Consider the following 549,953-nt stretch of genomic DNA (forward strand, 5'->3'; position numbering starts at 1 on the left):
GCCTAACTATAAGGTAGGCAATTAGGTATTCCTTAGTACGAAGAATATCCGTACGATACGCCCTTCTAAGAAACTAGATCGACGATATACTAGACTATACTAGATTATAAAAGTCATACCCTCGAAGCTCTCCTATAAGCTAAAGCTCTCCGATACGTTAGCTAGACTCGACAACTATTTCTATACGTCGCTACTATAGCGCGCCGACGATGCTAACCTACCGCCGCTAGAGGGATAGTACCTTATACCGCCGCTACCCGTAGTTATAGTTCCTAATACGACGGAAGCTAATACCGAGGCCGACATTATAGCGGTACCCGCGGCGATCGAGTACGAGGTAGACAAGATCTTAGATATATATACGAGGAAGCGTACTAGGAAGGTAAAGAAGGGGTATAAGCGTAAGGTCGATATATAGTATAAGGTATAATAGGTCGGATATTAGGATATAGAGGATAGTAAAACTTAGTAATCTACTAAGGACCTATTTACTAGGGTAGCCGCCGCTATTATAGACTTTTACTACAACCGGCCGGAGTTGTCTACGCCTATAGGTTTCGTAGCTCTATCTAACTAGTTACCGCTAGACGCTAAGGTACTCGGACTTAATACGATTAGGATTAATAGAGACACCGTTACGAATAAGTCGACTCGAGCCTTACCTTTAATAGAATCTAATCCGTATATATTTACTACGTACCGCTATATAAGTCAGGTTACGGGAAAGCCTACTCTCGTAACTAGGGTCACCGGTATAAGTAAAACTCGCCGCCCTTAGCTCTACGACCGTAACGGTAGTTATACCGATACTCGAGTAGGACCCGTAGGGCCTATAATAATACCTAACCGTAGTTATAAGGATTATACGCGAGTACTAGCCGAAGACAGACTTAGGTCTAGGGCAAGCTAGCTAACTAGGCAATATGTTTCTCGAAGGAAGCCGGTCGAGGATAGTCTTAATAGAGCGAATACGATATTATCGGATAACGATAGGGTACTAGAGGATAATTAGGCGTTCGCGCGATTATAGAGCTCGATAGGTAAGTGGCCTTATAAGGTGTATAACGCTTAGAGGACTAAGGCGTATTTTAGGAGGGGGGGTACTATTACGGGTAGCCCGTAACCCCTTACTATAGCTACGTCGGCCCGGCTAAACTACGGACCTTCCGTATCGGGTTAGCGCGGCTTGGCTTTACTTTATAACTTCGCCGCGCCTCGCGCTCCTCTTTCGTAGCTTCGTAGAACAATAACTATCTCTCTCGGACCCTATAGTACGCGCGCCCTTATAAGGAGGCGCTAGTATTAGAGAGGGTAAGTACGTTTACTTTTCTACCTAATATACTAGTTATAGTACTAGTATATACTATATACTTTCTATACGGGACAACCTAAGGAATGGTCAGCTACAAAATCCGCGGTCAAGCACCCCCCGAAGCTTATCTACTACCGCCTTACGAGGGCACAGAGTAGCATAGCAACCTAACTACGAAGCGAACACATCGGCCTCTAGGGGTACCTATTATAGAGGAAGGTTCCAGGATACACGAATACTAGCTGCCCCTACGGCTATCGCTCCTAGAACGTACGGTACGCACTCCTCGTCTGTCCGAGGTAGTCGCTAGGAAGGGGGGAGTGGATGGCAAAGGCGAGGAACCGGACGATTAGGGCACTTCTTAACAACGCTGAAGACCTACGGCGCATTACGAACTGGATACTAGAGAAGGGCTGGCTAGAACAGTACCGCCTAGTAGGAGCAGTATAGGAAGAGAGGACACGACGTAGCGCGACGAGACCGGCTAGGAGCGGGGGCTAACGGGGTAGTGACATGGACTACGTACGTTCAGAGGGAAAGCTAATCTAGACAAGGAGTAGTCGGGGGCGGGAAGGGTTTTCACCTATTCGGGTTTCCCTTTATACATAACAATAGATATATACCTATATAGGCCGGATAGGGTCCTAGAACAGGGGAATGACAAATCTATCTATCTATATACTTTCTATACGTTAGTTATATATATATACGTATAGGTGTCTCTCTTAGCTATTACTATATATAGGTACTCTTTCTCTTAGATATATATCTCGTAGTTTTATTCTTTGTGTTTATAATTCGTAGATTCGTATATTACTCCTTTAGCGCGACGGTACTAAGGAGCTAGGCATTTCCCTAAACGGGTAGTACTTCGATCTAGAGGGCTAGCGCGTCGGTTATAGCGTTAAGAGCTATAGGTATCTTACGGTTAACGTCGCCGGTACGCTACTTACCGCGGGAGTTATAAAGAATATATACGGGGTCGACGCCGGTATATCTAGGTTCACGATAGCGGAAGTAGCGGCCTTACTAGCGTAGCTAGTCGTAGAGTTCGTCTATAAGCTTAGGTAGTATAGTATAACGCTAGGGGATAAGACGTACGGCCGGGCTAGCGTTCTAGGTACGCGTAGAGACCATAAGCGTGTTATTTATAGTAGGCGGCGCGGCTCGTAGTACTATACTAGCGCTCTATTATCTAAAGCTCTATTAGCCTTGTCCTTAACTACTACGACGCCCGTTACCGCCTTACTAGGTATCCTTGTCCTTGTCTCTCTTACTATATATACTCTTTACGGTATTATATACCTCTTCTACGACATAAACATCCTAGCCTAGTTAGACTCGACAGAAGAGAACTGTCGCCTCCTCGAAGATAGGCACAAGAAATGCGAGGAGTGGGCAAAGAAGTATAGTGCCCAGTTCGCCCCTAAAAAGTACCAACTTATACACTTTAGTAAAGCGAGAACATACTATAACATAAAGGCGGCGGTAAGAATCCAAGGCTACGAGACAAAGCTATTAGCGGAGCTACGAGTACTAGGGATCTAGCTCGACCCGAAGCTAAGCTAGAATGTATAGGTTAAGAAAGCCTAGAGTCGAGCACAAGTCAACGAAGCCTCGATAAAGAGACTTACGGTATCTATATAGCGAGCAACATTCGACAAGGCAAGAGTAATGTATAAGGCGATCGTTAGACTAGCTATACTATACGGGGCATAGATTTAGGGAACAGGAGGCGTAGGCAACCTACGTAGGGTACTAGGTATATATAAGATAACGTTAATAAGCACGGTAGAAATAGAGATAGGAACACTACTAATCGGCCAGTACATCCGGGGAATAAGAATTCAATACGCGGTAAGGACGACAGGTTACCTAGTATAAACTACGATCTAGGAGGCAAAGAATAAGATAGAAAGCTACTACCGGAGAGGGGCCGGATATAGGATAAGCTAAAAAGAGGATGACCTTACTACCTTTACGGCTATATAGACAAGCACCGAATGGCTAGTACGAAAAGAGGAGGAGCGTAGGACTCGCTAGGCCGGCGGGAGCAAGGCTAAGACCCGAAGCCTAGCGGAATAGATAGCGAGCTACCTATAGGAGTAGGACTAGAAAAGGAAGCCCCCTAAGACAATAGGCCCGATAGCGCTCCGAGCCTTCTAGAGACACAATTACTAGCTATATAGGGACCTGACAAGGGCCGAGGCAAGCATAGCGATCCAAATCAGGTCCGAACACATTAGGTTAAGGGCCTACCTATTTAGAAGACGCGTACTAGACATCTATAGCCTAGCCTACTAGTGTAGCTACCTATCGTAAAACCTAGAATATATGCTACTACGATGCCCGTAGTAGGCGAGAGGCAGGGGAAATTAGAGGCACTAAGCGGGAAGGAGAGACTATAAGTTAATTATTAGGGACAAAGGTAACATTCGCCGAATCTCTCGGTAGATACTATAGTAGGGATACCTCTAGTAGTTTAGCCTCGCTAGCGAGACGGAGGAGTAGATAGACAAGAGGCGGAAGCTAGGGGGTGGTAGATAGGGTAGTCATTAGGGCAGGCCTATAATACTAGCGTACCCCTAATAAGGGAAAATTAAGACAACAACTAGGAGGAAAAGATAGGCGGGAAGGAGGAGGGGTTTTTACTAACACGGTTTCCCCTCTATATATACGAAAACAAGATAGTATAGCTATATAGGCCAAAGGGCACTACAATAGCTTAATGAAATATTAGATCGTACTCGAAGTCTATATCGTTAAAGTCGATCTAGTCTATACGAGGAGGCGCTATACTATTAATAAACTATATAAAGTCGATACCTTTACTATCGTCCTCGTAAGACGAGAGACGAGTATCTTTGATATCTAGTCGTACTAGCTTCTTACCCTCTACCCTACTACCCCCGTATTATATTAAAGACTAAGGCGTATTATTAGTTATAGGAATTTGTAAATCGGGTATATAAAGATAAGAGAGAGTAGACCTATCTATTCTATTTCCTTACTTATACTATATCCTACTTACGCGGTCCGGATATATACTATCGCTAAGGATCGAGTTAAGCTAGTTCTAAAGTTCTAGGTTCTAAGGGTCTCCGGTTAGTAACTCGGCTAAGATAGAGGGCGTACGATATAGGTGTTGCTATCGCTAAATAGTAGCGCTAGGTCGTATACTTAAAGGTCGTAGGGGAGGGCGTCGAGAGGTCTCGTCGGCGTTCTCTATTATCGCGAATTAATCGTACGGTCTAGTACTATTATACTATCTCGGGCGGTCTCGGTATCGTACGTAGAGGTTAGCTCTCTACTCGTAGGTAGGCGTAACTAACTATTACGGGCGAGAGTACTATAATAGGGTCGGGTAAAGACATATATAGTTACGCGAGCTATCTAAGAGAGCGCGAGAAGCGCGAGAAGATAAAGTCGCGCGAATCGAGCTAGCGGGTACTAGCGGCTACTAGCGCGCGGGCGTACGGCGGACGATACTATATTACGAGGTAGTTCGTAAAAAGGGCTATCTCGTAATATCCCCCTTATAATCGATAACGCCTTAGCTATTAAGCTAATATAGAACCCTAAATTCTATAGTAGAACGAAATATATTAATATACGACACTACTTTATTCGCGAATACGTCGAGAGGGGAGAAATCGAACTAAGCTAGATATTAGGGAAGGAAAATCCAGCTAATCTGCTTATTAAGCCACTTTCGAAGACGACGTTTTTGGAATATATTATAAGACTAGGAGGAGCAAATCCCAGCTTACGTCTAACGCAAGGCACTACAGCTCTAGTACAAGCACGTTTTAGAAACATGCTTAAGGGGGAGATGCGCTAAGGTCCTTGAGTTAGGGGGAGTGTTGAAAACGGACTCTACATACCTCACCGCATCCGGATAGGCTGCATGCGGACGTACCGCATGCAGCATCCTTTATTCAACGAGAAGATATAATCTCTCGCTAATAGCTAGAGCACGTAGTTCTGCATCTCACATATCATCCTGTTCAACACGAATCCGAGTTCGGCCAACTTCTTCTGCTTCGACTTGTCGCTCTTCTTTCTGTCCTGGTCCTCCTGCTTCTTCAAGGCGAACACCTTCTCGACTGGTGCGAGCTCAAACGGAGGAGGTACATAGTCGTCTTTGTCCAAGTCCTGACTGATGGTCAGCGAACGTGAGGTCTCCGATATGATATGCTGAAAGTGTGCACATACGATCTCGCCCAGAAGTAGAACGTTCTCTCCGCGCACCAAGAACAATCCACGCTCGATGTCGGCGTAGAAGTTCTGGACGAATAGTCGTTCTACAGTGTCTTGCAGAACCAGGTTGCCTGTGATTCCATGCATCAGCCCGTGTATGCCACTGTCCAAAATGTATAGTTCGCATACCAAACTGATCCCAGCTTCTCAAGACACCGATAAGCTTCCTGCCGTCACGCAAAGACAGAAGCAGTTTCTCTGTAGTTCCGCCAATTGGTCTCGCTCTTCATGTACAGCCTCCATTACTCACTATCGGTCAGGTCTAGCAGTTGTGCGGCGGTAGTGAACATCTGTGGTGGCAGTTGAGGGACTGGCGGTGGGCCTTGCTGCATTGGCGGAGCACCTGGCGCTTGCGGGCCCGCATCATGGAGACTGAGGTGCTCCATGCGGTCATCGGTATGGGCAGTTGTGACAAAGGAGTGTGGTGGTAGTGGTGGTGTTGTGTGTCGTGGACGAGGAAGAGGAGGCCAAGGGCGGTGGTGATGCGCGATGGAAGTTGACGCGGTGGGGCAAGTCAAGCTTGAAGTGACGCGGGAGCTTGATGTACATGTACCCTCCCATACAGATGATCGACCACTACCAGGCACTACCAGTACGTACGTCTTCTCTATGTACACGGACACAAGGCAACAGCAAACAATGCACGACCGCACCAAGTGAAGCGGCATGATCCCCCGATAACGCTACACTGCCGGCGGGATGCTGTCCGCATTCAAGGCGCAGGCCGTCTACGAGCTGCGGCAGCGCGACAAGTCCAAGGCGGAATCGCTGCTGGCGTACGGCGACCGCTTGCTGGTGGGACTGAGCACGGGCGCGCTGCGAGTTTGCCGCGTGAATGCACCGGGCGCATCACCAGAGCAGGAGGGTCGCAGCAGCAGCAATAGCCACGGAAACGCCAACGCCAACGCCAACGATGGCGATGGCGATGGCGATGCTGCTCCCCCGAGCCCGAGTGCGGCCAAGAGCAAAGTGGTCGAAGTGCTGCACGAGGAGGACAAGTTCAGCAAGAAGCCCGTGCAGCAGCTGGCCATCATCAAGGAGGCGAACCTGCTGGTCAGCCTGAGCGATGCCTACGTCTCCCTGCACCATCTGCAGACCTTCCAACTGGTCGAGCGACTGGAGCGCACCAAAGGCGCTGCCTGCTTTGCTGTGACCAGCAATGTTGTCAAGGATGCAGAGACGAAGGTGCCGAGTCTGGTCTCGAGATTGGCCGTCGGCTCCAAGAGAAAGGTCATGTGCTGGACGTGGCAAGATATGGAGCTGGCAGAAGACATAGTGGAGATCAATATGGAGGCCAGCTTGAAGAGCCTGAACTGGACCGACGGCACTCGTCTGATGGTTGGCATGGACCCGGGCTTCAGTGTGCTAGACATCACCACGCAGGAAGTCACGCCCGTGACCAAGTCGGCGCCGAAGACTGCGAGCAGTGCAGATCTGAACAACGGAGAGCTCGTGGGTGTTCGCTTCGGCGCTGTGAGTAGCAGCGGTATGGGCTACATGGGTATGGGCAGTTGGGTACCGAAGCCGATGGCTACCCCGATGACTGGTGACGAGGTCTTGCTAGCCAAGGATGTGAACACATTGTTCGTAAACACAGAGGGTAAGCCGCTGGAGAAGCGTCAAATCCCTTGGGCTCAGGCTCCAGAAGCTATAGGATACAGCTATCCGTACTTGCTGGCACTCAATCCACCAGACAAGGGCACACTACAGATACGCAGTCCTGATACATTGTCGTTACTGCAGACCATTCAGGTCCCGGGCGCAATCGTACTCCATGTCCCGCAGCCCAACATCAGTCTAGCTCATGCTGGCAAGGGATTCTTGGTAGCATCAGATCGTACGATATGGCGTATGAACGCACTGCCGTATGATACACAGATTGCCGAACTTGTCGAGAAGCAGCGTTTCGACGAAGCCATCAGTCTTCTGAATCTACTCGAGGATACGCTCATCGACGACAAAGCTGGGCGCATCCGCGAGATCATGACACAGAAAGCCATCGTTCTGTTCCACCAACAGAAGTATCGGCCAGCGCTGGACCTCTTCACTCACGCCGAAACTTCGCCCGACCGTGTGGTCGCACTCTATCCACGGAGTATTGCAGGTGACCTCTCGAGCATTGAGGAACAACCCTCGGAGGTCGGACCTGAGCCAGATGAAGCTGTCGAGGGCAGAAGTGAAGACGCTGGCAAGGAAGCACCATCGACTCCGCAGAAGGGCATGCTGGGCAGACTTCGAGGTAGCGCACGGAAAGCTGAACCAGACGCAGCATCAATCAGGTCTCCAGCGAGGAAGGACACAGACAATATGACCGTTCGAACGAAGGCAGGCCCAAGCAAACCTCAGGACAAGCCACTGGAGGGTGATGACCTCAAAGTTGCTGCCCATTGTCTGACCTCCTTCCTGGCTGATGCGCGTCGACGAATGCCGATATACCTAAATCCTGACGGATCGCTCAAAGAAGATCCGCCCACGCTCGACTGCGAGACTGGCAAACCAGCGTTTTGCAATCTTCTGCCCCAAGCCATCGTTGACGACCTCAAAGCCGGACTGGAAATCGAATGGCAGGCCGAGCTTCTCAAGGTGGCCAAGTTGGTTGACACGACGATCTTTCGATGCTACATGCTCGCTAAACCGGGCATGGCAGGGTCACTGTTTCGTGTTGACAACTTCTGTGACCCCGAAGTGGTGCAGTCAGCGCTTTATGAAAGTGAAAGATACAGCGATTTGATCGAGTTTCTACATGGGAAGAAATTACATCGCCAGTCGCTCGAGATGCTCGCCAAGTTTGGCAAGAACGAGGCTGCTGCTGAAGTTCCCGAAGGCATGCTAGGACCTGAGCGCACTGTTGCATATCTGAAACAACTGCCACCTGAGCTCGTTGATCTTGTCCTAGAGTTCGTGCGATGGCCAATGGATGAGAAGCCCGAAGTGGGTATGGAAGTATTCCTGGCTGACAGTGACAATGCTGAAAGGCTACCACGAGACAAGGTACTGAAATTCCTGAGCGGCATAGATCCCAGATTGGAGGCACAGTATCTGGAACACATCATCAACGAGCTCAACGACAACACGCCCGACTTTCATCAGCAGCTTGTGGATGCCTACCTCACAGAGCTGAAACAAGTTGACATCCTGGAAGAAGAGCGGAAGCAGGCAAAAGCGCGGCTAGAGGCGTTTCTCACACGAAGTAGAGACTATAACAAGCGCAAGACGTTTCAACAGCTGCCTACTGATGAGCCGACGTTCTATGAAGCACGCGCCATCGTCGTCAGTGCTATGGGTAACCACAAACAAGCACTGTCCATCTACGTTTTCCAAATCAAGGATTACGAGATGGCTGAGGCTTATTGCAATAAGCTGTACGCTCAAGAGCAAGCTGATGAGCAAACGTGTCTGCTCGAAGGTACTACTACACATAAGAAGCACTTCAAATCGGCGCCCGAAGACGCTTCTGACAAGAACATCTTCGCAATCCTGCTGGGGCTGTACCTGAGACCACCGTCTGGAGAGGAGAAACGCTGGCCGCAGGCCCTAGACTTGCTTAGTAAACACGGACCACGTCTGCCAGCAAGTAGCACTCTCGACCTAATGCCAGATGACCTGGCGGTGAAGGAGCTTCAGGACTACTTTCGCGGTCGCATTAGGAACGCGACCTCCATCCTTCGCGAGGAGATGATCGTGCGGAGTCTTGAAGGCGTGCGACGAGCGAACACCGAGCGTACCCTTCTCGTTGGGCCTGATGACAGTGGTCATGACAAGCCACTAGGCAAAAACAGAAGGGTGCGCATTGGAGAGGACGATCACTGCAAGGTATGTTTGAAGCGTTTCGGCGCAAGCGCGATCAGAGTGTATCCTGACAACGAGGTGATACATTATGGCTGCATCGGGCGAAGTGGCAACAACAGGATGCGAGAAGGTGGCGGGCGTGGTCTAGGAGCACTTCGCAGCTCTGCTGGGTGGGGATGAGTGGTTTCGAACGGTACACCACCGTGATTCCCAGTCGTCTTCATGTGACCTGATAGAGAGATGCTTGTAAGCTCGGAGTCCCCGGAGATTCAGATCCGTGTCTATGGCTTATATAACGCTATTTTGCAGCAGGATCATTCACCGACGCCTCGCACAGCTAAGCCTCATGCTGTTTCTTCCACTCCTCTGAGAACTCATAATCCGCATAACCAACCTTGCTCTTGGGTGTGTAGAAGGTGTTCCTGTCGTAGTCTCTGAGGTTCGAGCCATGCTGCAGCCTGTAAACCAAATCGGGGTTAGGGATGAAGTAACGTCCAAACACAGCCGCCATCTCGATATCCTTGTACTCCTCGTCAAGCGCCTTCTTTGCGCTGTCTGGCTTCAACCCGCCGGCGAGAAGAACCGGCGATGTCTTGCCCCACACCTTAACGAATGGGTCGACCTTCTCAGTGGCCTCGACATCGGCGTTGCCGCTGATCCTCGACTCGACCAAATGGAGATAGCCAAGGTTGAGCTTTTTCAACTCCTTATTAAGATGCTCGAACTGTGGAACCGGGTCCGCCATCTTCATTCCTTGAAATTGTGACCACGGAGAAAGGCGCAATCCCGTCCTCTCCGCGCCAACAGCTTCGATTACCGCCTTCGTCACCTCCACCGCAAACCTCGACCGGTTCTCAATACTTCCACCCCATCGATCCGTCCTCTTGTTGCAAGTATCTTGAGTGAACTGATCAATCAGGTATCCATTAGCACCATGTATTTCCACGCCATCGAATCCAGCCTCATGAACGGCAATCTTCGCCGCGTCGGCATAGTCCTGAATAAATTGCTGAATCTCCTCTTCTTCCAACGCCCTTGGTACTGGGGCACCCTCCTCATAAGGAACAGCACTACTCGAAACCACCTCTGCAGGGTGTCCCTCAGCCTTCCTAACACTTGGGTCCGCGACACGCCCCAGCGCCCAGAGCTGCAAGTAGATGTATGAGCCCGCTTTGTGTACCTTGTCGACAATCTTTCTCCACTGCTCGATCTGTGCTTTGGCCTCGATCCCAGGGACATTGGCGTATCCGGAGGCTCTCGGTGAGATCATGGTGGCTTCTGAGATGATGAAAGTTCCAGGCACGGCTTTGGCGCGCTGCTCATAGTAGTCTTCCGCTATTTGGAGGAGGACATGGTCGTCTTCGGCGCGGAAGCGGGTCAATGGTGCCATTACGACGCGATGGGCGAGCTTCATGGTGCCAATGTTGAGGGGCTCGAAGAGCCTGCTGCTCTGTAGTGGCGGTGCGATGCCCATACTGTCGGTGTTGTCGATGCTAATGGTGTTTTGATTGTAGTGATTAGAGCTGTGAACAGTATGGAAATCTTCAATATGTAGAAATGCTAACAAAAAGGAGAGGATCTGGGTCGATGCAACAATTTTACCTACGCATTGGTGATGCTCGACCATTCTTTTCTTCGGGTTTCGATTTATCAGCATTGCAGCAGAAATCCTTGCGGGTCTGATGTGACTAGTACGCGGCATTGAGAAGACCCACTGCTTCGACCGGTGGAGTGGCGATGAGGGTTATCAGAAAATGGTCGAAGGTGCTCGGTCGAGGCTCGGATCGATAAGAGTGGCCCAATTACGACATCCCGGCAAGCTGCCCGGTCCAGGGCCAGCGATGTCGTAGGTTGGGACGAAAGTGTTTGTCGGTAAGGTCGCATGATGATGGACTAAACATTGATATGCGTTCTCTGGTATCTAGTGCTGTGTCCAAGATACTGTGCTTTACCCAAGCTTTCATACTTCGTCAGCCCATCCATAACCATGCCTAGTGGCAATACTTTCGAAACCATAAGATGTCATAGTCAAGCGAGACCCGTAGCCAAGAGGGAGCTCGAAGACTGCTTACTGGCCAGTCTCGGTTTCCTGCAAAGGTGATTAGCAAAGAAGACCCGCGAACAAAAGTTTCAGGAGTACTTACCACACCAGGCTGTCTACCGTCGAGACCGCCGGTTATCTTACCCTTCAGTTTGCGTAGTCCTATTACTCCTTCGTCTTTCGCAAACTTCAGGTTTCTGGCGGGCTTCCATTGCATGAGACCACGCTGCTTCCGCTCTTCGGTCTTCTTGTTCTGGCGATTGACGTCTTTCTCTGACTGGTCGGTAGCATAGCTGGCAGTTGTGCCTTGGGTCCAGCCCGACTCCATCGTTCCAATCGACTTACGATCAGAGCTGGGTGACATGTTGTTAGCATCCTGGATGCCGAGATCACTATCGTCATCCGAAGGATCATCTTCCTCGGCGTTGTAGCCATCGTTATCTGGATCCTCTCCAGGTTGCAGAGGAGAGTCACGTCCTGGCTCGCGTCGCTTCTTGCCGTGCGAATCGACGTACTTCGCGGGATCGTCGCCAAAAGCGCCGCTCCAGTCTGTACCACTCTTGGAAAGCCACTTCTGCTTCTCTTCTTCAGAGGCCTCTTTCAGTGTGTCACGCCCTGCTGTCAGGCTCTCGTCGTGAAGAGTCTGGACGCGCTCGGGCACTTCCTTCTCAACGACCCTTGAACGCACACCCTCTGCCAAGCAAGCCTCCCAAGTCTCAAATGTCTCACGAGAGTTGTTGTCGGCAACAAACGCCTCGTGGCTCTCGTCCATACCAGCCTTGAATCGTCCTTGAAATTGCAGCCTTCCGATCTCTTTGAGGTCGTCCAAACCTTTGAGTTCGCCATGTCGCTCACGAAGTAGCTCTTCCGTGATGTAGTTCTGAGTGAGGCGCTGAGGCGCACCGGTCTGGTAGATGGGGATGTCGAAGGTTCGGTCTTCGTTGTCGATAAGTTCGTGCAGCCATAGAACGGCGTAAGCATCTGCCTTGCGTTTGTTGGCAATGTGCAACTCGAACACAACTGGAGAGCGGTAGCGATATTTGACCGGAAGTCGGATGGGCTTGCCGTCGTCCTTCTGAGAGCTGGCTTGTAAATTCCAATAGTATCCGGGCTTATCAGAGCCTTCCTTGCTGAGCGCATGACAAGCAGTCCTACTGATCTTACCAGAGGAGCCGCCCGTACGTAGCTTGATCTTCGCGTGGTGGCCATAGCCTTCCGCAATCATTCGCTGGGACGTGAAGATGAACGTTCCGACATCCCATCCAAGTTGCTGCGGTGGCAGGCGTGTCTCTATCGAGCGGAACAGCAGTGAGATCCGGATCCTGCCAAAGCCGACACCTCCATCCAAGGGATACCAACGCGTCACTTGGCTGCTCGTCTCCAGTATATCGGATAGCTTCAGTGGGACGACTCCTAAGATTGGGTCATGCTGGCGATTGCGTGAATCACGGACAGTGACAGTGATGATAGCATTGCGCCAGTCGCGTACAAAGCGCTCTGTTCCGGCGTTGAAAATAGGCTTGCTGCTTACGGCTTTTGCTCGCGTTCGGTAGACAAGCTCGTCGTTGAAAAGAATCGTGCAGTAAGATGTTGGCAAATCTCCACCTTCTTCATCAGTCTGTTCACCGAACGGCTTAGCCGGCTCGTACTCTCGCCCCTTCTTGCTGCCTTCCGTGCCTTTGATGTTCTCGAGCTCCAGGTTGACGATCTGGTGGACTATGACGGAGCATATACCGCTGGGCCAGAGAGGATCTGGCGGAGTGTGCTGGACAGCGTCGTCCTGTGCAGTGTTCTGAACGCCCTTCTCGTCTTGCAGCTCGGGCTTATCCTTCAGGGCATCTGGCAGAACCTTGTTCTTGCCATCTGTGCGCAACGCTGGGCGGAACTGAGGCTTTCCGAAGTAGCCGACCTCCCAATGTAGCTCGCCTGGCATCTCGGAGCCTTCGTCCATGCCGGCGAGCTTGGAGACCTGCGGATACATCTTGCCCGGGTGCTGAATCATCTTTTGCATACTGAGCTCGACTTTGCCAACGATATCATCAGCAGAGTGACGATCACTGTCCCACAACTCCACACTCAGGTTCTCGTCAGCTTTGATCAACTCTGGTGTGACAAGAAGTGCCGTCGTCTCTTCCCAGATTGGATTGAGGTCGTCAGTGATCACTCGGGTGCAGTACATCGGCTTGCCGTACTTTGAGAAGGTGAGAGTGATGTACGGATCGCTTCCGCCCCACTTCGAGCCTCGCTTGTCCTGCTTGCTGAGGTCGACAGCCTTGTGGATGCGAATCCATAGCACGCCCAATGCCTGAGTATCCTTGGTGATGTCGTCGCCCTGCAACATTGCGCGCATGTCGAGGGACATGGACTTCGGTGCAACGTACATTGATGCTGCAGCTCCGATTGCGTAGTTTACAAACTGGCTGATAAGTGGCAGATTCAGAAGGTTGACACCAGTTTGTATCATTGGTACGCAGCCAGCGCTGACCTGTGGCACGCCCATGAGCGTGAATGTGAGTGTCTTGAGGAACGGTGGCTCAGGGGTCATCGAAAGCCTTAGTCGAACGGTTCCAACCAACTCTTGCAGCTCGACAAAAATCGGCAGTGGTACGCCGAACAAACCCTTGATGCCCAAGTAGAAGACCAGCTGCATGTGCATGTTGCGAGCCTTCTCGCTAGCCCTCTTTCCGCTGGGCTCAGCATGGTAGGCGAAACTGATTTCCAGATTGTAGTAGTCTCCTCCTTCTTCATCTGCCGCGGCCTCTTGTGGGTCCTTGGACTTTTTGTTCTCTTCGTGGATCGATTTCTTAAGATCCTTGACGTGATCATCGGGCAGTGCCCGTAAGCTGAGGATGCGGATTGGGTTGCTGCCTTGGTCGATCTCGGCAACACGAACGTTCTCGATGATGCCTGGCACAGAAGCTTGCATAACGTCCTCCAAGGTGTCCGCAACAGCTTGGAACATGTCCGGGTTGACTAGCCCCCAGACGATGCCAAGTAATGTATTCATCCACTCCACACTCTCGGGAAGGAGATTGGCTGTTGCCATCTGCCCACGCTCTTTCTCCGACGACCATTCGACCTCTCTGCCAGACCGAACGATCTCTTTGATCCACAACCAGACACCGCTGGCGACACACGCCGCAAGTGGGATCATGCCAAAGTATCGACCGCCGAAAGCCCTACCCAGAATGATGATACCGAAGAACAGGCCCGCGACCAGCCATAGTCCGCGCTCTTCCAGACGCGCAAAAGTGGGCTCATAGCTCACCGAGGGTGTCGGATGGAAGAGGATGTTGGTCTTCTCGCCGTGGATGGGCACATCGCTGGTCGAGCCCGCCGCGACTGGATCCGGCGGCGCTGTGACGTCCTGTGCTTCCTTGTATTCTGCGCCGCTCTGGGAGGCTGTTGTCTGCACCGGAGTGTCCTTGCCCAGGTTGGCATTGGGCACCGAGAGCATGGGGTCCTTGGCACGCTTGACATAGTCGTCGTTGACGTCCTCTATCACGACCTGCTTGCCGGTCGTCGGGTCTGTGACGGTCTTCTGCTTGCTGGGGTCTGATCTCTGCTGGTTCTGGTGTGACACGGCTTCTGTGCCATTGACGGCGCCCTGTTTGCGCTGCTGCTCGATCTGTGCATCGCGGTCCTTCTTGTCCCTGTCGAGACGGTCGATGAACTGGCCGACTGTAGGGATTTTGTTCTTGCCGGAGTAGAAGCCGCCTGGAGCGTGCTGCTCCTGCATCTGCTGGCCGTCCGCCATCTCAGCGTTCCCGTGCCCGCACGACAGCCTATTCCGTGCTGCGAAAGGTGTTATACCAGCGCACCACAGTCGTTAGAAGAGGAAGGGAAAGACGAGAGGAAGGAGCAAACGGCGAGTGGAGCACACATGCAAGCGAAGTCGCTGTCCTATGCTGAGCTACGTTACAGTGCTGTGCTGTGGTACCAGAGCCGTGCAGCGCGAATCAAGGCACAGTGCTTGTGGTGCCAGCAGATGCGGCAGCCACAATGGAGGAATGACATCACCGAATTGTGTACATGTCACGTGCATGTACATGTAAAACGCGTCTTCCACTGATGCAAGCCAAGCTGCTGCATCCGCCAAGTTGCTGTCCATTGCAGGGAAACGCACACATGCCTTTGTGCATATGCCAAGCTTAGCGGTTCTGATTCATGACTACGCGCCCAACGTTCGTGCAGTATGGCCACGTTCCAATGCCTACGTGTAGCCGACCAAGCTCCGACCGGGGACAAGGATTGTCAATCTGACATTGAACTTCCTCCCTTAGCAGGATATACTTAGCCTTGATCGGCTTGTACATATACATCAGCTGAAAGGTCAGCTATCATCCGACGTTCTGGGTAGCGCTCAATTTGTGGACAATCGTCGAGACAGTAAACTGGTGGCAGGTGGGCAGCACAAACAGTAGGCCCTGTTTTATGCTCCTGTATAGCCTATGGATTCACGATCATCGTCTATCACCCTGCCATATCTGCGAAAGCTGTTAGTATCCTGTCGGCAGAAGCATGTCGCGATCCGCAACTTACTCTAGGAGTAGCCTGAACAACCAGACCTCAAAATCTTCATTGCGCAGCGCTTTGTGGCCCCATTCTCGCCCTGTTTCTGCGATGGTCGTGGCCAACGGCTTCCCGTCCTCCTCGGCATCGAGATATCTTACAGCCTCCAGTGCTTCATCAGCCCTCAAGCTGAGTGGGATGTAATGCACCCATGGCTTCAGCCACTCTTCGTGCCACTCGCGGAACACTGCCATCTTAAATGGCAGGCTATGGCTCATGAGAAAGGCGTAGAATCGTCCCGAGAACGCATTACCGTCCATGTCGAGCAAATACTTGTACCTCCATGCCTCTTGCTGATCCGCTGGCTCCACCACCTTGAAAAACTCACGCTGGGCATCGCAGTCACCAGGGTCGCATTGGCCAACATGCGAGAAGTGGACATCCATGATTTCCTGATAGTCTTGTCGCGGAACGTCCTTAACAATCCACTTTGACCCAGGATCCTCATCCGTTGCTGCGGCGTTGCTGCTTCGCAAAACTTTTGCGTTGTCCAGGGCATTGACTTTGCCCACAAACTTCTGTCGATGTTGGCGCCGCCAGCCGCCAGCCCGGCTGAAACCTCCTGTGGTGCTACCTCGCCACCAGAGCTTGTTCTCCTTTTTCTCCCAGTCCAGGTCCTTGCTCTCGTCATACTTGACTTTTCCATACCAGTACCAAGGGCTGGGGTACACGATGTCCTGAAAGCTCGACATCTTGCTCTGGCTGAAGATGGGAAACAGGTCGTGAACCACATTGAAGGCGTTGGGCCTGTCGAAGAAGCCGTGTGACTGTCCGAAGGATGGTGAATTGCAGATGTCAGAGAATGAAGTGTGGTTGTAGATGAAGCCTAGCTCGCTCAGAGAATACGCAGTTAGATTATCTGTGGCAAGTGACTCCTCCAGCATCCTAGCTGGACTGTCTGGCGAGCAAGACAAGCGCGACGGGATCCATGTCGGCTGGTGAGCAAACACGTTGAAGCGTGTCGTTTTGACTTCTTCAATGCGCTTGCCGCTCTTGACATCTTTTGGTCGAGCAGAGAAGGTGTTCTTTGGTGTTGTTTGGGCGATGGCAGCAGGCACATTTTTTTCTAGTGCCACCTGTAGCAGACGACATAGTTGATCATGGGGTACCACTACTCTGGGCTCGTCGTGGACGTTGAAAGCCAAGTCCATGTCGGGCAGGTATTCGATGAACTGCTCCATCATGCCTACCGCTGCTTGTTGGAGCCATTCTTGTCCTCCTTCGACATGAAAGGCTTTGCCCTCGCGGACAAGTAGCCCCATCAAGTTGTTGTCGCCAAAGCCTAGAGCCTCTCTTGCTCTTGCTCGGATCGTGGCTGGTGCCAGACCCCAAAATGGTAGTAGTGAGTGGTAAATAGTGTCGTATTCATCGACGAGTTGTACCTTCTTCCTCTTGGCGAATTCGTACCACTTGTCGAAATGCGGCGGCGGTGCCAGTCCATACCTCCTTTTGTACTCGGTGACTGCGGCTTCGAGAGACTGGGACTGAGATTGCAGCTTTGACGACCATGACCTCTGTGCGTCCTGGACGAGGGTTCTCACAGGATGGGTACGGGTGTCGGCGGACTGCAGCGGCTCAAGTAGCGTGACTGGTGGCGCGACATTGAGTCCTACAGTTGCTTGAGGTCCATGCGCTCTCAGCGAAGCGTTTTGAATTGGCTGCAGCAAGTAGTAGAATGTCAACACCACGAATGACACAGCAGCAACAACGGTGAGCAGCTTGCTGATCCGAATTCTCATCCTTCCTCCACCAAGGAATGTGCCCTGCTCGTTGAGAAGGGAGAACGTGCCGCCTATACACAGCGCGGCGAAGTAAAGTCGTGAAGTCGAGAAAGCGAGCAGGAGCTGTGAAGCTAGCGTTGCAGCGAGCGGAACAAAGCTCGTGAGGAAGGCACCTCGATCGTTTACCTAGGAAGGACGTCAGTCAGGCATATTCCTCCGGACCGTACGCTGCATCAATAGCAGAGTTAACCTTGTTGTTCGCGTATCGGCGCGCGAGAAAGTAGGAAGGTATCGCCCGGCAACATCGCCGACCGCTCGCGAACTTACCATTAGGAGCAGAGCTGCAAACATTACGACCTGTATCATGACCGTTCCCAGCGCGTGAACAACAGAAATTATACTCTGCCCGAACACCCAATGATCGCCCATGATCTTTCCCATTAGACCCCAGTAGGCCAATCCGCCAAAACGCAGGTTCTCCAGGGTGAGCGCGGCAACACCGAGCGTTGCACCTGCTGAGGCGGATACGTCCCTCAATAGAGACATCCACTGGTTTGCAGCGGAGGCCAAGGGCATCACTGGCTGCGTGAGCAAGCCATTGGCCGAGTATATCACACCTCCGACATCGTGCGACTGATATCTAGCACCTTCCACGAGATGCAGGGCAAGCGCTTGCACAACAGCGTACGACAGGCCGAGCGCTATGACAGAGATTGACCCTGAATGCGTATACACTGCCACCAAGCCAGAACCCGTTATAATGGCCAAAGTCCTCTTTGATACAAGTTCGTGACAGGCCCTAACTGATCCTGGCTTCGTGGGACTCGATGGGGGCGAAGAGCTTGCTGGCTGGGCGTGTTCGAGAATGCCTGCTTTCGTGGACAGGAAGATCAACAGCGGTATCAACACCTATCCTCGGTATATCTCAGTCAGAGCTCTTTCACAACGCAGAAGGACTCTGACCTTCGCCCACCAGATAGCCCTGCCATCAACTGCGCGTTCGCAGATTCCTGCCACGGCCAAGCAGACGCCCGCGCCCCATGCCAGTCGCTGCGAAGACGAGCCATCCAGCGACGACCTCGCTCCTATCTTGAGCGTCGTGTAGGTGCACACTGCGAGCCAGGCAACAGCGCTGGTAAGGATGGCATGCTTCGGAGAGGTCCCGATTTGCGCGAGGAGCGATGCGATGAGCAACACGAGTGGAAGCGTCACGGTGGACGACGAGGCGGCATCGTGCTGAGACCGCGACTGCGACGAAGAAAATGGCATTACAGAAGAATTGTGTTACTATGCACATGAGGCAGGAGCGTCCGGGTGTAAGTGTCGCGCGCCGGCTAAAGACAACCCTGTCAGCCACGTGGCGGGCAAGGCCGTAAACCCCGACCCTCACGCGCGCAACACGGTGGTATGCCATGATAAGCGGGACTATGCTATATGTTGAAGCGGTCTGGGAGCGGCCGTCTACCTCAAGGAGCAGAATGCAAGCTCGTGCTGCAGTAGAGACGGGTTGACACGTCCTTGATCGAAGCACAGCTACCTCGGCCGGAACTTGAAAGCTATCTGCATCTCTCTGTCCCTTTCTTCACACTGCATTGTTCACACCTTCAAAGATGACTTTTGCACTACGTAGACGCCCACTGGGCCTAGCCCATACGTGGATGAGGGAAGCTTTCGCACCACAACTTTGCCTGCACAGTCGAGTGCTTGCCAGGACGAATTCGGCACGCACGACAATGGATGGCCCTAGAGTGTGGAGTACGGCCTCAGAGAGGACTCCGGGATTGGCAACTATAACGGTCAGCAATCCAACCAAGCTCAACATCGTGAATGGAACTATGCTGCAACAACTTGTTGCGGTCTGCCGAAAGCTGTCCAGCGAAAGTACCTTGCGCGCAGTCGTCCTTACTGGCGCCGTGACGGCGCCTAATAAACAGGACTCTTTCATCGGTGGTGCGGATATCAAAGAGATGCATGCCCTTGCCTCCCCAGACGAAGCCCGAGCGTTCATAAACTGTGTTCATTTAGCTTGCCAAGCATTGCGCGACCTACGTACGTTTCTCGAGTACACCTAACGCTTCGTAAGACGTTGCTGCCGGTCATCTGTTCCCGAATGACTTTTCGTAAGTATACACTAACACGAGAGTAGCGGTGCCGTGTCTAGCACGAGTCAATGGATTTGCACTCGGGGCTGGTCTTGAGATCATGTAACATTCTACTTCTAAGCGCACGGCACGTGCTTGTCTCGAGTACGGCTGACAACCTGGTATCGGCAGGGCTGCTTGTGACTTGCGAGTCGCGACGAAGAAGAGCGTATTTGCAATGCCCGAAGTGAAAGTGGGAATCCCAAGCGTCGTCGAAGCCAATCTCCTGCCTTCGCTCATCGGCATGGGTCGCACAAGGCGATTGCTTTATCTTGCAGAAAACATTGGAGCAGAAGAAGCCGAGCGATGGGGCCTGGTCGAAAAAGTTGTTGCTGATGAAGTGGCTCTCGATGAAGTGATCGGCGACTGGGTTTCTACGCTTGTTAGACTTGCCCCCGGCGCCGTCCGTAGCCAGAAGAAGCTGATGCTGAAATGGGAGGATGCAAGTATTGAGGAGGGCATCGAAGCTGGAATCGAAGCATTCGCTGACGCGTAAGTCCATTCACGATCCTTAAGACCGCCTCCGACTAACTTTTCGTAGTTATGCAGATGGTGGAATAGAACCAAAGCAGTACATGGGCCAGTTCCTAGGGAGGAAACGGTGATGCTAAAATGATTGAGCCGCGAGCAAAGAATCTTCACCACAAAGGGGGGTATCGGCATATGTCTATGCGAAATATCTCACGCCCTGCGGCGGCAACCGCCCGTGCTCGTGAGTGGAAATTCGAGTGTGCGCCTTACTTCGACGACATACATCATTCCGAATTTGCTCGGAGCTCCCACGTAGGTTGCAACTGCTGTGACTCTTTGAATCGCGGCAGCCAACACTTTTGTCAGAAGCAGCTCGAAGCATAAAAAATGTTACTCGATCTCTGTTGTATCCGGGGTATCTTTTCCTGAACGCCTCGAAAGCATGACTTAACAGCCCAGACGTACTGTCTACTCAACGGTGCCGCCGGTAGCCAGAACGACTTGTTTGACCTCGTCTCGAATCTCGGGGATGCCACCCATCATCTCGCGGCCGAGGATGTCACGAAATGCCCCGTAGGCTTCGCTCCGTCCCTTCTGTTGTTGGTTGTAGCGCATGACCAGCTCCACAAATTCTCGGGTGTAGATGTCAGGGTTGCGACCATTCTCAACGTACTGTATGATCTCGATTGGCAAGTGTGTTGGCAGCCTCTTGGAGGTCTGCGTGATGGCCTGGAGGTTACCAACGAGACCTTTGCTGAAGGGACATAAGCGCTACTTCTCAGATAGTGTCTGGAGTACTTACATCTCGGCGATCATGTCTTGCGATGTGGCTTGTCCACGATGATCATGAGCTTGCACTATCAACATATAGAGGTTGTCAATGATGTTGGCCAGCTGTTCTGAAGTCGGTCAGCATAATGATTACTTGAAATGTGCGAGGACCATGCACCTCCCACGATATCGAGTGAAGCCTCCGCCATGGCTATCTCGCGTATACAGTCTTTTGTGTCGAGTGTAGTTGACAGTAAGGTCGTAAACACAAAGTCCGGCTAAAATGTGTTGTTGATCTCGGATGCGGGCCGAGCGCTTGCGCTTGCCGTTCCCGGAATCGCCGACTCGGAATCGCAGTCCTGCCGCGTTCTAGCTATTCACTCACTGTCCACGCACGTTCACCACTCCGAGTCTCATCAATTGCCTGGTGAATGGCCTGGTCGTTGCAGGCGCTTGCACTGCATCATGGCTGAGCGCGAGCGACGGCCAAAACGCCGTGATGTGGATGCAGGGAAAGAGCAGTCTCGTGGCGAGCATCATGGAATCGAGCATCAAGGGCCCATCATCGCATACATCAAGAGTGTGCTATGCGCTCAGCCTCAATCAGCAGCCTCAACGGCTGATGCTACCCTTGACGGCGACAGCGACCTCGCGTCAGACACGTCCTTGCCTCCGCTGACGAGTTCGAATGCAGTCGACGTCCAGCTATACGCCTTCATTGCCGTCATTCTCAGCAACTTTGTGCAAATTTGGTACAATCGCATCACTCCCGACCAGCAATTTGTTAGTGAGATCGTGCAGATCATTGCACACTGCACGAGGGGCTTAGAGCAGCGACTGAGACATGTCGATCTAGAGACGCTTGTACTGGACGAGGTACCCAGAGTCTTCATTGAGCATATCGAAGGTCAGTGACTTGTAGATAGTCATACTTTATGGAACTAAGACTGACTCCCATCAGTGATCCGAGTGGCAAAGCGGCAGCACACTCGCATTGCGCTCGCTCCATTTGAGCAGCGAATACGCTACCATGCCTTGCGTCCTCACCTGGCCCTCAGCCCTGTACCAATAGATCCCGAGACCTCGTCTCTGCAGCAGGAAAATGAGACGGCGTGGTGTGTCCTCCTTGTGAACCGAGTCCTTCCACTGCTGCTACCGCCCGAAGACCTCCAAAACCCGTGTCTCGCGGTCTTGGTGTCAGAGATCTTCTCAGAGATGATCATGAGAGCTGGCATTTGCGGTAAAGCTAGTGAGCCGTGGGTGCTGTGGGATGGAATAGCAAAACTGCTTCGTTCGCTGAAGCGCGACGACGAGAGATCATTGGCATTGAATGCACCGAGTAGCCAGCTAGAAGAGCTGGGCTTACTGGATTCTACGACGAAACAACGGTCTTCCCATAATCGTAGCCGCTGGCGCTTCGACACTGTCATGCAGGCTTCATGGCTCTTTGCACAAAGCATCATGACAGTCTGGATGATAGCACGCGCCGCGGTCGTCGCTTTGATGCAGGCCGCCTCGATCCCAGCACGGTCGAGCCGGACCTCGTACACTACTTCTTTGGGTGTACTTCCTCCCACACATGTCAAGTCCAAACGGGCCGAGACCTCACCAGATGATTGGAAACGACGGCCAATAATCAGCATGACTTTCTGGGAATGCATGTCGGAGCTGCTGCTCCTCAAACAACGAATGCCGTGGCTGTCAGGTATCCTATCACTTCTGCAGTGGATGACCTTGTGTGGACCCGGGAAGCTCTGCGACACGAACAGCAAATTGGACAGGTAAGCAAGCTCTTCTTTCTCCACTCACATCTGCAATCATAGCAGCACGCTACTCTTCGCGAGCGACCGCATCCGTGGACGCTTGCAGAGCTCCGATACAACAACGCAGCGTTTCGGCTTAGGATCCCCTCATTCGCTAGGCCATCAAGCCACGCCGGCTCACCGCATTGCATCTCAGTCATGTGAACATGACACCCACCAATGCCGTGCCTCGAACGACTCCCGAGCTGCTATCCATGTCTCACCAACAGCATCCTGTTCATGCTACTTGGCACGCTTACCATCGGAAGAGCAAAGTCGTTGTCTACTTCTCTACACTGGACGATGTCAATCGCCGTTTCATCTGCATCTCGCCCTCGCGAAGTCCGGTACCGACTACATTGTGCAGCACTCCCTTTCCGCGCGAGATAGTGTCATTTGCACGGCCAACATGGGAGCTTTGGAGACGCCCCAGTTGGTATCTTCACAGTGTGGATGTTCAAAGGCGTGTAGTGCCTCTAGTCCAAAGGCCCGGGCTTACTCTCATCGCAGTCTGTGCTTGCCGTGCGGCTGCGATTGCGGCCCAAACCTTAACGCCAGCTCACGCTATTTGCTTCAAACTGGATCTCGCTACTGGACCTCACGACCCTTCTTTACTGCCGAAGTTCACGTCGGCCACCAGTGACACGATGATGCCTTTCGGGCGGCTGATTTGTCGACTAGCAGGAAGCGAGGACGGAACAAGCCAGCATGTCGTGCCGACCCTTGCATGTTGCATTTCCCTTCCCTGCTCCGTGAGGCTGGTCCTGCATATGCATGTAATATGGCTCTTTTGCCCAAGACAGACGACACATGGACAAGAGTTGCGATACCGTGACTGACATTGATGCAGGTTGATGTCGTTCAATATCCATCAGAAGTTCTTGAGCGCGAATTGGCTGCCTTCAGTCTTACAAGCCGCCCGAAACGCCCTCTTCCCCGACAATCGTCTCGCAGCCCCTCGCATCCCACCGTCAGACGACGAAGTCATCCAGATCAGGCGCGAATGCGCCACAGCTATCCTCGACGCCATTCCCAGCATTGTTCGAACCCACTTCTTCGCCACCACGGACGAAGACGAGATGGTGCGAGAGCTTGAAGCTGAGTTGGGTCTTCTCGGCGATGCCCACATCAACAAGCACCTGATCGTTTCGGTAATCGAGCTGCTCGTAGTACGCCTGTTCCCAGAACTTGTCGAGGGCAGCTCAGCGGGACGCTAGGTCCGCCGTCACACACTCCAAAAAAGGCTTCCTCGAACAGGCGGGGGCGCAGCTGCGTTGCGGAGAATGTAGTGCCATGCGAGGGCACAGTGCGCCGTGAGTAGCTTGCTGTCCCTTGAGAAACCGAGACTTTTTGTGTATGAACATCATCCTGATCATGCCAATCGTCAATGCATTGTGAACATCCCTCAGCCGAACATCATCACAACGCAGGATCCTAGCCATGCCGCGTGAGCGGACGTCCCATCTCAAGATTTCCTGTCCCATCTTCTTCAACTCATAGCCCCGGACTTCCAGGCTCGAACCCAATATGCACAACCGAGACATCTAATACAATATACATGCAATGTGTCATTCCAATGAAAGAAGCGAAATTGGTATCATAATCAAGCGCCGCCTCGAGATTGCAGCTTCAGTTTCTCCATCAATTTTCCGATGGTGACGCTCTCCTGCAGGTCCAGGAAACCGTGCGGTTGCTGTTCGAAGAAACCGAGCACCACCTCCAATGCTCTTCGGGCTTCATCTGGCGTGGTCGCCGGGTATAAGGGGGTGTTTTCTCGTTTCGAGTCTTGCTGTATAATATGTGCCGGTAATGGTGGAGGGCGCATCGTGTCTGAAGGTGTGACTGTAGGTGGTCTCTCATGTGGATCGCTCACGTGCACAGCTTCATCGATGCTCCCAAGTGGATCCTGAGATTCTTCCATGGGTGAGTCCAGAGCGGTGCTGGTGCCGTATTTCGGCGTTAGCGACTCTGCAGATGATGACATGTACTGATCCAGGAGTGGAAATGTCTGGCTCCGAGGTCGATGCGTGTTGACGATCGTTGTGGCTGGCAAGATAGGTCTTGCAGTAGGAGGGGCCACAAAAGGTGAAGGCGCGGTCCCTGAATCTGGTGTGAAAAGGGGCGAAGTTGGACTTAACGGGCCCGGTGAGAACGAAGAAGGGGCAGTGTCTGTGAAGGCACTGTTGAGTGAAGTTGTGCTTTGTGAGTGGAACGGGCCGTGTCTGCTTCCGAATTCAAGGTAGCTGTCCGAACTCTCATTCTGGAGACTGTCTTGGCTCTGAGCATGATGAAGTTGCAGCGGAGACGGAGATCTAATTCCTGAGGGTGACACTGGGGAGGCGTCGCCAGGCGTGTGAGACGACGAAGCAGCTGCAGAGGCACTGTCTTCATCAGCTGCCAACGATGCTTTCCTCGATCTCGCGCCCATCAGATTGTTCTTGAGCTTGAACTTTTCGATCCAGCTAGAGCTCAGGGTTACATGGTTCTCTGTTGTTGTGGTTGTTGCCGAGAAAGCACGCGCCTTGTCACGGATCAGCTCGTCGGTCAGAGGAAGTCCTCTTCTCTCCTGCTTGCGTTGTTAAGCAAAGTCGTTCCCGGGTAAGATGGACGTGAGAGCATACCTGATTCTTGGCCCAAACAGCAAGAGCACGCTCTATGTCTGGTGAGCGGCCTTTTGTACGCTTGATTGGTGAACGACTGCCGTCATCCTGGAATAAGTATCTTTCCTTCTGTCGTAGCACCTTTGAAACCGTGCTATACGGATGGTCAGCGAAGCTCTCAGCTCGTTCTCCAACTCACTGACCTCCGCTCCACCCCAAAAATTGCTACCGAAGCATTAGCGGACAAGTAAGCACATAAGGCAGACAAAGCTCACCTCCGATCTCAGTCTGCTTAGCATTAGGATGCTCTTCCGCGTACTGGCACATGCGCTTCCGGTCCATGTCTGTTAGCGTCTTTCGAGGTGTCGACGTTGACCTTGTTGACGTTGCAGACACGGGTGTGTGCAGAGGACCGATCGCCATGGGCTGAATAGGCTGTACCGATTGTGGGAACATCGGTTGGTAGCTGGAGTGTGCCTGACTGCTCAACATCGACGGCCATTGCGGCATAACCAAAGGTTGCAGCTGTTGATGCATCGGCCTTGACTGTATGCTGCTGCTGAATGCGCTCGGCTCCATGGGCATAGAAGGCGACGTGAAGCTGAAGCCCGTATACTCCTGGGCTGGTGTCCCGTGATGAGAATGCGGATAGATGTGTGGAGTGTGACCCCACTGAGAGGGTGGAGACGATCGATACGCTGTGTTGCGGTCATCGTCGGCCATGGCATTGGGGTACAGAGGCGGCTCAGGCAGCGTGGCCAGGCTGGCGGCACCTAGTTGACAGCGGATGCAGAGTGAATGTGAGAGCAGCAGAAGAGCCGCTGCGCAGACACGCCGTGGCTTGACGCTTGCGGCGGCAGGACGGCGCCTGCAGCAGTGCGATGTGGCCTGCGGCGAAAGGCAGCATAAGACCGGGAGCCAGAGCCAGAACCAAAACCAGAGCCAGAGCCAGAGGCAGAAGAGTGTGTACAGCAGGATCGGGCAGAGTTCGATAGCATGCTGCTCAAACGGCAACCATGGGACGATGTATGCAGGTCGCGCCCGGGTCGCAGAGGGTTGCAGGAGACGAGGCAAAGGGCCGGGCACAGCAAGTACATGTAAGTCGATCAGGCATATTAGTAGCAGCACGGCCGGTTCGGCGCGGTGGGAAGTGGGGAGGGGGAAGTTGGCTCGTCCTTCGCAGGAGCAGAGCAGAGCATGGATGGCACTGTCTGATGGGATCCCTGCTGGACGCGATCGCCGTGATCAATCACTCAATGAGCATCTTCCAGGGCAAGAGCGCTCCGAGGCAGTAGGCCTGGGGTGGCGCAAGGATGTGCAAAGCAACGACAAGCCGCGATGGAGAGTTTGCGCGAAGGATGCGGGCGCGAGTGCGGGAGCGGGTGCGGGTGCTGTCTGGCGATGCAAGTGACCTGTCTACATGTACTACTGCAGTCTACAGGCCGTGGAGACGGCCACGGAAGAGGTCGACTACTCTCTAGATCGAGGCGCACAGCATGCCACCATGCATGCCTGCGAAACACGGCCCTCTCTGCTCTCTCGTGGCAGGCAGCACAGCACGTGCACAGGCTGCACAGCACAAGGTGCACAAGGGGACCCCACCGTCCTCAACCACCGCGAGACCGCGAGACCGCGAGACACGAATCAGAATCGCTGGCGACATGATCCGAACGGGGGCTAGCGAATGCCGATCGTCGTTGGCCCGCACCGCACTTCCAATGGCAGCGCAAAGACGCTGTTCTGCGCATTCATTGACCGAGGGTCAAAACACGTAGCCACTTGACCCTCCTGCGCCCGTCGCCAAATGCAGCGCTGCCGTTTATATACAGCATCGATAGATGGGGCGGTATAGTGCGCAGGCCGGCAGTGTAGCACGATGGCACGGCAGCAGGCTTCCGATGCGAGATGCCACAGTCTACAGACAGCCTCCGGCCAGCTGCAGCTTGGGCCAACAAGGCTCTCTCAGCCTCTCAGGGCCAGCGAGGGATCGACGTCCCCGAGACACGCCTTGCCCGTCGCGTCCATGCTCCAAGCTATTAAGCGCCCTCGATAATCGATTGCGCGAAAGTGTACTTCTACCATTGGCCTTTCGCTCATAAAACCACAGCCAATCGTGCTGCAGAAGAGGCACAAGAAGGACCACGGGTGGGGTGCGACTCACGGGGATGCAATGTTAGCTCAACGCTCACACCCACACCCACACCCGTCCGACGCCTGACATGGAGATGCCGCGCATGAAACTCCTCCGTCGCCGCTGTCGTTGTCGTGAGTCTCACCATCTCACGGCTCGTGACAAGCAGCATCGTGATGCGCACGTAGTAATAAGGTCGAATACTCTGGTCTTACGGATCGGCAGCGCGCGCAACCGCACCTCAGTCGTCGTTGAGCTGGAGTGAAACGGGTAGCAAAGTTTCTTCTTTGCACCTCAATCTCTCGCTGGACGAGGCCTCCGAGCAGGAATTCGGCATGTGAGCTGATCGTCGTGCACACGCTCGCATCTTGTGGTGCGCTGCCGTCTTTGCAACACGTCGAAATCGGCGCAGAAGAACGAGGCGAGCTGGTGGGGCTGTAGTTCCACACTACGAACACAACAGAGACCATCCTTCGACTTCACCAGCGCTTTCTTCTTCGGCCAACCTTAAACCACCACTCTTCGTCGTCGACCTAGCACCAACCACGATTACTCCACCGCCAGTTTGAGCCCGTCCCTTGCCAATAGTACTGCAAGGCGCGGCTTTCGTTTTCCTACAGGCTGTCCTGCTATCTGGCCGCTCCTATACATGCCACGCTCACAGACGGACCTCGGTCTCGACTTCTATTCGATCGTGCCTCCCTACCTAGCACCTACGACATTCTGTCATTACGCGCTCGCAACGATGGACAAGATCTGACGCCGGAGCATATGTCGATACGATCCAGTCACTATGTATAGCTAAGCTTCATGTCATGCTCCGGCAGCGGTCCAGATCTGTCTTCATGAAGGCCAGTGCATCGAGGCCGGGATATCCAGGACTACTGGAAAAGGCTAGTCTTCGTCCTTCACCTATCATGACCGGTATCCGCCAGGCCATCATCCAATTCGTATCCTCTGGGAAGAGCAGCAAACCACTGCCACTGGATATTATTACATCCATTTCAGTTCGGAGCTGTGTTGTGCCGGAGCAGACATTTGGCAACACCCGCCGTGACGGAGCACTTCACCACTGAGCTCTGCTGCAGCGTTATACCGCGTCTGATTGACTGCAACGAGCTGCGTAGAAAAGCAAGCAGTGCACTGCGCTTGAGGTCGTTGGCGCTGGTGGCTAAAGTCTGAAGCCTGCAACGGTCTACTGGAATCATCTCAAAGATACCGCGCATGCACTTTGAGCACGCCCCGCTCTCACTCTGTCACTGCCATTTTCTGTCCATCGCTCAAATGCACCAAGGGCTTTCTCAAACGCGCCACAGCACGCGGTGTCACCATGGCTGAATGGAGCAAGGCCATGCACGTTGACACGATCGAAGTAAGACTGGACGGCGGTTTACGAAAAGTATGTCGGTTCTTTTGCCTGGCCAGCGCACGAAACACCTCTATCCTGGGTGACGAGTCCTGCAATTACTGCGTCTTCGACCCTCGAACGATGCTGATACAGCGACCACAGATGCTTATAGCCCGAGCCAGCCAACGCCAATTCATCCAAGCGAGTCCCTGTTGCGTTCATGGCAGCAGTCCCCCATCCAACCGCGTGTACCTCACGCATGCCGACCATTGCCAAGTCAATGACAACCCCGGCACGTGGAGACTTTGCCAGAAGACGAAGAGTGATACAGCCAGTGTGCCGGCACCGCAACCCAATCTCCGTGAGTCCAAATACTTCCCCCTGTAGCAGTTCCATCCCACTTCATGGCAGTCGGCAACTCAGCCTTGCCTTACTTCTCGACACCGAACTCCGAGTGGAAATGGTTTTGCTTGACATGTGAACTCTTGCCCGTCGCCTCATTGAAGATGTGGCAGCCATGTTTCGCAGCATTTGGCGGCTTGATCCCCATCAGTGAACGTTTCGAGATACGCCATAGACGCGGCACGGCGGCAAGACCACACCCGCGCTTGTTCTGGCAAGGGCATGAAACTTACAGTATAAAGATGCAGGCTGACTGCATAATCGTCAGGATCGTCGCTTTGGTTTGAGATTCGATGGAGGCCCAGTTGATCGCTCATGTAAGTCACTTCATTCTCCCCATACGTCGTGGTCCTTTTGATGTGGAGTTCCGAAGGCCTCCGTCCTCCCTGTCCGGCAGAACAGGTGTGTTTCGTGGTTGGATACACCGAGTCAAGGGCTGTGGCGCAGTCGGCTGGGCTGTCTGGGCGCTGACAAGGCCATCCATAGATTGTTTCAGTCAGAGAGCCCTTCAATATCTTCATGACGCAATGTGCATTGGCATGGTCATGTATAGGCGAGCCTTTGCCAGGAGTCCAGACCAGGACGAGCTATGAGACTTGTCAGCAAGAAGGAGTGCGGTCTCCACTGCTGTCTTGGACTGCAATTTGGTTGATGCGAGGATGGCCTGGCCATTTGCAAGCAAACATGACTGCGTCGCTCTTGCACAGCCTTGCCGGCATGGCTAGCATGGACGGAGGACTACTTACAAGGTTGCTCTTGCCGTTGCAATTATCCACAAGGTTCCGGGTGTAGTTCATGTCGCCTCGGCGGAAAGCATATTTCAACCACGACGGTTGACCATCTTCGTTCGTGTCATACGCCAGCATGAGTTTTTTCAACTCCTCGACATCGACGTCGGCACTATCGATGCCATTGCAAGGACCAAGGATGGTATTAATACTCCGGACCAAGGAGTGGAAGGCGTCCAAAGGCTCAGGCGATCCTCGGGCGGAGTCGTGGATGGATGCTGGCTTCGCTGCTGTCACGACGTCCGAGGTCTTGGGTGATGAATCCATGAGAGTATGCTGGGCGCCGTGCGAAAATGAGGGGTAGAGAGTCGACGCTTTGTGGCTGACCGTGATGGCGAAGAATGAAAAGTTTGCGAAAATGGTTTATGGTATGATGCTGTTCTAGCAAGCTGCTGTCAAAGGATGTTGTATCGGAGAGCTGTGGCAAGGAGCAAAGGCAATGGAAGATCGGGGAAGAAGCAGGAAAGAGCAAGCCAGACTAAGTAGAAGCGGACGACCTGGGTACTCACAGCTCCCATGCCCACGCCTTGTGCATGTGAGCAGTTTATCGGCGCGCCGTAGGTAGCTGATCATTCGACACCAACACTACTGGGTTTCACAGATCGCTGAGAATGGGGCTATCCAGTTGGTCCCAGTACTCTCCGATGTGCCGCTGCTGGCGGTGACGATAAGAAACAGCTGAGATGCATGGTGCTGCGACCTCCGGACTGGGAGGATGACAGGCCTACGCCGACGAGCCGTTGATACTCCGAGCAGAGTCACGTGACAGCAGACTTCCGCAATAGGCATGCTAGGCGAGATGTCGTTTTGGCATGAGCACGCCATCGCTCTAGCGAGCGAACAAATACCACCACCCTCTGGACGTCATCTCATCAGCGACGGCCTCGCTATTGCCTCTGGAGCCCTCTGCAGTCGCACAGCACCCGTTTCCGCGAACTTTGCGCCCGCCCTAGCCCAGCATGGCGACCACGGTGGACAAGATCAAGTCGATTGAGGAGGAGATGGCCAAGACGCAGAAGAACAAGGCCACTTCGTTCCATCTGGGCCAGCTCAAGGCGAAGTTGGCCAAGCTGAAGAAAGAGCTGCTCACACCGTCCAGCGGCGGCGGCGGAGGCGCGGGCGTGGGCTTCGATGTCGCACGTACCGGTGTGGCCTCGGTGGGCTTCATAGGCTTTCCGTCGGTCGGCAAATCGACGTTGATGTCGAGACTCACGGGCCAGCACTCCGAGGCGGCGGCGTACGAGTTCACGACGCTGACGACGGTGCCTGGACAGGTCATATACAACGGGGCCAAGATCCAAATGCTGGATCTGCCTGGTATCATTCAAGGAGCCAAGGACGGTAAGGGTCGAGGTAGGCAGGTCATTGCAGTCGCCAAGACATGCCATCTTATCTTCATCGTGCTGGACGTGAACAAGCCGCTCACAGACAAGCGGGTTATCGAGACAGAGCTTGAAGGATTCGGCATTCGGGTCAACAAGCAGCCTCCGAACATCAAGATCACGAAGAAGGACAAAGGCGGCATCTCCATCACCTCTACGGTTGCCCTCACACACATCGACAACGACGAAGTGAAGGCGGTCATGAACGAGTACCGCATGGCCAACTGCGACATTGCGATTCGATGCGACGCAACGGTCGACGACCTGATCGATGTCATTGAAGCCAAGAGTCGGGCGTACATTCCGGTCATCTATGCTCTGAACAAGATCGACGCCATCAGTATTGAGGAGCTGGATCTGCTATACCGTATTCCGAACGCTTGCCCCATCTCGTCGGAACATGGCTGGAACGTGGACGAGTTGATGGAGCAGATGTGGGAGAAGCTGAATCTGCGCCGCGTCTACACAAAGCCAAAAGGCAAGCTTCCCGACTACTCAGCGCCGGTCGTGTTGAGGAGCACCGCATGCACTGTCGAGGATTTCTGTAACGCCATTCACAAGACCATCGTCGACCAATTCAAGATTGCCATCGTCTATGGCCGAAGTGTGAAGCATCAGCCTCAGCGTGTTGGGCTTTCGCACGAGCTTGCAGATGAGGATATCCTGACCATTATCAAGAAGTGAAAGGTCTCACAGCGCCGGGGCTTGATTCCTCTCGTGGCAGCACTTCGCTGCGTGGCGACCGACCGACCGGACAGTCGCTCGCTTCCCAGCTCATTTCCCAACGCTGCAGAGCTTGCGCTCCACGTCGTCCACTGGCAACGTACCACAGAGGGCGTGCTTGCGTGGCATACGGTTGGCGTAGTCCAGCGATCCTCGAGCGTGGTCGGTGGCTGGCTCGCGTCGTGGCACGAGGTGAGCAAGGCCAACCACAGGGCAGCACTATCAATAGCTCCGTAACGGCACGGCGGTAGTTCCACGTGCGGCGCGTCATCTGTGCTGCTATAGAACAATTGCAAATGGCCTTGTATGACGGGAGAGCTAAACAGCTACTTCTGTGTACGGTCCCTCAGCGAGGATGCTATGTTCCGGAAGGCGACGAATGTGATGACTCCGAAATGCGACGATGCCAAGAAGAGTGGGATTTGCAGGGCTTGCGAACAGAAGAGCTGATTTGCGGCTATCGTCTCGCTGATCCTGTTACAATCCAAAACGCTGATGTATTTACCACAGATAGCTTGTACTCAATACGACGAGATCCAGTGTAGATCAAGGAGATCAAGACGCTGTGCACTGTATCGACACGGACAGCACATCGCATCACATCACCACAGCTGAAGGTCAAACACGTCAGCATTGGTTCGAGCGTGGACAGCATTGCAGCGACATTGAGGATTACCTACATCACATAACCACGGCAACATCGTCGGTCATATACTTCCCTATGTCACCAAGGAAGCAAGCCGCTACGATCGAATTGGTGCCGAATGCGATACTAACGTAGTAAACGTAGACGTACGCCTCGGCGTATGCCACTTGGCCAGCATGAACTGTGGGAAGTGTCAATATCGACAAACAGTCAGTCAAACAGCCACTTCGACTCACCAATGGCTTCGTGAGCGCCAGGCACGCCAGCTACCCCAGGCAACTCTGCTATACGCTCGATCAACGAATCCGCAGTCAGCTGGATTGCTTCGCCGATGACAGTCTCGTTGGTGATTCCAATAGAATTCATGTAGCCCCCGATGTGTGCCATGGCTTTCGGTACGAATTTGCTGACGAAGACATTGTAGTAAACGGAATAGCCGACACTGCCACCAATGACACGGATTGCCAGTGTCAGAGCGGCGACTGTGGCGATCAGATCGTCTGGGCAGATGATGGTTGCTCCAGAGAAGGTCAGCGAAGGAAACATAGCCCTAGGAGCATGGTCGGTACTTACTGATTATTGAAGCAGGCACGACGATGCCTTGAAGTGAAAGGTAACAGGTCAGCGAACGGTCTGGACTGGCGAAGGTTGCTGGTACGCTTCAAATTACTTACCACCAATTCCGATCCCGGCAAGTACCAATAAACCCCAGAGGACATGCAGGTTGTCTGCAGTCGCCACTGCAAGCGAACCACAACCTGCTGTCATTAAGACCGATGAGGCCATCATCACTAAACGACGAGTGTACCAGGTCAGCGAGTTCTCTGAAATGTTGCGAAGATGCCCAGCACCCTTCCTTGACTTACGTTCCTTGTTATGGCCGCGGAAGACGGAGAGAAGCCAAAGCACAACGACCGCACCTCCAAGAATCCCAAAACTGACCGGCAGACCTCGAATTCCAACACCGACCGGATCGTGTCCGTACACGTTGAACGCTTGCGTTGGCCAAAACATGAGGATTGAGAAGAAGTTTGCACCGCTAATGAAGGTGATGACCAGTGTCAGGCTCAATATCCTGGGATCCTGTCTGAGCCGTCGAGGGAACATTGGGTGAGGCGCGCCGTAAGCCTCCCAGAGGATGAAAGCCGCTATCATCACCTCAACAGAAAGGTGTTAGCCATGCTCCGAAACCTTAAAGTGGCAATGTCTCAGCAACTGCCACTGAGCTGGGGATGCCGCGATGCCTTCTGCCTTCGAATTTACTCACTGCTCCAAGGATCAGCGGAACCCGGACGTGAGCGCTGCCCCAGGGATACTGGTATCCACCTGGCAGTCACTTCGTTAGCACAGCACATGTCCTTGAAGATCTTGTATGCACGTACCCCATTGCATGCCGGCCAAGAACAAGATCATCCCGCCAACGCTGAGGATACCACCAATGTAGTCGATCTCTGTAAGGACCTCTTTCGCTGACATGCCTTCGCTGTTGACTCTTGGAGGCGGGAAATAGAAGACCGCGATCATCACCAGTCCAAAAAAAGCTGTCAAGCAGAAGGGTGTCAGCAATACTCTCGGGAAGCAAATGGCAGTGTCTGAGCTGCTGCAACTTCCGTTGGGAGGGGGCAATTGAGCGATCGCATGTCTGGGGCAGACAATGCCTTTCGCCCTTCATCACTTACCCCAAATCGCGCAAATAAGACCAAGCCATCTCCAAGAAGTGTAATACGCGATCAATTGGCCGTACAGCACCGACGGTAAGAATGGCAAGATGGTGAAGATAAGTACCGCCACGTACTTTCCGCGCTTGGCCGTGGGAGTGAGCTCTGATGTGGCCGCGAGTGCTGTAAGCTCGTTGATGCCAGCTCCGGCGCCGGCGAACACCATGCCGCAGATGAAGTAGCTGTGAGTCAGATCAGTATTGGGCACTGCAATTCGTTCAGTACTCACTTCATATCGTGGACGGTCGAGCAGATGAATTGGACTACGTTAGCATCTTCCGTGGGATCATGGTCGAGATAAAGCGAAACTCACTCATGCCTATCACCAGGAGACTGGCGCCAATTAGCGCGACATATCTCCTCCCGATCAGGTCACTGATACTGCCCACGAACGGGCATACTGCAGCGAGCGAGAGCAGATTTGCGAGAACGAACCAGACCCAGCGATCGGTCCCGCCAATGTCGCCATAGATGTAAGGTGGTACGGCACCAAAGAGGTATACTGGAATCTGGCTGCCATTCCACACTGGTCGAATTCTATCAGGAAGAGTCTCGCCGCCCATTGTGGGTCATCACTTACGAAAGGCCATCGCTATCAGCGACATCATCCTGGCGAAGCTCATTGGCTTTGGGTGGTCATGATCCGCCTCATTGCCGTAGGCTGGCGAGCCGTTCTTTTCGTGATAGTTCGCATGGTCGGGGACACGCTCGTTGGTATGGACCTCCTCGATATGGCTCATCTCTACTTTCTCGGTATCTGGCGAGTTATCTGGCAAGCGACGTCAGCCTATGCGCTCTTTGGTTTCTTATACCCCTAGAGCTTACCCGGACTGCCTTTCTGGAGTGTTGGCGATTTCTCCGCCATCGTGCCGGTCGATGATCGCTTCACGGTGGATGGGATAGAAAGAATAGGTATACGCGCAGAGACTAAAAGACTCGGAGCATCAATACCACAGTGAGCGAGATCGTGGGCAGTGAGTAGTATATCAATACATCTCGACTTGGGCTAGTCTGCTCCAAATATGCCCTGATCTGCCTCCTAGCACTATTCCCGCCCAAGCACGCGGAGAACCTTGCAATTGCATATGCGCATCGCGTGGCTATCTAGTCCAAAGCGGCTTTGAAGTTCGAACCTCATTCGCCTGGCTTATGGCAATACACTTGACAGGCTAGAGCCAAGGTCTTCCAGTCCTTAGCCTTGGCGGTGGAGCTGTACCAGCAGCTCCTTGTACAGGCATTAACTGTCTATTGGCTTCGAGAGCATCTATGCTGGTTGCTGGCACTGTCATACCGATCGACTCGTGCAACCATATGGCCTGTGTTTGAAGCAACACCCGCGGTAATGCTCATCTTTGCTACGAGCCAACTGTCAGCTCACTCCTCACTCGCTTGATGTCGACCCCGCTAATGGTACGCAGAACACAACATCACAAGTTAGCTGCGTGCATTGCACCCCTGTGCAGATCGTTGAGGACAAGCACGTACTTGACTCACCAAGCAATGAACAAGTCTGTAAGAATGCGGCCGGGCAAGGCATTGATGGCATTGAGTCGAGAGCTGTCATACAGCCAGGGCTCTATATAGAATCGTGCTATTACACCAAGGATTCATGCTGTCGCGAGATAGGTCCAGGATTTTGAGATACCAACGGTGGACATGCAGTACTGTTGTACATTGACGGACAAGCGTATGCGAGCTTATGGGACAGCAGATGTAGCCTTGGAATGTGCAATGTGGCACCGCCCTCTTTCACAGTACCTGCCTTGACACGTTAAGCTCGAGTCAATACCACAGCATAGTCCATTTGTGGGCTATCGGCGGCAGCGATGTTCAATGTCGCTCAGCTGCATAGCTTCTACCCCTGTTGGTGCTGTGTGCCCTGCTGGCCCAAGGTCCCTGTTGGCAGCTTGGCATTCGTCTGAGTATTGGCATCTATCCCAGTTCATCTCAGAGGCGAAACTTGTTATGGCATCATGGTAGTGTGCTGTCTCATTGCGTTCTGGAATACGTGTATTGGTGGTGTCGTGCCGGTCGAGGAATGGTACACTATAGAACTACCTGGTGGAAGGTGCTCGGTCCGAGCCTGAGGAAGTGCAGTGCCGCCGCACCAGCCGAGCTTAGAGAGGGACGTCGCTGCTCTTCTTCAGGAACCATCGAAAACATACCCGTACATGTAGTCTACGGTTCAGGAGGCACACATTCCCCACTGGCAGACTGAGAAAAGCACTCACTCCGACATCATGAGCCAACACTCAGCCTCCGCACCGCAAGCAGGAGAAGTGAAACCTGAGATCAAAGCCTTCTTTGAACGCTTCTACGCCATCTCCGACACGCCTGATGATCACGAGAAGTATGCAGACATGTTCACAGAGAATGCAAAACTTATCATGGCATCCAATGCTGTAGAGGGACGAGATGGTAAGCAAGCGTGCCATCATTCGGTCAAGCATAAACTGATTCACTTCAGCAATTATCCAGATGCGATACGGCATGTGGGAGAAGGTTGCCAAGAGATCGCATGTTCCGCAGCAGTTGTATCCTTTTGGATCAGGCTCTGATGATATCATGCTGTATGGTACAGTCGATTACGAGCTCAAGGATGGCAAATCAGCGAATGTCGAATGGGCAGCACGAGCGCACTTCACGAATGCAGAGGGAGATCTCAAGATGGACTTCTACCAAGTATACCTTGTCGGTAGCATCTTACCATCAGCGGCAATGTCATCGACTAACTCTCCTCGCAGGATACAGCAGCCATGTCTCGTGCTAAGTAGACTTATGGTGGCCTTTCCCGACGCCAGAAGCACTCAATCGCCTAAGGCTGTTACATCGACGTAGGACGGACCCGACTCTCGCATGACGTGCTCATACAAGCTGACAATGTGCTTGCAATGACACGCAGTATCTGGTAGATCTCGCGCTCCGAGCGAAACCAATCATACAATGCTAGTGAAGGGGCAATACTCAAAACAGCGTTGCACACAGCACTTGGTGAATCCACGATTCGCTTCTTGCAATTGCATGTGAACGTTCAGCCACCATGCGTCTGTGCGTTATGTGCCGAAGCTGCCGCGCCTACATCTTCCTTTCTCAAAGCGCCTTGTTTGCTTCCTTTCGAAACACACCTTACTGGCGCAATTCAACAATACCAACATTTGCATAGCACCATCATGGCAGCGCCAGGCCATCACGCGCACCATCTCTTCGGGAGCGCCGCCGGACTGGCAACCCTCATCATCACCATCGGCTATGGAGCATTCGCAGATTATCAGGTAGCCACAGACACACGCGCAATCATCACGGACTCGAGCACTCTTGTGATGCCATCGCCCTCGATTCCACTTGCTGCTGCGCCCAGCGCTTCGACAACCAGAGTGGACAATGGTTTCTGTTATCCGCTCAATGGGACAGGGGTCACCTGGAGCATGTGCGTGGTACCACACGACTATCATGCAGTTGGCTCTCGCTTCGCGGCACCTCTGCCAGACTGGTTCGCGCTCTGCTTCTTTCTGCTACTTTGTCTCCTCAGCGCTTGTTGTCTTGTGCTTATAGCCAAGGCCGCCGACGCACTCTCCACCAGAATCGAGACCATCTGCCGTCGGAGGTCTCCTCGTGCTATACTACGTCTCTACGACTATGCCCGTGTGGCTTACGCATCATACACACAAACAGTGGCATTGGCTTCCATCATACCAAGACTGCTGAGCCAAGACATCGCACTTCCTTGGTGGACGACACCGGCGCTTCTCCTCGTGGCCATTCTAAGCACAGCTTGGTACCCGCCTCAGAATAAGCTCGAGATCGCGCATACAATCATCGCACACAAAGATGAAGAAATCGCAACACTCAAAGCCAGTCTATGCACCTCCCGAACCGACCAAGACGAGGCGACTGCACAGCTGGAGATTCTAAGGGTAGATCTAGAGGTAGCTCAGCAAGACTTGGCCCAATGTCGAGGAGAGAATGCCAGATCTGGAGCAGACTTACACAATGCTTTGAGGGCAAATCGCGACCTCTCCAATGGCTTGAGAGTATGCCAGCAAGAGCTACATGCATCGAAACATGCTGTCCAAGGCTTAGAGAGCATACTTGAAGATCTCCGAATTGCACACTATCTTCAGAAGCATGACTTTCAGCGACACAGCCTGGATCACGAAGCGCAGCTTGAGAAGAAGCTAGGCCAAGCGCAATCTCGCAACGTCAGTCTGCGCGAGGAGAACCGTAGGCTGCACCGTAAGCATGCACGTTGTCGGTCTGGTTCCTCTGTGAACCTCAACAACGGGGACACAGGCGCAAAGACGTCCTCAGCTGACCGTCAGGGGAAGAGTCCAGAGCTTGGAGTGGACCTGAGGGACCACAAAGGGGAAGGAAACATTCCAACACACATCCAGCGAGAATCTGAGGCTGCGTTTGGACTGGAGAAGGGGGACGACTCGGTGGCCGTCCCAGTGATCGAACTCTCGCTTGACGTCGATACAACGTTCAGCAACTCTGCCGTCATACCCTCGCTTGGCGAGAAGCCGTCCGTCATGGACTCACTCGGGACATCCGTCTCGCCTTCCTCGATTCACCCGCCCTCTTGACGGCCCGAGCAAACCTCCCAAGCACCTCCTTCAGCCGATCACCAAGTTCAATGATCGTTTGCGACTTCACGGCCGGGTCGGCGGTGGTAGCGAGTCGGAGCAGTCTGCGCATGATGGTAACAAGCTGCGTGTACATGGGCTGTCCTCGGCGAACCTTGCGGAGGTTCACTTCGGCGATTATGTAAAGCAACTCTTCATCATTCCAGCTGATGTTGTTGTCTAAAGAGGTTAGCGTCTTCGGTTTTGCGTGAAGGGCTTGTGTTGTCCATACCGATTTGCATGGAGTTGGCGGCCATAGCGAGCGTGGGATAGAGGCGCCCCAGGAGAAAGTGAGCTGGAAGTTCGCGTTGCGTAGTGCCGTGAGGCGATATACTCGTGCTTGAGTGTAGGCTTGCTCAGTGACAGATTCGGTGGAAACGTCCTGCTCAACGGGATATTCGTGAGATGTGGGTAGATGCTTTGAACGTAATGTAGTGCGAAGGGACGGCTGTTATATAGCATGCACATAGGTCGCTTCGACGATCTTTGTACGACTGTTCGAGGTTCCCACAGCCGAAGTGTCTCTCCTGGCATATCAAGGTGGCCATGCGGCCCATGGCGTACAGACATGATCTGAGATGTGTGCTGGTGTCCTCGATCATGTTCTGCCTGAAGCGAGGGGGGCGAAACCTGCCAGACTCGAGACTTGCCACTGTGTCGCCATGTTTTGGAGATTGATGCAGCGTGAAGCCTGGATGGGTATCACTTAGCTTAGCCTTCGGCGGGCGGCTGTCTTCCATATTGTACAATATGTACATGGAGCTCATATCATAGCTTCTCCAAGTCCTCATCCCTCGATCGTCACGCCCACGCTATTGCTCGCTCACCAGAGACGTGATCTTATCCTCGATGCCCTTGTCGTCCAGTCCTGTATCACGTTAGCACTCCGAGCTGTCAACCCTCTGCCGTCGAAGTCCAGCCCACCTTTCAATTCCACCATTTTTTCTCGTCCAAACTCATATCGCGCGAACACTCGTGGCTCGATGCCCAATGCCTCTCGGAGCATGATGGGCGTGTGTGGGTTGTTCTTCTTCATTGTGGGATATGCGCGTGTCAAGAAGGATCTATAGCAGCATGCGATGTCAGTCGTGACCTTCTGTCGCATCCCAATGGCTGTCGTAGTAACAATGGGCGACATACCGGAGCGCATTCGAGTGTTCGCTAGTCTGGCAGTGGTGGAAGCGCAGCTCCTTGAGCGCCTTGGTGAAGGCGTATTTGCCTGACATCTCGATCCGGACGCTCCAAGTGCTGACAGGAGATGGGGAGAGGCGTGTATGGAGGTGAAGTGTAGCGAGTCTGCGATGGTCGTACTATGTAGTCAGCAACATCCCCACTGGACGGCGTGAGATATAGTCCGCCGGAGAAGGCACTTGATCGCTGCTGTCGGATGGTTGTGTTTATAAGGAGGACAAATTTGGTACGCGTATTTCTCAGCACTAACAAAGCTTGGTGGTCCGGGCTCTGATCGTAAGTACAACTTGTCGTCCTCCCCGTGTATCGTATCGATAATTGAATAAGCGTATCTTGAAGAGCGGTTAATGTTGCTGGACGGGCTCTTGGCGTGTCTCCGCTTTGAACCTCAAGCTCCCTCCCTCACTTGCGACGATAGCAGCAGCAGCAGCATTGCTTGTTCAACCACCACCTCACACAGCATACCACCCCATACCACACCGACAGGCCTGTCCACCACCAGCTGCACTCGTCCTCTAGCACATCATGGCCTCGCGCTTCGGCCTCCGCGCCGCCCAGACCACCTTCCGCCAGCCCGTCTCCCGCCAGAACATCAACCGCTTCGCTCAAAGAAGAGTGCAGTCCACCGCAGCAGACGCCACCGCCAGCAATGAATCCGGCTTCAGCAAGTTCTGGAACTCCAAGGTCGGCCCAAAGACCGTTCACTTCTGGGCACCTATCATGAAAGTAAGCTCAACCCACCCATATGCGGCCATTGGCTCAGCTAAACTCCAAGAACAACCACTGACATACTTCTGCCCTACAGTGGGGCCTTGTCCTCGCCGGAGCCGCAGACTTTGCACGACCCGCCAAGGACCTCTCCCTCTCACAAAACGCCGCTCTCATGGCGACTGGCCTGATCTGGACCCGATGGTGCTTTGTGATCAAGCCTCGAAACTTGTTCTTGGCTTCCGTCAATTTCTTGCTGTTCTGTGTTGGTGCGACGCAAGTCTCGAGAGTGCTGAGCTACCAGTCGAGCTTGAAGAACGAGGGTGTTGGTGAGGTGCTCAAGGAGGATGCAAAGGCTGAGGGAAAGCACTTGGAGAAGGCTGCTGGACAGGCGGAGAAGGCTGTTGAGAAGAAGTTGTAGGTGTGGGATACCGGGAGATACGGGCTGGACAAGCCACATGTGGCCTTGAAGGGATCGCATGGATAACGACCAGATTCATCAAGGAAGATGGAGGAGTCTCACTTGCGGCGTCTAGAGCCGTGACAGTATCTCACACTCCTGCGATGTACAGACACGTATAGGCGTTGTCGCTGGAGTGCGATGCGTCACCTGAAATCGAATGTGTATAGCGTCTTGCCACACGTCGGAAGCTTATTTCGTTACAGCCATGCCTCGTTGCGTCGAAAGCAGCGCACATTGGCCGCAATCCTAGTATGCCACCAGAACTGGGCTAACGAAATAGCCATCCGACGTGTCAAGACTCTATGCAGCCTGTGCGGATCAGATGCTCCGCAGTTTGTTATGGCCAGCGAAAGGCGGCAGTAAGACTACTGACTTTACAGCGAGAGGAACCTGATGGGAGACAAGCTTGAGGATGCTACAAGAAGGCTCAAGTCGCAGCGGCCACATCGCCAAAACGATACTGCGCCCAGCTCATACTTCCCTCCGGCATAGTCCACAGCCTCTCGCCTTTCTCTTCGTGCGCTGCACCAGCACCAATGTGAATTGGCAGCAGATGCTCGAAGCTTGGATGAGCCTTTCTCGCGTCCTTCCTCTTCAACAACTCCGACATAGCCTTCTGCCTGTTCTCAGGCGGCTGCTCCACAGCATCCCTTAAAGCCTCGTCAAAGCTGACTGTATAATCCAACGGGCCAGGTTGTCCAAAGGATCGAAACAAGTCCCTGAGATTATGCACCGCCATGCCTGACACAATGATCTGCACACCCTCGTCCCGCAACGAAGACACCGCCTTCCCGAGCGCATAGTGCTTATCGGGATCCTCGGTATCGAACAGACTGACCTGCACAATGGGCACATTCAGCGGATTCTTCTCCGGACTGAAAGCACACATGAAGCTAGCCCAAACGCCGTGGTCGAGTCCTCTGCGTACGCCCTCTGCTTTTATCGCGGCGTCTTGGAGCTTGCCTAGAATCTTCTCGGCCAGCTCAGGATTTCCAACGTTGGCATACTTGAACTCTTTTTAAAGGTAAGGTAGATCAGCCCATATGTCTCAAATGAAGGGGAGAGAAGCCATGAGCGTCCTGTGTGTGTGTCTCAGGTGTCTCATTAAGGCTTCTGTACCCGGACTTACCGTAGTAGTGAGCTGGGAAGCCGTAGAAGTCGTAAATTAGTCCCATGCTCTCTGCTGTGTTGACTTCGATGGTGTTGAAATCACCTTGCCAATGGGCGGAGAAGACTACGACGGCTTTAGGCTTGACTTTGGTGGTGATCTCCTTGCCGATTTCCTGGAGTTTGGAGTAGGCTGGGTGATTTACATCTTCCATGATGTTGGGGCCGCCATGGCTCAAAAAATAGACTGGGGTTCGACCCATCGTGGCGTTCGTATGCTTCTGTGGGAGGCTGATGGTGCTTTGCTGTACTGCAACGGGCCTTGAAGGTGTCTTAACAAGCGAGCTGATTCGAGACAATGCTACTCTGTAGATGGTGCTGGGAGAAGCCGTGGTCGATATTACGGCAGCTGGTACTGCCGCAAGAAGAGTCCCTAGAAGGAGGATTCTGATCCACGTGAGGGCCGAAGGCATGGGCAAGGAGAGGAGGATAAGCAGTGTATATCACTTGAACCCGATCTACTTACATGTACTGACTGACCGGTCCTGCGGAATCTCCTAGAACATCATATACGAAGTTGGTGTTGAACGATGTTGCTTTGTCAACCGTGAAGCCGATCGCCATGCGGCACAGCGGAACAGATCCGAGAGAAATGTGGCCCGCGCGTTTTAGACTCCATGTTTCGGACTTGACCTTGAACGTCACTGCGTTGCATGCACATGTAAGCAACACTTTCTTGAGCCCGAGCCTCAGCAACCATGTCAGGCGCCGCAGCAATCGTCGTGCCAGCAATCAAAAGACACACCTCCACTGTCATAGTGGCACATGGTCTTGGTGATAGCGGCGCAGGATGGTAAGAGATATCTTTCTTCGCGGCGGGCCACAATGCTCACGATGCTAGGCACTTTCTCGCAGAGGAGTTCCGCAGGAAGTCACACTTCCCAGAAACCAAATTTGTATTTCCAAATGTCCGTAGGCCCCCGATCTGGACACGTCTATATCGTCTGAAATGCTTGTTACGGCATTGCTAATGCTAACTTTAACTTCCAGGCGCCGAACATACCAATCACAGTCAACATGGGCATGAAGATGCCAGGATGGTATGACATCGCAGACTTTGGCGATCTCGTCGACCGCAGTGAAGACGAAGCCGGCATCCTTCGCTCTCAGAAAGTCTTCCACACTTTGATCGAGGATGAGATCAAGAGTGGCATTCCCACAGAACGAATTGTGCTAGGAGGCTTCAGTCAAGGCGGCGCAATGAGCTTAATGGCCGGCATCACGTCCCCAACGAAGCTTGGTGGCATCTTCGGTCTCTCCTGCTACCTCCTGTTGCAAGGGAAGGTACGAGACCTGGTTCCAGCAGACTCTCCCAACCAGAAGACGCCTGTCTTCATGGGTCACGGCGACGCCGATCCTGTCGTAAGATATTCTTGGGGCAAGGCGACAGCTGACAAGCTTAAGGAGTGGGGCTGGGATGTTGACTTCAGGACATACAAGAACCTGCCACACAGCGCCGGTCCGCAAGAGATAGAGGACCTGAGGGAGTACCTGCAGCAACAAATACCCGACCTTGGCGAGAAGGACAGCGGAAGTCTATGACTAGACTGGATCAAAGATGGTTTCAGAAAAGAGCCTTATGACGGGGGTGAAGTCAAATTCGTGCTCGGTCTCATCGGCTTATGGCTACTGTGGGCAATGTTTGTTGCGGCCTGGAGGAGTTTTCGACCACGAACGACAGCCGCGGATCCTCTCCACCTAGAACCAAGGAATGATTGAAAAAAATTTCACGCCAAGTACCTCGAGCAACCAGAGAGACTCTTACCGTGCCAACGGGTACCACCCATCAGCATCTGACTCCTCAACAGACTTGGGAAGTGGTCGAGAAGGGCACAAGCATCGTCTGTTCATTATGTGTCGTCGTTCATGTCTATGGAAACACTATGCACCGCGGTGTATCTATCGTACGAAGCGTTTGCATTACCAGCCCATCAAGCAAGTAGCAATCCTACCCGTGCGCCACCCAACCAATGTACTGTATCACCGATTTACTCCATTCTAGACCCATGTTAGTATATGGCTATCAGAGTCGTTGAGAAGCGCGTGTCCGTCACGTCATCGTGATACATGCACCGCTGTATCTCACGAAGCGTTAGGTGCACCCTGCAAACGTACCCGATAGGCGTGGCGAAAGCCAAATGTATGCTTAAGCAAGGAAAGCGAAGAGACCAGCAATGGCGGCAAAGCCAGCGGAGAACTGGATGGCAGTAGCGGCGCCGGTCTGCGTGGCAGCAGCTGGAGAGGTCGAGCCACCAACGGCATCAGCCTCGGTCGAGCTGGCGGACTTGGACTCGGTCGTGGTGATGGTCGATGCGGATGTTGCGAGTGTCGTGGTGTTGCCGGAGCCGGTTGGGTATGGAGCGGTCGAGTTGGCGACTACTGGAAGAATGTTAGTGATGTTGCGCGAGTATATCAGGGAAGTATGTACTCACCTGGTGCGGTGGTCACAACGGAAACACTGGTAGTGACAGCTGGTGCAGATGTGACTGCCACGACGGGCACTGGAACGCTCGAGGCCGAGGCGGAAGAAACTGGAGCAGCTTCCGTGGAGGACGAGATCTCGACGCTGGAGTATGCGGGTGGAGCTTCGACGGCCGATGTTGTTTCGACTGCGCTTGTCTCTACCACGGCGGACGTGGTGGGGGATGGCAGGTCGTATGAACCAGTCGGAGCTTGAATCTGGCCATCGTCAATCTGAGTGACGGCACCTGGGTACTCCTCAGCAGTGGAGGCCTCGCCATATGCTGCAGGAGCATCGGCGGCGTAGACGGTGCCGGCGATGGCGAGGACGTGGAAGATTGCGGAGCGCATGTTGTCGGTCGAGGCTAGATTAAAAGTTGTAATGAAGGATGTATTGAGCTGTTGCTTGAGCTGTCGGAATGGTGATTCTGCGAAAGACAAACGTGTAGCGACTGCGGGCTTTAGAAGGAGAAAAGTTGAAGACGTGAAGGAAAGGCTGGGCTTGGATTTTGATTAGCGGCTCGCTAAGTATCACAAGCTACAGGGATTACGGCACACGGTAGGGGACATATCCATGATCCCGATGCGGTCCCTTGCAGAGAAGATGCACACCCCCAGCCAATCAACGCGGCATTTTTCGCTGGGATGTGCCGGCCGCCTCTATCTGAACCTAGGCTTCCATATCACGACTTCACCTCTGCTCATTCAAGGTCCGACAATGCCTACACTGATCTGTGCTGCGACCTGCTCACGGTCTCAGAGAGGCAAGTCCTACTGTCATCATGCTGAATCAACCCGCGTCCACAAGGCTGCATAGGCGAGGTGGGCAGCGGCTGGGGAATGCCACTATATATGCAACGTCACCTCCTGCATCCCCTTGTCTAGACTTCGCTCGACCATGATCCGAGCTCCTGCCACGACACAACACGCGGTTACGCAGCAACGCCTTCACAGTCTCTGTGCCACGTCGGAAATCTCTTGACCAAGGATTCGCCCACACTGTCGACGCCTCTCTGACTTTGTCGGAGCAACGGGAATCATAACAATGATGCTGTGCTTCAACCTGACCCAGGAAGTTCACCGCTGCAGACTGGCGAACCACTGCATTCGCTATACTCACTGCGGAACCACTAACCAATGCCCAGAACAAACCAACGAGGGAGCACGGTTCAGCTTGTTGCACATCCCTGAGGCGGAAAGAACGTCGGAACGAGGTTGTTTGGTAATTAGCCGACAAAAGACGTGGCCGCTTGCACAACAGCAGCTCCATAAGTTGTTGCTTGATGCCGTGCTGCTGAAGCCCGGCTGAGGAGCTAAATTGTATTGGTATCAGGGATTGAACATCATGGCTTCCGGTGCACAGCAAAGATTGCTTGATGGAGACATAGCTGAGAGCCTGCACGACCCGCGGAGGTCACATATACTATGCGTCCCTCGTCCGCCTTCCAGAATTCTTCGCGACCTTGATGCGGGCACATATCATCCTCGATCATACGGGCCTCTTCGGGTATATCGCTTGACACAAGCTCGTCGTCTGGACCTTTACCAGAAGCCAGCCTCCCTCGAGCCTCTTCCAGTTCCATCACCTTTTCTGACACGGCAGCGAGGTATTCACTGTCGGCGACGCCTCGCAAGTTAATCTTGCGAATCAATGTTATACACCGCCTGCGGATTCTGGGATTGCGACAGTACCAGGCGATGCCGGCAAGATTTCCTACGAGCGCTGTGCCAACGCAGAAGCCTGGTCTTGTCGTTTCGGTCGCACCGGCTTGCACGTCGATATCGAGATGAAGACCAACATACTGTTCCGAAAGTTCGAGTAAATGCTCGTATTCCTTGTCGAAACGATCCCCCATCACTTCGGTCTCGTCCTTCCATCTACAAGCTTCGATCCAGAGGTCGAGGTACTTGATCTTTAACATCAGCCGGGAAGCTGCATTTTCGCTTCGATAAGCTAGCATTGCAAGCGCCCTACACCAAGCTGCCAGCTCGCTCTTCGCGACTTCCATGCGCTCGGTCAGCTCTGGATGGAGCTCTGACGGCAGGAAGCGCGAAGTTGCACTGGAGAGGCAAAATAGCTCTTCACGACTCATTACTGATGTGTCCCAGGTAAGATCTACTTGCGGCCGGCCGTAACACCGATCAAGCTCATAGAAGAGGTCGAAAACGGCAGATTCTAAGCCATCAAGATGCACTTGCGCTTCCTCGAGCGATGAGAAGAAACTCGGGATGCTTTCAGCCACTATCGCGTGCAGGTAAGGCTCATACTCGTCGGAGAGTGCTAATTTCATGTCAGCGTATGCTTAAGTTGGTTGCCGGGAGGCTTGCAGCCAGCTGGTCGTCACAAGATATGCTGAATGCGTAATTCTTGCAAACATACTAGGATCTGCATCGAGTCGGACGAATGTGTGACACCGCAGATGGCGGACGACAGCTAGTAGGAGGCGCAGTTCCTCCATACCACTGCTGCGGCCTCTGTCAAACTGCAAGGTTTCATGGACCAGTCAGCCGCAGCTCGTACAGAAAGCCTATCAATCGTGCGCCTTCCACGAATGAGTCAGCGGGCCATCTCTTCCGCCCAGATGGCCATAGTATAGCCTGATGTTGCCTGCTGGAATGACTTGTCAGACACTTCCAAGTTGCCTTCCCCAGCGAAGAACCCAGAGGCGTTTTCAATTTCATTCTAGCGGCCCGCTTCACATGGCTGTGCTGTGCCAGTCACGTGCTCCCGAACGGAAGCACCCACGGCACCGAGGCCGACGTTAGTCGTCGTTGGTTTCGGGGTGAAGCCACCACCATCTAGACTCAGCCTCCGAGTCTCATACTATGGCTGCCAGACTAACAATCCTTCTTGAAGCCATGGAAAGTCACGAGTCTCCGATCGCGCTGAAGGTAGAGCACCGTACGAGATGGTCGAAGCCAAAACAAATGACCAGTATAGAAACACAGAAGACTACATAGCTCGCCTCAGCATCATCGTGACCAGCAGCATATCGCCACAAATCCGACAGCCATTTCATCTCCCACCATGCAGCTGCGAGTATTATTCTCGTTGGCCATCAGCACCACTCCCATTGTGGCCGAACATTGGAAGCCCGAAGCAGGAACACCATGGCAAATAGTCCTATCGGAAGACCTCAAACCCCCATATCCAGCCGGGGTCAAGGCAATAGATGGTGACCTTTACAGCAACAATGAGTCCATCTGGTCCGATCTCAAGTCGTCCGGCCACAAGACCATCTGCTACTTCTCAGCCGGCTCATACGAAGACTGGCGACCTGACGCCAACGAGTTCAACAAAGATACTGACATCGGCTCACCTCTCAAGGGCTGGAAAGGAGAGTGGTGGGTCAACACAAAGTCCGACAATGTCCGACGCATCATGGGCAAGCGCATGGATCTGGCCAGGCAGAAGGGTTGTGACGCTGTTGATCCTGACAACGTCGATGCTTACGATAATGACAACGGCCTGGTACGTCTCTGAAGAATACCAGGCAGCCAATGTGCGAGACACGCGTTGCACGAGACGCTTGACTCCGCGATTTGCGCCGCAGTCTTAGGCACTGCCACCTGCTTCTCGAGTATGGCTGACACGCTTTCCTTTGTAGGGCCTCACGGAAGACGATGCTGCGGACTATATTCACTTCCTATCTACAGAGGCACATAACCGCGATCTCGCCATAGGTCTGAAGAACGCCGGATCGATTGTTGACAGAGTTCTGGATGCCGTCGACTTTCAAGTCAACGAGCAGTGCCAGGAGAACAACGAGTGTGATCAGTTCCGTGCTTTCATTGACGCGGATAAGCCAGTTTTCGGGATTGAATATACCAAGGAAGAGAACTCAATACCCTCCAGCAAGGACGTCGACAAGGTTTGCGCGAACAAAGATGCCGCAGGCTTCTCTACGCTCATTAAGCATATGAGTCTCAATGACTGGGTGGTCTCATGCAACATCACATCCACAGCAGGTGAAAACGGCACGTCGAATAGGAACAGCGGTGGTTCGCCCAGTAGTGGAGCCACTTCTACTTCGTACGAGAGTGGTGCAAGTGCGCTCCATAGCGCTGTCGGCGTAGTGGTATTACTTGCCCTTGGAAGCTTCGTCCTGTAACATGTTGGGCTCTTCCTCCTCATGTACACTACTGTCTAACACAAAATTTGGAATTCCTATTTGCTCATTATCTGCCCTTATGCATGTACGTGACTCGTGGCTTGGTTGTACGCTGGCAGACTTCCAGGCAGTTACTCAGATGAGGGCGCATCTTGTTTATATCTATAGCTTGTTTAGGGTATCTCTAAATACAGAACAGAGAACAATTCAGTTATGCGCTCCTACCTCCCGAACCTGAACTCGGCCTTTGCATACCGATACAGTGCCCTCAGAAAGACCTGATAGCCCACACCGCCTCCGTTGTCTTGTGCATAGAAGATCTCAGTCAGACGAATCTGCCATGGAGGATATCCTTCCAAAACGACCCTCTCACCAAAGCAGATAAGCATATCTGGCTCGCCCATTACACTTTCGGTGATCTCAGCGTCGATCAACTCCTGGCTGATGTCGGATGGCGAAAGCTTGCCGTGTTGTGACATTTCGGCCAGGGTCTTGGTGAGATCGACAAGGGTCTGACGGCCATCTGTTGCGTCGAGGAGGAGGATAGTAAGATGGTGCGGGGATTGGGAGTCGTTTGTGAGCTCTGGCGAGTCCGGAGGGCTATAGGAAGGTTGGTTTGGCGAGCGCAGGGATATGGTGGGTTTGCTGGTGTTGTTGTTGCCGTAGTAGCTCGTCAATGTCCTCGTGATGCGTCGATGTAGGTGTGGTAGGCTGGACTTCAGGATAGCTGACGTCCGATTAGCATATCGTCCTCACCACAACTGATATCACCGTCTTACCGCTCCTTTCATACACGCTCAAAAGGCCAACCCCAGCGCTCGCACTCCATGCCGCCAACTCACACGCGTCTCCCATGACGCCCTCCAGCCCGTCCTTCCCATCCTTCACCTCCAGTATCACGCTCAAATGCTTCGGCACCCTGCTCAGTCCGGCGACATCCCGCTTGATCAACCCCGGCGTCCGATGGTGATAGTACAGCACGGCGAACGCGCGATCCAGCAAGGCATGGTAGATCTGCCTGCACCTAACGGAGACACTGAAGACGATGTGGATCAGATTGAACAGCAGGCTGTGCACAATGTGTCGCATGGCAGGTCGCACACGCTGGCGGTGGTGGAAGCGTGGGCCACTGTTGGTGCTGCAGCTGGCGGAGGCGGACGGCCGTTTCGACATGTTAGATTCGCGTGGGAGGTACGGTTTGAGGATTCTCTCGCGCTCGCTGATGGGTGCATTTTCGCGGAATGCCTGCGCTTGCCGTAAGCCTGGCATTGTTTGTTTGCTGCGGCTCGTTCGGGTTTGGTGAGGGTTTGCGTTGTACAGGATGTCGCTGTTGGATGTTTCGTGGTGCCGTTGTGTTTCAGGTCGTGATGCGGTGCTTCTCGTCAATGTGGATGTCTTGTAAAGGCCATCGTCTATACGAGGACGTTACTTGCAGACTGTTGGGTTAGATTGTACATGTAGTTGCTGCGCGGCTTCCAAGCAGCAAGACGTCAGCTCCTGCAAAGCCACCGCGACAAAACGTGTGCCTGCAGTGTAGATCATCGGCAGGCTTCATCATTTATCCGCCATCACAGCCATCCTTGCCATCGGGCCAGCATCATTCAGCTCGTATAGAGTGGCGCAGAATATGAGAAGCACGTACAACACAAGGAAACGAGGGAATACGCTATGTTTGTCCTCCTTTGGGCAGGACCCGCCCACAGGAGTTTGTTCATTGGCAATGAGTGTCTAAAGTTGGTTCCATTCGCCTCCTCCATTGTGTACCTTGATGCTCGAACAACCATAACAAGTGCCCGAGTCTGCCTTACGCGTAACATACTTGCCCACCAGCCTGAAGCGACGCGGCTTGAACATGCTGACTGACATGGACGTCGCAATGTGGCCTGACAGAGCACATCGTTGAGCTTGCACGATGGATGTCTTCGATAATGCGAACATGGCGCTCTCTAAGCTGTCGCAAGGCATGACCGGCTCCACTACACTGCTGTGCACCGCAAATTGCCGTGGTCTAGTCGTCGATGCGATCGTTTGCCTTGTCGGAAGCCGTACTACAACAAGCTCCCAATTGAATGTCTCGAGTTTGGTCCTCGTTTGGTGGCATAAGGAGAGTCCCAGCGAGCTCTCTCAGTATTGTCATCGTCCTGTGACTAAGCCTTGGCCTTTGTGCAGCGGTTCATCATGTCGCATAGCACATTGTGTCTCATCAAGCAAGTCCATCTGAACTCAAGTTCAGATCAAAACGGAAACAATCAGTCATAGCCACCTACACCTCCGACTTGGCTTGCAAATGAAGTGCTCACAGACTGAGCATCCTCGTCCAGATGTGGACGATTGCGACCAGCGCCGATGGGAGGCTGAGTTTGACCCTGGCCTTCCACGTAACGGCGGAGCTTATCAGACTGGGAGAGCGATGCCTGCTTGTTGAGATCGTTGATGCTCAGACCAGCCAGACTTACTCCTCCCTGACCAGGCTTGCCAGTGCCATTGGTGGTGATATCTGTAATCTCGCTGGCAGCCACGCTTTCGCCAGCAACCGACTCTGGTGGAGCATGAGCCTTCTCAGCCATCGGGCCGTTGCGCTGACCACCAGAGAGTCTTGGCCAGGATTCTTGGAAGCCTTGGAACATTGGCGGGTACTGGCTTGGAAGAGCTGCGCCACCCAATGCAGAAGAGTGAACAGATGAGATGTCATCTGGAATGTAGCCAACCACGCTGCCATCACCCCCATTAGGACCGTCACGACGACCACCATTCAAACGGTTGCCAGTCGCTGCTGCCATGTGATTGGCGTGCTGGTAAGCCATCTGGTAGCGCTGCGGACCACGGTAGGATGTCTTCGGACGACTGAATTGAAGCAGAGAGACTTGCAGGTTGTTCAGAGGCCCCTCAACAAGGCAGTTGCGCTCCTTGAAATGCAGCAACAAGTAGTGCCACAATGGGTGCTTGCTGAGCACTTTCGGATTGCCAAGAATGACCAGACCATACTTAGCACGAGTCAGCGCAACGTTGAGACGTCGGGGATCGCTCAAGAAACCAATGCCTTGGTGATCGTTACTTCGCACACAAGAAAGCACAATGAAGTCCTTCTCACGTCCCTGGAATGCATCCACTGAGGCGACCTCAATCTCCTTGTAGTGCTCCTTCTTGAATGTGCCCGTCTGCTGCATGCTCTGCACGACGTAAGAGCGCTGACCTTCGTACGGAGTGATGATACCAATTGCCGAAGGACTGACGCCAGCCTTGAAGAAGCGAGTTACAATCTTCTCAACGTTCGAGGCTTCTGTACGATTGAGATATGAGGTACCAGAGGCGCTGATTTCTTCGTTTCCAAGGTTCGACCAGAACATCATGGGCGAGTCGGCCACTGGCCAGGGGAAGTCGACGTCCTTTCGCAACCGCTGCTGCATGGTGATACCGTTCTGCAGGGAGCCTTCGTAGAACATGTTCGAGGGGAACTCGGATAAGCAAGGGTGCATACGGTATTGCACTTGCAAACGGATCGGGGCGCAGCCTAGAATGACCAGCCGCTCGAACAAAGACTGATTCAGACCTGCCTTTGCTGCTTTCTTGTTCATGATGACGGGACCAAGCTGTTGGTGGTCACCGACGAGAACAATCTGCTTGCAGCCCAGGACCAGCGGAATCATGCACTCTGGTTCGGCGGATTGTGTGCTTTCGTCGATGAGTACAGTCCGGAACTTGAGCTTGGCCAGTCGTGGATCACCAGCACCGACGCAAGTGCAGCAGATGACATCCGCATTCTGCAGAATCTCACGCTCTGCTGCACGTGTCAAGGTCTTGAGTTTCTTCTCATCCTGGCTGGAGAGTTCACCGAGCTCAGCTTTGAGTTGGTTGAATTTGTTGAGCTCTACGTTTGTGTCGTTCATCTGAACCTGCCTGTGCAGCGAAAGAAAGCCAACGTTGGACTCGACATCTTCACGAGACTTGGCTGTCACTCGGACAACCTTCAAACCAGTAATGTGAATCCGCTCGCAAAGCTGATCGACAGCAACGTTTGATGGGGCGCAGACCAGTACTTGACCGCCGTTGATCTTCGACAGATGATAGATGATGGTTGCTGACGTGACAGTCTTTCCAGTACCAGGTGGTCCTTGGATCAAGCTGAGAGGCTTCTGCAGTACCGACTTGACGGCTTGAATCTGCGAGCCGTTCAGATCTGGCAGATTCGGTACGCTGAACTTGCGAGGTAGTTGCACCTTCATCGGTGCCGCTGCTACCTCATGACCCAGCAAGCGGTGGAAGATGTAGCCAGACACGGACATTTCATCAATGGCGAAAGTCTTCATGGCGTGCTGCATACGGTCAAATGAGGTAGCCTTCCACACATAGTCCGCAGTGAAGTTGTGGGTGCATTCAGTCGGCACCGACTTGTGATCTCCTCTGGAGCGCAACTCAATGGTGACTTCGTCGCTTTGGTTGTTTGGAATCTTGATGACATAGCCGACGCCCTCCCAGTGTGGTCGCAGTTCACCAGTGTAGCGCAAGCGCATCTCGTCACCAACAGCCAGCTTTACGTCGCCGAGCTCAAGCTTTGGCAGCACGAACGAAGCGAGGTGCTTGTTGTTCAGACCAAAGTCCCACCGAACAATAAGGTTGTCCTGGCTCTGAGCTTCCTTCAACTTGCGATCGTAGTCCGCCTCAATCTTGACAAGGGGTCCAAAGACGTTTTGGTATTGGTATGCATCATCGTAGCGAAGCACGACTGGCGCAGGCTCGTCATCAATGCCGGCGTTCTTCTCGAGGTCCTGGATCGTGGCACTGCTGTTCTCCTTCCACATCTCCTCCAGCTTTGCGATGACCTGTGGTGGGAGGTGACGAGCACGCATCTGCTCTTGGTCGGTGGGTGCGTTGACGAGCCAAGGTAGGAATGATCGATCCTCGATGAGCGGCTGCCACTTGGAGGTGTCCCAATTCATGTCCTTGCTACTGGGCATGGCGGCACATGGTTGGCGGCAGAGCAGTACGACGACCGTGTCGCTCTTGGCCGGGATGAATCCAAGGAGGAAGACATTCTTGGTGCCACAGTTGTAGCATTCCAGCGTTGTGTCTCCCAACGGCGAGGATGGGTGTAGCTGGACCTCCTTGTGGCGAGCGCGTACCAAGTGGTTGATGATATGGCTGCTCGAGGTATTACCACGGGCAGAGCAGAACCACTTGGAGCACGACAGGCACTTGACGACTGAGCCTGGGTTGTGGATGTCACAGTAAGCGCAGGCATGTGCAGGCAGCTCGACCTCCTCTTCCTGGCCTGGAGCAGGCACACCATTTGTTCCGTTGACGGCATGGCTAGCCACCGACTCTGCATCGTCGTCGTCAAACGGCTCTCCCTCATCATCGTCGCCGCCTCTTCTCCGACGCGGTCCCCCATTGAGGTTCGAGCGGCCGTATTCGCTGTCGAGTGCGCTCTCGCCCGCGCCGAGTGTCGAGATGTCGTCGCCCTCCCTGATGGCAGACGCGGAGTCGCCCACGAGATGGTTGGGCGCCTGGGTGAAAGCCCCCTCCATTGCTGTGGCTGCCATGTTGACGGATGGTGTGCGGCGTTTCGGAATGGAGACGTGAGTGGCGCGGAGGCCAGGTGCGGAGGTGTTCCTCCCTCTGTTCTGATGTGCGCCCAGTCACTGGCGTCGCGTACAATGTGTCGGCCTCTCGGCGGCGGTGGGCAGGCGGACCAGGCGTGCCTTGTGTGGTGCGAGGTGCGAGGTGCGAGGTGGAGGAGAAACGGCGGTTGCTGCAGGTGGTTGGCCTTCTGCCGCTGCGGCTGCATCGTGCCTTTTTGACGCGTGAGAACCTGGAACTGTGGGGTCCGGCTGTCGATCCTCGCTAGAAATTCCGTCTGCGACTATTGTACCTCTACTGTGTCTACCTCAGATTTGTACGTCCTCCGTCGCGACTTCTCTCAACACACACCCAAAATGATCCGAAGGCAGGCGCGTGAGAGGCGCGACTACCTGTATCGTCGCGCGCTCACGCTACGGGATGCCGAGATCTCGGAGAAGCGGGCAAAGCTCAAGGCATCGCTCGCCTCAGGCAAACCGTTGGACGCCAGCATCGCCAGCGACAAGCAGCTGCAGAAAGACTACAAATACGATGACTCGCGGGCAGACCGGACGGCGCAGGACGAGCTGGACTTGGACGACGAATACAGCTATCTCTCGGGCGTTGTCGATCCGCGACCATTGATCACCACCTCCCGCGATCCCAGCAGCAGACTCGCAACCTTCTCAAAGGAGATCAAGCTGTTACTCCCCACCAGCAGTCGCATCAATCGTGGCAACATGATCCTGCCCAACTTGACCGACTCTGCCAAGGCAAACGGCATCACCGACATGATCCTCCTGCACGAACATCGAGGCACACCTACCGCCATGACCATCTCCCACTTCCCACACGGACCCACAGCATCGTTCAGTCTGCACAACGTCATGCTGCGACACGATATCCCGAATTCCTCGAGAGGCACCGTCAGCGAATCCTACCCACATCTCATCTTCGAAGGCTTCACGACGCAGCTGGGGAAGAGAGTGGTCAAGATTCTGCAGCATCTGTTCCCACCCCGAGAGGTCACCACGCAACTGGGCACGAGAGTCGTCACCTTCAAGAACATCGAGGACAGCGTTGAGGTCAGGCATCATGTATTCGTCAAGACAGGCTACCAAAGCGTGGAGTTAGCAGAGGTGGGACCGCGAATGACGATGCGCTTATTCGAGATCCGACAAGGCACTTTGGAGAACAAGGAGGGTGATGTGGAGTGGCACATGAACCAGTACACGAGGACAGCCAAGAAGAAGGACTATCTTTGAGTGTGAGACTAGGACTTGACCGTGAGATGGAGCCACGACGTCCGAACGATGACGATCTCTGATAAGATGGACCGCGCAGGCCACATCACCGTACTTCCTTCGTCAACCACTTGTTGCCGATTGAGCATTGGAGACATGGGAGATGCCACTGCACCTCCACGCGGCCAACCACTGTGACTTGCTCCGAGACAGGACGGCTGGTACTGCAGTATCACAGGTGCATCGCGTACACAGGGTACAGGCTCATAGCCAGATGATGGCCGTGAACAATGAGCGGCAGTGGCATGACAAGCCAAGGAGAGAGAGAGCGCGGTAGAGAGCGCGGTAACGATCAGCGGAGTCGCGCTCCAAACGCGTACCGCATCATGGGTCTTGCCTTTACCACCAGCGAGCGCGAGGTCGACACACTGAGAACATCATGGAAGTGTACTGGGTGTGGGAAGGTGAAGGTCTGGTCTACAGCTCCAAGCTCCTGAGTATAGTACAAAGGGCTGTCAGCGTAGACAGAAATGGCGTAGCCTGTGTTAATACGGTAAGATCTGCCCACAACGGAACAGGAGCTCAGACATCAGTCATGATCTAATGTATTCGGCACCTCTGAGCAAGTGCAGATATTTCCATCAGTTTGATGTCTTCACTGCTTTGCGCTACCTTGAAACCGGCCCGTAGACACGACTCTCTCCAGTCATACCTCTTCTGAGGCTTCACCGAATCACTGTATGCAAGGGCTGTCAGGCAGGGCTACTGTGCAATGCTTGTACCGATCTCGTGGTGGGTAGGTCAGATCCAATTTTCCCAACACAAGGTTTGCTAAGCCTCAGGCAAGCCGTTTCTACCAACAACCTTGGAAGGCGTCCCCGGGAACGCGATGGTGTAGCTGGAGAATGTCGAGCAATAAGCCTCTGTGACAGTAACGCTGAAACACCCTCCACAAAGGGCAAGACCTGGAGCTGTGCTGTTGAGCATGTTGCTGCGAAGTCGCTTTTTGAGTCAAGGTAGAAAACGCCAGGTCACAAGACCATACGCCGAAAATTGTTTCTCGACGGGTCTGGTACATTGATGTTTCCCGCGGACAGAACCTTTTCAGGTCTTCCTGAGTTTGCTCAATGCTGCCATGACACCATCACTGAGAGGATCGTGGTCCTGCTTATGCTTTTTGGGTGCTTCTTCAGTCGCGCTGTTGCTTTCTGTTGCCATTCTTTTCGCTGGAACGGCTGTGTTCGTTGCTCTCGGTGCATCAAGAGAGTGTTCGGCCAAACGCGATGGAGGTCTTTGATCAGCATCCGCTCCAGAAGTGACAGGCCGACTAGGCAATGACTCTGCCGGTACGAATAGACTGTCTTCGGCGCCCGGGCTCTTGGCCGGTACATCACTTTCTGCTCGAGTCACGTCTCGTGATAATGTGGGAGCCCTGGATACCGGCTGACTGCCCACGAGATTCTCCAAGTTCATGCCTCGTTTGGCACTTCGTTGTATTCGGAATGGCTCGCGAACACTGTGGCACCAATGCTGGACTTTCTTCTCGCCCCATCCAGCAATGGTAGCGATATCTTCGTGTCTCGCGTTCACTGCTGTTCGAACTGTGCCAAATTGAGATACTAGTGATACGGCATCAGTCTTATTGACCGACCGTGGAGTGGTCACAAAATCTACCATGCGATCGCTGTAGGCCGTAGACTGGTGCTGCTTGATCGAGGTAGGTGCGGCGTTCTCATAAGTCTTGAAGAGCTCAAGATATCGTGCACCTTCCGCAGCAGACCAGCATAGCACGATGGTAACGTTGTTGATGACGCTCGTCTTGTTGAGCTCCTTCAGACTCTCCTCGTGGTTTTGAATATCAACCATGCAAAGGACAATACGCAGCGCATACTTGCCTTGAAGTGACTTGATGCGATTGTAGATGTACTCTGGATGCAGGCGATGGTACTTGAGACTCAGGAAGAGACAACATGTCGTGAGGCCCAGTATATAGTCGGCAGGGATGTCGCCGTACTCCCACGGCATCGACTTGATCCTCTCAAGCACGGGATTGCCTTTCTGACGTGGCGAGACGATGATGGATGCTGTTCCAGATCGCTTTGCCAGTGCTTGTGGCTTAGGCTGCACGACACCTGTCTTCGACGGGGCGGGAGCGCCACTTTGTCGATCCAAGCCCGGCTGAGGTTGAGGTCTCGACGATGTCTGGCCAGGCTGTCTTGAGGCCGATGCATGTGTCGAGTTCTGGATGGATGTGGCGGCTCGCGCGAGATATGATGACGAATCACTGGCATGGGGGCCGTCGTCCTCGATTTCGTCTGCCATTGTCGGCTGTGGACCACTTCACCGGGTGAAGTGTGGTTATTGTCACATTACCATACGATTGTTGTTCGGTGTCTGTGGTGAACATCGCTCGTGGCTGTTTCGCGCTACGCTCGTGCAGTCAATTGGCGCTAGAGGTATTCTAAGCCGAGATCCACTTCCGACGAGCGACGGCTTCTACACCACCAGCACCAACACAAGCACCAACACCAGCACCAACACCAGCACCAACACCAGCACCGACCTTGCCTCAACATCAATCACCGCCACCGCGTGCACCTCCACCATCGGTCCACCTCCGATCTTATACCGCAACACCGCTCTGGGAACTGGTATCTCCTGAATGTCGAGCGGAGGGCTGGGTTCGCCGTAGATCCGCGGAGCGAGAGCGGCCTGCGCCGACAAGGCCTCATCTGCGCAGACATTATTACCACGGATTTACTCTACACAACGGCGCCACGACCACACGAATACCCAATGTCGTCTATCGACGGAGAACGATCGCCGAAACGCCAGCGCACATCAGGATCATATTCGCCAGCGTCACCACCCATCACTGCTGAAACAAAGACGGCACAAAGACCCTTCACACCACCGCCGTCCGTTCGAATGTCTCCATCATGGCAATCGCAGTCACAGATACAGCACACGAGCGGCAGTTCCCCTTCACCGCCGAGCACCGCAGGATTCCAGAGTCACATGGCTGGGCGAGGAGTGGGCAGCGAGGGTGGAGGCGAGAGCGGGCGCGAAACACCGGCATCTGATGGCTACCCAGATACACGGCGGGATCTTTATGGCGATGCAGAGATGAGTGACAGGCGAGAGGGCGTGGAGGGGAACGATGTGACGGGGGAGTCTGAGCACAGAAGGACCGACCACGAGCGACAACGGAGTGGTCAAAACACGGTCATGAAGATGCCCGCCAGCGCACCGCCACTACACAAGCTGCACACTACACGTAAGTATCGCATCGTGCAGCATGTGACAATTATGTACTCTGCTAAACTCTCTCACTATCGCAGCCATAGCGCCTTCACGGCCGCACCCTTCGCAGAATCTCATCCAGCTTTATGGTTTGCAGCGGATCCAGACCTCGGTAGCGAGACGTGATCCTGTCACAGGCGAGAAGATCAACAAGCTGCGGAAGTCGTACGAGAACAAGGTCAAAAGCTTAGGCTTCGCGGGGCGTAACAAGGCGCAAGCGAACCAGAACGAGCTCCAAGGTCTGCTAGATCCACTTTGGGATCAAGAAATACAGCCCGGCGTCTCTCTTTGGCAATCACAGACCCGAGACTCAGGAAAGCAGCTGGGAACCCCCGAGGCAGAGAGTGACCTGTCTTCGAAGCTGGATGCTGCTTTCCAATTATTACCCGGCCGCCTGCCAGCGCAATTACACAAGGAATGGCAGAATATGCTAGGACTGGACGATCAATCCACTGGTGGGGGCACAAAAGCAAATACAACACCCGCGGTCAAGCCGGCAATTGGAAGCGCTACTGCAAGAACGGCCCCTACAGTATCGGCACGTGCATCTGCACCAGCATCTCCCGGGAATGTCGCGAGACCGGAGCGATCTGGCAAGAAGAGATCATACCAAGATAGTAGTTTCGAAGGCTACGATCAAGGGTACGACGACGATGGTTATAGCACTGGTGGGCGAGACAGCGCAAAGCGACAGAAGCGAAAGGTGAGTGGCATCAAGCTGAACCTGCCCGGCTCAAACCCAAAAGGACGAGACTCGGCCCCTGTCATGCGTGACACAGCTCGGTAGCCAGCCTTTCATTATGCTGAGCCGAAGAGCTGCGCGCTTGGACTGCCATTGTGATGCAAATCATCCCGTATTGGAATTTCCCACTTGAATCTCTGCTTACCTTGTGTGACATCAGGACTTCTCTTCTGCCCAGAACTCGTCTTCCTTCACTAACAACCACAACTCTGTCGGAGTCCGGAGCTCGTAAATGATGCCCATCTGGCCATTTCGAATGGTTCCGAACCCATCTAGGACCATAACGGTATCGGAAATCTCTAGACCTTTGGAACCGGTTGGCAACCATTCGTGAGGCATGCCCTCGACCCATTGCAATCGTTATTAAAGTGACTACCCCATGGACCGAGGCGCAAACACCGGTTGTTATTGGCCAACGTGGCTTATTGGAGTGCTTGGATGCACAAGAAGCATTGAGCAACGGCGTAGACAGCGACAATCTGTCTTCAAGGGAGTCCCTTTCTGGCTGAACGCGAACTTGCTACCGTAGGGTCAGGAACTGCTCAATCGCAGTGGAAATCACACTGAGACTTTGAAAAGTCCTACAACATGAGCTGCATAGAGAGGGAGATGTTTCGATGATGACATCGCGAAAGGGGAGCGCACTGCTTATGGCGTAATGGATGCATGTGGATCGGCGTTTTTGGGTATCATGAGGCTCATGCTTGCGCTGGTTCACTTGTTCTGATCTGGTGCGACTTCTTTTGGTCTGGCAATACCCACCGTTGCTGCGTGAGGGTTTAAGGGGGTGGGGATTTCACGAAGACTTGTGCGACAGGCGTTCGATGAGACGAAGGTTGAACAGCATGATGTTAGTGTGCATGCGAAGTGAGGAGAAGCAGATACCTACACGAAATTGTGAAGATATGATGAATCAAGTCACTCGCTCCGCATTGTCGAACAGCTACAATTTGCGACATAGATCGACCATGTGGTCAGGTCTCGGTTTCTCATCGTCACATCTATTGCTATCACAGCCCGTGCTGGCAAGGCTTCCCGACTCGGCAGAGCCGGCCGGATGGCGAACAAGCTTTCTGCATCGCCAAAGGCTAAAGCATCCCTGCTGCCCATGGTGTCAGCCCTATGCGTTGATCCGTCCGCACAGCAGGACAGCTTTAGGTCAGCAGTTAGATAGTAGCAACTCGTGTTTGGATGCCTATTTTGGCCCTCCATGATGCACATCTCCATGAATGTTCTCCAATGGTGACGTGCTGGACAAGATACATCTTCGCGAGGAGCATACTGTACGCCATGGCTTCCTCCCCACCAGAAGTGCCCGCTCACAAGGCTTGTGCGAGCTGCCGCTCTCAGAAAGTCCGATGTATTCTTGACGAGGCTGGCTCGGAAGTATGTCAGAGGTGCGCAAGAGCCGGGAGAGTGTGCGTCTTTACGCCATTGCAGAAAAGAAAGCAGAGAAAGAGGACGGACACCAGAGTTGCTGAGCTCGAAAAGGAGATGCGGTCGATGAGAGCGGCCTTGGCGCAGAAGAACGAAGCCGCACGATCAGGCAGTCCCAGCCAGCAACGCGAAGAGCCTCAGAGCGCCCGGCCCATAGGACTGTGGTACAAGGACACTCTACCAGATGCCGCTCGTTTGGGTCAAGCAGGTGACTGGGAGGAGCCAGAAGAAGCCCGTCCACAGCGAGCACAGCTTGCCGAGGATGCATCATGGGCTCCCAAAGCAACAACGTATACTGGCAAGGACGGTAAGGATGTAATCGACAGCGGTCTGATCAGCATGGCTACGGCGCGGCAACTTTTCGAGACGTACAAAACGGACCTCTTTCCCCACTATCCCCTAGTAGCCATCCCTTACGCGACCACTGCGGAGGATATGCGTCAAACGAAGCCAGTCTTGTTCCTGGCCACCATCGCGGCCGCCTCTGGAAAGGAACATCCAGACCTGTCGGCACTGCTTGACAAAGAAGTGCTGCATTCCTACGCGACCAAAACTCTCATCCAGTCTGAGAAGAGCCTCGAGCTGGTCCAGGCACTCTTGATTTCTGCCGTATGGTACCATCCGCCTAGTAAGTTCGGACAGTAAGTAAATCCCCGCCTATTACCTTCACAGCTGAGACGTAACGATACAAGTTCTAATCCTCGCTTGAAGGCTCAAATATCTAGAATACATTCACATAGCCGTCACGATGGCGATGGACATCGGCATCGGCTCTAGACCTTCAACGCACCGTAGTCGACTACAAAACCGGGGCTATCAATTTCGGTCCAGACCAATACATCCCGCCGAAGACATTCGCAATCCGGACCTGAGTATGACCCCACGATCGCGCGACACAAGTCCCCAAACTGCGACTCTCGAAAGCCGACGAACATTCTTGGGCTGCTATGCGCTGAGTGCGGGTGTCTCTTTAAGCTTGAGACGTCCAAATTTGCTTCGCGTTAGCAGCTACATCCGCGAGTGTGTTGACTATGTCGGAAGAGCTCGCGACGCGCTCCCTACAGACCCGACTCTTGTGGCTTGGGTGAGGCTACTCATGCTTGCAGAGGAGATAAGCACATCGCTGTGCTACGATGACCCAGGAGGCATTGCATCCATCACTGAACTGCGAACACAGATCATGCTGAAGGAATACGAAAAGCGACTCACCGCTTGGTATGTCAATTTGCCGGAAGCAGGCGTAGGCTCAGGCTGTCTGTTCGTGATGTACCAAACGATCCGCCTTTTCTTGTTCGAAATTGCACTTCACCTCGATCATCAAGCTGAGGACTTCCGAGCGCCATATCAAATGGGAGGAGTCGTTCAACCGTGGGCCCAGGAAGATGTAGAGCGAATACCGACGCAAGTGCTTGCAGGCTGTATCGCGGAGTGCGTCACAAGCGCCCATTCTCTACTGAACATATTCCTCGCAATGGATGTCGACGCTTGTCGTGCTTTACCCGTTTTTAGCTACGTCCGGATCTCGTTCGCAGCATTCGTGCTCGCCAAACTCTGCCTGTCCGCGACCCATCCAAAGTCTCGAATAGGTCAAGTCTTGGACAAGAGCAGCCTGAAAGTCGAGAGTTATATGGACAGAGCGATCCTACACGTGCGCAACATCGTTGGGCCGAAACGTGGCCGCGTACCTAGCATCTTCTTGGCTTTGCTCTTCAAGCTGAGGCAGTGGTGCCTGGATCCTCACATCATCGGCCAAGGTCAATACGACGCCTCCCAGCCGATCTACGACCTTAGGAGAGACGGAGCTGCAAGGCAAATCGAAAACAAAGAATTCGAAGGAGATTCCGCTGACAGAACACCGTCAAATTACGCCATGGAGCTCGATGGGCCTCGAGTTACCGAACATTTAGGCAGCAGCGAAGACTCTCCAAGAGAAGCTCTCCCTCAAAATGCGACAGATTCCACGTCATCGTACCCGGTGGTCGACACCGTACCCATGCACCAAAGAAACACCGCGTTCGGCTACAGCTTCACTGGCAATGCTGCTACAAGAACTTCTATGCCACAGACTCGTGCAGGTGGACCGGAGGCTGGCGACACGAGCAACATTGTGTATACTCCTACCACCGACAGCATGCAGATCGATGCCGAGCTGCTACAATTCATCACAGACATGAATACAAACTCGGAAGGCGGTCTAACAGGACTGGACGACTGGGCCAGTATATCAATGGGTGGGCTGGATCCGATGGGCTGGCAGATGCCCCCAGATATCAATGGCTAAAGTATGGCACGAAGCAACCTCAGTACCTGATACCTACTGGCGACTGCAATACCTGAAAAAGGTCCAGATCTATAAACAAGGATCGGGACATGGTGCAGGTTTCCCGTGTCGCCCTCGCTCCAATGTGAGAGACCTTAGCTGGACGCCAATCCACACTCTACTTACAGCTTGTGCAGGACTGCGAAGTCGCCTAAGTCGATCGTAGGATGGCCCCTATATAAATTCTCTGCAACTGCGGCGCCCACCCCAGGAGCGACCGTGGTCCCGAGGTTGCCAAAACCGTAGCAAAGCCATACGGTGCCACCATCGGCTGAGTCACTGGTCGGATCTAAGAGCTGTGGTCGCACTCGCCCGATGACCGGAGCACGGCCAGGACCTGTGCTGACGTACGCCAGGCCATGCGCTATGATCTTGCTCTGATCACCAATGACGGCTTTTGCGGGATTGAGGTGCCTGTCGGCGACTTCACTTAGTGCTGCAGCGCTGGTGTGCCGTCTTTCCAGAGCATCACGCTGTTTCAGCTCGCTGGCACGAGCAGGTTTTCGCGAGCAGGATATCTTTAGCGCCTGCTTTGATGGGTCCACGACGAAACCTACGTCTCCTACGAAAGCGTCATCCTCGGCTGTGGGACCAGGGATCATGACTCCAGCCTCCTGCTCCATTACCATACTGGGATGCGCTATTTCTAGCCACTCTGTGGTGTGGACTCGATTTCCAAGGTGTGCTGGACTGCTTGGGAACAGCTGGTGAAAGAGCGTTTTCGTGAAAGGTCCAGCCGCTAGCACCAGATGTGAGCATTTCAACGCTTCCGCAGTAGCAGCATCGGCATCAACACTCTGGATCTTTACACCAGTGATGTTGCCAGCTCGATCTTGCGCGACTTTGGTGGGGTGGCTGTTGAAGCGAAAGACTACGCCGTAACCTTCACACTGATTCTTAAGCCACATGGCCAGGCTTATGCTGTTCAGTAAGCCCAGGCTGTCCTCATCGTGTACCACTTTCTTGCGGAGAGCATCGTTCAGCCACGAAGTCGGATGACCGCGCTTGTTGCCAGTCTCGGCGGGGGTGAAGACTTCATGCCTGAACCCAACGGCATTGCGGAATTCCTCGGAGTCTATCAGATCACCCCAGATTGGTGCTGCTGCGTCGACCAAAGGCAACCAGGACCCTGGCATGTTGCGCACTGTGAGGAAGCCAGCACATTGTCCCGACGCGAGAGAACAGGGCCTGGTGTTGATGTCCACTACGGTGATGAGCTGCTTCTCGCCACTGGCATATGCACCCTTGGCAAGCTCGAGCGCGATGAACATGCCTATGACACCTGCACCGATGATGACGATATTCCGTGGCTCTGGCTCCTTTCCCTGCTTCTTGCGCGAGCTGGTGGCTCTTGGTACGTCCGAAGCTTGGATATTCTCAGGATCGCATGCGTTGGGCCTTCTTGATGCTCTCTTGACGCTCTTCATCTCCTGTGCCGCTAGCTCGGAAGACTTGACGGTCTCCAGCGGTATGACAGCAGAAGTATGTCCGGGCGCAGGTACCTCTTCTGTCGGCGGCGGAATGGGCTCGAGCACTTTCTGCCGCGCTTCTGACTGGTGTACTTCTTTCAGTGGCGCGATCTTTACTTTCTTTGCTGCAGGCTCCTGAGATGTCTCGTCGTCTGATATAGCATCCCCTCGGGACACATTTGCTGGCCCACGGGACGATGATATATGTAGACCCTCTGCATCCTGGTCAGGCGCTCGATCGTCTTCGTGCGATCTCGCGGAGGATTCTGCCTGGACTGAGGGCACGTGCTCGACGTGGCTGTCATTTGGACCTGCCAGCTCAAGTCTGGCACCTGTGGAGGGCTCATCATCAGCACTGGCCTTGATGGACTGCTTTCTCTTTCTCTTCTTGCTCTCTACCGGTGCAGGTGTCACAACAGGCTTAGTCGCCGAAGCCTGTGGTATGCGATCTCGAAAAGCGGAGTTGAAGTTCGAACGGAATCCACACCAGCAGCCATCCTGTAGATAGTCGCGAGCTATCTCCTTGTAGATTGCGACGCTTTGTCCTTCTTCCTCGCTACATTCAGAGCAAATGCGCCTGCCACAGCTTCGGCAGCGGTGGCAGAACTTCTTGACACGCCCATCACAGATCTTGCATTTGCAGGTCTTGATCTTGCTTTCCTTCTCCTACCAAACAGAAAAATATTAGCGATACTCGGAGACCACGTGATAATGTTTCAGCAGATATGCCCAGACCTGTGTGGAACAGGCGATGCTATCTACTCTTAAGTCGTACCCATTGCATTATCACTCTGTGACGCGAATTCGGTGTCGGCGCTGCGACCGCAGGTGTCGCCGATGTTGATGGTCCGCTGACGTTCGGTTCAAAAAGCGGCTGGTAATTAGGCGGCTGTGGTGCCATGTTGTAGTCGTCGTCGTGGGTTGAAGTCCTGGAACGTCAAATCGATGTTATTGTTCCACGGGCTGGTGTCTCTCTTTCTTGCACGAGGTCGATGTGGCAGTCGATGGAGGTTGTCCTTGGGCTAAAGATGACACGGACCGCACAAAGTTCTTATATCGAGGAGCGGCAGGTTCTAGCACACGCGTGCAGACTGCCAACCAGCGCACGAGTTGCGTGACTCTCCAGCGCCTGACAACTGACATATAGCTGGGGAGTAGCAAACAATTGTACAGCATCGCCCATTGTCGCAATTGTGGTCGGCTCGGCCGTATCTAGCCTTCACTGCTGCTCGTGGAACTGTTGCTTCCACCTCGAGGAGGAGACATCCGTAAAGGGTGTCGTCGGTGTATATGGAACTGTCAAAATGGCATGGCTTTGCTCGTGATAGCGGTCTCAGGAGGCGAGATGCTATACGCGGGGCGAAATTGAGCGTGCGTGGTCGGTCACAATGCAGCATGCCTGAGAGCTGGCGTCGTTATGGTGGGACCGTCTGTTCCGATGAATATGGCCTTGGTCCTCGGCTTCATGCTTCGAGCACCAAGCAGGCTTTGGCAGTAAAAGCTTCTTCATTGCTGGACACTACCTCTGATTCGGACGGAATGGTAAGAATACAATAGCATGAACTAAGCTCTGGGCGTCGGAGAATACCACGAACGCTGTGGTAGAGGAACGAGCGAATGGCGATGAGTGGGTCATTGACCCCCCCCTCCTCCCGGACCGCCCTCTCTGTGGTGGAACTCTGTAGTCATACAAGGCATCGACATGGTTACTGTGTGATATGATGAGCGCTCTTCCAAACAGCGACTACACGACATATGCTCCAGTAGGAACGACGGGCTGACCATGCATTTCCAAGCTACCATTGTGCCTGCGGATGAGCTGTCGAGACTCGCCGTTGTTGAGATGGTGTTGTCAGTGAATGAGAGGCTATTCCAGTGGCGTGCCTCAAATTGGCCAGGCAGTGTCTGTGACGAGAAGGATGTGGTCGAAGGAGGTGTTGAAGATAGACCGGAAGCGGCGTTTCTGTTGTCCCGGTTCCGTCTTTCCAGGCACTCGAGCGGCGTCGTCATGGTTTCAAGCCACCACACTTCTTCAGCGAACCGGCGAATCACAACTCTGCTGCTGGAGGCAACACCATCTGGTCAACATGAACGATGTCTTCGATAATCTCATAAGATATCGCCAGAGGTAGCCAACTTCTTCTTCCACCCCTTTGGCTCCCTCTCGCTCTCCTCACTGTCACGCCACCTTGTGCTACCACAGCCGGCACATCAACCAGCATGGGTGTAGCTCTGCAGATGTTCGCTATGGCGAACGCTGCGTCGCTTCTCCTCCAATGGTACGCGCCACAGTACTCATTTGGCACCATCAAGACAGCTCTGCTACTGTTCCTTGCCCAGTTCTTCGGTTATCAGCTTTATAACATATTGCTCTATCCACGCTTCGTAAGCCCGCTGCGACACCTACCACAAGCTCCAAATCCACATTGGCTATGGGGCCAAACAGGACGCATCATGAAAGAGCCCTCGGGTGTGCCGATGCGTACCTGGACCGAAAATGTGACCAACAACGGCCTGATTAGCTATTCAGTCTGGTTCCGGGAGAGAGTTCTCGTTACTACGCCAGCTGCCTTGGGAGAGGTTCTAGTCACGAAGAACTACGATTTTGTCAAGCCGCCGCAGTTTCGTAACGGGCTGGGAAAGATTTTGGGCATCGGTATTTTGCTTGCTGAGGGCGATGAGCACAAGCTACAGCGGAAGAACCTTATGCCAGCATTTGCCTTCAGGCACGTAAAGGACATTTATCCCGTGTTCTGGAACAAGTCCAGGGAGCTCGTCAGGTGTCTGGCCGCGGCATCGAAGTCTGGCGAATCGGTCTCAGAGAAGCATGTGTCGGACAAAGACGCGGAAGACGCGAGCCCGCAGCAGCACGAGGCTGGTGCTGTTGATGTAGGCAGCTGGTCGAGCCGTGCTACTCTTGACATTATCGGGCTCAGTGGCATGGGGCAGGATTTCAATTCGCTCCAGGACCCCGACAATAAGTTGAACCGAACGTATCGCGATATCTTCAACCCTGGCAGGACTGGACGCATTCTGCAACTACTGGGCATCTTTTTGCCGTTCTGGCTCGTGAGCAGGCTCCCGATCAAGCGAAACCACGAGCTCAACGAGGCTAATGCCTACATCAAACAAGTTTGCCGTGATCTGATATCGAAGAAGCACCAAGCTCTAGATTCAGAGAAGGGCAGAGCAGAAGTCGACATTCTTTCTGTAGCACTCGAGTCAGGCGGTTTCAAAGATGAAGAGCTCGTGAACCAAATGATGACGTTTCTGGTAAGTAAGGTTACATACAGAAGCCATGCTGCGTGACAAGAACTGGCTTCTACTTCCTTTCTGGAAAACGACGCCAATTTCCCTTTCTTTCAGGTCGCCGGACACGAAACCACCGCTACAGCTATGATCTGGGCAATGCTCATGCTGTGCAAACATCCCGACGTTCAACAAAAGCTTCGTGACAAGATACGAACCAGTATTCCGACACTAAACGACGAAATCACAGCCAGTCAGATCGACGATTGTCACTACTTGCAAGCAGTGTGCTCAGAAGTCCTGCGGCTATGGGCGCCAGTATCGATGACAATGCGAGTTGCCGACCGCGACACAGTTATTGCTGGCGAGGCAATTCCCAGAGGCATGACTGTCATCCTGTGTCCGTGGGCCATCAACACCTCAAAGCATCTTTGGGGTGAAGATGCCATGGAGTTCAAGCCAGAGCGTTGGCTGAATGCTGATGGCAAAGCCAATGCTAAAGGAAGTGCCGAGTCAAACTACGCGTTCTTGACTTTCCTACACGGTCCTCGCAGCTGCATCGGGCAGAAATTTGCACAAGCTGAGTTTGCGTGCATTCTGGCTGCTTGGATCGGGAGGTATGAGACCACCTTTGAGGTAGGTAGCCCTCTTGCAACGGGTGAGCCTGAAATCAAGGGCGGTGTGACGAGCAAGCCTAAGGGCGGCCTGTGGTGTAAGCTGAAGGAGGTACCAGGCTGGTAAAGGTCACTGCGCTGTGAAACTGCGGCAACACAGCACGCAACTATCCTACGATAAGGCGTGAGTATAAGACCAACAGTATTGCTTACAAGCTTCGCTGTCATACAAAAGAATTGCTACTCAAACAAGAATCCTACTTCGTCTAATCGTAGTAGCATGCCTCGGGCTTATGCACGCACGTCTTGCCGCTCGAATTCGATTTCAGCACAATCTTAGGATCTTTCTCTGACGCTTTGACATCCTTTCCGTCAACTTTCTTACCCTCGGTAAGCACCTCGACCACCTTGCCGTCAACGAAGCCAGGCAGAGCCTTCCAATGCGCATCCTGTCCTTCCTTTGGCAGACGATCGGCGGAACCCTGCTGTGCTGGAGCTTCGTCTTTCATGTGCTTGGAGCCCACAGTTCCGTCGCCTGTGTTAGACTTGTTCTTGCTGTTACCCGAGTTATCCTTCTGCTTCTTAGAAGACCCGTTGGACTGCTTGCCACCTTTGCGCTTGTCGCCGGCTTGAGGATCATTCTCTTGATCCTCGTCGATTTCATCGTCTTCATGAACATCGTTGTGGTTGTCTGCGGCACCAGCTTCACCTTCGACTTCTTCATTTCCACACATGTCAACATCAGCTTCACCGTCGTCAACATAATCTTCCTCTCCCTCTGGGTTGCCGTTCTCATCGGCTTGGTTACCGTTGTCGTCATCATTCTTCTCTCCGTTCTTCTGGTCGCCTTGGTTATTCTTTGGGGTCTTGTTTTGAGACTGCTTTTGGCCGTTGCTTTGGCTCTTGTCGGACTTGCTACTGCCATTCTTCTCATGATTTTCGTCCGCAGCCTTTTTCCTGCTCTCGTTGGCCTTGTCAGTGTTGGCAACATATTGCTTGCCCTCCTTACTGCCTTCCTGCTTCTTCTGATCTGTATCCTCCTTCTCTTGCTCAGACATGTTCTCCCAAGCCTTCCTGGGCAGATAACGCTTTTCAGTGCCATCGTCTTTCTTGGCACTGCCAGAGCCTTCTTTCGTCTGCCATTCTTCACCGGTCCAGTTGTCGAGGTGCTTCTGAGACTCATCCTTCTGGTCCTTGTCGGTAGTATAGCCTCCTCCGCGATTCTTGTACTCCTTGGCCATCATTTGAGCCTACTACATCGTTAGACATAATCCATCGCCGCAAGGTCGAGCTTACCTTTCGAGCGCTCCATTGTCCAGGTTGTCCGCCCTTGTCGCTTTCCTGGATCTCTTCCTTGACTTGATCCCTCAAGTTCGGATCAGTGTACTTGCCCTTCGGAGGCATCGTATAACAAGATGTGACAGAGTATGTAGAATGTGGGGTTTCGACGAGAGTGACTTGATGATACTCGCTACGCGAAACGATCGTGCTGGTCTCTTTCCTCATGGAGTGGTACAAAAGGTGGACTAGGACCTACTCTTTGTATGTCTACACCCAGCCTCGTAATAGTATCGCGGGCTCCCAAACCATACATGTAAGGCTCCGCGTGATGTCACCAGGACGCAGTCGATTATGCTTGGTGTCCATGACGAACAGGATGCACGAAGTTCGGAACGGTGGTTGATCGAATCTTGATCAAAGACCCGATCGCGCTTGCCTGGACTAAGTCTAGCTCTTGCTTGATCTGCACGATCAGATCGTGCCCTTGCATAGCTTAAACTCTATCTCCAAGATTTCAATAATGTGCGACGCGATGCGGCGGCTTCTGATATAATGTCCTAGCGTAGATTTTTAGCTTCCGGACACTACCCTATCGGATATTCGTTGCCGTAAGACACACCGAGATGTATCCGTTAGTGTAAGCTACAATCTCTATACCTATTATATCGTTAGCTAAGGTATAATTACCTTCCGTATAACCGTATTACTAGATTAATGTATATTTATCCTTCCGATTATCGTTATAGCTCCGCCCATTACTTAGTAGTAGTAGCCCTCACTTATCAATCTACTCTATAATCTTACTCATATTATTAGTAACCGTATTCGATATAGTAAGCGGTATCTATTTCTACCTACTTCTAATACTTAGGTTATAAGGAGGCTCGAGGAAGATCGAAGGGTAGATACTACTCTACGAGTAATATACGAGCCTAAGGACTTTACTAATATTAATAGATAGATAGATTATTCATTTGCCTGTTTTGGTGCCTCTTGGACCATGCAGGTCTCTCGCTATAGAGTATATTTATGTAGGTAGGAAACCCGAGTAACGGGTGAAAACCTCCTCTCCCTCTCCTTGGATTTGTCCTTCTCTTGTTCTTCCCGTTTCCCTCCCTTTAGGGTGCGCTAGTGTCATGGTTTTTACCCTGTGACTACCTTGCCCGCGGCCCTAGTTCTGTCCTCCTCTTCATTCCCTGTTCCTCTATCCTCCTCCTTATCTCCTCCTCCTTTCTCTCTTCCTCCCTCTTCTCAACCCATCTCTCTGTTTCCACTACAAGAGAGAACTGTTCAAGGTAGTTCTCCGACAGGATTCACCTTGTTACCCTTTGTATGTCTCGTTTGTTCTTGATAATGGCTTGGTACTGCCTATCTCTTGCCTTTGCTCTCCATAGACTCCTCCCTCTGACCCACTCCTTGCAGACTAGGACCATGTGCTCCGGGTTCTGGGACAGGTAGCCACATGGGCAGCTCTTGGATTCATGTCCTGGGACTCTTCTTTGATGCAAGTATGCCCTAAGCCCAATGTGCTCAGAACGGATCTGGATGGCTATACTTGCTTCTGCCCTCTTCAGGTCCTTGTAGATGTAGTAGTTGTACCTTCCAAATGTTCTTGCTGCTAGTGGGGCCCCTGGTCTTACGTGCTGTTGGCTCCAGTTTTTTTCCCAGAGGTATCCTGCAATTTGCTCAGCTTGGCTTTGTTTCTTCTTGTCTTTGTCTCTTGAGCTGGCTTGGCCTCTGTGGGCCTCCCCTTGTTCAAGGGCTGCCGTGATCTCTTGAAATGTTGCAAGGTCTCTTTCCTTTTGTGGGATCATGTGTGGCCTGTTGGGTCTCCTCTTCCTTGTACATTGGGTTCTGATCTTTAGTGTGGCTGCTTAGATGGCTCCCTGTACTTGGTATGCAGATGTCCTGCCTGCATATTGGCTCCTTAGGCCTTAGAGGTATTCTTCGATAGGAGCAGTTCCTGACTCCATTTCCAATGTCTTGTAGGGAGTTGACTTGTAGGCCCTAAGTACTCTCTTCAGGCAGGCTGCTTGGGCTCTGTTAAGGGGTTCCTCAATCCTCTTTAGGGTGTGCTTTGCTGCTGCCCAGACTGCTGCTCTATACATCATTGCAGGTTTGACAATAGCCTTGTACATGATCCTTGCCTTAGAGAAGGTTGCGCCCTATGTGGAGGCTGTAAGCCTTTCTATAGACTGTCTGTTTGTGTCTGCTCTTGCCTGAGCCTTCTTTACCTGTGGACCCCAGCTAAGCTTTGGGTCCAGCCATATCCCTAGGACCCTGAGTTCCTGTGTAGGGTGAGTTTCAAAGCCCTGGATCTGTACTGTTGCCTGCAAATTGTGTTTTGTCTTTGCCCTGCTGAAGTGGATAAGCTGGTACTTGTCTAGTGCAAATTTTGCCCCGTGTTCCCTTGCCCATTTCTCGCACTGTTTATGTCTTTCCTCGAGGAGGTTGCAGTTGTGTTCTGTGGAGTCTGACCATACTAGGATGTTTATGTTATCTATAAATCCTGATGCTGTAGTGTTTGTTGTCTCCAGGAGTGGCATTAGGTCTCCCATAAAGAGGAGGAAGAGGATTGGTGAGAGTGTGGATCCTTGTGGGATCCCTGTGCGTGCTATTGGTGTCTGTAGGGCCTTGTAGGTTCCAAGGAGGATTTGGGTTGTTCTGTTTTGGAGGAATGATTGCACAAATGTGACGATCTATGTTGGGATAGCCTTCTGTTTTAGGATGTGGATGAGCCTAGTATAGGAGACATTGTCGAAGGCTCCTGATATGTCAAGTGAGAGCAGTGATGCTACTCTATTGTTGCTATAGTGCCAGATGTGTCTTATCTGTTCTGTAATTAGCTCCACTGCTGTAAGGGTGGATCTCTTTCTCCTGCCCCCCATCTGTGTTGCTGGGAGGAGGTTATGTTCCTCCACAATCTCTGTAAGCCTCTGAGCAATGATCTTTTCAAGGAGCTTTCCTATTGTGTTCAGCAATGCAATTGGCCTATATGACTTTAGTTTGGTGTAGTCCTCTTTCTGGGGTTTCCTTAGGACACATGTGAGGGATTGTTTGAAGATCCCTGGGCAATAGCCTTGTGCCATACATTAGGTGAAGATTGGTGCCAGTACTGGGGTGATAAGGTCTCTACATGCCTTCAGGTAGCAGTTAGGGATCTTGTCCGGGCCTGGGGCCTTGTTTCCCTTGAGTTTCTTAATGACTCCCTCAATCTCCTTAGCATCTACATGCCAGCTAGCCTCTCTTGGTTGTGGGATGTGAGCTCCTGGGATGTTGCTGAGATCTGCCTCCACCTGGGTCCCAAAGAAATGGCTTGCAAATGCCTCTGCCTTCCCCTTAAGAGTGGTTTGCACCTGTCCTCTCTGGTCTTGTATCAGGGGAAACTGGGGTAGGGAGTTCTTCTCATCTTCGGGCTTCCTTGCCCACTTAGCTAGCCTCCAGATTTGTTCTGGATGTTCTGTGATCATCCCAACAGTGGACCTCCATTCTTGCTGTTTGTCCCTCCTAATCTGTGCTTTCTTGGCTTGGCAGGCATTGTTATAGGTCTCCCAATTGGCCTGGGTACGTTGTTGCTCCCATCTTCTCCTTGCCCTTCTTGCGTCCTTGACCTTGGTTGTGCATTTATGTGTCCAGTATGTCTTCTGGTATAGTGATCACCTCTTCTTGGGTATGTGGGCTTGGGCTGCTCTCTCTATGGCTGTCACTAGTTGTGTGGCAGCCTGGTCAATCCCCTCTGTTGTGTACAAGTTGTCTATGTTCACCCATTCAAGTTCACCCTCTAGCTGTTCCTGCACTAGTGACCAGTTGGCCTTTTTCCAGTTGAGCTTCTCTTCTGGCTCCCTCTCTTCCTCAACCGTGAGCTGGATGTCCGTCTGGATTGGGAGGTGATCCGATGAGGACTCAAGGTGGCTACTCACTTTGCAACTCTCCACCTTCTGTGTCAGGGCATGGGACATAAAACACAGGTCTAGTGTGCTAGAGCTGTTGTTTCTTGCCTATGTTTGTGTTCCCTTTGGTGTGACTAGGCCTAGCTGGGCTGTCTCCATCTGGCTAATAAGCCTGCCTGCTAGGAAGTGGTGTGCTGGGGAGAAGTCTGATCCCCATGTTGGGTGATGGAGGTTGAAGTCCCCAACCACTATGTTCTGGGCTTGTTGACTTATTGCCTCTGGAAGTCTTTCCAATGTGTTTAGCTGTGTGCTACTCCTAGACTCTGGGGGTGGGTTATACACACTGTGGACCAGGATCTGGCCATGTGATGTCGTTAGTTGTATTGTGGTAATGTCCCTGTCAGCCCTTGGCAAGGCTTGCCAGTCCTCAGTTGACACCTTCTTGCTGATGTAGATGCAGGACCTTGGGAATCCCTCTGTTCTGTTGACCACTGAGTGATACTCTGGGCTCTTCACTGTTAAGGGGATTCTGGTATGTGGGCTAATCCATGGTTCTTGTATTGCCACAATGTGGTGTACCTCTGGGTCCAGGGCTTGCAGGAAGCTCCTCTAGACCTTGTCCTTGCTTTTATTGACATTGTACTGAATGATGGTTAGCTTGTTGGTGTGAGGCATTAGGACATGGGTGTGTCTGGCTGGTCATGTGGTTGGTTATAGGGCTGGTTCTCCTGGCTTTGTTGCTCTATCTGTTCCGACTCCTCCCGCTGGCTCCCTATCATCTGGTGTATCTTCATCTGTCTATTGCTTTGTCCTGCTCTGAACAGGTGTGTTGGCCTCCCCATTGCAGGTATCAGCTCATCTTGCGGCCTTAGTCTCTTGTTTGGGTGAAAGGTCCTTGCTGGCTGGTCTTTTTCCCCCACTAAGAATCTTGTAGGAGTTGTTACTCTTGCTTCCCTCGCCTTCCACTGGGCTGCAAGTCTAGCTAGACATTGGTTTGACCATGCTGGATGTTTCCTTCCGCAAGCTGCACATCTCGTGTCTTCCTTCTTCTTCTGGCACTCCTGGGTTACGTGATCACCAGCACAGTGGGAGCAGACTAGTGTAGGTCTGTTACACTTTGGGGCAATATTGCCATACTGTTGACACTTAAAACATTGGAGGACTCTGTGGTTACTCTGATGTATCTCTGCTTCAAGTCTCTCGTAGTCCCAGAATAGTCCTTGGTCTAGAACCTTGTTTGCCTGGGCTGCAGTTCCTACCCATAAGATGAGAGATGAGGCCTTCTTAGTCTCTTCAATCTTCTTCCTGACCCATGCCACTTTTATGATCTGTAGTCCTGGGACTGTTGCTTGGTTTTGTCTCTGAAGGCTTGGCATGTCTTCTTATATGTTGAAGGATCTTGGGATTCTATGTGCAATGACTATGTATTGCTGATGGGAGACCTTTGCTGTCTTGCCAATCTTTAGTGTCCATTCCTTGTTCATCTCTAGGGTCTTCTTGTCCTGTGTGTGGGCTGTAAACAGTCTTACCCCTCTATTGTCTGCCTTTGCTCCTACTACCTCCTTCATCCCAAGCTTTTCTACTATCTCCCTTCCTGTCATCTTGCCTACCTCTTCCTTCTCCTGCTGGTCTGTGATATGTATGCGGACTACCGTGCTTTGGGGGGCTAGTGGGGGGCTCGTTGCTACTACAGCATATGTCTTTAGGCCTTGGGCCAGCCTTGGGTCTTTCTAGAAGGTGTTTCTTGTCGCTTCGATTACTCTATTAATCGTAGTTCCTGTTTGTTGTTTGAGTGCTTTCAGTCCCCCGAGGAGCTCACTTATTACCCCTTTTAGTGCTCTTTCTGGGAATTGTCCCTCTTCTGCCACTACTATCTCCTCTGCCTTTCTACAAAGCATTCCCCATTCATCTCCTCCTCGTTCTCTGTCTCTTTCCGTCGCCGTCGTCGCCATTCCGAGTCCTCAGGGGTTGATCGTTCCGCGTTATCTATATAGGGATTTAGTTAGAGGATGCTTCCAGTACGTAGTTTAGCCGGTAGTTAACTAGTCTTTCCTTAAGTTCCTATAATAGGAAGTATAGGTCGATTATGCTCGTACTTATACGTGCCTTCTACGTCTCTATTCTCTTTAGGGTTACTAGAGCTATTCCGTATCGTGTAGTTATATCGAGTAGCTATCCTCCTAGGAACGTATATAGGGCAGTAAAGTCGAGCCCCTACTGTCACGGCAGCTTTGCAAGTGGAAGATTCGGATCGGGTCACGTGACTTGTAATCACGTGACTTTGATGACTAAGCTCGGCCCGAGCGCGACCTCGGCTTCCCTTAAGAAGCCCTCTCTCTCTTAGAACTACCTTCTCTCTTTAGCTATCGACTTCGTTAATAAACCACTACTATACTCGCCTACTATAGCCTCGTAACACTTCGATAGCTCTATAATAAGGATGCTACTATATATAGCGCCGCTTACAAAAAAAGCCGCGACTCCGCGTACTCGAAGCCGCGATATCGCGTATCTTCGGAAGTCGCGATATATAGCGACTTCCTTAGTACTAGCGATAGGTAGCGTAGTGCTCTTTTCTTAGAAGCCGCCGCTTAAGGTATAACTTATATTATAGCTAGAGTAAACGGCTATAGCGGCGATAATACTTAACGTATTAGTCGCCTAGCTAGACTTACTCAAAACTTAGAACTCTTTACCCGAGCCGACGAATATACGTAGTTAGACGACAAGATAGTTAGACTCGATCCTACTAAGTACGCCGAATAGTAGCGGGCGATCCTCGACGAGTTACTAGAAGAGGAGGAAGAAGGTAATCGGATATAGGAGATTCCGGACTACTTCTACCTCGCGGATCTTATTCGAGACTCGGATATTACTACCTATCGGAAGGCTAACGGAGAGTAGGATAAGGCTCGCTAGGACTTCGCGGTCGATATTACGGATAGCTAAGGCCTAAGCTCGACCTTACGTATTCCTCTCGATTAGCTAAGTATACTCGACTCGGCTTCCTTACGTTATTAAGTTTAAAACTGACCGGAAGCTATATTATATACGCTCCGAAGACTCGAGGTTAACTATCGCTAAGCTATCCTAGATAGAGCGGCGTTATAGAAAGCTAACGAGCTAAATAGATAGATAGATTTGTTATTCCCCTATTCTAGGACCCTATTCGGCCTATATAGGTATATATCTATTGTTATATATAAAGGGAAACCCGAATAGGTGAAAACCCTTCCCGCCCCCGACTACTCCTTATCTAGTTTAGCTTTCCCTCTAAATGTACGTAGTCTATATCACTACCCCGTTAGCCCCCGCTCCTAGCCGGTCTCGTCGCGCTACGTCGTGTCCTCTCTTCCTATACTACTCCTACTAGGCGGTACTGTTCTAGCTAGCCCTTCTCTAGTATCTAGTTCGTAATACGCCGTAGGTCCTTAACGTTATTAAGAAGTACCCTAATCGTCTAGTTCCTCGCCTTTACTATCTACTCCCCCCTTCCTAGCGACTACCTCGGATAGACGAGGAGTACGTACCGTACGTTCTAGGAGTAATAGCCGTAGGGGTAGCTAGTATTCGTATATTCTAGAACCTTCCTCTATAATAGGTACCCCTAGAGGCCGATATATTCGCTTCGTAGTTAGGTTACTATACTACTCTATACCCTCGTAAGGCGGTAGTAGATAAGCTTCGGGGGGTACTTAACCGCGGATTTCGTAGCTAACTATTCCTTAGGTTATCCCGCTAGCTAAGGGCGTCCACTATGCCCTACAACCTAGTTGTTCTACCTCTCTTTCTATAGTTACTCTATAAACAATTTCTTACCTTCCTATTATATTACTAGCTATTCGTCCCTTACCCGGTAGTTCGGCTCGTTTCCGGGTCGAATGCCCTTATACGCTAGTACTAATTCGCGGGCCCTTACGACTATACTAGCGATGACCTTCTATACTAGGTACTATGCCGACTTGCCTAAGTAGGAGGTCCGTAGTCCCTAGATATATAGGTCGATCGGCGGTATAGTAGTCTCGTACTTAAGCATCCTTATTAGTATCGAATTATATACCCCGGTAACCTTCCTTAGGTATTAGTTTTAGATCTTCGCTAACGGCGCGACGAGTACCTTTAATAGGTAGGCCCTCTTACCTAAGGACTATACTTAGCTACTATAGGTAAGGACTAGTCGTATAATAGCCGTATATAGAAGTCGTAACTACCGAAAGTCCGCCCCCTATATAGACGTAGTGAGCCTCTAGTATAATACTATATTCTGTTTAGCTTTCCGTAATATTGCCTATACGTGCTTCCTCTACCGTAGCGCCGGGTCTACCTATAGTCCGAGGATCCTAAGCTGATTTACCGGGTTAGTCGTATACCCCTATATCTAGATAGAAGCTTATATATTATAGAACCGTAGCCGGCGCGTAAAGTGTATTAGATTGTACTTTTCTAGGGCAAACCGAGCCCCGTGCCTCCTAGCCTAGTCCTCGTAGATCTTATGCTTCTCTTCTAGTAGCCTATAGTTCTCCTTAGTCGAGGAAGACTACGCTAGGATGTTCGTGTCGTCTACGAAGCCGCTCGTAGCGGTGTTCTAGGATTCTAGGGCTAGGAGTAGCGTCGCTATAAAGAAGAGGAATAGGATAGGTACTAGCGTTAAGCCTTACGGGATTCTAGTATAGACTACTTAAAATAGGCTTTTATACTAACCGACTAGGATCGACGTACTACGGTTTTAGAGGTAGAACCGTACGAAGTTAATAAGCTACTTAGGGAGTCCTTTCGACCTTAGGATATAGAGTAGCCGCGGGTATAACACGTAGTCGAAGGCTCCCGATATGTCTAGACTAAGTAAGGATGCTACCCTGTCCCTATTCTTATACTAGATAGCCTTTATCTAAGAGGTAAAGAGTTCTATCGCGGATAGCGTCGATCGCTATAGGCGCGTACCTATCTAGGTGTCCGGGAGTAGGGAGTGTTCCTCTACCGCCTCGGAGAGTCTCGTTATAACTAGCTTCTTAAGCGCCTTCCTAAGAGTATTAAGGAGCGTAATTAGGCGGTACGACTTTACCTACGTATAGTCTTCCTTTTACGGCTTACGTAGGACTACTATCGTCGATTGTTTAAATACTATCGGGTAGTATCCGGTCTATAGGTAGGCGTTAAAGATCGCTACGACTACTAGGGCTAGTTGATCTCTATACTTCTTTAGTAGCTCGTTTAGGATCCTATCCGGCCCCGGGGCTTTCTTCGCCGGTAACTTCCTAAGTATAGCGGCAACTTCTCCCTCGGACCCCTCCTATTAGACCGCGATACTAGGGGCTAGGGGAGTAGAGCTGTTTATATTGCTTAGATTAGCCTCGACTAGGAGCAGGAAGAACTTACTAGCTAGTAGACGCGCCTTAGCCTCGGGGTCGCTAAACGGGCTACTAGGCGATTATAGCGCTAGGATAGAGAAGAAGGGGCCCTATATAGGGTCCTATCGGGCCTATTTTACTAGCTTCTATATCCTCGCTAGCTTACCGGCGATTTCTTCTACTATAGCTCTCTAGCCGACTACTTTCTCCCTCCGTATTATAGCTTTCTTCTATTAGTATACCTCCCTATATACGTTCTAGACCTCCTCGCTATAGCTACTCGTCTATACCCGGCGGGCTCTCCTTACTTCTCTTACTACCGTAGTACACTTCGGCGTCTAGTATAGTTTAGACTATATCGTTAGTTAGGTAAGCGGAACGTAAAGTAAGGTCGCTTTTCTTATTTCGTCTATTAACCCTTAGACTACCTCGTCTATCTCGTCTTTACTATTATATTACTACTACGTAATCTAGACTAGCCTCTCGGAGTTATCGAGGTACGCCTAGATATTAGCCTAGTAGGCCTTTCCCTAGTTTAGCTTAGGGGTTCTCGCTAGTATACGTTATATCTATATCGTAATAGAGGTCCTAACTAGTATATAGTCTAACGATGCCTCGAGTTTATGTTCGATCCTATAGTAGGTTACCGTATAGTAGTAGCTATCTAGGGTCTAGGAGAGGTCGATCGTGCCTTAGAGTCCCCCTCTCTTCTAGGTACCTAGGTCCTTCGGGGTATTAAGGGCAATTACGTTACTCGCTATCAAGTCGAGTACTTCGTCGGCTATAGGGTGCGGCTATATAAGGCTTTCCTAGGAAGGCTAGTAAATGTTAAAGTCTCCTACTACGATATGGCACCCTTGTCTCTTAAGCGCACTATCTAGGTGTCTATAGACCCCTAGGTCGCGGCTAGACCTCGAGGCTAGCGGTTGTATATATAGGTTGTGTATCTAGGTACTACCTACGTAGAGAGAGGTAATATCACCCCCGCCTTCTTCGTCTACGTAGTACACTACCTCCTAGTCGAATTCTAGTATGTCCTTACTAATATAGAAGTACGTACGGGGTCTACCGTCGCCTCGTAGGCATGTCGTATAGCTTAGTAACTTATAGGTCGTTAGTCTCTTATAGTACGGGTTAATCTATACCTCCTAAATTACTAGGACGTAGTAGACGTACGGGTCCGCCTCGTGTAGGAAATAGTTCTAGACTATGTCCTTGCTATAGTTAACGTTATACTAGATAATACTAAGCGTATCGAGGCTAGTTATCGGCATCGATAATTATTTCCTCTATAGCGTCCTATATCCTACTACCTTATACGTCCGAGTCTATACCTATCGGCTATATACTAAAGGGGAGCCGGGCCTAGTGAGATTCCCTCGCCGTAGCTAGTAGAGTACGTAGCCTCCCGTACGCCCTAGGTTACGTATCCTTTATATCGTTCCCGGCCCTAGGGCGCTTATACCCGACCGCCGCTAGCTAGTTCCGGTATAGGCTAGCCTCGCGGTCGCCGTAGAACCTTAGGGCGACGGTTCTGTTTATAATTGCCTTGTTTTTCGCTAGTTTCCGCTATAGGCATTCCGTACTATACGATAGGTAGTACCCCGGACAGTTCGCGTACCGTCTCGTAGTCGATATATAGTCCCTAGATATATAGTCTCCTATATAGTTCGAGTAGGCCTACTTGTTTATATACGTATAGGTTTAGTGTCTATACTGTTAGTATTTAAAGTATTAGAGGACACGAAAGGATAAGGAGTGCTTTTCTACTATCTTAAGGCTATATTGCTAGACTAGGCCTTGTTCTATCGCTAGATCCGCCGCTTTCGTGTCTTATAGCTATACTATTAGCGCCGAGGCCTTCTTGCCTTCTAGCTATTTCCTATAGAGCCAAGTCGCCTTCTAGATTAGAGAGTTAAGAGTGACCGGGTTGTCCTCTTAGAGAGCGCGTAGGTGACCCTAGTTAGTTAGGTCAAACTCCTTAGGCATATCGTAGACTAGGATCGTAAATTGTTTCGTTAAGACCTTCGCTAATGCCGTAACCTTAGATACCTACTATAGCTATGCCTCTAGGTGCCTCCTAGTAGTAGTAGAGCTAGTATAGATCTATAGAGTGCCGTTAGACTATTAGTTCACTACAACTACCCCTAGTTAGTTAATTCGTTAGGCGAGCTCCTTATTTAATAGCTTCGTAACTTCGGCCTAGTCTTCCTTTACTATAATACGGATCGTAACTACATCGTACGTTAGGTAGGGGCCTAGTATCGATGCCGCGACCGATGCCTAGCTATAGGGGTGTTAATTCCGGGTAGCCTTATTAATCGCCTAGGACGTCGTCCTTATTTCTTATTGCCCTCGGTAATACGATAGTATAAGCGCCGTACGTAGCTAAGTGATTATTACCTATAGAGACCGGTATAGGAGCTAATTATTACTTTCTATACTTTTTGCGTCCTCTATAAGTTGCTACTAGTTGTCTTAGGGGAGCTTCGCCTATAGAGCCGTAGGCGCCGTTAGTACCGTAGCCTAGGCTACTATTACCTAGGAGTTGCCTAATGTAGCTAGGCACCTCCGCGGCGTTTAGAGCTAAAGAAATAGGGTGAAGAGAGCTTCAAGCTATCTAGATTAAATAAGGTAGAACTCCCTTAGTCCTAGGGGCAGTGGCCTGCTTTATATATCGTTAGAATAGACTTAATAAGAGCTTTCGAATATGTCGTGTTTTAGCGTAGAGATCGATGATTATAAATAGATAATACTAATATATATCGTATAGTCCCTCCGTAATACTAGGTAGGCGACCGCGTCTATATTAATACTAAGAACTAGAAGTCCTCTAGACCCGCGAAGAAGCTAGACGTTAAGTAGTTCGGCCTAGTAACCGTTATAGCTATATTAGGTAAGAACGCTTACCGTATTACGTTACTAGACACTATCCGCGTATATAACTCGTTCTACTCGAACCTACTTCGCCTAGTAGACCCGGAAGATAATACGCTACCCCCGCCGATCGAGGTTACCGATAATACTAGAAACACTTTCTAGACCTAGATAGTAGAGCGTATTCTAGATTCAAAGCCTAAGGGTAGAGGTATTACTATACTAGTGAAATAGTAAGGATATTATAAGCCGATATAGGAGCCCGCGAGCGTAATATATAAGGATATACCGAAGGTAGTCGTAGATTTTAAGTATAATAACTAAGACAAGTCTATACTAGTTAACTTCTATCCGCTATAGGACTAGGTACTAAAGAAGAGGCTACGTAACCTTAATAGATACTTAGCCGAAGTAGATATATACGCTATAGATCTAGCGTCTTAGGTAACTTTATTCGTACGACTACTTTGTAGTACCGGCGATATAGCTCTACCTCCGACTAACTATACGCCTTATAATGTTACTATAGGCTATAATAGGGGGGTTATACTAGTACCTACTTCTAGTAATTATCTAAGCGAGAATACTAGCTCGGCTATACCTTTATACGCTCGTACCGGCTATATAAGCTATAGTAAGGGATAGGCTAACGGCGCTAACCGCGGAGGACTAGATTTAACGACGTAGGCTTATATAGTTAAGCTACTAGAGGGTACGATAGATATAGAGGATAATAAAGCCTTCGCGTACGTATTAAGGAAGGTTTAAGGATATACGCTTCGAGACGAACGTGTCTTAAGGGGGGGTAGTATCACGGTAGCTCCGTAAGTAGAGGATTCGGATCGGGTCACGTGACTTGTAATCACGTGACTTTGATGACTAAGCTCGGCCCGAGCGCGACCTCGGCTTCCCTTAAGAAGCCCTCTCTCTCTTAGAACTACCTTCTCTCTTTAGCTATCGACTTCGTTAATAAACTACTACTATACTCGCCTACTATAGCCTCGTAACACCTAATAGGGGTAGTAGAGGTTAAGGTCGCCTAAGAGTACGTATTATAGTCCTTAGTATAGGGCCTTCTCTAGGTAGGTAAGGGTCCCTATTTCCTTACTCGTACGGCTCTACGGTAGTAGGTTATAGACGCTATAGATCTAGATAGGTCCTTAGGATATAGTAATCTAGATTAATATTAAGTCGCCTCGTCTTCCTTACTATAGTTATAGTATAGTCTCCTATATATCGAGGTCTATCGTCTTACTAACGTAGATATATATCCTTAGCGTTACTCCCCGTTCGCCCGTAATCACTTTATAGTATCTCTTATTATTATATATAGCTAGGAACTCTATATATAGGTTGATCTATAGTTCTTATATTACGATAACGTAGTACTATAGTAGGTCGAGCTTCTATAGGAAGTAGCGTTATACCTTATCCTTACTCTTATTTACGTTATACTATATAATTATTATATTACTATAACGTACTTTACTACCGAGCGGGCTATACTACCGAGCGGGCTATACTACCGAGCGGGCTATACTACCGAGCGGGCTATACTACCGAGCGGGCTACTTTTACTAAGAACTATACTACTTCTACTTTAATTACGACGGTATCTTAATACGACGATATCCTATAGAATCGTTACTAGGAGGACAATTCCTCTTTAGATTCTTCGCTATCTAGCAAGTCTACTTAATAGGTACGTACGTTATACCCCGACTCGCTATATCGCTTATAGCGTCGTAGCCTTAGTACTAGCTAAACACTATCTAGCGACTCTCTAATCACTTCCTACCTCCTAGTATCCTCTAGAGGTATTAATTACGACGCCTTATCGAAGATTAGAGACCCTCTAGACTAAATATACTTGCGCTTTCGTGCTTTCCGCTATATAAGGGCCTCGTTAGACTTACGTAGCTTACTAATCTCGCTTTATATAAGAGCTATCTAATACGCTATCTCTCTACTCCCTTTTATAAGCTAATATACCTCTTCCTATAACGAGTTTAGCAATAAACCTACCCGGGCACGCATTTTGTTTATTACTAGTATCGACTAAGAGTCGAATTCTTTTATAGTTCGTAGTGTCTTCGACTCCTAAGGGGTAGAGTCCGGAGCTAGAGGGGTTAGCGTACGTAGCTTAATATTAAGCTTGTTTATTACTACCTATAGATTAAATATATAAGGGCGCGCGTACTATAGGGTCCGAATAAGAGAGTTGTTATTCTACGAAGCTACGAAAGAGGAGCGCGAGGCGCGGCGAAGTTATAAAGTAAAGCTAAGCCGCGCTAACCCGATACGGAAGGTCCGCGGTTTACCCGGGCTAACGTAGCTATAGTGAGGGGTCGCGGGCTACCCGTGATAGTACCCTCCCTCTTAAAACGCGTCTTAGTCCTCTAAGCGTTATCTATCTTATACGGCGACTTGCCCGTACTACTCTATAACCGTACGAAAGTCTAATTATCCTCTAATACCTTGTTATTGTCTAGTAATATATCTGTATCTAGCCTATCTATAACTAGCCTATCCGCGACCGGCTCCCTTCGAGAAATACTTAGGGGGACCTAATTAGATAGAGCTACAAAGCCTATAGGCGTAGATAACTCTAGCCGACTATAGTAAAAGTTTATAATAGCGGCGGCTATGTGTTTAAACATGTTCTTAGCCGGTTACTAGGTCTTACTATCCTCCTCATTCTAATATCTAAGCTATTTTACCTTGTACTAAGTGACGACTTTACGCTTCTACCCCTTCTTCACTTTGCCTACTCGCTTACGGGTATATATATCTAAGATCTTCTCTACCTTATATATATATATAGGTATTACGACTATATTAGCGACTATATCGGCTTCGGTAGTATCGGGCTCGATAGTTATTAGCGGTAGTAGTACTAGATACTAGCCTTCGAGTAGTAGGAAGTCGGGATGATCGGCTCGCTAAAGTAACGAGGTATAAAAGCAGTTATCGAGTCCTACTATAGCGTCCGACAATCTTAGTTTATATAAGAGTTTAGCTAGTATAACTTCTATAATCTAGTACGGACTAGCGTATCTTCTATCGAGCTTCTTAGATAGTCGAGTCGTACGGATGTTCTTAGTACTTAGGTACACCTAGTCGCCTACTTTATAGTCTAGCGGGATGCTTCGGTAGCGGTTTACTACCTTAGCTTAGAGAGCTTATAATATCCGTATAGTTTCTTAAAGGTGCTTATAAAGGTCGTAAATCCGGCGTACGAAGGCTTTAGCCGATCGCGTATCTAGTCGCTAGAGAGTAGTTAGTCCTCCCTCTTTTCTAGCGCTTAGGTCTACGCGCTCTATAAACTTAGGGTTATAGCCTAAAGTAGCGTAGAATAGCGACATACTAGTAGTTTTAGAAAGGTAGTTATTAATTACGAACTAAGCTAGATAAAGCTATTCTGCCTAGTCATCTTATACCTCGTTAGTAAACATACGGAGATACTATTCTATTGCTTAGTTAGTACGTTCCGACTGTCTATTAGTTTCTAGGTAGTATAAAGAACTTAGCTTACGACTTGTATAAAGCATCTTATAAAGTTTCTTCTAGAAGGTAGTAACCTATTATTTGCCGCGGTCTAAAGTAATAGTATTAGGAAATCCGCGTCGGGAGAATATATACTTAAGGAAAAGTCTTGCCGCATTCTATATAGTTATCGCTCCGATCGGAATCAGCTCGACTTCCTTCGTTAGCCTATCTATTACGGTTATAATATTGTTATAGGTTATACTATCGAGGGTGCTATAAGGAAGTCCGACTACGAAGTCTACCGCGATATACCTCTAAGGTCGGTCTAGTACTAAAAGTAGGTACAATAATCTAGGTAGCTAGGAGTATAGAGATTTAGTCGTACGGTATATACGGTAATTCGCGGTATATCTACGTACTAATCTTACTAACCTAGGCTAGTAGAATTCTCGTGCTACGAGTTTATAGGTTCGAGCTCGTCCTAGATATCCTACTACTAGAGCGTTATAATTTATTCTAATAAGCCGAGTCCGTTAGGCCTAGTTATTAGGTACCTATAGGCTCTAGCTATCGTACTAGTTTCGTATATATAATATATTACTATCCATCTTATAGTACGTAGGGTGTATCTTCGCCTTCTATAAGAGTAGAGGGATAGTACTATCTTTCCGTAGTATCTTAATTACCGCCTTAAGTTCTTAGTCTAGGGCGTAAGTAGTCGTTATACGGTACTCGAGTTCAGCTTCGACTTCGGCTTTATTCGTAGTCTATACTTCCTAAGCTAGTACTAGCTATGTCTATAGTACCTATTCTAGTTCTAGAATAAACTTGATTACTTCAGGATTTAGGGGAGTCGTCGTCTCTTCTTCTTCGGGCGTATCTTCGATAGTAGCTCGTATAGAGTCGATCTTAAGGAATCGCTCTAGCGGAAGTAATGTCTAATACTAGTACTAATTTCTCGGATCGTCCACTCCCTACGGAAGGTCCTAGCTACGTCTCGTTAGGCTATCTAGCTTTATTCCTTATATACCTAGGCGGTATATAATCTAGAAGTTGAATTGTAATAGAAATTCTACCTATTACGCTTATCGGCGATTTAGCTACTTCGTAGTCATAAAATATTCGAGGTTCTTATAGTCTATAAACACTTTAACTAGATCGCCGTTCTCGTCTACTCCGTACGTAAGCTCCGGGCGCTACTCTTCGAATGCTTTAATAATCGCGAGGAGTTCCTTATCGTAGATCTCGTAATTATACTCCTAGGGGCTTAGCTTCTTCGAATAGAAAGCTATAGGATATAATACTCCCTACTCGTCGTATTATAAGAGTACACCTATATTAATAAAGTCTAAGGAGTTAGTCTCGACGACGGTCTATCTACCCGGTATATAGTATACTAGTATACCCGCCTTACTAAACGCTACTTTTAACGCCTCGAATGCGCTCTAGCAATTATTAGTCCAGTTAATTCTACGGTTCTTATAATTGCTAGGCCTATCTAACTTCGTTAGGTTAGTTAATACGGATGTAATATAAGAGAAGGCCTTAATAAACCTACGGTAGAAGTTCGCGAATCCTAGGAAGGCTTAGACATCCTTAAGATTAGTTAGTACTTCCTAGGTTTATATACATTCCAATTTCTCCGGGTCTATCTCGATGCCCTAGGGTATAATAATAAGGCCTGGATATTTTATACGTTCCTAGAAGAACTCGGACTTATCGAGATTAATAGTAAGCCCGGTATCTCGTAGCTTAATTAATACCTTTCGTACGTATTCGACGTGTTCCTCTAGAGTATCGCTAAAGATAAGGACGTCATCTAGATATACTAATATAAAGTTATCTAGATGTTCCTATAGAACCTTATTAATATACGACTAAAAGGTTACGGGTCAGTTATAGAGGCCGAACGGTAATACGAGGCATTAAGGGAGTTCTACCTTATTTAATCTAGACAGCTTGAAGTTTTCTTCACCCTGTTTCTTTAGCTCTAAACGCCGCGGTGGTGCCTAGCTACATTAGGCAACTCCTAGGTAATAGTAGCCTAGGCTACGGTACTAACGGCGCCTACGGCTCTATAGGCGAAGCTCCCCTAAGACAACTAGTAGCAACTTATAGAGGACGCAAAAAGTATAGAAAGTAATAATTAGCTCCTATACCGGTCTCTATAGGTAATAATCACTTAGCTACGTACGGCGCTTATACTATCGTATTACCGAGGGCAATAAGAAATAAGGACGACGTCCTAGGCGATTAATAAGGCTACCCGGAATTAACACCCCTATAGCTAGGCATCGGTCGCGGCATCGATACTAGGCCCCTACCTAACGTACGATGTAGTTACGATCCGTATTATAGTAAAGGAAGACTAGGCCGAAGTTACGAAGCTATTAAATAAGGAGCTCGCCTAACGAATTAACTAACTAGGGGTAGTTGTAGTGAACTAATAGTCTAACGGCACTCTATAGATCTATACTAGCTCTACTACTACTAGGAGGCACCTAGAGGCATAGCTATAGTAGGTATCTAAGGTTACGGCATTAGCGAAGGTCTTAACGAAACAATTTACGATCCTAGTCTACGATATGCCTAAGGAGTTTGACCTAACTAACTAGGGTCACCTACGCGCTCTCTAAGAGGACAACCCGGTCACTCTTAACTCTCTAATCTAGAAGGCGACTTGGCTCTATAGGAAATAGCTAGAAGGCAAGAAGGCCTCGGCGCTAATAGTATAGCTATAAGACACGAAAGCGGCGGATCTAGCGATAGAACAAGGCCTAGTCTAGCAATATAGCCTTAAGATAGTAGAAAAGCACTCCTTATCCTTTCGTGTCCTCTAATACTTTAAATACTAACAGTATAGACACTAAACCTATACGTATATAAACAAGTAGGCCTACTCGAACTATATAGGAGACTATATATCTAGGGACTATATATCGACTACGAGACGGTACGCGAACTGTCCGGGGTACTACCTATCGTATAGTACGGAATGCCTATAGCGGAAACTAGCGAAAAACAAGGCAATTATAAACAGAACCGTCGCCCTAAGGTTCTACGGCGACCGCGAGGCTAGCCTATACCGGAACTAGCTAGCGGCGGTCGGGTATAAGCGCCCTAGGGCCGGGAACGATATAAAGGATACGTAACCTAGGGCGTACGGGAGGCTACGTACTCTACTAGCTACGGCGAGGGAATCTCACTAGGCCCGGCTCCCCTTTAGTATATAGCCGATAGGTATAGACTCGGACGTATAAGGTAGTAGGATATAGGACGCTATAGAGGAAATAATTATCGATGCCGATAACTAGCCTCGATACGCTTAGTATTATCTAGTATAACGTTAACTATAGCAAGGACATAGTCTAGAACTATTTCCTACACGAGGCGGACCCGTACGTCTACTACGTCCTAGTAATTTAGGAGGTATAGATTAACCCGTACTATAAGAGACTAACGACCTATAAGTTACTAAGCTATACGACATGCCTACGAGGCGACGGTAGACCCCGTACGTACTTCTATATTAGTAAGGACATACTAGAATTCGACTAGGAGGTAGTGTACTACGTAGACGAAGAAGGCGGGGGTGATATTACCTCTCTCTACGTAGGTAGTACCTAGATACACAACCTATATATACAACCGCTAGCCTCGAGGTCTAGCCGCGACCTAGGGGTCTATAGACACCTAGATAGTGCGCTTAAGAGACAAGGGTGCCATATCGTAGTAGGAGACTTTAACATTTACTAGCCTTCCTAGGAAAGCCTTATATAGCCGCACCCTATAGCCGACGAAGTACTCGACTTGATAGCGAGTAACGTAATTGCCCTTAATACCCCGAAGGACCTAGGTACCTAGAAGAGAGGGGGACTCTAAGGCACGATCGACCTCTCCTAGACCCTAGATAGCTACTACTATACGGTAACCTACTATAGGATCGAACATAAACTCGAGGCATCGTTAGACTATATACTAGTTAGGACCTCTATTACGATATAGATATAACGTATACTAGCGAGAACCCCTAAGCTAAACTAGGGAAAGGCCTACTAGGCTAATATCTAGGCGTACCTCGATAACTCCGAGAGGCTAGTCTAGATTACGTAGTAGTAATATAATAGTAAAGACGAGATAGACGAGGTAGTCTAAGGGTTAATAGACGAAATAAGAAAAGCGACCTTACTTTACGTTCCGCTTACCTAACTAACGATATAGTCTAAACTATACTAGACGCCGAAGTGTACTACGGTAGTAAGAGAAGTAAGGAGAGCCCGCCGGGTATAGACGAGTAGCTATAGCGAGGAGGTCTAGAACGTATATAGGGAGGTATACTAATAGAAGAAAGCTATAATACGGAGGGAGAAAGTAGTCGGCTAGAGAGCTATAGTAGAAGAAATCGCCGGTAAGCTAGCGAGGATATAGAAGCTAGTAAAATAGGCCCGATAGGACCCTATATAGGGCCCCTTCTTCTCTATCCTAGCGCTATAATCGCCTAGTAGCCCGTTTAGCGACCCCGAGGCTAAGGCGCGTCTACTAGCTAGTAAGTTCTTCCTGCTCCTAGTCGAGGCTAATCTAAGCAATATAAACAGCTCTACTCCCCTAGCCCCTAGTATCGCGGTCTAATAGGAGGGGTCCGAGGGAGAAGTTGCCGCTATACTTAGGAAGTTACCGGCGAAGAAAGCCCCGGGGCCGGATAGGATCCTAAACGAGCTACTAAAGAAGTATAGAGATCAACTAGCCCTAGTAGTCGTAGCGATCTTTAACGCCTACCTATAGACCGGATACTACCCGATAGTATTTAAACAATCGACGATAGTAGTCCTACGTAAGCCGTAAAAGGAAGACTATACGTAGGTAAAGTCGTACCGCCTAATTACGCTCCTTAATACTCTTAGGAAGGCGCTTAAGAAGCTAGTTATAACGAGACTCTCCGAGGCGGTAGAGGAACACTCCCTACTCCCGGACACCTAGATAGGTACGCGCCTATAGCGATCGACGCTATCCGCGATAGAACTCTTTACCTCTTAGATAAAGGCTATCTAGTATAAGAATAGGGACAGGGTAGCATCCTTACTTAGTCTAGACATATCGGGAGCCTTCGACTACGTGTTATACCCGCGGCTACTCTATATCCTAAGGTCGAAAGGACTCCCTAAGTAGCTTATTAACTTCGTACGGTTCTACCTCTAAAACCGTAGTACGTCGATCCTAGTCGGTTAGTATAAAAGCCTATTTTAAGTAGTCTATACTAGAATCCCGTAAGGCTTAACGCTAGTACCTATCCTATTCCTCTTCTTTATAGCGACGCTACTCCTAGCCCTAGAATCCTAGAACACCGCTACGAGCGGCTTCGTAGACGACACGAACATCCTAGCGTAGTCTTCCTCGACTAAGGAGAACTATAGGCTACTAGAAGAGAAGCATAAGATCTACGAGGACTAGGCTAGGAGGCACGGGGCTCGGTTTGCCCTAGAAAAGTACAATCTAATACACTTTACGCGCCGGCTACGGTTCTATAATATATAAGCTTCTATCTAGATATAGGGGTATACGACTAACCCGGTAAATCAGCTTAGGATCCTCGGACTATAGGTAGACCCGGCGCTACGGTAGAGGAAGCACGTATAGGCAATATTACGGAAAGCTAAACAGAATATAGTATTATACTAGAGGCTCACTACGTCTATATAGGGGGCGGACTTTCGGTAGTTACGACTTCTATATACGGCTATTATACGACTAGTCCTTACCTATAGTAGCTAAGTATAGTCCTTAGGTAAGAGGGCCTACCTATTAAAGGTACTCGTCGCGCCGTTAGCGAAGATCTAAAACTAATACCTAAGGAAGGTTACCGGGGTATATAATTCGATACTAATAAGGATGCTTAAGTACGAGACTACTATACCGCCGATCGACCTATATATCTAGGGACTACGGACCTCCTACTTAGGCAAGTCGGCATAGTACCTAGTATAGAAGGTCATCGCTAGTATAGTCGTAAGGGCCCGCGAATTAGTACTAGCGTATAAGGGCATTCGACCCGGAAACGAGCCGAACTATCGGGTAAGGGACGAATAGCTAGTAACGCGATAGGAAGGTAAGAAGTTATTTATAGAGCAACTATAGAAAGAGAGGTAGAACAACTAGGGTGTAGGGTATAGTAGACGCCCTTAGCTAGCGGGATAACCTAAGGAATAGTTAGCTACGAAATCCGCGGTTAAGTACCCCCCGAAGCTTATCTACTACCGCCTTACGATAGTATAGAGTAGTATAGTAACCTAACTACGAAGCGAACACATCGGCCTCTAGGGGTACCTATTATAGAGGAAGGTTCTAGGATACACGAATACTAGCTACCCCTACGGCTATTACTCCTAGAACGTACGGTACGTACTCCTCGTCTATCCGAGGTAGTCGCTAGGAAGGGGGGAGTAGATAGTAAAGGCGAGGAACTAGACGATTAGGGCACTTCTTAATAACGCTAAGGACCTACGGCGTATTACGAACTAGATACTAGAGAAGGGCTAGCTAGAATAGTACCGCCTAGTAGGAGTAGTATAGGAAGAGAGGACACGACGTAGCGCGACGAGACCGGCTAGGAGCGGGGGCTAACGGGGTAGTGACATAGACTACGTACGTTTAGAGGGAAAGCTAATCTAGATAAGGAGTAGTCGGGGGCGGGAAGGGTTTTTACCTATTCGGGTTTCCCTTTGTATATAACAATAGATATATACCTATATAGGCCGGATAGGGTCCTAGAATAGGGGAATGACAAATCTATCTATCTATCTATTATCTACTTATAGTACCTAGTCGTAGCGTAATAGCTTATATAGGTACTAATAGATATAAGGGCGCGCGTACTATAGGGTCCGAGAGAGATAGTTATTGTTCTACAAAGCTACGAAAGAGGAGCGCGAGGCGCGGCGAAGTTATATAGTTATACTAAGCCGCGCTAACCCGATACGGAAGGTCCGCGGAATAGCCGGGCCGGCGCTTCGGTAGTAAAGGGTCGCGGGTAGCCCGTAATAGTACCCCCCCTCTTAAAAGTCGTCTTAGTCCTCTAAGCGTCTATATTTACTCGTACGCCTACCGTCTTATACGGCTACTTACTCGCTAAACTCTATACCCTTATAAAAGCCTAGTTATCCTCTAGATCTTACTCTATCTACCGTATAGCCTCCTTATCTTTAGCCTTTACCGTTTATAAAACACGTTACTTAGTTAGCTAGTACGCCCTAGGCCTAAGCCTATCTTTAGCGAACACTCGCGTATGATCCTTATAAATACGGTTAGGTATTATTATAGGCCCTACGGGTCCTACTCGAGTATCGGTATAACTACCGTTACGGTCGTAGAGCTAAGGGCGGCGAGTTTTACTTATACCGGTAACCCTAGTTATAAGAGTAGGCTTTCCCGTAACCTGACTTATATAGCGGTACGTAGTAAATAAATACGGATTAGATTCTATTAAAGGTAAGGCTCGAGTCGACTTATTCGTAACGGTGTCTCTATTAATCCTAATCGTATTAAGTCCGAGCACCTTAGCGTCTAGCGGTAACTAGTTAGATAGAGCTACAAAACCTATAGGCGTAGATAACTCCGGCCGGTTATAGTAAAAGTCTATAATAGCGGCGGCTACCCTCGTAAATAGGTCCTTAGTAGGTTACTAAGTTTTACTATCCTCTATATCCTAATATTTGACCTATTGTACCTTATACTATATATCGACCTTACGCTTATACTCCTTCTTTACCTTCCTAGTACGATTCCTCGTATATATACCTAAGATCTTATCTACCTCGTACTCGATCGCCGCGGGTACGGCTATAATATTAGCCTCGGTATTAGCTTCCGTCGTATTAGGAACTATAACTACGGGTAGCGGCGGTATAAGGTACTATCCCTCTAGCGGCGGTAGGTTAGTATCGTCGGCGCGCTATAGTAGCGACGTATAGAAATAGTTATCGAGTCTAGCTAACGTATCGGAGAGCTTTAGCTTATAGGAGAGCTTCGAGGGTATAACTTCTACGATCTAGTATAGTCTAGTATATCGTCGATCTAGTTTCTTAGAAGGGCGTGTCGTACGGATATTCTTCGTAATAAGGAATACCTAATCGCCTACCTTATAGTCGGGCGAGATACGGTAATATCGGTTAGCGGCCTTAGCTTATAAGGCTTAGGACATTCTTATATTCTCTTAGAGGAACTGATATAGCTCGTAAAGGCGTCGGGCGAATACTTCGGCGGATTTGCTATCGAGTCGCTAAAGAGTCGTTATCTAGCGGCGATCTCCGCCTACCTATAAGTCGATACGTTCCGTAAACTCGGGTTTATATCTAAGGTTTACGTAGAAAGGTAAGACACCGGTAGTCTCTAATATATAGTTATTAATAGCAAATCAAGCTAGGTATAGCCATTTAGCCTAGTCGCTCTATACCTTATTAACGTAGGCGCGTAAGTACTATTCTATATTCTAATTAGTACGCTTAGACTAACCGTCCGTCTCGGGGTAATATAATGAACTTAGCTTACGTTAAATCCGTAGTATCTTATATAACTACTTCTAGAAAGTTACGATGAACTGTTTTCCTCTATTAGAGGTAATCGTGTCCGGGAGCCTACGTCGACTAAATACGTACTTTAAGAACAGGCGCGCTATATTCTTCGCCGTTATAGCTCTAATAGGAATAAGTTCTACTTCTTTCGTTAGGTAGTCTATAACGGTTATAATGTTGTTATAAGTCATGCCGTCGAGTTCGCTATCTAGTAATTCTACTATAAAGTCGACTAATATATAGCGCTAAGGTCGTTCTAGTATAGAAAGTAGATATAATAATCTAGGTAGTTAGGTATATAGAGATTTCGTCGTACGGTATACTCGGTAATTTACGGTATATCTACGTACTAATCTTACTAAGCTAGGCTAGTAAAATTTACGTACTACGAGCTTATATATACGGGCTCTACTAGGATAGCCTACTACTAGTACGTCGTGGTTCATCTTTACTATTCGAGTCCGTAGCTTCTAGTTATCCGGTACCTATAAGCTCTAGTCGCCGTACTAATTACGGACGTAGAGTATATCTCCTTCTACCTTATAGTATACTAGGTATACCTTCGCCTTTTAAAGAAGTAGCGGGATTACGTTACCTTTCTATAGTATCTTGATTACTACCTTAAGCTCCTAGTCTACGGCGTACGCTATTACTATTCGATACTCGAGTTTAGCCTCGTAATTAGCCTCTATCGTAGGCTTCGATACGGTAGTAGCTTCTACCGGTATAGCGGCTTCGGCTAGTAGAAATTCTGTTACTTCTAGGTTTAGCGGAGTTTCCGTCTCTTTAGTAACATCTTCTACGGTTACGCGTATAGAGTCGATCTTAAGGAATCGCTTAGGCGGTAGTAACGTCTAGTACTAATACTAATTATGCGGATCGTCTACCCCCTACGGAAGGTCCTAGCTACGTCTCGTTAGACTATCTAGCTTTATACCTTAAATACCGGGCCTATAGACGATACGGAAGTTGAACTAAGAGAGGAACTTAGCCTACCTCGCCTAACGTCGATTAAGCTACTTCGTCGTTATAAAGTACTCTAGGTTCTTATAATCTATAAACACTTTGACCGGTTCGATAGTGTTATTATCTACTTCGTAGGCCAATTTAGGCCTCTACTCTTCAAACGCCTTAATAATAGTTAATAGCTCCTTGTCGTAGATCTTATAGTTATACTCTTATAGACTTAACTTCTTAGAGTAAAACGCTACCGGGTATAGGACGCCTTCTTCGTTATATTAGGAGAGGACGCCGGTATTAACGAAATCCGAGGAGTCCGTCTTAACGACTATCTACCTCCCCGGTACGTAATATACTAATATACCCGCTTTACTAAATACTACCTTTAATGCGTTAAACGCCTTCTAGTACTCTAGTGTCTAATCGATTCTTCTATTCTTATAGTTACTAGGGCTATCGGACTTAGTCAAGTTGGTTAGCGGCGATATAAGTCGCGAGAACGCTTCGATAAACCGTCTATAGAAGTTAACGAAGCCTAGGAACGCTTATATATCCTTTAGGTTAGTTAGAGCCTCCTAGCTTTAGATATATTCTAGCTTGTCGGGGTCTATTTTAATACCTTCTAGCGTAATAATTAGGCCTAGGTATTTGACTCTCTACTAATAGAATTCGTATTTATTAATATCTACGGTCAACCCGGTATCGCGTAGTTTTATTAAAACCTTCGTTACGTACTCGATATACTCTTCGAGTATATCGCTAAAAATTAGTATATTATCTAGGTATACCGACACGAAGTCGTTAAGGTATTCCTATAGTATACTATTAATATATAACTGAAACGATACCGGGCCTTTATATAGACTAAACGGTAAGACTAGACATTCGTATACTCCGTACCGCGTAGCGAACGCTATTAGCTATTTATGCCCCTCGGCAATACGAAGCTTATTAAAGGCTACGACGATATCTAGCTTCGTAAAGTACTTCTTACTATATATCCTATTACTTTTACTCCGGGCTAACCTCTCGAAACGAGGCTATACGGTAGTGCTAGATAAGTAGGAAAGCGCGGTTAAGACTTATTACCTTATCTCGTAGCTAGCTTACTAAATACGATTCCTTCCTTACTAAACGACGCTAGGGGTGAAGGCGATAGAGGAGCTAGTAAGCGAACCACGCCGTAACTAGAAGAAGGTACGCTAGGACGACATAAGAGGCTTCCTAATAGCGAACCTACTATAGTATAGAGAACTCGAGACGATAGCTTAGCTAGATCAAGTAGCGGAACAGATTACCTCGGTTATATAGTAAGTAGCGGAACAATATACGCCGTTACTCCGGCCCTTAATATAGTAGAAGGCCTTCTAGACCCCTAAATACTCTACGAAGGTAAAGGAGGCTAGAAGGGCAAGGCGATAGTAGACGAAGGAGCATACCTAAGAGACGTAGGAGCAATACTATCGCGCGACATAAGAGAAGAAGGCATAGATAAGACGCGACAAGCTATAGGACTAGAGAGCGACGATCGGGCTCGTTATAGAAAACCCGGAACAGATATAGAGACTTACTAAATAGGTACGACTACCTAAAGAGTAGCAAACCCCTCACTTCCCCCTAATCGTAGACCGCGAAGGGATTGCCTAGGCTACGCCCCGGGGCAAGGCAAAAGTATTAGCCGACTATTTCTTTTCGACGTAAGTAGAGGTAGACCTTACGGATATTGACCCGAGTAAATACCCGGAACCCCTAGACATAGATTAGGCGGTTAGCTCTAATATAGTAATAGGAGTTATAAGTAAGCTAAAAGGACGGAAAGCCCTAGGCCTAGATAGGATACTAAACATACTACTAAAAGAGTATAGAGAAGAGATCGCGCCGAGCCTAGTAAACCTGTTTACCGCGTGCCTACGGCTAGGGCATCACCCGAAGCCGTATAGAGAGTCTATAACAGTAGTACTACGTAAGCTATAGAAGGAGGACTATACTTAGCCCAAGTCGTATAGACTAATCGTTCTTCTAAACACGATAGGGAAGGTCCTAGAAAAGATAGTAGCCTAGAGACTTACGTAGCTAGCCGAGGACAACCACGTACTCCTAGTAACATAGATAGGGGGAAGAAGCTAGCAATCGATACTAATAGTAATAGAGCTAATTACGGAGCAAATTCAGACCCTCTAGTACTACGGTAGGAACCGAGCGGCGTCCTTACTATCCCTCGACATCGTAGGAGCCTTCGACAACGTCTTATACTAAAGGCTAATATATATCCTATAGCAGAAAGGCATCCCCTAGTAGGCAACGACGTTTGTCTACTCCTTTCTCTAGGAAGGGACGACATACCTAGTCCTAGGAAGGTACACGTCCGACCCGGTAAAGGTAGAGACTAGAATACCTTAGGGATCTACTCTCTCCCCTATTCTGTTTCTAATATTTATGTCTGATCTAATCCCCCTACTCACCTCTCCGTAAACCTTAGTATCGGGATTTATAGACAACATAAACATTCTAGCCTAGTTAGACTCGACGGAGGAGAGCTATCGCCTCCTTAAAGATAGGCACAAGAAATACGAGGAGTAGGTAAGGAAGTATAGTACCCGGTTCGCCCCTAGTAAGTACTAGCTTATACACTTTAGTAGAGCGAGAACATACTATAATATAAAGGCGGCGGTAAGGATCTAAGGCTACGAGATTAAGCTATTAGCGGAGCTACGAGTACTAGGGATCTAGCTCGGCCTAAAGCTAAGCTAGAACGTATAGATTAAGAAAGCCTAGAGTCGAGCATAAGTTAACAAAGCCTCGATAAAGAGACTTACGGTATCTATATAGGGAGTAACATTCGATAAGGCAAGAGTAATGTATAAGGCGATCGTTAGACTAGCTATACTATACGGGGTATAGATTTGGAGAACAGGAGGCGTAGGCAAGCCGATCCCGAAACGGATAGAGCAACCCCTAAACAGGATATAGGTAGGTAACCTACGTAGGGTACTAGGCGTATATAAGACAACGTTAACAAGTACGGTAGAAATAGAGACAGGAACACTACTAATCGGCTAGTATATCCGGGGAATAAGAATTTAATACGCGGTAAGGACGATAGGTTACCTAGTACAAACTACGATCTAGGAGGCAAAGAATAAGATAGAAAGCTACTACCGGAGAGGGGCCGGACATAGGACAAGCCAAAAAGAGGATGACCTTACTACCTTTACGGCTATATAGAAAAGCACCGATTAGCTAGTACGAAAAGAGGAGGAGCGTAGGACTCGCTAGGCCGGCGGGAGTAAGGCTAAGACCTAAAGCCTAGCGGAATAGATAGCGAGCTACCTATTAGAGCAGGACTAGAAAAAGAAGCCCCCTAAGACAATAGGCCCGATAGCGCTCCGAGCCTTCTAGAGACACAATTACTAGCTATATAGGGACCTGACAAGGGCCGAGGTAAGCATAGCGATCCAAATCAGGTCCGAACATATTAGGTTAAGGGCCTACCTATTTAGAAGACGCGTACTAGACATCTATAGCCTAGCCTACTAGTGTAGCTACCTATCGCAAAACCTAGAACATATACTACTACGATGCCCGTAGTAGGCGAGAGGTAGGGGAAATTGGAGGCACTAAGCGGGAAGGAGAGACTATAAGTCAATCATTAGGGACAAAGGCAATATTCGCCGAATCTCTCGGTAGATACTATAGTAGGGATACCTCTAGTAGTTTAGCCTCGCTAGCGAGACGGAGGAGTAGATAGACAAGAGGCGGAAGCTAGGGGGTGGCAGATAGGGTAGTCATTAGGGCAGGCCTATAATACTAGCGTACCCCTAATAAGGGAAAATTAAGACAATAACTAGGAGGAAAAGATAGGCGGGAAGGAGGAGGGGTTTTCACTAACACGGTTTCCCCTCTATATATACGAAAACAAGATAGTATAGCTATATAGGCCAAAGGGCACTATAATAGCTTAATGAAATATCTATCTATCTATATATCCTATTAAGGGTGACCTAGATTAAAGGTATAGGGTACCTGTTCTTAATAGTTATTATATTTAGCCCTCGATAGTTAATATATACTCGGAGTCCTCCTCCTAGCTTACGTACTACTAGAATAGGAGCTAGGGACTAGCTTATCTTCTAACTAGCCTTACGGACTTTCCCTTTACTCTCCTACTTAGTGACCTATTTCTTGACTACTTTATTCTCTTACGGTACAAGCCTATAGGGTTTGCGGTAAGGAGGCTCTTATAGGCCGTCGGGCTTAATATAGATTTTATAGTCAATCTCCGGCCTATAAGGCGGGAGCCCTTTATAGTCTTTAGCTAAAAACGCGTCCGTAATATAATAGTACTCGGGCGGAAGCTTCTTCTTCGGGTTGTAGTTAAATTGCTTGTTTAGGAACTAATTAAGGTCGTTAGCTAACATTACGCTTAGCTTTAACTCGCCGTTACTATCCGTTCCGCTAGACTCGTTACTAGTAGGTAGAATATAGAAGTACTCGGCCCTAGGCCGGTACGTATATATCTCCTAAGCGTAACGACTGACGCCTTAATAGTCTACTTTCTTATCGTCGTCTATATATAAGGACGAGACGTTCAACTCCGCCCCTCCTACCGTAAATCCTAGCGACTCCCCGGTAAAGGGCTCTAGTCCGTATTTCGTACGTTACGGGTATTAGTAGTTTAGGGACTAAGCTATTATCGAAGTCTTCCTACGAAGATAGTGACTAAAGTAGTAGTCTAATCTAAGGGCTACTTCGCCGGTTTCCTAGAAGATATTAGGGTTATACTAGCTTAACTAAGGTAGGCTAAGGACGATCTCGTATTCGAGGTCGGTTACGTAGTATATTATTTACTCGTAATAATGACCGCCGATAATAACGTCGACTAAGGCTACGTGTGTAATACGCCTAATACTCGCCTTCCTATCGCCTAGTATTAAGTTCTTGCTCTAAACCAGGGGTATTAGAGAGATGTTAAATTTACGTATATATTTCTAATCGAGAAAGAGAGAGGTTGAAGTAGAATCTAGTAGGCCTCGTACCTTTCTATTTTATATTATTATAGGTAGTACTATATAAGGGTATATATCCGGTAACTATAGTTCTAATATATAGGCCGATATCTTACTTCTCCGCTATAGTCCGTCTCTTATATTCTATACCTCTCGATCTTATACTCTTTCTAATTCTTATTCTAACTACTATCTACTATACTTAGGTAGTAGCCCCGGCATTTCCCTACTCGGTAGTAAGGGCGCTTAAGTTCGGAGTCGCGTTACGTAGTCGAGGTAGACGGTAGTCGCCGTCGTAGCTATATATCTCGTACTCGGGGTTACTAGTAATATATAGTCCGGTACAGTAACGGAAGTACTTACCCTACTTCTTTAGATCTTCGCGACCCTCGCGGTTAAGCGGTAGTAGATTCTAAAGGTATACTAGCAAGTCTTCCTTCTTCTTAATGCCTAAGTACTATAGTAGGCGCTATACGATCGCGCCGGTTGCGCTAGCTACGGTAGCTATAGTAGTTATTACGTTACTAGTAGGGCCTAGGTTCTAGTTACCTCCTCCGCCGCTACTACGAGGGCGGTTATTGTCCTACTAAGAGTATAGCTACTCGGTCTCGTAGAAGGTCTCGTCTAACTCGGTATACTCCTTAATAATATCCTATATACTATTTAGGCGACGGTTAACCTCTCGGTCGTCGAATGTCTTAACGAAGTACTTACGGTTTAGGCGGTTACGGAAAAGTATTAGCTCGGTATTATCCCCCTAGTCTATCTAGGTACGTAACTTTAAGTAACGTACGAAGAATACAACAAAGGATTCCTTCTACTACTACTTATAGGTTATAATATCGACTATAGCCTTTATAGCTTCGTTCCGGGTACCGTACTATCGAGTTATCTAGTCTAGTAGCTCCTCGCCGGTACTAAACTCGTTATATAACTAATGTCCTAGGATAGGGATACGTAGCTTAATAGTAGTCTAGACTTTACTATTAGTCTATCTATATAGGAAGCGGAGGGCATCCTACTCGGTACGGAAGGTCGCTACTATAAGCTTTAGTAGGATACTCGTATACTAACTATCGAAAGATAGGTCGGTATCGTTCTTAAACTTCTTAGGATCTAGTACTCCCTTACCGATCTCTATACTACGCTCTAAGGTACGGTCGATATTAATAAGACGCTCGGCGAGGTCTACTAGCGGTATCTATATACGATTAGTACGCCCTCCTCTAGTACGTACCGTCTCTTAGCGCTCGTTACGGCGGCGATTATCGCGGCCTCGATCCTTGTCCTTATCGCTACGGCCTAGGACGTTATTATTATCGTTATCTCTACTACTACCCCTACCGCCCCCGGTAGCGGCTTTACGATATATACGCTAAAGCTTCTCGAGGGAGGTCTCTCGCGGGTAAGAGCGCGAGCGTAACGGACTACGGCCTCGACGCCTATTACCGTTAGTAGTATTGTCCTCTATAGCTTAGAGTCGAGTCTTTAAGTTATTAATCTTCTTCTATAACGCCTAGTTTATACTCTTAGTATCTTATACCTTCTTCTTAGCCTCTTATACCTTCTTCTTCTCCTTTTCGCTAAGATCGTAAAATTGCTTATATAGATTATTAGCTTACTTATACTTATCCTAGACCTCCTTTATCTTAGCTAGGTCTAGTATATTCTTAAGATCCTATACTATCTTCTATAATACGGACTTCTCGGTTCTAAGTATCTAATAGATACGGTCGTATTCGGCGTAGAGGTTACGGTACTAGTCGTTCTAGAGGTCGTTTATACGTTATAAGACGTCGACTTACTCGGTAGCGGTCTAAGCGGTATTAAATCCTCGTAGGATAAAGTCGTATAAAGTCTTAGGATAGTCTCGGACTAACTCGGCGAGGTCGTTCGCGTCGACGTTCTAGAAGTTACTAGCGGCAATATGTTCGGCTTCGTCGAGGGAGTAGTAAATAGGTAGTATGTCGTTGCTACCCTCTTCCTAGTACTCCTTTAGCTCGTAGAGTTCTATAAAGTTAATAGCGCCTCTCTATTCCCTATCGAGTACCTTCTCCTATACTATATCTAACTCCTACTAAAGAGCGACGCCGGTGTTAATTATAATACGCCGGTCGTTATCTTAAGTCTAGGACTATAGAAAAGATAAGAGATCTAGGAAAAGAGATATACGCTTACCTAAGGGCTTTACCGGTAGTAGTATACCGTTCTAGGTCTATAAGTCCTACTAACTCGTTATAGTATCGGTATTAACGCGACCTATCGCTATCGCTAAGGTCTTCGCGGCGTTAACTTCTCTAGGTATCTACGTACTCGGCGCCTTACCGTATTCTACTATACGCTCGTAGTCGCGTATTCTTTAGTTCTATAAGTCTATTCCTATTATTACGCGTCCCTTACCTAAATCCGTAATCTAGGTAGGGTAGTAGAATAAACTATAAGGGCGCGCGTACTATAGGGTCCGAGAGAGATAGTTATTATTCTACGAAGCTATAAAAGAGGAGCGCGAGGCGCGGCGAAGTTATATAGTTATACTAAGCCGCGCTAACCCGATACGGAAGGTCCGCGGAATAGCCGGGCCGACGCTTCGGTAGTAAAGGGTCGCGGGTAGCCCGTAATACGGGCAAAGATATATATAGATAGATAGATGATTCATTTACTAGTTATGGTGCCCTCCGGCCTATACGGGTTTATGTCTATATATGTTACTACATAAGGTAGGAAACCTATTCCTAGGTAAAAACCTCCTCTCCTTCTCTAATAGCTTCCTTACTATAAGTTCTCAGTTTTCCTTCTATTAGGGTGCACTAGTGTCATGGTGGTTAGCCTCTGACTACCTTGTCTGCAACCCTGGAGTTGTCCCCCTCTTCCTGCTCTCCTCCTCCTTCTTTCTCTCCTCAATCCATCTCTCTGTTTCCCTAGTAAGAGAGAACTGCTCCAAAAATCCTTGGTGGATGATCCACCTTGTAATTCTCTGGAGGTCTCCCTGATTGCTGATCATGGCTTGGAAGTTTCTGTTCCTTGCCCTTGCCCTCCATTCACCTCTCCCTGTACTCCATTCTTTGCAAACCAGAAGTCTATGTTCGACATTCTGGGACAGGTAGCCGCATGGGCAACTCTTGTCTTCGATACCTGGGACTTTTCTCTGATGCAGGTATGCCCTGACTCCGATGTGTTCAGAGCGGATTTGTATTGCTATGCTTGCTTCTGACCTGGTCAGGTCTGAGTACAGTAGGTAGTTGTGGCTACCAAACTGTTGGAGTGCCTTTGGGGTTCCTGGCCTCTGTGGGGTTCTTGTCCATTCAGTCTTCCAGAGGAGTCCTGCCATCCTTTCAGCTAGAGACTGTTGCTTCTTCCCTTGGCTGGCTGCTGATCCTCTCCCTTGAGCCCTTCTGTCCTGTTCCTGCTGGGCTAGGTGCAGCTGTTCTGTTAGTTCTTTGAACTTCTGCAGGTCCTGCTGCTTCTGTGGGGCTGGATTGGGTCTTGCTTGTCTGTGCCTTCTTGTGCACTGGCTCCTGATTTTGTTGACTGCCTTCTGGATTACTAGCTGGGCTGGGTATGTAGACGTCTTTCCCGCATACTGGTATCTCAACCCTTGAAGGTAGAGCTTGGCTGGTGGGGAGCTAGACTCCATTTCGACCACTCTTGTTGGAGTTGACTTGTATGCTCCAAGCACCTTTTTCAGACAGGAGGCTTGGGCTCTGCTGATAGGATCTGCAATTCTCTTTGGGATCTTGTCTTGGGCTGACCAGATCTGGGCTCCATATAGCATGGCTGGCTTCACAATGGCCTTATACATAACCTTTGCTTTCGCAAATGTGGCTCCCCATGTGGAGGCTGTAAGCCTATCAATTGATTGCCTGTTGTTGTCTGCTCTTGCCTGTGCTTTCTTGACCTGTGGTCCCCAGCTGAGCTTTGGATCCAGCCATATTCCTAGCACCCTTAATTCACTTAAGGGTTCTGTTGTGTGTCCCTGAATGGTGATTGGGGCTTGCATATTGTGTCTGTTTCTGGCTCTACTGAAGTGGATGAGTTGATACTTCTCTGGGGCAAATCTGGCTCCATGTTTCCTGGCCCATTCCTCACATTCCTTGTGTTTCTTCTGCAAGATTCTGCAGTTCTCTTCTGTGCTGTCTGACCAGGCTAGGATGTTTGTGTCATCCACAAACCCTGAGGTTGATGTGTTCCTAGAGTTTAGCTTTGCTGGCAGAGATATATATAGTTACGCGAGCTATCTAAGAGAGCGCGAGAAGCGCGAGAAGATAAAGTCGCGCAAATTGAGCTAGCGGATACTAGCGGCCGCTAGCGCGCGGGCGTACGGCCGACGATACTATATTACGAGGTAGTTCGTAAAAAGGGCTGTCTCGTAATATTAGCCTATACGATTTAGGCTAGGTATAGTCCTCCTTCTATAGCTTACGTAGTACTACTATTATAGACTCTCTATACGGCTTCTAGTAATATTCTAGTCGTAGGTACGCGGTAAATAGGTTTATAAGGCTCGGCGCGACCTCTTCTCTATACTCTTTTAGTAGTAGGTTTAGTATCCTATCTAGGCCTAGGGCTTTTTGTCCTTTTAGCTTATATATAACTCCTATTACTATATTAGAGCTAACCGCCTAATCTATATCTAGGGGTTCCGGGTATATACTCGGGTCGATATCCGTAAGGTCTACCTCTACTTACGTTAAAAAGAAATAGTTGGCTAATACTTTTGCCTTGCCCTAGGACGTAGTCTAGGCAATCCCTTCGCGGTCTACGATTAGAGGGAAGTAAGGGGTTCGTTACTCTTTAGGTAGTCGTGCCTATTTAGCTAGTCTCTATATCTATTCCGGGCTTTCTATAACGAGCCCGATCGTCGCTCTCTAGTCCTATAGCTTATCGCGTCTTATCTATACCTTCTTCTCTTATATCGCGCGATAGTATTACTTCTACGTCTCTTAGGTATATTTCTTTGTCTACTATCGGCTTATCCTTCTAGCCTCCTTTACCTTCGTAGAGTATTTAGGGGTCTAGAAGGCCTTCTACTATATTAAGGGCCGGAGTAACGGCGTATATTGTTCCGCTACTTACTATATAACCGAGGTAATCTGTTCCGCTACTTGATCTAGCTAAGCTATCGTCTCGAGTTCCCTATACTACGGTAGGTTTGCTATTAGAAAGTCTCTTATATCGTTCTAGCGTACCTTCTTCTAGTTACGGCGTAGTTTACTTACTAGCTCCTCTATCGCCTTTACCCCTAGCGTCGTTTCAATAGAGATATAGTCTAAGGAGGCCTCTAGCGCGTAGTTCGGTCGGTATTAGACTAGTCTCTCTTTAAGTTCTCGTAATAGAAAGTATAGGTCGATTATACTTATACTTATACGGGCCTTCTACGTCTCTATTCCCTTTAGTATTACTAAGGCTCTTCCGTAGCGTACAGTTTTATCTAGTAGCTTTCCCTCTAAAAACGCGTACGAGGGAGTAAAGTCGAATCCCTACTATAGGTAGTAGAGGTTAAAGTCGCCGAGGAGTACTTACTTTATATCTTAGCTTAAGGTCCGCTCTAGGTAGGCGAGGGTTTATAGTTCCCTACTCGTCCGACCCCGCGGTAGCGGGTTATAAACGTTATAGATCTAGATAGAGCCTTATGTCGTATCGATCTAGATTAATGTTATTTCTCCTAGGTTACCCTATTACGGTAGTATAACCTTCTACGACTTAAGGTCTATAGTCTTACTTATATATATATATATCCTCGGGGGTCGACGACGAGAATTACCTATACGTAGTGTCGGCTACGAACCTCTCGTCTTACTACGAGAGAGCTAAGTATTCTTACGCTAGAGCGTCGTAGGCGCGACGGGCGCGTAACGTAGGCGAAGCCGCGGCGAATAGAGGACTACTAGTAAAACGGGTATAAAAACTATCCGACGAGCGTATACTCGTATTAGGAGCGAGTTCCTCTTCTTTCTACGTATAAGAAGGGCGCGGAACCGTAGCCTATACGCTCGATAGGACACCTCTAGTATAAGTACAGAATTTTCACCTCCGGAGACCGTAAACCGAGCGGGCCGAGCGACGAATATTAGACGAGCGGACTATAGAACAATAACTAAGCGGACTATACGACGGCGTCGAGCGGACTACGAAATAATCTAGTATTTACTAGCGGGCAATGCGGTAGATAGGTAGACACGCGACGAAGCCTATAAGGGCCTATTAAGTACCCGGTATAGGAACGAGGGTTTTACCTAAGGTACTACCTATCCCGCTATATAACGTACCTAGTCTAATATAGTAGATTACGACGAGGAAAAGACGATAGCCTAAGTAAGGAGAAGACGGCTATTAGGACGGGGAAAAGACGTATAATATAAGTAGATTAGCTCTATAATCGGGGAGGATCGAGGGTAGGGTAATAAGGAACTTTATATTAGTTAGTAGGTAGAAACGTAAGGAGTACGCTACCCGGCGTAGTATATGCCCCGAGCAAACCTACGAGGTATAGACGGCTACTTTCTAGAGATAGGCTACGGTAACGCGAAGGGCGTTAAAACCTAGGGCGTAGTATATACTAGTAGCGACGGCTAATACTATCTATATAGCCCGAGAGGACGGATACGTATATCGGTCAATAGAGAGTACTAAAGGGCTTAGGCCTATAGAGGTAGATATTGGCTTAAGGAGCAAATAGGGAGGGAGGGCGTAGAGGGAAGCTTTTACTCCGGGCTAACCTCTCGAAACAAGGCTATACGGTAGTACTAGATAAGTAGGAAAGCGCGGTTAAGACTTATTACCTTATCTCGTAGCTAGCTTACTAAATACGATTCCTTCCTTACTCTCGATATCGTAGGAGCCTTCGATAACGTCTTATACTAAAGGCTAATATATATCCTATAACAGAAAGGTATCCTCTAGTAGGTAACGAAGTTCGTCTACTCCTTTCTCTAGGAACGGACGACATACCTAGTCCTAGGGAGGTATACGTCCGACCCGGTAAAGATAGAGGCTAGAATACCTTAGGGATCTACTCTCTCTCCTATTATATTTCTAATATTTATGTCTGATCTAATCCCCCTACTTACCTCTCTACAAACCTTAGTATCGGGATTTGTAGACGATATAAACATTCTAGCCTAGTTAGACTCGATAGAGGAGAACTGTCGCCTCCTTAAAGATAGGTATAAGAAATGCGAGGAGTAGGTAAAGAAGTATAGTACCCGGTTCGCCCCTAAAAAGTACTAACTTATACACTTTAGTAAAGCGAGAACATACTATAATATAAAGGCGGCGGTAAGAATCTAAGGCTACGAGACTAAGCTATTAGCGGAGCTACGAGTACTAGGGATCTAGCTCGACCCGAAGCTAAGCTAGAATATATAGATTAAGAAAGCCTAGAGTCGAGCGTAAGTTAACGAAGCCTCGATAAAGAGGCTTACGGCGTCTATATAGGGAGTAATATTTGATAAGGTAAGAGTAATATATAAGGCGAGCGTTAGACTAGCTATATTATACGGGGTATAGATTTAGGGAATAGGAGGCGTAGGTAAGACGATCCTAAAACGGATAGAGCAACCCCTAAATAGGATATAGGTAGGTAACCTACGTAGGATACTAGGCGTATATAAGACAACGTTAATAAGTACGGTAGAAATAGAGACGGGAACACTACTAATCGGCTAATATATCCGGGGAATAAGAATTTAATACGCGGTAAAGACGATAGATTACCTAGTATAAACTATAATCTAGGAGGCAAAGAATAAGATAGAAAGCCGCTACTAGAGAGGGGCCGGACATAGGACAAGCTAAAAAGAGGATGACCTTACTACCTTTACGGCCGTATAGATAAGTACCGAATAGCTAGTACGAAAAGAGGAGGAGCGTAGGACTCGCTAGGCCGGCGGGAGCAAGGCTAAGACCTAAAGTCTAGTAGAATAGATAGCGAGCTACCTATAGGAGTAGGACTAGAAAAGGAAGCCCCCTAAGACAAGAGGCCCGATAGTACTCCGAGCCTTCTAGAGACATAATTACTAGCTATATAGGGACCTAATAAGGGCCGAAGCAAGCATAGCGATCCAAATTAGGTCCGAATATATTAGATTAAGGGCCTACCTATTTAGGAGACGCGTACTAGATATCTAAAGCCTAGCCTACTAGTGTAGCTACCTATCGCAAAACCTAGAATATATACTACTACGATGCCCGTAGTAGGCGAGAGGTAGGGGAAATTGGAGGCACTAAGCGGGAAGGAGAGACTACAAGTTAATCATTAGGGACAAAGGCAATATTCGCCGAATCTCTCGGTAGATACTATAGTAGGGATACCTCTAGTAGTTTAGCCTCGCTAGTAAGACGGAGGAGTAGATAGATAAGAGGCGGAAGCTAGGGGGGTTATAGATAGGGTAGTTATTAGGGCAGGCCTATAACACTAGCGTACCCTTAATAAGGGAAATCTAAGACGATAACTAGGGGGAAAAGATAGGCGGGAAGGAGGAGGGGTTTTTACTAATACGGTTTCCCCTCTATATATACGAAAATAAGATAGTATAGCTATATAGGCCAAAGGGCACTACAATAGCTTAATGAAATATCTATCTATCTATATATCCTCGGGATAACGCCTCGTTCGCCCGAGATTACGGTATAGTATCTCCGGTTATTATAAGTAGCTAGTAGTCCTACGTAGGGGTTGATCTATAGTTCCTATACCGTAATAACGTAGTACCGTAGCGAGTCTAGCTCTTATAGAAAGTAGCGCTAGACCTTGTCCCTACTTTTGTTTACGTTATACTATACGATAGTAATGTCGTCGTATAGTATTATTTATTATCCGTAAGGTCTATTTCCGTACTAACCTACTATATCTCCTAAGCCTATATCCTACTATTCGGTTAGTCCTAGGGCCGCTAGGGCGCCCTAAAGATTCGTATTTAGCCTAGTTTATTAGTAGCCCGGTTAAGGTATCGAGGCCTACCGGGGGTTAGATACGTCTAAGGTTAGGTTCCCTTATTCGTCTCTTCTACCCTCTTTCTCTTACTCGGCTCGGAGCCCTTATATACGGTAGGTCCCTCCTACTATCGTTAGGAGTACCTAGCTAGTATAGAGATCCTTACTTGTCTCGCTCGTTCTTATACTACTATTCTAGCTAGGTATTAGTTTAAATACGCTAGGTACCTTCTACCGTAGTATATACCGTAGTATATATACCTACTCGATATACGCCTAGTAGAGGGAATCATCGATCTCTGCGCCAAAACACGACACATTCGAAAGCTCTTATCAAGGCCATTCCAACGATATAAAAAGCAGGCCACTGCCCCTAGGACTGAGGGAGTTCTACCTCATTCAATCTGGACAGCTTGAAGCTCTCTTCACCCTGTTTCTTCAGCTCCAAACGCCGCGGAGGTGCCTAGCTACATTGGGCAACTCCTAGGCAATGGCAGCCCAGGCTACGGCACTAACGGCGCCTACGGCCCTACAGGCGAAGCCCCCCCAAGACAACTGGCAGCAACTTATAGAGGACGCAAAAAGCATGGAAACTAACGATCAGCTCCCTTACCGGTCTCTACAGGTAATGATCACTCAGCTACGCACGGCGCTTGTACTGTCGTATCACCGAGGGCAACAAGAAATGAGGACGACGTCCCAGGCGATTAGCAAGGCCACCCGGAATCAACACCCCCATAGCTGGGCATCGGTCGCGGCATCGATACCAGGCCCCCGCCCAACGCACGATGCAGTTACGATCCGCATTGCAGCAAAGGAAGACCAGGCCGAAGTTGCGAAGCTATCGAACAAGGAGCTCGCCCAACGAATCAACCAACCAGGGGTGGTCGCAGTGAACCAACAGTCCAACGGCACTCTACAGATCTATACTAGCTCTGCTACTGCTAGGAGGCACCTAGAGGCACAGCCACAGTGGGCATCTAAGGTTGCGGCATCAGCGAAGGTCTCAACGAAACAATTCACGATCCTAGTCCACGACATGCCTAAGGAGTTTGACCCAACCAACCAGGGTCACCTACGCGCTCTCCAAGAGGACAACCCGGTCACTCTTAACTCTCCAATCCAGAAGGCGACTTGGCTCCATAGGAAATGGCCAGAAGGCAAGAAGGCCTCGGCGCTAATAGTATGGCTACAAGACGCGAAAGCGGCGGATCTAGCGATAGAACAAGGCCTGGTCTGGCAATACAGCCTCAAGACAGTAGAAAAGCACTCCTCATCCTTTCGTGTCCTCCAATGCTTCAAATGCCAACAGTATGGACACCAAACCTACACGTGCACAAACAAGCAGGCCTGCTCGAACTGTGCAGGAGACCATATGTCTAGGGACTGTACATCGACTACGAGACGGTGCGCGAACTGTCCGGGGCACCACCCATCGTATAGTGCGGAATGCCCACAGCGGAAACTAGCGAAAAACAAGGCAATCACAAACAGAACCGTCGCCCCAAGATTCTACGGCGACCGTGAGGCTAGCCCACACCGGAACCAACTAGCGGCGGTCGGGCACAAGCGCCCTAGGGCCGAGAACGATGTAAAGGATGCGCAGCCTAGGGCGTACGGGAGGCCACGTGCTCTGCTAGCTGCGGCGAGGGAATCTAACCAGGCCCGGCTCCCCTTTAGTACACAGCCGATAGGCGTAGACCAGGACGCACAGGGCAGTAGGACACAGGACGATACAGAGGAAATGATTGTCGATGCCGATGACTAGCCTCGACACGCTTAGCATCATCCAGTATAACGTCAACCATAGCAAGGATATAGTCCAGAACCATTTCCTACACGAGGCGGACCCGCGCGTCCACCACGTCCTTGCAATCCAGGAGCCATGGATTAACCCGCACCATAAGAGACCAACGACCTGCAAGTCACCAGGCTACACGACATGCCTACGAGGCGACGGCAGACCCCGCACGTGCTTCTATGTCAGCAAGGACATACTAGAATCCGACTGGGAGGTAGTGTACTACGCAGACGAAGAAGGCGGGGGCGATATTACCTCCCTCCACGTGGGTAGCACCTGGATACACAACCTATACATGCAACCGCCAGCCTCGAGGTCTAGCCGCGACCTAGGGGTCTGCAGACACCTAGACAGTGCGCTCAAGAGACAAGGGTGCCACATCGTAGTAGGAGACTTCAACATACACCACCCTTCCTGGGAAAGCCTTATGCAGCCGCACCCTATAGCCGACGAAGTACTCGACTTGATGGCGAGCAACGCAATTGCCCTCAATACCCCGAAGGACCTGGGCACCTGGAAGAGAGGGGGACTCCAAGGCACGATCGACCTCTCCTGGATCTCAGATAGCCACTACCACACGGTAACCTACTGTGGGATCGAACATGAACTCGAGGCGTCGTCAGACCACATGCCAGTCAGGACCTCTATTGCGACACAGATACAACGCACACCAGCGAGAACCCCTAAGCCAAACTGGGGAAAGGCCCACTGGGCCAACATCCAGGCGTACCTCGATGACTCCAAGAGGCTAGTCCAGATCGCGCAGCAGCAATACAACAGTAAAGACGAGATAGACGAAGCAGTCCAGGGGTTGACAGACGAAATAAGAAAAGCGACCTCACTTCACGTTCCGCTTGCCCAACCAACGACATGGTCCAAACCATACTGGACGCCGGAGTGCACTGCGGTAGTAAGAGAAGCAAGGAGAGCCCGCCGGGTGTGGACGAGCAGCCATAGCGAGGAGGCCTGGAACGTATACAGGGAGGCATGCCAACAGAAGAAAGCCATAATACGGAGGGAGAAAGCAGTCGGCTGGAGGGCCACAGTGGAAGAAATCGCCGGCAAGCCAGAGAGGATGTGGAAGCTAGCGAAATGGGCCCGACAGGACCCTACACAGGGCCCCTCCTTCTCTATCCCAGCGCTACAATCGCCTAGTGGCCCGGTTAGCGACCCCGAGGCCAAGGCGCGTCTACTGGCTAGCAAGTTCTTCCCACCCCCAGTCGAGGCTGATCTAAGCGACATAAACAGCTCTACTCCCCTAGCCCCTAGCATCGCGGTCCAACAGGAGGTGTCCGAGGGAGAAGTTACCGCTGTGCTGAGGAAGTTGCCGGCGAAGAAAGCCCCGGGGCCGGATGGGATCCCAAACGAGCTACTAAAGAAGTGTAGAGATCAACTAGCCCCAGCAGTTGCAGCGATCTTCAACGCCTGCCTACAGACCGGATACCACCCGATAGCTTTTAAACAATCGACGACAGTGGTCCTACGCAAGCCGCAGAAGGAAGACTATACGCAGGTGAAGTCGTACCGCCCAATTGCGCTCCTTAACACTCTTGGGAAGGCGCTTGAGAAGCTGGTTGCAACGAGACTCTCCGAGGCGGCAGAGGAACACTCCCTACTCCCGGACACCCAGATGGGTGCGCGCCCACAGCGATCGACGCTATCCGCGATGGAACTTATCACCTCTCAGGTAAAGGCCATCTGGTATAAGAATAGGGACAAGGTGGCTTCCTTACTTAGCCTAGACATATCGGGAGCCTTCGACTACGTGTCACACCCGCGGCTTCTCTACATCCTAAGGTCGAAAGGACTCCCTGAGTGGCTTGTCAACTTCGTACGGTCCTACCTCCAAAACCGCAGTACGTCGATCCTGGTCGGCCAGTACAGAAGCCCATTTCAAGCAGTCCACACTGGAATCCCGCAAGGCTCAACGCTAGCACCTATTCTGTTCCTCTTCTTTATGGCGACGCTGCTCCCAGCCCTAGAATCCCAGAACACCGCTGCGAGCGGCTTCGTAGACGACACAAACATCCTAGCGTGGTCTTCCTCGACTGAGGAGAACTGTAGGCTACTAGAAGAGAAGCACAAGATCTGCGAGGACTGGGCTAGGAGGCACGGGGCTCGGTTTGCCCCAGAAAAGTACAATCTGATACACTTTACGCGCCGGCCACGGTTCCACAATATGCAAGCTTCTATCCAGATACAGGGGCACACGACTAACCCGGCAAATCAGCTCAGGATCCTCGGACTATGGGTGGACCCGGCGCTACGGTGGAGGAAGCACGTACAGGCAATATTACGGAAAGCTGAACAGAATATGGCATCATGCCAGAGGCTCACTGCGTCCACATGGGGGGCGGACTTCCGGCAGTCACGACTTCTATATACGGCTATTGTACGGCCAGTCCTTACCTATGGCAGCCAAGTGTGGTCCTTAGGCGAGAGGGCCTGCCCATCGAAGGGACTCGTCGCGCCGCTAGCGAAGATCCAAAACCAATGCCTAAGGAAGGTCACCGGGGCATATAAGTCGACACCAACGAGGATGCTTGAGCACGAGACCGCTATACCGCCGATCGACCTATACATCCAGGGACTACGGACCTCCTACTTAGGCAAGTCGGCACAGTACCCAGTACAGAAGGTCATCGCCAGTGCAGTCGCAAGGGCCCGCGAATCAGTACCAGCGCACAAGGGCATTCGACCCGGAAACGAGCCGAACTACCGGGCAAGGGACGAACAGCTAGCAACACAATGGGAAGGTGAGAAATCGTTTGTAGAGCAACTATGGAAAGAGAGGTGGAACAACCAGGTTGTAGGGCATAGTGGACGCCCTCAGCCAGCGGGACAACCTAAGGAATGGTCAGCTACAAAATCCGCGGTCAAGCACCCCCCGAAGCTCATCCACTACCGCCTTACGAGGGCACAGAGTAGCATAGCAACCCAACTGCGAAGCGAACACATCGGCCTCCAGGGGTACCTATCATGGAGGAAGGTTCCAGGATACACGAATACTAGCTGCCCCTGCGGCTATCGCTCCCAGAACGTACGGCACGCACTCCTCGTCTGTCCGAGGTGGTCGCTAGGAAGGGGGGAGTGGATGGCAAAGGCGAGGAACCGGACGATTGGGGCACTTCTTAACAACGCTGAAGACCTACGGCGCATTACGAACTGGATACTAGAGAAGGGCTGGCTAGAACAGTACCGCCTAGTAGGAGCAGTGCAGGAAGAGAGGACACGACGCAGCGCGACGAGACCGGCTAGGAGCGGGGGCTAACGGGGTAGTGACATGGACTACGTACGTTCAGAGGGAAAGCTAATCTAGACAAGGAGTAGTCGGGGGCGGGAAGGGTTTTCACCTATTCGGGTTTCCCTTTGTACATAACAATAGATATATACCTGCATAGGCCGGATAGGGTCCTAGAACAGGGGAATGACAAATCTATCTATCTATCTATATACCTACTCTCCTTTTCTAGGCATTCCCTTCCCTAGTATAGGCCTATATAGTAAGGACACCTTAGGGTCTTCTCCCCGTATTTTAGGGCTATATAGCCGTACTATTAGTATTAGAAGTACTATAGTACCCTATAGCTACTCTAATAGATCTCTATATCTATTCTCTCGTAGTTCTAGAATAGCCTATTATCTAGTATCTAGTTAGCTTGTTCCGCTATCTCTACCTAGATAATAAGCGATAAATATATCTTCTCTCGGTCTACTATCATATATAACTATACCGCCTTCGTTAGTCGTACTCCTAGGGATATATTCTAGTTCTATACTTAGAGTTAGGGAAGGTCTTCGACCTTAAATGTCCTAGGACCCCGTAGGCGATAACGGTATACTATTAGTAGGAGACTCGCGCCGACTTTGCGACTTTAGTAGTCTACTCCTTATAAGTCTCTAGTTTTTGTCTATTAGACTCTTATACGATAAAGAGTCTTACTACGCCTATTGCCTCTACCTTTGCTCCGACTACCTCCTTTAAGCCGATTCTGTCGACAATCTCCTTACTTATTAGGGCTACGATTTCTTGTTTCTCCGCCGGATTAGTAATATATAGGCGTACCGTATTACTTACCTTCGTAGGGGGTTAATTCTTACCTACTACTACTATTACCTATATAGTGAGTCTCTAGGCTACCTTCTATATTACTTATTAGATTATCTTCGGGATTTAGTATAATAGCGCTTTTAGCGCTCCTAGTAGCTATACTATAGTATTCTTATATATCCGGGCGACGTAGACGGAAAAGATAGAAAAAGACCTCTCTATATATTAGGTATAGGCCCTCTAAAACACGACATATTCGAAAGTCCTTATTAAGGCTATTCTAGCGATCTATAAAGTAGGCTACTACCCCTAGAATTAAGGGAGTTCTACCTTATTTAATTTAGATAGCTTAAAGTTCTCTTTACCCTATTTCTTTAGCTCTAAACGCCGCGGAGGTGCCTAGCTATATTAGGTAACTCCTAGGTAATAGTAGCCTAGGCTACGGTACTACCGGCGCCTACGGCTCTATAGGCAAAGCTCCCTTAAGACAACTAGTAGTAACTTATAGAGGACGTAAAAAGTATAGAAACTAACGACTAGCTCCTATACCGGTCTCTATAGGTAATAATTACTTAGCTACGTACGACGCTCGTACTATCGTATTACCGAGGGCAATAAGAAATAAGGACGACGTCCTAGGCGATTAATAAGGCTACCCGGAATTAACACCCCTATAGCTAGGCATCGGTCGCGGCATCGATACTAGGCCCCCGCCTAATGCACGATATAGTTACGATCCGTATTATAGCAAAGGAAGACTAGGCCGAAGTTACGAAGCTATTAAATAAGGAGCTCGCCTAACGAATTAACTAACTAGGGGTAGTCGTAGTGAACTAATAGTCTAACGGTACTCTATAGATCTATACTAGCTCTACTACTACTAGGAGGCACCTAGAGGCATAGCTATAGTAGGCATCTAAGGTTACGGTATTAGCGAAGGTCTTAACGAAGTAATTTACGATCCTAGTCTACGATATACCTAAGGAGTTCGACCTAACTAACTAAGGTTACCTACGTACTCTCTAAGAGGACAACCCGGTTACTCTTAGCGCTAATCGTATAGCTATAAGACGCAAAAGCGGCGGATCTAGTAATAGAATAAGGCCTAATCTAGTAATATAGCCTTAAGATAGTCGAAAGGTACTCCTTATCCTTTCGTGTCCTCTAATACTTCAAAGACTAATAGTATAGACACTAAACCTATACGTATATAAATAAGTAGGCCTACTCGAACTATATAGGAGACTATATATCTAGGGACTATATATCGGCTACGAGGCGGTACGCGAACTATCCGGGGTACTACCTATTATATAGCGCGGAATGCCTATAGCGGAAACTAGCGAAAAACAAGGCAATTATAAACAGAACCGTCGCCCTAAGATTATACGGCGACCGTAAGGCTAGTATATACCGGAACTAGCTAGCGGCGGTCGGGTATAAGCGCCCTAGGGCCGAGAAAAATATAAAGGATACGTAACCTAGGGCGTACGGGAGGCTACGTACTCTACTAGCTACGGCGAGGGAATCTAACTAGGCCCGGCTCCCCTTTAGTATATAGCCGATAGGCGTAGACTAGGATACGCTAGGTAGTAGGATATAGGATATTATAGAGGAAATAATTGTCGATAACAATAACTAGTATTAGGAGACTATAGTCCGAGAGTATAAGGGTATAGTATTAACGAAGTCGATAGCTAAAGATAGAAGAGAGTCTAAGAACGAGGCCTATACTTAAAGGCCGAGGTGTCGGGCGTCGGTATCGGGCCGAGCTTAGTCATCCGGGTCACGTGACCAGGGATCACGTGATCAGATTCGAATCCTTCACTTACGGAGCGGCCGTAACACTACCCCCCTCTAAAATACCTTCGTCTCGAAGCGTATATCCTTAAATCTCCCTTAGCGTAAACGCGAAAGCTTTATTATCCTCTATATCGTTCGTTTCGTCTATCCGCTCTAATAACTTACTAGAGGTAGGTACTAAAACCCTTTCAATATAGCTATCGTTAGTATTAGGCGTATAGTTATCCTTAGCTAGAGCTATAGGGCTATTACCTTTACGTAGAGGCTATACCGTTACGGTTAACTAAGGTACTAGATCTATTACGTTCGCGTCCGGCCTTATATCGACTAAGGTCTTATTCGGAATCTAATCTTCTAGCGGATAAAAGTTAATCGGTATAGACTTAGTTAGGTTATTATACTTAAAGTCTACGACTACCTTTGGTATATCCTTATATACTACGCTCGCGGGCTCCTAGGTAGACTTACTATCTAAATAGGCCTTCTATTTTCCTAGTATAGTAATGCCTCTGCCCTTCGGCTTAGAATCTAGGACGCGTTTAACCTCCTAGGTCTTAAATGTGTTACTAGTTTTATTAGTAACCTCGATCGGCGGCGGTCGTACGTTATCTTCTAGATCTACCGGTCGGAGAAGATTTGAATAGAAGGAGTTATATACGCGGATCGTCTCTAGTAGGGCAATACTATACGCATTCTTACCGAGCGCGGTAGTAATTATTACCGGTCTAAACTACTTGATATTAAGCTTCTTAGCTAGGCGTAATGACTTCTAGTTCTTAGTATTAATATAGATACGGTCGCCTAGGCTATATCGCGGTAGTATAGTACGGTATATATTAGTGTTATCTACTTATAGGGCTTAATCGTAACGTAAGTATCCGTATAGGTACGTACGGAAGTCCTTTATCTATTAAGTAAAACGCTCTACCTTTTCGGCGGATAGGCGTTACTTAGTAGGTATTAGACGCTTAGGGAGGCTATCTCTATTAAAGTTACTAGTACGAGGATTACGACCTCGTTTAGTAAAGAATAGCGACACACCTATTACTTCTATAATATAGTTATTCTTTACGAATTCCGCTAGCGGAAGCTGCTATACCTAATCTCCTTATACGTAGTTAATAAAGACACGGAGGTACTTCTCTATCTCCTTATTCGTATTCTTAGACTGTCTATCGGTCTTAGGATAGAAGGCTATAGACAACTTATAGACTATCCTATTACGGGTAGTGATCTATAAGACGATAGTATAGGGTTGCTATAAAATAAGCGTTGTTCGGTAAGGCTACGAAAGAGAAGCGCGAAGCGCGCGAGATATATAAGGAAACGCTAAGGCGCGCGACATTACGGTAGTAGTGAACCGTAATAGTAACCCCCCCTTTAGATCGCTATTCGTCCTCGGACGGCTCTGTCTCTATAGTAGTATATCTACGAAAACTATATTATCCTCTAGTCTATCTTGTTTATTAAGTATCCGAGCCTATGTCTATATAGACTTAGTATAAGACCGTAGTATACTAGTAACTCGGTCCTTATTAGGTATCTAGTCGTACGGCGGCTTAAAGTCGGCGGGTATAGACTTCGTCGGAAAGTTATAGTAGAAGTCTATAATAGAGGCGGCTACTCCTACTAATACTTCTAGTAACTCCTAGCTCGGCTCGCGGTATCCTTTCTACTTTACTAGGTACTTATACTCGTCTTACTTCGGTAGTAAGTATTTAAGTAGTCTTCGCGCCGCTAGCGAAGATCTAAAACCAATGCCTAAGGAAGGTTACCGGGGTATATAAGTCGATACTAACGAGGATGCTTAAGCACGAGACCGCTATACCGCCGATCGACCTATATATCTAGGGACTACGGACCTCCTACTTAGGCAAGTCGGTATAGTACCTAGTATAGAAGGTCATCGCTAGTGTAGTCGTAAGGGCCCGCGAATCAGTACTAGCGTATAGGGGCATTCGACCCGGAAACGAGCCGAACTACCGGGTAAGGGACGAATAGCTAGTAATATAATAGGAAGGTAAGAAATCGTTTGTAGAGTAACTATAGAAAGAGAGGTAGAACAACTAGGTTGTAGGGCATAGTAGACGCCCTTAGCTAGCGGGACAACCTAAGGAATAGTTAGCTATAAAATCCGCGGTCAAGTACCCCCCGAAGCTTATCTACTACCGCCTTACGAGGGCATAGAGTAGTATAGTAACCTAACTACGAAGCGAACACATCGGCCTCTAGGGGTACCTATTATAGAGGGAGGTTCTAGGATACACAAATACTAGCTACCCCTTCGGCTATCGCTCCTAGAACGTACGGTACGTACTCCTCGTCTGTCCGAGGTGGTCGCTAGGAAGGGGGGAGTAGATAGTAAAGGCGAGGAACCGGACGATTAGGGCACTTCTTAACAACGCTAAGGACCTACGGCGCATTACGAACTAGATACTAGAGAAGGGCTAGCTAGAACAGTACCGCCTAGTAGGAGTAGTATAGGAAGAGAGGATACGACGTAGCGCGACGAGACCGGCTAGGAGCGGGGGCTAACGGGGTAGTAATATAGACTACGTACGTTTAGAGGGAAAGCTAAACTAGACAAGGAGTAGTCGGGGGCGGGAAGGGTTTTCACCTATTCGGGTTTCCCTTTGTACATAACAATAGATATATACCTATATAGGCCGGATAGGGTCCTAGAACAGGGGAATGACAAATCTATCTCTATTTAAGTAGTCTTCCCTTTCGCTTAAAATATTTCCTATCGAGTATATCCTCTACGAAGTACTCTTCGGATGTTTCGCTATCGTCGTTACGGGTAATCTCGATTAGAGGCGGCGGTACTAGGATCTGTCTAGGTTCGGGGTCATTAGTAGCTAGTTATAGGAGCGAGGCGTAGAAAGTGTTATAGAGATTGCCTAACTAATCGGGTATATAAAGCGGTAAGTATTTTAATACGGGAGTATTACGGTGATCTTATACGGCCCTACGTTCTTAATATCGAGCTTCTTAGACGGGCGTATTGTTGACTAGTTAGTAGTATTAATATAAACTTTGTCGCCGATATTATAGTTCGGAGGTAGCTAGCGATATACGTTTTTAAAATCTACTTATAACGCTTAGGCTAATATAGTTTCTTACCTTAGATATACGTATATCTAGTTTATACGCTTAGTAAACGTATTCGTAGATTCTATATCGAGTCGTTACTTATAGAGTATAAGCTTTATAGGGGTAGTTAGACTAGTATCCGTAAATTCTAGGTTACGACCGGTATTAGCGTAGAAGGGTAATACTCTAGTAGTAGCTAATATATAATTATTAGTAGTAAACTCGTCAAGTAGTAACTAATCAACCTAATTATCTTAGGCGTAGTTAATGTAGGCCCTAAGGTATCGTTCTATAACTTTATTCGTGTTCTTAGACTATCTATTAGATTCTAGGTAAAAGGCCGTCGATAGTCGTTATTAAATACCGAGTAGGGAGCAAACTCGTCTCTAGAACGTAGACGTCTACTAGGAGCCCCGATCCGAGACGATACTCTTAGGAATGCTATAACGTACAAACATATAGCGGATAAAGATATATACGGTATATAGGGCGTCTATCTATAGTACTAGGATCAGGTGTCTCTCCTTAGTAAGCCTATCCGTAACTATAAGGACGTTCTTATACGTTTGTCTATCGGTTAAGCTCTTACTTACGGGCAAATCTATAACGAAGTTAATAGCGATATCCTCCTATACTCCGAAGGGTACCGGCGATAGTATAAGGAGGCCCTAATACTACTGATTTGACGGAACCGTTATTCTATATATAATATAATTACGGATGAATCTCTTAATCGTTTATACTATACGTAGCTAGCGGTAGTATCTACTGATCAACTCGAATGTCTTTCTACGGCCGGGATACCTAGCCGCGGGTATGTCGTAGAAACGTTTCGTAATTAGAGTACGAAGTTCTACTATACTAGTAACTTCTAGGACAAATAAGCTATATCCTCCGTAGGCGTTCTTTATATAGATTATACTATCTTCTACTTTAGACGTACGATCGTCGATCTTATGTTTACGTAATAGGGGTACTTACTAGTTCTACGATAGCTATTATATAGTAGCCTAAACGGTCTCTTCGTTATATAGAGTCTTAACTAATATAAGTAAATCCTACTATACTACCTACTACGCTACCTCCCCCTCCCGTAGCTCGCTTAAATTGAGCTTAATATCGAGGCGTACGGGCGGTAGGATGACCTAGCTCTAATACTATAGACGTAGATCGCTTAGATCCGACGGTAGATCTTGCGATTGTCTAGTAAGACTATTAGGCTTTATACCTTATATACCTAGACGATAGGTGATTTTAAATACGAACTGTACTAGGAACTATACCTAGTGTGCCTACTGTCTATTAAGTTGTTTCGTACTTATAAAGTATTCTAGGTTCTTATAATCGGAGTAGATAATAACGGGGTTGTTATCTATATCCTTTATATTCTCGAAATCGGTGTCTATATTTTCGTCCAAGTTGACGGTAAGCTTAGGTCTCTATTCTTCGAAGGCGAGGACGATAGCTAATAGTTCCTTATCGTAAATCTCGTAGTTATACTCCTATAGTAACATCTTCTTAGACATATATACTACCGGTCTCTAGACGTCTTCGTATTTCTATAAAATTACTACCGTAGTAACAAAATCTAAGGCAAGTGTTTCGAATATAGTTTCTAACCCTAGTACGAAGTGTGCGAGTACTATGTCCGTTAAGAATATATCTTTTAATCCTTAGAAGGCTGCTTCGCATTCTATTATCTAAACGAATAGTATCGGCTTACTATCTTACTAGTCTTTATTAAATTCGTAAGGGGCATATAGATTTTAGAGAAGTTCTATATAAACCTTCGATAGAAGTTTCCGAACCTAAGGAATGCTTATATATCCTTTAGGCATATTAGAGTAAGCCAGTTCTTAACTACGTCGACCTTTTCTAGGTCTATACGGATACCGTCGACTCCTATAATAACACTAAGGTACTTCGTCTCTATTTAGTAGAACTCGCATTTGTCGATGTCTAATTATAGGCCGGCTTTACGTATACGCTATAGTACTTTACGTACGTGTTATATATATTCCTCGAATATGTCGCTAAAGATCAGGATATTATCTAGGTATACTAAATAGAAGTCATCGAGATACTCCCTAAGCGTATCGTTAATATATAATTAGAATGTTCCTAGAGCATTATATAGGCCGAAAGGCATTACTATATACTCGAATTGACTATAGCGAGTACTAAACGCAGTTTTCTATTCGTAGCCCTCCGTAATACGAATACGGTTAGATAATATCGAGTTTAGTAAAGTACTTCTTCCTATTTAGACGGTTTAGCGTTTCTTAGAATAGCGGTATTAGGTATCTACTTTTGACCGTAAGGGTATTAAGAGCTCTATAGTCGATCCAGACCCGTAGACCGCCGCCTAGTTTACGTATAATTAGTACTAGTATAGAAGCCGGGCTCGTACTTCGTTATATTGCTCTAGATTCTAGCTAATTATCGACCTACTTCTTAATTACCTTATTCTTACGAGACGACATTACGTATAGCCGCTTAAAAGGAGGTGACTTAGTTTCGTCTTTAAGGTGTATTTTATAGTTTTTACTAGGGCGGTAAGGTAGGATCTTCGATATATTCTAACGGTTAAAACAGTCCTCGAAATCGTATAGTTCCTAGGGTAAGTAGACCTTAGTATCTTAGTCCTTGTCTTTCCCTTTTATAAATCTATTAAAGTCGTTGTTTACTATTATTATATATACTATTAAGGGGTTTACTAACTATACCTTCCGAAGGTTTATAGCGTAGAGCCTAGTAGGATCGAAGTCTTACCTAGTCGCTACTATTACGTAGGCTCGTAGTAGGTTAGCGTAGTACTTCTGACTAGGTAGTATAATCTATATTATATAGACTTCCGCTCCTTTCTTACGAGCTAGTTTTACTACGTAGGCCGCGGAGATGTTTACGATATCGATCTCTAGTTCTAGTTCGACAACTCGTTACTTTTATTTCGTATATCGGTACGGTCGCTTTAACGTCTTAACGCCGTCTACCGGTAACGGTTATCGAGTATATATACGGTAGTCATCCTCTTCGTCCTCAAACGTCGTATAGAACTATAGTTAGGGTATGTGCTTAGGTAACGATAGCGTAGGAGCGGTGACTTCGTCGGGGTTATCTTCTACTATCGGCGGTCGATAATTGCCTAATAGTGCTAGCGTAGCTAGATAGTTAATAGACTATACTATTAGGTACTTATTAGACCTCTAGTTTGCCTTATAGGTACGGCATTCCAAATGATTTATTATTATAATGCCCTTCTCCTATTATATCTCTAGTTCGTAGTCTACGAACTAACTAGAGCCGAGCACGATATTATACTCTAGTGATTCTACTAAGTAGTAGCTAAGGATTTCGACGTGGCCGCCGATATTAAAAGGAAAGTACGTAGACTCGGTAATAAGCTCGTTAGCGGAGCCGCTATTAGCTAGTCCTAATTAAAGAGGTTCTTCCTAGAGTCGAGGAAGATTATATATACGAGCGTATATAGAATTTATATACTAAGAGGTAGCACTATAATTAAGGAAGGCAAGAGCTTAATTAATATCTATACTACTAGGTATTATAAGGTAAGGGGACACTCTCGGCCTTAGTACCCCTTGTATAATAGGCGGTATTAGAGAGCTTACTAATATACGTAAAGCGTACTCTAGTCCTTATATTACCGTATCTCGCTATATTTCCTTCTTAGTATTATATTCGTAAGTAGGACTAACGGTTGTCGTACTTAAGCGTTAGTCTAGCTATTTCCCTATTACTAAGGGTTAGCCGGTGTCTATATTATAGAGCTAGTATTCGCGCGCGGCGGAGGGCGCTTATACTACTTAATAGGGTAGTCTAGTAAGTATAAGTTATAGTCTATACGGCGGTAGCGGACATAACCGCCTACTACGATAATACTAGCCTTCTCCTTAGGCTTAAGCTTCTTAAGTTCCTTAAATTCGCGCGGTATCTAAGCGTATAGCTTAAGGCCTAAACCTTAAGCTACGCCGGGCGCGGTAGGTATAGTGCCGTTACTACTACTAGTACTACGAGGTAGTCGTAGTATAGCTAGGGTCTTTGACTTTAGGCGCTCGAACTTAGCTTCGAGCTTATAGTATAGGTTAACTAAGTCTTCGCGGTCCTTAGTCTCTATAGGCAGTACCTCTATATATTTGTAGTTAAGCTTACCCTCGAGTAGGCGGTGATTAGTCTTAGCTAATAGGTCGTACAAGTTACGCTATTCGTCGTACTTAGCAATAAAAATAGAAAATGACTCGTTCTTACCCTACTATAAGACCTAGAGCTTCTAGAAGGCCTTACCTACGACGTCCTTCTTACTATACCGATCGATAAGGAATTAGATTATACTATCGATAGACTTAAAGGGGTTAACGTAATTACGCTTAGTACGCTTAGAGGGTACTCGCGGATTATATAGCTAGTACGGGTACCCGTCGAGGTAGTTAAGGATATAGCGTAGTCCGTCCTTAATAGTCTAGAACTATATTACGGACAGCTTGATCTCTAGCTAATCGAGCTAACGGTTAAAGTTTATATTCTTATTATCGAACTTACTTTCTAGGTCCTTAACTAACTTGTTAGTATATATAATATTAACTAAGGGTTCGATAGTAGTGAAATCGCTAACGGCGGTATTACTAGTTACCCTAGAAGCACTACTAGGTGTACCCTAGCGTTCTCGTCGTAAGGAGTTACGGCGTAGGTAATAGCGTAGTCGACTATTATCTCTACCTTTATCGTTATTAGAGTTGTCTCCGTCGTTATTACTACTACCTCTACTACCTCCTCGTCGGGTACCTCTACCTATACGGTCCTACTAAGTAGGAGGCGTAGGTGATCGTAAAACACCGTTACGACGAGGGGAGTAGACGCGGACCTAACGACTACGGTTATTATTATTATTACCGTTAGTACCGCTAGTATCGCTAGTATAAGGGCGCGCGTATTATAGGGTCCGAACGAGATAGTTATTATTCTACGAAGCTACGAAAGAGGAGCGCGAGGCGCGGCGAAGTTATAAAGCAAAGCTAAGCCGCGCTAACCCGATACGGAAGGTCCGCGGTTCAGCCGGGCCGACGTAGCTATAGTAGGGGGTCGCGGGCTACCCGTAATAGTATGCCCCCTCCCAAAACACGCCTTAGTCCTCTAAGCGTTATCCACCTTATAAGGCTACTTGCCTGTCGAGCTCTATAATCGCGCGAACGCCTAATTATCCTCTAGTGCCCTGTCGTTATCCAATAACATCGCATTCGCTCTATTAAGACTATCCTCGACCGGCTTCCTTCGAGAAACATATTGCCTAGTTAGCTAGCTTACCCTAGACCTACGTCTATCTTCGGCTAGTACTCGCGTATAATCCTTATAACTAAAGTTAGGTATTATTATAGGCTCTATAGGCTCTACTCGAGTATCGAATATATACGGAGTAGATTCTATTAGAGGTAAGGCTCGAGGCGACTTATTCGTAACGGTGTCTTTCGGAATAACCCTAATCGTATTAAGCCCGAGCACCTTAGTAGCTAGTAGGGACTAGTTAGATAGAGCTACGAAGCCTATAGGCGTAGACAACTCCGGCCGGTTATAGTGAAAGTCTATAATAGCGGCGGCCGCGTATTTAAGTATGTCCTCTATAGGTTACTAGGTCTTACTATCCTCCTCGTTCTAATATCTAGCCCATTTCACCTTATACTATATATCTACCTTGCGCTTATGCCCCTTCTTTACCTTGCCTACCCGCTTATAGGTATATATATCAAGAATCTTTCCTACCTCGTATATATACGTAGGTGCTACTACTATATCGGCTGCTATATTAGCCTCGGTAGTGTTAGGTCCGATAGTTATCGGTAGTAGCGGCGCTAGATACTACCCTTTAAGTAGTAGGAAATCGGGGTGGTCGGCTCGTTATAGTAGTAAGGTATAGAAGTAGTTATTAAGTCCTACCGGAGCGTCTAATAGTTTTAGTCAATAAGAGAGTCTAGCCGGTATGACTTCCGTAATCTAGTAAGGGCCGGTATATTTCCTATCTAGCTTCTTAGATAGTCGAGTCGTACGGATGTTCTTAGTACTAAGATATACCTAATTACCTACCTTATAGTCTAGAGGAATACTACGGTAGCGGTTTGCTACTTCTACTTAGAGAGCTTATGACATTCGTATATTCTCTTAAAGGTGCTTATAAAGCTCGTAAATTCGACGTATAAAGGTTTCTACTGATCGCGTATCTAGTCGCTAGAGAGTAGTTAGTCCTCCCTCCTTTCTAGCGTTTAGGTCAACTCGCTCTATAAACTTAGGGTTATAGCCTAAGGTAGCGTAGAACGGCGATATACTAGTAGTCTCGGACAGGTAATTGTTAATCGCGAACTAAGCAAGGCATAGCTATTCTACCTAGTCATCCTGTACCTTATTAGTAAACATACGAAGATACTGTTCTATCGCCTAGTTAGTACGTTCTGACTGTCTATTAGTTTCTAGGTAATACGAAGAACTTAGCTTACGATTTATACGGAGCATCTTATAGTGTTTCTTCTAGAAGGTAGCAACCTACTACTTACTACGGTCTAATATAATAGTGTTAGGAAACCCGCGCCGATAGAACAAATGTTTAAGGAAAAGCCTTGCCGTATTCTATACTATTATTACGCTAATAGGGATCAGCTCGACTTCCTTAGTAAGCCTATTAGTAACGGTTATAATATTATTATAGACTATACCGTTAAGAGTGCTATCTAGGAGTCCGATAACGAAGTCGACTACAATATGTTTCTAAGGCCGATCTAGAATAGGAAGTGGCTATAATAATCCTAGTGGCTAGGAGTATAGAGATTTTGTTATACGGTAGGTACGGCAATTCGCGGTATATCTACGTACGGATCTTACTAATCTAGGCTAGTAGAATTTACGTGCTACGAGTTTATAAGTACGAGCTCGTCCTAGATAGCCTACTGCTAGAGCGTTATAGTTTATCTTAATTATCCTAGTCTATAAGGCTTAGTTATCTAGTACCTATAAGCTCTAGCCGTCGTATTGATTTCGAATATATAGTAGGTCGCTATCTACTTTATAGTATACTAGATGAATCTTCGCTCTCTATAGTAGTATAGGAGTACGGTCTTTCTATAGGTCTATAATCGCGGTCTTAAGCTCGTTATTAGTTACGTACGCCGTCGACATTCGATACTCGAGTTCGGCTTCCCGTTAACTTTTACGCGTCGCCGGTTATTTAGTAGGCGTATCTCGTTCTATAGGCATAAACTCTTTAGCTTTAGGGTCTAGCTATACTAGTTCCTCTTCTTCCGGCGTATCTTCTACTATTGCCTATAGTAAGGCGATCTTAAGGAATCGCTTAGGAGGTAGCAATGTCTGATACTAATACTAGTTCCGAGGGTCGTTCACCCCCTACGGAAGGTCCTAGCTACGTCTCGTTAGGCTGTCTAGCTTTATACCTTGAAGTCCTAGACGGTATATTATCTTAAAGTTAAACTATAACAAGAACTTAGCCTAACGCGCTTATCGCCGATTTAGCTACTTTGTCTTTATAAAGTATTCTAGGTTCTTATAGTCGGTATAAATCTTGACTAGCTATAAGTCCTTATTATCTACTTCGTAGGCGAGCTCGGGTCTCTATTCCTTAAAAGCCTTAATAATAGCTAATAGTTCCTTATTATAGATTTTATAATTGCACTCCTATAGACTCAACTTCTTCGAGTAGAAGGCTATAGGATGTAGTATACCCTTCTCGTTATACTACGAAAGCACGCCGGCGTTTACAAAATCTAAAGAATCTGTCTCTACTACCGTTTCCCTACCTAGTATATAATGTACGAGTATACCGGCTTTACTAAACGTAGCTTTCAAATTGTTAAAGGCTCGTTAGTAATCTAGTGACTATTGAATCCTTCTATTCTTATGATTGCTTAGTCCGTCCGACTTAGTCAGGTTTATAAGAGGAGTAGCTATACGCGAAAATACTTCGATGAACCGCCTATAGAAGTTAGCAAATCTAAGGAAGGCCTAGACATCCTTTAGGTTCTTAGGAGCTTCCTATGTCTAAATACATTCGAGTTTCTCGGGGTCTATCTCGATGCCGTTAGGGGTTATAATTAGCCTAAGATACCTCACCTTCTATTAGTAGAATTCGCTTTTGTCGATATCTACTATAAGTCCTACATCGCGTAGCTTAGTAAGAACCTTCCGTACGTATTCAATATACTTCTCTAAGGTATCACTAAAGATAAGTACGTTATCTAGGTAGGCCGATATAAAGTCGTCTAGGTGTTCTTATAAGACCTTGTTAATGTATAATTAGAACAATACTAGTCCGTTATATAAGCCGAATAGTAGCACTAGATACTCGTAGATACCGTATCGTGTCGTAAACGCCGTTAACTACTCGTACCCTTTAGCTATCCGTAACTTGTTAAAGGCTACTATAATGTCTAGCTTCGTAAAGTACTTCTTCCCGTATATACGGTTAAGCGTCTCTTATATCAAGGGAATCGGATACCGGTTCTTAATAGTGATCGTATTCAATCCTCTATAGTCGATATAAACACGTAGCCTACCTCTAGGCTTACGTACTACTAGTACTAGTATAGGAGACTAGCTCGTCTTTTGCCCTACTTTCCGTACCTTCCCTTTATATATTTACTCGTCTAGCTATTTCTTAACTACCTCGTTCTCCTTCTTAGCTAGGCCGTAGGGCTTGCGGTATAGTGGCTCTTATAGACTATTAGGCTTAATGTGAATCTTATAATCTACGCCTAGTCGGTAAGGTAGGAGTCCTTTATAATCCTTAGCTAAGAAAGCGTCCGTAATATCGTAGTATATCGGCGGTAACTTCTCCTTCGGGTTGTAATTGAACTGCTTGTTTAAGAATTAGTCTAGATCATTAGTAGCTATTACACTTAGCTTAAGCTCTCCGTCGTCGCTCTTACGCCTAGTAGGCATAATATAGAAGCACTTAGCCCTAGGCCGGTACGCGTACATTCCCTACGCGCGTTAAGAAACGCCCTAGTAGTCCACTTCTTCATCGTCTATGTCTTCTAGGTCATATAATAAGACGTTTAGCTCCGCCCCTCCTACTATAAAGCTCGCTACTTCTCTAGTAAAGGGCTCTAGTCCGTACCGTACTAGTGCCTACTTCTTCTTCTCGCGATAGTTTAGGGATTATACTATTATCGATGTCTTATTCTATAGATAGTAACTAAAGCAGTAATCCGATCTAAATGCCACCTCGCCTATCTCCTAGAAGATGTTTAGGTTATACGCTATAAGCTACGGTAGGCTAAAGACGATATTATATTCGAGGTCAGTAACGTAGTATAACATTTGCTCGTAATAATCGCCGATAACTACGTCTATAAGGGCCGCGTATATAATCTGCCGTATAGTGGCCGTTCTATCTCCTAGTGTTAGTCGTCGGCTTTGCGTTAAAGGGATTAGGGGTATTATGTATTTACGTATGAATTTCTAGTTAAGAAAGAGAGAGGTAGAAGCAGAATCTATAAGGCCTCGAGCCTTTCTATATTATATCATTACGGGTAACAATATATAAGGGTATATAGCTAGCTATTATTTATCTAGTACGTATACTAATATCTTAAGCTCCTTACTATAGTCTATTACCGTCTCTTACATTCCGTGTCTCTTAATCTTATACTCTTTCTATCCTAGGAAGTTTAGGTAACCGCTATCTACTACGCTTAGGTAGCGGTCGTACTATTTCCCTACTACGGATCGGCGGCTAGGGAACTAAGGTTCGCGTTCGGATTCGGCGTAGTATTACGTAGACGCGATAGGCGATAGTCGCTATCGTACCTATATATTAGGCATTTAGGGTTAGTCGATACGTAAGAACCTATACGGTAGCGGTAGTACTTACCCTACTTCTTAAGGTCTTCGCGCTACTTACGGTTAAGCGTAGGTAGGTTCTATAGATATGTCGGTAGATCCTCCTTCTTCTTAGTACTAGCGTACTATAGTAGGCGCTATACTAAGGCACCTACTATACCGGTAGCGGTACTAGTAACTACGTTACCGTTATTCTAGTTGTTCTAGCCGCTATTACCGTTCGAGTTACTATTACTACGGGGGCGCTCCTTCTACGGGTATAGTCGATCTGTCTCGTAGAAGCTCTCGTCTAGTACGGTATACTCCTCGATAACGTCTTATATACTATCTAGGCGGCGGTCGACTTCGCGGTCGCCGAAGGTCTTAATAAAGTACTTACGGTTTAGTCGGTTACGGAACAGTATAAGCTCGGTCTTATCGGTCTATAATATCTAGGCGCGTAACTTCGAGTAGCGTATATAGAAGGCTATAAAGGTTTCGCCTTGTTCTTACTTATAGGTAGTAATATTAACTATAGCCTTAGTTCCTTTATTACGTATACTATATTAGCGTATTATCTAATCTAATAACTCTTCTCTAGTCTTAAACTCGTTAAAGGACTACTGTCTAGGCATAGGGATCCTCGGCTTAATACTTCGCTAAGGATCACCTTACGTCTACCTATATACGAAGCGTAGACTATCTACCTTAGTACGGAAGGTTACTATAGTTAGCTTTAGGAGAACACTACTATACTAGCTATCGAAATTAGGGTCATTATCGTTCTTGAAGTGCTTAGGATTAGGCACACCCTTACCGATCTCTATACCGCGAGTAAGGGTACGGTTAATAGTAAAGAGACGTTCTAGAAGGTCAACTAGTAGTGTCTAGGTACGGGTATTACGTATTCTCGAGTCACGACTATTATTAGGTCCTAGTCGCGGACGGTCGTTATTACGTCCTCGGCTATTATTACTACGGTTATAGTCGTCTCTATCGTTATTACTACTACCGCTACCGCTACCTCTACTAGTAGCTTCGCGATACCTACGTAATAGCTACTCGAGTAAGGTCTCGCGTAGGCGGGAACGAGAGGGTCGGCGGCCTAAGCGGCCCCTACCTCCGTTCTATATAGTGTCTCCTACCTTAAGCCGAGCCTTTAGGTCATCGACTTCTTGTTATAGGGCCTAGTTCTTTACCTTAGCATCTTATGCCTTCTTCTTCTCCTTCTCGTAGATCTCGCTAAACTGCTTATATAGATTGTTAGCTTCCTTATATTTCTTCTCTAGCTCTTATAACTTAGCTAGGTCGTGATCCTTCTTACTCTTAAGATCTACTGCTATTTTCTATATAATAAGCTCTTTACTTCGTAGCATCTTATAGATACGGTCGTATTCGGTGTATAGCGTAGTATACTAGGTGTTCTAGAGGTCGTTAGCTCGCTCTATTATATCGAGTTATCTGCCCTTAGTAATCGCCGTGTTAACTACTTATAGTACGAAGTCGTAGGTAGTCTTCGGGTGTTAGGATATAAGGGTCGTAAGGTTGTCTAGGGTGACATTCTAGTATTCGGATACGAGAATATGTTCTGCCTCGTCGAGTAATAGATATACCTCGTCTAGGTCGCCGCCTAGGTTCTCTTCGAGCTTGAACTCGAACAGTTCTATAAAGTCAATCTTACTACCTTCTTCTCGCTCGAAGGCCTTCTAGTAAGCTTTATTAATCTCTTATTATAGCGCGACACCGGTGTCTACTATAACCCGCCGGTTATCGTCCTATATCTAACTCTAAGGGAAAGAGGAGAGGTCGGGGAAAAGAGATGTACGCTACTTACTTTTGCCCTTAGGCTTAGGTAGCGGTAGTATACCGCCGTTCGCTATTTATAAAGTTATATTATCTAGGTTCGGGGGAGGCGTAACGGTGCCTATATCCTAACTGTCTACGAGCGCGCGACTACCTACTAATAATATCGCTACGTTACGTTCTCTAGGTATCTACGCGCTATACGCCTTACCGTGTTCTGTGTTCTAATACGACTCTACGCGTTCTCGAGTTCTACGGTTCTATCTATTCCTATTATTACGCGTCCCTTACCTAGATCCGCGATCTAGGTAGGGTAGTAGAACAAACTATAAGGGCGCGCGTATTATAGGGTCCGAACGAGATAGTTGTTATTCTACGAAGCTATAAAAGAGGAGCGCGAGGCGCGGCGAAGTTATAAAGTAAAGCTAAGCCGCGCTAACCCGATACGGAAGGTCCGCGGTTTAGCCGGGCCGACGTAGCTATAGTAGGGGGTCGCGGGCTGCCCGTAATAGCTAGTACCGTTCGTGTCCTTAGCTACTAGCTAAGCCTTTAGCTCTACTACCTCCTTATTTAGAGCCTAATTACGCTTAGATAGGGCTTTAATATCCTTAGGTAATATACCTACCTACGACTCTTCGACCTATCCTAAGAGCGTATTATTATCCTATCGGAGGCGCTAATTAGCTTCGTAAAGGTCTTATATCTAACTCTTATACTTCTAGTATTTATTAAAGTAGAATATAAAGAGGCCCTTAACATCCTTATCCTTTTCGAGTTAACTAAGACTCTCGGATACGATATTACGTTCCTTCTTTATATCGGCGTGTTTACGCTATATAACCTTATTAGCCTTCTTTAGGGACCCGACCTAGTTAAAAAGTATAATGAAGTCTAACTATATCTAGCGAACGAGGTGAAATATAATCTCCGGGTATACTATAGTACGAGTCGCGAACTTAGCTAGGCTCTTAATAGTAGTATACTCTAAGGCGATTACCTACTCCTTAGGTTAGCGTATGTTATTAGTTTTACTATCTTATATAGATATATCATCTCTTGACTCTATGATCTTATACACCTTGATTCATCCTTCTTCTAAGATCTATTCTTCGTTAAGGAATTGTACGAAGTTAATAGGGTCGGAGGTTAAGGCAAACTACTATTCTTTAGGTAGTAGATCCTTCTCGATCTCTTATTGTTCGGCGGCGAAGTTCGAGTCGTCGTCGGAAGGGAAGGCACCTAGGGCGGTATCGGTGCCTAGGTTATCGAGTATCTACGTTTTAGTAGATACGGTTAGGAAAAGCTTAGCGCGTACGAGCAACTTACGCTTATACTTACTAAGATCTAGATAAAGAGGTTGCTTAGGTAAGAGTACCCCGTTAGTAGTACTACCGGGTATAGCTATATTATACTATTACGTAGTAGATAAGACTACTCTCTTAGTAGGTATATAAGGGCCCTATAAGAGTAGGGAGGCGCGCGTTTTACGCGAAGGAGAGAGGCGATCTATTGACTTAACTAATACGTTTGTTTACGCGACTATAGTTGTTATTAGTACGCCTATACGCGCGACTCGACGGTTAGTAACTATAGTGAACTTGACCTACCTTAACGCGTTTTACGCGAAGGAGAGAGGTGATCTATTAACTTAACTAATACACTTGTTTACGCGACTATAGTTATTATTAGTACAATTTGATTATAACTACTAGCCTAACTAGATAGGCCGCTTATAAGACCGAACAAACTATTACGGGTAGTGATCTATAAGACGATAGTATAGGGTTACCGTAAAATAAGCGTTATTTGGTAAGGCTACGAAAGAGAAGCGCGAAGCGCGCGAGATATATAAGGAAACGCTAAGGCGCGCGACGTCACGGTAGTAGTAAACCGTAATATATCCCTACTAGTTCGTAGAAGCGTTACTAAAAAGCTAATAGCTACTAACTACCTCGATCTATAACGATAGATAGAGGGGTACTATATAAGCGGTAGTAGTCCCGGATAAAGACCTCGGCGATATATTCGGCCGTTATCTCCTTTACTAGGATTATATAGCATCCCTTACCCGTATAGTTAGTAATCGTAAGGGTATTAGTATATATAACGCTAGGTCGACGACGAGAATCACCTGTACGTGGTGTCGGCTACGAACCTCTCGTCTAGCTACGAGAGAGCCAAGTATTCTCACGCTAGAGCGTCGTGGGCGCGACGGGCGCGCAGCGCAGGCGAAGCCGCGGCGAATAGAGGACTACTAGCAAAACGGGTATGAAAACCATCCGACGAGCGTGTACTCGTGTCGGGAGCGAGTCCCTCTTCTTTCTACGTATAAGAAGGGCGCGGAACCGTGGCCTATACGCTCGACAGGACACCTCTAGTATAAGTACAGAATTTTCACCTCCGGAGACCGCAAACCGAGCGGGCTAAGCGACGAACATTAGACGAGCGGACTACAGAACAACAACTGAGCGGACTATACAACGGCGTCGAGCGGACTACGAAACAATCTAGTGTTTGCTAGCGGGCAATGCGGTGGGTAGGTGGACACGCGACGAAGCCTATAAGGGCCTGTTGAACACCCGGTATAGGAACGAGGGTTTTGCCTAAGGCACTGCCTGTCCCGCTACACAACGCACCTAGTCTAATATAGTAGATTGCGACGAGGAAAAGACGATAGCCTAAGCAAGGAAAAGACGGCTGTTAGGACGGGGAAAAGACGTACAATGCAAGTGGATTAGTTCTGTGATCGGGGAGGATCGAGGGCAGGGTGATAAGGAACTTCATATTGGTTAGTAGGTGGAAACGCAAGGAGTACGCTGCCCGGCGTGGTGTGTGCCCCGAGCAAACCTGCGAGGCATAGACGGCCGCTTTCTAGAGATAGGCTGCGGTAACGCGAAGGGCGTCAAAACCTGGGGCGTGGTGTACACTGGCAGCGACGGCTGACACTGTCTGTACAGCCCGAGGGGACGGATGCGCATGTCGGTCAATAGAGAGCACTAAAGGGCTCAGGCCTATAGAGGTGGATATTGGCTTAAGGAGCAAACAGGGAGGGAGGGCGTAGAGGGAAGCTTTTGCTCCGGGCTAACCTCTCGAAACGAGGCTACACGGTGGTGCTAGATAAGTGGGAAAGCGCGGTTAAGACTTGTCACCTTATCTCGTAGCTAGCTTGCTAAATACGATTCCTTCCTTGCCCGGCCACAAGAGGAGCCACAAATAGTGCCAGTAATAGGGAGACCAACGTTCTTGTACAAGGCAGCGCAGAGCAATGGACAAATAAGAATCAACCAAATGATAGGGAGCCAACCCCAAAGGGAAGAACAGGAGGAGGGACGGGAAAACCAACAGCAAGACCAACAGCAAGACCAAACGGACCTAGACACAAACATGTCCTGATGCCTCACACTAACAGACTATCAATCATTCAGTATAATGTGAACAGAAGCAAAGACAAGGTCCAAAGGAGCTTTCTACAAGCCTTAGACCCGGAGGAACACCACATTATAGCAATACAGGAACTATGGATCAACCCACACTCTAGGATTCTATCAACTGTGCGAGACCCGAGATACCACGTAGTAATAAACAGAACCGAGGGAGTCCCACGAACTTGTATCTATGTCAGTAAGAAGGTACTAGCAGAGGACTGGCAGGCCTGGCCGAGTACCGACAGGGATATCACCACAGTGCAGCTCAAAACAACTCAAGGCCAAGTCCTGATCCATAGCGTATACAACCCACCTCCAGAGTCCAGAAGCAGCACACAACTACACACGCTAGGAAGGCTCCCGGAAGCAATGAACCAACAAAACCACAACATCGTAATAGGAGATTTCAACCTCTACCACCCAAAGTGGGGATCGGACTTCACCCTAGCACACCACTTCTTAGCAGGGAGGCTCATTGGTCAGATGGAAACAGCCCAAATGGACTTGATCACGCCAAAGGGAACAGAAACTTGGGCTAGAAACAACAGTTCTAGTACGCTAGACCTATGCTTCATGTCCTACGCCTTAACACGACGGGTAGAAAGCTACACAGTCAATGACCAACTAGAGTCCTTATCAGACCACTATCCAATCCAAACCGACATCCAACTCACAGTTGAGGAGGAGAGGGAACCTGAGAGGAGGCTCTGCTAGAAGCAGGCCGAGTGGACACTAGTACAGCAGCGGCTAGAAGGCGAACTAGAACAGGTGAACATTGACAACATACACACAACGGAGGGGATTGACCAAGCAGTGGAGCAGCTGATAGAAGCTATGCAAAGGGCAGCCCAGGCCTATATACCTGAGAAGAGATGGTCGCTATACCAGAAGCCATACTGGACACTAGAGTGTACAGCCAAAGTCAAGGAGGCAAGGAGAGCAAGAAGGAGATGGGAGCAACGACGCACCCAAGCAAACTGGGAAGCCTATAACAACGCGTGCAAAGCAAAGAAGGCGTAGATCAGAAGAGACAAGACGTAGGAGTGGAGGTCAACTGTAGGGATGATCACAGAACACCCGGAACAAATCTGGAGACTAGCAGAATGGGCCAGGAAACCAGACGAGGAACGAAACTCCCCGCCCCAGTTTCCCTCAATATAGGACCAAGACGGGGAAACGCAAACCACTCCGATAGGGAAAGCGAAAGCATTCGCAGACCACTTCTTCGGGACTCAGGTAGAGGCAGACCTAAGCAACATCCCAGGAACACACATTCCTCCGCCAAGGGAGGCTAACTGGCAAGTGTCTGCTATAGAGATCGGAAACATTATCAAGAAACTGAAGGGCAACAAAGCCCTAGGCCTAGACAAGATCCCTAACTGTTACCTAAAAGCTAGCAGCAGCCTTATCACTCCAGTGCTTGCGCCAATCTTTACCCAGTGCATGAAGCAGGGGTATTGCCCAAAGGCCTTTAGGCAATCACTGACTTGCGTCCTAAGGAAACCCCAAAAGGAAGACTATACCAAGTTGAAGTCATACAGACCAATTGCGTTGCTGAACACACTAGGGAAGCTCCTAGAGAAGGTCGTGGCTATAAGGCTCACCGGAATAGTAGAAGAACACAACCTCCTCCCGGCAACGCAAATGGGGGGGAGACAAAAGAGATCTACCCTCACAGCAGTCGAACTGATCATAGAGCAAATCAGACACATCTAGCACTATAGCAACAACAAGGTAGCCTCACTGCTTTCACTAGACATATCAGGGGCTTTCGACAATGTGTCCCACGCAAGGCTCCTACACATCCTCAGAATGAAAAGCATCCCAGCCTAGATAGTACACTTTGTGTAGTCATTCCTTAAGGACAGAACAACCCAGATCCTCCTAGGGTCCTTCAAAGCCCCGCAGACCCCAATTGCGAACACGGGCATCCCACAGGGCTCTACACTCTCCCCAATTCTGTTCCTCCTCTTTATGGCCGACCTGACCCCACTCCTAGAAACAGCAAACACCTTAGCATCGGGGTTCGTAGATAACACAAATATCCTAGCGTGGTCGGGGTCTATAGAGGAAAACTGCGCACTCCTAGAGGAGAGACATAGACAATGCGAAAAGTGGGCAAGAGAGCATGGGGCAAAATTCGCACCGGACAAGTACCAACTTATCCATTTTAGTAAGGCAAAGACAAAACACAACTTGGCAGCACCAGTAAAAATCCAGGGGTTCGAGACCCATCCTACAAGGGAACTCAGAGTCCTTGGGATATAGCTAGACCCGAAACTCAGCTGGGGACCACAAGTGAAGAAGGCGCAAGCGAGAGCGGACACTAACAGACAATCAATCGAGAGACTCACTGCGTCAACCTGGGGGGCGACCTTCACAAAGGCCCAGACCATGTACAAGGCCATTGTCAAGCCCGCAATGCTATATAGAGCAGCAATTTGGGCAGCGGAAAAACACATCCCGAAGAGAATTGAGGACCCCCTCAACAGAGCGCAGGCAGCCTGCCTAAAGAGAGTACTAGGGGCATACAAGTCAACCCCTCACAGGACAATAGAAATGGAATCAGGTACAGCCCCCATCAGGGAGTACCTCCAGGGCATGAGGTGTCAATACGCAGAGAAGACATCAGCATACCCAGCCCAGGGAACCATCCAAGCAGCTACTCAAAGGATAAGAACCCAGTGGGAGAGGAGGAGAAGACCCAACCGGCCACACATGATCCCACAGAAGGAAGCAGACCTAAAAACATCACAGGAAATCCTAGCAGCCCTTGAACAGAGAGAAGCTCTGAGGGAGCAAGCTAACACAGGGGACAAAGGGAAAAAGAAGCAAAGCCAAGCAGAAAGGATCGCAGGTCACCTATAGGAAACGCGTTGGAACCAAAAACCGGTGAGGCCAGGAGCCCTACCAGCGGCCAGGACCTTCGGGAGGTATAACTACCTTATCTATAAAGACCTGAAGAGGGCGGAAGCAAGCATAGCTATCCAGATTCGCTCTGAGCACATTGGGCTGAGAGCATACTTGCACCAAAGAAGAGTCCCAGGATACGATTCCAAACGTTGCCCCTGTGGCTACCTATCCCAAAACCCGGAGCACATGGTACTGAACTGTACTAAGTGGGTAAAAGGGAGAAGCCAGTGGAGGGCGAAGGCAAGAGACAGGCAATACCAGGCCATCATCCAGGACAGACAAGATATAAGGAGAGTGACAAGATGGATCCTTAACGAGGACTACCTAGAGCAATTCTCCCTAGCAGTAGAAACGGAAAGGTGGATAGAGAGGAGGGAGAGAGAGAGAAGAGCCGGGGAAACAGAAGGGAGAAAGGGAATCGGGAGGAGGACATCACTAGGGTTACGGGCAAGGTAGTTATAGGGTAATAACTATAACACTAGCGTACCCTATAGGAAGGAGAACGAAAGGACAAGATAGGAAAGAACGAGGAGGGTAAAGACGAGGAGGTTTTTATCCGTTAATCGGGTTTCCTACCTATATAAATAGACCTAAATAGCGAGAGATATATATCGGCTATAGGGCACTAAAACAGGCGAATGAATAATCTATCTATCTATCTATCTATATATAACGCTATTATAATTAGTACTCTTCGGTAGTCCTACTATAAAATCTATAGTAATTTCGTCCTATAGTTTAAACGGGATTAGTAGGGGTTTTAGTAGCCCTAGGTATTACGTCTACGAGGGTTTTGACGAGCGGCATTCGTAGTACTTAAAGATCTTATTACGTATATACTACGAAAGGCCGGGCTAGACAAAGTCGCGAGTAATAAGCTCGTAGGTCTTCGTACGACCTAGGTAACTAGTAGAGGGGGTACTATAATATACTTAGAAGACCTTAAAGCGTAAGCCCGGTACGTCTAGTACGAAGACGTTATAGCCGCCGTATCTATTCTTAATATAGATAAGGCCGCCTATAGCTACCGACTCGCTATTATCTATACGGTACTAGCGTAGTAGCGTATAAGGCTCTCCTATATCTAACTAGTATAACGCTTACTATAGCTCCGCTTCTCCGTATATAACGCGGATCTTAGTTATAAGTTTATTATCCTATCGGCCTAGACGGATCTCTATCGGCGAGATATTAAGGAATCGGTACTTAGGTAGTAACGTCTATTCTTAATACTATCTTTATAGGTCGTTATCGTTTATAGGGACGTCCTATAGCTGCCGTATTAGAGTATTAGGTTTGATATTCGTCTTACTAGGGATATAGACAATCTTAAAGTAGAACTACAATAAGAACTCGGACTAACGTACCTAGCGTCTTTTTAGGACCTTAGTACTCGTGAACTATTTAAGGTTCTTATAATCGGAGTATACTAGGATTAGCTTACTACTTTCGTCGGTAAGGTTTTCGAAGTCGGCCTTATCTCTATTAATGTCTCTAGATATAAGCTCTAGCTTCTTTTCCTTAAAGGCTTTTACGATAGCGAGTAGTTCCTTATTAAAGATGTCGTAGTTATATTCTTACGGCGATATCTTCTTAGATATAAAAGCTACTAGGCGCTATATACCGTCTTCTCCTCGCTACGACATTACTATAGTAGTAACGAAGTCTAACGTATCCGTTTCGAGCTTTATTTCTTGCCCGAGTACGAAATGTACGAGTATAATATCGTCCTTAGTAAACGCTTATTTTATACGTTCGAAAGCGTCCTAATATTTGTTACCCTATACCTATAGTACGTCTTTCTTAGTAAGCTATGTTATCGGGTAGGCGATGCCTAAGTAGTTACGAATAAACCGCCTATAGAAGTTATAAAAGCTAAGGAAGGACAGAATATCTATTAGGTTACGAGGGTCTCCTATTCTTAGATTACGGCGATCTTGTCCTTATCTATCTTAATACCGTCCGCGCCTATAATTAAGCTAAGGTACTTCGTCTCTTAGACGTAAAACTCGTACTTATTAATGTCGAGTTGAAGTCCTACCTCCTATAGCTTCGCTATAACCTTCTCGACGTAAACGATATACTCCTCTAGGGTGTCGCTAAATATAAGTACGTTATCGAGGTACGCGGAGGTAAAATCGTCTAGGTACTCTTAGAGCGCGTTATTAATATATAACTAGAAGGTACCGGGTATATTATAGAGACTAAAGGGTATTACTAGATATTCGAATTGACCGTAGCGCGTAGTAAATGCCGTTTTCTACTCGTCCCCTTCCGTAATACGTAAACGATTAAAGGTAGCGATTATATCGAGCTTAGTAAAGTACTTCTTACTACTGATCCGGTTAAGGGTATCTTAATCAAGTAGGATAGGGTACCTCGATTTTATAGTAATAGCGTTTAGGGCGCGGTAGTCGATATAGACGCGTAGTCTACTACCTAGTTTACGTACGATAATTACCGGTAATACTATAGGTAAGTTACTACGTTAGATATTACCTTTCTAAAGTTAGTTATCTACCTAAGCTTTTACTACTTCTAACTCTCTATTCGAAATCGGATAGGGCCGCTTAAACGGTAGCCGAGTATCCTTCTTTAGCTTAATCTTATAATCTAGGCTAGGGCGATAAGGTAGTAGCTTATCTAACTCTAACTTCGAGAATAGAGCTTACCGATAATAGTATATAGCCGGTAGCTTACCGAGTACGTCGGGGTCCTTCTACTTCCGGTATAGCTTTTCTATAAACACGTTATAATTAGTTACGTTTATCGCGTAGGCCTCTACCTAGTACTCCTATCGATAACGGAGCGTCCTATAGTAGCTGTCTTTAATATATATAGCGTACGCGAATATAGCGTCACCGCCTATAACCTTTCGTACTATTATAGCGTAAAGCCCTAACACTTATACTATAACTAGATCGGCCGCGCTCTTAGCCGTATATACTTCGCGTAGGTTAATTAATATAGTATATACTTCCGTACCTCTCGTACGATAGAGTCTCCGGAGTTCGTATAAGTTAATCCGCTTAATATCGTCTCTATACCTAGCCCTAACTCTTTTAGCGCTAACTTCGAGGGGCTAAGGGACCGGTATATCGCGGATATTAGGTCGCTTAAGGCTATCGTAGTCGGGTACCGGCGTTAGTAGTAACTCGGAGATAGGTAACGTTACTAGTAGGCTAACGTTCTTATAGAGAGAGTGATTCTAATAGCTAGCGTCGTTAAAGGTGAGTACGCTTCGCTTCTAGTCTTTATAAGGGCTGTGCTTTACGTACTATCTAAGGCTAAGGACTATATTATAGTAGGTATCGGTAACTAGGTATTTAACCGTCTCGATATAGCCTTGAAGGTTTAGTTTAATATTTATAGCTTTAGTAATAATTATTAGTACTTAGGAGCTATTACCTAGGCCTAGTATAAAGGGCTTAATATCGTAGAGCGGGAATTTGTGTTTTTACGTAAAGGAAGTATTTACGAGTTTAGAGTTAGTACTATTATTAAAGAAGGTATAAATATATATTCTATTTGCCCTACCCTCTACTATAAAGTGATACGAGACTTCGGGTCCTTTATCTACTTATATAGAAGAGGGCGTGCTCGCTCGGGCTTATAAGGAAAACGCCTATACGGTACGAGTATATTTAAGAGGTTCGTAAGGATATAAGACTTCCTAAGGCGGACTATTATCTATTACGCTTAAATAATAGCTTAGGTATTTCCCGCTAGTACTTTAGTAACTGTAAGGCCGTTATTATTAGCCTTCTTCTTAGGACGCTCGTATAGGTTAAGTAGGTAGCCGGCGGCGCCTAAGACGTAGCCGGTACCCCGGTAGCGTAGGTAGCTACCGCTAGCGATAATCTAAGTACGCTAATCTTAAGTAAGTTATATAAGGTTCTTATACTAGTTAGGGCGGTCCTTCTACGGAAGGAGCGGCTAATTAGTATAAGGAGAGCGGCCGAGAGGTATACCGTTATCTAAAGGGAGTATCGGTAGTATAATCTACCCTACTATAGGAGGTACCGATACCGTACCGTTACCCTTAGGTACAGTCGTCTTCTTATCCTTCTTCTCGTCGTTCTTAGTACGTAGTAGGTCGTGTTTAAGTTGAGCCAGCTCGCTCTCTAGGCGGTAGTATTACCGAGTAAGCTCCTTAACCGACTTCGCGTTAGGTAGTACGACTAGTTAATTACGGTACTTAAAGCTTAGCTTCTTCTTAAGCTCGATAACCTCGTACTTACGGCTCGCGCCTTATAGGAGCTAGGCGCGCTTACGTTAGAACTTAGTATAGAACTCGGAGAACTTATTATTCTCTACTATCTTAAGCGCGTCTATATTATTACGCGCGGTGCCCTCGGGATTATAGTCGCCGAAGTTCTTATCTAGGAAACGTAGGCATTTCTTTACGCTCTTAAATAGCCGGCTCGCGGATAGAACCTTAGAGAAGACGATCTTCTAGGGAATATAGTTACGGAGTATAGGGTATACTAACCCTATAGTAGTTTCTTATACGAAACGTAGGGCGGATAGCACGTCCTTAAAGATAGAAGCGGCAAGCTTATTACCGAGTTAAGTAGTCTACTTATTAAGTATCGGCGAGTCTTTACTACCTATATTCTCTCCTAAGAATTTGGGCTTAGGTACTTCGATACGGGAACTCGTCTTAAAGTCTTCTACTATAGTTTAGTTATAGCGTACGATATCTACGCTACTATCTATAATCTCGAAGTCGTCGTCGTCGTCGATAATAACGGTCTCTTATCTCTTTCTCGATCTCTTGTCCTTACCCTTACTCTTACGGCGCGGACGCTCTTCGAAATCAAAATTAGAGTCTAAGGACGAGTCGGAGGAATCGGGGTCGGAGGAGTTATTAGCGAATCGCTCCTTACGTTACTTCCGCGTAGGCTTCGTAGCGGGTTATTCGGCGTACTTTTTAGCTAGTTTATCGCCGCGTCGACGTCGTAACTCGGAGAGAGAGCGGGCGCTACGCTCCTTAGGTTTCTCGGTAGTACGGCTACGCTTAGCTTCCTCGAGATCCTATTTAAGCGTAGCGATAGTCTGCTATAGCCCTACTACGTCGGTAGCCGTAGGGGCGGAGTCGTCCGGTACGAGTGTTTCTAGTTTAGCGACTTTAACTTTAAATATATCGACCTCCTTTTCGGCTCTCTTAGTAGAGCTATACTAGTTATTAGCCTGCTTCCTATACTTAGTAACGTCCTAGTTAGCCTTTATAAGGTCCTTATTAGCTTGTTCTAGGTACTACTTATATTCCTACTTTTACTTTTCCGTATATTATAGTTCGGTATATACTTCCTTAAACTTCTTCTTATTTAGCTCGTTAGCTTAATATAGCGCCGCCCTATCTATAATAGCTTAGCGGTGATCCGCCTCGAGTTTACGAAGGGCGTAGACAATTACCTCTAGTTAGTTCTAGATATAGTCGTAAAACTAAGTCGCGTTAAGTAACCGTAGTTAGTCGAGTAGGATATAGTATATCCTAGTACGACCGCGGTCGTCTATATAGTTAATAGTAAAGTCCTTACGAGTATTATTAGTTGACCTATTCTTATCGAGGTGGTCTATAATATCGCCCTCGTAGAGTAATACTACGAGGTTAAAGTGTCTATAATTTTAGGTTAGGTATCCTCTCCTTCCTCCTCTTCTAGGAGCCTATCGAGAACCGCGCGTTCCTTATTAGCGTACTAAGTAAAGGGATCTAGTAGGACGGTATCGTCGGACTAGGTATACTAATCGGATCGCGTAAAAAGTTTTAAGTTTTAAGTTAGTCGCGTACGGCGCTTAATACGTTAAGTATTTATACCGCCGCCGCCGCTAGGGTAACCGGTACTCTATAGCCTAGCTATAATATAGTAATACGCCTTCTTAGCGTCTTAATCTAGGGAGAAAGAGAGAGCACTACCGTACTTTTACGCTAGTACGAGTCGGGGATTTCGAGGAGTCGTAATATCGCAATTTCTAGAGTCTAAAGCGGCGCTAAATATAGTAGCGTCCTTAATATAAGCTATCGAAGTATTATAAGACTATAGTCCGAGAGTATAAGAGTATAGTATTAACGAAGTCGATAGCTAAAGAGAGAAGAGAGTCTAAGAACGAGGCCTATACTTAAAGGCCGAGGTATCGGGCGTCGGTATCGGGCCGAGCTTAGTTATCCGGGTTACGTAACTAGGGGTCACGTGATTAGATTCGAATCCTTCACTTATAGAGCGGCCGTAATAACTAGCCTCGACACGCTTAGTATTATCTAGTATAACGTTAACTATAGTAAGGATATAGTCTAGAACTATTTCCTATATAAGGCGGACCCCTACGTCTACTACGTCCTAGTAATCTAAGAGCTATAGATTAACTTATACTATAAGAGACTAACGACCTATAAGTTACTAGGCTATACGATATACCTACGAGGCGACGGTAGACCCTATACGTACTTCTATATTAGTAAGGATATACTAGAATCTGACTAGGAGGTAGTATACTACGTAGATAAAGAAGGCGGGGGAGATATTACCTCCCTCTACGTAGGTAGTACTTAGATATATAACTTATATATATAACTGCTAGCCTCGAGGTCTAGCCGCGACCTTAGGGTCTATAGACACCTAGATAGTACGCTTAAGAGACAAGGGTACTATATTATAGTAGGAGACTCTAATATATACTACCCTTCCTAGGAAAGCCTTATATAGCCGTACCCTATAGCCGACGAAGTACTCGACTTAATAGCGAGTAACGCAATTGCCCTTAATAGCTTAAAGGACCTAGGTACCTAGAAGAGAGGGGGACTCTAAGGTACGATCGACCTCTCCTAGATCTTAGATAGCTACTACTATATAGTAACCTAGGTCGACGACGAGAATTACCTATACGTAGTGTCGGCTACGAACCTCTCGTCTTACTACGAGAGAGCTAAGTATTCTTACGCTAGAGCGTCGTAGGCGCGACGGGCGCGTAACGTAGGCGAAGCCGCGGCGAATAGAGGACTACTAGTAAAACGGGTATAAAAACTATCCGACGAGCGTATACTCGTATTAGGAGCGAGTTCCTCTTCTTTCTACGTATAAGAAGGGCGCGGAACCGTAGCCTATACGCTCGATAGGACACCTCTAGTATAAGTACAGAATTTTCACCTCCGGAGACCGTAAACCGAGCGGGCCGAGCGACGAATATTAGACGAGCGGACTATAGAACAATAACTAAGCGGACTATACGACGGCGTCGAGCGGACTACGAAATAATCTAGTATTTACTAGCGGGCAATGCGGTAGATAGGTAGACACGCGACGAAGCCTATAAGGGCCTATTAAGTACCCGGTATAGGAACGAGGGTTTTACCTAAGGTACTACCTATCCCGCTATATAACGTACCTAGTCTAATATAGTAGATTACGACGAGAAAAAGACGATAGCCTAAGTAAGGAAAAGACGGCTATTAGGACGGGGAAAAGACGTATAATATAAGTAGATTAGCTCTATAATCGGGGAGGATCGAGGGTAGGGTAATAAGGAACTTTATATTAGTTAGTAGGTAGAAACGTAAGGAGTACGCTACCCGGCGTAGTATGTGCCCCGAGCAAACCTACGAGGTATAGACGGCTACTTTCTAGAGATAGGCTACGGTAACGCGAAGGGCGTTAAAACCTAGGGCGTAGTATATACTAGTAGCGACGGCTAATACTATCTATATAGCCCGAGAGGACGGATACGTATATCGGTCAATAGAGAGTACTAAAGGGCTTAGGCCTATAGAGGTAGATATTGGCTTAAGGAGCAAATAGGGAGGGAGGGCGTAGAGGGAAGCTTTTACTCCGGGCTAACCTCTCGAAACAAGGCTATACGGTAGTACTAGATAAGTAGGAAAGCGCGGTTAAGACTTATTACCTTATCTTGTAGCTAGCTTACTAAATACGATTCCTTCCTTACCTAAAACCCGGAGTATATAGTACTAAACTGTACTAAGTAGGTAAAGGGAGAAGCTAGTAGAGGGCGAAGGTAAGAGATAGGTAATACTAGGCTATTATCTAGAATAGACAAGATATAAGGAGAGTACTAAGATAGATCCTTAATAAGGACTACCTAGAGCAATTCTCCCTAGTAGTAGAAACGGAAAGGTAGATAGAGAGGAGGGAGAGAGAGAGAAGAGCCGGGGAAATAGAAGGGAGAAAGGATATCGAGAGGAGGACATTACTAGGGTTACGGGCAAGGTAGTTATAGGGTAATAACTATAACACTAGCGTACCCTATAGGAAGGAGAACGAAAGGACAAGATAGGAAAGAACGAGGAGGGTAAAGACGAGGAGGTTTTTATCCGTTAATCGGGTTTCCTACCTATATAAATAGACCTAAATAGCGAGAGATATATATCGGCTATAGGGCACTAAAATAGGCGAATGAATAATCTATCTATCTATATAGTAACCTACTATAGGATCGAACATAAACTCGAGGCGTCGTTAGACTAAATACTAGTTAGGACCTCTAGTACAATATAGATATAATATATACTAGCGAGAACCCCTAAGCTAAACTAGGGAAAGGCCTACTAGGCTAATATCTAGGTATATCTCGACGACTCCGAGAGGCTAGTCTAGATCGCGAAGTAGTAATATAATAGTAAAGACGAGATAGACGAGGTAGTCTAAGGGTTAATAGACGAAATAAGAAAAGCGACCTTACTTCACGTTCCGCTTACCTAACTAACTATATAGTCTAAACTATACTAGACGCCGAAGTACACTATAGTAGTAAGAGAAGCAAGGAGAGCCCGCCGGGTATAGACGAGCAGCTATAGCGAGGAGGCCTAGAACGTATATAGGGAGGTATACTAATAGAAGAAAGCTATAATACGGAGGGAGGAAGTAGTCGGCTAGAGAGCTATAGTAGAAGAAATCGCCGGTAAGCTAGCGAGGATATAGAAGCTAGTAAAATAGGCCCGATAGGACCCTATATAGGGCCCGTCCTTCTCTATCCTAGCGCTATAATCGCCTAGTAGCCCGGTTAGCGACCCCGAGGCTAAGGCGCGTCTACTAGCTAGTAAGTTCTTCCTGCCCCTAGTCGAGGCTAATCTAAGCAATATAAACAGCTCTACTCCCCTAGCCCCTAGTATCGCGGTCTAATAGGAGGTGTCCGAGGGAGAAGTTGCCGCTATACTTAGGAAGTTACCGGCGAAGAAAGCCCCGGGGCGGGATAGGATCCTAAATGAGCTACTAAAGAAGTTTAGAGATTAACTAGCCCTAGTAGTCGTAGCGATCTTTAACGCCTACCTATAGAACGGATACTACCTAATAGTATTTAAAAAATCGATAATAGTAGTCCTACGTAAGCCGTAAAAGGAAGACTATACGTAGGTAAAGTCGTACCGCCTAATTGCGCTCCTTAATACTCTTAGGAAGGCGCTTAAGAAGCGAGTTATAACGAGACTCTCTAAGGCGGTAGAGGAGTACTCCCTACTCCCGGACACCTAGATAGGTACGCGCCTATAGCGATCGACGCTATCCGCGATAGAACTTATTACCTCTTAGGTAAAGGCTGTCTAGTATAGGAATAGGGATAAGGTAGTATCCTTACTTAGTCTAGACATATCGGGAGCCTTCGACTACGTGTTATACCCGCGGCTACTCTATATCCTAAGGTCGAAAGGACTCCCTAAGTAGCTTATTAACTTCGTACGGTCCTACCTCTAAAACCGTAGTACGTCGATCCTAGTCGGCTAGTATAAAAGCCTATTTCAAGTAGTCTATACTAGAATTACGTAAGGCTTAACGCTAGTACCTATTCTATTCCTCTTCTTTATAGCGACGCTACTCCTAGCCCTAGAATCCTAGAACACCGCTACGAGCGGCTTTATAGACGATATAAATATCCTAACGTAGTCGTCCTTAACTAAGGAGAAATATAGGCTACTAGAAGAGAAGTATAAGATCTACGAGGACTAGGCTAGGAGATATAGAGCTCAGTTCACTCTAGAAAAGTATAATCTAATACACTTTACGCGCCGGCTACGGTTCTATAACATATAAGCTTCTATCTAGATATAGGGGTATACGACTAACCCGGTAAATTAGCTTAGGATCCTCGGACTATAAGTAGACCCGGCGCTACAATAGAGGAAGTATATATAGGTAATATTACGGAAAGCTAAACAGAATATAGCATTATACTAGAGGCTCACTACGTCTATATAGGGGGCGGACTTTCGGTAGTTACGACTTCTATATACGGCTATTATACGGCTAGTCCTTATCTATAGTAGCTAAGTGTAGTCCTTAGGCGAGAGGGCCTACCTATCGAAGGGACTCGTCGCGCCGCTAGCGAAGATCTAAAACTAATGCCTAAGGAAGGTCACCGGGGTATATAAGTCGATACTTATAAGGATACTTAAGTACGAGACCGCTATACCGCCGATCGACCTATATATCTAGGGACTACGGACCTCCTACTTAGGTAAGTCGGTATAGTACCTAGTATAGAACGTTATCGCTAGTATAGTTATAAGGGCTCGCGAGTTAGTACTAGCGTATAAGGGTATTCGACCCGGAAACGAGCCGAACTACCGGGTAAGGGACGAATAGCTAGTAATATAAAAGGAAGGTAAAAAATCGTTTATAGAGTAACTATAGAAAGAGAGATAGAACAACTAGGTTATAGAGTATAGTAGACGCCCTTAGCTAGCGGGACAACCTAAGGAATAGTTAGCTACAAAATCCGCGGTTAAGTACCCCCCGAAGCTTATCTACTACCGCCTTACGAGGGTATAGAGTAGTATAGTAACCTAACTACAAAGCGAACATATCGGCCTCTAGGGGTACCTATTATAGAGGAAGGTTCTAGAATATATAAATACTAGCTACCCCTCCGGCTATTACTCCTAGAATATACGGTACGTACTTTTTATCTATTCGAGGTAGTCGCTAGGAAGGGGGGAGTAGATAGTAAAGGCGAGTAACCGGACGATTAGAGTATGTCGCGATCCGAGCGTATATATAGGGAATATCCTATTATTAAAACTTAAGGCTACGTACGCTAAGAATCAGGTGACTAATTAGTTACCTATAGCCTCTTTAAGAGCAATACTTGTCTATTCTAGATAGACATATACAATATATAACCTGCTTTTAAAACACCCTATATAAGCCCGTATAATAACTTCCTATACTTCTAACGTAATAGTTATAAGCCCGATTAGCGCTTACTAATATTCGCTACGATAAGGAAGCCCTAAAGTAGAGTTTGTATCGTTATAGCACTACTACTATAACTAGTGCAGTAGTATCCCCTAGGCCTAGTAATCCCGCGTAGAACTTTTACTAGCCTATAACCTATTTTATAGTTATAGCTACTACCGAGACGCCGGTAACTACCGGTGCCCTACCTTAGGGTACCGTAGTTCTAAAGAGCTATAACTAATAGGACAAGTTTGACCGTTAGCTAGAGCTCTACGTAGAGTCTTTAAATGTCTAGAAGTATATAGATCCTTACTAACTAAGTAACGAGCTAATAGAGCCTACTTACTTAACGTTTAAGGAAATCTAATAAGCGTATACGGTAGGAGACGCTATATTACGAGATCTTATTAAGCTACGATAAATAGACGTAGACCGAAGGTAACGGATATACGACATCTTTACTACTACGCGATTAAAGCTTATTACCTACCTTATCCGTACGACGATAGAGCTAGGGTAGGAGCTAATATACCGCTAGAACACCCTAAGAGCAAAATACTAGGCTCTTAAGGATCAGTATAGTCTAGACGATATACTACGTAAGCGGTAGCTCACGCTTAAGCTATCTAGGCTTTAGAAGGCTAGCGTACGTAGAATCGATAACTAGTACTTAGACTAGTTAGTTTTATAGACTAAGATGCTTAAGTATAACTACGCCGAGTATAACGACCTTAGTAGACACTTCCTACTTACTATTTAGTAGAAGCAGGCTCTAGCCTACAGTGCTTCTCTATATAATAAGTAGAAGCGTAACAAAATATTACTACAAAAGCTTACTAAGCGTTACCTCGAATAGATACGCGATACCGTACTAGTAATAACTAACGGTCGATTAGTCTTCGTAACCTTCTCCGGAGAAACCTTAGTAGAGGATAAAACAGTACCTATAGGTACTAGTTAAAAGGAGGGTAACCGTAGTAGTAGCCGTTATAATAACCGTAGTAAAAGCCGCGGTAATAAGGGTCGTAGTAGTAGCCGCGGCGATAAGAACAAAGACAAGGACAATAATAGGCTAAGCGGCTACTAGAACATTACCGGCGAGCCTAAGGACACCTATTATAAGGGCCTGTTCTTATACGATATAATCAACCCCGATAAGCGCCTAGTAAAGGATTAGCGCTTAGAGTAGTAGAAGAAGTACTAGAAAAACTTTATTAACTACTACTTAAGCGACGACGGCGAGCGTCTGCTTAGCGTATTAAATCGTAACAATCGTAAGGACTAGGAACGTAACAAGGCTATCGCTAATACGAAGAAGGCATTACTAAGCGATAAGGGTTTTGTTGGCCTTACTGTTCTTTCTAGCTTAATTAGCAAGTTGAGCGTCAACTTTAGGGATTACTAGGTATATAATAACTGTTTAGACACTTATGTAATCAATTATTATGACTAGGAGGGTATAGAGTTTATTATAGAGCGCCTTACTACCTTAGAAATCTAGGCTAGAACAACCACCTTTCTAATTGTAGCGTTAGGGCGTGTTTATATATCAATTAGGGGCTATTTATTCACCTTACTAGATATGGCTTACTACCTAGGCTTTTATATAAACGTTATCTCTTATATACGTATAGAAAGAGCCGGACTCTAGTAGTACGGACGTAGTAATTCAATATAGCATAACGATACTAAATTGATAGACCTATACCGCCCTACTAGTATAATCCCTTTCTTTAAGGTGGTCATACTACCTAAGTCACCCATTATTTACTAATAGCCTAAAAAAGAGGGCCTAGTACTACCGAAGGTCACTAAAAAGATACGTAACGCGCACTTTATTAGCACTATTAGTAGAGGTATAAACATCGGCGATAAACCTACTAATAGCGTAGTATCTCTAACTACTTAAGAGGATAGTAACCGCACCGTTCTCGTAGTTATAAATAGTACTAGGGGCACTAAAGGTATAGCTACGTCTAGTAGGACCCCTATTAAATACCGAAAGCTCTCGAGCCGCTAGTAGTATCAAATCTTTAGTCACATTAGCGCTAAACGTATTAAGTAGTTACCGCTTAGAGTTAAGGGGGTGATTATTAACGATAGTCTAAGCGTACCCCTTACTATACATTATAGAGTATATAGGCTTAGTAAAGCTTATAAGGTATATAATCGGTCTTAGCCTATTAGGGCGATAACCCTATACGGCTATATAGCTATAGACTTAGTAGAATTTACTATTACCTATAACGGTAATAGGTACCTCGTCTACTTCTACGATCTAGATACCTATAGACACTTCTAGTTCACTATTAAGAATAGGGATTAGTAATCGGTATTAGCTTACTTTAATAGCCTACTAAGCTTTATCAACTTTATTAGTCGTAGGTTCGTATACTTCTATAGTAATAACGAGCCCGCTATTAGGAAGGTGTTTCGCTTAGTTATCAATAACAACAAGATTAAATAGTACGTAACCGCGGAATGCGCGCCTACGTAGGACCTAGTAGAAAGAGCTAGAGCTCTGATCATTAATATGAGCAGAACTATTCGTATCTACGTACGATTACTAGAAAAGCTTTAGCTAGAATATACTATAGTAGCGGTATATATCCTCTAGCGATCCCCTATCTAGTTAAAGGGCTAGAAGACCCTATTCGAATTAGTAATAGGACGAATTCCGAACGTAGGTTATATAGTAGTATATAGCTCCCTTATTTACGTATTTATCTATAGACTAGATCAGCCTAGTGAGAGCGAGAAACTCTAAGAGAGAGCGCTTATAGGCTACCTTATAGGATACGACTCTACTAACATCTACCGCGTATAGGACCTATTAAAAGATAGGGTTATACGAGTTAAGGACGTCCTCTTCGATAAGACTACGTTCTATAACCTATCACGCCTAATAGTAGGGTATACGACCCCTATCGAGAACATCGTAATAGTAGAACCGGCTAAAGAGCCTAAATAATACTACGACCTATATGTCGCTTATTACGAGTAAGACATAGTATAGGCCGAGGGGGTAGAAGAATAGGCTTAGTAGCCGCATACCTAACAACCTCGAGACGCCTACTAAAAGCTCCTTAGGCAAGAACTATACTAGCCGTAACACCGCGAGTTAGTAATATATAACTAAAAAGACCGGCAAATCGAGCACGTAATAGATCACGTGACTTAAGACAATATATAGTAGTTAGTATACAACACTACTAACTACTACGATACCCTATAGTAGTAGATAATAGATGCCCTTACCGTAGAAGACCGTAAGGAGATTATAGGTAACATAGACCCTAATCGCGAGCTATATCTATTTATATTTATGCTACTAGAAAACGCGTTAATATATAACGCGTCTAATACACTACTCTTCCCCCTAGAGCTAGAGCTCTATACACTAGAGGAGTCTAACTATATAGTTATAGAGAATAGAAAGCGCCTACGAACGGCCTACTTCTACTATATACTATACTAGATTATAGTCGCTAATATTATTATCGGCTAGATGTCCGGTATACGACCTAGAATACGCGCCTATCGCGATAAGAGCGATCGAAGCCCTATACAAAGAGGTAATAGCCCTCTAAGGCGTATTAATACTACTACCTCTATATACCGTAATAACCTTCCGCCCGAACCTTCTAACTACCGAGCCGCTATAAAATACCGCTTCTCCTAATAGTAGATCGAAGCTATAGCTAAGGAGTTTACTAAAGCCCTAGTAATAGGCACATTTAGATAGGCAATAAAGGAAGAGAAGGATTAGGATGCTTAGTAAGAGGAGGGACTTTAGCTACTACTACCGCTAAAGTAGGTATATAAATATAAACTAGACGAGCACGGTATACTATAGAGTTTTAAGGCTAGGCTATACGTAAGAGGCGATTTATAAGGAACATACTTAGACATATACGCCGCTATACTACTAGTAAGTATATTCCGCCTCTCTTATTAACTTCGTACGGTCCTACCTCTAAAACCGTAGTACGTCGATCCTAGTCGGCTAGTATAGAAGCCTATTTTAAGCAGTCTATACTAGAATCCCGTAAGGCTTAACGCTAGTACCTATTCTGTTCCTCTTCTTTATTACGACGCTACTCCCAGCCCTAGAATCCTAGAACACCGCTACGAGCGGCTTCGTAGACGATATAAACATCCTATCGTAGTCTTCCTCGACTAAGGAGAACTATAGGCTACTAGAAGAGAAGTATAAGATCTACGAGGACTGGGCTAGGAGGCACGGGGCTCGGTTTGCCCTAGAAAAGTACAATCTAATACACTTTACGCGCCGGCTACGGTTCTATAATATATAAGCTTCTATCTAGATATAGGGGCATACGACTAACCCGGCAAATCAGCTTAGGATCCTCGGACTATAGGTAGACCCGGCGCTACGGTAGAGGAAGTACGTATAGGCAATATTACGGAAAGCTAAACAGAATATAGCATTATACTAGAGGCTCACTACGTCTATATAGGGGGCGGACTTCCGGTAGTTACGACTTCTATATACGGCTATTATACGGCTAGTCCTTACCTATAGTAGCTAAGTGTAGTCCTTAGGCGAGAGGGCCTACCTATCGAAGGGACTCGTCGCGCCGCTAGCAAAGATCTAAAACTAATGCCTAAGAAAGGTCACCGGGGCATATAAGTCGATACTAACGAGGATGCTTAAGTACGAGACCGCTATACCGCCGATCGACCTATATATCTAGGGACTACGGACCTCCTACTTAGGCAAGTCGGCATAGTACCTAGTATAGAAGGTTATCGCTAGTATAGTCGTAAGGGCCCGCGAATCAGTACTAGCGTATAAGGGCATTCGACCCGGAAACGAGCCGAACTACCGGGTAAGGGACGAATAGCTAGTAATATAATAGGAAGGTAAGAAATCGTTTATAGAGTAACTATAGAAAGAGAGGTAGAACAACTAGGTTATAGGGCATAGTGGACGCCCTTAGCTAGCGGGACAACCTAAGGAATAGTTAGCTACAAAATCCGCGGTCAAGTACCCCCCGAAGCTTATCTACTACCGCCTTACGAGGGTATAGAGTAGTATAGCAACCTAACTGCGAAGCGAACATATCGGCCTCTAGGGGTACCTATTATAGAGGAAGGTTCTAGGATACACGAATACTAGCTGCCCCTACGGCTATCGCTCCTAGAACGTACGGTATATACTCCTCGTCTATCCGAGGTAGTCGCTAGGAAGGGGGGAGTAGATAGTAAAGGCGAGGAACCGGACGATTAGGGTACTTCTTAACAACGCTAAGGACCTACGGCGCATTACGAACTAGATACTAGAGAAGGGCTAGCTAGAACAGTACCGCCTAGTAGGAGTAGTATAGGAATAGAGGACACGACGTAGCGCGACGAGACTAGCTAGGAGCGGGGGCTAACGGGGTAGTGACATAGACTACGTACGTTCAGAGGGAAAGCTAATCTAGATAAGGAGAAGTTAGGGGCGGGAAGGGTTTTTACCTATTCGGGTTTCCCTTTGTATATAACAATAGATATATACCTATATAGGCCGGATAGGGTCCTAGAACAGGGGAATGACAAATCTATCTATTTATATTCCGCCTCTACTATACTATAGCCGCGAGCTTCGACCTAGAAGCCAAACAATTCGATATTGTTAACGCCTTCCTAAACTCGGACCTACTATATACTATATATCTATAACCACCTCCTAGAATCGATAGGCTATCCTATAGACACGTCCTTAAGCTAGTTAAGGCCCTCTACGGTCTAAAGGAGTCCCCTTTATTATAGTACTACTCCCTAACCGAGACGCTAGCCTCCCTTAGACTAGTACCTCTATCGGACTCCGAATATATCTACTATAACAATAAGGTTATATTCTTCTTTTACGTTAACGACCTAGTTATACTCTACTACCGTAAGTATAAGTCCTATACTACTAATATTAAGTAGCGGCTACTTACTAAGTACGAGATGTACGAGCTCGGTGATCTCTCCTAGTTCCTAGGAATTAAGGTTACGCGCGATAGAAACAAGCGCTTACTATAGCTCTCTTAAGAAGACTATATTAAGAAACTAGCCGCTAAATTTAGTATATCTACGAATGTACGTAAAACGACAGTACTAGTAGATTAATACCTTAATTAGACCGTTCTAGAGGGTTATCAACCCACCTCTATCGCTATCCTTACGTACTAATAACGTATAGGATCCCTCAACTTCGCCGCTATATATACGCGGCCTAATATCGCCTTTTCCTTATCTATACTATCGTAGTATCTAACTAAGCTAACTAAGACACACCTTAAGCTTACAGATTAGTACTTACGCTATCTCCTAGAGACTAAGAACCTCTGCCTTATATATAGTACTAGTAAATATATCACTAGCCTTTATAGCTAACTAGAGCACCTCGGTAGTAACTACGAGTTCTTTAGAGCATCGGACGCGTCCTACGGTATAAATAATAATAGGACTAGCTTAAATAGCTAGGTCTTTATACTATTCGGTAGACTAGTAGATTATAAGGTATCTAAACAAATCACTATTACTAAGTCCTTAATAGAGGCTAAGGTACTCGGGCTTTTATAAGCCGCCTTAGAGCTTATATAGTAGGAACGAGTCTTTACTAAGATACACCTTTAGTTCAATTAGCGTACCTACTTATACTACGATAATACGTAGACTATCCGCCTTATTAACTAATAAGGGCAAAAGCTTAACACGAAGCTACGCTACATTAATATCTACTACTACTAGCTCCGATAGCGAGACTAGCGCGGAGACATTAAGATTAAGTATCTTAGTACTAACGACATGCCTATAGACGGGCTGACTAAGCTACTTCTACTATAGAAGCATAAGCACTTCGTTAAGCTGCTTAATATAGCTAAGGAAGGCGTAGACCTACGTACCTTAGTACCCTCTATAGCCGTATTAGGAGGTAACGGGCCAATAGACGCCTAAGAAGCCCGTAGTAGCGGCCTTACCTCATCTCGAAACGAACACCGAACGGCTTTATCTTTACGGACACCTCTCTAGAAGCGCTAGTAGGCGCAAAACACGGCTACTAGTAGCTACTAATGCTATAGACAATAACGAAGCTAGGGCAAAGTATCTACTATTCACTAGTACGGCCCTAGCACTATCATTAATAGGTGTTTCTCGGACTCCTATTAGCTAATAGCGTAAGGGCGAGAAACACCCCTATTACTAGTAGTAGCGTACGCGCGCGCTATAAAAGTAGCGCGTCTAATTAGAACGCGAGAAACGCCTCTAACTTACTACTAGTAACAACACTACTACCTTGTTACTATATTATCCGCTACTTTTATATATAGTACACACTTGCCCAAAACAAAAAGGTGTCACTACCCTAAGGTAATGACCTTTAAAAGTGTAGAAAGTAAGGTACCCCGAAGGTGCCTTTTTAACTTTCCGATACCGTTGCTCCGGTGTTACCTATTAGAGCCCTATTACACCTTATATAGTATAAGCTCTATCGTAGACAGCCTAGTGCATTACGCTACTAACTAGTATCTTATACTCCCTAGGGGTAGAGCGAGCTCTCTTACTATTCGCCGGAGCGAAATGACTTAGTATAGAGTAATTATCGGACAATTTAATAAGTTAAGCGGACGACAATATATGTTTAAGTATACGATAGGACTAAGGCTACCCCTAGATTGAACTTAGGACCTCTAATGTTTGCCGGTAGGTAAGATGATTATATACTTAAGTAAAAGTCCGTATAACGGGACTATTACCTAAGCTATCTTACCGGTAATAGTTACACAATCTATACTTTATTATATAGGGAACAATAGCAGTAGTGAAAGTAAGGAATGAGGGAAGGGGTACAAAGCTCACCTTACTTACCTTAGCTCACTTTACTTAAAATAGCTGACTTACCCTTACTATAGTAGTAGTAATACCGAGGGCCTAACGTCACTACTATAGGTAGGGGGGGTAGTTATGACAGGGTGTACGCGATTATATAGGAATTAGCTCATTTACTCTAGCGTACGAGCTAAGGGGGTGTGTCGCGATCCGAGCGTGTATATAGGCAACATCCTATTATCAATACTTAAGGCTACGTACGCTAAGAATCAGGTGACTAATTAGTCACCTATAGCCTCTTTAAGAGCAATACTTGTCTATTCTAGATAGACATATATAATATACAACCTGCTTTTAAAACACCCTATATAAGCCCGTATAATAACTTCCTATACTTCTAACGTAATAGAGTACTTCTTAATAACGTTAAGGACCTACGGCGTATTACGAACTAGATACTAGAGAAGGGCTAGCTAGAACAGTACCGCCTAGTAGGAGTAGTATAGGAAGAGAGGACACGGCGTAGCGCGACGAGACTAGCTAGGAGCGGGGGCTAACGGGGTAGTAATATAGACTATATACGTTTAGAGGGAAAGCTAATCTAGATAAGGAGAAGTCGGGGGCGGGAAGGGTTTTTACCTATTCGGGTTTCCCTTTATATATAATAATAGATATATATCTATATAGACCGAATAGGGTCCTAGAATAGGGGAATAACAAATCTTTCTATCTATCTATATACCCGGGCTAGGTATTCGTTCTCCCCTAGTAAGTTTTCCGCCTCCGTATATAGAGTCGTCTACGCTATATTATTTATTATTAGCCTCTACTTTCTATAAAGTAGGCCTTAGCTTATATCCTAGGGTTTTCCTTAGTTTGTTCCTCGGCTTAGCTCTTAGTACTAAATGTTTATAAGGCTATAGCTCTTATTAGTTACTATCCCCCGCTACTATTCGGGGTGAGGTCGCGCTTACTAATTAGGTAGTTATCCTCCGTAGCTCCGTGACTCTAGGGTCTACCGTTAGGGGAACGGAACCTTAGTTTTAGGGTTCTTTATACTACGATTACGCCGCCGCTAGCGTAGGCGGGCCGCTACTACTTAAGTAGATTACTCGTCTTAATAAGGGCTGTCAAATAGATAGTCCTCGTCGATGTTCTAATCTAGTCCCTAGCTTTAGCGATCTGTTAGTAATTATATAATTATATAGTCTAGATCGTTAAACTTATTATTAATATCGTAAAGTAGGTAGTACTAAGTTATAAATTCCGTAAACCTTAGGTTTGTTCTAAGTCCTCGGATAAGCTTACTTAGTATTATTTGCTTATTATAGTACCCTCTAGCTTTAAGGATATCCTACTAAGTATTTTCGTATTTATTAATATAGTCCTAAGTACTATCGAAACGGATTATTATAATAGCATTAAAATACGCTTCGGCTTATTCCCGAGTACGTATATCCGTTACTATATACCGTATAACTAGGTAGTTATAGGCCTCCTTAGGTCGTTAAAGGATTTAAGTTGTCCCTTAACGAGGAGTATATCTATTTAATAAGGAGAGCTAGCGCGGTCGCTACGATTTTTCGGCCCTTATCGTATTCCTCGAGTATAAAACGATAAAGGGCTATTCGTCCCTTAAAATCGACGCCTTTCTTTTAGTCGTCGGTGCTTTATATAACACTAGCTAGGAGTTACTTAACTTCCTCGCTTCCGAGGGTAGTTCTCCCTTCGGTCTTCTTCTTCGGGGAAGGTAGAGGTATAGGGGTAGGGGTAGGGATAGTAGTAGTAGTAGCTATTACTACTTTTAGTGCCTTTAGTTATTCAAGATTATAGTCCTCTAGATCCGGTCATTCCGTAGCTACGTAGGTGCCGGTGAAAATATCCTAGACGCCCTTTACTAGGGCGGCGACTTTAAAGTTACGTTTCTAGGCGCGCGTATTACGCTTGCCTTAGAGTTATTAGTCCGGGGATAGTATCCTATCGTCGACTTCTCGTCGGGAGAAAGGTATTATAGAGTAGGTTTTGTAAAGATGTTTAGATAATATTGATCTCACTTAAGTTTTAGGAGTAGTAGTTGATTTTCCTTACGTAGCGAAAAGCGACCACCTATAACCTGTTGAACAAGATAATATGTGAGATATAGAACTACGTGCTCTAGCTATTAGCGAGAGATTATATCTTCTCGCTGAATAAAGGATGCTGCATGCGGTACGTCCGCATGCAGCCTATCCGGATGCGGTGAGGTATGTAGAGTCCGTTTTCAACAATTCGAGGGAGAACACGCCGGAGAAATCATCTTCTGAGGCTGCCGATTGAATTGTTCCTGAAGTTACATACGTCTTGAACATGCAGACGTTTTCCCGAGCAATATGATGCTGGTGCTCTGGAACCACAGACGAGACATAGGTCACGGGTCAGGGATGCGACAGAGTTGAATCCTGCCCTACGCGTTTCGAAGATTTCCTCGCTTCGTTTCTTCGACTGTGCAGCTTAGAAGCAACCGTGAAGGTCGGGGCTCAGGCGTCGAGATGCGACGTATCATTTGTGAGCGCGATGCGGCCGACTGCATGGTCGCACTCGAAGGTGTTTGGTGCATGTGACAACTCAAAAGCTTGCGCTGCGTCACCGTCATTCACAGACCAGGCCCCACCGCGCTATACCCAAACAGTTCTAACTCCAAAAGTTCCATTCACTTCGCGTTTTCCCCTTCCTTCAATTCTTAATTTCCCAATCCCACAACAACAACTTGCAACAACACACAGTCATCGACTCGACACTATCGCCATTTCCAAACATCGACAAGAAACGTATTACAGTCATTGAGACCAAACACATTTTGACATACGCACGTGCTGGACAAGTCGCGCGCCGTCGCACGAGGCACTAAATGTGAGTAAAACCTCGCATTCACCAGGTGATATCGCGTAGCACTCACTCGCACTTATTTGCGCGCACATGAACACTGAGCTGTCCGGCGTTGCTGCCTGGCCAGTTTTAGCCGTGATTGTCGCGTAAGCTGGCACGAAGTGAATGTGGGACGAGTGCACGGACCCTCGAGCTCAATTTCTATTGGCCGAAGATCTCCACGCCTGCTTCATCTTCGCAGGCACTCGAAACACTTCACCTCGCAGCTACACTCGCCGTTGTGTATACTGACCTCGTGGTCGTTCACACACAACGCCTCGAGTTCGCCGCTGTGCAGCCGCTTCTATGAGCCCGCTTGCCGCATGCCACGCCAGTCACACCTGCCCTTGCTCACCTGCACCTGCCGCGTGCCGCCACCAACGTGGCGAAATTGAAACTAAGTTCTCACAGGGTAACAGCTTCAACATCACTATCCGATATGGCCTCGCCAACCGTCCGCACCAGAAACCAGCCACGTCGGAATTCTTCCAAGCGCAAGCATTCACTCGACACAAGTCAGGTTCCGCGCAAGTCCTCAGCCATCATCATCTCCGATAATGCCGAGGATGACACAGCTCGAGGCATGGTCACGAGGAAATCTGCCTCTGGTATTACAAATACAAGCGAGCCCAATCGTCCGTGGGGCAGAAGAGGCAAGGTAAGAGCGCTATCCCAACATCATCCAGCCATCTAGACTGCAACTAACATTCAACGGTAGGCACCTGCTCAGAACGATGAAGATGTCATTGACAGTGGCGACGAGGTCGAAGAGTATGACTTCTCGAACGATCCAGAGCAGGATCTTGAGGAGGACGATCAGACCACCGAGTTCTACGAGACCGAAGAGAACATCGTTGAGATCTCATCAGACGATGAAGATTCGGAGCAAGGATTCGCTGATCGACCGTGGCTCAACTTCGACAATAAGATGCGTGAGTCATGGGAGGTGATGTACGCCACAGTTACCACCCATCCGATCAACGGCAGCTGGGAGATGACCGAGGAGTACCAAGAGGAGAAAGATGCCGAGATGATGCGTTACATGGAGAATTTTCCTCTCCAGAGATGGATCATCCCGCAAGACCAAGCCAACCGAGCATACTTTCGGCTGCTCGAGCGCGCACGCTGGCGATCCTTGGGAATCCGTATCTACGGGCGAGAGCGCATTCCCGAGTGGATACCAGGCAGCACCAACGCCGCCCACCTCCAGCAGGCCCTGAACATCCCTCGGGAGAAGTACTCTCGCGAGCCAGCACAACAGCCCAACTATGCGCAAGCTGGCCCATCGGGCTCATCCGTACCAGCACATCGTCAACAGCATCCTCAGCAACCACCCCAACAACAGCATCGCCCATCCACCTCAGTACTGCACCAACATCCATCAGCACCAGCGACTCCAAACACCCACGGACTACCACACACGGGCGGTCTGTCACAAGAACACGCTCAGATGCTGGCCCACCATAGCTCGGCACTTCCGCATCATGGTCCTAGGCCCGGCCAGACTCCCATGATGGCTCAAGGACCACCACCTTCACAACAAGGAGGTCCACATCCACCACCCCTGAATGCGCTGCCATCGCAGCCTCACGCCCAGCCACTGGCTGTGCATCCGGGCAAGCCAGGCCACCCCCAATATGCCCATCCTGGCATGGGTCGGCCTGTGGGACCTCCACAGCAGATCTCTTATGGACTGCCTCAAGGCTACGGCGGCCATATGATGCCACCGACCAACTTCCCGCACGTTGAGCACCCTAAGCCTATGCGACCTCGCGCCAAGAAGGAGTCACCAATTGCAACGACACCCCCACCGCCACCTCCGACGCCGCCGTACGAGCTGCGCCAGAAGCCCAAGGAGCGGGTGGGAAAGAATGCTCCACGCAAAGGCGCCCGCCGTCAAGCAGAAGCTGAAGAGTTCCCGTGGACGCGTCAGATCGACTTCGCAGCCGAGAAGGCGAGGGCCACTTGGGACGACAGTGTATATGATCCAGTCGCATTGCGCGAAATGGATGCCACCCGTGCTCGCAACGTTGCCATTATTGATGAGCTCGATGCGAAGGTGCAAGTGCAGCAGCGCATTGCTCGCGCCAACAAGAAGAAGCGTGGTGCCGAACCTTCATCAGATGTCGAGCCGGTGCCGCCGCCTGGTGAGAAGAAGAAGATGCAGCGTGGCCAGCGCAAGGGCGAGTCTGGTGGTGATCCATATCATTCCGGTGCCTTTGCGTTCGCCAGCGATGATGACGCAGCAAAGGCGAGGGATATGGGCTTCCACATTCCAGACGAGGCAATCGAGGCAGCTGAAGCCGGCAAACTTGACGTCGAAGGCCAAGCCAGTCTCAAGATCTGCTGGAACCCCGGCAAGAAGGGCACAACAGAGAATCTCGAGCAAGTAAAGTTCTCCATTAAGGACACAGTCGCCACCCGCAAGCAGTTGAAGGAGCGTCTGGTCTTGACCAAGCGCGCTGCCGAGTGCATCGTCGACTTCTGCCCGGACCTTCTCTGGCGCGGTATGCTTCTCCGCATTACAAGCGAGGCTGGCTATGGCAACAAGGACGTTCGAGATCGCTTCTGTTACAACGGATGCTATTGCGACAAGGCTACGATCACGAAGCGCATATCCGCTGCCCTTGGTCAGAAGCAGGTACAGCCCAAGTCCAAGGGCTACGGTCCAGGCGAGTGGGAGTGGTATGATGAGAACGTCAAGGATTTCTCCAAGTACATCGACTACTTTGGCAAGCGACACAGCCACCGCAACATGCTGAAGATCCAGATGCAAGGCGAGAAGCGCAAGATGGCGGTCAAGCAGACTCTTGACGAATCGACACCCAAGAAGGACGAGAGTCCTTCCTCTTCCGTTGAGGATGGAGCTGATTCCAGCAGGAAGCGCCGAAAGCTTGACAAGTACGATGATGCCGGTGAGGAGAGCGAGGACGACAACATGGAGGACGAAGTCGACGGTCATGACGATGGTCACGAGTCCGATGCATCCGACGACGCCGTCTCATTGCAGGACTCTGACATTCTCGACGAGATCGACGACTAGGTGGTGTAGCTGGTGACCAGACAATGCGCTTGACCAGGTCTTCGGGTCGGCAGTGGGACTGCTGTTCCACGATGCACCGTCCGGATGAATGATTCAACGGAACGCTCCAATTGTCTTGTGCTCAAGAAGCAGCGCGACGTTTGGCCCTGCGTTTGCTCCTGCACTCCAGATCTCGGTCTGCGACTGCTTGGGTGGACTGTGAGGGGACTCCCGGGTGTGCATAGTCTAGTCAATAGCTTTCAAGATGGCATAGCAGTAGATAGTCTTGTAGGCTGATATGATAGCACGGCAGGAGCTGCAGCAAGAGGAACCGTCCCAAGGTCTGTGTCACTGTTTGCATGCTCACGGCCCTGTGCAGTGAAGCACAACTCCTGGACCTTTGCCTGTTCTGCGGTATCGTCGTTCCGGGCGGTCTCGGCACTACCAGATCATCGCAGGAATTACCTGCTCTGCTGGAAGCCGTCCACGGCATCAGGAGCATTGGTGAAGCGAGTGGTTTTATTAAAGCGCAGGAAGCCAAGGCACTCCTATGCCATATCTTGGTACACACTATTTGAGTAGTCTATTGCAGTAATCTATCGAGGGGTCAATGTCAATGGTAGGACGGTTGGACTGCGCCGTGTTTCTGTTTGGCCAGAGTCAAATGGCCTCACTGCGGTACTTTGATGAGCGCGCGAGAACGACAAGACCAGCAGAGACGGTCGTGCAGGCAACATCAAGTGTGAGGCGGTCTACGGGATGGTGCACTAGCCAATGCTGCACACCGTCCCAGCCCCGACAAGCGTCGTTGCTCTTTGTTCGTGTGCGGCTTCATGTTGTGTTTGTTTGTGACTCGGCAGGGAAAGGGGAGCGGCCAGTTGTTTGATCGAAGGTGCTACACGCGACTGTGGGGGTGCCATCTTTCGCGTTTCTGGGAAATGAGCTCCCGAGAGCCAAGAGTTTGCACCGCCACAGATGCGCGCTCCTCGTCAGTGCTTGTCTGAGGTGCACGGGTGTCGACTCGATTTGCAGCGGTCGACATGGGGACAGCCTGAACAAACAAGTGGGCTGGCGAGAGTTGAGCGTTGGCAAGCGCGCACTCAAATGCAAGCTTATTGGAGGATCAGCAATCTGTGTGGCTGGTGTCGGGTCTTCAGAGTTAAGCTCACCCGCCACAATCTAGCGACGGATTGACAAAACACTGTATGAGAGTTCCGATAAAGCAGGAACTGTGACGTCGGCCAAGATTGGTTGTGTTTGGCTGGTCTGTACCACCGTGCCGATGACCTCACATTGCTGCGATACTGTGAGGAGACATGGATGCGCCGTGCGTGTTTGACGGGGTGGGCTGTTGGTGGGATGAATCTGGGCTGTCGCAGAGTCAAAGCATGCCCGTGGCTCAAGACGAAGAGCGATACCTTATGGTTGCCCTGCACTGACCAGCAGGTGGTGACTGGACGGGAGCTTAGCGCGATGTGGGAAGGAACATTAAATAAGATTGGCAGGTACGAGCATGGCAAAGGCCCAGGAAACTTGATACAAGCGAAGGCGCGTTTGAAGTGAACGGCATCCGGTCATTTCGTGGGACTTCTTAACCGCCCTCTCCCTTCTCCTCCGACATCCATCTGCTTACCGCCAAACACAACAACGATTCCCAGCAAGCATTTCAGCATTGACCATTGATCACTACCAGCAGCCATACTAAGCTTCCGACACGCATCACCAAGACCACTCATCACTTCCAACCGCCATCCTCGCCATGAAGACTTTCATCCTCGTCGCCGCCGGCGCCGCTCTCGCGACTGCCCAGATGACGCTCAACGACATTCCAGAATGTGGTGTACGTACTCACTCGAGCTCTCTTTGCGTCGCGCACATGCGTCGCGCTCACATGAACACTCACTGACTGTGTTGCAGCGCAACTGTGTCAATGCCATGATCGGCAAATCTCAGACACTCGGTTGCCAGGCCGCCGACGCGTCTTGCCTCTGCGGTAACGCCAACTTCGGATACGGTCTTCGCGACTGCTCCAACGAGGCTTGTGGAAGCACAATTGGCCAACAGGTCGTTTCGTACGGTGTCCAGTACTGCCAGCGTGAGTGCCAAGCCTGAAACGTATGTTTGGTGTATCATCACATGCTGACACACATTCCCAGAGGCTCTCGGTTCCGCATCAAATGCACAAAGCGCAGGTGCTTCGTCGGTCCTCGCTGGAGCTGCTGGTGCCTCGGGAGCTGATGCATCTGGCAGCGGCACGGCTGCTGCCACTCAGACCGAGGGTGGCGACAACGACGCCTCGCAGACTGGCTCGGCCATCACCACTTCTGCTCTGACCGCTCTCGTCTCTCAATCTGACACCACTTTCACCACCACCACCGGCTCGACCACCATCTACGAGGGCCAGGAGACTGGTGGCGCTGGAGGTATCGGTGGCGCTATTAGCTCTGCCACTGATTCCGCAGCTTCTGCCGCCTCTTCTGCCGAGTCCTCCGCATCTGATGCTGCTGGATCCGCCATGACCAGCGCATCTGATGCTGCCGACTCTGCCATGTCCAGTGCATCCGAAGCTGCCAACTCCGCCAGCGATGCTGCCGCCTCCGCAACCGACTCCTCGAGCGCTGCTGGTGCCATGATCACCGCTGCCCCAATGCTCGCCATGGGTGCTCTTGCAGCTCTTGCCGCCATGTAAAGCAGGCAGGCAGGCACTTTACGCATACACGAGAGACGGTCGTTACGCCGCACGGACGATAAGATCGCAGGTTGGGCAAGGCTTTGGACATGACTGCGATGATACCATTTTGATACCTTGACGAGTACTGAAGCGTGTGACGTTTGAGCGATGTCATAATGTAATAGCCTTTGTGCAGTTTACAGTAACAAAAGCCCGTACATATGGACCGATAGCGTGCCTTCAGCCCCTTTGCCTTTGCCATGCAGCTTGATGCATTTACAGGTTAGGCCGGCTGACCTGAAAACGGCTGGTCACCGAGCTGGGAGAACCACATCTTACGTGTTGCTGCCGTAGTCACAGATGTGATCCGGTAGTAACATTGTAGTTCCTCGTTGGCTCCTGCTTGTCGTTCACGTAAGAGATGGGGTTTGGTAAGTGCTACAGTGATCCTGTCCCTTATGATCAAGTGCGTGTCTTCCAGTCATGGCTGCAGGCACATACAACAAGCAAGTGCCCATTTGTTATTGTCGCGGCATCGTTCGAGTGTTGTCTTCTTTGGCAACCATTTCCATTTATGCCAGAACATTTCCGCAAACACATGAGCGTCACGATGCCGCCGCGTCGACAGCCTTTGACGGGTAATCACCTACTCATGGCTAAATTGCAGAGAGATCTCGCAACTAACGTACGAATCAGCAATTCCTCCACCAGAAGTGAGCAGGATCTTAAAGGACGACCATGCCGACAGAGCCCTAGAATGTGGCAGCAGCGATGGCAACAAACCACGACAAGGAATCCCTTGCGATATACAACCCTCGGCGAAGCAAGAATCGTGGCGAGATAGCTTTCACCATGTTGTGTCGGCTAAGACGCCCAAGACCGACTCAGCATTCATCATAGCCGACAACTTCTCTCAGAACCTGCTCAGGCGAGGAGAAATACCCATGTTCAACGCTCAGCCGTCAGCAGAGTACATTTCCACCAACATTCAGCGCAATGGCCCTCGAGATGGCACATCCCCAATAGGTGACTGGATCGCATATGGCGCGACGGTGTGGGTCGTTTTGGAGCAGTTCGAAATCATCAATGGTCAACCCTCATACCTGGCTGTGCCGAAAGGCATCTACACGTCCTAGGCAGACGCCGAGAGACAGATGCGAAAGATGATTGCAGACGCCGATTATGTGGTGGGTGACTATGTCAGTAGCGCGCATCTTCTGAATGAGAGGCCCATGCCGCTGGAGGTCGCCGACGATTACGCAAGGTTGCTGGCAGTATTTTGTGGTGAATTCTGCCGGTATCAAGGTATTCCGGAGCATTTGGGGTCAGCCGCAGACTTATCAGAGATGGCAGTGAGCTAAGTGTAATACACTGGTGACTGGAGTTCGCAAGGTGAAGGCGGCGAGGTGGACTAGCCGTCCCGGTGGGAGGCGTATTGATGCTGTCCATAGACATATCGTCCCAGACATCTCATAGTATTTGATGCTCAGCTTATTCAGTGGATGATGCGATGACCAATCCTTCGTTCCACTCTGCATGTGTGTACTGCCAAGGGCGCAATCATATGGTGAGGATGTAGCTCGAAGATGAGGACTGGAAAAGATGAGGACTGAACGTTGGGTAGTTCTACATACATGTAAGTGAACTCGGTCCACAAGGGGCCGGCCGCGCAACAAGCTCCAGCGGCAGCAGTGCACGCTAGGTAGTTCTAATCTTGCCTGGTATGCACACGTCGAACTGTTCGCATGCATCATCGACGAAGCGCATACAGCACTTCTTACAGCATCTGGGGCGTCACTTCGGTCTAAGCGGCGTGCCTACGATCCCTCCGACTGTGCAGCCGCATGCTCCCCCAGCGCATGGTCGTGCTGTGTCCTGCGAGGCTGGACGTTTAAGCGAGACGGCGCGCGTTCCATAGGTATCTTTTACATGTAGCGTTGCCAGTCTGCTGCCATGTCCAGGCCGCCGAACGGATATGCTTCTATGCCAGGCGCCATGAGCTCCCACTCTCGTCTGGGCACGCCGCAGTCGGGCAGCCAACGCCCACACTCGCCTGGATCGTCGCAGCAGTCGCAGTCGCAGTCGCAGTCGCAGTCGCAGTCACAGCCACAGTCACAGTCACAGTCACAGCCAACACCTCCTGCCATGTCTCGCGCCGAACGATTCGAGGATGAGAAGAGACGCATCGTCGAGTCGTGCTTCTCCAAGCTCGACAACAGCGGCCAACTAGCGGAGAGCTACATCACGCATATCCGGATCATGGAGGATGCGCAGTATCCGTCTGCTCCTCCGCCGGCCGACAGTCTGGACTCGAACAAGAAGCAGCGTCTGATCATCATAGCCGTGCGATCAACAGGACGAGTGAGGATGCACAAGGCGCGAGAGAACAACAACGGCAGCTTCAGCATAGGCAAGACGTGGAACATGGAGGAGTTGTCCGCCATCGAGTCGTACTCGAATCCAGCTACACCCGCTGCAAATGAAAGGGAGGCGCAAGCGCGGGCACTGGCAGGCAATGTCGGCTTCACCGTCACCATCACGAAGCCGTACTACTGGCAGGCCGGGACGTCTAAAGAAAAGGACTTCTTCATTGCGAGTGCTGTCAAGATCTACCGCAAGTACACCAAGGGTCAGATTCCAGACCTGAAAGGCTTTGATGAACGGGAGAAAGCCATGATTCTAGGATCGTTCCCGGCTCCGCAAGGCCAGCCTCCTCCTGGACCGCAGGCTCTTCCTCCAGGAGATCGACAGCCCAGTCACTCCCCGGCTCCTGCTCCTCCGCAGCCACCCTTTGCGGCAAGAGACCACAGTCGAGATGGAAGTCGGTATAGGCAAAGTCCTGGTCCTCCACCAAGTATTAGCGATGCAAGGCCAGGAAGTGGACCAAACAGCCGGAGACCTTCAGATCAGCCGCCGGGCAGAGGCGGTCTTCCTGGCGCTCAGCAACATGCTGGAGCCCTTGCGCCTGGTGGACCACGTGCTTTTGCTAGTACCGAGCAGATGCGTTCACGAAGTCGCGACGACAGAGACGCCATGCTGCCACAGTTGCGACCTGGAACGTCACCCGCCCCAGGCTCTGAGCACAGGGCGCCGTCGTTTGCGTCGACGCAAAGGTCTGACGATATGCCGCCACATTCACCGATGCGGACCAAGAGTCCACGCTTACCCGGGCCAGGAACTGCACCGCCATCCTCGAAGCCACAAAGCCCTCCAAAGCACAGAGATGTGCAACATATAGATGGCGCTTCTGAAGAAAGACAGGTCAATGACGGCACTGCTTTGAATGGGCAAAGCTCTGGCGCGGATCTGTTCCAAGAGGCACGGCAGCGGTATATGAACTATCAGCCAGGGACATCACCTGACCCTTCGTCACAAGGCAGGTTGCCGCCGATAGAGACTTCACAGCCCTACAAGCCCGCTCAGAACGGCAAGCTGAAAACACCGATCGACAAGCAGCCTCTGACAGGGCAAAGCGAATCATCCGACGGCATCAACCTCGAGGACGCTGCCGCTCTTGGTGCTCTGACATCTTATTGGGGTCCAGAGCATGCCAAGGCAGCACCGTCTCCAGCCACTGAACAGAGTGAAGGCTTCCCTACTCCGAAGATCGCACAGAGCGAAGATCCTCCTACACCTCGGCGCTCGAACTTTCGTCCGCCAGTTGACTTCGAGTCTGAGCGTAAAGGATCAGAGGCCAGCATTGACCTCCGGCCTGCTCCGCTCAACGCCTCGAGGCCAGCACGTGAGATCGCCGCTCAGGCGGTTGGCTCGCAGCAGGCAGAAGGGTTGCCACCGATGTCAGAGCCACCGAGACCTGAAGCCAAGGCGGCAAGGCCCACCGCTTTGGGCATATCACAGCTCCGAGACGAGACGCCAGATGACAGCCCTGCACAGACCCCTGATGAGGAGAAGATGGAGGAAGAGCAGTACAGGCCTGGTCTTGGACCAATGTTCAGAAAGAGAGCGATCGCAGACCGGTTCAGGAAGGCAGCGAATGCATCAAATGCTTTCAAGCCGCGACCCGGAGGGGCCGCGGAAGCCATTCTTCGAGCAAAGGCCGAGCGCGACGGTGAACCGGATGGCATTACTGGGGTCGTGCCCAGACCGGCGACACGCGAGAAGCACACTCAAGCAGATCAGCCTCCTGCAACGCCGATCACAGATAGTGCGCCAGATCATGACTTCGCAGTCAAGCAGCCGCGTGAAGAACCGCCTTCAGCACCACCAACAGTTGAAATTAGTTCGCCACAAACACCAGCACGAGACGTACCTGACACGATCAACACACGGCAAAGCGTGGAGCTGCATGACACGACTGCCCATCTTCAACCAACACCTGACCCAGAACGAGTAGAAGAAGTCGTCGAAAAGAGGCAAATACGCCAGCCGCAGGTGAAGATCAAGCGGAGAAGTGCCCAGCAAGAGAAATATCTTGCTTCGCTCGGCATCGACAGAACTCTTCTCGATGGCAAAGGGCTCGATTTCGAGGCTATGCTTTCGGAATTCGGCTGGAATAGAGAAGTTCTACAACCAAAACAGCTTGCCGTTCTGGAGACTGACATTCGCCGGGAGCAAGGGCGAGTGGAGGCTGGATCCTGGCTTTCCCATACCGACGCGGCAAGAGAGGAACGAGTCTCCCATGTCGAAAGTCTGCTTGACAAGGCGATTGCAGAGTGTGATGAGCTCGAAGGCTTGCTGACTCTCTACCATGTCGAGCTGAGCTCTCTGAACGATGACATTGCGTTCATCGAAGCACAATCTCAAGGTCTCCAAGTGCAGTCTGCCAACCAGAAACTCTTACAATCCGAGCTGCAAGGGCTAGTTGACACCATGTCACTTGGCCGCAACACAATGGAGCCACTTCGCTACGGTGACCTTTCCGATCCGCGTGGCCTCGACCAGGTCGAAAACAGCTTAGTCAAGCTATATCAAGCGATGCTTACCATGGACCCAACCATGGGCAAGTATTCACATGGTCGACCGAGGTCGCGTGGAGGTTTCGATGATAACGAGACTGCAAACATGACGGCGCTGCGAGAGAAGAAGGTCACATACGATCGTGAGACTAACGAGTTCTGCAAACGCTTGATGCAGTTCCTGGACAATAAGTTCACTCTGGCAACAAACTCATCGAAAGGACGCATGCTGCAGATACCTCGCGCGGGCGGACTGGCCAAGCTAAATTCGGACGCTGTCCTTGAGGTCCGAAATGGATTGTGGATGTACAGTCCACTCATCCTCTTCACGAAGGAGGTCAACACGCCGGCATGGCAGACATTGCAACGCATGTACTACACTCGAGCTGCCGTCCTGTACACAGACGCTTTCAAAGAGAACATCTCGAACATGAAACGTGCGGCAAGGGCAAGTGTCGGAGATGAGACTGACATCCTATTTACTGCTCAAGAGAAGGAGGAACATCCAGCTGGCGGAGGCTTGGCATCCACTGCGCGGAAGATCACAGTCAAACGATCACAAACGCTCGCGAAGACACTACGAAACCCGCTAGGTGGTGATAAGTCGCATGCTCCTGAACGAAAGCAGCCTGGAACGATGAGTCGGTCTGAAGCATTTGCTCTAGCAATGGACGATATGGCGCCGAAAATCAGTGAGGAGCAGAATTTCTTCGTGGAGCTGTTCCACGCCAACTCTCTGGAAGCCCAAGACTTCATCGACGCCGTCGGGTCTGCTTCGCCTAGCGCGAGGCGCGGGACAGACCTGCGCAGACCCAAACCAACAGACCCGGATCGCCACATTGCTGGTCTCGTGACAAACACTATGGGCGAAATCTTTAACTTCTTCGGACGAGAACTCGACGCCATGCTTAACTGGAGTATTTCGGAAGATCCAGTTCAGGGTGTGGGAGTAATGGCCAGCCTAGGCAAACATGCTTTCTACCTCCGAGAGTCAAACCAGGAATATTTGCAACACCTTGTGACTGAATTATTCGACAAGCTTCAGAGCCGATTTAACAAGTTCGTGGACGAGCAAATACGTGCCATTGAAGACACCAAGGTGAAGATCAAGAAGCGTAAGGGCATTATCGCCTTTATGAAAATATTCCCTCAGTTCTCCAATTACGTCGAAAACGTTTTCGCAACCGTGGCAGGTAACGACTACGACGGTCCCGCTGACTGCGTGCTTGACGTGAGGAGACTTGTGGACGCAGCGTACGACAAGCTCAACCGGGCGATGTTTGATAGTCTCAAAGTCATTGCAAAGGAGAGCCCTGTCGCTGGTGCGCCTGTCAAGGGTGGTACAGCCCAAGGTGCCGATGATCCAGAGGACAAGGAGATGCTCAACTACCACATTCTGCTCATTGAGAACATGCACCACTACATCGAAGAAGTCGAAGATGGTGGTAGGCAAGGAGTCCTTTCGGTATGGAAGGAAACAGCGCAGAAGGAGAGAGCGGACGCTTTGGAAGGCTATGTACTAAGAGTCATCCGAAGACCGCTTGGGAAATTGCTGGTAAGTCTACATGAGGCTCTACGCCGACCGCTGAAGATTGAACTGCTCTAACGCACGGCAGGACTTCCTCGAATCTACTGATTCTATCCTCACCAGCAACAACAACAACCCTACTGCCGTTTCTTCTCGACCAAGCTACAGCAGAAAGACCTTGCGGCACTTGCTCTCGGAACGCTACGACGGCAAGACTGTGCGCCGTGATATTGACACTTTACGGAAACGCATCGAGAAGCATTTTGGTGATGCTGACGACAGCGAAGCTGTTTCACGAAACCTCGTTGGTCTCGTGTCCAAAGAGTGCGAGCAGGCCTACGAAGGTGTTCTGGATCGGGTGGAGAAGTTGAAGCAGCAGGTGTATCCTGACACGGAGGGCGAGAAGGAGGTGATCATTGATTTCACGAAGGCGGATATTGCTGCTGCATTTAGACGTTAGCCCGAGAAGGTACGTATGGCCACAGCAGGTCCGCGCGATCGAGTGATGCGTGATAATCTCGAGCCATTTGAATGCTCGAAACATTGTACATATAACCTTGGTTACACCGGGCCAGACTGAAATGGCCGCATTCTGTACAATGAACGACAGCAATACTCATCCCTCACTTCCCGGCAAGCCAGCCACGCCAGTGGCATGGCCATGTATGCGTATACCAAAGCACTTGGCAAACTACAAGAACCTTATGTTGACCCGAAAGCTTCAACAAGGACAGAAGTGCTATGTACCATCCAGCTGATGTCCCTACGTGAGCTGATGGACCCCTCACGATCGGCTGCGTGGAAGTAACGTTACATATCTCAGGGAATGCCAGAGTGACCAGGCACAGGAAGAGCACCGCCAGATACGAGAACTAACTCGAAAAGGCATTGTTCATTGCGCACACTGGTCCTGTGACGAGTGATAGCAGCAGGAGCACCGTCGGTTGACGAATCTTGAGGTGATGTTCGAGTGAGGCAATATCATACACCTCACCAACGAGAGAAGCAGATGTCACCGGTGGTGGGTCGCTGTCGACAGACCCGGTCTGCATGTAAGTGTAGAGAAGTGCCAGGGTGTAAAGTAATTGAACAACGCAGCATGGGGTGTATTGTTTCATGACTATTCTGAAGATGTACAAACAAAAGGAACCATCTTTTCAAACCCTCCGCACCTACCTGATATGCCGCAAGTGCGCTGTCGCTTCGTCACTTGACCAGATTATGAGGAATCACTGTTGTCACATGTCAGCCAATGTCCTTCAGCCGAGTGTGTAAGGAGCAGGAGTGTGTATGTGAAGAGCTGGGTCAGACATCCAAGGAAGAATTGCCCCTCATCTGCCATCTAAGTAGGTTCGCGTCGATGGCTCGAGTGGAAACTGCGAATGTGGAAAAGTTTTTCATCATCCAGCGGACGTGCGCATGGCGCACGTCGGGGGAGGTGGTGGAGGATAAGACAGTACTGACCTATTGTGTTGTTGCCTCCCAGCAGCACGCATTCGTAACGGGTTGTGGGAGGCAGTCCGCCGATATCACTACCAGACGGGAGCGGCATGCAGCCTGTGTGCAAGTACCGCGTGGGTGATTTGTTTAGAAGGTGGTGTGGGAGGTGTAGACAAGCTGGCGCAGCTAGACCCTACGGCGGGTGAGGCTCGAGGAAGCTTAAGAAGCTCGGGTATACTGCAAGGCAGACGGGTGGGGCGAGGCAAGTGAGAGATCTGCGGACTCGGCAATTAGCAGGAGTTCAGGATGCAATAAGACGAGCTTGTGTTGCGAAGGTGCGGCTGCGTGTCAGGCAAAAGTTACTGGCTAGTATACATCCACCGGCGAAGGCGGACGGACAGTCTGATTTCTTCAAGGTCGAATCGGTTGGGAAAAGAAGACAATTTATGGTGTATCATCTCTCGAGCAGGGAGGCGGTGCGGGTTGGGGATAGACTTACCAAGACGTGTCGGTCAGAAGAGGTGGTGGTGTGGTGAAGTGGAAGTGGATGTGGAAGCGGAAGTGGAAGTGGAAGTGGAAGTGGTGTTGTTGACGTTGATGGCGCAGGATAGAAAATGTTCGAAGACGCGAAATTATTCAAGGCAAGAGGGAGCTTGGACCGCATGTGCACGTGACCCTTCGGCGGATCATCGCCGCAAGTCGCCAACATCGTGCTGCTGTCTGCTGTCTGTGTCTCCCGATTCTCGCGCAGCGCATCGCATTGCTCGCCGCCCTCTCCAACGCCTCTCACCGCCCGACAACCCTCCCATAGGACATCCTCGCTGTTTCCCACCCCCTCGTATCGCACCGGAGCTGTACCCTCCCCGTCCGTTTGCTGGCCCAGTGTCGCGACGCTGCTGTTTCACTAAGCCCTCAGCCCTCAGCCAGCGCAGCCCGCTCCCAGTCGCGACCCAGCTGTGCGGGAGACGCATCCTGTATGAGCTCACGGCCGGCATCGATCGACACCACCACCACCACCACTGGCACACTGCACACTGCACCGCACCGCCCTGGACTGCATCGCAACACCTCGCAAGCCCGCCGCGCCAACAGCATATAGTGTTTCCGACGGTTCGGCCAGCTTTGCGCTTCGCTTACCCGCTGCTGGAGCCGACGGGAGCACGTGGTCGTCCTGTCCTATGCCAGAACAGCTATAGGCGCAATACCGCCCTATGCATTTGGCGCCTGCTCGAGAGACAGCTGTTCGACCCGCTCTAGGCCGACGGCTTGAGTCGGAGACGGTAGTCCGCGACGCCTCCGGACTGCCTTCGACCACTACTTGTCGACGGGCAACGAGCACGAGGATTCGCGTAGCAAGATGATGGCAGCATATCAACCTACGCCTGGAGTAGGGCACCCGGGCCTGCCTCACGGACATCCAGGCATGGCGCCGACGCCGGGCCACATGGGTCAAACAATGCAGATGCACCCGGGAGTCTCTGGGGCGCCTCATGTGAGCCAGCCCGGTGCCATGATGGGCATGCAGCCTGGTGCGCAGGGCATGGGCCCTGGTGGAATGGGCGGACAGCACCCCAATGGCATGATGCAGGCGCAGATGGGCGGCCACAGCGTGGCAGGTGGCATGCCCGGACAGCAGAACATGAGCCATATGACACCGCAGCAGGCAATGCAGCAGCAGGTCATGATGCAGCAGAGTAAGTCTCCCATACATATGCTACAGCGACGTCGGCAACGCCCGTTGCCCCGTCCAAGTCACTTAATCGGATTCGAAACCTCGCTGTCGAAGTTTGTTACCCTGCTAACATGTATATGGCAGTGCAAAACAATCCACAATTGTTGCAGCAGCAGCAAATGCTCCGTATGCGCCATCATCAGCAGCAACAGATGCTCCAACAGCAAGCTGCCGCTCAGCAAAACGGCATGAACAGTATGCAGCAAGGCATGCAATTAACACCGCAGCAGATGGCACAAATGCAGCACGCACAGGCACAGCAACAGCAGCAGCAACAGCAGCAGCAAGCGGGTGGCCAGTCTGTTCAGCTGCCGGCACATCTGATGCAGCAGCAGATGGCCCTTCACCAGCAGCGAATGCAAGCCCAGGCGCAACAGCAACAACAGACCCAGTTGCAACAGCAAATGGCAATGCAGCACGTCAATTCTCAGCAGAGCAACCAGGGGCAACCCACTCCGCAGAATCCTCAGGCACAACCAAACAATCCTCAGCAAATACGACCACAATCTCGAATGGCGAACCCAAACGAGCAAGCCCAAGCCAGCCAGCAACAGCATCAGGCCCAAGGCCAGGCCCAACCAGTCTCGGCGCCGAACCAGCAAGCTGCTCAACAAGGACAACAGGCAAATGCCCAAAATACACCCCAGGCTCTGCAGCGGCAGCAACAGATAGCCATGATGCAGCGACAACAGATGCTGGCACAGCAACGACAACAGGCGGCGATGCACAACCAAAGCACGACTCAGCAAGCGACAAACGCTCAAGGAGGCATGTTTATTTTGAGGTTAATGAGCTTCAGTGACCACATTGGTCAATTCACCGAGGAAAGCGGCAAGCAAATGGCGGCTTGGAACAGTCTAGTGGACAAACATTTCGCACCCGAAGGTCGCCTCATTCATAGCTTCGACAACGACCCAGCTGGCCAGCGCAACAAGAATTATGAGGTACTTCGACCGAGCGTGGCGCGGTATTTCTGGACATACTTCGATTCTGGGGCGAGTTCATTACGCCTACACACTGAGAATGCTCGCGAGGTCCCGAATCCCAGTGGTAGCCATCAAGTGGTTTGTCAGAACGCGATTTTCTCTGTCTCGTATCCGAGTGGTGCTCGGCTAGAGATGACTGGGTCCTTGCAAGTCCTCTTCAGCGCTGGAAGCGATGCGATTGAGTGTCTCCAGTTCTCCACTGCGAACACAGATGAGATAATTTCTCGATCTCGGATCGAGAAGGTGGTCAGCGAATGGTCACCCTCTTTGCCGAACAAGTCGCCGAAGATGGCGAAGAACAAATTGCCGAAAGCTCAGCAGAAGATGCAGGAACAACAAGATCGGTTGACCATGGACCATTTTCCGAAAGCGCCCAAGGGAACACTCGGCGTCTCCTCCAAGGTGCAATATTTTCTAGAGGTGAGCGACACGGCGACGTGCTTTTGACTCGAAGGCTAGCTAACGGATTGCAGATGGGCGAAACAATGAACCTGATGTCTGATCTCATGTCGTGCGCCCAGGAAAAGAAGATTCGTCCTGAGCAAGCTCTGGAACATCTTGCAGCACAAAATGAAGCTAATGGCCAAACACAGCAAGGCGGTAACACGCAGATACACCTTCCCATGAACGGTGTTCCACAAGGAGCGAGAACACCAAGTATGGGCAATATGCAGATGCCGCAAAACGGCCAAGGCGGAGCATATGCGTCACCTTCTGTCGCCAATCTGAATCTGCCTAACGGGATGAATGGCTCACCACATCTGGGCAATCATCCTGGTAACCTCGCGCCCAACATGGGTTTAGCAAACTCACACACGCCATCGCCCCACCAGTCGAACATGGCGGCACCACCTATGGTCCCGCAGCATAGCCAGCAGGGTACCAATAGCAGCGTCGCAAGCGCCAACACCAGTCCCAATATGAACAACACAGGCGCCAAGCGGAGACGAAGTACTGTCAAGCTCGAAGGAGACGATGGCGGCGGCCCAGACAACTCCAACCGGGTCAAACCAAGTCCTCGCATGGCGAAGAAGGCGAGACCTTGAAAATGCTAGCTTGTACCCACGGCGTTTGGAGGGCTGGTGTGGCATTCTCTGTCTGTGTGTTGTTTTTGCGACTACCCCTGGATACTCTTATTTTACAGCGCGGCGTTCCGAATGTGTTTGATCTCTGGCGAACAGGAAACTCAGAGCCTGTCCTCTCGAGAAGAGCTTAGTACTACCCGCTCTTGGCTTGGGAGAGAGTAGAAAGCAATGCTAATCTACAAATGTTGGCGGCGCAGGAAGGACTATATGGTATAGCATTTGTACGATATTTGCTTTAACAAGACATGACATGACATTGGAAGGGCTGGCTGTATGCTGTATTTCTTGCTCCAGCAGCGCGAATCACCGCCTTCGTGAGTCACGTTTCGGGATTCTCGAGCCATGTTGCCTTCACGATATACTTCTAGTCATCTTCGCTTAGCAAGTCTCCAGTGACTGCCTCAATACATGTGCTCGCCAAATTGGGATGCGCCAAGTGGGCGTCGGGTTTCATCCGGCGGCACGAGCATCTCGAAAGCAATTCGTTCCTTTCTTTCACAATCCACACCACACTGCACGATTGACTGTGCTTTTTCCAACCCGCTGCTGAGTATTTACGAATTTACCCCGAATACTCCGAGTACCATGACGGCTGATGAACAATCATGGTAGACATTTAGTCTCATTCACATCGCGCTCGCAACAACAAGCCTGGCACTTGATCTCTTCTGAACTTCGACGACAAACGAACCCAAGCTCGTCAATCATGATGCCCTGATGGGTATATCAACGCAACGCATAGACCAAGCATACCTGACTCCAGCCGCTGCTCCCTTTGGACGACGATGAGCTGTCAAGCAGTCACGGTGAAGCGATGGCTCTCCGACCGTGCGAGTCCTTCTTCTGTACTTTTAGGAACACCTTCAACAAAAGTGCAAGTTTCCAAAACAGGCAGTGGACTCGGACTCTTCGCTACTCGGCACATAGAGGCGTTCTCTGTCTTGCTCTCGGATGCACCGCTCATCTTGATGGAACCTGAAGATGACCTTCCTGAGCTGTACCAGAAGTTCACCAGGTTAGGTCGCGGCGATCAAGAAAAGTACTTGAACCTGAGCTACCACGAGAACCCTTCTCGCGATGCCTTGCTCAAGGACAAGCTCCTTCAGCGAGGATTCGGCAAGGAAGGATTGCAGGAAATGGCCCAAGTGGCTGGTATCATGCAGAATAACGCGTTCAATGTTGACCTAGGCGATGGTCGCGGCTCCTGCCATCGCGCGCTGTTTCCGCATGTTGCCAGACTCAACCATTCTTGCATTCCGAATGCCCATGTGTGCTTCTATCCTGAGCAATCCCCTGGCCGGATGGTAGTGCACACTCTCCGACCATTGGAAGCAGACGAAGAGATCCGAATTTCCTACTTCAGCATCTTATTGCCTTACGCAGAGAGACAAGCCAAGGCGCAGAAGTGGGGCTTCACTTGTCGGTGTTCTGGTTGCGATGAGCGTGCAGGTGGGTTTGAAGGCAGTGAGTCGCAGCGGAGGATGTGCAGAGACTTCGCGACTCGTCAAGGTGAAATGATGAAGCGTGCCGTAGTCACCATGATGGAGCTCAATGACGTTGCGGGTATGGGTCGAGCTGCTGTCTATCAAGCGAAGCGGGAGGATGGGCTGGTGCCAACTCTGCCTGACTTATTTGACGGGTTGGCAATGCTACAGGCCAAGGTCTTGCTGGTACAAAAACGCGAGACAGAAAGGGACAGTGTGCTGTCGCTGTTAGAAGAGGCTGTAGAATGGGAGGCGCGTATTACTGGCACACGCAGTCAAGCCACTTCTAAGCGTCTGCGAAGACTGGCACAGTTCGCACAGAAGCAAGGACCGCTGATGATTCCTGCCATCGAGCTGGATGCGAGTGGCAGCTATCGGGTTAAATGGCCGCAGTGAAGTACACGCTCGATCGACACTGCCGTGACGTGGACCTCGATCACACAACGAGTTTGCGTGTTTTTCAAGGTCTTTGCATTATAAAGTACTTGCAGTAAGGGGAGCGAATGTGAAACGTCCCCCTCGGTGAGAAGGTGCATGCCCGTGGCCCGTGCCAGCAAAAGGCACTCCGCTTTTCTCGAGGTCGAGCACTTCACAGCTTCGTGGCTTCATCGACACAACTTTGACGAGACATAACTGGCCAACCATCCGTCGCCATCTGACATACGGCACATAGGTGGCAGATCGTACCAGCGCGGCCGGGAAAAAGGCGCCCACGTCAATTAAGTATTCTGCAGCTGTCCACTTCGGTGGAATTGATGGAGACATCAAACATGTGACGCAGCATCCCACCTAAATCACATTGGCGACAGAACCATTGCGAGTGACAGTAACACCATCCTTACCGACCGGGCCACGCCATTGCTGAATTGGCGACAATGGACTCCCCCAGTCAGCCGCCGATCGTGAAGTTGCGGTCTTATCAGCAGGAGATGCTAGATGCCAGCATCGAGAAAAACATCATCGTAGCCGTAAGCTTGTCCTCACCCAACAGACGAGGGAAGATTGACTGAAATGCGCCTGGCAATAGATGGATACTGGCTCTGGCAAGACTCACGTTGCCATTGCTCGCATCCTCGTAGAGCTTGAGCAGGGCATCACTGACAAGGTAACCTGTGCCCAGTAATCTCAATTCTCCTCGAGATGGCGCCAGATAGGGCTTCTGACACTTTTGCATAGCTTGTGTGGTTTCTGGCGCCCTCGGTCGCCCTTGCAGAGCAGCAGGCTCAAGTTCTATCAGATCACCTGCCAGCGTATCGCCTACGCACCCTCTTGGGCGCAGATGGTGTTGAGAAATGGACTGACCAGGGTATTTGGGATGCACTGCTTGCCAATGTTAGCGTCATGGTATCTACACCTGCTGTTCTCGCAGATGCTCTCTCGCATGGCTTCTTGAATATGAGGAGACTATCGTTGTGCATTTTCGATGAAGGTATGTTTCATGCTTTATGGCTCAATTTACTAGCTGACTTGACCTACACCAGCGCATCATGCAACCAAGAACCACCCATACAATGCAATCCTGAAGCTTTACTACCAGCCTGCAAGACTGAGAGGGGAACACGTGCCACATATACTAGGCTTAAGTGCGAGTCCGGTAGTGAACTCCAAGAAAGGCAGTCTCGAGTAGGTTTAGTATCTCGAGAGTCAATACGGTGCTAATGCGCTGCAGGGAGATTGAAACAAGCTTGAACGCCGTCGCTGTGACTCCCAAGCAGAACAGGGAAGATTTGGAAAAGCACGTCAATCCTCCACAGGTTGTCTTAATCATCTACTCAACAGAAGACACGAAGGAGCATGACATGCTGTGTAAGACCATGGCCAAGGCTACTGACGACTACGACTTCCTTCGAGATCCGTACGTTGTCGACCTACGACAGCAGGGCGACGAAAGATCACTGAAAGAGCTCAACAAAATCTTGCTCAAGAAAAAGACTTACACTTATGAGCAGCTTCGTGGCTTGCGAGGAAGAGCTTTCTCGATACACGATGAGCTAGGACCTTCTATGGCCAGGTGGTATGTCAGTGAATGCATTTTAAGATTTCGAACTGGTTTTACTTCAGGCACGGCGATAATGCCTGACCTATCAGAGAAGGAAAAGATGCACTTGAACCACCTATTCGACCCCATCCTACAACAAGTTGACTTCGGAGCACACGGAAAACTCGTTACAACAGATAAGGTTCAGAATCTGGTGAGGATACTGCGGGCAGAGTCCTCCGCAGAGACAAGAGGTGTCATATTCGTACAACAAAGGTCAGCGCTCCAAGAATGGTTGCTTACGGAGGAAGGTCAGAGGCGCTAACGTCGATGATATACAGAGCGCAGGTCACAGCTCTTGCGGAACTACTTCGACAAACAGATGAGATTGCAGTGTCCTACCAGGTTGGAACATTTGTTGGCACTTCCTCCTCGTCGTTTCGTAAGGTGTCCGTTGCGGATCTCGCAAATCTTCGTGCACATATTACCGACCTCGAAGCGTTCCGCAGTGGCGAGAAGAACTTGATGATAGCAACGAATGTTCTCGAAGAAGGAATCGATATCTCTGCTTGCAACCTGATCATATGCTTTGAGAAGCCTGGCAATCTCGTCTCCTTCGTGCAAAGGCGCGGTCGAGCCAGACGCAAGGATTCCAAGTACTACGTCTTCACATCCGAGGAAGAGGCGCTGAAAGCTGGAAAGCAATGGGAAGCACTCGAAGCTCAGATGAAGCAGGCATATATGGACGATACAAGACAGCCAGCTCCCAGCGCGGAGGAAGACCTAAGCAGCAGAACGTACCACATCGCTGCAACGCAGGCCCTCCTCACCTTGGAGAGCGCCAAGGCGCATCTATTGCACTTCTGTAGTGTTGGCATTTCTCAAGCCAGCAACTATGCGGACCTACGGCCAGAATTCGATGCCGTAATGAAGTCAGTCGGGTCGTGGACGGCCACAGTCGATCTACCGGCATTCGTACACCCTGATCTGCGGCACGCAACATCTTCACAAGCATGGCCGACTGAGGCCACAGCGATTTGCGACGCAGCTTTTGAGGCCTATGTTGCGCTTCATAAAGCCGGGCTTGTGAACGATAACTTGTTGCCTCTGACCAAAGACTACGGACCAGCAATCGGCGAACAGCATTTGGATCAGCCATCCATTGCAGAAGTATCAGACCCAATATACGTGTGGCGAGGCTTCTTCGGCGGCCTTGCTTTCCATGACATGCGCTGGCATGTCTATCGTGTGTCTTTGAGCACACCTGACGGCGTGCAGTCTCAAATGCGAATGTGGACCCCTTGTCCGATTCATTGTGGTTCGATCCGACTCTACTGGAGTGCCAACACTACCTATGTGGTGGAAATACTTGCTGAAAGCAAAGGGGCGCAGAAAATGAGCGCAGCTAGCCTGGCGTCACTGCAAGCAACCTCGGATCTGATTCTTCGCTCGGTCCACGGATCTCGAATGGCGATCGATAAGAAAGACTACCCGATCTTATTCGCCCCGGCATTGCAGGATAATGAGCTTCTGAAGTGGGTCGATAGTATGTCTGGATCAGCGCCCATCAATGGACCCATGCAGCTGACCCCGTCGCAACAAGCGGAGGTGGGTCTTGTCAGAGTCAAGGGGCAGCCCGGTCGTGCCTACTTCTTCCAGTCGTTGGAGACATTGACCGGCGATAAGACAGCCTCTGGGCAATCCGTGAGGGTGCGCACATTCCCAAAGCGTAAGGACTTTCTCCACCCCATCGCAGCAGATCATGGCACCAGGGTGGCGTACACCGGGACACAATCATATCCTCTTGCCGAATGCTCGATCGACAGACTGGCAGCTGGGTACGCGCTGTTTGCAGCCTTTGTGCCGTCGATCATACACTGCCTAGAGCTTCAACTTTCAGCTTCCAGCGTTTGCCAATCAGTCCTACACGATGTTGGACTCAACGACACAAGTCTCGTGCTCGAGGCAATCACCGCGCCAGGTGCGAACGAAGCTGTAGACTACAATCGACTTGAGTACTTGGGTGACAGCATACTCAAGCACTGCACAGAGCTTGAGGTCGTTTCTCAGCATATCAATTGGCCAGAAGCATATCTGTCAGTGGACCGAGACAGAATCGTTCGGAACAGCAATCTTGCAGCGGCTGCTCTCGCCATAGGTCTAGACAAGTTCATCATCACGAAGCCATTCACCGGAAGCAAGTGGCGTCCACCAGTGGTCGAGGAGATTCTAGCTCAAACACCAGGGAAACGGTCTATGTCGACCAAGACGCTGGCAGATGTAGTCGAGGCACTCATTGGCGCCGCATACGTCGACGGAGGAATCGTCAAGGCCCAGAAATGCATTGAAACTCTCCTACCAACCGAAACATGGCACCCTCCGGCACATTGCTTCGACCTACTCATCCAGGAACCACGACCTACGCCCGTCAAGAATCTGGACCTCTTGCAGCACCTCATAGGCCATGACTTCACTCATACGACTCTCCTCGTGGAAGCAATCACCCACGTGTCCTTCCCATACAACCGGACGGGCCTCTCATACGAGCGTCTCGAATTCCTCGGCGATAGCGTTCTGGACATGGTCATCATTCCCAAGCTCTTCTCGCACTCTCGGAAGCTGAAACATTGGGAATTGCACCGTATCCACGAAGCCCTGGTCAATAGTCATTTTCTAGGGTATTGCTGTATGCGGTACGCCATGGATGACGATGTGGTCGATGTCGTGCCTGCCTCTGATCCGGGGGAGTATAAGACCATCAGATCCTCCCGCCAAGTCCACTTACATGACTTCCTTCGAGCAGGAGCGCAGCTGGTTCCTATACGCCGCAAATCTGTGGAACTCTTCGAGAAAATGCGAGAGGGGATCGATCACGCGCTGGAGCACAGTGATGAGTATCCCTGGTGCTCATTCGTCACTCTCAATCCACCCAAGCTGTTCTGCGACTTGGTGGAGTCCGTGCTTGGAGCCATCTTCATCGATACACGAGGAGACCTGGACGCGTGTGAAGCCTTCGTGGACAAACTTGGGATTTTGCGGCACATGCGTCGAATTCTCGATGCTCACGTCGAGACGTTCTCGCCGAAAGAGCGGATTGGCGTTGTAGCGGACCACGAGGCTGTCAAATATACCAACGGGCGAGTGGAGGACGAGCTTGGGAAGAAGAGCTTCAGTTGCACTCTGAAGGTCGGGGAGAAGGAAGTTGTCACAGTGACTGGGTGTCACAGTAAAGACGAGGCAGAGGTTAAGGTCAGTGTCGTGATGTTCAATGATCCTCTGATGATACAGCTAACACTCAGTAGGCTGCACATCGAGCTTGTGCAATCCTAGGAGGATCTGAAGGCACCGAAGCACGTCGGAAGAAGAGGAAACTGGCGGTCAAAGTGGACGATCTTGACGCGGCCTTTTGTAATGGTGAAGAGCAGTGAGCGCCATCAAGGAACTCCATCTCGTTCGTTACCCGCAGTGGTGGCAGCTATATCATACACGCATGCCCGCTTCTCTAACGGACGATGGCGCTTCCGTGGCGCCGTTTATGGTCATCGATCGTATACTACAAGTTGGTGAGGTAATCCTCAATTTCCTGAGGGCTTAGCTTCCGGAACCTTGGGCCAACGGCGCCTGGGTGAGTGTTAGCTTTCACGTCCTTTCTCCGCTTGGCCATGCGATGCTTACCTTCAACACCTTCGTAGCCTAAAAGCTCGTTTGCTGGTGGTCCGACGATGCCAATCTCGACGGTGTCTCCGTTCATTTCACCTTCAATCGTCTCTTTCAGCGTCAGAAGCGCAATGTGAACTGCGTCTTCCAGCTCTAGACCCTCCGTATACCGCTTCTCCAGGAACGTCTTCGCACTCGTCGCGCTCTTGCCGATAGCTGTGGCCTTCCACGGGAAGTAGCTGCCGCTTGGGTCGACCTGGTACAGTCTAGGTCCGCCCTTGAGCACGCCACCTGTCTTGCTGGTCTTCTTCTTCTTCTCGGTGTCTAGCTCCATACCTTCTGCTACCTGCTTCGCCTCATGCTCTGGCTCGATGCCCTCGTCCCAGCCTGCAATCAACAAGCTCACGCCGTACGGCCGCACACCTCCACTCTGTGTCGCCTCTTGCATGACTCGCGCCACGTCTTGGACCAATATCCGTGTGGGTGGGTACTCGTTGTATATCCGCTTGTAGCCTGTGTGGCTGACTTTGCGCGCCTTGTCGACCAGCACGCGGTAGTCTGGACCCATGCCGGAGTAGACCATGCCGATGTTGGGTGTGACGAGCGAGACCTTGGATGATGAGCCGGCGTCGATGAGCGGTGTGGAGGACTTCTTTTCGGTGGCGAGGACGATGCCGTTGGCAGCCTTGATGCCGAGTGATGTTACACCCTGGTTGACTGCGTTGAGCGCATATTCTGGGGAGTTGTTAGTTGGGGAGATTTCTGGTGGCCATTACAAGGGACCGTACCGATCTGGACCAGCTTTCCGCTATGATCAATTAGTCTACGTGTAATGCAATTTGTGCTAGGCCGTCATACCTGGGCGAGAAGGTGGTGAGGGAGAACGAGTATCGGTCGGCCATGGTGGCCTAGGGTGAGGTATTGGTTGATGGATCGATTGGCGGTGATGTCGAGTTTGATGCGTGACTTGCGATGCAGCTTTCGGTGTGGTTGTGGTATCGAGTCGTTGATTTGTTTGAAGTCAGTAGCAAGTCGGTGATGGAGATGGAGCTCTCGAAACGACAAGGCGACGGCTGCTGTACGCGTGCAACTAGCTTCCGCCGGCTCATCCCGCGTTCTGCTCCTCACTTCCACTACCTCCTCCCGTCTTGTGGCTTCGCTGTTCTTTCCAGCCCATGCTCACGCGAGCAACACATGTAGCTTTGCCTGAGCATCATAAGCACATGCTTTGTTCCGCACTTGCTCGACCATGCGCGTACTTCTCTGTATCCATTCAGCAGAGCATTATCGACATACATAAGACAAGTATCTTGCTACCAAACCCTCATCATAGATTCAAGCAGGACCTTCTCTACCACCACAGACAATGGCCGCATACACAAGTGGCGCCAGCTGGTCGTTCGACAATATCCTAGGCTCATTTGAGTCCGACATACCACCCACAACGAGCAATACCACAGCGAGTGACACCACAGCGAACGACACAGCAGACAGTACTGCCCCTCCTCCACCGGGAGAGCCGCAGCCAAAGCGAAGACGCACACACTATGCTCCGCGAAAGTGTCGGATATGCCTCGAGGAGGTCAACGCTACGTTCCCCGACGTCTCCGACTCTGCATTGCCCGCCTCGATGCAGTCTGCACCGCGCCCAGTTTACGAGAGCGAAGAAGGCGGACGCTTACTAAGTCCTTGCAAATGCAAAGGCAGTCAAAAGTACGTCCATGAGGAGTGCCTGGGGGCCTGGCGTCGAGCAGATCCAACACAGAAAAGGAACTACTGGGAGTGCCCAACCTGTCGATATCGCTACAACATACAACGCTTGAATTGGTCGGCATGGATCAGCAGCACCACCGCGCAGCTGGCTCTCACCATCTTCATCTTCGTCGTCTCCACCTTCATCCTGGGCTTTTTCGCCGATCCGATCATCAATCTGTACCTCGCGCCAGTCGATACAATTGTATCCGGAGACATTGTCCCGACCATCGAGCCCACCACTTGGGCTGAACACATGGCCAAAGGTTTTGCTTCCCTCGGGCTGCTTGGCTTTGCCAAGTATATGCTGAGCTCACCCTTTCAGTGGTTCAGATTTGGTGGCGGAAACAGATATGGTCGCAACACAGCTGGTAGTGGCAGGGATCGGCTGCAGCAAATCAGCTGGATCACCTTGGCCATCGGCATTTCGACCATCGCTTATGCTGTGTGGAAGGGCGTCCGGGCATGGAGTCGCCGAAAGCTTCGGCAGGCTGGCGAGCGTGTTATGGATGTGCCTGGAGCTGAGGACGATGATGACGAAGACTGATGACCACGACAGTAATGCATGCCAGTGACCACAGAATCTGTTCATCCTGCTTCACCCGCCACATTGACCATGTAAGTCACGTCTTCGGATGCTCTCCAATCATTCGCATGCGACCTCTCACCACCCCCTTCGGAGCAATGCTTCACCGCACTACTTTAAATTGGCACTACCCCCTCCACCGAGGCTTCAGTGGCGTGACAACGTGTCAGTGTGCGAAAATGGAACCTGCTGGCGGGTCGCTCGTGTCTTGGACGTTATGTTCAGGGCGCAAAAAGCACCGTCTTGCAATTCGTCAATTCATGACGATCGCTGCTCACTCGCAAGAGATTGATAATGAGCTTCGTGGTTATCGATTGATTTGACACAGTCATAACTCGGGATCATTGCGCCTGCGCGCATGACTCAAGCTGTGGCGATGTTCGCGGTGCTCTCGAATCAGCCACACAGCACTCTCGACTTGACGACAATGTTCGACATGTCCATCTTGTTGCCATCCTGGTCGCCGTGCTTGATGACACATGGCCAGACTGCACAACGAATGCCATTCAGCGCGGAGCAGTCGTCTTCCACAGAGACATCTTCCATGACCAGAGGATCAAACATCGCCCCTGGAGGCGGCAGAGTAAAGTCATATCGAGGACGCTGCACTCGAAAGAGATGTGCTAAAGATATTGCGCGCTTAAGAATGGCGCCAAGTGAAGCAATCCGTGCTTCCGACTCTTCAGCCTCTGTCAATGTATTCAGAGCATTGCATATGTTCTTGGACATGCTATGGGATGCAGATTCGACCGCTTGCTTCATCTCATCGCCTTTGCACTGTCGAAGGGCATCAACAGTCATTGCGCGCCATCTGTTGAAAGCAATCGGCGAGAGCACCTCTGGCATGGCCTCCATCGCCATTCTGATGCCTTGGCTCCACTTGGGCTGGGTTGGGATCCCAAACAGTAGCGGATCGTCGAATACTTTCATCATGTAGCATGCGACTGTGGCTTGGAAGGCTGCCAGTCTGATGGAAGTGTCAAAGCGCTCGAAGATAGGCTTTAGGTAGTCCACATGCCTGCCATCCGCTATGCGAGAAAGCCGCGCGCACATTGCTCCAGCACCGGCCTCTGTCTTCTTCATCTTGCGAAAGTTGTTGACGATCCAATTTTGTGTTTCGTGAAAGAATTTGGAGAACTCTTGAGCCAATGTAGAGTCCGATGTTTGATGTTCTATTCTCGTAGCTGCTGAAATGCCCTTCTTCAGCTCTGATAGCTGGCGCTGCAGATTCCTTGCTCCCTCCTGGGCCTGGTCTTTTTCGCGGTGCAGATGGTCGCACTGTCTCTCTATTTCCAGCTGCCACTCGGCATCCTGCTTGGCTAGCTTGTCCTGGAATGCCTCGATCTCGTCCTCAAGCCCTGTGCATTTCTCTTCGTATGCCTGCCGCAGCTCCTCTTCCTTGATCATGTTGGCCTCATGCTCTTCTTTCAGTCTTGCGATTTCCAGCTCATGGTCCTCAATCAATTTCGTAAGTTCCATGTCATGTCGCTCCTTCAAGTTCGCGACTTCCGCTTCCTGCTCTTTACTTCTCGTTGACATCCTCTCCAACTGTCCGATAGTGCCCGTGGGCGGCACATAACCCGAATCATCGTCAATCTGCTTCTCGAAGGCAGCTCTCAGATTCGCGATCTTACTGCCTGTCCGCCGCAGTCCATCCCGAGTCTCTGTCGATGTTGGACTAGGGTCTCCTTCGCCTGTCATTTGATGCACGTGCTCGTCTGACGGAACGACCTCTAGGCGCTGCCGCGAATGCAGTTGGCCGCCTGCATCGCCAATGGCCCGGTCGTCAAGCTCTCCCTGAGGAGCAGGAGCATTCCGCGCCTCAGTTGCCACCGCGCTGTTCGACACCATGGCAAGCACCCTCTGAGCATCTCACATCTATTGCAACGTTTCCACGACTACAGTAAGAGCGAGGATGGAGCGTTCAGTTGCATCTTCAAGATGAAGCAGCTGCAGGGAATGGTGACCACCAGCCACACTCCTTCGCTTCAGCGGTGTTTTCGCCAGTGGAAGGGACTCAATGACTGGACGAAAGACTAGCTAATGATGTGGAGTATACAATCAAAGCAGCACAAGGTGCATTCATCAGCGAGCCGCGACATGTTTGAAGCGAGACAACGCCCGGCCCGGTCGCCAGGTCTCGGTGGCAGGAGAGTTCGTGAGTTCCACGAACATGGAGAACTCGGAAGTCCAGCTTCCACCCCTGCACCTGGAACTGGAAGCCGCCCGTGGAAGCAACGATTCGCTTGCGCACACCACCTGCGAAGCGTCACCCGAACCGCACAGAGGGCGGATGCTAGGCACTTTCAGCCCACGAAACGCTTCGAGTCAATGCCAGTCTTATAGAAGTCCATGCTGCGCCTGACCATCCGACCCTCGTTGTTCGTGGACACTGTCAATGAGTAGAGCTTTCGAAGCATTTTCACCTTCTTTACTCTCGGCCACAGCCTCTGGAGCAGCAGCAAGTTTCGAACAAATTTACGGATACACAGGCGTGCCAGATCTCCATTGAAAGCATGGTGCGCTGACATCGTAGCACATCGTAATCGCCATACCAGGCAACTGGCCGTTGATCCTGTCACGCGAGCGAAGCGCTTCCCAATGACAAGCAATGAAGACACTAGCCAAGGAGCATCAACGATGAATGGTACCTCTATCGACTCTATCGAGAGTAATGTAGCTGCGTTATCGCTGGTCGAGGATGCCAATCGCTCGAAGCCTGTCGAGGACAGGCTCATTGTTGGAGTCGACTTTGGGACAACGGTACGTACTTGGAGGCACTATGCATCGAGCAGTGGTTTAGAATATGGCGCAGTGTGCGAGAAATGTGCTGCACGATGCGCTTCACTCCACATTCTGCATCATAGGCTAAGGCGCTGCGACACGCTTCATGAGTATGGCTGACACCCCTCTGTTCGTAGTACAGGTAAGAATGCCTAGCTGTTCGCGCTACTCAGCCCCCTCGGACGTCGAGGACCACAATGCGAGCTTTTTCACCCCTACAACGCACGGCTAACAGATTTGGTGTCCAGTGGAGTGGCGGCGGTATACAGCGCAACTCCAGACGATATCGACATAATCAAGACCTGGCCCGGCGGAAATGGCATCACGTCAGACAAAGTACCTACGGAAATCGCGTTCTATGAGATACCTCCTGAGACCGCAAGCGCAACGAAAGCGAGTGTTGCAGAGGGACAAGCAGCAGATGGACCGGCGCAAAGGCAGATCAAATGGGGCTTCCAGTTCAAGCCTGAGGATCCTCGACTGCGCTGCATTAAGCTGTTCCTCGACCGCAATCAGAAGCTACCGCACTTTGTTAGTCCACTGGAGACGGCTGCTCAGCTGAGGAAGTGCGGACGTACTGTAATGGATGCCGTGACCGAGTACCTTATCAAGATTTACGAACACACCATCGAGACAATGACGAGGAGGTACGGTGAAGGCTTTATCAAGACTACGAAAGTCGACTTCGTCCTGACTGTTCCGGCCGTCTGGTCTGACGCTGCGAAAAATGCGACACTACAGGCCGCAGAAAGAGCAGGGATGGGCAGCAGACATGAGTTGAAGCTCATAAGTGAGCCTGAAGCTGCGGCAGTCTACACCCTCAAGACAATACAACCGAACGGGCTGAAAGTCGGCGATAACTTTGTGGTATGCGATGCCGGTGGTGGTACCGTCGATCTCATAGCATACAAGGTGACGCAGGTCTTTCCGCTCCGCGTTGAAGAGAGCGCGGTTGGTACGGGCGGATTGTGCGGTTCAGCATTTCTCAACTACCGATTCGAGGACCATGTCAAGCAACGTATCGGCCAGGAGCGTTGGACCAACATGAGAGAAAAGAAGCCAAAGACGTGGATGATGGGCTTGAAGGTAAGCACTGAAGGGTAGAAGGCATCGTCTGTCTCAGACATGCCTGTCACCATCCGCTAAGACATTACCACGTGAGTCTCGAGTATAGCTAACACCCTTCTGTTTGGCAGTATTTTGAGGAGTTTGTGAAGCGCAACTTCAACGAAGAGGAGCATTCTGAGGTAGGTACTGGAGGGCATACTCTATGCAAGATACGACTGTGTTCCACCCCCTGCTCAGCACAGCTAGCAAACGATCGCCATGGCATTCTCGAATACGGCTAACATTGCGAGTAGGTGAATGTCCCTTTCCCTGGCTTGCCCGACGACGAGGAGGCTGGATTGGACAGCGGCTTCCTCGTGATGACCTCAGAGCAGGTGAAATCCATCTTTGAACCTATCATCAATGAGCTCATCAGCCTAGTCGAAGGCCAGGTAGAGGCCATTCGGGAGAAAGGAGGCAATGTCTCCGGCATCATACTGGTCGGTGGCTTCGGACAGTCCAACCATCTTTACACGCGATTGAAGCAACACTTCAATACCGCTCCGCCCCCGCAATACAGCGAAACTCCTACTCACACAGCCGCATTGGCCACTCAACAGAGCGTGGAAGTCCTACAGCCATTGCACGCATGGACAGCTGTGGTGCGTGGCGCGGTACTGAGAGGAGTAGAAGGCAGTCTCGTGGAGAAGCGGAGAAGTCGTTGGCACTACGGGACGAGCTACGCGACGGTTTTCGATGAGGCAAAACATCCCATGAGTGACCGCTACTGGAGTCCGCTGTGGGAGAGATGGATGGTGGCAGATCGTATGCAATGGCACATCTCGAAGGCAAGTTTGACCTCAATACTGTGCAATGTGACTGTCAATGCTAACGAGTGTTAGGGAACACCCATCTCTGCAGACCAGCCGATCTCTTTCCACTACACACGGAACTTCAGGCCAGGCCAGTCGCTGGTTGTTGAAGATGATCTGATCGGATGCGAGAGCGATGCAGCACCTGATGCGTGGAACAAGGACCTTATCAAGGTATGTACACTGACCACGGATCTTAACGCCGTACCGAAAGGGCTGTTCACTCGCTTGACAACGACGAAGAGCGTGGAGTTTGACAATCTCGACTTCGAGCTGCATATGATGATCAAGAGTGCCAACTTGGTGTTCGAGCTGAGAGTTGATGGCATCAAGTACGGCGAAGTGAAGGCCGACTTTGCGTAGCAAGTAGTGTATGACGGGATATACGTGAACAAATGCGATGTTCACCTACATATGGATATGCACGCACTTTATGTTTCGCGTTCCTAGCGTGTGTTTGGCGCGTCGCGCTTTCCAAACCACAGGGTCTCGGAGCCTTCAGTCGCCTCCCGCTTGCGCCTGGCCTTTCCTTCTAGACTTCAGTCCTCCTCCGATACAACTCCACCACCGCAATATAGTGTTGCATATCGCCAGCATGTCGGGCAGAAGAGGAGGAAACCGCATCAGTGGTCCGCAATCAGCATTGACGGACTTCTTGGCCTCCAACAACATCTCAGCAGCCCAAATCCGTGAGGACTTCCAGCGACGCCAGAGACAATCAGTCGTAGATGAGACCGCTGGAGAAGGCGCCTCCAATCAGACACCAAACGACGACGATGATGAGGCAGTAGCTGCCGCAGTGGCGATCGAGGTGGCGGAAGAGGAAGAACGCGCAAAAGCGAAGACAAAGAAGCGAAAGCGCAACGAGAAAGAGGCCATCGACAAGATCAAGAAGGCCAAGGCCTTTGCCTCGAAGAAGGGCAAGAAGAAGTCCAAGAAGGATGACTCCGATGACGATGACGAGTACGAAGGTGACTTTGCACGGGACATGTACAAAAAATCGAAGCCATTGCCTGGACAATTCGAGCATTGCGACGTGTGCAACAAGCGATTTACCGTCACACCATACAGCAAAGAGGGCCCAGATGGCGGCTTGTTGTGCACACCATGCGGGAAAGAGATGGCCAAGGACATCAAGGCAGAGAAGAAAGCCACAGCCAAACCTGCTGGCAGGAAGCGGCGCAAGGTCGAAAGTGACCGCTTGGACGGCCTGGCAGTCGGCGGAGCTAAGACACTTCAGCAGATATGTCTGGCCAAGGTTGCACAGCACCACGAAGACGTAGAAGAGCTGGGGGATATGCCACAACCGGTGCTTGAGCGCCTGAGCGAGATCTTCTCAAAGAAGCGAGTGATGAAGCCAAAGACTCTCCCGCTCTTCCTCCGGCCCGATCACGATGCAGTGATTGTGCATGATGCAGCGTATCTCGAGGCAGAAGACTACGACCGCATATTCGCAACGGTGCCAAAGATGGAGAAGCTTGTTCTGGGCAATGCTTGTCAGATGAAGGATTCTGGCATCGACTACATGTTGGACAAGTGCCACGGTCTGAAGCATCTGCAGATGTATGCTGCCAACCTCGTGACGAATGAAATGTGGTCGAGGCTGTTCCGCGAGGCAGGTGAGAAACTCGAGGCTGTTAAGCTCAAATGGCTCGATGCAGCGTTCGAAGACGAAACAGTCAGGGACATGGTCAAGCACTCTCCCAACCTCCGTCGACTGAAGCTCAAGCTTTGTCGTCGACTCGGCGAGGATGCTGTGGCAGCCATATCCGATGTGGCGCATCTCGAGCATCTTTCTCTGCTGCTCAATAAGGAGGTTTCTGTCGAGACCTGGGTCGACCTCATTACGAAACGCGGGTCTGGACTTCGTACCCTTTCTCTGGAGAAGTTCTTGGATGCCGACGATTCTGTGCTCGACGCGGTGCACAACTCCTGTGTTCAACTATCTAAGTTGAGGTTCAGCGAGAACGACACTGCCACGGACGCAGGCTACGAAGCTTTGTTTACAGGCTGGGCGAATCAACCGCTGACCTTTGTCGACTTCAGCTCAACCCGCGATATGGACAACAACAACCCAGAAGGCCCGGAAGACGCGATTGGGTTCGCTTCAGCAGGATTTCGAGCGCTGATGGCACACTCCGGCTCGAAGCTCAAGCATTTGGACATCGCATCTTGTCGCCACATTGACTTACGCGCGTTCATGGATGTCTTCAACGGTGCCCAGATTTACCCAGATCTCGAGCACATCAACGTCAGCTTTTGCGGCTGCATTGACAACACTGTGGTCGCGGGCATATTCGCGAGCTGTCCAAGGCTGAAGAAGCTGGTAGCATTCGGCTGCTTCGCGGTTGGAGAGGTTGTGGTCCCGCGTAACATTGGTTTGATCGGCATACCTCGTGCACAGGACTCCATTGAGCAGTACGGTGTAGGAATCGATCTCGACGAAGCGCTGACCCGGATGAAAGAGATTCAGGCTACAGAGGTGGCAGCTGCTGCTTATGAGGACGAGAAATGGACGCTGGAGGATGTACAGAACTCTGCTCACGCTTCAGGACGACTTAGATGATTGCTGACGATAGCTTGCTATGATACCTTTTCAACTAGCAGAAATACCACAGAGACTCTCGTACGCCAGGTTTCGGAGACTGCACGAACTGGCAGAGTAATCGCCACCAGGTCACAGGGGGATCGTGTTCGGTGTTGGTCAGCTTCAGGCCAGCCACTTTCGCTCACCGCGATCCGAAGAAAAGCTCTCAGCTGTTTCGTATTGTCTCATATTACCACAAGAACCAAGTATAGACGCGTGGCTGTCTCAAATGGTCGCTGCTTCGGTCAGTGAACGGCGAGTCTGTAGTCGAGGCTGCCTGCGAAGCTGCCACAGGAGTCATCCACTCGGGGCAACGTTGTTATGCTTCGGGAAGACTACACTAGGCGAGCTCTGCAGTTTGGTCGAAGTGTATTCCGATACTGCTGCAAACTCGCATCACGAGAAATGTTTGCTTTACCGTCCTTCGGCCTCTTTCGATAATGGGAAAGTTGAAGCCGAGAGCTCGCGAAAACATGTCGCTTTTATGCCAGACACGAATTGGTGCAACCTCGGATGAGCAAATGGCTACAACACGTGGAAAGGTCTGGCCCAAGCACGGTAATTCTCCTGCAGGTCTCCAAGACGGTTGAGCCAATCCCGAAGCTGCAGAGTCGGCGCTCTTGCAGTTGCACATCGCGAATGGGCGATAATGCAGTATCATGGTCGGCGCCGAAGAGCTGCACTTCCAAGTCTTTCAGCTCAGTCTTCAGCTATACATACAGGCAAAGGACTGATGCGTTGCCGAGAGCTCGTGATGAAGCAAACTTTAGAGATTGACCTGCGAGCTTATGGGACCGTTGGTGGCTTCTCAAGCGTCCTGCCCTAGGTGGCTCGACTGAGTGTTCGCATTGTCTTGTCGTCGGGGAACAATGGCATGCGGTTTCAGCCTCAGAGACCGCTTGCTCCGCATCCCTCACCTCTAAACCCGTGTAGGGAATGAGCTGTGCTGGCTGCTGGTGTCACAACCGCACGGAGACGCCGATCTTCCCAAGACGCCCAATCAGTTGGATAAGGCCACAGTCGGGAACACTCGCGTAACTGCTGGTGCTGTGCAAGCAGTCGACAAACAAGATTGATCGAGCCATTGACTTTCAAACAGCTCAGCTTGCCCTCTTCTCGCGTGCGCACGTAGGAACTTTCTCTAGACTATCCTGTTCGGTGCATGCGAGCTACTCCTTACAGTATTAGGGTTCCTAGCACAGCAATCACACACCATGATTCACAACAGCAGCGACCGCGACGGACTTAGCAATCTCGCTAATAGTTTTTAGCAATCGCAACTGCTACCCCTCGCGCTGGAAGCCCTATTTTGGCCAAAATGGAATGTCTCCAGAGCAGCAGTGCGGCTGAGCTTGTTGTGCATGCACCACCGCTTGCCAAAAGAGAGTAGTGTTACATGCGCACGTTTAGGCAGGATAGGGCTTCCAGTGCGGCACTTCTAGCAGGATTGGGGCTGGGTATCGGATTCGGTGCCATTGGAACAAATGGCAGCCAGCATGATGATGGGAGTGGTGCGACGAAGACATGGCACCAGAAGTGTGAAACTTGAAAGTGTCGACATGGTGTTGGTGGCATGTAGTAACAGCACTCGTGGTTGAGTCGTCCCACCATCCACTTCCGCCGTATCCGGGTCGCTTCCACGTGGCATACGGCTGGTCAGAGCGCAGGCGGCAGAGGTGAGCACCCGAAATGCTTGTTCTTGCTGCTGAACGTGATCGACCGCTACCGGCAGCAGCCGACATGGAGGTTGGACTAGGACTTGTGCCCACTGCTCGACTATATTCGGAATCGGCTGCTGACAAAACACCGGCTCTCTCGTCTGCGCTCTCTCTCAGACTCTCTGCTGCTGAGTGCTGACCTGCAAATTGATCGACTCGGTCCTGTAGGGCTGACCGCTCGGCAGCAACAAGGGTGTGCGGCTCCTTTGAACGGTATGCGCAGCAATGCGCTCGTGCATGGCGTCTACTGGAATCATCTCATCAGGAGAACGACGAGGCTGCTGCTGCTGCGCACGAGCGGTGTGTTGCAAGGCGTGCAGCGGGGGAAACCAGGGCACATGCAGCAGAACGCGAAGTGCGAAGTCTGGGCATCAGGCGTCCTTCGGCGCGCGACATGGACTCGTGCGTAGGCTTCGTTTAGCCAAGCAACGACAGTTGGGTGTCTAACAAAGGCGTCCTCTGCTCATGATCAATCATGTAGGTAAATGTGAAAGCACATCGACTGACCAGATGATCGGACTTCTAGGACGAGCTCCGCCATCTCGTTACAGTCGTATCATACATGTATCTACCAAAGACTAGCATCCACGGCATCCGGCAGCACCACTGGCACAATCTGGCAGTGGGCAGACAGCAGCAGGCACTGGAAGCGGAATTTCAATCTCCGGAACTTCCTGGCGTTGTCTTCGCCGACTCATCAAAGAATGCCCTTGGCAGCGAGAAACCGACCACGACTTCTGTCTGCGGCTATTCTCGTATATGGGATGGGGGCCTTTGTAATCGCGTCGAGTCCTTCACTTCGCAAACGACGTGCTGGCGCCCTGGAGCTTGGTCACCCACCTCTCAGCCCTGCTGTGGACACGGCGGGGTTTGCTAACTTGCTCCGTAGCTCGCTTGCTCGACACCTTATGCGCTATGCATGCAAGCCTCCCCGAGCAGAGGCCAACGGCTCGCTCATGAGAGCGGACGCCGCGCCTTGCAAGCGGTCCATCCGTATACGATAGTAGCAACGCTGCAGGGATCCGAAAGCGCGGCAGCGGACACATGGCCCAAGCCCAGGAGCCTGTGCAGGGATCCTATCCGCCGAGATCCTTATGCCTCTAGGTGACCTGATATATGGAGCCTAGATGTCCCTCACCGGTTTCACTACTGTGCCTACCTCTCTATAACAGCCTGGACCACGCTATCGATCACCTATATCGAATCTTTTCACCTAGTGTAGCTGTTCCGCATGTACGACATACCTAATATGCAGCGGCACTCCAGCTACACCTACCCGCAGTATGCGGCTGCTCCTCCTCAGAAGCACTACCCGACAGCACACAGCACCAGCAGTGCATTCAGCGCCAGTGCAAACCCCAACGAGGACTGGACGAAGATCTCAGACCTTGCCGAGCGAAGAAGGATACAGAACCGCATTGCCCAGCGGAATTATCGTAAGCTTTAACAGCTGTCGACTCTTCCTGCCTGGCTCTCTGACTTATAGCACAGGCAAGAAGCTGAAGAAGCGCCTAGAAGATCTTGAGAGAAGAGCAGGCTCCAGCTCCGCTTCTCCAGAGCAAAGGCACGAGGAACTGCCTCAATCGGATGGACTGTCGCCAGCCCATGCTCTCGGCGGTATCCAACGCCAACGATCAAACAGCAGCAGGATCAGTCGAGAACGAACGCCGGAAGCCCTCACGCAGCAGTACGTGCTGCCCTCGGACGATCGATCGATGTTCTCTCAACAATACACGCGACAACTGTCCACGTCGCCTCCACCATTCTCGTACGCTTCCATGCCGTCTACGGAAACTGTCAGCTACTCCACCTACCCAGCCCCGGCATCGTATTGCGCCGTTCCACCCAACGCCGCCGATATGGCCATCTATCAGCAATACTCAATTGGAATGCAACAGACATACGCTGTCCCGAGCATAACATCACGACCTATAAAGCAGGAGTTCTACGGTGATGATGAAATCAACCCATTCAGCATGTCTTATGCTGCAATCAATGAGATGCCGTCGTATCAAGACATTCCTCCTTATGTGAGTACGCACCATAGACACCCACCAGCCTCGTACCCACGGAGTCAGACATTCCCTACGCGCAGGGGCTGACAGCAAGGCCAGACACCACCACTCTCGGACTCGTCTTCCGAGCACTGGCAGGCTGGATCTCCACCAGACTATCCGCGAACACCGGGCTCGCTTCGCAGCACTCCACCTTTGTCCATCTAGGAACGATCGTAGGCTGACTCTGCGTTTAACTCTGCCACGGGAGGGGCAATGAGATGATTTGTGATATGATTTGTGATCTTTTTGTTGTACGGTTTTCAGCGCAGGCGTTCAGGCTCTGTCAGGAGGACAGGTTAGACGGGATCAATGGGAGGAATTGTGGAATTAGGCAACGAGCTGGCTATGGCCGTATCGGCAGTGATGCCATGCGCTGCCTGTCGGTTGATAGCAGTCAGCAAACGCGGTAGATTACCGAAAGCCCCTGCGTGTAGCAGACGAAGAAGCATTGCACGCCGTCTGCGGCGACATGACTGGTCCATTTCTTCCTTGTTTCGTTTCATCGTGGTACCGGCCGCGGCTTCCGATAGTGGGAGGTCTTTCGTCCAGCGGCTTGTGCCGTTGCAGGCACAAGCGTTGAGCGGTCGCGGTGCATGTGCATGGAGTTTGGTGCCTATCACCGAGCTTTGTCACAAGCAATCGCGGTACGCACGCTTTCCACTAGGCTGCACAGAGGGTACACCGTACACATGAAGTCGCACTAAGGATCAGCTCTGCACCGACTCGGCGGGCACCGCAATAGACTAATGATCGCAGATCTTCGCAAGCATCGCAACTTTCTGATCGAAGTGCTCACCACCGGCCTGTTGCGGGCGGTTTCGACCTGGACCAATAATGTAGCTTGGCATCTCGCATTCCGCACCTTTTCTGTCACTGTTGCTCTCAGTGCCCTACCTTGGGCGTTAGCATGGAGTGTAGACGGCGTAAGATTCAGTGTAGTTTGAGGTGGCGAGGACAGCAGTATGTAGGAGGGTCAAATGGTTTGGCTTGGCCTCCGCGTTTGCCAAAAGCTTGCGTACCGAGCGTGGCTCAGTCCACGAGTCGATCCTTCGGTGCATCATCAACACCGCTTCGGCGACATCAACAACATGGCGCACTTCATCGACCGAAAGCCCCGAAAGGAGTACACGCTTTTCGGCGGGGCCACGTGAGCATTTGACTACACCAAACGACAGCTCATTATATGTTGCTAATATCGCCGTAGACCATGGTCGTCAGACGACTGGACTGCAAGCGACGACAGGGTGCGCGGCGGCAAGTCCCAGGTATGTCTAGTCCAGCTCTTTGAGCTCCAGAACCCGCCCAGCGCGGATTCGTCCTCATGTGTGAACCCTATAGTCATATCTCGAGTGCTCGGACACAGTGGGCCGCTTCCATGGCAATCTGGACATCGAAACCCTTGGAGGAGCCGGGTTCGCCAGGTGAGTGGCTACCCAATGCGCTCCTTGCTGCCATAAGGAACCTCTTCCCTGACTCGAAGGCAGCCAACGGACGACAGATGATCGCGAATGGGATTTGAGCGATTACGCCGGTCTACAGATATTGGTCTCCAAAGGAGACAAGGTATGTATGCCACGATAGCTGTTCCATCAAAGGCCGCTAATGACTGGGCTCAGAAGCGCTATACGCTCAACCTGAAGGATGAACTCCTTCCTCGAGATCCAGACACTGGGCGGGAGCAGTCTACAGTATCTTACGAGTGCGATTTTGAGATACCTCCGCAGGATGAACCAGGACACGCGACAGACCGCAAGATATTCATCCCGTGGACAAGCTTCAATGCGACTTACCGTGGCAGGCTGAAGAAAGATGCCAAGCCCATCAATCTAAAGAAGGTGAAGCGACTGAGCATCATGATGAGGAGGTAAGACGTCCCTCAACGCATGTGAAGGCGATATTAATCGTAAAGCAGCTTCTTTGGCTCTCAAAGTGGCGATTTCTCACTTACAATGCGCTCCATCGTCGCGCTGTCAGAAATACCAAATCTGGAGTACCCGGTCGTAGATGGCAACATGTTGGAAAAAGGATCGATAACAGCCAGTGAGGATCCGTATCAGCGAGAGGTGAAGGAGCATCGATCTTCGATTCATGTAGGTGGCAATCCCTCTGTCTTGGGGGGTCGTGTGCGCTGACTTTGGTGGAACAGACATCAGCGGATCGACGTCGCAGGATTGCTTGCCTTCTGCTCGGAGCCATCAGTCTGGCAGCAATGTACTATTTCACAGGGCTGTCTTGCCGTTAGTGCTGCGATCTTAGTTCCTTCGGTCACTGGTCAGCGCCTGTCAAACATGCGCAGCCATTAGGGCAACAACGCCCCATTCTCAGCCGCTTCTCTCACACCTTCCCAACGAGTACCACAATATTGCACTCGTTTGCACGAATACGATGACACGTTTAGACCTACCATGCGACAAGCTCCTGAATGTTGCAGCTTGCCTTTGCGCAGCTCCTGCGTTATCTGGCAAGCCGGAGCACGATTGGGCTCAGAGTACACTCGTGGGATATGACGGCTCTTACGTCTCGCTCCAGCGTGCACGTACTGCCAGCGAACAATGGCTGAAACACGCCCCAGAATTGGTATATATGCACACCGCGTGCCAAGAGTGAGTTCGCATCACTACTGTGGCTTACAGGCTAGCCTGTCCAACATCATCACTCTATGTCAACCTCTAGCCGCGATCCAGAGTACGCTTCACACATGTGTTACTACCTGCTCGAAGCGTCCTTGTATGAATAGTCGACAAAGACCATCCAAAGCTTTGTGCACAACTCAGGAAGGAACCCCCAACTACCGCGACCCAGCCCCCTGCTTTCCACGCGAAGCCGCGCGGTGGGGCGACCATGCGAACGAACGTTTCGATGCAGCGATCCTGCTCTACGGCCGGAGAGTAGCGTTGACACAGCCACCCCTCGCAGAATCGTCGACACTTACGAGTCTTGTTGCGCGTTGCGGTTCTTGCGGACACTTTATGCTCCGAATGTGCAGGCCTACTGCAGCTTTTTTCGCGCGTACGGCTTTCCGGCGATGTCCAGAGCTCCATGGGTTTGTATGTCATGAGCTCCCTGCCAAAACGCAATTCAAGTTCCGACGATCCGGCACTGTGGAGAGTTTCACGGTTCTTCCATTGGTAGGCTTTTGCTGCTGTTTCCCAATGCATTAGTCTTGCCCTCTGATAGCTAATCCCGCGGATTGCTGCCGTGCAGTCGGGGGTGGTAGTGGTGCGACGACACAAGCATCCGTTTACCGGCGGTGCCTAGGTGGAAAAATATCATGCAATGTATTGGGGTATCTATATGCAAGCCAAGAAGGAGAACGCCTGCTACAACAAAGTAAGTCTCAGTAGGCCGATTCCCTTTACATCTCGTGTAGCAACCAGGTCCGAGTGGTCTCTACGGTCGTCGCGCTGATTGAGCTTGTCCTGCGGTCGATGGTCGTGAAGGCCAGGTCTGTAACATCGCCTTGCAGAGTGCTTAAGCAAAGTGGTATCCGAGGAATGGTCCACTTCATCTTCTTTGACACGACGGCTGCTTGCTCGACGATGCCTTTCTGCTCACTTTCAAGCTTGCCCAGGGACTCACACTTGACCACCCAGCGATCTTGACCATCTGGAGTGACGCGCGCCATTGACGCCGCCGAGAGCTGCGGCAAACGATAGACGAACAACTGTGTCAGGGGGGCTGGCCTTATCCTCTTCTTATCTCTTTCTGCAAGAGCCAGAAAACTGTTGTCCGCGCTGATGGTGAAGCGAGGATGGTGCTCGTGGGCTGAAGGCATGTTCTCCCAGATTCCCACACCACAATCAAATGACGCCTCCAAGGTAAAGTCCCAACTGCTGAGATAGCTCTCAAGCCTGGCCAATACAGTCACTGTCCTTGACTCGGCAGCCAAGACTTCTGTGTTGTCGAGGACGCTCGTCTTGACATGGCCGAGAATGTAATGGCTGCTCTCTCCACCTCCATGCCTCTGCCCGGCGAATAGCCATCCGTCTTCAAAAAGCTTGAGAATTTGTACACCCGAGATGCGTACCATTTGACCAGGATCGGTCGATGCATCCAAGATTGACAGCAGGGAAGAATCCAGAAACGTATGCTTCAGGCCTGCCTTGCTCTTCCAGTGCTCCATGGTAGCATTGCTGCCTCGTCGCTCTGCAGGAGTGCCAAGATACAGGACAGTTCCTTTTCCACTCAAGCGTACTCGCAATACATGATCATCTTGTTCAAAGTCGAGACCGCAGATGTAGTGCCCTGTGGCGGACGAAGCATACCGATTGATTGAGAAGCTGTCCGGCTCCGCCAATAGATCATAAATTTGGATTGTCCTCTCTTGTGCCACAGCAAGCAGGCGCCCATCCGAGGACAATGCAAGCTCGTTATATGAGTTGGGCTGCACCTTGAGCCAAGGCCCGCTGCCAATCGTTTCCTTCAAGTCGTTCAATGGTCTCTGAGATATACACCGCGGCATTTCCCCGCTGGTGTCGAACAAAGCTATCTCCCGACCACTGAGTGTCACAGTTCTGTCACCACTGCTCGTAGCTACAACTCGTGGCGTAATGGGAAAGCCCATCTTTGCTGGGCGTGTAAGACTGCCTGGCGTATCCCATGCTCGTTCGGGTTTCACGCCGATCATGAGCGTGTGCGCGGCTTCGTCGAAAAGATTCTCGAGCTCGTTTGGATCGGCGTCAGATGCTTGGACGGGTGGAAGGATTGGCAGTTTTCGTAGTTGCTTGGCCAAAGGTACGGCGTCTGTCGATGCGAAGTTCCAGTATTTGCAGACCTTTCTTGCAGCAAAGAACGACTTGACGTCCAGATCACTGAAGACAAGTTGCTGCAATTCTAGCGGCAGACATGTCGCTGCCTTGGATGTCTGGCGCGTACTGACGCGCTCCAGAGCGCAAGACATGTTGTTATCAAGACGAGCAATGCCCAAAGAAAATGGGTGGGAGGAAGGCGCAGCAGAAACGACCGACTCACCTCAAGGGCAGCCGTGGGCCGGTATATACTCGTCGAGTCGGCGGTCGGCAGACATGGTAATTGGTACTAATCATGAGGAACGTTGAATTGGCCATCAGGGTGCCGACGCCGTGCTTTGTCCGGGCAGTCGATGGTCGGTGAGATGCTGGGGCGGCTCGATGGTCAGAGATCTCACACATCCCCGGGACCCAGGACGCCAGATCGGAGCCGTGAGCAAATGACACGTCGAACATGTGAAGGGATGTGGGTATGGCATGGGAAAATGGTGCTGTTGTTCCCACAAACAAGTTGAGCTCAGAGCCTCGCACACGCGATGACATCAGCCGCACTAATCACGTTTCGGCCATTGCGGGAGGAGCCTTGTCAGCCTTTTCTGCCGTCTTCCCAGAAGCTTGGTAGAGCATCTCCGCCGAAGTGCGTGTACAGCGCTCGCCCTGTCGCGGCACACGTCGTTGGCCGACTAGACTGCAATCTGTGCAGATGAAAAGAATGAAAGTGCTCATGGTAGGGCCGTGCGCGTGGATTGAGGGCACATCGATCCAGGACGTGATGAGTATGGAAGAAGCGATGCTGATATCATCTTCTACACATCAACAAGGGCCTCGTAGACGGGCCGTATTACTATATGAGCATAGTACTGGGTTCAACAGGTAAAAGTCTGTTCCACGCGAGAGTCCAGGGAATGGCTCCAGATATGTGTCATATCTGTCTTATGCTGTCGCAGACGGACTTCAGCTGTTCACACACGTATGACTGATTGCAGTGAGGAACCACAGAATACATGAGGTGTGACCAGATCATTCCCGCGAACGAGCTCATGGAGAAGATCGCAGAGCAGACGCATCCTTGACATTGATGGGAGTGGTTACTCCGTCTTTCCGTGCCGTGTTGCGACGACGATTGCTAATCTACTTGAACAGCGAGTGTGGCCAGGACAACCTCAGCATATTGCAAGGCGAATGCATACAGGCAAGCCCTGGTGTGCCGAGGCGCTGAAGATGATATGGTGATCTGCTGGGCAAGCTAGGTGAGAGAAACCCGCGTTCACTCCGAAATCGATCTCTCCGAGTCACACATCGCAGATACATGTGCTATACATAGCTCAACGAACCGAAACTGCACAACGAATCGAGACGTACTGGCTGACGGGCCGTTCGTCTCACCAGTGCTGTCCGTGGAAGTACTAGCAAGTCGCGTGGATGGACAGAGACTTGTCAACGTGGGCTGCGCCGAGAATGGCTTCCCATGGCTTCAGCTGAATGGTGGCCGCCGAGACATCCTGCCCTGGCGCCCCTGATGTATAATTGCCCGCCACCCACTTCTGCACTCGAGCATCCTGCGGAACTTGCCATTCGACCTGTTTGTCGGAGAAGTTGAGCACCACCACGAAAGCTTTCTCCTTACTCGCTCGACGATAGGCGAAGATTGTCTCGTGCTTGTCATCAAACACCTTGAAGTCCCCATAGACGAATACTTCCTTCTCTTTCTTCCGGTTCTCGAGCGCACGTCGCCAGTGCTGCAAGACTGACAGCTTGCCGGGGTCGTCGAGCTCCCATTGCGCCTTGGCGTTGATGATCTTGTAATCATCGTTCACACGCATCCATGGCTTGATGCCACTCTCGCAGAATCCTGCGTTGGGTCCATCGTTCCACTGGACTGGCGTGCGAGCGTGGTCCCTTGCCTTCTTCTGCATCACTTCTTTGGCAAAGTCGAGCATCTTGTCGTCATCCTTGCAAAGTTCGCTCATCTTTTTCCAGTAGTTGATGGATTCGATGTCTTTGTATTCTTCAGGTTGCCATGATAACGGCACGTTACCCATGCCGATCTCCTCGCCCTGGTATACGTACAATGTTCCACTCAATGTTGTCTGCATGGTGGCTAGAAGCTTCGCGCCTAGCTCGCGGGATTCCTGCGTGGCATCGCTCACGTAGCGAGAGACTGAGCGTGGGTTGTCGTGATTTTCGATGAAGACAGAATTCCAGCCTCCTTGCGCACGCATGACGTTCTGCCATTTGGACACAATCTCCCTGATGTCGTCGACTGTCCACTCGTGGAGAGTTAGACGAGGACCCCCTGGTGCATTATCTACATCTACGATCTCGAAGATGAAGATCATGTTCAATTCCTTTCGTTCTTCGCCCACGACCCGCAGAATCTCTTTCTCGTCAGTCACGTACGGCATCTCGCCAACAGTAATGGAGTCATACTTGGACAGAACCTTCTGGTTCATATCCTTGAGAAACTCGTGCAACCGCGGACCGTTGGCAAAGAACTTATGTCCTGATTGGTATTTTGCCTTTGGATTCGTGATCTCTGCATCAGGATATCTCTGGTCTTTGGAGATGAGATTGATGACATCCATTCTGAAGCCACTCGCGCCACGGTCCAGCCAGAAGCGGAGCACATCATGGACAGCGTCTCGAACATCGGGATTCTCCCAATTGAGGTCAGGCTGCTCGGGAGTAAACAGAGACAAGTAGTATTGCTGCGTTTTCTCGTCCCAAGTCCACGCAGAGTTGGCATCGCCTAAGATCTGAGACCAATTGTTCGGCGGTTGACGATTCCCGTCGTCGTCTTTTCGAGCATCCTTCCAGATATACCAGTCCCTGTGCTTGCTGCTCTTGGAAGAGCGGGAGTCCAAGAACCAGGCATGCTGTTCGCTGGTGTGATTGACTACCAGGTCCATCATGAGCTTCATACCTCGTTGTTTGAGACCGGCAACCAAATCATCAACGTCTTCGAGAGAACCGTATTTGGGGTCGATATTCTTGTAGTCGCTGATGTCGTAGCCCATGTCGGCCTGTGGAGACATGTAGATGGGCGAGGTCCAGACGATATCCACTGTCCCAAGGATCAGCAATGGCCGCAGCTTTACACGAAGGTAGTTCTTACCTCCCAAGTGCTTGAGATAGTCCAGTTTGGACAGTATGCCCTGAACGTCGCCCCATCCCGGCTGTGCTCCTGCTCCTGTGTGGAGGAAAGATGCAGGATATATCTGGTAGACCACTGCTTCTTTCCACCAGCGGTGGGCGTTGGCCTGTTGCATCAGTGTCATCTTCGCGCGGATGAGGGTGTTCAGGGAGGAGGATGCGTGAGTTAGTCGCTCAAGCTTTGTCAAGAATCAAGAAAGTGTAGCGTGAAGAGTGCGAGCTCTTATCACGAGCGACGACAGACGTCCTGCCATGTACATGTATGTTTGTGTACATGTACGTCAATTGGCTGCGTTTGGTTCTCCATATGCATGACGCGCACCGACGCAGAAACATTCAATGCAGAAGCTGCGAGCCTTCACGAGCAAGGTCCGAAAAAGGCTCCGCGATGCAATGGCAAGACGAGACTGCACTATATGCCACTCTGGCACGTCTGGCAACCTTGGAACAGTCGCGGGCGTTGGTGAGCTACAACGTGAACCAGAAGATCCACAGCACGCATCGAGGTACATGTATGTTTATGTAAAGGAAGACGCCACGATGACATGAGAGGTCGAGCTGTGCACGGACTGGACAAGAGTCGTTGCCGCCGAGCGCGTCGTCGTCGTCGTCGTCGTCGTCTTCGTCGTCGTCGTCGTCTTCGTCGTCGTCGTCGTCTTCGTCGTCGTCGTCGTCTTCGTCGTCGTCGTCATCTTCGTCGTCTTCGTCTTCGCTACAAACATCATTTGATCGTTGCTTGGACCTGCCAGCGTGCTAACCAAAGCGATGCGTGGACATAGCCACATCGGCAAGGTGCTTGCGTATCGCTCATTCTCATCGAACGTCCAACTCTGTCAACCACCTGTGCTTGCGACGGACTGGCGTGAGCTGCCGTAGCTACCTTCCAAGTCACTACCATCGCAGAGCTCGGCTGCCTCGTGGCTGGGAGCTTGCGGCCCTGCTGTATCGTCGTCGTCAGACTGAGCTGGGAGACTCGCCAGGCATGGCTTGTCATAATCATAATGCACGACTCTGATGCGAGCAAGAACAACGACTCAGTCCTGGCTTTAGCTCGCTAAGTCCGTCGATGGCCCGGCTAAATCCTTCAGACCCCTCAATACTGGATAGCAGTGATCGATAATGATGCAGTGAAAAGTCAATGGCGAGCTGGGTACATATAGTCCGACTTATGTCTCCTTCCTGTCACCAGCCACGTCGAGTCTGATTCTCCGGAACTGAGCAATATCTCTACGATGACCGACAAGGACGATCAGAATGATCCGGTGCAGCAGTCCATCGCGGCCACCAAAGCCGAATATGTTCGTCTGGGCAACAGTGGTTTGAGAGTTTCGATACCAATTCTCGGCGCCATGAGCTTTGGGCATAAGGATTGGTAGAATCGAAATCAAAGATGTGGGAGCACATACTGATTCAGCGCCTCTGTAGGCAACCCTGGGTTCGGAAGACTCACTACCCATACTGAAAGCAGCTTACGATCGTGGTCTGAACACCTGGGACACCGCCAACGTATACAGCAACGGCGTCTCGGAGGAGATCATAGGCAAGGTGGGTCTCAGTCTGGCTTAAAACGCCGTCGGAGGGGATCGGCGGGGCGATGAATAGCTTTGTGCTGATGCGGACCAGGCCCTCAAGAAGTACAGCATTCCTCGCGAGAAGGTAGTCATTCTTTCCAAGTGCTATGGCTATGTAGGTGAAGAACCTGGCACCAGGGGTATGATGTACGGGCAAAAGATCGCCGAGAGCAAGGACCATGTCAATCGCGGAGGCCTCTCTAGAAGAGCGATCTTCGATGCTGTGGGCAAGAGTCTGAAGCGACTGGGCACAGACTACCTCGACCTGCTGCAGATCCATCGCTTCGATCAGTACACGCCGATGGAAGAGACGATGGAATCTCTCCACGACCTCGTCAAGATGGGCAAGGTCAACTATATTGGAGCGTCTTCGATGTGGGCGTATCAATTCGCACAGCTACAATTTGTCGCCGAAAAGCACGGATGGACGAAGTTTGTCTCGATGCAGAATCACTACAACCTTCTGTACCGTCAAGAGGAGCGCGAGATGAACAAATTTTGCCACGATACAGGCGTTGGACTGATCCCATGGGCGCCGTTGTGCCGAGGACATCTAGCTCGACCGCCTTCGGAATATGGCAATACCATTCGTTCTGCGGGAGAACAGCGAAACAGCATCTTCACTACTGGCCAGAGCGAAAGCGACCAGGAGGTAATCAAGCGCGTACAAGAGCTCGCTGAGAGGAAGGGCTGGAAGATGAGCACTGTTGCGTTGGCTTGGATTAACAAGAGAATATCGAGTCTCATCATCGGCTTCAGCAGTGTGGAGAGAATTGACGAGGCGCTGGAAGTTCGAGGCAAGACGCTGACAGCTGAAGAAGAGAAGTACTTGGAGGAGCTTTATGTAACGCGGGACGTTCAAGGCCACTCGTAGTCGATGGTCATCTTCAATAAGTCATAAGTCGATGCTAACGCCTCTGCTTCGTCGTCGACGTGTCATGTCGTCCTGTACAGTCATTACATTGTGCCTGGGGCGAATCGTACTGTGCATCCTCGGGTGTAATCATGCTGCTAGATTGGTAAATAATCCAACATGTTGAGCACGACCTTGATCGCATATGGCTTTGTCCAATCAGTAAGCGCTATACAGATCAACGGTATTGATGCACTTACGATATCTGCCGTCCTGACGCCCGCGCCTGGAGTCGCAACTGTGCTAGATCCAGCCACGATAAAGCCATTCCCTGTCGTCGTAGCTTCCACCAAGCCACCATTGTTCGATTGTGTACTGCTCGCGAACTGGAAGCTCGTGGTTGTGGCACTCGGGCCCCCAACCAGGCCACCACCATTCGATGTGCCCGTTGCCGCAGCTCCTCCTCCTACAATGACACCATCGCCGTTCATCGTGCCAGACGATACAATACCCGTGATCGTGCCGGTACAAGCTGCGCCCGAGGGACAGCAAGCAACGTGCCCAGCATAGTCAGCCGAACAGACGGCGCTGGACATGCAGCACAGCTGGGGCGCGCCGAGGTTGGCGCACGATGCAAAGCCTGTCGGGCAGGTGTTGCTGTATTGTCTCTTCAACAGCTCGTGAGCTGTGTCATTCTGCAGCGCCTGTGGAATCCAGTCCTGCAGGAGATTGGGTAGGGCTGAGAGGAATGGCTGCAGGTCGGGGAGTTGGAGTGCCGCTGCCACGCTGATGAGGAGGCCCGTGGGCAGGAGATGGACTGCGAAGCAGAAGCAGCGCATGGCGACTGGTAGTCGGGATGCGCGCGATGAATGTCGATGTGTGCTCTGAAGCCCTGATTATTCGAACGGTCGATGGTGAGATAGTGTTGTTGAGTTGTGAATTCGCTTGCAGTGATACTGTCAGTCACGTCGTTGGAAAGACTCGTGTCGTTTACGGACTCACCTGAGTGCGAATATGGATACTGCTCGTTCACTCATTAATCATGACTGCAGATGCAAATGCAACACATGTACGCAATGCCCAGCACATTCATTCAACGCGACATCGACGGTCCATTGGCGCGGGCCTTTCTTTTGGCCGTGTTGCCCAGCAACGGCAACATTGAAGCTCTGCTGGGATCAGCCATCTTCTCTCACTTCACTTCGTCCGCGAGGTCGCTATCAACCTCACCATTGCACGCATGGCAGCGTGGATTTCCTCGCAGCCTCCTGTCATCGTGTGTTTCCATCGCGCATCGCCACGATGAGGCCTGGTGACGACCGCAACGATGGCACCTTCCACCCTCGCCTGCAGTACCATCGACCTGATGCTTGCAATCGCGTCAAGATACATACATGTACATGGATTGAGAGACCAACACGACTGCCAATGTCTCGGCCGTCATCGCTGCCTTGATGGATCGATGAGGGCTGGAAAGGGGAATCGCAACGAGCCATCCTTCCTTCTGGACACGGCAATATACCTCTGCCGCTTCCAGCGACACTCGCAGTATCGAGGGCAACCACAACGATAGTACATGGACATCACGATTGGCTATGTTTACTACTGCGCCTCTCCGTGACTCGTCTTTCCTCTTCTCTCGCATCTGCAACATCTGCACCAATATCTCTCATCGAACGACTTTTCGGCAACAATCAGCTCTTCAACTGTCGATAACCCTTTCACCATACCTCCTGTTCTCTTGATACCATCGAACTTGCTCAAAACCAACAAGACGACACACCGGCACGATGCAGCCGCCCAAGTGGTTGCTCGTGCTCGGCCTGGGAGCATGCGTGCTCTCTCATGCATCTGAACAACACGACTCAAGCCTCCTACCTCTACCCGACAACACTGTTGCTCGAGCCGGTCCAGGTCCAGCTCTAGATCAGGTTGATACTCTCCTCTCCTTCTCGGCATACGACAGTATTCTCTGCGACGAAGATCATTGCGACTGCTGCCAAGCAGAGGGTGTCAAAGTTCCCAACAGAAAAGGCAAGATGGTGAAGAATGACTGCACGGCATTTTTCACCCGCGACAGATGCAGCGGTTGCATCAACTACTGGAGGAATTGTCTGGGAAGCATTTCACCTCAACGTCATGCCTCCTGGCCCCTTCTCGATGGGAACGACGTAAAGTCCAAGGTCGTGGAGCGCTCCGTCCATGATCTTCTCCAGAACCAGTGCAACGCCGAGACCTCCGAGGCCATGGAGGTCATGTTGCAGAACTATCTGGACGATCTCGTCGACAATGTCACCCAGAATCTCCCAGCAACATCCCCGTGCTCGCAGACCGTTCTTTACGACATCACTGATGACGACAAAGACATTGGCAGATCGTTGAGCAAATTGTGGCACTGGACCGAGAAAAGCAAACCAACGGAGCATCATGAGTCTGAAGCTCTCTTTCGTGGCAACAGCGTCAGCGCCATCACGGTCCTAACCAAGAAGGATCCCATGCTCCTGAATACCACATTGGCCATCAACCCCCGGCATCGCGTGGAGAAATTGGCCGACTTCGACGACGAGGCGTGTGTCGTGAACATGCTTGCCGCCATTGTTCGACCAGACAATCAATCGAATGGCTCGACATTGAAGGTCACTTTGACGTCTAAAGGCATCAGATACCATGCCGAGACTTGGAGCTGCTCCGCAGATGCGACCATGGAGAAGACTTTGTTTACAATTGAGCGCGATGAGCTCCAGCCACAGAAACCCGACCCATATGTTCAGACTATACCGCAGCAAGCCACCATTGGTCAAACGTTCAGCGTCGACACAAGCGTGTATCCATTCACTTACAAGGGCCCGTTGACAGTTACGGCCACAGATCCTCCAGGTTATTCAGGCGCGATCACGATCTTCAAGTCCGCTACTCCTTTGTTACCTGTTGCGGTACAGGCTTCGACCAACTATCAGCAAAAACCGCCGGTGGTAGTGGTTACCAAATCAGCGCACGGAAATTCTGGAAGCTACACCGTTCCTTTGACTTCGGCAGCCTCTCTCGTGACTGGCCAGCTCACGCAGGGCCCGAAGTGGAAAGTAGCGACCTCAACTTTCATGGAGTTGGAGGCGCTACACATGCTGAAAAAGAAGGAATGCCAACTTGATGTTATTCTGCACCCATCGAAAGGCCAGAAATGTGAAACGACCTTATGGTACGACGGTCAGACATTCAAGAAGGGCACTTTGACAGCCATAGCAACAAAGCCGCCTGAGTGGTCTGCCAAGATCAAACCCAAGCACGAGCCCACCGTAACGTGGCGAGCTCAGATACTCACGGACCGCGAACCTCCCATAATGCTCGCCACTCAGGGCATAAAGGGCGCCTCCATCACTATGGTCCTTCCAGTACCAGCGCTCACAAATGTGGCTCATGCACTTGCTACGCCCTCGAGCCAGACAGAACGACGTAATCGCCTCTACGCTGGCTTGCCCAGCCCAGCTTCAAGTGGTGAGGCCTTCACAACCACGGTCAATCTCGATGGTCGGGAGGTCGAAGCATCTGGTACAATCACGGCAACAAGCCCAACAGGTTTCGTGATGACTATCTACAACAAAACCGCGACTGCCACTCTGTACGGCGAACTGGACGAGGACGAAGATCCGACCATGATGAGGGCCAGCCTGTTCTCCGACGGTATGGTGGCTACGATCAATGAACCATGGTTTCCCGCCGGCTTCACAGGCATCATCAATCCGAACATCCTCGATGTTCCAGATGCCAGACGTACAGACGCACACCTGCAAGCTCGTCAGACCTTCACGCCTGCAACAAGCTCGCTAAAGACCACGAACGATCTACCCGCCGGATCGACGATAACCATCATATCCAGCCCAACTCAAGAGTTGTCGGTCATATCCAGCCCAAGTCAGGAGGTGTCGGTAGCCAAGACCATCACTCTTGCTACCACAGGTGTACCCACCGCCATCGTCCAGCAGACTGTCACGATCACGAATACAGTCATGTCGCTCGGTGACAAGATCATCCCAATCACAGGATCATCTAAACAGATTGTCCACAACACCATCATGACCATGGTATATCCTCCTCGGGCGAATCTTGACACCACCGCTTGCAACCGTGACCGCCTGCTTGCTTTGAACAACGCCCTCAACGACAACGCGACCAGCCCTGGGTTCACGAATCTGACAATGTACCGCGCGTTACACCCGGAATACAATTGGAATGCTGTCAAGCATTATGCGGATCTGCTCAAGCCGGACCTGGCAGATAGTCACGCTTCTCAGCTCGCCATCCTATGCATGCGTAATGGAGATCAGAAGCTCACCTCTCCGCAGTGTCCTTGCAGCACTGTTCCAACTGGAGCACCGGGACAGCCTGCACTGATTACACAGTACATCTCTGACGGCTATACATTCGTCCCAACTGCAGGCGCGGGAAGCGTGATTACAGCGGATATCAATGGCCAACACTTGGTTTTCACCATACCCACGCCAGCAATGCCCTTCACGCCAGCAGTGCCCTTCACGCCGGCAGTAACCTTCACGCCTTCCGGGCCTCGAGCAGCCAGCACGTTTGTGCTTGTAGGCACCACTGCACTGCCGTACAATGCCTCGACGACTTACCCATCAGGAGCTATAACTGAGGTGATATTCACACCAGCGACATCCGCCCCAGCTGTAGTCACCACAGAGAGTGCTTACTTGACCCACTTCTCGACAAGTTCTCTGGCTGCTCCCATACCCACTGCAGAGCCCAAATGCAAGAGATCTGATCACAAGTGCCGATTGGATATGTGCCTGTGGAAACACCAGAAGCCGATGAACATTTCCACTGTGATGCCCGCCCTGATGGACGACCCATACGACGGACACATGATGTACGACTACTTCACGCAGCGGACTTCCCTCACTGGGCGACCGCACTGGGGAACGACCGATCAAAGTGGTCTTTACTATCCGATGCACATGGCAACACATTCTGAAAGTGGTCTCTATGCTATTCGAGAAACGCCAGTTCCCATCAAGAGGAAGAAGAGCCTTATCCATCCGGAACCGGTCGTTCATCCTGCCCCCAGCTGCTGGAACGCAAATTCATGCCATGCCCTGTGCGCGCAAGAAGCTGATCGCAAACACGAGAAACACAAGATGATAGGCGCTATCGCTGGTCCCATTGGCGGTGTCGTGCTCCTTGGTGCGGCATTGGGTATGCTGATGAACATGCTCAAAAGACGCCGCGGTGGAGACTCTTCGCCCAAGACAACATCTGCTATGCAAGCCGTGGACCCTGTAACAGGACAGCCAGTTGTACCAGTGGCGGTCGTTGACAGCCTTGGCAGGACTACCGCCGTCGATCCTGCCAATGACGCCCCCGGCACAAAGCCTGCTCTTCGCGGAGTCGGCACTCTGAACCGTCAGGCCGAGGAGGGTCGCGGTCGTGTTCACTTTGGCGAGGATCAAACTGGCAGCGGAGCAGAGGGTGCTGGCTCTGCCCTTGCTGGTACAGGTAATGCCATGGGTAATGGTGCAAACAACGCCGCAGGCCTGGGTTCTGGAGCGGGTACCGGGACTGGTGCGGCTACTGGAGCAACGTCTGCCGCCGATGCAGCACCTGCAGGCGCGGCTGAGATTGTGACTCAACCTGCGACAGCTACATCTGAGATGGTTGGGCAAGGCGGACAAACGATGACTGACGCATCTGGCAAGGTGGCACCGGGAAAGGCGGTCGAACAAGTCGAGGCTGTTCCAGCACATGATGGTGCTGACAGCCGTCGCACTGGACACGAGACTTTCGACATGGGCAGCTTACGCGGACGACGCACGATGCGGCCCAATGGCAATCCCTTCGACTGAGCTCGCCAGTGCTCTATTCTGTCCGCGGACAACCAGTCATGCTTTTGAAGTCATTGAGAGGACCGTCTCTTGTCAACCCCGCATACTGCTATACACAACATGATGGAGGAGCATACCAGTGCGAGCATACCCTATTGGCAGTCATGCCCTTCCGTTCTTTTGGATCAAAGCATTGTTTGCAATCAAGGCAGTGAGCTGTGTCGATAGGTCGCTAGGCTTAGTTATCAGCTATAACGATACGGAGAGTACTTCTTCTCTCACAGATACCACTTGGCCAGCCATTAAGAAATCAAATTGCATACTGCGCTCACCTTCATCAGGTACATATAACATGCTACTACTCGACTCAGGGGTCTTGCGCACTGTTCGCTGCTGTACGCGAGTAGGCAAGTATCAGCACAATCTTACCCGACGACCCCAGACAATTCCCCATCGTGACCCCCAGATCTTGACCCCAGACGGCAGGATCGCACTTCTATTGGTGGAAGAAGACGTCCACGGTTTCTCGGCATAGTGTCCTGCATGGAGCAATATATAAGCTGCAGAGACAAGCGTTTGGCGTGGCGAAGACAGGCACCGGGCCGCGTTGTTGCCATGCTTGTGCAGATGTGGCGTGTGCTTCGCTGTAAAGTTGACCCATGAGGGATGGAGAGGATCCAAAGGGTGTGCTAGATGGGGTATGTATATGAGAACGGTCTGGGTCTCTTGCCGTGGACTCGGAGCTATCTGTCTCTTGTTTTGTGCTTTTTCCCCTCGTCGCTGAGAAGGTCTTGGTCGCGTATACTACTGAGGAGTCGAGTCGAAGATGGCACGCTTCAATACGAGTCGTACCAGGGTGTACAACTGGTAATGTGCATGGCTGCTTAGCATTGCTTGCTATCGTTCTAACAATCTATCTTCAGGTACATTTCTATCGTGGCAGCCTCCTGCATGGTGCTCTATGGCTACGATGCTTCCGTCTACAATGCTGTCCAAGGCAGTTCTAATTGGGTAGCGTACTTCAACGATCCCGATGCCAACATCATCGGCGCGGTCAACACTTCATACACCGTGGGTGCAATTGTCGCTGGCTTCTTCATGGGCGGACCGATCGCGGACTACTTTGGCAGAAGGGTTGGCATGGCGTCTGGATCTGTGTGCGTCATCGTGGCCACCTTTATGCAAACGTTCTCTCCGCGTGGCCAGATTGGATGCTTCATTGCTGGTCGTGTGGTTGTTGGTATTGGACAGGGCTTAGCACTCAGTAAGTGAAGAGGGGTATCGATGTCGTTACAGCTGTATGCTGACATGGTCCCAGCTGCTGGCAGCATCTACATTGGGGAGTGTGCGCCACCGGAGATCAGAGGTCAGATCATGACCTTCTGGCAGTGCTTTTACTCGGTTGGCTCCTTTATAGGTATGTGCTGGACATTTCTAGCATCGTCACTCGAGATCTGCATACGCATTGCTCCACAATGAGCACCGTTGATTGAGGCATTGCACCGAGCTTCAGAACATAGCTAACTTTTGTCTTGCAGCATACTGGATCAACTTCGCTTGCGCCAAGCACGTAGAAGGACTCGGCGAATGGGACTGGAAGATCGTCATCATATTCCAACTTCTGATGCCAATCCTAATCCTCGCCCAAGTCTTCTTCATACCAGAATCTCCTCGCTGGAGCGTAAAACACGAAAAGATCGACCAGGCGCGACATTCGCTTCGCCAGATCCGCGCGACCGAACAAGAGGTGGAAGATGAAGTCCTCATGATCAGAGAAGCAGTCGAATTCGAAAAGGAGGCCATTTCATTCTCGTACACAGCACTCTGGAAAGATCGCTCGGTCCGTAAGCGTCTGATGCTTGCTTTCGTTCTCAATGCTGGCCAGCAGATTACTGGGCAAGGCTCTCTCAACACATACAGCACCATCGTGTACAAGAAAGTGTTCCAGAGCGATTCGACGATTGCTCTCATCAACGCCCTGAACGCGACTTGTGGGATCCTGTTCACCCTCAACGCCGCATGGACGGCTGATCGATTCGGTCGCAAGGTATGGTCACCCCCCTCACTTCAGGACGACTGCAGCGCCAATTTGAAGCACGATAGCATACTGACGATCCTCCAGTTCCTCTTCATCGTCGGCGCAATCGGCATGGGCGTCTGCATGATCATAGTCGCATCAGTCGAAACTCAAACTCCAAATCTACCAGATGGCAGCAAGTCACACTCCGTCGCCATCTCGATCGTGTTCCTGCTCTTTTTGTTCATCTTCTTCTACAAGCCGACCTGGGGAGCTACAGTCTGGATCTGGACCTCCGAGGTGTTCAGCATGAACGTTCGCGCACAGGCTGTGGGTATGGCGAGTCAGACTCAGAACATTGCGCAGGCGATTGTTGGACAGTTCTTCCCGATCTTCCTCAAGGTGAGTATCGTGTAGAGTCCCGCGAAGGACGTGAATGGGCGCTAATGATGTGCCAGAACTGCGGTTTCTATGCTTTCTACATGTTCGCGGGCATCAACGTCTTGCTTGCAGTCTTTGTGTGGTGTAAGAAGAGCTCATATCACCCTTGCGGAGCTTCAGCTTGCTAACGATTTCATAGTCTTCGTCCCTGAGACTCGCAACGTTCTTCTGGAAGAGATGGACACCAAGTTTGGTGGCTCAAATCACGTTGAGAAAGGTGGACAGATCATGGGTCTTGAGGATTCGCACCATGTCGACATTGATGCCGACACCAAGATGGCACACGCCGAGCATGTGCAGGATGTGAAGTCGTCCTCGTAGCGTAGATGTGGCGACGCTTCCAGTGAAGCAGAACAAGGATGGAGCTGCGCTAAGAGCAAAGATATAGGTACACTTCTATCGAGCCCTGAACGCCAACGCTAATTTCAAGTTCCCGAAGTGTTCCATGATGCAGCATGCCTCAAAGGCGGCAGAGAGGAGTATATCTCCGTCCGTATTCTATCATCTGAGTGGTCCGAAGGGTGAAGATGATCGTGTCTTTGGCAATTCGTCCTGTGACATCTTGATACGCTCATTCTGGGAGTTCTTCCAGTACTTCAAGCGATCAGCGCGACGGATGCCAGCGACAGTTTCGCCCAGCGACTTGTCACCTGCATCAGCAATGTTCGTGCCAGAAGGAGATTCAACCTCTCGCCAGCTGCCTCTCGCGCTACGATCCTTCTGACCCTTGTTGAGGCCACCCTCGCCCCACATCGAGAGCCTTTGAACTTTGCGCAGTCTCCTGAAGCCAATGATACATGCTATTCCCGTGAGTACGCCACACAGGCCTGAAATGCCAAAGAAGCCGTAACTGGACTCTTCGATGAAGTTTTCGAGGTTCATACCGTACAAGGCGGCGATGAACATGCCTGCTGTGAGGCCGAGAGTGCCGATACTAAACTTCAGGTCGAGTAGCATCAGACTATTGCGGTTGGCGTCGAGGATGGCGCGTACGATCTCTTCCGTATTGCGGATGGCCGAGACGAGGTTTGAGGAGATTTGCACTATTTCATCTGCCACCTTGTGGTATGACTCCAGCAGCAGCTCGACTTCTTCGTGGTTGTCCTCTTCTCGTTCGATGCCCTGCGCTTTCTCCGTGAGGTACATGGCGTCCAGGTCGTCATCGGCTTCGAGCAGGTCGTCGATGGCGTCGCGGATAAGACGTGCCTTCTGCTCGAAAGTGCCCAATTTCTTGGAGTAGACGAGCAGGTAGCGCAGCTTGTCTCGGTCGATATCTTCTTCGAGCTCCCTCAGCACACGTACGACCGGTTCCCGAACACCCTCAAACTCGCTCTCGAGCGCGGTGGTCACGCTGATCAGGACAGCTTCCAGCGCGCGAAACTCATAAGGCAGGTTGCCAGCAGCACTGGCATTCTGCTTCTGCCGCAGCTTGCCTTCCAGATCGTACATGAACAGGCTCTGTGCATACGAGTCGGTGGAACCGTAGACATCGAAGACCAGTACGCGATTGTGCTTGATCAGACATCGCAGATGCAGCAGGCTGACCAGGATGGCCGACGGTCTGACCAGAATGTGCGGCAGCACACTGCTGTCGATCTTTCGCAAGTCACGCGGCATGAGTGAATATCTCGCAATGAGCTCGCTCTTGCGGAACTCGCCGTTGACCAGTGTCACATTCCCATGCTCGTCGAACTCGGTGCAGCGCAGCTTGAGCTCGTTGCTGGGCTTGATGATGCGGCCGCCCAGCCCAGAGTTGTCATCCAGGAAGCCGGGCAAAGGCGGCAGGTCGTCAGGTCTCGCTGAGTTGGCATTGTTTCGTGCTGGTCGCAGGCGGCGCCAGAACGCTTCTGCGCCGCGCTGGCTCGAGACGCTGAAGGCACGTCTGCATGTTCTGTCGTGATTTGTGATCGTCTGTCGGTTCGGAGGTGACGGTGATGTTGACCATGTCGATTGATCTGGACTCGCGAGGCTCGATGACCTTCTACATGCTGCCTGCGTCGTAGGCGCTCGCAAGCATCGGTGGGCGGAGGAGACGTGCCTCAACTGGCATATCGGCGTTTCGGGCGCGTGCAGCGGGCTTCGGAGGAATCGGAGCAACAAGATCGAGGGCGCAGGCTTGGCATGCAGTACACTCATGGCGCGATGGAGCGATGCATTGTCGTCGCGCGTCTCATCAACTTTTCGTGATGAACATCGTCATTGAAGCTTCGACGTGCGGTGCTCGGTGCTCGGTGCTCGGTGCTCGGTGCTCGGTGCTCGGTGCTCGGTGCTCGGTGCTCGGTGCTCGGTGCTCGGTGCTCGGTGCTCGGCAGTGCTTCGGCGGCAGTTCGTCATACACCCAAAGACGACGAGACGACGAGACATTCCTAACCAAAGGCACAGTGGAAGTATGATTCTTCCCTAGCTTCCTTTGAAGCCTGTGAAGGCCGCCATAAGTACACTGTAATCTATCGAGTCCGACGAGGTTTGGATATTGAACTGCATGAACTCCGACGCTCCGCAACGGGAGCCACGCTCACTTTTCCAATGTCACGCCACCAGCAGCCAAGTATAGCTGGCGCTACAACATCCCATCGTAGCAGCTTTGAGCTGCCGTGCGTCAAGAGGTCCGTTGTCACACTACGGTACAGGTCCGTCAACAAGCACGCCGCTTTCATTCCAGTGGAATACCTTCGTACTCGGCATAACCCAGCGCCAGGTTCATGTTCTGCAGACATTGTGTCGCCGCGCCCTTGAGAAGGTTGTCGATCGTGACGTTGATGACTGCACGCTTACCACTGGAGTGAACAGCGAACCCGCCAATCTCGACACCGTGCTTGCCTGCGATGTGCTTGACCTGGGGAGACTCTCCCGTAATCTTGATAAGCTTCTCCTTGTCATAACGATCCTGGTACAGTTGACGCACGTCTCGACTGGCCATCTTCTCTGCCAACGGGAGGGAGATGGTATGGTGGATACCTTGGAACCATACGGCGACATGAGGAATGAAGCCAATCTCGCGGCCCAGCTGCGTCGAGATCTCTCTCTCATGGATGTGGTCGGTGAGTGAGTAAGCGATGAGATTGTCGGTAAGGACTTGCACATCGTTCTTGGGCGAAGGCTTGGTCCCTGCTCCCGAGTATCCGGACACACCAAAGACGGTCGGGTTGGCTGGAGCGGCGGCAAGGTGTGGTACCAAAGGCGCAATGCCGAGCTGGGCAGCTGTGGCATAGCAGCCAGGGTTGCTGATGCGAGTCGCCGATGCGATCTTGTTGCGCTGCACAAGTTCAGGCAGACCATAGGTCCACTCGGAGTTGAATCGGTAGTCGGCGGATAGGTCCACAATGACAGCTTCCTTGTGGCCAGACTCTTCAATAGCATCGACGTATGGCTTGCAGACACCATTGGGCAGAGCCATGACCCAGCAGTCAATCTGTTTCTTCTCGGCCATCTTACGAACGTCGTCTGGGGTCAGGCTCTCGTAGATGATCTCCTTCTTCTCATAACCCTGCAGCTTCTTGCCTGCGAGCTCTCGCGAGGAGACGTGGCAGAGATCCATGTTAGGATGGCGGTTCAGCAGGTCGATGAGAGCTTTGCCAGTGTACCCTCGCGCTCCAATGACTGCTACCTTCGCCGGATAGTCCTTTTCGCTGTTCTTGATGCCGAGAGGTGGGTTGGGGTTTGTCGTGTACGTTCTGACCTGTTGTAGACCGTCCAGTCGTACACGCTTCGTCGGGCGAACACTGGTGCCGAAGGCTCGAGACTGCGGCTGTCTACCCTTGGCCAACTCTGCAGCGCGCGACCTGATACGCTCCGCCGCTGATGCAGCTCGGTGAAGTTGGGACTCGAGGTTAATGTCACCGAACATCTTGCGACCATGTTGAATGAACTCTGCCATGAGCTCCCGAACCTCTTCGGGAGTGTCAATGCCGTACCAAAACAAGACTTCACCGCGGCGTGCAATCGAACCATCGGCTTTCTCGCTGAACCAAGTCAAGTTCTCGTCATCCTGCTTGACAGTCCAGGCGAGCTTGGGGAAGTCACGAATGAGGTTTTGAAACACGTTGTCGGCCACGTTCGACAGCCAAGCGTTCCTGGTCATGGTCAGGGTGGCAAGGTGTCCCATCGAGTCGGAAGAACCCTCTGGAGGCAAGACAATCGCCAATGCCTCCATGTTCTCGTCATAATAGGCTTTGAAAGGCCTGGACTCCAGGATCTCAAGGTAACGATCGACCACGTTGGCTGCATCGAGGCCTTCTCTGTCGCGAAGGAGAGTCTGCTTCAGTTGCTCAATGTTCTCGAACTCCCTCAGCGACGACGCCTGCTGCAACTTGGTACCGCGACGAATCAAAGTTCCAGCTCCAGGGTGGGTGAAGAGCTCACGCTCCAAGCTCTCTGGGTGTATGATAGCAACACTAGAGCTCCGTGGCAAGTCGTCCAACAAGGTCTTGATGTCCCTGATCTTGCTTCGAGTACCATGGATGACCCACGATTTCTTCATGTAGTCATCGTATTCCTCGTCCAGATTGATAGCTTCAATCAGTTTCCCCGTCTCTTTGTCGTGGATACCACCCTTCTCGGAGAGATAGACAATCTTGAGAGGCTGCAGCTCTCTGGCGAGCATGGCCGCTGCTTTGTCGGCATTGACGTTCAGGACTTGACCCTCGTCATTCTCAGCCATACAGGTGAGGACTGGAATATAGCCATCTGCAATGGAGGCCTTGATGCTCTGGGCATTGACCTGATTGACCTCTCCGACGAATTCGTAGACGTCCTTGTCCTTGTAATCTGCGAGGAGAACTCCCGACGTGATCGGGCGAGCTCTCACACCCCAGGACTCCAATGCTTCGACGAGCTTCAAGTTCTCTTGCAGGAACAGCTTGCGAGCAACGCCCAGGGTCTTGCCGTCAGTGATGCGAATGCCTTCATTATATCTTGGCTCAATGCCCGCCTCTTCCAGCATCTTATTCAGTTGCGGCCCCGCGCCATGGATTATGACAGGGTACAAGCCCATCTGGTTGAGGTTGCGAAGGGATGCACATAGCACATCGATGTAGTCGGTCAGGATGGCTCCGCCGACCTTGATCACAGCGAACTGCTGGGAGGAGACGGAGGTGAACTGGGCCAGGTACTGCTGCACCTCGCGCTTCGAGGCAATGTTGTTGAGGACATTGATGACGGCGGAGCGGGCAGAGCTCTCGTCGGAGCGGTGCGAAGTCGCGTACTGCTGGACTCGCTGCACGGCGGGTCGAGACACGGACACGGCCAATGCCGTGGAGGATTGTTTGGCGATGACACGGCGCTGCTGGCGGAGGACCTGGCGACAGAGAGGCCGCGCGATGGACTGCATGTTTGCGGAGGCTGAGGCTGCGGCTGCGGCTGAGGGTCAAGTCACTCAGTGCAATCAGTCATGCGGCAGCTGTGTCAAGAAAGAAGTTAGTGCGATATGTTGCGTGAGGTGGAGAGCTGACTTGACGACAGGTCGGCAGGGTTCAATGGGACGCTTTGGCCGACACTCGGCCACTCGAAAAAATTGGTCAAACAACGGCCCACGCATGCATGAGCGACTCAGGAGCCAGCATTCTCCTGTACACCGTGGGTCCATACAGTGGTTAAGGCTTTTGACTCAGTCAGATATCACGCATCTCCGGAAGCTTGACACAGGCTGGTACGCTCGCTACGTATGTCCACTAGCTGATGCGCGGCTTTCGTCTTAATCAGAAATATCTTATCTGATCCGCGTGAAGCGCTGTAGTTTCACCGCTGGTGATGCCCTCGCTGTGCTCGTGTCTCCCTGCGTGGGTGATGTGGGACGACACATTCCACATCTGCTCCCTCTACTTCAAGTCGCACAATTTACCCCCCTCCCGATAGCATCCCAAACAATGCACTGCTGACAAGTCGATAGCACTGCCCGGATCAGTGCTCTTCTTGCTATCCATCAAATGTTGGAGCCAAGAGCTCGACGATATCGCCATGGGTCTGACATACGCCAAGCTGGTCAGAACTGCGCATACATTTGGCTTAAACGAAATCAACCGCTCTCTGCAACAGAAAAACCTTCGGCGCGTGCCCGCGTCATTGCGTTGATCAGATCGCCTTCATTAAAGGCCGCGTAGTCGTCTTCAGAGGCGTATTGGCAGCGGCTGTCCTGAGCTACCAGGGACAGCGCACTACGGAGAGTGACGTTGAAGAGCGCGTATGATCGTCTAACGCTGTAATTGTGTCAGTATCTTCGAGTACAGCATACAGTGCACGAATGTGAGTCCTTCCTTGGTTTCAAGGGCCGCGCCTCGGAGACTATATCGTCGGTGCTGCTTCAACTTGGTCCGCCCATGATTGCTGTGCAGGACTGTCGAGGGTCGTCGCAAGGGGTTGCGTTGATGTGGCTCCCGCTTTCGTGGCCTGAGGCAGCGAGGGAAAGTCTTCTGGTCGCGGAGCTTCGACATTGTTGTGTGCTCTGCCACCCCTGCCACCTCGAGCTCCTTGTCCCCGATCGCCGCCTCTGCGTTCTCGATAGATGTACTCCCGACCATCTGTGTAGTCTTCTTGGTCGCCAGCGAATGTGTCCTTCTTATCATACCGACCACCTTGGCCAAAATCATCCTCTTTCTTCTCGGCATCCCATTCGCGACCTTCCATAGCTTTCAGCTTCCGCTGCCGGTTCTTTTCACGTTCACCCATCATTTGCTGCCGGTCTTTGCGTTCTTCTTTCTTTCTCTGGTCCGTGATATGTTTCGCTTGCTGTTCCCTCTCCGCAAAGGAGGCCGCGTCCGCTTCCGCCCGTGCATGAGCCGCGGTCAACGATGCGTTCTTGATCGATATGCGCGCCATTTTCTCGGCCAGCTCCTCTTCAGTGAGCTTCGGCTTTCGTAGCCCCCCAGTCGCTCGACGATCACCACGAACAGAAGGAGTAGACTCATTCCGGGGCCCAGACGGTGCATTCTCTGGCGCCGGGGTCTGCGATTGTGCCTGTGATGTGATGCGCTCGTTGAGTGCGTTGGTAGGCTCGGAGGGCCGGCCTGACGACTTTGCATGTCCACCACGATTCGTGCTCTCGCGATTATCAGAATGACCTCTGCCCTTTCCACGCCCTCGCCCTGTAGCTCGATTGCTTCGGCCTCCCCTCGAGACTATCGGTTGTGGGGTTTCGACTACTGGCTGAGGCGCCGGTGTAAAGTCGTCGCTGAAGAGGTCGTCATCAGAACGAATGCGCATAGACTCCTCCACGGGCTCTATATCATCGAACAAATCATCTTGTGCCGCACCAGTCTGCGAGAACATATCGGCAGTCGCTACATCGGGAGGTGGGGCGCTCATGTCGGGTGCGAAAGTTGTAGCTGCAGCAGACAACGAGGATGACGATGCATCGGCAGGTATCTACTCGATCTCAGTATACCTTCTGCATTGCTTAGTTCGCATGGCGATGGCTTACCTGTTCTGCTTCGGAAGGCGGACCTGCCCACCTAGACTGCTCCATGATCCCAATCAATGCTCGTAAGCCGATACGAATAAGTGAATCTCGATATGAAAATGTGTTGAGATACCGGGCGATGATGTGGAAAGAGGAATACTGGGCTTAACGGATGCATTGAGTAGCAGCGACGATTTGGGTCCTGGTAGATGGCGGGGAAATGCATCAATAGTTCTAATGTGAAGCAGCATCTACTACTCTGCGACTTTACCGCAGGCCACTCGTAAAGACCACAGCATTGAAAAGAGCTGGGTGCCATACCGACATGATACGTGACATCTGCAGCATCGATAGGTAACTTCAAGGTCATCGGTACAATTCGTGTCCCAAAATCACAGCCACAGCGACGCCACAGTTGTTTCAGGTTTCGTGAGCTTGTCGCCACTGTTTCGTCATGTCCTGAGCAGCGCGACATAAAGACCAGGACAATGTGTGCATGCCCGTGTTACTGCAGCCAACGCTTCTCGAGGCTACACATCAAACATGTCGTCGAACCAGAGCTTCTCCTCTTCAGCAAGCTACAGCTACTCAAGCTCCAGCTCCCGCTCGAACAACAATGGTCAAGCCACAGGCCAGGCCTCGATGCAGCAGACCTACACAGATCCTTCTGGCAATACGCACGTCAAGACATCGAACCAAGCCCTGGGACAGCCGGTAGTACAGGACAGCCGTAGCTACGATGCGCAAGGCCAGGAGCTCGCTGGTACCACGAGCGGAGGCTCCTCCAGGATCACAGACGTCAGTGACTCGGAACAAGCCAAACGGGATGCAGAGTACGAGGAGAGGATGGAAGACGAGTAAGCATGAGTCCAAGACCGAGCAGGATCGTGTTGAGTTGACAAAATTCCCACAGATATGCAAAGCGTGAAGGTGGAGCGTAAGATGGCCTGTGTCCTGAAAGGCTGCCGCCACGGACATTCAGAGTGTTTAGGGTATCATGTATTTATTAGCTAGCAATCTCATCTTTGCCTTTGAAGTCCAGTAGATACGGATCATCGAGAAACTTCGCGTAGGCAAGCCGTGCCAGGCTTCGTCCAGCAACATTGATATCGGTCTTAATGTCGTCGACCAAGCTCTCTTTGCTGACATAGTCGTACTCCGGCCTGATGAATCCTAGGATAACCAGATTCATGTGGCTGTCATAGAAGTTGGTCTGGAATCCGTGCAAGATGTGCACTTCCACGCTCCGCACCGTATTCTTGTAAAAGGGGTTCCAGCCAATGGACATGACCATCGGGTATACCGCTCCGTGATGCTGTAGATCAATTGGGCCCTTGCCGCTGAGCACAGCGTTCAGCTCCTGGTGGACCGCCGATGTCAGATGGCCGTAGTTTGACTGCCCGCCGGGTGGATTTTGAAGGATGGCCTGAGAAGGAGACAGGCCCGCCCAGCCGTAGTAGACTCCAGACTCTACGTCTTCATGGCCACCGACAGATAGCCCGGAGATAGGTATGTTTGCGGTTGGGATACCGAGCTATTGGAACACAAAGGTCAGCAAGCGTGGCCTTGAGACACAAGCGCGTGCTCCAAACGTGCTGCTGCGATCAGCCGCGTGCGACTGGCATGCTGACGCTCTGGAATGACACAAGAAAAGCCTGGCTTCTGGACGTTTTCTCGTATGCGGACTTTGTGGCACCAACGTGACAAACATACCGCCCATCAAGCTCTAGCGGACTGGTGCATGATGACAGCGGCTATTTGCCTCAGACGACCGTCAAAGCTGCGAACCTCCTTGTGCAGTTGTGCAAGACCTGCACGCGCCAATGTGTCATGCGCGGTCTTTTGGTATGCCGTGCGATCTGGGGAGGCAGAGCAACACTCACCTCTGAGCTTCCACGACCGAATCCTTTGATGACCTTGCCATTCAGCTTCAGCGGAAAGGGTGGTCGTGGTCCTTCCTCGGGTCCAGCGACCGTATCACGAGGTCCGTCTGGGCGCATTGATGTTATCGGTTGTACAAGACAGTTTGTTCACGTTGTGAAGCGAATAACAGCGCGATGAATGTCAATTGCATGGCCATTGGCGGGCAAATGCGGGCGTCATCGGAGCCTGCCCCCCGCGCAGGCCCCACAGTAAACGTGATATCGTGCTTCGAACTTCATGTTGATATGTTGATGGCATGTCATTAAGTATTGAGTCTGTTAGAACAATGCCAGCGCTCGCGCCAGCTCCAGCCGCGAATTAGTTTCAATCGTATCCTATCGTGGAAAGCAAGAGCGCGCAGTCCATCGAGCTACCCCAAACTCCCATCAACAGCGTTTCATGTCTATATGTTGTCCATCCAGCGGACAAGGTTCGATGCATTCGTACAACTCCATCGAGGTCGTGATCACATGCTATGGCCATGACGTGGGTAGCATATGATTGGTAAGAACTGTACCTTGTCAGTGACATGTAGACATCGACTCGAAGAAGGTGTTTGCTTACATTCATGACGAGGAGCATGGGAATGTCGAAGACATCACGCTTGACCGTCCAGCACATCTGACACTCAACGCGGCCGTCTCGCTCGCCCAGAGCATTCATGCCGGCTTCGCCTCTGATCAGGGGCTCGGACTTGATCTCGCCCGGATTCTTGATCCGCTTTCCGTCGTCCGTGAGGTGGTCGTTGGGACCCCATCCAGGATCCTCTTTCGTCCTGTACTTCAGAAGCGAGCATGTAGCGCCAATGATGGAATTGTGAGTTGCCCCAAATGCAAGATCTGAAAAATCTTCATAGAACTGCACTGTGCTGTCTTCATCCATAAGTTCCGCCAGGAAGACAGACTGAGGTCTACCTGGGTCAAGGTCCACATTGGGCATCCTAGGTGTAGCAACCCCACGCGAGCTGGCTCCGGTCTGAGTTCCCGAGGACGTACCGCCAGTGTTGACGTTTAGATTCGGCTCTCTGCCTAGTATTACATCGCGACGCCAGCCTGTGACGAGGCAGAACTCCTTCGACACGGCAGCGATCTCGCCAGTACGGCGACAGATAATAGTGGGCGTGCCGTAGTGGCTGATAAAGTCTTCGTATTCGCACAAAGTGCGTTGAAAACATTTCTCCATGAAGATGAGATCGTCCTGGTTCAGCCTCTGGTTACATGAAATGAATGAAGGCCGAATGTTTGCAAGTGCCTTGGCAATTCGTAAGACTTTGTTCTTCGGGTATCGCTTTTGCAAGAACGCAGTTAGTGCGTGGAAGCCCTGAGTGTATGAGTACGGAGCTTGTACAGAAGTGTAGATTTCTGAGGTGTTACGTCGAGGTTTCTTCAGCTCCGCGTTGGGGTCGCCAGGAAATGCAGGAGGCTTGCGTTGAGCTTGAGACAAGCTCTGTCGCAGTAGATCAGACTGTTGATGCTGTTCCGGCTGTGCGAACTGCGTTTCTGGAGACAAGGTGCTAGACTGAAAGCGTAGAAAGTCTTGACTCTGCGAATGGGGACTTGCGGTAGTGATTGATGAACCTTGCTCTGCTATAGCATAGGCCTCCAAGCCATTGTTCTGGGGAGTCCACAAATTATTGCCGCTGTTGTGTCTAGATCCGGCGCCGGGTGCCTGCGACCACGAGGGGAATGCTTGGTTGTAATTGTAATTTGTGTTGGAGTCGTAGTTGGCAGAACCTTCGTATGACACACTACCCTGATTTGAGTGGCTGATTGAGTTCATCTGATCAACCTCCGGGGTGTTCACGGCTCCTGAGGAGATGTGGCCCAGCATGCCGAATTCGAGAGCACCGTAGTGGTTGCCAAAGTTCAAGTCGGAAATGTTGAAGTTGAACAACGAAGGGTCGTTGGGGTCAAAGTAAGTCTCGAAAGACGGCCCTCCTGTTCCGATCGATGGAGTGTGCTCCATCGCGTTTGCCATTTCCTGGGCAGGAGAGACCTGCTGACTCGACGTTGACTGGTACTGTGTTGGAGTGTCCACTGATTGAGTAGACGTGAAGTCGGCAACCATGCTGCTGTTGTCCATGATAGGTGGACCCATCTGGCCTTGCTGCTGCGATGGCGTGTACGGTGGGAAGCTGCCGGCTGAAGATTGTGGGTAGAACGTGCCGGGCTGTGAGACGGCCATGCCGTTAGGACCTATGGCGGAGGCGCCTGCGACAGTGGACAGGTTCTGGCTGCCGTTCATAGCATAATTCTGCGCATAGCCTGGCATGAGTGCTTCGGCGGGCGCATCGTGCAGGTACTTTGCTTTCTTGCGTACGCCATCGTGGCATTGATCCTGAAGACCGCGCTTGATGCATCTGTTGCAAGGTCTCTCGTCGCCTTCATCAATTAGCTATCAACGATCGACATAGGAATTGAGTTTGGGGCTTCAGCTGGCGGACCACTTACCGCATGTGAGATGAGCTCTCTGGCATGCGAAACAGGCACGCCTCGCCTTCTTTCGCCGCGGCCGCGAAGGATCCTTCGCATTGCTTTTGGATGGCTGGGTGTTGCCATTGCTGGCTTGGGCGTTGGGCGACTTCTCCTCGGTGGAGGCGCGTTCAATCTTCTCTTCTGCCATGATGCCTGACTCGTCTTGCTCAGGGCCAGGTTCTGGAGAAGGAGACGCATCTTCGGCGTCGGGCGACATATTAACGTTTCCGCGGTTTGGCTACACCTCGCACGCAGCACCTGGAAGACCTGGCGCACAGGCCCGCTCTGCTCTCGTCTGCGACCCACGCCGTGTGCTGCTGTACGATGCCGCCTACGATGCGCCGGTCGTTGGCTCTCAATCAGGGCCAACCCGCGACTCTGGAATAGAACCACGAGCCTGCACGACAGGAATGCGTGACGCGGGCGACGGATCACGCGTGCTGCGAGCTGGTGCAGAGATTACGCTGTGCGACTGCGACTGCGACTGCGACTGCGACTACTGCGACTGCGCGCCGGCGTGCAAATAACCCACGCACCACACGCAGCGCAGGGCCGATGCTGGATGCTGGCAGACACTCTGTGGTCGCGCCCAAGACAGCTCTTGCAGCGAAGGTCTGTATTTCCTCTCTCGCTAAAGCCGCCCAGATGCAGCCGAGTGTGTGCGACGTGACGTGCCAATGAGCAGCGGCAGCGCACGCGGCGGATCAGTCCGGCACGCTGGCAATGGCACGCTTGTGTTGTGACCAGTCGTAGGGGCGCATGCGATGGACGAGCATTGGGAGTCCCGAACGAGTGTTTCGTATGCATGTGGAACGTCGCTACGGCTCATAGTGTGGCAGCGTCCATGCTGGCGGGCCTGGGTCGCTGCACGTCTGGCACCAAGGGAGAGGCAGCGGCGGCACGCACAGCACCGCAGTCCATGCGGTCGCGGCGATCGATGGCGAAGGGTGGAAATGTATGGGCGGGCGGGTAGGTGGGTGGGTGGACGGCAGGAGGGTGGAGTCGACGGGGGCTGCGGCAGCACGTGGAACAGGCTCGTATTGGGGTATATTGGGGCGGCGGTTGTGTGCACGTCAACAATAATGGTGGTGATGTGAGCTCTGTATGCTCTGTAGAGTGATGCTCTATACTGTGGCTGTCGCTATTCCACAGTGCGGTATGTACATGTAGTGCATGTAATTGTAGGTACGGGCAGTCTCGTCTCAGCGGCCAGTACTAGCTAGTGTCTCGCGTGCCCGCTCTCTGCGGAGAATGTAGAACTAGTGCCTGCGAGCTGAGACTGCACCTGGGCGCAACTCCACCAGCACCAGCACCAGCACCAGCACCATCACCAGCACCCAAGCTCTGCTGATGACCTGCCACTTCCACTTCCACATCCACGCTTCCCTCCCGTCCGCACCCTGTCGTCTCCCAACCTTAACTCTCCCCACACTTGCAAGTTGCGGCGCTCAACCTCAGCCTGAACCTGGACGGCAGCTGCTCGACGGCGCAGCGAGGTGGAGCGACGCGTTCACGCAAGACTGCAGCGCCTCCGAATCGGCTCGCCCGCAAGCTTCCTCCCGCCCATCTTCATCTCCATCGCCGGCGACTGCATACGCTCCATGCACGCTATAGCATCTGTACCTACATCTACATCGAGCTGCCGCCCAGGAACCACATCACATCGCATCTACAGGCACCACTCACCTTGGCACCCATCACCCGGTCCTTGTTTGCCACCTGCCATCTCCGCTACATTCAGCGCTGTGCAGTCCCCATGCCCCCATGCCTCACTTGCGCCTGCCCGCCACGTTCTCGCCGTCCACAAGCCCGCTGTCACCGCTTTTCCGGGCCAGCAGCAACACGCGAGGCGCCGAGGCAAGGGAATATGGGGCGCGCGATCTGTATGGCCCTCGAGCGGCCTGCGCCCAGAGATCTCGTGCATGTCGCCATGCTTTGTGCAACCAAGCAGTGTCACGTGGAATCGACAGGGGCTGTGTGAGCAGAGTAATCTAGTCTAGTCCCGGCAGGCTCTGGCTCTCGGCCCTGCTGTCCTCCATGTTTGGCGCCCACCATGTTACAGCGGACGACTTGGACTTAGACTCGACCTGGCAGTCGCACTCTGCACTAATCACATTCTCGCAACATCCTTCGGCCTCGCGCTGCTGTTGCAGAACACGAGGCGCCTGCTTTCTGGGGCCACGACTTGTGTTCCTCTCTGTGGTCAAGAGGTACAACAGTGGGGCGCCTGGAATGCTGGGACGCTGAAAAGCCGTGCTACCCACCATGCCCACTATTTCTGGCTGCTCCAGGTGCAATCGTGCCTTTTCGATGCACGTACAATTTCCTATTCGGGTCACCTTGCCTGTGCAAAGCGTGACTTGCCCCTTAGCCTTTTCCCGATTCTGAAGAACAAGATAGCTGGCGACTGCAATCAGCCACTGCCACGGCACCGCGACTCCTGACACTTACGGAAGGGCATCATCGCGAGCGCTATGAAGCTGCATATCGATCAGTCTCTTGCACACATCCCTTCAGCGATGACGGACGCAAGCAGTGAACTGGCCCACTGATAGCCCAGTTCTGATTGATCATTCCAAATCAGTGACCGCTCTTTTACCAGCATGTTGACGTTGGCCCTCTCACTTACTGTTGTACCTATTCGGCACATTCGAATTAGTATCAGGCTATCACGGACGGACCACCTCATGGCGTGCGACTTACATTTGGACTCCAAACAGTGGGAATGCTAGTGATCAATGTAAGGTACAATCTGCAGCTTATGGTGCATCCTGGACGACTCACCTGCAGCGAACGATGATCTCGCGAAGGAATTGGCAGCAAGCGCAGATGCCGCTGGTGTGTATCAGCATCCGCCCCAACGTCTCAGGGATCTCCGAGCACTTACCATACAGTGGATACTAGAACCCATATGTTGTCAGCATCATCATGAGCTCGAAAGGGGTCGAGCTCCGACGTATCGACCCACCGCTTCGACCAAGACTGTGATTGTCAGTGCATATCCTGGATCTTCAGTCGCTTGGTCGAGCACATACACGTGAATATTCCACTAAAGCACCTACAACAAAGGCCGTGTCAGCCTCCTCAAGAAGCACGTGGCACCTGATTAGCGCTCAGCGCTGACAGAATACGCACCATATATTCCCAATGCCAAACAGGCTCGAAAATACGATCGGCACTGTGTGGTACTTAGCTGCGGCACACGAGCGCTGCAAGGCCCAAATCGATTTCTCACCAATCCAATGTACCCGACGGTATGTCCTACTCGATAGTTAGATGTACTGCCGCGCGTCTGACAGCGCACGACGGAGAAACTACTTACGTCCAACCAAATCCTAGTAGATGCACGTGTTAGATGTGGCTGCCCTGGAGGAGTCTCGAGGATCAAGTCAAGTCCTCTTTCAACTTACCGAACAGGCTGACAGGTACTATCATCGCTCCGCTAGTACCACAAGTTAGCATTCCAAGTTGATCGATCAGCATCTGCACTATAAGGCTCACACGATAGTGGGCGGAAGCCGGAACTCTGGCTTGGATTTTCCGCCATTCTTGTCGACGAGTCTCGTATCTTGCAGGTTATCAGATCGTGATTGGCAGTTGACCGCTGTCGACTTACAGTTTCGTCGCCACACAGGGTCACAGCTGACACCTGCCAGCATTCCGACCTGGGGTCATGTCAGTCAGATATCTGAAACCCCTTCCACGTGTCTGCACGTGCATACACGATGGAGGACTTACGAAAATTCCCAGGAAAGACAACCCTGTCTGCCCTGCTTGCTGTCAGGCACCGCATTCAGTATTACAAAGTCAATGCTTCTCTTACATTGGTTGAAGTCGTGATTCGATTGGAAAACGAGAGCGAAGGCCTGAAATTAGCACAGCTCGATCGGCGCAGGTACGAGGCAACCTTACTCCAAAGAAGAGATACCTTGAGGACGAGTGATGTCAGCCTATGCTGTTGCCGCGTCGTTCCTCGAATCCGTCGACTTACAGGATTCCCAACAGTATGGCCGACAGAAGACACAGATTAAGCACCATCTGCTCGAAGAACAACAATTGGAAAGGTCTTATGCAGGACCATAGGATCGTCTTCGCAACGCTTTTCTTCATCATCTCGATCGGAGCTTTCCACTAAGTAGGAGTACGATCAGCGAGCTCACGAGAACAATGCTTGCAGCGCTCAAGGCGACTTACTCGATCGTCGCCCGTCTCTTCCCGTAGCTTGGCCGCTTTCCGTCGTAGCAAGACCGGCGCGTATGTCTTTCGAGGGGAGGCAGGTTAGCCTTGCGCACACTCCAGGAATCGAGTGTAAACCGACACTCGCGACTCGATACTTACTTCGGGCACGAAGGCAAAGATCAGCAACCACTGGAGACCAGCCCATATGACCTGTAACACCACTCAGCATGCGCTTCCAGGCCCTTGTGAAGACCAGACCATACCAGGACCCAGAAAGACCTAAGAATTTCTGTTAGCAATCATGAAAGTGACATGCATGAGAATTAATGTCCCACCATCGCCAGTCGGTAAACTGGTTGATGAAGCCTCCCATGACCGGACCAACCTCTGGTCCAACAAAAGGCGAAGCTGTATACAACATCATCGGTGCAGACAACTGGTGTTTATGGAACATATCTCCGACCGTGCCACCAGCTACGCTCAGGAAAGCACTACCCGCAAGCCCATCCAGGAACCGAACGATCAACATGCAAGTGATGTTGTTTGCCAGCGCGCAAGGAATGAGCCAGATGAAGTACATCCCGAAGGCACAGAGGTATATGATGCGGCGGCCATAGAACTCGGATAAGGGACTTAGGACCATTGGTCCAAGACCCAGTCTGGTGGACAAGTATCAGCACTCGTTGCTGCCGAACCTGGGACATGGCTATGAACACTTACCCGCACACGAAAGTGGTGAGACCTAGCGTGGCAACAACTCTGGAGACATGGAATTCTTCCTCTAGCTGCCTGTACGTGCTCGTGTACAAGGCAGACGCACAAGTCACACAGAGTGAGCTTGCCGAGATGATGATGACAATCAGCCACTTCCTCGCCGTAGGTCGATTCTTCGGATTATAAGGATCCGCATCGCCATCGAACGTTACTTCCCATTCTTTGCTTGCTTCTGCACCACTTCCATCCTCCTGCTTCGGATCGTGTTTCTCCTCATCCACGCCATCGTTGAAGTGCGTATAACCGTCGGTATGGCTGCGATACGATCGAATAGATCTTGCCGAAGATCTGCTTCGAGAAGTCTGTGGTCGTGGTCGCAAAGCTCTGTCCTCCTTCTCCAGTCTCCTTGCCCGATCACTTGCAGTCTCATCTTCGACCTCTTCTTTCACTTCATCATCGCGCGTATGCCGTTCGGTCTCGACAGTATGCTTCCCAAGCTCGGAGTCAGCCCCGGACGAAGCTGCAGCAGAAGTCATGACGAATAACCCTGTACCCCGCCAGATCTCAACTCAAAAAACAACCAAATGCCATATCAACAACGAAGAAGCCAGGGAGCAGAGGGAAAGAAGACATGGATACTTATCACAAAGTCAATCAGGGCGGAGAACATTCACGCTACTGTCATTGGCGTCTCGATTCCAAACCAAGAAGACGCGCCAAAGGACGTGCCTTGCGGCAGACACAGCAAAAACCCACACGCGAGATACGTCAGTCGTTGAGCCAGTGGGTCGAGCTGTACCTTAACTCCGCACCCATTGACCGTTAGTGTATAGATTGGGTGCTTGCCGCACGTACCGGTCGGCTGCCATGCAAGAGGCAACACTGCACCATGAAAGCTTGGTATAGCTTGTGGGTTTGCTACGTTGGAAGGAATACTGACCTGGAAGCTCTAATTCATGCCGCGCGTGAGGCATGTCCAAGGATTGTCGACCTGGCCAAACATTACATCAGCGACCGGATGCCAATTCGACAATGATTTTGGTTGATACTCATGGCCATCCAGCTACTCGTCGAAAGCTACGAAGATTGTAATGAAGCTTGTGTCAAGGAGGATGGAATGTCGCTGGCATTCATGCGATCCGCTCTCTGCTGCGCAGGCACGAGCAATGTTCTCAACTTGCAGTCGGTTGTGATGATTCGCCTATCACGCCAGCGCGTTCTTGAGCCCACGATTAGGAACAGCCATGGCGCGCTGCAATTCCCGCTCTTCATCTTGGAGATTCCGCCTCGCTCGCACTTCGTCTTTCTCAGCGCGGCGTCTTTCTTCGTCGACTTGTCGCTCGCGATCTGCCATAGCCTTTTCGCGACGCTTCCGCTCCTCGCGCCTCTTCCCCTCCTCGGCTTGTTGCTCATCGGTCATGTCATCGTCACCCGGCGCGGGCGGCAATCTCTTGATGTGCGACTCCACAATACTGTCTCGAGTGTTGGACGGCAAGCTGATGAAGTGTAAATGAGAGAGCAGGTTCTGTGGCAGCGAGTCCAGTCGTATGTCTCGATTCAATGCCTTCAATGGTGTGCTCTTGAGCAAAGCCTGCAGATCGGCTTTCCGAGTGCTCTCCGGAAGCTTCAGACGATTGATGTGATCGCGATACAACTTCTCCCGATCTTTGTCATTGAGCTTCCGGTCAGTCATCTCGGGTTGTTTCTTGTATTTCCGCTTGAATTCTGGCCAGTAGAGCTTAGGCGTTGCTTTTTCATGGAGGAAAGCAAGATATGGAATCCTCGGGTCTCTCTTCTCCATGGCCGCACGTTCCTGCTTGATCTGTGCGGCCTTGTCGCGCGCCCAAGCATCGAAAACTTCTTTGCGAGCACGCATGTTGGGTAGCACGGTGTAGCGATCGTCGTTCAGGATGCTGCCTTCCGACTCATCGGCTATCACTCTGTCCAATGGTGTATATGGACTGATTCTGTAATCGTCTAATAGATCTCGAAACAGGTTCGACGCGTCTTCCTCATTCAATGCTAAGCCTTCAGCACCATCTTCCCACTCTTGATCGTAGTCTTCGCCATATTCACCAGGATCAAGACCATACTCTTCGCCCATGGCTGCTAGTTGGTACGCGATATCGTCTTCACCAAACTCGACGGGACCTTCCTGCTGGTCGACAGCTTCTGACGGGGCAGCAACATCGTGATTAACCAAGGCCTGCCCACTCTCCGCCTGGTCTTCTCGATCGCCCGCCGCTCCAGCCTCCTCATCTTCGTCGTCCGTAACTTCCACAACCTCATACTCGCTATCACTCTCCAAGCCAGCTTCCAGCTTCCGCTCGTCGAGATTATCGATCGCTTTCACGGTCTCCTTGACATCTTGCTCTTCATACCGCTCGGCCTGTGCTGCCAGCTCTGCCATCATAGCCTCTTCGTCCTCTCTCTGCAAGCTCTCACTCCTACGACGTCGACTTCGGCCCTCCTCATCAGCCGTTTGATTGACGTCGGTCGCTTTGCTGTTGTCGCGCATATCCTTCAACTGCTGCTCAGCCCACTTCGCATTGGCATTTTTCTCCTTCTGCTCTTTCTCCCACGTTTCAAATTCAACAACACCAGGCATGACATCCTTGGGGATCCACCACAGGCTCTCCTTGGTCTGGGTGTCGTGCACAAACCGCCTGCGGTATTTCGTCCGAACCAAGATCCATGGTTCGTGGCCTGGTAGGACATGCTTCGACTTGGGCCGGTCTCGAGCATGTCGTGGATCACTTCGTACGTCAAGATCCGGTCGTCCATGTCCCGTCCTTTGAGGTCGTTCGCGATCTACTTTCGGCCCTGAGGGTGCGTGCAGGGCTGTAGCTTCTTCTGCGTTCTCGACATTGGTGCCGAAGTCCCCATCGTCTGCTCCAAATGCGACAAAATCGTCCTGGGTGGCCAGAGTAGGCGAGGACAATCTTTGCCGTTTGTTTGGTGACTCCATAAGGGGGAGAGGTGGTGTGGAGTGAGTTGTCGCAAGAGTATATAGCACCTGCAGAGAGAAAGTTCAAAGTTTGAAGGGCAGCCGTCACCCGTGGAGCTCAGTTCGGTGGGTGCTCGGACGCGTTGGCTCGCCTCTGCCTGGAGCTCTCCAGCAGCACATGCAACACATGCAACACTGCAACCACATCTCCCATCACCAAACACTCCACATCACCCTCAACACCACTGCTCCAACAACACACCCCTTCCTCCAGCACCTCCAGTCGACGGCAGCCACCAATAGGGCCCCAACAGGAAACACAGCGCCGCTCGAAACATGTCGAGACGCTACGACAGGTACGCTGCAGCATTGAAACATTGCTATCAGCATCCAGCTAACATATCACCAGTCGCACGACCATCTTCTCGCCGGAAGGCAGACTCTACCAAGTCGAGTACGCGCTCGAGGCCATCTCACACGCCGGCACTGCACTGGGCATTCTCGCCAACGATGGCATCGTCCTCGCCGCTGAGCGCAAGGTCACCAGCAAGCTGCTCGAGCAAGACACCAGCGCAGAGAAGCTGTACATCCTGAACGAGTATGTCCCATCGGTATGAGCGTATATGCTATAGTTCGGATGCTAACCCACGCCCAGCAACATGATCTGCGCCGTCGCGGGCATGACCGCCGATGCCAACATCCTCATCAACTACGCCCGACAAGCCGCACAGCGATACCTGCTCACCTACAACGCCGACATCCCCTGCGAGCAGCTCGTGCGGCGGCTGTGCGATCTCAAGCAAGGCTACACACAGCACGGTGGACTACGACCCTTTGGCGTCTCCTTCATCTACGCAGGTTGGGACAACCAGCGTCAGTTCCAGCTCTACCAGTCGAATCCATCAGGCAACTACACCGGCTGGAAGGCGACCAGTGTGGGAGCAAACAACGCCAGCGCGCAGTCACTACTGAAGCAAGATTACAACGAGCACTGCAACCTCAAGCAGGCGTGTGAGCTGGCTGTCAAGGTGTTGTCCAAGACCATGGACAGCACGAAGCTGTCGAGTGAGAAGATTGAGTTTGCTACAGTGGGCAAGACAAAGAGTGGCACCATCTACCACCATCTATGGACTGCTGAAGAGATCGATACACTACTCAAGGAGCACGGTCTGGCGAAGGCAAGTGACGATGAGGAGCCCGAGGCTGGTCTGAGCGAGCAGACGGTACGGACAGGTCCTTGAGCATGCGTTGAAGGAGGTGAATGCGGGTAGATCATGTACAATACAGCACGCACCCACCGCGGGGTGTATGAGGCATGTGAAAGTGCGGCTAGTCTCGGGAAGCTCACGCCAAGTGAAGCTCCCGATACTTCGAGTGACCTCAAGAGTTGGTCGCAGAATCCACGAGATGAACGCAAGCTCACACAACGCGCCAGTACCTCAAATTCTCCAATCACCTGCGCACTGACATACTCATCTTGACCACAGACTTCTCGGCGAAGACTACCCTCATGGCAACAAGGAACCGCAAACCCCGAGACAAACCAAACGGGGCAACAAATGCGGCGGACGCGACAAGATCTGAGTCGCCGGAGTGGATGCGAGAGCTTACGACAGCAAAGGCGACACATCCACTGGCCGGCAGCTCCTCTGAAGCACTGGACCTCAATTCAGTCCGCGCTACCGAGACACCCGACATCCAGTTCATCCGCCCCGAGCTCCATCAGTTTCCAGTAGTACTCTATCACTGCTCGAGTCCAGCGGCAACATGTATCACCATCAAGTCTGTAAGTACAGCCCTGACGAGAACTCCTTTCATCTGAGACATGGCGATACAAGTTCTAACCCTCGCTTCAAGTGGCTCGAGACCAACCTTGGGAGCAACATTGATACCACGCTTCATATTGTGCGCATGGAGAAGCAGTATCTGCATCTGATGTCAGAGCGACATGCCCCGGGCACTCTTGTCCTACTCGATCACGCCGCATACATCCCGGCCAACGACGGCGACGTGCCAGTTACTATTCTGGCCCTCGTCATGGAGCAGGATAAGTACGTGCGTTTCTTCTACTCCATCCTGCCTTTCACACCTCTCTTGCATGTCCTCGAAGACACCTCGAATGACAGCGGACAACCTTTCATTTCCTTCAAAAAGTCCGTCGGCGCGTACACAGAAAGCAAGCATCGAGTCACTGATGAGGGTGGCGAGAATCGACCAGACCGGCATTGTCGCTTGTTTGTGTTTTTTCGCGAGACCTTTGAGCGCGCCCTCAAGGTGCCTGACCATCCAGACTTCGTCTCTGCAGAGGCGATGACCGACTATGCGCCTGACATCAAGGACCCGGACACGGCACTGGCCAGACTTGAGAGCGATGAGACCTTATGGAAAGAGTATCCGTCCGCTCTCGACAAAATCGATATGGAAGAGAGGACGGAAGATGGTGTGACTATCACACCGAGTGACGATAGATACATCGCCCTACTACATCCGGCCGAGAGGGAGCTTGCATTTCAGATGGAGTTGAAGGCGAGTGCGTACTTACTGATCAAGAGAAACTTCTTTGTAAGTCGTTGTGCAGTATTTTCGACATTGGCGTCTTGCTGACCACCACAGGCAACCTTCTACACCGAGATCCAGAGGAACGAGAAGAAGCCGGGCAAGCCACTTCGCTCCGATCACGCATCTTCACAGTGGTTGGAGAGAGAATATGGTTGGGTCAACAGGAAGGCAAGGAGACTCGTCGTTGGATGGCGGATACTGGGCCTGCTTGATGAAAGCAGAGTGATGCAGTGGATCAACGAAGGAGGTATTCTGGCGGTATCGATGCAGAAGCGGGAAGATGATGAGGAGAACGAAAGCAACGATCAGGCTGGCAAGGTGGTGGCCAGATCTGCTTAGAGTGAGCATTAGCGATGGTCTGAGTGAAGCTCACCAGACTGCTCGTCATGTAACGGAGTGATTGTGCCATCAAAGTGATCATTTGCAGTGTGATGCCAACCATTCAGGTTGTTCGTGTGGTTGTATCGCGTGAGGTGCTTATCACAAAGCCGCGGCAGCTGCGGCAGCCGATGCCGCTTGAGCTCGCTCGTGACCACCTCTTTCACATGATCGTATTCCGGTTCCTGGACGTCTGCCCATCATCATCACTCCCAACACAACGACACCAATTCCGACGGACGAGCCGCTACTGCTGCCACCATAGCCTACTCCAGAACATGATCCGCGAAGTCCTCCGTTAACGACACGAAATCCAGTCGCACGATCCCCCGCCCACCTCTACTGAACCACCACTGAGCTCAGTGGAAGGACAAAGGAACACCTATCTATTCGAGCTTTCGGAAGCTCTGGACGATCTCGGAACCGATCATAGTGTGGCAGCAATCAGATCTACCGCAATTCGCTTTGCCAAAGCAGCGTATCGATCGAAACAACGATCTGAAGACCTAAGAAGCGGGTGTGCAACAAACAGCGCTCGCTCGTGTGGGTTGGAGGCAGCAAGATGAGCAGTCCAAAGCGTAGGATCGAGACAGATGTATGCGATAAGAGTACCCCATTGCCAATTCGGAGCATCAACTGACGAAGATGGGGCAGGTCATGAAGATGCTCATGAGCGATTATGAGGTCACACTGGTCAACGACAACAGTACGTTACTTCCACAACCTTCTTGCCCCATACTGTCACTCTAACAGCATGCTGACTGACCTGTCTTGACAGTGTTCGTCAGATCATCGCCTTTGTGTGAATGATATGTCAGCTCACTAACATATTACAGGCAAGAGTTCTATGTCCGCTTCAAGGGACCAACAGAGAGTAAGTCCTGCGAGTGCTTGATGTTACACAGTGTCTGACACGCTCCGCAGCACCATTCGAAGGTGGTCTTTGGAAGATCCACGTAGAGCTCCCAGATCAATACCCTTACAAGAGCCCGAGCATTGGCTTCGTTAACAGAATCTTCCACCCCAATATCGATGAGCTCTCAGGCAGTGTATGTCTCGACGTCATCAACCAAACCTGGTCGCCGATGTACGACATGGTCAACATATTCGAGGTCTTCCTACCCCAACTCCTACGATATCCGAACCCGACCGATCCACTGAACGGTGAAGCGGCAGCTCTCATGATGCGGGAGCCTAAAGGGTATGAGGTGAAAGTCAAAGGTAGATTAGTGGTCATGTCGCAGTATCATTTGCTCATGCTAATTTCGCATAGAATATGTCTCGAAGTATGCATCAAAGGAGAGCGTCGACGAGGCCGGTGGTGATTCCAACGACAGCGATGAGATGAGCAGCGTTGGCAGCTACGACGAAGACGATGAAGATGACGAGCCAGCGGGCACGATGGATGAAGTATGAGTGCGACATTTCTCCTCCGATGACACCACTGGCGTTTGGCTTAAGGCATTTGGGTTAAGACGGTGTTTCTGAGAGGTCCCTGGCGGTTGCTTTTGGCTGAACCTGCGACGGCGTTGAACTACAGGATGACGGGTGCAGGTCTTGGGAGACTTCAGGCGTACACAGGCTGCTGTCGAGCGTGGCGCAGATTGTTTGATGAAGTGTATCCTCTTCTCCTTATCTACGACAATCCCATTATATTTGATACCAAGGGCCACGGCTACGATTTCGGTGCCGACAAGCGTGTCGCCGCCTTCGCTACAAACTTCGTCGCTTGAACCTGTCGGCGTACTAAAGCGACGCGTAGACTTAGCTACCTGCGTGAGGCGCTCACGCAATGCTAGACTTCGTCAGGAACAATGTCGTTCAGCCCGGCGTTCACAGGCTAGCTCTCTAAACGACCTAGGATGTATCAACTTTAGCAATAGCCCCTGTACCGACTCCGAGGCCTGTTCTTTGGTCCAAGTTCGCACCGTGTTCGGGCGTCAGGAGACGCTGTACAAGCGATCAACAGGACGGTCTGACGTGCTACAGGACCCCATGTGATCAAGTGAGATGCAACGATCTGCTGCCCGGCAATACCTCTGCAGATCCGCTCGTAATCGCACGAGGACGTACCCAGACGGCATGATGCCACATGGTAGCTGGGTTCGTCGGTAGGATTCGTGTCGTAGAGCATGGCGTAGCGGACCTCGGTGTTCCAGAGCATTGTCAGCACCACAGGTCGACATGAAGCAAAAATGTGCTGTTGGCGGTTGTGAACCTCCAAAGGTAAGCGTAGCGGAGTGGAGCTCTCTACCAACCCTTCTAGACTGCAAAGTAGCGTGCGATCCACGCTACCGCTACCCGACGTACAGTGCTTATTATACGACGACATAGGCGTTAGCGACGAGTATATGTTTGCGAGTTCGCCAACAGGCACAGTGCGGTAGGTCACGTGACTCTAAAACTTGAGAGTTGACCAATCAGAGCGGGCGCCAAGGCTAGTTGAGGGCTGGTGATAGAGCTCCACTCCCTCCTCGCTGACGCCACCACCTACGCTCGAGTGTTCGCAAGCTCACACGTCGCTACGGTGGATGGCTAGCGCTCGTCGGTCGTTACGCTTAATGAAGAACAAGTGTGCATTGCAACATGATGATGAACATGATTCATGCAATTCCGGCAGGAGTTGGCTGGTTCGAGCTCGGTTTCACGAGCATGTACGACCAATGAGGAACAGTTCTAGAAGGGCTAGAGAAGGCGCGGCGGTGGTTGTGCGTGTCGCGCGATTCGTCGCAGCATAAGCGAAGGCGCTCCTTGTGGCTTTTCGTGCTTGATCTATCTCTGGGTCGCCACGTGGAAGGACGCCGCCGTAGGGCGAAAGTGGAGCGCTGTTCGAATGCACACTACTGTCATGAGACAGGAAGCTGCTCGCCGTAAGCTGGTGGGACATGCAATACAGTATCTTGTACCGCACTGTGGTCCGCACAGCTTAGGAGGTAGCGCAGAAGTCAAACGCGCTGGTGGGTGGCTCACTGCCGACTCGACCGACACCTAGTCTCCGGCCGCGAGGGACAGTCAGGAGCAGCGGCATGTTGTGCGGTGGCCCTCCTCTGGCGGTGGTGCTTATGCTGCTTGTGCTGCTTATGCTGCTTGTGCTGCTTGTGCTGAGGGCAGGCCGGGATTGGAGAGCGTGCATACCGGGATGTTGCAGACGCCCCCAGAACTAGCGCACCGAATTGTTCACGGGACAGATCGTCGCCGCTAGCCTGGGCCCGATGGAAAACGTGAGCGTGGTGAGGTGCTACTCGTGCTACTGTACCGACCACGCTGCTGCAACGTGCATCTCTCTGGTGACCTGTGCGTGACGCTGCCACGGCTGCCCGTGATTTGTGAATGTCAAATGTCGTCCGTGGGCGGAATTACTTCTTGAGTCAGGGTTAACACACATCTGCATCTGCATCCCGGCTCTCAGTGTGCACCAACTGCTCGACTGCTTTACTTCTCTAATCGAGCGCCATCGCCCACATCAGCCCTGCTCTGCTGCTGTGCTGCCCCCATCATCCCCTCTTGCGCAGCACCGTGACAGGATCCCACCACCGCTGCTCGCGCCAGGCACCCTTTGCTGCTGCTGCTGCCGCTACTGTACTTCGTACTATCGGCATGCATTGCTGATCCGGCGATCACCAGTCATCTCCATCATTGCACAGCGGTGCTCCGCCGCCCAATTACCTGGAACGTCTCCTGCTGCCGTGTGTCCTGTCGTGCACCTCCACCACGCTTCACCACCTCGTGCGTGGCGGCGTCCAGGATACACCTTGAGCTTCAAGCTCGCCAGCGATCGTCCAACGCCGCATCAGAAACCCGGAAACGCAGGCCAACAACGGCCACTCGAGGAGCCAGGCCCTTCGCCGACGGAAGACAATGCCGCTGCGATAGCCTGTGTACACCTCGAACCGAACTACCAGCACAACTCAGGTCCCCGCGAGACCTGCCTGTCTCTAACCCTCCGCTCCGCCCCGCCGCCGCAAATGGGCAACTCCAATGGTAAGCCCGTCATCCTCACCGACGAGGTGAACCTCAATCACTTCCGGCTGCTGCGCGTTGTCGGCAAGGGTGCGTTTGGCAAAGTCAGAATAGTGGAACGAAAGGACACGGGCTTGACGTTTGCGCTGAAATACATAAGGAAAGATGAGGTGGTACGGTCGGAGAGCGTGCGGAACATTATACGGGAACGCAGGATGCTGGAGCACCTCAATCACCCGTTCTTGTGTAATTTGCGATACAGCTTCCAGGACATGGAGTACTTGTGAGTGCACACTGCATCTGTGCAGCCAGGCATCACTACTAATGCGTAGGGGCAGATACATCGTGGTCGATCTAATGAACGGTGGTGACTTACGATTTCACATATCGAGGAAGACTTTTACGGAAGAGGCCGTCAGATTCTGGATAGCAGAGCTTGGCTGTGCCTTGCGATACGTCCACAGACAAGGCATCGTCCACCGCGATGTCAAGCCGGACAACGTACTTTTAGACACAGAAGGCCATGTCCATCTGGCGGACTTCAACGTGGCATCCGACATCACGCCTGGGAAGCCGCTGACAAGCAAATCTGGCACCTTGGCCTACCTCGCTCCCGAGGTCTACAGTGGCAAAGGCTACTATTCCGAAGTCGACTGGTGGTCACTGGGCGTGTTGTTCTACGAATGCATCTACAACAAGCGGCCTTTCGAGGCAAACCACCACGACCAGCTGGCACAAGCCATCATCAAAGCAGATCCGGCGTTCCCAGTCACTTCGCCGCCCGTGTCCATGCCATGCCTACATGCTATTAGCTCACTATTGGAGAAGAACAGAAGCCTGCGAATTGGAGCAACTGGATTCGAGACGTTCACTGACAACCCTTTCTTCAGAGACATCGACTTCGAGGCACTCGAGCGGAAAGAGTACGAACCAGTGTTCTGCCCGTCGAGTGAGAAGACGAACTTCGATGCGACCTACGACTTGGAGGAATTACTGTTGGAGGAAGCACCACTCGAAGCGCGGGCGAGGAAGCAGAAGCCGAGAGCAGAATTACGAGAAGACGCAACACAGCAGGAAATTCGAGCTGACGAGCTCCATCGGATGATCGAAACAATGTTTGAGCCATTCAATTACACTGTTGTCCCACAAGATCGTAGCCCTGTCGCGTCACAAGCAGGCTCACCTCCACGGCCCACTGGACAGAGCTCGTCACGAGGCGACGAGCGAAATCACGCGGTCGATACTGCCACTCCACGAGCTCAATCGAAAAATCTGAAATCGATACCCACACCACGATCGCAGACTCCAGGTAGTGCCTCGAGGACGACTCGATCCTCTATACACTCGCCAGATGGGTCTCCTCCTTTGCCTTCAGCAACACTAGACTACTCATCGGGTCCAACCTCAGAGCCCAAAGAGTACTTTCCTCCGCCGTCATCAGATCCGAGCGTAGCACAAGCACTTCAGCAAATAATACCGCCAGACCCAAGGGACTTGCATCGAATCAAGACCGTGCGGTATGAGGACCACCCATCGATGCCATCGCCGGCGTCGTCTTCGAAGAGTCATCGACCTCGCGGCTCTCAGAGGAGCACATCCCAGGGTGGAGGGGTGCAAGTTGTGCTAAACGAACATGGCAGCTGGAGTGAAATGGCGAACCAAAGTCAAGGGCTTGTGCAGCCGAATGACGAGCAGCGCAGGCAGGAGAAGCCGTCGGGAATGCTCGGGTTTCTTAGTCGGAAGAAGGGTCGAGACAGGAGTCCGAAGGGGAAAGAGAAAGAACGTGGTGTTCTTGGCAAAGAGGGCGCGAGAGTCATCATCAGTCATGGTTGATCATCAAACCATTGCATGACCGATACGACTGCGCACAGGTGCGAAAGGGGCAACTGCTGAAAAGCAAGAAGCCGAGAGCCGCAAGGATTGGTCGTACCTCTGCGACGCGATGCTCGTATGCCTTCACACTCAAGGCTGTTGCATTCTGGACGTCCCAGAGCCTGCCGATGTCACCTACCTTGATTCTCTGCGGGATATCAGAAATAATGGCGGAGGCGCCCCGGCGAAGACTCACATGGACGAGACTGCCTTGATTAAGCGCGAATAGGCATAGAATGTATAGTATGTAGTTGATGGAGCTTTGAAACGAGCATTCAACCCCAAGGACAGCATCTTCTGCTCAAAGCAATAAAAGCATCGTCCAGTCGAGAGGCGGGAATTATACATGTAAGCTTTCTGTCTGACCATTACCGTGGCCCGGCTGGATTTCCGCTTCAGATCGGCGACCGAGGTAGCGTGTTCGCGTCCTCCCAGTGCTCATAACTGCAATGTAGAATACTTCATACCGTGAATCAAAGTCTTACGACCCGCCAGTCGCCAGAAAATGGACATTTCACATTCTTCAAGCGTACGAGACGTCTCTCTTTTGTCCGGAACACAACGCTGCTGCATCACCATTACACACGAGCCAGGATAAGACTTTCGATCATGTCGCGTGCTCTTATGAACAAAATCCCACAACTCGCACATGCCTCTACACTGCCTGGCGCAAGAATACAACCCTCCATTCGAACAGCCGCCGCTGCCGTGCTTCACCATGTCCCAACAACATCCACGCCCGTCCGGCACTCCTCCCACTCCCCCATCGGCGCCGTCTCCTCCTCTCGGAAGAAAGTCACCATTCAAACCCTCCAAACCCTCTACAAACGCAACGAGCCCATCACCATGATCACCGCCCACGACTTCCCCTCCGCCCACGTCGCCGAGCACGCTGGCATGGACATGATCCTTGTCGGCGACAGTCTCGCCATGGTCGCGCTAGGAATGGAAGACACCAGCGAGGTCCTCCTCGAGGAGATGCTACTACACTGCCGGAGCGTTGCTAGAGGCGCCAAGGCATCCTTCATCGTTGGTGATTTGCCGATGGGGAGCTACGAAGTGAGTCCTGAGCAGGCGCTGCAGTCCGCTATACGGTTGGTCAAGGAGGGGAGGGTACACGCTGTGAAGCTGGAGGGAGGGGTCGAGATGGCGCCGGCGATTGCGAAGATTACGGCGGCGGGAATACCGGTGTTGGCGCATATTGGGTTGACGCCGCAAAGGCAGAATGCGTTGGGTGGGTTTCGGGTGCAGGGTAAGTCTGTTGGTGGAGCGTTGAAGGTGTTGGAGGACGCGAAGGCGGTGCAGCATGCTGGGGCATTTGGGGTGGTCTTGGAGGCCATACCGGAACCTGTCGCGAACGCTGTTACAAAGAGGTTGCAGATACCAACGATTGGAATTGGCGCTGGAAGTGGCTGCTCGGGGCAGGTCCTGGTGCAGGTGGATATGGCTGGCTACTTTCCTCCAGGACGAAGGGTGCCGAAGTTTGTGAAGAAGTTCGGTGACCTTTGGGGTGAGGCTAGTAGGGCGTTAGAGACATATCGTGATGAGGTGAAGAGCAGAAGCTATCCTGCTGCGGAGCATAACTACCCTATGCCTGCAGATCAGGTGGCAGAGTTTGAGAAGGCTGCGGATAGCGTGGAGCGAGGGCATACAGACTCGTAAGACAGACAGACTGTGTAGAGCATCAGCCTTGGTACGACCACCTAGAGATCTCATTTTCATGGGGGTTGATGTACCTCTTTCCCGATGCCACATGTCAAACCTCAACCAAATGCCTGCGTAATGCTATAGTTGACGACCAACTCATCGCCGACCTTGAAACACTGTCACATACATCAGCCAGCCCATTGTAAATTCACATGATGACAACACGACATCAACTCACCCTCCAAAGATTGCCCACACCCTCATCCAACCCCGGCGCAAAGACCGAATTCACATAGCAAAACACAGACTCCGAGTCCTTCAGCCCCAGCTTCCTCCTCAGGAACCGCACAATATACTCAAAGCGCTGATTGCTCGAACACTTGAACCGCGGCTGCTTCAGCTGTGGCGTGTTCGGCAGTGGCGACAGACGCACCGTGACTTTGGCCTGTTCGAGTTCGCCGGCTGTCTCGAGAGCTCGGTGTGCGTCTTTGGGTAGTTGGTCGAGCACGACGGATGCTGCCATGGTCATGGGCAGATCTGCTGCGCCATCTTCTTCCTCGATTGGCGCATCTGGTGACGACGATGATTGCTGCGGTGAGGAAGCCATGGCTGGTGGTTGTAATCGCAGTCACAGTCTTGTGCGGCCGACAATGAGTTGTGAGTGTGATTTGCTGTCGACGACTGTGGATAACATGTATCTTCGAGTCAAGTCAATGGAGAAGGAGCTGGGCAGTGGAAAGTACTTTGTCACCAGCTGAGGTCTCGACTTTACTTCTGAAAATGCTGTCCAACGGGCGCATACCCAAGGGCTCGACGCGCTACAAGCTCAACCGTATCGGTACGGCCTTACTGATGAGCTACAAGCCAGCGCGTTCAAGCAAAGGCCTTTGCTTCAATAATAAGTCGAAGCGCTCGGCGCCAACCAAGTTTCACCTGCCCTCGGTGGGGTCGGGAAGTTGAGCTTCACCAACCGGCAATCTCGTAACACGACCACGGCTTTGAGCAGTCCGCCTTCGTGGATTATAGGAGTTGGTCTCAAGATCGTACGCGTACTCTACTTCGGCAATGCTAATGCTATGATCGTTATAGATGGTCCTTCGCCAAGCTCGTGAGCATGCTACCCCGATGATGCAAAATAAACTCGATCAACCACCCACGTACACATGAAGCGCCTCGCTATGCATGCAGACCCCAAAGCAAATGGGTATTGAATATACAGCCGAACAGAAATGCAGAGTCTATACTGCTGATGCGCACAACAAGAACATTAAGCGTATCGGTGCTGTCGTTCAGGAAAGTCAATGCTTGTGAGATTCCACCTAGGAGCATCATATGTGAGGCTTGTGAGGGCGCTTCAATTCAACAAGAAGACTGTCGAGCTCTGCCCAGTTCGTTGCTGTTTGAGCAAACTTGCGGTGCTTGCGAGAGGCAATGTGCTAGAGACGTCAGTACCTTGAACCAATTGCATGGATGTGACAGGGGATGCTTACCTCATCGAAGTCTTCGAACTTGTCGCGGCAGTTCTCACAGTAGCCCGGCTTGGGCTCCTTCTGTACAGACTTGGCTCTCTTTGGCGCTGAAGTTCGGGCACGGGACCGATGGCCATCATTGTCGTTCTCATAGACCACGCCAAGCGTCTCTTGCGCCTTGCGCTTGGCCGCACGAGGTGGTGGGTCCTGAGGCTCGTTGATAGCACCTCTCATATCATTCATGTAAGAGGAAGTCATGCTGTTGCTGTTCGAAGCAAGCACCTTGCGCTTGAGCAACGACACTTCCTTGGTGTCGCCGACGCGCTTGTTCATGCCGGGGGCAGTTGACGATATGGCGGCAGAGGAGATTGCCTGTGAGCGTATGGCGGAAGTCACGTTCGATCGCTGCATGCCTGAAGCTACCGGCTCGCCGCCCACCATGCGTGGAGGGCCACGAAGATTGGCTTGTGTACTACCATAGAACACGGGAGCAAGCTCGTTGGAGGACTGACGGCGCGGTGGAGGAGGTTCCAGTGGCCTGCTGACGCTTGTGTTCGCCGCCTGGGCAGGCTTACGAGGTGACCGACGCAAGTTAGTTTCTTGTCCGTTTAACAGCTGGGCAGGGTCTGCTGGGAGCGTATGGCCTGCTCGGGTCTTGCGATAGGCCATTTCGTTCTGCACTCGTGCTGCAGCATCACGTTCCTGTTGTTGAAGCCTCTTGGTATGAGCAGGATCCTCCACGAAAGGACAGCGACCAGCTGCGGTGAGGCGGAACTGTGGCCATTTACCCTGCTCTTTGGATGTGGGCTTGCTATAGTCCCGGACCATGACAGGCTTGGTCCTCTCATCCATGTCGTGAACGTAGATGTAGCAGCCCTTCAAGGACACCATGTCCTGAGTGGCAACGGTCATGTCGCGATCGGCAGGGCCATTGACTTTCTCATGGCGGAGTAGTTGCTCCAGGTCGGCATCCTGAGTCTGTCGTGAAGGAACGCGATGGGATGTGGCATGACCACGAGTCTCAGTGGCATGATCACCTGTGTCAGTGTCAAGGATGGTGCTGAGGACACGAGTAAGCTTTTCCAGTGCCCATATCTTGATGCCCAGTCCACGCGCACGCGTGAGGACATCGACGCTCTGAGCCTGTGGTCTTTTGTGATCGAGTCCTGCTTGCGGCACGGCGGCATGTTGGGCACGACGCTGAAGAGTGGCATCGAGAAGGCTGGTGGTACGACGGTGATCGTTCGCCAATGCAGAAGGCTGAATAGTCTTGGATTGAACATTCTCGTACTTGGCCTCATCGTCTGGACTGGTGCTAGTCTGCTCGGGCGGGATCGCACGAGTGGTGATGACATGAGTGACTGCCTTGGAGAAGAACTTCTCTTCCCTCGCGCCCAGAGCATAGATCTGTCTCATCGACTTGGCGCGTATGTCGTCGGAGATGTTGTCGAAGTAGAAGACAAACAGTGGAAACTGCCGTCTGTAGTGCTTCTGCCACTGTCTGATAGACTCGAGGTTGTCGGCATGCTGCTTCTGGGAGCGATCGGTGCGCGGCTGTGGTGTTGGCTTCTGCTCACGCACGGATGCCAGCCTCTTCTCGAATGCTGTCGGGGCATGGCTGATGCGCTTGGCGAATGGCTCGTCCAGCTTCTCAGAGGCAGCGACCGTCACGCCGTGCCTCCTCCGCGGGTCCACGTTCTCATCGTCGCGCTCAATGAACCCAATGGCCTGTTTCTTGGCGGGTGGTTGTCCGTATAAGGCCTCGCGTTGCTCTCCAGCCTGCGCTCGCGTGCGCTTTCCACTCACGGCAGCGACGCTGCGGAAGGGCGAGTTGACGGCATTGGGGACGGTGGCCAGCGGTGCGCGTCTGCTGGCCATCTTGTCGTTGGTCGTCGCTGTGTCGGGCGGGTGTGCCGTGGAGACTGCTGCCATGCACTCGTGGCTGGCTGGGGTGTGCGGCTTGGGGTGGTGTTGGTGTTGCTCGCTTTTGCTTTGACGTTGGGCGGGGCAACGACGCGAGAAGGAACGCGTTTTGCGGGAAGCACTCAGATAGCCATGGTACCGCAGCAAGCAAGGTCGACAAAGCTGAAGGAGCAGGCGAGAAAGAGGCAGACAAGGACGACCATGCAAAGCAGCGAGCGCGCAACAGCATCAAGTATCGGGCGGGTAGTGGTGGACTGGTGGTTGTGGATGGGCGAGGTACCTCCTACCAGCGAGAAAGAGGTTGGCTCAAGCCGCTGCTAGCGCGAGCTAAGCGAGCCACAACAACAACACATGCCCATCGCCGCTTCCTGCATTGCTCCTCCACTACCAACACCCTACATGCATCTTCATGGCGATGGCGGGCGCAGCTATACAGATGGCTGAAACATCCGGCACTTGCATCCTCGCCTTGATCTAAAGCGATATGCTGCCAGTTGTGTCTCTTGCCTGCCAGCCTGCGAAGAGCACTCCACATCTCGATGGCTGGCTGGCACAAGAGGTAGCAGTCAGCAACACTGCTACGGGACGTCTGTGCAATTGCAAAAGATAGCGTACAAGCACGCGAATACAGACTGTCTCTACGACAATCACGTCGGCCACTGTGCACTGATACATGCCTAAATGTAAGTCTTTGATGATCTCCCCTTCTCATGCTCCTGCAAAAGCAACGACAGCCTACCCATTGGACCAGCCAAGGGCCTGACAACTTCGATACCATCGCCGCTAGCCATGCCTCGAATCGAACTTCATGTTGCAGTATGGCCTCGCTGCACGACCATAGCGCCTGTTCACGTGCTGTCTTCATCTGCATGACGACGTCAGCAGAGCCGCGCATGCTTAATAGCATTGAAGCTCTCCAATGCTTGTTCACTTTCCAGGTACTCGGATCAGCAGGAACAAGTACATGCCAAGCATGCACGTTTGAAGAAGTTCCCCTGATATCAGACCGTACGTTGTTTGACGAACCCCAAGACACAACATCATTTGGACTCTTTCCGCCAGCACGACAGCGCGCGGCTTGTCTAACCTCGCCAGCATTCAAGCAAGGCCAACGTACCCAGTAGTCGAAATGGCATATCAGGAACGACCACGCCGGAAGAAATCACTTCTGATAGGCATAAACTACGTCGGTAGCGAACACAAGCTTCAAGGCTGTCACCAGGTAAGGATGACCTGCTTATGTCTGCAGCTAAAGTTGCCGGCAGCTACCCGTTCGCAGCTAACATGCTCTCCTGCCAGGATGTGGAGAACATGTGCGAGTTTCTGGCCGCCGAAGGCTATTCTTCAGATCGCCGAGACCGAGTCGTCTTGCGAGACGACCGTCATACGGATCCAGAAGGACCTTTCTGGTACGTTACTGAAGGGTACTGGGCATCAGGTAGTGGCTTAGAACATATTGGAGGGTGTGAGATATGTGCTGCACGGGGCACTTTGCTCCCCCCCCCCCCCTAGCTACACTATTGCCCAAAAACACTGCCACGAGCTTCTCGAGTATGGCTAACGCACTTCTCTGTGTAGGCCAAATGGTCATAATATGATGGCCGCGTTTCAGTGGCTAGTATCGGAACCCGGAACGACGAATTTCCTTCACTACTCAGGACATGGCGGGCAAGTCGCAGACACTGGAGGCTATCGCGCATCGGGCTTCGACGACACGATCGTGCCATGCGACTTCGAACAAAACGGCCAGATCCCAAGTGGGGTCCTCCACAAGGCGCTGGTCTCTGCGTTGCCTCCGAGCAGCACTCTTTTCGTCATCCTGGACTGCTGTCATAGTGGCTCAGCTATAGAACTTCCATTCGTATACCGCAGTGACGAAGATGGCAACGTCTCCATGCTCGACAACGTCCAGGCTGGTATGCGGCTGATGGGAGCCGCATCTCACTTGATCCAAGGTGGCTTCACGGTGGACAAGGTCGGCGAAGCGCGACAGCTCTTTGCTGGAGCTCAATCATTCTTCAAGGGTCTTATGCACGAACAAGCTGAGACTGATCAGTACGGACTCAGCCAAGAAGACTTCGCTCAAGAGTATCAAGGCGAACAACCGAAGCAGGTTTGGATGTTTTCGGGCTGCAAAGATGACCAGACTTCCGCAGATGCATCGATTGCGGGCTCCCATGTTGGTGCGATGTCGTGGGCGTTCCTAGAATGCATGAAACAATATGGACTTCGACAAAGTTACATTCAGGTCCTGCAAAATACAAGACAGATCCTCAAAGGCCGGTATGAGCAAGTCCCACAGCTTTCGGTCGGCTTCGAACAAGACCTCAACTATGGCCTTCGCATCTAGAAAGTGGCCGAATGTACATATGAATACACAGTATGTAAGCACAGCGATGAAGCAGTGTCATCGATCTCTCAAAGCTTCGATCTCGTGTGCCTCTTTCACGGCAGTCTTCGTCAGGATCTCGGGCTGCTCCTCGCCAATCACTACAGAGTCTTCAATTCTGATTCCCAGACCACGGAAATGCGACGGCCAGCGATCGTTGTCCGGCACGTATATGCCTGGCTCAATAGTGATGCAATCATTTGGCTTGAGCAGATCGGCTCGTGGATAGCCTGGTGCGTCGTGTACATCGAGACCGATGTAATGCCCAACGTGATGCGGGAACAGCTTGTCCAGTGTGTCACCAGAGGTATCGAATCCAAGACTTTTCAGTCCATCCCGCAGACCAGTCTCACTGACTCGGTGCAGCTTGTCCAGGGTAACTTCAGCATCGGCTCTGCACAAGCTCACGCAGCTCTTCTGAACATTGAGTATCATGTTGTACATGTCCCGCTGCGCATCCGTGAAACGTCCACTGACTGGCCATGTTCGCGTGATGTCCGTGATGTAGCCTCCATACTCACCACCAGCATCCACCAGGACTACCTCACCGGGCTTGAGTAATGCATCATTCCGCACGTAGTGTATGCTGAGCGCGTTCTTGCCACCTGCAATCACAGGCACGTATGCTTCGCCGTCGAGTCCATTAGTGCGATAGCCGTATGCCAAGTCAGCCCATAGCTGCTTCTCACTCCTTGGTGTTCTCTTCATGGCTTCGGTCAGGACCGCCCCAGATACAGATCCAGCTTTTCGCATGCAATCCAACTCCGCCTCGGATTTGGTCACTCGTAACTCGTTGAGCATAGGTCGTAGTGGCTTTACTACAGCATTTTGCAGCAACTTAGCCATTCCATCAACCTTTGGCTGTCCCTTGATGAACCGACTCAACGCAGTCTTTCGACCGGCATGGCCAATGTCCGTATACACTGATCTTGCTCCATTCATAATTTCCGGCATCAACGTCCCAATATCGTCTATGTCGCCCACCTCATCTGCATTGAAGACATCCTGTGCAGCCTGCACCCCCGATCTTGCTCCATCCCACAGCTCTGCACGCTCATCCTTTGGTCGCACGAATAGGTGAAAAGTAACTTCAACGTCGCTCTGACCTTTCTGTATCACGGCGACCGCCTCTGGCTCGTTGAACCCGGTAAGGTAAAAGAAATTCGATTCCTGGTGAAAGTCGTAGAAGACGGCGCCGGAACGATACTTGATGTCAGCAGCCGCGAGAACAGCAACACTGTCGCGAGGAAGCTTTCGTGCTAGAGCTGCTCTGCGGTGGTGATATTCCAGGGCAGATATTCCGGGTGTGAGATCACCAGGTTTGATCAAGTGCGGATGAGTTTCGTGTAGTGGCTGGCCGAACTGTATCTCTGCGGCCGACACCAACGTCCGGCGCTTGGTGAAGCACGCGTGGCATGGTCTCGTCCGGAATGTAGGCGTTGGGCGAGATATTGATCGCAACAGCGATGAACACGATCTCTTCATGTTGTTGTGTTGATGCAAAGGAAGGTTTCATTCACCCCACAGCAGCGCTTATGGACAGCGGGCCGCGGCGCCTGCAGGGAAGTAGCCGACAGTCACGAGGTTCTGTTCCGACATACAGCATACTGTGACCTCGAAGGCAGCTAATGCATCGTAGCATCGCGTTTGCATTGAGCTTAAATCGCCTTATGTGAAGGTACGTCCAGGTTGCGCGATATGTGTGCCAAGGAGACTATGTATTCTCTACTCGTACTACATCATCTAAACGGCCGAACGCCCAGGAGTATATGCTACGACAATGACCTCGACTTGTCACAATCTATGCTTCGGCTGAGGGCTGTGGACACAATTCGTTGCTGCCGAGCGCATCGTCGTCTTCGCTACAAACGGCGATGCTTCAACCCGCCGGCATCGTGAGCCAATGCGTAGATTGTAGCTACCTAGGCGGGGCGCTCGCGCATTGCTTCCTTCGAAACTGGGAAACTGAAATCATCCGCTCTGGGCTGCAAATACTAGTCGTCGCCATCACTAGAGCGGCGATAATCCTTGTCAACAGCCCCTAGGCATATCCTAGGTCTGCTTCTTCGCCGGTACAGAGATGTCGCCAATGATAGGTTTGAGCAATTCGGGCACAATGGTTGCAGCGTCGCCCTGGAAGAAATAGTCTCCCTATCCGTCATCAGTGTCTTGAGCTCAAGGTAGTATCTTCTGATGATGCTGCTTACCTCTTTCCATCCTCCAGGAGGTGCGTCACCAGCATCCATATTCACGACGCAGACCTTTGCGCCTCTCATGCGTGCTTGGGGAATATAGCCAGCCGCAGGGTATACTTTTGCCGAGGTTCCGATGACCAGAATGAGATCGACCCCTTCGTCGGTCTCAAGATACTCGTCAATCTCACCCAAGGTCGTGGAAGGCAGCTGCTCGCCGAACCAGACAACATTTGGTCGTAGTAGTGATTTCTTGCACCTTGAGCAGCCCGGCAAGTCCTTGAGTGGGATGTTCGAGATCGGCACGGAAGCGTCACTGACGTCGAGCTCGTTAAGCTTCCTCGAGTCAACGCCTTGCATAGCATCATTCGTGGTGGGATCCTGGCCGCCTTTCGGGATTGCCAGTGATGGAACGATAGGGTCTCTATAATTCTGCTCAACATGACCACAAGTATCGTCTTGACATCTCACTTCGAACAGGGTGCCATGAAGGAGCTTGAGCGTTTCTGGTGGATGTTCCGCGATTTGGCTGAGGCCGTCCACGTTCTGACTGAGGGTGAGGAAGCCTATAGGATGGCACCGTCAGCTTCAATCTCTGACATCGCATCGCTGAACGGCGCACCAGTGACAAACTTGATTGCCACCGAACGCTTGGACATACTCGGAAAGGTGGTCGCGGCAGACCCCTGTCGCTTGGCGGGACTAGATAGATCACAGTGCTGAAGTAGACGGGACGTGCTTCCCATCAACTGACAACAACCTTAAGCGGACATTGAACGTGCTTCTCAGCGCCAATGCCGCATCGCTCACAGCGCCATCGCTAGAAGCATGTGCGCAGCTTTTAGTGACCTGCGACGCGATGGAGGCTGATTGGATCGAGACGGCCAGGGTAACGGTCCCAAGCCCGTCTCCCAGTGCTCGGCTCACAACATTCGCATTCGATCCATCGCAGGAGCTGCTATGGGCCGGCAACGAGCATGTGAGTAGGCCATGGCTCGGCTGTGTTAGCCACCTGGAGCGTGCATCACTGCTTGGTCACCGTCTCTTCCGCACACGAGTCGCCGCTTTCCGTTCTGACGACCTCGCAGGGTAAGATCACCTCGTTCTATGCTCCAGAATTGCGGAAGTATACTTCATATCGGGGCCATGTCAGTAATACCCCACGAGGCGCGCCTGGCAATGCGCCGGTCAAGCAGTTCCTCTTCTGCGACAAAGGCATCATTTCAGTGTCGCCCAGAAGCGTACATCTGTCTTCTCGCCGTGGACTCGCACAATGGCATGTGTGTCAGATCGCCATGATTGATCTTCAATGCATGAGCTTCACCAGTCGTGAGGCCAACGAAGTCATTGTTGCTGGCTGTCAAGCGCACATGTTCCGGATCGACGTCGAGAAAGGCACAGTACTCGAGACCATAACCCAGCAAAGTCCGGTACGATACACTCTGATGCGACTGGCTGGCCAACACATTTGCGCTGCCTCCCTTGACGGCTCTATACACCTACTGGATCCAAAGACATTGTCTGTAGTGAACAGCTGGAAGGCTTATGCTGGATCTGTAAACGATATGGATGCCAGAGGTGACTACCTGTTGACGTGCGGCTGGGCACAAGTACAGCATCAAGGAATGGGCCTCGAAAGGCTTGTTCGTGTATATGACCTCAAAGCTCAGCGCCCGGCGCCTCCTGTCCCATTCCAACAAGGTGCAGCTTCCGTGCGTCTCCACCCTAAGCTTTCGTCTACATGCATTGTGGTCTCGCAGAGTGGCCTCGTCCATTCGATCGACATACAAAACCCCGACATGCCAAGAATGAAATATGCACAACCAGACCTACAGTACACGAGCCTGGAGCTTATGCCATCGGGCAAAGGACTTGCATTAGCGGACAGTAATGGTCAGATCACAATATGGGCGACGCCATCCAAGGTCCAGTTCACCGAATTTGGTAAAGCACCCGACTTCGCAGATGCCACTGCAAAGACTCAAAAGCTCAGCTGGTCTGGAGAATCGCCACTGAACCAGGTTGGCATACCTTACTATCGTGAAGCTCTGTTCTCTGGCTGGCCCAACAGCCTGTTACATCAAGTTGGTACACCACCGGCACGTATAGACCCTCTAGACAACACTTTCCGACCCTTCGACTATGGCAGAGTCGGCCCAAATCCTCGGAAGGGACGTCGATACGAGGCTTCGCCTGTTAAGGCTTTCACAAAATCCGCGGATCCTTTGGCAGCACCCAAATTCCTGAGCGAAAAGCCACGGGAGGACGATGGTGATCGAGATCAATCGCGCCGCATGAGCGAAGACTTCGCCAAAGCTCTCGCCCGAGTCCAACTAGATGGTACTGCTGCATCGGATGCAAAATTTCTGTATCGGATCGTGGAGATCAAGTACAGCAAATTTGGCGTGGAGGACTTCGATTTCCGATACTACAACAAGACCAAGTATGCTGGCCTGGAGACACACATCGTGAACTCATATGCAAACCCACTACTTCAGCTGCTTCGCTTCACAATGGTAGCTCGCAACCTCGCTCTCAACCACACTGCGCAAGACTGCAAGCTGGACAATTGTCTTCTGTGTGAACTGGGCTTCCTGGCAGATATGCTGGAGAAGGCCAAAGCTCCAAATTGCCAGGCAACGAACTTCCTAAAGGCGCTCAGCAGGGAGCCTGATGCCGCCGCGCAGAATATCCTCGAAGAGAGCATGGCAGGAAGCTCTCTTACCGCCATGCTGCAGAACCTTCATCGCTTCTTGTTGCAGAAGTTTGAGCGCAACTTCCTATCGGTGGCACCATCTCTAGACCAATTTCATTTGGCGTTTGGCACAATAGGATTGGATCATATGCAATGTCAACATTGTGGCTACGAAAGTAGGGTGGATAAGGTCTGGTACACCCACGATCTGCAATACCCTCAGGTACAAGCCAAGTTCCGGAATGCGCGTCGATACTTCTCACAAGTGCTTAAGAGCTCTATCGAGAGGTCTCATCAGCACAGGGGCTGGTGTTTGAGGTGCAATGGCTATAAAGCTATGCTGTCACATCGTGCGATTCATTGTCTACCAGCAACGCTGATGCTGAACGCTTGTGCAAGCACACCAGAGGCCAGACATACGTGGTCCACGCCAGGTTTCTTGCCGAAGGAGATTGGTGTCATCGTTAACAACGGTCGCTTCTACCCGTACGAAGGTCAGGATTTGCAGGTTCATCTTCAGCGCGGACACTACAACATGACTGTGTATCAGCTAGTTGGTGTGGTGGCGGATGTCAAGACAGGGGACCAGGAGAAATCACATCTTGTGGCATCTATAGACACAGCCTTGGCGGAACCGGATCGTTCGCAGCAAGGCAACTGGCACCTCTTTAACGACTTTCTGGTGCAGAAAATCTCGCCCGAGGATGCAGTCTACTTCAACCCCCAGTGGAAATTACCTTGTGTGATCACATACCAGGTCAAATCTAGCTCGCACATCGTTGACGACAGCTGGAAAGAGCGCATCGATACAAGCATACTGTACCGAAGTCCGCAGCAGCCAGCTCTCACGCCAGACTACAAATTCACGCCACTGTCCGAGAAGGAACCGCTTCCGGGTAGCACGTCTCATGTGGGTATCGATGCCGAGTTTGTGCGATTACTGCGCGAAGAGATTGATGTTGGTGCTGATGGGTCTCGAATGATGACACGTCCGGCACGATCAGGCCTCGCTCGAGTCTCTGTACTGCGCGGCGATGGACTGGACCAAGAGCTACCTTTCATCGATGACTATATCTCGATAGACGAGCCAATCGACGACTATCTGACGAAGTACTCCGGCTTGCAGCCTGGTGACCTGACAGAAGGCTCTAGCCGTTTCAAACTTGTCGGCTTGAAGGAGGTGTACAAGAAGCTGTGGGTTCTTTTGAACCTTGGCTGTACGTTTATTGGTCACGGCTTGTCGAGTGACTTCCGCATTATCAACATTCACGTGCCAGACTCTCAGGCCATCGACACTCAGGAGCTATTCTCGCTGCGCGAGCGAGCTCGACGCAAACTATCCTTGCGGTTCTTGGCATGGGTGGTTCTGAAGGAAGAAGTGCAAAAGAATGCTGCCATGGGTCACGACAGCATCGAAGACGCACGCACGGCCATAAAGCTCTGGCGGAAGTATCTCGAGTACAGCAATGCTGGCATCTTTGAGACCATTATGGATGAAGTCTGGTCTAAGGGACGACAGACGGAGTTCAAAGTTCCGAGTGATATCAAGCGTCTGCCAGAGACACCCACGGCCAGTGCACCGGGAACACCCTTGCGCCGGCCAGTACGGATGGCGACACCTCAGCGTTCAGATTACGGCAGTCCCACGAAGTGAAGACTTGCGGAAAGATACGGAAGTAACAACACCTATATTGCATGTGAACACAATCGGCAATCACCTCGGCAGCTCATCATCCGAGCTTGCGCGGATCCGACGCAGATACAGTACTTTACTAGCTTCCGAGAAGCAGCGTGCGGGCGGAGCGGCGAGTAGCTAGGTTCCGCAGGGCGTTGGTAAAGACGTACCTTACAGGCATTCTAGCCACGTGCGGAGCCGCACTTTCGATTTCACTGTGTCAATAGTCTACGAGAAAGTTCTTCCTAAGTTCTTCCTTGACTTTGCATAAAAGCATTCCGATTGTGACCCCATGTAGCAGTATCATCAGCATGACTCCAGCACCAGCCGGCTCGGAACACATGTTGCGGATCTTGTGGCACTAGTCCTCTCTAATGTCTGACATAGCAATTTCCAGAATGTACACCGCGCGTTCATGAACAGAACACAACGTTATAGAGTTTGCTTGAACCTGCTAGGTTTTCTTCGCTGCGCTTGGCACTTTTCATCCGCTCGAAAGAAGTGGGCTCTGTCGCTGTCGGAAGCGCCCTGTATAAACGATGGTCCCTTCGACGGGTCTTGGGCTGATGCTTGCCGACGTACTGTGTCGATGTTCTCAGAAGCACCGTTACACGGTATGCATTAGGCGCAGATCTCTACGCCGGTGGGATCGACCAACCTTCAGCTCAACATTAGTGTTGACGGCTAAAGCTGCTGCTATGAGCCATGTATTTGCTGCATTGAAGGTCTCGCGGTACGATCTGTGGATCGCTTCAATGATTGGGCCGAACCAGGCAGAGTCTCGAGTCCTGACCCTGAAAGTGGGGAGATGAGCGCCTCCCAATGCCTTCTTGAGTTCTCTGTCGGGGCACATTTTCATGACGTGACTGGAAGGATCATACCAGCAGCGGATGAGACCAGGAGCTTTGCCGTGCCGGATCTGTGCGACTTGTGGGTTAGATACAGGCTCTCGTATTGGCCTATCGCCTGCTTCATCTGCTCGTGGGTAGCGACAGCGTTGGAAAGTTTCCAAGACAAGAATCTTCGAACTTCTCACGAGCAAGGAGCGCTTCCTTCGTTGTGGCTGCCATATCGCCGTGTCAAGTCAAGGCATGGTCCTTGAAGATGCCGCCATCCGTAGGCAGAATCGATTCGTGCCATCCATCCGCGCCTCGTCTGATGACAATAGTGTCGCCATCTGGGGGCCTTCGTATAGAGCTCGGCGTCTTGTGGAAGATTGGGCAAAGTACAGTCCATCGAGACAAGAGTATATGTGTAGCGATTGAACTCTCTGATCTCCTCATGGTCGGTGTCATAGTCCGGTATGTTGATTGTGAATCCATGGTTCTTCGTCCGATTGGGCATCTTAATCTGAGGACTCTGTGGTTTATACACACCGACCGCAGCTCTGACGACGTTTCGCTTGAAATTATCATCGAAAGCCGCTGCTTCTGGCCAGGCATTGTAGAAATTGCACATCAGCTTCATGAGGCCTTCCAAGTCGGTGCTGTGCCAGTCCGTGAATGTGATGTTAGCCTGGTTCTTGAAGTAGCACTTGACATCTTTTCCATCCGAGCCTACGAGGAAGCAATAGACGAGGCGTCCTGGTTTTGAAGATCGAGACATCATGTTGTATGGCTTGCGGCCGTTGTACTTGATCTCATATTGCGCGCTGCCATTCTCAGGCGGCTGGTTGAAGATCGTAGCGAACGTCGGGATCGACGGTTGCTGGTCCTGCTTCTGTGGCATGCGGTGTTCACTGGCATGGAGTACTTCAAGGCTAATTTCTACCTTCCGCAAGTAGCTGAGGTTACGGTCGGTATAGATTAGCCTTTCAGTCCTCTTCTGCAATAGCGCTCGACCTTGGTCGAGGAGCTGCCTATCGGACTCGGCAACATTGATTGAGTCGTCGAAATCAGCAACCTCCTGCTCTTCGACGTCCTGCTCTTCATCTTCTTCGCCCGCAGAGTCCTCGTCTTCTGAGTCTAGCACTGCGGCTGGCTCAGGTCTCGTCGTGGCTCGTGCTGAATTTGGTCTCTTCGCTTCGCTCGCAGAGTCCTCGTCTTCCGAGTCTGGCACTGCAGCTGGAAATGGTCTCGTCTTGCATAGTGCTGCCTTCGGTCTCTTCGCTGGGGGTAATGCCGGTTCTGGTGAGGCATTGTTGGATGGGTCCTCGCTATTGTCGACAACGGGGATGCTGTGTTCAATCTTGCAACGCGCTCTGCTATTCTTAGGCGAATGGTTGAGGTTCGCTGAGTCTCTACGTTATAGCAGAGTACAATGTCGGGGCGGATACATGTCCCAGATCGTACGGGCCTGCTAGAGTGTCAGCGACAGACTACCTCCTGGCCGGGATCGGCGCGGAGCAGCTGAGGGAGCCTTTGTTGTGCAATCGATAGATTCATGCTGCAATAGCTACTTAAACCGGACGCGCTGCTGTACAATGGCTGGTCTGTACAGCGTCTAAACTCCTCATAATCCTTCGCAGTCGTGGGCTGTAATTCATTCTGTACACGAAGGCTGCTGCTATTGTTCTATACCTGGGGACCAGCCTTCAATACCTCGGGAGTGGCCTATCAAGCAGTTAGCCATGCTCAGTAATTATGTGTTGTTGTTGTCTGGGAACGTTATGATGAATGCCTGGGAAGCGCGCGCCTCAGATAATGTCGAACTCTCTGAGCCACGGCATACCCCATTTTCCCGCTCTATCTTACTCACCTCATCGGCGTACTTCTTGAAGTTCTCATTAAACAGTTCCGCGAGCTTGGTAACCTATAGAACTTAGCATTTGTGCTGGAGAAGGGTGGAAATGTTTAGGGGAGGGGGGAGGGGGGAGGGGGGAGGGGGGAGGTGTCAACGACGGCGACACCTTCCACACTGAGGACGCACCTCGTCACGGAAGTCAGCAGTTCCTGTCCAGCTCTTGGCTGGGTTCAATATCTCATCGGGCACATCCTTGCAGGTCTTGGGCACCTGCAAGTTGAAGACCTCGTAATTCTCGAACTCCGCCTTCGCGAGCTCACCACTGTGGATGGAGTCCAGGATAGCACGAGTGTACTTGAGTGGACAACGCTTGCCACCTGTGGTAGCACCAGCGCCTGTCCAGCCAGTGTTCAACAACCATGCGTTGGTCTGATGGTGTTCGATCTTGTCTGCCAACATGCTTGCGTAACGCATTGGGTGCAGTGCCAAGAATGGCTGTGCGAAGCATGACGAGAAAGTGGCCTGTGGCTCGGTGACACCTTGTTCTGTTCCTGCCATCTTCGAGGTGTAACCGCTGATGAAGTGGAACATGGTCTGGCTCTTGGTAAGCTTCGAGATTGGTGGTAGCACACCACGGGCATCGCAGGTAAGCAGGATAATGTTCGATGGGTGATTCGTCGAGACACAAGGGATCTTGGTATTCTCAATGTACTCGATCGGGTAGGCGCAGCGAGTGTTCTCTGTCAAGGTAGTGTCGTCGTAGTCGACCACACGGGTCTCGGGGTCGAACACCACGTTCTCCAAGATCGAGCCGAACTTGATGGCGTTGAAGATGTCGGGCTCCTTTTCGGCAGATAGACCGATGCACTTGGCATAGCAGCCTCCCTCGATGTTGAAGACACCGTTGTCACTCCAGCAGTGCTCGTCATCTCCGATCAGTGCTCGCTTCGGGTCCGCAGAGAGTGTCGTCTTGCCAGTTCCCGAAAGACCAAAGAAAACTGTAACGTCGCCGTTTTGACCCTCGTTGGCTGACGAGTGCAAGGTCAGCACATTGTGCTTCACGGGCATCTCGTAGAAGAGTACAGTGAAGATCCTAAAGGTAAGTTGGGTCAGCCTAAGTGCTCGACTTGATGAGGCAGAAGCCATGAGCATCCTGAGGGTGTCTCAGGTGTCCCAGCGAGGCTTCTGTGCCTGACCTACCCTTTCTTCATTTCACCAGCATACTCAGTACCAAGGATGACCATCTCCTTCTCCTGGAAGTTGATCGAGACCGAGGTGTTGGAGGTCATGCTGGTAGTGTACCTGTTGGCTGGGAAAGCACCGGCATTGTAGATCACGTAGTCAGGGTGGAAGTGCTCGAGCTCCTTGCGCGATGGCCGGATAAGCATGTTGTACATGAAGAGTGCATGGTAGGCACGAGCGCAGACGACACGGACGTTGATCCGGTAGCGCTCATCCCAGCCGGCGTAGCCATCAATGACATAAATGCGGTTCCTGGTGTTGAGGTAGTCGACGGCACGTTCTCTGTTGATGCGCCAGACCTAGACATTTCCCAGTGTTAGCCAGCGATCAGGCCAAGCAAGGCGTTCATGCGATGCCACGCGACATGTGCCTGGGGTTGTTCCCGAATGCAGGGCAGCGGCGCTGTCGTGAGAACCGCAGGGCTGGGCCGGGCCCGGCTCACGCTCGGCTCTGCACGCGAGGGGGCGCATGACGTTGCGCAGCTGCCCCGCCATCCTGCTTGGGACGCGTGTGATGTGTGATGCGCGAAACCCTCTCGCAGCGTCGAGATAGCGAGGCACATCGAAAAGGAGGGTCACTCACCTCGGGTGTCATGGGCTTGTTGACCGGTCCCCACCTGCAAAACAATGGTGTCAGCTATACCGCCAACAGCGTTTTGCCGCCTCTCAATGGTCGTTCAGAGCAAGAGGCGAGCTGCAGGTTTGTGTCCACCCATCGACACGTACCATACGTTTGATTCACTGCCCTCCTCTTTGACGATTCGCTTATCCGAGGGCGAGCGCCCGGTCTTGGCTCCAGAGTATGCAGAGAGAGCTCCGGTCGAGGTGATGGCAGAGCCGGTCTCGTAGACGAGGGCATCTTCGTAGAGTGCAGCGACTGAAGGGTTGGCAATCTAACGCGGGTCAGACATGTGTCTTGGAGCATTTCGGGCTCCACTGTACTCACAATGGCTACACGGTCGTAGTCGATGTGTGCTCGGTCGTGGAGCTCCTCCTCAAGCTCCGTGTGCTCGTGGCGTGGCCTGGTGCGAGATCAGCATTGGAGCCGCCAAAGACGTATGCAGCAGCCTACTCGACACCACCTGGGTGCAGCGCCGTCTTGTTGACACGTTCGGCGACCATTGTGATCTCTGACGGGTTGCTCAAAGAAGAGGAGTGAAAGTTGCTTTTCTGCTGCTTTGAGATGTTCTCTTTGACGTAGTCGACACCAGAGTTGTCAGGAGGCCCTAAATAGGTTCGTCAATGGATGCAAGTTTCGGGGGAAGTGCTTGTTGTTAAAGTACCAGGAGTGAATTGTCTTATCGGCTGGGATGGGCGACTAGGAGCTGATTTATTCCCTGAAGTTTCTTGCTGCGACATTTGCTGCTTTAAACCCTCGGGACAACCCCTTCTGACACGGGTAATCGATCTAAGCCTCGACAGCACAAACGAGCTATTACTTGCTAGCACGCTCTTATTGGCTTACTCCAGGAGCCTTGTCGTCTCCAGACTCCGCAAAACGTAAACTGTGCCGGGTGAAATCGGGCGTCGGAAGTGATCGGACCTGTGCGACGTTCGGCTTATCAGAAAGGCGGGTTTGTGAGTTGCTCGAGCATCAGATGTGAAGGATTGTACGCGATCACTCGGAGTCGTGCTGTTGCTTTGCTGGTCTGCTTAACAACACGGCGCCTGCACTCAGGCGTGTGCCGGTTGTCTATATATTGGACCATAAGGACGTCACACCGCGTCTGCGGAGGTATTCCATGCTAACCTAGGTCCTGTCACGCGGAGCAGCGCAACATGCCCCTCGCGCCTGAGGTTCGCGTCAATCTGGTCGCTGTACGCAGATCCTGTCGAGAGGAGACGTGTCTGCGAGCTAACTGCTTGTTAAACGGGTGATGCTGAGAGCAATCACAGATCGCTGCCGGCCGACCTGCTTGCAACGTCATGTCACTTTGACAGCATATATCGTAGGACGTGGTGCTGCGACATACGCATGGGAAAGATTGACTGGAGACTGGTCGAGCTATAAACATCTGGGAGCATGCCAGCAAGACGGCACAATTATCTAACAGCCTGTGTCTTGTGTCCTGAGAAGCAACCTGGACACAGATGGTACAGTACAAAGAACAAATGATGGCCAAGACGACGGACCGGATCTAGCTGCGGACCCCATGGGGTGATGTATGCACGCCCAGCACGCCAGCGATCCTACTCCGCACATAGCCAGGACGGTATTTGGTTTGCGGCAACAGACCATGTTTGGGGTGATTGCTTGAATCATGACGATGCTTGCCTGCGGGTTGATGCTCCTCTCGCCAGGCATGACTGCACTTTGTTGTTTTCCACGATCATCGTTTGGCTGACTTTGCCTTCTTCACAAGTTTACTACCACCTGACAGGTACAACCAAGACGCGGCAAAGACAACCACAAAGTTGAATGCGCAGAAAAGCCAGAAAATGCCTGCACACGGGTCAATACAGTGAGAATGTCGTGGCATGGGAAGACTTACCATAATTGCGCCAGATGTTCTGTGCATAGACGTTGAAGGAGGCAGCAAAGGCATCGCCATTGGCATACTGGCAGAACCCACAGAAGCCATCCTGAGGCGTTGTGACGTATCCACCAGTCTGAGTGGCATAAGGTCCAGCGTAAGCGTCACATGTCTGGCCAGGAGGCGGCATGAACCTTGCAAATTCAGTATCCTCACAGACAACTGGGACATTGTGCGTGACCAATGACAGCATGCTCTCGAGGAGATACGTGAAGGGTGTCAAGTAATACCTAAAGGTGCGTACTGGATCAGCATCTTGTACATACGACGGAGACCTTCATGCTAAAGGGTCACTCACATCCATGACCGCCAAAAGGTCGGGGGCGCCTGGTATGGCACCACAACGCCGCAGAACGACACCACGAAGAGGAAGAATAGTGGCACCAGAATCGACGCTAGCAGTTCGTTGGGTGAGAAGGCAGCGATGGCTTGACCGAAGCTGACATAGTAGACTTCGAATAGTGTCACCAACAGCCACATCGATGCCGATGAGTACGTATCGCGTGGGAACCTGCAATAGGTACGTTAGCCTGACTGCCTAGAATCGGTCGGAAGACGTACCATGTAGCCCAATACCAGCAGGCCCAGTATATGGTTCCGGCGAGGAATGACCAAGGCAGCTCTGGCAGTACCGCGGCACATGTGAATGCTACCCAGCTATATATCTTCGAGCTCTGCTCGCGCGACTGATATATGCTGCGCAGGTTCAGATAGCGAGGCTGGAGCTGCTGGATCAGAGGCGGGCTAATGGTGAGAGTCATGAAGATACTGAAGAGCCTCGATTGCATGTCCAGCTGTGGGTTGCCCAGATGCCAGAAAGTGAACGTGTTGAAGAGGCCGGTGAAGATGTGAAGCATGAACTTGCCGACGAGGTAATCCGGGCTTCTCCAGTAAGCTGCGAAGTTGCGGTAGGTAGTCGCATATATTTGCGCAGTCAGCGGCATGGCGTATTCGCGCTGGTCCTTGAGGTTGTCGGAGACTGCGGCATTGCGTCTTTCCTCGATGATTCTCTCGATCTCCTGGGTGCGGGCCTGCTTCTCTTTCGAATCAGCCCAGGTATCGCCCCAATCCTGGCCATCGTAGTCGGGATTGCCGCTGCCAATCGCCTCAAGCATATACTCCGCCGGGTTCTGCTTAGACGGGCACTTCTTAGCACCGTTACCTTCAAAGTAGTCTAGCAACTTTCGAGAACCACGGCCGAGCTCGCCGTGGTATACAATTCGACCGCCCGACTTCAGTAGTACAACTTCGCCGAAGTGCTGGAAAAGCACGGCGCTGGGTTGATGGATGGTGCATAATATGGCCTGGCCGGCGTCAGCGAGTCTGCGGAGGAATCTGTAGAGCAAGTCACTTTGTTAGCAGAGTAGCCACATATTAGTAGAGTAGTGTGCCGTACCTAACAATGTTAAAAGCGGCTCCAGAGTCAAGCCCTGAAGTGGGCTCATCCAAGAACATCAGGAGTTCGGGCTTGCTGGCGAGCTCAACACCAATGGTCAACCTTTTACGTTGTTCCTGATTCAGGCCATTTCCAATGGTTCCAATCGTTGCTCCGGCAATGCCTTCCATCTCCAGTAGCTTCAAGACCGTCTCGCAGTGCTCATACTTCTCTTCGAGTGGTACTTCTCGCGGCTGTCGTAGCTTTGCACTGAACCTCAGGGCCTCACGAACGGTAGCTACCGAACTGTGTCAGACATAATCAAGCAATAGTTCCATCTGTGTTGCTTACCTGTTGGTTCTTGAACATCCATCTGCTCAGCAAAGCCAGCTGCACGCTGAAAAGATTTGGGTAGAGGACGGCCATCGATGAGGAAGTCGCCCGCCACACTACCAAAGTTGATCCTTTGTGCTAAGGTGTTTGGTCTTGCCTGCACCGCTTGCACCCATCAACGCTGTCAACTTTCCTGGCTGCATGTATCCCTGCACGTCCTGCAACAGCTTCTTCTCACTGTTCTCGTAGGGTATGGTGTAATTCACATTCTGCCACGTGAAATCAGTCTCATTCTTCGCTACCGCTTCCTTCTCGCCAGCGGTATCTGAACCACTCGCCTCGCCATTAACCTTGGAGCTGGGCTCTTCGGCTGACTTTTCATCCGGTGTGTCGATGGACTCACGACTGGAGTTCTTCTCCAGATCATCGCCGCCTTGTCTTCCTGACTCCAGTGCCGCCTTGACTGAGTGTGGCGCTTGTCCTCTCCGGAACACCGTAACAGCGCCACCACCCTTGTTGGGCTTTTGTATCTCCATGCCAACAGCAGTGAGTGTCACGAAGAACAGAAAGAAGGCGCATATAAAGCCCACATTCCGCCACAAGTGGCTTCGGGAGTACTGGTATGCCACCTGAATATAGTCGGGCCCCTGTACGATTACGGAGCCTGGCTGACTTCCTTGAATCGTGCAAGACTGGAACTCTGGCGTAGCTCCTGGGCCTTGGGGAACCAGGTTCGGTGGGATACACTGTATTTCCAGATTATAAAACTCATTGGCCATTAGACACTCAAATCCATACTGAACCGGATTGATCCACCTGAGCCACGAGAACCAGGGATGCATCTTGCTGGGCGGAATGAGGTAGCCCGTGTATACGATCAAAGCTTGTATGGCAACACCAGAAAATCTCGTTGCTATATCCAGGTTGCGAGACAAAGCACCGACCGCGCGAAAGAAAGCGTACATGGTCATGGTGAGGAGGAAGAGCAGCAATAGGCTGATGAAGAATTGCGATGGAGTCCGGGAGAGGTTGGCCATGAAGTACACCACAATGTCGAAAACGAAGACCTGGACAAGTACCAGTGGCACGTCAACAACAGTCTGAGCTATGGCGTAGGCTGCTGGACGGTAGAACTGGAAGGATTTGTGCTTGAGCAATATGGACCGGGACTCGAAGGCGGCAGTCAGCTCGGCAAGAGCTAGGAGGGCATTGAAGAGCAGTATGAAGAACAGCACACCTCCTCTGAGAAAGACTCCCAGGCTAGTGGCCGGGAGGTTGTAGAACAGGCTGCCGACGATCAGTGCCTGGAACAGGATGCCTCCCCATTTCCCTCCAAGAGACTGCTTGTCGCCGATCATGACCAAGAATTGCCTGTGCGTGCAAGCCCTTGCTTGCTGTGGAAGCTTATTGTGTAGTTCTTGCGCTTGGTCGCTTTGCTCTGGTTTGCTTTACGCTCCTCCATTCTGCTTTGAGTCTCCTGCTCGAAAGCCTCAATTTCTGCAAGATTACGCTGATACTGTTCGCTCTTGGAGAAGATGTCACCAAATGCTTCAGCTGTGCGAGGTGCACGGTCCTCCCATCCTTCTTTGATCTGTCTTTCGTGCTGGTTCGTTACACTCGTCAAGAAGTCTGCCGATGTCCAGCGTGCTTTCTGCACGAAGCCCAGATCCTTGAAGTAGGCCACTGCGTCGTCAGCGCTGCCGAAATATGCGCAACGCCCTCCTTCGATGAGAAGTACTTTGTCGAATTGTTTGTAAAGTGTCTCGCCAGCTTGATATAGTGCGACAGCGGTGGATGTGTGCGCCATGTTCGTGAGTGAGTGCAGGGAGCTGACATACTCCAGGGCCGTACTGGCATCAAGACCACGAGTAGAATTGTCCCAGCATTGAGTCGATGCCTTGGTGATCATGGCCTCTGCGATCGACACTCTCTTCTTCTCCCCTCCAGAGACACCCCGAACAAATTCATTGCCAACTTTTGTTCCAAGCGTATGCTCGATCCAGAAGAGCTTAATGACTGCCTGTAAGAATGACTTCACATACTGTGCTGGACTTTCACCCTCATTTCTGCTTTCCTTGCCCGGTGTCTTACACTTCAGAGCAAACTCCAACGTCACTCAAAGTAGCGTAATGGAGGTCATCTTCTGGGTTGTACAGTACTTCTCCCCTGTATTGCTTGAGCATTGTCTCTGCATCTGTGCCACCATAAGTAACGTCGCCATCGATAGATTCGAAGCCAGAGCGTTGGTTACCAAGGACTTTGAGGAATGAGCTACAACCTGAAGCTGGTCTTCCTAAAACCAGCAGCATCTCGCCTGGCCGTATGCAGCCGGAGAAATCATCGATGATAGTCTTGACTGGCGGTTTACTGACAGCCGTGCGGCCTTTGGTGAGTAGTTCCCTGACCTTACGCAACGGGCCAACGAAGGGATCAGAGAAGGTCGGCTGAAGAGCAGCTCCGAGCCCCATGCCCTTGATGGTAAGATGCTTGAACATCACGCCAACGTGTCTCGTCTGCTCCTCTTCTGAGTTCTGCTGACGAGTCCTGCCAAACATCTGACTCATCAAACGGTTGATCTCCGCCGGTTCTTCGCTATCCGCCTGAGTCGTCTCCCTACTCAGACTGTGGCCACTTCTGTTGGTGTTGCGCCTTGAGAGGTGCTTCATCAGGTCATCCTCAGTGAGTCGCCTCTGACCTGAAATCTGGACGGGTCTTTCGGTATGCTGCTGCCTGTCCGCAGGTGAAGTTTCCTGCGGCATCACCGCTGTCAAATCCTCGCTGGAAGAAGAAGACATAGGAGACTCGGCTGCTTCGAAAGCACCGACATCTCCGACAGTCGCAACATGCTGCTCGCGGCGCTCGTCATTCGATGATGATGCAAGCCTTGCCGTGGCTATGGATGGAACATTCGGCGCATGTTCGGCTCGACCAGACTTCCTTTCGAGCTCATCTGCAGGACCTACTACCTTCGATTTGCCATCGTCAAGACGCGATCCTGTGGTAATGCCCGTTGTAGAAATCCTTTGTGAAGCATTGTCGCCACTGCTAGGTGTGGTGATAGCACGATCTGCAACTTCCTGAGCAGATTGATGGCCGATGAAGCTTGTACTCCTGGGCCAGTCTCCTTCTATCTCGCCATCAGGAATCGCTGGTCTCTTGGAAGGTCTCGTCATTGTAAGCAGAAGGCCAGATACGCCGGTCACGATGGTTCTGTTGTGCTCCAGGTGACAATCTATGCTGAGACCTGAGACGTTGTGTCCCTACTATGCATTCGACAACGACCCATAGCAGCAAAGCAGAGTTTCAAGTTGCGCGCCTCCGCCTCCGGTTCAGAAACTGCACCTAGATGCAACATCTTTGAATTGTTAGCATAACATGAGGTCCGCGGCAGCACGTGCACTGCGCTGCTCTCATTGTTGTCACGCCCAGCGCCAAGATCGTTCGAGCGTGTTGTGGCTGTTTTGAGATTGCCAGATTGATCAATGTGTGGAACGCAACGTGCAGAATATCGTCATCATTGCTTCTCTATTGTGGCTCCATTCTGCGGCACAGAGGTACTGTCTCCGGACCGAGCGCCTTGGAAAAGCGTCGATCTGTAGCAGCTGCCAAGGGGTAGATAAGAGAACGAAAGATTGGAGTTGTTGGTCGGTGATATAGCCTTGCCGAAAGACCAGTGTTCATGTGTTGATCCGATCATGTGATTCTGGATATTGGCAGTCAAACTGCTGTTAGAGGCCATACGGCGGCTGAAAGTGATAGATCAGGTGCATATGTGCTATCAGCGCAGGTCATGGCTACATAAGTGTCGTGAACACAGCCCGCTCAAACACCTTGAGAACTGTATACCAGCGCTCAGTGACCGCCCCTCGCTTGCAGAGTCCTGTTGATCACGAAGTGCAGAGATACCCCTTGCTTGAACCGCGCCCACGCTCATGCTATGTGTAAGAATTAGGAATAGTAATGTGCTCGTTCGCGTAGGATCCCAGGGTGTTGTAATTCGCCGTCAGGCTCCGAAGTCTCTGTTCGTTGTTCAATCGCTGTGTCGCGTAGTGTAGCATTCGATACTGTTAGGTGTCTTGCTCGTCATTCCGTCCTGATTCCGGAGTGCCATTGCTCAGAGGCCCATACGGCTTAGCTAACGGCGTGCCATCATCCCTTCGCTTCCTGGCCGGCGGCTGTAACATCGGCCGGCACTTTCACGGAAGTTGCTCCTCCTGCTTCGTTTTCTGGTCCTCAAGCAATCGTATTTGCTCCTCGCTCTGTTTGCTGTGGTCCTCTTCCTTGGCAGCAGGGTCATCTGCAACGGCAGCAATCTTCACTCCGTCGGATAGAGTCGAGGCACCAGGAGCTTGCTGTGGTGGTTCGCCACTTGGTCGTGTATCAGCAGCCAGTGCAGACTGTTGACCTTCGTGGAACCATCCACCGCGCTCCCAGGAACCGCGCTTATATAGATTGGCCTTACGCGTCTGCTTGTCTACGATCCCTTCCATGATCTCTGAAAGGCGTGGAAACGAGATTGGCTTCAGAATCCACCCATCAAAGCCAGCGTCGATATAGACTTGTCGTTCTTTCTCGATCAGTGAAGCCGACACAGCAATGATGGGAACACGACCATTGAGGGCAGCTCTATCCGAGAGTACACTTGCCGGATGTGACTTCTCATAAGATCGAATCATTTTGGTCGATGTTAGACCGTCGACAATGGGCATCTACCACACAGGTTAGCAAGGACGTACGAAGATCACTGCATCTTGATCACAACATACCTGCATATCCATAAGGACGATGTCGAAGAACGCAGCTTTGTCACAATAAGTGCTCGCGCATTCTTCTCCATTGACGGTCAAAAACACTTCGTGTCCCAATTTCTCCAGACGTTTTTTGATGATGCGACTATTAACGGGATCGTCTTCCGCTACCAAGACACGCATGTGCCCCGCATTCATTGCATTTTCTGTCGAGGTATTGGGTTTCAACTCCACAAGGCCACTTGTAGGTTCTGCAGTCGACGCGGGCAAGGGCTGTGAAGATGGCCGTGCAGCGGCAGGCGAGTCCTGATAATCGTTTGGCATGCGCACCGGTCGGATTGGCTGGCCAGAATCAGCGACGAGACTCTCACCCGGCAGAGATGCCCTCGTCGCTGCAATAGTGTGCGCGGAGCCCTGCATGATCTCTGCACTCTTGGGGCGAGTCTTGTATGGCGAGCCGGCACCATCAATACTGGTAAGAGTGTGCCGCTTCTCAAGTGACGGCCGTCTACCGGGGTTGGACCCGCGGCTATTCGACCGCTGCACGGTATGGCCATGAACTCGATGCGGTTCTGAAATAGCATCAATCAGCCTGTCAGCCTCGCTCTTGCCACTGATGTTCGAAGACATGCTGAGTGCGCTCCGGCCCGACATCGTGCTACCCATACTCCTTTTGCTAGTTGCACTCTCGGCACTGTTCTTTCGAAAGAGTGTATTCCTGTGTCCCCCGGAATTTCGCCGTGTGCCACTGCCACGTTCAATCAATGTTACCATGCCCTCGATGGGGGGAGTCTGCGGGTGTTCTGTGAGCTCGGCATGAGGAGTTACTGAACCTTGTGTGTCAGCGCTCTCGAGAGCCTGCTGGTTTGATTCCGTATCCGGTAGATTGAATGGGAACTGTATCACGAATCGTGACCCTTTGCCTTCCTCAGACTTCAGCCGCAGTTGTCCATTCATATTCCTGACTATCCGCGCAACGACAGCCAGCCCTAGTCCGAGCGTTCTTGCTTCGTCCTTCTTGGTAGCTTCCGGCAGTGCCTTGTCAGTGATAACTGGTTCTGCAAGTATGTTCTCCGTCTCGGTTTGCACCTGCTCTAACTCGCGGAACAAAGCATCAAGCTTCTTGGAGCTCATTCCGACACCAGTGTCAGCCACACTAATCTCGATATCGACGTGGCCTTCGCTTCGTGAGGCAACGTACATCTCCACCTTGACGCTGCCCTCGGATGTGTTCTGTATCGCGTTTGCAGTGACATTGCTGATGGCCTGACGCACTCTTCGTTGATCGCCGATGACTTGGCCAGGTAGCCCAGGGATGTCTGACACTTCATAGGACAGATTCTTCCGCCTTGCGTCGCCTTTGAACATGTCTGTCGCTTCATATAATGTGGCTGCAAGATCGAATACCTCATCTTTAACGAGTTCTCCTCCTTTCTCAGTCTTAGTGAGGTCAAGGAGATCATTGATCACGTATATGAGTGATTTCGACGCCGAATGAGATTTCGCTAGGTTGTCGCGCGTCTCCTGATCCAGACTGCCTTCAAGAGCAATTTCCAGATAGTTGATGATTGCGTTCAAGGGCGTCCGCACTTCGTGTGCGGAATTCGCAAGGAGCAATCGAGTAAGCTGGCTATTCTGTAGCGCAGCCTCCTTCTGCCTCCAGACCTCAATGAACTTGCCGTAGACCAAGCATAAGACAGCTGCTGTCTCTATCTCTTCCTCTGTCCATTCCCGACACTTACCGACGATGGTTTCGTTCCATGTGCGGAAACTCTTCCGTGGCTCAAGGTAACCTTCAGTGCCTTCTTTCACGAACTTCTCGTAGGGATTGCCAGCCCACTTCACCTCTTTCATCTGCCCTCTGCGGCAGAACACTATGAAATCCTGTCCACCGACAGATAGCGGTACAAGGAGCAGGCCGGCTATCTCGCTAAATCCAGGCGGGTACCGTAGATCCGGGAAGTCATCTTTGATATCTTGCGAAGTCATCACATTGGTGACACAACGCATACGCAGGTACTCGAGCATGGCAAGAGCTTCTTGAGAGTGTTCCAGATGACCCAGGATCTTTGTTTCATCTCGAATGGAAAGCAGTCCAAAGTCCGCGTCGAATAGCTTCAGCAAATCTTCGGATGATGCGATAATGTAGCCCGAAGGATTGCTTTGGGTTGGGACGGTATTGATCAGCTTGCGTGCCTGCAGACGCGAAGCGTACGACAAACGCTCTATGTTTCGAGACGCAGAATCGCCGACCAGCCGACACATTTTGCGAATTGGAAACGATACTCTCATGCCCCGTGAACCGTAGGTGTGGCACGCGATAAGGCCCCATAGTTCATTAAAAGCATTGATGGAGATAGACATCGAAGATCGGACCGCCATATTCGCTAGGTACTTCAAGTGAATTGGCGACATCGCACGAAGGTACGAGTACGTAAGATCCAACGGAGTTTCCAGGTCTTCAACAGTTCTGCACACGAGTCGTGCTGTCTCCTGGTCTCTGTCGTAGAGCATACGAACCTTGTTGATCTTGTAGAGCTCTCGGGCCTGCTTTGGGATGTCCGAGGCTGGAAAGTTCAGCCCTTTGTAGAGGTCAGTGGTCGCACGGGGATCGACCAATTCTGTGACAACACGGCCGTTCCACTGATGGTCGAACTGGTAGACCATGACGCGATGAAAGCCTGTAAGCTCCTTCACCACGCCTACCAGCGTCTTGAGAAATTTCTCGAGGTTTGGTGCAGCTGCTAGTTGCTCCTGCACTTGAGACATAATGTTGAAAACCTCCATTGCTGCTGCTTCGCCCTTGCGTTTCCGAGCGCTCCGAAGCACGCGCAGAGGTTTGCTCGTATTTTGGGTGCTCTCGTTGAACTCCTCATCGGTGGGCTTGCTGTTGAGAGTATCCTCGGGAGGCTCAGGTGTCATGTCATTCGGCGGCACAAGTGGATTATGGGGATCATCCTCCAGCTCGAATTCGCAAATGATCAAATGGGGGTGACGCTCGTTGATGTGCATCGCGCACCAGAACTTCTGGTTCTTACGCTGAGGATTGCGTATTGACATGGTGAACACCTCCGGACCATTGGTCAATACGTCCGCTTCGTCATCTTTGATAAAGTCGACATGGTCAAGGAGATTGTCGGCCTGTTCCTCGGATAGGATGTCGGTAAAGCTTTCCAATGCGAAGAGCTGTCGTGGTGTGTATCCCATCATGCGCTTTGAGTTTTCACTGACGACCCTGACCAGGAGCTTGCCCTCTTGCTGCTCTTCCAGTGCTACAAGCAGTCCGAAGCCTTGCACTGCACCTGGTATGTGTATGGGCTCGTCTTCGCAACGTTGCAGCGTCTCCCCGTCCCTACCGGTGATTATTGCATGGCCCCCGTCGGACACAATGTGTTTGAAGCGTGCCGTCACCAACGGTCTGGTATCGTCTACGCTACTCTTCGTGCTCTTAACAGAAGGAGGGCGAATGGAGGAGGGATGTTCGCTCTGCGGTGCGGAACGATCACTCCCGGTCTCGGTGATGATCTCATTGATCAGCTGCTGCGAAGGAGGAAAGCCTGGGGACGCAACCTGGGATTCAGCAGTTGTAGAAGTGGAGGCTTGTCGACTCATGCTCAGTGAACCTTCCCGCCCTCGAGGCGACCTCTGTCGTTCTGTGCTCGTGCGGCCTGCTTTCGAATGCCCATTGCCATACGAGCTGTCGCTCCCCGCGTTGAATGACAACCGCCGTGAATGAGCAGCATTTTGAAAGTAACTTTCTGATCTCTCCCCCTTTGCAGTCGGCGTAGGCGTGGGATTGACGGAAACGACTGAGCGAATGGGGAACACACGATCGGTGGCAGCTGGGCTGAGCTGTCCCTCTACGCTGTTACTTGTGGCCGGAGACCGTGCGTGGTCGTGGAGACTGAGGCTCGGGCGCGCATCCTTGCCAGAGGGCTGAGATGCCTCCAGGGCATTGTCGCTTTGGCTCGTGTCGTTGTTGGTAGGCTCGCGGGCGTGTTCGCTGGATTGTCGATCGTGGTCCTCATCTGAAGGCATAGCGAAGGCCACCGAAGTGGCCGTACACGTGGGAACTAGGCTCTAGCTCGACAGGGATTGTCAGCTATGCGATGGTGCAGGGCAGGACACCCATCCACGAGCGTGTGTGGCTGCAGTATCCAAAGCGTGCTCTTTGACCGGACCTGCCTCCCCAGTATGATATCCTCAGCACACCAGCGACTCGTGCCGGGATGACGACCTAAAAGCCGTGTGTTCGCCACTGCCCACAATCCAGAGCGTGGTGGGCCGCATCTATCGCATCGAGGATAGCGTGTCTAGGGAAATTCTGCTGTGGCTGATGACGAGAGGATGTGTCGGCGAATGTTCTGCTCGGCGTCGCAAGGTCGGAAGATGGCGATGGTGCGAGAGAGATGTCTCTGGGGTGTCGCTGGCGAACAATTGCGCGTGTCTCGGGCAGCAGGTGACAGCTGCGAATGGATCGAGTCGGCGTCGGGGTCCGCGGCGCGAGGTGTTGTGATGACGGGGTGCACGATGGGTGCAATGCTGCAGCGGTTGCACACAGCACAGCATGCAATTGTGCTGGATGCGTGCAGAGCTGGCCCAGCTGTCAGTCGTAGTGATGCCCGGGAACGCACAGTCCCTGGTGCTAATCCTGCCGACGAGTAATGTGCCGTAGTGGAGCTGATTTAGACTTTGGGCAGCGCAAGAAGCAAGAAGTCGTTTCGTGGAATCGTGGCGCGTGGAACAATGGACCACTGAAATCTATGAGGCACGGTTGACGGACTGGTTGCAATGCATTCCATGGCCACGGTGGGGACACGCAAGATCTGCATGCTGTGCCTGCTGTGGGTGTGCCGCGATGTGCAAGCGTGATGGGTAGGTATCGACGATGGGCAGAGCTCACGATGGGGAAGCAGCTGTATGACCCGTCCACATTGATTACATGTACTTACCAAGACACATGTACTGCCACAGCGCCTCCTCATCACTCTACTACATATCGAGGCTGCTGCACTATTTCTGCAGACATGTCAACGCTCTTTCCAGGTCGACAGCTACAGCTTGAACGCTGGCCCGTCGACTGCTACACTGGAAGTTTGGGAATTGCAGGCTCGTCTTAGCTCGTACAAGCCCGCATCATCTTCACATCATACGCACATTTTGGTCGCCGGCCGGTCTTGAAGTCGATGAAGCATGTGGCGCAGACTGGTCGCAACTACCAGCGCCCAGTGTCGAGGGAAAAGAACAGAGCAGGACTTGCATGAAACGCACAAGCAATACATGTAGTACGAAACATACTCGTACATAATCATGGTGTCCTGTATTATTACAGTATTGGCGACATTTCCGTGCGCTGGATGGAGGCTGAACTCTACTCTCTAGCGCGCCCGGCACATCGAGATCTATCCGCGCAGCCACGTGAGCTCAATGATGGTTTCAGGTTCGCAACAACCAACATTATCATCCTGACTATTCCACCCGTCACGCTTTCTGCGCTTCGTGCAGACGCGTGACTTGTTCGTCTTGAGCACCGTCCTTGTATGTCCCGAGCGCACGCACATGCACAGCTACTCTGCTCTCTCTCGTCGTGACAGCGAATCTACTCCACGGCATCCGCTACAACCTACCACATGTGTCAAATCTGAGAGACGCGATTGGCCCTCAGCCGACACAAAGCGACCTCGCCATCCCCATCCGTCTTCTGCGACGCCACTCCGCAGCGACGTGCATGTCCTGCATCTGTGTCTGAAGCATGCATGCACTACCCTCACGGCAGAAGAGGGATGCCTCGAGCGCGAAAGACAGTCTGCATCTCAACATGGACGTCCCCCATCACCACCGTGAGTTGAATGTCGTGTTCGCCTCGGTCGGATGCACAGATGCAAAGATTGTCAACCACCTGTTGCCACTGATCGCAGATCTGCCCGACGTATCTGTACGCGCAGTCCTCGACACAGCCTTCCGAGGGCAGGACTTCATTCGAGCATCGTCGTCACGTCTGACCATGCCGAATGCGATACGACACTCTCCCGCGCGGAACGTCGCCGAGATCGAGCAAGAGGCAGCTGAAATATGCGAATGGGCAGACCTGCTGGTGTTGGCGCCCTTGGATGCGAACAACTTGGCCAAGATGCTGCATGGACATACGGATAATCTGTTGCTAGAGATTGTGCGAAGTTGGAATGTGTCAAAAAAGATATTATTGTTACCGGGCATGTCCTCACTCATGTGGGAGAATCCTATGACCAAGAAACAGCTCACCAAGATACGCAGGAAATGGAACTGGGTACAGGTCATGCAGCCGTTGCTTTGGACATTTGTGGACGAGCAGAAGAAAGTGAGCTCGTGGGATGCTACCGACGATCTAGTGGATGCCATACGGAACCAAGTCGATCTTCTGAACATCGGTCAAGGACTGGACCTTTCTCCAACTCATCGCACGGCCTTCAGCTCCTCGTCAAAGAAGTCACGCTGCCTTATGCCACCAGAACTCTGGACTATGATCTTCGACTTCACAAGCGACTGGGAATTGTCACAGACTATGCATGTCTACACCAACCAACCAGTACCAACGGAATGGACCTCCCACATGAGTGCACAAGGTCCGCAGAACTACATGGAGGCCCTCGAGCTCACCATTTTGCGCGGTAATCTAGCCGATGTAAAACACTTTATAGCCACACATAGTGTGCCGCGATGGCTCTCCAAGTTGTGTATCAAGCTCATCATGCGCTTTGCCATGACTCCACTGCTGGCTCATCTCGAGGCCAACCATAGGGACCTGTTCTGGGCCACTTTTGGACACACATTCCTGCCCGACAAGGCATCTTCTGTCTTTGGACGGACCGAGATTCTGGATTTCTGGCGGACCTCACCTTCGTTTCTCACCAAAGAGTACAATGCTGAAGCTCTCGACGGCGCATCTCGTGCAGGATTCGTGAACATACTGGAGTGGTGGCAGCATTCTGGTTTGCCGTTGAAGTTCACCGAAGCGGCGCTAGAACAAGCTAGTGGCCAGGGACACATCCAAGTCCTCGAGTGGTGGAAGGCACAGTCCACAACCGTGGACGACACCAAAGCAAACGTTGATTCCTCCAAGGTGCGCCTGAAGCCTGGCAAGAGCATCTGCTATGCGACGCAGAATGGGCATACAGAGGTGATACGCTGGTGGCTTCAGTCTGGCGTAGCTTTCCCGCACGAGGATACTGTTGCCAAACTCGCTAGCACGCATGGTCATGTCGACATTCTGCAGGTGTGGCATGAGCTCAAGGGATCAAAGATTATCTTTGACAACCAAGTCCTGGTAGGAGCCACAAAGAGCGGGTACGTCGATGTCCTCGAGTGGTGGAAGAAGTCGGGGTTGAAGGTCGAGTACAAGACATGTGACGTGGAGGAAGCACTTGAGGATGGTGACGAGGGCGAGCGTGGCATGGCAGTCCGCAGATGGTGGGCACGGAACGGCCTCAATCTGGGGGTAGGGACGAGTGAGTGGATGAAGACGAAGGTCCTGGATTCTTGATAGCGTTTGGAGCGAGCACGGTGTTGGATATGGAGATAATGTTACCTGTGGGATAGAATGATAGATGTACAACAGCCAGTCGATCTTAGTGTTATGTATCTGCATCGAATACTGCCTGATCTGCCTGCACGCTGTGGTGAAGGATCGTGATGGATGCGCAGCAATCTTGTGCCACGGTCAAGCGCGAGCCAGATAAAGTGACCCGGGGCCCAACAACAGCAGCGTAAAAGAAGCAATTGCGCCGTGTATTCTAGTTGCAATCATTGCTTGTTGGTGACCGTCAGACAGCCTTGCGGTGGTGATCGCGATGGATGTGCATGTTGCAGTAGGTGCAAGTTGGTGAGGGTGAATGTGTATGCGTGCTGTGGCGTCACGGCGGCAAGGCTAGTTCTAGCTGCCAGCTGGAGAGCATCAGGGAACGGCTCGGATCCCTGGACCAGCGAGCACGCGCTCTGTGCTCTGGAAGCAGCGGTGGTCGACTAAGAAGGCTTGCCGCACCACTTTTGCTCCCCTTCACCACCACAACCCAGCGCCAGCGAGCCATGACATTCCTATAGCCATCCCTGGGTCCTGCGATGCGGCAGCAGTGGTAATGACAGCGAAACACCGCGTCCGAGTCAGCTTTGTGCGACACGACTGCTGCATTCCAGCACACGACCTCGTACAAGCATCATGGCCGCGCCGATGACCGAAAGGCAGCGGGAGCTGGAAAGGAGATACCTCGCCAACCAGGCCCGCAAGAAACACGCACCGCAGCTCAGCATCAGCGACGACTCCCACCACGTGACTGATATCATCGGCTCCTGGTATGAGGAGCGCGGCAACACAACCACCACCACCCCGGCCCACGGCAGCAGCAACAAAGGCGGCGGTGGCAGCAGCAGCAACAACAACAGTGGAACCCTTGGTGGCAGCGGTGCAGGCGTGGGAATCGGCATGGCAGCGGGCCACCGTCCACTGAGCTACATCAACAGCCCGAGCGAGCGCGAGGGCTTTGAGGCGCGGAAGCAGCGACGGCATGGCACTCTCATCGATGCACAGGCACAGCAGGCGCAGCAGGCACAGGCACAGACACACACGCAGACGCAAGCGCGGAGTCCCACGGCCAGCGGCAGCAGTCCCACTACTGCCACCTCCCCGTCGCGCGTGCCCCTCCCTCGTGCCCTGAGCAGCGACAGAGTGGCTTCCGCTTCACCCACCGCCAGCTCCGGCAGCCTTCCCTCACCCAAGGCCCTGCATCGCATGAGCTCGCTGGGCTCCGAGACCTCCACTGCCAATGCCTCGCCAACCTCCCCGCCGCCTCTGAGCCGCCAGTCGTCCACCGACACCGCTGTCCAGCACTTCCCACTGAACGACATCGACTACGAATCGAGTCCCGCCGCGGTGCAGCAAGAGCTGAGCAACCTCCAGGCCATTCGCCGCATGTCTATGAGCATTGATACTGCCGATCCAGACCTGCCCTCCTTTAGCAACATCCCGACTGTTGCGCCCAGCAAATCCGACGACGAAGATGATCCCTCGCAGTTGTTTTGGGTTCCCGCACGACTCCACCCTGAGCTGGCACCAAAAGAGTTCAAGACGTTCATCGAGGACAGAGTGGATAAGATACGGAGAAGGTCAGGCGGAGAGGACAGTCTGACGCCAGAGACGTTAGAGCGAGCAGGCTCCGGTAGCAGTCTACGGCGGAAGAAGAGTATGCTCTCTCATCAAATTGACACCAAGGGTAACTACCAGGATGGTGCAGAAAGATTGGAGCGGAAGAAGTCCAAGGGCCTATCAGTGGAGGGCCAGGCTACAGTGGCAAATTTGTCTGATCTCGAGGCTCTGGTCAATGATCCCGCACAGCTGATGCGTCGCATGAGTCTGGACAATGCTCGACGATCACAAGACTCTACAGGGGAGATGGGGCCGGACGGAGAGCTCGCAGACATGCCGATACTTCCTCCGGTCGGCACCCTGAAGCGATCGACGAGGACCACATATCGAAGAGGTAGCCTGAAGAAAGGCGAGCGGGTGCCGTTCTCTCGACGTGCCCGGGAACGTCGTGTCGATTCCGAGAACGAGGACTCCCCAAGCTCTCCGACAGGTCCAAGCACCGAAGAGAGCGCAGAAGAGCCCCCGACGCTTGGGCTGACCAGGGTACAAACTGAGCCTATACCTGCACAGAACGACGCCTACGACGGCAACTCACAATCGAGATCCGCTCGCCACAGCAACAGACTGGGATCGTCACAACCTTCCGAGGACCTTCCAGCGGAACACGAGAAGAGGAGGACGAAATCACCTCCGCTGTCTAGAGAAGAGCATTATCGTCAACCAGAACAGCACAATGACTCTACACAGTCTGCGGCGCAAACCTCGTCGTCGTCACAACAACCAAAACAATTCCACTCTCGCATTGCGTCGCCAGGGCGAACGACGGCTCAACTACCCGGATACAACAACACGAATCCGCTTCCCCAAATCGTAGAAACTCTTCCGGATGGCAGTAAAGTGCCCGTCAGCAATCTTGGTCAACCATTGCCCGAACGTAAATCCTCACATGAGGTTCCACGCCAGTTCCAGAGAGGAGGAGCGCACATGCGACCTGTACCAGGTCGGGAGAAGACGGCTTCATCCAGTTTGGACGACTTATCATCCCACCCCTCCCCATTACCGGGCAGTGGCAATACCAGAACAGATGCGTTGACCATAGTGCCAACGTTTGATGAGAGAAAGGCCGAGAAGAAGGAAGCGCCACGGAAAAGCAGTTGGAAATGGATTCTGGGCAGCGACGACAACGACAAGAAATCGAAAGACGACCAATCAGAATCGTCGAAGAAATCCAGCAAACTGTCTAAGCAGTCCGCTGACAAGGCGAGACTTGATGTGTTGCAGAACTCGATAGACGGTACGGTACCTGCCCGAGGACGTGAAAGCATAGTGCTGAACCGGGAAGACATCGAGCTAGACGAGGAGCGCAAGAAGGAAGGCAAGAAGCCAGCTCAGCCCAAGAAGGAGAAGGAGAAGGACGGATTGCTATCCGCGCTCTTCGGCGGCAGGAAGAAGACGTCTGACGGCGATCTGAAAGAGAAGAAGCGTAAGACTGATCGAGGGCTATCCCCGGAGCCGGCGCCTCGGATTCTCAAACCCGACATTGATTACAATTGGACCCGCTTCAGTATTCTGGAGGAACGAGCCATATACCGCATGGCCCATATCAAGCTTGCCAACCCGAGGCGAGCATTGTACAGCCAGGTGCTACTGTCGAATTTTATGTATTCTTACCTTGCAAAGGTTCAGATGATGCACCCTCAAATACAGATACCCGCTGCTCAGCGAGCGGCACAACAACGAGGCCAGAAGGAACAAGAACCACAGCAGGCGCAACAGCAGCAGCAACAGCATCCCCCTGAGTACAATCAGTACCAGAGGTGGCAGGAGGTAAGTACCGCGCCATTCTGATGCGGCAACACGATAGACTAATCGTCGACCTTAGCAACAAGCACGAGAGCAAGCAGCTCAACAATCGCAGGACAACTCAAGCCGCACAAGTTTCGATATGATCCACGAAGGGCAACAGCGGGACAGCTTTGATCCGAACGATCAATCCTCAAGCAACCACGACCGACAAAAGTCCGACGACCACGGCCGTAATGCATACGCCTACTCCTCTCAATCTGGCCCGGGGCACGCGCGAACGAATGGTGGGAACTACAGCGTGGCGAGTACTCACGATTATCTCGGGTACTCTAGCCAACAGCAGGACTTGTGGGAAGATGATGAACGAGAACAGGAACTGTGGTCTCGATGACAGGACCATTAGCATTGCCTCGCCTGATACGGCGCATACATACTAGCCAAGCGGCCGCGAACTCTTGGGGCGCGCACATTGACGTGCCGATGCTGCCTGTAACATATTATCGCCATCTGCATAGGTCGCAGCCTAGTGAAACGAACGATCTTGCACAAGCCCTGACAAGACAAATCAGAGGTCGAGAAGAGTTTGACTTGGCCCCAAATCTGCTAGCGTGATCGTTGCACTACCAGTGAATCTGAAGGGCCCCTCCGAACTGTGGCTGAGCCTCAGTCATTCTGAGGTCATCGAACGTGGCTCAAGCTGCATGATGTGTGTACCGCCGCCGATATGAAGTTTGTAGTGCCGCCCTCGTGATAGTCTCCATTGCCTCGTGCTTGTTCGTTCTTGTGATTGTAACCACGTCCACCCCACAATTATTTTCGGGCGTATCAACACTGTTCGTAGAACCACCAGCGTACCCGGCTCATCGAATATCGGAAGAGGTACGCCGAGGCATTCCTTTCAAGCTGCAGTCAAGATAGGACCTAACACTACACAGATCCAACTCCTAGTAACCAAGCAGAACAGCAACGATGGTACTTCTACGATCGATGTTCAGGGCAACGACACAGCGCTGTATTCAACCTGCACGCTTGCAGGCACATGTTCGAACGTTGACCTCCACACAATGCATGAGGCTGAAGGAAGACAAGCCGCAGAGTCCGCAAGAGATTGAGTCTGCTAAGCAAGAGCAATTAAAGACGGGCAAGCGCAAGGAGGAGCTCGAGTCTGCAAGCGAGTCGGTCGTGGGCGCGGACAGGCAGGAAGTCGGGAATCACGACGACCACATCAAAGAGCTGCAGCAAGAAGGTGCAAAGGAGAAGCAGAAGGAGCATCCGGAGGGCAAGTCGTGAATGTGAGGATGATGGATGTTGTGTATAAGTTACATGTAGTGTACAGTCGAGTGGTTGTTAGGCATGCTGAGAACATCCTCAACTGCTCCGATTTGGATTGGCTGAGTCAGCGCATTGAAACGTCTCACGCTTGCACAACGCGTCGAGCTTCTTCTTCGTTTCATCTACGGTCAATTGATCCGGCGACGTCGTTGATGGCATGTTGCGATGCTCTCCACGCATCATTCTCCTCCACAATGAGAGCCTAAGCTCTTGCCGCTGGTTGAGTGCAGCGACCAAGCGGCGTGCGAGGCATGAAACAGTTCAGGTACCTTGTCAGAGCAATGGCAGTATAACCATAGAGTATGCTAGTGAAAGTGCCGGAAGGAACTTTGCTAATCATCAGCAGTGTCCACAAGCCTCTCCAATCGACTGCTTCTTCTAGCGGCGCTGGATCTGTGTTGCTGTACTTGCCTCGCAAGCCGTCGGTGGAAGACAACGCAGAGGATGCCTCCAACATATCGATTCTGCAATCAACCCCGAATGCACATATCGTCAAGATCAACTATCGTGCCAGCGACAAGGCTCAGTTCCCTACTCCCATCCACGATGTACTGGCAGGCCACGACTGGGTCGTCTCGAATCTCCTGGTCAAGCGAGCAATCACCCGGCCTGGTCGTTCCGAACACGTTGGCAAAATCGCTGTGTGCGGTGAGCTGCTAGGAGGCGGTCTAGCCACGACATTGGCTCTCACTGAGTGTAGGATTGGAGAATCCGGCATCATAGCTGCAGCAGTCAACAATCCCATCACAGACTGGGTCGAGCTGGGTGGTAATGACAGCGATGCAAGCACCGCAGACCAGCAGCTGGAATTGCAAGACCTGCTGAAGCAGCGTGGTGCTCTCTTTCGCAAGCCAGAGCATTACTACGACCCATTCGCATCTCCGATTTTGTTCTTCCGCTCAGCAGGCCTTGATGTGCCTGGGCATATCGAAGGGAAACCAATGGACGACATGGATGAGCTATCACGGTTGGAGCGCATGGAGTACCTCCATGAGCATGGTATCTTTGCAGATCTGGTCAAATCAGAAAGCTTGGAGGATGCTTTGGTCACCGTAACGAGGAGAAAAGCCACGCGAAGGTACCCAAGCAAGACACTAGGTCTTCGACTACCCCCGTTTCGCGTCTCGGGCGGCAAAGGGTCAGTGCTCTCGACATCTACCATGGAAATGGTGATGCAGCTCCGGAAGAGCTACGAGAGACAGATTGACGCAGGTGTGTTGCGCAATGTGTCTGCTGTAGCGGGAACAATGTCTGTAGATGCAATGCTTCAACATGAGCAGCACTCTGGTCTTGGCTCATGGGACGCTACGAAATGTGGTCGAGCGAGGATGCAGCAAGCGGCCCAATGGCTTGCGCAGAAGCTGTCGCTGTAGAGCCTACGGTAGCAGAAGGAAGGCAGCCTGCAATTGTGATGTGCATATGTATACTGGTAACAAACTCGAACGGTCTGTGCATAAACTAGCTTCGGCAATTTAATTATCCTTGCATCCCAATATTTCTTGTCTTGTGATTTACCGACGGCCGCCCTTTCCACCACAACACAACATGTCCAAACGTAAGCGAGGCAGCGATGCAGAGGAGGAGGATACGCTACCCGCTGCGACCGACTTTCGCAGGCAACGGCAGATAGCGGCGACGTTCGAAGACAGCGCAAAACAACTCGCACGCGCATTCAAGGCGGGGAAGGGTTTCGAACGACAGAAGCTGGGACGACGGAAGAAGCATGCGGCCGCTGCAAAAGATGACAAGGACGTGGAAAGGATCGATGCCGAGGTGGCAGCCTTGAAGATACTCGACAACACCCTCGCTGCTGAACACCATCTCGCCAAATCGCTATTGAAGATCAAAGCCATTGCGACTTCACCGAACTTACCGCCCGATCTCCAGAGGCCAAAGCCGCTGCCTACCGATGCGCCGTCCCTGAATGTCAATGCGAGATTGTGCAACTCGAATCCCGTGAAGGAAGCCTTTCCGACTGCCGTTGCGGCGGTGAAGCGCGAGTTTGGCATCAAGGATGATCCGAAAGCGCCGAACAAGAAGAGGAGACTGCGAGCAAAGGACTATGATACTGCTGGCCGCGCCCGGTCCATGAGTGTAAGCTCGGCCGATGATGAGGGTGATAATGGTGCACCTTTGCGCAAGAGACGAGCAGCCGAGGTTTCGGACGACGATTCAGAGCCGCAGGACGGTTCAGAGGGCTCGGAAGACGATCTACAGCAGTATCGTGGTCGTCTGGCTTCATCCAGCGACGAGGAGGGTGACGACGACGGTCTTGACGGTGTCTCGGACATTGAGGAGCTGGAACGACGATTGATGGCCGAGGGCATATCTCGCAAAGCTGGAAAGCGCAAAACAGACAAATACGACCATGCAGCAGATCTTTCTTTGTCCGAGCCATCGGACGACGAGTCTGTCGAGGAGCAACCCAGGAAAGCAGCCGCGCCGAAGAAGTCGTCCTTCATCCCATCGCTGACCATGGGAGGCTACATCTCCGGAAGTGGCTCAGATCTCGATAGCGACGTTGACATCGCGCCGAAGAAGAACAGACGTGGTCAACGAGCTCGGCAAAAGATCTGGGAGCAGAAGTATGGCTCTCGTGCAACTCACTTGCAGAATGAGCAACGGAATCAAGGTTGGGATCCAAAGCGAGGCGCAGTCGACAGTGATAGAGGTGGCAGATTTGGCAAGAACAAGGGCAATGGTGCGAACAGTATGGCTTTGGGTAAAGATCGCAGAAATCCTGGCCAGACCAAGCCTGCCGCGGAGGTGAAAACGAAGCCTCGTAAGGACGATAGCGGCCCACTACACCCAAGTTGGGAGGCTGCAAAACGTGCGAAGGAAAAGAAGTCGGCTCCGGTCGCCTTCCAAGGCAAGAAGATCAGTTTCGATTGATCTATGCAGACTCGATTCGACCTATTGTCATTCGTCGAACTATGCCGCAGCTTATCAAAGGGTGCAGTCCTACCCTCTACAAGTCCGGATATGTTCTGCTTTCTGACCAGGGCTGCGCCCGGCGGATATGTAAAATGTTCAGCGACAGCACATTGCCATCCGATAGCGACTTGTCCGAAAAGATGGCTCAGCGATTTTGCATGACGCCAAGTGAAGCACCCAGCATCGACGCATTGGTCGCGGCGGGTCCAACCGAAGAGCATCCTTCGACCTATCTCGGACCGCTCGAAAAGATCGCAGCCATCTGCAAATGATTCTATGCATCACTGGCTCGAGACTGAGGACTGAATTCAATATTATTTATCCCGGCTGTGGGCGCAGCAAAGATGAAGGGCCAATCTGCATCCCTTCCTAACATCGAACAGCTTGACCACGAGACGCTGTCCAACGCAATTGTTAGCGACGAAGCATAGCATTCCAGCTATTGAAAGCTTCAACACACCAGTCAACATGTCCAAGATCGATTGCAGAAAAAGCGACGCAGTACTCCACCAGTAGGTACCAGCAGTGTCTGATCGTACCTCAGAAGCACCGTACAGAGGGGCGATGTAGGGTAGTAGCAGGCACAGAATAGAAGCCGTGTCCTCGTTGACGTCCTCTGTGCTGGCCAATCTAGAACGACCTGCCTCACCCGTGCAGCACACAGTCATGAGGAGTCGACACGCATCTCGCACCCGAGTGCCCTTTTCGAACGCTGTTCACTGCCCTATGAATGGAGTGGGGGCGAGTATAGATACCGTGGGCAAAGCTTGGTTGACCCGGCATAGAGCCCTCGGAGAATGAAGGCAGTTGTACGCACATGGCTGAAGGTGCGGTGCATTGCATTAGTCTGCTGTGCCGTGTCCAAAAGCTCCACGCCGTTCAATGTGCAGATGTCAAGTCACATCATGTGGAGTCAAGAGCACCGTCTTCATGATCGACTGAACACCACTGCAATGCCCATTGAACGTTATGTACACCAAGCATTGGGTACATGTACACTGTCCTCCAGCAGAACCCTAGGCTGCGATGAGGGCGATTTGGCTGAGGTCGGTATGCCGCGTGCTGAGCTACGCCCAGTGTTCCATTCTCGATTCCTTGGGATGCTGTCTGCAATGCCGCTGTGACGGTACCGCACGATCTGTCTGCCAGGAGGCCACAGATGAAGCACATCCCCAGACGAAAACTTTCCCCACGGCAGTCGGTTCCTCGCCTGAGCTTAATTCATCCTCGAATCCTCCCGTATCACTAGCGTGCAAGGGCGCACCACACTAAGCCTTGTGACCTCTGTCCTATCGCATCAATTCCCCATCGGCGACAGCAGCAGTAGTATAGTCCTTCCGAGCGATTCGACTGACAGGTATGACCTCAGCTCCATGCCGTTCGTTGCTTTCGTGTCAAGCCATGCCAAGAAGATCTGTAATTCAGATGATTCAGCTTGTACCGATATAGAGCTGGTTCTGACCGTGCCCTAGAGAGGGTTCAAGCAGGAAGTCCTGATTTGCACCAAGACCCATCTTCACTTGACCAAGTCAGGAAGGTCGACTGCCAACAAGCAGTGCAACAGACCCGGCGTTGCAGTGTGACGCTACTCTCCGACATGATGCCCTTTTCGTCTGCTCCAATGGCGACTTGCAGGGCTCGCTTGACCTTTAACAGCTTGCTCGGAGTTCAAAGAATGCCGAATCAACGTGGTGCCCACGGCAGATGTGCTCCCCGGGTGCAGCCCACATATGTTCGGTCTCGCTTCAGGAGAGACTGATGCACAAGCCAAACTCAAGCTGCTGGTGTGTTGCGCTGCCTCAGACATCTACCAAAATCGTGTCGCGACACTTCTTGGCAATCCATGCCCAGACCAGGGAAAAGTGCCCATTTCGATTGCGGCTGAGGCTTCGTTGCAGTCAAGATATATTCTAATGCCATATGTCTTTGCCGTGGACGCTCGCTTTTTCTGAACACGGGCTTGCAAAAGCATTTTCTTTCTAATCTGTGATCAAGAACATGACACAACTGGGCACGAAGAAGAGTCGCAAGGGTTGCACCAACTGTAAGAGGAGACGGGTGAAGGTATGCCAGTATTGGAGATGCGACGTATGCCAATCGCTGACGATCAGACAGTGCAACGAACAGACCCCTTGTGCGAACTGCATGCGAAGGGGAGAGCAATGCAGCCTTCTGGCGTTCCCCAGCATCAATGTGAGTCGATTCGCCCAGGCTCGCCACCATATGATCAGACATTTGATCTGCTGCTATCGACAGCCATCTCGACAGCGGTAAAGAGGCATCTCGGGCGCTCGGGGCCATCTACATCTCCGTGATGCTCTTCGAGGTCTCGACGAAGGACCGCCAAGAGAAGGGATGCATATCCACTAGTACTAATCAGTGATGCTTTCTTAGGCCGACTCAGGGCATACTCACAACGACCACAGCCTCCCCAGAAGTTCAGAAGAATGGATCCAAGACCTGGAACTAATGCACCACTACGACCGCGACACTCTGCTCCAACCTCTCGGCGTCCGTGATGAATGTCAGCATCTATGGCAAGAAAACATACCCCGAGAAGCCATCAAGCACCCGTTCTTGATGCATGGCATTCTCGCCCTATCAGCCCTCCACATCGCACATGAGCGCCCAGCAGAATCAGAAAAGTATCTGCAGCTATGCGACAAACACCAGACAAAGGCTCTGGAGATGTTCCGGTCGGTGTTGTGTGCGGACATTTCACCTGACGTGAGCGCCGCCCTGTTTGCGCTCTCGAGTACCGTATCAATACTATCGATGGGTCGATCATGTACCGAAGCATCCCTGATGCCAGAGCTACAATACATTGGGATGGAGCAGGTCGCGGAGCTCTTTCTCCTTACCCGGGGTGTGCGTGACCTGATATATACCTGCATGACATGGGTCAGCGCAGGGCCTTTAGGCCCACTACTGGACGACCATTTCCTCCTACTTGCAGAGAGCGAGGTCTACCTTCCGGTAGCTGTGCAAAAGCAATTCAGCTACTTGCAGTCGATGCTAGTGGAGTCATGTCCGGTTGAATATTGTCCCGACTGTGAGCGAGCGCTCAAGTGTCTGGAGGACGTGTACTGCAATGTCGTTCGATTATCGCCTACGGATGAGGTCGAGACAAGCCAAATATGGCGGTGGATGTTACCGGTTCCATCCGAATTTGTGAGGATGATATCAGCTTGCTCTCCGCCTGCACTCGTGATACTCGCCCATTTCGCCGCTGTCTCTCTGTCTGTCCGGAAAGCGTGGTATACGAAGAACTGGGGACAATATGTACTAAGCGGCGTCAGTATGATGCTCTACGGGACTGAGTTCTACCATTGCCTGGATTGGCCTTTGGAGCAGGCCAGGACTAGAATGGTGAGTAATACCAAAATACTTTCGTATGCGCTGATTGTTGCTGACACCGGACTGTAGATGGTGCTTACACATCTTGGAGAGATCGATAGTGACATGAATGACAATTCACCTCCTGCGGCGAAGCTTGCGCTGGATGAGACACTTCTTCTGGACAGCGAGATAATTCAAGCGGACTTGGGCTTCGTCGATTTCTGAGGTGGCCAGGACTGCTTACGAGGAAAGGAACCCCATGAGAGACCGCTCGGTCGACATCATGCGCAACAGAGGATCTGGTCGGCAAACGACACACAGTGGGCTGGAAGAGGCCGAACGACCACTCCAAGGGTCGGAAAGATCGCCGCAGGATACTAGAACTCGCAGATATCGATCGAGAGGAACTGCTCGAGTATCAATATCTGAAGGCACAGGGGCAGAAATCAAATCGTGATAGATGGTGGTGCTGAAAACGACGGCTCTAATCGCAGGGTATGCGATACTGCATGCTCGAGCTACGCAGACTCACCCGATCCCCAGCATGGACGTGCGTTGAGCCAGGGCCAGTTGTCTTGGTAGAAAAGGACAACCAGAAAGGATAGCCTTCCTTGTAGAGCGTGAGCGCGTGTGTAGTCTTGATAGACGGCTCTTTCTATGTTCATATCTTGCAAAATTCCGCCTTTTCCTTCCTTACGACTTGTTCTGGGATTGCTGCAGGTACTGGTATGCAAAAAATGCTACGGCGGCGCCAACGAGAATGACGGCGTAGACGGCGACGCTGCCGTTGCCGCCAGCTTGGACAGCCTTCCGTGTGTCGGCGACCTGCTGTGCGGCGGACTTTGGTGCTGGATCACCCTCCTACGAGGCAGGTCAGCGACAAGGTCCGGCCATGCAATGTCTCTGATGACAAGGGATACCTGTCTCTTGAGGTTGCCAACCAGCAGACCTTCGAGGATCTCTCGGGCCTCGTCACTGTGGCCAACGTCTTCGAACGCCTCGGTTGCGTCCTGGCCGCCTACATCGAGCAGGACCTCCTCACCACCTCTGTTGTCAAATCTTACTGTCAGCCGAAGGATCACACGCCGAAGTGCCGCGGGAATCGATGAGGATGACGGGTGGAGTGGCGGATCAGACGTACGGGTGCTCGTCGACGAAGCTCGAGGAGTTGTAGACCTTGTCGTGGATGACGAGGTAGAGGTCCTTCTTGGACGTGTGTTCGGAGACGTCGGAGTAGGTGAATTCCTTGGTGTCAGACATGGTGCGATATCGATGTCGGCGCGAGATGCGAGGTTGTGCGTGTGTGTTTGGCGGGGGCAAGAGCAGCAGCAGCGCGCTCAGCAGTGTGTGTCGAAGGGACGTTGTGTGGTGCGTGGTTGATGTTGGCGAGACGGGATCCGAGCGCCAGCTGTGTAGTTCTATAGTCGGGAATGGGATGGTCAGCACGCGCATGCACCGCCTTGATTGGATCCCACTTCTGAGCTCGTGCTTTGCCGAGAATTGTCCTTGGAGGGAGCTAGATGATGATGTACCTCCTACAATTCCACCACACCGACGACGCGATGACGCAGGCAATTCTTTCCAGCGGCACCTCGTTGCTCGTTCTCGTACATACATGTACTTGCTGTCCGTCTCCCGCAATCCTCTCCGCAGCTGCCCTCTCGTCGCTGCCTCGTGCTGCATTGCCTAGCGGAGCTGTCTTCCGTGTGCTGTGCCGGCTGCGGAGCGACAAACCTACCTCCTGCCTGCGCTTCGGCCTCTGGCTTCGGCAAAGGACAATCATCTCGGCTTCACGTGCAAACTTGAATGTCACGAGCACAAGTTCGTCTTTCCCATATCGTCACTTGACAGCAGTATCTATTCGACAGAGCCTCACGCATCCTCGAACGGGCGGGCTGGAGTGTTGTTGTAGTAATGTGGTATACCAAGAAGAACCTCTTCGAATCCCATTGCCCCTTCCCTTGCCATAATTCTTCCCCTCACTCGCGCGCCCCGTCTTACCACATCCCCGACAGTTGACCCCATGCTGTCTATTTGTGCAACGCTGTTTCCCGTGAAAGCTCGCGACACTGCGATTGAATAAATATTCTGAAGCCATCATCGCACCCGTTGCTACACATTGCCGTTTGATCTGACAACCGTGTGCGACTTCCTTGCGCCCAGATAGCAAGAATGCTTGTTAACACGCGGAACGCTCACTCGAAATGCCAAATGCTTACTGCCCATCACCCGCATCGGTCCAGAAACGGTGACCTTTGCGGAAGATGCAGCTTCCTGTAGCTTCATGCTGTCACGCGTCGGACAACAGAACGTGCCACACCAGGACATAAAGCTTAATTGCCCTTGTTCTTACGTTCCTCGGCACGTGCGAGTCTTGCTGCCTTGACAAGCGGCGCAAGTGTCGCCAAAGGCTCGGCAGTCTGAATGAAACCGTGCTATGGACATGTCAGCGAGAGCCATTAGTGACGTTGAGCCAAATGTTACTTACCTTGAGCAAGTCATGAGCCGATGCTCTCTTGTCCGGATCTACCTTCAGCGCAAATGACAGGAAATCTCTGAACAAAGGCGTCAAATTGTGCTCTTCTTTGATGGCAGGCGTTCCATTGGTGGCGATCAAGTACAGAGCTCGTAGTGGAGACTCGGTCAGATACGGCGGCTCGCCCTCGATCATTTCGATGGCCATGATTCCAAGAGACCAGATATCGATTTTGCGGCCGTACTCCTTCCTTGTCACGACCTCGGGCGCCATCCAGTAAGGTGTGCCAACCATGGTGGTACGCTTCATGTACGACTCGTTGATCTGTGCGCAGAAGCCGAAATCTGTAAGCTTGATGCTGCCTTCCATGGACAACAAGATGTTGTCCGACTTGATGTCACGGTGGATGACACCCTTGGAATGCAGAAACTGCAGCCCGTGAAGCGTCTCTCGACACACCGCTGAGATCTGCCCTTCCGACATCATGTTGAAGGTCACCACGTCTGTTAAGCTTCCGCCCTCCATATACTCCATCACCACCCAAAGGTCGCCCTTGACGAGAAAACTGTCCATAAAGTTGACAACATTCTTATGCTTGCTATCCCTCATGACCAGAATCTCGTTGATGATCAGGTCCTTCTTGGGCTGCTGTTCAAGATTCATCTGCTTGATGGCCACGCACTTGTTAGTGCCGACCTCGAACGCTGTGTACACACCACCGGATGCGCCCTGTCCGATCTTGATCAGGTTTCGGTACTTCTTCGTTGGATCCGAAGAATTGCAAATGTGCTGGAGTTTGCTCAGAACCTCTGCATTCGTGATCGACTGTCGTGGACGCTGTCTTGGCCGTGGTGCCGGTCCCAGCCTGGGATCCACAGCAGCGGGATGTGGTATCTGTCGGGAGTCGGAGGGTGATGGTAGTTGTTGTTGGGGCACTGCTTGCTGCTGTTGGTAGACATTGTTGGGTTGCCTCTGAGACTGCGATCTCTCTAGCGACTGTTGCTTCATAGCTTGCTGGGCATGTTTCATGGCCTCTTCTTGTTGTCGCTGGTACTCCTGGGGCGACGACACTGGCGATTGAGCCTGGTATGCTGGTCCAGTGTTTGCACGACTCCGGCTTTGCATAGGTTGAGTATTCGACGAAATGTCGGTCACTGTTGGTGGTGCATATCTGACGGCAGGAAGACCGTTCTCATTCCTTGGCTGCTCTCGCTGAGGGCTGGGTACTGGTGGTGCTGCTCGTTGAGGTACCATAGTCGCCGAGTGACCTCCTGGAGGCTTGGGTGCTGGCCGCATAGGGAGCATGTTGCCATTGGCAGCAGGTGGACTTATCGGACTGCTCAGTCCCAGGCCTTGACCTCGTGGGACTGGCGGTGGTGCTCGCGGATTCTCGAAACTCTCCCCTTCATTCTTTGGAAATCGTGGACTAGCAGGCGGGCTCATGATCTGCCCATATCCTCCTGGGCTCGGCCCTTGCTGTGGGTAGCCTTGCGGCGCCAGCGATTGTGGACAGTCCCGTGGCTTTGCATTGTCGAATTTGTGGTAGGTCCAGTCGTCGCTGCCGTTGTCGTTGTTCTCATTGAAGAAGGTGACCACGTCGATGATGGCTTGCGGATTCTTCTTCTGCTCTTGTTCGGTGATGCCGTTCGCTTGCAATGTTCGCTGCCATTCTTTGGGTAGTCCCTACGTTTCAAGCAGTCAGTTCATGTGCAAACAGGTACGAGGTGTAGGTACTGCACAGCCGTGGCGGACCCTGTCAAACATGCAAACATCGGATGACCTACCGTGAACTCGCCTGTTTCTTGATCGTAGCCCACGTGGGTGACATGCACAGGATTCTCCGGCGCTGATATGGTAGGTTTCCGAGGCGTACCCACAAGGCTGGATATGATATTGGAAAAGCCGCTCTTCTTCTTAAGCACCTTGCCTTCCTTCCCACTCTCATCGCTGTACCTCTGACGTGGACTCCTCATGCCGCTCATGTCGCCCCGCGGGGACGCAAGATCATCCATGCGCCGCCCTGTCGCAGCTAGGGACTGCGACAGCCGCACAGCGGGGTTGGCGATGGCGGCGCTGTTTCCGTACGACTGTGTTTCGGTGGGCGGTGCGACGTGCAGTTGAGGAGGTTCTGGGCGCGGTTGCGTGACAGTGGGCGCAAAGGGATCGTAGGCGGGAGCTTGCCGGGTAGTGGAGGCGGCGCCAGCGGCGGTGGTGTAGTCAGTGGTGTAGTCGGCGGAGTAGGAGACGGCGTTCAGATTGTTCAGGATGTCGGCAGAGTCAAAACGCTGTCCGAGCAGGTCGCTCGACGTCTGGTGCGTGATGGACCAGCGCGCGGGCTGCGGTGTATGCGCGTGCTGGTGGTGGTAGGTGTAGCTTGGCGGGTGCAGAGAGTTCCGGTTGGAGCTGGCGGGCGCGTTATCGACGTCGCTGGCGAGCTGATTGCGATTGGAGTTGGAGTTGGACGAGCTAGGGCTCGGCAGCATTGGGCTAGGCGAGTGCTTCTGCTGTGCGTGGCGCCGGCTAGACGAGGAGCGTTGCAACGTGCGCGCTGCTCCTGTCGACGTCGTCGCTGCTACTTCTGCACCACCGGCAGCGCGGCGCGGACTGGTGTTGTTGCTGTTGCTGTTACTGCTGCTGTTGTTTGCAGACACACTGCGGGGCTTCTGCTGACCAGACGCGGCGGCGGCGGCGGCAGTGGTGGTGCTGCTGTTTGTGTGGAAGCGCCCGGGTGGAGCAGGCCGCCGGGGAGAGCGCTTCCGCAGTTTGTTGCGAGCGGTATGGTGGTCACCTGCTGCTGTGGAGGTCGGTGTCGATGTTGTAGGATGGAGCTCCGGCACGGCGAGATCTTTCATCTTAGCGCCAGCAGGTCACGGGCAACGACGACAAGCATCGACATGTGGGCAGACGGCGGAGCGTGAGCGTGAGCGTGAGCGTGAGCGGTAGGGTACAGAGAGCAGTGTATGGCATATATTGAGGGCTCGCAGTAAACACCAGGCGGGCTTGCATCAGACGACAGAGCTCTCCCTCCCTCACGCAGCGCCATACGCAGCATCCGTGCTGTCAAACGCTGCACAGAACCACCGCGAAATCCTGCTCGGCGGCCAATAGCTGCCCACTGGACACAGCCCAGCGACCCCACCGGCCTTCAACCCCCATCATGGCCGTGACGGCCTATATCATATGCTGCTTGCGATATGCTGTAGACTATAGTCCGTCTCTCCCAGCACCCGTGGCAGCCACTTTGGACGCTGGCAGCCCAGTCATCGCACTCCACACCACACGCTGTACGGCTACCGTTTGAGATGTGTCAACCGCAGCCTCTTCTCTGTTCACGCGTCCACCCGTCGCACCAGAGCTATTTGGCATCCGCGCACAGGGCCACGACCAGGGCCAACCCCTGCAAGCAATGCCGTCCCGGCGGTCCCGCCTTGACTGCCAGCGTGGCTCAACGTTGCCGCAGCGCAACGTGGACCTGCAAAACAACAATACCCTACCGGTGCTGCTACCGCACGACCAAATTCTTCGACCGCTCCTCAACAAGGCTGCGTGAAGGCTGCGTGACAGTCGTGTTGTGCAGAAGCGTGCAGAAGCAGCAGAACCGAACCCTTCCGGCGCCAACTACCAGCTCCGGAGTATACGGAACCTTGCCGTACTTGTCGCGTCTTCCATGCAAACGCTCCTCCGCTGCCAGTCGACTGATTCAGGTGGCGGTACGGTGCAGTCTGCGGCAGCCTCCCGTTCTGTGAGACGCTGGCTATCGAAAGCGCAGAGCAACAAACGTCTGGAAGCACCCTCTCGTTTCAGACTGCTCTCTTCGTCCCTGGCGCAACGTGCAGCGGTGCTACGCAGGACAATCGTTCCTCGTTGCTACCTGAGAGTACAAAGCCGGAGCATTGAAAGTCAGCGTCGCCGGAACAGAAGGCTGTATGCTTATGGCCTTGCAATGGCGAAACTCTCATTGATCGGCCCGGGTGCTGTGTGCCTAGTAGCGATAGCGGTACCGGTCGCCAAAGTGCCCTACCACCTACTATAGATACTATTGTCGTCTTGCCCGGCGCGGTATTTGCAAGTCGGAGAGCTCCGTCTTCCCGACCCCTTTTCTCCATCGCATATGCTGCAAGGTAGTAAGTAGGGCGAAAGCTGTACCTGGGCTCCTGGAAAACGCAACGACCTTCTGCATGCACATGGCTCGGAAGGGATGCGATAGCACGGCGGTCGCACGTGAGTACAATTGATAGCTTCATCGCCCAAGTGGTCGAGCGCGGTGTTCAGGTCGAGCAACTTGAGAGCACTACTGTCACCAGCGATAGGTCTAGAACGTAGCTCCACAGCACAGACCCATGACGAAGAGAATGAGGCATGTGGAGCCGTGCAGCACGAATGGGGTCTGACATGTCGACAGCATTCGTGTCTCCATCATCTCAGATGTCTCGATCTAGCGGTTATCCATGTTTGGCATTGATTGGGATGTCTGCACTCGTGCACTATGTTACATGTGATCACTTGGGCGTGACAGTGAAACCACCCACCGCCCTGGTATCTTGATACATGCACAGCACCTCATCTGTAAAAGTCACCCGGATCACCTTCATTGCCACTGGAGGGTACCCTGGCTTGTGGATGTTGCTGCTGCTGCTGTTGCTGGTAAGGCTGATATGCCTGATAAGGCGGCTGCCCACTTGGCTGCATGCCTGGGCTGATTGGGATGCCGGGCAGTGGAGCGCTCGGCTGTTGAGGCGCTTGCTGTGGTGGGTGTTGGCCGTCTTGTTGTGTCGAATACATGCTGGTGGGTGATTCAAAACTTGCTGTTCTTTGACGGCTGGGAAGACCGTCACGGTCGTTCCTTATGTGCGACGGTAGAGTCTGCTGCGCCTGTGTCTGCACGGGCTGGCTCTGTGGTTGCTGCGAGTAAGCTTCGTACGCCTGATTTGGAGCTGGTGGCTGTTGGGTTGGCTGCTGCTGGAACTGAGCTGAGGGATACGAGTGGCGATTGTCGACTGGCGATTCGTAGCCACCTGTCGCCAACTCCTGCGGGTTCCCACTGTTCAGGGTATGAATGCTGTTTGGTCTTATCTGGCCCTGGAAGACAGGAGCGGCGCCATAGGGATCAGTCGGGAGGATGTTGCCCTGCAAAGCATTCGGACTTGGCTTTCTTCGAATCTCGGCTGACTGAGGCGCACCTTGCTGGATGCCACCGGGTATGAAATGGAAGGGAGCAGGAACATTTGCTGCGCCCTGAGGTGGCCCGCTCTGTTGCGGGTAAGGACTAGGAAACCCACCTTGTGGTGGCTGCTCCCCGGGAACGGGTGAATAGTAACGTTGAACATCGGACTGCGGAGGTAGGTGCTGTTGACTTTGCGCAGCATATGGCTGCTGTACTTGGTAAGCCTGAGCCTGGGGCGGTCCCTGAGGAGGATAGCCCTGCATTGGAGGTTGCTGCATAGCATAAGGTGGTTGTTGATGTTGCGGGGGGTACGACGGTTGCCTCTGTCGAACAGGATATTGTTGCTGGTACTGCGGTTGCGACATGGAAGACTCGAGTAAAGCTTCGTAGTCGCGCCGTGCCTTGATGAACTTCTCGTTCAGCTGAGTGAAGTCGTCTACCGCTAGTTAGCCAAGCCATTGTTCGAAGTCAGTGTCAAGGTCATACCTTTCTTCTGCGAATATCGAGCGATGAGCTCAATCAATTTCGGTCGTATGCTCAACGTTCGCTGGTAGAGCTCACTGACTTCCTCCTCTTCCCGTTCGCCTCTCCTGCCACCTCCTTCTGCGCCTACGCTGAGCAACGCAAGCAACTTCTCGACATTCTTGATCTCACCGAACACCTCGGATTCCATTTGTGCATCTCTCTCCAGCTCCTCCTTCGTTGGGTCCTGGATCTTCTCGACGTAGTTCAGCGGGAAGATGCCAGTTTGTCCTCTCAGGCTGCCTTTCCACCAATCTTTGTATACCGACTCCAGCACAGCAATGATGTCGTTCTTTTTGAAAGCCAGCTCGCCGGCCTCGGAGGGCGCAAAGTCGTACAAAGCCCGCACTCTGCTCACTGTAGCAGCTGTAGTCCCCTGTTGGGGAGGTGGCGGGGCCTGTGTCGGTTGCTGGGTGTTGCCGTTGGTTGTCGCCGGTGTGTCCGCTGCCGGACCTTTGTCCTTGATGCTCAGCGCCAGTGCCATCTGCAGCTCTTCGTCCTCCTTCCTTCGGTCTTCTGTGCTGACTTCCTTCTTCACTGGCCGGCTTGGCGGCATCAGACCTGGTTGCTGCTGCCTTAGCTTGTTGTACGCCTGATCCATGATGCCCAGCTCACGCGACGATCGGAAGTCGTCGCTCCAGGAGCCCATGCGCTCCATGACCTTTTGCTTGACTTGAGCATGAGTGTTACGGTCTGCCGCCAAGCGCAGCAGTGCGTCGGTGAAGGCCTTGGAGGCGAGTTCCCGGTGCAGCGGCGGGCCACAGTTCTGCGACAGGGCGTTGGCGAGCTCGAGGGTATACAGCTGGACGTTGGCGTTGCGGTGGGCCAGGCGCTTGATGAGGGCGGCCATGGCCTGTGCTGGGCCTTCAGCTTTGGCCGAGACTCGATCGCAGACGTCGAGGATGTACTCCCAGTTCTCGCTCGTCAAGTTCTCGTCGGTGGCCTTGACGACGGCATCGTCCATCGGATTTGCCTGCGCGCGAAACATGATGCGTGATGTGCTGGCAAGACAGGACAGGGAGCAGAGATGTCGGTCTAGCGAGTGAAGTGCTCAGGGCGCGACAAGTGCACATGCGCGAAGAAAGTCACCTGCACGCTGGTCGTCAAGGCTGCCGTTATCCTCTCGCCAGCCCAACACCCGTGGACCCAAGCCCGCCAGCATGACGATTCCCAACTGGAAGCTTAAGCCACCGCGCGCTAGGGAGATCTCCCCTGCTCCCCTGCACGAGCGCGCCACGCGACACACCCCCTACCGAAACTGGCCTAACTACATGTACACATTCACCTCCATCTGCTGCACCATCATGACCACCAGCACACATCGCTGTTTCGTAGCACTATATAACATCACATGTACATGTATACCGCCAGCACGACGACCCCGGCAGGGCATCGCAGTCGCGTCCCCGCCCTTGACCAGCTGAAATGCGGCAGAGACTACGGCTGCGCCACCACCCGACGTGCGGCCCTTCACTGGCAAATGCTTCGGGCATTCCTAGGCTGCAGCATTCTCAGATGAACCTCACCAAAGACCGACCGATGTGCGAGGACATTGCAGGTCACGCTTCGCTTGGGCGCTAAATTCGATCCGTCTGTCAAGGCCAAAGGACGACAACATATCATGGGTATCACATATATACTGCGCCAAAGCTGGGCGATTTTTTATGCATACTGCTCTCATGAAGCTACCGTACATGTCTCACGACTTACCAGGAAACATTTCTCGCCACTGACTGAGAAAGTCCAGTCTGCCATCACACTCCGCAGAGCCATGCTTTTCAGCGAGCTGCCGCAGCTTTCGAGCATCACCGCCTTCTAATATCTCGTCTTCGAGCTTGCTCCAGATCCCAGGTGTATCGTCTGGCAGCCCGTGTCCACGCTTTTCTTCATAGAGCACAGCCTGGGCCAAGTGTGGTCGATAGGTTGTGCATTTGAGAGCTGTCGAGATTGCCTTGTCGATGAACCCAAGCGCTTTCATGCTCAGAATCCAGGCGTCGATATCGACTGACGAGTCGTCGGTCTCCAAATCTTCTTCGTCGTTGCGTCGGTTTCGTCTAGCAGCTGGTGCAGCGCGAGCCACTGGCGCTTGAGGTCGCAATTCGTCGTGTTCGTCTTCATCGGAGTCATCTTCTTGCAACGAAGGTTCCGGCATGCTTAGGTCTGGGATATGAGTCTGGGCGTTCATTATGTCCTGAGTTTCCAAGGCCTGCTTTTGCACGCTAGGTGATCTATCCTTCCATTCGTCAGGTTCTTCACCGTCCGAAGAAGCTTGATACGGTGAGCTGGAAGACGCGGCTGACGATATCATGATTGGCTCGTTGGTCGGTCCCAATCCAGCATTGACTGCATTCTCGGGCTCGGCCATGGGGTTATGTTCAGGGTCTCCCGGATGGATGAAGCCGCCATCAGGCTCTACAATCGTCAGATCTACATCGCCATCTGCACGATAAAGATCCTGATGCAGAGTGTCGTCGTTGTCTTCTGCTGCATCTTGCGATTCTTCCTCGTTGTTCTCCTCATTGCCCTGAGTAGAGCCATAGGGCATAGGTGTTTCGACCTGTTCAGAGCTTTCCTTGGTGGGCTCTGAGCTGACATGCTGCCGCTGGGAGGACAATTTGGGTGCAATATGTGTGTCGTCCTCATGCTCATCAAGCTGTGACATCATAGATTGGCTCGAGAGCTGGAAGTCGGGGGCGGCGAAACCAGTGTGTTCGGATGTCGAAGCGCCCAGGCTAGGATAGGCTATCTGAGTCCCGAACGGCTGACTTTGGCTGCTTTGTTGTGAACGGTGCTGCTGCTGCTGTGGAGAAGCTGGCCACTCCAAGTTGTTGTTGAGCGCCTCTTCAAGCTCTTGCTGGGAGGACATGGGCAAGTCGTGCTCAAGCTCAGGTTCTGTGACCACCTCTGGTATTTCCTGCTTGGCTTCCTTGGTGGCAACTTTGTCGGTGAGAGTGTGTAATTGTGGCACTGATTTCGCTCCCTGCTGCTGACGATGCAACTGGGCAATGTATATATTTTCGGGTGGCTTCCGCTGAGATGAGGCAGCCGTTAACGCACCCCTGCCTCCAGTCAGCTTACTCTGTGTAAGCGTTTGCCAGAAATTGGGCGGTACATGGTCGAATTGCAAGCCGTTGAGTTTGGGTAGAGGTCGAGGCGTGCCACCATCGCCAGGCGGAGTTTTGGTCTTGCTGAGAGCTGTCTGCAGATAGTCGATGAAGTCACTTTGGTCCTTCTCCTCCTCGTCCGGGGGGAGATCCGTGGCTCTTGGTATGTATTGTCGATGCTCTGCTTGCTGGCTGGCGAGATTGGCTTCTGTCAATGCGTGCTGACTTCGTGCCGACGACTGACTTGTGGCGCTTGCGTGTTGGACTGCAGTGTTGTCAGCGTCCAGGACCAGCTCACTGTCCTCGGCATCAATCTGTGATTGGACTTCCGAGTCATCATCCTGCATGATCTCGCGAAGCTGTTCATCAGCATCCTTGTTGGCTTCAGATGTGAGTAAGTCACGGGCACTGTGCTCCTCATGTCCGAGGCTCTCATCGCCCAGATTTGTTCGAGCTTTCGATGCCGTTCTTGTCTTGTTGTTGAGCTGGAATGCTTCTTCTCCCGCGCGAGTTCCAGATGCTTCAACGCCATCGCCGTCGCACTCCTCGTCATCGTCCGACCCCGCCGCAGCAGCATCTGCAAACAGTTGGCGATCGGCGGCCGTGTTCGCTTCGGAAGTAGGCAAAGTGTCAGAGAGCAGAGCTTTAATGACAGAGTCTGAATCTGGTTCAGCATTTGCTTCAAAGTGCACTTGCCTCTCAGCATCGCGGTTCAGGTCTGAGGTTAACACGATCTCTTGATCGGTAACGTCTGTGTCATCAACCGCATCTGCCTTCTGCTTTTTGTGAGAAGCTGAACAAGCAATAGGTGAGGACGCATGGCTCGTTCTTTTACGCTTCGTAGGGGATGCCGGTCGAATCACGTCGTTATCCCGAGTACAATATGGACCTGGCTCAGTCCTTGCGTTTCTGTGTTTCAAGCCGTTGTATACGGTGTCGTCGTGCTCGTCAGTCCCATCGTACCTCGCCACTGCCGGCTCATCGTTCCTCGTGGGAAGGAAAGGTCGGACGCGCGTCGTGTACAGACTGATCCATTCCTCCGCGGTGTGATGAGGATGAACCTGGTGGAACAGACCCCAAGCATGCTGCCAATCGTCCTTCGGGACGTCTTCAATGTCCTCCGCATTCTCCCTCAGTACCTCCAGGTCCTTGGCGGATGCCTCGACCGGAGCAGTCTGCTGCGTGGCTGAAGGGGAGCCATCCTCGTCGTCAGCGGGAGCTCTTACGCCTGGCGGATGCGGCTTGCCCAGCAATTTGGTGATGTATCGGCTGCGCCAAGCCTGGAAGGTATGCCGTGGATTGACCTTTTCCAGCTTTTTGTACACGTCGTTGCCCTTGACCGATGCTCCGTCCTGCTTTGCCTCTTCGATAAACTCCCACAGATCCCTGTCATCTTGCAGCGTGAAAGGTGTGCGCGTGTGCTTGCCTGGTATCACTGAGCCGACTGGTCGATCGCTTCGAAGAGTCCCTCCAGTTGCGTGATCTGCTGGGTTGGGCAATGCGCCATCCTTGATGGCGCGATCTATGAGGGTGTATGAGTAGCTGCCGCCTGGGGCATCCTTTCGCAAGTGGTCCGCAATGACATAGTCGCACTGCCCCTCGAACCTGACCACCTGGCCGCCATTGGCCTCAATGTCCCTTAAAAGGCCAGTTCGGCGTGGCACTCGCTGCACTACGAAGAACTTCAGACCGTCAAGCACGTTCCCTACTCTTGGCGTTGCGCTTGTCGCATTCGACACGACTGTCGGCGCGTTCGCCATTAGGATGCGCGCACATGTATGCTCCGGGTGGTAAGATGTGCGAAGAAAGTAAAAGTTCAAAGTGGTTGTGAAGTTGACGCGGGGGAGGAACGCGTCTGTACCTGGTAGACGCGAACTATATAGGGGAAGATGGCGGCTGAGCCAATCAGAGCCAGCTGTGGCGCAGTCAGTCAGATCGCCTGCTGTTCCACGCAGCAGCATTGCTGATGCCTTCCCACAACATTCACCTTGCAACCACAACATCTCGAAGCTGGCCAGGAAGCTCCAAAGACCAAAAACGAAGTCCGAGACGATGCTGCTGAAATGGGAGCGCTTCGCAACATCGCTATCGCCGTCCTCGTCGTGTCCTTGATCACCTTCGTGGCACTTTTTGGACGTCTGCCAGCCCTTAGGAGGACACCAATAGGCTGGCTCCAGCGAATACTCTGCCTCCATCTACCAAATGGGCTACGGAAAGTCGATCGGTCTCTTACTGGGGGACGAATGACACATAGAAGCCAACGCCTTGGGCTATACTTGTTCTACGAGAAGAATCCGGCGGTTCTCATGATCTTCCTGGCCTTGTTGACCGGAAGCGCCGTACTCTTTCTCTGGAACACTGTCCACCGTCTACCTGCTGGGCTGCTTGTTCCAATACCACCGTTGCTTGCTATGCCCTACACCTCCACGTATCTTTGTGTTACCTACAAGAAGCACTATATCTCGGAGCCAAACTTTCGAGCGCGCATGGCCGACTATCCATACGATCATATCCTCTTCCGATCAGGGACTACATGCCGGACTTGCAGCATTGTGAAGCCAGCGCGATCCAAGCACTGCGGATTTTGTGGCTTCTGTGTAGCAAAGTGTGACCATCACTGCCCGTGGGTCAACAACTGTCTGGGTCGTGGGAACTACCGCTACTTTCTGGCACTACTGCTCACACTTGGCATGTTACAAATATACGGCGCCTATCTTAGTTGGTGGCTCTTGCGGCCGTACTTCAACATCGATGGAAGTACTGGGCTTCTGTCGTGGGCTCGGATGGAACTTCTTGGAAATGCGCTGGTGATAGCTGTGAACAGGGGAGGCATTTCGATTGCTGGTGTAGGTCTGCTTGCGGCATCGACTGCCGCCTTGCCACTCGGATTACTGGCATACCACTTATACCTTATCTGGGCAGGCATGACCACGAATGAGTCGCAGAAGTGGTCAGACTGGAAAGACGACATGCTCGATGGTCACGTCTTCCAGGCCAGTCGGGTCGAGCTTCGAAAGCACAATCGGCAACGAAGCGCTCCCAGGGGTGTGAATGGCCATCACAACCCGGCGTTAGATACTTTCGACGACGATGCCGTGGTCACTTGGCCACTCACCAGTGACACTGTTCTGGTGAGAACACAAGATGGCAGACCGCCACAAGGCCAAGAACACTTGTGGTCTCGCGTCTGGAGCCTGGACGACATTGACAACATCTACGATCTGGGTGGGCTCGAGAACTTCTTGGACGTCTTGCGCGGCAAGTGAGTTGCACTTTCGCTTTTCGAACTTGAGGTAGTATACTTCAGGATCAAAACAATTCTGATGTGCTCTTTACATAAGAGCTCATCACACTTCACTTCTGCTTGCAGCGCTCCTGACGTCTGAAGCCAACGCTTCCTCGCCTCTCGAAATTCTACGAACCTCCCCAGTGGCGATGACTAGCCCAGAGCCACCTCACCACAGTCACTGTTAGACACCTCGAAGCCCACACTAGTATCGCTCTGCGTGAGGAATGTTCCACTTCGACTTGATGGACTGCATGTTGCTCCAACCGCTGGAAAGAAGTAACATGTACCCGTGGCTGGATGCCATGTCGAGCCTCCACACGTCCCCGCCTGAACGCATTGCGCACAGCATGAGTATGCGTTGACGGTGTTATTTCCAAATGAGAAGCCATTGTCTGGATCCGTCACAGCAATGCTGTAGATCCTGTTACCATCCACGAAGGAGGCGATGTTGTCTTGTGCGCAGGCTGCGTAGGAGGTCGGTTGTGGCGCGAAGATTGTAGATGTGGTCGTGTAAGGTACGATCACTGTGGAGGAGGCTGTAGAGGTGACGGTGATAGATTCTGTATGAGAAAAGGTCAAGGTAGTCGAGGCGGCTATGGGAGTCTCTGTGAGTGATGTCGTCCTTGTAGCGTACAATGTCTTCAGGCAAGCAGAGATCAGCACAACATCTCGAGCGGGCCCAACGTGCCCGTGAAAAAGCTGAGATCTCACCTTGGTAGTTTTGCCTTGTGGCGCTACAATGGTTCTAGTCTTCTTCGCAGTAGAGGTAAGAACCTTTGTTGTCACTATCTGCACTTTCTTGAAGCACGTCACAGATCCCTGACAGCCTCCTCATTAGTACGTTCCAAGGAGCGTGGTATAAGTTCTCGACACAGCAAGGCTTACCGAATATTGTGGAGGATCATAAGTGATCTTGCCATCAGGACCGCAAATTATCTTCTGCCCTGCCGCACGCTCTGCAAGGGCAAAAGGTGCAGCATTTTGAAGACGATCACTTGATCGTCTTCTCTTCTTCGACACAGTGTGGCCGCTCGCTGCTAGAGCAGAGGAGATGGGTATCAGGCCAGATGCGGCTATGGTGGCTTGGACTCGTTAGAAACCGTGCAAAATGATGGATTGGTCTATTTACTCGTTTCAGGGATGCTTGTAGTAGTTTCAATCGATGTGGAGGTCGATGTAGTAATGAACGTCGTCAGAAGTGTGCTGGTCTCGGTGAAGGAGAGCGTGCTCGAAAAGGTGTTGGTTGTCTGAGGCAAAGTTTTGGTTGTCGATTTGGTAGTAGTCAAACGCTGTGCGATCGTGTGACTCGCTGACGTTATCGTGACAGTGGGTGTAATGGTGCTCTTGATGGTGCGAGTAAGGTGGACTGTAGATGCCTTGGTAGTGGTCCCGCCTGATCCTTTCTTGGTGATGAGGGCAGTTTTGCAGAACTGCTGCGTGAAGGTGGAGGTATAGTCTGCAGCTGCGCTCACTGCCAGAGCAGCAAGGGCTATGATGGATCGGTACATCGTAAGCACGCAATGATCGAATGCAAAGGAGGATGTCTTCTGCCTCCAGCAGGTGGGCGATGCTTTTCAATCATTCTTGCAGCTGGCGCTACTACACACCAGCTGCCTCGCAGTTGTACCCGCGGCTCCATAAATGCTCCGATCCTGCGTATTCCGCGAGTCTCCCCCTGGAAGCGACAACGCCTTGGCTTGAAGGAATGAGGTGGACAACGAAGTTAGGTACGCTAGCCACTCTCTTCTCCCAGCAAGACCTTCGAACCAGTCACGGTCAAGACTGCAACCCAGTCAGCTTTAGCCGCATGCATACACGAGACATTCAGAACCCGAAGTCATTAGATTGACATGCATCGTGACAGGTAGTCGGCCGATGTGTGGGTCCTTGCAATGAGTGCGTCTGGTCAGACGCTCTAGCACTTGTGCCATCAAGGGTGCCTCCGATGAGCAGTGTGATTGTGTTTGAGAAATGGAGGGTTGGATATTGTGGACGGTCTAGCATCAAGTCGAGTGTCGTAGCATACCTTTCAGCCAAGGCATGATAAGCGTTCGTCTTAGCAGTAATGGCAAGCACTCCCCCAAGCATTCCGAAGCAAAGTATGATTAGTAGGCGCTGGACCTCGCTACAGTACATCGGACTTCTCGACCCGGGTGGCCACGTGTAAAGTGCCACATCCAGACCCGTTACCCATTCTGGCCGGCTGAATCTCAGCTTCGAAGGTGGTACAAGACGGAGCAGCCAGAAAAGATGTCGCTTAGAGTCTCGGATTTCATTCCTGGGAACCATTGGATGACATGCATGGCGAAGCCTGCAGACATCTCCGATCCGCAGACAGCTCGAACTTGTTCCTGGTACCAGAATGCCTCTCTTCGTGAAGACAATAGTGAACTCCTGCTCTACTCGGCGCCCGGGCCAGAACGTCCCGAGAGCGTTGTCTCTGGATGGGACCAGGTTTATCGCCATGTAGTGTGTGTGACCGGAGCCTGCACTAGACAAACATTTCATCACTGTCAACGCGAGGCAGTCCCCCATATCCTGTCCGTGATTTTGCGATTCTTCCGCTGCGTGCAACGATGGAAGAGAGCTGTTCATGAGTGTCGTGGCCATTCCTCAACCTTACATTACGCTATTCATCAATCCTATCTATATCGTAAACATGAAATCATAGATTGGCATCGCTTTATCGTACAGCAGATAGGCTTCATGCTTCTACAGGTCCTTTCGTGCATGCTTCGAGTAGTTCTTGCGCAGGGTACCGCCGTACTGGAGACTTGTCAGCGTTTGGTTTCCGTTATTCTGTAAGAGGTACACTTACTTTGTATAATGCAAATGGGATAGGGATAAATGCAATCGAGATGAACGCCAGAGTTGAGCTTGCCCAAGCTACGCCAAGATTGTTGAACATTGCGCTGGCAAATAGAGGGAAGCCGGCGCCGAAACTCGATCGCATGAAGTCGTTGCCAGCCAAGACACTGGCTGCATGCTCAGGATACGCGTCCGGTAGGTAGTTGAGGACCGAGTTGAAAAGGAGGAACGCTCCGACAGAAAACCAGGCAGACCCTATGATAGGCATAATCCAGTGGATGTCTGGTCGCGCAGACCAGCCGAACCAGAATAGGCATATTGGGATGCAGAAAGCACCGAAGAAAGATGGGATCAACCGAAGCTCAGGCGTAAGCTCGCCATTCTCGTCGAAACGCGGCTCCAGATACTTGTGCAGATACCAGAAGAAGGGTGGAATCACCACAAAGGCGCCAATGACTAATGCGTGGTCAGTCTCTTGCTCGCTATCATGGGTGGGGTTATTGGAAGTCACTTACGAATACCCAGATATGCCAACCCTTCTGTGCCAAGCCCAAATCCGTACATCTCGATGAATACGATGACGAACGATTCGAACCAGATGTACAGCAAGCCGTAGATCAGCGCAATGTACAGGTTAAGCAAGAACACCATGGGCTCTGTGAAGTTCAAAGTGAACGGCTTCACGAGAGCCATCATGACAACGTCTCTGCCGGTCATCTGCTCCGACATCAGCTCAGGCTCGCACTTCAGCTTGTCGTTGCCAGTCAGCTTGCGCAGACGGCGTGTGCGCCTCAGGAGGATATTGTTCGCAGAAGTCTCTGGGAAGAAGAAGAACTGAGACGCGTCAGTAGGGTGTTCGATGGCACAGACACATGCTTACTGACCAGGAAGATGAGGCAGAATGCGGATAGCCACATCAGCTCCCAGATGGGCCAAGACCAGGGTGCTTTGATGACACCGTTGGTACCACCATACTGAACAGCAAAGCCACCGATCAAAGGTCCAAGGGTCGGTCCACAGATGGCTGCAACACCCCAGATAGACATGGCATACGCACGCTTCGCCGGGCTCCAGATATCAGCCAGCGATGCACCACCAGTGGCCAGGACAGGACTTCCGAAGAAACCAGTGATGAATCGGAAGGCCAAGAGCATACCAAAGTTGCTAGCTAGGGCGACAGCTGGCTGCAAAGCCACGAAAACCACTAGAGTCCCGAGGTAGATTGGGTTCCTGCCCACCTGAGGGATCTCAGACATTGGCGACCAGAGCATGGGGCCAAGACCATAACCTGCGACGAACAGGCAGAGGCCCAATGTCGCCGCTACTTGGCTCACACCAAAGATCGCGACTACATCTGCCGTACCAGCAGAGTAGATCGAGCTGCCAATGTAGACCGAAGTCGTCAAAAGGCAGATCTCGAAAGTGACGAAGACTTTCTTGAATGTTGACCAATTCTGCGGATTTTCGGGGTCGTTCTTCCCCCACCAGCTCACTAGATGGATATCTTTGCCCTTCTCTTGGTCTATCTTGGCACCAGATGCCTCGTTAACGGTAGCATCGTTGCCGGTAGTTCCTGACGCTTCAGATGAAGACCATCCATTCGCTGTTGGCCGATCCGGCTTGTCTAGGTCGTCATTCTCCTTCTCGGAGGCATCGTCATCTGGAGGGTTGGTGTCACCATGGTGTGCCAAGTTGCCAGACTTCTCCTGGTCGATGAATTTCGTGTACAGCGACGGGTCTTCCTCTTCCTGATACCGAAGCAGTTTCCCTCGCGACAGGAACCTGACCGCATGGCCAAAGGCCGTGTCTCTGATGAGCTGCGACATAGCCGAGCCGAAGTTCGTGGTGTTGATTTCCGTTCACAGAGCAGTCCTGTTATGACACGAGCGAGGCTGGAGAAGAGGGAAGGAGAGTACTTGTTCTCTCTCGCGCGCTGCACCAGGACGCGCTGAGAACTTACCGTACTTAGCCATATCTTTGATCATACATCGCTTTTTCATCAATCCCGAACTGCCAGACGGTTAGAACAAAGCATCCACTATGAGCGCATCGAAGCAGCACGGAACCGCCAACGAGAAGGCTTGTTTGTGCGAGGCCCGCGCTCCGGACCCTGAAGCACGAATGAAAGTAGAGATTCAGACTGATCGTCGCGATCCGATCTCGAAATCTATCAAAACCTTCTGTGAGGCGGCGTTAGTGTGTTATGAAATGATGATGTAAACGGCTGTCAGTGTTTGGTGGCGCTGACACTTTTTGCCAAGTCCTCGACCGCAACGGAAGTGACAGGGTACCCGAGCCGAAGATGGCTCGCGGAGCACAGAGACGCGAATGAAGATCACTATTCCTTGCTCTATCTCAATCAAGACATTCACTTCTCATTTTGGTGACAGTATGAATGTGTCGGCTTTAGGTACCGCTCAAGCTTCGCAGAAGGTGCCACAAGCTCTTGGTGGAGATACAAGCAGCATGAAGCCTGGTAGCGGACTTGGTATGTGACACTTGTCGAGCAATACGGAAGAGCTGCTCTCGAGGACGAATTGGGATGTCAAGAAACTGCGTTGCAGCGTAGGTCATTCAATCGTGTCATTGCCTTCTGAACTGTGCTAGGCTACGACTCCTCTCCTTCTTGACCCTCTCTCGCCTCGAATGTCAGGTAGCCATCTCCAATTGACCCTGTAATCTGTTCCCACGCTGGCTTGACTCCTTCGAGGACTGCATCTTCCATAGCAAGGTCGTGCGACAGGTGTTGCAGCGTGATTACAGAACCAGTACGCTGCATCGTAGTGGTTGAAGATGCTGGAACTGTGCGTTGATATTGCATTTTCCAGAGGACTTGTGGTGTCGTTGGCTCCTCAACGCTTTGCAAGAATTGTACCACAGCCTGCTCGAGATGAGCAAATCCTCTTGAAGCATTCTCAGCGCACGATGCATATAAGACACCTGTGACCTCACGTTAGCAAATGCACTGAGCCAGTTTTAACAGCGAGTTTAGTGCACGGCTGGAACGATGGTTTCAGGTTGTCAGAGATATGTTGTTCTTCAATGCGATTCAGGCAATGTAGATAAGTATTCATAAGTTTGTTCATCACTTCGTCGAAATTGGGGGCGATGTACTGAGGGCATGTGGGAAGATGGAATACTCACATTGTCCTGGAGGGCATTCGCCTGACTCGCTCGAGTGTACGAAGATGTGTATCGTCGACTCTGTCTCACCAGCTGGCTTCACCATCACCACGGCACCTGCTGGTGTGACACCACCTTCGGACGTGCGAGGGAACAAGGAATTGAGTGACGATGATACCACAGAAATGGTGTTCGAAGTTTTCATCAACGAAGTGGTTTCCGCTGTGTTCGGTGCGGTGCCTGGAAGATCCTGCTGCAGGCCGGCGAGCCACTTTGTAGTCACTTTCTGCCCATCGCTGAGCTCCACGCGGAGGTTGAAGTCGTCGTCGGACTGCACATCTATGATGCCACGGCCCAAAACGTAGACACCACCTCCCACAGCACATGCACGGCAGGCGACCTGAGCGATCTCCGCGAGACCTCCCCACTTTGGAAGGACTGCACCGAATCCAGGTCCGAGCATCCCTATGCTGCTGAGATGGCGCGCAACTCGGGGCAGAGCGTATTCGACACTGATCTCCTGCGTAGGCCGATCGCTCAATGTTAGAGCCAAGATCGGCGCATGTGAAGATGACGGCAACCCGAATTTGTCCTGCAGGAAGGTCGAGAATTCCTTCGTCCGATCGTCCTGCCAGGTTTCCAGTTGCTCGTCGTAGTTGACCACGAAACGCAGAAACTTCATGAGCGAGCGCTTGGCTTTGAGGTCCAAAGACTTGTCCTGGAACACGTCTTCCCGACCTCCAGGAACTCTGATCAATCGTGTTGGAGTGTCGGCGTCCTGTGGAGCTTCATCGAGGATGAACCATGATCCTACTGCTTGGAATTCGAGCTGACTGTGTGTCCGGGAAGAGACCATCGCGGGCAGTAACGCTGATCTCGTGTACAGCAGTTGAGGAGCGAGCGCGAGTGAATACGCCCGAGCAGGGCCCAGTTTTGTGGTTGTAGACACTTCATCCTCCGTCGGCTTGCTCACTGTGGCATGACTGAAGCTCGTCTTCGCATCTCCCTCCTCGGCGGCATGCTTTTGCGTCCATTCCTCGGCTTCAGACAGGCTCAAAGCCGCTTCATCACCGCCGTAGTAGTCGTTTCGGTCAACGTGCAGGATCTTCTTGTCCGAACGAGACAACGAGCTTCAAGTGGGACTTTGCGTTAGTCAGCCTGAGCCTCACCGCGCAAAAGCCAGATGCACGTACAGCGCGAGCAGCGACTGCGGCAGGCCGGTGCCTGAGATGACCACGTCCCAGTTAGTATCTTCGAGAGACTCCATCGTGGTCGGTCGTTCACATATTGCTCGGTTGATGTTGGAGAGAGGAAGGTGCGGCCAAGTCGGCTCAAAAACTTTGGTTGCGGGACAGCACGTGCCATTCCCGCAAGACAACACTTCCTCCGCAGAGCTTTGCGTTCTTCCTTCTTCTCTACATCGCGCTCTTGTGACGAAGTGTACCCATCTATGGCGCTGAGTTGGCATCGGATCTCTTCACTGCAGGTCTGTGAGCGCGAGAGAATGAAACCACGTCCTTGTATCTCCTGCCTTGATTTTACGTGATTTTGCAGGTCGAAAGCGACGAATATGCCCATGAAAGAAGGAAGAAGATTTCTCAACTGCAAGTCACTCTGGATCAGTCACACTAGCCGATCTGGTCGAGTTCTGCCGACATGTACGAGGCCCAAGCACTTCAGCTGGCAAAGACCACACTCTGTTCGCGACGAGATCTGAAGGACTTGCTGCTAGCTACCGTCACCCAACCAAAAATCTGGCCTCTGTCGGTGCAGCTGAAATATCTCATAAATCAGCACTATCGCATACATCCGACCAAAAAGACTTGCTCATTTCACGATGGCCTTGGCTCTTGCTCATCTTCACTCAAGCGCTGCATCATCTCCTCGAACGTCCAACGCTGCTGCACAAGTACACATATATTGCCCTTCATGTCTTCGATACTGCCACACATCACCGTCGCCAGCTGCGACGATCCGTTTGCCGCCAGAACCGCCCTCGCCTTGGCCGCTCTGGTCTCGAGAGCAGTGGCATACTGCTGAAGCACATCCACTGACATTGCGTGGGCGTGAGCGAGTGCGCATTGTACATCGTTCTTTGGCGCGGTAGTGTTCCAGATTTGCTTGTGCATAGGCTGCGCTTGTGAGAATGATGTTTTGGGTGCTTCGATGATGCTCTGGAGGCGGCTGGAAGAGCCAGTCGCTGCTTGTCCGGGTTGCTGAGTTGACATGGTGTGTGTTTTACTTGAGCTGGCCTGCTGGCGGAAGAGCACCTTTTGAATGAAAGAGCTCCAGGTGTTTGCCATGGATCATACTGCACTTCGAATGAAGGGATGGACCAGAAGTTGAGGGAAGCAAGTGGTATCGTCGATTGTTTTGGTCAGATCGAGCTCCGAAGGGTGCTTGCATTGCTTTACTTTCGAAACGACCCCCTTCAAATGTGATCCGACGGGCAAAGGAAGTGATGAAAGGACTGCTGGTGCAGCAAACAGTCATAGGACGTCTTCCATGATATCAATAACATATAGGGGAAACATCACTTCACCAGCTGACAACGAAATCATCGCCATGGATCACGACCAGCAGACACTTCGCGCCCGACTGCTGGCAATTCTGGTAAGATTCCGCTTCATGTTGAGGATCCTACCTGGCTAAACAAGCGACAGAGATCTAATGAGGCACCCTCCGATTCCACTGAACTATCCGATCTAGTGCACCAGCGGCAGCTGTCTATCACTACACTCCGGGATGCAATAGTCATTGCTGCTCGAATAATGTTGCTTGACATCGAACGGAAGTGTTCTCGTTTTCCAAGCGACGTGACTCTACAAAAGACACTCGACAGAGCTATTACTTTGGCAGAAAAGATCATAGCACTGGAGGTACGCATTGAAGGTCAATGGCTTGAGCCGATGCATTTGCTGGTCAATCCAGACCATTAAATTCGCCTACGAACACAGCTAACTGATCTTTCTACATAGGAGGCTGCGGAACGAGGTGGGGTGAATCAGCGATGGAAGACCACATGCCATGCATGCGTGATGTGAGTAAGCACCGCAACCTAAGGATCTTGTAGACAACTAGACACTGACGTCGGCAAAGGCACAGCGTACGGCTACGAAGGACAGCCACCACAGTGATTCGCGCGATCGCAAGGAGATCTAGGCTGTAGCTGCTTCATTGCGCCACAATTCGATTCATACATTGTCGACCGGCAATGCCCTCGCCAGATCTATCAGGTTATGTACATCGCGAGCCAGATACGCCCGTCTTTGCATAATACAGCGAAGCCCAGCGACCATGTCGTAAATCGTCGCCAGGGATCGGAAAGTGTGGTAGAGTGTAGTGTCGAGTCGCGAATCGTACAAACATTCGTACTCGGTATGCAAATGCTGAACGCTGCGCACCCCTGAACAGGAAAATTGGTCTCCCTCCTTGTTGCATCAAAACGCCTCGCCTGTTCCTTTCTATAAATCTTGTCCACCAAGATCCGAAATGACTGTGGCTTTCCTCCGTGTCCTCTGGAACGCGGACATGTGGTAATGTGTGGTGCTGAGTTCCGCCCATTCAAGCACAAATCAAGCCCAACTCCGACATTTCAAGAGCACGAACAGCGAGTGGTGGCAGTCAAGCCGCTGCTAACCGTCCTTCACTCCCTGCCGCGCTCGCAGAGCTGTTTGCCGGAGGAGGTGGCAGCTCTAGTTTTGTGTTCTCTGCCATCATCCTTTGGAATCCAATACCGACACCCTCGATGACTGCAAGCAGGATGGCGCATCCGATGGCACCGTTTCGTATCGCTCGCGGACCTCCTCGTACTGCTAATGCGCCTCCCGTGAAAAACCCTGCGATGATTGCGTTCCATGGATCCTCCTTCTTGCGGACGCCTTTTACTGCGCAGTCGAATGTGCTGAACATGCCGCCCCACACGCCGAAGTTGCCGCCGAGTACCGGTGCGCGTGCTTTTATGGCTGTGATGGCTGTTCCTTGTGTTAGCCTTTAAAGCTGTCATGCTCTCCGCAGGATCTTGATGTACCTCCTATCCTTCGTTCCCCGTAAGGGCTGTTCCTGAAACCTTTCACTCCGTGCCACACTGCTCCTCCTATCGCCTGTGCCGTAGTCAGTCGTCTGAATCCTCCAAGGCAGATATACAGCGACATACACCCATACAAAAGGCTCCGCCGAAATCTGATAACGCGACCCAGGGACACGGGTCTCTTGAGTGGTCCAGTCCATGTCCTCGTTCGCCCATGGCGCAAAGTGCTCTCTACGGCAGTGTGTGTAGGATCGGGCCCGCGTTCGGTGGCGTCTATATGAAGATGGCGAATCGTCGTAGTATGAGGTTGAACGCTGGACTAGAAGCGCTGTAGACGGGCTGTATGCAGATGATGCGACGAAGGAGTGGATGGTGGAAAGTTCTGAAGGGTGACGATCGAAGTCGCTTCTTGACGGCTGCAAAGAAGTCAGGGCAGCTCTTCCGACGCGGCGATCGGAGCATCTCGGCCGTGAAGCATCATCGCTCAAAGGCACATGCACGCGACTTTGTTATGCGGTAGAGCTGCTTCCCACTGTCCAGCAGCTCACCATCGCACACAACACCCAGGACCATGTCGCGCCTGGCACCCCCCAAGACGTCGCCGGCGCGGCCAGAGAGGCAAGATGGTGAGCTGCACACCCACTTTCGAGGCATGCGACTCGCCAGCACGAACACCCCAACTGACACTCCTCCGCCTGCAGAAGTATGCCCCGTGTGCAAGTCCACCACCTACATGAAGCGCAACATGCGCTTCCTCGTCAACCCGGCATGCTACCACAAGATGTGTGAGTCCTGCGTGGACCGCATCTTCTCCCATGGCCCCGCACAGTGTCCCATCAAGGGTTGCAGCGAGACACTGCGCAAGAACCGCTTCCGACAGCAGACCTTCGAGGACATCAAGGTCGAGAGGGAGGTCGACATCCGGAAGAAGGTGGCCGCAGTCTTCAACAGGAGAGAGGATGAGTTTGAAAGCTTACGAGCCTACAACGACTACCTGAACGAGGTCGAGGACATCACCTTCAACCTGATCAACAACATCGATCTGGAGGATACCGAGAGGCGATTCAGAGCATACGAAGATCAACACAAGAGCGAGATCGCCGAGAACGCCAGTCTGGCTCAGCAGGAAAGTATGTCATATTCAGCCTTGCAAAAGGCGGAGCGGGAACAAGCCAAACAGAGGCGAGAAGCAACACGCAGGGAAGAGGCGGAGGAGAAGCGGGAAGCAGCTGCGAACAAGAAGGACATGCTACGACGACTAGAGAGCGGACAAGATCCCGAGCAGATCGCGAGAGAAGGGCAAGGCGTCGCACTGAAGAAGCGCATGAACCGTCAAGCAGCCGCAGAACGACAAGCAGCACTCCAAGCCGCCGACACAAGGAATGGTAGCAGCAGTCTGGTCATCAAGGGCCTCAAGGCGAAAACGAAAGCCGCGCCGGAAGCACCACTCGATCCCTTTGGCGGCTTGAGCTTCGAGCACCGATACTATGCCGTCCAGGACGAGTACGTATGGGACGTTCTGCGAGACGCAAGAAAGGAGGCTGTAATCGGAGCTGGAGGCTACGACGTATCATCTTTCACGAGTCGTGCGTTGTGTGAAGCGTTCAGCGGACTTGGTGTTATGATCGCCGACGAGAAAACAGAGCGGGACAGAATCACGCAGCATACAGCGGTCGACACTTTCAAAGCTGAACTCGCTGCCAAAGACGTCAAGATGGAGGAAGCACCTTGATGTGGGTTTAGCAAAGCAAAGGAAGCACAGCATTGTAATGATTATGATGATGATACCCTGGATTTAGCGTGGCGTTGGGAGAGCATGCGCATGAGCAGAACGCATTTGCGTCTATAGACATACACTATACCAATATTTTGACATGTTTATCGTGCCATGATCATACGAGCGCATATGTGATAGGCAAACCAAGCTTGTACGAGGCTATTCTATCGTGACAGTCCAACAGAAGAGCAGGACGTCGCGCCAGAAACCCCTTTTGCTATCGGACTGCTTGTAAGGCGAGAACAACACAGATGAGAGTTGCTTCACCTGTAGAACAGCCCATTGCTGGGGTAACGAGTGACATCATGATCACAAGCGTGATAGTAATTTCCTGCATCTCATGTGAATAGCAATGATCCCTATGAGGGCTTGATCCTGGCAGCTCTGAAGCGGCTGACCTTCTTAAGTTTGCCATCCTCGCGCTCTTCCATCAGCTGCTCTTCCCCGTCCTCCTCTGCAGGGGCTTTGAACCCGCCCTGCTGTCGGATCATATCGTTCCGTCGCCTGTAGTACTCGGCAGCAAGTTCTCGTCGCTGCATGATGTCACTAGGTTCGTCCTCGGAAGGAGCCGCGACATTCTTGTGCATGGTGGGTGTGCGCTCAAGCAAATTGTCGGCGATGATCTTGCCAGCAGGTCCTGAGGGTCGGTAATTGTCAATCTCGTCTGCAGTCACAATCGCGCCACTGCTTGGAGCAGGAGAAGAGCGCGCGCTTCTGAACTTCGAGACCTTGCCGGATGTGGGTGGCTGTGGCATGGTTACAGCGGTGGAGGGCGTGCGCTCGAGAACGCCATCTGCAAGTGGCTCGGCGTTCTCCCCTTCGATTTTAGCAGCCTTTGAAGATGGCTCAGCAACGTCTAGATCTTGTGCGAAGCTGACGCGCTTCTTGCTGCCGGTCTTCTTCTCGCCCTCGGAGCTCATACTCGATACAGAACTGCGTTTCTCACGAATCACGAGTTTTCGGACGTGTTGTGGGTCGAGATCCTCGTCCATCTCTGTAAGATCCCTGTCGCTAGGGGCAGGTCCCAGGTTCCCTATCAGCCTCCGCTGCAGTTCCTGCATCTCCTTGTGATAATCGTCACCGATTACTGGCTTCTTCGTACGCCCAAACTCATCTTCACTTTCGTTTTCCGACTCCGACAAACCGCTCGTGTATGGTGTATCTTCGTCGAGGTAGTCTGAAGACGCAAAGTCTGAAGCAGATGCTGTCTCATCACCCTCCAGATCGTAGTCGTCAGCGTCCAGCTCCATTTGCGCCACGACGTGTCCTACTTCATGCAAGTGATAGTCGAGCATCTCTCGTCGGAGGCGAGCGTCTTCTTCCGACTCTCCCTCAGGAATCACCACGTGGGTCTCGGCTAAGTCTTCGTCGTCGTTGAACTCGTGGACCTTCTCACCAGGCTTGAACATTGTTCTCAGATCCGTCTGGATCTGCGAGTCGGTCTCTGATTTGACTTTCGTTCCTGTTGCCGTCAATTCAGCAGGAATCTCCTCGACCTGGGCTGAAAATGACACGCTGCGACTGTCTGGCGGCGGAGCTGCAGGCATGACAGCGACCTTGTCGTTGAATGAGACGCACTTCTTGCCATCTTCTGAATCTTGACGTAGTGGGGTTGGTGGGGGCTTCGTATCTGCGGTGAAAGAGACAGACTTCTTGCGGATTGGAGGTCTGTCTGGCCCATCTTGTCCGTGTCCATTAACCACACGAGCTTCGGTGATCGTCTTAGAGCGCTTGTCGACGTTGATAATCGCAGGACGAGGCGGCGCCGCTTCGACTCCAGGTTCTTCCGAATCTGCACCTCCAGTAGTGCCATCGAGGTCCTGATCCGCAACACCAGCTCTACGGAGGGAGTGCACGATTTGCGCGGTAGAGTCCAGAGGTCGAGACAAGCTGGAAGAAATCACATTGCCCTCATCGTCCAGCTCTTCGTGGATCTCAGTTAGAGGTAATCCGCTGCCATTGCCTCCCTCGCGGGCTGCGGAGAATGAAGCAAAGTCGAGCTCCTCCAGTTTCGCTTCTGCATCCCAGAACTGTCGCTGGATGGTATCAATGTTCTGTTGCACGTACTCCTGACGCCTCGAGATCATGCCAAGAATGGTTTGTGCGGTGCGTGGCGAATCCGAGTTCAAGCCAGCAAGGTCGCGGATTTCCTTCTCGTTGACAAGCTCTCCCGGGTACGTTTGACTGATGCTCACGAAGTCAAGGGTTCCAGGTGTCGCCTGTATCTCTTCCTTGAAGCCCTCATACTCTGCACTCCAGGTCTGCCACTGCTTGAGAGAAGCCCGCAACTCCTTGAGGTTCTTCTCCAGCAGTAGCCGCTGCTGTTCCAGTCGCAGTAGATCCATGATGTTGGTTGCTAGTCTGCGACCACCAGTCGGTGTTGTTGGAAGGATGTGCGAAGAAGCAAGACGCAATGTGGATGTAACAAAAAGTCTGGCTCGTCTTCACGGAAGCTGCAGCTTTCAAGGTTCAGACTCGCGTGCTTGCCTGCCGCTTTGCCGGACCCACGCGGCTCTCGCTAGCGCGTCACGTGCGCAGCATCTCCAGGCTCTGTTTGGAGCAACGTGGACGAGTAGAGTGGTCACACAAGCTTGAATGTCCGAAGAGGCAGGCGTGAAGACGGAGTCAGGAAAGAGCATGCAGGCGTCACAGCCAGAAGCGGTATGGTTCCTTTGATATGGTTGTTTTATACTAGTTCACTCTCGGGCCAGCGCCACCCGCGCTACATCACCGCTCGTGACACCATCCTTCAATGCACAGGACACCCGATCACCGCCTTTTGTTAGACTTACCATGGTATCACCGAAGAGCTTACAACAAACATACAGCAAACAGTTGCAGAAAAAAATGTAGGCTAGTGCGGCACGATAATCTTGCAGTAGCTTCATTCATACGTGTCGCCATATCGATGACAGCGGCATTAGTCCAATGATGAGAATGCATCGAGGTGTATTTGCACTCATGATATCTCCAGCAAAGACCACAATCGACGTCGATCGCCTGCAATGTCAAAGACTACTGCAGGAGATGGTCGCGGAAGTGCTTCTGGAAGTTGCCGCGCCTCTCATTGCCGGCCTGGTACCTGTTCTCCGCCCTCTGCTGCTTCTTCAGGTCGCGTTTCTCCACTGCTCTGACCTCACGCTTCTTCGCGTCACTAACACCAATCATGCCCATGCCACCGTTCGCTCGGCTCATGACTTGTCGGCCACGTGGCGCACGATCGCTGGTCGACTGCGTATCTTCCGTGTCTTCGTCGTCAGCATCAGAATCGTGGCCCTCCTCAAGCATGCGTTGTTCAGCACGCTCCTCGGCAGAAGGATAATTGCGGAGGTTTTGTCTGAAGTAGCGGTTCAGACTTCGGTGACCTGCAGTGCGGCCCGATGGCAGATGCAATTCGTAGTCGTCATAATACACTGCATGAGAGCCGTGGTGTGCGTGGGAGTGGTATCCGTCACTGTTCTTGTGTAGTCGAGGGTCGGTATGTGAGTGATGTCGGTGTAGTCCCAGCTTTTCGTGCATATGGCCCTTGTCAACTGGTACTGATGTGATCTCGTCGGTTGGTACCGAAGAGAGAGAACTGTCGCTCTCCCATCCTTCATCGTCCTCATCCATGTCCACATCTTCTCCCTTGCCGTTCTCCACCGTGGTCTTGACGGCCCTCTTCGCACCCAGACTGACACCACCAGCGCCCTCCTCCTCGTCCTCACCGGCGGTATCTTCATCTGAGTACGTTGACCGGAAGTCATAGAACTCGCCGACATCCATTTGCTCTTCCTCGGTGCTGTACGCAATCATGCAATGGCCTCTGTCGCGCATGTGGGTCTGTACGCCAGGAGTCGTATGCAGATTCTTGTGACATAGCAGACACTGATGCAGGACGGTAACAGTCTCGCTTAGGTAATTGATCAGGCCGGCTAGGTCTACGAGATAGTCCTTCTCGGGAATGAAGAAGCTGTGCTGTCGAGACATGTGGTGGACGTTCAGGTCGAGGCTCGGAGATATGTAGTTACAGAATAGGCACTGAGCAAGGTCTGCCTTGTGTTCGTAATCATCGTCCTCGGGTTGTGAACCGTGCTGCTGAGCCGATGATGGTGTCTTGCCGGACTGCTCTCCAATTCCAGTCTCTTTCAGCCGATCTGCGACGTCTTCAACATCATCGCTCTCCTCTTCATCCGCATGATCGTCGCCATTGATTGTACTCGCGGTGCTGGCGGTAGTGCTGACATTCTCGAGTGTTTCACCCAGAGTGAAAGTGGAGTCCGCCATGCTATCAGTTTCGGCTCCATCCAAGCCTCGACCTCTGGCAGAGAGTCTAGCTGCGTGTAGACGATGCTTCTGGCTGCCCAGATGATTGACATAGGCGCCCTCGCTGAAGTACGTCTTGTCACAAGCGTCACATCTCCGCTCAAAGCTGGCTCGTGCGGCTGTGGCGGCGGCTGTAGCTTTGTTGGCCAGCACCTTCTCGGCGAAAATCTCAGAGGTAAGGGGCGGGAGTGATGCCACGCGCCGTTTGAGATTGTATCGGTGCCAGTCGGACTGCATGTGTGTCCGTTGCAGGTCCGACGAGCGAAACGCGACCTGGCAGGTGTTGCAGGTGAAGGGGTGGGCGGAGAAGTTGTTCGCGGCTACGGCCGTCTGGTCTTGGACACGGGCTGCCATGGTGGGTAGTGGTATCGACTGCATATGACCGTGTTTTGGTGTGGCGAACAGTGTCGCGTGGGAGTTGGGAGCAAGAGCGAGAGAGGCAGGTCTGACAAAACAGAATATTTCGACACCAACGCCCCGCCGCCAAATGACGCTGTTAGACTAGTGTAACAAGGGTGTGCATGAGCCACAGCCGTTGCGCTAAACTCTGTTTGCCCGTCCAAATATATTCACCACGAGCGAGGCTTCCGGAGGACATCCCTTTCTTCTACACCAACGATGGTCGCAAGTTCAACCTCCGTACAGTAGGTCGACTCGCGCGCAGTGTCGCGCTCCCCTCATCGAAAATGCAGGGTTTCAACATGGGTCGGTACATGCCGCCTGATGCTGAGGGAGGCGCAAGTGGCAATCAACTGCACAAGCGTCGAGCTCCAGGCACTCTGCGCAAAGATGGCACACAGACTGTGCGCTTCGAGATGCCCTTCGCCGTATGGTGTCACACGTGCAAACCACATGCTATCATCGGCCAAGGCGTGCGCTTCAATGCTGTCAAGACAAAGGTCGGCTACTACTATTCCACGCCAATCTGGAGCTTTCGCATGAAGCATACTGCATGCAGCGGCACCATCGAAATTCGGACTGATCCAAAAAACACCGCCTACGTTGTGACAGAGGGAGGCAAGGCCAGAGACTATGGGGAGCCAGAGGACCGTATCAGGGAAGGAGAAAATGGGGTGCCTATTCTGACGCCCGAAGAGCGCGAGCGACGGCGGGAAGACGCTTTCGCTCAACTCGAGGGTAAAGCAGAGGAAAAGGAACTAGTGAAAGACAACGCCAAACGTATTGAGGAACTTTACGAAGCTCGTGGTAGAGATTGGGACGACCCTTGGTCGGCCAACAAGCGCATGCGTGCATCTTTCAGGCATGACAGGAACGCGTTGAAGCGGGAGGAAGAAGCGGACCAGGCACTGAAAGACCGTCTTGGTACTGATATCCACCTACTTCCAGCATCAGAGGAGGATAGTACTAGGGCCAAGCTTGTGACCTTCGGAGAGGATTCAGACCAGCCGAATCGAGACACTGCGGCCTCGAAAGCCATGTTCCGGACGCCAGCTTCGAAGATTACAAAACCGAAGGCTGTAAAGCCTGCCAATGCCAAGGATAGCCGCAGAGATGCACTTCGACGACAGCTGGTGTCCAACACCAAGGCCTCGCTCAACCCCTTCGGCTGAGGACCTTATGCGGCCGCTCGGTGAGCTTGAAAGCCCCAGTAAGCTGCTGAAACCATGTTGAATGCGCCTTGGGGCACTAACTCCGCGAGACACACGGTGGGTATCTCAGCCGCGTAGACTGTCTGAATCAGCACCGGCCAGCAACATATTGCATTCCAAGACATTGCGGTCACATATAGGAAAAGAAGTTGTGCGGGCACTACCACCATAAAGCTGGGATCGTTTGGGGCTCGAACGCCGAAATGAGGCTGGAGGCGCGTGCAGTACAATAACCATTGTCACTACAGGTCACGCGTTGGCTGTCTTGCAGCCCCCGCAATTTCTCAGGTACTGTGATATGACCTCTACCTAGGCACGACACTCACATTCGCCTATAGTATGCTCTCCTGGACCACATGGAGCTCCCAGCTGACCATGCAAGAGTCATGGCGAGAGGATCCTGATCGTGTCTCTAGACATGGCTGATGAAAGAGCTGTGAAATTTGCGACTGATAGCTCTGCGCTAATTCCCAGGTGGGTGCATGGAGGGACAACGAGATTTGTTGGAAACAGATTGCTATGACCGTCACTCAGACAACAATCCTTCAAACTTGAGAGACTGCGTTCGCGAGTCGAAAACATACCACACTTGTGTCAGCCGCTGGTACTAGCATCGCCATGTCTTCGTTACATCCACTTGGTAGGCACTAAGGCGCAGCGAAGATGCTACCTTTGTCCACTTCCCTAAGATCGGCTTCGCAGCTGGTCATCCGCGGCAGTCGAACCCATGACAGGAGCAGGAACGTGTTGCCAGCATAGAATAAGAAGGCGACACCTACTACATGGAGCTCAGAACGTGTCTACTCACCTTGTGTACATTCTTGGTCCAGAGATTGTATTCATCCTCCAACCTCGGTACTACATCTCAGCAATCTCCTAGCATGGGTTCTTTTACGGAGGGAATCCGCAGCTTCGTCAGGAGGCACTTCCGCAAGCATCCTGATCTTCAGCCTACGCGGGAACCCAAATATTACACTCCACCACTGCCAGCCGAAAGCGAATCTCGACCTGACCAGCAGGCTGCGCCGTCCACTTCAGACCAACCAGCAGGGGCTCAAACCAAGCCGAAGCCAATCCGTGTGCACAATCGGGCTGTCGTGAAACCATCTGCCCAGGCAGCGACTACCACTGGTACACTACAGATCGCCTTGGAGAACCAGTCAAGCTCGTCACAGGTCTACGCGTACATCAGTGAGTCCGTGCCAAAGGGTTGTATGCTTGGTAGGCACTAAAGAATATCGCAGCTGGCCGCGCCATCGACAACAACAATGCTGTTTTCATGCTCCAGGCCGACGCAAAGTCACCATACTACCCTCCCAGTCCTTCGAGAGCTGGCTCGCCCGTACCCGTGAATATCGCCATATCACTTGGTGCTCCTGGTAATGTTGTCACTGCGACCATTCCAAGGCTGGCAGGCGCTCGCATCTGGTTCTCCATGGACAAGCCTCTCACCTTCCTGCTCAATCCTGGGCCCGGAGTGGTCGAGCCTTCGGTATTTAATCCCTCGGATCCAAACTACAACACCAACTTCGGATTCTGTGAATTTACTTTCAATTCCGCGCAGGTCTTCGTCAACATCAGTTACGTTGATTTTGTCAGTAATGTGCCTATCGCCTTGACTCTGGCGGACACTTCCGGGGGCAGTCAGCATGTGGGAGGCATGAAGTCAGACGGCCTGGCGACAGTTGCAAAGGGCTTGCGAGCCCAGACTGCTGCTGATGGTCGACGATGGAGCTCGTTGGTGGTACAAAGTGGTGGCAGAGATCTGAGAGCCTTGAGCCCAAATTCCGGCATCACAACGAACCCCAGCTGGTTCGATACTTACTGGACGGACTACGTTAACCAAGGTAAATAGGACTTTCGTCTAGAGAACGGTCAATGCTAACAGGAATACAGTCTGGAACAGATATCGATCACAGCAGCTCATCGTTGACACGCAAGCATCGTGGGGCGAGGTGAAGGGACAAGTCAACTCGGCGGGCTATCTGGACTTCGGGGATGGTAGTGTCTTCGCGAAACCCACCTCTGCTGATATCTTCAGCTCTAACAGCGGTCCATTCGTCACTGGCGGTAACGCCAAGACTAACGCCATTATCCCACGCCTATGCGCCGGCTTCAACAGAAGCACCTTGCTTGTCTCCAACCAGGCCCCAAACGGCACGAAGCCATCGCAGTATTACCAGAACCCTGTCACAAATGTTAGTGTCATGTATTGAACATATGAGCCGTCTTGCTGACTGCCAAACAGCATTACTCCAGGATTGTACATGCTGCGAACGTCGATGGGCTTGGATATGCTTGGCCATATGACGATGTTTCGCCTGACGGAGGTGAGTGGTCAATGTCAGACTGGGCGGGTCGATAATGGACGACCTTACTGACGGTTCTCTAGGTGTTCCACAAGAGGGAGCGATTTTCAGCTTCTCGCCCGCGAAGCTTACAGTGACCGTGGGTGGCAACAATGCGTACGCAGCTTGAAGGTGTGCTTGGGAATACCTATTGAAGAGACTGGTACGAGACTTTGATACCCTACACTCCGTGCTTAGCTTTATATGCTACCCATTCGCAATGTTGTTACTACATGTCTGTATATCCATATTCTCCCCCCCCCCCACGGATACGGCATGCCGTGTCCTAGTAGCTGAGCCTTTAGAGAGCAAACATCTCCTTCACCCTATTGCTGTGGTATGCAACCAAACCCATGATACCGACTCTTGCCTTCCCATACTCACTGCAGGTAAGGAGGTATGCTAGCAGACTAATCTTCTGGTCGTGATCTTCATTTCCCTTGAGGCATCTTGCTCAGTTGGCATATGAAATGCGAGAGTGCGACGCATTTGAGCCTTCGTTAAACGCTTCGAGCACGTTCAACCTTTGAATCTTGTTGGAGAGAATGTCGCGTTCCAATGGTTTCATGTTATGCGCAGTCGCCACGGTCTAGTATTGATCACGTAGCCAACAAGTCATGATCATATTACCGAGTAGGCGTCCGAAAATAGTCCTATTCCAGGAGCATATCGTCATATTCGCCATTCGCGACGCTGTTGTGTGACCTCCAACTCTATCGCCGATCAACGTTGCTTTTTGGCTCGATTTCGTCAGACCAAGACCATCAATCGCTGAACCTCACGAATACCCAAGTGGGTGCAGTACATGCAAAGGTGGGCAGTGATCCAGCTCATCCATACAGGTCAATTGAAAGCACCACTTCAGCCAACATGGCTAATCAATCCACAACGATCAATCCCGAGAACGGTCAATACAACCATGCACCCTTTCGAGCCTCAATTAACTGACCGACGAACCAGTACCCGTCTCTCAACCTCTGTTCTCCCAAGTCAACAGCATCGAGCTACAAGGTCCTGCAAGAGTACATAATCCCCTTTGCACCATTAACCCCGCCTCTAACCCACCTCCCAGCTCATCGCCATAACCGGCCAACTCTCAATCAACCTCGACGGCACACCCAAAGTCCAAGGCTTCGAAGCCCAGGTCAAGCTCGCCCTACAGAATCTCGAAAACTGCATCAAAGCCGCTAGCGCCACGAAACGGGACATCTTCAAAGTCACGCATCATGTTGTAGATTTTGATTTTGAGAAGCAGAATCCCGCTCAGATTTTAATCGAGTGGCTGGGGATTGAGCATCGTCCGGCGAGTGCAATGTTGCCTGCTTATAAGCTTGCGGCGCCAGGGCTGCTTTATGAGATTGAGACGTGGTTGGTTGTACCTGGGTAGTAAGGCATGAATGCTGAAGGTTAAGGGAAGATCGGTGAAATGGAACTTGCTTACGTCTTGTAGAGGTGACACTGTGAGGTGGGCTGGTAGCTTGCGGTCGATCATTGTATAGCAGGAAGCAATCCATCTAGCCCTTCCGCCCCGAGCATTGCAGCAGCGACAGGCAGAGGCGCACAAACAGCCCGCCCACGATCTAATCCCTTTGCTTTAGTGAGAAGCGCTAGGTTTCTGTACATCTTGACCACCTCCCGCAACGTCAGTTCCGCTTGTTTTACAGTGCCCTCATCGATCGCACCGTTGGGTTTGACCTGTATCGTCCAATGCAAGGTCACGCCCATTCCAGGTAAGCTGTGTCGTGAGCCTGTGGCGGTGACATGTGCAGCCTCTCCGCCGCCTCCACGCTTGAAGATCAAGGCATTGGCCAAACCAACGTCAGCAATGAAACTCGAAAATGTCGGTGAGATCAGAGCGCCCCAGGTCTCGTCAGTGGTGTCGACCAGGTGCGTCTCCATCTCTACCTCCAGTGCAGAGGCTGTGGTATCGCTCGGCGCCGGAGTTGGCGGAGCATTGCTTTGGCCGCTGACGTCTGGCGAGCTTGTGAAGTTGTTACCTTGCGGAGTCGATGCCGGCGTAAGGAAGCCGCCGTCTTGGCTGCCATCTTTGAGATGCCCATCAGTTGGACTAGCTGGCGAAAGAGCAACGAGTGCAGGTTCAAGCTGGACCGTTGAGAGTGTGACACATAGCGGCTGGGCTCGAGGCTTAGCGAGGGAGCGCCAGCATTGCGATATGGATTGGTCAAGACCCTGGTGCGTCACAATGAAAAGTCGCCAAGTCACCTTCCTCGCTGCCAGAATCTCGTAGGTGCGTTCGACGACCTCCTCTGCGGGTTCAGCCAGAGACTTGCCACGAAGAGAGTAAGCCACGGTAGACTGATACAAACCAGTGTTATCGACCCACGCGGCAGTGACCCACTGCCCGTCCTTACTGCAGGCGTACGCGAGATGAAGGATTGATCCCTCATGAAGCAGATGGCTAGGTGGCTCAGCAGCCAGTTGGAAGCCAATGCGCTTTGGTGCAGCGCTCGCCAACTCTACTGACGGAGCAGAGAGTATGGGAAGCACGGCACTATCGCCTCCAGCTGAAAGTGTTGAAGATGGCGGACATCTGTCGTAGACCTCCCGAGCGATGGCCATAGCCTGTCTGCTATCGAGTACTACCATCGTGTCGAAAGATGCGACAAGATCAATCGGCACGAGCTGGAGCACAATGTCACTGCCGCTGTGATTCTTTTGTGCCTTGGACAGACTTTCTCGGTAGGCTTTGAACAACAGCCAGAAACAAGCAGACAAGTGGTGGAGCGCCTGCTTGTTGGTAAAAGGATTGAGCATGTATATCACCGTAGCCCGTTCATTTTCGTGCGGACCAATAGATGCTAGTGCCTTCCCGAGCTGGGCGCAAGCCTGAGCGTAGGCTTTGAACGCCCCCACGATTGACATGTCGGTGTCAAGCTTCACTGGTGTCATACCATCTTGATACTTGTCCAGTTCGTCCTTCGAATCGATGGTACGCGTGTGCACGTGCGAGCCATATTTGCAGCTCTCATATGCTGTGCCCACATCAGTCAGAAAGTGTCTCACAGCGCGCTGCAAGTCGGCGTTGCAGGGGAATACACAAAACGCCTGCACGTCCTTGGGCCCGCCCGTCGGCCCTAGACCCAAAGGCTCCCAGAATGGCAGACTCGTCGGTAGCATCTCGAAGCTGTCGCTCCCACGCTGAACCTTGACATACGGAGGTGGCAAAGAGAAGTAGTCGGGGCCGACCATGGAGCTGTCGGAGCGTTGTGGTGGTCTAGGCTGACCTTGAGGCCCTTTCCCAGCATTGGGCATGGCACGAGGCGGTGGCTCTCTCATCAATGCGACTTGACTTAGCTCTTGTGGCTCGGAAATTGGAAGAGTCTCGTTGAAAGCAGTCTCGATGCAGCGTTGGAGGCCATGGTATCCGGTATTGACCAAATGCACGTCACCGAGCGCTGTTGCAGAATGTTCGCTCACTATTTGCGCCACGTATATCAGGTCGTCCTTGCGAAAGTCGTAGGTCTCCTCAATACTTGGCCATAGAACCTCTTCTCCTGGGCTTCCGAGAAGGGCGTGGCAGCTTCGATAACGCCGCTGGGTTTGTGCCTCATGCGAGGAGGTGCACATTGTGCTGATGAGGTCCACTTTGTCAGATACACCAGTGCATGGCTTAAGAATGCCTAGCAGAGTTTCATTGGTATGCACTTCTAAGAGGCCATCACGCGGGCCATCTTCAGAACACATCACATCCTGTTCCCGCTCAGGTTTTGTACCATCAATGACCCGCTTTCTCTTTCTGTTATCCCATGGGAGACGGGGCGGTAGCTCCGCGTCGCTCTCACTGGACGAGGACTCGAAGGAATCTTCTTCGCTTTCGGTGTCATCCTCCGTATCAAATCGGCTAGCGCCACGATCAAGCTTGATTGCACGAGACTTTTTACGCATAGGAGTGAGACCTATACTTGGTGCCTTCGGAAGAGATGCACTTGAGTGCTGCTTGCCATGCTGTGTTCCAACGGACGCATACTTCGATCCAAGATCGAATCCTGCTCTGAAACCGACCGGTTGAAAGGTACTGCTCCTGCGTCGCTCAACCTCACGTCTTACATCGGGTTGCACCATGCTGGCAGGGACAGGCGGCGGAAGCAGACGCTCACGGATTCCGAATGGACTCAGTGGCTTTTCGTATGTGACTTTGGGCGGAGATAGCGCGGCCATTTGCTGGACTGCGGTGCTCTCAGCAACGCCGTCCGAGGCGTGATCAGTGCCCGATGCCATTCGGCCGTCTTGGAGCAGGAGGGACGAATCCACAGGTGCCAACATTGTCTTCTCTTCGATATCAGTAAGTCCAATGTCTGCGAGTTTCTGGGCCGGGGTACTGGCTGGAAGTGCAATCTCTGTGTCATCCACCATCATTGCTTCGTCGTCGGGCTCATCGAAGAAGCTGAAGTCCGCGTCACCAACGTCGTTATCGCCGAATCCAATCTCGCCAACGTCTCCGAATAGATCCTCTGGACCCACCTGGAAATCGGCATGCTCTGCAGCAGAACGTTCAGACTCCTTCGGCACTTCGTCGCTCGTGGGCAACGTTTCGATAATGGTCGCCGTTTGTTCGGCGTTGGCGACAGAGGGCGTCGTGGCTAAAATCGGCTGCGCAGTAGCTTGACTCTGAGCAAGTCCGTCAGGCGGCGTTGGGTATATGCCTGCCATGGCAGCCTGTTGATCAAATTGACGTTGATTGAATGGCGAGCTGACGCTGGCATCCTGGCCTTCTATCGGTACGGAGGAAGGAAGAGCATCATCGAGCTCTCCCATCTGAGCAGGGGAATGATCAGGTTGAACACGCTGCCGCTCAGAAGCGCCGTTGAACCAAGCCTCTGCCAGACCGAGCGGGTTCAGGAAAGTCTGTTGATTACTGAGTCCGGCAAACCAAGACCGCCAATCGGTCTTGGGCGCATGTAGATCTGAGTGGTATGCTTGGCTGACACGAGGCGCAAGACAAAGGCGGAGTGGCCAGTCGAACACACCCTCGCTGGGGCCATCAATCATTTCAACAGTCTGCCATTCGTCCTCCGTCGACAAGTGAATATTTTTGGACGCAAGCGCGGCGACGAGCTGGTCTCTCCAAGCGCGGTTGGCAGTCGCAGGGTCCGCATCCTGTATCACAGGCCGGGCAAGATGACCCATGGGTGCAAGGACGAGAGTATGCGCATCGTCTGCACCAACATGTTCAAGTGGTTGCCATGAAGAAGGGAAGAACTTCGGGACCAGGTATAACGTGTCCGATTCAGAGCCCTTGACAGACATGGTGACGAGCGTGCGATCCTGGCCATCTTCGTCGTCCAGTTCCGTTGGCATGTATAGCCAGGTCCATGGCCCAACGTGGATGACGTTGGTGTCTCTCGCTAGTCGGAAGGCAAGTGCGTGTTCGATGGCCTCGAGGAACAAGTCTCTGGTAGTGTGGCCAAGAACGGGTGTATTGGGCGATTCGTTCTCCAAAGTGCCACTGTCAACGAGGACCAATGCTTGGTGGACGGCGTCGAGACGATGCTTGGTTTCGTCTTCCAGATGACCGAAGATCCAAAGATGCTCTGCCACGCCTGTGCATAGCACATTTCGCGCTCTCAGATATGTGAGGGTGTTGCGGATGTGGCCTAGCGCTTCTGCCACGCGCAGGCGGTCATTCTTCCAGCTGTATTGGTATTGGACGTAAGGTGTGTCGGATATATGGTGTACTGCATGCACATTGGTGGTGCACCTTTGGAGGAAGTCCATGCCCGACCAAGTCAGACAGTGTGTGTTCGCGGTCAAGGCACATTCGGGTGATGGAATCGAATCGCGTCTATTCTGGCTGCCGAGCTGTGCATGAGGCTGTCGTGTATGGCGTGACGGCGATGTCGCAGAGATTCGACGGCGGTGTCGAAAGGGGCAGGGTAGGCGATGGGTGTGGTGTTGAGGATGGTCGTGTTTCCAGCGATTGCACACGAGGGTCTGGGTCGTTCGTGCTGCTGACTGTCTGGTGTCTGCGTTAGAGCCCAGCTACCTCCTACGTCTCTGCAGACGCCGACGCCGACGCCGACGCCGACGCCGACGCAGACGCACCCGGTGGAGAGCTAGCGCCAAAGGGAAACGCCAAGGTACCTATCGAATCGGCGCTGTGTACCGAAAATGATCTCATGCGACACAGCCAACGCCAACGCCAACGCCAACGCCATCGCCATCGCAGGAAAAGCACTGGAGAGCTGCACCTACACCGCAGAGTACGGTGGCGTGCAGGTGTTGTAGTAGCAGTCGGCGGACATGAAGCTGAACACGCACGGAAAGGCGCCGGTGTACACAATCGCCGGTGCATCGACTGCACGGCCGCTACCCGAATGGCTCGCGCGCAAGAGGAAGCGCAGTCTGAAGAAGGACGCCGAGTATGCGAATCGCGTGGAGCTGCTGCAGGACTTCGGGTTTGAGGAGGCCAGCCAGTGCGTGCGCGTCAGTGAAGACGGCGAGTGGGTGATGAGCACCGGTCAGCATCTCTCCTTCGACCACATGTGTGTTCTGCTCTCCCCAGAAGCTGATGGCTGACAGACGGAACGCCGCAGGCACATACAAGCCGCAGATCCACGTCCATTACCTGCCGCATCTATCGCTGTCCTACGCCCGCCACACCAACACCGTCAATGAGACATTCATCATCCTTTCGTCAGACTACAGCAAATCGCTCCATCTGCAGACAGACCGATTCTTGGAGTTCCACACACCAGCCGGCTTGCACTACACCACCCGAATACCCCGATATGGACGAGATCTCAAGTACAACCGTCGCACGGCGGAGGCACTGGTACCTGCTGTGGGAGTCAATGCGGATGGCAACGGCGAGGTGTTCCGCTTGAACCTGGACGTGGGACGCTTTATGAAAGGCTACGAGGTGGACGTTGGGGGCGATGACATGGACACATTCGGCGGTGGCGCATTGCAAGGAGGCATCAACACCGGTTCAGTCAACTGTGCAGCTATCGCCGAAGAAAGTCATGGACTGCTGGCCTTTGGCACTTCGCTCGGAACTGTGGAGTGCTGGGACTCTCGTTCCCGAAACCGCGTCGCAGTACTCACATCGCCACGCTCAGCTGCGGATCTCGACATTGACGCACGGCCCGAAATAACCGCATTGGCTTTCGATCGCGAGGGACTGGACTTGGCTACCGGCAGTAGCAACGGGATAGTACGCACATACGACATTCGCCAACAAGCATCCGTCTGGGACAAGCAACAGGGCTACGACTATGCCATACAAACGCTCTCGTATCTCAACCCGCCATATGGCGACTCAACTAAGCTGTTGAGTGCGGACAAGAAGGGCATCAAGATCTGGGAAGCTGAATCTGGCGAGTACTGGACTGGCGTAGAACCGGCGGTAGACCTGAACCACGTCGAGTGGGTACCTGACAGTGGCATGCTACTTACCGCAAATGAGGGCAGACAACAACATTCCTTCTTCATCCCACAGCTTGGTCCGGCGCCGAAGTGGTGCGCATTTCTGGATAATCTGGTCGATGAGATGGCGGAAGATCCGGACGATCCGAACGCTTTCAAGACATCGGGCACCGCTGCCGGTGAGGTGTACGACAACTACAAATTCCTGGACACCAAGCAGCTGCGCGATCTCAGCTTGGATCACTTGATCGGCACTACGAACTTGCTCAGACCGTACATGCATGGTTACTTTGTCGATCAGAAACTGTACGAGCAGGCACGACTTCTGACAAATCCCGATATTGCAGAGCAACAGCGACAGAAGAGCATCCAGGAGAAGATCAACAAAGAGAGAGAAAGCCGGATCCGAGGGACCAAGAAAGTTGCAGTCAAGGTCAATCGAAAGTATGCCGAGAAGCTGGCAGCACAAGAAGAGGCCAACGAGAAGAGGAAAGCACAGCGTGTATTGCGACAAGGTGGAGACGAGCCCGCACAGAAGAAAGTGCGAAGCGAAGCAGATGCGGACGATGTACAGGAAGAGGAGCCCAAGGGCCTGGTCGATGATCGTTTCAAGGCGCTCTTCGAGAGCGAAGACTTCGAGATCGACGAGACGAGTCGCGAGTTCGCCATGCACAATGCATCGACTGCGCCTTCAGCTCCCGGCAAGAAGACCGGTCTTACTGCCGTGGAGGAGGAAGAACTGGACGATTCGCGTGCTCGCAGTTCTGACCATCAGGATGATGATGAGTCGGAAGCTGAAGCTCCAGTGCCCCGGAGGAAGCCAGATGAGCTTGCAGATTCGAAGGGTCGCATCGGTTCGACCTCATACAAGAAATCTGGCAAGCGGTCTCAGGAACAGCGGCAAGGGCCCACGATGCAAGTTTCCTCATCAAATCGGGCCAAGTCACGGCCTCAAGATCGACGCAACAAGTCGTTTGGCGATCTTGCTGCCACCAATTTGCCTGCTCGAGAGAAGAAAGCCACCGTATCGTTTGGTGACGAAAGGCCGTTTGGTGAGAAAGAAGTCACGTTCGCACCGTCCAAACCACAGAAGAAAAGTCATCGACAGCAGCAGGCATCGGCGGATGATGGCCGAAAGATCAGTCGGGGCAAAGAGAGACGAAGTGCGAGCGGTAATGTGTTCAGACGGATGTGATCGGGTTGCTGCCTTCCCAGCTACCCGGCCACGACACAACCCATTTCTATCGTCTAAGCCGAGATCACTCCACTTCGTTGCTCGACGGAGCTTGCCAGGCTTTCAAGCACACAGCTTACAACTTCGAGAGGATCGATTCCGCTCCGGAGACCTAAGCGCAACGATTAGTCCTGTCTCCACGGCCTACAGCCCAAGTCTACAACTTACCGTCACGTTCCCAGGGCCCTCTTCTGCATCTGCAACAGATATCGTCCCATCCTTCTCAATCACCATCGCCCACCTCCCGTTCCGATCCGCAGGCCCATCCCATCCATAATTCTTCGAGAAGAAGCTCTTTGTGTCGCTCATAAACCTAATCTTCGTATCCTCTTTCGCGCCATTGACTTTGCCCCACGCAGCCATGACCCACGAATCATTGCTCGCTATGACGACGACCAGATCGACGCCTTTTTGGAGGAGCTTGTCGAGGTTGGCGAAGTAGGGTGGGATGTGGAAGGCCTGGCAGCCAGGCGTGAAGGCGCCGGGAACGGAGACGAGGACGACTTTCTTGCCGGCGAATTCTTTGCTGGCGTCGAAGACTTGGGGCACGCCGCAGGATGTGGGGTCTGATTTGCGGGTTAGTTGAGCGGGAGTGTGAGGTGCAGGATGACTACTTGCCTGGATCTGTTATGGGTGCCCATTCTAGCTTGACGCCGTCTGGGAACTTGTCGCCGACTTTCAATGGTTTGGACATCTTTCTCGGGGGTGCTGCGAGGTCTGGGTGGTTGTGTATTTGGGTTGGCTAGAGGATGTGATAGTGGATGAAAGAGAGAGCGAGATGTCGTGGTCCTTTCGACAGTACAGTAATCTTATCCGCCTACCGGGCACTATTGGTTTTGCCCCACCTCGGGCTCCAGCTCTCGGTTGTTGAAGAGCAATGCCGATAGTCCTGTTTTGAGTGACGTGACCAGCAGAACGAGTGTGCTCGATTTTGAGGCAGCATTGTGCAACATGAACATTCCTCAGCGATGACGATTCGTCGGACAACGACTCAGACCGTTGGTCGACAGTCAAGTGAATGACGACGACTTCAGTCTGGCGGGCGACATGTTTGTCAGCGAAGAAGTCTGGGCACCCGCGCTTCTCACTTCTGCTGATGTCGGCTGTTCCTGCTCGCCTTTGCCGTTCAATCCTGCATCAGTCACGTGAAGCTGCTCAATGGACGCGTCCACGCGCATACTGCTGGACCCAAAAGTCATATCGACGGTGGTGTGTCTTCTACTCGCCTGGATCGCGTTCTTGATCCTTCGAACAGACCCGGAGAAGGCCATCGAGTTTTCTGTGCCAGCGCCTGAGCAATGCAAGCCAGCATGGCAGGGAAAGGAGTTGGACAAGCCGACCATCAAGGTCCAAAACTCTACCGCTATACAATGCTACTGTCCGGCCACTGGACAACTTCTTGGACTCGTCAATCCCTCGACTCCTGACCGCATCGACCGGGTTATTGCCAGAGCCAGTGTCGCACAGCAGCAATGGAAGGCGACCACGTTTGCCCGACGAAGGAAAGTGCTCAAGACACTTCTAAAATTTATTCTTGATAACACGGAGGACATTGTGCGCGCTGCTTGTCTGGACAGTGGAAAGACGCGTACCGACGCCATCTTTGGTGAGGTTCTTGTGACGGCCGAGAAACTCAAGTGGACCATCGACCATGGCGCGAAGGCGCTGCGTCCTGATCGACGACCGACTAATTTCTTGATGTTTTACAAGCACAATGAAATACAGTACGAGCCGCTTGGAGTCATCGCGGCCTGCGTGAGCTGGAAGTAAGAAATCTGTCCGTTGCAAATGTGTTGGTGTTTACTGTACTGATTCATTCTGCTCCTAGCTACCCCTTCCACAACCTGATCGGGCCAATCATCAGTGGCATCTTCGCCGGCAACGCCGTTGTCATTAAGAACAGCGAGCAAACGGCCTGGTCGTCCGTCTACTTCATCAACATTGTCCGCGACGCACTATCAGCCTGTGGACACGATCCCAATATCGTTCACGCCATCTCTTGCTGGCCTCAGACGGCAGAGTATCTTACCTCGCATCCTGGCATTAGTCACCTTACCTTCATAGGCAGCAAGCCGGTGGCACACGAAGTAGCGAAGAGCGCATCGAAAGTCCTGACACCACTGTGTATCGAGCTCGGCGGAAAGGATGCAGCCGTCGTCCTGGACGAGCCTAACGGCCGTGCTCTGTCAAAGTCAGAAATGAACAGGATTGCCAGTATCCTGATGAGAGGCGTCTTTCAATCAAGTGGACAGAACTGCGTTGGCATCGAGCGTATCGTCGCTATGCCTGCGGCATACGACATGCTGATCGAAATGCTCGAGCCACGCATCAGGAACTTGCGACCGGGCTACGACCTTGACCCCGAAAACGACGAAGGCGTCGACGTGGGAGCAATGGTCTCGCCCGCATCCTTCGACCGTCTAGAAGGTCTCATAGCTGAGGTGAGTACTGCAGGGTGCTAGGCATCTTCGCGTGTCTGAGACATCGCTGACCTTGTAACCTTTGCTACTAGGCGAGAGGGCAAGGAGCGAGGTCACTGATTGGGGGCCATCGCTACCACCACGAGCGCTATCCTGCCGGTCACTTTTTTTCGCCCACACTGGTAGTGGACGTAACACCACAGATGCGACTCGCGCAGGAGGAGCTATTTGCGCCCGTGTGTGTCATTATGCGGGCGAGCAACGTGGAAGAGGTGGTCCAAATTACAAACAGCACGATTTACGGTCTGGGATGTAGTGTGTTTGGCCCGACATCGTCGTCAGCAGCTCGTGACAATCTTCGGCATGTGACGACCTCAGTCAAGGCGGGCATGGTAGCAGTCAATGATTTTGCAGCCAATTACGTGGTGCAGCTTCCTTTTGGCGGCGTAGGTGGATCTGGATACGGGAGATTCGCGGGTTTAGAAGGGCTCCGTGGAGTTTCCAACGCCAAATCGATATGCCGTGAGTCAACGTGAAGGGCAGAAGGCATCGTCCGTCTGAAGTGGTGTTCGGGTACGGCTAACACCCATCTGTTTAGGAGACAAGTGGCCAGGCTTGCTGAAGACGGCTATTCCGGCTGAACTAAATTATCCCATGCGGCCCTCAGCGTGGGTGAAGGCACGTGGGGTCGTGGAGGTTGGCAACGGCGACACTCTCCGACGCCGTTTGCAGGGCGTTCGAAAGCTCGCGGGATTCTGAGCGTCTCCCAACTCTAGCCGATGGGCTACTAACATCCTTCACGAGACTCGTGATTCTTTTCATGCCCTGCATCTGGTGCGGTATGTGTGTCGTCAAGTCACGATGATCTGGGCGTTACACATGCTGCCTTTGAGGCTGCGATGCGGTCGATCAGCCAATTGTTTTTTGCGCATGCGCTCCTAGCGCGCTGCAACGACGGAGGTTGGTAGTTGTGACCGTGGATTGCAAGGGCAGCTTCGAGCTGCATTCACCATCTCAAGCTTCAGCCAATCTCGAGCTGGACGCCAGCCCACTTGACTCTCGGCATACAGCCCGTCTCCCACCTCCCTTACAGCCCACAAGACGTGGGATTCATCAGCTGGATTCGTTCATTACACTTGTTGTACAGCATACCAACGAACCTAGAGCTCTATAGAGTTTGCGTGGCTCCAATACGAGTGGGTGTAGAGTGGCAAGGGTGTAGGCTCGTGGCCTATATATTCTGCCTTCTTCGTCCACTCAACTTCTCGATACAGATTATCCATCAAGGTCTTCATACTACACAAACAACCAAACCAATCAACCTTTACCAACAACAACCTTTACACTATCAAAATGGGTGGCTGTGACTCTTGCTCGAACTCGAACTGCGCTTGTGCCCAGGGTGCGTATGCAAGCCATCTCCGCGTGTCTAAGACATCTACTGACCTTGTACCCTTTGCTTTTAGGCAGCTGCACCTGCAAGTAAATGCAACGGCATACTCGTCAACCGGCGGACAAAGGGATGGCCTGTCAAAGATCGTAACATCTCTATGGTTGCAAGCGGTGGACGGTATGAAGGGGAGGAGAGGTGTGTGATGAGAGTGGAGAGGATGGTCGTATAGGAGGAGAGTCTTTCATTTAGCTTGTGAATCAAACCAATCCCCGGGGCAAAACTCTTCATTTCCAATGTGTTTCAGCGTTGGATGCTGCATTCCTGTTCTGGTATTCGCATCTGTGATGGTTAAGGCAGGGACGAAGCGCAGTCTCGCGCGGGTTGCATCGCTTGTCAGCGATCCGATCTCGGTCAGGTGAGATGCTATCTGAGCGCCACGCAGTGTGTTGGCATTCTGCCTAACAGCCCGCGACTGTCCGCGCACCACACGACGTCCTCGATTGCCGGAGAGAGCTCCTGATACCTGACGGTCTAGCTGTGCTGGCGAACCGCGGTATGGTCAGAACGTTCGCGTGGGGCCATGGGTAGGCTGAGCCAGAGCTCTGAGTGCTTTGGCTTTGAAAGATGCTGTGTGCAGCATTCGAGGCTTCCAAGTCGTGTGCTGTCTCTGCACCGATGTCATGTAGGTACAACTCACTCGACAAGTGAAGAGCTCCCACATGTCATCTGCACGCCCCACTTCGAGCTGGATGAGCTCGGAGCTCCCTGCAAGTTTTCACGTGCGCTCTGCAAGTCATCAAGAAGCTCCATCCAATGACGTATCATGGTGGACAGATCTCACATGCTCGCAAGACGCGGCTGCCTGCAAAGCAACATCAGTCTAGCCAATGCCACCCAAAACGACCGGTACAAGTGGTAAAGCTCAGGGTCCAAGCAAGCAAGAACTCGAAGCGATCAACAAGTACCTAGCACAGCGTCCAGACTTCGACAAGCTGTTGAACCAAGCTCCAGTAGAGACCACGGCCGGTACATCGAAGAAGGAAGCGACGGAGTACGAAAGAGCTCTCAAAGAAGCTGTTGCTGCCAGCACGAAGTAGAACCGCCCGCAGCGCAGCCCTCAAAGCCACCGCAGCCATGCCTGTGATTCCTCAAGATAGTGACAAAGGTCATTCGGTCCGATTCATCCAGTCTCTATTGACAGTCGGCTGATGAGACACTGCAGAGATGAAGGAGCAGCTGAGCCAGGGAGCAAAAGATGCCAAAGCTGCGAAAGATGAACGACAAGGCAACGTGGCAACAGCAGAGCAGCACAAGGCCAATCTCGGTCCAGTAAGCACCGCCCAAGTGTGGTTGACATCGGTATGAAGCTAACAGGCGGCAGGCAATAGCAGAGAACCTCCCAGAGCCTGCGAGCAAGGAGGAGCTGAAGAAACGATCCGAGGAGCTCAACAAATAGTGTTGAGAGATGCGAGGGCTGTAGGACAGAGTCATAAGATCCTGACTACCTCTCGATTGAAGGCTGCGACGGGCTTTCCTGCTGCTTTCTTCCCTCGATGCATAATAGCCAACGTTTCCGTTCGCTGTTCATCATGTCTATGGTGGTATCTCTTCACCCTTCCAATCCCAGCATTTGCCCCTATCATCCACTGCGCGACTGTTGATGACCTCCATCAACTTTTCTGCTGCAAACTCGGTACTGAAGAGCTTCCCCTCTTTGACATTGTTCCAAAACTCTTTACTGAGGTCTGTCTTGACCGTTCCGGGATGCAGACTGATGCTCAGAGCATTATCGCCGGCGCTCGTCCGCAGGTAGTTGTCGAAAGTTTTGGTGAGCTGGTTGACAGCAGACTTCGAAGCCCGATAGCTGTACCAGCCTCCCAGGCGATTGTCGCTGATCGACCCAACCCTTGCTGACATATTGGCCCACACAGCATGATCCGGCAAGCCCGTTGATGACCCGACCATGGTAGACTTGCGCGGTAAGAATGGCGATAAGTGCTTCATGAGCAACAGTGGCCCAAGTGCGTTTGTGCGGAAGGTGAGAAGGGCATCGTCGTAGTTGATTTGATGTGGCGCCTTCTCGGGGAATAGTAGGCCTGGTATGCACAGCGACAGCCTCAAGTACGACTTCTTCTTGGGCAGGACCTCGCTGATGGTCTTCGCTGCTTCCTCCACGACGTGTTCGTCTGTTGCTGGTCAATACATGCTCTCAGCATTGCTCGTCTAGTCCTCACCCAGCACGTCTAGCTTCACGACATGAAGCCTGTCTTCTTTGACATCTCGCAACCCCGAGAGGATATTCTCGCGGGCCTGGTCGAGATTTCTGCGAGCTGTCGCAACGACGGGGACGTTGGTGGTCTGGAGGAGTCGTCGCGAGAGCTCTAGCCCAATGCCTCTCGACGCCGGACTGACGAGCGCCCAGGGCTGCATTGCGATCACACGAATAGCGCAGTGGGTTACAACATGGCACGACACATGGCTGACGGCAACGACAGCAGCGCCAGCCAGCCGGTCTTGCTGTGATGATGCATTTCGAGTCCCGCCAGATCGGAAACACGAGATTGAGTTCTGAGATCGGGCCCAAGTTGCATGTTGCTGGGAGAAACTCGTGGCACTTCTGGCGGGATACATGCACGTTGCCAACTGCAAGACATTCATTCGCAACGCTACAACATTGTCAGCCCTCCAACATGGCTCCTGAGTAGATGTGCCTGTAGCCTTGCTTCGTAGTTCCTTTCGACCAGCCTTAGGTCTAGCACAAATACTGTACACTGGACCGGCGGTCTGATCGACTCAGCCTCGACTTTCGACTGGCGGGATTATGTCGACTTCTCAACGTCCAATGATGCTTCTGTCTATCTCTCCATGGCATTGATTTGTATACTTCGCTCGCTGTCGTCCCACTTTCCACCCATCACCATGCGATGATGCCTCTCCGCCGCAGCAACGATTGGAAGCGGTCGGTATGCTACGTCGAAAGGCCCTGCTCAAGCGGCTGAGAAACAGCACGCCTTCGAAGACTGGAACCAAGCTCGAACGGGTAGCAGTAGCAGCATCAATCAGTGCCGACAAACCAATCTTGAGCAATACAATTGCTTCAACGATTGGTAAGGCAGTCGTCGAGCCCAGATATGCTCTGTCAGTCGGTAGCTCACGAGGTATACATACAAAATTCAGAGATTTGCCACGTTCACAGTTGACCAATTCAATTACAGGGCTATTGTCTACAAGAACGGTCCAGCCCATATTTGTTTCTCCGTCTGTGAGAAGGCGTGCAGCTGATCCTACGAATATTTCGGCACCACGCAAGCGAACAATTTTAAGGCGGCGGCGGGTGTCAAATCGGTCCCCTTCTGAAGTACGAATCCTGAGCAGACATGGTGATATCCGGCAGCTCAGATCGTATCTCCGGCATAAGGACGTTGTTCTCATAGCTATCGACACGGAGTCAGAAAGGCAAGGGCGCATATCGCACGTTGTCGAGGTCGGACTCTCTGTGCTCCGCACGAGAGACATCCACAATCTTGAACCTGGTGCTCATGTCAAGAACTGGGTTGCAAAGGTCAAACACCACCACATTGTTGTCGATATCACGAGATATCCATCACGCAGGATGCAAAACTCCAGATTTGGCAGAAGTCTCTTTCTGTCACCTCTTGATGCTAAAGATGAGCTCCTCTCCATCGTGAAGTCGTCTTTGCGCGACATTGGCACAGACAGCCTCGCCTTCGTGGGTCACTCGGTCGCGAAAGATATTTACGCCATCCTGCACAGTCCTGGCCTGGCTACCGACCTGCTGGATATGAGTCGCCCTGGTCATACGATCTTCGACACCTTTAGCTTGGCGATGGATGCGCAACGAGAGGGTGCTTACCTTCCGAGGAAAAACTTATCAGACTTGGCTCGTTCGCTCAAAGCCGATCCTCGGTATTTTAATGAGGATGGTTCGGTCATCGGTTGGCATTGCGCTAGCAATGACGCAGCATATACTATGGCACTACTGTTATTGTTTGGAGGTACGTAAGCACCCAGGAGAGTCCAGCCATGAATATGCGCAGGCATTGTTGCAAGACTTTTAAAACGTGCTTCTTGAGCAAAGCTGACATCCAATTCTTCTGAACAGCTCATTGGCAAGACATGGTTCAGACAGCGACCCCCTTTACGGGTAGATCCAGAACAAAGTCGCCTAGCATCCAAGCTGCAAGATCGTGGTCAGGCTGGCTGTTCGGCATTATACAGAGGACGTTCTTTGGCAAGTGATGGACAGAATGAGCTTCAGAGTTGAGACTCGACAATTCGGACGGGGCTCATGCCTCGTATGCTCGGCGAGTATTGCTTATGGCATGAGATACCAACCAGTCACAGCGGACTGTCAAATACAGCCGAAAGACATCGAGATTGAATGATTCTCGAGGCGGATGTTGTTTGGGCGTCACACGAAAGGCCTGTATAGATCGATGGTGCATTGTCGATGTCGATTCGGATAACATCTCCAGGGGTCATTTCGGATTCTCAGCATCTTGGAAGCGTGTCGAAAAGTACGCCGTTTTGTCAGCCAATGCATCCTTGTCGTGAGAGGATATACCCGCGCGCTACCGAAATGCTGAGAATCCAAAATGACCCCTGGAGATGTTAGAGCATATGCAATACCGCCAGCCATATCGTACGCACTTTAGGGACGAGAAGATCGATGAGAGACTTTCTTGTGTCATTGGCGTATGCCGTGACAGTTGTTTGTACCTGCAGACAGTGCTCGGTTCAGAGACAGGTGGATACTTGGCTGTTCTGGCGTCATCCCTGCCGCGAAAGTGAGCGATGAACCTTGAAGCTTCGGAGCCTTCAAGGTTCCCTTCCACTTCGCTGCCGTGAGCAGCCTGGCGAACGTAAGCGTTTGGAGCGGAGGTATAAAAAGCTCCTTCATGGATTATGATACAGTGGCTCCCACGTGGTCCTGCTCGCCTAGGCACGGGTTGGTAGGCGAGTAGCTAGACATGCAGCTTTCTCCTCAGCTCTCCTCTTTGCTTCCACAATGACCCGAGCGGGCGGTGGTACAGGCATCCTGCACAAATAGGAGTCAAAGTGTGCTGACGAGTGTGATGCGTTTCGAAGACATCTGTGCTCGTATCGATGGTACACAGGCTCGGCGCATGACGGACAATCTATGTGATATGCGCACGGGGATGGGTGGGAAGATCGGAGGCTGTCAAGAGAGACTTGGCAGAAAGCGATACATAAGTTATCAAAGATACCGCGTCAGGAACAGTAACCTATGTACAATGTACCGTGACTCCATTCAGGTTGTGCCAGGAAGGTGCCGAGCCAAGCAAATAGCCATGATGGGTGCTCGGTAGTCAGTGGTGTGGCTCTCGGACGGAACGTAGCGTGACGAACGAATTCTCACATTGCCAGCTCCACATCTCTTCGCACACTGAATACTGCTGCTCACGCCTGCATCTGCACCTGTCTCTTCCAGCTGGTCGTTTCTGATCGAGCTTGGGATAGTGCTGTGTTGTTGGGATACGTGCGCGGTTGTCATCAGCAGAGCGGAGCGTGAGACAGCAAGGCAGAGGGAAAGAAATTTGTTATTAGCTGGTGCTTCCACTTCCAACATCGACCTCTGCGCCAGCAGATCGCTCCGGCGCACCACCCCCTCGTCGTCACCACCGCCAAACACCACACGCAACACTCCAATCGATCGCCGGCGTCGAGCAGACATTTCTCCACGACATCACCCACCCGCCGTCTCCACGATCCCGCAGTTTGGTAGGCATCTCTCCATCTTCCCGTGCACCACCACCCACCACCCACCACACACCACCCACCACCCACCGCGGCCTGTGTCTACGCGGCACGCCTCACCACCGCAGCACCGCCATCGCCATCGCCATCGCGTTTGCCCGCATATTTGCTAATCGATCGGGCTTGCAGTCGCTTGCTGCAGTCACAAGCTCACCTCACGACCGCACCTCTCACCTCCGACGCGAATTTACTCCGCGCTCCATCACTCAGCCATCGTCACCACTGCGAGCTCCGACAACGACCTACGAGGTCTCATCCATCGCCGACATTTCTTCTCAGCCACAGCTCTACAGACCGAGGTACACATAACAGATCCCTGGTAGGTGTCGTGTGCGTGCGGCGGCAACAGCGGCAGGCAGTTTTCTGCGAAAGGGCAGACAGCGAAGCGGCGACCGCGTCTCTGGGACAATCTTTGGAAAACGCCCGAGTGGGCAGCCCGAGTCTGGGAAGTGAGTAAGTGATACGACTTCGAGTCCACACGTCACTGCAAATCGCAGCATTCTATCAGCGCAATGGCGGCGCTCAACCAGAGCCCCAGCGGCTTTTCATACGCGCAGGCCGCCAAAGGCCGGAGTTTGACCACACCCTCCAAGACGCCTTCCAGTAAGGTAACCTCAGGCACAGCGACACCTGCGACTGGCGCCTTCTCAGAACTCGGTCCGAATAGCAATTGGGCAGATGATGTGGAGGCTACAGTTGGGGACAAGAACACGGACACGCGGAAGGTATCCTCAGAGCAGTCAAAGTCTCAAGCCAAAGACAGCGCCGTGGAGCGCACCAAGTCTGAAAGCAGACCGCCAAATGGCTCGTCAGGAGTATCGACCCCAGACCTTACTGCTTCGTCTACCAGCACTAGCAACCCCGACGAACAGTTCCCAGCACAGAACGGCACTTCGTCCTCGGACACGACCTGGGAGACGAAGTCGCAGAACTCTGCGCAGAACTCAGAGCCGGCATGGATTGCAGAGCGCAAGGAGCGACAGAGTGGGAGCCCGGGAGAGGAGGGCAAGGGTCGACGCGGCAAGAAGGAGCCCAAGGAACCCAAGGAACCCAAAGAGTCGGCGACGAGGCCGGCCACGCCCAAAGCAGTCGTGTTGACTGATGCACCTCCGCCGGTGGTCAACCCGTGGGCCAAGCGTATGGAGACCGCCAAGGCGAAACCAACCGTTACACCATCGGCCCCCAGGTCGGCAGCTCAGCCAGAGACCAAGGAGAATCAACAACCTAGTTCAGAGTCACGGAAGAATGCGAGCTCAGTCACGACTCTGCCACGTGAGGTTGCCACCCCAGCAGCGGCAGGAGCAGATGTCAAGAAGAGTACATCGCAAAGTAAGCGTGCCAGTGATGCGCGCCACAATGCCCGTCAGAGCTCAAAGCAATCTGCAGAAGATGCACACAAAGATAGCGGAGCCGCCGCTCCTGCCAAAGCCATGCAGCGCGAGCACCAGAGTCTGCCGAATCTTACAGCAGTACCACCTCCTGTCAAGGATGATGTTGCATGGCCAACTCCAGAGACCGCCCAGGAAAAGGAGCGCAAGGACACACAAACAGAAAAGGAAGTCGAGGACAATGCTGATGCCGAAGCTACTGCCGGTGCTAAGCGAGAGAAGACGAAGTGGAAGCCCGTTCCTGTAACGCCGACGATCGTATGGCAGACCGAGGAGATGAACCGCCCACCACGTGGGCAGAATGGCGAGAGAGGAGGTCGCGGCGGCAACGGAGCTCGAGGACGTGGTGGGTTCCGTGGTGCACCCAATGGCTCCAAGGGTGGCGATCGCACAGCACCACGCAATGGCAGCTCTGAGGGCGAGGCTAAGAGCGCTGTGGAACCATCGACGGCATCAAATTCCAACAATCAACGATCAAATGGAAGCCAATCACAAGAGGATGGCTTGGTCTATGCACCAACACAAACCAACGGCCAATTGTCTTCCACCGAAGAGACTACCACTATCAGCGCCACGGCACCAGTCTTTGATGCAAGGCGATCATACTCGTCCAAAATGGAGCCTGCAAGTGCTGGTGAACAGCAAGATATCAAGATACCGGAGCCGATACCGCGCCAGAGCCACCCCACCGCTCAAGTGAGCGACGCAGCCGATAGTTCTGAAGCTGCGCGCGATGGTCCCACGATTCGCCGAGTCCCCTCCGATGGCAGGAAGGAAGCGCGCCCATTCGAGTCTCTTGGTGGCAAGGAATGGAATGGCGCATCACGTGGAGGAGGGAAGCGTGGCGGACGCGGCCGTGGTGGCTCGCGCGAATACTCCAACGGCCACCAAGCAAGCCAACCTTTTGTCAACGGTCATGCTGACTTCGTCAACTCCTTTGCTGGAGTTCCACCGTCGCCGTCAGCATATCCGACATCTCGGAGTCCATACCCCTTCACACAACAAGGTCGGGGTGGTTGGCAACGTGGTGCCTCACGGTCGCAGTCGATCCCTCTTGAGAATGTGTATGGTGGGCGACAATTCTGGCCTGGTGGTCAACTTCCACCAATGCAGACTTACATGCCAGGCATGTACGACTACCAAAGTGGTGCGCCCTACACTGCTGTGCCGTTCCACCCAATGGCTGAGCACCAACAACTTTTAGACATGGTCCACACGCAGCTGGACTACTATTTCTCCATGGACAACTTACTCAAAGACATGTTTTTGCGCAAGAATATGGACGGCCAAGGCTTTGTGTTCCTCGACACAATTGCTAACTTCAACCGTGTCAAGCAACTCACCGCTGACAAAGAAATTATCAGAGCCGTGTGCTTGCGCTCTGACACCATCGAGATCCGTGTGGGTGAGGATGGAAAGGAACGACTACGTCGTCGCGAGGGTTGGGAGCAATTCGTGCTGCCCAATGAGCAACGCGAAACGGCTGCGCAGACCGAAGGACCACAGATTTTGCAACGCCCCGAGCAGCCTCACTTGCAGTTCTGGACGCCGCCGTCGATGTTCCGTGGCCCACCGTCCGCTGGAATACCTGGACGACGCTCGTACGACTCTGGGTTTCCCATGAATGGAGGCGTCCCTGGCTTTGCCCCATTCTCACCATTGGCGGAAGCGCCATATGGTGATTTCACCAACGGCGAGGAAGGTCGCGGACGCTCGGCCAAGTCGCCTATCCAGGACTCGAGCAGTTCACCTGGACCGCAGGCATTCCTTGGACATCGAATTGGCGATGATTCCGAGCCAGATGTCTTTCCCAATCAGAACATAGAGGCGCTTACCGTTGTTGTCAGGCCTGGCCTGCAGCGATCGTCGGTGCCGCATCATCACGCAGCTTCTAGGACTTTTTCAAACGGCTCTATAGATACTCGCAGTATCCAGGGAGAGCTTGAAAAGTCTGCGGATGACGCTGCCCAGCCGACCACCAATGGCGAGCCCGTTGTCAATGGTGACCACAACGGTGCAGCCCTATCTCGCCACACAAGTCCCACCCTCGGGCGCTCTCCGGAGAAAGGGAACAATGAACAAGATCTTGCACTCTTTTGGTGCAAGGACAAGGAGTTGCCACAGGAGAAGATACCACAAGATGGAACTACCGAGCCTTACATCACGCTCAGAGCCAAGGCTATCAAGCAACGAGACGAGGCCGCCACCGGCAACTGCCCCTACGACCTGGATGTCCTCTACCAATTCTGGTCACACTTCCTCATTCGTAACTTCAACAAGTCGATGTATCGCGAATTCCAGGAGCTTGCTCACCTTGATGCCCAAGAGCGACGCAATGGCGTAGGGATGCGCAACTTAGTCCTGTTTTACGCCAAGGCTCTGTCAAGCACCAACCCAATCCGCGACAACATCATCAGAGATTATGTGGCACTGGTCAACAACGAGCCTCAAATCCTGGGTGGAGCTGCTTACAAGCAGCTGCGTCAAGCATGGCGTGACGGCGCACTTAACCTGAAGAATCGCAAGAAACTAGCTGACATCCTCGACGAGGCGCTAAAAACCAAGCTGGAGGGACAAGCTTGAGTGTGGGCGACACCTCGTTGCCGATGAATAAATGCTGCCGTGTAATGATCTGGGAGGATCACCGAGACTGCAGCTGCTGTGCTGGCCTCTTCATGACGAAGCTGCGATTCAAACCATGCCACCGCTTGAGACAGCAAGGCCTCATGATTGCAGCACCATGGAGAATAGAACAAACACGATAATTCGAATGCCGTTCTCACACCACCGGGATCGTCGCAGGAATGTGTGGATGTATTGGCGATGATCTCGACCTTGTTTCGCGGCGTTACTGGCGTTATCTTCTTCTGGACGGTGCATATTTCGCCCTCGTACAAAAGCATGACCTTATACCTGTTCATTGACGACTACCGGCTGCATAGATGATGGGAGCTTCGGGTATGGGTTGGCGTTGGGAGTGTGCTGATCAACGACCCTTCGCCTTGAAAGTTCCGTGGATACACTCAATTCTTTTCTGGGCTATGCAGCGGATGCTTCGACCACGGGCTGGCGTATTTGCTCTCCGAAATATTGACAGACCCATTCAACGATGATGTTGCATCGCAAGGCGAAATCTTGCGGCAGCAAGAAGCTGCTGCAGCGCAGCTGTTTATGTATTGAAATGCTATTGCTGTTTTGCGAGTCTTGGGGAGGAGGGTCATCGTGTCAGAAGAAGCCATCAGCTTAATGCATAGCCTTAGGTGCTCACAATAGAACACCACTCCTCCACACGCGATCTGTCAAACTGCTCGTCCAAGACCACTGTGGCTATGTAGGAGAAACGCAGGTTGTTCATCATTGTGTACAACATCTTATGATGCAGAATGTGTGCCCGATGTAGCGTTCTTTCATCATAGTCAGACAGATCTCCTCGAACATGTGCACTGTCGTTCACCGTCTTCCAGTCTCGTTGAAGTTTCGCTCGTTGTCCCTGACCCGCAAGACCTTGGTGACGGCCCCCCAGCGGACTCGCCCAAAGAGGAAAGTCCGCCCGCAAATGATACCCGACATTTCTTCACAAGGCAGGGCAACGACCGTGCAAAAGTGTAGATTTCACTTCGTATATGTGCCGTAAGCATTCGTCCATCGGAGTAGGTCAAGTGAAACACACTCGCTCACCGCACAGGGTGTTTGATCCGCATCACTACTCGGCTCACAACACACGCAGATCAGAACGGACTACTCTTGCACAATCTGAGCCCCATCGCAGCACCATAAGCCCAAGCAGCAGCTACATCCATACAAGCCAACATCCGTCAACATGCCGCATCACGAAGAAAACAACTTCTCCGCGCCAGCCGAACTGCACGACTTTGCCGCCCTACTCTTCGACATGGACGGCACCATCATCGACAGCACAGATGCCATCGTCAAGCATTGGCACCAGATAGGAAAGGAGATTGGCGTACCAGGTGACGGTAAGTGACTCGCATCGTGATCTGAACACGTTTGAATCGTTTGCTAACAAAGCATGACAGAAATTCTCCAAACATCCCACGGACGAAGAAGTATCGATGTCCTAGCCATCCTCGCCCCGGACCGTGCAGACTGGGACTACGTATGCCAAGCCGAAGGCGTCATCCCCATCAACTACGGCCATGACGCTGTCGAGATCCCTGGTAGTAGAGCCTTGCTCGATCATCTAGAGAGCGCCAATGCACCTTGGGCAATCGTCACTTCCGGAACGAGACCGCTCGTGACTGGCTGGCTGGATCGCATGAAGCTGGCGCATCCCAAGTACATGGTGACGGCGGAAGAGGTCCAGCACGGGAAGCCTGATCCTGAGTGTTACAGAATGGGTGCTTCGCGGTTAGGGTTTGGCGAGGGTGGTAAGGCAGTTGATCCTAGTGAGATTCTGGTTCTCGAGGACGCTCCGGCGGGAATGAGGGCGGGAAAGGCAGCGGGCTACAAGGTTGTTGCGCTGGCGACGACACATGATGTTGCGAGGCTGAAGGAGGCAGGTGCGGATTGGATTGTAAGGGATATGAGGAGTGTTACTCTGCAGCGTGTCGATGGGAAGACTGGTCGGGTCAGTATTGAGATTCGGGATGCATTGGTGGCATGAATGACAGCTTGAGGAGGAGGGATTTTGCTTTTTATGAGTGTTGAGAGAGTCTTTCAGCGAGCAGCGGTGAATCAAATACTACATTAGACAAGATCAGCGATAGATCTATACAGATTTTCAGCAAGGCAATCGGCGACAATGATTGGCCCTACCTTACCACCGAATCGGCCTTGCCATGCTCCATATCCAAGCGACCTTGACGGTCAGCCTTCTTCCTCTGCCAAGCTTCGTGCAGTGCTTCCTTGATAGCACCTTGCCCATCGTCAAAATTCGCCCTGCACACTTTGACCAGCATATCTACCTGTTCAGGAGTCCAAACCAGATTAAACGAGCCAGAAAATTTAGCAGTTGAAGGATCAAAGTCCGCTACTGCTTTCTCGTTGGGTAACAACGGCATGTAAACCATCCCGCATTCCCTCCGGTACGTCGGAGCAGGTGGGTTGAGTACTTTCCTGCCATAGGAGTCAACCACAGTCTTTGGTCGTTCACACGGGATGCCGTCGTATAGTTGAGCGTATAAGCCATTGAAGCGGTCGGGGTCTTTGGGGTCTTCGCCAGGCTTGATATCGTGTCGTTTGGTGAATTTCATGCCTCGCCGGCTGCCGATTTGATCGACTCTCTCGGGAAAGCTGCGTCTTGTTCAGCATTGATTCGCCAAAGGGGCGAGGCAGAACTTACGTATCTTTCTGGACATCACTTGATGCATCCATGTTGATTATGACGTCCACTTCGCGGCTTGGATTCAGGAGCACGTATGTTGGACAATTATTGTCCATGCCGGAGTCTATCAGATGAATACGCAGAGAGTTCTCTAAGCCTGGTGGCCTGCCTTCTCCATTTTTCTCTGGTGTGTAGTGGAACATGAAATTGTGCTCATTACACGCATGAAGCGGATGGTGGTTGTGGAACTCCTCCGTCCCTTCCTTGCCCCATAGCTTGGTGATGCCATGTGCCAGCTTGTGGATGGAGTTGCCCAAGAAACCTGAGGGTAAATTGCGGCTGATAGTGGCTATGTAGGATGTGAGTGGTCCAGCTGGTGCGCTTGTAGCGAGACCAAGTAGGAGCGCGAGAGATTGTTCTGGTAATTGCATAGTCGACTTGCCTTCTTCGAATGGCCTTCCGAAAGCCCAGGTTGGTACCCATGCCTGGATCTCATCGCAACCAATCTCGTATGGGCTGAACTCGAACCACTGGAACCATGCTTCCGGAGCTTCGGCGTGATCGCCTTGAGAATGATCTGCGTCTTTGAAGGGATGTTCTGGGTCTTCCCAGTCCTTCCACGGTCTTTCATGGCGGATTGCGGTCAGCAGTGGAAGCGGCTCACTACCATCATCTGTGTACTGTCTAGCACTCGAGTACTTGTACCAAGATCTCTGATAGCCAGTCACCTCCTTGTGAGCACTGCCTCCTGGATGTCTTACTGGGTCGTCTTGGAAGAAGATCCACCCGGTCGTGAAGACAGAATAAAGGTCCATAGCGACAGTCTGCAGACCACTTCTTGACTTGTGTATTAATGGTCCTAAGGTCACTCTTGCACCACCAGAAGCGCTCAAGATTGTGCGTATCGCGTCTCCTGACAGTGGATGGTATGGCGAAAAGCGCTTCTTGCAATGATCAATCACAGCCTGCATGCTGACCTTGCCAAACGTGTAATAGGCTGCAATCGACCAGCAAGAGCCAGACACCCCTGATACGTAAGCCAAGCAGTCCCAGAGACCAGTTTTCTTCATCTCATCGGCATAAGCTAATGCTCCAATCATGGCACGAAAACCACCTCCACTGCCGCCAAACGCTACTATTGGTACATCTTCAGCGAGAACTTCGTCGGAGTTCAGACCAAGATATCGTGCAAAGTTGTCTCTGGCGTTGAGCTTTCGTTTCGCGAGAAATGCTTGCTCCTCCGGACAGAGCTCGATGCCACGACGGACCTGCGCTATCTTGGTGATCTCAGGAAATAGGTTAGGGTCGTTGATCTCATGCTTTACGCGAGTCTCAAGAGTAGCCACCCCGCCCATAATCTTGATGTCGGTAATGGCTTCAGGAAATGCCGGCATGATGACTTTCTGATAGAATGCAGAAGCTTTGCCTTTCAAGAACCCGTGCTTCTTTTCGTGCTCGTCTTCGATCCTCATCTTCTCGAGGTTATCGAGATGATCCGTGGAGTCACTCAAATCCTGCTGGATGTGCACGTCTTGCTCATATCGCCGCTGCTGCTTCATTTCGGACGCACGAGAATTGAATTGGTTTGACATAGTGACGCTGCCTGCATTGCCATGTGCGAGTTTTCTATTGCGGCTACGCTGGTGTTGCGTGGACCTACCGCAGCGTTTGCGGTATTAAATGCGTGAAAGTGACAGCTCCTCAGATGTTGCAACTCATGCGCACATACTGCTCTGGCACATGTGGCCAAGCTTCGACCTAAGATTGGTATCGTACGGCCCATGGTCGTTGAGCAACCAGAACTGAGATGGAGTGAGTAGCCAATGAGGAAGTCGTGTTGATAGCACGAGGTGCAAGCTTTATTCACCATGTTTATCAGACGCGAGGTTTGTGCACGTCATATCTTGCAGCTGGAGATTCAAATAGCAGGCCAAAGGATAGGACATTGATGTGCTCTGCTGTAGAAGGGTTACCTGGCGGCTTGTTGCGTCAATTGATCCAGACCCGGTCAACGGATATGCTGCTGCATGGCGAGAAGACAGGAACCTACTGTACAAAGCTCACTGACCGACGGGCTCATGAGCGATGCTGTGACACGGAGATGCGCTCATAAGGTGACGTTCGATATGCCGCGTGGCCGCGCAGCACCGAGGTCATGCATCGCGAGGTAACAACAAGCATGCTGTGCAGCAGATCGTGGCGACAGTACCGGCGAGGTGGCTCTGGACGTGCTGCAGGCCGAGTCAAGCAACAACTCCCTCCTTGCGGTGTCTTGATAACGCGACTTGCGTCACACCAGGCTTTCTCGTGCCATGCGATTGCTGCAATGGGACTCGATCGGTTCCGAGTAGGAGGAGCGACGGGCATGTCTAATTCGTGTGCAACCATGTGATCGCATGTTTCTGCCACGCATGTCGTTGTTGCTGTTCCATTTTCGTCCTGCTCCATCATGGTGGTGATACAAATCTGCATTGTGCTACTGTGTCACCGCCCGAGGCGCGGATCCACCTGCAAGGAACGAAGGCCGCCCAGAGGAGCACAGGTCGTGCAGATTTGTTGTTGAGCAGCGTGTCGCGGAGTGGCCGTCAAACAAGTCGGCAAGTCGAGTTTCGGGTAAAGATAGCATTTAGGCGCGGCACGGACGATCGCTAGAAGGAGTGCTTTCGGGACCTGAGTAGACAAGACAAAACGAACTAATTGATCGGACCGGTTTAGTGAGACGTTCGCCCTGATATTGATTAAGAACTGCTAGGCACGCTAGGTCGCGACAGAGCTGCGCGGCTTGAAGCTTCACGGCTTGCTCCACAAGCTCAGTCTCATCAGTCGGGAGTCGGGAGAAGTTGGAGCGTGCTATTGGAAGCCATGCGAAGGTAAATTCTTCGGGACCTGCGTGGAAATTGTTGTTCTATGCGCTGCCCCTATCCGCCGTGGCAGCGTGGCAGCGCGAAGCCACCACGCGTCGATGCTTGTCGTGAATCGTGACGATGCTGTGGACGGCGAGTCGCCGGGATGTGCGCTCACTGCTGCTGCGCTGTCAACACGACTCGGAAGCGAGTTCCAGGTTGGCGTCCGCGGGCAAGGAGCTGCGGGTCATGTCGTCGCTTTACGAGACACACTGGTTGATGTGGTGGTGGCACAGGCAGGGCTACGAAGCAGATTAATATCTAGATGAGGGCAGACGAAAGAAGAAGGCTTCCAAATAAGCATAACGATGACCCGTGGGCCGTACGACGGCTTCGCACCAGCATCGATAGTCGCCGATGTTGAATGTTCAGTTCTGGTGTGGGTGATGCGGTGCAGCGCGTTGATTGATGCGGACCTTGCTGCCGTGAGATGTGTTTAACCCCAATTCTGGATAGCCGCCGTGTGCGGAAAACAGGCTCATCACTGGCGCCGAGTTAGCGCTGAGCGCAGGGCAGCTGTGCCATTTCCCCCATCGCGCATCTCCTTCCGCCGTCGTGTCGCTGGGATGGTGCTGAGGGTACGCTCGTCAGCGAAGGCAACTCGCGCGCGAAGATGTGCTGCGACGCATGAGGCTGTGCGGAGCATGAGCGCTCCGGCGGCGAAACAGTATCATCAATGACAAGACCAGACAGGAGAGCGCTCGCACGAGTTGCAGCAGAGCGGGCTATTTTAAGCCAAAAGTGGAGGAGCGCCCGCAGCTCCTCCACGGTCCACCCACCACGACCAATGGACGGTAGTCGCTGTGGCTCCTATCCGCTGACGCTGCAGCTGCTAGCCAGGGCAGGGGGGAGGTGCTGTCGGCGTAGAAGCAGTACTGCCCGGCGTAGAGCGCGCGGGCAGCAGGCGTAGTGCGCTGCTAGAGGTGCTGGGCGTGCTGCAGCAGAGTGCAGGGATCACAGCAGCCGCGAGTTGTGGCTGTTCTGTTTGGCTGGTGAGAGAGTGCGGCCAGGCTCGCAGCCAGTCAGCGTCGGCGGGTGCAGCCTCTCGTCTCCCTTCGTCTGGGGTGAAAGGTGAAGCGTGAAAGATGCGACGACAGCAGCCGCAAGCCGTTTCCGTTTCTCCTCCTTCACCTCGCTCTAACCCACGCTCGCTCGCTGCAGTCCGCCGTCCGTCCACCGCTACCACTGCGCCTCACCTTCGTTATTCCTCGTTCGCGTCTTCTTTGTATGTAGCTATCCGCGGGTGCATACACTCTTCCACTGCACTATCGATCATAGCGTCGAAACGCCCTGCCCGACCGCAGTCACTCGCTTTTTGGATCATCAGCCGGGAAGGCCGCTGGACGCCGGGGAAGCCTGGACGCACTCTGCACGCACCACACGCACCGCACGCACCGCACGCACCGCACGCACCGCACGCACCGCACCTCGAGGCTGCCGCGACCAGGCCTGCTACTGCTACTGCTGCTGCTGCTGCTCTTGCTGCTAGGAAGCGGAGCACCAACACACGAACGATTGCGAAAGTTGGCTGGCTGGCGGCACTGAGCAGACCGCGCCGGTGCCTTACCTGCCGACCGGCGCTGCGCTCGCCGCCCGACCTTTTCTTGGGAAACAGCCCAGGACTCATACAGCTGTGCCTGGCAGTGCGCAGCACAGGGCACTGGGGACTAGGATCGGCCAGGAACGCGGAATTGGTGCTGACGGGAGGTAGCGTCAACGTCAACACCCGGCACGCAGCGTAGGTTCGCCGACCTTGCAACCACCTGGACCGCTCGCCCAAAGCCCAAAGCCCTCGCACAACCGCCCTTCGTTGTTGCAGCGCGCCTGCCGCATCGGCATTGAGCATGGCCTTCGTTGCTGCCGAGTACATCGACGCTCACCACTCCCACTCCCACCCACATCCGCACTTCCAGAGTCAGCACGGCATACCACCGGATCCTTCTACACAGCCGGGCTTCTACAACCCCAATGCCAGCCTGGCCCAGCAAATGTCTTGTGACATCAAGCCGCGCCTGACCAAGGAGCAGCACGACATCCTCGAATCGCACTACCAGAAGCAGAACAAGCCCAACACCAACACCAAGAAGGGCTTCGCCGAGTCTCTCAATGTTTCCTTGGATAAGGTCAATGTAAGTTATACCACCACGCTCACCATGAACCATGTAGCGGTGCTGAGTCGTCCCTCCAGAACTGGTTCCAAAATCGCCGCGCGAAGTCGAAGCAAGATGCAAAAAAGCAGTTGGGCGCGTTCGGCATATACGCGCAACAACAACAGCAGCAGCAGCAGCAAATCGGCAACCTCAGCTACAACTCCGCCTCCAACACCGAGACGTCGCCCGTCTTCCAACCATCCGCCGACTACTATGCAATGATGCAGCAATTCGCTGCCGACGACCAAATGCCGATCGATATGCCAGCAGGGCAGACACAGCAGTCTCAGGATCAGTCTACACAGGCATTGCCCTTCGCCAATGGCCCTGGCGCTCATCATCACTTCAGCGGCACCGCGGTGCAACGACAGACAGCTGCCGACATGTTCGACAGCCCGCAGGAGATGAACCGGAGGACACTGACTCAGGAACAATTCGACGCGTTGGCACAGAACGGCGAGATGATGCACTCCTCGGGACATTTTGACAATCTTACACATGGATTTTCGGGCGGCTTCGACGCGTTCGGGCAGGCGTTCCCGGACAAGTCGCCAGACGATTTCCAACAGCAAGATGCCTTCGCGTTTCCAGCACCGCTGGGGACGCCACTGTCGAGCAATGATTCAAGCGTGCCATCCACAATCTCGGAACACTCCATGTTCCCCTCATCTGCCGCCATGCAAGACCAGGCCAATCTCTCAGCAACGTCTTCCGAGTGGGGAGACAGCCGCAGCTCATCAGTCTCGCTCTCACAAAATCATGATCACTCACTCCATCAGATGGCTGTTCCAGCATCTCAGCCTATGGACACCTCGTCACAGTGGCAGCCAGGGCAGTCGGTGCCCGTCGACCCGAATGCCTTGCAGCAACAATTCCGCGAGGCCTCAGCACAGCGTCAACAACAGCAGACACACGCTCATGCTCAAGGACAGAGCCAGGTTCCGACAGAGCAGCCGTTGGCCTGGCCATCCGACGAAGCATTTGTCCGGAGAGATTCACAGAACGGTACGATGCTTGCCCAGCAGATGAGCAGCTTCGCACTCCAGACACCGCAGCCTTCACAGACTGCCACGTTCAAGTCACCCGCACCACCCAGCGATCATTCAGGGAGTATTGCAGCCAGGCGCCAGAGGCCACGTCCACAGCAGCTTGGAATCACATCTCTTCGAAGCCAGTCGTATGGTGGTGTTGCACCGCCTATATCACCGAGCCACCCAGCAGCCCAAAATCTGACAGCTTCTGGCCAGCAACTGCGCCGTATTCGGTCCAGCAATGTTCTCCATGGTGGCGTCTCTCAAGGTCGGGTGATGAAATCTACGCCGGGCTCTGCACAACGCTCTCCTCTCGCCTTCACCTTTGGGGATTCTATGAACTCGCCAAAAGCTGCTCGCCATGCCTCGACATCTTCGACTGGGAATCTAGCGCCTCCAACGCCCTTATCGCCCAGCGAACTGCCTAACCGACCGACATTTCCTCCGTGGCAGTCGTCCTCTGGTCAGTACAGCAGCCGTCAAGCAAGCATCAGCGAGACCGATGCCGAGCATGGCTTAAGCAGCATGCCATCCGCGAATGCTTCAGGTCAAAATGTTTCTTCACCACCGCAAACGCCTATGTTTCACCACCATGGACAACAATTCCAACCGTTCAACCAGTGTCGAGTCGGCGGCAATGCGATCATCGAGCACACACCACCACAGTCGGCCCCTGCCGCTCAACAAACGTTTCCCTCTAGTGTGTTTATGGCCCCACAACATAATACTTACGGACATCCTTACCAACAAGGGTATCAAACACAACACCCACCACAGCAGTTTATGAACGTTTCTGTACCTGAGCAGCAACTCGCGGGACCGCCTGCATCGTTTGCACCAGCGCAGCATTTCGCCGCATCAGCATCCGAAACGCAGTCAGCAATGCCAATGGCGATGCCGATGCAATTCGCGAATGGGGTGCCTATTGTCAATGCTCAAGGCACTTTGACAATGGGCTTCCCACCACAAATGCCACAGATGCAGTTTGTACAACATCCCTCTCAACAAGGCCCACCTCCGCAGATGCAGACGTCACCGCAGGGGGGTCAGTATAACTTCATGGCTGCACCTGGAATGCCTGCGGGTATGGCGGTCACCGCACAGATGCCGAAAGCGCCTTCCCAACCAGCGTCGGAATTTTTTGTGCACGAGTACAGCCCGCCACAGGATATAAAGCGATCTGCAACTCCTAGAAAGCCTCAGTCGGACGGACCGAAGAATTACACATTCGCGAACCAAGGACCCGAGCACTTTGGAAAGGACCGGGCGAAAAAGGGTTCCATCGACAAGACTGCCTCGAGCAGTCCTGCAAGCGCGTCTTCCTGCTGATGGCACACGGCGATATTTGTTCGAAATTTTCTCAAGCGATTGGCGACTTCGCGCCACAGGAGTAATATGGAGTATGACGTGCGTCCTGAAAAGTGGGCGCACCGTCTTGATCTTAATGTTTTATTTGGTCACGGCCCAGGCAAGCACAGCGTTACTGGACACGAACAATGATGGCATCCCGGTCACGGGCGAACGCAATGCGCACTATTCACCACCGAGATCTATGGAGTTGTGTGGCGGGCGGGCAGGGACGAGAGATATGGCTAATGACTCTTCTTTCTTTTTTTGGCGAAATGTTTGCAGCAGATCTGTACTATATAGTGTGTCGAGCTACGGCCAAGGGTGGCGATATGCACATCAGCTCGTAATGCATAATGCGAAGCGTACACGTTCTCAAAAGCTGGACAGACAGCATGAAGGCTGATCATGAGGAAGGCAACGTATATGATAATTGACAAACCAACCAACGTACCACTCTGTTCCCCATTCCTTACCTCTCTAAATCTCATAGCTGACTGTCTGAACGATGACCATCACGGCCAAGGCGGATCCTGCAGCCTTCTAAACACCGCAACAAACTTGTTCCCACCATTCCTCGTCACCTTCTTCCCCTCCTCCGTCTCCGTCTTCATCGTTTCCACACACTCATCCCCCTCAACCTCTTCCTCCCCAACTCTCTCAAAACTCGGATGCGCCGCCAAATGCTCCACCATCCACTGATGCAACGCCTCCACATCCGTAATCGTATACACTTTGCCCCCCGGCTGCAGCACAAACGCATACTCGGAACACAACATTGTGCTCACAATCCGCGCCTTGTGTTTCCGTGCCTTGAAGTGCGGGTCCGGGAAGCAGAGGAAGATTCTCGAGAGTTGGGCCTTGGTGAAGAAGTTGGGGAGGAATTTCATCGTGTTTGCGCGCAGGCAGGAGACGTTTTGGAATGGGTGTGAGTGTGCTTCAGCTTCAGCCGTGGTGGGGGTTTTGGCGGTGTGTTGGAGGCGGAGGGCTTTGACTTTTTCTTGCACGAATTCTGTTACTGAGGTGCGGATTTCGAGGCCTAGAATGAGGTCGTTGGGGAGTTTTGGGGCGAGGGCGAAGAGGAGGCCGCCGAAGCCGCAGCCTATGTCGGCGACTGTGACGGGTTGGGATATCGTTGTGGTGGTGGTACGGTGGGTTGTGCTGTCGTCCTTGCCGTTTGAGATGGTGAGTGTGCTGTCGTCCTCCTTGGTGGCGTATGCCGGGTAGTACTGGCTCCAGTCCATTGCGGCAGGCAATTCTGGGCTGTGGCAAGTGTTAGCGGGGCTCCTGCGGTCAAGATATCACATGTCTAACGGCACTCACTAGGTCAAGTCATGGTCGGAGAATGGGTTGGCATGTGCGCGTTGGCGATACAACTTCTTGCGAGGCAGCTCTCCTTCCTGTCGATCCTCACGCCTTTGCTTCTTTTTCGGTGGTCCAGCCATTTTGATGGGATGTTGTGTTGTCGCAAAGATATGCTAAAGTGAAGCGTGGCGTCAAAGATTGAGGTTGCGAGTCAGGCACCAACTTGTCAGGCATCAACATGAGCCATTCTGGAGGAAGAACACAAACTCGCGGGTGAGAACGCCGCAGTGACAGTGCGAGTTTTTCAGGTGGTATGAATGAGCGATTCGACGTTGCCCACTGTCTGTGGAGATTCTACTAAGCGGAAGTGCTTGCGTTCAATTGGTACGTGTGCATAAGCACGGAGCTGGGCTTCGGCCTGATCGACCGGTAGCAGATGCACAACATCGCAAATGTCGAGGCCGCTGGACAACCAGTAATTGCGACTGGCATTGACTGTATTCATTCCCCGGAGCCTCGCCTTTCTTCACGCCCACGTCGCCAGACGCCATGCATCGGGTGATTATCCTCAAACGTGATCTATATCATTTCCACTTCCCTGTGATCTCACACAGCCAACTCTCCAATCTTACTGAGACCCTTGAGTGAGCCCAGACTAAGGGCTAAACCTTGAGACCTGCTGCGTATACGCATGAATCCAGTCACCGGTCCATGCTCGCCTTCCTTCTCAACACTGAGGTTTGCTAACGCATCCTCGCCTAGAGACAAGTCAGTATGGTTTTATGGCCCACGGTATGCGGGATCAACTTGCCGAAAACACTTCTCGCATAAAGATTAGCACTCAAGAACTGGCACTCGCCCTCCAGACTGGCCTCTGGCGTTAGGCAGCTCATGTTAGTGACCTTCATCAACCGCTGCAGGAAGTCACGAAGACCCTTGCCTTCTGGCATCTTGGTGTTGATGTTCACCTTGTTCTCCCACTCAAATTCGGTCCACATCGTGCGGAATTGAGTCTCTGTGCATTGTGCGGGCTGTATGTAATCCATAATGTCAACATGCACATCATTCAGGATGACCACATTGGAGTCAGTTGCGGAAGGCCCATCGTAGACAACGTTTCCGAAGATGACTCCAGTATCGGTAGATGAGACCTTGATCGTCGCTTGTACGTTCAAGAAGTCCAGTCCAGGAAGATTTTGTGTTGTAGGCCTCTCGACTACCTTGAGATCACCCAGCGTGGCAAATTCGACAGACAGGTTTTGCAGTGTATCCCGAGTCTGGTTGACCAGCAAAACATCCAAGATGATATCGAATTGGTGGACCTGCACGTACGCTTCGGCATAGACCGGGTCTGAGAAACCAGTGAGCTGCACTACACGGCTCAGCTTCGATGTCAGATCTTCCGTGGTGGCATCGCCGCCGGTCGCCTTCTCCAGATCAACCTCAGCCTCGTCGGCGCCATCGGTAGTCTTCTTGCTGAGCTGTCGTATCGATACAACATCGTCGACCTGAATCGCGCTCTGCGCCTTCAGTACAGCATCCTTTTCTGCGCGCTTCTTCTCTTCCACCTGAACCATATCTCGGAACGCCTTTCTCGTGTCGTCCAGGAAAGCAGTCTCAAGATCCTTCTTCTGTGCGAACTCGGCCAATGAACGCACGCAGGACATGAGTCGGTCGACAGAGTCTTCATCGATTGGTGCCTTCACAAATTGCGACTGTCCTGCCCTAATAATGGAAATCATGATGAGCATTGCTTCTGCACGCAGAGCGTTTGTACGCGCGGCATCGCTGGAGATTTCAGAGAAGCGCATGACCAACTTTGTGAGTGTTGAGGAGAGAACAGTGGCCAGGAAGTAGTCTCCGTCAAGAATGAGCTGACGGAGTGGTGGCTTCTGCGCAGCCTTGACAGCATCGAGCTTCGCTTTTGCTGACGCTTGGCTGGTTAGTGCGCTTTCAGTGGCATACGTGCCATCTGCTAGGACTTTACGTGAACCTGTCGGCGCAGCTGGCTTCGCGTGCCCGTTGACTTGTTCATTCAGCTCCGGTTCGCCATCTGGCTGCTCTTCCAGAAGTCGGGCTTCTGAGGCAACGATCGGGATCTCACCCAGACTGGCCCTGATTCGCTTCCATGCTTCTTTGATGTCGTTCTGCTCGAGGGAGTATTCGCCAATGATCCAGAGACTGCCTCGATACACCTTGCCGGCGCGAACCTCGGAAAGCGTTGTGACGAGCCTCTCCACGATTGAGCTTCGCATCTTGGGAAAGCGTTCTACGACCTCCTTCACGAAGGAGATGACATCCACGGCAGAGGCATTGTTGAAGTCAGATATGAAGTCCATGAGCAAACCAACCACGCTCTGTGCGATCTCGGAGAACTTGATAGCGCATTGATGTATCGAGTGGATCAGGAGGGATCTGTACTCGTTGTTCTTCTCGTATTGCTCATCAACGGTCTTCGCCAGCTCCTTCTTGAGCAGCATCACGACTTCCTCGACGTTCTTGCTCGACACCATGTCCATGGCAAGCTCAAGGGCTTTCTTTCGCACGTCCAGGTCTGGGCTCGAGAGTACGCGGAGGATCTCCATGGTCAGGTCGTCCAGAATGCCCTCGTTTGACTTTCGTAATGTGTTGACCTTTTCTAGAACGATGAGCTTCACGTTGTTGTCCGACTCCTTGATTGCCAGCTCAATAAACTTGCCAGCAGCTGCTTTCACTGCAACCGGGTTGTTGGTCAAGGCGGTCAATGAGGATGCTGCCTCGTACACGACTGTAGAGTCCTTCGCTTCGAGGAGATCGAAGATCAGTCGCAGATATCTCGCCTTGTTTCCTTGGTTCTGCACAGCATCTTTCCGAATAAACTCGAGCTCTACCAGCTGAAGCAATTCACTCGCATTTGGGATACCCTCAAATACCCCGCTCAGATACTCCAACGCCTTCTCATGACTTATGCTCAACAGTGCAGCAAATGCGTTTCGCTTACACGTGTTGTCGCTCTCGGATTCGAGGAAGGTCTGGATTAGTTCGGGAGCATCGGGCATCAGGGCCTCGGAATGCTGGAAGATCGAGGCAATGGCGAAGACGGCATTCTTGCGGACATATGAGTGTCGATGCTCGAGACATTGCCGTGCGGGGGCGAGCAGAGGTTCTATGAGTTCAGGTTCGCGCAGCTTGCAGAGGAAGCGCAGCGTGTTTCCCCTGATGTACTCGTTGGGGTGCTGGAGATCCATTCGAATGCCGTTGCACACCAGAATCATTTCCTGCTTGAGTTTTCCACTGGCGTCCAGCTTGGGGCAGATTTCGTAGTACAGGTACAGCAGCTTCTTGAGAGCCTTGCTCTTCGAGGGCATCACGAATCGGATGATGTGCATGAGGAGATTAGGCATTGGGTCGCCGTTGAGCATGACGGTCAAAATGCGCTTCATCGTCTCCTGCTTCGTCTCATCGTTGCCCTTCTCCAGCTGTGTCCGCAGGTCCTGCAATGACGGCTGGTCTGCTGCGTTGTCCTGATGTACCAAGCTGTACGACTGCTCGAGGAAAGTCGCCATGCTGAGCGGATGTGTGCGTGTGCGTGTGCGTGTGCGTGTGCGTGTGCGTGTGCGTGTGCGTGTGCGTGTGCGTGTGCGTGTCGTGTCGTGTCGTGTGAGGGCGCAGGCGTGTGCTCGTCAGGAGCAATTGCTCACTGGCGGTGTTGGCACTTTATTGATGCGCCGCCGATCTCGACAACCCTTCCCGCTCCCGACACGTGGGGCTGTGTTGGATGTCGGTCTGTTCGAGGTGAAGCCAGGAGCGGCGATTATGGCAGAGGGATTGGGCGGAGATTGGTCGTGGAAAGCAGTGACATGAGAAACGGACTGAGCCGTGGTTGTTCGTGGCCGTGTCTCCAGCAGCCAGCTGTCTCTCTACACCAGCAGGAAGGGTCGACGAGCAGGGGTCTTGGCGATATTTGGCCTCCCCGCTACCACAAAACATCTCTCTTCGCAAGCCACTTCTTGCCAAACAACACGCTGGCTCCAAACACGATCGCCGCCATGTCAGGAACCGCGGAACCCTTTTACTTGAGATACTAGTGAGTCTCCCGCGAAGAAGAACGGCGCCGATACTACGTGCCATTTCTGCTTCACTTTCTGCTTCACATGGAGAATGTGCTCGACACTGACCCATATCACAGCTCTGGTCACTCAGGAAGGTTCGGACACGAGTTCCTCGGTAAACCAATGCTTCGCCCAGGTGTCTCTCGAGTGAAAGCTCACGCTGTGCAGAATTCGACTTTAGAGTGGTGGGCGATGGCAGCCAAGCGATAGCCCGCTATGCCAACAACTCGAACTACAGGAACGACTCCCTGATCAGGAAAGAGAGTACGTCGTCCTCACTTTGGATCAGTGTACGAATGCTAGCATGCTAACAGACATGCGTAGTGTGCGTCAGCTCGCTCATGGTCAAGGAGATCAAGCGCATCATCAAGGACAGCGAAATCATGAAGTGGGCATCTTCACCACAGACCTGAGAGGAATGTCAGCACTAACATCATACAGGGAAGACGACACTAAGTGGCCACAGAAGAACAAGGACGGTCGACAGGAGCTCGAGATTCGGCTGGGAGGCGAGCACATCTCGTTCGAGACTGCCAAGATAGGATCATTGGTGGATGTGAACGAGTCCGAGGATCCAGAAGGCCTGCGCGTCTTCTACTACCTTGTGCAAGACCTCAAGGCGCTTGTGTTCTCTCTGATATCACTCCACTTCAAGGTCAGCTACGCTAGCATGAGTCCCTCCTTTCGATGCTAACTTTGACCAGATCAAGCCCATCTGAGGCCTGGGAGGACAGATCACCGCAGGCCTACAGATTGACACGACTGAAGCACCAAGGACGACACACGATCTGTTATGCCACCACCACGAAGACCACGTATAGCCAGGAAGACATTAGCACTTTCCAGAGAGAAGTCAAGGACCGCATGACATGCCAAGGTCGAAAGACGAATGGGGCATAGGGCGAGCGGCAGGGCCGCGTGAAAGCTGGGGTTCACGATCGTCCAACGCCAGAAGACCCGTCAGACCTCTCTCCAAAGAACGTCATCCAAACAACCATCAGCGCTGAACTGCACATACAGCTGTCGCAACTGAAAACTTCCACCTTTTGTCGTGCAGGCGCGATACTGTGTCTCTTCCATTCTTGACATCGCCGCGATTTGTAATGCCTTCATAAACCGCCGAGCCCTAATCGACCCACTGCCGCAACGTCACGCGAGTGCCTGAAGATGCCGACTCCCAGTGAAGACACAATCCAGCCCACCGAGATCGTAGATGCCACCCCGTCCTCGCAGAATGGCTTCATGAGCTGTCCACCTGAAGAACAAAGAGAGCCTCGTGCGCCTCGCGATGGACCAATAGAACGAGTCGACACGCCTCATCCCGCATCGCTCGACGATCACACAACGATCCATGACCATGGCTCAGACTTCGCGGCATCGGAACCAATGCCAGGTCGCGACGCTACCTCCGGCACACACGACGTGATGGAAACAGAACACAGGCCTCCCAAGGGAGAGCACATAGAAGATGCTGGCATACTGGTGGAACCACCGAGTCCAACCGTGGGATCGCCAGATGTGCCTAGCGACAGCGATACCAAACTGGCACAATCTATGTCAACAGCAGCCATATCGCCTGCGACACCTCCACCGCAATATCTGCGCTTTCCAGAGTTGGACCAAAACAGGGTAAGGCGCAATGCTAGAAGCGTGTGAGAAGATGCATCGGGCTGACAACTCTACTACAGCAAACATCGCCGAGTTCGACCACGTCATTTCTCCGTCCAGGGAGCAAATTCCGAGGAACGCAACAGTCTGACCGACAGGTCTACGATGTGCAAGTCGAGATCAAGGACGTGGACTTAGCCGAGTCGTTCTTGTGTGGCTATCTACGGATACAAGGTAAGAGTATGGACTATCATAGAAGACGGTCCTTGGGTGCTGACACATTTCCAGGCCTGACTGACGACCACCCGACACTCACGACTTTCTTCGAAGGCGAGATCATTGGCCCAAAATACCTCTTCAAGACCACCCACACGTCCTGGGGCAGCAGCGAGAAGGTCGACTTACAGCACTGGGCACGATTTCCAGCATGGCGGCCGCTCGCAAAGTCTGCCAAAAGTCCAAATTTCACTCTGAAGAATTATCAGCAGAGGGAGCACCTATTTATGCGCTGGAAAGAATACTTCCTCGTACCTGACCATCGGGTCAAAACGATCACGGGCGCGAGTTTCGAGGGCTTCTACTACATCTGCTTTAACCAGGCTTCGGGGTCTGTGAGCGGGATATATTTCCACGCTAAAAGCGAAAAGTATCAACAGCTTGAACTCAAGCATGTCGAGGACAGAGGTTGCATGCCGGCGATGGAGTTCCGATGACGAGGCTATCAGCTGTTGTGTAGGTGGACGATGTTTCAACCATGCGGGAGGGATTTGATAGCGTTATGGCGCAAGACTGCGGAACCAGGCTGCAATGTGTCCTTTTAGGGTTGGAGAGCAAGAGGATCTGGGTTCTGAATGCATCGCACACCTCGGCGGTGGTGTTACCAGGTTGGAGGGGAATAACGGTCTGTATATAACCATCTTTCAGAGGACTTCTTCAACGGTCGGCTTGCAAACCAAACATCGATGGAACCCACCAGAATAGCAGGATCTCGCCTCGTCCTCTGACCGCGAAGGAGTATATCGCTTCCTCACCCATCTTCGTCTACGAGGAGGCCGCGACGACCTTCAGCTGATGCTCTTGGAAGCTCTCGCAGTCGGTGTTTCACGAAGCGTAGCAGTAGCAGTGGTCACGCAATCTGTCCGCCATTGCATCGACTTGTGGCCGGTGTACCTCTCGGACGCGACCACAAAGCTTCTCACAGCTTCGTCGCCATCGCCATCCTCTAGCATTTATCGGGATGAAGGTATTCTGAGCGCGGCACTCACGCCATGTGTACATTACTCCCGCTCTGCCCATCGGTTACACCTTGCTGTGCACGCAAGACTGGGTAGTCACGACTTGCTTGATGATTTCATGCCGCTCCACAGGGCGAACACGCGTCGTCCTAGTGGCTTCAACGGCATTCACTGCACTGTTCAATAGCATGCAGAATCTCAGGGGAAGGACCGGGCTTTCTCCGGAGAATTGCGTACGGAGTGTCGTGGCTTGCATATGCTGCTGACACGAACGTACATGCGACTCCATCAGATGAACTTTGCCTGGAAGGTCTCGACGGCGACATCACATCCGTCGAAAACTTCCGGTCGTCGAGCGCTGTGAGTGGGAGCGCATACTGTACTTCTGCCATGTGAGAGGAATGCTTGTTCCGACCAAGCACCCGTATCGACGTCTTGACGGCGCGAAGCGATCCGATGATCGTGCGTCTCACACTGCGTAACACTGGGCCAACCCGCACGGTACCTGACGATCGTCCTTTGACAACCTTGCAACACACTCGTGCACTTGAGGTGTCCACCTACCGCGCCCGGACTCGCGAACTCCTTCCGCAAGACGCCTATAGGCAGAGAAAGAGCGCACGTATGCTCCCATGGCCTCGCACTTCTCGTGTGGGTCGAGATTGCTCACCTCTCCTGCTAAACAAGGCTATTCCTGCTGAGTGGACCGGACGAATGATTGTCATTGTGGTCGTGTCCAAGAAGGCTCCGTCTTCTTCGACCTTGCCGGGGATATATCAGTTCTTGCCTGCTCACTTGGGACTGTCGCAACTTTCTCCCTCTTCACCACCTCTCGTTTTACTTAGTCCCTCGCTCATTTGATTTAATATCTTGTTTCCTTTTCTTGCCATGAAAGCCGTATTCCATGCAGCGGCATTTGCTGCTGCTGCTTCGGCTGCCGTCCTTCGTCGGGACCAATGCTGCTTTCAGATCACTGCTACAGGCGGCGTCTCTGGAGTGATGGGACATCTGTCGGACGGGCAGAACCGCATCAACGGCAGCTATCCAGCCGCGACATACTGCCTGAACAACGGCGTCATGCTGGACGACACTGGCAAGACCTGCCTGGTGACCCTCGACAACGATGCGACTCACCAATTCCAATGCGATGAGCACCCAGAATCCGCACCACTTTCGGCTTCCACAGGCTGGAGCGTCGCAAACAACGGCTCTCTCCTTTTTCAGGGCAACGATCAATTCTACGCATGTCCCGCAACCGATACGGAATACAATCTTTACACCCAACGGTTGAACGGTCAAGACAAATGCAAGGCTGTCAAGCTCAACACCAACGCCAACAGCACATGTGGTGGAACATCGGGAGGCCAGTCAGCACCTTCAGGCTCAGCATCCGTTTACGCCAGCACTCCTGTTGGTCCTGTTGGAGGCAGCGCCACTGGCTACGTCGCCACTCAAAGCCAGAACACCCCGGCCGCCTACAGCTCGCACGGCACTGCTTCATACCCATACGGTTCGCAGAGCGTTCCTGGCTACGGCACTGCATCGCAAGGTACCGCTCCGGTCTACAGCGCTGTCTCAACACCTGTTGTTCCAGGCTATGGATCCCAAACCGCACCTGGATCTGGCTCCACAGTGCCAGCTTATAGCTCCGCATCCGAGTCTACTGCCCCGGTATACAGCGCTGCCACAGAGGCCACGACTGTTGAGACTGTGCCTTCGTACAACACTGAGACTGCGCCCATCAACAGTGCGACGACCGAGGTCACCACGGCGGAGACGATTCCCTCGTATGGTGCTAGCTCACAGCCTGTGGTTCCGGCTTACAGCTCTGAGTCTCCCTCTTCGTCCGTCGAGACTGCTCCAGTGTACAGCTCAGCCTCAACTCCTATTGTACCAGCCTACAGCTCGGTACCGGTACCTTCTTCAGTCGAGACTGCTCCAGTCTATAGCTCGGTTCACAGCTCGGTCTACGGCTCAGTCTACAGCTCAGTCTACAGCTCGGTGTCCACTCCGGTCGTACCTGGCTACGAGTCTTCTGCATCAACGCCGGTTGTGAGCACCCCGGTCGAAAGTGCGCCAGTCGAGAGCACGATCGCCTCAAGCACTGTGGTCACACCATACGTGCCTGTGGTCGAGACCACCCCTGTGTCATCTTCTACCTCCAAGAACAAGCACCACATCAACAGCTTCACCCCGAGGTTGTTGACGACTATCGTCAAAGAGACCACTTCGTGCTGCGAGACCACGCCCGCTGAGACCACGCCCGCTGAGAGCATCGTACCTGTCGTTCCGTTTCCCTCATACCCGGCTGGCAGCTCCTCGCAGGCGGTGAGCACAACACCAGTGGCCCCATCTTACCCAGCTGGTACTTCGAGCACCGCACCTTCCGCACCTAGCTCGATCAAGACATCGCCAGTCCAGAATTCGAAGTCAGAAAGCACACCAGTCGCTACTACACCCGTTATCAGCACCAGCAGCGGCCCGGCAACGATCCAGACATACCCCGTGTCGAGCGAGACTGTCCCATCTGACAACACAGTGACTTTGGAGACAACATACTCAACCACGTACTGCCCAGTTACCGAGACCCAGGTATCAAGCGGCTCGACTAAGATTACAGTCTACTCAACCTGGTCTACGCTGACCTCTGTCAACAAGCCCACAACCGCTTACGCTACCGAGTCCACATCAGCACCAGTGGCTACAAGCAGCGTGCCAGTCGGCGGTGATACCACTGTCGTACCTTCAGGCACCAAGCCAGCGGGTCACGAGACCCCAAGCGCTAGCGTTGAAACCGGCTACTCTGCAAGCACTTCTTGTTCCGAGTCCGCCACCTCTGGTGTAGCCTCATCAAGCAGCACGCCAGCTGGACCAGTCTCTTCGGCTACCACGCCAGCGGCATCTGTGCCAGGGTACGGCTCGCCATCGACTGGAGTCACATCTGCTGCCACCACATCCGCTGCTTCATCAACTCAGCCAGCGAGCTCCACCTCCGCCACCGCTTGCCAGACCGAGCTTTCTGGTGCATATCAGACCCCTCACCTGATCGAGTGGATTGCCAAAGAGTATCCAGACACCGCCTACGGCTCCAAGCTGAACGCATCCGTCAACGCTGACTGCGACACCCTCTTCAACTTCGACATCCCAGACTCATACGATGGCAAGACATGCAGCGTCGTCTTCCTCTTCCCAGAACAAAAGGACCTCGAGACTTCTGCTTACACCTTCTCCGGTTCTGGTGACCTCGTCGTCGCTGAGCTTAGCGACGTTGCTACGGAGCAAACTACTTACAACACTTGCCCTGCCGTCAACAGCACTTTGGACTGTATTGCTATCCAGCCTGGTAACAGCTATGTCGTTGCCTCTGGTCCATGTGCTGCTGGCACAACGGAGACTTACAAGCTCAGCTCAGAGAATGGTTTGACGCTTGAGTTCTTCGAGGACTGGAACCCATCGAGCTTGGGGCTTTACGTCACTGCATGCTAGATAGGAGAGTATTGATTACTGTGTGAGGGCGAGATGAGTGGAATGCCACATGGTTGAAGATCACTGTATCTTATGATCGATATCGTATAGACTAACAAATAGCGTAGAATGGTAATGTGTAAACCACGTTCTATGCAGTCTGATCAACAAGCAAGTCATTCTCCAAGGTTTGCAATCAAGCCTTGTCACAAGCAAGCAAGTTGGAAGCCTATAGCTTAGTCGGTATTTTCAAACAATCAAGCGGTGTTTTCTCCTTCGGTTGCAAGCCTTGTGAGCATGTCTGTGTCGTTTTACAAGGTGTTGTTAATGATATTCAAGGTCATGTCGATCTAAGAAGGTGGAATTCTAGGAAGTGCGGACCTATCTCCAAGCCAATCGGATCACGTACCGACGGTCACATGCTTTCCCGCTTCAGTTTTCCCGGCTTCTCAATTCCGACGCGTCTATCTCAACCTCCAAGCATAAACTTCACGACCTCACTACACCACAACATGGACTCGCAGCAAGTTGAAACTGGCAGTGTGCTTTCAACCGCACTAGATACTGAAGATCTGTTCGCGCCGACTATCGAGATCGACGCCGTGAGCAACAAAGCCGACATATCCAAGGTGCTAGGGAAGAGAAAGCACGACTTGCTTGACCAGCTAGATTAGACGCGACTGAAGTCCTATTGCCGTACCTCACAAGACCGCAACCACTCATCATTCATTTAGAACCACGGCTAGCCTATTAAGGACAAAGATGGGCTCGAATGCTGGCTCTGTAAGCTATGCTATAGCGCTAGTAGAAAAGAGAAGGGCATCTATAAGACTAACGTCTCTACGACTAGTGCTTCGAACTATATAAAGACGAAGCACCACATCGATAGTAACGGTGTCATTCAACCGAAAGAGAAGAAGAGGAAGGGCTTAGATCAATATTACAGTAGGTAGCAGGTTAATAACGAGCGTGCTATCGAATTCGATAAGGACGAGTTTCTCGCACTGCTTTATAGCTGGATTATTGAAGACAATATCCCCTATCGTAAGGTCCAGACAGTACGCTTCAGACGACTACTTGTCTACCTTTAAGAGCGCTATGAGTCCTATCTACCGTGTTAAGTCACTACCGGCTCAATAATCGACAGAATCTACGATAAGACACTAGGCTATATCACGGAAGAATTGGCCTTATTATTGAGCAAGATCAGCTACAGCTTCGACTTGTAGACTTCGAAGAATAAGCTCGCACTACTTAGGCTCGTTGCTTACTTTATTAACAAGGACGGTAAAGCTACGAAGATGCTACTCGTATTGCTACGATAGCGAGGTCGTTATTCTAGATACAACATCTCCGAGACTATTAGCAACACGCTTGTCTACTACGGCGTAGAGTATAAGATCGGTTACTTCATTACTAACAACGCTAGCAACAACCCGAAGGCAATAGGCTTTATGTCTACCGAGTACGGACTCGATAAGAAGTAGTGCTAGCTTCGCTATACTGGTTATACCTTCAACCTTACTACATAAGCTACGCTCTTCGGCAAGCACGTAGGCGATATCACGTAGGGCTTCGAAGACGAGCTTGTCGCTATTAAATCGGTTAAAGAGGCCAATCTACTGCTATAGCGAAAGCGAGGGCCTATCGGTAAGCTTTACTACGTGCTATATTTTATTGACTCGTCACCTTAGCGCCTAGAGCTATTAGATCAACTACAACTTGACCTTATTGCTCTAACGAAGCCGGACAGCGCTTAAGATATATACGGTATTATCTACGCTATCGAGACACGATTAGAACAGCTATGTCGATAGTGCCGAGAGAGCCGCGTACCTAATACTAGCTATCGACGAGTTCATACGCCGAGAAGTCGACAGCTAGCATAACTACCTACGCCGCTATATAGAGCGCGGTATAGAGCCTAGTCGCAAACCTCCTTCGATCGTACGCGATGCCCTCACCGCTAACGATTGGACTGTTATTGAGCGATATATCGAGATCCTTCGGCCGTTAAAGGACGCAACGATGACTCTATAAGGTGATGCCGGCGGCAACTTCGGTACAATCTAGTAGGTACTGCCTACTTTCGCTAGCGTAATACAACACTTCGAAGAGTAGCGAGAGAGGTATCCACTTTAGCCACTACGGCGTGCACTACCGCGGTCTCGAATAACGGCTAATACAACACTTGAACGAGTGTCGGATGAGGAGCTCGAGCTACCCTTAACCGCAGAGGGTCACTTCTCTATAGCGATCAACCTTGCTTAGTAGAAGATGAGTGAATACTTCATGCGATTAGACGACACGCCTATGTACGTGGCAGCAGTCGTATTACACCTAAGAATGAAGTAGCGTTGGCTTGAGCATAACGAAAGCGATGGCCGCTTCGGTCCTACTAATACGTAGATTGTAGGCCGTAAGAAAGAGGTAACGAAGCTCTAGCTAACCTACAAGCTAGTCACGATCAAGAAGAAGCAGCCGCAACAGTCCTTACACCTTGCCGTCGATAAGGGCTTCGTCGAAGATTACGAGAGCGACGAAGATTGCGCTTAACGAGGCCTCGATGAGATGGAGCAGTACATACGCCTACCGCGGTGCCCTAAAGCTGAGCTTGCTATTACTGATTCACCTATCAAGTATTGGGTTGATAAGCTACCGCAATGGCCTAATCTAGCACGAATAGCGCTCGATATCTACTGCTGCCCTACAATGAGTGATGAGCCGGAGCGACAGTTTAGTCAAGCAGGTGATATTCTTACACCGAAGCGAAGGCACATAGCAGCAAGCACTATCAGCAACCTAATGACCTTGAAAAGCTGGTGCAAGCAAGGGGTGATAACGATTAAGAAAGAGCTGTTCGATAGGGTGAGAACTCCGGCAACAACACCTCCGACAGCAACACCAGCAACGACGACGATATAGGTCTTGGCACGTCACAAGTTGGGCAACCAAGGCAAGTCAGATGCTGTGTATTCACTTGCAAGGCAAGTCACGAGCTAGCAGGGTACAAACAATCAAGTCATTCACCTCATTTTTGACTCGTTTGTTGATCAGTCTGGTTCTATGCCAAGATCGCATGTGTCTAAAGTACTTCAATGCAAGTCTCGTTTGTAACTCGAGTGCTATCCAATGTCTGCTCTTCTATGGCTGCCTTGCCTATGGCACGGCCCACAAGGGAAACGAGCAGTGCTGCAAGCATGGCGCGATGCGACGCATGATGCTGTAGAATGGCCGCATACTACCATGATTGCCGAGAGTAATCTGCTGCGTACAAGAGCACGTCGTCTCAATCGAGACTCATTTCGAGCTCGCGCAGGATCTTCTGCATATTGAGAGTCGGCGAGCTGCGCGGACTGGCAAACTCGCGTGGCTGAGACGACTGTGGTGGTGTCGGGGTGGTACTCCCAGACAGTGGATGGCCGTTGAACTAGTAAGGTTGCGTTAGACCACGGATTGAAAATGTGTTACACCTTCGAGCAAACGTACCGACACTGGGTGGCAGATCAGGCACAGACGATCCTCACACTGTGTGAACTGGCGAGGGCGTGGTGCCATCAGACTGCCATACACGCTGGTGGTGATCACGCCAAGTGGCGAGTGGTGGTGGATGATTTTGGCTGAGTAGCCGATTGGCGGTCCGAGGTAGGTGCAGTTGAATGGAGGCAAGTCTGGCTCGGAGGAGCTGACTAGGCTCTATGGTATGATGTTAGTACTCTCTCGTCGTGGAACATGTGCTGGTGCTGAGGGCTTCCCTTTAGATCGGTGTGGTCTTCTATCTCTTTTCCGATGCTCGCGGAGGTTTGGATGAGGTCTGCATATGCGAGCTGGTAGAGCTTTGGGAGGGAGGTGTTGTGGTGCTGGGGAGCCTCAGGCGTCGAGAGCTGGATGTTCTGCTTTGGGGTACGAGGCTTGTGAGAGTCGGCCATCCTCTGCTGTGCTGTGGAAAGGTAGCGTGGTGCTGGATGGTAGATTGAACTTCTTCTCACGGCGCGGCGATTATATGTAGTGCTTGCCAGTCTGCTATTGTTAAACGAGCAATTGTCAAGTACTATTGTACAGCCGCACGCACCTCATTCATGCATAGAAACAACAGGATGAATAGTACTATTGAATTGGCCTACACAATAGCAAGCACTTTTCGCACCTACGACAATAGACCGGACTCACCTACTTGGAGCAAACAGCATGTGCTTCTCGGCCGACAAGCCATGAACCTTGTGTGAATACAGGAACCACAACTCTTGAATACATGATACTCATACAGACCCGCAGAAAGATGCACACTTAGTCATCGGGTTGGTGACCTGACATGGAACGCCTTTCGTTATTAGCCGTGATCTCCCTCGCGTCGGCTTCTTCCTCCATCTCGACAGGTCCAAAGCCCCCTTCAAAACGTTAGCTTTGCTCGAGCTTCGCAACAGTAGTGTCTTGACAGCAGATCACTGAGCAGAGAGTAGGTGCAGACATGCCTCAAAAAGACAATGCCTTTCGCAATGAATACGTACCCCAACCGTCGAACTCTTCTGCCAACTTCACGGCAGCCTTGAGATAGAACTGGTTTGCGTCTCCCCATGTTTTGCTCGCTTCGTGCATGCACCGTAGTGACTTCACGTAGTGCGCATCTGTGTGATAGCTGCCCTTTAGGGCTTTCTCGCTGACATACTTCCAGTCTCGTCCGTCGAGATCCACCAGCTTGATCTTGTCGATGTCGATCTTCGGCCGAAGCTGAGCGATGTAGACCAGAAGCGTGAAGAGCCACCACTGTCGCACCAGCGGAAGGTGGTACTTGTTTGGCAGTAATGGTATTAGTGTGCGCACAGCATGCGAGCTTGTCAGTAGATGAACGGCAAAGAAGTCATAACGCTTGTCCGAGGACGACTGCGCCGCAACCAACAACGCGACCGCAAGCTTTTGGGACTCGGCGAACTGCTCGGTGGGTTTCTTGAGGTCCCATGAATTCCAGTAATCCAATGCCGCCGCAGCTAGCTCCTCGTTGCCAAGGATTTTGTCAATGTTATCGCTTCCCAAGTGATCCGAGAGGTTGTCGAATCTGTTGTCGTCCGCTACTCTTCCAAGAATGCTGAAGAGTGAGTCTGACGGCTGCTTCGCAGGCTTAGTGTACTTTGGATCATCCAACAACACATGCCAGTCGTTGTAGAAGCATGCAGCAAGACCAAGAGCCTCGATTACAACGGTCCGCGATGAAAGCTCGTAGCCGTATCCGAGGTGGATCAAAGGGTGTGCTAGGCCAGAGATCAAGTTGTTGACCAACGGTTCCTGACCCGACAGGAGAAATTCATCGAGCAGCGCTCGCCAGTCATAGCCATGCTGCACAAGCTGGTCCTCGAAGAAGTCGATGAAGGCTCGCTGATATCTGCCAACGCAAGGTAAGCGATCTAGCTCAACATCTCAGCTCGTATGTACCACGCACTCTCTCTTTCCCAAGTAGTCCCTCCAATCGTGCTTCGCGATCTCGCCGGGACTATCGTGCCACGGCTCTAAGTTCTTGCCTTCCACCTCGTAAATGTGATTGAGCTGGTCTGCATCTGCTCCCAGGATGTACGCCGAGCCGAGGAGGTGTGGCGTGTGATTGTGGAAACGCAGTTTGTTGTAGATGATGCTGTGGTTAATGTGGTTCGCTTTGAGCAGGTGCTTCAGCGTACGAGCTCGTTTCTCGGGACGCTCTTCGACGTCGTGTATCTCAGGCTTGGGGATGTGGACGCCGCTCCGGAAGAGGTTGCCGAACGATGGCAGCGACGGCAGCTTGAACTGAAGCATCTTCGTCGTCTACAGCGTTAGAGCCTCCGAAGCATGAAGAGTATCGCGATGGGACTACGGACACGAGAGCACACTGCTGACGGCCTTCTCACCTTCTGTGAGCAGCTCTCGCTATCGCTTTGACGTATTGCACTCGCCCATCCTAGCACATGCATCTTTGTTTAGCAGCCACGCGTGAGTACCCCGCGATGCGCACGTGATCGGCCATCTTTCCTTCTCTTTCAGGGTCGGTATGCGAAAGATACTACTGGCAACCTCAACCATTTCGGTCGTCGATTGTCTGCGAGGAAGCCTGCCACTACATGTACCTGCTACACTCGTTTCGCTCCTCGTCGCCGACGGCAGTCTCGTCTACGTCGTAGGGAAGCAACGACGATCGACTTCTGGTCGTTTGCCAGGCAGCAGCGAGTCCAGCGAAACCGAGGCTGGATCACGGCCAACGTCGGCCAGAAACCATGAATTGATGCTGACTGCAACGAGGGATCATCGCGACAGGCAGCAGGCGGCTACCATCCTATCTCAGGGGAAGTTTCTACTTGGCGTGTGATGAGGCTCTACTATACTGCCTGGAAGCACTTGCGCTGCGGTGTACCGTTGGCAGGTCCCGCAATTTCGCGCACGAGCTCGCCGTCTCACTGCCGTGATGTGTTCACAGCCTCAGCATTCGTTTCGGAGCTGGTCGGACTGTGCAAGTGTGGCCCCGGCCGCATCTGGTGACTGACTGCGACCTGTGGCTGTGGTCCTGAGCCCAGGCTCTCGCAAATCTTGCTTGCCGTGGCACATGACTGTGAAACGCCGGTTGTAGAATCTGAGAGGAAGCCTCAGGCATATCGAAACATGTGACACGAGAGGATTGCTGACCTCTGGCTTCAAGTCCGCAAGGTAAACGACATGGAGCCTGGAGGAGTGATGAAATAATCGTGGCGCTCCCGCAAACGTCTGACCAGTAGTAGCAGTTTGACAACATGCTTTCCCGCTTGCCCGCTTCCGGTACCACTCTAAGCGTTAGCTCGTGGCTGGGATGCTGTAGTGACGATGTGCTCGTGTCGGCTCAAGTGATCGGAACGAGAGGGTGCAGTTCGGCAGGTGGCGAGTCTAAGCGCATGGGGCTGGCGACGACCTATGACTGTGCTGGAGCGTGAGTAACAGACGGTCGCCTCCCCCATCAAAGCACACCTCTTCGACGTGAGCTGCACAAGATTCCTTTTATTACACACCGCAAACATGGCATGCGCAACACCCCCCCCACCACAGAGGTGTTAGGTCAGATTCTCCTTGTATCGCATCACTCGACGTGGATGCTTGTGAGAGCCTGCCGAACACCAACCTGCTCCCGCATCTCGCTGGGCCTTTGCGCTTCTGCCTTGTCTTTGTTAGTCACCATATCGCCACCACTTGCAAGACTCATCGCCACCGCGCTTGTTTCTTGCCTTGAGCCCGACTCATATCTTCACCCCAACCACGCACTCCTTTCGCCTGCGAGGACGGACTGCTTCGCCGGACTTACTTTGACGCCTTCAGCAGCGCTTACTGGACCTTCGCGATACTATCCTGAGCGAGCCTGATCACGACCTTACTCATACCACCACCTTTACTGTAACCGACAACACACCTTGCGACTCACCGCGCGACTACAGTGACTCGACTTCACTCCACTCAACCTTTCGGAACGACACGACGTAGCAGCTTTCACTAGCCTCTCTACTCGAATCGATCCCGGAACAGTCAGAATGGTCCTCTCTATGATTTACCAACACTTCTCTACCAGCGGCCCAGTCATTTCCAAGTCCAACAAGTCTACCGGTTCACCAGTGCAGAGCTCAGAGTTGTAGATACAACTCGACCTGCAATTCAGCTTCATCGGACCTCTCAACTCTGAAGAGCACCATCAGAACGCAATCGAACAAAACGGAAGAGCAAGATTAGACTATTGGAATACTGGGCCTGTTGCGTAGAGTACTGAAAGAGCATCGGTACTGTTGCTGAGGTGGAACGTTGCATCGGCAACACCTCGACGACTCACACCTCTATCCCGTCGACTGTTACATGTCGGTGTGGTCGTTGTAACATTTGCCGTCTTTCAGCATCGGAAGGCGTACTGGGTTGCTATCACGAGCCATCATTTTCTATCGGACATATCGATCACAACATCTTACACAGAATGACCTTGGAGGCCAGCGAACACAGCTCGGACGATCATGCGTCCTCTTACGGGAACTACGAACCGTATGAGGCCTCAGTCGCCTCGACAGCACCTTCATCGCAGGCTTCTGTCTTTTCAGACACCCTCTCTGCACAGAGCTCTATAGCGACTTCAATATCGGACGACTTTCGAAGTAGCCAGGAGGATGCGCGTGAACAGGACAGGATCTGCGCAGCCGCGCAGCTGCAGTATCAGGTGCAGAACAACAAGCTGCCAGAGCATTCGTCGCTTCCCGTTGGAGGCACGAAAGTATGCGCACCATTCCCATCGTATGCGGATGTAACATCTGTGCCAGCATCGTACACTGTGCATCCACGAAGAGGCTCACTCACGAGGAGCCAAAAGCCGCCGCTACTTATCCGTCAACGAGAACGGAAGAACCACTTCGTTGACAACCTTGTCGGTAAGCATTATGCATCCATGTTCTAGTACCAAGATGGTCGCTAAGATTGTTCGTTGCAAAGACTCTGCCACACAAATGGTCGAAGTCATTTGGCCGTTATCAGTCGTACCTTGCAGAAGTGAAGGCGGCGGACGTGGCGTGTTGCCGCTTCGCACCTACATTGAAGAGACATTGAAGCGCTCGCGCACCAGCTACTCCACATTGCAGGTCGCGCTCTACTATCTCATACTAATCAGGCCCCACGTGCCCAAGACGGACTTTACCCTGGAGCAAACCGTGGACTGCCCCGCCGACAGATCCCTGATGTGCGGCCGACGCATGTTCCTGGCTGCACTCATACTTGCGTCCAAGTACTTACAGGATCGCAACTACTCTGCGAAAGCATGGAGCAAAATGTCAGGCTTGAAAGTATGCGAAATCAACATGAACGAGCGAATGTACCTGAGCAAGATCAACTGGAAGCTCCATATCTCGCAGGCAACCTTCGAGAAATGGCAGGAGCTTGTACTCAGGTTCTCCCCAACGCCATCCTCGCCCGGCGGCGGTGCGACTGTCAATACTTGGAAGCAGATTGTACCCATTCTCACACCCGAGCTGGACACCTTCACAACCAGCAGACCCGCATGCCCAGCACTTGCACCGCGAGCTGAACTGTGTGACTTGTCGTCTTCAACAACCCCGACCCCGACCAAGTATCTAGGTCATGCACATATCGACTCGGCCTCACACGAGAGCACACCTACGCCCTCCACGATCCTGCCACGGTTCTTGGAGCCGAGACCTGACATCCATCCACCAACGCCAGCCCTCGCTCGCATGGGTCCTCTACCCACGCCGAACATGACACCGTCGACCGTCGCCTCAAACACTCCTGCAGCGAGTGTATGCGGCTCCCGACGGCCATCCATGTGCTCTGCAATGGCTACGGCTCAGAAGAGTCAATTGAGCAGATGCTCTATCGATGCCTATCCGGCCCATCACGAAGCTCGTGCATTGTCACGACGACCTTCGATCATGAGCATGACATCGTATGGTTCCTCGCCAGAATCGATGATGACAGATCGCTCGCGATCATCGCGCTCGTCGTCCATCTCTTCCATCTCCACTGTCTCGACAACTGCGTCGCTGGCGCCACAGCGAGCCTGTTTGGCTCGCCAGGCGACTTGTCGCAACGTCAGACTGCCGCCACTTAGGCTGGTCAAGGAAGAGAAGGAAGGAATCTGCACGAAGCCCATCGTTATCGACGATGATGTGGAGATGGTCTCTAGCCCAGTCATGGCAGACTTCCCCGTCAGCGAGAAGGTGTCGCGGCACAGTCGAGCATCGAAGAACATGCCGGTGGCAGCATCGGCAACCTCATCCAGTGAGAAAAGCCGAAAGCGTGGTCGTGCACACGGCAACCGTCGGTCGGAACTTCAAGAAGAAGTTCGATATCTCCTCGAAGAGTCTTTCGAGGATGAGATGGATCTTGATGACACTATCGTCTCGTCGCCGGAGGCGGCAACTTATGCCTCGAACATGCTCTCGCACGATTATTCGACCAAGCAAGTGCAGCACCCGGTCATGTATGCTCGTCGAGAGTCGAAGCGCGTGCCCGTGCAAAAGAACGATGGCAGAAAGCGCTTTTGCGGCTCGACGAGTGTCATGTCGATCTCGCCCGTGCCACTCTACGGCGAAGTGGTGTAATTATGACACTGCCCGAGGGCAACACAATCCCACATGCGTCCAGAGTAGTCGCATTATGGTTATGAACAGGACACATGGTGTTTATTGGCGCACTGTAGTTGTACCTTGTTTTAAAGATATCCCACAAATCAGATGTGTTTCATACGCAATTATTCCACGTCAACATTCTCTATCCCACCTGACCCCAGTCACAACGACGCTCCCACATACGACCATGGCATCGTTCAATTTCAAGTTTTACAATATAGTTCGAGCGTACGAATCTGGCTACCAGTTCATTCTACTTTCTTTCAATGACGAGGAAGACGAAACTCCTCGGCGTAGTAGTGGAGTAGTATCTCGCTCATGGTGTCGAGAAATAGGGAAAATTCATGGAGACCTCAACGACGACAGAGAGCAGAGGACGGGTGATAGAGGCATTTGCATAAATAGTCACATCAGAAGCCAACGTAAGGACGGGAATTAGCTATGGATAGCTCTGTCTGCCACATCGGATTTGCTGGATTTGCCGGTTTACTCATCCATCGGATACATCATGGCCATTGCTGTATCTTGAACAGTACCTTCGATAAGCGTCGAATACATCACTTGAAGACTTCGGCGATGTGTTCTGATGCTGCTGGAAGGCTTGCACGGTTGTTGCGTTGAAGCACAGTGAGTGGTACGTCCATGACATTTCACAGCCTGATTTGGCCTTCGTGGTCACCACACCGTACAGACCCACGATCACCCATTTTCACAAGGTGACATCGTCGCTGAGCATGGTGGTTAGCTGCTCTTCCGCCCCGTTTCTGTTGTAGAGCTATATCAACAGCTAAAGAAGGACCGCTTCCACCAATCACCATCGAATGCTCAGCATTCAACTCGGTTCATCCCCGATGGTGTCAGTACCTCTCCACATTCCTCCCAGTATCAAGTAACTAATAATTCAGCAGCTAGTGGCTATGATTTGTTCGTCTCCTCATCAACGGTTGATGTGAGCAAGAACTAACATCGTACAGCCGCTTGTCAATCAATCAATTCGCAAGTCGCGGGAGGTAAGCAGTGCAGTCTGTCCACTCTCGATGAACGTAACTAACATATCATCAGACCAGGGTTCGATTCCCTGTCGAGGAGCATCAAGCGTCTCTCAAGAGCGATATATCTTTTTGATCGTCTTCTTCGAGGTCGGATAAGTGTGGATGGTGGTCGGGGTTGTGAAGCCTCGAGTATTTTTGAAGACGCGGGGTCAAGGGCAGCGTTCGAATGTCCAAGAGCTTGAGCATGTGATTATTTATAAGACTGATTGTAGTCGTAGTCGAAGATGAACAAGTCAATGTCGAAGAGCTGAAGTTGGTCCAGGAGGCTTGATCGGCTTGTGACACACTTTTGCCGCTTTCGCAGTAATCCAACAGGCTCAGCGACAATGATACGACCAAGGTGCGTGGGACGATGTTGTGAACCGGAATGTAGAACTTTTGACAAGTGGCGAGATCGATATGGCTACTTGGCTGGGCTAGGCGGAGAGCTGTCTGAAAGAGGCTCTGGAGCAATTGTTTGAGTGATCATCTGAGTAGTAGTCCCAGACATTGTATAGAGCTCGTCGGCGTGTCCACGATGTAGAAGGAAACGAAGCACTCCAGGGTCAGGGCCAATATTTGGGCTGCCTTGGGTCAGCGATATAGTCGGGGGCTGCCCGACGTGCCCAGGAGCGCATTTCCCAAGTTTCCGCGAGACGAATAGACGTTACTTCGTTCTGTATGGTTGGTTGGGGTCGAGCCAGACCCAAAGATGCGTGATGAAGCGCGTGTTTGACATTGTTTACATGTATTGGATCATGACGTGGGGATCAAAACAGCAACCACCACATTTGACGCCCAACGGCCAGCAGACAGCTCTGAATCCTTCCTTCCGCAACACTTCCTTCCGCCACACAAGTCTCGTTTGCACCAGCCTCTGCTTCACATCCAACACCGACACTCGCTTGATGTTCACATCCCACACAGCTTCGCCTTCTTGGTCGTTCATCAGCTGAACGAGAGGTAATGTCGTCACCAGCAATGCGCCCGATCATTCGCCGTTCACCCTCGCTGACCCATTGGAATGCAGTGCAGCGACTCGCATTTCACGATCCCTCTCCCTCTCCCTCTCCCCCAAACGCCGGCCAGCTCACGGCCCTGCGCAACGAGGCACCATGACCTCGTTCATGAACACAATGTTCGTACACAACTCCCCTCCGCAGCCATACTCCCAGTCGCCCACAAAGCCATTGCCAGCGCTGCAGTCCAACGTGCTCGCAAACTCCGAGTCGTACCCCCACCTGCACTGTCCAGAGAGTCCGCGCTCCGTCTACCATTCGCCACTGCAGCGACACATCCAGCACGTGTTCGAGCATGGCAGCACTTCGCCCACGCGCTCACAGATACCTCTCCCCGTCCAGCACGAGTACCGACATCATGACACACATCGTGGCGCAGCGCTGGGCTTCGGCTTCATGGATATCGTGAAGAAGACTGACCTCTTGACGCGCAGCAACAGTAGCGCTCGAAGCCGCGCAACAGCCTCGTTCCAGCCAACAAAGCGACAGAAGGGTACCAACAGCTGGCAGCTCAAGCAGTTCGCCGAAGCCACTCTCGGAAGCGGCAGTCTACGAAAGGTCGTCCAGCTACCAGAAGGCGAAGATCGGGATGAGTGGTTGGCCGTCAATGGTGTGTCCATGGAGAGCATGCTTGTTTGTCGATGCTCATTCGGCGCTAACGCCTACCAGTGGTCGACTTCTACAACCAGATCAACCTCCTCTACGGCGCCATCACCGAGTTCTGCTCGCCTCAATCATGCCCGGAGATGAAAGCCACCGACGAGTTCGAGTACCTCTGGCACGATCCGCCAGCATTCCCCAAGCCGACACGCCTTCCAGCACCTACCTACATCTCCCATCTCCTCACCTGGACCTCCAATCACCTCTCGAATCCCTCCGTCTTCCCGACACACCCAGGCGTCGTCTTCCCGTCGAACTTCCAGCAAACGATACGCACCATCTTCAAGAGACTGTACAGAATCTACGCGCACATATACTGCCATCACTATGGCGTTGTGAGGGGCCTTGGGCTGGAGGCGCACCTCAACACAGGCTTCAAGCACTATGTTCTGTTCGTCGAGGAGTTCAACCTGGCAGATGAGAAGGGCAACAAGAAGGGGGAGTGGTATGGACCGCTTGGAGAGCTGGTTGAAAGCATGCTACGCAGCGACTAAGACTGCGCGACTTGTACTGTTACATGAACTTCAGGACGGCGTTACGGGCACATGATGATGAGCGGGCTTGAGGCACTTCACGAGCAGGGCAGGCGTTGAACTGGAGACCAGGCAAACAGGCCTGTGAAATCATAGAAGACAATCACGCACAGAAGCGCGGGTCGTTGATTTGCGAATAATGGAGTAGAGTTCTGTCTATTTGATGGCCATGAGTATGCATTCCCTTTTATGGAATCAATGGGGTTGCTGGAGAGCTCATTTGCTTCCACAATGCTGACATGATCGACCAAATCTGTAGCGTACCTTCTACCGTCTAGGTTGTACACCAGGATCCCATACTGAAATTTTGAACAATCGGTCCACCGCGTAACGCGACAAGCGGTGACAAACCACAGTGACTACCGCCTGATATTGCTCCTCTCGAGCGCTTCGAGAAGCTCAGGACGGCCCTCTAGCAACTGTCTCGCGGTGCGATAGCTCATCCATTTCCGCTCTCTCTTATGTCGCTCTGGCCAATTCTCCCTCGTCTCGATTACTTTCACCTCGTAAAATTGGTAGCTGGCCCGTGGTGCTGTTACGCCGTACTTTTTGATTTGAGACTCGGTCCGCTTCTCACTGATGGTGCCCAGGTCCTTCTCCACTTTGCATATGATGCCGGCCTCCTCCCAGGCTTCACGACATGCGGCTTCTTGTTGTGTTCCTTCGTCGGTCTCCCACCCTCCTTTCGGCAGGACCCAGCCTTTTCGGCCAGAGCTTTGGATCATGAGGACTTGGTGGCGGTCTGCTGAAAGTGGTACCACGCCGGCTACGAGGCGCTCGCCATTGGGTCCGTACCTGCATGACCACGTGATCAGTATGTGTACAAACGTGACTTGGAGAAATGTTGTCGAAGGCTTGGGATCGGCCAAGCTTACCTCTGTTTGTCTCTACCGGTCCTTGCCGGCTTGAGTGTGCCAATGTCCTGTTGCTGGGCCATCGTGTACACCTTTGTTGTGGCTCTGTCGAGCAAGGAAAGTAGGGGGTTGAAGGACCAGAACAGCTATCTGCTGTGGGTAGGACGTAGTCGCTGGAGCCCTTGCTATACTGGTGTCACGACCTTTCTCTCTAGTCGGCCGCTGGCTCAAGGGCGTGAGCAGGCTGCCAAGCGAACGAAAAGGTAGCAAATCGTGGGATGGTGTTGTTCGGAGAGGGAGATGCATCAGACCCGCTTGCGCCGGGGCTGCGGGCGGGAGTCTGACCTGGTGAGGCGGCGAGGGCCTCGCGTTGTGATTGACATTGTGAATGTTTGTGGGAGTGGGAGGACGAATGGGCTGCTAAAAGAGAACGGATCCCTTGGGTGCTAGCAGTGTGGAGTGCACACGTGACGAGAGATGATCAAGCGTGGGCATGCTCGACGGCAATACTACTTTGGTGCTAAGTGAACTCTGTCTGGATCGAGTGACCGTGGCTGTGGCCGTGGCCGCGGCATTGACTTAACGTTAGTTACTACAAGAAGTGTGGTGGTCCTCCTTGCACCAGCGGGCATTTCTCCTGCACGCGTGAGTGGTCCTCCGTGGCGATCCGCGTCAGAAGGTGAAGTGCATTCACATAACAACACTGAATGTTCATCGTGACGGCACTTGCATCCACGTCCCAGCTTGCCAGCATGCAGAACAGCAACAGCGACAGCAGCAGCTCTCCCGACCCAGCACGGCTATCGCTGTTAACACCTATAGGTAAGCTGCCGCGCTCACCAATCACCTGTCCAGCATGGAGCGCGTGTCGTCGAAGCTCTTCGACATGGCCTCCGCTGGCGCGCCCTCGGGATGGAGCTCCTGAGCCACTAGGCACGCGACCTACTCCGCCGTTGCATCCGTGCTGGAGCAAGACAACGGGCTAAGTATGTGTCTTGAACAGGTTATCAAAGCAGCGACTGCGGATACTGCAAATCAGAAGAGTCAAGTCAGCGAACTCCCGATTCCCGTGCGTTCCATTGAGTCCTTGCTTTTGCCTCTCCGACTCTCCTTGCCTCACTCCTTCTGGCACCATGTGAACATGAGGTCTTTGACCTCCCACAACACCTTTTCTACCGATCGTGGGCGGCCATCCCTAACGACGAACATGCAGGTGCTTCGTACTATGCACGAGCGAAAGTCCTCGGTCCTGAACACTACCAAAAGCTCATGGACCGTGGTTGGAGGCGATCCGGCACCCTGATCTACCTCCCGGATGCGTCCAGAAGCTGCTGTCCGCACTACACAATCAAGCAAGTCATGTTCAGCTTCGCGTCAGTGGCAACGTAGACTGACCTGGGCAGATTACCTGCCTCTGAGTTCAGGCCTTCTCGTGATCAGCGTCAGGCGCTCCATCGATGGAACAAGTTCGTTCTTGGCGAGAAGTACATCAAGGAGGTCGAGAAGCAATTTCCCAAGACGAAAGAGTATGTTCTCTGGGGCCATGCCTGCAGCTTTGCTCAGTGCTGACCCTTGCAGGGAGAAGAAACGCCTCAAAGACACCTTCGACCTCGAGCAGGTAGTCCACGAAAGCGGGCGTCCCAATTTGAGGCCTAGCATTGAACCGGACCACCGCTTCGAGGTGACGCTTGAGCCAGACAAATTCACCGAGGAGAAGTTCGGGCTGTTCGAGAATTACCAACGACACGTACACCACGAAGAGGACGGTGATATCACCGCATCCGGATTCAAGCGCTTCTTGTGCTCCTCCCCAGTATCAAGACAGACAGACAGCGATGGTAAGAAGCTGGGCAGCTTTCATCAATGCTATCGCCTCGATGGACGCCTCATTGCTATGGCCGTTCTGGACCTACTTCCTCATGCTGTCAGTGGCGTGTATTTCATTTACCATAGTGACTTCGAGAAGTGGTCGTTTGGGAAGTTGTCGGCTCTTCGGGAGGCATGCTTGGCCCTCGAGCAAGGTTACCAGTACTACTACATGGGCTACTACATCCACGGTTGCAAGAAGATGCGCTACAAAGGCGACTACAAGCCACAATATGTTTTGGACTACGACAGTCTCCAGTGGGATCCCCTGAATGACGACATGAAGTTCCTCATGGAACACAGCAAATACGCCAGCATGTCGAGGCACCGTCTGAAGGAGGCCGGCAGCCTGCCTGACGAGGAGGACAAGCCTATGCATCCCACACCAACTGAGGCAATGCAGTCTGGTCTATCACTACTTCAGCTCGGCATGCCCGGAGTCTTGACATTAGATCAGCTACACCAAGAGGTGGAACTTGATCACATGAAAGTCCATCTTGGCCGCGGGAGTGTTCACGAGATTCAGGTAAACTGCCCTTCCTCACGTCTATGTACCTAAAGGAAACCTCTAACATCCAAGTCCAGAACATCTCAACCTGGGACTCAGGCTCAGATCTCGACCAATCGTCCCTACGCGGCATCTTCGCTGAGCTCGCCGCCGTGCTTGGACCCGACGTTGCAAAGGAAGCCATCATTGACTTTGGCTGATGACCTACCACCAATCTCCAGCACGGCAGCAAGGACGTGGGCACATGCGCCGATTCGCCGAGTGCCAGCGCTGACTACAAAGCACTGCGCCTTGCGCCGCACGCATGCATATGCAAGGCCACTAGAGAGGAAAGAGGGCACGTGCTCATTCGACGGCACCGCACCACAGCGAAAATTTGGAGCTTGGAGCAGCGTTCATGCCACGCACTACCCGGGACTGTGTGTTTGCGATGTGCGGAAATGCAGCATGGCGATATGTAAAAGAGCCAGGCTTTAAGTTGCAGAACATGTCATGGAGTGGCACGATGTTTAGGCGCAGCATGCAGATCTCGCGCCGGAGCAGTTCACGGCAAATTTAACTGAACAGGCAACGACGACCAAGTACTGGCACAAGATGTCATTAGACTCTGTATCGATCTCAGGATAAGGGCCTCATCCACTATTCCCACCTGTCCTTCCACTCCGTAGAGATCTTCTCTAAATCCCTATTCAACCTCCTCTCATCATCAGCCGAGACATCACCCTCCAGTGACAAGCGCTTCGCTCTCGTCACGACATCCTTATACTTCTCCTGCAACCAAAGTTCAGCCTCACGGCGTTCCTTGGACTTTCGCGCAAGGTATTTGAAGTCATTATCTTCAACAGCACGTTGGAAAGCTTTCCGCATGCGACGAGAGTAGAGCTGGCAACTGCTGCCTATTTCTTCGCCATAGACTGGCTGCACCGTCCGGTTGAATTTTTTAGCCACGGATGACCCTCTCTTGATCTCAGGTTCCACTACTGACTCGAAGCAGTCTTCGCAGATCGTCAAGCTGGGGATCTCTGGTGAAAAGTGCCACAAGCTTCCAATGAGCATATTATCACGGGTGCACTCCTGTAGCCTGGTCCTGCGCTCGATCAAATCGATCAATGGCATTGGATCTGCGCCTTTCCGCGAAGTAATGGCTTTCTCGTGTGTGGAGACGAGAGCATCCAAATAAGTCGAGAAGCGATTACTGTCCGTGCGTATGGCGCAGATACGCTTCTCGCACGATGCGCGGTGTGGCAACTTGACGAATATCCCTGAAAGGCTTGGGAGCAGCCGTTCTATCTTCCGCACGTCGCCAAAGCAGATATGAAAGTCTCTCACGAAAAGTCCATCAGGATCGCGAAGACCATACCATGATTGCACGGACTCCACGCTTCCTGGGCAAGGTTCTGTAGTGCTTTCGATCTCAGCGACATCTTTCAAGAGACCAAGATCTGTCCGATGTTGCCGGAGGGTGAGCAACCATGCCAGTCGTATCCAAGGGGATCCAAATGCACATTGCACTTTCTGGTTGAGATTCCGCGGCAGTGACCGCCGGAACTGGGACCGAAAGACGGTGCGCTCAAACAACGTATCGATGCAGTCGGGACAGAAGTCAATGTCAGAAGAGCCAATGACGGTGTACCAATCGTCGTGGCCAGCAATCGGTTCCGGTCGAGTGCAAGGCGGCAATCCTTTCTTCATCAATGCTTGGAGCTCTTTCTTGGTCTCCGAGGCGGTTGCAAACGACTCCTGACGCTTCATCTCGGCAAGGCGTGGCCGAATCTCTGCTGCATTGCGAGGCTCGATTGAGGAGACATTGCCCGCAGAGTATCCGCGAGAGATGTTGGGCCTATGCGCGCTCCTGCTCGAGACGTGCGAAGAATTGCTTGGAGCGGGTGAAGCCGATCGTGTCGAGTTTTGATAATCGTATGCATTTGGCGCGAGAGAAGCTTTTTTGCCGGGCAGATATGCATGCTCTTGCTCTTCTGGCATGTATATTCTACCACCCATCAAGGAAGAATCTTCAGGGTATGGTAAACTGGTAGCTTTGGGTCCAGTGCTCTCTTGGGGGGTTGTCCTGCGTGAAGCTTCTGCTGATGGCTCCTGCGACATTGTCTCTGCCAAGCGCGAAGGTGGCTTAGCTCGTCTTGCTGCATTCGCGGCGAGGAGTGCGCTCCAATCCATTTCAGTTTTCGCCAAACGAGGGGACTCTGTCGCGGGAGTACGAGGAGATGGCGAAGGTGGACGGGACGTTGAGGCAGACCCTGGCTTTGAGCCGATGGCGCTGCCTTCCCTTGACAAATCGCTACTCATCCTAGGAGAGTGGGAGGCGGAGTGGTTGGAGTTGGCTGGCGATACTCCGCGCGAAGAGGTATAGCTCGCTTCCCTTGATCGAGGGTAGTGCTCGGCAGTCCTTGGATCCAGAGAACCTGATGCCATAAGATTGACGTCTTGAGCCCCGCTCAAAGAAGTTGAAGCCATCAATGGAGTTGGTCTGCGAGATCTCTCAATATTGAGTCGGCCAAGGGTCGGCAAGGTACCTTGAGAGTCGGTGTTTCGCCTTGCATCCAGATTGACCTTTCGAATAGGGGGCGCCGCACCAGACTGACCCGCGAAATCCATGACCGAAGTGCGAGGACTTTGTGATAGTGGCTGATCCATGATCTTACCTCTCGGTTGCGGTCGCCGAGCGTCGAAGTCTGTATCATCAACAGCGTTATCATTATCGTCGGCTCCCTTTCTGGCGGTGAAGTAGTCATTGCCCCTCCTTGATGTTGGACTCAATCGAGCAGAGTCCCGACGCGGAGAAGGCGGCGGCCTGGTTGTGTCCGTAAAACGTGCGGTCTTTGTGCCTGACGACCCTGCAGATTTGGGAGATGGAGCGTCGAGTGAGCTGTAACGGCTGCTGCGTGACGTGTTGTGAGACAGCTTGGTAGGCTTGGTATATGCATAGGGCGATGACGTGCGCTTGTCCATCTCTGGCACTCGATTGTCACTGTTGATGCTAAGCTTCGACGGACGTCGTCGGGCCTTTCGTGCTCTTCCATCCTCGCTAGTTGGAGGCGTGAGAATGCCTGTGCTGTTGACCTTGGGCCCGGAATCTGCAAACACGAAGCGCCGTTCGTGCTGGTTGATGAACTCCGGTACTTCTTGGATCAGAGGATCTTGGTCCACGGACCCACGCGACGGCGCTTCATGCTTGCGCGCCTCCCTCAAGAGCTGTTTTGCGTTGGACTCCCGACGCAGAGATGTCACTTCGTCTTCGGCAAATGGTTGTGGAGGCCATGACCTGCGCTTTCGTAATGGCGATCGTTGAGGCCGCCTTCTTCTTTCGGCTGTTGGTGAAGGAGGGTTGTGGTAGCGCGAGTCATATCGGTCGTCATACTGGCGGGCGGAACGGTCATACCCCGCCGCACTGGCCTTCAGACGAGGCTGTTCATCTCTTACTTCGTTACGTCGCGAGTCTCGTGGGCGTGCACCGAAGGAGTCGTAGTAGAGGCGTTCCATGGGTCGTGTCTAAGGCATCCGTGGTGGCGTGTATGGTGTCGCTGCGCCAGCAGGCAACTCGGTCAGTGAAAGGATAACTAAAGAGACATGTGAGCAGGGGTGGAGGGGAGTGGTCGAGCCGAGTCGAGTCGAGTCGGATGGTAAGATAGTCTAAGGTAGGTCTTTCGCGCTAACATGACGTCCACATGTTGATTCAACGCATGATCCCTACTTGTTGCAGCTGCGTTGCTCGATGTAGAGCGGATAGCTGCGACGGCGAGCGCTGCGGATAGCGGCCAGCTGTGCTCTGACGACAAGCAGCAGCTGCATACATGTACATGTAGACACAGGCAAAACGAGGGCACATGCGCACTGCCGCACTGTCGAAGTCTCACTGTAGTCTGTACCACGGCTGTCCAGGCTGGCGGCGGGAACGGATGGCGCAAGCACCTCAGACGAATCACACTCACGCTGATGGCCGTGCAATGCTTGCCCTTGCTTCCGGCAATTCCAATACAGTACTGCTGTATGGCGATTGGACATGCGACCATTCACCGCCACTTGGCTCACTGGCTCGACTGGCTCACTCACGCGATGAAGATGTTCAGGCACACCACTCATATGCAGCCCTCCCCAAAGATCATCCGCCTAGCTGCAGTGCCACGAGCGTCGAAATGCAGTGTGCGATGTGTCTTGCCCTCGATGCTTGCTTGCTTCCACGACCATTCACGCGCGGCCTGAGATGCACGCTACATGTATGCTGCATGACCTCAATCGTCTCCACCTTCCACCTCGCACACTCAGCATGAAGCAGTTGGGACGAGAAGAAACTTTCAACCTGGCGTTGAAGGTCGGAGAAGACGGTCGACCACACGGCAATCATCTTTCTCGAGCACGAGCATGGACAGTCAGATGCTGGACACTTCTTTCCTCATCTGGCAAGGCAAGCTCGTGACGTGTTCCACGGACAGGGAGCTTGGCATGCGATGCAGCTCTATACGACCAACAACTCGGACCCCTTAGCCGTGGCGCTGCTCGTACTGACAGCGACGTTACAGCGCTGCCACCTGCACTGCCCGACATGGACAAGGGGCCTCGATGCTGTGCTCTGTTCACCGGCAGTAGGTTCGTGATACGGCTCCCTAGGTACTGACAACTGCCCAGGTGAAGTTGCATCACAAACTCAAATCCGACCTCTGCACTGCCCGCTGATGCCCACCACACTCTTGATTAAGCGTAGCGACCGAGCGCTAGCCACACCGGAGTACGAGCTTGCGAGTACGTAGGTGAGGCGTCAGCGAGGGAGTGAAGCTCTATACCAGCCCTCAACTAGCCTTGGCGCCCGCTCTGATTGGTCAACTTTCAAGTTTTAGGGTCACGTGACCTACCGCACTGTGCCTGTTGGCGAACTCGCAAACATATACTCGTCGCTAACGCCGATGTCGTCGTATAATAAGCACTGTACGTCGGGTAGCGGTAGCGTGGATCGCACGCTACTTTGCAGTCTAGAAGGGTTGGTAGAGAGCTCCACTCCGCTACGCTTACCTTTGGAGGTCCACAACCGCCAACAGCACATTTTTTTGAGGTGCAGCAAGTACTTAGGTACCTCCACTGGACTCTTGAAAGTACGGCAACTCGATTACCAAATCACTGAAAACATAAGAGAAAGCTGCTTCGGGCCTCTAGGAAGGCAAATGGGCCGTCTCGCTGCATGCGCTGTTTACCAGTCGTCATTTGCATTATCTAATGGCCGTGCGCGCTCCGCTGTACAACAATGACCACCAATTCTCCGCCCATATTACGATATCGAATAGAACTGCCTGGCGGCGAAGCGCATCTCTTCCGCCCCGATGTCAAAGACAGCAATGACATTCTTCATCCAGGTACCTCCTAGGATATTCAGCCCGCCTTGAGCCGGCTGCACACCGATCGCGCACACATCTTGCTGGATCTCGATGACCAGATCCAGTTTATTAACGTAAAAGATCTTGTCTGAAATCGCCACACCAAACACCGGCACAGCGGCGTCACAATCGACCATGTACGCATCGTTATCATCGCTCCACCAGCCTGGCGGGTCGAAGGAGAAGGCAAGATCCTCAGCAACCTTGTCTGGGACATAACACAAACTCGTCCCAGAGTCGACAATCGCCCGAGTATTGTTCCCAGCTATCGGGATCTTCGTGGGGTTGGCGTTATTGTAGACATTGAACTGTGCTCCGCTGGCATTCGAGTACGCATAGCCGCCAACGTCGATGGTATAGAACTCGTACACCTCTTGCCCATCGGTCTGGTTCACACCAACTGGCTCGATCTCAGCACTCACCCAGTAAGGCGAGTGCGGAATATCGGGAATGCCACCCAATGCCAGGACGCCTCCTTTACTAACATCGCGATCGATCGCCAAACTGAAGACAGGCGCAACATCTTCGTTCTCATACATGTTGACGAAAAGTGGGTTGTAAAGGCGTCGAGTCCTGGCCGAATTCGTGGTCGGATCTGTACCAGCATACGCCGAGACGAGTGATCGATATGCAAACCCGATCAAACCTGCAGTCGACTGATCGCCAAACCAAGCCGCTCTATCCACAGCTCCAAATTGCTGCTTCTCCACCTCAATCCCGGCCATGGTGAAGGTCTCATAGGCGAGCTCACCAGTCAGGTACTCGCCATCCGCATAGCTTATATTGAAGTTCAGGTCGGGAATCTGCTCGTAGGTCGAAGACTGCAATGGATCGTACAGCATGCCGAATTCGCAGGCGGCTTGATCTTGCTCTGCGTGGGTGAAAACATCATGGCAGATGAAATCTGTCGTTGCTAGCCAAGGATCGCTACTGCCGGTGTCGATCACGACAGAGTATTCTTGCCCACCGACCAGCACTTCGGCAGAGAAGACTTGTCCTCCCGCCACAATCTCTATCGGGGTCGTGCCATTCTGCAAGTGTGTCAGCACGCAACCACCATACTCGACCCGCTCATACCATCACCCACAGCTACCCTCGAAACGCGCGACCTCCCAAACCGCCTCATGGCGTGTACAAAAGTTGAGCTGAGCGATGTTCCCGACCTCGCCCTGGTAAGCTGGACGACATTTTCCGTGATCTTCAGCTCGCTCGGCTGAGCTTTCTGTCTTTGCCTTGGAATTTTGGAAAGTGTAAAGTCTCCATAGTTCTGCGGAAAGGGCGATGTCTTCAGCGCCGCAGCCGCACATGCCAGAAGCGGCAGTGCGATGAGCATGCTCGCTGCGATCGCAGCGGAACTGTCGCGACTATGGCGTCTCGAAGTCACAGTATGGCGACGAGCGGAGTCAATGAACGATATGTTGCAGCGATGCTCAACCCCGAGAGTGAAATAACGAACGACAAACGACCGCACAGCACGACATTGCAAGTTCTCCCAGTCCCTAGCTTGAGCGGCAAAGGCAGGCCTTACATTGTTGATTGCACTGCGTGGCACTCCATGCCTTGCTTGAGTCGGAATGCGGGACTGCAGTGAAGAGGAACGCAACAAATGGCACCCAGCCAATCGGACAGGTAGATAACCTCGCCTGAGCGGACCATTCATCCATCGTATTACACTTGGTCCTCTAGATCGTAATCTATCCATATAGGTCTAATCATGTGTGCCTATCCTGGCGCCATGCATAGGTAGGTGTACAAGAACTACACACCAAGAAATCATTTCACAAACTTTCGGTAGGCCCCCAGACGCCATGCTCAAAACAAATTTGGTCTTGCCGAACAGTCTAGTCTACCACAGAGTGTAGCCGCCGTCGATAAGGCAGTCGTTGCCAGTCATGAAAGCCGAGCCGTCGCTTGCCAAGTAGACTGCCAAGTTGTTGAGGTCGTCAACGGCACCCAGACGCTTCTGTGGTGTGTGGTCGACCCAGATCTTCTTCTGTGCTTCGAGCGCTGGAACGCGGTTGAGAGCTGTGTCCATGTAACCTGGGCTGATGGAGTTGACTCTGATGCCGTATCGTGCCCATTCGGTGGCGAGGGACTTGGTGAGCTGGACCACAGCGGCCTTGCTGGCGTTGTAGCACGATTGCTCCTGTGGATAGTTTACCACGGTGCCGGACATGGAGGCGATGTTGATGATGCTGCCGCCGTTGCCGAGAGCCATCATTTGCTGTGCCACTGCTTGTGCTACGATGAATGTGCCGGTGATGTTGATGTCCAATAGTCGGCGGAACTTGTCATGGTCGTATGTCTCGGCTTTGATGTTTGAGCTGTGTACATGTCAGTGAGGTGGACTCCAGAGACGCGTTTCCCCGATACTCACTCGGCAATGCCGGCCGCGTTGATGAGGACGTCTAGGCGGCCAAAGTGATCGACGACATCCTGAATCACTTGGCCCATAGCCTGACCGTCTCGCACATCGATCCGGTAGAAGCGCACGTCGATGCCGGTCTGCTCACCAAGCTCGCGAGCTGCTTTATCTCCTAGCTCTTGCTGCACATCCATGATTGCAATGCCACGAACGCCCACTTCTGCAAGCGCCTGTGCCATGTTGAAACCAAGACCACGGCCTCCGCTGTCACCATGTCAGCGAATGCTACGATCGACTGCTCAAAGCCACGACATACCCTGTGACCACAGCTACCTTTCCTGGGAGGGTAAAGTTTTGCAGTGTCGGTGTGAGCTTCGAGTGGATCTCAGGCTTGAGTGGGATAGCATGCTTCTCGACGTCGGCGCCAGGAGGAGAAACAGGGCCGGCTTTCTTAGCAGCCTCGAAACGAAGTTGCTCCTCACTTCGCTCGCCACTTCGGTAGCTGACGACAGGCACTTCTGGGTCGTATGTCCTTGCGGATGATGTGAAGGTGGCACGGGCGGCGAGCGGTGCGAAGGATGCTGGTCGAGCAGCGCGCTGGCTGAGCCTCAGAGCACTGCGGGCGAACATTTTGAAGGTAGTGGATGCGAGGTGTCTGTGGCAGTTAAAGTGTTCAGGGAAATGGAGGAATCGAGTTCCGCTAGCTGATCGGTGCTAGCAATGTAGGCTGTTTCTGGAGTGTGATGCTGGATTAAGGATCTCGGAGTGCGAAGGTAGAGTGCTTGTACTGGGAGAAAGACGACGCAAAGCACGCAGAAACGAGACAGATTCGAGAGGAAGATCAGGGGAGGCAGGAGCACTCTCGCGACGGACAGCAGTCGCGGACTTTATAGGGCAGGAAGTGACAGTGGCAGCGAACAAGGCCGACGTCGCCATGTGTGGGCGCAAAAGACAGCAAAGATTTCGCGCGTAGCCCTTGGTGGTTATCTGGGATCCATGGCACCAGACTTTATCCAGCTGTCATACCATCCCAAGAGGCACAAGTGTGTGACCCGTTATTGTGGGCTCTCCGTCAGTGCGATAGCAGTTGGCGTGCTTCAGGACCCCCTTTCCCAGCAGTGCGAGTGCCAGCAGCCCAGATGCCTGGCTAGCAGTCGGCAAGAGCGACGATGTGCCGACACCGATAACGAAGCAGCACGAAACGTGGACAGATTTGAAATGCGAAATGACGGTTTCGCTCTTGTGTCGGTGTGTTGACGGCGGTGATGGATCATGTCATGGCAGGCTGTGAAGGGTGTTTGAAAAGAAAGCCAGAGCTCCCTCGCCGCGTGACGTCCCTGCTCCACGTTTAAACGACCGCGTGCATGGATCATGGATGGCAATCTTCGGAACACGACCCGCGCCTGCTCTTGAAGAGTGAAGATCTGGGAAACGGCACCAGCAAGCATCGTGCGGCGTGCGCTCGCTTGTCCACTTCATCTGGCGCCGGTGCTCACGATGCCCCATCAGCCCTACCGGTTGAATTGCTGAAGCCGAATGCCGATGGGTGCGCCTGCAAAGTGGAAGCTGAGGCTGTTTGGCTTGGTGCTGCGCACGAATGCTTCGTACTGCCGTCTGTGCTGCCCCGAATGACCTGTTCAATTTCCTCGACCACCTCCTGGACCACGTCTAGGCCATCGCTGTCCGGCTTGTCGACCTCGTGACAGTCTTTCGGCTTTGATTGACCTTTTTGAGAACGACACAAACTTGCACAACCACGCCCTCTTTCCGCATCCATTCTGCAAGTTGGGATAGTGTCTTCTAAACAGGAACATACGGCACTTGATAGTGTATACTTGCTCAGAGCGACGTTTCCCTCGAATCATTGTAGGTATGGCTGAGGCGTTTCTCTTACGAATGCTACATTCGTCCTGCTGTCCTGCAATGTTACTGTAGCCAATATGCACCAGCCCTATGGGTGTAGCAGCCGAGCTGGACGTCGGTATCCTAGGAAGCCAGCATAATGTTCAAGTGTATTGCCGTATCCACTTCATCTCGACTTGCTCGACATGCTCTTCCTCTTGCTCTCCTTCTTCTTCTCTCTTGAGCTCTCTTTGTTCTCAAACGGAAAGTTGCTGGTCCTCTTGTCCGCTCCAGTCCTTTTGCTGATCCTCCCCTTCTCACTACCGAAGAGCAACACCCACACTCCTAGAAAGAACAAGCCGGCGCTTGCGATCAAGCCAACGCCGAAGCCGAACGTGAACCCATAGGCGACCTGCGTGTAGAGGTAGAATGCGCTGGTCGCGTGGTACACTGTTGTAGTGATGAGTGTCGGGTATGCGTAGGGATCCTTGATGCCCCCATCACTGTCTTCTTCCTGCACAGCAGCTATCTGCGAAGAAACTGGTAGGATGCCTGTGAGGAGCACGATGATGACGGCGAGCGTAAGAAGTGCGAAGCCGAGGCTTCGTGAGAGGTAAGACTCGAGGTCTGTGGATGTGCGTGGTTCGCTGGCTAGGAGGGAGACGATGATCCTAGGCGTGAGGACGAGAGGCAGCGATTGCACTGCTAGGTATGCCGAGGTACTCAGTGTGTAGGCGCGAAAGACCTGTGTAAGACACGTGAGTTGTCGCGTCGTGGAAGTTGGGAGCAGAAAGGTTACTTACATCCATCGTATTTCAACTGGAAAGCGTTGTTGCTGCAATGATGTCTGCAAGTGTTTGGTTTGGGAATGTTTCCCAGCATGGTGGCTGACAGGGCTGACAGCTCCAGCTGAGCGACAGCTACGTCATCATGCATAGTGATACATGTATGGTTACGGACAGGATACAGTGCATCCACATTGCATGTCTGTGGATGGATCTTGTCCATGGCACGCCCTGCAATATACATTACTGCTATCATACATGCTATTACACAGTATTGTCAACGTCCGCTAAGCTCGGCCGCATCTTTGTGATCTCGCGCAGGCTTCGCTTCATCGACTCCAATTTGGCCCGCTCCTTCACTATGCTCTCCTTTGCCAACTTTCTTAGCATAGCACGACCATCTTTAACATGCTGCTCCTGCCAGGCGGCCAGATCACCTGCGATGGTCTGCTGCGTGTACCTCAGCTCACGTCCCAGTGTCTCAAGCTCTCCCCGGGCCTTCGCTGCTTTGTCCCATGCTTCGAGCGCTACAGCCTTTTTGGCATCTTCAAAGAAGCCAATGTTGGGAGTCCAACGATTGGAGCGGGAGATTGAGTTCTTGCTCTTGTCGATCGCACGTTGTGCTTGTGCCATGCTGCCGATGAGGTATGCCGGGCGCTCTGTGGCGACCTGCATTGCAGTACTGGTAGACTGGATGGAGTGGAGAGCATAGTATAGGCCTGCTAAAGGCGATGCCTCGCTTTGCACCAGCGATTTGGTGAAACGTTCGAAAGCCATTAGGTATTGCTGAGGCAGGAACTGTAACGTCGATACAGCACTCGATGCCAATATCGATGCTTCAAAGCATTCATTGTGCATCATCCTCTGCCGGTTCGTGACGCGAATGACCTTTCTGACTGCTTGGGTAACGCCTCGTACCTGCTCTCTGGAGAACACTGCAAAGTTCTCGACCTCTTGTGTGTCTTTGACTGGCTCGAAGTCGTCTTTGACATTCTCTACACGAGTCTCAGCTTTGCGCTTGCTCCGCTCGTTGAGCATGTCAGTGTCCAGTTCTGGTACAAGGAAGAACTCCCAAACCAGCTCGTGTGTAGAGAACGTGCCATGCGTGAGTAGACTATGGAACAATTGGTCGAGCCTGATCTGGATGTCACGCAAGACTACTCGCGAAGGCTTCGACGGTATCAGAAAAGGCGATGGTAGGTTGAGATGCGCAGGGAGCCAGCTTGCAGGGCATTCGATAGCCAGCCATCTTGTCAACTTCTCAAAGTCAGTCACTGACCTCCTGCAAGTAGTCACGGTGACACTTCCATTCGCATTCGGCGCGCCGGACTTGAGGACAAGCCGGATCGTACAGTCTTCCACGAAAAAGGAGCGTACAATGGTTGTGGTACGTCCGTCACTATTGGCTGGCGTGGACAGCAGTACCAGGTCGTCTATACGGTTCCTCATTTCATCATCTTTCGCCAGCTCGACAGCAGTCAGTCCACGAAGACATTTCAGAGTCATGTCCACCCGAGGATCGCCGAAGAGTGCTCTCACCAGATCGATGCGGCCGTACTTGCTGCCCGTCATGAGGGGAGTGAATCGCTTGTCGTTTGCAGCATTTACATCCGAATCGCAGTGTCTCAGCATCCTGAGAGTAAGCTGCATGTCATTGACGACGTGGAGCAGTGTATTGCCTTTCGCATCGACATGATCATCAAGATGTAGCGGCTCATGATCGCCTTGTGTATCAGTGCAGAATGCCAGAGCTTCTTCGACCATGACATGATATTGCTCGTGATCGTAGGATCTGCAAAGTGCGAGCAGCGGAGTCTGACCGTTCTTGTCTTTTAGCCTCCACGGTAGCTTCTTGCCAAATCGTCGTATCAGATGAGGTTGGTGGAACAGATAATGCGCGAAGCAACGGCCGTTGCCGTCTTGTGTCCGAAGGTACTGGCTCAGCTGCTCCTCAGATGCATGCTTCTCCAGGTAGGTGATGATCTCTTCAGTGACGACGTGATTCCCAGACTGAACAGCAGAAGTCAATAAGGTGGCTCCATCGTTGTTGACGTCTTCGATGATAAAGTCTACGCGGAAGTGAGCTGGTAGACTGAGCAAGAACCGCAGAGCTTCATGCTTGCCAGCGTCTATAGCCATCATCAGTACTGAATTGCCATCCGCATCTTGTGTCTGTGCGAGTTTCTCTGTGGATAGATCGCTGCCAATGGTCGTGCCCATGTCAGAGTCAATACTTTTCTGGCGTGAGTGTGACCTCGATGAGTATCCAGACGATGCAGACTGACTTCTAGGTAGCGAAGCCATCGAGACACGCTTCTTCACTTTGATGTTCGCTTGCTCGGGAGGCGGTGTCGGAGGTCGCTGGAAAGGAAATACGTGTCCGAGGGAGCCGTTCAGAGCTGCAAAGTCTTGTGTCGAGCTAGCGACTGACTGCTCAAGCATTGTGTTGTCGTGTGACGATAAGTCGGAGATATCTTCATCGTCGGAAGACTGCGCTTCCAGTGCACGTGGCGAGGAGGTGAAAGATCCACGCTCAGAATGCCACTCTGGCTGAAGAATGGCTTCTAATGCATGAGTATCGCCAGTCTTCACAGCCTGCCAAAGCAGCCTGTTGCGTTTGCTGGCCTTTCGCAGCACAGATGATCCACTTGAGAGATGTACCAATACAGCTTCCATTGTTGCAAGAGCATAACCTTGCTCACCACTCTCCACTTCGTCGATGAAGATGAAGTAACGCATGTACAGTAGTCGCGCATGAAGATGTCGAACTCCGCTGCGTATCACAACAACCAATAGCATTGAGACCAGGACATCAGCGTTGATGGTGAGAGGTGACGCTTCTTGTTCGCCTTCTCCATCCGAAGTTTGTGCACGGTCGGTTGCAGTTATGGCCTTCTGCGTGGCTAGCAAGATGCCCAGCATTTCTTGTGGACTACTTGCAACGCCCATCCGCCTGAATGCCTCGATACCTTTGTTAAGGCGAGTTGCCAGCATGCGCTTGCCCTTCATACCATCTTCCACAGGGATGCCAACCTGCGCGATATCAACATCGGCCATTTTGCGGATCTTGTGCTCCAGATCGCTGTCATCTGGTCGACGTATCGCGCAGACTCTGGGGAACAGATTCTGGTCATGTACCTGTTCGGTGATGTACCGCTCTATCATGCGCTCAACGACCGGTCCAGTAAGCTCAGTGTTGGCACCCAACAGGGACAATTGCTGCTTGTCTACACCTTGGAAGAGGTCAATTGCAGAGACGACAGCCGTCTCCAGAGAGGTTCGCATGGTTTCCTCTCCCGGCTCTAGCTCCAGGGATGTTGGATGGATGGTACTAATCCCAGACAGCGATGATTTGATCGTTGAGACCGAGTCACTGATTGATGGCCCAGAAAGCTGTGAGCTCACGGAGGACCTTCTTGATTTCGGTTTCGGAAGCGGCTTGTCGTTGACTGCGATGAACTCACGAATGATCTTCTCCAGACCGCTCTGCATTTGCCTGGAGATCATCGGGAACTGTACCATGAGATCTCCAAACGTTTTTATGTCCTTCTTCTTCGGTACAGGTGGGCCCAAAGTCGAGCCTGTTGCTGTGTCTGTGGAGGCCTCTGCAAGCACCCTCTTTCGCTCCCTACTTGGCTCATCTGTAATGACAGCAGGGGTGATTGGCGTCGGTTGGTATATGCCTATCAGAGGCCGCGAGATGTAGTAAACCAGCCATTGCTGCCCATCAGCCACATCCGGATAGTAGATTGTGTCGCTGAGCAGCTGTGCTTGGTTGAGCGTCTTGAAGCCCTTGTTGCTGTAGACGAAAGAGTCCTTCACCACGACGGTCCTGCCATTAATGGTGGAAAACTGTTTCGCCTTGCTCTTGTTCTCCCGCGCATTGCTGCCGTCCTTGCCGCTGCCTGACGATGGCTGTCCACCTCCTGGCACGCGCAAGACATGGCTGGCCAAGAAGTCTTCGGTGCCCGCAAGATCAGCATAGGAGGTGTTCGACTCGCGATCCTTGGAGTTGAGCAAGATATCGGTGGTGGGCACCAGCAGAACGTGGTGGCTTATCGGCTGACATTGCGCCGGCAGTGCGCTCCGGAAGAAGGCGCGCAAGTATGGGTTGAGTGGTTGCATTCAGAGCGATCAGGTCTACATCTCATGCTGCAGCGGCTTCGTCTGATGTGCGGTGTTCGGCCGTGAATAGTGAAGCCTGGATGATGCAGTGGGTCGTGGGGCGTTTGTGGACTCGCGGGTGTCGCTTCGATCTCAGGACTGCAGGCGAAGTGCTTTCTCGCCGGTGGTTCCACTGGGGCCAACGGACCAATTCCTGCGAATCGTCCTCTGTGTGCAATACAAACGTGTCGCGTCGCGTAACGAGGTGTCGCAACTGCTGAACCTTATGCGTGACTGCGATCCGGCCGGGTGGTTCGGTCGGACGTTGGCCCGCTGAACTTAATGCTGCAAGCATGTGACAGCAATCTATTCCCGTCCAAAACACAAACGCAACCACAGCTTGATTAATCAAAGTCGAGCATGTATGGCAAGTGTATCTTACAGCGCTACTACAATACTAGTATTGTACATGGTTCCACGCCCACGATTATCCATTATGCCCAAAGTCACCAATCCCATGCTAAACAGTACGCTCAAACTGCAGTAATTCTCCTCAAGCAACGCCTGCCTCAGTCACTATGCCCCCCGGTCTGCCAACTCTTCGATCTGGCGGATGGCGCTGATCATCGAGTCTTCGGTCAGCACATCGGCCCAGATCTGCCTGTAGCTGGCGATGATGAGGCTCAGGCCTGGAAAGAGTTGAAAGCCCTCCTCGCCGACTCGCGCCGCTGCCGTGGTGATAGCTCTATCCACATCTTGGAAGCGACGAGAGCCACGGAATGAACGACCCGGAGTGATCAGAGTGGTTCGAAACCTCTGCAGCTGGTCGGTGATACTGTGTGTGAGGTCATGCACTGGATTCACAGCAGGATTGCCAGGATCCGGGACCGCGAAGATGCGCTCGTGTATCTCCTCAAGCTGCATCACAAGTGCGTCGACTAAGCGCTCCTCCAGGCTGACAGCCGCCTGCCCGGGAATCTGGAGCATGTCGCCAAAGTCGTGCATAGGTCGAGCGACGTCATCGTGAATGGCCCGACTGTCGCCCTTCTTCCCAAATCGAGGACAGCCCTTGCTGAAGTGATCGGGTGCGGGCTGTTTGCCACAGACGAAGCAGAGAGAGGTGCGGCACGCATGACATCGAATGGAGTTACAGCCATCCCACAGCATCATCTTGATCTTGCATGACTCATTCGGGCAGATCTGGTAGTCAACCCCTCGTGTCATCTTCCCGAACGGATCTTCTTCTTCCGTCAGCTTCTTACACTTGTGTGTCTTGGCCCCGTCAAGCGGCTCTGAACGCTTCGAGCAGAGATGTCCAGTGCACCCATTGCAGACCGTGACGTCTGACAAACAGCCGCGTTTGTCACCAACGAAGTGGCCACACACGGCCTTCGAGGCGGCCGTAGAGGATCCGGGAGCGAACGGGTCTTCTGCTGGAATGATGAAGATGATTCGATTGCAATAGAGTCGCTCTTGCATCGGAATTTGGTACTCCTTTTCCTTGGTTGCCCACTCTTCGAGAAAGCGTTTGGTGAAGAAGCTTTCATAGTCGTGAATGTTGATATTGTTGGCGCCGTATTTGACGGGATATTTGGTCTCGTCCTTGATCGCATCCAGGAATTGCGCTTTGATTCCGTTCGTGAAGCACTTCTCGCATAGCGAGTCGCGACCAACGGTCACAGCTACCTCGCCTGACATCTCGTCCCAACAAGTTGCGCATGTGAACATTGTGGAGTTGGACGGCGGTTGATACGGCTGGCCTTGCACCACGGGAGTGATGTCGGCAAGAGCACGCCTGGTTGTGGATCTTGTGATTGCTGGCATGGTTGTCGAGGTCAGCTGGAGAGATTGTGGTCAAGCGATGGAGTGATCTGGAAGATGAAGCTTGAGGTTTCGCGCTTTTGGGACCGTGATGGGAGGTTGTCTGGAGTTTTGTCTCATCCTCGAGCATGACTTCGCATTCTCAAGGCGGCTTGTGTCGTGTGCGCCCAGACCTGACTTCACAATAGAAGCCATGAATGGCAGGGACTTATTGGAGTGTCTTATTGTTGGCGCATTCACTTCGAGTGGACTCGTGTTTGTTGTAACAATACCACCAACAATGTTATTGTCGACCCGGTAAAAACTCGGCCTACACGAGATACTGCTCGCGACTTCCAACAGACCGACTAGCACCTCCTTCGGATACAGTGTGTGCTGATGTGTGAGGTTCAGGAGACATGGTATCACCTAATCCTGGTACCCACGGCGATGGCGGTTTAATTTGCAGACTTCAAGAGGCAACGCCACGTTGGCGCATACGCCAGTGTTCTAGATTATGACTTGCATCGCGTACTTGACAGCAGGTCTTGATTCGTGTGGTCTTCTGATAAGAAGGTAGGCGCAGTGTCGCTAGGACCCATCGGAAGATGATCTCAACTCCATGTAACGCGCCATAGAGCCATTGCAGGCTCCATTTGAACACCCTCAAACGGTGCGAGGTCTGTCATCGAGCTGTGTCATCTTCTGCTTCGACGAGACCGCGGGTCCTACACCTGTAGCAATGATTTCAATCGTCTTTCGAAATCCTGCTAGCTGCCGAGCGTGGCAGCCTTCGCGATGAGTCGGACGCCCGCTTGCCGAATCAGTATAGCAGGAAGCACTCAACGACCACCAATTCTGTCCGACACTGTCGATACTTCGATCACCTTGAAGGTACTGTGCTGTGATATAGCTCTTCTTCTGGCGGACGAGGGGAAACGAGCTTTGCATCTCTGGTCCGCCTCGGTCTAGGACGCCTAGATGGAACTGTATGTTTCTGTACGCCAATGATCTCATGCTAGTCCCTCCGACGTGGAAATGGCATATAACATATGGTATCCGTATCCGGATCATTGTTGAGAGAAACGGCACAAGCCATCCTGGAGGGCGTATTACTCTGTTCTCAGCCATCAGCTTCAGCGTGAGCGCACGGCCACAGTCATGAAGGACGTAAGAGTCGTCGGCTATCATCAAAAACTGGAACTGTAAGAAGCGCCAGAGCCAAAGATAATCGCCGCTCGATGTCATCGTGAAAATTGGTGCTGCTGGCGTTTGCAGGTAAGTCTCTGGTTTGATCCCGCTGTTTAATACTTGCCGCAGATAGCTACCAGAACCGATATCGACATCATAGAAGGCCAGTGGGAGGAGAAGGCCGGAGTGAAGCTGCCATAGCGGCTGGGTCTACGCGTTGGGAGATGGTGTCACGGGTATGGAGGTCGGTGATCCTGTAATCCTGCATCCTCTCGCAACCTGCGGCCTGTGCCGTGCTTGTCGCTTCGGTGACGATGTACACTGCGAGAACAGCACCTTTCCGGGTATCAATGTCGACGGTGGCTACGCAGAGTACATGAAGACCACAGCCAGATCGATCGTTAAGCTTGACCCAAAGCTCAAGCCAGCAGACGTTGTAGCCTTGGCAGATGCTGGACTGACAGCTCACCATGTGGCGAGCAAAGCTGCGAAGTTCCTTCGTCCAGGCGACAACTGCGTTATCATCGGAGCGGGTGGTCCTGGCCATATCGGAATCTGTTGATTGTCTGAGACTCTTCTCACACCTTCAGCAAACGAGACAAGCAAACCAACGTGTACGATATAGATGCTGCTATTCGCAGCTCGCAAAGCAGATTGGCGCGGATCACACCGTTCAAGCAACGGACGATGGCAGCTTTGTAAAGGAGGTCCTCGAATTGACCAATGGCCAAGGCGCGGAGGCCGTCATCGACTTCGTAGCAGAAGGCGGCTCAACATCCACCGGTGTCAAAATGCTGAGGAGGGCGGGAAATCACTACGTGGTCGGCTACGGAGAAAACATCAGTAAGGAGACCTTCCGATCTTTCGGGAATGTTTGCTGACTTCGAGGCTGTCCAGATATCCCAACAATCGATATAATCTCCGCCGAGATCAATTTCATTGGCAATCTAGTCGGAAGTTACAACGACCTTGTAGAGCTGATGACTCTGGCAGCGCAGGGCAAAGTTAAGCTGCACACGACTCAGTATAAGCTCGAGGATTTTCAGAAAGCCATTGACGATTTGAGCTCCGGAAAGGTCAGGGGCCGTGCAATCCTCATTCCGTAGATAGAAAGGTATGCAATGGTCTGCAATGCCGTCAGCTGCAAGACACCGGCGGAGTCAGGTAGCTGGAGGCACCATACGTGGTGTTGTAAGCATAAACGACAGCTTAGGCTCTGCGTCAGATAAAAGGTCATGCTTAGCGCCACGCAGCTCTATCCATCAAGGTCAGTCCTCTTGCTATTCGTCCCTGAGCTCAGGTTAGGCCCGTGCGCAGCAAATTTATCACTGCTAACGATACTGTGCTGTAGTCCCACGAAGGCTCTGATCACGACTGCTGCCCGTTACTCATGCCCATCAACGCACCGACCGCGTCGGCCTCTGCGGCTTGCTGCTGTTCCTGAGTGACTTCCGCTGGGGTGTTTTGCATGCTACGCATCTTTTCCCTTGCCTCGAACTCGGCAATTCTACCTGCAATGTAGTTGTCGTAGGGATCAGCTTCGCCATCAAAGCCGCCAGACATGCCTGTTGGCGGAGGCGATGTGCTATGTTGCAGACCAGCACGATCGGGAGTGCTCAGATTGATGCCAACATCCCGCTGAAGCGGCAGAGAATTTGGCCGCCGCCAATGTGGCTCGCCCCCCGTCCAGGCTAATTGCTTTGCGGGCTCTATGTCGCGTTCCATCGCATCTCTCACGCGTTGATCGACGTTCTGCAGTATATCGGCCCGCTCCGCCTGCGCCAGCTCCTGTTCCAGGAAGCCATCGAGTAGTATCTCTTTCAAAGTCCACTCCTCCCGCTTCTGTGCCTCCAGGTCATCGACCTGTTTCTTCAAGTCGTCGGCTTCTTTCTGTGCCCAATGTAATTGTCGCCTGAGCAGTCTCATGAGCTGATCAGCGGCTATACTACTTTCCCAGGCCGTGAAGTGTATATCCGGCGGATAGTGTATCATGAAGCCTGGCTGACCAGTGATGGGATGGTGAGCGGGCATATATGTGATGTTGTCGTTTGGAGGAGAGGGATCGACCTCGTTGCCGTCTTCGTCGTGTGTTGGGCCCATATCAGCAGGCGCTTTGCTTGTCGTGCTGCCGTTCAGTTTCAGCTTGAGGCTCTTCTTTCCAGGCGGTGTCGGCTCGTGGGCGTGTCCTGGCCCTCCCTTAGCTGCTTCGGGCTCGTGCACAGTACGCATGTGCTTCGCTAATGCGTCTGATCTAGTAAATGCCTTGTCACATTCTGGGAAGTTGTTAGAGATGCCTGACCAGCTGCAGCGCTTCTGTATGATGTCTTACCTGGCAGCGCACAATAGTATGGCTTCTCCTTGGTGTGGCTCCTCATGTGTGCCTTCAGAGCGTAGCCACTGGGGTGATTGCTTGTCTTGCGCTGACACTCGCCCCATTCGCAGACGTATTTGGTCTTCTTAGGCCCTCCCGTGGCGCAATGCGTGCCCTGCACGTGTCGTACCAGGTCATCGTTGTTGTTGGCCAGCCCGAACTCGCAGTCGCGCCACAGACACTGTGTCTGCGCCTGGTCACGCAGGTTGTACTCGTCGTCGTTGGGCGAACCCGGCGCACTGCTCCAGCTATCAGAGGAGATGCTCTCGTTGTCGTCGTCCTGCTCCGGCTGCGAAGAGGGCGCCCGATCGAGGCCTAGCGACGATGGTCCCGTCTTCCGCCGTTTCGCAGGTGGTGCGAGGTGCTCTATGTCGAGGTGGGAAATGTCGACGCTTGGTCGCGACGATGGGCCTGCGGTGCTGAGTTGGTCCTCATTGTCCGATTCGGCTGACGGTGGGTCACTAAGGTCCGACGACGGCGGCGAATCGGCCATGATATGATGGTGGGCGTATGGAAATATGGTATGTGCGTGTTGTAGGAGGAAGACAGGAAGATCACTGCAGCTGGACGCGGAGGTGTCGCGACAGATAGAACTAGGTAGTAGCTCTCCCTTCACATGGGGCAGCTTCAAGTTGACACGTGAGGCAGGACCCTCTACACAATGGGACATTCTTGGCATCACAGGTACATGTACACATGACATGTTCACATGCAAATCGTAGGCACGTCAATCACTCGAAACGAAGAGCGCATTGGACCATCATGCACCTGTACATTTCGCATTTTATGTCCTTTGATAGTCTACCTGCTTACGATCGAGACCTTAGACGCATTTCCTTCATGCCTAGGCTCGACATTGATTGCTCATGAATGCTCACAATCAACATTGCCGCATCACTGTTCTTTTCTGTATACTCGAGAGCCTTTGCGAGTAGTTTCGACGACTCTCGTACGACGTAGGAAGCCGGCTTCTAGTACACCTTCTTCTTCTCGTCGAAACTAACCTGTCCTGGTCCCATATTCACCAGCAGCAACAGTCCACCCACGATTGAAAGAATCTGGAAGAAGTCGTACTTTGCGAAGTCCTTGTGTGGGTGGTGAGGGTGAAGAGTCCAGAAGTTGTTGACCAAGATGTTGAAGACGCTCAAAATCATGACCAGAACGATGGCACTCCACTTCGCCTTGAAGCCCACTGCAACCATGATGCATGCCACAGCGCCGATCAGAATCACAATCACACGTCCAAAGCTCCATTCGCCTGCGAAGACAAAGCCAATGAACAAGAATATGAGCAGGATGCGACCTGCCAGCTGAAAGTACATCTTGCGATCCTTCTCGTCGAGTTGTGGCAGGCCCGCCGGTGCGAACTTCTTGCGGACCCAGCTGTCGGACAAGACCATCACCAGCCCACCCATGACGGAAAGGTTGCGAAGGAAGAAGTTGAGGTCGAAGATCAGACCGTAGCCCAGCGCTTGGGTGATCACGACACCGATCAAGCCACCCACAGCATATTCACTGTGTTTGCGAGCAATGACAAGTATACTGCTGGCGGTCATTGCGACGACATTGACGAGCAAGAAGACATGGTTGATGCCCCATGGCACTATCACAAGCACATTAGTCGGTTGTCCCCGTAGGTTGGCCTCCTGCCTTGAAAGTTTGGCAGCGTCTCGAGTGGCACTCACTGTGTCTGTATTGGTATAGATACTCCAATTGATCTCCCCATTGTGTCAAGATCCTCAGAGCATCTTCCAAGAAGGTGACTACAATCAGAAATCTGCCGATCATGGGAAGGTACGGCTTGACCGGATCGGAGTATGTGTCCAGGAGGTCCTCAATCTTGCTCGTCTGGGCTCGGATCTGGTCGAGTGGCGAAGGGTCATTCGTTGCAGATGAGCTCGTCTGTCCGCCAAAAGACGACATGTTCTGCTGATTGCCGAGGTGGTAACCCGCTGTACCTCTGATTTGCGCCATGCTGGTGTTGTGGTCGAAGGGGGGTTGTGTGTATGTGTGGCCAGGGAGGCAACGTCTAGTGTTCAGCTAGTCTTGCACAAAGTGTTTTTCGGCGTATGTTTGTGTTGTTGGCGGTCGGTGGAGTGCTGTGCTGCGGCTGCCTCGAGCTCCACAGGTGATCCAAAGGAGTGTCGAGTATTCGGTCGTCCGCAGTGTGCGAGAATGGCCGATCGGAGGGTGGAGACTGCGGCGATGCAGAAGCAGAGTGGTGTGTGTGGTGGTGGTGGTGGTCTCAGAGTGCTGACCTTTGCGCCGATCGTGCGATATCCAGGAGTGCCGTGAGGGTGATTGTGAGTGTGGGGTGGCTAAGTAAAGGTGGAAGGTGGAAAGAGGAGCCCAGCCAGTTGTCCTCTTCGAAGCTTAGTTCGTGAACCCTGCAAATTAATGCACCCTCTCCGAGATAATGACCCGTGGCTGAAATACACGGGAAGGGCTTTGTTGCTGGCCAAGAAGAGACTACAATGCTGGTCCCTTTCAAGGCAGCTGACAACTTGACCCGTGGCTTCTTGACACAAGATGTTCTTTGATTGTGGTTCTGGCTCAGGGTGCGGTGCTCGGGAGAGCAAATATAGCATCAGCTTACCTCATGCCACAACACCGCTCCCAAGCGCGTCATCCGTGGGGGACTAGCTAACGATGTGTGCCGGAGGGAGCGCCTTCTTGAACCGGCGCGGCATGGAGGACGCAGAAGAAACCATTCACGGACGCAAACGCGTTACGAGGACATTACTTTTGGCTACGTAGCGCTGCAACGCTGCCATGTCTGACCAGCTGTTGCGTGTTGTATGTCCTAGCTTTAACGACAAACGACGTCGTGAGCTGGAGTCAGGTTAATAGATAGTACAATCTTTTAATTCCTCTCCCAAATTCTCAAGGTTCCAAGGAATCCCGAATAGTCCTTGCGCCATGCCGACGCCTCAACGCAGTACGTGGAATTGTTTGATTGTTTGTAGACAGTTTCACTCGCCTGAATGCTCAATGCACGAATTAGAACCTTGCGAACAGATCGGATAGGGAGGTGCTGTGGTACCAGTAGAATCGAACTCTCGTGCATGAGGCTCCGTAATGCTGTCTCGAGCCTGTATCGCTTTGACAAGGGTCTCACGCCTCGTTATCGCCCAATGCAGAAAACATAGTTCTTCTCGAGTTTGCTGTTCCCTTGGTCTGCTTTCCGTTGGCCACTGGGGCAGCGACTGGCGTAGCATCGCCCTTGGTGTTGCTATTAGAATTGCTCTTCTTGGATTTCTTGCTGACTTTGACCTCGTTCCAGCCACTGTCTTGTTCGCTCTCTGTAATGGCCTTTGCGTATTCATCCTTGCCTGCCACGGCTTGTTCAGAGTAACGTGGCGTAGTGTCCGAAGCCGTGTCAGACCCAACGACCGTGGCCACCTCCGGAGTAGCATCAGTCACCGAGGTGGCAGCTGTGCTCGGCTCTTGGTGAGAGCTGCTGTTGGATTCCGTCTCGAAGGTGTCCAGCAGCTGAGCTGGGGCGCCAGTGTTGCCGACCGCGGAAATTTGGGCCTCTCGAGCAGCATTCTGTTCCTTCCAGGGGTTCGTCACCGGGGCGCTGCTGATTGGAACGCCGTTCTTCGCTGGTTCGCCGCGCGACTCGCGAGCAATACGGCGCTGCTTCTCCATGTTGGCCTTCTGCTCGCGATCCGCTTCTTCTCGTGCCAATCTGGCGTCATCCGTCTTCTTACGATTTTGACGCTGCTTCTTGGTCTCAACCTCTTGCTTCTTGGACTGCTTGTTTACCTTATCTTTGGTTGGTTTCTCAGATGCGGTGATGCGAAGCGCAGATGGCCCAGGTGCGGCTGGCTCCAGCATATCCTCGACGCCTCCGGCTTGTGCCTGGACTGAAGCTGAGGACCATTCTTCATCTGCGTCCTGCTGTGACGACCCCGAAGAGATAGTCGGTGCTTGGACTGGGCTCTTAGCCTTCACGGTCTTCACACGAGTCTCCTTGTTATTCGTGGACTTGACTTGAATTCCTTGCCTGGCCTTTTGCATGTTCGCGGCAAACTGACGTGTGCTCATATCAATGTCCTCTTCAGCATCCTTTCGCTCCACGACAGCGTTGGACGCTGCTTGTGCATAGCCCTGCTGGGCGGCTGTCTTCCGTTTCTTATTGCTGTGTTCAGCGGCATCTTCTTTAGCCGCATCTGCATAGGACTGTGGCTGTTCGGTAGACTTGACGCCTGTGTCGAGCGTCTTGGGCTTCTCGAGCTTACGCGCGGCTTTCTTGACGTCCTTCTTGACCTCTTTGGCCGCTTGAGCAGGCTTGGGTACTGTCTTTCCCTTAGGCCAGTAGTACCATGCTACTCCGCCGATGATCGAGGCAAAGATAAGCCAGTTCTGTAATGTTTGGGTAGGATCTTCCATCTTGGATAGGTGAAGGTGATGTCCGCGCGAGGACGCCTGCAAACGTCAGTACGTGGCCAGAAGCTACCTGGAGGGCTGGTGGACTGACCTCGTCGCGGAGCATGAAATCGTAGTAGCTGTGGTATCACTGCACTCTGTTGATGACTGCGCAGAAAGGAGTGGCCGGTGTACCCGTGCAACACAGGCGAGGCCGAGAGTGCCACTGGCTGGGCGAGCGAGTGTTGTTGAAGCAAGGAGTGACAAAGTGTTGGCAGAGGCGGTGGTGGGGTGAGAGTCGGCGCTGAGGACGGTGATGCCGTGTGGTCGAGGGCTTGGAGCTTCGCCACGAGTGGGCGTGCAGTGCAGGTGTCGGTTGACGGCGATGCCAAGTGGAAGTTGAACGGGAGGAGATGCAGCTCAGGGCACGCTCGCGAAGGGTGGAGGCGCTTCCCGATCCAGCCGCCCCGGCGGCTGAGACTCAGGAGCTACCTAGCTTGCTAGCCATTACCATCGAGACACCACACACGAAGCGCGAGCTCTTATTAGTAAATTATTTGCCTGTAGCGCGCTCTGAATGGCTTACAGTGGCCTGATGTCCAATCCAATACGAGGCTATGGACTTACTAGTCTTGTCGCAGCTCGTAAACTACTGTGCTGTCTTGGGACCATTCGCATTCTTCATCAACTTCAGTCAAGCTTCACCACGATGGGGCACGTCATCTCTCAGCTATCCCTATATGCAGAGAACCTTGTTGCTCATATGTCGCTTCTGACCAGCTTGCAATTGACAGTCAGGAGAGCGTGTTCTTCCAGCAGTACATGATCTCCCGTGGTCTCAGAGTCGCGGCTCCGCTACGAAACCTGGTCGTTGTGAGCCGGAGAGTGTGCAGGGAAGTGCTCTATAGTTAGTCTTCGCGTCGTGCTGGCCGACATGTTAATAAAGAACGTCCTGGGTCGTGCGCTCACAAACCCGCAGTAGGCGTCCTATGAGAGGCAACATTGATCTGGTTGATGAGGCCTACGTCTCCAAGTATCGAGACCACGGACTGCAATGATCTTCTCATATTAAAAGGTGTTCGTAGCGGAAGCTAGCCTTGGGATATTCATAGATAGTCGTAATGAATCGAGTATAATAGTCGAGGTAATAGTAGTTAAGAGAAGTAGACTTGCTTTTGTGCTTGTCCTATCTAGAGGGCTTATTCTACTCTTATTTATATTCGATTATAGACTCCTAGAACCTTCTATACTACGTAATCTATTACGTAGTATATTTATAATAAGAAGCGGATTTGTAAGAAGTTATATCTCGTAGATTCTATTAGATTCCATAGCTTGTCTTCTAGACCACCTAGAGCGTTCTAGATTTTAATATAATTAGAATATAGCTAGTTCTAAAGATATTATAAGCCGGTAGTCCGGCGCTAGCCTATTACGGCCTAGACAAGCATTTCCGTACGATCCTAGCGATACTAGGAGTTTACGGGTTATTAGAATCTATCGGATTTGATAGTCTACCGCTTTATAATAGTATATCTTGCTAAGTAGCTATATAAAGCTTATAAACTAATACACCCCTATAAGCTTTATATTAATACTACCTATTAAGGCAAGAGTACCTTTCTACTAAGGGGTTTTTAGGCTAAAGAGACGACTCTCTCCTTCTTTAGGTAAATAGCCTATTTCCTATACTCTTTTCTAAAGTATAGATAGCTATAAGGTATTAAGTACGCGCGATTTTAAGAGAGTCTATAGGACATACCGTCCTCCTAGTCGGATATAATCCTTAAGCTAGGTTAAAGACCTCTTCTTAACTATAGTAAAGCTTCGCTATAGTTATTCCTTATAACGTACTTTACTACCGAGCGGGCTATACTACCGAGCGGGCCACTTTTACTAAGAACTATACCACTTCTATAGATATAGCTATATAACTACTATTATAGCGTGTATTGTCTTTAAACGAGGCCAAACTGACCTTAGCTGTCTAGGCCACGAAACGCGACGCGACAATTACGAATCGACTTACTATAAAGGTATACGACGCGTCTCGAACTACACTAGGGTATCGATTGAATAGACGACCTCCTCGGGGTGACTACGAGCCTAATTTAAAGAAGCTTATAGAGCTAGAAGAGAGGGTGATACTTAAGTATATACTCGAGCTAGATCTTAGAGGTTTCCCGCTATTAAAGGCTAGTATACGAGTAATAGCCGATTTATTACTATAAGAGAAGGGTCTTAAGCCCGCTAGTCTTAATTAGACAGACAGGTTTATTAGGCGGCATCGTGAGCTAAAGTTTTGTATAACACGTAGATACGATCGTTAGCGAGCCCTAATAGAAGATCTAGACGTTATTGAGAAGTAGTTCTTACTTATACGTAATATAAAGGAGAAGTATAGTATCGTTAACTAGGACACCTATAACTTCGATAAGATAGGGTTTATAATAGGTGTCATTACGTCTTAGAGCGTCGTTACGGGTTCAGAAAGGCGTAGTAGAAAGAGGAAGGTCGTTTAATAGGGCAATAGAGAGGGAGTAGAGAGATAGCGTATTAGATAGCTCTTATACGAAGCGAGATTAGTAAGCTACGCAAGTCTAACGAGGCCCTTATATAGCGGAAAGCACGAAAGCGTAAGTACATTTAGTCTAGAGGGTCTCTAATCTTTAATAAGGCGTCGCAATTGATACCTCTAGAGGATACTAGGAGGTAGGAAGTGGGTAGAGAGTCGCTAGATAGTATTCGGCTAGTACTAAGGCTCCGACGCTATAAGCAATATAGCGAGTCGGGGCATAACGTACGTACCTATTAAGTAGACTCGCTAGATAGCGAAGAATCTAAAGAGGAATTGTCCTTCTAGTAATGATTCTATAGGATGTCGTCGTATTAAGATACCGTCGTAATTAAAGTGGAAGTAGTATAGTTCTTAGCAAAAGTGGCCCGCTCGGTAGTATAGCCCGCTCGGTAGTAAAGTACGTTAGACTTAAAACGTCGTTCCTAATTTTTTAGGATTAAGGTACTTTTAACGGGGGCAACCCTACCGTTTTAGCGACTTTACGCCTTAAAACCTAAAACGTTTCGGTATTTATATCCTTATAAGGTAGGTACGTACTTCGCTATTTCTAGATAATTCTAAGCTCCTAAGTATATAATAGTACTTTAGCTCGAATTGCCTCTTGATATTACTTTATAAAAGTAATACGTTGAAAACGGCTTATTCTAGGGTTAATAACAGCTCTTTACCCTACTAGACTATAGAACCTTTTAGGTATACTTAAGTAAAGTATCCTAAATCTCGGTTGATAGTAGTAGGATTAGCCGTTATTTTATAATCGAATTTCTAAAATTCGAAAACTACGACTTTCTCTAAAGACGTCCCTTTAAAGAAAAAGAATTAAAGTACTAACTAATTACTATTACCCCTAACTGAGTTCTAGGATTAAGGCCTATATATAGCTCTATAATTAAAGGCCGTTTTACGCCGATTAACGGCTTATAGAGTACCTCATCTCGTTAAAAAACCTTTAATAAAGGAAAAAGAGTACGAAGGCTTTTTAAACTAACTAGCCTCGTTAAAAACCTAGATAGGGATCATAACCTAAATAGGATAAAAGAGTACTAGTATAATATAAGAACTAGCCGTAAATAAGGTCCCGTAGCCTCTTAAAATTCGGCGAGTCTAGAGCTTTAGTTAGAATATCCGCTATTTCTTCTTTCGTAAGGATATACTCTAGACTTATTATTTTTTCTTAAACGTACTCTCGAACTAAGTAATATTGTATATTAATATACTTTGTCTTAGCGTAGTGTTCGGGATTATAAGTGTTACGAGGCTATAGTACGAGAGTATAGGGGTATAGTATTAACAAAGTCGATAGCTAAAGAGAGAAGTAGGTTCTAAGGTCGAGGCCTATACTTAAGGGCCGAGGTGTTACGGGTCGGCTTCGGGCCGAGCGTCACGTGATCTGAGGTCACGTGCCCCTTTGCCAATCCTTTACTTACGGAGCGGCCGTAACACTACCCCCCCTTAAAACACCTTCGTCTCGAAGCGTATATCCTTAAATCTTCCTTAGTATATATATAAAGGCTTCGTTATCCTCTATACCGTCCGTCTTATCGAGTAGCTCTATCTAGGCCGTTTCAATTATATCCTCTATTGTTATATCCCTCGTTATATCTATTAGCTTACCGTAAGCCTTTATATCGTTACGCCCTCCTACTATACCGGCGGGTAGTTAACTTAGCCTATACGAGCGTATAAAGGTATAGTCGAGCTAGTACTCTCGCTTAATAACTTACTAGAAGTAGGCACCCAAACTCCTTTAATATTACCTATAGTAATATTAGAAGGCGTATAGTTACTAATAGGAAGAGCTATAGTACCGGTACCGTTAAAGGGAGGTCGTACGACTATAGTTACCTAAGGTGCTAGATCTATACTATATATATCTACTTTAGGTCTTATATCGCGTAACGTTTTATTCGGGATCTAACTAGGTAGCGGATAAAAGTTAACCGGTATAGACTTCGCTAGCTTATTATACTAGAAGTCTATAACTGCCTTCGGCATATCTTTATATACTACGCTCGCGGGCTCCTAAGTAGACTTACTATCTAAATATCCCTACTACTTCACTAGTATAGTAATACCTCTGCCCTTCGGCTTTGAATCTAGAATACGCTTAATCTCCTACGTTTTAAACGTATTACCTATATTATCTATAACCTTAATTAGCGGGGGACGTACATTATCCTCGGGATCCGCCGGTCGTAGAAGGTTCGCGTAGAACGAGTTATATACTCGTATACGGGTCTCGTCGAGGTTGACTCTATATACGTTCTGTCCTAGTATAGCGGTAATAGTGACCGGTTCGTACTACTTTACGTCGAGCTTCTTAGATAGTCGCGATAACTTCTAGTTCTTAGTATTAATAGATAGATAGATTTATTATTCCCCTATTCTAGGACCCTATCCGGCCTATATAGGTATATATCTATTGTTATATATAAAGGGAAACCCGAATAGGTGAAAACCCTTCCCGCCCCCGACTACTCCTTATCTATATTAGCTTTCCCTCTAAACGTACGTAGTCTATATTACTACCCCGTTAGCCCCCGCTCCTAGCCGGTCTCGTCGCGCTACGTCGTGTCCTCTCTTCCTATACTACTCCTACTAGGCGGTACTATTCTAGCTAGCCCTTCTCTAGTATCTAGTTCGTAATACGCCGTAGGTTCTTAGCGTTATTAAGAAGTACCCTAATCGTCCGGTTCCTCGCCTTTACTATCTACTCCCCCCTTCCTAGCGACTACCTCGGATAGACGAGGAGTACGTACCGTACGTTCTAGGAGCGATAGCCGTAGGGGTAGCTAGTATTCGTATATCCTAGAACCTTCCTCTATAATAGGTACCCCTAGAGGCCGATATGTTCGCTTCGTAGTTAGGTTGCTATACTACTCTATACCCTCGTAAGGCGGTAGTAGATAAGCTTCGGGGGGTACTTAAGCGCGGATTTTATAGCTAACTATTCCTTAGGTTATCCCGCTAGCTAAGGGCGTCTACTATACCCTATACCCTAGTTGTTCTACCTCTCTTTCTATAGTTACTCTATAAACGATTTCTTACCTTCCTATCGTATTACTAGCTATTCGTCCCTTACCCGGTAGTTCGGCTCGTTTCCGGGTCGAATGCCCTTATACGCTAGTACTAATTCGCGGGCCCTTACGACTATACTAGCGATAACCTTCTATACTAGGTACTATACCGACTTGCCTAAGTAGGAGGTCCGTAGTCCCTCGATATATAGGTCGATCGGCGGTATAGCGGTCTCGTACTTAAGTAGCCTTATTAGTATCGACTTATATGCCCCGGTGACCTTCCTTAGGTATTGGTTTTAGATCTTCGCTAGCGGCGCGACGAGTCCCTTCGATAGGTAGGCCCTCTTACCTAAGGACTATACTTAGCTACTATAGGTAAGGACTAGCCGTATAATAGCCGTATATAGAAGTCGTAACTACCGGAAGTCCGCCCCCTATATAGACGTAGTAAGCCTCTAGTATAATACTATATTCTGTTTAGCTTTCCGTAATATTGCCTATACGTACTTCCTCTACCGGAGCGCCGGGTCTACCTATAGTCCGAGGATCCTAAGCTGACTTACTAGGTTAGTCGTATACCCCTATATCTAGATAGAAGCTTATATATTATAGAACCGTAGCCGGCGCGTAAAGTGTATTAGATTGTACTTTTCTAGGGCAAACCGAGCCCCGTGCCTCCTAGCCTAGTCCTTATAGATCTTGTGCTTCTCTTCTAGTAGCCTATAGTTCTCCTTAGTCGAGGAAGACTACGCTAGGATGTTCGTGTTGTCTACGAAGCCGCTCGTAGCGGTATTTTAGGATTCTAGGGCTAGGAGTAGCGTCGCTATAAAGAAGAGGAACAGAATAGGTACTAGCGTTAAGCCTTACGGGATTCTAGTATAGACTACTTAAAATAGGCTTCTATACTAGCCGACTAGGATCGACGTACTACGGTTTTAGAGGTAGGACCGTACGAAGTTAATAAGCTACTTAGGGAGTCCTTTCGACCTTAGGATATAGAGTAGCCGCGGGTATAATACGTAGTCGAAGGCTCCCGATATGTCTAGACTAAGTAAGGATGCTACCTTGTCCCTATTTCTATACTAGATAGCCTTTACCTAAGAGGTAATAAGTTCTATCGCGGATAGCGTCGACCGCTATAGGCGCGTACCTATCTAGGTGTCCGGGAGTAGGGAGTACTTCTCTACCGCCTCGGAGAGTCTCGTTATAACTAGCTTCTTAAGCGCCTTCCTAAGAGTGTTAAGGAGCGCAATTAGGCGGTACGACTTTACCTACGTATAGTCTTCCTTTTACGGCTTACGTAGGACTACTATCGTTGATTATTTAAAAGCTATCGGGTAGTATCCGGTCTATAGGTAGGCGTTAAAGATCGCTATAGCTACTAGGGCTAGTTGATCTCTATACTTCTTTAGTAGCTCGTTTAGGATCCTATCCGGCCCCGGGGCTTTCTTCGCCGGTAACTTCCTAAGTATAGCGGCAACTTCTCCCTCGGACACCTCCTATTAGACCGCGATACTAGGGGCTAGGGGAGTAGAGCTGTTTATGTCGCTTAGATTAGCCTCGACTAGGGGCGGGAAGAACTTACTAGCTAGTAGACGCGCCTTAGCCTCGGGGTCGCTAACCGGGCTACTAGGCGATTGTAGCGCTAGGATAGAGAAGGAGGGGGGGCCCTATATAGGGTCCTATCGGGCCTATTTCGCTAGCTTCTACATCCTTCCTAGCTTACCGGCGATTTCTTCTACTATAGCCCTCTAGCCGACTACTTTCTCCCTCCGTATTATAGCTTTCTTCTATTAGTATACCTCCCTATATACGTTCTAGGCCTCCTCGCTATAGCTACTCGTCTATACCCGGCGGGCTCTCCTTACTTCTCTTACTACCGTAGTGTACTTCGGCGTCTAGTATAGTTTAGACTATGTCGTTAGTTAGGTAAGCGGAACGTAAAGTAAGGTCGCTTTTCTTATTTCGTCTATTAACCCTTAGACTACCTCGTCTATCTCGTCTTTACTATTATATTGCTACTACGTAATCTAGACTAGCCTCTCGGAGTTACCGAGGTACGCCTAGATATTAGCCTAGTAGGCCTTTCCCTAGTTTAGCTTAGGGGTTCTCGCTAGTATACGTTATATCTATATCGTAATAGAGGTCCTAACTAGTATGTAGTCTAACGACGCCTCGAGTTTATGTTCGATCCTATAGTAGGTTACCGTATAGTAGTAGCTATCTAAGATCTAGGAGAGGTCGATCGTGACTTAGAGTCCCCCTCTCTTCTAGGTACCTAGGTCCTTCGGGGTATTAAGGGCAATTACGTTACTCGCTATTAAGTCGAGTACTTCGTCGGCTATAGGGTACGGCTATATAAGGCTTTCCTAGGAAGGGTAGTATATATTAAAGTCTCCTACTACGATATAGCACCCTTGTCTCTTAAGCGTACTATCTAGCTGTCTATAGACCCCTAGGTCGCGGCTAGACCTCGAGGCTAGCGGTTATATATATAGGTTGTATATCTAGGTAGTACCTATATAGAGGGAGGTAATATCGCCCCCGCCTTCTTTATCTACGTAGTATACTACCTCCTAGTCGGATTCTAGTATGTCCTTACTAATATAGAAGTACGTACGGGGTCTACCGTTGCCTCGTAGATATATCGTATAGCCTAGTAACTTATAGGTCGTTAGCCTCTTATAGTACGGGTTAATCTATAGCTCCTAGATTACTAGGACGTAGTAGACGTACGGGTCCGCCTCGTATAGGAAATAGTGCTAGACTATATCCTTGCTATAGTTAACGTTATACTAGATAATACTAAGCGTATCGAGGCTAGTTATTGTTATCGACAATCATTTCTTCTATAATGTCCTAAATCCTATTACCTAGCGCGTCCTAGTCTACGCGTATCGGTTATATACTTAAGGGGAGCCGGGCCTAGTTAGATTCCCTCGCCGTAGCTAGTAGAGTACATAGCCTCCCGTACGCCCTAGGTTACGTATCCTTTATATCGTTCTCGGCCCTAGGGGGCTTATACCCGACCGCCGCTAGCTAGTTCCGGTATAGGCTAGCCTTATAGTCGTCGTAGAATCTTAGGGCGACGGTTCTATTTGTGATTGCCTTGTTTTTCGCTAGTTTCCGCTATAGGCATTCCGCGCTATACGATAGGTAGTACCCCGGACAGTTCGCGTACCGTCTCGTAGCTAATATATAGTCCCTAGATATATAGTCTCCTATATAGTTCGAGCAGGCCTACTTGTTTATATACGTATAGGTTTAGTGTCTATACTATTAGCATTTGAAGTATTAGAGGACACGAAAGGATAAGGAGTACTTTTCTACTATCTTAAGGCTATATTGCTAGATTAGGCCTTATTCTATCCCTAGATCCGCCGCTTTCGCGTCTTATAGCTATACTATTAGCGCCGAGGCCTTCTTACCTTCTAGCTATTTCCTATAGAGCCAAGTCGCTTTCTAGATTAGAGAGTTAAGAGTAACCGGGTTATCCTCTTAGAGAGTACGTAGGTAACCTTAGTTAGTTAGGTCGAACTCCTTAGGTATATCGTAGACTAGGATCGTAAATTGCTTTATTAAGACCTTCGCTAATACCGTAACCTTAGATACCTACTATAGCTATACCTCTAGGCACCTCCTAGTAGTAGTAGAGCTAGTATAGATCTATAGAGTGCCGTTAGACTATTAGTTTACTACGACCACCCCTAGTTAGTTAATTAATTCGCTAGGCGAGCTCCTTATTCGATAGCTTCGCTACTTCGGCCTAGTCTTCCTTTACTATAATATAGATTATAACTATACCGTACGTTAGGCGGGGGCCTAGTGTCGAAGCCGCGACCGATACCTAGCTATAGGGGTATTAATTCCGGGTGGCCTTACTAATCGCCTAGGACGTCGTCCTTATTTCTTATTGCCCTCGGTAATACGATAGTATAAGCGCCGTACGTAGCTAAGTGATTATTATCTATAGAGACCGGTATAGGAGCTAATCGTTACTTTCTATACTTTTTACGTCCTTTATAAGTTGCTACTAGTTGTCTTAGGGGAGCTTCGCCTATAGAGCCGTAGGCGCCATTAGTGCCGTAGCCTAGGCTACTATTACCTAGGAGTTGCCTAATGTAGCTAGGCACCTCCGCGGCGTTTAGGGCTATAGAGCTAAAGAAATAGGGTAAAGAGAACTTCAAGCTGTCTAACTTAAATAAGGTAGAACTCCCTTAATTCTAGGGGTAGTAGCCTACTTTATAGATCGTTAGAATAGCCTTAATAAGAGCTTTCAAATGTGTCGTGTTTTAGGGCTACTTTCGAGGTTCCGCGGCAGAATCCTTACCCTCGTTTAGGAAGGACCTCTTAGTATTAATATAGACGCGGTCGCCTTCCTAGTATCTAGGCGGTACGGTACGGTATATATTTATATTATTAGCTTATAGGGCTTAATTATAACGGAGGTACTCGTATAGATACTCGTCGAAGTTCTTTATCTACTATATAAAGCGCTCCGCTTTCTTAGTACTAATACGTTACTTAGTAGGTATAAGGCGTCTCGGTAAGTTACTATTAAAGTTACTAGTACGTAGATTACGGCTTCGCTCGGCAAAGAATAGCGAAACACCTATAGCTTCGGTAATATAGCTATTCTTTACAAATTTAGTAAGTAGTAGCTAATCTACCTAATCCTTCTAAGCGTAGTTAGTAAAGGTACGGAGGTACTTCTCTATCTCCTTATTTGTATTCTTAGATTAGCCGTCCGTTTTAGGATAGAAGGCGGTAGATAGTTTATAATCTACGCCGACGAGCTCGTAGAGCCTACGCTAGAAAGTAGAAAGCTATTAGCTACCCCTATTAGTTACAATCGATAGAGGTAGGCCGTAGAGACGGTAGTAGTCCCGTAAGAAGATATACGTAATATATTCTACGGTTATCTCCTTTACTAGGATTATATAAGAGCCCTTGCCCGTACGGTTAGTAATAGTCAAAATATCCGTATATATTATACCGTCGTAGCTACCCGTACTTTCTAGTAAGCTAACTACAAAGTCTATTACGATCTTATCCTAGAGCTTAAAGAGAATTAGTAGTAGTTTAGTAGCCTAGGGTATTACGTCTACGAGGGTTTCGATAAGCGGTATTTATAGTACTTAAAGATCTTATTACGGACGTATTGCGATAGACTAGGCTAGACGAAGTCTCTAGTAATAAGCTCGTAGGTCTTCGCTCGTCTAGAGTAGCTAGCGGAAGGTATACTATAGTAAGCCTAGAACACCTTAAAGCGTAGATTAGGTGTATCCGGAACAAAAACGTTATAGCCGCCGTATCTATTCTTAATATATATCAATCCGCCTATAGCTACGGCATTAGTATCGTCTATACGGTGTCGCCTTAGGAGCTAATATAGTTCTCCGGTATCTAGCTACCGTAACGCTTACTATATCTCTAGTTTACCGTAGGCTATACGTACTCCTATTATTAGGTCATTGTCTTATCGCCCGGGGCGAATTTCTATAGGTAAGATATCAAGGAAGCGATGTTTAGGTAGTAGCGTTTGTTCTTAGTACTATTGCCGTAGGTCGTTATTACTAGCTAGAATGTCTTACGGACGACGAGTAAGCGTATCGGGCTTAATATTACTTTTACTAGGGATATATACGATCTTAAAGTAGAACTATAATAAGAATTTAGACTAGCGTACCTACCGGCGGTTTAGTACCTTCGTACTTATAAACTATTCTAGGTTCTTATAATTAGAGTATACGAGGATAGGCTTACCGCTCTCGTCGGTAAGGTACTCGAAGTCGGTCTTATCGCCGTCGATATCCCTAGACATAAGCTCCGGTTTCTACTCCTCGAACGCCTTAACGATAGCGAGTAACTCCTTATTATAGATATTATAGTTATATTCCTATAGTAACATCTTCTTTAATATAAATGTAACCAGGCGCTAAATACTATTATTACCCTTTTACGACATAATAGTAGCCGTAACGAAATCCGATACGTACGTTTTAAGTTTAGTTTCTCTACTAGCTACGAAATACGCGAGTACGATATCATCTTCTATAAAGGCTTACTTTATACGGTCGAAGGCTTGTTAAAAGGTATTATCCTATAGCTAAGGTACGTCCTTCTTAGTAAGTTATATTATAGGATACGCGATACCTAAGTAGTTACGAATAAACCTACGATAGAAGTTATAGAATCCTAGGAATAATAAGATGTCCGTTAGGTTACGAGGGGTCTCCTATTCCTAAATCGTAGCGATCTTTTCCTTATCTATCTTGATCCTATTAGTACTAATAATAAGGCCTAGGTACTTAGTCTCCTAGACGTAGAACTCGTACTTGTCGATATTAAGCTAGAGGCCGGCCTCCTAAAGCTTAGCTATCACCTTGTCTATATACTCGATATGCTCCTCGAGAGTGTCGCTAAAGATCAGAGCATTATTAAGGTACGCGGAGGTAAAGTTATCGAGGTACTCTCGTAGAGTATCGTTAATATATAACTAGAACGTACTAGGGGCATTATATAATCTAAATAGTATAACTAAGTATTCGAGCTGCCTATACCGTATTATAAAGGCAGTCTTCTACTTATCGCCTTCTATAATACGTAGGCGATTAAATACAGCGATAACGTCGAGCTTAGTAAAGTACTTCTTCCTACTAATCCGGTTTAGGGTGTCTTAGATAAGCGGAATAGGGTACCTAGACTTGACTATAATAGTATTTAAAGCTCGGTAGTTAATATATACTCGTAGACCGCCGCCCGGTTTACGTATAATAATAACTAGCGAAGCGGCTAGTAAATTACTACGCTAGATATTGCCTTTCTCGAGCTAGTCGTCGACCTAAGCTTTTACTACCTTAGACTCTTTATTAGATATTGGATATAGGCGTTTAAAAGGTAGTCTAGCATCCTACTTCAGCTTGATCTCGTAATCTAAGCCTAGCCGATACGGAGGTAGCTTACTTAATTCTACTTTTAAGAAGAGGTCCTTTCTATACTAGTAGTAGGCTAGTAACTTCGCTATATCGGCTTCCTTCTCCTTCCTATATAACTTCTCTATAAAGACATCGTAATCTGCTACGCTTATAGCGTACACTTCCGCCTAGTACTCTTAGCGGTATCGTAGTATACGGTAATAGGAATCTTCGACGTATATAGCGTAGGCGAAGGTAGCTTTACTACCTATAACTTTTCGTACTATTATAGTATATAGGCCTAATACTTATATAGTTACGGGGTTAGCTACGCTCTTACTAGCGTAAGTCTCGCGCGGGTTGATCTATATCGTATAGACTTTAGCCCCCTTTATACAAGATAGCTTACGGAGTTCGTAGAGGCTAATTTACTTAATATCGCCTTTACTAGTATAGTACCTAACACGCTCTACGCTAACTCCTTCGATAGGTTAAGAGACCGGTATAGCGGAGATGTCTAGTCGTTTAAGGCTATTATAGTCTAGTAGAGGGGTTACTAGTGTTTCGATAGGAGGTAAGACTATAGGTAGTATAATATCCTAGTAAAGGGAGTAGCTACGGTAGCTAGTATTATTAAATATAATTCTGTGTCGCTTCTAGTCCTTATAAGGGCTGTGTTTTACGTACTAACCTAAGCCTAATACGATGTCGTAGTAAGTATCGGTAACTAGACACTTTACGATTTCGGTATAGCCCTATAGGTTAAGCTCGATATTTATTACTTTTAAAATAATAGTAGGGGCTTACGAGCCGTCCCCTAGTCCGAGAGTAAAAGGTTTAATATTATATAAATAGAAGTTATGTTTTTACGCGTAGGAAGTGTTTATAAGTTTAGAGTTAGTACCGTTATCGAGAAAGGTTTATATATATTAAATAGGTACGAGTTACGTAGTAGTAGAAGACGGCAGATTATACGAAAGACGAAGAAGGACCTAATAGGATAGCGTGTATCTATATATAGTATCGCCGGTGTTAGTATAGGTTTTGGTTATAGGTGTCCAGATGTTTCCTAGCCCGGGGCTGGGAAATATTGGTCACGTGCTTGGTCACGTGATCATTGATCACGTGACTAAGTACGCGTCCACTGGACCTGTATATTTCGCCCTGCTGGCCTGCATATTCTCAACACTCCCACTCAGGTCAGAAGGTCTCCAACAATCCCTTATGCAAGCTAGAGCTGCCTTACAAAGTTTTGAAACTGCTGGCCATTGAGAGGCTTTGTTAGCCCATCAGCAACCATGTCCTTTGTATGGCAGTAGTCCACTGCAATCTTCCTCTGCCACTAGAGATTCCTGACATAGTAATATGCTACATCAATATGCTTTGACCTTTCATGAATATGGGCATCTTTGACAAGAGTCAAAGCAGCTTGGTTGTCACCCATAAGCTTCACTGGTCTCAGCTCATCAACAGTACCCTTGCTTGCCTTAATGTTTAGTTGGAAAGAACATTCTCCAACCAACTCTGGGCACCTCATCTCCCTGATAATTGCAGCAAGGAACTGTGACTGCTTAGCTACTGAATTCATAGCCATGAATTCAGCCTCTATTGTTGATGTAGCAACAGACTTTTGCTTCCTACTCATCCAGGACACAGGTGATCCATATAGGAGCCACACATGTCCAAGGATTGAGACTCTGTCCGCCTTGTCTATAGCGTAATCAGAATCCGAGTACCCTTGGAGAATACCTCCTCCTCTCCTGTACATCAAACCTAGGTCAGGATATGATCTCAGGTATCTGGAGAGTTTCTTCAAAGCTCTGAGGTGCAGCTTTGAAGGGTCAGCAACATATGAGCTGATTCTCCTAAGGGGAGAAGCAAGGTCTGGTCTTGTCATTGTCATTGGCCACATCCAGGTACTATTGTTGCTCTGGTATTCCTGTTTGTCACATCTTTCATCTATAGGACCTGCAGGTTTCACGTCATCGTAGCTGTCTATAGGTGATTGTGTTAGGTTGGCCTTCTCTGGGGAGATGCCCATCTTGGCAAGGTTGGTTTGGATATAGTGTCCCTGATCAAGCTTGAGTGTGCCTTGGGACCTGTCTCTTGTGATCCTCATTCCAAGGATCTTCTCAGGTTCCCTAAGATCTTTGATCTTGAACACTTTTCCAAATTCAGCCTTGAACCACTGAACATCTAACAGCTTAGGAGCTGCAATGGGGATGTCATCCACATAGGTGAGAACCATGATGTCTCTCCCTCTGTGGATGAGCAGGCATGGATCCACCTGGGACTGGGTGAATCCAATCTGTTCTAGCTTTGCAACACAGAGCTTGTTCCAGTCTCTGGCTGCTTGCTTAAGTCCATAGAGGCTTCTAAGGACCTTGAAGACCATGTTTGGGGGAATGTCAACACCTGGAGGTGGGATCATGTAGATGTCTTCAAGAAGGCTGCTTTCAGTGAAAGCATTGTTCACATCCACCTAGTGCATCTCAAGATCCTTTTCACACACTACAGCCATGAAAACCCGGAGGGTATCATGCCTAACAGTAGGCGCAAAGGTCTCTTCGAAGTCAACACCATATTTCTGTGAAAACCCTCTTGCGACTAGTCTTGCCTTGAACTTTTCAATAGCACCACTAATCATCCTTTTCACATCAATAACCCGCTTTGAGGTAACCAGGTTTGCACCCTTTGGCGGCACTACTGGCTCTAGGGTGTTGTTGCTTCCTAAGGCAATGAGTTTCCTCTGGATTGCCTCTTTCCACATATGTCCCCAATTGGGGTCTCCTACTGCCTCTCTATAGGACTTTGGGATTGGCACTTCCTGCTGGTAGGCTATAGCCTGCCCAACAGCAGCAAATGCATGCTCCTCCACATCATTCAGGATTTCCTCTACCCAGCTCATAGTTGGATCAAGATGAAACATCTGAGCAATCAATGCTCTATGATGTTTGGCTTCATGCTCAGCAGAGCTATCATCTTCATCCCCCCTTAACCTCTTGTTGCCTACAACTTGAGGTGGCTGTTGAGGTTGTTCCTCCTGAACAATCTCTTCCTCGCTTTGTTTACCTAGAGTCCCCTCAACTCCGATCTTCTGGTACTCTCTAATGTCTTTTGGAGGTAGGGGAAGTTGTACAAACAGCGGCTTAGCAGGTTGTGGTGGCTGTTGTGATGAATTGGGAATGTCACCCCGGCGGTGTGACATTTCTGCTAGGCGGCTGCTTCCAATAACTGGACGCCCAACCGGATTACGCTGTGGCGCTTTGTTTGACTGGTTAGTAAAGGTGATGCCAAGGTCCATATCACCCCCCTTCTCATTCTCAAACCAGTCAACTTGGCTATAGGCCTTAACAGCTCGCATGTCAGGCTCCCAGAATAGCCATTGCTTTGTGGAGTTCTCATTGTAACCCACAAAAACAGCTTCTTTTCCTCTATTCATCAATTTGTCTTTTCTCAAGCCCTGAGGTTGGGATCTTGGGTCAACATAGACCACTGCTTTGCATTCCCAGACTCTGAGATGGTCAACTGATGGTACCTGGCCAGTAAAGGCTTCTTCCGGTGAAAGAGCGACACCATCAACAATTGGGCTATTCGGTAGTCTGTTCCGAACCACAGCCTGAGCAATAAGGGCTTCTAGCCAGAATTCAACTGGCATGTTTGAGTCCTCAAGCATAGCTCTGACTGTGTTCTTAAAGGCTTGAATTGACCTTTCCACAGGCCCATTCTGAAGTGAGTTATAGGCATCAGTTGTGTCCATCTGAATGCCAAACTCCTTCTCCCACTGTTTCAGCAAGGCGAGAATCTCCCTTGCACCGTCACTCCTTATTGCAGAGAGAAAGCACCTTGAGCCTTTCTCTGTCTTTATCTTCCATTTCTGCAGTGCTATAGGAGCGTCGCTCCTAGCCTTTAAAGGGATTACCCACTTCTTACGAGAGAAGTTGTCTACAATCTCAAGCCAGTACTTGTACCCTAGTCTTGAGACTGCGCCCTGAAAAGGCCTACAGATGTCAATAGAGACAAGGGCCAGCCTTTCTCCTTTTCTCTCTGTAGCAGGTCCCTTGAACTTCCTTATGTTAGCAAGGGAGCATACCTTACAACTTAGGTGTTCAGAAGGAACAGGGATAGGATCTTTCTTGTTAGTGACTCTGTGAAGGTTTCTTAGTAGTCCCTTGCCAAGGTGTGCACATCTTCTATACTATAGCTCCTACTGATCTTCGGACTTAGTGTTAGCTATAGCGGTGCCGTCACGTTCTTAAGAGAGTATGCCAGCATGCTATAGCTTAAGAATTTCCGAGATCGAGTAGATAAACGGTACTCCTCCTCGAAGTTTGGTCTAGACAACGGGTTTACTAGACAAGGATTTTAGGGTGAAACTGGGTGGTTAGACAGCAAACTGTTAGCTGAACTGATTCCACGAAACAAGACTAACTCTAAGGCCAGGAACAAACAGGACATTTTCTAAGACAATTTACTTTCTAGAAGGACTACCTATTACTACACTTCCTATATATGTAGCTTATAGATAGCCACCCCTAACCTTGATCTACTTCCTCTTTTAAAGAGGCTTTAGTGTCCTAAATAGTAAATCTTAGTTAGTTATATATAATGGTATATAAGAGTTAAGTAACTACTCGGACGAGGGGTACTTGCCTTTAGCTTCTATAGTAGAATAGGTAACCTTATTAACATTATCATCTTCTAATAGTATCTTAGGGTCTAATACGTCTTCCTAGGTCGTATAGGCCCTTATAGGCTTACTAGAGGAGGCCTTTGGCTTACGGCTCTCCTTTATCTACTTTGTAAGGTCCGTTATTACCTTAAGGACATTACGAAGGTTTAGTAATAATGACCTCCTACGAGGTAGTAACGGTTGTCTCTTAGTAGGGTAGGTAACCCTAGCTAGTTTGTCCTTGTTCCTAACAGCCTACTAAGCTATAGAAAGGTGTAGGTACTTGCTTATAAAATGGTTACTATTATAGAGATGGCACGTAAGCTTGCCCTAGAAACCCTTCTTAGCGAACATAGCTGTCCCTTAATAAATCATTAATTCTTGCTTCTCCCTAAGAATTATAAGAATGTCTTGTAGTAAGAGATTCACCTAGGCATTAATTGTATCGCGAATTGAGCCAAATGAGTCTAGCAGAGCTACTAAGAGTTACTAGATCTTTCTGTCCTTAGTCTTAATGTCTTAGAACTAAGTCGAGATTAAAACAGCCCTCCTTACAATTGAGCTAAGCTCCTACTAGGCGTTATCTATTGACTAGTCCTCTGTTATTACGAAATTAGTATATTACTAAAGCAAACTTCTTCTAGTAGCGAGAAGTCTTCTCTTATATTTAGCTTTAGCCTATTCCTATAACTCCTTTGTATACCGGATCTCGTATATCATCTCTTAGTTATCTATCGACAGACAGATATATATCTTATATAGGGCGGTTACATTGTACCGTCTATACGATACCTTCCTTATCGCTTAATCTAAAGGAAGGGATGACTCCGATAATATAGAGGGTGTCGCTATAGATAGGGTTGTAGCGGGAATGTCCGTAATAATGTCTTCGAGGACCTAGTTAACCTACTTTAATACTAGGTGTATTCTTATTAGCTTGAACTACGTTTCGTAGTTCTCTCTTATTAGAACAGGTGCTGCTCTCTTTCTTATAAACCTAGTCTCGTTCTCTATTTTTATAAGTTAAGGGATAGGTTAGCTACCCTTAGGTAAAAGGATATATTTGGTCGTACGCGATCGGATCGAAATAGAATAAACCGAACGCGAGGTTAATAGCGGAGAGGATAGCTATCCGCCGGGAAGAGGAGGAAAGTCGGTCGGTAAGGATCGTATTAGTACTAAGACACTATAGCGTAACCCTCTTAGTAGAGGGGGTTTCTAAGACACTACGGCTCTCTTAGAATAAATAGTTAGTCGATACAAACGCGATGTCCGGAGAGCGACTCTTCTTAGTAAGCTCGCCTACTTGTCTAAGGTATTAGTATAGGCTCCCTAACTCGGAGTCTAATAGTGCCTTACTAGGCTCTTTTACGTCTTATATATACCTATAGTACGGCTATAGCTTCCTATATAAGGCGGGTACGGCCTCTAGTCTACCTTCCTTTTGTTCTAAAGAGGAATAACTCTAATACGACTTTGTCGAGGGTGAAACACCGAGTTACTAACTCGGGCTTATAACCTATTAAAGAGGTACGAGTTACGTAGTAGTAGAAGACGGCGGATTATACGAAAGACAAAGAAGGACCTAATAGGATAGCGTATATCTATATATAGTATCGCCGGTATTAGTATAGGTTTTAGTTATAGGTGTCTAGATGTTTCCTAGCCCGGGCTAGGAAATATTAGTCACGTGCTTAGTTACGTAATCATTGATCACGTGACTAAGTACGGGTCCACTAGACCTGTACTTTTCGCCCTACTAGCCTATATATTCTTAACAATATATAATGTCTATTTGCCCTACCCTCTACTATAAAGTAATACGAGACTTCGGGTCCTTTATCTACTTCTATAGAGGGCGTATTCGGACGGGCTTATAAGGAAAATGCCTATACTATTCTTATACCGTAATGTTTATATTCGTGTTTATGTTCGTAAGGTAAGTAATAGTGCTTATACTATTATAATACTTCCTATATCGGACTATTATCTATTATGCTTAGATAATAGTCTAGGCGTTTACCGCCGGTAGTACTACTACTATAGCGGTTAGACTATTATTAGCGGTCTTTCGCTTAGGGCGCTCGTAGGGGTCGAGTAGATAGCTAGCTACTCCTAAGGCGTATCCGGTACCGCGGTACCGTAGGTAGCTACCGCTTATAATAATCTAGGTACGCTAATCTTAGGTAAGTAGTACGAGGTTCTTATATTGCTTAGGCCGGTCCTTCTATAGAAGTAAGGCCTAGTTAGTATACGGTAAGTAACTAAGCGGTATACTAGTATTAGTAGGAATCGCTAGCGGTATTACCTAGCCGATAGTAGGCGTAGTTATATCTAGCGTCGCGCCCGGAGGCTTACTACTAGATAGCTTCTTATTGTCCTTATTATCGTTAACCTTTCGAGGTAGGTCGATATCGAGCTAAGCTATCTCGCTCTCTAGGCGATAGTATTACGAAGCTAGGCCCTCGACTGTCTTGAATTCCGTAAGTCCTATAAGACGGGTACGGTACTTAAAGCTAAGCTTCTTCTTTAGCTTAAGAGCTTCCTACCTACGGCTTAAAGCTAGCGGTAGGCGAGCGCGTTCCTTCTAGTACTTACCGTAGAATAGAGAGAACTTGTCTAATTCTCCTATCTTTAGAGCGTCTATATTATTACGTACCGTGCCTTTGGGGTTATAGTCGCCAGAGGTACGGTTAAGGAACTTAAGGGCTTTCTATACGGACTTAAAGGGCTTACTAACTATATACTTTCCGATAAGGATCTTCTATAGAATGTGGTTTCGAAGTATCTACTATACTAACCCGGTAGTATATTCTTAAACGAAGCGGAGGGCGGATAGTACGTCCTTAAAAGTCGAGACGGCGAACTTATTACTAAGTTATATAGTCTACTCGTCGAGGCTTAGGGAGTCCTTACTATAGTTCTTACTAGAGAACTTAGGCTTCGGTAGTCGACGCGGCTACTAGTCTTAAAGTCCTTAGATATAGTAGGATTATAGCGGACTATATCGACGCTAGTATCTACTATCTCGTAGTCCTCCTTAATAATAACTAGTTCCTTACTCTTCTTCTTATCCTTCTTCTTACCCTTACTCTTACGCGGAGGTAGATCGACGTCGGAATCGGAGTCGGAGGATAAGTCGGATAAATCTAGATTAGATAAGTCGTAGACGCGCTACTTACGGTGCTTACGGACGGTAGGCTACTTCTTAGTCCCCTTATTAATAGGCTTATCGGCGGGCGTATTAGTAGGCTTATCGGCGGGCTTATTACCGCGGCGGCGTCGTAACTCGGAGAGGGAACGAGCACTACGTTCCTTCGGTTACTCGGTAGTACGGCTACGCTTAGCCTCCTCGAGTTCCTACTAGAGCGTCTAAATCTTCTATTATAGCCCTACTACGTCTATAGTAGTAGGTACGGTCTTATTAGGTACGAGGCTATCGAGTTCGGCTACCTTAGCCTTAAGTATACTAACTTCCTTCTTAGTAGACTTAGTATAATTATACTATTCGTCAGCCTACTTCCTATACTTAGTTACGTCCTACTTTGCCTTACTTAAGTCCTCGTTTACTTATTCGAGGTCTTACTTATATTCCTACTTATACTTTGTAGTATATTATAACTCGGTATATACATTCTTAAACTTCTTCTTATTTAGCTCGTTAGCCTTATATAACGCCGCCCTATCTAGGATAGCTTAGCGATAATTGGCTTCGAGCTAACGAGGTGCGTATAAGATAGCTTCTAGTTAATTCTAAACGTGATCGTAAAGCTAGGTCGAGTCGAGTATACGTAGCTACTCGAGTAGGATACGCTAGGTACTACCGCGACCCTAGGCGTCTATGAAGTTAACGGCGAAGTCTTTTCGAGTATTATCGTAGGACCTATCGTCGTTCTTATACTTAATAATGTCGCTCTCGTATAATAATATAGTAAGGTTAAGAGTATCGGGGATTTCGAGCTATATCTTATTACCTTCCTCCTCTTCTAGAAGCTACTCGAGAATCGTGCGCTCCGTATTAGCGTACTTAGTATAGGGATCTAGTAGGACGGAGTTATTAGACTAGGTGTACTAATCGGCTCGCGTAAAGAGTTCTAAGTTTCGAGTTAGTCGCGTATAGCGTATAATACGTTAAGTATTCGCGCCGCTACTAGGGCCGGTGCCCTACGGTCTCGCTATACTATAAGTATAGTACGCCCTTCTAGCGTCTTTACTAGGAGGGAGAGAATAAGAGAGTACTACGCTACTTTCTACGCTAGTACGAGTCGGAAATTTCGAGGAGTAGTATTATCGCGATTTTTAAGCTAAGCGGCGCTAAATATAGTACCGTCCTTATTAATAAGCTATCGAAGTGTTACGAGGCTAAAGTACAAGAGTATAGGGATATAGTATTAATAAAGTCGATAGCTAAAGAGAGAAGTAGGTTCTAAGGTCGAGGCCTATACTTAAGGGCCGAGGTGTTACGGGTCGACTTCGGGCCGAGCGTTACGTAATCTGAGGTCACGTACCCCTTTACTAATCCTTTACTTACGGAGCGGCCGTGATAAGAGGCTTGTTTTAAGCCGTATAACGCCGTATTTAGACGGCAAACTCTCGGAGTATTATCCTCGAAACCTAAGGGCTGTTCGATATATAGTTCTTTATCTATAGGGCTATTAGGGAAAGCTAATTTAACGTCCTATTACTTTATTTCCTAATTATTATAAGCCGTAAAATAGAAAAACGAACGCTAAGTTTCGGGTCGACAAGTATTACTAAATGTCTCGTCGTAATCTACTCCAAATATTTGTTTAAAGCCTTTTACGACCTACCGACTCTTATATTTAATTATATTGCCTTTAGCGTCGGTTTTAGTCTTATAAACCTACCATTCTTTAAGGGCTACGCGATCCTTAGGAAGGTTAACTAAGTCCTAAGTTTTTAGCTTGTTTGAGTCGCCTATTTCGGATTTTATAGACTCTAGCCATTTGACTTCATTAGGACTAGTAATCGCGTCTTTATAAGTAATAGGATCGGCGGTCTGCCCGCTATAATTAGCGAGTAGCGCTAGCTCGTCTTCTAATACGTCGTCTTCTAAAGTCTTAGAACTATTAGATTCTAACGGATTATTAGAAATTAACGAGTTATTAGAAATCGACGGGCCGTCTAATTACTTATTCGCCTCTATAGATATAGGGTCTACGTCGTTGTTCGTATTTCCTAGAGGACTAGAACGAGTAGTATTAGCCCTATTTTGCGAATTTATAGAAGGAGTAGCGCTGAAATCGCTATTATCGAGGTTAATAGCGGGACTAAGAGCCTCTACGCTTCCGGAAGTATTTTTCCTAGACGTATCTAAGCGTAGTCTCTTATTACTCGGCTCGTTTTGCTTCGTAGCTATTGTATTTCGTTACCTATTAGTTAGAACAACTATATCTAAATCGGCGCTATTACTAAACACGATATATTCGAAAGCCCTTATTAAGGCTATTCTAACGATCTATAAAGTAGGCTACTACCCCTAGAATTAAGGGAGTTCTACCTTATTTAAGTTAGACAGCTTGAAGTTCTCTTTACCCTATTTCTTTAGCTCTATAGCCCTAAACGCCGCGGAGGTGCCTAGCTACATTAGGTAACTCCTAGGTAATAGTAGCCTAGGCTACGGTACTACCGGCGCCTACGGCTCTATAGGCGAAGCTCCCCTAAGACAACTAGTAGCAACTTATAGAGGACGTAAAAAGTATAGAAACTAACGATTAGCTCCTATACCGGTCTCTATATGTAATGATTACTTAGCTACGTACGGCGCTAGTACTATCGTATTACCGAGGGTAATAAAAAATAAGGACGACGTCTTAGGCGATTAATAAGGCCACCCGGAATTAACACCTCTATAGCTAGGTATCGGTCGCGGCTTCGACACTAGGCCCCCGCCTAACGTACGATATAGTTATAATCTGTATTGTAGTAAAGGAAGACTAGGCCGAAGTAGCGAAGCTATCGAATAAGGAGCTCGTCTAGCGAATTAATTAACTAACTAGGTGTAGTCGTAGTAAACTAATAGTCTAACGGCACTCTATAGATCTATACTAGCTCTACTACTACTAGGAGGCACCTTGAGGTATAGCTATAGTAGGCATCTAAGGTTACGGTATTAGCGAAGGTCTTAACGAAGCAATTTACGATCCTAGTCTACGATATGCCTAAAGAGTTCAACCTAACTAACTAAGGTTACCTACGTACTCTCTAAGAGGACAACCCGGTCACTCTTAGCTCTCTAATCTAGAAGGCAACTTAGCTCTATAGGAAATAGCTAGAAGGCAAGAAGGCCTCGGCGCTAATAGTATAGCTATAAGACGCGAAAGCGGCGGATCTAGTAATAGAACAAGGCCTAATCTAGTAATATAGCCTTAAGATAGTAGAAGAGCACTCCTTATCCTTCCGTGTCCTCTAATACTTCAAATACTAACAGTATAGACACTAAAGCTACACGTATATAAACAAGTAGGCCTACTCGAACAATGTAGGAGACTATATATCTAGGGACTATATATCGGCTACGAGGCGGTACGCGAACTGTCCGGGGTACTACCTATCGTATAGCGCGGAATGCCCGTAGCGGAAACTAGCGAAAAACAAGGTAATGATAAACAGAACCGTCGCCCTAAGATTCTACGGCGACCGTAAGGCTAGTCTATACTAGAACTAGCTAGCGGCGGTCGGGTATAAGCGCCCTAGGGCCGATAATAATATAAAGGATATATAACCTAGAGCGTACGGGAGGCTACGTACTCTACTAGTTACGGCGAGGGAATCTAACTAGGCCCGGCTCCCCTTAAGTATATATCCGATACGCGTAGACTAGGACGCGCTAGGTAATAGGATATAGGACATTATAGAAGAAATGATTGTCGATAATAATAACTAGCCTCGACACGCTTAGTATTATCTAGTATAACGTTAACTATAGTAAGGATATAGTATAGGACTATTTCCTATACAAGGCGGACCCGTACGTCTACTACGTCCTAGTAATCTAGGAGCTATAGATTAACCCGTACTGTAAGAGGCTAACGACCTATAAGTTACTAGGCTATACGATATACCTACGAAGCGACGGTAGACCCCGTACGTACTTCTATATTAGTAAGGATATACTAGAATCCGACTAGGAGGTAGTATACTACGTAGACGAAGAAGGCGGGGGCGATATTACCTCCCTCTACGTAGGTAGTACTTAGATGCACAATATATATATACAACCGCTAGCCTCGAGGTCTAGCCGCGACCTTAGGGTCTATAGACACCTAGATAGTACGCTTAAGAGACAAGGGTGCTATATCGTAGTAGGAGACTTTAATATATACTACCCTTCCTAGGAAAGCCTTATATAGCCGTACCCTATAGCCGAGAAAGTACTCGACTTAATAGCGAGTAACGTAATTGCCCTTAATACCCCGAAGGACCTAGGTACCTAGAAGAGAGGGGGACTCTAAGGCACGATCGACCTCTCCTAGATCTTAGATAGCTACAACTATACGGTAATCTACTATAGGATCGAATATAAACTCGAGGCGTCGTTAGACTATATACTAGTTAGGACCTCTATTACGATATAGATATAACGTATACTAGCGAGAACCCCTAAGCTAAACTAGGGAAAGGCCTACTAGGCTAATATCTAGGCGTACCTCGACGACTCCGAGAGGCTAGTCTAGATCGCGTAGTAGCAATATAATAGTAAAGACGAGATAGACGAGGCAGTCTAAGGGTTAATAGACGAAATAAGAAAAGCGACCTTACTCTACGTTCCGCTTACCTAACTAACGATATAGTCTAAACTATACTAGACCCCGAAGTACACTATAATAGTAAGAGGAGTAAGGAGAGCCCGCCGGGTATAGACGAGTAGCTATAGCGAGGAGGCCTAGAACGTATATAGGGAGGTATACTAATAGAAGAAAGCTATAATACGGAGGGAGAAAGTAGTCGGCTAGAGGGCTATAGTAGAAGAAATCGCCGGTAAGCTAGGAAGGATGTAGAAGCTAGCGAAATAGGCCCGATAGGACCCTATATAGGGCCCCCCCTCCTTCTCTATCCTAGCGCTACAATCGCCTAGTAGCCCGGTTAGCGACCCCGAGGCTAAGGCGCGTCTACTAGCTAGTAAGTTCTTCCCGCCCCTAGTCGAGGCTAATCTAAGCGACATAAACAGCTCTACTCCCCTAGCCCCTAGTATCGCGGTCTAATAGGAGGTGTCCGAGGGAGAAGTTGCCGCTATACTTAGGAAGTTACCGGCGAAGAAAGCCCCGGGGCCGGATAGGATCCTAAACGAGCTACTAAAGAAGTATAGAGATCAACTAGCCCTAGTAGCTATAGCGATCTTTAACGCCTACCTATAGACCGGATACTACCCGATAGTATATAAACAATCGACGATAGTAGTCCTACGTAAGCCGTAAAAGGAAGGCTATACGTAGGTAAAGTCGTACCGCCTAATTACGCTCCTTAATACTCTTAGGAAGGCGCTTGTCATAGTCTCCCTATAGAGTGTATAGAAGGTAGGGACAGAAGAGCCTTAGAGTGCTTAGAAGTCGTTAAGAAGTAAAAGTCTAGCTTAGTATATAAGCGCTAAGAATTATATACCCCGTAATATTTACTACGGGACCTAGCCCTCCAAATTTACTACTCTACTGAACCTTAATAGATTTACTTCGGCTCGTAACTATATGACTCACGGTACTCCCGCGAGCACCCGCGACTACGCTAGACCCTAGAAGAAGCTCGTAGAAGACTCGGAACGTAGGGTAGGTTAGAATAAGGTAATGAGTAAAGCTACTAAGCGCGGCTTCGTACGGGTTAGCCCTATTAATACGGGGACACGTACTCGCGAGGGTCGCGTATAAATATCTAGCCTTCCCTAGGCCTCTCTTACTTTCTTCGTCTTTCGTTTTGTATAGTAATTATACTATACCCTTTATATCTACACTTCGTACCTAAATTCTCTCTTTTATTCTTATATCTTATAGGCTAGGCTCTCGCCCTAATAGCGCTTAAGAAGCTAGTTATAACAAGACTCTCCGAGGCGGTAGAGGAGTACTCCCTACTCCCGGACACCTAGATAGGTACGCGCCTATAGCGGTCGACGCTATTCGCGATAGAACTTATTACCTCTTAGGTAAAGGCTATCTAGTATAGAAATAGGGACAAGGTAGCATCCTTACTTAGTCTAGACATATCGGGAGCCTTCGACTACGTATTATACTCGTAGCTACTCTATATCCTAAGGTCGAAAGGACTCTCTAAGTAGCTTATTAACTTCGTACGGTCCTACTTCTAAACCCGTAGTACGTCGATCCTAGTCGGCTAGTATAGAAGCCTATTTTAAGCAGTCTATACTAGAATCCCGTAAGGCTTAACGCTAGTACCTATCCTATTCCTCTTCTTTATAGCGACGCTACTCCTAGCCCTAGAATCCTAGAACACCGCTACGAGCGGCTTCGTAGACGACACGAACATCCTAGCGTAGTCTTCCTCGACTAAGGAGAACTATAGGCTACTAGAAGAGAAGTACAAGATCTATAAGGACTAGGCTAGGAGGCACGGGGCTCGGTTTGCCCTAGAAAAGTACAATCTAATACACTTTACGCGCCGGCTACGGTTCTATAATATATATACTTCTATCTAGATATAGGGGTACACGACTAACCCGGTAAGTTAGCTTAGGATCCTCGGACTATAGGTAGACCCGGCGCTACGGTAGAGGAAGTACGTATAGGTAATAATACGGAAAGCTAGACAGAATATAGTATTATACTAGAGGCTTACTACGTCTATATAGGGGACGGACTTTCGGTAGTTACGACTTCTATATACGGCTATTATACGGCCAGTCCTTACCTATAGTAGCTAAGTAGAGTCCTTAGGCGAGAGGGCCTACCTATTAAAGGGACTCGTCGCGCCGTTAGCGAAGATCCAAAACTAATGCCTAAGGAAGGTCACCGGGGTATATAAGTCGATACTAATAAGGATACTTAAGTACGAGACCGCTATACCGCCGATCGACCTATATATCTAGGGACTATAGACCTCCTACTTAGGTAAGTCGGTATAGTAACTAGTATAGAAGGTTATCGCTAGTATAGTCGTAAGGGCCCGCGAATTAGTACTAGCGTATAAGGGCATTCGACCCGGAAACGAGCCGAACTACCGGGTAAGGGACAAATAGCTAGTAATACGATAGGAAGGTAAGAAGTCGTTTATAGAGCAACTATAGAAAGAGAGGTAGAACAACTAGGGTGTAGGGTATAGTAGACGCCCTTAGCTAGCGGGATAACCTAAGGAATAGTTAGCTACGAAATCCGCGGTTAAGTACCCCCCGAAGCTTATCTACTACCGCCTTACGAGGGTATAGAGTAGTATAGTAACCTAACTACGAAGCGAACATATCGGCCTCTAGGGGTACCTATTATAGAGGAAGGTTCTAGAATATACGAATACTAGCTACCCCTACGGCTATTACTCCTAGAATATACGGTACGTACTCCTCGTCTATCCGAGGTAATCGCTAGGAAGGGGAGAGTAGATAGTAAAGGCGAGGAACTGGACGATTAGGGCACTTCTTAATAACGTTAAGGACCTACGGCGTATTACGAACTAGATACTAGAGAAGGGCTAGCTAGAATAGTACCGCCTAGTAGGAGCAGTATAGGAAGAGAGGATACGGCGTAGCGCGACGAGACCGGCTAGGAGCGGGGGCTAATAGGGTAGTAATATAGACTACGTACGTTTAGAGGGAAAGCTAATCTAGATAAGGAGAGGTCGGGGGCGGGAAGGGTTTTTACCTATTCGGGTTTCCCTTTATATATAATAATAGATATATACCTATATAGGCCGAATAGGGTCCTAGAATAGGGAAATAACAAATATATCTATCTATCTATTTTATTTCGTTCGCTAGAAGCTTTGATATCCTCGCTAATTTTTAAATTATCGTTTACCTCGAATTCGCTAATTATAGCGGGTTCTTCGGATTAAGGACTATCTAAAAAGGTTCCTTCTAAGACTCTTACGTCTCTAGTAAAGACTACTTTTCTAGAGTCTAGATCTAATAGTTTATAGTTACCGTAGTCGGTATAACCTAATAGAATAGCCTTTTTCGCCCTAGTTCCGAGTTTCTTAGGACTCGCATTACGATAATAGGCGATAGATCCGAAGATTTTAATATTATTAAGGTCGGGTTTAGTCCCGTACCTAACTTCGTACGGGGATTTAAAGCCTAAGTTAGAATACGGCGTACGATTATAGATAAAAATTGCCGCTAAAAGGGCTTCTCCCTAGAAATATTTAGGTAGCCTAGACCCGTATAATATAGCTCGTACTTTAGACATTATAGTACGATTAGGTCTTTCTATTTTAGCGTTTTGCTCCGGACAATACGGCGCGATTAGCTCGCGTATAATACCGCTATTCCGTACTAGTTCTTCGAATTCTTTAGTTAGAAATTCGAGAGCATTATCCGATTTAAGGATCTTTAGCTTAGGCCTTTTATTATCGGCTACGCTATTAGACGAAAAATTCTCGGTACGTAATTTATAGGCATAAAAAGAACGAAAAGCTTCGTACTTAGACGTAATTATATCCGCCTCTATAAACCTAGAGTAATTATTGATAAAGCTAATAAAATAACGAAGTCCGCGATTAGTCCTAGGCTCTATAGGACCGTAGATATTGAAACTAACTTGATCTAGGAAGGCTTTAGCTTTCGTGCTCGTATTACTTATTTTATTAATTTTGCGCGTAAATTTTGCCTTAAGGCAAACGTCGTAATTTACGAGCCTAGGATTGTTTTTATCTATCTTTACGCCTAATTTTTCTAAGGCGTTAGCATTTATATATCCTAGTCTTTTATGCCAAATTAGCGAATTATTCTCGCTATTAGATAAGGTATAGAACGTACCCTCTTCGTCTTTCGAGTCTTTAGGTAGGCTATTATTCGGAGAATAAACGCCTAACTTATATAGCGATTTCTCTTTATTAGCCCGCGTTATAAGGGCATTATTTTCGCTATACAAATCTATAACGCCGTTCTTAATGTCACGGCCCTAGGCCTAGTAAATAGTTAGCTAGTATAAAGGTCACGTGACCGCGCGCTACTAGCGCGCCTCGGCTATATATAACCTCGGCGTACCTCGCGCTCCTCTTTCCTACGTACCTAGCTACTTTATATCAATACGATTATGAACCGTTACACTTAGCTAGGTCTCTATATCCGTAGAAGAGCTACGACGGGATCTATAAGAGCGTAGATTATTAATAACCGCGACAAGAAATCGCGGCGTACGAGAGAAGAGTATAACGTAGTATAAGAGACCACCTTAGGCTAAGTAGTACCTAATATAGTACGACCCTAAGGATAGCGAGGCTCGCTACTAGCTATACGCCTAGTAGTACGGCGCGAGTCTATATTTAATATATAGACTTAAGGATAAACTTAAGAATAGTAGTAGGCTACCGACGACGCTATCTAGTAGAGACTCGAGAACTTATAGCGCCTAGTTACCTACCTACCTACTAAGTTCAACTTATACGACCTCCTTACTAACGACGAGACTTAAGAAGTTAACGGTATAGCTATAGCGGTAGTCGACTACGATAACGACGGCGCGACCGAGGAAGGCGAAGGAGAAGAAACATAATAAGTCGCGAAAACCCTCCGTATCCTAGTTAATAACTTCCTCTAACTCGACGCTAACTAGCCCGTTAGGCTAATATAAGATCCCGAGATAGTAGCGGCTATTTACTTTATCCTACGCCGCGCCGAGTAAGAGTATAGGAATATAATATAGATAGCTACTATCCTTTACGAATAACTAGGTAAGGTAGGGTAGGAACTCGGGAAATAGAAGAGCTACGAATAGTAGATACGTAACGAGTATAACGTATTAGTTAAGGACCGCGATATATAGATAGATAGATATTTCATTAAGCTGTTGTAGTGCCCTTTGGCCTATGCAGCTATGCTATCTTGTTTTTGTATATATAGAGGGGAAACCGTGTTGGTGAAAACCCCTCCTCCTTCCCGCCTGTCTTTTCCTCCTCGTTGTCGTCTTAAATTTCCCTTGTTAGGGGTACGCTAGTGTCATGGGCCTGCCCTGATGACTACCCTATCTGCAACCCCCCTCGCTTCCGCCTCTTGTCTATCCACTCCTCCGTCTCGCTCGCGAGGCTAAACTGCTGGAGGTATCCCTGCTGTAGTATCCACCGAGAGATTCGGCGAATGTTGCCTTTGTCCCTAATAATTGACTTGTAGTCTCTCCTTCCCGCTTGGTGCCTCCAATTTCCCCTGCCTCTCGCCCACTGCGGGCATCGTAGTAGCATATGTTCTGGGTTTTGCGATGGGTAGCCACACTGGCAGGCTGGGCTATAGATGTCTAGTGCGCGTCTTCTGAACAGGTAGGCCCTTAATCCAATGTGTTCGGACCTGATTTGGATCGCTATGCTTGCTTCGGCCCTTGTCAGGTCCCTATATAGCTGGTAATTGTGTCTCTGGAAGGCTCGGAGCGCTATCGGGCCTGTTGTCTTAGGGGGCTTCCTTTTCCAGTCCTGCTCCCATAGGCAGCTCGCTATCTGTTCCGCTAGGTTTTGGGTCTTAGCCTTGCTCCCGCCGGCCTGGCGAGTCCTACGCTCCTCCTCCTTTCGTGCTAGCCATTCGGTGCTTGTCTGTACGGCCGTAAAGGTCGTAAGGTCATCCTCTTTTTGGCTTGTCCTATATCCTGCCCCTCTCCGGTAGCGGCTTTCTATCTTATTCTTTGCCTCCTGGATCGTGGTTTGTGCTAGGTAACCTGTCGTCTTTGCCGCGTATTGAATTCTCATTCCCCGGATGTACTGGCCGATTGGTGGTATTCCTGTCTCCATTTCTACCGTGCTTGTTGACGTTGTCTTGTATGCGCCTAGTACCCTACGTAGGTTGCCTGCCTGTGTCCTGTTTAGGGGTTGCTCTATCCGTTTCGGGATCGGCTTGCCTGCGCCTCCTGTTCCCCAAATCTGTGCCCCGTACAACATAGCTGGTCTGACGATCGCCTTATACATTACTCTTGCCTTGTCGAATGTTGCTCCCCATGTAGATGCCGTAAGCCTCTTTATCGAGGCTTCATTGACTTGCGCTCGACTCTGGGCTTTCTTAATCTGTACATTCCAGCTTAGCTTCGGGTCGAGCCAGATCCCTAGTACTCGTAGCTCCGCTGATGGCTTGGTCTCGTAGCCTTGGATTCTTACCGCCGCCTTCATATTATGGTGTGTTCTCGCTTTACTGAAGTGTATAAGTTGGTACTTTTCAGGGGCGAACCGGGCACCATGCTTCTTTGCCCACTCCTCGCATTTCTTGTGCCTATCTTCAAGGAGGCGACAGTTCTCTTCTGTCGAGTCTGACCAGGCTAGGATGTTTGTATCGTCTACGAACCCCGATGCTGAGGTTTGCGGAGAGGTGAGTAGGGGGATTAGATCCGACATAAATATTAGAAACAGGATAGGGGAGAGAGTAGATCCCTGAGGTATTCCAGTCTCTGCCTTCACCGGGTCGGACGTGTACCTTCCTAGGACTAGGTATGTCGTCCGTTCCTGGAGAAAGGAGAAGACGAACGACGTTGCCCACTGGGGGATGCCTTTCTGCTGTAGGATATGTATTAGCCTTTGGTGTGAGACGTTGTCGAAGGCCCCTGCGATGTCGAGGGATAGTAAGGACGCCGCTCGGTTCCTGCCGTAGTGCCAGAGGGTCTGGATTTGCTCCGTAATTAGCTCCATTGCTGTTAGTGTCGATCGCTGGCTTCTTCCCCCCATCTGTGTTGCTGGGAGTACGTGGTTGTCCTCGGCAAGCTGCGTAAGTCTCTGGGCTACTATCTTTTCTAGGACCTTCCCTATCGTATTTAGAAGTGCTATTGGTCTGTACGACTTGGGCTGAGTATAGTCTTCCTTCTGTGGCTTGCGTAGCACTACTGTCATAGACTCTCTGTACGGCTTCGGGTGATACCCTAGCCGTAGGCACGCGGTAAATAGGTTTGCAAGGCTCGGCGCGATCTCTTCTCTACACTCTTTTAGCAGTACGTTTGGTATCCTGTCTGGGCCTGGGGCTTTTCGTCCCTTTAGCTTACTTATGACTCCTGTTACTGTGTTAGGGCTAACCGCCCAATCCATGTCCAGGGGTTCCGGGTATGTGCTCGGGTCGATGTCCGTAAGGTCTGCCTCTACTTGCGTCGAAAAGAAATGGTCGGCTAACGCTTTTGCCTTGCCCCGGGGCGTAGCCTGGGCAATCCCTTCGCGGTCTACGATTGGGGGGAAGTGAGGGGCTTGTTGCTCTTCAGGTAGTCGTGCCCATTTAGCAAGTCTCCACATCTGTTCCGGGTTTTCTGTAACGAGCCCGATCGTCGCTCTCCAGTCCTGCAGCTTATCGCGTCTTATCTGTGCCTTCTTCTCTTGTGTCGCGTGGCAGTATTGCTCCCACGTCTCTTGGGTGTGCTCCTTCGTCCACTGTCGCCTTGCCCTTCTAGCCTCCCTTACCTTCGTAGAGCATTCAGGGGTCCAGAAGGCCTTCTGCTGCGTTGAGGGCCGGAGTAACGGCGTGTATTGTTCCGCTGCTTGCCATATGACCGAGGTAATCTGTTCCGCTGCTTGATCTAGCTGAGCTGTCGTCTCGAGTTCTCTATGCTGTGGTAGGTTCGCTATTAGGAAGCCTCTTATGTCGTCCCAGCGTGCCTTCTTCCAGTTACGGCGTGGTTCGTTTGCTGGCTCCTCTATCGCCTTCACCCCTAGCGTCGTTTGGATAGGGATATGGTCTGAGGAGGCTTCTAGCGCGTAGTTCGGTCGGCATTGGACTAGTCTCTCTTCAAGTTCTCGTGATAGAAAGCATAGGTCGATCGTGCTTGCACTAGTACGGGCCTTCCACGTCTCTGTTCCCTTTGGTGTTACTAAGGCCATTCCGTAGCGTGCGGTTATGTCCAGTAGCTTCCCCCCTAGAAATGCGTGCGGGGGAGTGAATTCGAGTCCCCACTGTGGGTGGTGGAGGTTGAAGTCGCCGAGGAGTACTTGCTTCGTGTCTTGGCTTAGGGTCCGCTCTAGGTGGGCGAGGGTTCCTAGTTCCCTACTCGTCCGACCCCGCGGTGGCGGGTTGTAAACGTTATGGATCTGGATAGGGCCTTGTGTCGTGTCGATCTGGATTGATGTTATGTCTCCTAGGTTGCCCTGCTGCGGTAGTATAACCTTCCACGACTCAAGGTCTATAGTCTTGCTTACGTATATACATGTCCTCGGGTTGACGCCTCGTTGGCCCGCGATTACGGTGTGGTATCTCCGGTCATTACAACAAGGAAGGAATCGTATTTAGCAAGCTAGCTACGAGATAAGGTGACAAGTCTTAACCGCGCTTTCCCACTCATCTAGCACCACCGTGTAGCCTCGTTTCGAGAGGTTAGCCCGGAGCAAAAGCTTCCCTCTACGCCCTCCCTCCCTGTTTGCTCCTTAAGCCAATATCCACCTCCATAGGCCTGAGCCCTTTAGTGCTCTCTATTGACCGACATGCGCATCCGTCCTCTCGGGCTGTACAGACAGTGTCAGCCGTCGCTGCCAGTGTACACCACGCCCCAGGTTTTGACGCCCTTCGCGTTACCGCAGCCTATCTCTAGAAAGCGGCCGTCCATGCCTCGCAGGTCTGCTCGGGGCACACACCACGCCGGGCAGCGTACTCCTTGCGTTTCCACCTACTAACCAATATGAAGTTCCTTATCACCCTGCCCTCGATCCTCCCCGATCACAGAACTAATCCACTTGCATTGTACGTCTTTTCCCCGTCCTAACAGCCGTCTTTTCCTTGCTCAGGCTATCGTCTTTTCCTCGTCGCAATCTACCATGTCAGACTAGGTGCGTTGTGTAGCGGGACAGGCAGTGCCTCAGGCAAAACCCTCGTTCCCATACCGGGTGTTCAACAGGCCCTTACAGGCTTCGTCGCGTGTCCACCTACCCACCGCATTGCCCGCTGGCAAACACCAGATTGTTCCGTAGTCCGCTCGACGCCGTTGCATAGTCCGCTCAGTTGTTGTTCTGTAGTCCGCTCGTCCAATGTTCGTCGCTTAGCCCGCTCGGTTTGCGGTCTCCGGAGGTGAAAATTCTGCACTCATACCAGAGGTGTCCTGTCGAGCGTATAGGCCACGGTTCCGCGCCCTTCTTACACGTAGAAAGAAGAGGGACTCGCTCCCGACACGAGTACACGCTCGTCGGATGGTTTTCATACCCGTTTTGCTGGTAGTCCTCTGTTCGCCGCGGCTTCGCCTACGCTACGCGCCCGTCGCGCCCACGACGCTCCAGCGTGAGAATACTTGGCTCTCTCGTAGCTAGACGAGAGGTTCGTAGCCGACACCACGTACAGGTGATTCTCGTCGTCGACCGACCGCGATATATAGAAGACTAAGAAGGAGGAAGCTACTAAGTACCGTAATATATATTAGAAGTACTTAGGTATAGCACGAGTAGAGATAAATCAGGCTAAGCAGTAGCTTATTACGGTCTAGTAGGAACTCGATAACCTAAAGGCTTAACCTAAACCCTCCTCTAGCGCCGCACTCGTAGTATAAAACAAGTCTCTAAAGAAGTAAGCTAAGGAAGCCCTATAATAGCTTAACGACAACGACTCTAAGATTAGGGCACCTAAATTAGACCTCGACATATATAAGACAGAGGCTCAAACCTACTAGAACGATATCTAGTAGCTAAATTAATCCTAGTAAAACCAGGTCGACGAGCTTAAGAAGTAACTCGAGGATCGTAGTAGGTCTAGGGTACGCTCGTCGCTATCTCGCGTAATATTATAACGCCGCGTACTATAGAACGGTCGTGACTCTTTAAGAGGTAAGGATAATAAGGCGGAAGGTAGACGAGTAACTAAGAAGGGTAAGAAACACTCTCGTAAGATAGATAATAACAACTCGGACCCGTTATCCGAAGGTTTAGAGTTAGAGGAAGACTCGGAGTCGGATAGTAATACCCGTGCTTATCGCCGCTCTTCTAAGAAGAAGAAGTAGGTATACGACTTTAAGTCTCTAGTTAAGTACGATACCGAACTTGGCCAGCCCTTTAAGACTAAGCGCGGTATTAATAAGCCCGAGAAGTTTATCGGTACTATCGATAGTAAGCTATTAGGACCCTCCCTTAAGAAGTTCCTCTTAGAGTTAGAGACTATCGTCGACTATACGGTCTTCCGTAATAAGAAGGTAGTATTAAAGTTCGTCTATAACCTCCTTACTTCTCCTAGCGACGCGTAGGAGTTAGTCGGACCTAAGATTCCTACTATCTCTAGCGTCCTTACGAGTAATAAGAAGTTATATAAGGGCATTAACGACCTAATTCAAGAGCTCGCTAATCGCTATAGTAACCGTAACCCTATCGGCCGAGCCCGCGAGCGTATATACTCTCTAAAGATAGACGGTAAGGACACCTTCTAGTCCTTCTACCCGAAGTAGCGCTAGAACGTAAACATCCTAGGCCTAAAGGGTAAAGACGCGATAGACTACCTATAACGTAAGCTAATAGTCCGCTACCTTAATAAGTATCTAACGTATCGGCTAACCTCTCTTAGTAATATAATCGATAACCTTTATTAAGCCGATAAAGACTTTAAGATCTTAGACAGCCTCTACCCCCGTAATAAGAAGCCTAAGAATAATAAGAAGGACGGTAAGGACAAGGACGATAAGCTAGTAGGCGTAGCTCCTAGTAAGCTACCTCGTAAGGCCTAGTCGACCCGTCCTAAGCCCTTTAAGAGTAGTCTCGGTAAGACCTTAGACGAAGCCGAGAACACTCGCTATATACGCGAGAGCCTCTATAAGAAGTGCCGTAAGCCCGGTCACCGCTTATAGTAGCGTACCTACGAGCTCTTCGAGTACGAAATGCCGGTACGTCTAGGTACTAACGCTAGCGGTACTAACGTCGTCGAATTACCGGCGGGAAATACGTAGTCTACTACTTAGGCGTAGAAGTAAGTAGATATAAACAGGAATAGTTATACAAAGAATTAAGAGAAGCACTACTAGTAGAGCCTCTACTAGAAGGACTTAAGCTATTATTATATATTCTTAGGATAGTAGAAATGGAATATAACCTAGTTATTAGCTTATACCTAGTAATACCGGGCGTAGCTAATAGGTAATATGTATTGACTTTCCTTAATAACGGTACTAACTTAGATTATATTGACTCTTCTTATACGCGTAAACATAACCTGCCCTTAACTAGGCTTAATAACCTATTAGCACTCGGATTAGCTAATAGGTCTATAGCTACGGAAATGATCGAATACCGTATAACTATAGAACTTACGCTTAGTAATAGCTATAGAGAAACGAGAACGTTCTAGGTTACTTATCTAGAATACGATATAGTACTAGGTAGACCTTGGCACAATAAACATTAGCTAGGCATCCACTTTACCTCTAGTATCATAACCCTCGACTCGGAGTACTATAAGGAACATTACCTATAGAGCGGTAAGCTAGTCTAGGTATAGAGTATTAACGACAAGTAGGAGCCTATAATTACTAAGTAAAGCTTCGAAGTAGCTCTAAAGACCCGATCACTATATCAAGCCACCGTTAAAGAAGACGATAAAGGAGATCTAGTCTAGACTATAACTTCCGACGTGATTATAAAGTAACGACCTAAGCCCGAGATATCGACCGAGACGCCGCCCGTACCGATACTACCGGATATCGATATCTAGGAAGCTAGCGAAGCGGCTATTAATAGGATAGCTAGGCAAAAGGGAGCTAAAGTATATATAATGTTTATTTTCGATAAGAACGAATAATAGTAACTAGAGGATCTCCGCGTAACGGACCCTTTAATAGCTTATACTATAAGTACTCGGAATATACGTAAGGTAGTAGTATATAGGCCCGATACTAGCTATAGGATACTATCCGATAATAAGACTTTCGAACGACTAGATACTCGAGTAGCGGCGTTCGTACTAGTAGCGTAGCGTACTAGCCCGATACTATCCGCTTATAAGATATACGTATAGTCTAATATTAACAAGTTTATAAAGAAAAAGGAGGAGATAATCGATCCGAAGGATCACCTCCTACCTATCTATTACGAGTTTATATACGTCTTTTCTAAGCAAGATACGAAGGAGCTCCTACCGTATAGGCTAGGTATTAACTATAAGATCAAACTAAAGCCTAGCGCGACTCCGCCCTTTAGCCGACCTTACCGTATATTAAACTAAGAGGACGAGGTAATAGCTTATTAGGTCTAAGAACAATTGGCCTAGAAGGGTATCCGTAGATACGAAGGAAGGGTAGACGTATCTTTACCTATACTTATCGTTAAGAAACCTAGCGGAGGACTTAGAGTTTATATCGACTATAGATAGGTAAACGAACATACGATAAAATCTAGGTATCCTATACCCCTAATATAGGACATACTTAACCGTATTATAGAGAAGAAGTACTTTACTAAGCTAGATATTATCGCTGCCTTGAACCGTATACGTATAGCGGAAGGGTCGGAATAGCTTACGGCGTTTACGACACGGTATAGCTAGTTCGAGTGCTTAGTAATGCCGTTTAGACTATATAATATACCCGGGACATTTCAATCGTATATTAACGATACCCTAAGAGAGTTCCTCGACGACTTTACGTCCGCGTACCTCAACAACATCCTAATCTTTAGCGATACGCTCGAAGAATATATCGAGTATATAAAGAAGGTGCTCTATAAGTACGGTAAGGTAGGCCTTTAGCTCGATATCTCTAAATGCGAGTTCTACACTTAGTCTACTAAGTACTTTGGATTAATTATCGGCAAGGATAGCGTATTAATAGACCTAGCTAAGGTATAAGCGATACGTGAATAGGGGACTCCTACTAACGTAAAGGATATCCTTACGTTTAATAGATTCTTAGGCTTCTATTGACGCTTTATTAAGGACTATAGTAAGATAGTTCTACCTATAGTAAAGCTAACTAAGAAGGACAACCCCTAGTACTAGACAAACGAATGTTAGAATGCGTTCGAAGGACTAAAGTAAGCATTTACCGACGCTAAGGGAACAGTACTAGCGATATTTATCCCCGGGAGACGTACCGTCTTAGAGACTAACGTAAGTATTAAATAGGTACGAGTTACGTATTAGTAGAAGACGGCGGATTATACTAAAGACGAAGAAGGACCTAATAGGATAGCGTGTATCTATATATAGTATCTGTTAGGGCGAGAGCCTAGCCTATAAGATATAAGAATAAAAGCGAGAATATAGGTACGAAGTATAGATATAAAGGGTATAGTATAATTGCTATATAAAACGAAAGACGAAGAAAGTAAGAGAGACCTAGGGAAGGCTAGATATTTATACGCGACCCTTACGAGTACGTGTCCCCGTATTAATAGGGCTAACCCGTACGAAGCCGCGCTTAGTAGCTTTACTCATTACCTTATTCTAACCTACCCTACGTTCCGAGTCTTCTACGAGCTTCTTCTAGGGTCTAGCGTAGTCGCGGGTGCTCGCGGGAGTGCCGTGAGTCATATAGTTACGAGCCGAAGTGAATCTATTAAGGTTTAGTAGAGTAGTAAATTTGGAGGGCTAGGTCCCGTAGTGAATATTACGGGGTATATAATTCTTAGCGCTTATATACTAAGCTAGACTTTCACTTCTTAACGACTTCTAAGCACTCTAAGGCTCTTCTATCCCTACCTTCTATATACTCTATAGGGAGACTATAATAGTAGCCCCCCCGAACAAAGCTAAGTTCCTACGAAGCGGTAGTAGTTCTATATATCGAGGATATTTAGCTTTAGTACTAGGCCTAGGCCTAATGTTATAGTCGATATACTATTAGTAAGCCCCGTCGAAGAGCTTAGATTCGAAGAGCCTACCGATATTAACTTCTAGGCCGTCTACGCGGAAGTAGTATTCTTCGATTGCTTAACGATTAAAGATAATATGTTAGATAGGTTCCTATAAGGTATCCTACTTAGGGTAACCTTACTATTCGACTTTATACTTAATCGGCGGTAGTCCTTTAACGTCGTTAGACTCTACGCGGATTCCCCGGATCTTACGGACGGTATAGTCGTTAGAAGGTAGGTTAATAGGCTCGTCGACTTCTACTTTATCGGGAGGACCTAGTATGTCTTAGTTTTGGTTTAGGAATAGGTCCTTAGCCGACGGCCGAAGGCGTACGGGATAGAAGACGTCGTAGATCTTTATATTCGTAGGAAAAGCTAGACGGTAGACGTATAAACTAATACGCTCGGTGATCTTAAAAGAACCTAGGTTCTTCTAGCTTAGCTTCTTAGAGGGGCGGTCCGTCTTAATGTTCTTAGAGTTAAGGTATACTATATCGCCTACTTAGTAGTCGGGAGCTAGCTAGCGACGACGATTAGCTTGATCCTCGTAGATTGCTTATACGTATACTATCTCGTCGTAGACTTCTTTATAGATCTATAAGAGTATAGTAGCGAACTTGTCTACTACTTACTCGTTTACGTCTTCGGTAGGCGGGAGAGGCTCTTCTAGTTCTATACCTAAACGAGGGTAGTAACCTCTCGTAGTATAGAAGGGAGAGTAGCTAGTAGTCTCCGAGTCCTAGTTACGAGTAGCGAACTCTACCGTAGGGATATACTAAGGCCAATCCTTTTAGTAGTAGTCGACGAAGTAACGAAGGACCTACTCGAGAATAGCGTTTGTAATTTTGGTCTAGCCGTTAGTCTATAGCTAAAAACTAGTCGAGAGGTTATGCTTAATACCTAGGATAGTATATAGACGCTTCTAGAAGTACGAGATGAACTAGGAGCCTCTATTAGAGGTGATGCTATCCGGGAGGCCTTAAAAGCGCTAGACGAATTCGTAGAACAAGCGAGTAGTCTCCTTTACGGTTATACTCTAGTACGGGATTATATACCGGTCCTTAGAGTAACGGTCCACGATTACTAGAAGGGCCTTTACCTATACGCCGCTAAAGGTCTTACCGTAAGGAAGATCGGTAATAAAGTCTATAGTAATGTGCTTCTACGGACGATTAGGAGCCGGGAGAGGGTATAAGAGACCGTAGGGGCGGTAGCGGTTAGCTTTAGCTCTTTAGTAAGTAGCGTAGTTTAGTACGTAGCGGCGGACGTCCTTCTAGGAATACGGCCACTAGTAATACCTAGCGAGGAGCTTATAGGTCTTAGCTACGCCTAGGTAACCCCTAGAGGCGGAGTCGTAGACGATTTAAAGAATCTTAGCTCGGATATTAGAGCCTTCGGGCTACGGTACGTAAAGCTTCTTACGGAAGTAGACGACACCTTCCTAGAGCTCGTACTCGGATAGCGAGAAGCCCGGGAATGTCCTCGCGCTAGATTTAAGGGCCTGAACTAACTCTTAGGCGCCTAGGTCGGTATCGTACGCTATTCGTACTCGTACTATAATGCCTTTAGCTTGCTCCTTATTATCAAACCCCTTAAAGTCTAATTCGGGTAAGCCGTCGGTCGTTACTAAGCCCTCTTTATTGTCGTCTAAGTCCTTAGCGTCCGAGGCGTATTCTTTAGGCTCGGATTTATTATCACTCTCGTTAAGGTAGGTAGGAGCGAGTACGAGAGTAGTAAAGGAAGCAGCGAGTATAGGCTAGCCGTTCGATAGGTACTCTCGAAGCTCGGAAGAGAGGTTATACTCTTTAATGACTTGTTGCTCTACGATTTACTAGCCCCCTCTTCGATTAACTAGAGAGTTACTAGGGCGGCGGGTAAGGGCGTCGGCTATCGAGTTGGCCTTACCGGGCGTATACGAGATTATAAAGTTGAACTAGGAGAGGAACTCGCTCTAGCGGGCCTAGCGACGATTAAGTAGCTTACTCTTTATAAAGTAGACGAGGTTCTTATAGTCGGAGCTTACTTAGACGGGTATAGTAGAGCCTTCGAGCTCGGGGCGCTACTCTTTAAAAGCTTTAACGATAGCGAGAAGCTCCTTATCGTAGATCTCGTAGTTATACTCCGTAGCGGTCATCTTCTTAGAGAGGAAGGCGATAGGTAACTAGGGAGATTTAGGCGAGCGGCGTTATAGTAGGACACCGCCTACTACGCCGTCGGATACGTTAGTCTCTATACGGGTCTCTAGTTCGAAATCGAAGTGCTATAGAAGCGGGTTCTTAACAATCTTTGCTTTAAGTAAGTCAAAAGCCTCCTAGTATTCGTCGGTCTAGGCAAACTTCTTACCCTTACGCGTAAGCTTCGTTAAAGGGCGTACTACGCCCGAGAATACGTAGATAAAGCGGCGGTAGAAGTTAGTAAAGCCTAGGAAACCCTAGACCTCCTTAAAGTTTGTAGGAGCATCCTATTCGACGATAGCGTCGATCTTCTCTTAGTCTATCTTAATGCCGTCTACGGTAATAATTAAACTAAGGAACTTGACTTCGGTCTTCTTAAACTCGTACTTGTCGATATCGAGCTATAAGCCGGCGTCTACGAGCTTCTAAAGGACCTTATAGACGTACTCGCGGTACTCCTCCTTAGTCTCGCTATAGACTAGGATGTCGTCGATATAGGTAGTATAGAACTGATCGAGGAACTCCTAAAGGATATCGTTAATAAAGTTCTAGAAGGTACTAGGCCCGTTATAAACGCCGAAGGGTATAACGAGCGACTCGAATAGCCCGTAGCGAGTACGGAAGGCTATAAGATACTCGTATCCTTCTACTATTCGTAACTTGTTAAACGTAGTAATAACATCGAGCTTAGTGAAGTACTTGGCCTTAGAGAGGCGCTCGAGCGTCTCCTAAATTAACGGTATTAGGTAGCGGTTCTTCTTTATAATAGCGTTTAAGCCTCGGTAGTCTACGTAGAAGCGTAGACTACCGCCGGGCTTCTTAACGAACATAACGGGACTACTAGCGCTAGAACGGCTCGCTCGAATAAACCCCTTCTTTAGGTTCTCTTCGAGGTATCTCTTAAGGACGATAAGCTCTTCCCGGGACATAGAATATAGCGGTCCGAACGGTGTCTCTATACCTTCTTCTAGCTTAATCTTATAGTCGTAAGGGCGATAAGGAGGCAGCTCGTCTACGGCTTTAGTATCGAATACGTAGAGGATGTAGTATACCTAAGGAGGGACCTTCGTAGTAGGGTCGGTAGGTATACGCTTCTTATCGAGCTTCTCGAGGGCGAAGTCGATATCGCGGAGAGAGGCGGCGAAGACTTAAGCTTTAGGCTACTTAGTAGTAGTAGTGAAGGTAGCGGCGTTTACCTAGAAGATCTTAGTATACTTAGGACCGCGCTAAGGCGGTAGAGAAGGCGGAGGTGCCGGAGGAACTTCTAGAGGGAAGTTAATAGTAAGGGAAGTCTAGTCGATAATAGGTCGGTATCGTCTAAACTAGGGGAGGCCGAGGATAAACTTCTAATACGGTAGGGACGTAAGGAAGCTAGTGATCGATATACGCTTGCCTCCGAGGGTGATTGACGTGTATATAATATAAGTAATCTTACTAGTAGTAGTCTCCGTACCGTTAAAGAGTTTAAGGGTACGAGGGTACTTTAGTTCCTAGGGTTCGAGGTTAAGAGAGGTCGCGAGTTTATAGTCTATAAAAGACTCGCCTAGTACGCTAGTATCTATAAGAGTGAGATTGGAAGAAGAGAGTTTCTTTAAGCCGATATTTATATTCGTAACGAACGGTTTATAAGCGTAGTCCTTGCCCGTCTCGTCGTATAGATCTAGCTATACTATATTGATCCTTAACTTCTTTCCTCTCTTTACTTTCGGTAAACGTTATTCTTAGTCTTTATCGCGTCGATAAGGAAGACCTAGGCTTTTTCCTACTTAGCGGGAGTAGTAGGGGTAGGCTCGATAGTGCCGATAGCGCCGCGAACCGGGTTACGGGCATTACGGGTAGCGAGCTACGGATAGTTAGCTACGATATAGCCTAGACCGCCGTAGTAGGTATAGAGTCCGGCCTAGCGACGGCGAAGCTTCTCTTCGGGAGTAAGCTTACCGTTAATAAGGCCCTAGACTCGAGGGACGGCGGTACTAGCGCTAAGATCTATAGCGTTACCTATAGAGACGGGAGGGAGAGCCGTAGGAGCGGCGGCGCCTAGTAGAGTAGCGAAGTGGCTTCCGGGACTACGAGGCTAACGACCTTAAGAACGGGAAGCGAGGAGAGAGGCGGTATGTTTTATATTAGAGTCGAGGCGCTAGTAGGTCTCGACGAGCTTACGGAAGCTTATAGTACCGACGTCCTTGTCCTCGAGGGCTCGAAGAAGCTCTACTAATAAGCTACGGCGGAGAGTGCTCTTCTTAGTCTCTTCGTTATAGCCGGTAAACCCGATGTCGCGGTTAAAGGCCGCGAGGTACTCTACGAAGCTCTTATTCTTCTAGAGGAGGTTATAGATAGCGTTCTAGGCGGTAGCTCTACGGTCTAGATTACTAAAGGCAGCACGGAGGTCCTATATTAAGGTGAGGACGTCCGGGCAGCCGATAGTCTACGTAGCGTTATCGATATAGTATTATACCTAAGCCGCGGCGTCTCCCTAAAGGAGGGAGAAGACGTACGTAACCTTGTCCTTCTCTTACGGAAAGTGGTCGGTATTGGCTAACAGCTTGATAGTAAGCTATGTCTTAAATGCCTTAAACTTACTCTTATTACCGTCGAACTCGTCTAGGTCGTTAACCTTCTTAGAGAAGTACTAGCGGCGGTTATCGTCGGCGTACGGGACGAGGTTCTAGAAGGTATTTACAATACATTAAAGGTATATTACTTAGTTGTTTACTTACTCGACCTACTAGGCGGTCTCGCGGAAAGAGGAGACAGTACGGTTAATAAGAGCGTAGGCGGTGTCGGGGTTAGCGTTTGCCTAGGTACTAAAGGTAGCGGCGTTCGAGAAGGGGATATTAGCCTACTTACTAAAGTGTAATAGAGTGTCTTAGTTGTCGAGGTTAACACCTCTATCGGTAGCGTGGTCACCTATAAGGATGACTCGAGTAGTTAATAGTTTGTTAGTCTTTCGTAATATTAGGGCGAGAGCCTAGCCTATAGGATATAAGAATAAAAGCGAGAATATAGGTACGAAGTGTAGATATAAAGGGTATAGTATAATTACTATACAAAGCGAAAGACGAAGAAAGTAAGAGAGGCCTAGGGAAGGCTAGATATCTATACGGGACCCTCGCGAGTACGTATCCCCGTATTAATAGGGCTAACCCGTACGAAGTCGCGCTTAGTAGCTTTACTCATTACCTTATTCTAACCTACCCTACGTTCCGAGTCTTCTACGAGCTTCTTCTAGGGTCTAGCGTAGTCGCGGGTGCTCGCGGGAGTGCCGTAAGTTATATAGTCACGAGCCGAAGTAAATCTATTAAGGTTTAGTAGAGTAGTAAATTTAGAGGGCTAGGTCCCGTAGTAAATATTACGGGGTATATAATTCTTAGCGCTTCTATACTAAGTTAGACTTTTACTTCTTAACGACTTCTAAGCACTCTAAGGCTCTTCTGTCCCTACCTTCTATACACTCTATAGGGAGACTATAACAGTATCGCCGGTATTAGTATAGGTAGATACTAGGTGTCCGGATGTTTACTAGCCTATAGGCTAGTAAACCCTAGTCACGTGATCTAGTTATATAGCACACCTACACCTATATGCTTGTCCTACGGCCTATATGTTCTTAACACTCCTACTTAGACTATATAGTCTCCTACAATCCTATTACGTAAGCTAGAGCTACCTTATAAAGTTTTGGAACTACTAGCTATTAAGGGGCTTTATTAACCTATTAGTAGCTATGTCCTTTATATAGTAGTAGTCTACTATAATCTTCTTCTACTACTAGAGATGTCTAATATAGTCATATATAACATTAATATACTTTGACCTTTTATGTATATAGGCATCTTTAATAAGTATTAAAGCGGCTTAGTTGTTACCTATAAGCTTGACTAGCCTTAGCTCGTTAATAGTGCCCTTACTTGCCCTTATACTCGGCTAGAAAGAGCTCTTTCCTACTAGTTCTAGGCACCCTATTTCCCTAAGGACAGTAGTAAGAAATTGTGACTACTTTACGGCTACGTTTATAGCTATAAACTTAGCTTCTATTATTAATATTATAATAGACTTCTACTTCCTACTTATCTAGGACATAGGTGATCTATAAAGGAACTACACATATCCTAGAATTGAGACTCTATCCACTTTGTCTATAGCGTAGTCAGAGTCCGAGTATCCCTAGAGATTGCCCCCTCCCTTTCTATATATAAGACCTAGGTCTAGGTACGACCGTAGGTATCGGGAGAGCTTCTTTAAAGCCTTTATATACTACTACGAGGGATTAGTAACAAATGAGCTAATTCTTCTAAGGGGGAATGCTAAGTCTAGCCTTGTTATTATCATTAGCTACATCTAGGTACCATTATAGCTCTAGTAATCCTGTTTGTTACACCTCTTATCTATAGGTGCCGTAGGTACTAAATGCTCCTAGCTCTCTATAGGTGAGTAGGTTAGCGTAGCCTTCTCCCTAGCTATGTTCATCTTAGCTAAGTTAGCGTAGACATAGTGTCCTTAATTAAGCTTTAAAGTGCCTTAGGACCTGTCTCTTATAATCCTTATTCTAAGGATCTTCGTAGGTTTACTAAGATCTTTAATCTTAAACACTTTTCTAAGCTTAGCCTTAAACTACTAAACATCTAATAGCTTCGGAGCTACAATAGGTATGTTATCTATATAGGTAAGGACTATAAGGTCTCTATCCGTATAGATAAGTAGGCATAGATCTACCTAGGACTAGGTAAATCTAATCTTCTCTAGCTTCGTAACATAGAGCTTGTTCTAGTCTCTAGCTGCTTGCTTAAGCCTATAAAGGCTTTATAGGACCTTGAACACTATGTTTAGAGGTGCTTCAACCCCTAGGGGTGGAATTATATAGATGTCTTTAAGAAGGCTACTTTAGATAAAAGCATTATTCACATCTCCTAGGTGCATCTCGAGATCTCTCTTACATACTACTGCTATAAATACTCGGAGAGTATTATGTCTAATAGTAGGTACAAAGGTCTCTTCGAAATCAACCCTATATTTCTATAAAAGCCCTCTTATAACTAGTCTTGCCTTGAACTTCTTAATAGCTCTACTAATTATTCTTTTTATATCAAAGACCTACCTAGAAGTAATTAGATTCGTACCCTTTAGCGGTACAACTACTTCCTAGGTGTTATTGCTTACTAAGGCAATAAGTTCGTTCTCGATTGCCTCTCTCTATATATGTCCCTATTCGGGGTCTCCTACGGCTGCCTTATAGGACTTTAGGATTAGCACTTCCTACTAATAGGCTATAGCCTACCTAATAGTAGTAAATATATGTTCTTCTACGTCGTTTAGAATCTCTTCTACCTAGCTTATTATAGGGTCTAGATAGAATATCTAGGCAATAAGAGCCTTATAGTGTTTAGCCTTATACTCTTTAGAGTTATTATCTCCGTCCCCCCTTAACCTCTTGTTACCTATAACCTAAGGTAGCGCTAGGTGTTCGGATAGGTCGAACTGAACGACATCTTCTTTTTCTTTTATAAGAGTACCCTAATCTCTAAACTTCTAGTATTCCTTAATGTCCTTTAGGGGAGGGGGAAGTTACATAAATAGCGGTTGCTATAGTGTTAATGACTTGGGTAGGTTCTGTATAGATCCACCGTTATCGGCCTTCGATAGTGTTAAAACCGCCTTAATATTTTCTCCTAGCCTTCGTAACGGTGTCTCTAATAATCCCCTACCGGAAAATTTCGCCCTAAAGGGCTTCCTCCTAATAGGATTGCGCTATAGCGCTCGACTCGGCTAGTTAGTAAAGGTGATACTAAGATCTATATCTCCCCCCTTCTTATTCTTAAACCAGTCGACGTGACTATACGCTTTTATTGCTTTTATGTCGGGATCCTAGAACAGCTATTGTTTTGTAGTGTTTTCTAAGTAGCCTATAAACACGGCTTCTCTTCCTCGGTTTATCAACTTGTCTCTCCTTAAGCCTTAAGGTTAGGCTCTTAGGTCTATATAGACTATAGCTTTATATCCCTAGACCCGGAAATAGTCGACTAACGGTACTTAGCTAGTAAAGGCTTCTTCTAGTAAAAGAGTAATACTATTAATAATCGGACTATTAGGCAGTCTATTTCTAATCACAGTCTGTACTTACAAAGCTTCTAGCTAGAATTTAACTAGTATGCTAGAGTCTTTAAGCATAGCCCGGACTACATTCTTAGAGGCTTAAATTGACCTTTCTATAGGTCTATTTTAAAGAGAGTTATAGGCATTAGTTGTGTCTATCTAAGTACTAAACTCCTTCTCCTACTCTTTTAGTAAGGCGAGAATTTCCTTTGTACTATTACTACGGATCGTAGATAGAAAGCACCTTGACTGCCGTTCTACCTAGACCTTCTAATCCCGTAGGGCTATAGGAGCGTCGCTCCTAGCCTTTAAAGGGATTACCTACTTCTTCCTAGAGAAGTTGTCTATAATCTCAAGCTAATATTTATATCCTAGCCTAGAGACTACGCCCTAAAAAGGCCCAAAGATGTCAATAGAGATAAGGGCTAGCCTCTCCCCTTTCCTCTCTATAGTAGGTCCTTTAAACTTCCTTATGTTTATAAGGGAGCAGACCTTACAATTCTGGTGTTTAGAAGGAACAGGAATAGGATCTTTCTTATTAGTGACTCTATATAGGTTTCTTAGTAGTCCCTTACTAAGGTGTGTACATCTTCTATACTATAGCTCCTACTAATCTTTAGACTTAGTGTTAGCTATAGCGGTACCGTCACGTTCTTAAGAGAGTATACTAGTATACTATAGCTTAAGAATTTCCGAGATCGAGTAGATAAACGGTACTCCTCCTCGAAGTTTGGTCTAGACAACGGGTTTACTAGACAAGGATTTTAGGGTAAAACTAGGTGGTTAGATAGCAAACTATTAGCCAAACTAATTCCACGAAACAAGACTAACTCTAAGGCTAGGAATAAACAGGACATTTTCTAAGACAATTTACTTTCTAGAAGGACTACCTATTACTACACTTCCTATATATGTAGCTTATAGATAGCCACCCCTAACCTTGATCTACTTCCTCTTTTAAAGAGGCTTTAGTGTCCTAAATAGTAAATCTTAGTTAGTTATATATAATGATGTATAAGAGTTAAGTAACTACTCGGACAAGGGGTACTTGCCTTTAGCTTCTATAGTAGAATAGGTAACCTTATTAACATTATCATCTTCTAATAGTATCTTAGGGTCTAATACGTCTTCCTAGGTCGTATAGGCCCTTATAGGCTTACTAGAGGAGGCCTTTGGCTTACGGCTCTCCTTTATCTACTTTGTAAGGTCCGTTATTACCTTAAGGACATTACGAAGGTTTAGTAATAATGACCTCCTACGAGGTAGTAACGGTTGTCTCTTAGTAGGGTAGGTAACCCTAGCTAGTTTGTCCTTGTTCCTAACAGCCTACTAAGCTATAGAAAGGTGTAGGTACTTGCTTATAAAATGGTTACTATTATAGAGATGGCACGTAAGCTTGCCCTAGAAACCCTTCTTAGCGAACATAGCTGTCCCTTAATAAATCATTAATTCTTGCTTCTCCCTAAGAATTATAAGAATGTCTTGTAGTAAGAGATTCACCTAGGCATTAATTGTATCGCGAATTGAGCCAAATGAGTCTAGCAGAGCTACTAAGAGTTACTAGATCTTTCTGTCCTTAGTCTTAATGTCTTAGAACTAAGTCGAGATTAAAACAGCCCTCCTTACAATTGAGCTAAGCTCCTACTAGGCGTTATCTATTGACTAGTCCTCTGTTATTACGAAATTAGTATATTACTAAAGCAAACTTCTTCTAGTAGCGAGAAGTCTTCTCTTATATTTAGCTTTAGCCTATTCCTATAACTCCTTTGTATACCGGATCTCGTATATCATCTCTTAGTTATCTATCGACAGACAGATATATATCTTATATAGGGCGGTTACATTGTACCGTCTATACGATACCTTCCTTATCGCTTAATCTAAAGGAAGGGATGACTCCGATAATATAGAGGGTGTCGCTATAGATAGGGTTGTAGCGGGAATGTCCGTAATAATGTCTTCGAGGACCTAGTTAACCTACTTTAATACTAGGTGTATTCTTATTAGCTTGAACTACGTTTCGTAGTTCTCTCTTATTAGAACAGGTGCTGCTCTCTTTCTTATAAACCTAGTCTCGTTCTCTATTTTTATAAGTTAAGGGATAGGTTAGCTACCCTTAGGTAAAAGGATATATTTGGTCGTACGCGATCGGATCGAAATAGAATAAACCGAACGCGAGGTTAATAGCGGAGAGGATAGCTATCCGCCGGGAAGAGGAGGAAAGTCGGTCGGTAAGGATCGTATTAGTACTAAGACACTATAGCGTAACCCTCTTAGTAGAGGGGGTTTCTAAGACACTACGGCTCTCTTAGAATAAATAGTTAGTCGATACAAACGCGATGTCCGGAGAGCGACTCTTCTTAGTAAGCTCGCCTACTTGTCTAAGGTATTAGTATAGGCTCCCTAACTCGGAGTCTAATAGTGCCTTACTAGGCTCTTTTACGTCTTATATATACCTATAGTACGGCTATAGCTTCCTATATAAGGCGGGTACGGCCTCTAGTCTACCTTCCTTTTGTTCTAAAGAGGAATAACTCTAATACGACTTTGTCGAGGGTGAAACACCGAGTTACTAACTCGGGCTTATAACCTATTAAAGAGGTACGAGTTACGTAGTAGTAGAAGACGGCGGATTATACGAAAGACAAAGAAGGACCTAATAGGATAGCGTATATCTATATATAGTATCGCCGGTATTAGTATAGGTTTTAGTTATAGGTGTCTAGATGTTTCCTAGCCCGGGCTAGGAAATATTAGTCACGTGCTTAGTTACGTAATCATTGATCACGTGACTAAGTACGGGTCCACTAGACCTGTACTTTTCGCCCTACTAGCCTATATATTCTTAACAATATATAATGTCTATTTGCCCTACCCTCTACTATAAAGTAATACGAGACTTCGGGTCCTTTATCTACTTCTATAGAGGGCGTATTCGGACGGGCTTATAAGGAAAATGCCTATACTATTCTTATACCGTAATGTTTATATTCGTGTTTGTGTTCGTAAGGTAAGTAATAGTGCTTATACTATTATAATACTTCCTATATCGGACTATTATCTATTATGCTTAGATAATAGTCTAGGCGTTTACCGCCGGTAGTACTACTACTATAGCGGTTAGACTATTATTAGCGGTCTTTTGCTTAGGGCGCTCGTAGGGGATACTAGGTATCCGGATGTTTACTAGCCTATAGGCTAGTAAACCCTAGTCACGTGATCTAGTTATATAACACACCTACACCTATATACTTGTCCTACGGCCTATATATTCTTAATAGTAAGCGACTTTATAACCGTAGTAGTCCTATCGTAATATAACGAGGACGATATCCTCCGCCCTATCGTATACCTATCGAAAAAGATAAGCCCGTAGGAGTATAACTACGATATCTACGACAAGGAGTTACTCGTAATCGTTAAGGCGTTTAAGGAATAGAAGCTAGAGCTAATAGCCGGCGATATCGATAAACTAGACTTCGAGAACTTTACCTACCTAAGCGGCTACCCTATACTCGTCTATAGCGACTATAAGAACTTAGAATACTTTATAATATCTAAGTAGCTAAATAGACGCTAAGCTAGGTAGGCCGAGTTCTTATTACAGTTCTTCTTTAAGATCGTATACCGACTAGGAGTATAAGGAGCGAAGCTAGATAGCCTTACTCGACGTTCCTTAGACGCTATCTTATATAATAAGTCAGATCCGCGTTATACTTAATAGGACAGGGTGCTACTAAAACTAGAATACTTCCTATCGGTTAGCGTAAGCTAGATCCTAAGACTATCCGTATCCGAAGTAGAAGGAGTAGTTATAGACAAAGCCCTAGTAGTAGATATTAGTAAGCTATACGAACAAGATGACGTAGTCGAAGCTACTACCTAACTCGCGGTAGGAGAACTAGTAAAACTACTCCGAAAGAACAAGATAGACGATAAGTACGTAATACTAGTCGACGGCATAATATATATTAAGAACCGATATAGCGGGTATAGCCTCTTCGTTCTACCTATAGAGGATAAGGAGAACACTATCTATACACGTATAGTCAAAGCCTTTTACGATATACCGGTAGCCGGATACCTAGGTAAGACTACTACGAGTAGGCTCGTATTACGATATTGTATATAGCTAAGGATAACCCGTTTTATTAGATCTTTCGTACGCGCCTACCGGATATATCGTAATAGCCGTAGCATTAACGAACTATAGTACGGACTTTTAGCCCTACTACCTATCCCCTTCGATACTTAGAATAATGTCGCTATAGACTTCGTTATCGACTTACCTAGAGCGAAGTGTACGGCCGACGGTTAATAGTACGAGAATGCGCTTACGGTAACTAATAGACTAGGTAAGGAGCACTACTATATTCTAGTTCTCGAAATGATAGCTAAATACATTGCCTACGTCTATATTAAGCACATCTTCTTACGCTACGGATTACTAAAGACGATTATATCGGACCGCGGACCTTAATAGATTTCAGCCTTTTAGGGACGCCTTTATAAACTACTATAGATTAGGCGTAAGATCTCTACCGGGTATTATCCTAAGACCGATAGACAGAGCGAGAATACGAATAAGATAATAGAGCAATATCTACGCGTATTTATTAGCTATACACAAGATGACTAGCCGGACTAGTTACCGCTCGTAGAATTTATAGCTAATAAGTATGTCTCTAAAACGACTAGTATAAGCCCCTTTATAGCTAATATTAGTAAGAATCCGAGATACGCGGATATAGAGCTTAACCTACCTATATAGCTACTCCTATATAAATAACGCCTAGATATAGAATTAGTAAATACCTTAGAATAGCGTATAACAGAGCTTCGCTATAAACTAAGAGACTCGATAGAGATAGTATAAGCGTCGTAAGCCGAGTACGCGAATAAATACCGTACGATCGTAATACAATACAAAGTAGGTAATATAGTAAACCTTAGTACTCGTAAATAGCGTACTAAGCGCCCGTTAAAGAAACTTAACTACCGCTATACCGGACCTTATACGATTACTAAAGTACTACTATACGATACGTATCGCCTAGATTTACCGCGATCGCTAAGTAACTTATATAACGGCTTCTACGCTAACCTACTAGTGCCGGTATATAAACCGATACTAGGCTAAGTACAACTACTACTAGCACCTATAGAGGTAGAAGACGATAATAGCGATATAAGTACGTATTAGTTACTAGATACGATACTAGATATAAAGAGTACGCTACTACCGGGACTAGCGCTACGTAGTAGAAGGAAGGAGAGACGATACGAGTATCTAGTATAATAGGTTAGTTATAGTAAGCCTACTTAGAAGCCCGCTAAGGAGTTAGTAGATACTACCGCCGCCTCTATCGCGAAATTCTACTATAACTATCCTACGAAGGATAGGCTAGCCGGCTTTATACTACTACTAGAGTAGATTCCGAACGAGGATATACCCGAAGACGGTATAATTAGCGATGCTATAAACGCTTCGTTAATAGCTACGTCTAACCTAGTAACTATAGGAGGGCTACGTATACTAATTACGTAGGTGCCTATAGCTCTACTACCGGTTAAGAGCTACGAGCCTAAGACTAGTATAAGTAAAGACCCGTAGGCGGCTACTTTAGGAAAGAAAACCGATAGTAGGTAAGTATAAGATAAGCGTTAACGCGAATAGTAATCTTCCCTTAACTTAGTAACTATAGCTACACCGCTAACATTAGTTAGTAATAGGTACTATAGCTCTTCCTTAACATAAGTAATAGAAGCTATAACGAACTCTTTTATAGAGTTCGTAAATCGCTACGGTAAGCACGAAATTACGACTTATATAGGCTAGGTTAGCTACCGCGAAGGATATAATAATACCGACCGAGGTAGTAACGACGATACGACAGCGGATAGAATAGATAATAGAAGTGATAGAAATGACGATATAGAGGATAACACTACTTTCGTAGTAGCGATAATACGAGCTTAAGGGACTAAGCGCGATTTTTAAAGGGGGGGTAGTATTACGGCCCTAGGCCTAGTGAATAGTCAGCTAGTATATAGGTCACGCGACCGCGCGTCACTAGCGCGCCTCGGCTATATATAACCTCGGCGTACCTTACGCTCCTCTTTCCTACGTACCTAGCTACCTTATATTAACACGATTATAAACCGTTACACTTAAGACGGGCATAGTAATTACGAGTATCTAATTACGCTAGACTTATAAGATTTACGCCGAACTCGCATATATAAAGGCAATCCTTAAGAAGAACTACCTTATTAGTGTCTTTAAAGCGTATCTTTATATCTCCTTGCCCGTAGGAGACTATTTTCCCGGCGTTACCCCACCGTAATACGGTAGTAGTATCCCGGAATGTAGTAAACTAGTCTCTATTTACTATAATATGCCGGGAAGCGCCCGAATCTAGAATAAATTCGGTACTTTTAGCGCTTTTATCGCGATTTTTATCGCTATTTACGCTTAAAACGGCGGTATTATTAAATTCTTTGCCGCCTAAGTCCTCTATATTAGAGAATAGTACTTCGACTTTGCTAAGCTCGTTAGAGTTAGCGAATAGCGCGTCGATATCCTCCTTAGAATCCTTATCCTTTTTCTTAAAAGTCTTATTTCTTAGATTAGGATTCTTCTTAAAACACGTAGATTCGATATGTCCCTTTTTATCGTAACAGGAACATACTTTATTCGAGTTAGCGTGTTTAGGACCTTTATTTCCCGGCCGTTTAGGCTCGTATCTCTTAGGCTTTCCTTTAGAAGAATTGCCGACAAATAAAGCGCTATCTTCCTTATCTTTAGCGCTATATCTTCGCGATTTGTCTAGTGAATTACTAAACAATTCTTCGAGAGAATAAGCCTCTATATTAGCTCTTAGGCTTTCACTAATAGAGGTAACAAACGACTCGTATTCGTCCGTAAGATTATTTAAAGTCTACGCTATTATAGCGGTATTAGGCAACTCGACGCCTTTAGATTTAAGGTCGTCGTATAGATAGCGAATCGTAGTTATATATTTTTCTACCGAGTTATTACTCTTAGAGAGCGTAGTATTAAATAGCTCTCCTAAAAGTAAGAACGAGGAATTAAATCCTTTAGGACTATATAAGTCCTCTAAGGAATTCTACGCTTCTAGGGCCGTATTCTTATTTTGAATTTGTAGAAGAGGCCCGTCCTCGATAGATAACCTAATAACGGCGAGCGCTTTGTTTTTAATTTCCTTATCGTCTATAATAGGTTCCTCTATAGCCTTATTTAGGCCTTCTTTTGTAAGGTACGCTTGTATCCTTAGGGCCCAAAATTTATAATTAGATTAGCCCCTTAGACGCGTAATATTAAATGTCTTATCGTTTGAAGACATCTTTAAAAAGCGTCCTTTAGAAAGTAAAGAGCTTTATTTAAAAATCGCCCTTTCCTTTTATAGAGAGATAGGCACAATACTTTAGCTACTTTCGTAGGCTCCCGCCCTTAGATTTCGCCATTTTTCGTCCTAGCGTATTAGTATACGGATTGCTAGTAGGTTCCTTATAAGGATTTTATACTACTAGTAACGCTAAAATTCCTAATTAGATAGGATAGCGCTCCGAAAGGACTTTATAACGCTATAGGCTCTCTGTAGTTAGATTCGTCGTATATTCTCTATCCGGAAACAGGTTGGTTTGTATTTTTAGGTCGTAGAGTTGTCGAGTTATTGAATTTACAAAGTTGTAATAATTATAATAAGTCGCTATCCTCGTAGCTTCGAAATGCGGGGTACTTCCGTGAACGGAAGGTTTGCCGAGACTAGCGCTGATTTTTTGCCGGGATGTCAGGATATCCGGGGTGTTTCCCTTTTAGTATAGCCCGCTTATTTATAACGCGGGGAATCCCTGTCTAAATCGGACCTTCTAGTAGACTCGCGCGATTTTTACCGTTTCTCGTTTGTTTCTTCGGGTTTCTTCGGTCGCTACGCCGCTTGTCGTATATATATATATATATAGGGCGTAGTTATAGTTCGTAATCGGTAGGGACGACTAGGTTCCGTAGGCTAAGAGTTAAACCGGGCTTATAACCTATTAAAAGGTGTTCGTAGCGGAAGCTAGCCTTAGGATATTTATAGATAGTCGTAATAAATCGAGTATAATAGTCGAGGTAATAGTAGTTAAGAGTAGTAGACTTACTTTTGTACTTGTCCTATCTAGAGGGCTTATTCTACTCTTATTTATATTTGATTATAGACTCCTAGAACCTTCTATACTACGTAATCTATTACGTAGTATATTTATAATAAGACAAAACCGTAGTACGTCGATCCTAGTCGGTTAGCATAAAAGCCTAAAGGGCGACCGTATATATAAGATATGGATCACTAATACGATATATTCGAAAGCTCTTATTAAGGCTATTCTAACGATCTATAAAGTAGGCTACTACCCCTAGAATTAAGGGAGTTCTACCTTATTTAAGTTAGACAGCTTGAAGTTCTCTTTACCCTATTTCTTTAGCTCTATAGCCCTAAACGCCGCGGAGGTGCCTAGCTACATTAGGTAACTCCTAGGTAATAGTAGCCTAGGCTACGGTACTACCGGCGCCTACGGCTCTATAGGCGAAGCTCCCCTAAGACAACTAGTAGCAACTTATAGAGGACGTAAAAAGTATAGAAACTAACGATTAGCTCCTATACCGGTCTCTATAGGTAATGATTACTTAGCTACGTACGGCGCTAGTACTATCGTATTACCGAGGGTGATAAAAAATAAGGACGACGTCTTAGGCGATTAATAAGGCCACCCGGAATTAACACCTCTATAGCTAGGTATCGGTCGCGGCTTCGACACTAGGCCCCCGCCTAACGTACGATATAGTTATAATCTGTATTGTAGTAAAGGAAGACTAGGCCGAAGTAGCGAAGCTATCGAATAAGGAGCTCGCCTAGCGAATTAATTAACTAACTAGGGGTGGTCGTAGTAAACTAATAGTCTAACGGCACTCTATAGATCTATACTAGCTCTACTACTACTAGGAGGTGCCTAGAGGTATAGCTATAGTAGGTATCTAAGGTTACGGTATTAGCGAAGGTCTTAATAAAGCAATTTACGATCCTAGTCTACGATATACCTAAGGAGTTCGACCTAACTAACTAAGGTTACCTACGTACTCTCTAAGAGGATAACCCGGTTACTCTTAACTCTCTAATCTAGAAAGCGACTTGGCTCTATAGGAAATAGCTAGAAGGTAAGAAGGCCTCGGCGCTAATAGTATAGCTATAAGACGCGAAAGCGGCGGATCTAGGGATAGAATAAGGCCTAATCTAGCAATATAGCCTTAAGATAGTAGAAAAGTACTCCTTATCCTTTCGTGTCCTCTAATACTTCAAATGCTAATAGTATAGACACTAAACCTATACGTGTATAAACAAGTAGGCCTGCTCGAACTATATAGGAGACTATATATCTAGGGACTATATATTAGCCACGAGACGGTACGCGAACTGTCCGGGGTACTACCTATCGTATAGCGCGGAATGCCTATAGCGGAAACTAGCGAAAAACAAGGCAATCACAAACAGAAACGTCGCCCTAAGATTCTACGGCGACCGTGAGGCTAGCCTTTACCGGAACTAGCTAGCGGCGGTCGGATATAAGCGCCCTAGGGCCGAGAACGATATAAAGGATACGTAACCTAGGGCGTACGGGAGGCTACGTACTCTACTAGCTACGGTGAGGGAATCTAACTAGGCCCGGCTCCCCTTTAGTATATAGCCGATAGGCGTAGACTAGGACGTATAAGGTAGTAGGATATAGGACGCTATAGAGGAAATAATTGTCGATACTAATAACTAGCCTCGATACGCTTAGTATTATCTAGTATAACGTTAACTATAGTAAGGATATAGTCTAGAACTATTTCCTATACGAGGCGGACCCGTACGTCTACTACGTCCTAGTAATCTAGGAGCTATAGATTAACCCGTACTATAAGAGACTAACGACCTATAAGTTACTAGGCTATACGACATACCTACGAGGCGACGGTAGACCCCGTACGTACTTCTATATTAGTAAGGACATACTAGAATCCGACTAGGAGGTAGTATACTACGTAGATAAAGAAGGCGGGGGCGATATTACCTCCCTCTATATAGGTAGTACCTAGATATACAACCTATATATATAACCGCTAGCCTCGAGGTCTAGCCGCGACCTAGGGGTCTATAGACACCTAGACAGTACGCTTAAGAGACAAGGGTACCACATCGTAGTAGGAGACTTTAATATATACTACCCTTTCTAGGAAAGCCTTATATAGCCGTACCCTATAGCCGACGAAGTACTCGACTTAATAGCGAGTAACGTAATTGCCCTTAATACCCCGAAGGACCTAGGTACCTAGAAGAGAGGGGGACTCTAAGGTACGATCGACCTCTCCTAGATCTTAGATAGCTACTACTATATAGTAACCTACTATAGGATCGAACATAAACTCGAGGCGTCGTTAGACTATATACTAGTTAGGACCTCTATTACGACATAGATATAATATATACTAGCGAGAACCCCTAAGCTAAACTAGGGAAAGGCCTACTAGGCCAATATCTAGGTATACCTCGACGACTCCGAGAGGCTAGTCTAGATCGCGTAGTAGTAATATAATAGTAAAGACGAGATAGACGAGGCAGTCTAAGGGTTAATAGACGAAATAAGAAAAGCGACCTTACTCTACGTTCCGCTTACCTAACTAACGATATAGTCTAAACTATACTAGACGCCGAGGTGCACTATAATAGTAAGAGGAGTAAGGAGAGCCCGCCGGGTATAGACGAGTAGCTATAGCGAGGAGGACTAGAACGTATATAGGGAGGTATACTAATAGAAGAAAGCTATAATACGGAGAGAGAAAGTAGTCGGCTAGAGGGCTATAGTAGAAGAAATCGCCGGCAAGCTAGCGAGGGTGTAGAAGCTAGCAAAATAGGCCCGATAGGACCCTATATAGGGCCCCTCCTTCTCTATCCTAGCGCTATAATCGCCTAGTAGCCCGGTAGCGACCCCGAGGCCAAGGCGCGTCTACTAGCTAGTAAGTTCTTCCCGCCCCTAGTCGAGGCTAATCTAAGCGATATAAACAGCTCTACTCCCCTAGCCCCTAGTATAGCGGTCTAATAGAATGTGTCTAAGGGAGATGTTACCGCTATACTTAGGAAGTTACCGGCGAAGAAAGCCCCGGGGCCGGATAGGATCCTAAACGAGCTACTAAAGAAGTATAGAGATCAACTAGCCCTAGCAGTCGTAGCGATCTTTAACGCCTACCTATAGACCGGATACTACCCGATAGTATTTAAACAATCGACGATAGTAGTCCTACGTAAGCCGTAAAAGGAAGGCTATACGTAGGTGAAGTCGTACCGCCTAATTACGCTCCTTAATACTCTTAGGAAGGCGCTTAAGAAGCTAGTTATAACGAGACTCTCCGAGGCGGTAGAGAAGTACTCCCTACTCCCGGACACCTAGATAGGTACGCGCCTATAGCGGTCGACGCTATCCGCGATAGAACTTATTACCTCTTAGGTAAAGGCTATCTAGTATAGGAATAGAGACAAGGTAGTATCCTTACTTAGTCTAGACATATCGGGAGCCTTCGACTACGTATTATACCCGCGGCTACTCTATATCCTAAGGTCGAAAGGACTCCCTAAGTAGCTTATTAACTTCGTACGGTCCTACCTCTAAAGCCGTAGCACGTCGATCCTAGTAGGTTAGTACAAAAGCCTATTTCAAGTAGTCTATACTAGAATCCCGTAAGGCTTAACGCTAGTACCTATCCTATTCCTCTTCTTTATAGCGACGCTACTCCTAGCCCTAGAATCCTAGAACACCGCTACGAGCGGCTTTGTAGACGACACGAATATCCTAGCGTAGTCTTCCTCGACTAAGAAGAACTATAGGCTACTAGAAGAGAAGTACAAGATCTACGAGGACTAGGCTAGGAGGCACGGGGCTCGGTTTGCCCTAGAAAAGTACAATCTAATACACTTTACGCGCCGGCTACGGTTCTATAATATATATACTTCTATCTAGATATAGGGGTACACGACTAACCCGGTAAGTTAGCTTAGGATCCTCGGACTATAGGTAGACCCGGCGCTACGGTAGAGGAAGTACGTATAGGTAATAATACGGAAAGCTAAACAGAATATAGTATTATACTAGAGGCTTACTACGTCTATATAGGGGGCGGACTTTCGGTAGTTACGACTTCTATATACGGCTATTATACGGCCAGTCCTTACCTATAGTAGCTAAGTATAGTCCTTAGGCGAGAGTGCCTACCTATTAAAGGGACTCGTCGCGCCGTTAGCGAAGATCTAAAACTAATGCCTAAGGAAGGTCACCGGGGTATATAAGTCGATACTAATAAGGATACTTAAGTACGAGACCGCTATACCGCCGATCGACCTATATATCTAGGGACTATAGACCTCCTACTTAGGTAAGTCGGTATAGTAACTAGTATAGAAGGTTATCGCTAGTATAGTCGTAAGGGCCCGCGAATTAGTACTAGCGTATAAGGGCATTCGACCCGGAAACGAGCCGAACTACCGGGTAAGGGACAAATAGCTAGTAATACGATAGGAAGGTAAGAAGTCGTTTATAGAGCAACTATAGAAAGAGAGGTAGAACAACTAGGGTGTAGGGTATAGTAGACGCCCTTAGCTAGCGGGATAACCTAAGGAATAGTTAGCTACGAAATCCGCGGTTAAGTACCCCCCGAAGCTTATCTACTACCGCCTTACGAGGGTATAGAGTAGTATAGTAACCTAACTACGAAGCGAACATATCGGCCTCTAGGGGTACCTATTATAGAGGAAGGTTCTAGAATATACAAATACTAGCTACCCCTACGGCTATTACTCCTAGAATGTACGGTAAGTACTCCTCGTCTATCCGAGGTAGTCGCTAGGAAGGGGGGAGTAGATAGTAAAGGCGAGGAACTGGACGATTAGGGCACTTCTTAATAACGTTAAGGACCTACGGCGTATTACGAACTAGATACTAGAGAAGGGCTAGCTAGAATAGTACCGCCTAGTAGGAGTAGTATAGGAAGAGAGAATACGGCGTAGCGCGACGAGACCGGCTAGGAGCGGGGGCTAATAGGGTAGTAATATAGACTACGTACGTTTAGAGGGAAAGCTAATCTAGATAAGGAGAGGTCGGGGGCGGGAAAGGTTTTCACCTATTTAGGTTTCCCTTTATATATAATAATAGATATATACCTATATAGGCCGAATAGGGTCCTAGAACCGGGGAATGACAAATCTATCTATCTATCTATTTATAATAAGAAGCGAATTTGTAAGAAGTTATATCTCGTAGATTCTATTAAATTCTATAGCTTGTCTTCTAGACTATCTAGAGCGTTCTAGATTTTAATATAATTAGAACATAGCTAGTTCTAAAGATATTATAAGCCGGTAGTCCGGCGCTAGCCTATTACGGCCTAGATAAGCATTTCCGTACGATCCTAGCGATACTAGGAGTTTACGGGTTATTAGAATCTATCGAATTTAATAGTTTACCGCTTTATAATAGTATATCTCGCTAAGTAGCTATATAAAGCTTATAAACTAATATCTTATCGGTCGTTCCGCAAACGCTGTTTATTTAAAATGTGCTATTAGCGGTTATGAACCTCTAAAGGTAAGCGTAGCGGAGTAGAGCTCTCTACTAACCCTTCTAGACTATAAAGTAGCGTACGATCTACGCTACCGCTACCCGACGTATAGTGCTTATTATACGACGACATAGGCGATAGCGACGAGTATATATTTGCGAGTTCGCCGACAGGCACAGTACGGTAGGTCACGTGACCCTAAAACTTCAAAGTTGACCAATCAGAGCGGGCGTCAAGGCTAGTTAAGGGCTGGTGATAGAGCTCTACTCCCTCCTCGCTGACGCCACCACCTACGCTCGAGTGTTCGCAAGCTCACACGTCGCTACGGTGGATGGCTAGCGCTCGTCGGTCGTTACGCTTAATCATGCGAAGCGATGAGCCACCGTGCAAGCACTGAGTCGACCTAAGTTGTCTCCTGCTCGGAGCAGCCTCGGGCACACCCAATTATAGTAATATAGTATTTTACAAAATTTGGCGCCCATTATCAATTACGATTCGGTCGATTAGCTCAGGTTCGTTCGAACATGTCACGAACTGGATGAACATATAACTGACGCCATTATTAGTTGGTTAGAGCGTATGTTATCGCGCTGTCCGGAGACTCTGGCATTCACTGACAACTCATCAGGTGGTGCTAATAACTCATCGTTAACGCCAAGGTCGCGGGTTGTAAGTCTCGAGTCACATCGACGTGCTTGGAACGCCGACTAACATACAACAGCGACCCCCTCATTGACCATTCTTTTTGCCGATCAATACTTTTGCTGTTCCTGCAAGGTAATTGACTAGGTCATCCACCGCGGATAGTCCTCTTGTGCGTAGGGGATGGTACTCCAGTAGACCAACATACTGCCTCGATACACGACATAAGTCGTTGGATACCAACAACACTACCGCACCCTCCTGCATTGATCAAATTTGCATTGCATTCCATAACCTGCACTCGGCCGAGGGAGTTATGCTTGTGGTGTCGTCCAGTGTATCGAGACATTGTCTGCATTTTCCCAGGGAAACCAGCCGATGTCGACAATCGCGTTGCCAACTTCACGAGTGGTCGAAAGCTGAGGTCAGGTCGACGGAGTAGGATTCTTATCTGTAGCATGGTCAACCATACTGACATGCAGTGCGAGAGAACTTAACGTTGGCGACGAGGAACGATAGATTCAGGTGGTTTGCTGAGTCGCGGCAGAGGACCACCGCAACTTGATTACTCTCCATCAAATTTAGCTAACTCGCCTCCGCTCTCTCGCATGTCCTCCAACTCGCTGTTGGTTGCTCGTTCACCAACGAGGTCCTATCTGTAGATCCGTCGCGCGCGATGCAGACTTCCTCTGAACTGCAGCACGCATGTCCAGTACGATGAGCGCTGCCGGCTCGGCTGCGGCCTCGAGCAAACCATCACCAACTGCGAACACCAAGCCAAACCGTCTGCCTGCTCCAACGCTTTTTGTAGGGCCTCCGTCTCGCAATGCCTCGCAGCTATCCATATCGAGGACTGCCACCCATGATTCCAGCCGACAGACTCGCGATGCGTTGAGCAGGCAAAAGTCAGGGCTGTCGCGACCCTTTAATCCTGACCACGAGGCCTCCGTTGCGAATGGAGATATATCGCGGGAGAATGGCACACTTCGGCCCTTGAAGAAGGCAAGCGACAAGAACATCGAGGCGAAATGGAAGGAGATGCAGAGTACCCTCAACGAGGTCGAACTAACAGCACAAAGCTCGACCCACGTCTTTGGCGAGAGTCACGCAGCAGCATTGGACGAGCTACGAAAAGCACAGGTAGAACTGGCTCGCGCTTGGGGACGAGGCAATGAGAACAAGGCCTCCGGCGCCGAGAATGATCTTGAGCTCAACATCAATCGTTTCAAAGGCGCCGAGGACTTGGCGATGGACCGCAGAGATCAGCATAGGAAGCGAGCAGACACAGCAGCGAGTACTTCGACAGCACTCTCCGATGAGAGTATAAGGAGTGACAGTACTGCAAAGAGTGGACGAAGTCAGCTTGAAGACGAGACCGCGCAAGACATCAAGCTTGCAAGCGAAAGGAGAGCTGTGAATGAGGCTTACTTCAGGAAGGTCGACAGTGGGGTCAAAGATGTTGTGTCGAAGCTTGAAGCAGTCGCAGAAGCCATGAGGGGAGTAGAAGGAGAAAGCCGAAGTCTCTGGAGCAACTCGGACAGGAGCTCGACGAGCCTCGATACGCAGGATCGACGGGAAGTCGATGACAAGAGGACTGGATGAAGCTCAACACGTGGATGGCTTGAGACTGCTGAGAATGGTAGAGGTATGCAGACCGACACTGTCTCAGGGCCCTGTCTAAGTGTGTATTGGTCAAGCCTGGGCGGCTACGACAGGCTACGTAGCAGTTCCTCGACAGCCACCCGAGAAGTGGTATGGGCCGCAAACGCCAACATGCTTGGAAAGGTTGATCACGGATATCTTCCTACATCAGATGTTCTCCAACCCTGCTTCCCAGCTGCCATGCAGTTCTGCGCTAAGTGCCTTGTCCTCCTGCGCCTTTTGTTCGCTTTATGGTATTGCATAGCATCCGCTGGGTCTTCAACAATCGAAAGCTCAAGGACTACAACACACTCATCTCTGCAACATCGCGTTAGGACACACCGCAGGCACAGCCTTGTCCAATGCAAACAAACCTTCTGATCATGAACCTCATAATGCTTCGATTTGAGATTATCCCTTGCTTGTTCATCCTTCTTTCCCTCGTCAATATGCGGCGAGGAGACATTCTCTGGCTGGCGGGGAGTCGCATAGCCTGGGGTGTACTCGTTCCTTCCTCCACCGGCACTCATCCGATCGGAAACGTTGTGTGATGCTGGAGTGTCAATCGGGTTTCTGAAGACCATCGTCAGCCAAGCTACGGATCGGGATGAAGAGAGCGACACACGCTGTCGGGCTTTTAAGAGAAGATTGCGAGAACCAGAGCGCCGCACCAACGCCTACTGCAGCGAAAGCGGCTGCTCCTCCACGGCCACCGAACGACATGTTCGCTGCCTCTTGTGCGATGAGAAGATCGTCGATTAGGCTTTGTGTAACTTGTGGATTTGAAAGCTGAAAGATCTAATTGAAAGAAGGAATGCAAATTGTGGTGTGGTGAGAGCTCCTTCGCATGGCGATTTCGGCACACATGTACGCAAGGTGAATCACCACGAGTGTGGATGTTACGTTGCTGTGACGTGGAGCCCTAACATCCCTGTCGCTCGCTTCAGTGGAAACCTCACTGTAGCAATACTTCGGTGTATATGAAGCGCTGTGAGATATAAGCAGTCTGCTCGAGGATCGGCTCAGCCTTTCAAGTTCGATGTAATGATCATACAATGCGCAGCGAGTTGACGAGGAACCGGTCATGTGGCCCTGCAAACAGCTTCTGAGGTATAGCATTAAGAGCACCGTTGATCTCTTCGCTAACTGGCTGCGCTGAGCATCTAGTTTCCCCAGATTTCAAAAGTTGCAGGGTCCGAACTCGATCTACAGCTAGCGGCAAGCACTGCCGATAGCCGCACTCCCGCAGACGCGAGGCGCGATTTGGTGGGTCTCACTGCCGGCGTCTCCAGTTGGCGAGGGCGATGCGAAGGGATGCGCAACATTAAATCGATAGCAAACACATTACAAGCACCTACAATTCAGAGGGCAACGCCATCGGCCGACTTTTCGAACACTCATATGCTTCAGAACGACGTTTGCCAGCCAGCGGAAATAGAACCAACTCGCTGCCACGTGCCTCGCACGATACGATGCCCACATTGCGATAGCAGTGAGCTTCGACGAGCACTATTGAGGGGCCGCTGACCGGTCGGCATACCGCCCGCAGGAGCTTTACGCAAACAATCTACACCCGTGACGAACGTCAAGCGACCGCGACCCCACCAGACCTCAACATGTCCAATGCGCCCTTGAAGGACGTCGCGCAGAAGATCCTCGAGGACGCGCTTTCCAGTATCATACACGACATAGTCAGCAACCAGCACAGAGAGCATAGGAAACTTCTTGCGTCGCTAGACCCAACCACGAAGCTGCCACATTGCGAGACATGCAAGCTCCCGCGACTGCTGGACCCGCCTTTGGCTCCCAAAGTCCGAGGTGCAACGTCAGATCCGCCGTCGAATACAAACTATTGCGACAGGAAGGCTTGGTCGCGGCGGCCAGGTCACGATATCTATGGGAATCCATTCCTCAAATCTGATGTCACCGGCCGTCCCCTGACTAAGAAAGAGCGTGAGGCACAGAAGAACAGCAAGAAAGATGACGGAACACCCGCAAGCGAAAACGCCGATGCCGACGGTACAGGACCACCATCACCCACAGAAGAGCCCGAGGCTAAGGACAAGGGCAAGCTAGAGAAGGGCGAGAAGAAGGCCAGCAAGATTGACGAGAAGCTGAGGAAGGGAGAGTACGTTCCTTGGCACACATGCCCCAGCTGCAAACGCAGTCTGCTCATCACACGATTCGCCAAGCACTTGGAGCAGTGCATGGGTCTTAGTGGCCGTGCGGCGAGTAGGAACGCCATGGCCAAGATCAATGGCACTCCAGCCGGCTCAAGAGGAGCTACACCAAACCCCAGTCAGGAAGGGAGCAAGGACAACGACGAAGAGGAAGGTGATCTGGGGACCAAAGGCAATGGCGGTGTCAGAAAGAAGCTACTTAAGAAAGGCCTCAAGGACAAGGTCAAGAAGGAGAAACCTAACGGCAAGCTGCCGAAGGGCCTTGCGGCGAAACGACCGCCTAATCCTACCGGCCCACCTGCGTTCCCGAACAGGTCATCCCCAGCTCCGCCATCAATTGGGGATGGCAAACGAGACAGAGATGAGCTGGGCGATGATGAAGAAGACGAAGTTCATGTGAAGAAGCGCCAGAAGCTGCAGAGAGTTGGCAGTACTGCGAGCATATTGTCCCAGAGCACTACGGCTCCGGAGATGGAGCGGCAGGAAAGCAACGACGGAAGTTTCGTGAATGAGGAGAGTTTCGCGGACGATTGATGGCACACCATCTCTGCGGCTCAAGCATAGTCCATCGGCGTATTTGGCATCGTTAGGAGCTTTTCGGATCACAGCACCATAAGGCGAAGTATGCCGTGTAGTTATAGGGCAACATAAGCCGGCGTAAGGACTGGCTGTCGTGAATCTACCTGTACAACAAAGTGGCTTCCGCGATACATATTGGGTGACTATCGTGACTATCCACTCGCCAGCGAATTCACCGTTTTAACATGAGAAGCGGCGCGATGACACTAGGTCGTCGATCCACACGAACACGACGCGGCAGATGACATTCGTAGCTCGCCAGTGGCCTCCGATCGTGATGTCGTGGACATATGTGCACAGGCTTGGGCAGATACGTTGATGTGGCGTGTGCGAGCTTCATGGCTGGTCGCAAAAGGCTCTCATCGTGGCGCGGAAGAACGACGCGTGTGAAACACGAAGCATGCATGTGTGTGCAGTTCTTTGGCGGATGACGACAGATCCGAGTGTCTGGACCAGCGATTGTGAATGGCCACGACCACTGCTGTTGCTGCTGCTGCTGACAGCAGTACCACAGACTTTTTTGGTGTGCAGCTCTCGCACCTGTTCACACGCTGGCTCCCTCTTGGAGAACTCTCTTCGGCCTGCTCAGGCGTGACAGTAAACCCAGAACTGTTCGCCCCTTGACTCGCTGGCTCCCTAGCATCCGCAACCAAGTCAGAGCAGGACTCGGCTCCCTGCGATACACATTCTTGCCCAGTGTTCGACAACGCGCACAGGACCAGATCTACCGCTACCTCGTTGCCCGACACCTCCGCAAGCAGCTCAGACGACAGGCAGGATATTCTGCCTCCAAGATCTCACGGCACCCGAGATCGTCTCGTCTGCGAGCAAACGATGGGTCTGCTGCTGAGCAGTCGAAAATGGCCTATACTGGAGCCGACAGCGGACTTAGCTATGGCGAATACTCAGGAGGGAGGGAGCCGGGCACAAGGAGGAAGAAGCTAGCGGGATACTTGAAGACTGCCAACGAACTGCGGCAGAGCTACTTTAGTGGTGACACAGTCCGTGGATCCCATGGCCCTGAAGATGGTCCCGGTGCTTTTCCAGACGTCGCAGTGGTGCGTAGCGGCAATGAAGAGATGATTCTGTTCCCAAGCTATGCCCGCAGACATGTCAAAAGTAAGGTGAGCAACGCTCGACCAGAGCAATGTGCCACGCTGAGTCCCAGCTGCTGACTGCTGTCAAGCAACCAACAGCTACTACACCCGGCCGAGAGTTGAGTGAAGAAGAGTTCTGGCGTCGCGAGTGGGAGAAGCAAGAAGATGTGAATGCCATAGTCGACGTGGATGTGCGTGGCTGGATCTACACCCCACCGAAGGGCCAGCATACGCGGAAACAAAGACTATTGATTGGTCTTGCCAGGCAACTCTCGGGAATCTCAGCGCCCACCTCCAATGGTAGACCAGGAGAATCGAGCCAGGCCAGTGCAACACCAAGCCGTGCTTCTAGCCCGACGAAGCAACAAGATGAAGATCTTATCAATCTCGAAGCTGCAAACATCATCCGTACGGGTCAACAAGAGGAGCAGTATGCAAGTCGCGGCGCATTTTCCGAGAGACCCAGTCAGCCAAAAGATACCGACAGCATCTATGGAGACGCGCAGTCAGACTATATTATGCCACGTGGTCGGCCAGGAACCATTGGCAGTGCCACTTCACAGGACTCGGACCAAGCGGGCATTGCGTCGATGCAGAAGCGAACATCTTGGCAAGCGCCTGGTAAGATGACTTCTGCTGAGCTCGCTGTTGCCAATACCCATCTTATGACGCGGCTCAAACCGTTCATGGCGAACCCCTTGGCGAACGCACCAATCAGTGCCTTCTTCTACAATGAACAGGCATCGCGCCAGTTGACCGTCTACACAGATGCGTCTGGTCATTTTACCTTTCGAGCAGCGCTTGACTTCATCCCGACTCATGTACGAGTCTTGGCTGGAGAGAAGCTGTCGGCTACCGAAGAAGTCGCGGTCACCTCCCCTACAGGTGTGAGCTTGATCAGCGACATCGACGACACGATCAAGCACTCCGCCATAAGCGCCGGGGCGAGAGAGATCTTTCGAAATGCCTTCATCCGTGAACTCGGCGACCTCACCATCGAGGGCGTCCGAGAGTGGTACAATACTCTGCACGATATGGGCGTCAAGTTGCACTACGTTTCGAATTCACCATGGCAGATGTACCCAGTCTTGACAAGTTATTTCAAGCTGGCGAATCTACCACAAGGTTCGTTCCACCTCAAGCAATACAGTGGCATGCTTCAAGGCATATTCGAGCCCGTCGCAGAACGCAAGAAGTCGTCTCTCGAGAAGATAATGCGCGACTTTCCAGATAGGAAATTCGTTCTGGTCGGCGACAGCGGCGAGGCTGATCTCGAGGTATACCTAGAAACTGCATTGGATCATCCAGGCAGAGTACTGGGCATATTCATCCGAGACGTGACGACTACGCCTTCGAAAACCGGGTATTTCGACCCTAATGACAGCAGTCCAGGTGGTAGCAAGCGTCATTCACGCAACCACTCTCGACATCAAAGTGGCGATTCATTGGCTATGTCCAAACGGCTTTCGCGTCCCCAGGACATTCGCAACGATGATCCGGAGTTGGAGGCGGCCATCGCTGCATCCCTGGAGGATATGGAGGAGCAAGCTCGCCACGCTAGACGTTCGATCAACCCAGATGCATTTTCCAACGATTCACTGCAATCTAGAAGGGGTAGTCAAGGTAGAACCGGCCCAAGATTGCCGGCCCGTCAGGCAGCGCAGCCAGCCGAGGGCGACTTGATCGACTTCTCGGAAACTGCCCCGTCCAGTTCATGGCTAGCTCCGCCATCACGCACATCATCGGCCCGCCATGATCTAGATGAGCTTGTCGCGAGAAAGAAGCCCTCACCCTCGCCGCCACCGCCCCCGAAGCCGCAAGGTCTTCGAGGACACCCTGGTCCTCCCGATCCAGCTATCTCGGCCATTGACCATGCTGAGAAGACGCCCCCTCCACGTCCTAGAAAACCGTCGAGCGCAGTGAGGCCAAGTAACGTCCCACAAATACAGACCCATCAACCATCGCCATTGTCTCAAGTCACGAGACAAGAATCAACAAGGAAACCGCCTCCGCCTCTTCCAACGAGGCCCAGGACTTACCGGGAGATGGCCAAAGACACGTTATCGAAAGCTCGTCCATCGTACGGAACGCAGTGGCAAGGCGATTCGTCCTTTGGGCAGAGCGCATCACGCAAATCTTCTCGTAGTCGCAGTCAGCCAACATCTCCATTGGCTCGACCAATGAGTTCTGTCAAGTCATTCGAGGACCTCAATCTGCCGTCATCAGCCATGAATCATGCCCCTCCTCCGCCTCCGCCGCGACGCAATGTTACGTCCTACTCTCTGACGCAAGCTCGGCAAGCATCGTCTAACAGGCGATCTGCTACATACGATGATGATAGCCTTCCAGGGAGTCCCGGAGAGAGCGTGAGCAAGAAGGAGTTCTTGTGGAAGCAGCGCCTCGACAGGGCGAGAAGTATTCTCGAGCGCAATGGCGTCACCCTTCGGACTTGGCGAGTCGGCAGTGACGTTGCAGACTTCTGTGTACGATTGATTGAAATGGAACTGCGGAAGATTGAGCGCGAGCACAACTCGGAGAAAGATGGCAACCACAGCGAGAAGAGATGAGCCATCTGGCGCTTCACAGGAGTAGTATAGCGAGGACTCTGTGCAAGAATACAAAGATACCCCCTAACAGCGCTCTCTCGCTCTTGGCCAAAACTACGCTCTGCCCCCAGTGATCTCGACCACGCTTCCGCTGATATACCTCGATTCATTGCCAAAGAGGAACGCCACCACGTCTGCAACTTCTTCCGGCATACCGTTCCTTCCTAGAGCAACTTTGCTTGTCTGCGCGGCAATAGCTTCAGGCCCAGCAACCACGCCAGCATTCGTTGGTGTATCGATGTATCCCGGCGCAACAGCATTGACCCTAATTCCTTTCGGACCCAACTCCAATGCCAGAGCTTTCGTAAAGCCAACGATACCCCATTTTGTAGCACAGTAAATGGCATAATTTGCAGCGACGCTGACGCCCATTATACTGCTAACATTCACAATACTGCTGCCTTCCTTAAGAACCGGAATCGCTGCACGAGTGATGGTATACGTCCCCTTCAAGTTCGTGTTCATGAGCTTGTCCCAGTACTCGTCAGTAGTGTCTTCCAACGCATAAGCTGTCGGATTCACCCCAGCGCAGTTGAAGATGTGATCGAGCCGGCCGAGCTTGGAGATGATATTGGAGATGAAGTTGTTGCAGTCTGTTGTTTCGGCGACATCGAAGATTTCTTGATGGTGATTGCCACCGCAGAGTTCGTTGGTTTGGGTCAAGCCGGCGGCGTTTATGTCCTGTAGCGCCAGCGTGCAGCCGAGAGAGGACATTTTGATGGCTGCGGCACGGCCTATGCCGCTGGCTGCGCCGGTGATGAGGCAGACTTAATTGTTGGAGGGTTGGGGTGCCATCTTGCCGCTACGTATCGTATGTTAGGATTTGGGTGCTGTGTATAGACGTGCGAAGCATTGAAGAGGCGCAGATGGACCAGTGTTGGTCATCACATAAGATCCATGCCAGAGGCATCGAGTTGCCCGAATGTGCAGATAGGCCGTGGAGCAATTGGAAAGCTACTGATGCTCGCATGACGATGTTTGACCTGTACTAGCCATCAGCCATGAATATCTGCTGCAAACATCGCGTGCCATCTGCTGCGGATGGCTCCAATGCTTTCTGAGCCCACACCCGACGCATTCGCATTCATCTCAGGAAGGTTCCGTCCTGAGGCGCAGCGGCAAGAACAGCGCCCGGGCTGCTTGTTGACGTGACTATATGTAAGCTTATCGAAGCTCTAGATCCGTTCCGTCAGTCGCCGGTGAGGTATCAACATTGCATGTCGACAAAGACATCAGCAGGTTCTTCATATCCCACTGACAGTTCCTTTCCTCTGCCACGATAAAGTCTCGTGAATATGAGGGAGTGCCTAGGACGGCGGTGATCTCCACAGGCCGTTCGGCGTGCTCGGCCTCTAATAATTAGAGCAGGTCCAGGCCAGCACTGGCCCACAGGCACTGCAGGGAACGACGATCGGCAGACCCTGCATGTCAGTGCCACGGCACCCTTGCGGCGGCCAAGGTTGCTTTACAGCTCCGTCTCGCTCTTGTGACAGTTCCAACCGTAGAGGTAACTTACAGGCTTACAGCTACTAGTCGCATTGGGAACAACAGGCACAGCCCCTGCGGGACAGCCCCAAGAGTGTTCAGCTCTCCCGGCGCAATGTTTGCGTGCCTGACGACCATCTCTGAGCACACTTCACGCTTCTTGGCCTAGGCATCGTTGTGCTGTGTCAAAAGATTGCAATGGTCATCCTGGCCCGACGAAGTTCCAACTCGAGCTCGACCTCAAACCGCACCTTTGACTGGACCCGCAAAGATGCTCGAACGAACGACTTCCAGCGATATACGAGAGAGAATGTCGACTGGAGCAAGTCACCGCTCGGTCCCATGGCCATGTGGCCTGCTACTTTGCGACAGCTAGTCCTACTCTCTACTGCTGATACCTCGCCATCCGCTGTTGTTCACGGCCTTGCCAACGACGCTGTGATCGTGTACAATGAAGCCTTCGCGACCCTGATTGGCAACAGGAGCCCTGCGCTGCAAGGCCAAGCAGTGCAAGGGCAACTGGTAGACCTGTGCCCAGACTTCGAGGCTATCCTTCACAGACAGGAAAGCAATGGGCGCGCGGAATTGGTCAGGCATCAGCGAGTAAGGCAAGATCGCCTAGGATTTGTTCAAGAGAAGGAATTCACTTGGAAGTTCGTACCGGTTGTTGGCGACGACGGGCAGATATCTGGTAGCGTAGTCACGGTTGAGGAAGAGAATAAGATGCCTCCACGTAGAGAGAGAAGCAAGTCTGCAGCTCGAGAGATCGGCAATGCAGTGAAAAGCGCGATTGAACACACTTCTTTACAGACCATGAAGAACGTCCGGCGGCTGGACGAGCATTTCTCGGGGCGGAGCTGTAATTGCGAGGTGAGTTACATGTCATCGTCTTACTCGCGACATATCATCGAGCTTCTAGCTAACCACCTTTAGAAACTCTGGCAAATCCACCAGCAGATGGAGATCATTGAGGCTAGGTACGAGAAGTTCGCTGACTATTCTCCCGTTGGAATCGCTGCCTTGAACGATTCGTACGAGGTAGAATGGGCGAATAGATCGTACTACGATGTTACTGGATCACCCCAGGAATCGAAGACGCTTCTGGACTTTATCCACCCAGACGACGTTGAGGTGGCACGGCAACAATTCGATCTCGGAGCCTACCATGAGAACTCTTTCACATTCGAATGTCGCTTGAAGAAATGGGCCGGTCGACCAGCGGTTAGCCCCCTGGAGACCGTACCAGAGCTTTACCCATGTTGGGTATTGGTCAGCGGATATCGAGAAAATGATCATGAGCACAACACGATGCTATGGATGATCGACATCACAGCCCATAAGACCGCCGAAGATTTGCTACGGCGCCGTATGGACGAAGCAGTGGAAGAAAAGCAACAGAAAGAACGGTTCGTCGACACCATTTCGCATGAGATCAGAAATCCACTCAGTGCTATGATACATTGTACAGACGAGATCATCGAGAACGTACGACAGACGACGACAGAAAAGTCACATACAGTGTTGGAAGCCGCAGAAACAATATCCTACTGCACCCAGCACATTCGAAACATCGTTGGAGATGTTCTCACTCTGTCCAAATTGGATTCGCGTCTCGTGGAGATAAGTCCAGCGCCGTCAAATCCGCGCGAAGTCATACAAAACGCTTTGAGGATATTCCAAGCCGAACTCCGCGCCAGTGGCATAACGCTAACCTTCCAGGAGGACACATCGCTATCGCAGCTGGAAGTCGAATGGCTCTTGCTCGACTCTCATCGTATGCTACAGGTCTTGATCAACCTTGTAACCAATGCAATCAAGGCCGTTAAGGATAGACCGGAGCCTAGAGTCACAGTCAAGCTGAGCGCAACGGCCAAAGCTCCGTGTGAGGCTACGGAGCTTATCCAGTGCGTTAAGCCCCGGCAACATCCAAGGGCCGTCCACTTTGGCGATCGATATATTAATGAGCCTTCTCTTTACCTAGCCATCACGGTTCAAGACAACGGGCCAGGCCTCACCAACGCTGAAATGACGAGCTTGTTCGAACGCTTTGCACAGGCGAATCCCAAGACCGAGAGCAAGTACTCCAGTGGTCTTGGCCTGTTCATATCCAGGGACTTGACTGAACTCCAGGGCGGTCGGATCGGCGTCTCATCACAGCCAGGCGTAGGATCTATGTTCGTCTTCACGGTGGAGACGAAACGAGTAGCAGCGCCGAAAGTGCTGCCAAAGATGCCATCTTTGGAGCTCCCTACAGACCTGCGTCAATCGACTGGATCACCGGTATACTCCGTTATACCCAAGACAATACCGCGGAAACCCATTGTGCAGCGAATCCAGCAGGAGCGACCGAGAGTGAAGAGAGTTCTTATCGTGGAAGATAATCTCATCAACCAGAGAGTCCTGGCCAATCAACTACGCAAGCGTGGCTACGAAGTGAGCGTTGCGAATCATGGGGGGGAAGCTTTGGAGGCACTACACATGACCGATTCCTCGCCAAACTCACCAAATGGTGGTACCCCTCTGGTCACTGACACTTTCGACATTATCCTCATGGACATCGAAATGCCTGTAATGGACGGAGTGAAATGCACCAAGAAAATCAGAGCCTTCGAACAAGATTGCAACGGCGCTTCACGGCTGAAAATCGTTGCCGTCACAGCGAACGCTCGCAGCGAACATGGAACAGCTGCGCTTGAGGCTGGTATGAATGCTATTACTACGAAGCCCTACAAGATTGCGGACTTGGTTGAGCAAATCGAGGAAGTCTGCAGGCCTGGGGGATGAAGTGACTAGAGCGTCATAAAAGCGACTGAAAGAATATTGGGATGAGTTATCCTGCAGCAAAACTTATTTGCTTAAATTCCACAGAGGCAGTGATGTATGCCCCTTCAGATACCTCCCGTCTCGTCAGGAGGTCGAGCTGATCTGTCCCGGCTGGGACAGCAATGATACCATCGACAGCCATGCCAGCCCCCCGAAGCTGCTTACGAAACAATGAGCATGAGAAGACAAGGACTCGTTGCTTCGCGACCACCCGATCACTCATTGCGTAGACCATCTTTGCATGTTCAGGAGAGCCCAGACACCGGGAGTTCAACAGTATCATCCGGACAAAGAGTTCGAGGAGAGCACATAAGTTTCTAGAATGACACTATCATCGATACCTCATCATACAGATTCGCGTGGACCCATAACACACTGCCAGTGCGACCTCGCTCCAAACGCATCATTAGTCTTTATGATATACACAATAGATGTCCATGCCACGAGCGTGCTCTAATAACCGCTAGCTGATCTTGCCGATGCGCCTCCTCGCAACATCAATTTTGCCTTGCACACGATCAACATCCTGCTCAACAAGACCCAGCATCTCATTCTGGATAGTGAGCTCCTCGTTGATCTGAATGCCCATATCCTTCAGCTTCGCCACAGTTTTGCCCAGCGACAAGACATCTTCATCTTGCTCTTGCATGACTTGCTGCTGCAACTGCAGCACACCATTATTGTCCAGCTCGCGCGTTCGTTCAGTCTCCTTTAACGGTCCTCCTAGTACACGCCCACTAGGCTTCGCAGCGGCAGTGCCTCGCCACAGGCCCTCTTTATCACCTGCCGTCGCTGCAGCACCGGCGTTTATGCCGCTTGATGCATTGGCGGTCTTTGTCGCCATGCTCCGTAAAACTGCTTCAAGACCTTCTACTTCTTTCTTCGCGGCGCCGACCAAGTCTCGCCTTCGCCTTAGTTCTCCATCCCCAAGACGTTTCGCGCCGGCCCAGCCTGCATCGTCGCCCTTCCTCGCTGCTGCCATGGCCTTTAAGCCATCATCCAGCTGTGCTATTGACGTCGCCGCTCTCACCAGGCTAGCTTTTGCTTCTGCGGAGAGTGTATGTTGCTGCTGTGCCGTCGTCGCTGCTTCTCTTTGCTTAAGCTGTTGTCGGGCACTTTGTATTTGCGACTTCAGATCGCGGTGAACGTCGAGCCACTGGTTCGGGTCGGTCACGGCGCTACTGTCGCTACCTGGCCGTTGGGTTGCTGTGGTGTTGGTCGTGATACCAGTCGGCAGGTTCAGGAACGCTCGCCACGCGCTGCTGCTCCGCCATCGCGCGTCGTCGGACTCTACGATGTGTTTGATGTACTTTTCTAAGGCCTGCCGTCTGTCCTCGGTCATCGCCTCGTTGTTCACGGTGCGTCGCAGCCATGACTTGCCGGGAAGGGCGACAGGAGGAGCCGGACCTGCCTGCGAGATCAGTTCTTGGTCGAGATGTAGGAAATCCGAGTAGCGCTTCTTGATCTCATGTCTTCGGAGTGGGAGCTGTAGGACTATGTGGTAGACCGTGTATGGCTTCCCAGAGGCGTCGGCAACGGAAGTGGACGGTATCGAAATGTGAAGAGCGGGAGCCATGTCGATGTGTGTGTTTGTCTCTATGTTGATCCCATCGCAAGCAGTGCCTGTTGGCCTGGTGGGTGTGTCGAGGCTGCTGTCACGCGCCGGGACGGTGAGATGGTCAGGTGGTCAAAGTGGATGTCTATGTCGTCTCCAGTCATAGGCACCAGTGTCGCTCTCGTAGCATGTGGGAATTGGTGTCCACTGTCGCTCGGCAACAATAGAGTGTATACCTGTAGACAGTGGTAAGGCGTCACTGGCTGGGAACTTGAAGCTCCAAGATCGCGCTGCGTCATGCCGAGCGAGCGAAAGCATGTGAAGCCCTACTGTAGCGCCAGGCACAACTTTACTAGACTCACCACTACCTTGCGGCAACATCGATACACAACACACCGGACAGGTGACGCTGACCGACGATGCAGTCCATCCGCCAGATTGAACGCCTCAATCAGACTGAGCTCGACAAGTGCGTCCCGTCGAACGCATCATGGCATACCGACTATCGCGACACTGCCTATGTCTACATCGGCGGACTGCCCTTCGAGCTCAGTGAAGGAGACATACTCACCATCTTCAGTCAATATGGCAATCCAGTCCACATCAACCTCGTTCGCGACAAGGATACTGGCAAGAGCAAAGGGTTCTGCTTCCTCAAGTATGAGGATCAGAGAAGTTGCGATCTTGCTGTAGACAACCTCAGCGGGGCTGGTGTCATGGGCCGCGTGATGAGCGTGGATCACACTCGGTACAAGAAGAAGGAAGGCGAAGTGGAAGGTATTATGGATGAGGAAGAAGCGCAAGAAGACACAGACAAGGAGGATGGGGATCGCAGGAAACGTAGAAAGACGGAAAGCGAAAGTGAGGAGGAAAGGCCTTTGATCAAGGAAGAGATTGAGCTGCAGAAGCTGCTACGTGATCACGACGACGATGATCCCATGAAGGAGTACCTGGTCAAGGAGAAGCGAGAAGAAATTGCCGAAGCTTTGAAGAGTGTTGTGAAGCACAAGTCGAAGGATCAGGATCGCGGTGAGAGGAAGCACCGGCACCGGCATCATCATCGTTCAAGGAAGCGCGATGATGAGGAAGGGGGAAAGGAGCATAGATCACGACGTAGGCGAGACGAACATGAAGGCGAGCCGCACCGTTCGAGGCGAGGAGACAAAGACGAGGAGGATATCGGCAAGCACAGGTTGCACCGGGCCCGACGAGAACGATCACGCTCACCTGGATCCGATGACTGCCGACGGAGCGAGCGAAAGCCACGCAAAATCTCTGGAGGCTCGGATCCCAGGCGAGATAGGAATGGACGTTACGATAGCCGTATAGACGGAGTTGAAGCTGTTGCTCGTTCATACGTCAAGTAAACGATATCAGCTACCATGACTCCTCATCCGTATCATAGCTTGCAACTGTCATGGAGAAGCAGCCGCGAACACCACCAACGCCTTGCTTTCACGATGCACACATTTCCCAAGGTCCCTAGAACTCATCAACTCGGACCTTGAGACTACCACTCACTGACTTCAGGCCAATGGCGCCATGGCCATCGACACCCTTCCTAGCCACCAAGTGCTTGAACATAGATCCTCTGCGCTCATCTGACACGATCTCGACATCCTTCCCACTCACATCGATACTGCCGCTAATGGTCTCTCCTTCGATCCACCCGCTCCATTCTTGCGGATAAATGACATCGATAGACCCACTCGTTGATGTGCTCTTATGACTTGTGTGCGCTTCTGACCAAGGCTCGCCAGGGAACTCCTGGTGTGTTAGGACCTTGATCTTCGTGTGGCCAGAACGAGTATCAGTGTGAAGGTTTGATGGCATCTTGCGGTCAAACCTGGGTAGCAGATCCAGAGTGATGCTTCCAGAAACAGTGTGATAAGAGCTGAAGGATCCAAGGATATAAGACCCTGATATGGAGCTTGATTGGCCTTCTACCCTGGCGATATATTCACGTTCGGGTATGTCGCCACTGCTCGGGAAGCGCGATTTGATGCTGCCGGACCTGGACTGGGCTATGTACTCTGCTGGCTTCGTGTGCTCGGGATCGGCCTGTTTCGGGTCTACCACTACATCGATGGAGCCGGACTGACTTTTCAGTGACAGCAAGTCACGTAGGGCGAAGTCTCCCTTGATGGACCCAGATATGACATCGACTCGTGTCTCTCGCGAAGACCAATACGCCACTTGCACCTTGCCTCGAATCGTATTGAAGGTAGATGGCCCGCCAATCTCGAGAACGGAAAGATCTTCTGTGCCTTCGGCACTGCTGAAAAGACCATCTTCGACATTGACATCGAGATTTTCAATGACCAGTTCCCATCCATCGAGTCTAACTCCCGAACGTACTTCAATCTTGACGTACACCCACATACACGGTCTTGCTCTATACCCACCCTGGGTTTTCTTCAGATCCGGTAGCTGAAGCATCAACGAGTCTTCTGTCTTGACAAAGTTTGACGCAAGCCATGTCCAAGGTTTGGTGGTCGCATAAGACAAGGAAAGTCGCACATCTTCGCTCTGATTCTGCAGACCGGGCTGTACGTTCACCGTTCCCTTGATGCCCCCAGAGATCCAGTCCGAGCCCTCCATAAGCTCCACGAAGGAAAAGTTTGATATTCTCGAAAAACTGAATGACTGAGTCTCGCTATAGTACTCGTATGGACATTCAGCACTCGCAGGAGCCGACGCCTCAGGTGGTAACGCTGGGCCTGGTGGATCGTTCGGAGAAGCACCGCCTTGGTCTGGATCGCCGTTACTACCACTCTCGCTCGCGCTATCTGAAGCGCCGATGGCCAGGAGGACTGTTACTACAAACACAGCCGCAAGGAGAATGTTGCAGACCGACAATTTCTTCAGGCAGAATAGCCATCTTCGTTGACGCCTTTTGCCCCTGACGCCTGTGAGTAAACCGGTCTCTTCGTCGGACAGATGTCGTCTGATGAGCGCAGGATCACTCATGCTCTGCGGCGCTGACGATTGAGGCTGAAACTGGCCGAAGGCAGTGCCTTGTGGTGTGAATGAAGGCGCTTGAGAAGACGGGGAATGATTATTTGATGGCATATTCGTCTCGTGGTAGAACCGTTGCCCGTATGGCCGGCTAGCAGTCACAGCTTCATAATCTGGCGGCGGCGCCTCTGTGTTCGACATTGGTGCTTCTGACTCGCTCCATCGTGTGTGTGTAGGAGCTGGATTTGGTGTTGACTTGGCAGCGCGCGGCCATGCTTCTTGTGCCTTGGTCCCCGCTTGCCGCCATTGTGGCAGGTCGTTTGCTGAGAAATGTCTTGCGCGATCTTGCGAGTCGAATACCTCGTCTGTAGGGGTCGCAGTGAAGTCCGATTCAACATCAGAGTCGACGCCTAAGTCAGAATCTGTCTCGTAGTCATCGTCGTAGCTTACAGCGCCCGCCATTGATCTTGGAGATCTCGAATCAGTGATGCGACGGGGGAGACTGGCCAAAGCTATGCAGATGAATGGAAGGAAGGGAAGGATAAGCTCCTGACGATGCTGCCTCACACTCTGGAGCGAAGACATTCCAGATAGGTGAATGCATACCTAGGCAGCGAGATATCCATGCCGGACAGCGGCATGCTACGGCGGGGTTGCGCTGAGCAATGCTCCAATGCTCCAATCGAAAGGTGCTGTCAGGATCCTTCGAGGACACAGCACGCGACAGTGCTCGCGATTGCCGATTTGAGAGGGCAACGCAACATAGTGCCTGTGCCCGGGCTCTTCACCGGACGTAAGACACATGCCCTGAACGCACGCTGACTTGAGCTTGTACAGCGTCTTCGCGCATAAGAGTCACATTGCAGGGGCTGCAGCAAGGGTCGAGTAACCCTGGTACGGGCTCCTGACTATTCCGCATTCTGCCATAGTATATATAGCCGTGCGCGGGGCGCCGTACTAATTAGACTCTGGCTTCGAGACTTGATATCGATAGCGGAAGGTATAGTTAGTATTCTTAAAGTAGTAAGATTTAGCTATTATATAGCTAGAAATAATATTAGTATCTATAAGGGCGCGCGTACCGTAGGGTCCGAATAAGAGAGTTGTTGTTCTACGAAGCTACAAAAGAGGAGCGCGAGGCGCGGCGAAGTTATAACGTAAAGCTAAGCCGCGCTAACCCGATACGGAAGGTCCGTCGGTCTAAGAAGCGTGTTACTAAGCTTAAGAAGTAAGAGAAGGACCGTAGCCGGTCTAAGGAAAAGTAAGACCTACTACCTTAGCGAACCGAGTCTAAAGAGTTACTAGAGCGTCGGCAAAATAGAGGTAAGCCTAATAAGAAGAAGTTAGACCCGGATTTATCGGACTTATTAGACGAGGACGACGGTAATAAGGGCCGTAAGAATAGCCGTAAGGACGGTAGTCGTAAGGGTAGGAAGAATTGCCTAAGCACCGACTTAGATAGTAACCCTATCTCCGTATATACGACTTACGACGCCGATATAACTACTAGTATTAAGTCCTCTAATAAACTAAAGGCCCCTACTAAGTTCGATCTAAATAGCGACGATATTAAGTTCTAAGAGTAGTAGCGTACTACCGAAGCTAAGCTCTAAGCCTCGAAGTACCGTACTATAAAGGACTCCCTTTAGAACGTCTAGAGCTAGTTAAAGAACGGTATATAGACCTATATCGACTTAAAGATCCCTAGTCTTACTAAGTCTACGGAAGGTACGACTACTTAGTACGCTTCTATAGATAAGATAATAGAAGATCTAGCCTAATACTACGGTACCCGTAATGCCTATACTAATACTATAACTAAGCTTAATAGTCTATAGTAGAGTAATAAGGAGAAGTTTAGTAACTTCTACCTATCCTTCCGTAAGAACGCCGACATCGTTAACCTTAATAACGGCGCGAAGGAAAAGAAACTCGAGAAGGACTTCCTACTCTATAAGTTGAACTCGCACTACGATAACCGTATTATAAACGAGGACATAGTCAATATGACCCTTAGGCAAGTCGTGTCTACGCTATATAACTACGAGGACAAGTTTAAGGCGTTCGACCTTAAGTACGGTAAGACCGGTAATAGTAATAAGACCTAAGGTAATAAGAAGACTACTAAGGGTAACGACGATAAGAAGGATACGGCTTCGGGTAGTAGCGGTAATAATACTAACCCGAACGCTAAGACTAAGTAGGCTAATCGACCTTAGGCATTTTAGTATATCTAACCTTTAGATACTACTCGCGCTTAGGAATATATCGATTAGAATCGGTACTTAAAATACGAATAAGAAGGTCACCGCCGTGTCGACACCGATTAGTACCCCCTTCGAGATGTCGCCCGCCGCCTATTTACGCTAGGCTATAACCTAAGTAATAACCGCCGTAACGGTAGTAATAGTAGTAATACTAATAATACCGGCGGCGCGGGAAACGCCTAGTCTACTCCGTAAGCGTAATACGTAGTAGACCGTACGAGTTAGAGTTACGAGAAAACGAGAAAAAGTATCAATATAAACATAGGCCTCCTAAGAGAGGTAAGGTTTTAAGTATATCGGTATACTCCCTACTAGCTATAAACTACTCTATAGATAAACATAATCCGGTAATAGCTTCTTATCTAGTTATACTATATATAGTAGATAGAAAGATCCCTACTTAAACCCTTTATAATAATAGTACTAACTCTACGTACTTTAATATCGACTTTACGTATAAGAACAACCTTTATATAATATAGCTACCTAATCCGTTAGGGCTAATATTAGTAGATAGCCGACCTACTAGTGACCTTATTACTTATAGAACAACGGTATAGATTCAGATCGGTAACTACGTAGAGACTAGGTCTAGCTACTACGTATTACTAGAATACGATATAGTCCTCGGCCGTCCCTAGTACGACGAGTATTAACCTACGTTCTACTATACGTTAGGAACTATAACACTATTCTTACTATATTATCGATAGAACTATATACTCGGAACTAAACTAGTATACGTATAGTCTATTAACGATAAGAGTATTATACTAAGAGACGTTCTTTAGACCGAGATACTAATACTAGAGAGTTCGCGACCTTAAGCTCTATCTAATTACGTCAAACCCTACGTAGAGGATAAAGACGAACCTATAGTAGTATCGGAGACGTATACGACGAAGGTAGTAATACGACATGCCGTCGACACCTACGATAAACCGGAACCGTCTTATTACGTCCGCTAGCTACTACCTGCCGATAGGGTTAAAACACTTAAGCGCCTAGCGCGTCGAACGAAGAAAGAACTAAAGGTCGAGACTAAGCCGGAGATCGATATCAAGCCTATTAATATAGAAGTACTTCGGCGTATAAGCCGGAGGAAGGGCTATAAAGTATATATAATATAGATGTTTAACCCGAAAGAAAATCTTAATAAGTAAGTCGCGCGAGACCCGCTATCCGCGTATATACTAAAGGCTTTTAGTATAAGAGCGAAGCTAGTACTAGGAGGTAGCGCGGCGATATTAGTAGATACTAATACTTAAGAAAACATAGATAGACAGGAGGAGCCCCGGGGTGACTATACCTAGCGGTAACTTAACGCCTCTACTATATTAGCTAACGACTATTAACGTTTTATAAACGGTAAGGACAAAGACTAGGGTCCTATCCCTTTACTACTAGTAGAGTTTAGGAAAATAGCTAGGCTATTTAGCCGTAAGGAAGTAGATAAGGTCCTATCGCGCCGGCCTAGTATAGACTATAAGATTAAGCTAAAGAATAGTTAGACACTACTATTTCGAAGACTATACTCCTTCTCTATACGAGAGAACGAGGTAATTAAGAAGTAGATTAACGACTAACTTAAGAAAGGTTTTATTTAGAGAAGCGTATTACTAGTAGTAGTACCTATTCTTATAGTCTGTTAAGAATATATAGGCCGTAGGACAAGTATGTAGGTGTGGGTGTGTCATGTGACTAGATCACGTGACTAGGGTTTACTAGCCTATAGGCTAGTAAACATCCGGATACCTAGCATCTACCTATACTAATACTAGCGATACTATATATAGATACACGCTATCCTATTAGGTCCTTCTTTGTCTTTTATATAATCCGCCGTCTTCTACTACTACGTAACTCGTACCTATTTAATAGGTTATAAGCCCGGGTTAGTAACTCGGTGTTTCACCCTCGACAAAGTCGTATTAGAGTTATTCCTCTTTAGAACAAAAGGAAGGTAGACTAGAGGCCGCACCCGTATTGTATAGGAAGCTATAGCCGTACTATAGGTGTATATAAGACGTAAAAGAGCCTAGTAAGGCACTATTAGACTCCGAGTTAGAGAGCCTATACTAATACCTTAGATAAGTAGGCGAGCTTACTAAGAAGAGTCGCTCTCCGGACATCGCGTTCGTATCGACTAACTATTTATTCTAAGAGAGCCGTAGTGTCTTAGAAACCCCCTCTACTAAGAGAGTTACGCTATAGTGTCTTAGTACTAATACGATCCTTCGACTTTCCTCCCCTTCCCGGCGGATAGCTATCCTCTCCGCTATTAACCTCGCGTTCGTTTTATCCTATTTCGATCCGATCGCGTACGACCGAATACATCCTTTTACCTAAGGGTAGCTAACCTGTCCCTTAACTTATAAAAAATAGAGAACGAGACTAGGTTTATAAGAAAGAGAGTAGCACCTGTTCTAATAAGAGAGAACCACGAAATATAGTTCAAGCTAATAAGAATATACCTAGTATTAAAGTAGGTTAACTAGGTCCTCGAAGACATTATTACGAACATTCCCGCTATAACCCTATCTATAGTAACACCCTCTATATTATCGGAGTCATCCCTTCCTTTAGATTAAGCGATAAGGAAGGTATCGTATAGACGGTACAATGTAACCGCCCTATATAAGATATATATCTGTCTGTCGATAGATAACTAAGAGATAATATACGAGATCCGGTATACAAAGGAGTTATAGGAATAGGCTAAAGCTAAATATAAGAGAAGACTTCTCGCTACTAGAAGAAGTTTGCTTTAGTAATATACTAATTTCGTAATAACAGAGGACTAGTCAATAGATAACGCCTAGTAGGAGCTTAGCTCAATTATAAGGAGGGCTGTTTTAATCTCGACTTAGTTCTAAGACATTAAGACTAAGGACAGAAAGATCTAGTAACTCTTAGTAGCTCTGCTAGACTCATTTGGCTCAATTCGCGATACAATTAATGCCTAGGTGAATCTCTTACTACAAGACATTCTTATAATTCTTAGGGAGAAGTAAGAATTAATGATTTATTAAGGGACAGCTATGTTCGCTAAGAAGGGTTTCTAGGGCAAGCTTACGTGCCATCTCTATAATAGTAACCATTTTATAAGCAAGTACCTACACCTTTCTATAGCTTAGTAGGCTATTAGGAACAAGGACAAACTAGCTAGGGTTACCTACCCTACTAAGAGACAACCGTTACTACCTCGTAGGAGGTCATTATTACTAAACCTTCGTAATGTCCTTAAGGTAATAACGGACCTTACAAAGTAGATAAAGGAGAGCCGTAAGCCAAAGGCCTCCTCTAGTAAGCCTATAAGGGCCTATACGACCTAGGAAGACGCATTAGACCCTAAGATACTATCAGAAGATAATGATGTTAATAAGGTTGCCTATTCTACTATAGAAGCTAAAGGTAAGTACCCCTCGTCCGAGTAGTTACTTAACTCTTGTGCATCATTATATATAACTGACCAAGATTCACTATTTAGGACACTAAAGCCTCTTTAAAAGAGGAAGTGGATCAAGGTTAGGGGTAGCTATCTATAAGCTACATATATAGGAAGTGTAGTAATAGGTAGTCCTTCTAGAAAGCAAATTGTCTTAGAAAATGTCCTGTTTGTTCCTAGCCTTAGAGTTAGTCTTGTTTCGTGGAATTAGTTTGGCTAATAGTTTGCTATCTAACCACCTAGTTTTACCCTAAAATCCTTGTCTAGTAAACCCGTTGTCTAGACCAAACTTCGAGGAGGAGTACCGTTTATCTACTCGATCTCGGAAATTCTTAAGCTATAGTATACTAGCATACTCTCTTAAGAACGTAACGGCACCGCTATAGCTAATACTAAGTCCGAAGATTAGTAGGAGCTATAGTATAGAAGATGTATATACCTTAGCAAGGGACTGCTAAGAAACCTATATAGAGTTACTAATAAGAAAGATCCTATTCCTATTCCTTCTAAATACTAGAACTATAAGGTCTACTCCCTTATAAACATAAGGAAGCTTAAAGGACCTGCTATAGAGAGGAAAGGGGAGAGGCTGGCCCTTATCTCTATTAATATCTATAGGCCTTTTTAGGGCGGGTCTCTAGGCTAGGATATAGATATTGGCTTAAGATTATAGATAACTTCTCTAGGAAGAAGTAGGTAATCCCTTTAAAGGCTAGGAGCGACGCTCCTATAGCCCTACGGGATTAGAAGGTCTAGGTAGAACGGTAGTCAAGGTGCTTTCTATCTACGATCCGTAGTGATAGTACAAAGGAAATTCTCGCCTTACTAAAAGAGTAGGAGAAGGAGTTTAGCACTTAGATAGACACAACTGATGCCTATAACTCTCTTTAAAATAGACCTATAGAAAGGTCACTTTAAGCCTCTAAGAATATAGTCCGGGTTATGCTTAAAGACTCTAGTATACTAGTTAAGTTCTAGCTAGAAGCTTTATAAGCACAGACTATAATCAGAAACAGACTGCCTAATAGTCCGATCATTAATAGTATTGCTCTTTTACTAGAAGAAGCCTTTACTAGCCAAGTACCGTCAGTCGACTATTTTCGCGTCTAGGGATACAAAGCTATAGTCTATATAGACCTAAGAGCCTAACCTTAAGGCTTAAGGAGAGACAAGTTAATAAACCGAGGAAAAGAAGCCGTATTTATAGGCTACTTAGAAAATACTACAAAACAATAGCTATTCTAGGATCCCGATATAAAAGCAATAAAAGCGTATAGTCACGTCGACTAGTTTAAGAATAAGAAGGGGGGAGATATAGATCTTGGTATCACCTTTACTAACTAGCCGAGTCGAGCGCTATAGCGTAATTCTATTAGGAGGAAGCCCTTTAGGGCGAAATTTTCCGATAGGGGATTATTAGAGACACCGTTACGAAGGCTAGGAGGAAATATTAAGGCGGTTTTAATACTATCGAAGGCCGATAACGGTGGATCTATACAGAACCTACCTAAGTCATTAACACTATAGTAACCGCTATTTATATAACTTCTCCCTCCCCTAAAGGACATTAGGGAATACTAGAAGTTTAGAGATCAGGGTACTCTAATAAAAGAAAAAGAAGATATCGTTTAGTTCGACCTATCCGAACACCTAGCGCTACCTTAGGTTGTAGGCAATAAGAGGTCAAGGGGGGACAGAGATAATGACTCTAAAGAGTATAAGGCTAAACACTATAAGGCTCTTATCGCCTAGATGTTCTATCTAGACCCTATAATGAGCTAGGTAGAGGAGATTCTAAACGACGTAGAAGAATATACATTTGCTACTGTTAGGTAGGCTATAGCCTATTAGTAGGAAGTGCTAATCCTAAAGTCCTATAAGGTAGCCGTAGGAGACCCCGAATAGGGACATATATAGAGAGAGGCAATCGAGAACGAACTTATTGCCTTAGTAAGTAACAACACCTAGGAAGTAGTTATACTGCTAAAGGGTACGAATCTAATTACTTCTAGGTGGGTCTTTAATATAAAAAGAATGATTAGTAGAGCTATTAAGAAGTTCAAGGTAAGACTAGTTATAAGAGGGTTTTTATAGAAGTATAGGGTTGACTTCGAAGAGACCTTTATACCTACTGTTAGACATAATACTCTCCGAGTATTTATAGTAGTAGTGTGTAAGAAAGATCTCGAGATATACCTAGTAGATATGAATAATGCTTTTACCTAAAGTAGCCTTCTTAAAGACATCTATATAATCCCACCCCTAGGAGTTGAAGCACCTCTAAAAATAGTGCTCAAGGTCCTATAAAGCCTTTATAGGCTTAAGCAAGTAGCTAGAGACTAGAACAAGCTCTATGTTACGAAGCTATAGAAGATTAGATTTACCTAGTCCTAGGTAGATCTATGCCTACTTATCTATACGGATAGAGACCTTATAGTCCTTACCTATATAGATGACATACCTATTGTAGCTCCGAAGCTATTAGATGTTCAGTGGTTTAAGGCTAAGCTTAGAAAAGTGTTTAAGATTAAAGATCTTAGGAAACCTACGAAGATCCTTAGAATAAGGATTATAAGAGACAGGTCCTAAGGCACTTTAAAGCTTGATTAAGGACACTATGTCTACGCTAACTTAGCCAAGATGAACATAGCTAGAGAGAAGGCTACGCTAACCTACTCACCTATAGAGAGCTACGAGCATTTAGTACCTACGGCACCTATAGATAAGAGGTGTAACAAACAGGATTACTAGAGCTATAATGGTACCTAGATGTAGCTAATAACAATGACAAGGCTAGACTTAGCATTCCCCCTTAGAAGAATTAGCTCATTTGTTACTAATCCCTCGTAGTAGTATATAAAGGCTTTAAAGAAGCTCTCCCGATACCTACGGTCGTACCTAGACCTAGGTCTTATATATAGAAAGGGAGGGGGCAATCTCTAGGGATACTCGGACTCTAACTACGCTATAGACAAAGTGGGTAGAGTCTTAATTCTAGGATACGTGTGGTTCCTTTATAGATTACCTATGTCCTAGATAAGTAGGAAGTAGAAGTCTATTATAACATTAATAATAGAAGCTGAGTTTATAGCTATAAACGTAGCCGTAAAGCAGTCACAATTTCTTACTACTGTCCTTAGGGAAATAGGGTACCCAGAACTAGTGGGAAAGAGCTCTTTCTAGCCGAGTATAAGGGCAAGTAAGGGCACTATTAACGAGCTAAGGCTAGTTAAGCTTATAGGTAACAACTAAGCCGCTTTAATACTTATTAAAGATGCCTATATATATAAAAGGTTAAAGCATATTGATGTTGTATATAACTATATTAGACATCTCTAGTAGTAGAAGAAGATTATAGTAGACTACTACTATATAAAGGACATAGCTACTAATAGGTTAATAAAGCCCCTTAATATCTAGTAGTTCCAAAACTTTATAAGGTAGCTCTAGCTTACGTAAAGGGATTGTAGGAGACTATATAGCCTAAGTAGGAGTGTTAAGAACATATAGGCCGCAGGACAAGTATATAGGTATAGGTGTATTATATGACTAGATCACGTAACTAGGGTTTGCTAGCCTATAGGCTAGCAAACATCCGGACACCTAGTATCTACCTATACTAATACCGGCGATACTATATATAGATACACGCTATCCTATTAGGTCCTTCTTCGTCTTTTGTATAATCCGCCGTCTTCTACTACTACGTAACTCGTACCTATTTAAAATAGTTAAAAAGCCGGGTAGAGGGCTACGAGTATACGTAGACTATAGAGCTCTAAACGCGCTTACGACGAAGAGTCGCTACCCGATTCCACTATATTAAGAGACCTTAGATCGTATTACTAGCGCGTAATAGTTCACTAAGCTAGATATTATCGCTACGTTTAATCGTATCCGTATTATAGTAGGAGACGAGTAGAAAACGGTCTTTACTACTAGATATAGGCAGTTTAAGTACGTAGTTATGCCTTTTAGACTATATAATATACTAGGAACGTTTTAGTTATTTATAAACCACATACTAAGGGAGTTTCTAGATAACTTCGTATTATATTACCTTAATGACGTACTTATCTTTAGTAAGATAAGAGAAGAGTATGTCTATTATGTCCTAAAGGTTCTAAGAAAGCTAGATACCGCCGGGCTCTAGTTAGATATTAATAAATACGAGTTCTTTAGACACGAGACTACTTATCTAGGTGTTATTATAATAAATGAGGGCATTAAGATAGACCTAGCTAAGATTAAATACGTTAAGAATTGGCCTATACCCGCGAATGTCACCGACATCTTATCGTTTATAGAGTTTACTAACTTCTACCGTAGGTTTATTAAGGATTTTAGTAAGATCTACTTACCTATAACGAAGCTTATAAGGAAGAATGTCCTATAGGACTAGTCTCTAGTATATTAATAGGCGTTCGAGGCATTAAAGTAAGTATTTATCGATACGCCTACCTTGAAACACTTCTACCTAGGGCAAGAGACTATTCTAGAAACAGATGCCTTAGATTACGTAATAGTAGTAGTACTCTTATAACGTAACGAGCGAGGAGTATTATATCCTATCGCTTATATATCTAAGAAGATAGATCCCTAGTAATATAACTACGATATCTACGATAAGGAGCTCCTAGCTATTATATAAGCTTTCGAGGAATAGCGACCGGAGCTAACTATTAACGAATACGGTACCGACGATTTTAAGAATCTACTAGACCCGGAATCTAAGGACAAGCCGATACTTATATACTCCGATTAGACACTACTAGTTAACCTTCTAGAACGTCTCTTTACTATTAACCGTACCTAAAACAAGACATATTCGAAAGCTCTTATTAAGGCCATTCTAACGATATACAAAGCAGGCTACTGCCCCTAGGACTAAGGGAGTTCTACCTCATTTAATCTAGATAGCTTGAAGCTCTCTTCACCCTGTTTCTTTAGCTCTAAACGCCGCGGAGGTGCCTAGCTACATTAGGCAACTCCTAGGCAATAGTAGCCTAGGCTACGGTACTAACGGCGCCTACGGCCCTATAGGCGAAGCCCCCCTAAGACAACTAGTAGCAACTTATAGAGGACGTAAAAAGTATAGAAACTAACGATCAGCTCCCTTACCGGTCTCTATAGGTAATGATCACTTAGCTACGCACGGCGCTTGTACTGTCGTATTACCGAGGGCAATAAGAAATAAGGACGACGTCCTAGGCGATTAGTAAGGCCACCCGGAATCAACACCCCTATAGCTAGGCATCGGTCGCGGCATCGATACTAGGCCCCCGCCTAACGTACGATGTAGTTACGATCCGCATTGTAGCAAAGGAAGACTAGGCCGAAGTTGCGAAGCTATCGAATAAGGAGCTCGCCTAACGAATTAACTAACTAGGGGTGGTCGTAGTGAACTAATAGTCTAACGGCACTCTATAGATCTATACTAGCTCTGCTACTACTAGGAGGCACCTAGAGGCACAGCTATAGTAGGCATCTAAGGTTACGGCATTAGCGAAGGTCTTAACGAAACAATTTACGATCCTAGTCCACGATATGCCTAAGGAGTTTGACCTAACTAACTAGGGTCACCTACGCGCTCTCTAAGAGGACAACCCGGTCACTCTTAACTCTCTAATCTAGAAGGCGACTTGGCTCTATAGGAAATAGCTAGAAGGCAAGAAGGCCTCGGCGCTAATAGTATAGCTATAAGACGCGAAAGCGGCGGATCTAGCGATAGAATAAGGCCTAGTCTAGCAATATAGCCTTAAGATAGTAGAAAAGTACTCCTTATCCTTTCGTGTCCTCTAATGCTTCAAATACTAATAGTATAGACACCAAACCTATACCTATATAAACAAGCAGGCCTGCTCGAACTATATAGGAGACTATATATCTAGGGACTATATATCGACTACGAGACGGTACGCGAACTGTCCGGGGCACTACCTATCGTATAGTACGGAATGCCTATAGCGGAAACTAGCGAAAAACAAGGCAATCACAAACAGAACCGTCGCCCTAAGATTCTACGGCGACCGTAAGGCTAGCCTATACCGGAACTAACTAGCGGCGGTCGGGCATAAGCGCCCTAGGGCCGAGAACGATATAAAGGATACGTAACCTAGGGCGTACGGGAGGCCACGTACTCTACTAGCTACGGCGAGGGAATCTAACTAGGCCCGGCTCCCCTTTAGTATATAGCCGATAGGCGTAGACTAGGACGTATAGGGCAGTAGGACATAGGACGATATAGAGGAAATGATTGTCGATGCCGATAACTAGCCTCGACACGCTTAGCATCATCTAGTATAACGTTAACTATAGTAAGGATATAGTCTAGAACCATTTCCTACACGAGGCGGACCCGCGCGTCCACTACGTCCTTACAATCTAGGAGCTATAGATTAACCCGCACTATAAGAGACTAACGACCTACAAGTTACTAGGCTATACGACATACCTACGAGGCGACGGTAGACCCCGTACGTACTTCTATGTTAGTAAGGACATACTAGAATCCGACTAGGAGGTAGTGTACTACGTGGACGAAGAAGGCGGGGGCGATATTACCTCCCTCTACGTAGGTAGCACCTAGATACATAACCTATATATACAACCGCTAGCCTCGAGGTCTAGCCGCGACCTAGGGGTCTGTAGACACCTAGACAGTGCGCTCAAGAGACAAGGGTGCTACATCGTAGTAGGAGACTTTAATAGATAGATAGATTTGTCATTCCCCTGTTCTAGGACCCTATCCGGCCTATGCAGGTATATATCTATTGTTATGTACAAAGGGAAACCCGAATAGGTGAAAACCCTTCCCGCCCCCGACTACTCCTTGTCTAGATTAGCTTTCCCTCTGAACGTACGTAGTCCATGTCACTACCCCGTTAGCCCCCGCTCCTAGCCGGTCTCGTCGCGCTGCGTCGTGTCCTCTCTTCCTGCACTGCTCCTACTAGGCGGTACTGTTCTAGCCAGCCCTTCTCTAGTATCCAGTTCGTAATGCGCCGTAGGTCTTCAGCGTTGTTAAGAAGTGCCCCAATCGTCCGGTTCCTCGCCTTTACCATCCACTCCCCCCTTCCTAGCGACCACCTCGGACAGACGAGGAGTGCGTGCCGTACGTTCTGGGAGCGATAGCCGCAGGGGCAGCTAGTATTCGTGTATCCTGGGACCTTCCTCCATGATAGGTACCCCTGGAGGCCGATGTGTTCGCTTCGCAGTTGGGTTGCTATGCTACTCTGTGCCCTCGTAAGGCGGTAGTGGATGAGCTTCGGGGGGTGCTTGACCGCGGATTTTGTAGCTGACCATTCCTTAGGTTGTCCCGCTGGCTGAGGGCGTCCACTATGCCCTACAACCTGGTTGTTCCACCTCTCTTTCCATAGTTGCTCTACAAACGATTTCTCACCTTCCCATTGTGTTGCTAGCTGTTCGTCCCTTGCCCGGTAGTTCGGCTCGTTTCCGGGTCGAATGCCCTTATGCGCTGGTACTGATTCGCGGGCCCTTGCGACTGCACTGGCGATGACCTTCTGTACTGGGTACTGTGCCGACTTGCCTAAGTAGGAGGTCCGTAGTCCCTGGATGTATAGGTCGATCGGCGGTATAGCGGTCTCGTGCTCAAGCATCCTCGTTGGTGTCGACTTATATGCCCCGGTGACCTTCCTTAGGCATTGGTTTTGGATCTTCGCTAGCGGCGCGACGAGTCCCTTCGATGGGCAGGCCCTCTCGCCTAAGGACCACACTTGGCTGCCATAGGTAAGGACTGGCCGTACAATAGCCGTATATAGAAGTCGTGACTGCCGGAAGTCCGCCCCCCATGTGGACGCAGTGAGCCTCTGGCATGATGCCATATTCTGTTCAGCTTTCCGTAATATTGCCTGTACGTGCTTCCTCCACCGTAGCGCCGGGTCCACCCATAGTCCGAGGATCCTGAGCTGATTTGCCGGGTTAGTCGTGTGCCCCTGTATCTGGATAGAAGCTTGCATATTGTGGAACCGTGGCCGGCGCGTAAAGTGTATCAGATTGTACTTTTCTGGGGCAAACCGAGCCCCGTGCCTCCTAGCCCAGTCCTCGCAGATCTTGTGCTTCTCTTCTAGTAGCCTACAGTTCTCCTCAGTCGAGGAAGACCACGCTAGGATGTTTGTGTCGTCTACGAAGCCGCTCGCAGCGGTGTTCTGGGATTCTAGGGCTGGGAGCAGCGTCGCCATAAAGAAGAGGAACAGAATAGGTGCTAGCGTTGAGCCTTGCGGGATTCCAGTGTGGACTGCTTGAAATGGGCTTCTGTACTGGCCGACCAGGATCGACGTACTGCGGTTTTGGAGGTAGGACCGTACGAAGTTGACAAGCCACTCAGGGAGTCCTTTCGACCTTAGGATGTAGAGAAGCCGCGGGTGTGACACGTAGTCGAAGGCTCCCGATATGTCTAGGCTAAGTAAGGAAGCCACCTTGTCCCTATTCTTATACCAGATGGCCTTTACCTGAGAGGTGATAAGTTCCATCGCGGATAGCGTCGATCGCTGTGGGCGCGCACCCATCTGGGTGTCCGGGAGTAGGGAGTGTTCCTCTGCCGCCTCGGAGAGTCTCGTTGCAACCAGCTTCTCAAGCGCCTTCCCAAGAGTGTTAAGGAGCGCAATTGGGCGGTACGACTTCACCTGCGTATAGTCTTCCTTCTGCGGCTTGCGTAGGACCACTGTCGTCGATTGTTTAAAAGCTATCGGGTGGTATCCGGTCTGTAGGCAGGCGTTGAAGATCGCTGCAACTGCTGGGGCTAGTTGATCTCTACACTTCTTTAGTAGCTCGTTTGGGATCCCATCCGGCCCCGGGGCTTTCTTCGCCGGCAACTTCCTCAGCACAGCGGTAACTTCTCCCTCGGACACCTCCTGTTGGACCGCGATGCTAGGGGCTAGGGGAGTAGAGCTGTTTATGTCGCTTAGATCAGCCTCGACTGGGGGTGGGAAGAACTTGCTAGCCAGTAGACGCGCCTTGGCCTCGGGGTCGCTAACCGGGCCACTAGGCGATTGTAGCGCTGGGATAGAGAAGGAGGGGCCCTGTGTAGGGTCCTGTCGGGCCCATTTCGCTAGCTTCCACATCCTCTCTGGCTTGCCGGCGATTTCTTCCACTGTGGCCCTCCAGCCGACTGCTTTCTCCCTCCGTATTATGGCTTTCTTCTGTTGGCATGCCTCCCTGTATACGTTCCAGGCCTCCTCGCTATGGCTGCTCGTCCACACCCGGCGGGCTCTCCTTGCTTCTCTTACTACCGCAGTGCACTCCGGCGTCCAGTATGGTTTGGACCATGTCGTTGGTTGGGCAAGCGGAACGTGGAGTGAGGTCGCTTTTCTTATTTCGTCTGTCAACCCCTGGACTGCTTCGTCTATCTCGTCTTTACTGTTGTATTGCTGCTGCGCGATCTGGACTAGCCTCTTGGAGTCATCGAGGTACGCCTGGATGTTGGCCCAGTGGGCCTTTCCCCAGTTTGGCTTAGGGGTTCTCGCTGGTGTGCGTTGTATCTGTGTCGCAATAGAGGTCCTGACTGGCATGTGGTCTGACGACGCCTCGAGTTCATGTTCGATCCCACAGTAGGTTACCGTGTGGTAGTGGCTATCTGAGATCCAGGAGAGGTCGATCGTGCCTTGGAGTCCCCCTCTCTTCCAGGTGCCCAGGTCCTTCGGGGTATTGAGGGCAATTGCGTTGCTCGCCATCAAGTCGAGTACTTCGTCGGCTATAGGGTGCGGCTGCATAAGGCTTTCCCAGGAAGGGTGGTGTATGTTGAAGTCTCCTACTACGATGTGGCACCCTTGTCTCTTGAGCGCACTGTCTAGGTGTCTGCAGACCCCTAGGTCGCGGCTAGACCTCGAGGCTGGCGGTTGCATGTATAGGTTGTGTATCCAGGTGCTACCCACGTGGAGGGAGGTAATATCGCCCCCGCCTTCTTCGTCTGCGTAGTACACTACCTCCCAGTCGGATTCTAGTATGTCCTTGCTGACATAGAAGCACGTGCGGGGTCTGCCGTCGCCTCGTAGGCATGTCGTGTAGCCTGGTGACTTGCAGGTCGTTGGTCTCTTATAGTGCGGGTTAATCCATGGCTCCTGGATTGCAAGGACGTGGTGGACGCGCGGGTCCGCCTCGTGTAGGAAATGGTTCTGGACTATATCCTTGCTATGGTTGACGTTATACTGGATGATGCTAAGCGTGTCGAGGCTAGTCATCGGCATCGACAATCATTTCCTCTGTATCGTCCTGTGTCCTACTGCCCTGTGCGTCCTGAGGAGACTTTAATATATACTACCCTTCCTAGGAAAGCCTTATATAGCCGTACCCTATAGCCGACGAAGTACTCGACTTGATAGCGAGCAACGTAATTGCCCTCAATACCCCGAAGGACCTAGGCACCTAGAAGAGAGGGGGACTCTAAGGCACGATCGACCTCTCCTAGATCTTAGATAGCTACTACTACACGGTAACCTACTATAGGATCGAACATAAACTCGAGGCGTCGTTAGACTATATACTAGTCAGGACCTCTATTACGATATAGATATAACGTATACTAGCGGGAACCCCTAAGCTAAACTAGGGAAAGGCCTACTAGGCCAACATCTAGGCGTACCTCGATAACTCTAAGAGGCTAGTCCAGATCGCGTAGTAGCAATATAATAGTAAAGACGAGATAGACGAAGCAGTCTAGGGGTTAATAGACGAAATAAGAAAAGCGACCTTACTTCACGTTCCGCTTACCTAACTAACGATATAGTCTAAACTATACTAGACGCCGGAGTGCACTACGGTAGTAAGAGAAGCAAGGAGAGCCCGCCGGGTGTAGACGAGTAGCTATAGCGAGGAGGCCTAGAACGTATATAGGGAGGTATACTAATAGAAGAAAGCTATAATACGAAGGGAGAAAGCAGTCGGCTAGAGGGCTATAGTAGAAGAAATCGCCGGCAAGCTAGAGAGGATGTAGAAGCTAGCGAAATGGGCCCGATAGGACCCTATATAGGGCCCCTCCTTCTCTATCCTAGCGCTATAATCGCCTAGTAGCCCGGTAGCGACCCCGAGGCCAAGGCGCGTCTACTAGCTAGTAAGTTCTTCCCGCCCCTAGTCGAGGCTAATCTAAGCGATATAAACAGCTCTACTCCCCTAGCCCCTAGTATAGCGGTCTAATAGAATGTGTCTAAGGGAGATGTTACCGCTATACTTAGGAAGTTACCGGCGAAGAAAGCCCCGGGGCCGGATAGGATCCTAAACGAGCTACTAAAGAAGTGTAGAGATCAACTAGCCCTAGTAGTTATAGCGATCTTTAACGCCTACCTATAGACCGGGTACCACCCGATAGCTTTTAAACAATCGACGATAGTGGTCCTACGTAAGCCGTAGAAGGAAGACTATACGTAGGTAAAGTCGTACCGCCTAATTACGCTCCTTAACACTCTTAGGAAGGCGCTTAAGAAGCTGGTTATAACGAGACTCTCCGAGGCGGTAGAGGAACACTCCCTACTCCCGGACACCTAGATAGGTACGCGCCTATAGCGATCGACGCTATTCGCGATAGAACTTATTACCTCTTAGGTAAAGGCTATCTAGTATAAGAATAGAGACAAGGTGGCTTCCTTACTTAGCCTAGACATATCGGGAGCCTTCGACTACGTGTTATACCCGCGGCTACTCTATATCCTAAGGTCGAAAGGACTCCCTAAGTAGCTTGTCAACTTCGTACTGTCCTACCTCTAAAACCGTAGTACGTCGATCCTAGTCGGCTAGTACAGAAGCCTATTTTAAGTAGTCTATACTAGAATCCCGTAAGGCTTAACGCTAGTACCTATTCTGTTCCTCTTCTTTATAGCGACGCTACTCCTAGCCCTAGAATCCTAGAACACCGCTACGAGCGGCTTCGTAGACGATATAAACATCCTAGCGTAGTCTTCCTCGACTAAGGAGAACTATAGGCTACTAGAAGAGAAGCACAAGATCTACGAGGACTAGGCTAGGAGGCACGGGGCTCGGTTTGCCCTAGAAAAGTACAATCTAATACACTTTACGCGCCGGCCACGGTTCTACAATATATAAGCTTCTATCTAGATATAGGGGCACACGACTAACCCGGTAAATCAGCTTAGGATCCTCGGACTATAGGTAGACCCGGCGCTACGGTAGAGGAAGCACGTATAGGCAATATTACGGAAAGCTAAACAGAATATAGCATTATACTAGAGGCTTACTACGTCTATATAGGGGGCGGACTTCCGGTAGTTACGACTTCTATATACGGCTATTATACGGCCAGTCCTTACCTATAGTAGCTAAGTATAGTCCTTAGGCGAGAGGGCCTACCTATCGAAGGGACTCGTCGCGCCGCTAGCGAAGATCTAAAACCAATACCTAAGGAAGGTCACCGGGGTATATAAGTCGATACTAACGAGGATACTTAAGTACGAGACCGCTATACCGCCGATCGACCTATATATCTAGGGACTACGGACCTCCTACTTAGGCAAGTCGGCACAGTACCTAGTATAGAAGGTTATCGCTAGTATAGTCGTAAGGGCCCGCGAATTAGTACTAGCGTATAGGGGTATTCGACCCGGAAACGAGCCGAACTACCGGGTAAGGGACGAATAGCTAGTAATATAATAGGAAGGTAAGAAATCGTTTATAGAGCAACTATAGAAAGAGAGGTAGAACAACTAGGTTGTAGGGCATAGTAGACGCCCTTAGCTAGCGGGACAACCTAAGGAATAGTTAGCTACAAAATCCGCGGTTAAGTACCCCCCGAAGCTTATCTACTACCGTCTTACGAGGGTATAGAGTAGTATAGCAACCTAACTACGAAGCGAACATATCGGCCTCTAGGGGTACCTATTATAGAGGAAGGTTCTAGGATACACGAATACTAGCTGCCCCTACGGCTATCGCTCCTAGAACGTACGGTACGTACTCCTCGTCTGTCCGAGGTGGTCGCTAGGAAGGGGGGAGTAGATAGTAAAGGCGAGGAACCGGACGATTAGGGCACTTCTTAATAACGCTAAGGACCTACGGCGCATTACGAACTAGATACTAGAGAAGGGCTGGCTAGAACAGTACCGCCTAGTAGGAACAGTACGGGAAGAGAGGATACGACGTAGCGCGACGAGACCGGCTAGGAGCGGGGGCTAACGGGGTAGTGACATAGACTACGTACGTTTAGAGGGAAAGCTAAACTAGATAAGGAGTAGTCGGGGGCGGGAAGGGTTTTCACCTATTCGGGTTTCCCTTTATATATAACGATAGATATATACCTATATAGGCCGGATAGGGTCCTAGAACAGGGAAATGACAAATCTATCTATCTATCTATATACTCCGATTATAAGAACCTCGAATAGTTTATAAGTACGAAGCAATTGAACCGTAGATAAGCTCGCTAGGCCGAGTTTCTCTCGTAGTTCTTCTTTTAGATCGTCTATAGGCTAGGAGTTTAAGGTACTAAGCTAGATAGCTTAACCCGACGTTTATAGGACTTACCGAAGCCTAGAGACCTAGATAATCTACGAAACTAATAGTAAATAAATAAGTATATTTATAATGCCTATCTAGCTCCTAAAAGGTCTACGAGGCCGGGGGCTATTAAGGAAGAGAGATAGGAAAACCGACGTACGGAGAAAAATCCTCTTTAGGTATTAGTAAGTTCTCTTTATTACTTATTAGTTAATCTGTCGTACTAGAAGCGGTAAGTACTAGGTAGTTAGCCGCCCCGGAGTACTAATCTACCCGGTACCTAGGAACGAGTATTAGTAGCTAGCCGACTATCGAGTAGACGACAGGTCGACTATTAGTAGAGGCGGGTCGCCTATCGAGTAGGAGACAGGTCGACCGTCGAGCGGAAAACGAGCTAGCCGTCGAGTAGACGACGAGTCGACCCTTCTGGGCTCCTATACTCTATTAGTACTCCTATCGCTATTCCTCCTATACTCGGGGTCGCTATAGGCTACGGTCTACCCGCCTACGTAGTCGTCGGTACCGTAGGAGTTCTACTACGTCTATAGGTAGGGCGCCTTCGAAGGCTTCCTAGAGCTCTTCCTCCTAGGCTATCTCCCCTATTCTTACTACTATCTTACCCGCTATCTAGAACTACTATAGTAGGCCGGTCCGTATTACTATTCGTATAGCTACTCGTATCCTACGCGCTATACCTATTATATATTAGAAGTCTATAGCCCTAGTCTTAAGGCGTATTACCTACCGGGCTTCTATAAAGCGTAGGTAGAATAGTACGACGTATTTCGGCGTCTAGACACGACTATATTTATATAGGCTACTATCTACTCCCGGTACCTTTCGGCGATATAGATAGTCCTTAAACCTAATATATTCCGAGCGGAGTAGTATCGCGACTATTACCTATAGGCGGGTAAGGGTACGGAAGAGTATTACTCTATCTCGGCTAATAGGTCCTATCTTCGCCGCTACCTCGTCTTCTCGTCGGTATACTCGTCGCCGTAGTAGTTGCCCGTTCGGGTACCGTTTGCCTTTCTCCTAGCGCTCGTTCTAGATTCCCTATATATATCTACGGACCGCGTTCGCTATAGCCTTCCGTTCTTCGCGTCCCTATCCCGCTACTATTACTAGTATACTACTAGCTAGGGCCTATACTCGGAACTTTACTATCGGGGCTTATTACGTATCTAGCTACCGCTAGGCCTATAATCCTATCTTCTTTTTAGGTACTATAGATCGAAGGCGTGTCGTGATCGCCTAGTACGCCGCGCGGATGTCGCTCCCTACCTTACTATTCGCCGTCTAGAGCGTATAGCCTATAGCGAGCTATTAGAGGTAGAGGTCTAGTAGCGCGATCTACGTATCCGCTTCTAGGACCTACGTCGGTATAGTACGGTATACCCCGGTCGCCCTACGTAAACATTCGTTCTATACGTTTTTATAGCGGTTTATAGTCGTATTAATATAGAGTAGCTAGGTACGTAGGAAAGAGGAGCGCGAGGTACGCCGAGGCTATATCTAAGCCGAGGTATTACGCTAGTACGCGCGACCTACGTACTAGCTATCTATTTACTAGGCCTAGGGCCGTAACACTACCCCCCCTCTCAAATCGTACTTAGTCCCTTAAGCTCGTATTATTACCGCTACGAATACGACATTATATTCTATATCGTCCTCTATATCTTCTATCTTATCCGTCTCCTTCGTTAGTCCGGTATATAATTAATTCGGTCGACGACGAGAATTACCTATACGTAGTGTCGGCTACGAACCTCTCGTCTAGCTACGAGAGAGCTAAGTATTCTTACGCTAGAGCGTCGTAGGCGCGACGGGCGCGTAGCGTAGGCGAAGCCGCGGCGAATAGAGGACTACTAGTAAAACGGGTATAAAAACTATCCGACGAGCGTATACTTATGTCGGGAGCGAGTCCCTCTTCTTTCTACGTGTAAGAAGGGCGCGGAACCGTAGCCTATACGCTCGACAGGACACCTCTAGTATAAGTATAGAATTTTCACCTCCGGAGACCGTAAACCGAGCGGGCTAAGCGACGAATATTAGACGAGCGGACTATAGAACAACAACTAAGCGGACTATATAACGGCGTCGAGCGGACTACTAAACAATCTAGTGTTTGCTAGCGGGCAATACGGTAGGTAGGTAGACACGCGACGAAGCCTATAAGGGCCTATTAAATACCCGGTATAGGAACGAGGGTTTTGCCTAAGGCACTACCTATCCCGCTACATAACGTACCTAGTCTAATATAGTAGATTACGACGAGGAAAAGACGATAGCCTAAGTAAGGAAAAGACGGCTATTAGGACGGGGAAAAGACGTATAATACAAGTAGATTAGTTCTATAATCGGGGAGGATCGAGGGTAGGGTAATAAGGAACTTTATATTAGTTAGTAGGTAGAAACGTAAGGAGTACGCTACCCGGCGTAGTGTATGCCCCGAGCAAACCTACGAGGTATAGACGGCCGCTTTCTAGAGATAGGCTACGGTAACGCGAAGGGCGTTAAAACCTAGGGCGTAGTATATACTAGTAGCGACGGCTAATACTGTCTATATAGCCCGAGAGGACGGATACGTATATCGGTTAATAGAGAGCACTAAAGGGCTTAGGCCTATAGAGGTAGATATTGGCTTAAGGAGTAAACAGGGAGGGAGGGCGTAGAGGGAAGCTTTTGCTCCGGGCTAACCTCTCGAAACGAGGCTATACGGTAGTACTAGATAAGTAGGAAAGCGCGGTTAAGACTTATTACCTTATCTCGTAGCTAGCTTACTAAATACGATTCCTTCCTTACCGAGTATATACCCGGAACCCCTAGACATAGATTAGGCGGTTAGCTCTAATATAGTAATAGGAGTTATAAGTAAGCTAAAGGGACGAAAAGCCCTAGGCCTAGACAGGATACTAAACGTACTACTAAAAGAGTATAGAGAAGAGATCGCGCCGAGCCTTACAAACCTATTTACCGCGTGCCTACGGCTAGGGTATCACCCGAAGCCGTATAGAGAGTCTATAATAGTAGTACTACGTAAGCTATAGAAGGAAGACTATACTTAGCCCAAGTCGTACAGACTAATAGTACTTCTAAATACGATAGGGAAGGTCCTAGAAAAGATAGTAGCCTAGAGACTTACGTAGCTTACCGAGGACAACTACGTACTCCTAGTAATATAGATAGGGGGAAGAAGCTAGCGATCGACACTAACAGTAATAGAGCTAATTACGGAGTAAATTCAGACCCTCTAGCACTACGGTAGGAACCGAGCGGCGTCCTTACTATCCCTCGACATCGTAGGGGCCTTCGACAACGTCTCACACTAAAGGCTAATACATATCCTATAGTAGAAAGGCATCCCCTAGTAGGTAACGTCGTTCGTCTTCTCCTTTCTCTAGGAACGGACGACATACCTAGTCCTAGGAAGGTACACGTCCGACCCGGTAAAGGTAGAGACTAGAATACCTTAGGGATCTACTCTCTCCCCTATCCTATTTCTAATATTTATGTCGGATCTAATCCCCCTACTCACCTCTCCGTAAACCTTAGTATCGGGGTTCGTAGACGATATAAACATCCTAGCCTAGTCAGACTCGACAGAAGAGAACTATCGCCTCCTCGAAGATAGGCACAAGAAATACGAGGAGTAGGCAAAGAAGTATAGTACCTAGTTCGCCCCTAAAAAGTACTAACTTATATACTTTAGTAAAGCGAGAACATACTATAATATAAAGGCGGCGGTAAGAATCTAAGGCTACGAGACTAAGCTATTAGCGGAGCTACGAGTACTAGGGATCTGGCTCGACCCGAAGCTAAGCTAGAATGTATAGATTAAGAAAGCCTAGAGTCGAGCGCAAGTCAATAAAGCCTCGATAAAGAGGCTTACGGCATCTATATAGGGAGCAACATTCGATAAGGCAAGAGTAATGTATAAGGCGATCGTTAGACTAGCTATGTTGTACGGGGCATAGATTTAGGGAACAGGAGGCGTAGGCAAGCCGATTCCGAAACGGATAGAGCAACCCCTAAACAGGACATAGGTAGGGAACCTACGTAGGGTACTAGGCGTATATAAGACAACGTTAATAAGCACGGTAGAAATAGAGATAGGAATACTACTAATCGGCTAGTATATCCGGGGAATAAGAATTCAATACGCGGTAAAGACGACAGGTTACCTAGCATAAACTACGATCTAGGAGGCAAAGAATAAGATAGAAAGCCGCTACCGGAGAGGGGTAGGATATAGGACAAGCCAAAAAGAAGATGACCTTACTACCTTTACGGCTATATAGATAAGCACCGAATGGCTAGTACGAAAAGAGGAGGAGCGTAGGACTCGCTAGGCCGGCGGGAGTAAGGCTAAGACCTAAAGCCTAGCGGAATAGATAGCGAGCTACCTATAGGAGCAGGACTAGAAAAGGAAGCCCCCTAAGACAATAGGCCCGATAGCGCTCCGAGCCTTCTAGAGACACAATTACTAGCTATATAGGGACCTAATAAGGGCCGAGGCAAGTATAGCGATCCAAATCAGGTCCGAATATATTAGGTTAAGGGCCTACCTATTTAGAAGACGCGTACTAGATATCTATAGCCTAGCCTACTAGTATAGCTACCTATCGCAAAACCTAGAACATATACTACTACGATGCCCGTAGTAGGCGAGAGGTAGGGGAAATTAGAGGCACTAAGCGGGAAGGAGAGACTACAAGTCAATTATTAGGGACAAAGGTAACATTCGCCGAATCTCTCGGTAGATACTATAGTAGGGATACCTCTAGCAGTTCAGCCTCGCGAGCGAGACGGAGGAGTAGATAGACAAGAGGCGGAAGCGAGGGGGGTTACAGATAGGGTAGTTATTAGGGTAGGCCTATAACACTAGCGTACCCCTAATAAGGGAAATTTAAGACGACAACGAGGAGGAAAAGACAGGCGGGAAGGAGGAGGGGTTTTTACTAACACGGTTTCCCCTCTATATATACAAAAAACAAGATAGTATAGCTATATAGGCCAAAGGGCACTATAACAGCTTAATGAAATATCTATCTATCTATCTATATAATTAATTCGCGTAGCCCTCCTATAGTTACTAGGTTAGTCGTAGTTATTAACGAAGCGTTCACGACGTCTTCGGGTATATCCTTATTAGGAATCTACCCTAGTAGCGGCGTAAAGCCGGCTGGCCTATCCTTCGTAGGATAGTTATAGTAGAAGTCCGCGATAGAGGCGGCTATAGTATCTATTAACTCCTTAGCGGGCTCCTAAGTAGGCTTACTATAACCTACCTATCGTACTAGGTATTTATATCTTCGCTCTTTCCTCCTACTACGAGGTACTAGGCCTAGCGGTAGCGAGCTCATAACGTCTAGTACCTCGTCTAATACCTATTACGCGCTCTTATCGCTATTATCGTCCTCTACTTCGATCGGGGTAGGCGGTAGCTAAACTTAACTAGGGACTAGCGCGTAGGCTAGTTAGAGTAGATTAGTATAAAACCCGTTATAGAGATTACTAAGGGAGCGTAGTAGGTCTAGACGATACGTATCGTACGGTAGGACTTCTATAATCGCGTATAGCCCTACGTAGCGGTAGTCGAGCTTCTTTAATAGTCGCTTCGTTCGCTAGTTACGCGTACTAAGGTAGACTAGATCGCCGACCTCGTATCGTAGTATAATCGTACGGTAATCGTTAGTATAATCTACCTAGCTTACTTATACTATTTCTATTAAATCCCGAAGTCTATGTCTTAGGTTAGTTATACGGCGAGCGAATACGTCGGTAGATTATACGTCGAGCCGTTACTTATATAGTAGTAATACTTATAGTAGGTTAAGTTTAGTATTAGCGTATTATAGGTTCTTACCGATGTTTACTATAAACGGGCTTACTCCTATAGTCTTAGAGACGTAGTCGTTATTAGTAAACTCTACTAGAGGTAACTAATCTAGCTAATTGTCCTATATATAGATAGATAGATTATTTATTCGCCTGTTTTAGTGCCCTATAGCCTATATAGGTCTCTCGCTATTTAGGTCTATTTATGTAGGTAGGAAACCCGATTAACGGATGAAAACCTCCTCGTCTTTACCCTCCTCGTTCTTTCCTATCTTGTCCTTTCGTTCTCCTTCCTTTAGGGTACGCTAGTGTTATAGTTATTACCCTATAACTACCTTGCCCGTAACCCTAGTAATGTCCTCCTCTCGATTCCCTTTCTCCCTTCTGTTTCCCCGGCTCTTCTCTCTCTCTCCCTCCTCTCTATCTACCTTTCCGTTTCTACTACTAGGGAGAATTGCTCTAGGTAGTCCTCGTTAAGGATCCATCTTGTCACTCTCCTTATATCTTGTCTGTCCTAGATAATAGCCTAGTATTGCCTATCTCTTGCCTTCGCCCTCTACTAGCTTCTCCCTTTTACCTACTTAGTACAGTTCAGCACTATGTACTCCGGGTTTTAGGATAGGTAGCTATAGGGGCAACGTTTGGAATCGTATCCTAGGACTCTTCTTTAGTATAAGTATACTCTTAGCCCAATGTGCTTAGAGCAAATCTGGATAGCTATGCTTGCTTCCGCCCTCTTTAGGTCTTTATAGATAAGGTAGTTATACCTCCCGGAGGTCCTAGCCGCTAGTAGGGCTCCTAGCCTCACCGGTTTTTAGTTCTAACGCGTTTCCTATAGGTGACCTACGATCCTTTCTACTTGGCTTTGCTTCTTTTTCCCTTTGTCCCCTATATTAGCTTGCTCCCTTAGAGCTTCTCTCTGTTCAAGGGCTACTAGGATTTCCTATGATGTTTTTAGGTCTGCTTCCTTCTATAGGATTATATGTGGCCGGTTAGGTCTTCTCCTCCTCTCCTACTAGGTTCTTATCCTTTAAGTAGCTACTTAGATAGTTCCCTAGGCTAGGTATACTGATGTCTTCTCTACGTATTGACACCTTATGCCCTAGAGGTACTCCCTAATAGGGGCTGTACCTAATTATATTTCTATTATCCTATAAGGGGTTGACTTGTATGCCCCTAGTACTCTCTTTAGGTAGGCTACCTACGCTCTATTAAGGGGGTCCTCAATTCTCTTCGGGATGTGTTCTTCCGCTACCTAAATTGCTACTCTATATAGTATTACGGGCTTGACAATGGCCTTGTACATAGTCTAGGCCTTTGTAAAGGTCGCCCCCTAGGTTGACGTAGTGAGTCTCTCGATTAATTGTCTATTAGTGTCCGCTCTCGCTTACGCCTTCTTTACTTATAGTCCCTAGCTAAGTTTCGGGTCTAGCTATATCCTAAGGACTCTAAGTTCCCTTATAGGATAGGTCTCGAACCCCTAGATTTTTACTAGTGCTACTAAGTTATGTTTTGTCTTTGCCTTACTAAAATAGATAAGTTAGTACTTATCCGGTACGAATTTTGCCCTATACTCTCTTGCCCACTTTTCGCATTGTCTATGTCTCTCCTCTAGGAGTGCGCAGTTTTCCTCTATAGACCCCGACTACGCTAGGATATTTGTGTTATCTACGAACCCCGATACTAAGGTGTTTACTATTTCTAGGAGTAGGGTCAGGTCGGCTATAAAGAGGAGGAACAGAATTAGGGAGAGTATAGAGCCCTATAGGATGCCCGTGTTCGCAATTAGGGTCTACGGGGCTTTAAAGGACCCTAGAAGGATCTAGGTTGTTCTGTCCTTAAGGAATGACTATATAAAGTGTACTATCTAGGCTAGGATACTTTTTATTCTAAGGATGTATAGGAGCCTTACGTAGGACACGTTATCGAAAGCCCCTAATATGTCTAGTGAAAGTAGTGAGGCTACCTTGTTGTTGCTATAGTACTAGATATGTCTAATTTGCTCTATAATCAGTTCGACTACTATAAGGGTAGATCTCTTTTGTCTCCCCCCTATTTACGTTACCGGGAGGAGGTTGTGTTCTTCTACTATTCCGGTGAGCCTTATAGCCACGACCTTCTCTAGGAGCTTCCCTAGTGTGTTTAGTAACGCAATTAGTCTATATGACTTCAACTTAGTATAGTCTTCCTTTTAGGGTTTCCTTAGGACGTAAGTTAGTAATTGCCTAAAAGCCTTTAGGCAATACCCCTACTTTATATACTAGGTAAAGATTGGCGTAAGTACTAGAGTAATGAGGCTGCTACTAGCTTTTAGGTAACAGTTAGGGATCTTGTCTAGGCCTAGGGCTTTGTTGCCCTTCAGTTTCTTAATAATGTTTCCGATCTCTATAGTAGACACTTACTACTTAGCCTCCCTTAGCGGAGGAATGCGTATTCCTAGGATGTTACTTAGGTCTGCCTCTACCTAAGTCCCGAAGAAGTGGTCTACGAATGCTTTCGCTTTCCCTATCGGAGTGGTTTACGTTTCCCCGTCTTAGTCCTATATTAAGGGAAACTAGGGCGGGGAGTTTCGTTCCTCGTCTAGTTTCCTAGCCCATTCTACTAGTCTCTAGATTTGTTCCGGGTGTTCTATAATCATCCCTATAGTTGACCTCTACTCCTACGTCTTGTCTCTTCTAATCTACGCCTTCTTTGCTTTATACGCGTTGTTATAGGCTTCCTAGTTTGCTTAGGTACGCCGTTACTCCTATCTCCTTCTTGCTCTCCTTACCTCCTTAACTTTGGCTATATACTCTAGTGTCTAGTATAGCTTCTAGTATAGCGACTATCTCTTCTTAGGTATATAGGCCTGGGCTGCCCTTTATATAGCTTCTATTAGCTACTCTACTACTTAGTCAATCCCCTCCGTTATATATATATTGTTAATGTTCACCTGTTCTAGTTCGCCTTCTAGCCGCTACTATACTAGTGTCTACTCGGCCTGCTTCTAGTAGAGCCTCCTCTTAGGTTCCCTCTCCTCCTTAACTATAAGTTAGATGTCGGTTTGGATTAGATAGTAGTCTAATAAGGACTCTAGTTAGTCATTAACTATATAGCTTTCTACCCGTCGTATTAAGGCGTAGGACATAAAGTATAGGTCTAGCGTGCTAGAACTATTGTTTCTAGCCCAAGTTTCTGTTCCCTTTGGCGTGATCAAGTCCATTTAGGCTGTTTCTATCTAACTAATAAGCCTCCCTACTAAGAAGTGGTGTGCTAGGGTGAAGTCCGATCCCTACTTTAGGTAATAGAGGTTGAAATCTCCTATTACGATGTTGTGGTTTTGTTAGTCTATTACTTCCGGGAGCCTTCCTAGCGTGTATAGTTGTGTGCTGCTTCTAGACTCTAGAGGTGGGTTGTATACGCTATAGATTAGGACTTAGCCTTAAGTTGTTTTGAGCTACACTATAGTGATATCCCTATCGGTTCTCGGCTAGGCCTACTAGTCCTCTACTAGTACCTTCTTACTGATATAGATACAAGTTCGTAGGACTCCCTCGGTTCTGTTTATTACTACGTGGTATCTCGGGTCTCGTATAGTTAATAGAATCCTAGAGTATAGGTTGATCTATAGTTCCTATATTGCTATAATGTAGTGTTCCTCCGGGTCTAAGGCTTGTAGAAAGCTCCTTTAGACCTTGTCTTTGCTTCTGTTCACATTATACTGAATGATTAATAGTCTATTAGTATAAGGCATTAGGACATGTTTATGTCTAGGTCCGTTTAGTCTTACTATTAGTCTTGCTATTAGTTTTCCCGTCCCTCCTCCTATTCTTCCCTTTAGGGTTAGCTCCCTATCATTTGGTTGATTCTCATTTGTCTATTGCTCTACGCTGCCTTGTATAAGAACGTTAGTCTCCCTATTACTAGCACTATTTGTAGCTCCTCTTATAGCCGGGGTCTCTTATTCGGGTGGGTAGTTCTCTCTAGTTGTTTCTGTTCACCTACTAGGAACCTAGTTAGTGTTATTACCCTTGCTTCCCGCGCTCTCTACTAGGCTAATAGTCTAACTAGGCATTAGTTTGACTATGCCGGGTGTTTTCTCCTATATACTACGTATCTTATGTCCTCCTTCCGTTTTTGGCACTCTTAGGTCGCGTGATCACTAGTATAGTGTAAGTAGACTAGTATAGCTTTGCTATACTTTAGGGCAATATGTCCGTACTATTGATAGTTAAAACATTGAAGGATTCTATAGTTGCTCTAATAGATTTCTATATCTAGCCTCTTAAAGTCCTAGTACAACCCTTAGTCTAAGACCTTGTTTGCTTGCTCTAGTGTTATAACCTATAAGATTAGCGAGGAGGCCCTCTTGCCCTCCTCTATCTTCTTCTTGACCCACGCTGTCTTTATAATCTATAGTCCTAGTACTATTACCTAGTTTTGCCTCTAGAGGTTTAGTATATCCCTTTATATATTAAAGGTTCGTAGGACCCTATACGCAATTACTATATACTGTTAATAGGAGACTTTCGCTATGCTCCCGATCTTTAGTGTCTACTCCTTGTTTATTTCGAGGGCCTTCTTGTCCTATATATATACTATAAATAGCTTGACCCCTTTGTTGTCTGCCCTTGCCCCTACTATTCCCTTTACTCCGATCTTCTCGACTATCTCCCTCCCGGTCATCTTTCCTATCTCTTCCTTCTCTTTCTAGTCCGTAATATAGACTCGTAGTACTATACTTTAAGGGGGGGTAGGTTGGCTCGCGATTGTTGCCTAGGTCGTTAGGCCCTAGGTCTATCTCGGGTCTCTTTAAGGGTTGTTTCTTACGTTTCGTGTTACTGCCTCGATTGCTATATTGATCGTAGTGCTTGTTTGTCGTTTGAGCGCCTTTAGTCCCCCGAGCAGTTCGCTTATTACTCCTTTTAGTGCTCTCTCTAGAAACCTCCCTTCTTCTACCGCTACTATCTCTTCCGCCTTCTTACAGAGCGTCCTCTACTCGTCTCCCCCTTGCTCTCGGTCGTCTACTACCGTCGTCGTCGCCATTTTTCTAACTCTTAGGTCCCTATATAGGGTAGGGTTTACCTATCCTTATTCTAATTATATATTAACGATACGCTTAGGGAGTATCTCGATAACTTCTATTTAGTATACCTAGATAATATCCTAATCTTTAGCGATATATTTAAGGAATATATACAATATATACGTAAAGTACTATAACGTATACGTAAAGCCGGCCTATAATTAGACATCGATAAATACGAGTTCTACTAAATAGAGACAAAGTACCTTAGTGTTATTATAGGAGTCGACGGTATCCGTATAGACCTAGAAAAGGTCGACGTAGTCAAGGACTAGCTTACTCTAATATGCCTAAAGGATGTATAAGTATTCCTTAGGTTTAGAAACTTCTATCGAAGGTTTATATAGAACTTCTCTAAAATCTATATACCCCTTACGAATTTGATAAAGACTAGTAAGAATAGTAAGCCGATACTATTCGTTTAGATAATAGAATACGAAGTAGCCTTCTAAGGATTAAAAGAGGCATTCTTAACGGATACGGTACTCGTATACTTTGTACTAGGGTTAGAAACTATAGTCGAAACAGATGCCTTAGATATCGTTACTACGGTAGTAATTTTATAGAAACACGGAGACGTCTAGAGACCGGTAGTATATATATCTAAGAAGATACTACTATAGGAGTATAACTACGAGTTGTTTAACAAGGAACTATTAGCTATCGTCCCCGCCTTCGAAGAATAGAGACCTAAGCTTACTATTAACTTAGACGATAATATAGATACCGATTTCGAGAATACGAAGGATATAGACAATAATCCCGTTATTATCTACTCCGATTATAAGAACCTAGAATACTTTATAAGTACGAAACAACTTAATAGACGGTAGGTACGCTAGGTATAGTTCCTAGTATAGTTCGTATTCAAAATTACCTATCGTCTAGATATATAGGGCATAAAGCCTAATAGTCTTACTAGACGATCGTAAGATCTACCGTCGGATCTAAGCGATCTACGTCTATAACATTAGAGCTAGGTCATCCTACCGCCTACTCGCCTCGATATTAAGCTTAATTCAAGCGAGCTACGGGAGGGGGAGGTAGCGTAGTAGGTAGTATAGTAGGATTTACTTATATAAGTTAAGGCTCTATATAACGAAGAGACCGTTTAGGCTACTATATAATAGCTATCCTAGAACTAGTAAGTACCCCTATTACGTAAATATAAGATTGACGACCGTACGTCTATAGTAGAAGATAGTAAAATCTATATAAAGAACGCCTACGGAGGATATAGCTTATTTATCCTAGAAGTTACTAGCGTAGTAGAACTTTATACTCTAATTACGAAACGTTTCTACGATATACCCGCGGCTAGGTATCCCGGCCGTAAAAAGACATTCGAGTTAATTAGTAGATACTACCGCTAGCTACGTATAGTATAAACGATTAAGAGATTCGTCCGTAATTATGTTATATATAGAATAACGGTTCCGTTAAATCAGTAGTATTAGGGCCTCCTTATACTATTACCGGTACCCTTCGGAGTATAGGAGGATATCGCTATTAACTTCGTTATAGATTTGCCCGTAAGTAAGAGCTTAACCGATAGACAAACGTATAAGAACGTCCTTATAGTTACGGACAGGCTTACTAAGGAGAGATACCTAATTCTAGTACTATAGATAGACGCCCTATATATCGTATATATCTTTATCCGCTATATCTTCGTACGTTATAGTATTCCTAAAAGTATCGTCTCGGATCGGGGCTCCTAGTAGACGTCTACGTTCTAGAGACGAGTTTGCTCTCTACTCGGTATTTAATAACGACTATCGACGGCCTTTTACCGAGAATCCGATAGATAGTCTAAAAACACGAATAAGGTTATAGAACGTTACCTTAGGGCCTATATTAACTACGCCTAAGATAATTAGGTTGATTAGTTACTACTTACCGAGTTTACTACTAACAATTATATATTAGCTACTACTAGAGTGTTACCCTTCTACGCTAATACCGGTCGTAACCTAGAATTTACGGATACTAGTCCAACCACCCCTATAAAGCTTATGCCCTATAAGTAATAAGTCGATAGAGAACTAAGAATACGTTTACTAAGCGTATAAACTAGATATACGTATACCTAAGGCAAGAAATTGTGTTAGCCTAAGCGTTATAAGTAGATTTTATAAACGTATATTACTAGCTACCTCCAAATTATAATATCGGCGACGAAGTTTATATTAATACTACTAACTAGTTAATAATACGCTCGTCTAAGAAGCTTAACATTAAGAACGTAGGGCCGTACGAGATTACCGTAGCACTTCCGTATTAAAATACTTACTACGTTATAATACCTAATTAGTTAGGCAATCTCTATAACACTTTCTACGCCTCGCTCCTATAACTAGCTACTAATGACCCCGAACCTAGACAGATCCTAGTACCGCCGCCTCTAATCGAGATTACCCGCGACGACGACGGCGGAATATCTAAAGAGTACTTCGTAGAGGATATACTCGATAGGAAATATTTCAAGCTAAAGGGAAGACTACTAAAACACTTACTATAGAAGTAAGACGAGTATAAGTACCTAGTAAAGTAGAAAGGATACCGCGAGCCGAGCTAGGAGCTACTAGAAGTATTAGTAGGAGTAGCCGCCTCTATTAAAGACTTCTACTATAACTTTCCGACGAAGTTTATACCCGCTAACTTTAAGCCGCCGTACGACTAGGTACCTAATAAGGACCGAGTTACTAGTATACTACGATCTTATACTAAGTCTAGCTAGGTACCTACGGAGAACGCGAGTACGTCTATACCGGTAGTTATACCGTAAACTAATACGCCCGTAACGGCGTCTAAGCTATAAGTAAGGACGTTACGCCGCTCGATAAGACTTAATACGAGTACGATAGAGTTTTATCCTAGGATACTTAATACGCTAGGGCTACTATAGAACCGCGTATGCCTACTTCTATAAGGATCGGGCTTCTCTAAGGAGTCGCCGTTAGTATCTTATCGAAATATACCCTAAGCCTCTATATAGCCGTACTAGCTTAGCCGCCCGACGGATATAGTGATTAATATTAAGCTAAACAAGGTAGACTAGAGGATAATATAGTTTCCGTAGATATACTACTATAGAGATAGAGCCGTCCGAGGACAAATAGCGATCTAAAGGGGGGGGGGTACTATTATAGTTTACTACTACCGTAACGTTACGCCGCGGCTCTTCTCCGCGTACTAGCGCCTTAGCGCTTCCCTATATATCTCGCGCGCTTCGCGCTTCTCTTTCGTAGCCTTACCGAATAACGCTTATTTTACGGTAACTCTATACTATTGTCTTATAGATCACTACCCGTAATAGTAATTCGTTAGTACGCTCTTCCGTAGACTCTACGTAAGGCTTAGTATCTACTAAAATCTTTCTATAGCCTTCTATCTAGAAACGGATAGGTAATTAGAACGTATAAACTAAGTACTCGAATAGTATATCTACGCCTATACTAACTATTAATAAGATAACTAGGTCGAGTTACTACCTAACGCCGAGTTTGCCCTTAATAATTACGAGTCTATAAGTACCGGAATAACTCTATTCTTCGCCGACTCTAGCCGCTATCCGCGGATAGAGTTTAGTAGCCTAGCTAAACTATAAGTTATAGCTCGGGAAGTACCTAACGTCGAGGTCGCTAATACATTAGTTAATAATATATAAGATACTTAAGTATAAATACGGCGGGTACTCGAGTCTATACGCCGCGACCGCCTAGACGAGCTACGCGACGTATATACTTTTACGTAAGTACGAACGGCCGAAGCCCTAAATACTCGGCGAGCACTAGCGCCTACCTACTAGCCTAATAATATAGTTCTACTAGATGCCCGTGATATTAAGACTATACGCCTAAGTAAGGATCTCGATTATAAGTTTCTTAGACCGTTTCGACTCGTTAGGGCCGTAGGTAGACGCTCGTATAAACTCGAACTTAGCGATAGGATATAAATCTATAACGTATTCTATACGAGTAAGTTACGCCGCGTAGTAACCAAAGGGATACCTAGATAACATAAACTACTACTAGCGCCCGTAATCGTCGAACGTAAAGGCTAGGTATTAGAGGAATATAAAGTAGAGGATCTAGTAGATTCTAAGATTAGGTATAACGATATATAGTATATAGATAGATAGATTTGTCATTCCCCTATTCTAGGACCCTATCCGGCCTATATAGGTATATATCTATTGTTATATATAAAGGAAACCCGAATAGGTGAAAACCCTTCCCGCCCCCGACTACTCCTTATCTAGTTTAGCTTTCCCTCTAAACGTACGTAGTCTATATCACTACCCCGTTAGCCCCCGCTCCTAGCCGGTCTCGTCGCGCTACGTCGTATCCTCTCTTCCTATACTGTTCCTACTAGGCGGTACTGTTCTAGCTAGCCCTTCTCTAGTATCTAGTTCGTAATGCGCCGTAGGTCCTTAGCGTTGTTAAGAAGTGCCCTAATCGTCCGGTTCCTCGCCTTTGCTATCCACTCCCCCCTTCCTAGCGACTACCTCGGATAGACGAGGAGTACGTACCGTACGTTCTAGGAGCGATAGCCGTAGGGGCAGCTAGTATTCGTGTATCCTAGAACCTTCCTCTATAATAGGTACCCCTAGAGGCCGATGTGTTCGCTTCGTAGTTAGGTTACTATACTACTCTATACCCTCGTAAGGCGGTAGTAGATAAGCTTCGGGGGGTGCTTGACCGCGGATTTTGTAGCTAACTATTCCTTAGGTTGTCCCGCTAGCTAAGGGCGTCCACTATACCCTACAACCTAGTTGTTCCACCTCTCTTTCTATAGTTGCTCTACAAACGATTTCTTACCTTCCTATTATATTACTAGCTATTCGTCCCTTGCCCGGTAGTTCGGCTCGTTTCCGGGTCGAATGCCCCTATACGCTAGTACTGATTCGCGGGCCCTTACGACTATACTAGCGATAACCTTCTATACTAGGTACTGTGCCGACTTGCCTAAGTAGGAGGTCCGTAGTCCCTAATATATAGTATATAGTTATTTAGAAGTATTATACGCGGAGCTAGGCTAAGTAGTTAGCCGTACTACCTAGATATAAAGAACTCGTAATCGCGTTCTACTAGAGATACCTAGATAAACCTAAGCCTACCTTCGACGGACTCGATTAGCCGGTAACTTAATACGGGCTAGCGCTAATCCTCGGACCGTATATATAAACGCGGTATAACTATAGCTTCCTCGATAAAGCTCTCGAAACTAGTACTAGTATTATTACTAGCGATAGCCCTCTATACGCTCTAAGTATTAAACGTAGAAACGTCGTAGGAGCTCCTTATTCGAGGAGGTAGGGTACTATTACGAGATAGCCCTTTTTACGAACTACCTCGTAATATAGTATCGTCGGCCGTACGCCCGCGCGCTAGCGGCCGCTAGTATCCGCTAGCTCGATTCGCGCGACTTTATCTTCTCGTACTTCTCGCGCTCTCTTAGATAGCTAGCGTAACTATATATATCTTTACCCGACTCTATTATAGTACTCTCGCCCGTAATATTACCGAGCTAAATATACCCTTACCGAGCTTTATAACCGGTTAATTAAGATAATAAGATAGCTACCTTCCTTACCGGATCTTAAGCCTATTAAGAGCCTCTATAAGATAATTAAAGACGCTATCGAGCGTTAATATAATAGGCCTACCGGACGTAACTTAGAGCTTATAATATACGAAGAATAGCGACGTGTTATATATAAGTAGATTAAAGATATTGTCACTATAATACTATAGCGTATTAGGGCCGTAATTAGCGTAAATAGAGCGTAGATAAGGTAGTAAATAAGGTAGTAAATATACCTTAGATACTATTATAGGTAGCCGGCGACCCCTTACTATAGCTACGTCGGCCCGGGTAAACCGCGGACCTTCCGTATCGGGTTAGCGTAGCTTAGCTTTACGTTATAACTTCGCCGCGCCTCGCGCTCCTTATTCGTAGCTTCGTAGAATAATAACTCTCTTGTTCGGACCCTACGGTACGCGCACCCTTATAGTTTACTCTACTACCCTACCTAGATCGCGGATCTAGGGAAGGGACGCGTAATAATAGGAATAGATAGAACTATAGAACTCGAAGAACGCGTAGAGTTGTATTAGAATATAGAATACGGTAAGGCGTATAGCGCGTAAATACCTAGAGAACGTAACGCGGCGATATTATTAGTAGGTAGTCGCGCGCTCGTAGATAGTTAGGAAATAGGCATCGTTACGCCTCCCCTAAACCTAGATAATATAACTTTATAGACGAACGGCGGTATACTACCGCTACTAAAGCCTAAGAGTAAAGGTAAGTAGCGTATATCTCTTTTCCCCGACCTCTCCTCTTTTCCTTAGAGTTAGATATAGGACGATAACCGGCGGGTTGTAGTAGATACCGGTATCGCGCTATAATAGGAAATTAATAAAGCTTACTAGAAAGCCTTCGAGCGAGAAGAAGGTAGTAAGATTGACTTTATAGAACTATTCGAGTTTAAGCTCGAAGAGAACCTAGGCGACGACCTAGACGAGGTGTACCTATTACTCGACGAGGTAGAGTATATTCTCGTATCCGAATACTAGAATGTTATACTAGACAAACTTACGACCCTTTTATCCTAGTACCTAAAGACTACCTACGACTTTGTACTATAGGTAGTAAATATAGCGATTACTAAAGGTAGACAACTCGATATAATAGAGCGAGCTAATAACCTCTAGAACACCTAGTATACTACGCTATATACCGAGTATAACCGTATCTATAAGATACTACGAAGTAAGGAGGCTATAATATAGTAGATAGCTATAGACCTAAAGAGTAAGAAGGATTATAACCTAGTAAAGTTATAAGAGGTAGAGAAGAAGTATAGGGAGGCTAATAACCTATATAAGTAATTTAGCGAGATTTACGAAAAGGAGAAGAAGAAGGCGTAGGATACCGAAGCTAAGAACTAGGCTCTATAGAAGGAGGTTAACGATCTAAAGACTCGACTCTAAGCTACTAAAGACACTATATAGAATAGAGGTAGGGCCGCTCTAGTCGCCGACCCTCCTATTTACCTCTACGCGAGACTTTACTCGAGTAGCTAATACGTAAGTATCGTAAAGCTACTAGTAGAGGCGGCGGCGGAGGCGGTAGTAACGATAATAATGACGGTAATAGTAATAACGACCGAGGACGTAATAGAAACCGTCTACGACCTAATAATAATAACGGTCGCGACTCTCGAGCGCGTAACACCCGTATATAGACTCCCCTAACCGAACTTTTAGAACGCCTATTTACTATTAACCGTACTCTAATACGCGGTATCGAGGTTAGTAAGAGCGTGTCTAACCCGTAGTACTTTAAGAACAATAACGACCCTAACTTCGATAGTTAGTATAGTAGCGTACTTCTTAAGCTAACTATAACTACTTTCCGCTCCGAGGTAGACGGCCTACGTTTTATATATAGATAGACATAGGGTGACCCTTAGAGAAGTATTAAGCCGAGGATCCCCGTGCCTAGATAATAATTATTTAACGAGTTTAAGACTAGTTAAGAACTACTAGATTAGATAACGCGTTACTACGGTACCCGTAACGAAGGAACTAAGGCTATAGTTAATATCGCTACCTATAAGTAGGAGTAGGGCAAGACCTTTATTACCTTCTACGCTCGCTACTCGAAGCTACGTACTTAGATAGAGTAGACCGACGAGACTAAGCTAATACTATTTCGTAACCGCCTAAACCGTAAGTACTTTATTAAGACTTTCGGCGGTAGGAAAGTAGATAGACGCTTATACGATATATATATATTGTTTATTATGCTATTATAGAGCCTATTGGCCTATATAGCTATACTACCTACTTCTAGTTATAAAGGGGAAACTCGTATTATAGAGTAAAAACCCCCTCTCCTCTCCTATACGTTCTTAACCTTACCTTCTTTTGTATTTTCCTTATTAAGAGTATACTAGTGTTATAGGCCTGCCCTAATAACTACCCTATCTACACCCCCTTGACCTCCCGCCTCTTCTCTATCTACTCCTCCGTCTCGCTAGCTAGCGCGAACTGTTTAAGAAAGCCCTACTATAGTATCTACTATACTATCCGTCTTACGTCTCGCTTGTCCGTTACGATTAACTAGTAGTCGCGTCTTACTACCTTAGCTCTCTACTAGCCTCCTCCTTCTACCTATTACGGGCACCGTAGTATTATATGCTCCGGGTTCTATAACGGGTAGTTATACTAGTATACTAGGCTATATACGTCCGGAACTTTCCTTCTATATAGGTAGGCCCTTAACCCGATATATTCGGACCTAATCTATATCGCGATGCTTACTTCGGCCCTTATTAGGTTACGGTAGAGTAGGTAGTTATGTCTCTAGAAGGGGCGTAAGGCTAGGGGTCCTCGATTTAGTAGAGGATTCTCTTCCTATTCCTATTCCTAAAGGCATCCCGCTACCTACTCTACGAGGCTTTACGTCTTTGCCTTATTACCCTTTTTCCTCCTCCTCCTTCCGCTCTAGCCACTCCTAGGTTCGCTTAACGACTTTAAACGTACGTAGGTCGTCTTACTTCTAGCTTTAACGTACCCTAAGGCTAGCTAGTTAGTCGTACCTCCTAGCAATCTTCTCTATATAGTCCCGAATAGCTTGTTATACTAGATAATCCGCCGTCTTCCTAGCGTATTAGATCCTCGTTCCCTTAATATAATGTTTAATTAGAGGGGACCCTATCTCTACCTCTACTACTCTCGTTAGCGTTATCTTATAGGCTCCTAGTATCCGTCTAAGGTTCGCGGCCTACGTCCGGTTTAGGGGTCCCTCTATCTACTTCGGGATTAGTTTACCTACTCCTCCTATCCCCTATATCTAGGCCCCGTAGAGTATTACTAGTTTTACGATCGTCTTATATATAATCCTTACCTTATTAAACGTAGCTCCCTATATTAACGTTATGAGTCTAGTTATTATAGCCTCGTTAACCTAGGCTCTATTCTAGGCTTTCCTAATCTAGGGGTTCTAGCTAAGCTTAGGGTCTAGCTAGATTCCTAGGATTCGTAATTCGGGAGAGGGCTTCGTTACGTAACCCTAGATAGTTACCGTTACATATATATTATAGTAGGTTCTTACCTTACTAAAGTAGATAAGCTAGTACTTTTCCGAGGCGAAACGGGCGCCGTATCGACGTGCCTATCCCTCGTATACCTCGTATCTTTCTATAAGTAGCCGGTAGTTTTCTTCGGTCGTCGTTAACTAGGCTAGGATATTCGTATCGTCGACGAACCCCGAGGCCGACGTTTATAGTAAGGTAAGTAGTAGGATTAGGTCCGCTATAAAGATTAAGAAGAGCATCGGGAATAGTATTAAGCCCTAGGGGATCCCGTATTCTATATATATAGATAGATATTTCATTAAGCTATTGTAGTGCCCTTTGGCCTATATAGCTATACTATCTTGTTTTCGTATATATAGAGGGGAAACCGTGTTAGTAAAAAACCCTCCTCCTTCCCGCCTATCTTTTCCTCCTAGTTATTGTCTTAATTTTCCCTTATTAGGGGTACGCTAGTGTTATAGGCCTGCCCTAATAACTACCCTATCTGCTACCCCCTAGCTTCCGCCTCTTGTCTATCCACTCCTCCGTCTTGCTAGCGAGGCTAAACTACTAGAGGTATCCCTACTATAGTATCTACCGAGAGATTCGGCGAATATTACCTTTGTCCCTAATAATTGACTTATAGTCTCTCCTTCCCGCTTAGTGCCTCTAATTTCCCCTACCTCTCGCCTACTACGGGCATCGTAGTAGTATATGTTCTAGGTTTTGCGATAGGTAGCTATACTAGTAGGCTAGGCTATAGATGTCTAGTACGCGTCTTCTAAATAGGTAGGCCCTTAACCTAATATGTTCGGACCTAATTTGGATCGCTATACTTGCCTCGGCCCTTGTTAGGTCCCTATATAGCTAGTAATTGTGTCTCTAGAAGGCTCGGAGCGCTATCGGGCCTATTGTCTTAGGGGGCTTCTTTTTCTAGTCCTACTCCTATAGGTAGCTTGCTATCTATTCCGCTAGGCTTTAGGTCTTAGCCTTACTCCCGCCGGCCTAGCGAGTCCTACGCTCCTCCTCTTTTCGTACTAGCCATTCGGTACTTGTCTATATAGCCGTAAAGGTAGTAAGGTCATCCTCTTTTTAGCTTGTCCTATGTCCGGCCCCTCTCCGGTAGTAGCTTTCTATCTTATTCTTTACCTCCTAGATCGTAGTTTGTACTAGGTAACCTGTCGTCCTTACCGCGTATTGAATTCTTATTCCCCGGATGTACTGGCCGATTAGTAGTGTTCCTATCTCCATTTCTACTATACTTATTAACGTTGTCTTATATACGCCTAGTACCCTACGTAGGTTACCTACCTATGTCCTATTTAGGGGTTGCTCTATCCGTTTCGGGATCGGCTTGCCTACGCCTCCTGTTCCCCAAATCTGTGCCCCGTATAGCATAGCTAGTCTAACGATCGCCTTATATATTACTCTTACCTTATTGAATGTTACTCCCTATATAGATGCCGTAAGTCTCTTTATCGAGGCTTCGTTAACTTGTACTCGACTCTAGGCTTTCTTAACCTATACATTCTAGCTTAGCTTCGGGTCGAGCTAGATCCCTAGTACTCGTAGCTCCGCTAATAGCTTTGTCTCGTAGCCTTAGATTCCTACCGCCGCCTTTATGTTATAGTGTGTTCTCGCTTTACTAAAGTGTATAAGTTAGTACTTTTTAGGGGCGAACTAGGTACTATACTTCTTTGCCTACTCCTCGTATTTCTTGTGCCTATCTTCGAGGAGGCGATAGTTCTCTTCTATCGAGTCTGACTAGGCTAGGATGTTTATGTCGTCTACGAACCCCGATGCTAAGGTTTACGGAGAGGTGAGTAGGGGGATTAGATCAGACATAAATATTAGAAACAGGATAGGGGAGAGAGTAGATCCCTAAGGTATTCTAGTCTCTGCCTTTACCGGGTCGGACGTATACCTTCCTAGGACTAGGTAAGTCGTCCGTTCCTAGAGAAAGGAGTAGACGAACGTCGTTACCTACTAGGGGATACCTTTCTACTATAGGATATATATTAGCCTTTAGTATAAGACGTTGTCGAAGGCTCCTACGATGTCGAGGGATAGTAAGGACGCCGCTCGGTTCCTACCGTAGTACTAGAGGGTCTGAATTTACTCCGTAATTAGCTCTATTACTATTAGTGTCGATCGCTAGCTTCTTCCCCCTATCTGTGTTACTAGGAGTACGTAGTTGTCCTCGGCTAGCTACGTAAGTCTCTAGGCTACTATCTTTTCTAGGACCTTCCCTATCGTATTTAGAAGTACGATTAGTCTATACGACTTAGGCTAAGTATAGTCCTCCTTCTATAGCTTACGTAGCACTACTGTTATAGACTCTCTATACGGCTTCGGGTGATACCCTAGCCGTAGGTACGCGGTAAATAGGTTTACTAGGCTCGGCGCGATCTCTTCTCTATACTCTTTTAGTAGTATATTTAGTATCCTATCTAGGCCTAGGGCTTTCCGTCCTTTTAGCTTACTTATAACTCCTGTTACTATGTTAGAGCTAACCGCCTAATCTATGTCTAGGGGTTCCGGGTATATACTCGGGTCGATATCCGTAAGGTCTGCCTCTACTTACGTCGAAAAGAAATGGTCGGCTAATACTTTTACCTTGCCCCGGGGCGTAGCCTAGGCAATCCCTTCGCGGTCTACGATTAGGGGGAAGTGAGGGGTTTGCTACTCTTTAGGTAGTCGTGCCTATTTAGTAAGTCTCTACATCTGTTCCGGGTTTTCTATAACGAGCCCGATCGTCGCTCTCTAGTCCTATAGCTTGTCGCGTCTTATCTATGCCTTCTTCTCTTATGTCGCGCGACAGTATTGCTCCTACGTCTCTTAGGTATGCTCCTTCGTCTACTATCGCCTTGCCCTTCTAGCCTCCCTTACCTTCGTAGAGCATTTAGGGGTCTAGAAGGCCTTCTACTACGTTAAGGGCCGGAGTAACGGCGTATATTGTTTCGCTGCTTACTATAGAACCGAGGTAATCTGTTCCGCTACTTGATCTAGCTAAGCTGTCGTCTCGAGTTCTCTATACTATAGTAGGTTCGCTATTAGGAAGCCTCTTATATCGTCCTAGCGTGCCTTCTTCTAGTTACGGCGTGGTTCGCTTACTAGCTCCTCTATCGCCTTCACCCCTAGCGTCGTTTAGATAGGGATATAGTCTAAGGAGGCTTCTAGCGCGTAGTTCGGTCGGCATTAGACTAGTCTCTCTTTAAGTTCTCGTAATAGAAAGTATAGGTCGATCGTACTTATACTTAAACGGGCCTTCTACGTCTCTATTCCCTTTAGTGTTACTAAGGCCATTCCGTAGCGTACGGTTATATCTAGTAGCTTTTCCCCTAGAAACGCGTGCGGGGGAGTGAATTCGAGTCCCTACCGTAGGTAGTAGAGGTTAAAGTCGCTAAGGAGTACTTACTTTATATCTTAGCTTAGGGTCCGCTCTAGGTAGGCGAGGGTTCCTAGTTCCCTACTCGTCCGACCCCGCGGTAGCGGGTTGTAAACGTTATAGATCTAGATAGGGCCTTGTGTCGTGTCGATCTAGATTAATGTTATGTCTCCTAGGTTGCCCTACTACGGTAGTATAACCTTCTACGACTTAAGGTCTATAGTCTTGCTTAATTCTATATATATAAGGTTGCCCTCCTTACGCTTCCTAAGGACAATCTACGTTGTTCTCTCCTTAAGGAAGGAGTTTACGAAACTTATTACCTACCGCGGGATTCCTTTTTACCGTAGGATATAGAGGAGTCGCTCGTAGGAGACGTTATCGAATGCCCCTAAGATATCGAGAGACAATAGTAATATAATCCTATTCCGTCTATAGTACTAGAGAGTATAAATCTATTCGGTAATAAGCTCTATAGCCGTTAGGATAGATCGTTTGCTCCTACTACCTATCTATATCTCTAGGAGTAGGTTATTATCCTCGACGAGCTATATAATTCTTCTTACTACGACCTTCTCTAGTATCTTCCTAATTATATTTAGGAGTACGATCGGCCTATAGGACTTTAGCTTTATATAGTCTTCCTTCTATAGCTTCTTTAGGACGACTATAAGGGACCGCCTAAATAGCCGTAGGTAGTACCTCTTACGTAGGCAAGCTGTAAATAGTTCGGCGAGGTATAGGGCAACTTCTTCTTTATATTCTTTAAGGAGGAGGTTTAGGATACCGTCGGGTCCCGGGGCCTTACGACCCTTTAGCTTTCCTATAATCTCCTTTATCTCCTCCTCGCCTACTATCTAGTATATATCGAGTGGCTCCGGGTAGATCGTTCCCTCTATATCCGTTAGGTCGGCCGTTAACTATATCGTAAAGAAGTAGTCGGTAAATACCTTCGCCTTTCCTTCCGGCATTATCTACATTATACCTATCGTATCCTAGATTAGGGGGAAGTATAGTGTCCTATCCCCGTCTCCGGCCCTTACCTACTTTATAAGCCGCTATATCTACTCCGGGTTCTCTATTATAAGACCTATAGTTACCCTCTAGTCTTGTCGCTTATCTCGTCGTATTTAGGCCTTCTTTACCTAACTTACTTCCTAGTACTCGTCCTACGCTTCTTAGCTTTGCTCCTTCGTCTATTTTTGCCTTACCCTCCTTACGTCCTTAACTTTAGCTAAGTACTCTAGGGTCTAGAAGGGCTTCTAGTGTATCGAGGGCCTTAGTTCTAGTATATATTCCTCGGCCGCCTACTATATCGTCGTTATTATCTGTTCTGCTATACTATTAAGCTCGGCTTCCGTCTTCCCGATATTAGTGTTATTTAGGTACTATTTAAGTAGATTCTAGATCTCCTCCTAGGGAGCTTTTTTCTAGTTAAGGCGCTTTTCACCCCGAAGCTCCTCTTCTATCCCCGTCGCTATCGTTATCTAGATAGGGATGTAGTCTGACCCTACCTCTAGGGTAAGGTTAGGTCTATACTCTACTAGCCTTATTACTACGTCCCTCGATAGAAAGTATAGGTCGATAGTACTCGCGCTTATTCTTACCTTCTACGTCTCTATACCCTTTAGGGTTACGAGCTCTATATCCCTACTTTCCGTAATCTCTAGGAGCTTACTACCTAGATATACGTAAGGGGGGGTGAATTCTAGACCCTACGTTAGGGAGTAGAGGTTAAAGTCGCCTAGGAGGATATAGTTTATATCCCCTTAGTCGAGTACCTAGTTAAGTCGTACTAGCGTACCGAGGTCTCTACTCGTTCTTCCCTAAGGAGGAGGGTTATAGACGTTATATATCCGGATAGGTCCTTAACTCGTAGTGATTTAGATAGTCGTAATGTCTCCTTAACTCCCTTCCGGGTACGAGATTACCTTCTAGGCGTCCGTACGTAATGCTTTACTAACGTATATATATGTTCTTAGGGTATAGCCTATACCTCCCTCGATAGCTATATAGTACCGTAGGTCGGTATAGGTAGTAGGTCTTCGAGTATATAGATAGATATTTCATTAAGCTATTATAGTGCCCTTTGGCCTATATAGCTATACTATCTTGTTTTCGTATATATAGAGGGGAAACCGTATTAGTAAAAAACCCTCCTCCTTCCCGCCTATCTTTTCCTCCTAGTTATTGTCTTAATTTTCCCTTATTAGGGGTACGCTAGTGTTATAGGCCTGCCCTAATAACTACCCTATCTACTACCCCCTAGCTTCCGCCTCTTGTCTATCTACTCCTCCGTCTTGCTAGCGAGGCTAAACTACTAGAGGTATCCCTACTATAGTATCTACCGAGAGATTCGGCAAATGTTACCTTTGTCCCTAATGATTGACTTATAGTCTCTCCTTCCCGCTTAGTGCCTCTAATTTCCCCTACCTCTCGCCTACTACGGGCATCGTAGTAGTATATGTTCTAGGTTTTGCGATAGGTAGCCACACTAGTAGGCTAGGCTATAGATGTCTAGTACGCGTCTTCTAAATAGGTAGGCCCTTAACCTAATATATTCGGACCTGATTTAGATCGCTATGCTTGCCTCGGCCCTTGTTAGGTCCCTATATAGCTAGTAATTGTGTCTCTAGAAGGCTCGGAGCGCTATCGGGCCTATTGTCTTAGGGGGCTTCTTTTTCTAGTCCTACTCCTATAGGTAGCTTACTATCTATTCCGCTAGGCTTTAGGTCTTAGCCTTGCTCCCGCCGGCCTAGCGAGTCCTACGCTCCTCCTCTTTTCGTACTAGCCATTCGGTACTTGTCTATATAGCCGTAAAGGTAGTAAGGTCATCCTCTTTTTAGCTTGTCCTATATCCGGCCCCTCTCCGGTAGTAGCTTTCTATCTTATTCTTTACCTCCTAGATCGTAGTTTGTACTAGGTAACCTGTCGTCCTTGCCGCGTATTGAATTCTTATTCCCCGGATGTACTAGCCGATTAGTAGTGTTCCTATCTCCATTTCTACTATGCTTATTAACGTTGTCTTATATACGCCTAGTACGCTACGTAGGTTGCCTACCTATGTCCTGTTTAGGGGTTGCTCTATCCGTTTCGGGATCGGCTTACCTACGCCTCCTGTTCCCTAAATCTGTACCCCGTATAGTATAGCTAGTCTAACGATCGCCTTATATATTACTCTTGCCTTATCGAATATTGCTCCCTATATAGATGCCGTAAGTCTCTTTATCGAGGCTTCGTTAACTTATACTCGACTCTAGGCTTTCTTAACCTATATATTCTTCGAGTATATAGGTTTAGCTATAGCTCTTATATCGCTACGATATAATGCCTTTAGTCGTCGAGTTCCTAGAGGAAGTAGAGTTAAACCTTATCCTTGCTTTTGTTAACGTTATACTATATAATAGTAAGGTTAGCTTATATTAGTATTACGGACTAGCTAGGATAAGGTCTATTAGGGTGCTCGTTAGCTATATAGCTCCTTCGTTTGTCGCGCTATCCTATTAGATTAGTTAGCGTTCGGTCGTTAGGGGGTACCTAAAGATTCGTATCTATCTAGCTTTATCTACCGCCCTCTATAGCCCCCTTAGGCGTCCCGGCGGTAGGTAAGTACTCTACTATATATTTTGTGTCGCTTTGTCTATCCTTTTCCTCTTTACGGCCTCGAATCCTCTATACTAGGAATTACCGAGCGTTAGTATAGAGTACCTCGCCGGAGTTATTACCCTAGCCTAGCGGGCCTTTTCTTACGCTACTATCCTTATAGGGTATTAGTTCGAGTATACCGGGTGTTTACGGCCGTAGTACGCGTACCTCGATTCCTCCCCTAGGCATTATTTCCCCTAATACGGTCCTACGTAGTATAGGTACTTAGGAGTCTTCTCGGTATACTTTAGCGCGATATAGCCGTATTATTAGTAGTTAAAGCATTAGAGCACTATATAGCTACTCTTATATATCTCCGTATCGAGGCGTTCGTATTACTAGAATAGTCCTCCTTCTAGGACCTAGTTCGCTTGTTCCGCGGTAGCTATCTAGACGATTAGAGAGGAGTACGTCTTAGTAGCTTCGACGTTCTTATTTAGCTACGCTACTTTAGTAAAGCGTACTCCCGGTAAGGTGTTCTAGTTCTATATCTAGAGTAGAGCGAGGTCGTTCTCTACCCTAAAGGTCCTTAGTACCCTATAGGCTATTACCGTAATAAGGAAGGAATTGTATTTAGTAAGCTAGCTACGAGATAAGGTAACAAGTCTTAACCGCGCTTTCCTACTTATCTAGTACTACCGTATAGCCTCGTTTCGAGAGGTTAGCCCGGAGCAAAAGCTTCCCTCTACGCCCTCCCTCCCTATTTGCTCCTTAAGCTAATATCTACCTCTATAGGCCTAAGCCCTTTAGTGCTCTCTATTGACCGACATACGCATCCGTCCTCTCGGGCTATATAGATAGTATTAGCCGTCGCTACTAGTATATACTACGCCCTAGGTTTTAATGCCCTTTACGTTACCGTAGCCTATCTCTAGAAAGCGGCCGTTATATAATATATAGATAGATAGATAGATTATTCATTCGCCTGTTTTAGTGCCCTATAGCCTATGTAGGTCTCTCGCTATTTAGGTCTATTTGTGTAGGTAGGAAACCCGATTAACGGATAAAAACCTCCTCGTCTTTACCCTCCTCGTTCTTTCCTATCTTGTCCTTTCGTTCTCCTTCCTTCAGGGTACGCTAGTGTCATAGTTATTACCCTATAACTACCTTGCCCGTAACCCTAGTGATGTCCTCCTCTCGATTCCCTTTCTCCCTTCTATTTCCCCGGCTCTTCTCTCTCTCTCCCTCCTCTCTATCCACCTTTCCGTTTCTACTGCTAGGGAGAATTGCTCTAGGTAGTCCTCGTTAAGGATCTATCTTGTCACTCTCCTTATATCTTGTCTGTCCTAGATAATGGCCTAGTATTGCCTGTCTCTTGCCTTCGCCCTCTACTAGCTTCTCCCTTTTACCTACTTAGTACAGTTCAGCACTATGTGCTCCGGGTTTTAGGATAGGTAGCTATAGGGGCAACGTTTGGAATCGTATCCTAGGACTCTTCTTTAGTGTAAGTATACTCTTAGCCTAATGTACTTAGAGCGAATCTGGATAGCTATGCTTGCTTCCGCCCTCTTTAGGTCTTTATAGATAAGGTAGTTATACCTCCCGAAGGTCCTAGCCGCTAGTAGGGCTCCTAGCCTTACCGGTTTTTGGTTCTAACGCGTTTCCTATAGGTGACCTACGATTCTTTCTACTTGGCTTTGCTTCTTTTTCCCTTTGTCCCCTATGTTAGCTTGCTCCCTTAGAGCTTCTCTCTGTTCAAGGGCTACTAGGATTTCCTATGATGTTTTTAGGTCTGCTTCCTTCTATAGGATTATGTGTGGCCGGTTAGGTCTTCTTCTCCTCTCCTACTAGGTTCTTATCCTTTAAGTAGCTGCTTAGATAGTTCCCTAGGCTAGGTATGCTAATGTCTTCTCTACGTATTAACACCTTATGCCCTAGAGGTACTCCCTAATAGGGGCTATACCTGATTCCATTTCTATTATCCTATAAGGGGTTGACTTATATACCCCTAGTACTCTCTTTAGGTAGGCTGCCTACGCTCTGTTAAGGGGGTCCTTAATTCTCTTCGGGATGTGTTTTTCCGCTGCCTAAATTACTGCTCTATATAGCATTACGGGCTTGACAATAGCCTTGTACATAGTCTAGGCCTTTGTGAAGGTCGCCCCCTAGGTTAACGTAGTGAGTCTCTCGATTAATTGTCTATTAGTGTCCGCTCTCGTTTACGCCTTCTTTACTTGTGGTCCCTAGCTAAGTTTCGGGTCTAGCTATATCCTAAGGACTCTAAGTTCCCTTATAGGATAGGTCTCGAACCCCTAGATTTTTACTAGTACTACTAAGTTATGTTTTGTCTTTGCCTTACTAAAATAGATAAGTTAGTACTTGTCCGGTACGAATTTTGCCCTATACTCTCTTGCCCACTTTTCGTATTGTCTATGTCTCTCCTCTAGGAGTGCGTAGTTTTCCTCTATAGACCCCGACCACGCTAGGATATTTATGTTATCTACGAACCCCGATACTAAGGTGTTTACTGTTTCTAGGAGTAGGGTCAGGTCGGCTATAAAGAGGAGGAACAGAATTAGGGAGAGTATAGAGCCCTATAGGATGCCCGTGTTCGCAATTAGGGTCTACGGGGCTTTAAAGGACCCTAGAAGGATCTAGGTTGTTCTGTCCTTAAGGAATGACTATATAAAGTGTACTATCTAGGCTAGGATACTTTTTATTCTAAGGATGTATAGGAGCCTTACGTAGGACACGTTATCGAAAGCCCCTAATATGTCTAGTGAAAGTAGTGAGGCTACCTTGTTGTTGCTATAGTACTAGATATGTCTAATTTGCTCTATAATCAGTTCGACTACTATAAGGGTAGATCTCTTTTGTCTCCCCCCTATTTACGTTACCGGGAGGAGGTTGTGTTCTTCTACTATTCCGGTGAGCCTTATAGCCACGACCTTCTCTAGGAGCTTCCCTAGTGTGTTTAGTAACGCAATTAGTCTATATGACTTCAACTTAGTATAGTCTTCCTTTTAGGGTTTCCTTAGGACGTAAGTTAGTAATTGCCTAAAAGCCTTTAGGCAATACCCCTACTTTATATACTAGGTAAAGATTGGCGTAAGTACTAGAGTAATGAGGCTGCTACTAGCTTTTAGGTAACAGTTAGGGATCTTGTCTAGGCCTAGGGCTTTGTTGCCCTTCAGTTTCTTAATAATGTTTCCGATCTCTATAGTAGACACTTACTACTTAGCCTCCCTTAGCGGAGGAATGCGTATTCCTAGGATGTTACTTAGGTCTGCCTCTACCTAAGTCCCGAAGAAGTGGTCTACGAATGCTTTCGCTTTCCCTATCGGAGTGGTTTACGTTTCCCCGTCTTAGTCCTATATTAAGGGAAACTAGGGCGGGGAGTTTCGTTCCTCGTCTAGTTTCCTAGCCCATTCTACTAGTCTCTAGATTTGTTCCGGGTGTTCTATAATCATCCCTATAGTTGACCTCTACTCCTACGTCTTGTCTCTTCTAATCTACGCCTTCTTTGCTTTATACGCGTTGTTATAGGCTTCCTAGTTTGCTTAGGTACGCCGTTACTCCTATCTCCTTCTTGCTCTCCTTACCTCCTTAACTTTGGCTATATACTCTAGTGTCTAGTATAGCTTCTAGTATAGCGACTATCTCTTCTTAGGTATATAGGCCTGGGCTGCCCTTTATATAGCTTCTATTAGCTACTCTACTACTTAGTCAATCCCCTCCGTTATATATATATTGTTAATGTTCACCTGTTCTAGTTCGCCTTCTAGCCGCTACTATACTAGTGTCTACTCGGCCTGCTTCTAGTAGAGCCTCCTCTTAGGTTCCCTCTCCTCCTTAACTATAAGTTAGATGTCGGTTTGGATTAGATAGTAGTCTAATAAGGACTCTAGTTAGTCATTAACTATATAGCTTTCTACCCGTCGTATTAAGGCGTAGGACATAAAGTATAGGTCTAGCGTGCTAGAACTATTGTTTCTAGCCCAAGTTTCTGTTCCCTTTGGCGTGATCAAGTCCATTTAGGCTGTTTCTATCTAACTAATAAGCCTCCCTACTAAGAAGTGGTGTGCTAGGGTGAAGTCCGATCCCTACTTTAGGTAATAGAGGTTGAAATCTCCTATTACGATGTTGTGGTTTTGTTAGTCTATTACTTCCGGGAGCCTTCCTAGCGTGTATAGTTGTGTGCTGCTTCTAGACTCTAGAGGTGGGTTGTATACGCTATAGATTAGGACTTAGCCTTAAGTTGTTTTGAGCTACACTATAGTGATATCCCTATCGGTTCTCGGCTAGGCCTACTAGTCCTCTACTAGTACCTTCTTACTGATATAGATACAAGTTCGTAGGACTCCCTCGGTTCTGTTTATTACTACGTGGTATCTCGGGTCTCGTATAGTTAATAGAATCCTAGAGTATAGGTTGATCTATAGTTCCTATATTGCTATAATGTAGTGTTCCTCCGGGTCTAAGGCTTGTAGAAAGCTCCTTTAGACCTTGTCTTTGCTTCTGTTCACATTATACTGAATGATTAATAGTCTATTAGTATAAGGCATTAGGACATGTTTATGTCTAGGTCCGTTTAGTCTTACTATTAGTCTTGCTATTAGTTTTCCCGTCCCTCCTCCTATTCTTCCCTTTAGGGTTAGCTCCCTATCATTTGGTTGATTCTCATTTGTCTATTGCTCTACGCTGCCTTGTATAAGAACGTTAGTCTCCCTATTACTAGCACTATTTGTAGCTCCTCTTATAGCCGGGGTCTCTTATTCGGGTGGGTAGTTCTCTCTAGTTGTTTCTGTTCACCTACTAGGAACCTAGTTAGTGTTATTACCCTTGCTTCCCGCGCTCTCTACTAGGCTAATAGTCTAACTAGGCATTAGTTTGACTATGCCGGGTGTTTTCTCCTATATACTACGTATCTTATGTCCTCCTTCCGTTTTTGGCACTCTTAGGTCGCGTGATCACTAGTATAGTGTAAGTAGACTAGTATAGCTTTGCTATACTTTAGGGCAATATGTCCGTACTATTGATAGTTAAAACATTGAAGGATTCTATAGTTGCTCTAATAGATTTCTATATCTAGCCTCTTAAAGTCCTAGTACAACCCTTAGTCTAAGACCTTGTTTGCTTGCTCTAGTGTTATAACCTATAAGATTAGCGAGGAGGCCCTCTTGCCCTCCTCTATCTTCTTCTTGACCCACGCTGTCTTTATAATCTATAGTCCTAGTACTATTACCTAGTTTTGCCTCTAGAGGTTTAGTATATCCCTTTATATATTAAAGGTTCGTAGGACCCTATACGCAATTACTATATACTGTTAATAGGAGACTTTCGCTATGCTCCCGATCTTTAGTGTCTACTCCTTGTTTATTTCGAGGGCCTTCTTGTCCTATATATATACTATAAATAGCTTGACCCCTTTGTTGTCTGCCCTTGCCCCTACTATTCCCTTTACTCCGATCTTCTCGACTATCTCCCTCCCGGTCATCTTTCCTATCTCTTCCTTCTCTTTCTAGTCCGTAATATAGACTCGTAGTACTATACTTTAAGGGGGGGTAGGTTGGCTCGCGATTGTTACCTAGGTCGTTAGGCCCTAGGTCTGTCTCGGGTCTCTTTAAGGGTTATTTCTTGCGTTTCGTGTTGCTACCTCAATTGCTATGTTAATCGTAGTGCTTGTTTGTCGTTTAAGCGCCTTTAGTCCCCCGAGTAGTTCGCTTATTACTCCTTTTAGTGCTCTCTCCGGAAACCTCCCTTCTTCTACCGCTACTATCTCTTCCGCCTTCTTATAGAGCGTCCTCTACTCGTCTCCCCCTTGCTCTCGGTCGTCTACTGCCGTCGTCGTCGCCATTTTTACTAAGATATATATAGTTAGGAGGCGACCTTAGTAGGAAGCTAGGATTTACCTATATAATATATAGGATGTTATTAAGGAATATACGGTATTAGATAAGAGCTTCTACGAGACCGACCCACTATATCTATAGAAGGAGCGTCTACGTAGTAACCCTAATTCGAATAATAACGGCGTATAGGGCGGTAGTATTACCGTAGGCGCTATAGCTACTAGTACGACCGCTATAATCGTCTAGCGACTACTATAATACGTAGGTATAAAGAAGAAGGAGGACCTATCGGTTTACTTATAGAACCTACCTTTATTAAACCGTAAGTAGCGTAAGGACCTTAAGAAGTAGGGTAAGTACTACCGCTACCGTATAGGCTCGTACGTATTAATAAACCCTAAATACCTAATATATAGTTACGACGGCGACTACCGCCCTCTACGTCTACGAAATAACGCGAACGCTAACCCGAACCTTAGCTCCCTTACTACCGACCTATAGTAATAGGGAAATAGTACGACCGCTACCTAAGCGTAGTAGATAGCGGTTAGTAACCGAACTTTCTAAGATAGAAAGAGTATAAGATTAAGAGATATAGAATATAAGAGACGGACTATAGTAAGGAGCTTAAGTATAAGGGCGCGCGTACTATAGGGTCCGAGAGAGATAGTTATTGTTCTATAAAGCTACGAAAGAGGAGCGCGAGGCGCGGCGAAGTTATATAGTTATACTAAGCCGCGCTAACCCGATACGGAAGGTCCGCGGAATAGCCGGGCCGACGCTTCGGTAGTAAAGGGTCGCGGGTAGCCCGTAATAGTACTCCCCCTCTTAAAAGTCGTCTTAGTCCTCTAAGCGTCTATATTTACTCGTACGTCTACCGTCTTATACGGCTACTTACTCGTTAAACTCTATACCCTTATAAAAGCCTAGTTATCCTCTAGATCTTACTCTATCTACCGTATAGCCTCCTTATCTTTAGCCTTTACCGTTTACGAAACACGTTACTTAGTTAGCTAGTACGCCCTAGGCCTAAGCCTATCTTCGGTAAATACTCGCGTATAATCCTTATAACTACGGTTAGGTATTATTATAGGCCCTACGGATCCTACTCGAGTATCGGTATAACTACCGTTACGGTCGTAGAGCTAAGGGCGGCGAGTTTTACTTATACCGGTAACCCTAGTTACGAGAGTAGGCTTTCCCGTAACCTGACTTATATAGCGGTATATAGTAAATATATACGGATTAGATTCTATTAAAGGCAAGGCTCGAGTCGACTTATTCGTAACGGTATCTCTATAAATCCTAATCGTATTAAGTCCGAGCACCTTAGCGTCTAGCGGTAACTAGTTAGATAGAGCTACGAAACTTATAGGCGTAGACAACTCCGGCCGGTTATAGTAAAAGTCTATAATAGCGGCGGCTGCCCTCGTAAATAGGTTCTTAGTAGGTTACTAAGTTTTACTATCCTCTATGTCCTAATATCCGACCTATCGTACCTTATACTATATATCGACCTTACGCTTATACCCCTTCTTCACCTTCCTAGTACGCTTCCTCGTATATATATCTAAGATCTTATCTACCTCGTACTTGATCGCCGCGGGTACCGCTATAATGTCGGCCTCGGTATTAGCTTCCGTTATATTAGGGACTATAACTATAGGTAGCGGCGGTATAAGGTACTATCCCTCTAGCGGCGGTAGGTTAGTATCGTCGGCGCGCTATAATAGCGACGTATAGAAATAGTTATCGAGTCTAGCTAATATATCGGAGAGCTTTAGCTTATAGGAGAGCTTCGAGGGTATAACTTCTACGATCTAGTATAGTCTAGTATATCGTCGATCTAGTTTCTTAGAAGGGCGTATCGTACGGATGTTCTTTATACTAAGGAATACCTAATCGCCTACCTTATAGTCGGGCGAGATATAGCGATGTCGGTTAGCGGCCTTAGCTTATAAGGCTTAAGACATTCTTATATTCTCTTAGAGGAACTAATGTAGCTCGTAAAGGCGTCGGGCGAATGCTTCGGCGGATTTGCTATCGAGTCGCTAAAGAGTCGTTATCTAGCGGCGATTCCCGCCTATCTATAAGTCGATACGTTCCGTAAACTCGGGGTTATATCTAAGGTTTACGTAGAAAGGTAAGACACCGGTAGTCTCTAATACGTAGTTATTAATAGTAAACTAAGCTAGGTATAGCTATTTAGCCTAGTCGCTCTATACCTTATTAACGTAGGCGCGTAAGTACTATTCTATATTCTAATTAGTACGCTTAGACTAACCGTCCGTCTCGGGGTGATATAATGAACTTAGCTTACGTTAAATCCGTAGTATCTTATATAGCTACTTCTAGAAAGTTACGATAAACTGTTTCCCTCTATTAGAGGTAATCGTGTCCGGGAGCCTATATCGACTAAATACGTACTTTAAGAATAGGCGCGCTATATTCTTCGCCGTTATAGCTCTAATAGGAATAAGTTCTACTTCTTTCGTTAGGCGGTCCGTAACGGTTATAATGTTATTATAAGTCATACCGTCGAGTTCGCTATCTAGTAAGTCTACTATAAAGTCGACTAATATATAGCGCTAAGGTCGTTCTGGTATAGAAAGTAGATATAATAATCTAGGTAGCTAGGTATATAGAGATTTCGTCGTACGGTATACTTAGTAATTTACGGTATATCTACATACTAATCTTACTAAGCTAGGCTAGTAAAATTCACGTACTACGAGCTTATATATACGGGCTCTACTAGGATAGCCTACTACTAGTACGTCGTAGTTCATCTTTACTATTCGAGTCCGTAGCTTCTAGTTATCCGGTACCTATAAGCTCTAGTCGCCGTACTAATTACGGACGTAGAGTATATCTCCTTCTACCTTATAGTATACTAGGTATACCTTCGTCTTTTAAAGAAGTAGCGGGATTGCGTTACCTTTCTATAGCATCTTAATTACTACCTTGAGCTCCTAGTCTACGGCGTACGCTATTACTATTCGATACTCGAGTTTAGCCTCGTAATTAGCCTCTATCGTAGGCTTCGATATAGTAGTAGCTTCTACCGGTATAGCGGCTTCGGCTAGTATAAATTCTATTGCTTCTAGGTTTAGCGGAGTTTCCGTCTCTTTAGTAACATCTTCTACGGTTACGCGTATAGAGTTAATCTTAAGGAATCGCTTAGGCGGTAGTAACGTCTAGTACTAATACTAATTACGCGGATCGTCTACCCCCTACGGAAGGTCCTAGCTACGTCTCGTTAGACTGTCTAGCTTTATGCCTTAAACACCGAGCCTATAGACGATACGGAAGTTAAACTAAGAGAGAAACTTAGCCTACCTCGCCTAACGTCGATTGAGCTACTTCGTCGTTATAAAGTACTCTAGGTTCTTATAATCTATAAACACTTTGACCGGTTCGATAGTGTTATTATCTACTCCGTAGGCCAATTTAGGCCTCTACTCTTCAAACGCCTTAATAATAGCTAATAGCTCCTTGTCGTAGATCTTATAGTTATACTCTTATAGACTCAACTTCTTAGAGTAAAACGCTACCGGGTATAGGACGCCTTCTTCGTTATATTAGGAGAGGACGCCGGTATTAACGAAATCCGAGGAGTCCGTCTTAACGACTATCTACCTCCCCGGTACGTAATGTACTAATATGCCCGCTTTGCTAAATGCTGCCTTTAATACGTCAAACGCCTTCTAGCACCCTAGTGTCTAATCGATTCTTCTGTTCTTATAGTTACTAGGGCTATCGGACTTAGTCAAGTTGGTTAGCGGCGATACGAGTCGCGAGAACGCTTCGATAAACCGTCTATAGAAGTTAGCGAAGCCTAGGAACGCTTATATAGCCTTTAGGTTAGTTAGAGCCTCCTAGCTTTAGATACATTCTAGCTTATCGGGGTCTATTTTAATACCTTCTAGCGTAATAATTAGGCCTAGGTATTTGACTCTCTACTAATAGAATTCGTATTTATTAATATCTACGGTCAACCCGGTATCGCGTAGTTTTATTAAAACCTTCGTTACGTACTCGATATACTCTTCGAGTATATCGCTGAAAATTAGTATATTATCTAGGTATACCGATACGAAGTCGTTAAGGTGTTCCTATAATATACTGTTAATATATAACTAAAACGATGCCGGGCCGTTATATAGACTAAACGGTAAGACTAGACATTTATATACTCCGTACCGGGTAGCGAACGCTATTAGCTATTTATGCCCCTCGGTAATACGAAGCTTATTAAAGGCTACGACGATATCTAGCTTCGTAAAGTACTTCTTACTATACATCCTATTAAGGGTTTCCTAGATCAAAGGTATAGGGTACCTATTCTTAATAGTTATTATATTTAGCCCTCGATAGTTAATATATACTCGGAGTCCTCCTCCTAGCTTACGTACTACTAGAATAGGAGCTAGGGACTAGCTTGTCTTCTAACTAGCCTTACGGACTTTCCCTTCGCTCTCCTACTTAGTAACTTATTTCTTAACTACTTTATTCTCTTACGGTACAAGCCTATAGGGTTTGCGGTAAGGAGGCTCTTATAGGCCGTCGGGCTTTATATAGATTTTATAGTTAATACCCGGCCTATAAGGCGGGAGCCCTTTATAGTCTTTAGCTAAGAACGCGTCCGTAATATAATAGTACTCGGGCGGAAGCTTCTCCTTCGGGTTATAGTTAAATTACTTATTTAGGAACTAATTAAGGTCGTTAGCTAATATTACACTTAGCTTTAACTCGCCGTTACTATCCGTTTCGCTAGACTCGTTACTAGTAGGTAGAATATAGAAGTACTCGGCCCTAGGCCGGTACGTATATATCTCCTAAGCGTAACGACTGACGCCTTAATAGTCCACTTTCTTATCGTCGTCTATATATAAGGACGAGACGTTTAACTCCGCCCCTCCTACCGTAAATCCTAGCGACTCCCCGGTAAAGGGCTCTAGTCCGTATTTTATACGTTACCGGTATTAGTAGTTTAGGGACTAAACTGTTATCAAAGTCTTCCTACGAAGACAGTGACTAAAGTAGTAGTCTAATCTAAGGGCTACTTCGCCGGTTTCCTAGAAGATATTAGGGTTATACTAGCTTAACTAAGGTAGGCCGAGGACGATCTCGTATTCGAGGTCGGTTACGTAGTATATCATTTGCTCGTAATAATAACCGCCGATAATAACGTCGACTAAGGCTACGTATATAATACGTCTAGTACTCGCCTTCCTATTACCTAGTATTAAGTTCTTGCTCTAAACTAGGGGTATTAGAGGGATGTTATGTTTACGTATATATTTCTAATCGAGAAAGAGAGAGGTTGAAGTAGAATCTAGTAGGCCTCGTACCTTTCCATTTTGTATTATTATAGGCAGTACTATATAAGGGTATATATTCGGCAACTATAATTCTAATATATAGGCCGATATCTTAAGTTCTCCGCTATAGTCCGTCTCTTACATTCTATACCTCTCGATCTTATACTCTTTCTAATTCTTATTCTAACTACTATCTACTATACTTAGGTAGTGGCCCCGGTATTTCCCTACTCGGTAGTAAGGGCGCTTAAGTTCGGAGTCGCGTTACGTAGTCGAGGTAGGCGGTAGTCGCCGTCGTAGCCGTATATCTCGTACTCGGGGTTACTAGTAATATATAGTCCGGTACGGTAACGGAAGTACTTACCCTACTTCTTTAGATCTTCGCGACCCTCGCGGTTAAGCGGTAGTAGATTCTAAAGGTGTACTAGCAAGTCTTCCTTCTTCTTAATTCCTAAGTACTATAGTAGGCGCTATACGATCGCGCCGGTCGCGCTAGCTACGGTAGCTATAGTAGTTATAACGTTACTAGTAGGGCCTAGGTTCTAGTTACCTCCTCCGCCGCTACTACGAGGGCGGTTATTATCCTACTAAGGGTATAGCTACTCGGTCTCGTAGAAGGTCTCGTCTAACTCGGTATACTCCTTAATAATATCCTATATACTATTTAGGCGACGGTTAACCTCTCGGTCGCCGAATATCTTAACGAAGTACTTACGGTTTAGGGGTATACGGAAAAGCATTAGCTCGGTATTATCCCCCTAGTCTATCTAGGTACGTAACTTTAAGTAACGTACGAATAATACGATAAAGGATTCCTTCTACTACTACTTATAGGTTATAATATCGACTATAGCCTTTATAGCTTCGTTCCGGGTACCGTACTATCGAGTTATCTAGTCTAGTAGCTCCTCGCCGGTACTAAACTCGTTATATAACTAATGTCCTAGGATAGGGATACGTAGCTTAATAGTAGTCTAGACTTTAGTATTAGTCTATCTATATAGGAAGCGGAGGGTATCCTACTCGGTACGGAAGGTCGCTACTATAAGCTTTAGTAGGATACTCGTATACTAACTATCGAAAGATAGGTCGGTATCGTTCTTAAACTTCTTAGGATCTAGTACCCCCTTACCGATCTCTATACTACGCTCTAAGGTACGGTCGATATTAATAAGACGCTCGGCGAGGTCTACTAGCGGTGTCTATATACGATTAGTACGTCCTCCTCTAGTACGTACCGTCTCTTAGCGCTCGTTACGGCGGCGATTGTCGCGGCCTCGATCCTTATCCTTATCGCTACGGCCTAGGCCGTTATTATTATCGTTATATCTACTACTACCCCTACCGCCCCCGGTAGCGGCTTTACGATATATACGCTAAAGCTTCTCGAGGGAGGTCTCTCGCGGGTAAGAGCGCGAGCGTAACGGACTACGGCCTCGACGTCTATTACCGTTAGTAGTATTGTCCTCTATAGCTTAGAGTCGAGTCTTTAAGTTATTAATCTCCTTCTATAACGCCTAGCTTATACTCTTAGTATCTTATACCTTCTTCTTAGCCTCTTATACCTTCTTCTTCTCCTTTTCGCTAAGATCGTAAAATTGCTTATATAGATTATTAGCTTACTTATACTTGTCCTAGACCTCCTTTATCTTAGCTAGGTCTAGTACGTTCTTAAGATCCTATACTATATTCTATAAGGCGGACTTCTCGGTTCTAAGTATCTAATAGATACGGTCGTATTCGGCGTAGAGGTTACGGTACTAGTCGTTCTAGAGGGCGTTTATACGTTATAAGACGTCGACTTACTCGGTAGCGGTCTAAGCGGTATTAAATACTCGTAGGATAAAGTCGTATAAAGTCTTAGGATAGTCTCGGACTAACTCGGCGAGGTCGTTCGCGTCGACGTTCTAGAAATCGCTAGCGGCGATATGTTCGGCTTCGTTAAGAGAGTAGTAAATAGGTAGTATGTCGTCGCTACCCTTCTCCTAGTACTCCTTTAGCTCGTAGAGTTCTATAAAGTTAATAGCGCCTCTCTATTCCCTATCGAGCGCCTTCTCCTATACTATATCTAACTCCTACTAAAGAGCGACGCCGGTATTAATCGTAATACGCCGGTCGTTATCTTAAGTCTAGGACTATAGAAAAGATAAGAGATCTAGGAAAAGAGATATACGCTTGCCTAAGGGCTTTACCGGTAGTAGTATACCGTCCTAGGTCTATAAGTCCTACTAACTCGTTATAGTATAGATATTAACGCGACCTATCGCTATCGCTAAGGTCTTCGCGGCGTTAACTTCTCTAGGTATCTACGTACTCGGCGCCTTACCGTGTTCTACTATACGCTCGTAGTCGCGTGTTCTTTAGTTCTATAAGTCTATTCCTATTATTACGCGTCCCTTACCTAAATCCGTAATCTAGGTAGGGTAGTAGAACAAACTATAAGGGCGCGCGTACTATAGGGTCCGAGAGAGATAGTTGTTGTTCTACGAAGCTACGAAAGAGGAGCGCGAGGCGCGGCGAAGTTATATAGTTATACTAAGCCGCGCTAACCCGATATAGAAGGTCCGCGGAATAGCCGGGCCGACGCTTCGGTAGTAAAGGGTCGCGGATAGCCCGTATTATTAAGATATCGGTATATATACTAGATAAATAATAACTAGCTATATACCCTTATATAGTATTACCCGTAATAATATAATATAAAATGGCTCGTAGCCTTATAGATTCTGCCTCTACCTCTCTCTTTCTTAATTAAAAATTTATACGTAAATATATAACCCCCTTAATCCCTTTAACGAAGAATAGACGATTAATACTAGGAGATAGATCGGTAATAGCGCGTTAGATCATATATATAGCCCTTAGGTGACTCGGATTTTCGCCTTATATCGCTAAATACGACATATTCGAAAGCTCTTATTAAGGCTATTCTAACGATCTACGAAGTAGGCTACTACCCCTAGAATTAAGAGAGTTCTACCTTATTTAATTTAGATAGCTTGAAGTTCTCTTCACCCTGTTTCTTTAGCTCTAAACGCCGCGGAGGTGCCTAGCTATATTAGGTAACTCCTAGGTAATAGTAGCCTAGGCTACGGTACTACCCGCGCCTACGGCTCTATAGGCGAAGCTCCTCTAAGACAACTAGTAGCAACTTATAGAGGACGTAAAAGGTATAGAAACTAACGATTAGCTCCTATACCGGTCTCTATAGGTAATAATTACTTAGCTACGTACGGCGCTTATACTATCGTATTACCGAGGGTAATAAGAAATAAGGACGACGTCTTAGGCGATTAGTAAGGCCACCCGGAATCAATACCCCTATAGCTAGGTATTAGTCGCGGTATCGATACTAGGCCTCCGCCTAACGTACGATATAGTTACGATCCGTATTATAGTAAAGGAAGACTAGGCCGAAGTTACGAAGCTATCGAATAAGGAGCTCGCCTAACGAATTATCTCACTAGAGGTAGTCGTAGTAAACTAATAGTCTAACGGTACTCTATAGATCTATACTAGCTCTACTACTACTAGGAGGTACCTAGAGGTATAGCTATAGTAGGTATCTAAGGTTACGGTATTAGCGAAGGTCTTAACGAAGTAATTTACGATCCTAGTCTACGATATACCTAAAGAGTTCGACCTAACTAAGGTTGCCTACGTACTCTCTAAGAGGACAACCCGATTACTCTTAACTCTCTAATCTAGAAGGCGATTTAGCTCTATAGGAAATAGCTAGAAGGTAAGAAGGCCTCGGCGCTAATTATATAGCTATAAGACGTAAAAGCGGCGGATCTAGTAATAGAATAAGGCCTAATCTAGTAATATAGCCTTAAGATAGTCGAAAAGCACTCCTTATCCTTTTATGTCCTCTAATGCTTTAAATTCTAATAGTATAGACACTAAACCTATACGTATATAAACAAGTAGGCCTACTCGAACTATATAGGAGACTATATATCTAGGGGCTATATATCGGCTACGAGGCGGTACGCGAACTGTCCGGGGTACTACCTATCGTATAGCGCGGAATGCCTATAGCGGAAACTAGCGAAAAACAAGGTAATTATAAACAGAACCGTCGCCCTAAGATTCTACGGCGACCG

The 549,953-nt window shown here is 49.9% G+C and overlaps 136 protein-coding genes across 136 annotated transcripts; 64 read left to right on the forward strand and 72 right to left on the reverse strand.

Annotated features, from left to right (window-relative positions):
* Positions 1–5,281: 5,281 nt before the first annotated feature.
* Positions 5,282–6,240, reverse strand: CLAFUR5_00627 (U6 snRNA-associated Sm-like protein LSm1; the record flags this gene model as incomplete). Its single annotated transcript, XM_047899775.1, has 4 exons — positions 5,282–5,467; positions 5,528–5,643; positions 5,702–5,770; positions 5,823–6,240. The coding sequence occupies 4 exons, from the start codon at positions 6,238–6,240 to the stop codon at positions 5,282–5,284; spliced, it is 789 nt and encodes a 262-aa protein (XP_047756322.1).
* A 31-nt stretch (positions 6,241–6,271) lies between these two features.
* On the forward strand, positions 6,272–9,541 carry CLAFUR5_00628 (Vacuolar morphogenesis protein 6; the record flags this gene model as incomplete). Its single annotated transcript, XM_047899776.1, has 1 exon — positions 6,272–9,541. The coding sequence occupies one exon, from the start codon at positions 6,272–6,274 to the stop codon at positions 9,539–9,541; it is 3,270 nt and encodes a 1,089-aa protein (XP_047756331.1).
* Positions 9,542–9,698: 157 nt separating this feature from the next.
* On the reverse strand, positions 9,699–10,835 carry CLAFUR5_00629 (Chanoclavine-I aldehyde reductase fgaOx3; the record flags this gene model as incomplete). The annotated part of the gene is made up of 1 exon (XM_047899777.1): positions 9,699–10,835. One exon carries the CDS (start codon positions 10,833–10,835, stop codon positions 9,699–9,701), a length of 1,137 nt encoding a protein of 378 aa, XP_047756332.1.
* Positions 10,836–11,429: 594 nt separating this feature from the next.
* On the reverse strand, positions 11,430–15,159 carry CLAFUR5_00630 (uncharacterized protein; the record flags this gene model as incomplete). The annotated part of the gene is made up of 2 exons (XM_047899778.1): positions 11,430–11,450; positions 11,506–15,159. The coding sequence occupies 2 exons, from the start codon at positions 15,157–15,159 to the stop codon at positions 11,430–11,432; spliced, it is 3,675 nt and encodes a 1,224-aa protein (XP_047755145.1).
* Positions 15,160–15,834: 675 nt separating this feature from the next.
* Positions 15,835–18,964, reverse strand: CLAFUR5_00631 (Beta-1,2-xylosyltransferase 1; the record flags this gene model as incomplete). The annotated part of the gene is made up of 4 exons (XM_047899779.1): positions 15,835–15,889; positions 15,945–17,881; positions 18,023–18,604; positions 18,659–18,964. 4 exons carry the CDS (start codon positions 18,962–18,964, stop codon positions 15,835–15,837), a joined length of 2,880 nt encoding a protein of 959 aa, XP_047755144.1.
* Positions 18,965–19,305: 341 nt separating this feature from the next.
* CLAFUR5_00632 (Short-chain-enoyl-CoA hydratase) lies at positions 19,306–20,441 on the forward strand (the record flags this gene model as incomplete). Its single annotated transcript, XM_047899780.1, has 4 exons — positions 19,306–19,744; positions 19,842–19,899; positions 19,969–20,328; positions 20,378–20,441. 4 exons carry the CDS (start codon positions 19,306–19,308, stop codon positions 20,439–20,441), a joined length of 921 nt encoding a protein of 306 aa, XP_047755147.1.
* A 334-nt stretch (positions 20,442–20,775) lies between these two features.
* CLAFUR5_00633 (Mediator of RNA polymerase II transcription subunit 10) lies at positions 20,776–21,287 on the reverse strand (the record flags this gene model as incomplete). Its single annotated transcript, XM_047899781.1, has 3 exons — positions 20,776–21,061; positions 21,110–21,206; positions 21,257–21,287. 3 exons carry the CDS (start codon positions 21,285–21,287, stop codon positions 20,776–20,778), a joined length of 414 nt encoding a protein of 137 aa, XP_047755146.1.
* A 256-nt stretch (positions 21,288–21,543) lies between these two features.
* Positions 21,544–22,863, forward strand: CLAFUR5_00634 (PXA domain protein 1; the record flags this gene model as incomplete). The annotated part of the gene is made up of 2 exons (XM_047899782.1): positions 21,544–21,985; positions 22,040–22,863. 2 exons carry the CDS (start codon positions 21,544–21,546, stop codon positions 22,861–22,863), a joined length of 1,266 nt encoding a protein of 421 aa, XP_047755141.1.
* Positions 22,864–23,661: 798 nt separating this feature from the next.
* CLAFUR5_00635 (uncharacterized protein) lies at positions 23,662–24,097 on the forward strand (the record flags this gene model as incomplete). Its single annotated transcript, XM_047899783.1, is given in 2 exon segments — positions 23,662–23,711; positions 23,731–24,097. 2 exon segments carry the CDS (start codon positions 23,662–23,664, stop codon positions 24,095–24,097), a joined length of 417 nt encoding a protein of 138 aa, XP_047755140.1.
* A 386-nt stretch (positions 24,098–24,483) lies between these two features.
* Positions 24,484–26,203, reverse strand: CLAFUR5_00636 (uncharacterized protein; the record flags this gene model as incomplete). The annotated part of the gene is made up of 4 exons (XM_047899784.1): positions 24,484–25,446; positions 25,502–25,634; positions 25,684–25,705; positions 25,756–26,203. The coding sequence occupies 4 exons, from the start codon at positions 26,201–26,203 to the stop codon at positions 24,484–24,486; spliced, it is 1,566 nt and encodes a 521-aa protein (XP_047755143.1).
* Positions 26,204–29,389: 3,186 nt separating this feature from the next.
* Positions 29,390–30,416, reverse strand: CLAFUR5_00637 (Cysteine dioxygenase; the record flags this gene model as incomplete). The annotated part of the gene is made up of 3 exons (XM_047899785.1): positions 29,390–29,497; positions 29,595–29,948; positions 30,108–30,416. The coding sequence occupies 3 exons, from the start codon at positions 30,414–30,416 to the stop codon at positions 29,390–29,392; spliced, it is 771 nt and encodes a 256-aa protein (XP_047755348.1).
* A 692-nt stretch (positions 30,417–31,108) lies between these two features.
* CLAFUR5_00638 (Ribosome-interacting GTPase 1) lies at positions 31,109–32,215 on the forward strand (the record flags this gene model as incomplete). The annotated part of the gene is made up of 1 exon (XM_047899786.1): positions 31,109–32,215. One exon carries the CDS (start codon positions 31,109–31,111, stop codon positions 32,213–32,215), a length of 1,107 nt encoding a protein of 368 aa, XP_047755351.1.
* Positions 32,216–32,935: 720 nt separating this feature from the next.
* CLAFUR5_00639 (uncharacterized protein) lies at positions 32,936–33,446 on the reverse strand (the record flags this gene model as incomplete). The annotated part of the gene is made up of 2 exons (XM_047899787.1): positions 32,936–33,081; positions 33,137–33,446. The coding sequence occupies 2 exons, from the start codon at positions 33,444–33,446 to the stop codon at positions 32,936–32,938; spliced, it is 456 nt and encodes a 151-aa protein (XP_047755350.1).
* Positions 33,447–34,178: 732 nt separating this feature from the next.
* CLAFUR5_00640 (uncharacterized protein) lies at positions 34,179–35,483 on the reverse strand (the record flags this gene model as incomplete). Its single annotated transcript, XM_047899788.1, has 6 exons — positions 34,179–34,226; positions 34,686–34,800; positions 34,848–34,881; positions 34,932–35,144; positions 35,199–35,387; positions 35,444–35,483. The coding sequence occupies 6 exons, from the start codon at positions 35,481–35,483 to the stop codon at positions 34,179–34,181; spliced, it is 639 nt and encodes a 212-aa protein (XP_047756581.1).
* A 1,375-nt stretch (positions 35,484–36,858) lies between these two features.
* Positions 36,859–37,392, forward strand: CLAFUR5_00641 (uncharacterized protein; the record flags this gene model as incomplete). The annotated part of the gene is made up of 3 exons (XM_047899789.1): positions 36,859–37,036; positions 37,086–37,309; positions 37,363–37,392. 3 exons carry the CDS (start codon positions 36,859–36,861, stop codon positions 37,390–37,392), a joined length of 432 nt encoding a protein of 143 aa, XP_047757093.1.
* Positions 37,393–37,788: 396 nt separating this feature from the next.
* CLAFUR5_00642 (uncharacterized protein) lies at positions 37,789–39,201 on the forward strand (the record flags this gene model as incomplete). The annotated part of the gene is made up of 1 exon (XM_047899790.1): positions 37,789–39,201. One exon carries the CDS (start codon positions 37,789–37,791, stop codon positions 39,199–39,201), a length of 1,413 nt encoding a protein of 470 aa, XP_047756583.1.
* Positions 39,202–40,052: 851 nt separating this feature from the next.
* CLAFUR5_00643 (NADH-ubiquinone oxidoreductase) lies at positions 40,053–40,466 on the reverse strand (the record flags this gene model as incomplete). The annotated part of the gene is made up of 3 exons (XM_047899791.1): positions 40,053–40,108; positions 40,165–40,304; positions 40,381–40,466. The coding sequence occupies 3 exons, from the start codon at positions 40,464–40,466 to the stop codon at positions 40,053–40,055; spliced, it is 282 nt and encodes a 93-aa protein (XP_047756584.1).
* A 490-nt stretch (positions 40,467–40,956) lies between these two features.
* On the forward strand, positions 40,957–41,560 carry CLAFUR5_00644 (putative mitochondrial pyruvate carrier 2; the record flags this gene model as incomplete). Its single annotated transcript, XM_047899792.1, has 2 exons — positions 40,957–41,157; positions 41,237–41,560. 2 exons carry the CDS (start codon positions 40,957–40,959, stop codon positions 41,558–41,560), a joined length of 525 nt encoding a protein of 174 aa, XP_047756585.1.
* Positions 41,561–42,029: 469 nt separating this feature from the next.
* CLAFUR5_00645 (Extradiol ring-cleavage dioxygenase) lies at positions 42,030–43,182 on the reverse strand (the record flags this gene model as incomplete). The annotated part of the gene is made up of 2 exons (XM_047899793.1): positions 42,030–42,616; positions 42,732–43,182. 2 exons carry the CDS (start codon positions 43,180–43,182, stop codon positions 42,030–42,032), a joined length of 1,038 nt encoding a protein of 345 aa, XP_047756586.1.
* Positions 43,183–43,467: 285 nt separating this feature from the next.
* CLAFUR5_00646 (Acyl-protein thioesterase 1) lies at positions 43,468–44,311 on the forward strand (the record flags this gene model as incomplete). The annotated part of the gene is made up of 3 exons (XM_047899794.1): positions 43,468–43,562; positions 43,611–43,677; positions 43,760–44,311. 3 exons carry the CDS (start codon positions 43,468–43,470, stop codon positions 44,309–44,311), a joined length of 714 nt encoding a protein of 237 aa, XP_047757218.1.
* Positions 44,312–44,915: 604 nt separating this feature from the next.
* CLAFUR5_00647 (uncharacterized protein) lies at positions 44,916–45,580 on the reverse strand (the record flags this gene model as incomplete). Its single annotated transcript, XM_047899795.1, has 2 exons — positions 44,916–45,148; positions 45,202–45,580. The coding sequence occupies 2 exons, from the start codon at positions 45,578–45,580 to the stop codon at positions 44,916–44,918; spliced, it is 612 nt and encodes a 203-aa protein (XP_047756588.1).
* Positions 45,581–46,572: 992 nt separating this feature from the next.
* Positions 46,573–47,520, reverse strand: CLAFUR5_00648 (uncharacterized protein; the record flags this gene model as incomplete). The annotated part of the gene is made up of 1 exon (XM_047899796.1): positions 46,573–47,520. One exon carries the CDS (start codon positions 47,518–47,520, stop codon positions 46,573–46,575), a length of 948 nt encoding a protein of 315 aa, XP_047756589.1.
* A 737-nt stretch (positions 47,521–48,257) lies between these two features.
* Positions 48,258–49,341, forward strand: CLAFUR5_00649 (uncharacterized protein; the record flags this gene model as incomplete). The annotated part of the gene is made up of 2 exons (XM_047899797.1): positions 48,258–48,701; positions 48,838–49,341. 2 exons carry the CDS (start codon positions 48,258–48,260, stop codon positions 49,339–49,341), a joined length of 948 nt encoding a protein of 315 aa, XP_047756590.1.
* Positions 49,342–49,562: 221 nt separating this feature from the next.
* CLAFUR5_00650 (Dehydrodolichyl diphosphate synthase complex subunit NUS1) lies at positions 49,563–50,610 on the reverse strand (the record flags this gene model as incomplete). Its single annotated transcript, XM_047899798.1, has 2 exons — positions 49,563–50,068; positions 50,121–50,610. The coding sequence occupies 2 exons, from the start codon at positions 50,608–50,610 to the stop codon at positions 49,563–49,565; spliced, it is 996 nt and encodes a 331-aa protein (XP_047755405.1).
* Positions 50,611–51,590: 980 nt separating this feature from the next.
* Positions 51,591–54,881, reverse strand: CLAFUR5_00651 (Regulator of nonsense transcripts 1; the record flags this gene model as incomplete). The annotated part of the gene is made up of 1 exon (XM_047899799.1): positions 51,591–54,881. One exon carries the CDS (start codon positions 54,879–54,881, stop codon positions 51,591–51,593), a length of 3,291 nt encoding a protein of 1,096 aa, XP_047755404.1.
* Positions 54,882–55,274: 393 nt separating this feature from the next.
* Positions 55,275–56,162, forward strand: CLAFUR5_00652 (U3 small nucleolar ribonucleoprotein; the record flags this gene model as incomplete). Its single annotated transcript, XM_047899800.1, has 1 exon — positions 55,275–56,162. The coding sequence occupies one exon, from the start codon at positions 55,275–55,277 to the stop codon at positions 56,160–56,162; it is 888 nt and encodes a 295-aa protein (XP_047755403.1).
* A 1,083-nt stretch (positions 56,163–57,245) lies between these two features.
* On the reverse strand, positions 57,246–58,463 carry CLAFUR5_00653 (Mating-type switching protein swi10; the record flags this gene model as incomplete). The annotated part of the gene is made up of 1 exon (XM_047899801.1): positions 57,246–58,463. One exon carries the CDS (start codon positions 58,461–58,463, stop codon positions 57,246–57,248), a length of 1,218 nt encoding a protein of 405 aa, XP_047755402.1.
* Positions 58,464–58,937: 474 nt separating this feature from the next.
* On the forward strand, positions 58,938–60,418 carry CLAFUR5_00654 (Mediator of RNA polymerase II transcription subunit 19; the record flags this gene model as incomplete). Its single annotated transcript, XM_047899802.1, has 3 exons — positions 58,938–59,418; positions 59,483–60,147; positions 60,347–60,418. 3 exons carry the CDS (start codon positions 58,938–58,940, stop codon positions 60,416–60,418), a joined length of 1,218 nt encoding a protein of 405 aa, XP_047755401.1.
* Positions 60,419–60,900: 482 nt separating this feature from the next.
* On the reverse strand, positions 60,901–61,296 carry CLAFUR5_00655 (uncharacterized protein; the record flags this gene model as incomplete). The annotated part of the gene is made up of 2 exons (XM_047899803.1): positions 60,901–60,953; positions 61,134–61,296. The coding sequence occupies 2 exons, from the start codon at positions 61,294–61,296 to the stop codon at positions 60,901–60,903; spliced, it is 216 nt and encodes a 71-aa protein (XP_047755400.1).
* Positions 61,297–61,377: 81 nt separating this feature from the next.
* CLAFUR5_00656 (Transcription factor pbcR) lies at positions 61,378–63,904 on the forward strand (the record flags this gene model as incomplete). Its single annotated transcript, XM_047899804.1, has 2 exons — positions 61,378–62,264; positions 62,335–63,904. 2 exons carry the CDS (start codon positions 61,378–61,380, stop codon positions 63,902–63,904), a joined length of 2,457 nt encoding a protein of 818 aa, XP_047755399.1.
* A 161-nt stretch (positions 63,905–64,065) lies between these two features.
* On the reverse strand, positions 64,066–66,313 carry CLAFUR5_00657 (uncharacterized protein; the record flags this gene model as incomplete). Its single annotated transcript, XM_047899805.1, has 2 exons — positions 64,066–66,078; positions 66,188–66,313. 2 exons carry the CDS (start codon positions 66,311–66,313, stop codon positions 64,066–64,068), a joined length of 2,139 nt encoding a protein of 712 aa, XP_047755398.1.
* A 1,319-nt stretch (positions 66,314–67,632) lies between these two features.
* On the forward strand, positions 67,633–69,402 carry CLAFUR5_00658 (Cytochrome P450 monooxygenase ALT8; the record flags this gene model as incomplete). Its single annotated transcript, XM_047899806.1, has 2 exons — positions 67,633–68,685; positions 68,779–69,402. 2 exons carry the CDS (start codon positions 67,633–67,635, stop codon positions 69,400–69,402), a joined length of 1,677 nt encoding a protein of 558 aa, XP_047755409.1.
* A 139-nt stretch (positions 69,403–69,541) lies between these two features.
* On the reverse strand, positions 69,542–70,781 carry CLAFUR5_00659 (uncharacterized protein; the record flags this gene model as incomplete). The annotated part of the gene is made up of 2 exons (XM_047899807.1): positions 69,542–70,525; positions 70,572–70,781. The coding sequence occupies 2 exons, from the start codon at positions 70,779–70,781 to the stop codon at positions 69,542–69,544; spliced, it is 1,194 nt and encodes a 397-aa protein (XP_047755408.1).
* Positions 70,782–160,241: 89,460 nt separating this feature from the next.
* On the forward strand, positions 160,242–163,301 carry CLAFUR5_00664 (uncharacterized protein; the record flags this gene model as incomplete). Its single annotated transcript, XM_047899812.1, has 3 exons — positions 160,242–160,243; positions 160,670–160,916; positions 160,977–163,301. Coding segments are annotated over 3 exons (2,574 nt in total).
* Positions 163,302–165,039: 1,738 nt separating this feature from the next.
* CLAFUR5_00665 (GPI-anchored hemophore) lies at positions 165,040–165,969 on the forward strand (the record flags this gene model as incomplete). The annotated part of the gene is made up of 3 exons (XM_047899813.1): positions 165,040–165,120; positions 165,198–165,375; positions 165,437–165,969. 3 exons carry the CDS (start codon positions 165,040–165,042, stop codon positions 165,967–165,969), a joined length of 792 nt encoding a protein of 263 aa, XP_047756506.1.
* A 556-nt stretch (positions 165,970–166,525) lies between these two features.
* Positions 166,526–167,087, forward strand: CLAFUR5_00666 (uncharacterized protein; the record flags this gene model as incomplete). The annotated part of the gene is made up of 2 exons (XM_047899814.1): positions 166,526–166,589; positions 166,648–167,087. 2 exons carry the CDS (start codon positions 166,526–166,528, stop codon positions 167,085–167,087), a joined length of 504 nt encoding a protein of 167 aa, XP_047756503.1.
* An 817-nt stretch (positions 167,088–167,904) lies between these two features.
* CLAFUR5_00667 (Exocyst complex component SEC3) lies at positions 167,905–172,855 on the forward strand (the record flags this gene model as incomplete). The annotated part of the gene is made up of 2 exons (XM_047899815.1): positions 167,905–172,422; positions 172,484–172,855. 2 exons carry the CDS (start codon positions 167,905–167,907, stop codon positions 172,853–172,855), a joined length of 4,890 nt encoding a protein of 1,629 aa, XP_047756504.1.
* A 2,337-nt stretch (positions 172,856–175,192) lies between these two features.
* CLAFUR5_00668 (Transcriptional activator ptaB) lies at positions 175,193–177,599 on the forward strand (the record flags this gene model as incomplete). Its single annotated transcript, XM_047899816.1, has 3 exons — positions 175,193–175,529; positions 175,652–176,973; positions 177,027–177,599. 3 exons carry the CDS (start codon positions 175,193–175,195, stop codon positions 177,597–177,599), a joined length of 2,232 nt encoding a protein of 743 aa, XP_047756497.1.
* An 824-nt stretch (positions 177,600–178,423) lies between these two features.
* Positions 178,424–179,518, forward strand: CLAFUR5_00669 (Histone-lysine N-methyltransferase ATXR2; the record flags this gene model as incomplete). The annotated part of the gene is made up of 1 exon (XM_047899817.1): positions 178,424–179,518. One exon carries the CDS (start codon positions 178,424–178,426, stop codon positions 179,516–179,518), a length of 1,095 nt encoding a protein of 364 aa, XP_047756498.1.
* A 479-nt stretch (positions 179,519–179,997) lies between these two features.
* On the forward strand, positions 179,998–184,528 carry CLAFUR5_00670 (Dicer-like protein 2; the record flags this gene model as incomplete). The annotated part of the gene is made up of 7 exons (XM_047899818.1): positions 179,998–180,090; positions 180,150–180,227; positions 180,299–180,551; positions 180,604–180,745; positions 180,792–181,376; positions 181,442–184,349; positions 184,403–184,528. 7 exons carry the CDS (start codon positions 179,998–180,000, stop codon positions 184,526–184,528), a joined length of 4,185 nt encoding a protein of 1,394 aa, XP_047755301.1.
* A 125-nt stretch (positions 184,529–184,653) lies between these two features.
* CLAFUR5_00671 (putative proteasome subunit alpha type-2) lies at positions 184,654–185,659 on the reverse strand (the record flags this gene model as incomplete). The annotated part of the gene is made up of 4 exons (XM_047899819.1): positions 184,654–184,721; positions 184,776–185,492; positions 185,546–185,565; positions 185,616–185,659. 4 exons carry the CDS (start codon positions 185,657–185,659, stop codon positions 184,654–184,656), a joined length of 849 nt encoding a protein of 282 aa, XP_047755300.1.
* A 464-nt stretch (positions 185,660–186,123) lies between these two features.
* On the forward strand, positions 186,124–187,056 carry CLAFUR5_00672 (uncharacterized protein; the record flags this gene model as incomplete). Its single annotated transcript, XM_047899820.1, has 1 exon — positions 186,124–187,056. One exon carries the CDS (start codon positions 186,124–186,126, stop codon positions 187,054–187,056), a length of 933 nt encoding a protein of 310 aa, XP_047755303.1.
* A 435-nt stretch (positions 187,057–187,491) lies between these two features.
* On the reverse strand, positions 187,492–188,946 carry CLAFUR5_00673 (uncharacterized protein; the record flags this gene model as incomplete). The annotated part of the gene is made up of 1 exon (XM_047899821.1): positions 187,492–188,946. One exon carries the CDS (start codon positions 188,944–188,946, stop codon positions 187,492–187,494), a length of 1,455 nt encoding a protein of 484 aa, XP_047755302.1.
* Positions 188,947–189,696: 750 nt separating this feature from the next.
* CLAFUR5_00674 (Heat shock protein 12A) lies at positions 189,697–192,161 on the forward strand (the record flags this gene model as incomplete). Its single annotated transcript, XM_047899822.1, has 5 exons — positions 189,697–189,857; positions 190,122–190,965; positions 191,076–191,126; positions 191,241–191,774; positions 191,829–192,161. 5 exons carry the CDS (start codon positions 189,697–189,699, stop codon positions 192,159–192,161), a joined length of 1,923 nt encoding a protein of 640 aa, XP_047755305.1.
* Positions 192,162–192,393: 232 nt separating this feature from the next.
* CLAFUR5_00675 (DNA repair protein rhp7) lies at positions 192,394–194,364 on the forward strand (the record flags this gene model as incomplete). Its single annotated transcript, XM_047899823.1, has 1 exon — positions 192,394–194,364. One exon carries the CDS (start codon positions 192,394–192,396, stop codon positions 194,362–194,364), a length of 1,971 nt encoding a protein of 656 aa, XP_047755304.1.
* Positions 194,365–197,334: 2,970 nt separating this feature from the next.
* On the forward strand, positions 197,335–198,325 carry CLAFUR5_00676 (uncharacterized protein; the record flags this gene model as incomplete). Its single annotated transcript, XM_047899824.1, has 3 exons — positions 197,335–197,539; positions 197,595–198,133; positions 198,218–198,325. The coding sequence occupies 3 exons, from the start codon at positions 197,335–197,337 to the stop codon at positions 198,323–198,325; spliced, it is 852 nt and encodes a 283-aa protein (XP_047755307.1).
* Positions 198,326–199,137: 812 nt separating this feature from the next.
* Positions 199,138–200,402, forward strand: CLAFUR5_00677 (uncharacterized protein; the record flags this gene model as incomplete). Its single annotated transcript, XM_047899825.1, has 7 exons — positions 199,138–199,307; positions 199,365–199,425; positions 199,499–199,581; positions 199,645–199,723; positions 199,777–200,024; positions 200,073–200,250; positions 200,307–200,402. 7 exons carry the CDS (start codon positions 199,138–199,140, stop codon positions 200,400–200,402), a joined length of 915 nt encoding a protein of 304 aa, XP_047755306.1.
* A 1,113-nt stretch (positions 200,403–201,515) lies between these two features.
* CLAFUR5_00678 (uncharacterized protein) lies at positions 201,516–203,060 on the reverse strand (the record flags this gene model as incomplete). Its single annotated transcript, XM_047899826.1, has 1 exon — positions 201,516–203,060. One exon carries the CDS (start codon positions 203,058–203,060, stop codon positions 201,516–201,518), a length of 1,545 nt encoding a protein of 514 aa, XP_047755299.1.
* Positions 203,061–204,314: 1,254 nt separating this feature from the next.
* CLAFUR5_00679 (Alpha-glucosidase) lies at positions 204,315–206,186 on the reverse strand (the record flags this gene model as incomplete). The annotated part of the gene is made up of 2 exons (XM_047899827.1): positions 204,315–205,972; positions 206,024–206,186. 2 exons carry the CDS (start codon positions 206,184–206,186, stop codon positions 204,315–204,317), a joined length of 1,821 nt encoding a protein of 606 aa, XP_047755298.1.
* Positions 206,187–207,293: 1,107 nt separating this feature from the next.
* On the forward strand, positions 207,294–208,506 carry CLAFUR5_00680 (Aldo-keto reductase; the record flags this gene model as incomplete). Its single annotated transcript, XM_047899828.1, has 3 exons — positions 207,294–207,359; positions 207,487–207,606; positions 207,685–208,506. 3 exons carry the CDS (start codon positions 207,294–207,296, stop codon positions 208,504–208,506), a joined length of 1,008 nt encoding a protein of 335 aa, XP_047756081.1.
* A 137-nt stretch (positions 208,507–208,643) lies between these two features.
* CLAFUR5_00681 (uncharacterized protein) lies at positions 208,644–209,324 on the reverse strand (the record flags this gene model as incomplete). The annotated part of the gene is made up of 2 exons (XM_047899829.1): positions 208,644–208,694; positions 208,746–209,324. The coding sequence occupies 2 exons, from the start codon at positions 209,322–209,324 to the stop codon at positions 208,644–208,646; spliced, it is 630 nt and encodes a 209-aa protein (XP_047756082.1).
* A 951-nt stretch (positions 209,325–210,275) lies between these two features.
* On the forward strand, positions 210,276–214,340 carry CLAFUR5_00682 (uncharacterized protein; the record flags this gene model as incomplete). Its single annotated transcript, XM_047899830.1, has 1 exon — positions 210,276–214,340. The coding sequence occupies one exon, from the start codon at positions 210,276–210,278 to the stop codon at positions 214,338–214,340; it is 4,065 nt and encodes a 1,354-aa protein (XP_047756083.1).
* An 805-nt stretch (positions 214,341–215,145) lies between these two features.
* On the forward strand, positions 215,146–217,098 carry CLAFUR5_00683 (Quinate permease; the record flags this gene model as incomplete). The annotated part of the gene is made up of 7 exons (XM_047899831.1): positions 215,146–215,186; positions 215,243–215,583; positions 215,638–215,736; positions 215,858–216,366; positions 216,442–216,738; positions 216,795–216,861; positions 216,917–217,098. 7 exons carry the CDS (start codon positions 215,146–215,148, stop codon positions 217,096–217,098), a joined length of 1,536 nt encoding a protein of 511 aa, XP_047756084.1.
* Positions 217,099–217,278: 180 nt separating this feature from the next.
* Positions 217,279–218,913, reverse strand: CLAFUR5_00684 (Mitochondrial inner membrane magnesium transporter mrs2; the record flags this gene model as incomplete). Its single annotated transcript, XM_047899832.1, has 1 exon — positions 217,279–218,913. One exon carries the CDS (start codon positions 218,911–218,913, stop codon positions 217,279–217,281), a length of 1,635 nt encoding a protein of 544 aa, XP_047756077.1.
* A 517-nt stretch (positions 218,914–219,430) lies between these two features.
* On the reverse strand, positions 219,431–222,106 carry CLAFUR5_00685 (uncharacterized protein; the record flags this gene model as incomplete). The annotated part of the gene is made up of 1 exon (XM_047899833.1): positions 219,431–222,106. The coding sequence occupies one exon, from the start codon at positions 222,104–222,106 to the stop codon at positions 219,431–219,433; it is 2,676 nt and encodes an 891-aa protein (XP_047756078.1).
* Positions 222,107–223,056: 950 nt separating this feature from the next.
* CLAFUR5_00686 (uncharacterized protein) lies at positions 223,057–224,236 on the reverse strand (the record flags this gene model as incomplete). Its single annotated transcript, XM_047899834.1, has 2 exons — positions 223,057–224,136; positions 224,192–224,236. 2 exons carry the CDS (start codon positions 224,234–224,236, stop codon positions 223,057–223,059), a joined length of 1,125 nt encoding a protein of 374 aa, XP_047756079.1.
* A 477-nt stretch (positions 224,237–224,713) lies between these two features.
* On the forward strand, positions 224,714–225,111 carry CLAFUR5_00687 (uncharacterized protein; the record flags this gene model as incomplete). The annotated part of the gene is made up of 2 exons (XM_047899835.1): positions 224,714–225,027; positions 225,084–225,111. The coding sequence occupies 2 exons, from the start codon at positions 224,714–224,716 to the stop codon at positions 225,109–225,111; spliced, it is 342 nt and encodes a 113-aa protein (XP_047756080.1).
* A 65-nt stretch (positions 225,112–225,176) lies between these two features.
* CLAFUR5_00688 (Riboflavin kinase) lies at positions 225,177–226,170 on the reverse strand (the record flags this gene model as incomplete). The annotated part of the gene is made up of 2 exons (XM_047899836.1): positions 225,177–225,704; positions 226,054–226,170. The coding sequence occupies 2 exons, from the start codon at positions 226,168–226,170 to the stop codon at positions 225,177–225,179; spliced, it is 645 nt and encodes a 214-aa protein (XP_047756086.1).
* A 389-nt stretch (positions 226,171–226,559) lies between these two features.
* CLAFUR5_00689 (Transcription activator of gluconeogenesis) lies at positions 226,560–228,784 on the reverse strand (the record flags this gene model as incomplete). Its single annotated transcript, XM_047899837.1, has 3 exons — positions 226,560–226,604; positions 226,658–228,474; positions 228,544–228,784. 3 exons carry the CDS (start codon positions 228,782–228,784, stop codon positions 226,560–226,562), a joined length of 2,103 nt encoding a protein of 700 aa, XP_047756087.1.
* A 2,404-nt stretch (positions 228,785–231,188) lies between these two features.
* Positions 231,189–233,996, reverse strand: CLAFUR5_00690 (Efflux pump atB; the record flags this gene model as incomplete). The annotated part of the gene is made up of 21 exons (XM_047899838.1): positions 231,189–231,204; positions 231,271–231,295; positions 231,352–231,402; positions 231,455–231,467; positions 231,536–231,549; positions 231,603–231,625; positions 231,703–231,745; positions 231,803–231,828; positions 231,890–231,902; positions 231,978–232,009; positions 232,069–232,135; positions 232,184–232,232; positions 232,306–232,337; positions 232,391–232,433; positions 232,480–232,495; positions 232,559–232,698; positions 232,762–232,827; positions 232,906–232,956; positions 233,010–233,025; positions 233,082–233,405; positions 233,467–233,996. 21 exons carry the CDS (start codon positions 233,994–233,996, stop codon positions 231,189–231,191), a joined length of 1,590 nt encoding a protein of 529 aa, XP_047757240.1.
* A 668-nt stretch (positions 233,997–234,664) lies between these two features.
* On the reverse strand, positions 234,665–236,428 carry CLAFUR5_00691 (Pre-mRNA-splicing factor dre4; the record flags this gene model as incomplete). The annotated part of the gene is made up of 1 exon (XM_047899839.1): positions 234,665–236,428. The coding sequence occupies one exon, from the start codon at positions 236,426–236,428 to the stop codon at positions 234,665–234,667; it is 1,764 nt and encodes a 587-aa protein (XP_047757239.1).
* Positions 236,429–236,743: 315 nt separating this feature from the next.
* CLAFUR5_00692 (putative proteasome subunit alpha type-3) lies at positions 236,744–239,305 on the forward strand (the record flags this gene model as incomplete). Its single annotated transcript, XM_047899840.1, has 6 exons — positions 236,744–236,763; positions 236,817–237,005; positions 237,063–237,630; positions 237,843–238,193; positions 238,265–238,969; positions 239,021–239,305. The coding sequence occupies 6 exons, from the start codon at positions 236,744–236,746 to the stop codon at positions 239,303–239,305; spliced, it is 2,118 nt and encodes a 705-aa protein (XP_047757238.1).
* Positions 239,306–239,906: 601 nt separating this feature from the next.
* On the forward strand, positions 239,907–240,760 carry CLAFUR5_00693 (Ubiquitin-conjugating enzyme E2 8; the record flags this gene model as incomplete). The annotated part of the gene is made up of 6 exons (XM_047899841.1): positions 239,907–239,939; positions 239,999–240,050; positions 240,123–240,144; positions 240,181–240,218; positions 240,269–240,565; positions 240,618–240,760. The coding sequence occupies 6 exons, from the start codon at positions 239,907–239,909 to the stop codon at positions 240,758–240,760; spliced, it is 585 nt and encodes a 194-aa protein (XP_047757237.1).
* A 2,549-nt stretch (positions 240,761–243,309) lies between these two features.
* On the forward strand, positions 243,310–245,137 carry CLAFUR5_00694 (Serine/threonine-protein kinase 32B; the record flags this gene model as incomplete). The annotated part of the gene is made up of 2 exons (XM_047899842.1): positions 243,310–243,587; positions 243,643–245,137. The coding sequence occupies 2 exons, from the start codon at positions 243,310–243,312 to the stop codon at positions 245,135–245,137; spliced, it is 1,773 nt and encodes a 590-aa protein (XP_047757244.1).
* Positions 245,138–245,785: 648 nt separating this feature from the next.
* Positions 245,786–246,838, forward strand: CLAFUR5_00695 (3-methyl-2-oxobutanoate hydroxymethyltransferase; the record flags this gene model as incomplete). Its single annotated transcript, XM_047899843.1, has 1 exon — positions 245,786–246,838. One exon carries the CDS (start codon positions 245,786–245,788, stop codon positions 246,836–246,838), a length of 1,053 nt encoding a protein of 350 aa, XP_047757243.1.
* Positions 246,839–246,939: 101 nt separating this feature from the next.
* CLAFUR5_00696 (Ubiquitin-like protein ATG12) lies at positions 246,940–247,430 on the reverse strand (the record flags this gene model as incomplete). The annotated part of the gene is made up of 2 exons (XM_047899844.1): positions 246,940–246,999; positions 247,062–247,430. 2 exons carry the CDS (start codon positions 247,428–247,430, stop codon positions 246,940–246,942), a joined length of 429 nt encoding a protein of 142 aa, XP_047757242.1.
* A 721-nt stretch (positions 247,431–248,151) lies between these two features.
* On the reverse strand, positions 248,152–250,224 carry CLAFUR5_00697 (Hsk1-interacting molecule 1; the record flags this gene model as incomplete). The annotated part of the gene is made up of 2 exons (XM_047899845.1): positions 248,152–248,259; positions 248,314–250,224. 2 exons carry the CDS (start codon positions 250,222–250,224, stop codon positions 248,152–248,154), a joined length of 2,019 nt encoding a protein of 672 aa, XP_047757241.1.
* A 1,120-nt stretch (positions 250,225–251,344) lies between these two features.
* Positions 251,345–252,565, forward strand: CLAFUR5_00698 (Metacaspase-1; the record flags this gene model as incomplete). The annotated part of the gene is made up of 3 exons (XM_047899846.1): positions 251,345–251,437; positions 251,515–251,624; positions 251,794–252,565. 3 exons carry the CDS (start codon positions 251,345–251,347, stop codon positions 252,563–252,565), a joined length of 975 nt encoding a protein of 324 aa, XP_047757236.1.
* Positions 252,566–252,622: 57 nt separating this feature from the next.
* Positions 252,623–255,542, reverse strand: CLAFUR5_00699 (Intermediate cleaving peptidase 55; the record flags this gene model as incomplete). Its single annotated transcript, XM_047899847.1, has 3 exons — positions 252,623–253,966; positions 254,812–255,362; positions 255,419–255,542. The coding sequence occupies 3 exons, from the start codon at positions 255,540–255,542 to the stop codon at positions 252,623–252,625; spliced, it is 2,019 nt and encodes a 672-aa protein (XP_047757235.1).
* A 113-nt stretch (positions 255,543–255,655) lies between these two features.
* On the forward strand, positions 255,656–259,145 carry CLAFUR5_00700 (PAN2-PAN3 deadenylation complex catalytic subunit PAN2; the record flags this gene model as incomplete). Its single annotated transcript, XM_047899848.1, has 2 exons — positions 255,656–255,775; positions 255,885–259,145. The coding sequence occupies 2 exons, from the start codon at positions 255,656–255,658 to the stop codon at positions 259,143–259,145; spliced, it is 3,381 nt and encodes a 1,126-aa protein (XP_047755909.1).
* Positions 259,146–260,198: 1,053 nt separating this feature from the next.
* CLAFUR5_00701 (uncharacterized protein) lies at positions 260,199–261,550 on the reverse strand (the record flags this gene model as incomplete). Its single annotated transcript, XM_047899849.1, has 2 exons — positions 260,199–261,374; positions 261,485–261,550. The coding sequence occupies 2 exons, from the start codon at positions 261,548–261,550 to the stop codon at positions 260,199–260,201; spliced, it is 1,242 nt and encodes a 413-aa protein (XP_047755908.1).
* A 129-nt stretch (positions 261,551–261,679) lies between these two features.
* CLAFUR5_00702 (Phosphoenolpyruvate carboxykinase (ATP)) lies at positions 261,680–264,448 on the reverse strand (the record flags this gene model as incomplete). The annotated part of the gene is made up of 8 exons (XM_047899850.1): positions 261,680–261,718; positions 262,098–262,904; positions 263,120–263,389; positions 263,673–263,706; positions 263,816–263,982; positions 264,036–264,111; positions 264,162–264,315; positions 264,373–264,448. The coding sequence occupies 8 exons, from the start codon at positions 264,446–264,448 to the stop codon at positions 261,680–261,682; spliced, it is 1,623 nt and encodes a 540-aa protein (XP_047755911.1).
* Positions 264,449–265,419: 971 nt separating this feature from the next.
* CLAFUR5_00703 (Brefeldin A resistance protein) lies at positions 265,420–267,424 on the reverse strand (the record flags this gene model as incomplete). Its single annotated transcript, XM_047899851.1, has 6 exons — positions 265,420–265,532; positions 265,582–265,853; positions 265,922–266,134; positions 266,185–266,958; positions 267,020–267,282; positions 267,350–267,424. 6 exons carry the CDS (start codon positions 267,422–267,424, stop codon positions 265,420–265,422), a joined length of 1,710 nt encoding a protein of 569 aa, XP_047755910.1.
* Positions 267,425–267,447: 23 nt separating this feature from the next.
* On the reverse strand, positions 267,448–270,504 carry CLAFUR5_00704 (ABC multidrug transporter atrF; the record flags this gene model as incomplete). Its single annotated transcript, XM_047899852.1, is given in 3 exon segments — positions 267,448–268,769; positions 268,784–269,397; positions 269,423–270,504. 3 exon segments carry the CDS (start codon positions 270,502–270,504, stop codon positions 267,448–267,450), a joined length of 3,018 nt encoding a protein of 1,005 aa, XP_047755905.1.
* A 1,023-nt stretch (positions 270,505–271,527) lies between these two features.
* CLAFUR5_00705 (Cyanobacterial phytochrome B) lies at positions 271,528–276,117 on the reverse strand (the record flags this gene model as incomplete). Its single annotated transcript, XM_047899853.1, has 2 exons — positions 271,528–272,040; positions 272,098–276,117. 2 exons carry the CDS (start codon positions 276,115–276,117, stop codon positions 271,528–271,530), a joined length of 4,533 nt encoding a protein of 1,510 aa, XP_047755904.1.
* A 1,714-nt stretch (positions 276,118–277,831) lies between these two features.
* On the forward strand, positions 277,832–279,598 carry CLAFUR5_00706 (uncharacterized protein; the record flags this gene model as incomplete). The annotated part of the gene is made up of 1 exon (XM_047899854.1): positions 277,832–279,598. One exon carries the CDS (start codon positions 277,832–277,834, stop codon positions 279,596–279,598), a length of 1,767 nt encoding a protein of 588 aa, XP_047755907.1.
* A 672-nt stretch (positions 279,599–280,270) lies between these two features.
* Positions 280,271–283,391, forward strand: CLAFUR5_00707 (uncharacterized protein; the record flags this gene model as incomplete). The annotated part of the gene is made up of 2 exons (XM_047899855.1): positions 280,271–283,021; positions 283,077–283,391. The coding sequence occupies 2 exons, from the start codon at positions 280,271–280,273 to the stop codon at positions 283,389–283,391; spliced, it is 3,066 nt and encodes a 1,021-aa protein (XP_047755906.1).
* A 677-nt stretch (positions 283,392–284,068) lies between these two features.
* CLAFUR5_00708 (uncharacterized protein) lies at positions 284,069–285,705 on the forward strand (the record flags this gene model as incomplete). Its single annotated transcript, XM_047899856.1, has 2 exons — positions 284,069–284,286; positions 284,679–285,705. The coding sequence occupies 2 exons, from the start codon at positions 284,069–284,071 to the stop codon at positions 285,703–285,705; spliced, it is 1,245 nt and encodes a 414-aa protein (XP_047755917.1).
* Positions 285,706–285,877: 172 nt separating this feature from the next.
* On the forward strand, positions 285,878–287,224 carry CLAFUR5_00709 (uncharacterized protein; the record flags this gene model as incomplete). Its single annotated transcript, XM_047899857.1, has 1 exon — positions 285,878–287,224. The coding sequence occupies one exon, from the start codon at positions 285,878–285,880 to the stop codon at positions 287,222–287,224; it is 1,347 nt and encodes a 448-aa protein (XP_047755916.1).
* A 2,040-nt stretch (positions 287,225–289,264) lies between these two features.
* Positions 289,265–290,830, forward strand: CLAFUR5_00710 (uncharacterized protein; the record flags this gene model as incomplete). Its single annotated transcript, XM_047899858.1, has 4 exons — positions 289,265–289,330; positions 289,382–289,459; positions 289,661–290,635; positions 290,693–290,830. The coding sequence occupies 4 exons, from the start codon at positions 289,265–289,267 to the stop codon at positions 290,828–290,830; spliced, it is 1,257 nt and encodes a 418-aa protein (XP_047755450.1).
* A 468-nt stretch (positions 290,831–291,298) lies between these two features.
* Positions 291,299–291,865, reverse strand: CLAFUR5_00711 (putative cytochrome b5; the record flags this gene model as incomplete). The annotated part of the gene is made up of 3 exons (XM_047899859.1): positions 291,299–291,466; positions 291,526–291,652; positions 291,747–291,865. 3 exons carry the CDS (start codon positions 291,863–291,865, stop codon positions 291,299–291,301), a joined length of 414 nt encoding a protein of 137 aa, XP_047757144.1.
* Positions 291,866–292,938: 1,073 nt separating this feature from the next.
* Positions 292,939–295,933, reverse strand: CLAFUR5_00712 (Serine/threonine-protein kinase ste20; the record flags this gene model as incomplete). The annotated part of the gene is made up of 3 exons (XM_047899860.1): positions 292,939–293,040; positions 293,094–294,764; positions 294,866–295,933. The coding sequence occupies 3 exons, from the start codon at positions 295,931–295,933 to the stop codon at positions 292,939–292,941; spliced, it is 2,841 nt and encodes a 946-aa protein (XP_047755448.1).
* Positions 295,934–297,641: 1,708 nt separating this feature from the next.
* On the reverse strand, positions 297,642–299,755 carry CLAFUR5_00713 (Class E vacuolar protein-sorting machinery protein HSE1; the record flags this gene model as incomplete). Its single annotated transcript, XM_047899861.1, has 2 exons — positions 297,642–298,681; positions 298,732–299,755. The coding sequence occupies 2 exons, from the start codon at positions 299,753–299,755 to the stop codon at positions 297,642–297,644; spliced, it is 2,064 nt and encodes a 687-aa protein (XP_047757142.1).
* A 711-nt stretch (positions 299,756–300,466) lies between these two features.
* On the reverse strand, positions 300,467–303,631 carry CLAFUR5_00714 (uncharacterized protein; the record flags this gene model as incomplete). Its single annotated transcript, XM_047899862.1, has 1 exon — positions 300,467–303,631. One exon carries the CDS (start codon positions 303,629–303,631, stop codon positions 300,467–300,469), a length of 3,165 nt encoding a protein of 1,054 aa, XP_047757140.1.
* A 303-nt stretch (positions 303,632–303,934) lies between these two features.
* On the forward strand, positions 303,935–305,137 carry CLAFUR5_00715 (Palmitoyltransferase SWF1; the record flags this gene model as incomplete). Its single annotated transcript, XM_047899863.1, has 1 exon — positions 303,935–305,137. One exon carries the CDS (start codon positions 303,935–303,937, stop codon positions 305,135–305,137), a length of 1,203 nt encoding a protein of 400 aa, XP_047757141.1.
* Positions 305,138–305,310: 173 nt separating this feature from the next.
* CLAFUR5_00716 (uncharacterized protein) lies at positions 305,311–306,668 on the reverse strand (the record flags this gene model as incomplete). The annotated part of the gene is made up of 3 exons (XM_047899864.1): positions 305,311–305,979; positions 306,046–306,233; positions 306,290–306,668. 3 exons carry the CDS (start codon positions 306,666–306,668, stop codon positions 305,311–305,313), a joined length of 1,236 nt encoding a protein of 411 aa, XP_047757138.1.
* Positions 306,669–307,872: 1,204 nt separating this feature from the next.
* On the reverse strand, positions 307,873–309,794 carry CLAFUR5_00717 (Caffeine resistance protein 5; the record flags this gene model as incomplete). The annotated part of the gene is made up of 4 exons (XM_047899865.1): positions 307,873–307,926; positions 307,979–308,424; positions 308,484–308,802; positions 308,853–309,794. 4 exons carry the CDS (start codon positions 309,792–309,794, stop codon positions 307,873–307,875), a joined length of 1,761 nt encoding a protein of 586 aa, XP_047757139.1.
* Positions 309,795–310,576: 782 nt separating this feature from the next.
* Positions 310,577–312,559, reverse strand: CLAFUR5_00718 (Rab proteins geranylgeranyltransferase component A; the record flags this gene model as incomplete). Its single annotated transcript, XM_047899866.1, has 3 exons — positions 310,577–310,908; positions 311,113–312,221; positions 312,285–312,559. The coding sequence occupies 3 exons, from the start codon at positions 312,557–312,559 to the stop codon at positions 310,577–310,579; spliced, it is 1,716 nt and encodes a 571-aa protein (XP_047757146.1).
* A 364-nt stretch (positions 312,560–312,923) lies between these two features.
* Positions 312,924–313,319, reverse strand: CLAFUR5_00719 (uncharacterized protein; the record flags this gene model as incomplete). The annotated part of the gene is made up of 1 exon (XM_047899867.1): positions 312,924–313,319. One exon carries the CDS (start codon positions 313,317–313,319, stop codon positions 312,924–312,926), a length of 396 nt encoding a protein of 131 aa, XP_047757147.1.
* Positions 313,320–314,715: 1,396 nt separating this feature from the next.
* On the reverse strand, positions 314,716–315,337 carry CLAFUR5_00720 (Mitochondrial import inner membrane translocase subunit tim17; the record flags this gene model as incomplete). Its single annotated transcript, XM_047899868.1, has 3 exons — positions 314,716–315,065; positions 315,122–315,194; positions 315,248–315,337. 3 exons carry the CDS (start codon positions 315,335–315,337, stop codon positions 314,716–314,718), a joined length of 513 nt encoding a protein of 170 aa, XP_047757427.1.
* A 436-nt stretch (positions 315,338–315,773) lies between these two features.
* CLAFUR5_00721 (RNA polymerase II transcription factor B subunit 3) lies at positions 315,774–316,853 on the forward strand (the record flags this gene model as incomplete). Its single annotated transcript, XM_047899869.1, has 1 exon — positions 315,774–316,853. The coding sequence occupies one exon, from the start codon at positions 315,774–315,776 to the stop codon at positions 316,851–316,853; it is 1,080 nt and encodes a 359-aa protein (XP_047755969.1).
* A 404-nt stretch (positions 316,854–317,257) lies between these two features.
* On the reverse strand, positions 317,258–319,243 carry CLAFUR5_00722 (uncharacterized protein; the record flags this gene model as incomplete). The annotated part of the gene is made up of 1 exon (XM_047899870.1): positions 317,258–319,243. The coding sequence occupies one exon, from the start codon at positions 319,241–319,243 to the stop codon at positions 317,258–317,260; it is 1,986 nt and encodes a 661-aa protein (XP_047755968.1).
* A 670-nt stretch (positions 319,244–319,913) lies between these two features.
* CLAFUR5_00723 (Cytoplasmic 60S subunit biogenesis factor REI1) lies at positions 319,914–321,557 on the reverse strand (the record flags this gene model as incomplete). The annotated part of the gene is made up of 1 exon (XM_047899871.1): positions 319,914–321,557. The coding sequence occupies one exon, from the start codon at positions 321,555–321,557 to the stop codon at positions 319,914–319,916; it is 1,644 nt and encodes a 547-aa protein (XP_047755967.1).
* Positions 321,558–321,889: 332 nt separating this feature from the next.
* Positions 321,890–322,774, forward strand: CLAFUR5_00724 (uncharacterized protein; the record flags this gene model as incomplete). Its single annotated transcript, XM_047899872.1, has 1 exon — positions 321,890–322,774. One exon carries the CDS (start codon positions 321,890–321,892, stop codon positions 322,772–322,774), a length of 885 nt encoding a protein of 294 aa, XP_047755974.1.
* An 821-nt stretch (positions 322,775–323,595) lies between these two features.
* Positions 323,596–325,291, forward strand: CLAFUR5_00725 (Glucan endo-1,3-beta-glucosidase; the record flags this gene model as incomplete). The annotated part of the gene is made up of 5 exons (XM_047899873.1): positions 323,596–324,004; positions 324,058–324,660; positions 324,710–325,011; positions 325,062–325,143; positions 325,206–325,291. 5 exons carry the CDS (start codon positions 323,596–323,598, stop codon positions 325,289–325,291), a joined length of 1,482 nt encoding a protein of 493 aa, XP_047755973.1.
* A 740-nt stretch (positions 325,292–326,031) lies between these two features.
* CLAFUR5_00726 (uncharacterized protein) lies at positions 326,032–326,548 on the forward strand (the record flags this gene model as incomplete). Its single annotated transcript, XM_047899874.1, has 3 exons — positions 326,032–326,068; positions 326,122–326,183; positions 326,234–326,548. The coding sequence occupies 3 exons, from the start codon at positions 326,032–326,034 to the stop codon at positions 326,546–326,548; spliced, it is 414 nt and encodes a 137-aa protein (XP_047755972.1).
* Positions 326,549–326,649: 101 nt separating this feature from the next.
* On the reverse strand, positions 326,650–330,897 carry CLAFUR5_00727 (Mediator of RNA polymerase II transcription subunit 13; the record flags this gene model as incomplete). Its single annotated transcript, XM_047899875.1, has 1 exon — positions 326,650–330,897. One exon carries the CDS (start codon positions 330,895–330,897, stop codon positions 326,650–326,652), a length of 4,248 nt encoding a protein of 1,415 aa, XP_047755971.1.
* Positions 330,898–331,422: 525 nt separating this feature from the next.
* Positions 331,423–333,742, forward strand: CLAFUR5_00728 (Ribosome biogenesis protein ENP2; the record flags this gene model as incomplete). The annotated part of the gene is made up of 2 exons (XM_047899876.1): positions 331,423–331,639; positions 331,716–333,742. The coding sequence occupies 2 exons, from the start codon at positions 331,423–331,425 to the stop codon at positions 333,740–333,742; spliced, it is 2,244 nt and encodes a 747-aa protein (XP_047755978.1).
* Positions 333,743–333,857: 115 nt separating this feature from the next.
* On the reverse strand, positions 333,858–334,475 carry CLAFUR5_00729 (Peroxiredoxin Pen c 3; the record flags this gene model as incomplete). Its single annotated transcript, XM_047899877.1, has 3 exons — positions 333,858–333,893; positions 333,950–334,347; positions 334,400–334,475. The coding sequence occupies 3 exons, from the start codon at positions 334,473–334,475 to the stop codon at positions 333,858–333,860; spliced, it is 510 nt and encodes a 169-aa protein (XP_047755977.1).
* Positions 334,476–334,939: 464 nt separating this feature from the next.
* Positions 334,940–336,960, forward strand: CLAFUR5_00730 (Putative aldehyde dehydrogenase-like protein; the record flags this gene model as incomplete). Its single annotated transcript, XM_047899878.1, has 4 exons — positions 334,940–335,547; positions 335,610–336,222; positions 336,294–336,723; positions 336,800–336,960. 4 exons carry the CDS (start codon positions 334,940–334,942, stop codon positions 336,958–336,960), a joined length of 1,812 nt encoding a protein of 603 aa, XP_047757194.1.
* A 1,768-nt stretch (positions 336,961–338,728) lies between these two features.
* Positions 338,729–339,050, forward strand: CLAFUR5_00731 (uncharacterized protein; the record flags this gene model as incomplete). Its single annotated transcript, XM_047899879.1, has 3 exons — positions 338,729–338,759; positions 338,817–338,923; positions 338,976–339,050. The coding sequence occupies 3 exons, from the start codon at positions 338,729–338,731 to the stop codon at positions 339,048–339,050; spliced, it is 213 nt and encodes a 70-aa protein (XP_047757195.1).
* A 137-nt stretch (positions 339,051–339,187) lies between these two features.
* CLAFUR5_00732 (uncharacterized protein) lies at positions 339,188–340,024 on the reverse strand (the record flags this gene model as incomplete). The annotated part of the gene is made up of 2 exons (XM_047899880.1): positions 339,188–339,780; positions 339,829–340,024. The coding sequence occupies 2 exons, from the start codon at positions 340,022–340,024 to the stop codon at positions 339,188–339,190; spliced, it is 789 nt and encodes a 262-aa protein (XP_047757196.1).
* A 3,881-nt stretch (positions 340,025–343,905) lies between these two features.
* On the forward strand, positions 343,906–347,364 carry CLAFUR5_00733 (uncharacterized protein; the record flags this gene model as incomplete). The annotated part of the gene is made up of 1 exon (XM_047899881.1): positions 343,906–347,364. The coding sequence occupies one exon, from the start codon at positions 343,906–343,908 to the stop codon at positions 347,362–347,364; it is 3,459 nt and encodes a 1,152-aa protein (XP_047757197.1).
* A 1,237-nt stretch (positions 347,365–348,601) lies between these two features.
* Positions 348,602–349,405, forward strand: CLAFUR5_00734 (Glycerol-1-phosphate phosphohydrolase 1; the record flags this gene model as incomplete). Its single annotated transcript, XM_047899882.1, has 2 exons — positions 348,602–348,758; positions 348,819–349,405. The coding sequence occupies 2 exons, from the start codon at positions 348,602–348,604 to the stop codon at positions 349,403–349,405; spliced, it is 744 nt and encodes a 247-aa protein (XP_047757190.1).
* A 148-nt stretch (positions 349,406–349,553) lies between these two features.
* On the reverse strand, positions 349,554–351,657 carry CLAFUR5_00735 (Cytosolic phospholipase A2 zeta; the record flags this gene model as incomplete). Its single annotated transcript, XM_047899883.1, has 2 exons — positions 349,554–350,034; positions 350,084–351,657. 2 exons carry the CDS (start codon positions 351,655–351,657, stop codon positions 349,554–349,556), a joined length of 2,055 nt encoding a protein of 684 aa, XP_047757191.1.
* A 3,155-nt stretch (positions 351,658–354,812) lies between these two features.
* On the forward strand, positions 354,813–357,478 carry CLAFUR5_00736 (uncharacterized protein; the record flags this gene model as incomplete). Its single annotated transcript, XM_047899884.1, has 2 exons — positions 354,813–355,097; positions 355,157–357,478. The coding sequence occupies 2 exons, from the start codon at positions 354,813–354,815 to the stop codon at positions 357,476–357,478; spliced, it is 2,607 nt and encodes an 868-aa protein (XP_047757192.1).
* A 533-nt stretch (positions 357,479–358,011) lies between these two features.
* On the reverse strand, positions 358,012–358,941 carry CLAFUR5_00737 (tRNA (guanine-N(7)-)-methyltransferase; the record flags this gene model as incomplete). The annotated part of the gene is made up of 2 exons (XM_047899885.1): positions 358,012–358,759; positions 358,820–358,941. 2 exons carry the CDS (start codon positions 358,939–358,941, stop codon positions 358,012–358,014), a joined length of 870 nt encoding a protein of 289 aa, XP_047757193.1.
* A 466-nt stretch (positions 358,942–359,407) lies between these two features.
* On the reverse strand, positions 359,408–362,346 carry CLAFUR5_00738 (Coatomer subunit beta; the record flags this gene model as incomplete). Its single annotated transcript, XM_047899886.1, has 2 exons — positions 359,408–359,559; positions 359,613–362,346. 2 exons carry the CDS (start codon positions 362,344–362,346, stop codon positions 359,408–359,410), a joined length of 2,886 nt encoding a protein of 961 aa, XP_047757188.1.
* Positions 362,347–362,829: 483 nt separating this feature from the next.
* On the forward strand, positions 362,830–363,611 carry CLAFUR5_00739 (uncharacterized protein; the record flags this gene model as incomplete). The annotated part of the gene is made up of 6 exons (XM_047899887.1): positions 362,830–362,867; positions 362,970–363,007; positions 363,061–363,156; positions 363,217–363,280; positions 363,334–363,547; positions 363,597–363,611. 6 exons carry the CDS (start codon positions 362,830–362,832, stop codon positions 363,609–363,611), a joined length of 465 nt encoding a protein of 154 aa, XP_047757189.1.
* Positions 363,612–364,059: 448 nt separating this feature from the next.
* Positions 364,060–365,213, forward strand: CLAFUR5_00740 (Glucose-induced degradation protein 4; the record flags this gene model as incomplete). The annotated part of the gene is made up of 3 exons (XM_047899888.1): positions 364,060–364,521; positions 364,581–364,734; positions 364,789–365,213. 3 exons carry the CDS (start codon positions 364,060–364,062, stop codon positions 365,211–365,213), a joined length of 1,041 nt encoding a protein of 346 aa, XP_047756048.1.
* A 1,410-nt stretch (positions 365,214–366,623) lies between these two features.
* On the forward strand, positions 366,624–369,221 carry CLAFUR5_00741 (uncharacterized protein; the record flags this gene model as incomplete). Its single annotated transcript, XM_047899889.1, has 1 exon — positions 366,624–369,221. The coding sequence occupies one exon, from the start codon at positions 366,624–366,626 to the stop codon at positions 369,219–369,221; it is 2,598 nt and encodes an 865-aa protein (XP_047756047.1).
* A 3,268-nt stretch (positions 369,222–372,489) lies between these two features.
* CLAFUR5_00742 (uncharacterized protein) lies at positions 372,490–373,129 on the reverse strand (the record flags this gene model as incomplete). The annotated part of the gene is made up of 3 exons (XM_047899890.1): positions 372,490–372,630; positions 372,690–372,896; positions 372,917–373,129. 3 exons carry the CDS (start codon positions 373,127–373,129, stop codon positions 372,490–372,492), a joined length of 561 nt encoding a protein of 186 aa, XP_047756050.1.
* Positions 373,130–373,487: 358 nt separating this feature from the next.
* Positions 373,488–374,981, reverse strand: CLAFUR5_00743 (Questin oxidase; the record flags this gene model as incomplete). Its single annotated transcript, XM_047899891.1, has 3 exons — positions 373,488–373,588; positions 373,709–374,577; positions 374,635–374,981. The coding sequence occupies 3 exons, from the start codon at positions 374,979–374,981 to the stop codon at positions 373,488–373,490; spliced, it is 1,317 nt and encodes a 438-aa protein (XP_047756049.1).
* Positions 374,982–377,142: 2,161 nt separating this feature from the next.
* On the forward strand, positions 377,143–379,273 carry CLAFUR5_00744 (G1/S-specific cyclin pas1; the record flags this gene model as incomplete). Its single annotated transcript, XM_047899892.1, has 2 exons — positions 377,143–377,587; positions 377,649–379,273. 2 exons carry the CDS (start codon positions 377,143–377,145, stop codon positions 379,271–379,273), a joined length of 2,070 nt encoding a protein of 689 aa, XP_047756052.1.
* A 2,173-nt stretch (positions 379,274–381,446) lies between these two features.
* On the forward strand, positions 381,447–382,504 carry CLAFUR5_00745 (putative maintenance of ploidy protein mob1; the record flags this gene model as incomplete). The annotated part of the gene is made up of 3 exons (XM_047899893.1): positions 381,447–381,469; positions 381,785–381,960; positions 382,020–382,504. 3 exons carry the CDS (start codon positions 381,447–381,449, stop codon positions 382,502–382,504), a joined length of 684 nt encoding a protein of 227 aa, XP_047756051.1.
* A 398-nt stretch (positions 382,505–382,902) lies between these two features.
* On the reverse strand, positions 382,903–383,480 carry CLAFUR5_00746 (Diphosphoinositol polyphosphate phosphohydrolase aps1; the record flags this gene model as incomplete). The annotated part of the gene is made up of 2 exons (XM_047899894.1): positions 382,903–383,338; positions 383,419–383,480. The coding sequence occupies 2 exons, from the start codon at positions 383,478–383,480 to the stop codon at positions 382,903–382,905; spliced, it is 498 nt and encodes a 165-aa protein (XP_047756054.1).
* Positions 383,481–384,104: 624 nt separating this feature from the next.
* CLAFUR5_00747 (Arginyl-tRNA--protein transferase 1) lies at positions 384,105–385,971 on the forward strand (the record flags this gene model as incomplete). Its single annotated transcript, XM_047899895.1, has 6 exons — positions 384,105–384,219; positions 384,401–384,466; positions 384,611–384,749; positions 384,801–384,923; positions 384,976–385,789; positions 385,849–385,971. 6 exons carry the CDS (start codon positions 384,105–384,107, stop codon positions 385,969–385,971), a joined length of 1,380 nt encoding a protein of 459 aa, XP_047756180.1.
* A 439-nt stretch (positions 385,972–386,410) lies between these two features.
* CLAFUR5_00748 (uncharacterized protein) lies at positions 386,411–389,269 on the reverse strand (the record flags this gene model as incomplete). Its single annotated transcript, XM_047899896.1, has 1 exon — positions 386,411–389,269. One exon carries the CDS (start codon positions 389,267–389,269, stop codon positions 386,411–386,413), a length of 2,859 nt encoding a protein of 952 aa, XP_047756043.1.
* Positions 389,270–391,046: 1,777 nt separating this feature from the next.
* On the reverse strand, positions 391,047–392,278 carry CLAFUR5_00749 (putative aspartic-type endopeptidase; the record flags this gene model as incomplete). Its single annotated transcript, XM_047899897.1, has 2 exons — positions 391,047–392,183; positions 392,240–392,278. The coding sequence occupies 2 exons, from the start codon at positions 392,276–392,278 to the stop codon at positions 391,047–391,049; spliced, it is 1,176 nt and encodes a 391-aa protein (XP_047756042.1).
* Positions 392,279–392,998: 720 nt separating this feature from the next.
* CLAFUR5_00750 (Galactitol 2-dehydrogenase) lies at positions 392,999–394,147 on the reverse strand (the record flags this gene model as incomplete). Its single annotated transcript, XM_047899898.1, has 3 exons — positions 392,999–393,476; positions 393,530–393,781; positions 393,834–394,147. The coding sequence occupies 3 exons, from the start codon at positions 394,145–394,147 to the stop codon at positions 392,999–393,001; spliced, it is 1,044 nt and encodes a 347-aa protein (XP_047757283.1).
* Positions 394,148–395,546: 1,399 nt separating this feature from the next.
* On the reverse strand, positions 395,547–396,168 carry CLAFUR5_00751 (uncharacterized protein; the record flags this gene model as incomplete). The annotated part of the gene is made up of 2 exons (XM_047899899.1): positions 395,547–396,104; positions 396,163–396,168. 2 exons carry the CDS (start codon positions 396,166–396,168, stop codon positions 395,547–395,549), a joined length of 564 nt encoding a protein of 187 aa, XP_047756417.1.
* A 240-nt stretch (positions 396,169–396,408) lies between these two features.
* On the reverse strand, positions 396,409–400,269 carry CLAFUR5_00752 (UPF0507 protein; the record flags this gene model as incomplete). Its single annotated transcript, XM_047899900.1, has 1 exon — positions 396,409–400,269. One exon carries the CDS (start codon positions 400,267–400,269, stop codon positions 396,409–396,411), a length of 3,861 nt encoding a protein of 1,286 aa, XP_047757281.1.
* A 555-nt stretch (positions 400,270–400,824) lies between these two features.
* Positions 400,825–402,072, reverse strand: CLAFUR5_00753 (uncharacterized protein; the record flags this gene model as incomplete). Its single annotated transcript, XM_047899901.1, has 1 exon — positions 400,825–402,072. One exon carries the CDS (start codon positions 402,070–402,072, stop codon positions 400,825–400,827), a length of 1,248 nt encoding a protein of 415 aa, XP_047757282.1.
* Positions 402,073–403,477: 1,405 nt separating this feature from the next.
* Positions 403,478–404,345, forward strand: CLAFUR5_00754 (NAD-dependent alcohol dehydrogenase; the record flags this gene model as incomplete). Its single annotated transcript, XM_047899902.1, has 3 exons — positions 403,478–403,756; positions 403,881–404,082; positions 404,137–404,345. 3 exons carry the CDS (start codon positions 403,478–403,480, stop codon positions 404,343–404,345), a joined length of 690 nt encoding a protein of 229 aa, XP_047756418.1.
* A 262-nt stretch (positions 404,346–404,607) lies between these two features.
* Positions 404,608–406,103, reverse strand: CLAFUR5_00755 (INO80 complex subunit 1; the record flags this gene model as incomplete). The annotated part of the gene is made up of 2 exons (XM_047899903.1): positions 404,608–405,512; positions 405,569–406,103. The coding sequence occupies 2 exons, from the start codon at positions 406,101–406,103 to the stop codon at positions 404,608–404,610; spliced, it is 1,440 nt and encodes a 479-aa protein (XP_047756419.1).
* Positions 406,104–406,581: 478 nt separating this feature from the next.
* On the reverse strand, positions 406,582–407,584 carry CLAFUR5_00756 (Surfeit locus protein 4; the record flags this gene model as incomplete). The annotated part of the gene is made up of 2 exons (XM_047899904.1): positions 406,582–407,213; positions 407,296–407,584. The coding sequence occupies 2 exons, from the start codon at positions 407,582–407,584 to the stop codon at positions 406,582–406,584; spliced, it is 921 nt and encodes a 306-aa protein (XP_047756129.1).
* Positions 407,585–408,724: 1,140 nt separating this feature from the next.
* Positions 408,725–410,005, reverse strand: CLAFUR5_00757 (uncharacterized protein; the record flags this gene model as incomplete). The annotated part of the gene is made up of 1 exon (XM_047899905.1): positions 408,725–410,005. One exon carries the CDS (start codon positions 410,003–410,005, stop codon positions 408,725–408,727), a length of 1,281 nt encoding a protein of 426 aa, XP_047757370.1.
* A 62,301-nt stretch (positions 410,006–472,306) lies between these two features.
* On the forward strand, positions 472,307–473,203 carry CLAFUR5_00758 (uncharacterized protein; the record flags this gene model as incomplete). The annotated part of the gene is made up of 1 exon (XM_047899906.1): positions 472,307–473,203. The coding sequence occupies one exon, from the start codon at positions 472,307–472,309 to the stop codon at positions 473,201–473,203; it is 897 nt and encodes a 298-aa protein (XP_047757279.1).
* Positions 473,204–473,554: 351 nt separating this feature from the next.
* CLAFUR5_00759 (uncharacterized protein) lies at positions 473,555–473,965 on the reverse strand (the record flags this gene model as incomplete). The annotated part of the gene is made up of 3 exons (XM_047899907.1): positions 473,555–473,560; positions 473,617–473,815; positions 473,868–473,965. The coding sequence occupies 3 exons, from the start codon at positions 473,963–473,965 to the stop codon at positions 473,555–473,557; spliced, it is 303 nt and encodes a 100-aa protein (XP_047757280.1).
* An 893-nt stretch (positions 473,966–474,858) lies between these two features.
* On the forward strand, positions 474,859–475,956 carry CLAFUR5_00760 (uncharacterized protein; the record flags this gene model as incomplete). The annotated part of the gene is made up of 1 exon (XM_047899908.1): positions 474,859–475,956. One exon carries the CDS (start codon positions 474,859–474,861, stop codon positions 475,954–475,956), a length of 1,098 nt encoding a protein of 365 aa, XP_047756148.1.
* Positions 475,957–476,861: 905 nt separating this feature from the next.
* CLAFUR5_00761 (Phosphatidate phosphatase APP1) lies at positions 476,862–479,665 on the forward strand (the record flags this gene model as incomplete). The annotated part of the gene is made up of 2 exons (XM_047899909.1): positions 476,862–477,125; positions 477,188–479,665. 2 exons carry the CDS (start codon positions 476,862–476,864, stop codon positions 479,663–479,665), a joined length of 2,742 nt encoding a protein of 913 aa, XP_047756147.1.
* A 93-nt stretch (positions 479,666–479,758) lies between these two features.
* On the reverse strand, positions 479,759–480,418 carry CLAFUR5_00762 (3-oxoacyl-[acyl-carrier-protein] reductase FabG; the record flags this gene model as incomplete). The annotated part of the gene is made up of 1 exon (XM_047899910.1): positions 479,759–480,418. The coding sequence occupies one exon, from the start codon at positions 480,416–480,418 to the stop codon at positions 479,759–479,761; it is 660 nt and encodes a 219-aa protein (XP_047756146.1).
* A 969-nt stretch (positions 480,419–481,387) lies between these two features.
* On the forward strand, positions 481,388–483,973 carry CLAFUR5_00763 (Hybrid signal transduction histidine kinase K; the record flags this gene model as incomplete). The annotated part of the gene is made up of 2 exons (XM_047899911.1): positions 481,388–482,059; positions 482,123–483,973. The coding sequence occupies 2 exons, from the start codon at positions 481,388–481,390 to the stop codon at positions 483,971–483,973; spliced, it is 2,523 nt and encodes an 840-aa protein (XP_047756145.1).
* Positions 483,974–484,475: 502 nt separating this feature from the next.
* On the reverse strand, positions 484,476–485,588 carry CLAFUR5_00764 (Vacuolar morphogenesis protein 7; the record flags this gene model as incomplete). The annotated part of the gene is made up of 1 exon (XM_047899912.1): positions 484,476–485,588. The coding sequence occupies one exon, from the start codon at positions 485,586–485,588 to the stop codon at positions 484,476–484,478; it is 1,113 nt and encodes a 370-aa protein (XP_047756144.1).
* Positions 485,589–485,986: 398 nt separating this feature from the next.
* Positions 485,987–486,934, forward strand: CLAFUR5_00765 (U2 snRNP component ist3; the record flags this gene model as incomplete). Its single annotated transcript, XM_047899913.1, has 1 exon — positions 485,987–486,934. The coding sequence occupies one exon, from the start codon at positions 485,987–485,989 to the stop codon at positions 486,932–486,934; it is 948 nt and encodes a 315-aa protein (XP_047756143.1).
* A 115-nt stretch (positions 486,935–487,049) lies between these two features.
* CLAFUR5_00766 (uncharacterized protein) lies at positions 487,050–489,166 on the reverse strand (the record flags this gene model as incomplete). Its single annotated transcript, XM_047899914.1, has 2 exons — positions 487,050–488,991; positions 489,132–489,166. The coding sequence occupies 2 exons, from the start codon at positions 489,164–489,166 to the stop codon at positions 487,050–487,052; spliced, it is 1,977 nt and encodes a 658-aa protein (XP_047756142.1).
* Positions 489,167–549,953: the final 60,787 nt, after the last annotated feature.

This window comes from Fulvia fulva, chromosome 1, assembly GCF_020509005.1.
Source record: "Fulvia fulva chromosome 1, complete sequence".
Classification (NCBI taxonomy): Eukaryota; Fungi; Ascomycota; class Dothideomycetes; order Mycosphaerellales; family Mycosphaerellaceae; genus Fulvia; species Fulvia fulva.